This window comes from Onychostruthus taczanowskii, unplaced genomic scaffold (genome assembly GCF_017590055.1).
Source record: "Onychostruthus taczanowskii isolate IOZ18803 unplaced genomic scaffold, ASM1759005v1 scaffold1, whole genome shotgun sequence".
In the NCBI taxonomy this organism is placed as follows: Eukaryota; Metazoa; Chordata; class Aves; order Passeriformes; family Passeridae; genus Onychostruthus; species Onychostruthus taczanowskii.
Genome location: NW_024496525.1, coordinates 8,545,460 through 9,122,175, shown reverse-complemented (window position 1 = coordinate 9,122,175; position 576,716 = coordinate 8,545,460). Strand labels below are relative to the sequence as shown.

General features: G+C 38.7%; 6 protein-coding genes across 9 annotated transcripts in view; 2 read left to right on the top strand and 4 right to left on the bottom strand.

The window, feature by feature from the left end:
- FSIP1 (fibrous sheath interacting protein 1) overlaps positions 1-38,715 on the bottom strand; it is a 65,173-nt gene extending 26,458 nt beyond the window's left edge. The window contains exons 1-11 of the mRNA XM_041401056.1: positions 38,683-38,715; positions 38,290-38,413; positions 37,764-37,950; positions 36,856-36,939; positions 35,237-35,409; positions 34,284-34,368; positions 32,731-32,829; positions 29,763-29,854; positions 28,961-29,068; positions 26,446-26,610; positions 22,329-22,463 (exon numbers count right to left, since the gene is read on the bottom strand). Of these exons, the coding sequence (XP_041256990.1) occupies positions 22,329-22,463; positions 26,446-26,610; positions 28,961-29,068; positions 29,763-29,854; positions 32,731-32,829; positions 34,284-34,368; positions 35,237-35,409; positions 36,856-36,939; positions 37,764-37,950; positions 38,290-38,382 (1,221 nt within the window). The 5' untranslated portion in view covers positions 38,383-38,413; positions 38,683-38,715. The remainder of the gene's footprint in view (positions 1-22,328; positions 22,464-26,445; positions 26,611-28,960; positions 29,069-29,762; positions 29,855-32,730; positions 32,830-34,283; positions 34,369-35,236; positions 35,410-36,855; positions 36,940-37,763; positions 37,951-38,289; positions 38,414-38,682) is intronic.
- A 5,907-nt stretch (positions 38,716-44,622) lies between these two features.
- Positions 44,623-74,653, bottom strand: GPR176 (G protein-coupled receptor 176). The gene is made up of 3 exons (XM_041399972.1): positions 74,425-74,653; positions 46,666-46,918; positions 44,623-45,730 (listed from the first exon to the last, which is right to left on the bottom strand). The coding sequence occupies exons 1-3, from the start codon at positions 74,651-74,653 to the stop codon at positions 44,623-44,625; spliced, it is 1,590 nt and encodes a 529-aa protein (XP_041255906.1).
- Positions 74,654-75,843: 1,190 nt separating this feature from the next.
- EIF2AK4 (eukaryotic translation initiation factor 2 alpha kinase 4) lies at positions 75,844-118,334 on the top strand. The gene is made up of 40 exons (XM_041401162.1): positions 75,844-75,878; positions 79,466-79,844; positions 81,243-81,358; positions 82,729-82,831; positions 85,390-85,563; positions 86,415-86,495; positions 86,932-87,080; positions 87,404-87,519; positions 88,179-88,336; positions 88,774-89,309; positions 89,683-89,792; positions 90,302-90,459; positions 90,802-91,214; positions 91,950-92,019; positions 93,127-93,210; positions 94,423-94,545; positions 94,999-95,103; positions 95,348-95,405; positions 96,099-96,178; positions 97,933-98,034; positions 98,613-98,663; positions 99,672-99,908; positions 100,508-100,583; positions 102,189-102,310; positions 102,716-102,765; positions 102,857-103,025; positions 103,517-103,633; positions 104,055-104,120; positions 104,636-104,806; positions 105,396-105,530; positions 105,631-105,738; positions 106,489-106,617; positions 107,949-108,035; positions 109,333-109,445; positions 110,923-110,981; positions 112,050-112,147; positions 114,153-114,221; positions 114,837-114,881; positions 115,939-116,063; positions 117,269-118,334. The coding sequence occupies exons 1-40, from the start codon at positions 75,844-75,846 to the stop codon at positions 117,321-117,323; spliced, it is 5,232 nt and encodes a 1,743-aa protein (XP_041257096.1). The 3' UTR covers positions 117,324-118,334.
- Positions 118,335-118,997: 663 nt separating this feature from the next.
- Positions 118,998-122,093, bottom strand: SRP14 (signal recognition particle 14). The gene is made up of 5 exons (XM_041408944.1): positions 122,023-122,093; positions 121,461-121,533; positions 120,702-120,814; positions 120,170-120,202; positions 118,998-119,836 (listed from the first exon to the last, which is right to left on the bottom strand). Exons 1-5 carry the CDS (start codon positions 122,044-122,046, stop codon positions 119,747-119,749), a joined length of 333 nt encoding a protein of 110 aa, XP_041264878.1. The 5' UTR covers positions 122,047-122,093; the 3' UTR covers positions 118,998-119,746.
- Positions 122,094-180,738: 58,645 nt separating this feature from the next.
- On the bottom strand, positions 180,739-200,016 carry BMF (Bcl2 modifying factor). 3 transcript variants are annotated; one of them, XM_041401519.1, is made up of 6 exons: positions 199,931-200,016; positions 198,431-198,595; positions 197,657-197,793; positions 197,173-197,493; positions 196,057-196,220; positions 180,739-182,660 (listed from the first exon to the last, which is right to left on the bottom strand). In XM_041401519.1, the coding sequence occupies exons 2-6, from the start codon at positions 198,436-198,438 to the stop codon at positions 182,559-182,561; spliced, it is 732 nt and encodes a 243-aa protein (XP_041257453.1). In that variant the 5' UTR covers positions 198,439-198,595; positions 199,931-200,016; the 3' UTR covers positions 180,739-182,558. The 3 variants fall into 3 exon arrangements, with proteins under 3 accessions (XP_041257453.1, XP_041257463.1, XP_041257474.1); XM_041401529.1 differs by lacking the exon at positions 197,657-197,793; XM_041401540.1 differs by lacking the exons at positions 197,657-197,793; positions 198,431-198,595 and having other exon boundaries at positions 199,931-200,014.
- An 81,873-nt stretch (positions 200,017-281,889) lies between these two features.
- On the top strand, positions 281,890-552,531 carry GPHN (gephyrin). 2 transcript variants are annotated; one of them, XM_041396784.1, is made up of 23 exons: positions 281,890-281,998; positions 366,958-367,036; positions 394,267-394,324; positions 424,642-424,734; positions 449,908-450,002; positions 452,120-452,186; positions 456,187-456,459; positions 457,724-457,831; positions 462,773-462,907; positions 503,562-503,604; positions 506,894-507,031; positions 512,356-512,448; positions 515,482-515,537; positions 520,433-520,552; positions 522,942-523,000; positions 523,206-523,359; positions 525,188-525,309; positions 542,345-542,432; positions 544,496-544,569; positions 547,236-547,300; positions 548,561-548,664; positions 549,850-549,946; positions 551,524-552,531. In XM_041396784.1, the coding sequence occupies exons 1-23, from the start codon at positions 281,935-281,937 to the stop codon at positions 551,655-551,657; spliced, it is 2,319 nt and encodes a 772-aa protein (XP_041252718.1). In that variant the 5' UTR covers positions 281,890-281,934; the 3' UTR covers positions 551,658-552,531. The 2 variants fall into 2 exon arrangements, with proteins under 2 accessions (XP_041252718.1, XP_041252728.1); XM_041396794.1 differs by lacking the exon at positions 457,724-457,831.
- Positions 552,532-576,716: the final 24,185 nt, after the last annotated feature.

Sequence of the window (576,716 nt, the reverse complement as noted above, 5' to 3'; positions counted from 1 at the left end):
CAAAACAGAAGGAACACACAGGGGTCAAAGAAGGAAGCTACACAAACTAAAGGAGAAAACACAAAGCATGAGACAGCACTAATGACAGAAAGATTTTGTAAGAAATGAAGGGATGAGCAGGTTGCAGTGATCATAATGGTTCGATAACAGCCCAAAAGGGGCCATCTCTATTATGGGGAAAGCAGAGAAAGAAAGGAAGAGAAAAGGACTACGATACCAGAAAAGGCAAACAAAAGTAGATGTGGGAAATACAACACAACCAAAATTTGAGAAACAAGAACCAAGGAAAAAAGACAATTTTCTGCTTCATCAAAACAGTTGATTTGCCTCAAAATTCTATCAACAGCAACAAATCAGCCACAGCTCCAAACATCATATCAACTGCCCTGCCACATTACCACCTGAAATCGCCTAGGGGAAAAAAGCACACAAACCACCTTGCACTAAAAAGGCAACTCATGCTAAAAACAACCAGCAAAACCGAAATTTTCAGAAAACAGTATGAATGCTGAATGTTCCCTTAACAGTTCATCTCCTCCAAATAAATGCTTTGAGTCTCTCGTTACTGGTGTGCTCTACATAGAAAATAAAAAATAATATGACAAGTGGATGGAGGTGTATTCGTATTCCCTTTCACTCTGGCTAGTATTACAATGCTTTTAACATGATAAAGTTATATTTTATAAACAGAGACAGTAGTATAACTATGTTATTTCTTCATTTATGGCACATTGTTTCTTGGATGACTTCCCATCACAACATCCTTATAGAGATTTCACATCTAGAATGACTTCTGAAATGTTCAGTAAGAGTGTGTCCTCAGCCACAGAGAACTTGCCAAAGGAAAATGTGGTGGACTGTTTGCAGTTTTTTCCTCCCCAGTATCACAGCATTCTCTCCAAAAGTCTTGTCCTTTATTTAAGGGAACCTGCAAAGTACTACTCTTTCTGGAATTAAAGCACATTAATTTTCTGAGCACAATTTATGAACATGGTAATATACTCATTGTTCAAAGGCAGAAATAAAAGAGTAAAATAAACTTACTTCCTTGAAACAGTCTGAAAAGCCAACCCCCAAAAGCTATGGAAGCAATCAAAATAGGACAAATCAAAATAGAAAAAGGAGGTAAACTGGTAAAAAGGCAGGCACCCATGTTCTGATCTGTATATAGGGGTCTAAATGGCTCCATCAGTCCCAACAGAATTATCACTATCTGTTGTGTCAATTACACAAAAAAACAGGTCAAGCAACTAAGTATTTTAACCCTATAAAATGAGATTTATAAAACCTAAATAGGAGACTGAATTTTAATTACTTCAGCATGAGTCCTGTGCTTTCATTACACCAAAAAATCTCCAGCCCCCGAAATCCTATTTCCCCCTTTGAAACAGTGCATACATCTCACTGCTACTTCTTCAGAGGCATGAAGTGTTTCACTTCAAACATACAACTGGCACAACTTAAATACTGTTCTCCCACACTTCTACTCTGGATGTTTGTAACAATTAGTCCTCCCAACATGAAAAAAAAAGGAGCTGTTCATTCTATTTCCTAGACATGTGGAATTTTTCCAATTACTAGATGTCCATACAGATTAGCACTGTGATTTCAATAACCAGAGGGTTGCAGAAAAAATGAGAGTGAAGATTTTTGTGCTTATCCAAATTCTAAGTTGCTTTTGACAGTTTCATTCTAAATTTTAAAAAACACTTTTACAAATTGTATATTTACACGGTGCACTTCTGAAGAGTAGTCAACAACACAACTTGCCAGTCTTTTTTTTTTTTTTTTTGCCTCTATTTGCCATAAACAAGCACTCAAAAGTCTTTATCTAGGACTTCAAATTTAAAATTGGATTTCTGTTAGCATAAAAATGATGTTCAATTAAATCTTTTTAAGATAGAAACTGGTGACATTTCTTCACCTGCTAACCCAAGTATTTTATTGAAGAAGAAAATTAAGAGTTAATTTATTATAAAAATAACAATGATTTGCTAAAATCTTCAAAGCTGAGGAATGTAGTCACATAGTTTGCATTATTCAAAATCCACACAAGTAAAGAAAGAGGGTAATTGCTATTTTATCCCCACATATCTTCTTCAAACTGAGTAATGGCTTGAGGTTCTTCATGTTTATTATTTCTAATGTCTTCATCTTATTACAATACTTTTCCTCAGAAAAAAAAAGGCTGATAAATAGAAAATAATTATAAAATGTTAGCAATGAAATAAATGTCAGGAACTTTTCTGGGTAAATGCAAATTATCATCTTCTTAAAATAATGATACATGTCCAGCCCATAAAAGAAGAATATACATGCACTGCTTATCTGTATTACAGTTATTGATGGAAGTGAAGCAACATTTTGGTTCATTGCTGTTGTCAGAAGTGGCTGATATTTAAGTCTTAAGAATAATGTATTTCAATTGCTTAATAATATATAAAGCTGTATCTTTCAAGTTTCTGAGCATCTGTTTCTGCTGTCATCAATGTAAGCAAAACACATTCAATGATGCATTGAATTTTAGTTGCTCTGTGTATTTAAACTTGGTAAAGTCATAGGAAGTACACATGCATGTAACAAATGCTTACAAACAGCAACAAATACATGTAAAAATATAAATAATATGAAATATTGAAACATTTAAATCTATTACTTTTATTTTTCCTTTAAGAAATATATTTCTCCAATAAAAGATTAAGATACATCCCTTGAAATTAATCCTGCAGCCAGATATACTCCTTATAGCTATGTAATTTAAGGAACAATATTAAATCTTAACTATAAATCACCTTCAATATTTTGCATGCCTTTGAGTATTGAATTTTACATCTGCAGCTAGGAAAAAAAGACAACCGTCTTGCTATTACTCAGCAGGATACAGATTCCTTTTTGTAAGTGGAATTCCAGACATTCCGTCTGTTTCCCATAAAAGCAGAAAATAGCTGGTCTTTAAGTAGATCAGTAATCATGCATTTAAAGAGTGTAGGTAGAAACCACATCCAGCCAAACCATACAACATAGCAAAAAAGTTCTATTACTTTATGCAAAATTCATGCATATGAACCATTGCTTAAGCAATGATATGATTTACATATTAGAAGATTAATATTTCCTGACCAGTAAAGAGACAAAACAAAGTTTTTAAAACCAATTCTACAAAATGATGAAATATAAGAGACAACTACCAAGAAGGAAAAAAGGAATATCTGTCCTTTTTTTCATTGGCTCTTTTCACAGCCAGCCATCTCAAGGCAAAATAGCTACCTTGCAATGTCTCATCTGGTCATGCAAAAAACTCTTTTCAAATGATTAGAGTTATGCATCTAATTTATTATGTGCACACAATGGGCACTTTGCTATTGTGAAAGCAAATCTCCACGTTACTATGGTAAAAGCAGCAGCTAGATATGCAAGGAATAATTTGCATGAGAAAATGACTCTGCACACAGCCTATGTGCACTATGCAGAGTTTACTGATGCCACAGTGTTTTGAAAATTTAGCCCTGGTTTCTGTGGCCTGACTTGGCAACACAGCACCTAAGCAAGCATACACAACTGAATACCCATGTACAAACCTCACCTAGCAATAATTTAAAAATCACATAGAAGTCAAACTTCACAGATAGGACTATCATAATATTTCTGCCCACCTTTTAGTGTAGCAGGAGGAAGTTCGTAGTTGTTATTGCCATAAAGAAAATGCAAAAAAGCATTCCACCATCTCATAGGCATAGGCCAGAATAATGAGTTATGTTACTTTTCTGCCACTTCCATAATTTCCAGTAATGCAAATTACAGGCCTCATCCTAAATAAACTCAAAAAAAACCCTATAAAAACCTAAAAAAAAATTATAGATAGTTCTTTTAATTCACAATACAAGCATGGATTTGCAGGATCAGACATTTACAATATGAATTTAAGTAGTGAAGACAGAGTGAAAAGATCATAAAATATTAAATAAGCAGACTCTTCTTTTCATACTTCAACACCCTTAAGCATGTACACATAATTATGACAAAGCCATTGAATTTACCCCTTGACAGTAAATGCAGTAAAATTATATAATTAAAACATCTATGAAACTTCACCACTAAATACACCATTTCTGTATTTAGAAGCATCTAAATACACAAATACTGACTTCATCTTTTAAACAGAACTATTGTGTTGGTTCTGGAGAGGGAAAACAATTGAAACCAAAAGTGAGGAGATGGTTATGTCTAGCAATATTATGTCTTTCATGTATGATATGGAAGAGAACTCAATAGCATGTCTCAAGTAAGACACTTTGAAATCCAATATGAATTCTTGACACTTAATCACCTTTACTGTTTAGTCTACTTGTCACATAACAAAACCTTACTTATAGCAAGGTTTCCCATTTTATTAAAGATAGTTGTGCAGGTATATGCCAATAAAGCATAATCATTATTAAAGGATGCCAAAAGTTAGAGATAAGCTACTGACATTTTGGACACCCTAAGCCAAACTATCACACTGCTATTATAAACTATAATGTAAGAGTAACACATTTGTTATATGTATACATTCCGCTTTCACAGAAAATAAGCCTAAGACATTTCCTACTATTTCATTTTTTATATGAACAGTCCTGATAAATCTGTGAGAATGGAAAAATAAAAACGGTAACTCAAGATGAAAATTATTTCTAGCATTGTCTATATAGTAATAGTTTTAACAGTTCTTTGACCAATATTAACTTTTTCCAATAAACCCAGCAATCTAAGTTTTAATTCTGAAAAAATGAAAATATACAAAACAGATACTGTACTGAGCTAAAGATATCATTCATTATGTTCTCTCTCTCAGCCTAAGTACTATATTTTGAATAGCTAGTTCCTTTTTCTTACTGCTTTGCACAACTTATGCATTACTAATGTTCAAACACTAAATACACTTTTGACTTACCACCGTATTTAATTTTATTGATAACTTTACTAGTTAATAAAATTCAGAATCAAAGAAGAACAATGAAGGGGGAGAAGGATCTGGAGCACAAGTCCTGCTGGAGCTGCTGGGGGAGCTGTGCTCGTTTAGCCTGAAGAAGAGAAGGCTGGGGGGTACTTCTTTGCTCCCAACAACTGCCCACAAGAAGATTGCAGGCACATGGGCATTCTGCCACTTAACAAGTGACAGGACAGAGGACATGGCCACAAGCTGCACTACAAGAGGATTAGATTGGATATTTCTTCACTAAAAGGGTGGTCAGGCATTGGAGCAGGCTGCCCAGGGAAGTGGTTGAGTCATCACCCCTGGAGGCATTTAAATGATGTGTAGGTGTGGCACTTCAGGGACATAGCTTAGAGGTGGACTTGGCAGTGCTGGATTGGACTCAATGACATTAAAGATCTTTTTTAAACTAAATGATTCTATGTAAACCTTCTTAGTCAAAACCATACTATATGTGGCAGAAAAACAAATTTTAAAAAATTTATTTCAGAACTATGTTCAGAACTATGCCTCTAGGTTAAGTGAAAATATTTGTGATATTTAAATAAATGTTTTGAACAACTTGTACACTATCAGTTCACTGCAGAAGTCCAAGACCACTGTTTCTATTATCACCAGTTTCCTATTCCAGAATTCTTTGTTAAGGCTACTGTGCTAAGACACAAATATCTACAAAGAGGAAGAAGAGTAATGTGTTAAAGAAAATTAATTCCCTTTCAAATATTCTTCTTTAAATAGGTATTCTGCTCCTTCTCTGTCACATTACAAAAACATAACAAAGAATACGGCTCATGACCATTTGTGATAAACTCTATTCCAAAAGCCATAAAAGTTATGGCTCATTAAACAATTGCCTGGTTTACCTGTAAAGACTATCATGCATGTATATTCATACATAAATAAAATGTTCGAAAAAAGCAATAATTCTGAATAACTAATTTACAGAGTTGCACAAAAGCCTAAGAAGCAGCACAGTATCAGGCTATTCTTCCTCCTTGCAAAGAGACAGTCAAGATGATACTATTTGAAAATCTATGCCACAGGTAATATATTCCATTTGATTCATTCAAGATTTAGGACAGGAAATAAATGCTGAAAGAAATTACCACATAAATGACATTCCTTGAAACTAGATGGGCCTGAGAATGAAAGACTTCTTATTTTATCCAAGCTATAATACTCATCCTGTACTCAAAATACAGAATAACAGTATTCTGCTCAAAATGAAAGGACATCTGTCTACTTTCTAGTTTTTTAGAAGGTAAACTAGTAAAAACCAGTCTAACAGACTTTTCAATTTTGCTAATGGCAATCATGAGCATAGATTATGACTAGCTTTACCTTAGAACCTTAAACTGACTTAAGCCTTCAGCAGACTCCTTAAACATTTCAAGTACAATCTAAGAAACTGCATGAGGGGCTTTTTTAAATATGTTTGAAGCAAACTGACACCCAAGTACAAACAGCATTCACAGACAGCACTTGAATGCACATGCAGGACTAAGTGGATTTCATTTAGTTGAATGCAGCCTTTCTTGCAGTGTACACTTGTTTATATAATATCAAGAGTTTCTAAAGTGACTGGTCATGCAAAGATTTAAGTTCTTACATGTATCTTTTCTGACAGAGTTGAACATGAATTAGCAGATTATTCTGGGGAAAAAAATCTTAGTTACCTAAAGAAAAAAAATTAATATTTGACTTATAAATTAACTTATACAAGTAATCTCCCTCTCTGAATTTACCTGACACCCACCTTACTGCATCTACAGTTACAACCTTGCACACAGGCAATCTGTGAAGAATCTGGCAGCACACAGAATTTTGGGCAGCGTTCCCCTTTCTTAACAAAAAGAAACTCAAAAGGCTGAAAGCTTCCACCAGCTTCCAAAATTATGATGTTATAACTAACAGAAACAGAGCATTTTTTAAATTATTGTTTAATTATTTGAAGACTGCATTTTTTGGGGCCAAAGTAATACTTAATAGTCCATGAAGCTGAAATACACATTAACTGTCTTCAGGCATTTTGAACTAGGCAGCTATGCAAGAATGATTCAGAATACATTCATACAATTTCACTCCAAATCTAGTGTACCTTTATTTTTTTTTCCTTGTATTTTCTTGCAATAACAAGTATCCAAAAATTGAATACTTTTCTTCAGAGCAGAAAGCATGTGCAATTTTCAGCTGTGACTGAAACTGGCTGCTATGCAGATAGAGCAAACTCATTGCAGGGGGCATTCATTTCACTAAACTGTATTAATGATTAATTAGACTGTACTTTAAATGTTCTCCTACAGAGAATACTTAGCTAGTTCAAGCCAGACAGATTGTTAAAATCACTAAATTCAAAATTTAGCTTGCTATACCATAAATCCCTCAAATACAGGATTTTCAGTCTTGCACATTATATTGTTCTTATAGTATTTCATTAGCTTTTACATCCTTCTAAAACTTCTATTAAGGACATTAGCAGTTCTATTGTATCAAAGAGCTGAAAGGCATTCCCAGCTTCACCCTTGTGAAGTTTAGTTTGTTTCCTTTTTCTACATCACATTTGGACACCTTTAGAAGAAAAGTGTAGGCTTTTTCAGGCAGCAATTTTTCCCTTTTAGTGAAAAAACCCAACCTAGTAAGGCTTAATGATAAATGGAGATTAATTAAGACAATTTGACTCTTTATCTTTCGCCAGAACATAAATAATATTTCTGCATGAGATTCTGGTATCCTGTACCAAAACTACACACCAACACTACTTAATTTAACCTTACCTAAACTTTATATTTATTTACAGTTAGCAAATCTGCACATCACCTGGCAGTTTATAGTTTCAAATACATAATTGTGAGGTAAACCACAGAAATTGTTTCAAATTGAGAAGATTAAGAACAAATTGAATTAGAAAGCATTTGCTGCATGCTGTGTTCCAAAACCAAAATGACAGAAAATTATAAATCGGAATTAAAATTGCACATTAAAATATCTTGTTCTCACAGTGCATTTTGTTTTCTGTTATCTGCCTGCTCAATGGAATTTATAAAAGTAAACTCCGCATTCAAAACTAGCTAAACATAAGAGGAACAGCTGTGATCTACATTGCCCTGCTTAACATGGTTAGTCCATGAAACTCAAAGAAAAACACTACAAATAATAGCAAACAGAATACAAACAGGAAACCTGAGAGACAGTAAAGAAGGAAAAGCTAGAGAGTCAAGAGCTCCATCCAAATACATAATGCAGTATGTGGAGTTCCTGTAACAGGTTCTACTAATGTCTTAGATACCTGCATAAAAGAAGGATTTCACTTTTATTTGAAACTATTTTTTGCAATGGAATAGGTAAAGTTGTGAATGAATGAGAGCAACAGATGGAAGTGGAATTAAATTTTTCAAGAAGCAATATGAAGTTGGACAACACTTAAGCACATTTTCCCCAACAAGATATTACTTCCCGTGGCTTTTAGTTGAGTTTTGGGTTTGTTTTTTTTGGGTTTTTTTCCTCCTCTGTGGGATTACTGGGAGGTCAACTGTGAAAGTACAAGTAAGATTTGGCCTAATCATTTTCTACCTGGCAAAAATCCAGATAAGAAGTCATGTAGTATAATATAATTAGTAGCTTGGAATTGTTTTGTTGTATGTATTTGCTTATGAAGCAAGTTCAACAGTTTATCAAACTTTAACTGTAACAAATCTCTACTGATTAACCAAGCTCTTTCCTTCCCATATTCTCAGCACCAGTTACTGTTTTTATCCACTATTACCTGCGTTCTCAGATCATATCTGTCAGGCACAGAAAATACTCCCATGAAGGTCTTACCAAACAAAGCATTTACTGAAAGATCTGAATATCAAAACTTCAGCATTCAATATTAAAATTATTCTGCCCAACCAGATCTCTACAGCAGTCATACAGTAGTATGACTGTGACTTCTCAAAAGTTTGTGAGATTACGGCAGGTCTTAATTGATGTAACCTTTTAAGAAAATGCAAACAGAAGAGCCCTAATGAAGGTAATTATATAGCAAGAATTAATAACAATGCACAGAGTAGATACACACACAGAAAATGTGGGGTTTATTTAAATGGTTTACCTAATACTATCTTCAGAAAAGGTTTACTAAATTGAGAAAGAAATAGGATTCTTCAAAAGAGAAAAATTCATTAAAAGTCGTGTACCATCCACCTGGTAGAGTGGAGATGCCTCTTCTTTAACCACATCAAAATGCATTCAATATGCTTATAGAACGATTACCCCAGTATTTAACAGTATGAGTCCTTAGTAACTCAAAATCAAGCCATTCAAATAAGAGCTTATTTTTGTGTACCACCGTTGTTTCTAAAGGTCACTGAAGTGCTGCATGAAAGTATCTAAATCGTCAGTTAGAAAAAAAAGCCAATCAGCTGTTGAAAAAAGCTTACTGAAGGACAAGGGAAAGGAGGAAAAGGATCCCAACCAAACAACAAACCAGAGCAGAAAAAAGAATTACCTTACACCAAAGAGGAGTTGAAGTAGTCAGAAAATTAGCTGAACTGAAATTGGTTCTGACACTAGTGTTTGTTTTTACAATAGTTAAATACAATTCTGATATTTAAAGATTAAAATTCCTATTATTTCAGTTTTGTCTCACTGTTTACACTGCTGGTTTCATGTCAAGAATGCAAAAGGAAATCCATCTGCTCTACTTGAAGAAAATCAACACAACAGGGAAAACAGTTTTTATTCCAAAAGTTCTCATAAACTGAGAAGACAGGAATTTCAGTATCTTTTGAATGCAAAGATACTTCTTATAAATTTAATAACTTAAATATCTTCCACATTATCCCTCAGAGGTGGAAAGCAAGCAATTTTTCTTTCCATCCTATTAAAAGATCAGAGGTTATCTCTAGTGCAGCAGTTTTGTGGATTCATATTTTAATGTAGAAAAAATAGTCCAGTAAAGCAAGACAATTAACTGTAGCCAAACACTGATGGCACAAGTTTCTGCTCTTGTTCTTTCCATTACACTGAATTTAAAAGAAAAATTTAAATTAAAAGATTGCAGTTACATCATTAGCTTTGTCACTTGCCCACTGAAACCCTGGCCATGTTTTTCTGTGTCCTTTACACCATTCATAACATATCCAGTTCTCTGAAATGCTTTGACTTCTGTAATGCAACACCAGAAAAAAAAAATTACGTAATAGACTATTTTTCTTTTGAGGCTTTTATTTTCCAACACAACTTTTCTGATTTTAAAAAGCATCAGTTGCCCACATCGTCTTTATTTTTTTTACTCATTCTTGATACATATGACTACTTATCACATGGAGAAAAATACCTGGTTTACCACTATGATCTGAGAAATTTGCATTTGGACTCAATTGATTTAACAATTTCCAAAGCTTCCCAAATGGGGGGGGGGGGGGGGGGTGCGGGGAGAAGCACAAAACAAAATAAAACAAAACCTCTAATTTCAGCTTACTTTCCAAGATTTTCCATAGTAGCTTAATCCCATAAAATCCAAAGTAAAGCCTGTTAGATATAAAAGAAAAGTGCAAAGCTCCCCATTTAAGGACTAGTTACAACTCATTAAAGTAGGGACACATATAATTTGAAGCATTAGAATGCGTGCTGAAATATAATTAGTGGCTATGAATCAAACCAGGATGGATTGAACTAATTCCTGGAATGCTATTATGGAGAGTACCTTGTGGAGAAAGAATGATCCCTCTGTTTGCACAGCAACTAAACAGCTTCAATTTACTTTTAAAATTGACTCGAACTGGGATAAAGGTCCAGGATTTCAAAACGCGGCCTTCTAAATATAATCAGCCTGAATTATGCCTGTTTCACACTGTGATACTTGCAACCTGGTTACAGGCAGCAGGGATAAGGCTGCACTCAGCTTATTTCACTGCTTAATTTATATGGTAATTACCACACCACAGCCAGAATGGAGAGCATCTGCCAAATCTGAAGGCCCCAGAATAATAAAACTGACATGTGCTGTGATATTGTTGAAGTGCTGACTAAGAAACTTCTTTTATCTCCTCTTGAAGCTATAAAATGGTATTCGTGTTATTACTAGCAGGGAATTTTAACAGCCTTGCACTGACAGCAATTATGTAACACATGCACAAAACAATAGAGTTTCACATCACTTAATAAATCCTTGAGCTCTCTTAGCTCCAGATCTCTCGCTGGCTGGATTTTATGGTCTGGTAGTTCTATCCGACCTTCAGAACACTGAAGTATACAAACCACAAAAGCACTAGAAAATTATTAGAAACAACTGGCTTTTCTCCCTGTTACATCTATTTAATGGAGAGGGCATGATGCACCACGACGGAGGTTAATTAAAAGATTTGTCCACTCACTTCACTCTGTAGCTAAATGCTGTTATGAACCCCTGGTATAAAAACAAGCAAGATACAGATATTACTTCTCCTACTATGATCATCCTCTTATTAAGCAACACTTGCATTTAGGGGAAAAAAAGGCAATTTCTTTAGCATGCAACAATAAAACAGATTTAATCTAATTTGTCTTTATTCATTTTAATGAAAATAAAAACACGTCATTAACATAAGAAATCTAAAAATAAAACATAAGAAATCTAAATTTGCAGCTGATTTTCCTGCTTACATACCAATTCTGTTTCCAATAATATGCTTTAGTTTTTTAGCTTACATATATTGCACCTGAAACACCTAGTGACAGTACAAAAATTTCATAAAATAACTAAAATTATTACACTATAAACATTTAAAAAGCAAACTGTCAGATAAGGAAATACAGATAACTGAAAATAAAGATTACAAAGACAAAAGGTCATTTCTGTACTGGAACTTGTATTACAGTTTAGTGTTCACTCTTCTCCAATCAAAATGTGTTTGACAGGTAGATTGACTAAAAAGGGAGAAACACACCTTGAGAAAACTACAAAGTAACTGGAAGTCACTAGGTAATGAGACAGAGACTGAAAAACTAATCAAAATTACTCATACAGTAATTTCAAACACTGATAATTCCATTTTTGTATCATTCAGGTGGAAAGGCATTTGTTTGCATAATGACTGTTTGCATGAATTCACTAGACACCCTGAATTTATCTCCATACTTCACACCTATAATATTTACAGGTTACAGTCTAAGTGACTCAAAGAGTCTGAATAATGTATGCATGATGACTATTTCTAATCTTTCTCCACAAGTAAGTGCATACTGCCTACATTCTATAGAGTTACTAATTCTGTCATTCCTTGAATTAACATAATTCAAGTTCATTATTATTTTTATATAAGTTCACAGACATGCCTTTCTGAAAAGGACCACCATCACACTATACTTGAAATTTCTCTCACAAATATAGGCTACAATGCCTTCTTTTGCATACAATACGAAAAAGATCACCATTCTTTTGCTCCTTTACTAAATTAAAAATTCTTAGCTGGTTATTGCTATCACTTTGAAGTCACCTCACTACTGCTTTCTAGCTTTGCCTCTAAGAATACTAGCAAGTGTAACAACAAAACACTTGTTAGCTCTTACAATTGGATTTTATTTCCTCAATCAATTATCCTAAACAAAAAATAAGTACAAGATATTATATATGAGTGAAATTCTAACCATAAACAACTCTAATCTTTCTCAATTACATACATATACCTGTTAAATAAATAATAAATCAAAAAACTGTAGCATTGTGTTATATTTATATGCAATTACACTGACAAAGTAATATACATGGCTTCAACACAAAAAGGCTCTGTAGACTGCTTGTCACAAACCAGAAACTTCCAGCACACTCTTAATAGGCTCTTATTACATTTAAGCCAATAGCAGAGGACAGGCACAAAATGTTTGTTTCCTGCAGAATGAAGACTCCCTGCTGAGAGACACCACTCTTCCTTGATATTTCTTTGAAGGAAGGCTTTGATTTACAGAAAGAAAAGCAGCTAGGAAGAAAAAAAGAACTGCTACAACCACATGCCCATGTTTGTAGAAGCAGTTATTCAGTTTTAATCTTCTTTTCCACGAACATCTCAAAAAGTGAAAGCATTCAGAACATTTGAATACTCTTCTTAGCAACAAATATTGTTTAGTGTTCAAAAGATATACATAATTACATTTTGTATTGAGGCACTAGGGAAGATAAATGCAATCAAAAGAAAAATATATAGTTTTAAAAAAAAGAACATCAATAGTCCAGGCAGAAAAGACTATATGATATGAATAATGACTGGATCCCACCAGAATGGAACAGGGAGTTCTCTGCATATTAGAAAATTAAGTCAACCACATAAGGAATAGGGAATTGTTCTAAAAAAAAGGGCAGTGACAGAGCACATACAAAGGGAAATGATTATTAGTATGGAGGTGTGTTTAATTTTGACTGGATTTTGCATTTGGGAAATATAACTAACTACACAAATGAAGAGGCAGGGGAAAACAGCCTATGAAGATATACTCTTGAAAGAATACTCTTGAAAGGATTACTCTTGAAATACTCTTGAAGGAATAATTTAGAAATGTGAAACCTCTTCTACAGAAGGAATTCAAATACACCTATTCACCAAAACATAACTGACAGAATAGGAAAATAAAAATGGGTCATATGAAGAAGCATTTCTTACAAAGTCCAGTCAGTATCTTCTGTCTTCCAATGTCAACTTATTACAATGGGTTTCTTTTTTCGGTACTACCTGAATAGTTGAAAGTAAAGGTAACACCCTATGTAGAAAGCATTTCTCCATAAATAAGTAGTACAGAACATGTAAAAAGTGGTCATTATCATGCAGTATTATGTACCAACGTACACTTCTCAGAATCTCTAAGCAGAGCAGTGCCAAAATGAAGAAATAAGGAGGCAAATCACACAGAATATTCTGAGTCAGAAGGGACCCACAAGGATGACCAAGTCCAATCTGAAGTGAATGGCTTGTATCTGCAAGCTTGGTGCTACTAGCACCCTGCTCTGAGGGGAAATCAAAACCAAAACCAATCCAGATAACAGAAAAATTAGTCAAGGAGATGATCCTACAACCCTGCTTCTTTAAGAACTGAAGGACTGTGTTAAATGTTAGGATTTATCACAAAATATGTGGCCATGCTTCTTTCAGGGACATAATCAATCTGTGTGATGACAATTACACTTGCCCTGCATAGTTACAGAAGTACATGCCCAGAAAGCCATTTCTAAGTCTCAGCCTAATGTTCCTTTTTATGAGGAGAGACTTCAATGGCTAGGACATAAGCAAGTCTCAAAAATTTTCATCACAGCCCTGAAACAAAGCACTAGGACTGAAAAAAAAACCCAAAAAAAAAAAAGTCATGGTGTTAGAAAACCATTAATCTAGATCAATGGTGAGACTGTCATCAGAAAAAGGAAGTTCCTTGTCCAACAATCTCTTCATGAATTTTGCATGACAGATACCACCAATGCTCAATATTCCACCCATCACCAGGCCAGAGAAATATGGTCCTTCTAATTTATGCTGGTTTTCGCCTGAATACATTGTTCCTTGATGAATATCGTAATAGCACCATGGGAAAGATGATGACCTTCCTCCTCTAAATCTTAGAAAAAGATTTCTATGTAGAGTTAGGTCACTCTCTTGCCTGAAGCAAAATAGAGATAAAGCTACTGGATGAAATTGTTTAGGTTGAATAGAGTGGGGGTGTACTCTAAACCAGGTTATATTTCTGAAAGAAAAAGCAAAATTTTGATCATACATGCTGATAACACTCTTTGTACCTATGGCTGCTTGGCTGTATTGGCATGCTCTGAGCATGTGTACCAAACCAGGCCATAGACAAAGGAATGCTCAGTCCAGCATCAAAAAACTGACTTAAGCATGAGACAAGCCACGAGGTGCCCAACCCTGCCAAACTGGCAACCAGTACAAATACTCAGTAACAGAATGTTGGGCATTTACCTATTTTTTCCATCAAAGGTTTATATGCCCTTAGCTCTAATGAGAGGGAATATTTTAAGTGCAGATTTTCTGGAAAGAGGACATCCCAGACTCCTAAGTATTTTTTGATACTGACCTGTGCTGTGCAGCACAACTAAAAAATATTATGTATAATTAGACTATTTAGATATATGAGAAAAAACTTCCAAATCTTTACTCTAACCAACTGTTTGACTCTGTAAACAGGATTACTTTGTTTCTGAAAATAAAATTACTACATTCATGCTAGAAATACTGCTGTTGTCATCACAGGAAACTTTTTCTAGAAGCCAAAATTCTGTTGGAAATACTTCAAGCTTTCAACTAAGCTTTGTTATAAAACTGTGATTATCAGATTTATCACAGTATGCTATCAGTTTGTTTGAAAACATTCATTGCAGTATCCCTCTTATCTATAAATTCAATGGGATTTTTTTATATTCTTAGGAATCATACTGAAAATAACATTTTGTTTACCACTACTGCCTTTCATAGGTGAAAATACATAAAATATTGTATAGCTTAAACTGAAATAAACAACATGCCAACAACTATATTAAAAATATTTATAGACGTCACATATAGCTAGGACATTTAAGAAGGTTTTGGCCCAGGAATCCCATGTGGCTGTCAAATAGTTTGATGTAGTTTACAGGAGTATCTCCAACCTGTGCATCTGCTATGTGCTTTATATCTTTCACTCTTAGAGATGCTGTATGACTACACTTCCATCCTGTCCTAGTAAGCTAAAGTGTCTCAAGAATAAAACCAAAGCCCTACTACAGAGTTTGTACATGCAGACATACAGACACACACAGGTATAAGATAAATTTCCAAAATTTCCTATGTTGACATTTATCACAGACTCAAAAATCACACAGCCACCGACTATAAGATGGAGAGATGCATTCATATACTTTTCAAAAGATTAAGATGCTCACCCGCAAAGGATAAGTTACACCTAAGTACACATTGCAGAACGTTTCCTCCACAGCAGCCCTGTTGTTTTTAATTTCTAATTTGAATGGGACATCCTAGGGAAAAGCAGAAACAGCCTTCCCCAGCCAAACTTGCAGAGTAACAAGGGCTTTTTCCTGACTATTTCACTTAGAGTACAGAGTGCAAGCAGGCCAATAAAAATAATTCCTCTTTCCTACAGAGATTAAAGAACAGTGCTAACTTGCAGCAAGGAATGAGGAATTCCTGCATTTGCCAGTAGAGACATGTGACAACAGGTCTTCTCCCTGCCTCAGAGGGACATGCACACTTCAATCATGAAAATTTTACACAGTCGACACCTACTAACCAGAGAATTTTTAAGCATTACTTCAATATTACCACAGCTAGAAACCACAGTTACTGCATCGAAATGTGATGCTACATGTTGTACAAACAGGGAAGAGGTAGGAGAAATGAAAAGCCCAAATCAGCTTGTGAAGTATATCCATACAAAAGGTACATGTACACAGTCAAGTACCTGGAAAACACCAAAAATCCAGTGCTTAATATGCTTGAGTGCCTTTAACCAGAAGGCTTCAGCCATGAGCACGGCAATGAGCAATTGTTTACAAATACAACCACTGGATGAAGGGCACCATCCTGCTCTGAAGGCATCTATTTATATCAACCATGAACTAAGGATAACAGGTTGAAAGGGGAGTTTAGAAGGAAGGAAAAAGAGCATTTCGAGTAGATATGTGGAACACAGGTTGGAGATGATGACAGGTCAGGAGACAGAAAAATTGATGACATACTGAAAAAAAGTAATAGGCAAATACAACAACGCTGTTGAGGTCAGAGAGGACAGCAGTGTGACAGATACACTGAATAAATAACACAGAAGCACAGAAGCAAGTCAGTTTTGATGGACTCTTTCACTGTCTAAGAAAAAGCACATTTCCAATAATAATCTGTTTGATGGCGCTAAATAAACAAAATTAAGAAAGCAGTGCAGTTACATATAAGCTATGTTACAGACACAAAATGGGAGGAGATCAAACAATGACTATAAGTAGCACTATATGAATTTAGAGATGGGTGAGTAGTCAGAGATACTTTGTTATTTTATGATTGCAAACACCACAATATAGCAGAGTTGTAAGCCAGCAGAGTTGTTGTCTTAATTGGAAATTACATTTTGGGAGAAGGAGGATCAGTACATTGAACGGACAGAAAATTTGATCATTGTTACCTAGAAATCCATTACATTTAAAACGGGCCCCATTACAGGTACCAAATTCCAGCAATGATTTCTCATATACAGTATCAACACATAACTAATACTTATGATGCAACTGGCAATACCACTTAGGACCACCATATGGATGCAGTTCAATTTACCAGGCATTTACATAAATAAACTAGAAGCATCATTAAGGGTTTAACTTATCAATATTTTAATATAATTTCGTTTTTAAAATTCCACATATGTACAAAAATTACTTCGTTTTATTAAATCTTAATGTAACATGTAGTTTTAAAATATTTTTTACAAATCCTTTAGGCAGCCACTTCATTCTTATCCACAGTACAGTGGAAAACAATCAATACACAATAAATTTATTAAATCACGAGTGAAATGTTTACATTTTGTCAATCTACCATTAATCTTATTGCTCTCTTCTCATATGTAGTAGCTGTTAAATGAAGAAAATAAGACTTTCACACTGATATTTTCCCAGGTAGAAATGCCACCACATTTCACTCTGAAACAACCCTGTACAATTGCACAATTAGAATGAAGTCTTGTAAAACCTGAATAAACAAGATTTGTTTGAAGATCGACAATAGCTTGACAAGCGACTTTAGCACCTGGTAGATGCTTTTTGAAGAAATAACATAGAGAGTGACATATCTCAACTTTATTTAGATAGGCTGTCTTTTTCCCTTTACTTGGTACAATGTTTTATGAAAATGTTTCATGAAACAATTTCTACTTTTATGGACAAAAACATGCTTATTTAGAAGCCAGACACCACATGATACCATATGAACTAAAATAAAGATGTTTGCTATTTATCTGCTGTAGTCTACAATGACTACCAATGGACAGAATAGTTAAAAACATGGCCATGTTTCTGTGTTTTACAGTATTAGTTGTTAATTTCTGGAAAGACTGTCATACAACATCTTACAGTATTCTCTGGTTGACAGATTACTTTCCAGATATGTGGTAGGGCTATATGTTACTCTCTTCTTCCCTTTGGAAGGAAAGAAAGGAACTATGGCAGAGGTCGGTAAGAAATTATTATTCTTTTCTGAAAGCTGCCTAATACAGACTCAGGATCAGGCACACTGAATTCAATCAGTACTGGGCTAAAATTGCAACAAGACTACGTGTAAAAACAAACCCCATCATCACCCTGATGCACAGTAAATGATGTAAGTGATGTAAGACCTTCTCCAGGACCAAACAATAATTAATTTTACCCTGAGATTTCCCCACAGATACACTTTATTTTGCATCAAAAAGAAAAGAATTATACTTTTTGGAGTAAGCTGCTACAGGTAATCAAAGCTCCTGACAGCATTGTCACATTTATTATTTTTGTTGTTTATCATCCTCCCCAGTTGCACACCTTTCTGCAAATTTTAGCTACTCTAATAACCAAATGTATATTTTCCTAACACTACTTTGCATTTAAAAAAAAACCAAAAAACAAAACCTTAATAATTAACAATCACACTATGCATTTGGCCATGAGACTGCATGAACTTGGAAAAAAATAATTCCTAGAGGTGTATAGACATCTGATAAATTTAAATTTAAGACTAGGGTAACTATATCTAGCTTCTGTTTTAAAAGCACTTACTAGAAGTAAGAGGACACCTTTTTTTCAAGAAAGTATCAGTATTTTGGTTGTGCCAAGAGGTAACTGGTATTTATATGTGTGCATATACACTATTACTTGCATATATATTCCACATGCATTTGAAGAGTTTATGATTTTATATATTTAACCAAAATCCAAAAAGAGATGTGTAGGTAGACTTTTGGCAGGAATTAATCAGCTTCCGGTGTAAGACATTAAAAATCAACACAAATATAGGCAGCAAATGTAAAGCTATAATAATAACTTGCTTTGATGTGCATTTAAATCTACTGTCTGCCATGAAGAAATTCAACACATCATCAAACGTGCCACTGGATTATCACAAACGGCCAAGGAGACAAAGCCACAATTGAAAAATAACTACATTTATTATTCTTTCTATATAAAATTCTTTTCATTAATGCTCAGCAACACACATTTGGCAGCTGAACTGGGTATTTTTTTGAAGCAGCAGTTAACAATGCAATCCACAAAACAAAGATAAGCTCAGTGGTTTCCAGGAAACAGAAAGATGAAAGAATGCGGAGAGAGTCAGACATGGTTTCAAATGAAGAACAAGTGAACTAAGGTCAAACTGAAACCTAAAAGAAATTCAGCAAGGGCCCAGATACCACGGTACAGATACATTTCAGTTGGATTGAAATTTCACTATGCATTTCAACAATGCATACAATACGTTCTTTGGTATATGAATTCACTAGGGACAATTTTTTTCAAAGTAAAGGAGGAACTCAGATTCCAAAGCCCTTAGTTTCACTAATTCAAATGTAATATTTTGCAGATTCTATGTGTTTATATCAAATGTAAATTAGATTGAAGTTTTATCTTCTGTCTTTGTTTTGTGAGTTTACTCCCAGATTTAGCTGACACCATGAAGTCTTACATGATATATTGGGTTAATTGTAGTGGAGGAATCCATAAATGTTATCATTTCAGAAGCCAGCACCTACTAAATAGCCTTCTCCAGAAATACGATTAATGTATTCATTCCCCTTGAAGAGAAGGTCATTACCATGATACAAATAAATTTAAATAATTTTACAGTAGTGGGGAAAATACAGCATTCTACCATATACACCAAAAAAAGCCAATAGAGCTACCTTTACACCTACTGCAAGTAACGTCCTAAAACACAGAGCTAAATTCTGTTTAGATAAACTATTCATAATTTCCACCTAGGAAGCGAAAACCAAAAATATATTGTCCAAGGGACTTTTCAAAATACATTTTAACATAAGTTCTCTCAGATACTATGTTTGTAAAATACTGTGTTTTACAATTATCAAGTATAACCATGCATTCAGAAATAACACTCCTAACTGCTGGGAAATCACCTCCCCTACTCAGAGCAGAGAATTTGTTTATAATTTTACATAGCAAATTGCAGTGGTTTAGGAAAGAGTAAAGGACAACTTGAAATGCAACGTGAATTTTAAAAACACGGATTTTAAATACACAATTTTAAAAAAAAGTAGAAAAATAACAATGCTAAAAGCTGCACACATGGACTCTTGCCATAAGTGAGAGGTAAATCTCTCACAACCCGCATTTTATAAAGCAGAAATGACAACTTTATTACCAGTCAAAATATCCCCTAGAACCATGCCTAGGCATTCCTCTTCTGACATACAGTGAAGAGTGCCACCTATTGAATAAAAACCAGCATTTCCAGAAATTATTAAATTATTCTGGAAACATGCAATCTATGTACTCCCTCCCTCAACCCAAGTTTTCAGTTTAGTTTTTCATCATGCAGTGTCTTGGCAGAGACCAGATTTGCCAAAATATTACTTTGGTATAGAAACAAGGTCAAAACAAAACTGCATATAAATTATCTGATTTAAGAAAAAAAAAAAATATACAATTATGTGTGTTTCATTAAAAAGAAAAAAAAATTCTTTTTTTAAGGCTGTTATTTTTTCACTCAAGAAAATGTATCTTTTCTATAAATTTAACTTTACTGTTAGAAGGAGAAACCTAGTTGCATTCAGACCTGAACACTTTACCTTCACTGACATCTGAAGTATCTCACAGAGGACCTACTACTCACATATTTGACATCCACATGCCATGATCTCAGTCATGCTCCAGAGCAGCAATGATCAGAAGACAGTGTGTCCCCCTAAAGAAGCCCTGCCAGGTGCTGCAATGCAGGCAGCAATGCTACACATTGGTGCAGGTGACATTCTGTATTTATAAACAGTGTAAATTGGCATTACAGTCTATCAATTTAGAGTTTTAAATACACACAATCTAGTCAAGGAAGAATGGGTGGTATATTGCAAGAGTCTGCATGTAATGTGATACCAAACAAAACTGCTATAACCCAACCAAGTTTTGGAACTGACCCATTTATAAACAAAATATTTGAATGAGTCAGCAGCCCACTGCATTTCCCAGGCCTGCTGTACACTATCATACAATCCCCAGACACACTTCCTCAGATTGTGCTTGCCTCATGAGCAAGGTCAGTAGCAACAAAAAGTGATATAAAGGTCAATGAGTAGAAAAATATTACAATATGCAGACTTACTTCTATCTGATTACCCATTAACCTACTCAATATACTAAAGCTCACAGATTTCCTCTATTTATTTGTCTCCCTATTTTAACTGTTTAATACAACATAATAGTGTATTAAAATAATGTTCTACGATTGTTTTGGTACAGTGAATAAATAAGAAGTAAATATGCTTCCTTATTGTAGTCACACACCCCCAAGTGAACAGCTTCTAAAACAACCACTGTTTCCTTGTCTGAAGTCTTTATTCTCATACTTCATGCATACTCCAGCACTGCCAGAATAAACCTTGCTTATGTTGAGGGGCTGGAGCTGTTGCAACTACAGCAACGGTGTTATAAGTAATTGAGATTATATCACTGTGGCTATGCTGCCACCTGAATCACAAAGCTCTTGTCTGCACTAGAGATTCCTTTTTGAGGGTGATAAAATATAACAGGAACAATACATTTCCTGACTCTGGTTCTTGTGGAGAGTAAGCCTACTGCTAAATAAAGACCTCCAAGACAAAAAGGTAGGCTACACAGATCTTTGGTCAGTCACAACAAACTTAGATATTTATGTTTTTCTTACTAAGTGAAAAACTCTAAAATCAGCTATACACAAGAAACAAATTTCTACAATGCACAGACATAAAAATGCTATTTTTCTTTCAATTTAGTGAAAATAAAGAAAGATTACCACAATAACTTAGTGTATACAATACTCTCATCAGACCTGGTCCTTCAAAGAACACTGAAGTACATGAGCCATTAAAAAATCCTTTTTAGGATGCATATAAATATTATTGTTTATGCTATGCACCTCTGAGGAAGAAGAGATTAGAATAATGTCTTTGACTCTGAAAGATCCTATATTAAAGGTAAGTATGCATTACAACTGAAGAAAAAAGGTTTCCCAGACTAATTATTTGAGGCTTTTGACTGCATATTTCTTTGGGGATTCCTTCAGAAATTTACATAAGGTTAAAGAATTTGATTTTATTTAAAGACACAAGGGATGATAAATTCTAACATTCCCAGACCAAAGGAAGAAAAATATGACAAAAGTAGGAAACTTACAAGACTTCTCTCTAGGGATTCCAGCTGATAATCTATTTCTTTCAGACGATTCTGTTGATCACGTTTTTCCTTATTGTCCCGCAGAACTTTTTCACCTGGAATTGTTTCTAGGTTTCTGCTTGCATAAACCAGAGGCTCCGGAGAAAATAATTGATAGAAGTTAACCACATAACTTTATATTGCTTCACAGACAGATGAGGGTTCTTCTGATTTCTACTACAAAAATAGTGAATTGCTTAGAATAATACATCAATGTTAAATTCTGCAAATGCAGTTTTCATTATGTATATTCTCAAATACAATAGCTAAATATCAGGCAAAACATATTTCAATAATAGGATTCTTACTCTTTGCATTTTAAGAGGAATTTCTTAGTCTCCAGATCTAACACCTGGATGCTTAATTTCTACTATATCAATAAAAGTCCTCTGACAATAGGGGTGACTGAATGACTGGTTCAAAGTTTGCTCCTCTTAACCATTCTGAGATCAGAATTAAGCCAGAAGGAAAAGGAAAAAACTGAGCCAAAATTACAACAGGTTTTGTTTACTTGGTATCATGGCAAACGAGGAAAAACCCTCTATCTGTAAGTTGGAGTTAATTGCCCAGCCTTTATTAAAGATTTGGGTTGCACATTCTCACATGATTCAATATGTTTGAACTAGATTCTGAAGTTTGTATCAGTCCCAAATACAGTCAGGTTTCAGTATTACATGTAATTCAGTTCATTGAGAATGACAAGTATTGGCAAAACTACAAAGTTATGTTGTAATCAGAAAAAACTCCAGAGCTTTCTCTTGCAAACCATAGATTCTATAGAAAAATCCAATAGTGGCAAATGTAAAAAGCCAAAGCATTCCCCTTTCTTGATAATCAATTCAACACAAAGGGACATGAGCAGCCATAGAATAAAAAAATACTCTATTCATTCTTACTTTCAGAAGCAGCTCAAGAAATTTTAATAGACACACATGGAAAATATTTCCAAGTAGCATGACTAATTGGAAAGAAAAACAACCTTCACAATTCAACATTCAACAGTAAATTCCTCAGCTACAATATATGAAAAACTGTATCTGTAAACAACTTTTTCTGAACATCAAGCACATCTATGAGTTCTGACATTTAAATCAAAATATTAGTTGCTTGAAAATAAACTTAATACAGTAAAATTTTTTGAATATTTATTTACAATAAGTAATAGTTGGCAGTACCACAATGACAGTAAACTTTCCTGTAACAAACATATTTTCTGCTTCATTCTGTGTTGCTTTCATAATTACTCATAACAATCTATTTGATATTTGACCACTCTGGAGCATTAAGCTGCTGCTTTCTCATAAGTAGTTCTTACAGCCTCACTTCTCTCATCCCTGAATAGTAACTGATATAAACTCACACAATATGAGTAAAGTCAAGGTTTTTCCCCACTTACTAATTTTTCAACATTTTTCTCAAAATATTATTAAATTGTATAAAGTATTATATCAAGGAAAACAGTTTATTGTCAATGTTTTGCACACTTCAGAATATGTTTTGTTTCAATTATATAGCACATGTACATAGTAGAGAAGTCCATTTAAGATTACTTTGTCTTTCATATTTTTAGATTTAGAAAATAAAACTGTTAAACATTTTACATAAGGGAAAATACAAATATTAAGCAAGAGCCAAAGCTGAAACAAACATAACGCTAAAGAGAAATACGCAGTATTTGAAGTACCTACAATTATTTGTTGCGCTTCCTCTCCTCTGAATTTTATACAAAAATAGTAACAAAATCCCACATAATGAAGCATATTAGGGTCATACAATCATCTTGAGGCATAAAACTGGCTGATCAGTTTATTAACCTGCTTCTAACCATGCTCTGAAACAGATCACCATCATCTGTGAAATTCATCTGTTTTGGCAAAGCACAGGCATAGACTATAAGCTATCAAGGACTTCATTAATTGAAAAATTAGTGTATCTTCTTAAATTTTGAGTATTTATTTAATCTTAAACTGCTAACTGTAGACCACTGCTATAATAAAAAAGGGAATATTTTCTTGATTAAAAAAACCCCAATCAGTTATGAAAGAACTCCTCATGGTAATACACATTAATTATCTTTCAAGACAACCAAGCCTACAGATATTATTGTTTCTTTAAATACCATCTTCATTTGCTTTAGTTTTCAGATAGTTTTTCAATTTTTCAAGCTGGTAACTGTACTCATCACATACAATCTTATACTTCATATTCTTCAGCCTATCATTTTCCTGTTTCTTTTGGGATTAAATTCAACTTAATTTGTTCTTCCCCAAAAATATTAAGTAAGACAGAAACATTTTTAAATATTTAGTTGATTTGGCACCAGAGCAAAGAAACATTTCTGAGAGAAATGCAATTCTGATGAGAAACATTTCCATGTAAAAGAGAACATTAGTCATGGAAAAGCATTCTTAATCCCGCTGGACTTCTTGCACAAAAAGATGAACATGTCTGCTCCTCTGTTACAGCTCAGCTATGGTATTGCAGGATAATTGAAGCCCATTATTAAAGATTTCAGAGTGAGAGAATAGTTCCTGTATCCTGGCAAAGGATCCATCAGTGACAAAAAGGACATCTCCCACAGAGGCAACAGTGATTAATTGTTTTGTATTTTGGAAGCTATATCTAACATAATTCTTGGAAGAATGTGCAGCTTCATCACATGCAACTCTAAGCTAATTCTAAATTAAAATCATAGAACTACAATGTCTGAAAGCTTTTTACATGCTGCCAAACAAAACCGAAGGGAACTGCTTTTCACTAATGAAAGGTAACAAGAAATTAGCTACCTGCTTTTGGTTGTTAGGTTTAATATTACTCAAAAAAGATAACACATTACTCTTTCATTAGCATACACCTCAATGCAAGTTTCTATTCAACTATTTCTGGGCTATTACCTGAAAAGAAACAACAACAATAACTTGGACAAACATTTCCAAATAGAGCACTCATTATCCCAGGCAAGTCACATTAACTTCAAACTGATGCCTTGCAACACTGAACACAAGGTCAGGCAATCACTGGCAAGCTCAGGGTAACAACTGCATTTGTTACGTGATTACCAACAAGAGGGAGGTGCTTTTTCACACATTAGATCCCAGCTGGTAAATGATCAACATCAAAATGTAACTCCTCTGGAACTAAGCTACAGAAAATACTGCTAGAGGTAAAATAAAACCTCACACTCAGAAAGAAGCCCATAAAAAAATGACATTAAAGTGCCCTTACAAAAGGAGAAAAAAAACCAAGCCTACAGGTATTTTAGTCTTTCAAAGAGCTATTTCTCATACACTGGTAACTGAAAACAGTTTTCTGAATGAATATTTTTACAGATATTCTCTGATACTTCAGTTCTGGCCATAAAACGAAAATATTACAGAAGTATGTAAGCTTTGTGCAAATAAATGAAAAATAAGAATTAGGGTTTTTTGTTTTAAACCCCATTATAGTAGAGACAACAGTATCAGGGCATGGGATAAGTTGGAGTCTTCTAAGTACAAAATTCAAACAATCATTTCTCAAGGCTGAGACCTTGATTCTTAATCTTCAAATCTCAATATTGCTGGCAAGGCAAAAAGACAAAGGCCATTAAAAACAAGGGACACACAATTTCAATCTATCTTCTACAGTCTTTAACATTGCTTATCAGTCACTGCCTTATCCTTCAGATCATAAGTGAACAGGCACTTTTGGTATTCTGACATAAGAAGGAACCTAATTCTAACTCCCAAAGGTAAACTATAATGCATAATTTGTTTCTATGCTGAAAAAACCACCCTCATGCAGATAAAAATGTACGAGTTACCCATTTCTGAACATGTATCTTGGAAGTGTGGAATCAACAACTCTTAAAAACAAGTCAGTTCTCGAATCACATATGACTCAAAATAGCAACAAATTATTTTTCCATTGTTTTCTACAGCTAAAATTTCTCACTTCACTCCTTAATCCATAGACTTTATGAATAAATAGAGGATCCTAAAGAAAAATGCAAAAGATACAAATACAGCCATATGCGGTATTGATCTCAGCACACACGTCATATAAAATATCTGCAGAGGAGCTCTGATCTGTAACCTACCTGATGTATCTGGCTTGGACATTTTGAGCTACAGCTGGAAAGAGCAGGAAGCTCCCCATCAGATAGTAGCAGCTGAAGCTTATTGTCAATCTCATTCAGGAGATGAAATTCCACCAGTTCAGGTGTGTACCCTTCTCCTGGTGCCTGCCAGACAGGTACATTCTCCTGCTGGATGTACAGAAAATACTTATGCTTCATTCACAAAGGAAACAGACTTTTAAGGGCAGTAGCATATCAAGTGTATTTATTTTTCAGCTAAACCATACTTAATAATAAAATGTACATTTTCATCCACCTCAGTATACAGCTGAAATCTCCCAAGTATTCATGTCCCTAGCACACTCAAGAGCAACTATGGACAGAACAAGTAGAGACATTCATACATTTATCACTTTTAAATATAACCAAGGAGCAACTTAAATGGACAGCCACTTTCCATCTGAGAAAGGAGTCAAAAAGTGAGAAAGCCTGACCAAAACTTGGTTTGGATTGAAACTGCAGAGGTTGATACTGTAGCAGAAACCACCTGGAGCCAAATCTCAAACAGAGGGTATGAGACCTAATGTGACACTTGCAAGGTACCACCCAAGAATAAAAAAGGCATTCATAGGAAATAGGAGTACATTAAGATGTAACTGGACTCGTGAGCTACAGCTCAGTCTCTGTATCCCATACTCCAAACATCCAAATTACCCCAGCAGTCATTTTACTCCAGGATGAAATGGACTCACACATCCTCTTTTGTATTTTCAAGATAGCTTTGCTTGGAAAATAAGCTTCTGTCCTGTCAATGTTTCCTGTGTGTTAACTCAGAACAATACTTTCATAACAGCACAGTCAGTACTTTCTGTGGAACATCTGAAACAATTATACCTCTCTAGCTTCAGCTTTGACAATTAAATTAGCATGAATATGTGTACTTCTAAAATACCTTAAACATTCAAAAAAACATTCTTTCAAAAAGTGAGAAGTGCTGTTTGGATATTTGGCATATATAGAAGTACAAGTCAAATAAAGTTATCTAATCCACATTACACCATACAGATGAATAACCAGATCTGCCTTGATTGGCAGTCTCCAAAACATTTCTCCATCCAATGTGATTGCACCAGCTTTTTAAAAGTCAGAATAAAATAAGATGAAAGAGGCCACTAGCTGGGTAGTTACCTGGGCCAGCTTGAAGTTGTCTAGATTACTCATTGGCTGATAATTTCCTCATGAATTTTGTTATGAAGTAGCCACAGAAATGCCTCACCCATAAAAAAATTCAGTGTGGGAGAGGAAGAATCCATCACTAGACTAGACAGACCTAAGTAACTATTATCCTTTCTTTCACTGTACTTTGATAGGAGAGTTAAGAGCTTTGTTCTCTAAAGAAATTATCCAGTACAGACTAGAGTAACCCACAAACTACCATTCTTGTCCATGGTATCAAGAACATACAGCAACACACGTGTCCTGTGAGATGATCTACTTCATATCGAATATTAACAGTGAAATCTCTATAGATAAACAACAACATGATAGTGACATGTGCCAAATACAAAATGTCGACAAATGTTATACTTTTCCATTGCCTTGATGCCTTGAGAATTGAAGCCAAAAAAAAGTACATACTGTTAGGTGGAATTTGCATTAGCTACTCTGCATAAATGCCTCTAAATTCCATGACAGACACTAGCTTAAATATAAAGAAAACCTAGTAACTACATGTTTTGAGACAACATTTTTGTAATCAGTAAAATAAATTATTTTTTACAAGCCACTATTCCCGAGGTCAGAAAGCTATATTTACTAACAGAAGGTTAAAACATCTTCAGATCTTTAAATTATGACATTTATCTAAGACCATCTCCTAGAAACAGTGATTGATGGGACAAACAAATGTTACTCTCCATGAGGATAATTTTTACTCACTTCAGCACCTGCTATTCACTGAAGTATGCAGACTGTGCACTGTTTAACAATATTATGTTAAAGCACAGATGTCTAATGCTTAAGCAAACTTTATGTACTTTTAAGACAGACTGAGTTGGAAGCCACAGAAAGATGTTGGAAGCCACAAAAAGATTGTGGTTAAATGGACACAGAAGCTTCATAAATGTGTATTTCCCTAATTACTGCATTTTGAAGTCCATTTACCAGTCATCAAAAAACTGTTGTTGCTAGGTTTTTGCAAGTAGTTGCTGGCCTTCCTGCCTGAGACTACAGCACTAACCACTCAGACTGATACTGCACAACTACACGTTTTATGCAAAAAAAAAGGTAATTTTCTCCAAGTGTTGTTCTAAGGTTTCCTCCTCCTGTGTCCAACTTTTCTTTTAAGTTCAGCCATTAATAAAATTAACAAAGAAACCAATGAGAATTCATTTTTGGAGACAAATTCAATATGGATCTATCCATATTTTCTCTCATATCTCAGTAGGGTATTTCATGGTAGAATTAAGATCAAATTTAGATTTACTGTAAAAATAAGTGAAATACAACAGAACAGTACAGTGTAAATTTGTCATACCTCAAGATCTTGCAATTCAGTTCCATCTTCTATATCTTTCAATAGTTCAGTTAGCCTTTTCCTTTCTCCCTCAAGCATAACAAATTGGTTTCCTGAATCCCTTGCTAGCTGAAATATTTGCAAGAAAAAACCCATGCTTAAGAATTCCACTAACTCAAACACCTCAAAAAATAAAGCTTTTAACTCTGTTTATTTCAATAATACAAATTATCACTCTAACAGAAAAAATATAGCAGCCTACATATAATAAATTTATAATCTTATCTTAGTCTTTAATATAGTGGGGAGGTAAATATTTTTCATTAGATGAAAAATCATGATACCTACTAGGTCCTCACAGGAAAAAAAAAAAAAAAAGCAGAAAATCAAGGCATGTCTTTTCTGACAAAATGTGCTCCCATCCATGCTACACATGAACAACGTGTATATCTATCCCTTATTTATGCATCAGGTTAACAGTAAATAAAGTTAACTTTATTTAACAGTAAATAAATTTTTAAAAAGTTTTAGGATATTGCCCTTAAAAAAAACTATGCCCAGGCACAAGCACAATTCAGTATCCAGTGCTATTTATCAAATGCATAGAAGCTGTATTATTCTAACCAATATGAACATCCAAGTTGAGAACTGCCTAATACAGTACTCTGACATAAACAGCAGTTTTAACAGAAAGGTCTTCATTTATGCCTAATTAACTTCTGAAGTTCCTGATTTTAAAAGAAAACTGTCTTCAAAAGTACTTATTGCCTAATATCTAGCTAACATTTTAAAAATGTTACTGGTTTTATACTTCAGTGCTTACCTCAATGTTCTTTTTAATGAAATGCTGGCTGGTTTTATTTTTGCTATGCATTTTTTCTGCTGTTTCTTCTGTTTCTAATTCACTTGGATGATCTGATGTTTGAGGAAGAAAAGTTGCTACATTAAAATCATTCCTATTTTGATTCTACAAGAACTGTAATAACATCAATCCCATTCAAACCTTTAGCAAATATACAGAGTCAATAGACAAACTTTTTGTATGATGTTTTCATTATTTATGTAAATAATAGCATTTAAAACATACTATTGCCAAAATCTAATTTCATTTTCAACTTTTTATTATATGAAATCACTCAATGTTACAAAGGCTGAAATACTTCTGGATTTCTGACCTCAAAAATGTTAAACATGGTGGCCTTAAAAGCCACAGCATTCCTTTAAACCCTATCATCATTGCAGTTTTCTCATCATTACAAAACCAGACAATAATTTTTTTGAAAACCACAGAACTATCTGGAGACATATCAAGTACATTTTTCTAAATAAAACAGCTGAAAAACAGATGATATAGTTGATATTATTATAACAGCTTATAAAGCAAACATTGTTAAAAAATAAAACTCATCATAGAGCTGTAAATCTATTAAACACACACATGATATTCTAATAACAATAGGTTTCTATCCATGACCAAAAAAAAGGCATGATTCTGTTTTTCAGAGACTTTTACCATGCTTAAAATAACAATTCCTTTACAAACAGCAAATATTTGTCACATTAAATAACAAGTCTAAGCAAATATAATCAACTTCTAAATCTCAAGAACTACTTCAAAAGCAGCCAAAAGTACTTTTTGCTTTTCTGGAAGCAGAAATTTGAAAAATGGGTGGGTTATTTCCCTACAAAAAATGAATTTGACATGTTAGAAAATAGAAGACAGGCTATATGGAAATAATTCTTTTTCAGAGGGAAGAGAATGAAAGCAAGCTCCCAAAGATAAGAAATAAATTCCATGCATCCTTTACACACAAGTCTTAAAGGCTTGAGGTGCTGGATCTGACCAAGAAACCTCCCTCACAGTTCAAATGCATAACTGTTTTCTCAAAGCATCCTAAGCTTTCTTTACCATTACCAGGCAACACCATGGTGTCAAGGAAATGGATCATATAGGAATGTAAGCATCAATATAAAGATGACAAGTTGCATCCTGAAGTGAGCAGAACATACCAAACACCAACATAACATGCAAGATACACCTTACTTTTAAGCTATATCTTTCACTTGACTGTAGAATAGCATTTTTTAGAGGGAGCTATCATACAGAACATCCCAGAACATTGAAGAAAGAAGGGACAGACAGACATGGATCACTGAGACAAAGAAGACACTGAAGACTGCCAAGGGTAATTAAAAGAGAGATTGCAGCTAAACAAATTTTGCATATGCATTTTGGTAGATTTGGCACATATTTCAAAGATTTGGTATAAATCTTGATGAGACTGATGAAGTAACAGCATAAAACTAGTGCATACATTCTTCTTCACAAGCTCCTAATTGTTCTTGGTCTGCCTTTATGACAGCTGTGACACAGAAATCCAAGAGCAACCAAAACAGTAATTCTTAGCTATTCAGACACCACATGAAAAGCCTCCAGCAGAAATAGTAAAAGTCATTTAAAGCAATATATATTGCTCACAAGCTGTAAGTGATCTCTACTTCATGCATTCCCAAAGTAGGAATGTGCAGAACATCTCAAAATAGTGCAAGTGATAGCAACTCCCAACCATGCTTGTACTGGAAGCTCCAGAAGTCAGTGCTGTACTGAATACTGGTAATGAAACCTGCCATTGTTATTCAAGGGCACTCCAGCACAACTCAGAAATTTTGGAGCAAGAAGCTGAGGGTCAAGCTTTATTTTAAGAGAGGAATGAAAATGCATGATAGAAAGAGAAATTAAAAGCTCTAGCCCACAAAGAGAAGGTCACATACTGGGGAACTTGTCTTACAAGTGCTAAAATGATAAAGGAGCTTAGTTCCATGTTTAAAAATTAAAACGTGCAGTCACATTCTACAAACTGCAGAGATATTGCTGCCATCAATGCTTCAGCCTTAAGGAATGCACTTATATTACATCTTTGTCATCTCAGTCACCAGGAAGATCGATTCCTTCCGTTTACATAGAAGGGTGGTTGACAAAGAAATAAACAACTGCAGCTGATAGCAATGGCAGTTGAAGCTATTGTTCTTATATCACAACACATGTGAAAAGTTACTAACCACACAAATTTGAATTTCAAATAGGAAAAGAATAGAGGCATACAAGCACAATTCCATTTATTTTGACATGATGGACACACTACACCACTAACAGCATTTGAAATGTCTGTACAATGCATGATATCACATGGTCCCTAAAAGAATCAGCAAGTGTTTGAGTTTTGTCAGAAAGTACTTATTTCATAAAAGCAATGCAGACTTTACAATAATCAGGATAGCAAAATATAAAATAAGTTGTCTGAAGATTTATGTTTGACACAAATCTGTACAATTTCTGCTGAAAACCAAAAAAATAGAGAACAGTTGCAGTCAGATTCAGCACCACCTGTCATTTTTAGATGGTTTCTGGAATATAAGCCTATTAATAAAAGCTACAATACCTTAGAGTAACAGCAAAGATAAGTTTTTAAGGAACTGCCATGAAGAATCAATGATACTTTTATAATATATCAGTTACACACCTCTTCCTTTTGAAATTATAGAAAAATGGCTTTATAAACCCAGCAGTAAAAAATTTCTTAGCATGTTGAGTAAAATGTCTTAGATAAGTCACACCGCTGTTCTCTTCTTCCATTTGCAATAAAGGTAAGAACTGTGACTATTCCAGAAAGTAATCTTGCTTTTTCCCATTTCACCGGCCTTGCCAAAAGGCTGAGTCTTCACTACCCACCCATTGTACTTGTTGTTTTGACATTTCTAACAATACAAACTCTACCATTAATAAAGCTTACCCTGGTTTTCTTGGGCTTTATGGCAATCATAATCTTCAGGATTCATGTGTGTGTGAAATACTGAAGTACATATTTCATCTTCTTTAGCAGGGGAGAGATCTGTAAGTAATTTTTTTCCAGTGAAATTTAATTGAAATATATTTAAAGAAGATCTAATATCATGTGTATCATACACTCAGAAAGCAAAGAAATTCACTTTGATAAATGACATAAGCAGTGTATTTCTCAAGAAATAAAGAAGGGGGAAAGTGTAAAGTGTGAGTCATATTTATGCAGTTTCTTATGGCTGTGTTCATGTTTTTAACAACTACTGCCCTTGGAAGACAATTCATCACATTCTCAAAGACATAACCTAAGGCACTAAAGTTCAAATGCCTCTGCAGACACCATGTGGCAAATCATCTAAAACTTTGAATGAGAGTAAGGCATCCAGGTTTTCACAGCTGGTGTCTGCCTGTGCATGAATTATTAGACATCCAAGCAGCTTAGGTCAAGGGCATAGTCTAGAAAAACAGTGTTCAAGCATCCTACTTGTTTCAGTTACTCAAAGAAAAAAATAAATCAGTTGAAGGATTCATATGTGCCAACTGGAAATACAAGTTAGAGCAGTAAGACACAGTCTATACACTTAGCACTTACAGAAAATGACTCATATTGCAAAGAACCAAACTAATTGTATGTGATTTTCACAATTAAAAAAACATACAATAACCACTAATAATTAAGCGTAATGGATTCAAGTGAACAAATTATTTTCTTAAAGCATGAGGTAAGAAATTTAGGGCTGTTTAATTAACCCCTGATTTAGATTTCTGCTGTGAGTATGTCAGAAGGTTTTGTTGTGCCTGAAAGGCTTGGAACACTTAAGTTATTAATGATTTTGTACCGAAACTTGTGCTTGATTTCATAGCTACATTAAAAACTATAATAGCTCTCATATATCATTTACTTAATAAAGCTCTATCAAATTCAAGTTCTGAAAAGCAAAATATATTAAATGTATTCCATTTCAGTATCAACCAGGGCAGCCATCAAGATATTTGTTTAATTAAATAAATACCAAAATAAATAAGACCTGAAAAGTAAGGCACTAGCATGATACAGAAAATATAAAGATCAAGTTGGAGGAAAGCTATAAATCTAAACTATGCACTTTTGTCAGTGCAGTACACCAGAAACCACATGATGCACATGGTCTCTACAGGAGTTACTTTTGAGATAAAGGTGTTAGCAGTTATATAGTCTTGTTTGTCTAGTGTTATTTTATTATATCCTGACATCTACTGGAGACTGTCTAAATATCACCCATATCAAATTGTTTCCTTCCCTTAGTAACCCAAACTTTAGCATAGAAATAAAAGCAGGTTACATTGTAAATAGTTAAGTTTTGTTTAAATATTTTAACTGCACACTGCTACCATTATTATATATGTACTTCCAACATTCAAGCTGAGATTTTTGCTCAGCAATAACCATTCAGTCCTCAAATCCTTATTCTCTTCCCAAAAAGAAAAAAGATAGGATGTATCACAATTCTGTTTCTCTTTCCTTACCAGCTGTATTATGCCACGATGAGAACACAGCTAAAAACTGGTTTGTGTTTTCCACCTCCTCATTGCTTCCTGTCGTTCTGATACACTAGTCAAAAGAAATAAACTGCATATGTAGAGATACATGCATGTATTTAAAGTAAATTCTTTAAAGGGAAATACATTGTCTGCTTATCAGATCTAATGAACTTCAGACCTTATTAAAAATTACTCTTCTCCATTTATTTTCATCTTGAAGCTATCTTAATTATCTCCTGAAGTTATGACAAAAGTATGGTGAAACTTTAAAGCCTCTGTTACATATTGCCTTTTATGTGAAGACCTACTTCACCAGACAAAGAAGTTCTGTAACATCTATGCGGCTCCAAATCCAAATCCAATGAAATTATGAAATTAAGTCAAACCAATCATGTTTTTTAGCAACTCACATTTCTATTCACGTAAAACAGAGGAAATACTAACTTGTTTCAAGGCATTTAACTGCTAGAGGTCAGGACAGGTAAAGGAATTTGTGTTGTAGCATTCTTATGCCTTCTTCAGGCAGCATCTTTATTTTCTTCAACAACAGACAGCACTGAAACAGCTGGGCCTAAGAAGGATCCCTCGTGAGCAGAATAAATGTTTTCAGCCTGCGTTCGCTGATGTTACCTCCTGACACACCTTACCCTCCCTGCAAGCAGAGAACTCAAGCATAATACTATGCTAATAAACCACCCCCAGACAGCTGCGTATTTGGCAATTTGTCTTATCAATTTTTAAGGACCATCTCCCTCTTTTAAAGCCTGCCTAGCCAAAATGTATTAAAAACTATCTAATCTTACTTTTTAAGATCCATTTCTTAATTTTAGTTAGCCAAGTGTGAGTTATTTAATAATAAGGTTTATCTGAAATACGACAATTCTGTAAGATGGTACTGTAAGATATATCAGTCACAAAATAAGCAGAGCACTTCTAACCTGAAGTTCTTCCCAGAGCATTGCCCTCATTTCTCTGCCTCGCTTTTTAACTGCTTTTTCCTTAAAACACTGTTTTTCAAGTATTGCATCAAGTTTATTCATTTTCTTTATAGCTGCTTGAATCCGAGCATTTATGTCCATGTCTTCAGAACATTCCAAGTCAGAAGAGTCTGCTGGAGAATATATTTAAAATTAATGTCAGCTGTAAACAAGTCAAAAAACCAAACAAACATTAAAAAGCAGTTCAAGTAATTTGGCAACACCCATTGACGAGAGTACAACATTCTCAAACACATGTTAATTTCTAAACCTGTTTGTAGCAGGGAAAAATACAGAAGTCTTTGCAACAGAGTGCTGAATCAAACTCTGAGCTGCAGCAGTTGGATATGGAGGTGTGGGAGAGGAAAAGTCACCTATTTTGAGCAAGTGATTTGATTCAAATTCAAAGTGATTTATAATGGCAGATATCTGCACAGTATCAGCAAAAAATCACTGACTTTAAAAATATAAGATAATTTTTTCAGCCTGACTTGTAGAAAACATTTTGAAATTAGTAATTCAAAAGAGAGACTTTTGAGGGGGTTAAGAGAGACTGTAATATCTCTGCCTTTAAATACTAGAGAAGTTTCAGTCTTATGACTTAGCAAAACCAGATTCCAATGCTGGTTCTAGAAAAATATTGCTATAAAAAATGAAAAACTGTGAAACATGATGGAAACTACCATTACTTAATTAAAGTAAATTTCTACATTTTCTCCTTTTTTCCTAAATATGCAGATTATAATTATAACTTTTACCTTTTCCCCTTCCTATAGCATCCTCATGCTCTGTCCTCTTCTATGGCTTCCACATTAAGAATAGAGGAAACACTTGTAGCACTGTCCCTGATCCCACAGACTTACAAATTTTGGAACCCTTCAGCACTCTATTTAATTTTCTAATCTTTTGAGGTCAAATGCTTTACATAGCCATTGATCCAAGCATTGACTGTGATGCACTGGTCTACTTTATGCCATAAAAATATCATGGATACAACAAGGGGAGAGCTATAAAAATCTAAGTGAGCTACTGAGGACAGAAGGAACAAAGGACAGATGGTAAAAAAAAAGAGCACTTATTTCAACTGGCCTGAACTCAGCAGACTGATATAAACCTTAAACTACTGAGTGAAGCTTTAGGTTGAGTTCTATCGAATTTCTGTTCTGTAGATATTAATATCATGTTTGGTGACCAACAATGCTACACTGGGTATGATAACCACTGAATTCTGCCTTATTAGACTGATTGAATCTATGGAAAACTCAAATTCTATTATAGTGCTAAAGAAAAGTAATAGCCATTAATAAAGCAATTATCTAAATAAAGAATTCATCCAATACCACTTGAAAAGCACAATTCATATACATATTCAATTTGCAGTATTCTTTTATAACTATAGAATATACACACAAATACACAACCACTACAAACTCTCTTAGAAGCATTAATAAGAAAAGATTTTATTGCACTGCTAATTTTATACACCTGAAAAGTACTATCTGATTTTGCATTACCTGGTTTTCCTGGGGAAGGTTCACAAAATTTCAAAGTTTGTGGAGTATTATCTGACTTTGCATTACTTGGCTGTCCTGGGGAAGGTTCACAGAATTTCAACATCTGTGCTTCAGTGCTTTCATCTCGAGAATCTGAAGTAGAGCTACATCCTGAAAAACACAGGGAAAAGCCTTTCACAATAAACCAGATACATTTTTGTCAGTTAGGGATCACCACAGAGCCCTTGCAATGAATTAATTTTTAAAATAGCATATACTAGTACACCAGAACTCATGTTAAAACAGGAGCAGGAATCAAGGGATTTCTTTTGACCCCAATTCTGTCATGAATTCTTAATTAAATTTCAAGACAGTATCCAAATATCTGCTTCACTCACTGGCCTTTGCATGTCTATTGGTAAACAGTTGGACACCCCAGAACATTAATCCATTACCATTTACAGAATGACAGAAGAATGCCATGAAACACTTCTGCAAGTGCTTCAATTAAAGTTATACACTGCATACTTATATTTAAAGTATTTTATTAGTATTAACATTCTTCATTTGTTAAATACTGTAATTTATAACCATAAATTCCAGGTTTTTGGACAGGTGGACCATTATTAGGATACAATGCTTCTAACAAATGATCGTGATTACTCTGAAAAGTTTGATAAAAACATCTGAATGAAAACACTTTCTAGCATGATTCCATGGAGCACACACAGATGGGTTTTAATGATCTTTTAAGCCAGATCACAGATTATGATGCCACAAGACATTTACTGTACTGTACTGACAGTAATAACACATTTCTTTCAAAGGTGATTTCAAACACTGAAGAGAAATGAAGGTATGGATTTTGACATCTTCTTTTCCAGAATTTTGCCTATTTGCAACCTCTATTCTCTCAATCAGCAGAATTTCACCTGAACTGTAAAAACTTGATATTTGGTCTAGACAGAACACAAGAAAGTTTTAGTCATTCCCACCTGGCAACTCGTCGGGATTCCATAGACACTTGTGAAGAGAGATGGTCATGCTCTCCACTGTTTGCTGATCAGTTCTTACATCCTGGACATCAGATCTATCTCTGTCATCACCTTTGTCTTCTGCTGGACAGCCATCTTCCAGACTGCCTCTCTGATAACCATCAGCCAAACTGACAGGTGAATCAACCTAAGAAATGCAAATTATTGCCACCCTGAAAACAGGGATGTTTTGGGTGAAGAAGATAACCACAACACTCAAGCGCTATCACAAAGGACAACAACAATTCTGTACTACACTGCAGAGTACTTCTTAAATAAAAGAACCATTTTTAGGTCTGACACTGATACTAGGAAAGAGCTCTTTTTCTTAGATTTCACATCGATTCTCCAGCTCATCATTCCCCAGAATGTCAGATTTGGGCTTGTCAGGCTAGGATACTAAAAGAGCAGAATACTACTTCTTTAGCATTCTACTATGAAGAATTAGGCATGGAGGTTTTAACCTGCAGAAGGAGAGAAAAATTACCTCTTGCAAACATGGTTCTGGTGTCGTTAACTCCATAGATGTATTTAAAAATCTACAATTAGGTTGGGCTAGATGCAGGCCTTGAAATTTCATCCAAGCTCCTACTTGTAATATCCACTGTTACCTAAAATTGGGGAAAAGAACAACAAAAACATTTTAAATTAACAGTTCCAAAATAAAGCACTACAAGCCCTGCAATATTTCAGATATAAATCATGTAAGTTTCAAATGCTTTCTAGCAACTCCATGTTGCAAGGCTTTTCCAGTTCAGACTGGCTTGACACTCAAGTATGTGCTTTTCTTTTTAATATACATAAAAATATATATTTATATCATCAAGCCAACCAAAGCATTCAAACGTGCTTATTATCAAAGACACTTCGAATAGCATACATCTTACAAATAATCTCACAACTGAGGAGTTATCACGGCTGTAGTTTAAACTACAGACACATACGTTTCTCTGAAAAAGAAAACAACAACAAAACTGTGTGAATTCACAGGAATTCGACATCTCAGCGCATTGTGACACGTGCAGGAAATTCTCAGAGGGCTCAAATGAATACAAGTCTTTATTTCAGTATAAGGGAGGCAGGGAGGAAAGCAGGCAGGAAAGCAGGCAGGAAAGCAAGCAGGAAAGCAGGCAGGGAGGGAGGGAGGAAAGCAGGCAGAGAGAGAGGGAGGGAGGGAGGAAAGCAGGCAGGGAGGGAGGAAAGTAAGAAAGCAGAGAGGAAGGCAGGGATGGAGAGAGGGAGGGAGGGAGGCAGGAAGGCAGGAAAGCAGAGAGGCAGGCAGGGAGGTGGAGCAGGAGCCCCGTCCTCACCGCCGGAGGGCAGCAGCGCGGGCGCCGCCGCCGCCGTTGCCGTGACGACCGGGCCGGCGAAGTCTCGCGATAGCTGCGGCTGTGGCGGCGCGGGCCCGGTTGCGCTGCCCTGCGGCTCCGCTCCCGCTCCGGTGCCGCTCGGTGCGCAGCGATCCGGACGGACCGAGCTCCGCCCGTGCCCCGCTGGAGCTCTGCCCTGCCCGTCCTGGTGGAGAGGAGCGCTGCCTGCAGGGCGGCTCCTTCTCCGAGCCCCCCGTTCCGCAGCCGTGTGAGCGACAGGCAGTGCCTGTCCTGTGGGTTACGGGTGTTCTCTGCCCGGCCTTGGCCTCGGCGCTGATTGTGTCATGCTCGCACACAAGGGTGGTTGAATCGATTTTCAATAAACCCGTCAAAACATAAAATTGTTACTGTCGTCACTGCTTTCACGTGAACACTCACTGCTAATAAGGAATTAATTATTAATAAGGGAAGCACGATTGCCTTCCTAATCCCGTATCTTTTTATCTTTCCTGCATTTTAGCGAAATGTGAGGATTAATTCCAATGGTTCGATTAACTTTAAAAAAAACCGGCAGAGACAATTCCGGCCTCTTACTGCTTCCTTTGATACCCATGTGTGTTAAAATCAGGTTTTCATTGGCAGTAAAAATTCACAAGAAACAGTTTCCTCTAAAGAAACAAAGTGCATCTCGTTCAAATTAAGGTGTTGATTGACAAATTTTTGTGCCAAAATAAATATACTTAGCTAGTGGTGTTATGTATTGAGGTCTGCAGTAGAGCTTTTGTTGATGCTTAGCGTATATTGCATTTTACCGTCACATGTGCCACTCAGAGAACCATTTTTCCTGGTATTTAGTGTAGTCACGATGCAGTGTGGCTCCCGGTTAAGAACTGCAGACAAACAGAAAATGCTCTAGGGAACCCTGTGTGGTTTTGCCTCCTCCCTAAGTGTGCTGAGCTCTGCTACGTTAAAATTTTACCATCTTCTGATTGCTAAAGCAATACCATAGTGGTGTGTGGAACCTGTGGTGCTTTCCAGATGGTGCAGATGATGATTTGAAGAAAAGGAAAAAAAAGAAATAAAAAAAAGAAAGAAAAAAAATAAAAGAATGCATGTTTATATGTGCAAGTTGAATATCTAAGGCCGGTGATGACACCGAGAAAGCAGTGGAATGGACAGTATATTCCAAACTGGCTAAATCAGAATATGAGGGTATTAGGAATTACATTAGCTATGCATAATGAGGTATGGCAAGAAGCTGGGTGTAACTGCCCAAATATTTTTTTTCCTACAGTACAATGCATATGCTGAACAGCTGACAGAGTTTGTCTTGTTATCAACTTTCCTATTACGGACTGCCTACAACCTCACAAGAGTCTTTGAAAGGAGACCATCCAGCTCTGGATCTGCTTACAAATGGACATAAAACTCCTTTGAAATTGGTGCAGGAATAGGCTTCTTGCTGTTGTTTGTCCACATAAAACCAGTGAAGGTTTCCAATGAGGCTGTCACACCTGAGGTTGAGTAATAATGGCTGAGCAGGGATATCTCAAACCACAGTTGACCTTATCATCTGCTATGTGTCCTGGAAGACCCAGAGATGAAGAGGTTCATAGAGTTCATCTCAAATCCTGTAAATCAGTTCATAAGAGTCTTCCTCTCCAATAAAGACTGAACTTTATTAATAATATTAAATATTACATAATCTCGAATATTGTTATAGGTGGCAGGTGTACTTAAGCTTGAACTAGAACTTGTACTGAAGCTTGAACTAGAAAAGCAGAATGAAGGATGAGCTTTCTTTTTTTGCCTTTCCAGGAACAGGCCATTTTGTTCCAAGATAAACTAGATAGTTCTTTGAAGTATAACAATTTTTCTATTTAAAAAAAAAGGTTGGAATGGAAAAAACTCTTTGTGTCTAGAAAGTGAACAGGAAGAAAAACACTCTAAGATGTACTTTTCATCCTAAAAATAGGTTATACCATGATGAAATCACATTTAGACAAGCTGTCTTGATACTCAGAACACAGTTGTCATAGTAACAGAATTTATTTATCCTTTTCTTCCTGATCCAATCAAAAAGAAATACAAACAACGGGGACATACAGGGAACTTGTTCCCAATTGCTATTGCTTACCTTCATACTCCTCTTCTGAAAAGCCTTTTAATATACAGGTAGGTAGCCAAAACACTTTTATGTCATTGTCTCATACATGGAGAAAAAAAAATTAATGCTCATTAGTTATTTGCCTTAGATTATTTTTCATATATTTCTGTGTACTCACCTGAAGTGCCTTTTATTTACCATAGGCAATATTTTTAAGGCAGCCTGCAACAGTTCCAGTACTCAGGTTAGGAGAAGCACAGCTGATATTCACTATATTAATTCCTATAAATGTTAGGGCAATAAACAGACTCCTATCTTGCAAAGGAAAAAGTGATTATGTAAAAAAGACCAGATAAATCCCCGTAACTCACTTCTGTGTAACTTTAATGTGATGTTATAACAAGACTTGTTTATTGGAGTTTTTTTCAGGTTGGACACTGGAAAACATTTTGCCCAAGTGAACAATTTGAGCAACAATCCAAGCAACAGCAGTAATGACTCAAAGGTACTACAGTCTTAAATGGAGTTAAAAATGAAACAAGTCAAATATTCCATCTTGCATAAAGAATTTCCTGAATTACTGTTTTCTGATGGCAATTCTACCATAGAGGCTAGTTTGTGAAATTTACACAGATTAAACAGGTTGGTTTTTACACAGGTTGGGGTTTTTTTCTATAAAAAGATGTGCTTTGTGAATTTTTTCCATATGGATGAATTGCTAAAAGATGAACTAAAAACATTCTCAAGTAATTCCTGAGGTATGAAAAATCACTGTAGTTAATTTCTTGGTGAAGGATTTCAGTGTCTTTGGATATAATCTGATTTAAAAAGTACAATCAAGTGTTGACATATATTTTTTTGAAAGAAAGAAATATTTTTGTCTCAGCAGTAAAAACCCATCACAAACCCTTTGCTTTCCAGATATAACATGAAATTATATACAATTTAACTCTTTAAATTTAACTTTGGTGTTTCATTCAACAGGACAGTTGAAAAGGACAAAAGTTGGTTTGCTTTCTTCAAAGGAGTTCAGATCTGAGTAAACATTTATCCACGTTCAGAAATCACAGAGATTTTGAGCAGTACCTATATGTAAGCAAGATGTGAATGTTAAACTTAGCCAAAATTCATAAGGAAACTACAACTCCTACTTTGATTTTTAGGTTTTCAAGATTTTCTCAATGGCATCTGTTCTTTCACTAATTTTGGAAAAACAAACACTCCGTTAAATTACTTTTATTGGCACTTTTAAAAAATGCATGCTGTAGTACTTTTCTACCTCTGCCACAGAAGGACCAATTTTTTCTGGAATCTTTCTTCTGTCTGATTTCAGGCAAGCTGTGTCTGTCTTTTCATCTCTGTATCTAAGAAGGGCACCTCAGGCTTCCACCACCCATCTGGACCCCTTGAAGACTGTTCCTCACTCCCAAACTGAGAAGCTCTTGAACTAGCAAGAAATGAAATGTACTGAAACCAAAGAGGAATTGGAGAAAAACATATTTTACACAGTAATTTATACACTTTAAATACATTTTTATTAAAACATTTGCTTTTAATGACTTGTAGAAATCCACAATCTTGGAGCCATCAGAAGCTGGTGACTTCCTTCAATAATGTTGAAGGAAGAAAAGGTACATTCTGCTTTAGCAGAATTTCTTCTTACTTTTAAGATTAACTAGTTGGATTTAGTAAGTTTCTTTGAACTTGTCAAGATTCACCTTGTCCCTTTTAAAGTATGCTTTAAAGAAAACTACTTTCACAAACAGACAGTAATCACAGATAAAGGTTCAGCATGCAGCAAAGGGCTGAAGTACAGGAAAACCACAAGGAACAAACAGGTGTTACAAAGATTGTGCTTTTAAGAAACTACCCACAGAGACAACAGTGACTGCAGATGAAAGACTGCTTAAAACTGAACAAGAGCTAAAATGTCAGGGTTGCAATAGTTTTAGGTCACCTAACAGACAGCTAGAGTTTAAAGTTCACATTCAGTATAAATGAGACAATATGCCTGTGATTATGCAGAGAGGCAAGCTGCAGCACAATGCCTGAACTCTCAGAGAAAGGCTGCTGAGCTGATACCAGGGTTGGCATGACTGACTCACTCAGGAATTAGGCACCAGATTTGAAAGTCTTGTGTTCATACACTGGATGGTCTGCTCTGCAAGATGAGTGGAGCAGGAGGGTTGGTATCTGTGTCTGTGAAGATGGAAAACTTCTCTACCTCTGGCAATATTGAGCAACAGCACCAATAAACCTTTGCCTTTTAGGTCTGTTGCAAGCTTCTTCACCCAACAGTTCTGCTGTCACTGAAACACTCAGAATCCCTCTCTGTGAGTCTCTCTCTCTCTGTGTGAGAGTGAGACAGACTCAGAAACCGAGACTGTCACACTCAGAGAAAGGCCACTAGCATTTCACACCCATTTATTTCATTTGCTTGCTTTTCCATAAGAAAACAGCAGAGTGCACCAGCAGCTAAGTTTATATCAAGGCTTACCCCTTAGTTACCTAACACATACATTACACTTTAAGGACATTTGTACATGCCCTTTTTCACAGGATTCTTAGCACATACATATTTGTTATATGCTTTTATCACAGGATTCTTAGCACATACATATTTGTTTATTGGAATCAGAATTTGTCCTGTATGGTCTCCATTTTTTTACTTAAATCTACAAGAATATATGTGGGATCTTTAAAAAAGAGGTTTTTCTTGGGTTTAACACAAATTATGATTTGGGTATTCTTGGCTTTGTGGATGTTTTAAGCCAAAAACCAGAGGATTAGGTTTCAAAATATTTTAGATGTTTGGCAGATGCTTGGTAACTAATTTGTGCAAAAAAATCCAGCAAGTTTTAACACTGATCAAATAAATGCGCATAACAGAAAACAAATGCACTTAATAGTCCATCCTACTTCATAAATGAAATGTGCAGAATCTTGCTGTGTCTATTTGTGGAAGAGTAGGACTTACCATGTTGCACATCTTCTGCTCTCTACAGCCATTCCTGTTAAGTTACTTTAATGCCCAATACGTAATTCCCAACATATAATACAACGTAACATTTCCCAGAAAACCAACTACTGTATTTCCATTATTCAGCTGTAAAAATAGTTCCCAAATTCATATGTACTTTTGAAAGTTAATAACAAGGTATCATTGTAGGGATTTCAGAGATCAAGCTACAAATTTCCATATATATTTGATATATTATTTTCATTAAGTATTTCATATTAATAAGGAACACTTGTATATATGTTTTTCTTTTGTTTGTTCGTTTAACTTACATTTGGCAAAAAAAATCAGGTTGTAACAAATTTCAACATAATAAAGATCCATGGGATCAAAAATGTAATAGAAAGTGACCTTCCTCTGTCACTTAAAGCTCCTGCTCTCTTACTAAGAATCCACCTTGGGAAAGATACTGACTTTATTGTTTCTGCTGACTTTTTTTTCTGCTTTACACTTAGGCTGTTTTGTCTGGATTAGCTCCTCAGGGGTATTCCCCAAAGGAGGCAAGAGTCGCTTCTTATTGTTTCGGTTTTCTGAGAGCCACTGTGGAGGCAGCTCAAAGGGTCCAAAACCACACTGCATGGAATACTTATCATTTACTGTATCAGCTTCTGTGGGCACAGCTGGGGCCACCTGAGCTGCAGAGTCTGCAATTGTCTGTGGTATAAACCTGTGAACTGAAGTCAGTCCTAGCTCTAAACTGGTGCTAGGAATTTCTTTCTGTTGAAAGTCACCAGAGCCAATGGATTTGATCTCATTCTCCTCTTCTTCCATCGGCTTGAAGATTTGTTGTTGCCCAATATGAAACATCTCCAGAAGTTGGCTTCCTGAATGGACACTGGGCTCCAGATTATCATCTGCAATACCACCCGAGCTGACAATGTTTCTCCTGCTGAACCTTCGGTGCAGCTGCACTATTGTCCCCACTAAGCACTTCCGTACCGATTTGTTAACAGTTAAAAATAACAAAGGGTTGGCCAGCAAAGAGACCTTGGGCAACCAAATAGCAGTGAGGAGCAAGAAGACTGAAATATCTGAAATATTGAGAATGGTGCGGTAAATCACCAGAGTCACGTAGGGGACACTGCAGAAGATAAATACCATAACCATAGAAAGCAGCATGACGTGGAGCTCAGCTTCCCGCTGGGAGGCATAAGGGATAGAAACTGTATTCTGAGGGGTCCTTAGTGCAGCTATGATGACTTTTTTCTTCTGGCTGGCACTCAGTGCTCTGCGAATAAGAATCATAAAGAGAAATACCACAGCCACCGGTACAATCACAGTGGTGATATTGTAGATGATGACATATATCAAGGGGCCAAGGGAGTAACTCCAAGATTCAGAGCAAGTGGACATGGCATAAATATCAGACACATTGGTCACAGCAAATACTGGAATGCTGGCCACTATTGCATGGGCCCAGATATAGATAACCAAGTCTCGGGATTTTGCATCAGATATTTTTCTTTCCAGAGGATATAAAACAGAGTAGTATCTGTCAAAAAAAAAAAAAAATTAATTATTTTCATGGCCATACTGCTTATGAGAAAGAAACCTCTCAGGAGCCATCTGAGCATAACGCTCCAAATTCCTAACTGGGTTGCCAACTGACCACCTGTTTATGAAAGGGAAAAGAAAAGAAAAAAAAAAAGAATCCAAATAATCCAAACAAAACAAAACAAAAAAACAAAAACCCCAAAGCTCTGCCTTTTTAGGTCTTTCTGTAGAAAAAACCTGACTATTTAAATGTCAAGATCACATTTTTTGTGGTAAAAATTTCTTTCGATACATCACTTTGGCCGATGCATATGAATATTATTTTGAAGATTTCGCCATTAACCCACTTGTAAACTAGACAGTACATTGCAGACACTCAAAATTTCAAAAGGCATTATGGAGGCATGTGTCACATTCAATAGCCAGACTCATAGTTTTAGAAGTTGCTTTATAACAACTTTTATAACAAAATCCAGATTTTTTTCTGGATATTTGGAAAAAGCTGTTGGTCACAAATTACATGTTATTACATTACAACTATTGGAAGTACAATGATGTTTTGTTTTGCACAAGCTGTGGTTGGCAAGCCCTGAGCAAAAGCATTGCTGAACACTGAACATTCTGTGTGCATTTTATAAAAAAGTGCATCTCTGACATGCACTTCAAATTTCAGACGTTGATTGTTTGCTTACTACTGGAGTACTCCTGTGGACTTTTAAGCTCACACAGTTTTCATGACACCTAACTTTTCACACTTATCAATATAAGCAGTAGAAATTTGTAGTTTTTGTGAAGCAGATCACAAGTTTTCAACTGATATGCTGTTTCATTTCCAATATTCGTGTGCATTACAGATAGTGATACCACATTTACCAAGACAAGGGGAGAAAGAAAAAAGAAAAATCCAGGCTCATGGCAAATTTTCCCCATTACCTGTCAAGAGCAATGGCTGGAAAACTAAGGATGGTCACTGAGCAGAAGACTTTGTGCAGAAACTTGGCAATTCTGCAGAAGAGCATCGTATAGATCCACCAGCAGCAGTGTGGACTGGCACTAAGAGCAATGTCAAAAGGCACACAGACTAGGCTGGCACAGATCCCCGAGCAGGCCAAATTCTTAATGAACCGGTTTGTTACCGATTTGAGTAGCGATGTTCTGCAAGTTGACCACAGCACCATGATGTTACCTGTGAGTAGAGACAGGAAGCATAAAAAAAGGAAAACGGGCAAACAAACAACTAACCCCAGGCCCCAATAACAATAATCTTAACAGATTTGAATGTTTCCTAGTACTGCAAATGAAAATAATTGTTTGGAGTTTGCCAGGTATCACTGATTTGGATCATGATGCTGCTCAAATTAGGAAGTAAGTAAGGGCTAGTGGCTTCATGAATCAGAAGGCTGAAAACATATTACACCCCAGGTATCCCCTCCCAGCTTCTGGTAATAAATGAATTAGGGGATTTCAGAAGCAAATGCCTAAGAAAACTATCTAAGCCATATTTTTAGATACTTATGTTGATTCCTGTATTAAATGGTCTATCCCAAGTATTCAAATACAGAAACTGGCTAAAGTGTTCGTATTTTAATAAATAGTACAGAATTATTTTTTAAATATAAAAATTTACATTATTACAGATTTACACTATGTAAATAGTAAATTTACACTACGTAAATACAGATACAATTAAAATGTAAATATAAGTATGTAGTTTTAATCTGTTTGTAAGTGGATTACAGCAGCTTGCTTTTCTTTTCATTAACCACTTCAATGGCACAGACAGGCCTGTGTAAAGTCACATCCAGAAGAAATCTGCCTTCCCCCCCTCGCCCAAGACATTCTCTATGTACATAATAACAAAACAAATAGGACAAGCAGAACAGAAAAAAAAAGGACTTGCTGCACATAACTTCACAGAAGTACACACAGAATGCAACCTGCTGATTCAGATGTTCAAGCTCTACACATTTGTTTCAAATAGTGTGGGTGGATAGCAGTGAAGCAGAAGTACAGAAAAAAACAGGATTAGCTACGACAGTATTTTTCCCTTATCATTGCATTCCATCCAAATCTCAGAAAGAAATATCGTATGACAGACACAAGTTCTCCATCATAAATTTCCCTATGATTCTACCTTACACAGCAACAGCACAAGAGTAAATTAAGTGATCTGTTCTTACCCCTTCTAATGCATATCAAGATACCATAAAATTCACAGGATTTTCTCTCTCCTTTAAAAATCTATCTTTAGAAAGATCACAGAATCATAGAATAGTTCGGATTGAAAGGGACTTGAAAGATCATCTCGTTCCAACCCCTCTGCCATGGGCAGGAACAACTTCCACTAGACCAGGTTGCTCAAAGTCCTATTCAACCTGGCCTTGAACACATCCAAGGATGAAGCATCCACAATGTCTGTGGGCAACCTGTTCCAGTGCCTCACCACCCTCACAGTAAAGAATTTCTTACTAATATCTAATCTAAACCTGCCCTCTTTCAGCTTAAAGCCATTTCCCCATGTCCTATCACTACATGCCCTTGTAAAAAATCCCTTTCCAGCCAGCTCTCTTTTAGCCCCCTTGAAGTACTGAAAGGCTGCAATGATGTCTCCCTGGAGCCTCTTCTTCTCCAGGCTTAACAACCCACCTACTTTAGGCTGTCTAGATCAAGTGTTTCAGGTTTCTGATCTATGGAGGCAAGGATCTCTGCTAGCCCAGCTGAGTAGGGCACACTCATGTAACATCACGCAACAGCATCATGTAACAGCATCAGGTAACCTGGTCCCAGCTTTCCAGCCCTGACCTCACAGACATTCTTCTTCTCCTTTATTTTATTTCTCCCAAAGCTGTACTGTGCAGTACCACTAGATCAGTCAAAGCATAGCTACCAGCATACAAATACTGCTCGACAAGACGACTCCATTTATTCTCTGCAGCTGGACAGTGTTCAAAGTGGAGTTTAGCTTCCCACCTCCAAGCAAAGTTAAACTGTTCTTACTGCAGACCATATCAACAGCCACATTGTGGATACTCTGTATTGTTGACACTTACCAGAAGTTCTTTTGAGTTGAAGTATAATTGATTTATGTGGCAGATTTGTTAGCGTTTTTGTAGGTTACCTACAAATAGACATAATGAGAGAAAACAGCATCTTAAGCTGCTGATTGAGATATGAAAAAGCAGCTGCAGTCCCCCAACACTTCCCTCTGCTGACTTTATCATTCTTTGCCTTGATTTCTCCTCCAATGAATAAAAACCCCCAGAGCTTTTACGTGCCAAGTAGAGTATTCCAATGGCTGTCCATGTAAAATACCAGCAAGACCGTATTCTTGTTCACATGGCCAATGTGTATACCAAGTGGCAAGTACCAAGAACTGGCAAAAAGTCTACTTCTGCTTCTTGATAAAACAGCACTGTTTCAACTGAAGCATGCAATATCAACTTTAAAATCAATCTCACACACCTCCTATTTCAGTCTGCAGTACCTGAATGTCATTTGGGATTCAATTTTCTATATATTGTGTCATGTGTCTTATGCAAATTCCTTTTGATACTGACAAAATATTGAGTTACATCTCTAATACCTAATGTATTTTGAAGAAAGGAATAATCATCTGGTTTTGGCAGGTGCTTTGGGCCCAACAGTGTATTCCTCAGGCAGTATTCAATCAGTTGTATTTAAAGGCTTCTAAGTTGCTAAGAGATACTCAGTCAATCAAACCACTTGCTTTCAAAAATATCTCCAACTCTCCAGCTATTAGAAAGTACTTCTAACAGTAATAATATATTGTTACAATGCCCTGGAGAGGGGAGAAAACCGGCTTTGTTGTGTGTCTTTGTTTGTTTGTTTAAAATTAACTTAGCTCTTTCATCTAGTTTCAATTGCATTGATAAAATTAATTCCCAAGCAAGTTTCACCTTCGTTAGAATTAATATAAATGAAGAATGGAAAACTAAAAGAAATCAGAAGTGTTTTCATTAATACTTCAGAAGCCTCTAGAGAACTACTAAGCTTCCCTTCAGGGTCCTGCAGAGGAGCTTCACAGAAGACTCCGTATTATCAGCTGTTGAATTACTTCTGCAAATTATGTCAAATTGGCATTTATACATCAGAGAGTCACAAGGAAATGAAATTAGCTCTGTTCTGACTGATCCTAAATGGGAAGAATGAAGTATAAAAAAGTACTGGTTCAAAGACAAGGAGGAACTCTTTAAGCAGATAAAATAAAATCAGAGCCTGAAAGGCAAAAAAGGATAAGCAGACAGAAGTGTCCACTTGGGACACTGGAAAATTATGGAATAATGGAATATCCCTCAGGGAAACATTATTTTTTCATTTTCAACTATGATTTATCTATTAATAAACTGCTCTAATGAACCAGATCAGCTTTACTATAGACTGGTAGATCTTTGTGCTGATGCCTTCAAATCAAGTCTTTCCCTTCATACATCCCAAAGCAGAGGTAAAATTATCCCAGAAATTTCGCATGGCATTAAATATAAGAAGCTTTGGAACAAAACTACAAACACTTCCCATTTCATTGTTCCTCAGTTTTCCCCAGCAACTTCTTTCCATGGAGGAGGATAATGCTGCTCCAGGCAACAAGGCAATTCAATAAACAATTGTGCTCTGAATACCAATTGTGCTCTGAATCTTTTCACAAAGTCTAGAGGCTCTTTTCCACTCTCCATGTATTAGTCATTCACTGATGAACCTGGGAAAAATTTATTCTCCTTAGGTTATGAGTGTCCTGGACCACTGCACATCCTTACAGTGGGCAAAGCTGTCATTTTCTACCATAGATTAGTTTCAGAAGAGTTTCTGCTGGATAACTGGTCTAGAGCAACATAACCTTGGACCCAAACTTCCCACAGGATTTGTACTGGTTAGCTGAGAGGCATCCAAGAAAAACAGGAATGAACAAACAGCTGGAAAATGCAGCATCTTGCAATTTTCTATACATCAATACTGTCAGGAACATGAGATAAACAATCACATGTCACAAAGCACATCCCATATTGCCAAGTTCCACCACTAATGCAGAAAGATTAAGTGTTTTTAGTTTAAAAAGGAAAAGCATGTCTTTGGTCTTCTCAGAGAGTGAGCCGTGTCTACATAAAACCCTTACAACACCTGACATTATTGGACAACCTTCTCAGTACACAGACTGACTGAGCTGGACAGAAAAATCATGCTTAGAATAGAATAGCTGAAGTTGGAAGGGGCCCGGTGAGGTTCATTGACTCCCTCAAGACTACCCACAACTAAACCCTATAGCTAAGAGCATCATGCAGAAACTCGCTGAACCCTGTCGGGGTTGGTGCTGCAACCACATCTCTGGGGACCTGTTCCAGTGACCAATCACCCTCTCAGTGAAGAACTTCTTCCTAATGCCTCATCTGAACTTCCCCTGATAGATTTCAGCTTGATTCCATTTCCTTGTGTCCCATTTCTGGTCACCAGAGAGAGGAGATCACCACCTCCCATTCTGCTGCCCCCCTTGAGGAAGGCGCAGACTGAAATGGGGTCACCCTCTGCCTTCTCTCCTCCAAGCTGACCAAGTGTCCTCAGCTGCTCCCTGTAAGTAGCTTGTCTGTGCCTTTGACCAATTATCCAAGTAAAAAAGAAATGTGACATATGAAAGGTAACCCCCTGCCAAGTCAGACTTAATTTTATCTTGTTATTAGTTATCATAACTATCAACATTCAATAAATCTCCATGTACTATATACCAACTCTATCGTATGAGATTGAAAAGATGATTGTTTCCAGTCATTCCCTGCTGTTTTTTAATGGAGAAACATCACAAATAAGCAGCTACATCATACATTAAGTTGCACAGAAGTACACTGAGAAAGTAAATACAGTGGTTCACCATAACATGCTGCCCCAAAGTCCTTCTAGCCTTTATTGTGGTTCAAGTTCACTGAATCTGCAAACAGTAACATCTTCTGACCACGAAATGTTATCAGAGTACATTAGTCTGATTCAGAGCAGCAAAAATTACTTTTGCTCCTGTTCCAATTTGTACTCCTTGAATTTCACTGCCAAATGCAGGCATCAACAGCTGAGATAGTCCTGAAGTACTAGCTTTTAGCACTACTTCAAATAATGTGAAAGAGTCATAAAAATACCTTTAACAAGCAGAAGTAGGATTGCCATGGAAACCAGAGACAGTTATCTGAAGAAATGCATTTGCCATGCAGTCAAAAAAAAAAAAAATACTGCTCTTTGTCAACTAATTCATGGAACTCAATCCATTAGCTGGGTATGACATCCATCTTACATTTTTGTTAACTTTAATCAGCACACAACTGAATCAAAACAAAGTCCGCACTCCAGCAAAATCCTCCTCCTCACAACCTAATGTCCTCTGCTTGCTCACTTCCCTCCAGAGCAGGGTTCCAGGAATCCAGCCATCCTTCCTAGAAGAGAGCCTCTGTGTACCCCACCCACACTCCCTGCATTGTCACAGGGAAGGAGCTGGCAGCCTTCTTTATGGAAAAACAAATCAGGAAGCCACAAACAAGGTTAGAAACTAGGCTTTAGCCATTAAAATCGTTCATTAAAAACTAACTGGAAAAGTCACAGTTTCTGTGAACATGATGAATGGGAAAAATTCTCATGTTGAAACCCCAGAATGACTAAATTCCCAACTCTCCAATCCTAATCATTATTGTTTTTCAAAGTATTTTAAAGAAGGTGTTTTTCAAAGACCTTACTCTGACAAACCACACTCCAAAAAAGTGGTTAATTGGAAACATTTTTGGCACCCATGATAGGTAGCTATCAAATCCTCTTCTTATTAATATGTATATTTACCTATTCATTTCCAGAAAGAATATGGATATATCAGGATACATTTTGGCTTACAGAGCTTGAAGAAATGTGTAAACTTATCACAGAATCACAGAATGGTTGAGGCTGGAAGGGACCTCTGAAGATCATGTTGGCCAAACCCTGCTCAAGCATGGATCAATTCTTGCAATTCTTTATAAGTCTTTATAATTCTTTTTATATTAGTTTGAAGAAGTGTAGCCATGAGACTGATGGAATAACCTTTATAGATGAAAGAAGACCATAAAACTAAACCAAAAAGTAAACTTCCTGAAACCAAATCCAACCTTTTCTAATATTTTTGCTACAAACTTCAAAATTTGGTGATAAAATAACAATTGCAGTCTAGTTAAAAACAGTGGGAAAGTATTTAATTTGTCATTTTAGTATATTTCTTTCAATTTCAGTTAGTGCATATGTGCAACCAAATGTTTTATATCCAAAATGAAGTGTCTGCTGCAAATGAACTGCCTTGAAACAAGGTTTGCTATATGCCAAACCTTCTTTTCCCTTCATAAAACAGATGAACTCCCTAATTTTAAGATGTTTCTTATTCCTATTCTTAGAATTCTCATTCACACATTCCTACTTTCATCCTAATTATTGATTCAGAAGTATAATTATGTAAGAGATTTATCAGGTGAAGTGAACTACACAAAGCAGAAATTTGCCCAGCACAGGGTAGTTCCCTGCAGAGTGTTTCAGCATTGATTTAATATATATATTGGAAGCCCTTTCATTTAAAGTGTGATACATAGCAGCTTAGTCTCAGAAAGTGAACGAAGATTTCCTTGCAGGAACAAGTATGTCACTGGCTTTTGTTGCAGCACCACTTAGAATTAGTCCAAGGCCACAACCTGCCTACATAATCCACAGGCAGCTGCTACTCTGACTTGCTCTGAAGGTAGAGCAAAAGTAGAAAACATATATGAGGAAATTTAAATTATACTTACAGCTAGCATATCTTATGTAATATGATGGTATTTTTAATGTCAAAATCACAATGTAAAATTACCATTAATGTATTTCCATTGTGACCTTTTTTTTTATTTTTAACTGTTGTCTTTAGTATTTGATATGTTTATTGTCTGTAGGGAGATTCTAAAGTAACTGCATCCTGCTAATGGTCTTGTATTCCCACTTGCAGTTCTTTCAGATAGGCTTATTTGAAAGAAGGTAAAAAAGCATTGCACTGGAAATCTTCCAGTTCTTCATACCCCCTGCCACTTTTTCCTGCCTCACCTTTTGTATTTGCTATCCCACTAAATGGAAAGAATTTCTAGACAGGAACTCCTTTTTTTATTTTCTCCCTTGTGATAAACTACGGTCCTTCAACAGCCATTTCAGCCCATCAAGAAAACAACCAAACCTACAAACCTACTTATTTTGCTAAACTACACTTGACTTGCCTGAATTCCTGGCCTCTATTTTAAAACCAATCTCCTCAAAGAATCTGCAACTCTTCAAGATCCTTGGAAGGAAAAAAGTTTAGAGAATATTGCATCTGCAACTTCAGAACCATGGACTGTTCCCATGTCAGGAAAATATAGCAGCGAAGTGTAGCATTACCTTTCAAACCTAAGCTATGAAATTGAAAAACTGAAAAAAGAGTGTCCAGATATACTGTTCTAACAATAACAGAATAGAAAGTCTTTTCAAAGTTAGTAACTTTTTAAATCACAGTGCCTAAGGGACCAGCCTCAGTACAAAAATGTTGCCAAATTTTTTTAAACCAAGGATTTTACATGTTCCCCACAGGAGTTCCCCATGACACAGGAACCAATGTTTTGACCATTCTACAGAGAAATAAAATACAAGGAACAGATCTAGAAGAGGTAAAAACATTGGATGATCACATTATCAACATATGTGAAATCATTAGCAGAAGTCTGGGATCCTGAATCTCCTTTTCCAACAAAGGATCATATCTAGTGAAACCCCTGGCCACCTTACACAAGGCTTCACGCCTCAGAGAGCAAATCTGATGTTGCCAGTGAAACACCACAAGGCCTGGAATGCAAGTGAAGCCAGTAATCTTCCTGAATGGACAATATGTCTGTTCTTCAGCATCCTTGGCACAAGAGGAATAGCCATTGTCCCCTTGTTTTATAAGGCAATCAAAACAGGGCTGTTTTGAACCTGTATTGTCATGAGAGGACTGTGTCAAGCAGCAGGGTGATTTACTTGAGCAACCCTGAACACTGTGCTGAATCTAATTGGAAATAGCAGTCTTAACACAGGAACAAGCAAGTTTAAGGACTTGTTTTTAAATAACACTGCTATCACCCTCTTTGTACCTCTGTTTGCAGAGAGCCTGCAGTCCCTTTTGTTGGCAACCTCCTTATGTAAGCACAGACATGGCTCTTCAAATGCACCATTTTTTGTCTGGCTTCCCACAAGCACCTGCAATTCATAGGCAGGTATGTTGGTGCCATTAAGGACGTAAGGTCACAGAGATGTGACTTCTCACATCACGAATGTTTCATTTAGAAACCAGCCCTAGTCCCTAACAAGGTTCTTTTAGGAGGAACCTGCAGGACCCCTGGCATCTCTGCGTGACATGCCAAGGGCAGATCCAGGAGGAGACTGACAGCTTTGCACTTGTGAGGCTGCAAAAAATATTGTGGTTTAGAGCAACTCCAGCATTTGGCCTGGGCTGTGTAAGCTGCTTCACCATCAACAGCTGACAGGAGCAACTTCCCACCTTCCACACTCAACATGATGACCTCCTGTGCTGTTCAGAACCTTATTCTCTCCTGCCTTCCCCCTTATATCCACTTCTACACAAAATGCTACCAGACCACAATGCAATGCAGATACAGTCCAATAATATCATGCTTATGCAAAATTATTTCTCCTGCATCCAGTCCTTTTTTAGGTGTTCATTCAAGATTTTCAGACAAGACTTATAGAAGAAATTAGTTGCTGTGCTATATTGCAGTATAGCAGATATGTGAGATCTATGCAGCCTATACAACCAACTAGACAATTTTAATTTTACTAAATTACTGGGTAGCTGGTTTTCCCTGGCTTGCTTGTTAAGGAAAAAATGAGACATATATGCAATTTAAAATCAATGACACTTAACAGAGAGCAAAATTTTAAAAGCCTGTGGTAATTACTAGTAGCTGGAAGACAGACTTTATATTTTTTTTTAGAAATTGAGGCTATCTTGCACTCTTGATTAAAAGCAATTCCTACCCATTAGCACCAATTTTCATCCCCCATTACAGCTGAAATTAGGGAGTTTGTAGCTGAAAGATATCACACCAACAGCTATTTCATATTGCAGAAATTATTTCTGGACCTACCTACATTCCTGTGACTTTTTTTTGCTCTATACAACCAAGAAAGATCTGACATCATTCCTGCATTCATTTGCCAGTTCTTCCCTTTCTCCAAGTGCCAGTTTACTAGAAACAAAATTTTATTTTTTATATAGTTTTGCCATGCAACCATTCACCAGATCACCAGCTGGGCATATTTGCTCTTAATTTTTCAAACACAGATGTCTTCAAACAGGAATTACATATGCCTAATACATCCTGTGCAGTGGGATTAATTTACATTATATTTAGAAACAAGCTTTTTTCCTTCCCTGCCAGCTGACTGTAATGAATGGTTCTCTAAACTTCTCTCTGCTCTGTAAATGTACTGAAGTAATACTCACTAGGAATAAGAAAGTAGATCTGGGGACTCTGACAGACATCTGAGAAACCAGGAGTTATAAAAAAAAATCAGTATGACCCAAAAATATATATGACCCCGGAAAAATATTCTGTTTAGTTACCAAAATGTGGCATTTCTCTGAAGAAATATTAATTGATGGAACCAAATAAGATTTATCCCATATGTCAAAGAGAAATGTTCCCATGGGATACTCTGGGCAGGCAAGATGCTTCACTGAAAGAAGTGGGGTTTGGTTTGATTTGGTTTGTTTTTTTCTTAAAATATATGGAGTCCTGAAGCATAATTTTAGATTTTTTTGATCAAGTATTTCACTTACAGAATCAATTGTTGACAGAGACTCTCTCCAGATTTCTTCTCCCTTATTTTTTTACAGTCTCCCACAGAACTCAACTACTGGACTTCTGTATTGTCCACTCCCAATCTGCTTGCTTTTACTCTTTTTATAACTGAGTTCCCTTTTCTTAGCTCAAAATCCTCCCAGTAAGACACAGTTCACAGGTCCATTCTCTGTAAGACAGCACTGTTAAACCCAGAATAACACTGGGCTTAGTGAAATGGGCCTCAACTTTTCAGTCTTCAAATGCCTTCACAGGAAGCACTGAAAAAAAAATAGTATTAGTACTTAACACTTCCATTCAATTAAAAAAAGCCAGGAATACAGATCATTAGGACTGATGGCATAGAATCCAGAGCAACATGCAAGTGCCCAGGATTGAATGTAGTAAATGGAACCAGATTAAGATTAAAAAACTGGAGAAATATTGAAATTTTTCTTTACCTTAAGAATATGATTTTTTTTAAAAAATTCTAGGTCTGGACACTGTGTAGCAGCAAAATAGTTCTGACAGCAAGATAAGCTGTAAAACTGCCTAACAGCCACCCCAAATACACCCCTGATGTGTAGAAAGAGTTTTTAACTTGTCTTTAACCTTCCAATAATCCAGATGACTGACATACTGGCAAAGGAAGAGAGCATGGTCATTTTTGCTTTAAATCTCCTTTTCCTCCCTAGTGTTAGAAACACAAGTAGACATCCATATTTGAACTTCATAAATTGCTGGACACAGCAGCAGATAATGTACCCTGAAACCTGCCATAACATTGCCAGTACTATGCTGTGTCTTACGTTGCACTAGTGCAGCAGTGCAGGACTTATCATGTACTGATGACACCAACTCCCTCATCAATCATCTGCATGCAGTATATAATTTTAAACTTGTGTTTTGCTGATAGATGCAGCTGAACAGAATCTCTTTGCTGGCAAAAGGAAATTTTGGGCCTCTTAGCATATTAAAATCAAGCTGATTTCAATATGAAAAAATTATAAAAAGCTGGAATGATATAAACTTAGTTTCTAGCTTTATTTGCTGAAACTAAAAAAATATTTCATTGTATTCCTATATATATATATATATGTGTGTGTATATATATATGTATGACCTGATAAGTAAATCATATATTAATTAGCTATATGCATGTAGAAATGAAATGAACCTCAGACACATGCAGCACACAGCTAACCCTGTAAAGGACAGCAGCCTCCAGCAGAAATGAGAGGGAGGCTCCATATATGCATGTCCTGCCTCTTCCACCAAAGAGGATACACAGCACACAGGCAGTGACTTGGGGCAAATCAGCAAGTGGGTGCATCAAATCACTTACAGCTTGCTGTGTTTTCCAACACACATATACAAATACATGCTCGTTAGCAAAGCTTTCCACAGTTCTTGCATCTGTTCTCTGCAGCCATCTCTGAAACAACATCTCTTGTTGTGACACAGGCAGTAAATCCACAAATACCCAAGATATTAGTTGCTGTATGACTGACCTCTGCTTATTAAACATTCAACCCATTTACTGATACAAACCAAGGCATGTATTACTTATATTTCATACTTTGTATTTTTACATTTCTCACACACTTTCCCCCTTTTGCTTTCCTGCAAAAACCACCATGTCACACTGGTTGGGAATGTTTGGATGACACATTTATGTAATTGCTCCTCTTTTGCACAGTCACCCACTGTCAGTAGGTGAAAATGTTTAGTATCCCTCTATGCCACGTGGAAAACAGAAAGTAAAAACAATCCAGCAATTTTTCTTGACTTCAGCAGACAAAGTATAAACAAAAACATATTCCAAATATCTATAGTGATTTCAGCTCTTCCATTAAGGGACTAAAATGTGTCATTAACACATGAAAACCCTTCAAGTTGTACTGCCATTGCCTGGATGCATATTTTCAGTAATAACTATATAATTAGTCTTGTTACCTTAAAAACAAACATGGACACACTTTGTACCTTCAGGGTATGCAATATGAAGAGCAAGATAAGGATCCCATATTTTAACAGTCCCTCAAAAATCACTATGACAAATCCAAAAGGTCTTCCAAGATAGCAGAGACAAAGAAAAAACTCTTGTTTATTTAACTACAGGGGGTTTGGCATACTTCAACTTGTGACCTTAATACATGAAAGAGTAGTGGATCCTTTCCTGAGCCATTTAGGGATTTTTCTGTGGAGACCTGCAACAGAAATACCAAGATCAGTCTGAATGAAATGCAAACAGAAGCAAATAAGTGCAAAAGCATCAGCAGAAACAATAAAGCAAGAATGCTTTATTAAAAGAATGTTAAAAGAATGTCATGTATGGATAAAACAAGGACACTACTGACAGTAATTCTTAGATCACAGTAACAATATTACATCAGATAGAGGCAGTACAAACCAGTTCTGCTTTTTTTCTTGGTCTTGGTCAATTTAATCTGTTGCACATGAATGACTAATTTTTTCCTTATCAGAGTGGTTTTGATAATTTTCAGATGAAGTCTTTCAGAAGCAATCAAAGATTTAGTTTTTCTTAACTACACATTATTTTTGATATGCACAACATTTCAGTTGTTTCACAGAGTGGTTGGAGTTGGAAGAGACCTCTGGAGATCATCCAGTCCAACCCCCTGGTAAGGCAGGTTCACCCAGAGCAGGTTGCAGAGGATCACATCCAGACAGGTTTTGAATATCTCCAGAGGAGGAGACTCCACATTCTCTCATGGCGGAATGTTCCAGTGTTCTGTCATCCTCGAAGTAAAGGAGTTTTGCCATATATTCAGATGGAATTTCCTGTGTTTCAAGTTGTGCCCCTTCTCCTTTCACAGAGTACCACTAAAAGGAGTCTGGCCCCATCCTCTTGACATCTGCTCTTAAGGTATTTATATGTATTGATAAAACATATTTTTCTAAACATACCTTCTTGTTCATTTGTGAGGAAGATATCTTGAATCTTTAGATCGCTTTTATTTTATCATTATACTCATTTGTATCAACAATGACCACAAAAACAACTTAATAAATGCATTCACAAATACAAATGTAAAATCACTTCATAATAAAACAACACAGTTGTATTATTTGAATTTGGAATGTGTTTGGGTTGTTTTATTAGAATAAGTTACTAGACATAAAACTAGCACTCGAAATGAGCAAATCTCATCAAAAACATATGATAAATGAATTGAAAAAGAAAGAAGTGGAATAGTTTTTAAAAACCCAACAAACAGTAGTGTATATGGTGAACAATGTTATATAACTAAGTTACTCTCAGGTTTGTTATCACTGAAGTTCCAAAATCAAACCATCACCATGCTTACACTAAGAAAATACTGTGAATGAATCTTAAATACAAACAAATGAATATGACTTGTTTTTCTCATTTAAATTCAATCTAGGACATTTTATTCAAAAAACTTATCAAGAAAAAGGCATTCCAGAAATTCTCTTTACCTAAGAGACATTGTAATAAACCATTCAGTTATTGAAGTGCCAGTACAAGCATCGGTAATGCTTAATGAGGAGACACTCAAAGAACAGCACAATCCACTGTCAGAGGTTACCTCAACTCTTTCTGATTTGCCAGTGGGACACAACCCATTGTCAGTAACTGCTCAAAACAATTTGCTTCTAGATGTGTACTGGGAAAAACCACATGAGAATCACTATGTAAACTTCAAGGGTAAGTTTAATACAAGCAAACAGAAGGCTTCACTGTGATAGGAATTTTAGATTGCATAATTGTAATAATCTGTCATATTTTGAAAATTATATAAATAAAGCAGGAAAAATAGCTGCTTCTATATGAAAAGAGAATAATAGTATCTTATAAGATGCTTTCATTTTAGCAAACTAGCATATGGATTTCTTTTAGATTCTGTTTGTTTGGGGTTTTTTTTAAAGAAAAGTATTTATTACCATCAGATTGCAACACTCCAGTACCTTCCTAGAAAAATATTCTGCACAGGAAACCACATGACAACCCTTTGCCCTGCCCTGACAACCCACCCCTGTGTACACAGAAACCTGTGAGTGCTCCATATCCATGATTCACTTGGATCTTTGTGCTAATACTGTAAGAGTGACATAAACTGTAGAGCTGCTTTAAAAGCTTTAATTTATGAGAAGTTCATTCAGAAGCAACCTCTTTTCTAAGACCACAGTACAGGAAGCCTTCAGCAGTCAAGTACCAAACATGTAATTTAAATAGTATGTGATCTAGACTGAAAATAAAGAAAGAAAAAACAAGGGGCCCACAGGGTCCTACAGTTGTCTCCAGAGACTACTCAATGAAAAATTAACTTCAGAAATTAGCACTATAAAGCTGCAAAAAAAACTCACTGCATCAGAACTCAAAGGCATTGTTAAACCCTGACTTGTTCAACCATCGCTTGTCTGAGCTGCCCAACAGAGCACAGTGGGACCTGCACCCTGAGGAGAGCAAGGCATCCCAACCTGCATCCTCAAGCAGGATTTACACGACTTCCCTGATTTCTCTAAAATTGTTTTTAGTGGAGATTATTAATTTCCTTGTTCATGCCTCACTGTTCCAACAGCAATCAATCAAAAACTGATGGTATTTTAAGGACAGAAAAGTTAATTTACTGTTTCAAGCTTTATTGGCAAAATATGCTAATAGGGATGGAACTGACAACTGCAATGGCTATATAAATTTTTCAGAAAGCATCTAGTGTATGCATCAATCAAAAAAAAGTATTGAACTATCAATGTTTCAGTTGTATATACATTACTGGTTTTAAATTCCTGATTAATAGCTAACTTATAATAGTCTTAATCTGACAGTACAGAGTGGTTAGACTGAACAATGCATCCATTATTTCACATCTAATTCACAACATGTCTGAGGGTTTAGATTTTTTGTTTGTGGCTTTTGGTTTGTTTATTTTGGTTTGTTTTAAGAAAAGTAGCTCTTCCAGATCAAACCCGTGGCTAGTGATTTCTACTACAGGGGCCATTACAATATGATGGCAGTCATTTAGCATTATTTTTTACAATGTTTTGAAACACACAGACCACAGATGTACCTGCCTGGTTACAGAAAGCTCCCTTATAGGTGTCAGTAGAAGCAACTACTCTCTCAATGCTGCATGTTTTTAATGTGACTTGGTATTCTGCAAAGAAAATGGAAATGAAAAGTAAATTTTATATTGCCATACACTAAGAGAATTGGGGAATGAACCAATGGACTATTTTCATTTATTGGAAATGAGGAGATTTAATTGGGAAGCATTCTTATATATCCTCTTTTTGCTATCCCACTGATCCCAGGCTGCCTAATGTATGAAGTAGTTGTAAAATATTTCATAACTAGCTTTCCTTTGCTGAGATGATAGTGTCTCTGTAGGAAATGCAAGAAGATTTACAGTATAAATTTACACTTATCTTAGAAAAGATACAACCATCACAAAATGCAAAACTGAGACCTGAAGTCACTTTTGATCCTTGAAGCAAGCACTGTCAATGAATTTGGCTGTCCCGATACATACTTAGAGGAACGTGGTCATAAAGCTGCACCTTACTACCCCCTCAAACATGCTAAGCCTGTGACACAAGTCCTGACAGGAGAGCAGGACTTGCAGGTCATCTCTGGTTCTCCCTGCTATGGACAACAGAATGAAGAGAAGATGGGCAGTTTTCCTCTACCATCAGGTTAATAAATCGAAGTAATGCAACCCATAGAAGAAGGAGGCAGGTGTTTTTCTTTGGAATACAAAAGTGGGGGGAAAGGGAGAGAGGAATGCATCTCACACATGACAAGTCCAAGCTCTGCTGGGAATATTAAGAGAGTGTTAGCCTGCCAGAGACACAAAGTCAGAGACTGCTCTGTATTATTCTGATCACCATTTTTAATTCTCTCTGCAACAAAGGACCTAAACCAAGCTGCCAGCGGATGCTTCTTGTGTCAAGGACTCACTCCTTACATTACCTAACGTGCCCCCAGTGTGATCAGCACTGACAGACCCCAGTGTTCCTCTCCACCAGAGAGCCTACCAGAGGAATCAGAAGGCATTGTCTGCTTAAATTTCATTTCTTTCAAGCATCACATTTAGATGAATGATGTACATTGATAGTACAATTACCAGATTTTCATTGCTCTGAAAAAATATAAAAACTGTCATTCAATGCAACTGGCACTGAAATTATTTCCTTACTCTATTCTAACTTACGTTAACTGATTTTTTTACCAATTCTACATTACTGAGAAACAGGACAATTGTTGAAAAAGAAATGTGCAGCTCTGCCTCTTTGTCCACATATATAGGGTAATTTTAGGGTATTTTTTTTTTTTATTTCTAAGCATTCTTTATGACATTTAAAAACATGAAGATTCTCAAAGACTATTTTCATGCTGTATTTGTTGGCTACTAAAGATATTAGTGGTAATTTTTTTCTCTAAATCCACTTTCTTTCAAGTGCTTTAAAGCACTTGAGCATATTTCCACTCTACCTCTAGTCTACGCAGATGGGACAGAGCAGTTCTGGAGCAGTCACTGCTCCAGACATGGCACTGAGCTTCCTGACACCTACTCCTTTGTGCAAGGAAAACCAAAGCATACTCTCCCATAACTACCTAACATACTACTGAGACTCCAGTTACATGCTGCTGTCACAGCAGTTACAATGCCAAAAACCACAAATCTAAAAGAAAAAAAAAATCTCTGATTGCACTCAGTAGGTTTAGGACAAAAACAGTAAAAAGGCTACAGGAAAAAGGAGATGTAAGAAAGCTCTTTGGTCTGTGTGCTGTCTTTTCCATAGACCAAGGTAATTTTGTGCAACTCACCTTCATATCTAGTCAGATTTCAGTCTCTATTCCAGTTCTTTACAGGCTTTGCAACAGAGTTTAAAAAAGCACAGATTTTTTTTTTTTTGTTGCATGCTCCTGTGATGATCTCAGTTTATAATCAGTCTTAGGGAACCCCTAAGCAGTAGCAAATTGTTTAAAAGACTTTCCATATCATGGCAGAATTATTCCACACAGTGGTAGTGTCTGATTAATCAGAATAACTAAAAGCACTCAACAACCAGCAGGGATTTTCTAATTAAGACTCTTCCAGTGTAGTGAATAATTTTCCAAATAAAAATTTATTATAAAAATAAGTTGACTGAAACATGATAGAATTGTGTAGGAGGGATGTGGGTGTGGGGAGGGGGGGTGTTTCTAAAATCAAAAGTACATGAATATTTTTTTTTTCTAGAGCTTCCAAAGGTACAATCTGGCCATAGTCCACAATGAGAGACCACAAATAGGAGGAGTATTGAGATAAGATCAGAGTATTCCCTAAGAAGCCATGTTACCTTTGGAAGTCACTTGTGGCCCAATTTTGCAAAAGCAGAGGATGATGCTTTAGGTGACATCCCAAGCCTGATATTCAGCAGATGGTGACCATCCATCTGCATGGCTTCTCAGGACAGACCGCCAAAACTCACCCATAATTCTGTACAGTTTCAGCTGTATGAATCTCTATGCACATCACAACCATTGCTCCTTCTGCTGCCTTCACATACTCTGGCTTCTTTCACACTTTCCTTTGCTCTCTGGACTTAGCATCTCTTTTCTTACACTGACTATGTTTTAAAAAAAATTTTAAAAAAAGGTTGTCTTTGCTGTCCTATTACAAAGGCTTGTTACAGTCAGAAAAAATTTAGTGTGGTGGCAATTTATTCTTTTTTTCAAATTAAAGTGCAGACATAGAATATTGAATACTTAATAGAATACTTAACCAAATCTCACATGAACACTAGAGAACTGCAGTGGATGAAAATAAGGATAACAGATAACAATTTTTATAAGTGAAGTAAAAGAACATTCTGTAATAGACTATTGAGTTCTGCAGCTTTTTCTGTAAGTATAATAATAATTCTGCTGACCTGTACATGATGTTCCTTTCAATGTCCTCATTTTCTATTAATGCATCAATGTTTGTGTGGACTGGACAAAATAAGCCTCGATCTTTTAAAATATGTGCTCAAAAAAAGCCATGGACATGTCAGAGAACAGTATGTTGTACGTGGCAACACCCCCCTATCATTCCCTGATGATTAGCAGTCATATACACAGTGTTACTGTACACATGCAGGTCATTTCCCAGGCTGAACTTAGGCAAGATGGAGACACAACGTGTCAATAATAAAAAAAGGATGGATGCTGTGTCCAGCCATCACAGGGTATCTGTGCATGCCAAAGAAAATAGGATGAATGCTTATCTCTCTGTGCTGGGGGTACATGCAGCACACAAAGGGCAATCACACAGGGCAGGTGGCACAGCTGTTTTGCCCAAGACAGCTAAGCACCTTACAAAGGCACCATCCTACAGTCCAGCAGGGGGACAGCAACCTTACTCACTGAAGCAAAAGACAAGCTAAACTAATAAAACTTTTTAAAACTAACATGTTAAGCTCAATGTGCCAGCCAAATTCCAGAAAGAAACAATGCTACTGGCCAGAGCACAATAAATGTGATTACCTGCTCAGGGGCAGAGAAGTCCCTAATTCAGACTGACACAATCCAAAGGGCTTGTAGCTAATGCTCCTCTGAAAAGGAAATGGGAAATAAACAGCCTGATACCACAAATGGAAAAGGCAAACCAGACAACTCTTTTTGTTCCAGATACTCCTCAAAATTACAGATATTAAACTGAAACAAAAAAACCCCACACCCTACCTCAGTGTTTTCCACTTGTTCCAATTAATTCAGGCAATAGCAGAAGAAAATGTATTTTAGCCCCTTTTATGACTGACTTTTTTGTTTGTTCTATGGCTTTAAAGAAATTATCTAGTTGTGCCACACAAAATACAGGTACAACAAAAGTAAGGCCTGCTGGGGTCTAGAAACATGCCAAGTGACACAAGGTTTGCGGACAAAGATACAAGAGGTTACACAAGAAGCAAGACCACTTCGTATTTTATCAGTCTTCTGGAAGAAATTCATGAGTCTTTGTATGGAATTGCTTTGACAGACAAGAAAATAAGTCAAAGGTGGTAGAAAAAGGCAGACTAAAAACAGTCTCTGTCTCCCAAACAACTAGAGGCTTTTTCCCCCCTCCCAAGAGAACTGGCAGAACAGAAGGAAGGACTGTGTTTCTCAGGATGCCAAACTATTTGAGATGGAATGTCAATTTTATCATAGAATATCATAACTAATAAACCATTTCAAAAGGCTGCAGTCCACAGCAATCTCCCAGCAACTGCCAATGACAGCAAGACCATGAGCAGTGAATAAGACAATCAGAGCTCTCCCTGCCATCACCATTTCAGCTTCACTACAGCTTTCCTTACTACCATAATTGCCATTTGCATTGTCACTCATGCCTTACCATGAGAGGTTACACAATTTCTTATCCAGCCAGCCTTCCAGTCCAGGATATTTTCCTTATTGCAATGTTTCCGTGGAAGCTGGCTGACTACAAGGCACCAGTTCTTCTCCCTGCTTCCAGCAGCTAAATCTAATTTAAAGATGCTAAAAATAAAAAAGGCTTACATGTAACAGTACTGTTCAGAAAACAAGAGGCTGTATTTCCTGCAGGGAGAGCATTTAATCAGCAGTGAGATGAACAAAGGTACAATACAATAATTGTTTCACTAGTATTTCTGCCATTTGCAAACTTTCTAGCAGTACCTACTCCACTATCAAAACATTTTGACAACTCTCTCCTTGCTGGATATTGAGACAGCAAGTATAGGAAACATAACATGGAGAAATCCCAAGTCTTTGGGCAACCAATTTAGCTATTGCCGCAGTGACCTCTCATACTGGACACCCAAGACTATTTAGAGTAATTCAAATTCTGTGATAGGATCAAAAACAAGTACAACAAGAAAACAAAACATTACCTTGGAAATATGGAAATTTTTCCTTGAATATATACAGGATGTATATAAAATCCTTTTTTTTTCTCTGCAAAGCACTTCACATTGATATTCCCACTAATATACATCTCCTATATGATCTCAGAATCTCATCTTAACCAAATATCAAAAAGAACTGTCTTGTAGCCTCTATTAGGAAACATTCACCTCCATGAAGGAGCAGGGTGACAGCAAATATGGGAACTTCAAAATCCTACTCAGAGAAAGGAGCCCCTGCCCCAAACCCTCCCCAGAAAATGAGACTATATGCCAAAGCTGATAATACGGATTTTATTTAACAATGAATGTGAGGCAGAAAGAAATAGAAAAGGCAGGGAGAGCAGTGGAGAAATCAAGTAGAAAACAGCTACCACCTTTGGATCCAGTGATATTCTGTTGGTCCTTCTTCACCCTGGGCTTCTCAGTGGGGGGGGGGGGGCGGGTCCCAAGGTCATTCAAAACTTTTTGCTATTTATTCATCCTAACAAACAAAGGAATTAATGCTCATTGACTACAGTTCTCTTATTCTGTTGGCTAAATTATCCCTCACCTCTAAGGCTAATAAGTCCACGTGCTTATTCTTTCTCTTCTTTTGAGGCGGTGGGCTGTGAGTCGGTGGTTGCAATGTGCCCCTGCCAGAATTACCCTTTAGGGAATCCAAGCTGATTTCAGCACAGTTGCTGAGTTGGCTTTCCTTGTGGCTTATAAATCCAGCATTATTTGTGTCCATTACCAGTGACAGATTCTTCTCCCCAAGCTTTCCTAACATGCCTCTAGGTCTGAGATAACACCGGGACAACAGTATCCCCTTTATCTTATCTCAAGTTCCCACTGTGGTGGCTCATCTTACAGTCCAAGCTCCAGGTATCCAGGAGCTTGGGTAGGAAAAAGTGCGAGACCAGAGGGGAAATGAGATTAAAGGCATCTATAAATTGGCATTTGGTTCATACACTGCTCTGGCCACACCCTGCACCTGATCAGTACAGTCTGTCCCACCTTCTCATTAAACCCCATTGCCAACTCTTCTCATGGATGAGGGGCTCTCTCCTCTGTGGACACGTGAGCAAGCAGAAATGCAAGTGCAGTAACTTGGGAAAGACCATGGGACATCAGGGCTGATGCATCAGGATGGCAATGCCTGGAGAGACAGGCAGTGAACATTTGTGTGGGTGTGTGTCAGTGTGTGATCACAACTGAACATCAAGCCAGACCAGCCAGGAATAAGGAGATGCTCAGGAGGCCAGTGTTGGTGTGGCCATAGGTGTGATCCAGGTGACCACGGGGGACAAGAGGGCTCTGAAAGTTGGCCAGCAGAGGACGAGGAGCTCCAAACCAGCCACTGGAGAGTGCCATCTACATCTGTGTGTCTGTGTGTGAGGCAACCGGGAGACAAGAGGATCCCTGGCCAGCTAATGGGCAGAGTGGGAGTCTTAGACCAGCTGCTACAGAGTGATCCATATTGACTTATATTGACAGATATATAAGTATTACTATAAAAATGTATGAAATCTCATTAGATTATACTAATGAGATTTCGTCCTGGGCAGCCAGAGAGGGGGAAGAGGATGAGGCCATTGATACTCCTTGTGTCTGCCTGAATGCTGCATTTGCTTTCTGTGTCAGTCTGTGTGGCTGCTCATGGGTAAGAGGTATAGATGTATTGTGTGCCTGTGTGCCTCTTGGGAATGCATGCTCAGCCTTGCTACTGCTCATTCTGGACATGGAGCTGCAGCAGGAACACCTTACTGGCCCACAGGATTCTGCAGCACAGCCAGCACCTTTTGTGGAGATGTATACAATTTCTTAGATCTTGAAAAACGTTCCTCAGTGGCAAATGTACTTTTGCCAGCATTCACATAAATAAGAAATTAAAGATGAATAGAGAAAACCCTCACTTAAGAGCTCATGATGCCTGCCTAATAGCAAGCCACTAAATGAAATCTGTAACAGAACTAACACTATTTAAAATTCTTGCTAAGTGCGTGGGTTCATTCATGCCTGAAATACTAACTTACTGCCCATGGCATCAATACAAAATCTTGTATCTAGATTTTCAAAACAATCAAGTGATACACACCAGCAGGTGTTTCAGCAACTGTAACTCACAACAAAAAGCAAAACATGACATCCAGTCACTTAGTTGAAGAGCTGTGGTTCATAGCTCTCATTAAAGTGTTCACAGGGGAGTACAGACAGTAAAATGACTGGTATGAATCAGTTTGTCCCTAAATAGTAGCAGTCTGCAACTTCCTCATGAGGGGAGGCAGAGGGGCAGGCACTGATCTCTTCCCTGTGACCACCAGAGACCGGATCTGAGAGCCTGAAGCTGTCAGGGAAGGTGTAGACTGGATATCAGGAAAAGGGCTCTTCATCCAGAGGGTGCCTGGGTACTGGAACAGGCTCCCCAGGGAAGTGGACACAGCAGCAGAGCTCAAGAAGCATTTGGACAATACTCTCAGGCACACGGTGTGATTCTTGGGGCTGTTATGTGTAGGACCTGAAGTCAGACTTGATGATCCTTGTGGTCCCTTCCAACTCAGGATATTCTGTGATTCTAGGATAAATGGGGTCGGTTTAACATCCTTGACACACATGATCTTTAGAGACATTGGTTACCCCCCCCAACACATCTGAGGAACTCTTCATCACACAGTATCCCCACAGTATCAGGCATAAATCATTGCATCTCACACTTCCAGGCCAGGTAAAGAGCTGCTTTCCCAGAGCCTCTCTTTTACAAGGCAGCGGCAGTGCTACCTGAAGGGTCCCTCAGCCAAAGCCAGACAAGGCGCCTCTGCTGAAGCTCGGGGAGACGAGAGGTCTCCTTGGCAACAGGGGCCCCAGCACTCTCACAACCCCTCTTCTTCATCCTTTCCTCCAACTCAATTTTTCTTCCAAAGCAAATTGCTTAGTAGTTCAACTGAACACGCATAAAAAACAAAAGCATAACATCTATTCCAGGCAGACTTTTCCAAGGTACATCCTGAACTGAGCTTAACTGCTGCACAGTCCATGATTCCTGAGGCTTAGAACCACCCATACAAAACCGCAGGGGAAAATTATTACTACAGTGTTATGGTACTGCAGGATGGTATTACTGTGCAGTTAGTATTACATGCAACCATCATATCATCAATTTGCCTGATGCTTCTTTTTAGACTTGATTTTCTGTCACTTTTTGCTTTGCCAAACTTTATTTCAGCTAATCAGCAAGTAAATTAATCTATGCAAAGTGCCTGGTTTAGGAGATTTCATCTAAGGCACTTCTTAGCAGTGTGATACAAGGGAAACAAAACATCATAATTCCCATCCCCAAACCTTTTCGTTTCTTACCCTCAGGTAGCACTACCTTTTTGTGGGCACAGCTATACATTTTGGCTGGAGCTCTTGCAGACATGACCCTCAGTCTTTAAAAATTCTCCCAGTCTAGCCTTGAGTCATATATCTGCAGTATTTTTTACTTCAAGATTCCCTTTTCCATTCTTTACAGAAGATGCCTATGGCAATCTTTACTGGTAGCTATTCAAAACTGATATTTTATTCCTTACGTTAACATACATTTGCCTTTACAAACATTAGGTAAATGTTTGTGACCTAGGCTGTCTTACTTCAGGTTTGTATCCCATAAGAGACCTATCCCTTTAAAAATTAGTTGCTGCAATACTGTTTTACATGTCTCTGCACAGATACCAAGACAAGGAGAAGAAGATCAGTTTCAGGGACAGAGAGAGACTGGGAAATCCTCATGAAAAGGGGCAAGTCTGTCCTACAGGACACTGGGAAGGCAGCAGAGGTTTACTTTGCACTGTGGTATTGATACCTCTTTCAAAGCACATCATTTTCCTTCAAAGCATGGCTAGAAACCAGGCTAGAAACCCAGGGCTTTCCAAAAAGTGCTATAACCACTGAAAGAGAGTTGAAACTTTAGCAGAGCATCCTCAGCCTTTCCAGTTAAATTTCCTTCTGTACAGGACAGATTTAGGAAGCCAAAAGAGCAAGTAACATAGAGCCTAATTCCCCAAACCTCAAATAAGGCACTGATCTAAAAGGTCTGGAACAATTTCCTGGATTTGGGATTATGTGGGATACAGCTAGTAAAAAATGCATAGAGAGTAAGATGCATATTCAGTCTGGGGAATAGACATTAGCACTGAGGACATCTCTTTCTCATTGTAAATTGCATCAATTTTGTGTGTGTGGATCTTTTTTCCTAAACAACTGATAATAATTATTTTTTAAAGAAGAAATTCAGTTTTATATAACATGAAAATTGTGAACATACTCAAAGAGCCTCACAAACAAATATTGATTCTCAAACCTTGGAAATATGAAAAGAAGAGAAACCCCAAACCAGTAAAGGGGAAATTTCAGTTAGATATATGGAAGAATAAACTGTGAGGGTGGTGAGGCACTGGAACAGATTGCCCCAGGAAGTTGTGGATGTCCCATTCCTGGAAGTGTTCAAGGCTAGGCTGGATGGGGCATTGAGCAGCCTGCTCTAAAGGTGACACACAAAAGGTGTCCCTGCCCATGGCAGGGGTGCTGGAACGAGATGATCTTTAAGGTCCCTTCCAACCCAAGCACTTTTGCTATCTATTCTACAATTCTACAATGGGATATAATCTCACCTAAACCTGACCGGACATGAGCATTCAGTTACACCTGTCAGTAAAAGCACAACTCAAAAGCTCTTCCAGTTATCTGCTGTGACTTTTTATGTGAGTAAGTAAACTGTGGGAAAGCCCATGTTCAGAGAGAGAGCCCACATCCTCATCTGCCTCAAAACTGTTGTTTCTGGTCTTCCTTTCCCTTTTCCTGAGAAGGTGCTATTGTCCACTGCATTTCACCCATCATTTCTATCTCCCTTTCAAACTAAGCTCACTGTGCACACTGGCTCCCAGAGCTCTTTGGAGACCCTCTTCATTTCCCAGATCTCACCCTACTGCTCGCACTCAACTGAAAGAGGCTGCAGCCACCTCCAGTGACCTCTCCCCACCGAAACTCAAAAGTGATACACTCTCTTTCTTCCTTCAAAACGGAAGTAATAGTCTCTGCATACTGATTCCTTCTAATGGCAAGAGGGAAATACACCTTGCAGATCAGTATTGATGTACTCCTATATTCACCGCAAAACTGATCTCAAGAGTCTTCTTTGCTAGAAAGAAAGCTATTAAAAATTTAGTCACTTGGAAAGGGAGCCCTATGTCATTCCAAGCTTAAAATAAAGAAAAAGAAAAACAAGTTTGACTCTTCCTCGCCTTCAGCAGTATAATGAAACACTCAAAACAGCACTGTTCTGTCATATCACAGTGAGAACTAACACAAGAATTTATCCTAGTGTCCCAGTCTTCCCACAGGACTCAAACAGAGGTCTTAAATGGGAGAAAAGAAAACCACAACATGCATCTCTCTCACAGCTGACAACATTCTTCTGTGCAGCAGGGACCTAAATTACATTCACAACACCGACTGTGATTCTTCCCTCTTGCAGGACGTGGACCTCTCCATGCTGTAGACTCCTGCTAATGTCAGACCCCTGTAATCATTATCAAGACTGAGTCATGTAGGTTTGTTCCATTTCAAGCTGAAACTAATTTCTTCCTTTAAAAGGGAAATTAATGCTATTTTATCAACAGCAAAGTGCCTTGGGCACGCACTGATGATGTGAAATGCACAAGCTGCACATCGACCCAATCCAGAAAGGATTCAAACCCACACATCCTACCCCTGAGGGGTGTGATTCCCCTTCTCAGGCTTTAGGGAGAAGAATAGTCTTATCCACCTACTGAAGGGCTGCCCCTCTGCAAAGAGGAACCTGGGACTCACTAGAACAAGGAACTGCTATTCTGCAGCTTAACTGGGGGTCTCACCTGATGGATGCCACTCATGCTCTAAGGACCAGGACAGAGGATAAACGATAACTTCATTAACAGCGTTTCTGTGAGCATTAAGTGTGAGGGAAATACCCAGCTGTTATCCCTTGCTGATGCAGAGATACTGTTCAGCATGTGAACATACAAAACTTCTGGCACATATGAGAGATGTGGCTTTCTTTCCAGCAAAGAAGAAATAGTAGTACATTCATTGGGTTGATATGGGAAGACACTTTTAAAGACTCCAAAGTTTTCAGCTGTTATGATAGTGCGTATCATCAGTGTTTCAAATTAGCACTTCAGGGACACAGGGAGACTAGCAGCAAAGGCTACTAGTTTCAAAAAAATAGTTTAAATTGGTTTCCATCCCTGTAAATGCATGAGGCCCCCTGCTAACATTTGTCATTGCAGTAGTGCATTTTCATAATTAAAAAAGTATATTATTTCCTCCCCTGTTTAGCTCTTTGATAGGCCTGGAAAAGTTATTGATCTGGAAATTTCATCAGCCTTCCAGCCATCCAGTCGGCAAATAAACCTCTTGTGACATGTTGAAATGTTTAAATGTTTTCTCAGTCTGCCTCCTGAAAAGAAATTGCAGGAGGGCCAAACCATAACTTACATTAATCTTGCAAAATTTGTACCTATGGTATTTTTTGGTTGGTTGGTTTTTAAAAACTCCTAGCTGCTGAAGAAATGATTACGTGATAATGTCTGTTTTTTTCTTTAAATAATTTTGCAGGATCCATGCTCATGAAACTAAATCTGGACATACGACTCAAATTTATTCTCTCGAAGGTTCAAAACCCAAAAAAGAAAGAATTAAACTTCTGACTTTCCTCATCTAGTCTTGTTATTTTAGGACACTCTTTGCTGGCTATTGCTTTGTGCCAGGTACTATCCAACATACAGAACAACACAGAGCACCTATGATATTAAAAGTATCCTTTCCCCACACTATATGCGAAGAAGAAAAAAAGCAAGAACCGTGAGGATTATCTTCACTGTACAGAGGAATAATGGATGCCAAAAGACTCAGTGACTTACAGTAACAGCCATTAAGTGCATTGTTGACTGGGACTCAACACTGTTCCATGCCTAAGCTTACCATCTTGTTAGAAATTTAAGTGATATTACATATTACCAAAATGAGATAGATATTAGAATTTATTACCATGGCCACAAAAATGGACTTTAGCATTACTCAAGATCAGGAAAATCCAAAAAATCCCAAACAAATCCTTGATAATATGACCATCATATTCCTGATGAACTCCCTTAAGAAAGCTGGGTGTTTTCTCATTCAAGCCCTGTGTGTAAAGTCTTGAATGATTGAGATAGTAGTGACATTTTTCCTGAAATCCAGCTTACTTATCTCCCAAACAGTGCTAACTTGACTCACCATAAGGCTTATTTTGCCTTGTTTTTTTTGTTTTGGTTTATTTTTTGCTAAGAAATGTGCACATATTCCTAAGAAAATTTGGTATAAGCATCAAGAAAGCAAATGTACACACATTCGTAACATTATATAGCAATACCTTACTATCACATATCTAATCTATGATTCCTACTGTAAGGCAAGATTGTACATAGTTATACATATTTACATATAAAGTACTTCTAAACGATTTATTTAAAAGGATTTATTTTAAGGATTTATTTAAAATTTATTTAAAATCTGCGGGACACAAATACCAAATTACTGTAGAGTGAAACAGAAATTCAGCAAAACTTGCTCAAAACACTCCACACCCTTGTTTATGTTAAAGAGAACAGATCCCATGGCAGCTGAAAATAAGCATGTCATCAACCCATCTAATTCTTGCCCGTTTAAATTCTGGTAGAAGAGGTTACTAAGAAATACATACACCTAATATACAAGTTTTTCTCCGTGACGAACACATTTTATAGCAACAGCTTTTACACATCAAAACCTACAAGGAACTTGAAATCATACACCTGAGGACCAGAAATGCAGTAAGAAGAGTCACGAAGGCAACCAGTGATGCCACCAGCTACCTTTTGGTCTGCAGTCCCTGACCGCAAGGATTTAAAAAAAAAAAAATCAACAAAGAACTCCAGCAACCCTCACTCACCCAGCAGAGAGCCCACAAAGATGACAACCTGCACGGTGGTGGTGAAGTGCCGGTAGCTCTGCTCCTCGCCGTGCTCCTCGCCCTCCACGGCGCCCGCCTCGCTGACATTCCCGCCCTGCCACACCATCCGCCCGGCCGAGGCGTTCCCCGTCTCCAGAGCTCCGGTGACAGCCTGGGACGGGGCATGGTTGCTTTCATTCACCAACACCCAGCTTCTGTCGTACCCCATGGCGAAGTTCGCCTTCCTTGCTGCCACCTAATAATACAGGTTGTGCAGCCCTTGTCTTTAGTGAATGAATGGAGCCCGCAGGCAAAAGGATGCTTCTGAGGATAAAGCCCGGTCTCTGCCTCTCGGAGGCATCTTCACCACATGCCTGTGTCCCGAGAAACAGGGCTGGCTGTTCGCGTTTTCGCCTTGTAAACAAAAACAACAGCCAGTAAACAAAAGCAGAAAACAAGCCAGGCTTCTCCTTCCGATCAGCTGTGCCATAGTTTTTGCTTCACACCGCCACAGGTCTCCTCAGCATGTTTTACCGCAATATGCGAGAGAGAAGGAATCACGGTCCCCAGAATCACACCCCGCACCGCGGCTCATCCTCCCTGCGTGCCGAGGGTCGCGGCGCGGCCGCCGCGCACACGCTCGCAGGGCCACGGGCTCGCTGCACAGCAAAGCCGGCCTGCAGAACTGGGGGGCCACCAACTCTGTCCCCTCACTGCACTCTCAGCGTTGGCTCTGGCTTTGCTCACAGCCCTGAGAGAGGAAGAGCATGGCTTTCCCCGTGGCACATCTGCTCCCGCTCTCTCCTCTGCTCCTGCCCGCTCCGCCCGTGGCGAGACACGGCTCCCTCCCCTCTCTCTGCGGGCTCTGCGCGGCGGTGGACGCCGCGAAAACCCTTGCACACAGCGCCCAGAGAGGCCAGTGACTGCTCAGTGGCTGCCCCGGCGCTCCGCTGTTTCTCGGGGGAAATGAGCTGGGGTTTGAATCGCAGGGCGGGGGCGCTTGAGCGTCCAGCGAACCGAGGCGGCTGCGTGCGATCGCTGCGCGCCCCGCACCGAGCGCGGCTGGCAGCGACACCCCTGCTCCTTCGTGCTCCCACATCCCGGCGCGGGCGCCGAGCCGCTGCGGGCCCGCGCTGCCAAACCCTGCGGCCATCCCGAGCCGGGCCGAAGCAGGAGCCGCTCCCGAGGCGGGGGCGCCGCCATCACACAGCCGCGGCCGCGGCGCTCGGCGGCGCCGCCATTTCGCTCGGGGGCTGTGGGAGCGGGCGGGCGCGTTTCAAACCGGGTTTTGAAACAGGTCCCTAATTCTGGTTATAGACTTTCAAAAAACGGTGCTGGGTTCTAGATACGTATGTTACTTGTTAAAATATATATTTTACTAAATGTGTAATTTTCCAGAAAAGCAATTCGGTGGATGTAATGAGTTCGGGCATTGGTACTACAGATCCCATACAGTGAGTATGTTCTACAGTATCCATACAGTGGGTACACGTTTGCCTTTAATTTGGAGACGTTGGCGGGGGGGGGGGGGGGGGTTGGGGCTAGGTAAAAATTAAGCCAAAAAGTTTTTTTCAACCACTGTCTGCCCGTCTGGAAGTGCGCCGGGAAGAGGAGATATCCATGTGCTGAGCCCCTGCACAGCAAGGCTTCCTCAGGGACCCCAGGCCCATGAGATGTGTTCCAGTGACATTCCCCCAGTCTCCTGCGGTGTGAACTTTGGTGATCCAGGACAGAGCTAGGTGCTGTCCCGTGGGTTCAAAGGCATTTGCTGACCACAGGAACAGGGGACTGCCATTGTCCCATCCCACCACAGATCCTGGAGGCTGTACAACCCTCTGCTTGTATCTCCATGTGTTTGGGCCCAGCCATTTGCAGCCTCCTCTCATTCCTCTGGCAGTTCATTGCTCCAGCCACTTTTCTAGTAGTTCACGTCTCTGACTCACTCTGGTTGTGGCCTCAGACTCACTCGCCCTCCTACCTTTTCCTCTCACCCATAACTCATTCACTTTGTCCACGCAGTCCCATTTTTCCCCACTTTCCAGGCAATAATCAGCAGCATTCTCCATGTTTCCCCCTTACCTTTCCTTTCCTGAACAGGCTTCTTCCTCCTGGCCTCCAGCATTCTTGTGGCCAGTGTCTGTAACCAAAGTCTGACCTCAGTCCCTTCACCTCCCAGTCACCTACAAGGTGCTTTTCCTCACACAGCCGTCCCTTTCTTCATTTCCTCCATCCGTATGGAATGATGACCAAGGAGCCAGGCAAGAGTTCATGCTTACTATCTACAGCCTACACCACTTACTATCTACAGCCTACACCGTGTACCCTCTGCATTGTCTTTGCACAGATCTGCATAGTCAAGAAAGATTGAGTTGGCTAAAGAAAGAGGTTCTGTGTGCATAGGATGGTCCAGGTTTGATTTAGGAATGGAACTGAACAGAAGTTAAGTTGTGTGACTGGAGCTTTGAAGGACAACGTGGCCAAAAAAAGAAATATTTGCCTGATTAAAAGTAATTTAAATAGTAAAATACTCACATCTGCATATGCTAATAAGCTTAAGGAAGTACATGCTACTACATAAATGACTGTATTACTCAACTTAACTCAGTGCTCTGCTTAGACCATGCTATAGATAACATAGAAGGAGGGGGATCAGACTGTGCTGTATGTAAGGAGGGCAGGTCTGTTAGGAGAAACACCCTTAAAGACCTCAGAGACAGCTCTCAGACTACTCTCCTTTAGCTCCATCCAAGTGGAAATGCTGTCTTGGTAAGCGTGTACCTGCTATTATTATTATTATTATTATTACCCAAGTTAACACCATGTTATCATTAGAGCTCTATCATAGCTTGTGCATTTATTCAGACTTTGTATTTCTGTTGCTTCAATAAATCACATTATTTGTGAATCTGTGCTCATGGAAGTTTCCATTGAACATGACCAGACATGTGATGCCAATTTGGTTATAATCAGAATAAGCCCAGCTGCACACAGCCCCTCTGATCTCTGGAGACCAGCTGGAATGCAAGAGGTTTTATTTTTTGCCAAATTTCTTACTCTTAACACTCAGAACCTTTTCCCTCCCTCTTGCACTTCATAGGAAGACTGACTTCCCCCTCACCATGCACATGGGGAAGTGAAAGCACATTCTCACAAATCGTTTAAATTTTATTTGCTAGAATTAAATTTTAATGTTGTGGGAGAGAGTTTTAAATTTTGCCTTAAAATCTTGGAAGGGAAGCTTTTGTCCACATGCAGTCTGGCACATGTCTGAGGCAGGTGGATGTTCATTGTATTCCAGTAAATCTGTGCTGAGCATGTGAAGACTCCCTGCAGTAATGTAATTTGGTTTAGTTCATGCAGGTTTTCAGAAGGTTAGCTAGCAAAGCCACAGCACTGAAAAAAGGTTGTCTCTTCCTCATCAAATTTTCACACTCCTGCTGGAGTACAAGACTTTTAAAAACAAATTCTTAGAATGTTTTTATGATTATGTTATTTTACTCTGGCTTTCTTCTTAGAAACAATTAATCATTATAGAAGTAATTAAGGGGAAAAAATAGCTTGAGGTAGACATCTGGTCTAGACTACTTCATCTTAACTGGTTAAAATTTTGCCAAGTCACAAAGTAGGGGAAAGTAGGGCAGCTTTAAAAGGCATACTGTTATCTGGCGCACCCACTGCTATACAGTGTAACAGGGGAGAAATTTCCCATGTGGTGGGCTGTGTGTCCCACACCACATGCTTGGGAAGTACAAACCCATAATTGCTGGTAAAGGAAATTTTGCTGACATTTCTTAATTACTGCATCACCGAGACATTCTTGCTGTGTATTTGTGTGGGAGAGAAGATTAAACTGTGGCCTAGACACTTTATTTCCAGTCTTTAACACAGGGAAAATTTTTATTTATTATATACAAATTGATAATGAGCATACCCAACTGTACCAGAGGAAACTCCAGGGATCAGTTAGTGCCCCAGGTCACAGATGATTGAGCAAAAGGATGTCTCTGTTGTTGCTAGATAAATACTAAACAGCTTTGGTCTGTTTCCAGACCATTTCCCACCAAAAAGCAGATGAGATAGAAATACCCTGCCACTAAAGACACATTCTAGGAATGGTGAGGAACAAAGACCAGCGTCACAACAGTGATACAATTTAACACTGGGTTTTAGTTTGATACTAACGACCTTATTTAAGTGGAACTGAAAGATAAAGTATGCGTGGAACAAGCTTTCAATTTCAGAAGTACAAATTGAGGGCCATAGAAACCGATCATTCGTGTAAATGACTGGTCTCTTTATAACAAAAAGTCTGTACTCAGAGGTCAGGGAGTAAAGTCAAAGTCACCAAAACTCCCTTCCTATATCTGGGTCGGTAGCAAGCTGCCGACTACTGTAACATTTTCTTTGCCTGCGGATTACTCACCGTTAGATAAGCTTGTATGTATGAATTTGCTTGGGGTTTCTTTATGAAGATCCCCAAACTTTAAAGGCTCCCTCTTGTGGCAGTCCTTTTCAGTAGTTACCGCGTGAAGTGACCGAAGGAAAGCTCATTTTCTTCTCTGTTGTCACTGCTCCCCTGACAACCCCCGGCTGCCTCTCTCTGGCAGGTCCCACCAAGGACACCCAGCCTCAAACAAACTTTTCTGTTTTCAGTCCAACCAAGGACTGTTCGCCCTCCCCCTGCTATTACTCACTACAGCAATGGTCAGTGGGAACCTTTCTACAGTTTTCACAGGGACTGTATCCTGCCCCAGCTCTACGTGAAATCTGTACTGAAACTCGTGGTTATTTTTTTCCTTTTGTGACTCTTTCTCAAGGTCAGTTAAAAAAAAAAGATCTACACAGTATCCAACTGTCTGCTGTGTACCTCTGTAGTGCAGATATACGTGGAGGCATGTCTTGAGGGACTTCAGACTGGACGTTAGAAAAGGCTCTTCACCCAGAGCGTGGTTGGTCGCAGGAACAGGTTCCCAGGGAAGTGGCCATGGCACCAAGTGTCCCAGAGTTTGGACAGTGCTCTTAGTCACACTGTTTAGTTTAGGGAGTCCCGTGAGGAGCAGGGCGTTGCACTCGGCGACACTTATGGGTCCATTCCAACTCGACAAGCTCCTGCGGACAAACCACCGGGCCCCACACGTCCCCGGCCCCCGGCTCCTCCTCCTGCCGCCGCGGCGGAGGCGGTGCCGGGCGCGCTCCGGCTCCAGTCCCGGGCGGCAGCGCGGGGCCCGCCATGGCCGCTGCGCGCCGCCGCCGGCGCCGCTGACAGCGCGGCTGGCGCTGCCGGCGGGGCCGCTCCTGGTCTTCCTTGCCTGACGTGTCGCGGCTCTCGCTGCGTGCCCGTGCTCCTTCCCTCAGCCCTGCGACCAGCCACCTTTGAGATTGATTCTCGAGATAGAAGCGCTCGCTCTATGATCAGTGCTGTGCTCATATATTGCATTCTAAATAATTGTCAGGCGTCTTTAAAATTGCCTCTTAATTCTTTCCTTAACCTACTAATTACATACTTGCTCATCTAATTCATCTCGTCGGTATACGTGATGATATTTACACAGTTATTATGTGTTGTGGTTTTGTCACAGTGCACCTATTTCCATGATAATAGTTTTGCTTTCATTTTTGTAGCTGTGGGGTTTTTTTAATTACAGCTAGTTGATGCTCAGGCTTGGTACTCATGACTCTCTTCCATTTGTCTTTCGTGTCCCCATCAAATTGATATTTTCTTTCCAGTGTGTCCATGATACTGTTTTCCTATATCTGGAGATGATGGTCACTGTTCTGTTCCACAGGTTCACTTCTACTGTTGTTTCTTTTTGCATTCTTTCGTCTTGAATGTCTACTATATATCCTCTGCTGTCTTTTGTGCCAGAGACTTGAACTTAAATTTTTTGCCGCAACTTAAGACTTTTTTTCTCTTTGTATAAAGTTTAGTAAGAAGACTCTTAGTAATTTGTTGGGTTTCCAGAAGTGTTCCCTCTGTATTGAAGGTCATATCTGATATCCTCCTCACTTGATATGTTCTCCGTGCTAGAAAAGCAAAGGGGATAGTTACCATCTGTTTCAGTGTTTGTTATTCCATATGGTCTTACTTCCCTCCCTGTTTTTCATGTTACTGAGGGCTGGGTTGTTTTCTTGGTTTTTGTTGTTTGTTTTTAAACCTAATTGAAAAGAAAAAGTTGGGAATGCTTATGTGGCATATTTTACTTTATTCTGATTTTGAGTAGGTGATTTGAACGGGGTGGGGACTGGGAAGGCAATGCTTTCTAAAATTCTGGTTTATAGCAAAACACGAAATGCAACTACAGAAAAAAAATACTGTCCATTGGTTTGGCCGTGTAAGGTGTATATCAGTGTGACATTATGGTCTGTTGCCATGTTGGAAAATAAAATAATGCCTGGGTTAGTAATCTAAACACTAAAGAAAAATGCTGTCCTTATAATGAATGCTTTATCTTGTGATATATATAACCTGTGTTAAGTTTTAGTTTTTTTCTACTGTTGTCTTACAGTAAGCAGAATACAAAAGTTTAATTACAGAATCTCATTCTTGCTCAGTCTGAATCATCTTTCTAATGACTGTAACTACACTTATCTGAAGAAGTTGTAAAAGTATACTGGATAAACCATGATAGTCAGTGGACTAGTTCACTCCTACTGAGTAATGTCAACACATTAATGTATTTTTTTCATGGTTTGGATGGTCTGAGCTGTATTCTAGTATAATATCGCTTGAGAGCTATATTAGAAAACACTAGAATGTGTTTTCATTAAAGCAAAACCAAGCAACCCTTTTCAATCAGAAGTTTTGGTTTGTGTTTCAGGTACGACAGCCTCCTGAAATTAATTTAGTTCTGCGTCCTCAGGGATTGACTGGTGCTAATGAAGTGTATGCCAAAGTTGACCTGTGGGTGAAGTGTCCACATACTTACCCTGATACGTAAGTGAACATTAACTTATAACCTTTTTTCTCTGCTTTCTGTAGCAAAGTGTAAGTTGAAAAGACATGTAGTTTTATTCATCACTCTTAGTCTTGCTTTCTGCATGTCAGTATTTATTTAGCCTGGGGTATTTTATAATATGCAACTCCAAACTTTGGCATCTGAATTGGATTTAGTCTTTTGTGCAATGGAGAATAATGGGGATGAGTTTGTCAGTGCAGAACTGCAGCCCCAGTTTGTGGCTTGGAGATGCATAACCAGAGGTGTACCTGCCACCAGCGGGCGGCAGCTGCCGGCGGAGCTCGCTGCGGAGCCGCCGGAGAGCTACCAGCTGCGGCAGGAGAACGAGCTCCAGGTGCTGGAGTCCATTTACGGGCAGGACTTCCAGGACCTGCGGCAGAGCCAGGCCTGGAAGGTAGCGAGAGGGGTCCGCGCGGGGCGGGGGCGCAGCGGGCCGGGCCGGGTGCCGTTGGAGATGCATAACCAGAGGTGTACCTGCCACCATCTTGGTGCCCTTGTTAAACTTCTTGAACTCCTGACTCTTTCACCTGAGACAGACTGAATCTCCTTTCTATTTAAAGCCATCTGTTGTTCTGTTTTCTGCTGGATTAGCTTTTGGAAGAGTTCTCCATAGAGCGTGTAGAAGGAGTTGCAGGTGACCAGCCTAGTCCAGCATTTTGTGTTGGCAAGTGGTTCCTGGGTTACATGTTGCTCTGTGTCCTGTTTTGTTCAGTCCGTATGCCACTGATAGTCCAAAACATAACTCCCTTCAGTCCATCCATTTCTGCTGTGGCATGAGTGCTGTAGGAGGGAAATGCTATTCCTTACGAAGTGATAGCTCAGTTATACCCTATAACAAGGATGTAACAGCTACTCTCTTTGGTTTTTTTTAGTTTAAAATATCACACCTACAGATATATTTTGCTTGTTTACTTTAAATATTTTTAAAATATAGCTGATATTTATTTATTACATTTGTTTCTTAGGGTTTTTGTTACCTGTATAGTGGTGATAAATAAATTTTAAACATTTAAATGTTATGTTAGTAATGTTTTAAATGGCTTGTTCAGTAAGTTAGTGGTTAAGAACTGAATTATTAGAGTCTGCGGGGTTTCTTTGGTAGTTCTGCTGTTAAGTGTTACCGAGAAGTAATCTGCAACCGGAAAATTTGATGATAGGGAATATAATACAGTATTTCTGACTTTATCTTGTATGTGTAACATTTATCTGCTTATTTGAGCATTGACTAATTGCCAAGTGACTATGAACTCCATTGCTCTTCCCTCACACAGTTTTTATCAACAATCTGTTGCTTTTACACTCAGTTTTACTAATGAGGACTTTTTTATGTTTTGTTGCTGTCCCACAGAGTTCCTGAAATACAACTGAAAAATTCAAAAGGTTTGTCAAATGAGAAAATAAATGAACTAAAATCCAGACTAGCTGAATTAGCAAAACAGCGCTGCGGCGAGGTAAGAGCTTTTCACTTCCTTGAGAAATATACCCTGGGCCTAAATAGTTCTAAAGGTGTATGGTGTAATATAGTGGAGTACATCCACATTGGAAGGGTAAGTTGCTTTGCTTTTAAGGAAGGAGGGACTGTCTTTCTTAGGAATGTTTCTAATTAATGAAAGTTCAGATTACGGATGCTCTGAAAATCCATGTATAAATACTGCAAGCTTTATTCCTGCTTAAAGGTTCACATTATTAGGTTTAAAGGTTCTGAGTTATTTGCCAGTATGAAAAGCAATGTTGACTGTAAAACTGAGAGCTTTCTGCACAATTCAGATTAATTTGAATATCATAAGAGGCCCTGTCTGTTCAAGCAAACAGTGGTTAGCTGGGGAGTTTTTCCATGTGATGTTGTTCACCTAATGCTGACCTAGAGGGCAAGAGGCCTTTGTTCCAACACCAACTCAACTCTTTGTAATACAGTCATTCACTCCATGCCACTGTGCCCTTTTTTTTCTGTGTTTAGGAGTAGTGATACTTGAGTTTCCCTGGAACTGGGTAAAAAAGGAAAGATGGAGCACCATGGGAAGCTTAGACCTTTTATCTATTTTAAAGAATTTTATACATCCTTGGCTGTGTTTAGTATTAATAATACCTTTCTGTTGTTGAGGACTAAAGTGATTCAAAGAATTGCAAGCAAACAAAGATTTCTTGGTGAAAGCAGGGGTTTGGTATGATTCTTACCGCTATTTGGAAATTTTTCAAGTGAACACATGGGAATAGCTCCATTTGTCTTTTTAAAAGTTAATATTACACAGCTGTGGACATTATAATAGGCTGAAGTGGGGTAATATTTTGCTTTCAGTTTCCCAAGCCTGTTAACTTTATAGATTTAGCAAGTGCTATCTGTCATTCACTTCTGCCACATCAAGCCTTTTTTCCATTTGAATACCATACTTGTGCTTTGAGTGCCATTTTTTCTGCAGATACTTTTAAAATAATTGTTTTAGCTAGATACGTTCTGTTCAGTAACCAAAAATTTCCTCAAATTTTTCAGTATCTTTGGAAATTAGCAGTTTAATAAAGTATTCTGGAATTTAGGGGGTTGTTTGTTGTTTGTTTTTTCCTAATGACAGTGCAATGGACAATTCATAGGAAGTACAAGGGTTAAATTCTCTTAAGTACCCACAAAACCATGCAGTATATACTTCGTCTGCTCACAAGTGACCACAAGGATTGTTAGCCTGTAGGGCTTCCAAGTCCCAGTTTGACTTCTGCTCTCATTGAAAGGACCTAAATATATGTCATACATGTTCCTAATGTTGATTTTCCAAAGAGAGAGTCATGCTTGCTCCAGCAATATGTAGATGTGATTGTGAGTTACATGTATGGTACACATTTTGTATGACTGGCATATGCAGTGCTATCCTGAATTACTTTATCTGCAGCAAAAAGGGAGATAGCTTTTCTCTCTACCTTGATAAGTATTCCATATTAAGTTGTATTCTGTGATACAGAAAGTTTAACAATATGTCAACCACCTATTGAAACTGAACAGCAAACTTTCAGTGTTTTTTTAATTAATGAGTTTTCTCTGGTTTTTGATGTTTTTAAATACATGTGTACATACAATGATTGCCTTGCCTTCTGAATAGTAACTTGGGAAAGATATTCTAGTTGCACGTGTCAGAATTATGCATATTGTGCTGTTCTTTCTATTTTCCTCCTGGCTTCATTCTTACTTTCAAGCAGAGGATTCAGTGTTTGAGAATCTTCTAAATGTCACCCCATTATAGGCAGGTGGTACAATTTAATTTGGCTGATCTCCCACCTGTACATGCAAATCCTGCTCAGTGGTGCTGCTGACTGCACGTTTGTCCTGTACTATTCTTTAATTTTAGAGCTGAAATGGTCTCTTAGCACTGTGGAGTGCTTGAATTAATAAGCGGATGGTACTAGACTGCTGAAAGCTTAAGCCCTGGCAGGTCAATACTTTATCAATACATACACAGTGCAAATAAACAGTAACTGAAAATTGACTCCAACCTGGCAAGCCATGTAGCAGAGTCTTCAGTGCAGTTCTTATTTTAGTAGTTGTGGCTATATGAGTATGGAGCACTTTATGTGAATTTACAGTTCTAACAGGGAGACTACTAGAGGAAGGGTTGGATTTGTGGTTAGCAGTGAAATAATAACTATTTCTTAGCAGTAGGTACAGTAACAGATAAATGCAAAGGATCTGTTCTTTTGTAGCTCATATGTCATAAACCCATATGTGTGGGAGTAGAAAGATAATGCCTAAAAGAAGATGAGAAAATTATTTTTAGATTTCACTTTTCTGTTAGAAAAATAAGATGGCTTAGGCTGTCTCTCTTTCAGTAATTTTTTGCCATCTTTGCTACTGTGGTCAGGGATTTTTCCTGTTACAATTTATTAATAAATAGTTCTGACAAAAAAATAGTGAAATATAGTAAATTCTCCCTAATAAATAACAAAATTGACAGTCATGCTTCTGCTGTGTTAGTTTTTGGTGTGGCTGTCATTTGACTGCATGTCTTTCATACTTATTTTCTTTCAGGTGATGATATTTGAACTTGCTGACCATGTACAGTCATTTCTCAGTGAGTATAATGAACCACCTTCCAAGTCTTTTCATGAAGAAATGCTAAAAAATCATCAGAAAGAACAGGAAAGATTGGCTCAGGAGGAATTGCGTAAGGCACAAGAAGTTAAGAGAAGAGAGGAGCAGGAGGTAAGAGAAACCAAAGTGTGAATAACCATATATTCTTAAAATTACATAATCAAGATTTTAAAATCACTCTGCATAATGGTGAGTTTTAGTGAATTATTAACTTGTCAGACCTGCCAGTATGAGCTGATCAAAGTGTATTATATGAGCTGTCTGCTGCTGTAATTGTAATATTTTAATGATGCAGTTTTAACCCAGGGAAATATTTATGCCTGAAACAAACCTAAATGTTGATTCCCGTTCCTAAAAAAAATCCCCTATCAAGAGGACCTTATCCAAAAGTGAAATCAGTTGTACATATTAAGTGCATTCCATCATAAACTAGGAAGTGTTAGCCATGCAGACAGGTAATCATACCTTCTTTCACTCTTAGGATGACTGGAATATTCACTGTGACCGGTATCTCTAGAAAGAAAGAAATTTAATCTAAAGAGATGTCAGACCACCAATATCCTTCAGTAGAAATTAGGGGATTCATCCAGGTCTCACAGGGGCTAGTAGTATAAAGTCTCCACTCTGGGGAATATGGATAGAATAGCTCTGAGTTTCAAAAGATCATTCGGATTTATCTCCGTGTCTTTTTTTTTTTTGTGCGTGCATGAAACTTTATTGTTGGGTCTGGCAGTAGAAGTAATTTACAGTTCCATTCTCCTGTATCATACAATTGATGCTATTAACTTCCTCAGGAGAGCTAATTTGACTTACATTTTTTTATTCTTGTGACATCATCTGAGTCCTCCTTCAACACTTCCAAAAAATCAGCATTATGACTTCTTTACTTTTAAATCAGAGTAAAATTTTAGCAGTTGCATTGAGTGTACTGTTGCATCTCTAACAACTGAAATTTGTTTCAGCAACGTGAAATCCTTAATGAGATTCAGAGAAGGGAGGAAGAGAAAAGGGAAGAAAGAAAAAAGAAAGAGATTGCCAAACAGGTATTCTTTCTAAGCAGGCATGCAAACAAACTTAGCAGTAAGTTCTTCCCAGTATTGTAACAGTGCTTGTAAAAATTTGAAATTGTCTTGGACATCTTTGCTTATTCAGGGCTTCTAGTAATCTAAATTAAAATGGGCTCTTGATTATTTCTGGAATATACTAGCATCTTGAGTGTACCGAGATGGATGTTTTCAAACAGACATAGAAAAAAGCTGGTATTTAATGTTTCCAGTTTCTTTACATCCTTGCCATGGACAGTGCCGAAATGTACTTTCTGAAATCTCAGCACTTTTCCTTTGGCCTTATGCATACATTTATTATGAAAACAAATTTCTTCTGTGTCTGCATGACTTCATAGAATAATAACTGAGTACTTGCATATTTTGATGATAGGAGTGGCTTTTGCACTTATTTGGTGGTTTTCCTGATTTATAGGAACGTTTGGAAATAGCTGCTCTGACAAATCAAGAGGATTCTCACAGGAGAGATACTGCAGGACATAGAGTTGCTTCACGCTTAAATGGGAGCTCTTTGGAACATGGGGTGAACAATAAACACCGACCAAATTCAGCTGGGCGTTCGAAGTATGTCAGTTTGCAAGTGGTTTTTTTAGATTTATTTACTTATTTGTTTATTTGGTTGGTTTTTTGTGGGTTTTTTTGTTGTTGCAAACATTAGATTACAAAGTGAAATTTGAAGGCAAGAGAATAGTGTGCCATGTTGTTGACCTATTCATTTTGGTCTCTTCCCTGCCACCTTCCCCCTTACCTTCATTTGTCATGGTTTAATTAAGCTATGTTCTGTGGATAACTTGGGAACTTTCCAATTTTTAAGGCTTGTATTCAACTCCTGACTTTAAATATACTGTCTTTCTGAGTTGGAGGAAAATGTTCTCTTCACATTGCAGACGAGAACGCCAGCTTTCTGTTAGTAATAACGAAGAGTCCCCTGGAAATCACGAGGTTCTGAACTTCAGCACAAGTGGTGCTGGACAACTTACTGTCCATAAAGGAAAATGTCTAGGTAAGCAAAATTACAATTGCAACTTGAAATGCTGAGGTTTGGGATGCTTTCAGTAACACATGAAACCACTGATAAGCACAGGGCTGGAAATGGATACTTACCCCTTCCATTGCTGCTGATAGCAATGGTGTAAAACCAGCAGGTTTAGCAGAAACGTTAATACAGGACATGACAGGAAACTCTGAGTTGGAAGACCTCATGGAACGCCCACATGGACAGACCATCAAATGTTTTCATAGTTTGTTTTTAACATAGCACTTCCTCAGTGGATGGATGAACAGCCTGAAAGTCTCTTGAGAATGGAAAATTTTATTATTTTGCAGTTTGAGGATGAACAATTGTGTTACTATGTGTAGAACATTTGCTAAGCAGGAAAGTTGTTCCTTTATTAAAAATTGAAATTCTTGAAAATGTGCAGCAGTTTTTTGTCAACATGTAATTGCTTTCATTTGGGTACTGTTACATAGCATTCAGTCTCATCAAGCCTGATATTTTCCATACTTACTAGATAGATACATGTCTTGTCTAGTTGTAAGTAGGTTTATGTTTCTGACTTTAGAAAACAGGCTTACTGGTATTTATTTAGCATTTGCAGGAGCTTTTGTCAAATCCTTAGAAACAAAAGAAGCCATGCTCCTCTTCTCTCCCTTTGTGTATAGGCAAAGATGAACAGCTTGGTAAATCTGTCTACAATGCCTTGGAAATTCACAGTGGAGACTTTGTTCTAATATATGAGTGGGTTCTGCACTGGCAAAAAAAGATGGGAAAGTTTCTTACAACTCATGAAATAGAAAAGATTGAGAAGTCTAAGAAACAGGTAATGCCGGTATTTTGCATTTGGCTTAATAAACACTAGGTGAGGTTCAGTGCTTTTCTTTAGGCTGCTAGTTGATATTAAGCTGAGAGGGTAGTAATGCACTTGAAAATGCTAATCTTTTAGAGTATCTAAGCATGAAAGAAGCATGAATGAAGATGAGTGTATTGGGGTATTCAGGAGTTCCTTTACAATAATACAAATGCAAAAAAGCATGTTTGCAAGTATGCATAAATAAAATATTGAAATTCTGAAGAAAGAACGAATCAAGCTTACCTGTTAAAATCAAAGCTGTACTTTCTCCAGTGCACAGTACTACCTTTTTAGAAAAGTATGAGGCTGTCAAATATTTTGTAAGTATTTTGTTTGTGTTACATATTTTATTAGCGGTGTGTCCCAAGATACGACAAAATCCATGCTGTGTTGTGTTTCTCTACCAGCTTCAGGGAGCAGAAACAGAGTTCAACTCACTGGTGAAGCTAAGTCACCCAAACATAGTACATTACAAATGTATGAACCTCCAAGAACGGGACAACTCAATTGTGGTGGATATTTTAGTGGAGCACATAAGTGGTTGCAGCCTTTCTACATACTTAGACAAAGAGACTCCAGTTCCAGTTGAGCAGTTGCGCCATTATGTGATCCAGATCTTGTCAGCTCTCGACTACTTGCACAGTAATTCAGTAGTGCACAAGGTCCTTTGTGCTTCCAGTGTCCTGGTAGATGCTGAAGGAAACATCAAGGTCACAGACTACAGCATTTCCAAGCGCTTAGCTGACATCTGCAAAGCTGATGTTTTTGAGCAAACCAAGGTTCGTTTTAGTGAGGATGGTCTTCCCAACAAATCTGGAAAAAAAGGAGACGTGTGGCGTCTGGGCTTGCTTCTGCTTTCGCTCAGCCAGGGCCAAGTAACCAAGGAATTCCCAGTTGCTGTGCCTACCAATTTACCTGCTGACTTTCAAGACTTTCTAGAAAAGTATGTTTTTCACATTCCTGTATATTTTTGTCTGATTTTCCTCTTTTTTTTTTTTAATATTTTAACAGTTTTTTAAAGAATAGATAGGTCTTCCTGTATTGCTATGCAGTTCCTGTGTTGGTAGTTATAGTTTTTATAGAAGAGGTTGATTTTATGTTTCATGCTGGTAATCTGGGATCTGGGAGAGCAGGTTTGGTGCTGTCTTTTTCTGTGCTCTGCCACCAGCTGTATATTACTGTGATAAGCCATTTAGTCTGCCTTTGCCTCTGATTCCCATCTAAATGATGGAGGTAATAATTTCTTAAATATAATAAGAACTCTTCTAACATTTTATGTCAGACATGAAATAATTCTCTCTGTGGTTTGTTAACAGGTGTGTTTGCTTGGAAGATAAAGAAAGATGGAGTCCTCAGCAGCTGCTACAACATAGTTTTATAAATATTCCACGAATAAAAATACCTGTAGCTGAAGAAAATCTAGATGGTAAGGAACTTGGTTCTTCCTGTATTCTGTTAAGTAAGTGGACTACATGCCTGCAGTGAGAAAAATTGAGCTGTGCTACAGCTTCACAAGACTGCACAAGTATGTTACATTAACTGACTTAAAAGTTAGTGTGATCTTTAACTTCTCTGTACAAGATTGGCTGGGGTGGACTGACTGCTGTTTTTTCTTCTGTAGAAGCAGCTCATGCTTTAAAGAAACCTGTAAACTCATCCCTCCTGTATGGTGTAAATACAGATTTAACTTTGTCCTTGGAAGGTGGTGTTCCAATGAGACTTTGCCTTCTTACTTTCTTGTTAAAATCATTCCTTTGTCCAGCATAATTAATGTTAGTAATTAAAAACAGTATTAAGATTTATGCTTGTATTAGAACTTTACACAGCAGAGCACTTGAAGTTATTTAGGTTTTGTCTCCTCCTTGCTCCTTATTTGACAGTCCCTAGTGCCTTACCCCCATATTGCCAGTGATGGTAACTTTGTCTTCATTGCAGATTCAGCAGGTATAGATTGCATGGAGACAGTTGTACCCAGCAGTCAGATATCCAGTGCTTCGTTCTTCACAGAAACACAGAGACAATTTTCACGATACTACAATGAGTTTGAAGAGCTAAAATTACTTGGTAAAGGGGCTTTTGGAGCAGTCATCAAGGTATGGTATAAAAATTGTTTCCTCTGTGGAAACATTTTTAAGGATATGTTGGTTTTCTCTGAAGCAGAAAAATATATTCAGTGTTTGCATGGTTTTATTTACTGTCTGCTAGTGCTGTGCCTGTGCTGAGGTTTTTATCTGGAATTGAATAGTCTGAAAAGTTTCTTGTGAGAAGTTGCTGGGAGACTGGGGAGAAGCCTGTCGATATTGGGAACCTTGCATTTGAATTGTAGTCATTTTCCAGGTGAAGGGAAGACTTCCTGTTTCATGAAATTATTTTTCTGGCTCTGCTTGGTAAGGCATTTGTAAACATTTGACTTTAGATTAATTTGAATTTTGCAGGTGAGGAATAAGCTTGATGGTTGCTATTATGCTGTGAAACGTATTCGCATAAACCCCACCAGCAAGCAGTTTCGGAGGATTAAGGGGGAAGTGACGTTACTTTCCCGCTTGAACCATGAGAACATTGTGAGGTATTACAATGCTTGGATAGAAAAACATGAAAGTCCTGTTCCCACTGTGTCAACATCTGAAACGACCGACGAGAGAAGAATGCCCCCCAAAGCTGGTCTCTTCATCCTTTCCACTGAGGAGACAAGTGATGTGGAAACTAATGCTCCTCCTCCATGTTTGACAAGTTCAGTTGAGTGGAGTACTTCATGTGAAAGATCCTCCAGCAACAAATTCAGTGGAGCTGATCAGGAGTCCAGTGATGACGATGATGACGGTGATGGCGTGTTCTCACATTCAATTTTGTAAGTAGGCTTCTGTATTGGCACTGTAGGGAGCGTGAGCAGAGTTAGTTCTTCCAAGTTTGTGTCTTGCCATTCTTGTTTCTTTTGTCAGAAGTAGTTCACTGCATTTTTATTCTGTCCCCTTGTTGAAAACCAGTGTATTTCCCAGCAGTCAGCCAGGAAGAGGAAATTTTCTAGCTAAGGGTTGTCAATCTGTGTGGAAAATTTTTTGGTGTAGGCTTCTTGAAGCTGCTTATTTGTGCCAGAATGCATGACTGCTTACCTTATGTTTGACTGTCTTTTCCAGCCTTGAGAATAAAGTTTTTTAATAAAGAATAACAGAAATATTACAAATCTTGAAAAATATCAAACTTCCTCTTTTTTGTTTTGGTTTTTATTAGTGTATTCCATACCTTCCTCTGTGTATGGTTTAGTTCTCTCACTCAGTGGCTTTTTTGTATAAGCAAGTAAGTAAATTTATCTCAGTTTTGCTTACTGGATATAGAAATTAAATTTTACTGATGGCAAATATATACTTTCCCTTTTAGAATTGGACTGTCGAAGGAAGTGTTTCTTTGCAAGCAGGATGTTTTTCTGGGTATTGTTTTGTTTTGCTTTTTTGTTCAAAGTGTATAGAAAGTCTTCAGCAGAGGCTTAGATTTTTTTTTCCCCCAAAACAATTTCTAAATTCTTTAGTAAATATTTCTTGGTATGCAGAACTTGTGAGAGTTTTTTTCTTTCTGTGTTTTTAAACAGGCCGACCACAGATTCTGAAAGCGAAATAATTTTTGAAAACGAAGATGAAAATAGTAAAGGTCATTCTATAGTAAGTGTAAAGATAAAGTGAGTGAAAATGAAAATATAATAAAATAGTCTTTGACAAGTAAACAGGTCAGTTGAGAAGTTTTATTTCACTTCTGCTGGTATAACAGAAACGTCACCTTACCTGTCTGTTAGAGTAAGTGTTGTGCCATTGTGAGCTGCATGCCATAGAAATCAGTCTGATGCAGCTAATCTGGATTCTGTTTCCTAAAGTGTTTATTGAGCTAAATATGAGGGTTTTCTTAGTCATGACCCAGGTTACTGCAAGTTTAACACTTCAGTGTGTTTATGATTTAACAGCCATATGGATTACATGGTCTTACACCTGTCAAAGTTGAAATTCTGTTCTGCCTTTAGATGATTTTAACCACTATATGTGTTCAGATGCCACTTTTTAAAACAGATGAGATACATACTGCTAGCAGTCTGAAAGAGGGGAAAATCAGTATAATGACTAAGGTTTTAGTTGATTTTAAGCTTGTATCACAGCGTTTGCTGTGAACAGTCGGTCCTGCATCACTGTATCACTAGAAAGCTAATGCACACTCTTCTGCAGCACCTACAGTATGTCATTGCCAACCCTGATGATCTGTAACATGCTTTTATTTAAAGCTGCATCTCCTTCCTCTTTCTGTTGTAATGTACATTGGCAAAAAAAGTCTTCAGTATGTAATTTAATAATATGGCAGTGCATTCTTTTCTCATTATATATATGTATTTGTCTACACACCACACCAGAATTGTTGGTTGAGGGTGGGGGTTGCATTGTTTATCAAGCAAGCTTTCTATCTGCTAGTTTCAAATCTTCTGTCTCTTTTTTTTTTAATATGACACAGCTTGAGATTTAGGATTCATCTAGTTCTTCCAGAATTCTTTTCCTTCAGTGTCTAATGATGGCAAAATGCTATTTATTTTCAACTTTTTTTGTAGTTTATTTAGATGCAGTGGTATTACAAAATGTCATTGTATTATTTTGCTCTTTTTCAAACTATCTGTAGAAGCTGAGTTCTCATCAATGTATTCCAGCCATCAAAAAATAGTAGTATGTGTAATAAAAAAGTCTGCACATCTTCCTTTAGCTAACTGTTCTGTTACTTTCATTGTGATGAAGAATGAAGAAGGCAATGAAAAGAATGGCCATGGAGGAGAGGACAGGACACCAGTCATTCAGACAGTGCATTATCTGTACATTCAGGTACAAATGTGCTCCTGTGTTCACATGAAAGGATACAGTTTATTTCAACCTGCAGAGACTAGTTGCTGGTTTTCTTGAGAAAAGTAATGACCTTTTAAAATGCAAACAAGTTCAGTGCTGTTTTTGCATTAGACTGGTTTTCTGAGGGCTTGGCTGGTGGCAGGCACTGTGCAGTGCATGTGGTTTGTTGTGCCTTCCAAGGCTCTATATTTGTGCTCAAAGAGAGCAAAGTTTTGTAGTGCCATAGTGCATAATGGGATAACTGGTGTTGCTCATGTACAAGTAAAAGTTGGAAATTCCTGATCTAACCACAGAACAACCCAACCAGCCAACCTCTGAGTCCGTGGCTTTCAAAGCATTCTTTTGCCTTGTGCTTTTTTGTTGAGAATATCTGTCCCAATCCCCAACACTGTAGCTGGTGTTCCTCAGCTTGATTGTTAATTGGTGTTAATTCCCAATGTGGAGTTGAAGTCTGCCATGCTAAATTGTAGAGGGGAAGTTGTCTTTCACAGATGTGAAACTTCCTCATTCTCTTCAAAAGCACAGTATTGTGTATGCACTTTATTGTAATAGAAATCAGTAATCTGTAAAGCCATTGTATGACTCTAACAATAGACACACAATTCAACTCCTGCAGGGTTGCAACTTCAGGCTATTCTGCTGACACCTCCTTTGTGTTAGGAGTTAGTCAACTTCTCCCAGAAACTGTTTATAGCTGTATATCATAGCTACTTATTCTGTGGTGATGTGCAGTTTTTTATAATGTGCTTAATGCTAGACCTTGTCTGGAAGGAAGTTACAAGTAGATGGAATTAGATTTTAATAAGCTTGTTTGTGTGTGTGGTGTATATTCATAATAAAAGCAGTTAAGACACCAAGTGCAATAAAGCCAGAGATTCTTTGTGGTTTGGCTTTATCACATATTATGGCTTGGCTGGTGTCACTTTGTTGTTAATGTTTATGTTAGAGAATATGCTACTCTGCAGGCTCATACCATTGTCCCAGAAAACGAGATAGGACCCAGAAGTGAATGCATGTTTGCAGCTAAAAGACAGCTCTCAGGAGAATTCCAAATAGCTGATTTTTTTTGGTGATACTATTTCCTTCTGAGCCCAGGCAGTAATATGTGTACAGATACAAGTTTCTGATAGTGTCTTTTCTTAACAAAACTGTTCTTTCTTCCCTCTGTCCCCTGTGTATGCACAACTGAAGATGGAATATTGTGAAAAGAGCACATTAAGGGATACTATTGACCAAGGGTTATATGAAGATACCAGTCGGCTTTGGAGGCTTTTCCGAGAAATTTTGGATGGGTTAGCTTACATCCATGAAAAGGTTAGTAAATAGGATAGTTATGACCTGTAGATAATATATGTGTTATGCCTCTTTCTCTGTGGGTTCTTCATATTCATTTTGGGGCATGCATTAGCAAGTTTCCTCTCTTTGCCCTTTCCGTTATTAGTATGTTCCTGGGGTTTATTATATTTTATCCTGAACATGAAGTTTATAATAAAACACTTAAGATTTTACCCATTAGTCATAAAAATTTGACCATCTTTTAAAAACGTTCTGGTAGGTGTCTGGTAGCACTGAAAATCGTTTCTAGATTCTGGGCTACAAATGATAGTCTGTCTTCAAGACTGATCTTCAGTAACTTAATGCAGTAGGTCTCCTGCTGTATTAAAAGTATGTAATACGATTTTCCAGTCCATTATAAGGACTTCTGTTTTGAATAATGTTTATTGTTTAATATTCTGTGGGTCTTTTTTTATTCTCTTCCTGTAACAGGGAATGATCCACAGAGACTTGAAACCTGTGAACATTTTTTTAGATTCAGATGATCATGTGAAAATTGGTGATTTTGGTTTAGCTACAGATTACCCAGCAAATGCAGTAAGTACAGCTTAAAGTGAATGAAAAAACTCTTGAATTTCATGATGTAATTACTTGGAAAAGACCCAAAAAACCAAACCCATAAGTTAAATGACCACAATGATTATATATTGAGAATGCTATAAACTTCTTTTAAATTTCTAATGTTCTGCAATTAAACCATGCACTACCAACCCAATTAAAAGAACAGCCAACAGAAGTATTTCACGTGTCATTTACAATACGACTGTTTTGCTGGTTTCAGGTGGTCTCTAAACAAGAGGAGAATCTCTCAGATGGTTCTGCTGTGTCTGACCCATCAGGTTAGTTTACATTGCAACTTGTTATAAATTATTTTAAGCAAGCATTTATATTCTGTGGTCTTGTATAGGCTCGTAAAATTTCCATTTGTTCTTTGAAAGTAAAATTTCTCTTTATTAAAGCCAGGGGTGGGACCCCTTGCAGCCACCAAGTTGGGTAGCTATATTATGATCTGGCAGGTTTGCCTCTTATTTAATAATTAATTAGCTTCCTCTGCTAGTCTTCTGCCTTAGATCAATGCTTTCCTCATGGTGAGATATGTAGAGAGCCTGTATATTTGTTCCATCTGCACTTGTGTTCTCTTGCTATAGGACAATTTCAAGACTTCAGCGTCCTTGGTTGATTGGTTTGATTTTTGCTAGAGTCTGAATATGGTGTTTTGAGGGAACTTTAGTATGTGGTATGTTTAAAGGCAAATGTAATGATAGTGAAATTTAGTTGTAACATTTGTGTGCTGACCTTACTACAAATCTGTAAAGCAATAGATAGGTTTAGTTACTACAGATAGACACGGATACTTGACCTGTGAGGGGAAGAACTGTCTGTTTGTCAAAGTACTCTCAGCTGGGTTTCTCTCAGTAAGGACTGCACTTCCACCTAGGAGAAAGAGAACATGAACAAGTTTTTTCTTGACATGGATGCTGCATTTCTCTCTGGCTTTTTTGAAACCGGTGCTCTCGTCTTTTTCCACATAGGTAACTTGACAGGGATGGTTGGCACCGCTCTGTACGTCAGCCCAGAGGTCCAAGGAAGCACTAAATCTACATACAATCAGGTATGATTGGAGTAGACTTCATGAAAAGGTAGCATGGAGTCTTAGATGTAGCAGGTATGATTTGGATTGTTCCTCCTTGACAAGATGAATTCGGTGTGGAGCAGCATGTCGGTGACTCCTGTGCTAATCAGGGGAATTTAACATTCCTTCTGGAGGAAACCAAGGATAGAACCATGTGGGCAAGTCAATTTTTCTGCCTGTGCTTGGTCATGACTAGATGCAAGCAACTTCAAGCTGAAAGCATGAAATCATAGAGGACCTTTGTAATGGAATAGGAGAGAAATCTTACCTTTTATACAGCATAAACTATATTACCTTTAGTTAAGGTAATATAGTGTAAACTGCTGTTCTGGATTTCTAGACTGTGACTGTGGGAGGTGAGGGTGTATTTTTTCTAACAAAGAGAACCCTGTTTATATGCAGAGACAAACTGTATTTCAAAGCAAGGAAATGTTTTCAAAGTGGGAGTCACAGAATTATAGAATGGTTTAGGTTGAAAGGGACCCTAAAACTTATCCGGTTCCAACCCCTTGCCATGGGCAGGGACACCTTCCACTAGACCAGGCTGCTTCAAGTCCCATCCAACCTGGCCTTGACCACTTCCAGAAATGGGGCATCCACAACTTCTCTGGGCAACTTGTTCCACCTTCACAATAAAGAGTTTTTTCCTAATATTCAGTCTAAACCTACCCTCTTTCATTTTAAAGCTATTATCCCTTGGCCTGTCACTCAGTGGCCTTGTAAAAAGTCGCTCTCTGGCATTCTTGTAGTCCCCTTGAGGTACTGAAAGGCTGATCTGAGGTCTCCATGGAGCCTTCTTTCTGGGCTAAACAATTCCAATTCTCTCAGCCTTTCCTCATGCGAGGGGTGCTCCATTCCTTTAATCGTCTTTGTGGCCCTCCACTGGACTTGCTCCATGTACTCGCTCTTGGAGATCTATGTTCTCCTTATGTTGGGGGCTCCAGAGCTGGATGCAGCACTCCAGGTGGGACAGCATGAGAGTGGAGTAGATTGGGAGAATCACCTCCTTAAACTTGTTGATCATGCTGCTTTTGATGCAGCACAGGATGTTTGGCTTTCTGGGCTGTGAGTGCACTGACAGATCGTATTGAGAGTCTTGTCAGCCAACATCCTCACGTTCTTCTCAGGGCTGCTCTCAATCCATTCTCTGCCCAGCCTGCATTTGTGCTTGGAATTGCCCCAAGCCATGTGCAGGACCTTGCACCTGGCCTTGTTGAACTTCATGAGGTTCACACAGACCCCCCTCTCCAGCCTGTCAAGATCCCTTTTGAGAGCATCTCTTCCCTCCAGCGTGTCAGCTGCACCACACAGCTCAGTGTCACCAGCAAACATGCTGAGGCTGCTCTCAGTCCCACTATCCATGTCATCAACAAAGATGTTAAACAGAGCCAGTCCCAGTGCTGACCCTGAGGAACATCAGCTCCTCACTTTGGTGTTAAGCTGCTGACCACAACTCGAGTGCAACCATCATTTATGTCATAGCAGTGCTGTGATGATAGAAGGCTTTAAAGTCTACCAAATCTTAATGGATTGTGTCTTCTAACAAAAAAAGCTTTAAAAACAAATATTAAAAACACACAAAAAGACACAGAAAAAAAACAGCCTTCTCTCCAGCTTTAATATACTGTTGCATTTAACTTAAACGTTTGTTAGGGTTTTTTTTCTTCTGTTAATTTTGTCTTCAGAGAATTGATAGGTACTACACACAAGTTTTCATTTTTTTTCTTTTTTAGAAAGTGGACCTGTTCAGCCTAGGTATAATATTCTTTGAAATGTGTTACCATCCTATGAATACTGCATCAGAAAGGATCTTTGTTCTTGGTCAGCTAAGGCTGGTAAGTACACAGATATGAAACATACCAATTCTATGCATCAAATAGTTTGTTAAGAGAAGCAAAAGGATGCAAAATACAGCAAAAAATGTTGCCATAGGGGGTGCTCAGAAACAAGGTTTGTAAAACATATAATGAAAAGTGAAGAATACAATTGGAGCTGGTGCCCTGGCATTCCACTAAGGCACTGTGGATTCTAATGGTATTGCCATCAGTCTGTGTTTTGTCTGTGAAATTAATTATTACATGTCAGATAAAGGAATCATCTCTTTAATATACTTAGGCCCACCTGGCCTAAACCTTTCTCAGGAATCAGTTGGTATTTGTAGTTGGTAAATGCTTGTGATTATGGGTTGTACTTTCGTTGTACAAAACAATATCAAAGCATTCATCTTCCTTTTAGCTCCTCAAATAAATTTAATTTGCCATGTGGGGGTTGGTTGGTTTGTTTGTTTTTTTCATGGGCAATGGAAATGCTTTGTTTCTCTGTTTAATATGTAGAACTTAAAAGTAAGACTAATCTGGGCAATCTGGACTGCTTGTTAAAATTCAAATGTGGATTTTGGTTTTTGTTTTGTTAGCCTGCGATTGTATTTCCTAAGGACTTTGATGAAGTCAAGCATGCAAAGCAGGTAATTTTGAAGATATTTTAAGTATTAGGTATTCCTTCTCAGAAAACACTGATTATAATTTTTGCCCCTTAATTTTCCACTTAATTCCCCATCTAATATTCTCTGCCAAGTTCTTATTACATGATATTAGAACAAAGTAAGGAAATAAAACCTCAAAAGAATACTCTAAGTTGACATAGAAATATATTTACCCACAAAATTCTCTGAGCACAGTCATGAACAAATTTAGAGTTCACTGGCACATCTTCAGAGCTCTGAGGGACAATTCTAATTTTTCATGCTCAGAGAAATGGCAGCTCAGTTGTTTAACTTTTTACTTAAACTTTTTGAAAGAAATGCGTGCCACACAATAGAGATGTACAAAATCTCAGTTAGCTGCTCAGAGCTTGACAGAGCTGCCAAGAGCTGTTCTGGAGGCCTCCATGGCAGCGTGATGAAGTGATAAGGATCAGCATAATCTTTTCTGGGCCATCTAGGTGTCTTTGTGCTAGTCAACTCTTTTGTTGACCATTAGTATTAACTTTTAGTGTGTTATGCTTGTAAAAGAGCAATCTGCATGTTACTAGTACCGTAAAACATTTCCATTTTGTACATTTCACTGAACTACGCCAGGAAGATTCCCCCTACTCCAACACTTGTGCCTCTCAAATCTGCTTTCATGCACGCAATTCTGCTTTTTCTCTTAACTTTCTCTTAATTTTGTTGATAGAGAGATTCAAGAGCTAGCATATCATGGAACAACAAAGGAAAAGGATACTACATATTTTGTCATCTCAGGAGGCACATTTCTAATAATTTGTCTGGTTGAGTAAATTTTTTCAGATGATAAAAAAGACATTCATAATTTAGTAAGCAAATAATGTCCATCCCAAAGATTGAGATTCTGCTGGTTTTTCCCCTGTAGAGGCTCACAGTTTCTTACTGAATTGGTATGACTACCAAGTTTGTTGCAAATACTGTTAACTTACAAAATGTTTCTAATCTGTAAAATTTTGATTTAATTTGTAGAGATTGGTTATTACGTGGCTCCTGAACCACGATCCTGCGGCACGACCAACAGCTGTGGAGCTGTTAAAAAGTGAACATCTTCCACCACCACAAATGGAAGAGTCTGAACTCCACGAAGTCCTCCACCACACCTTAGCCAACGTGGATGGCAAGGCCTACCGGACGATGATGAGTCAGATATTTGCCCAGCGCATATCTCCAGCAATAGACTATACTTATGACAGTGATATGCTGAAGGTTTGTAGGTGTTCAGGGGAGGTGTGGCTTTGGCTTTTCCCTGTGTTGAATTTTTTAAAAACATGCTTATATGGGTAAACCTGTAGCATTTCTGAGTGAATTGCATTATCTCAAGATTCACCTCCACATTGGTTCCCACTTAAAACTGCAGTCTCTGCTGTGTGGGTTTCAATAGCCACTTCCCATTTGAGCCTTACATTCATTCTTCAGTGGAGAAACCAGCAGTGTTTGTAGCAGCTAAAGCTTTAAGCTTATGTCCAGATGATGACTTTCTTTACTCTGAATTCCTGTCAAATTAATGGTTGACTGGTTGTCAGCAGAAAGTGTTGCCCCTGGATTCTTTCTTCTCTTTCTAATTGATGTGATTTTTTGTAGTTTATCAGCTCTTGAATCTTTCTAAATCTAAAGAAATTCAAGGCAACACAGTACAATAATGCTTCATATAGCTGTAGTTATTTTTTATTATGTAAGCATTGCAGGTTTTTTTGTGGGATGAGATAGTAGAATGTTTATTGCCTGTATTACATGGAATGATTGCCTACATGGAGTGTTCATCACACATGAATTATATATGTACTTTTTATTTGTGATGGTTTCAGGGTAGTTTTTCTATTTGGGCAGCCAAGATACAGCAGCATGTATGTGACATTGTCAGCCGGATATTTAAAAGACACGGTGGGTGTGTTTACAAAAGTAATTAATTTCCTTTTTTGTGATTAAATGGATTTAAAAGAATGGAATGGATTTACTGCTATAAAGGAAATCAGAAAAGGTAGTTGATCATTTGAAGTTTTTATGATGTTTTATTCTGTTATTGTCATTCCAGTAATAGCTACTAACATCAAATCTGAATGATTTAAGTTTTCTACAGAAAGAAGAGTGAAAATCTTAATTATATTTTTGAATGTACATGGTTGTTCTCATAAATCCATATGAGGTTTTAGAGACACAGACTTACACAAAATCTGGATCTGAATACAAGGCTAGCTCTGTAGTGGGAGATCAGGCATCCATGGAGCACAGTAACCTCTCTTTGAACAGCCAGAATGGGAAGAGCATAAGGGAGAGCATGGAAACAAAGCAGGCATAAGTGGTACTTCCAGTGATGTATTCTTGGAAATGCTTTGCTGTTCAGGAACTTCCTGAGCCAAAGCTAATGTCATGATATTTAATAGTCTTTCATTTTCCTTTCCAGGAATCTATCCAGTCATTAATAACAGTATTTACTTGAAATTATTTTTTTGAGAAGGAAATTTATGCAGCCACTGTCACACTTGAAATGTTATAAATTGTGTTGTCTTACAGGCGTTCGTGATACTATTTTATATAAAAATACTGAATTTTGAAATAGAAACTTTGCGTTTTCCAAGTAAATCATAATCTAATTAATCATGATTAAAATTTGGCAATACAAAAGAGTGAGAAGCTGAGAAATACGAAGTCAGGGATGGGTTTACCTCTCCCGCCACTCCTTAAAGCTTGACAGACTTGGGAAATTTTAGAGACTGAAGTGTTTTCATGCTTGTGGAAAGAAAGTGGGGATTAGATTATTTTTTTTCCATTAGATTGTGTGTGACATCTGTAATGGCTAGAATCATTTCCTTCTAGCTGGGGCACTTCTTTTCTCATTTAAAAGTTAATGCTGAGTTAAAATCTAATTGAGTTAAGCTTAAATAAATTTTCTAGTGATTCTCAATCAAATATTAAAACAGGAAACTATTTTTCAGTAATAAGTAGTATTATTAATGTTAAGATTTCAATGAAGATTGGATTCATACAGATAAATGGTTGCAAAATGTAGCCAGGAAAAAAACGGTATTCATGAGGTTTTACAATGAAACACAAACACTTCTGGTATGTTTTTGAGACAGAGGATGCAACATGTCTAAACAAAATTTGTTCTATATGGAAATGTCTCTAGACCAAAGCAGTACTTACTATTGGTAACTGCAGAGCTTCTCATCTGTTTCATATGCCTGCTTTGTGAAAAGTGGTGTTTAAAGAGGGAGGGCAAGGTAAGGATTCTGCTGGGCTGTGGAATTGGCAGGTCTCTCTTCTGTGGCCTCCCTGCTAAGCCCAAGAAACTTGCAACATAGGCATAAAACAAACTTTGACATTCTTTCTTCAAATATGGAAGAGGAAGGTCTATTAAGGACATTTAATGTAATTTTTGAACTTATGTGTTGACATAATTATGCCCTGCAAGGGTGATCATGAACTTGTAAAAAGCAGGTGTTACTTCTGAAATGAGAGATAACAGTGTTTTCTGGTTTTGTGCAGGAGCCATCAAGCTGCATACACCACTGTTGATGCCCAAAAACAAAAAACTATATGAACATAATGAAGCTTCGTATTTCATGGATCACAGTGGGATGCTGGTAATGCTTCCTTACGACCTCAGAGTAAGTAGTGTTTTCTCTGCAGGCAAAGCTTCAGGGGGTTTGAAGGGTGCTGTGGTGGAATTTGGTTTAGGCTTGCACTTCTTTTGGCTGCTGAAGCAGTGTATCTTTCAGTGTCTGTTCATGCTCTCCTGAGTTCTGTACTCCTCCTCTTGACAGCTGGAGCCCTCACCAAGTATTAAAGAAATAGTGTTTGTTTGTTTTCATTTTACCATAGGTGAAAAGAATGTTTTTATTTAAAACTTGTGGCAGGGATGGTTAGATTAATATTACTTGGCTATGTCAGGTGTTTTAGGCATTATGTTACACTTGGGAGAGCACAAGTGTAACTACACAGGATAATTTATCTCTAGTTGCAGAGCTCAGTCAGACCAACTGTTTTGTTCCAACAATTATTCTGTTTTTCAGATTCCTTTTGCAAGATTTGTAGCTAGAAATAACATATCAAACTTGAAAAGGTAAGAGATGTAGAAGTGATACTTGGCACTGATACTGTGCTTTGACAGTGACTTGTGAAGAGGCTGATTCATTCTTCAATGTTTCCTTTAGATACTGTATAGAGCGAGTTTTCAGACCTCGGAAGTTAGACCGCTGTCATCCCAAAGAACTCCTAGAATGTGCATTTGACATCATTACATCTACTGGAAATAGCTTTTTGCCTATAGCAGAAACAATTTATGCAATTTCAGAAATCATTCAAGAGTTTTCAGTGCTGCAGGTAGATTCTCTAATCAGCCCCTTTCCTCTCTTTTCCACCCAAAATTTTAATTTAATTATTTAGTTTGATGTGTTGTAAAAGGATACTTCCTTTAACTTGAACCAGGACAGAACTATTTTCACATTTTATCTATAGTCACTTATAGACCACTGTCATAAAAAATGTGTTTCCTCGGTAAACTTAAAATGAGGCATACGTTTATGTGCAAAGGAAATAACTGAATTTTTTATAGTACCATTGAAATAATGTCTTTCTTCTGTCAGACAAGTGATTACTGTAGAATGAGACAAGACTTGCCATTCTTTAGTTAGAGATGAAAGGTAAGGTAGTGAAAGAAGAGGTTTGAAGTTAATTTTAAACTATTATTATTATTAAATGTTTCGGAAACCTCTTTGTTTTGTGGGGTTGGGTTTTTTTTAAGAAAACAATGCAAGTAAAACTTGGCTTTTTCATTCTTTCTTCCTTTTTTTTTTTAATTTATGCTTTGCTAGGAAAGAAATTACAGTATTTATCTGAACCACACTGCCTTACTGAAAGCTATACTTTTGCACTGTGGGATACCAGAGGACAAACTCAATCAAGTCTACATCATTCTCTATGATGCTGTGGTAAGGCTTTAGTTATTAACCTATCCTCTGTAATCATCTCTGCAGAATATTCTGTTTTGTGGAGCTGTCTCTAAAAATGAATGACAGCCCATTGCCAGCCTAACTAGGAGCATGCTCTCGATGCATAAAAAGGTTGGCTATCTTAGTAATTAATCTACATTTACTGTCCTTTCTTGTTACTTCTGGATTGGAATGGTTTAAGATAATTCTTGAATGTGTATTTATGAGAGAATTATTCACCTGTCTAATCAAGAACTGATGGGTTAATAAATAAAAACATTTTAAAAATTAAATTTAAAATGTATTTTAATACCAGGTCTTTTCTACTTTACAAGCATAGAATATAGCTGAAATTAATTTGAATAATTACAGTAATGCATTAAACACAATCAAATGCTGTTTTAATTTGTTTTTCTTGTAGACTGAAAAGCTAACTAAAAGAGAAGTAGAAGCCAAGTTCTGTAATCTTTCTCTCACATCAGCTAGTGTAAGTGATCTTAATTCAGTGCTAATTTCCCTGTCATTTGCCATAAGTCAGTAATATTTTATTTTCTTTGTAATTTAATCAGTCAGAGGGAGAAAAATAACCTACTACATGTGCTGCTCAGAATAGGTCAATCCCTTTGCAATGGTCTGACTTTCTCTGTTCTCTCTGGAAGTCAGTATTGCAGCTTGTTCTTTAAACGTGTGGAAACTAATAAAGGGTAAATGGAATACTGAGAAGTATTTAATAAAGAAAACTACCGAGAGAAAGTTCAAAACAAACTTCTCTGCAAATGTTGAATGTGCATAGAGTTAACTTTAACTTCTGACAGACTTGTCTGTCTATTCTTTTCCTCAACTCCACTAGGTAAAAGCAGCCTGCTAGCCACAAAAAAGGCAGATGTCTTACTCCCACAAATATAAAGTCAGATATTTACCTTATTTTTTTTAGATGGGACCTATGATGAATATTGTCTGTATTGTTGTGTGTGCTTAATAATTTAATTTTTTTGTTTTTAGCTTTCTCGACTCTATAAGTTCATTGAGCAGAAGGGAGAAGCAAGTAATGTATTTCCCTTTCTAAACACAATGATAAAACAAAAGCCAAGTGTCACTCAGCTGTTGAAGCACGGCATGAAGGATTTAGAGGAAATCATTGGTTTGTTAAAGCAACTGGGAATAAAACTTCAGGTTTGTAAAATGCTCTGCTAATAAATTAATGGAATTACAGGGCTGCTGTGCATTGTAATATGCCAGGAAATAAGGATATTTTACAATAAAAAAAGCACATGCAAGTGCTTTTTGATAGCAAATAATAGTACTGAATTGATACTTCTTCCTTTTTTTCCCTTTTTCTTTATTAAAGATGCATTTTAAAAATGAGACCTCTTCCAGTCAGAAGTCTCTGGCTTAACTTCTGTCTAGTGACACTCAGACTTTTTTCCTTTCTCTGCCCAAACTGAAGGCATTACTTAAGAGCATAAAAGAGAGGGTTTAATACATTTTGAAACAAACTGAAATATTTTAAAAATACAGAAATCTAATGACTACTAAAGGCCTCCACCTTCCTTGAAGCTTGCTGTTGGGTTTTGTGTTACAGGTTTCTTGAGATGCTGTAAGATTACAGCAGCTTTAATTTCCTTATTTTTCACTGTATATTAAATATTTGGAGATAAGGAGTGTTTCCATGTATCTTCCTTAGGTAAAAACAGTGTTTTAAATCCATGCTGCTAACAGGAAATTAATTATATATGTGCACATGTTCATTTTTATTTTACAGATCTCTATAAATCTGGGACTAGTTTACAAAATACAGCAGCACAATGGTATTATCTTTCAGTTTATAGCATACATCAAAAGAAGACAAAGAACTGTGCCTGAAATTCTTGCTGCAGGAGGCAGATATGATCATCTGGTATGTGCTTATCTCTTCTAGTAAATTCTGATTATTTATTCTAACCCATTTTGCCAAGATAACTAACTGGTCTTCCGTTCTGTTTTTTTCTTGTCTTGAGATTCCACAGTTTAGAGGGCCACAGACAGTAGGACCAGTTCCTTCAGCTGTTGGAGTCAGCATAGCTATAGATAAAATAACTGCTGCTGTTTCCAGTGTGGAGGATTCTGTAAGTCTGTTTTGGGAAGTGGGGAATTTGTTTACTTCTGACAGTTCAATCACCTAATTGTAGCTAGAGATGGACAAAAAATGAGATGTTCAGATGTGTTCCAAAATAATACCATACTGCAATAGAAGGCAGACATCAAGATGACCTGTTTCCTTTTGTGTTTCTCTGCATAGAACTATTTATTACATGAGAATTAAGGGAAGACTGGATCTTCAGGCTTACACCATTTTATTTTTAATTTAAATGGGATATTTTTTATCAGCCTGTATATTCTTTCAGATGGAAGAGTACAACTGTAGGTACTTAGTGTTATTTTTCTCCTACTACTTCTCCCTGTATTAAAGTATAGAAGACAGATGGAAAGAAACTTTAGGAATATTGACTACTTTGTACAGTGTCACACACCTTCACTTAGTTGTGAAATGTGTATGTTATTCTCTTTTCTTTATAAGAATAAATTAACATTGCCAAGGAGAGTGGGAAGGAAGGAACAGAGTAGGCAGGGATACTTGGCAAGCTGAGGCTGTGGAGGTGCTTTGCATTGACGATTGAGCTTGAGTGTCTTTCAGACAGACTTGGGTGGATTGTAGCTCTCAAAAGAGGTGGATCTGATCCCTTTCTTGTTTTTTAGCTTGATGCATTTTGACAAATGTTGGAATATTTGTCTATCTTTGTTACTTTAACTACCTTATGAAGGGGAAAGGTGGTCTTGTGACTAATATTGTCTCCTTGATTTTACTTTCCCTTCAGGTGTCTGTCAGCTCGTGTGACCTGCTGGTTGTAAGTGTTGGTCAGATGTCAATGGGCAGAGCCATCAACATTGTTCAGAAATTCTGGACTGCAGGAATTCCAGCTGAAATAATGTATGACTGGTCCCAGGTAGAATTTTTATCTCCATGTGTTAACTGTATTATTGTTTTCCAAGATTAGTGCAGACTGAAACCATACTTTTTTGGGGTATTTTTCTGTTTTTGTGGAGGTGGAGAGTCATAATACTGAGCATGTAGGGTGCTCTTCAGATAAAAAAATATTGAGAAAATCTAACTGGCTTTGCAGCATTCTTCCAGAGTATTTAAAAGTGTGAGGAAGGATCCCTCCTGTTAATAAATTTAATACTTAAGAGGGGGTACATCAAGAACAGAACAGTAGCATCAACTTTTAAATAGCCAGATGGCCAAAGACACCCAGGTGCAGAGGGAATGTTGACATTATTCTACTGTTAGAAAGACAGTTTAGCAAGCTGAGCTACTAGATGGGTCCCCATGTAGTCCTTGAAGAGATGTGTAGTAGGAGGGGAAGAGAGAGTGGCAAGCTGAGCTGTGCCTTTTTATGTCCAGCTGAAAGCAAACAGAGCTGTAGCCAGCACTACTTCACTGGAGTGTAGTGAGCTACATGACAACACCAAAGTCCCTTTTAGAGGTGGTGGCACTTAAGGATTATGAGTCTGCTTCACCTTCAAGTGTCCCAGTTTGTGACTAACAAAAGAGACTCTGCAGTTGCCCCTTGCACATCATGTGCTGCAGGGCAGGAGGTTTTGAGCTCATTCAGTTTATTGTCTGACTTTTTTGTAATTTTTTGACATAACATTTCCAACAGTTTCAATCCCTTGGGACTGAAAAAAACCCAATTATATACTTTTCCTATGATCACCTAGGCTGTAGATTCTTGATTTGGGGTTGTCTGTTTGTTTGTTTGTTTGATTCATAAGGAATGGATATTTGGGTAGTTCTTGCCTCTGTCTAATGCTGTCCTGCAAGCCAGTGCTGAGTAAGTGAGCATAGCCTTGGTTTTACAGGAAGCCAGCTGGAGTCAGCTTTAGTGGCAGACCTCCACCCATGCAGGACTAAAAGCTGCAGGCAGCAGGGTGGTGACTGAGCCTGATGTTGCTCTGCACATTTTTACAGTTACTTGGACTCTGCACTTCTAGGTATAGGTAGCCCTTCTGTGTGGGAACTTGGGCTGCAGGACCTAGGCATTCTCTCTCTAAGCACAGACTTTGAATTGAATTTTAGCAAGCCTTGGGTGGATAAAATATATGCATAATGACGTTTCATCTGCTCAAGTTGTTAATAAAGCTTTCCTCTCTCTGAAGCTGTGTGACTGTTGTATATCAAGTTAATTTAATAAAGACACAAGACTGATTACTTAATTGGTCATCTTATAAGCTGTCAAATTAATGTCTCATTCCCCTTCTTTTGTTCACACTTTAGTCGCAGGAAGAACTACAGGAATACTGCAGATGCTCTGGGATTACATATGTGGCTCTGGTGTCAGAGAAAGAAGGAAGTCATGTGAAGGTAAGCATGGGACCAGGGGATGCTTCATGGTGTTTCAGATTTGTACTCTGTTGTTCTACATTTTTTAAGGTCATTATTAATACAATATAAATTACACTTAAGTAAGTGGAGTTGAGGTAAATACGGTTTTGGTTGTTAAGTCGTAGAAATGTTATTCTGAACAATTTCAACATTTTAAACGTTTTTGATCCCTGCATAACACTGTTATTCACAGACCTCCTTCCCTCTAGGAAAGTCCAAAAACTAGTGCAAACATTGCTTGACAGTGCCATCGATGGTTTAGCATGGAAAAAGGTTTCTCTTGTCTCTGACTTCTTTAAATCTACAAAATGAATGAGTTGACTTAATGATCTTTGCAGTTGGCACCTTTTCATGTTACAAATAAGTACAATTAAAATGTAAATATAAAAAAATCAGTGTCATTCCAACAGACAATCAGAACCACACTCTTCACCTCTGTAAACTCAGATTAGGATGCAAAGGCTGGACTGTGCCACAGCATGAAAGTACTCTATACTTCTGTGCTCTTGCAGCCTGTGGTTCTGGTACCTTTGACTTTTTGAAGTTGAAAGTTTTAAATTATTCTGGATCATTGTAGAAAAGATCATTATTTTTTGAATAAAGATTCATTTTTGACTGAAAAAAATACTAACCATTTGACAGCATATGGCAAGGACAGCCAGTGTGCCTTACTAAAATATTTTTCACTTCTTATTCACTCTGTTACTGTAACAACAATAATTGCAACAATAAGTAAACCTTGATTATGACAATGTGATATTTCAAAGTCCTCTACAAGCCTACTGTAGAGTGTTCTTTTAAATATAGCTTTATTGAAGCAAAACCAATAAAGGAGATGTTAATGAGGTGAATGGTGTTGTTGCTGATTAACCTCTTGCCAATAAAGATGGTGCAGATTCCTAAGTTTTGAATGTTTGAGTTAATGCTTGAAAATTGAAAGGCAAGCCTTATTCTAATATAATTGCTTAAATAAGATATTAATAATATGATACTTAAAACTATAAACCATTCTGTTTAGAAATTAATTATCACATTAGATGCAGGGAGCAAAGCTTGCTTTGGGAATGCAAAATAAATTAGTAGTTGGCAGAAAAAAAATCTAATCAAAAAAAAAGATTTAATTGGCAGTGATTGATGGGTAATGATAATAGCTTCCTACCTTTGACTCTTTCACCTTTAATGGGTGAAACGGTTTGGTTTTGATTAAGTTTGATAAGTTTATTTGTATGCCATTTTAAGAATCAACAATCTTAAGACCCATTGAACTACATCATAGGTGAAATCCTTTGAGAAAGACAGGCAGACAGAGAAAAGGATTTTGGAATCTGACTTAGTAGATCATCTGATCCAGAAACTGAAAATTAAAATCGGTGATGAAAGATGTAGCAGGTAAGCAGTATAACGTGTCAATAATGTGAATAGTCAAAATCAGAAGTGAATGTAAGTTTGCATATGCTGAGTTGAACCTTAATTTTATTTGGTAAAGAAATTGCTGAATTTCTTTTGAGGAGAAAAGAAAGCAAAAGGCTTTGTTATAGAATTGTATTGAGATTAAGAAAGAAACTGATTTCCCTAGCTGCTGCTACATTCACACATCCATAGAGCTTCATAAATTACAAGGCCACACAGTTATCCCAAAGCTGCTGGAACAGCAGTAATGTTTGTCTGGCTGCGTGCAAGTTCCTGTTACTGAGCAGAAGTCCATTACATTTGTGTACTGTGTAATCAGAGAATTAAAGCAGCAAATCCCTTTCATTCTGAGGCAGTATTGGTATGGTGAAATGACGGTGGAACTCTTGCACTTGCGTATGCTGTGGTGGCACAAGTGAAGGTAACACCTGGCAAAGACTTGAGGTACACAGGAAAACCCCTTCACCCTGGCTTCACTGAAATTACTATTTACTGTCACCAGTGGAAGTTAGTACAGAAATGACAAGAGAGGCTATCATACCTGTGTGCTTAAGCAGTACAGCTGTTACTTACACACAGCCCCCTGTAAGTCTGTAATTATACATGCATCCAGATATATTTATATGTGTACATTGACAGCAGGAGTGGACATGCATTAGTCACACAAAGTAGAATTCAGAATGTTAACAGATTTGCCATCCATTTTTTCTGACTAGGCTTAACAATAAAGGAAATCATTAAGCTTGGAAATGCTGAAATCAAGCAGTAGTTTATACAAGCTGTTGATGTCTCCTGCTATTCACCTCTCATTCTCATTTTTCTGGCCACAGCCAGTCTTAGTGTTTAATTTTGCAACTAACCTCATCCTCAAATAGATCTACTAGAAGCTGTGAAAGAAAAATCATTCTTTCAAAAAGTTTCTAAATCCTGAAAACAGAATAGAAAAACCCTTGCATGGTGCCATTAAACAGAGAAATGCAGTAGGTGATTGTAATAGCCCTGGCAAATTTCTTTTAATTAATTACTGAATGTGGAAAATAAAGGTATCCAAACTAATTATTGATAACTTCTCTAAAGTATAAATACTACTTTTATACTTCAGTATTATGTCACAGAAACCTGTGAAAAGCAGATTAAATTAATAATTAGAGAGAATACTCTCACAATACATTTTTGTATTAGGATATAAATCACTCTTGTATGATAGGGAGGACATTTTTTGTATCCATAGGGAGCATTGCTTCTAGACCTCACTTTTAAATGTAATTTTGTATGGTTTCCTGTCAATTCCTGAGTAGAATTGATTCATTAATAATACATGTGTGCAGGAGAGTATCTGCAAACTTCTTTATCTGTTGGAACTAAGTTTAAGTATCTATGATAATCTGAAACTACTGTCTTATTACAGTATTTCTTTATAATTGTAAATTCCTTAACTGTCTTTGTTTATTTTTAGAGAAACCGCAGATAATCTTTCAATATCAAATCAAAAAGGATCATTTACTAATATTTCAGGTATTTAATATCTAGTTACAGAACATGCAAACTAACTGTTCCTCTTTCTGCTCAAAAACTGATTTGCAGGAGAATAGTACCAAAGGCAAAGTAAGAAAATGTTTTATAGCAGAGCTCTGATTAGAGGCACTGCCTCTTAATCTCAGATATTGTGATTTAAAACTGACTTTTTCTCCAAACTAAGTGCTCAGACCAATGGGCAGAATATTCTCCATACAAGCATTCATTGATGCAGTAATCCAAGAGGCTGGGAAAGCCAAAATTCACCAATTTTTCTTAGCTGAGGAGAAATTTAAATGTCATCTTGATGAAAAATAACTTCATCTGTGATTGTTAGAGTATTGAGACCAAATGAAAATACCTTTACATTTCTAGCTGTGGATTTGCATACCGTATTCTGATAATATAAGTTTGTATCTAAAGAATAATATTAAGTGCTTACTTTGTGGCTGAAGTTTGTCGTTGTTGATACTTGCTTTATTGAGCACTGATACGGTGTGTGGTGGTGGTGATTCTTCAAGAAACACTTCACACACACACTTTTGCATAATAGGGAGGGAGAGAGGCCATGTTTAACTTGGTGGGGGGGTGGGGTTGTGTTTGTGTGTGACTACAAGTGGAAATCTGGATTTTGAAATCAGCCATTTCAAATTTTAATTATTGTTATTTGGGGAAGCTGGGGTTTACTGTTTGTTTTGTCAGTGATTCTGCTATGGGACTGAGCATTAGTCACCTCATTCTTGTAATGGCTTTTCTTTTTTTGATATTAGGTGAATTGCATTCCTTTGTAAAATTATTCAAGTCATTTGGAACCTTTTCTTAGTTTCAGGGAACAGTGATGTAAAATACCAAATTTCTTAGTCTTAACAGCCAGTCCTTCAAAGTCATAAGTGAGTGTTTGAGAATTTATGTGCACGTCTCATTATCCTGTCAGATTTTGGAGGTTTTCATAGCCTTTTAATCGCTGTACTACACTGATTTTAGCATATTAATATTTGTGAATTTTGTTACTTGATACTTGTTGTATAAAGAAATACTATAAACTAAAATGATGTGTTTCCATTTTAGGTGTGTTTGAATCACATGGAACTCTTGTAGTGCCTAACGTTAGTGTTATAGCTCCTGAAAAATTATCTGCCAGTGCCAGGCGTCGTCAAGAAATTCAGGTACACACACATCAAATAAGTATTCAGAAGTGATCCTTAGAAGTTAAGGAATGGTAGAATTCATACTTGATTATCACCTAACTTAAACAAATTCATCCTGTTTGTTCTTTATTCATAAATTAGACTAGGAACAAGACAAATGGTTGAAGGCAAAGACCACCCTTTTTAACAGTTTGGATCTTAGGGATATCTGTGACTTGTGGCTCAGCTATCATTGTGCATGCGTGCTAGAAATCTGACTTTCCTAGGCACTGTTGATTCTGGAACTTCCCTTTCGTTTTTCTTCCTCCCTAAATGCTGAAGTGTGTTAAAGGTTGTTGTGGTTTAACCCCAGCCAGCAGCCAAGGCCCAGGCAGTCACTGGCTCATTCCCCTATTAGTGGGATCAGGGAGACAATCAGAAGGGTAAAAGCCAGAAAACCTCTGTATTGAGACAAAGACAGTTTAATAGGGAAAGCAAAAGCTGTGCACATCAGCAAAGCAAAACAAGGAGTGAATTCAGTGCTGCCTATGGGCAGGCAGGTGTTCAGCCATCCCCAGGAGACCAGGGCCCCATTACCTGTAATGGTGGATGGGAAGATGAACACCATCACTCCAAATGTACCCCCTTCTTCCTACTTCCCTCAACTTTATACACTGAGCATGATGTCCTGTGGTCTGGAATGTCCCTTTGGTCGGCTGGGATCACCTGCCCTGGCTGTGTCACCTTCCAGCCTCCCATGCAACCCCAGTTTCCCCACCAGCACGGCCATATGAAAAGCAGAAAAGGCCTTGGCTCTGTTAACAAACAAGTTACATGGTTTTAAAAGAAGCAGTGGGGGAAGATGTTGGAAAATGCCTTTAACTCTAGTACAATAGTGTTTGATCCCTACATCTGTGGCTAATAGTCTTGTACCATCTGTTGCTTCCTTACTTATCTTTATCAGTGATTAACTGCTCAGCAATAACAAAAACATCTGTTATCAGTCCTGTGTTCAGCAAAAATCCAAAACACAGCCCCATAACAGCCACTGTGATAAGGCTAACTCTACCCCAGATAAAACCAGCACAAACGTGCAAGTTCATCATACTTTTGATTTCTAGTATGTCTGTAAAAGGTACTTTATGTTTATTTCATTAAGTTGTCTCAAACTAAAGGCCTAAGAAAAAATTGTGGATTTAAAAAAACACACAAAAAACCCCAAACCAAAACAATAACCAAAAAAAAAAAAAAACCTACAACCTGCCTAAAGCATGATACTATAGTAATGTAGAAAACATTCAGTGAGGCTAGAAACAAATGTCAGAATTTTCTTGTTTAGCATTATTAGCCTCAAGATATTTAGAGTACATGGTAAAACAGAACTGTCATCATATCCCCTTTTCAGTCCAAACTTGGATGTGCAACAAAAAAATCTCCCCAACTAATAGTTCTCAGAACCCAAATAAAGAAATGAGCTAAACAGACTTACTGTTCTCACATTTTGAATATGTAAAAGCAACTTTTCCAATGTACAAAAGACAACATAATGCAAGCCTGCAACATTTGTAGAGTGCTACCTTTGCAGGACCTCTAGCTTGCTCTGAAAAAAAATGTTACAAGGCATGACCCATATTTTGGTTTGGCTTTCAAAAGCCATCCTCCTTCTTTATCTGGAGGTGATTCACTGCATCCAGTCACAGGTTCTCACGTTCCTTTGAAAGTTATCTAACACCCAGAAACAGAGGGCAGTTTTCACTAGTTATGCAAGCATCCATTTTGTTCTGTCTGCTTTAGAACCAGTATTGTCAAGTGTGTACCACTGAGTCAAGAGTGTCTCAGCTCCAGTCCCTTTCCTCTCTGCTCATCAAGGATTATTGTGAATTTTTTACTGAAAATTATATTAAACATTTGTTTAAATATGATGTAGTTTTCCATCTTCTTAGAAGCAGCCTCTTTTGTTCCCATCTATGCAATATGAAATCAGTGTTCCCAACCTGTGTCACATAAGCTGTGTCTTTTACTTTTGCCCATCTTTTGTTCCCAGGTACAAACAAGACTTCAGACATTCATTTCTAGCCTGCAACAGAAAACAAGTGACATTGAGATTTTAGCAGTAAGTATTTGGCAGAAGCCTGAACTAATTCTGAATTCTTAATTGCAGTGGATGATGCCCTTCCTATCTGGAACAAACAACTTTTAATTGCCTCACTTTAGTGATACCCAAATGAATCAAACTTGAGGTTAAGTAAGACTTCTGGTCTGTTCTCTGATACTTGAAAAGTATCTCATACTGTGTGTATGGGACAGCTGCATGGAATACAATTTAACAAGCATTTAGTTGTAAGCTCTTAAGCTGTAATTGCACCAACTATTGTGGTAGATGTAATTTCTTGTTCCTGCTAGATTTGTACTTCCATTTAAGTAAACATAGCTCTTGTCTGTATGTAGCTTTTAGACTTCACTGACTATGTCCAAAGGAGTTTAAAATGGTGGATGCTTTTCAGGAAACATAACTGCCTGTTTGCCTGCACCTATGTGCAACTTTCCATAATGGATCTGTCATGAATAATTTAAAATGTTTTAATCATTTTCAACTAAGTTCACAGTTTTAGCAGCATGAGTACTTCTCTGGAAATCAAAAAATCTGGCTCACTTCAGTATAGCTCATCTCTAGTTGGCAAACTGGTAACAGAGAGCGGTTAAGTATTGATTTATTGGTATTTTACAGGTTGATCTCCCAAAAGCAACTGTGATACACTTCTTATCATTAGAGGTAAGCAATTAAGTATTGTTGTTAAAACTCTAACTGAACACAATAGATGATAAATTCTGTTCCCAATGAAGTGTAAAATTGACCCGTTCTAGATTTCTCTTTCAAGTTGGAATTAGGTTTAAAACTTAAAAGTACAAGAAGCTTGACTGAGAAAAACTTCTTTGTCAAATGTCCAAGTTACACAAGACAACATTAGGAAGTCCTAATCCAAAGCTCTGAGGTTTTTTCCCCCAAGAATAGTTATCTAAAATCAAATCTTAACTGCTCTTTTTCAGAAACCAATAAGAATTAATAGCAGTTTCAACAAAGGTCTTCCTTGAAGCCCTTAATGAGGGAGAACCCAAAATACAGAGGCAATTGTTTCAAATACAGTAGCTGAAACATCCCTTAGTGAAGCCAAGATACAAAGGGGATGTTGATTATATCGACACCTTTAATAACTCAGGAGCTGGTCAATGGTGCATGAAAGATGACAATACCAAAGAAAGCTTTCTTCCTTTCTCCAGTGACAGCTCTAGCTTGAGAGAGGTGGATGCCTCTCTACCTCCTAAAAACCCAGACTCAAGAATGGCATCCTACTGGAAGTGCATGTAGTACTTTCATACCTTTTATCTGCTGCTCTGAAGCAGTGCTTGTCTGGTAACCAAAACCCAGTGAAACGTTTCAAAACATTTTCAAAATACTTAGTTCATCCAGTCTGTATAAATCATGGAGGTACTTTATCACCTTTTGCTTAAAAAAAAAAAATTAAATATGTATGCACATGATCAGCTTGCATCATTCACTTTTGATCACTGTTACTGTATTCTCTCTAGCACTGCCAAGCTGACATAGCCCTTTTCATTGCTTGTGCCTTTTTAGCACTGAAATGTGTTAAGAAACTGATCACTAAATTAAGTTGCATGTGCTGTTGACATTTATCATGTTTGAAAGCTGTTTAATTAAAGAGCATTGACATTACACAGTATTCAGAAGGCTCCATCCAACTGGGAGAAGTATTTCCTTCACAAAAGAATATGAGACTAGCATAGTTCCTTGTCAATTTTTTTTTCCTTAGCTTGATGGAGATAGACAAGCCTTTGATGCTACTGTGAGACAACTGATGTCACGATGGCCCAAGCAGAGATCTTCATATTTACAAGCAATTTGTGATGAAATTTACAGTCTCAAAATGGAAAAGAGGTAAACTAGATTATTTTTTTTCATTTTTTTCTGTATTCAAACTAGAAGATAAGCTGCTCCTAACTTGTCTTTCACTTTCCCCTCTCTCTGAGGAAAAATAAATACTCAGGAAATGTGTATAGTTCCTTCAAAACTATAGGACTGGTCATTAACCCTCACTTACTGATAGAAAAATGAAAAATTTACATTTTAAGTCTTTTCAAGAAGCTCTAGAATATATTGCCACTTCTATCTCACTTGCTGTATTAACAAAAATGAATAGCAGACAATTATATACAGTCAGGTATCCTGCTATACATAGTACATATACTTCTATATATGTAAGTATACATGTATGTATAATACATACATCTATAGTGCTACATAAAAGCCCTCTTTTCTGATGAGAGGGACTCAGCTTGTCTTTTAAAAACTCATGAGTACATTTAATTCTTGCTGCTTTGAAATACCGTGGCAGTCAGGCACAGGTGGGAGGGTGCCCAGTTCCATGCAAACATCGTGTATGCTCTCCCAGCAAGTACAGCAAAGCCCATTTCTGTTTTGTAAGCATAGAAACATTCATGTTCAACTCATAAGTCTGCCTGTTGGCTTCTGGCAAGGCTGATACGGATAGTCTGGACACATCCTGGATGTCCAGTTTTATACCTCAAATTGCTAAATGCTGCATGCTGGTCCACTTAAGACCTGGGTATTTATGCCTAATGGGTTTCATTTTGCTTTCATTTTCTTAAACCTTTGTTCCACTTGAAAGTACTACTTAACCTTTAAATAAGACTAAAACTTCGGTTCCCTTTTCTCAGAAGAACTGAAATTGCTCCAGGTTTGCTGTTTACTGAGACAGCTATATTAAGTGAAGCATTTTTTTCCTTCGTGGGGCTTGCAAGGCTGTGAGTAACAGAACCCAAATAATACTCCATGCAATGCTGGGTATGAATATAACACAGTCCCTCACTATCTTCCTATCCCCGCTGGGGCTTCGCACTACTTAGCCATAAGCCTTCAGATCACGGGAGTGAAAACTGAACAGGCAAGATGAATGGAAAGAGGATGAGTGGAACATTGCAGTCACAGCCAAACAAACTAAAACTTACTGATTTTCTGCTAAATCTTTGCTGTGATCTTATTGTGAGGATTTGTCACAGGAACTGCAGCATTCAAACCTGCACTTTCAAAATACTAAAATTCCTTTTTCCTTCTCTCTGCAGGGTTCCTGCACTTATCCTGTACAGTTACCGAGATGAATACAAGGTTTTGTTTTAGTACTTAAAGCATCTTTTATGGGATACTTCTACAAATGGACAACAGCGTTTTGTCAAAAGGAATTTCAAAAAGCTGTACTAGTGCAAGACAGGCAACTAGTGCCTTTGTCTGTGTCCAGATTGCATTTCATGTATAATATTGTCCTGGTTCTGGCCAAGACAAGGTTAATATCTGCTGTAGCTAGGAGGAGGCAGGGCCAGGACCCAGAGGTGGATCTCACACCACCTCACATCATTGCTGGGGGCCTCCCAGGTGGGCACAGCATGGCAGAGAGCAGTTGAGCAGTGTTGTTTCTGTGGACTTGTTCACCTTTCCTGTACTCTCTGCCACTGGGATTGTTTCTGTTACTGTTTCCAGTAAATTCTTACCTCAACTTGAGCTCTTTACCTTCTGTGCCTCCCAGTTCTCCTCTCCAGCCACTGGCAGGGGGAAGGGATAGTGGGTGGCACATGGAGTCAGCTGGAGCACTGAACTAGAGAATGACATTCCTAAACCACAACAACTACAAAACTAAATGCTTTCAAAATGTGGAAGTAGTTGTTTTATAGGCAATTAAGGAGCAAGTCTGACTAGAGCCACAGCTATGTATTACCATGTAGTTCTTGCCCCTTATGCTACACAAATCAGCTGTACAGATGTAAAACTACATTTTTATAAAAGTTTCAGAATGCCTTTGATGCAACAATAGTACTGCAACAAGTAATGTCAGTTCTAGAATTATGAAAGAATGAATTACCTTTAAAAAATTGTTTTAAACATTTTTGAGTTTTTATGTAATAAAAACTGCTGAGCCTTATTAAGATACTCATTACAAGCCTTTTGTGTGTTGTTCTTGGTTGTGTTTTTTAACCTATTTTAATTTATGTATAAAATATGGTCGATTTCAGGCTGAGTTGTTACAAGCCTGGCTGCCTGCGCTCGTCCTGTCTGTACTTCAGCATTTAAATCAAGCAGCAGCTTCTGCAAGATGAAGACCTGATAAAATAGAACACTTGTTCTAGACCTGCAGAACCTAAACCAAAGACTTAAAGACAAACATTAACCTGCATGTGCTTGAGGCACAACCAGAGTTTTGAACTAACTGTCTTAGTACCTGAGTTGTCAGATATTGTGCTTGAGGCACAACCAGAGTTTTGAACTAACTGTCTTTACCCGAGTTGTCAGATTAGGTTTGAAGATAAAGTCACAGTAATGATGGAAGTATTTTCATAATTAGTCTCTTGAAGCTAAACTGTAACACAACCTCATCAGGAAGAATGAAGCTGAGAAACTATGATTTACAGCAGTCACAGTTAACTATGTATTATATTTCACATCAAACAGGAGGAAAATGCAGAAATGTTAATGATTTCTGAAAGTACACTGGTGTTTACCCTCCCTCCCACTTGGTACTTTTTGTTTAAACAACTTACACCTCTTTCTCTAAAGCACATGATTGCCATTTGTAGGCTCATTATATTAATAAATACCTACTTATTTTTTCCACCCTTTCTTGTAGCAAAGAAGGTGACTAAGTTAAAACATGTAGAGGTAACTTGCAAGACAAACCACAAAACTGCTGAGAACTGTGAAGGTTCTAACAGCAATGTCCAAAGCAGCAGACAGCCCTGAAGACAGAGATAACTGTGCCATTCCTAGCAATTCACAAGAAGTCACATCAGCCATTACGCCCAATCCATTTCTCATTATGTTTAATAGGAGCAATTACATATTTACTTTTTACATCTGTTCATATGAAGGAAGGAAAATTCAGATCCCTGAATATACTGAAGGATGATGTTTTTTTAAAAAAAAATTTAGGTGACATGACCATTTTTAAGTTATGTCTGAAGGGAACATGATGCAGAGTCCTACCTCCCCCCACCCCATGCCCAGGTCAGAACAGCTGGATCTGCATGGAGTGAAAGCTCTGCAAGAACTTTGAGCACTGTGCTGGCTGCCTTGGGATATCTGCACTGCATCATGTAGACGTGGCCCTCAGATTCTAAGACAGAAACAGGAAAGCAGCTGTTCCTGATAATATGTTGGCACCTGCTTTCCCTAGAATTACTGAGGCTCATCTATAAAACTGGGCATCTGTCACTGAGGCACCTGCTCCAGTCTTGTTTTGCTTCTGGTACAGTGTATGTCTCTTCACCCTGTGCTACCCTCCAGCCAGGTTTTACACTGCAGAGAACACGGCAGCAGTGTAAGTACAAACCAGCTGAGTGTAAAGCTGTGTCAGTAGAATGCTGTACATACTCCTGCCATTCAGCAACCCAAAGAAAGCATCTCTGCTCTCAGTTTAAACAAAAGTACTGATCACATCCCCGTTTCCTGCTGGAAGGAAAGCCAAAGACAAGTAGTAACTCAAAAAGAAATGGACTTTGCTTTGAGCAAGGGTCAAGTCTATTATAGTGATGGTAGCATAGCACACTGTTCCATCACTGTGTTGCTTTACTCTTCTTGGCCTTGCTTTTCTTGTCTTTCTTCTTCAAGCCATCCATGTTAGCTCTTAGCAAATTTGAATATGCCTGAAAGAACAATTAGAACCATTTAAAAGAGCCCCAAATACTTAAATGACAATATGCAAGAGGTAACATTTTAAGTATTACACACAGCCAATTATCAGTCTTTTCCCAGAGAACCATGCTCTTACACCCTGCACCAGGAAAATACGGTTTCTAAACCAATGTACAAGGTTAGATAAAATAAACCAGGATTTTTTAAAACAGATAAATGGGTAGTCTTAGTTAGTTTCTGTGGCAGTTCAGGAAGAAATCAACCTGTTCTCAGCTGTCCAGTGCTTCCAATAGACCACTTCTACTACTTACAGAAAAAGAGGATAAAAAGCATACAAAACTTACCATCTGGAATTTATTTACTTCCTTTGAGCTCACCTACAAAAGTAATACTGGAGGTTAACCATGAAAACTCTGGCTTCTATTACAGACCAAGTATCAGTCAGTACATGTTTACCCACCAGTTAACATCTGGTCTTTTTAGCATCAGTTGGATCAACTTAAAACATTCAGTGGTCAATGTGCTGTCCTGATATGGCACAGGACTTCACTGATTTAGAAAACTGAAAATACTCCTCAATTACCAAAACCCTCTACAGGCCTAACTCACATGCTTTCATACTGGAAGAAAGTGTAAAAGCATTCAAAGAAAGCTTTGATTCAATAAAAATGCTGCAGCTCATGTACTCGGCTGTTTTTCTTAAGTAACATTTTTTCCTTGTGTCTTATCACAGAGCAGAGCTGAAGTCAGCTAAAGCCTTTCCCAATCCCCAATTCAAAGTAAACACACATCAGGTTTTCAACTACCAGTTAACGTTTCCTCAATTTTCACTTAAAATATGGAACATTAAATCAAAGCCACACAGTTGTCACTTACCACTGTGCTGATTTTCTTCTTTCCATCAGTTGCTCTCAGGAGACACTTATTGTCTGCTGGTTCGAAACTTTCTACATGGCCTTTGCGTGGAACTGGTTTTGTTCGGCCATCATCTGTATTGAAAAAGAATTTTTATTCTTATTTTATTAAGATCAACAGATGCTTTCTGATATGAGATGTCAAAAACTGTTTATGAGCCGATCTGTGGAACACCTTGGTATTTCAGGCCAGCTGAACTAATGCTGTTGCCAAATTGCTCTTACTCTGGAACCCCAGAAAGATCTGTTCTGTAAACTGTACCTGCCAGAAAAAATGAAGTAAATCCTCCCCTCAACGTGCTGTATGCCCCACCTGCTCGAGCAGCAGCATGCTTTAAATGCACACCACCCTGCTGCCTCCTGACTTGATACATGGCCTCTCCAGTGGTGCCAGCTAGCCAGGAACCAGAGGAACATGAACACACAAAAACACCATCAGAACTCTCCTTTTACAGAAAACAAACAGTTTTAACTTACTGTTTAACAATCAGAATGTTCTAGTTTGAAAGTCCTGCAGTTCGAAATACAGCCTGACTCAAAGGTTATTAGTATACTAATAGTAACAGTGGTACCATCAATGCTCCTGCTGACGGGTTTGTCCCTATGACTGCTCTTGTCTTCAGATACCCTGGATTACAGCTCTCATCACTTAAAATACCTGGTGACAACAGTCGGATTTATATGAATACCTCTTTAACCCAGTAACAGACTCAAAACTTACATTTCTTCAGCGTTATGAAAACGCTGCCGGAGGTCCTGCACTTTTGGAAGAGCCTGGTAAGCTCCGTCAGGAACTGCAAGAGAAAGAGACGCGCCCATGGCTGGGGGCCACCACACGAGCTCCGAGCTCCGCTCCCCGCGGGCGCCGCCCGGGCCCGGGCTCTCTCCACCCGCGGGAGCAGCACCGAGGAAAGGCCAACTCTCGCTTTCCCCACGCTGAAACTGCAGGACACAGTCCCAGCCGGGGGCGGCTCGGCCTGCGGTTCTGACTCCGAACACGAGCTCTGAGCCCCCCGGACCTCCCGCGGGCCCGGCGCTTCTGCCCCGCCGGCTCAGAGTGCCCGCTCCGCTCCGCTCCGCTCCCCTCCCCCGCAGTGGCTCCCACGCCGCCAGGGCCGGCGCGGGGCCGGCGCGGGGCCGGCATCTCCCCCCCACCCCCCCCCCCTCNNNNCCTCCCTCTCTCCCTCTCTCTCTCCCTCTCTCCCCCGCTCGCTCGCTCGCTCCCCCGCTCCACGGCGGCGCACGGGGCTCGCCCCCATTGCCGGCGGGCCGCGGCCCCGCACCTGCTCGCTCTCCAGCAGCACCATCCTGCTCCGCTCCGGAAGGGCCGCGTGCGCACGCGCAGCGCGGGGGCAGCGCCACGTCAGCGGCGCGGGGTGGGAGGGACCGGGGCGGTGCCGCCCGCTGCCCGGCCGCGCCCAGCGCCATTGCTGCGGCCCCGCCCGCTGCCGGGGCCCGGAGACCGCGATTGCTGCGGCCCCGCCCGCTGCCGGGGCCCGGAGACCGCGATTGCTGCGGCCCCGCCCGCTGCCGGGGCCCGGAGACCGCGATTGCTGCGGCCCCGCCCGCTGTCAGGGCCTGGAGCCCGCTTTGCCTAGCCCGCGTGGCGCGGTCCGAGACCCGGCCCCGGGAGTCGCTCGCAGGGTTCAACTGGGACCGGCCCGTCGCCCCAGTGAGACCGGACTGGTGCAAAGGGCTCTGCTGAGCGCGGCTGGCTGTGGAGGGCGGGATTTGAGACCAAACGAACCCCTGGATTTGTGCAAAAACAGCAGGGGGGAGACCTGCGCCTGGCAGGGCCGAGAGAGCACTTCACAGCCCTGACACTTGAAGCTCCTGAGGGCTGGATTCTGTAATGGGAGTTTTCTGTCCGGCCCGTGGCAGTCGGGGCAGGAGCACACAGAAGTGGCAGCACGGGATCTAGAGCCTTTCTGTGTTTATCGCTAGCAAAATAGATCGATTTTTCCTCCGTGGACCTAACAAAAGTGGAAGATAATGCCTTACAGAATAAAAGGAAAAACTGCTGTCAGGCTGATAGGTGCTTGAGTCGCTGGGGAACTCATACTGTTCATTTATGGGCTCTGGTCTGCGTTCTAGACAGATCTGAAACACCTTCCTGCGTTACTGTTTTCATGGTGGGGGTGTTGTTCGGTATATGAAACCACACGTGATAATGACAAAGCCTAGTCACTCCAAAAGTCCCTTCTAGAGTCCACGACTACTCGCGGTGCCTTGCAGGTTCAGCGGGAGGCAGTAGAGGGTGCTGTGATTGCACACACAGAAATGAAGCTGCCTAAAGGACACGGAAACAGATGCCCAACAAGCAGGTCATTACAACCCGGCCATAGTTTATGAAAATCTACCAAGTTATTAAGGTAACTCCACAAGGGAAGTGTAGAGATCCAGCACTACTTTTCCCACAACCATGGATGATACCATCCTCCTGATGCTTTTGCACTTGTATTATTTGCAGTTGACAAGGAAAGACTGCAGTATAATAAATTCCAGTGTTTCTCATGGCATTAAAAACATAATAAAAAAGAAGGAATATGTGTTATTGAAGCCTCCTGAAAACAGGCGTTCTAAGGGGACACCATCAGTGCTGTGGTTGGAAGTACTGAGAGGCCAAAGCCCTGCAGACGTGCAGTGATGGTCCCTGCCCCTACCAGCCTGCAGTCAGTGGTCACGACAAGCGAACATGGGTGCATGCACGGAGTCATTGCTGACACTTCTTCCTCTAACCCTGCCTGCCTGCTGGAGAAGTCATAACTACAAGAGGTTGTTTTGTCAGAAATCAGAGTAGGGTTGTGTTTTCAAGAGAGCCCAGAACATGGTCAGTGTAAGAGTGTTGCAGGTTTTTATAGGCAACTTGTGAAAGAAGAGCAGAAATGGAAAAACTAAAACAATTGCAACACACTCCCCCTTGGAAACTACCATGGTCACAGGCACTGGAAGGCAGAAGTACATTTCCACTCACGCTTGCCAAAAGAGAAGATGGGTGGTCTCGTGGCTGAAACACAGGGACTACCACTGTCACCTGAATTCTGACTGTTGACTTCACTAGAGAAATCTTGTGTTGCCATGAACTGCTCTCCTAACTCCTCCGTGCCACAGCTCTTCATTATAAAGGTGGAGAAACATTATATGTAGTTATTCTCTCAAACCTTTGACACAGCCAAAACCGTCAGTGCCTGTGGGAAGGACACCACCGAGGTTTTTCCCCTGAATCTCCCCCTCTGTAAGGCGCTGCCTCTGTTGCTGAGGTGAACCTTTGGGACGCTGTGGCCGTAGTGGTGCCCACTCGATGTAGCTGAGGTGGCAGCAGCAGTGCAGCTGCCACATCAGAGACTGTGCAAAGACACAGGGCATCCACCTCTCCAGGCTGATTCCTTGCAGGAATCTGTGACACTAAAGCTCTGGTTCTGCTGTATGCTGGAAGAAGGGACAAAGAGGAAACTGCTGTGAAGAACTCCAGAGAGTTGCATGAAGTCTATGTTTTCCAAATCTGTTGTTTTATCAGCAATTTTTTGGAAAATATATTTGTCTCACTGCTATTAAAAGAAGTGGCTCCACTGAACTGCTGAATTTCTTTCCACAAGAAAGAAGGAGGATTTTTTTTTTTTTTTTTTTTTATGTGTGCATGTGTGTTAGCTTATCTTCCCGATCTTGAAGCTGTTTTTCAAGCCAGAATGTCACAATTTAATTGGGGGAGAAGCCTTAATCACAACTTGCAAACAAGGTGAAAATGGAACATTTTTAACGATTGCTTTCCAAAAAGTAGATGGAACAGGGGAATGCTGACATTGCTTTACTTTTGCCAAAGGCTGCCAACACTCTGAGGGAATAAGCTATTCAGCTGGCGAAAAAGTGCTGAACAAACACTGAAGGAGCTAAAGGGATACTCCCAATCATGATATACTCGCTTTTCACTCTATCTCCTGCCCCAGTCTGATGTCTTTCCCCTCACCCCATGCCCTCACACCAAAAAAAAAAAAAAAAAAAAAAAAAAAAAAAAAAAAAAAAAAAAAAAAAAAAGGGGGAAAAAAAAAAAAAAAAAGGGCCCCCCCCCCCCCACCCCAAAAAAAAAAAAAAAAAAAAAAAAAAAAAAAAAAAAAAAAAAAAAAAAAGGGAAATAGAAAAAAAATAGGAAAAAAAAAGGAGAAAAAATAAGAAAAGGCAGGTTGGATTAAAACAGTAGCAAGAGGAATTGGTGGATCCTGAGAGTTGGCAGGGGTATTAGTATTTTGTAACCTGATCTGTCATGTGACCAGGGCCAGGCAATAAAAATAAGTCTCCTACCAGCCCTCCTGTTTGCTCAACTTTATTATATGGTGTCAGTGGAGAACTACTTTTTTTTCCTTATTTTTTTTTCTTTTGGCAAAAATTTAGCAAATGAAGCCACCTGAATCATTAAATCCTGAAGGAAATCTGGCAGAGAACTGGAGGCGGTTGTTGCTGCACTTCCAAGTTTTCCTGGAAGCAAGCATGTACTGAAGAGAAAAGGAGAAGGTGAAATCTCTCCTAAATGTGGTGGGAGGGGCAGGAAGCAGACAAACAAAACTATTAGAAGTAAATTAAATTCTTGATCAGCCTTAGTAGAGGTTGGCAAAGATCTATTCGAATTAGCCAGCAAGGATTACTACTAGTTATGGACTAGCACACACACATATTCAGCTGCTGTGCACCACAGTGAGCAGAAATGTAATAACATACTGTAAATTACAGTTTGCTCACCACAGTGCTCAAGATGAGTTAATAACAGATAATGGCCCACAATTCACAAGTGGATCATTCTGGTAATTCTCTTTGATCTGTAAGTTCAAGAATACCACGTCAAAGTATATGCAAAGGAAAAAGAGTCAGTGTTAGAGCAAGAGCCCAGTAACAGCCTCCCCCCCCCCTTTACAAGTCTATCATTAGCACTGTAAAAACAGAGATACACACCTCGCTGTCTTACTGGCCTCACCAGATCTGAGATTAATAGGCACAGGAAAAGAGCCAACATTTAACAGAGGCTGGTTGGGCAGAAAGACTATTAACCCTGGAAGAGCTACCATAGCATCTCTAAGCCCTGTGCCAGGGGAGTAGAGAAGAAAAATTTTAACAAGAGGAAGGAACACTTATTCTTTTTTTCTGATATTAGGTGGATTTCCAACAAAGCAATCAGTTGGTTACATTGGTACAGGTGAATGTCAGTCCTGAGATAGGGTCTTAACCTTCTTTATAAGTGGCCCTTGTGAAAAGAAATAAAGGACATGCAAGGGAACAATGACAGAGACCTCTTGATCAAGGTAGATACAGAGGTACAAAGCAGTGTTACTAGCCTCATCAGCTGGTAGAGAAAGAAAAAGATTCTGAATACCTTATAGATTCCATCAGAGTAGTAAACGAGGCATTTTAAAAGATCTTTCTGAGACCACATTATGCCACCAGAGAGCTCCTGAGTGAGAAGCTTCTCCTGGTGAGAAAGCCAACTTCCAAAGAGATGATCTCCTCAACAAACAGGTTCCTTATGAGTTAGGAGCTGATTCATATACCCTCAGCTCTTCCCTAAGCATTTCTGTTCATTTTAATGAATCCTTCCTATTCTATTTATTATCATGTCATATTAACACATAATGAGTTTCAAGATAGGTTAAGTGTAACCTTGAGTTCAACAGACACTGACTTTCATTGTGTAACAGCAATGTTAACAGTGATTTATATTTTGGGGAGACCAGGAAATAGATACGGATACATTTCTTAAAACTCTAACGCACCACATTACTATTGTAGTGCAAATCAAAACCTATCTGAGTGAGACACAAGAAGATCTTTTTGGAAGAGACCCACGTGGTTTTGAAGTACCATCCAGATTTTAGAAAGCTTCCCTGTCAAAGAAGATAAGGGATGTATATTTACCCTATTATTAAGTGTCTCACACATGCTTGAAGTGGTTTTGTGACAAGCCCCCATCTCACAAAAAATGGGGAGGAAAAAGCTGGAAGAAAAGCACAGATGCAGAGCTGTTCATCTGTACAAGTGATGGTGTCATCTGTGCTCTGTAAGACCCTGCAATGGCATGTATGTACTGAGTCCACAAATAATGCTGTAGTGCTCGACATACTTCTGGGAACAAGGAAATTAAAGAGCCAATTAATTTAACTACCAAAGTGTGAGGAAGGACCGAGGGACAAGAAGCCCATGTCAATCATATGTGTTTAGTTTGAAGGACAGAACTAGCAAAAGACAATCTCACATACCTCCAAATCCAATGCAAAACACTGAAGGAAAATGGTCAGATAAAAAAGGAGAGAAATGCAATTTGAACATCCAAAGTCCTGGTAACTTTCAGCTGTGAGTAGAGCAGAGCAGAGTGTAAGAACAGCCTGTTCTGAAGAAGAGCACCTGTGAGGTGACACAGCTGAGCTGTCCTCCCTGTCCCCTCCTCCTCTCGGGCCTCGGCCTGTGGCTGCTGCCAGCACTGCTCTGCACACACAGACATCAGCCAGAGACGGTGTGGCCATGAGTGTGGCACCATAGGTTTGTGACATAAGCACTCAGCATGGTTTCAGTGGGTCTGTGTGAGTCATCTGTGAACTCCAGAATGCAGGATCAAGCCTGTACCATATGATGCTCCTTCTGGGTGCTCTAGAAATGGTGTTTCAAACCTCAACCAAATCTCACATCTCCTCTCTCCAGTGGGAAGAGTATATCTAGTCATCACTTCATTTAGTGTGGCAGCTTTTTGAGTAGACACAAAATGGCTGGTTAAGAGCTGTGCAAAGCATCAGGGAGGTAATTAAGTTGGAGCTCAAGAGTAATGAGGTGACAGAAATTAGATTGAGCATCATTTCTTTCACATCAATGTGTCCTACTTTCAGAAAGACAGAAGTGCACTTGTGAAAAATTTCCACCAGACATTCCCAGTGAATTTACAGGAATTTTCTTAAACTATATAAGTTTTTAAAAGACCAAATGAAGAATATCACAACATAGAAAAAAACAAAACCAAAACTAAACCAAATCAATGGGAATTTTAGATCAGCAGAATGTCGCCAGGAAGGATAACATTGTTCTAGATATCAGAGATCACCTGGGGATGTGTAATTAGAAAGGGAGCCACAATGTCATTGCTATCCTCCATTTGCAGTCTCATCAGAAGGACAGAAACCCCAGCAGCATGTATTCTCTTGATACCATGGGGTGTTGCTGTCTCAGGAAGAAAAGGGTCACCTATCACCTCACCAGCACTATTTCCTGCCTCTGTTGAGGACGCCCAGCAAAGCAAGACCTGGCTGGACTTCTGAGGTTCAAGGATCACAACAAAAGCTGCAGTGCCTATAAAACAATAGTTTCTTCATAGCTCAAGTAATGATGTCTGATACAAGATCTGCACATCACAAAGAAAAGACAGTCAAGTTAGTTGCCAGATGAGTGAGGTGACAGAGCCTGGCTTGGATATCATTGCTCTCACTTCCATAAGCCCCAATTTTGGAAAAGCAGAGAGGGTTTTTTAACAGTTTTAACCAGATATTTCCAGTATGATTCCCTTCTTGTAAGAGTTGCCAAACATACCTACTTATTCAAGATTTAGTAGCACATTTTGCTCTTCCTTAAACACTCCTCCAAATGTCCCGACACTTTCTAGGAACAGGGTGGTGTGGGGAGGCCACTGCACAGCCAGCAGCTGCCCTGGGTTGGCTGGGTCAGCGGCTGGAGGAAGCAGTTTCCTGTTTTGCTGGTGCTCAATGCCACTTAACAATGGGGGGAAAGAAAAAAACTGCAGGATCTAGGCATTGCAAAGCTGTTTTCTACATGAGCTGTCCGCCTGCCTTGCCCCTGTGCTCCGGACGCCCCCACCTCACACACCCAACCCCCCGGTGGATGGCAGCGCAGGAGAGGAGGCAGAGACACTCGAGGCTGAGGTGACAAGGGCTTGAAGGTATCTCTGCCGTATAAACAGTCTGGACTCCATGTTAGTGAGTCTGAAACAGCAGGCTGGATATTACTAGTTTGTGTATTTTCTTCTGCCTCCTGTGAGAAAGAAAATCAGAATCATGTGCAGTGCTTCTGGAGCTTCAGTGTCAGCAAGCATCACTCGTGCCTTCTTACAACACCTAAAACATCTTGTCCATCACAGTAGATGGTTTTCAACGCCATCCTGAGATAACCATTTCCAGCAGTGGTCAGTTCATTAGGGCAGGAACAGCACTGGCCGTGATTTCTCATTCTGCCTTTCTGAAACATGTCCTTCTTCTCTAGTGATTTGCTCAGTGCCAAATCCTTAATCCACTCTTATCAGCTCATGGAGTGTTTTTACTCTCCTACTTGCCTCCTACTGCCTACACACTCAGGCAACATCCCTTGCTACCCTGACATAATTTGGTTCTGGTGATGTCTCTCCATATCCAAATCCGACCTTATTACTGGCTTTGTTTATCAAAAGCTCCTTCTGAGATGAAGGGTTGCAGGGGGTACCTCTGTAAAGCAGAAGAATCTAAGCACTGTAACTGTGAGTGGAGCCACTCAGAAACAGGAAGCGCAGGTGCCCAAACCGAAATCTGGGTTTGTTGCTCTCCCTGTCCCTTTATTTCTGCCCTCCCCTCTGTTTCTGAATACACGTTGTCTTCAAAGGCACACAGGGCAGCAGACAGGAGCCCCAGGCAGATTGGAAGTCACAGGCTCTTTGTTAGTGCTCAGGCTATAGAAATCCCAGGTGAGTCACCCCTGCTTGCAGGAGCGGGTAACCTAGACATTGCCAATCAAGCTCACAGAGCCTTAAATGCAATCCTGACAAGGAAATTATCAGAAGCAATGCAGATATTACAAACGCAGTTCCTTTGTTACTGCCTGTAGCCTTAAAAACTTCTGCGACAACTGACCCCTACAGCTTTCAAAGTTCAGGAGTGGCATTGCTTGAAGATACAGTGTTTAAGTATTGTGCTAAATTTACAGAATACTGTGCCAGAAACCTCCTTATCAAAGAATTTATTTTGTTGAAAGTTTTGTTTGTCTGTTTGTTTTTGCAGTGAAACCTCAACCCCACCTGTTGGTTTTGGTATGGGATTTTTCTTTCAGAGAAGTTATGATTGGGTTATAAAGCCAGTAAAAAAGCAGTAAAATCTCCAGGACTTAAACTGCCAAGCACAGAGAGAAGTTTTAGAGAACTCAGCCAGTGAGGCACAGTAAATGTAGGGCATCTATTATGCTTAAACCTTATAATGACCCAACTTTGTTTTATGATCATTTGAACACAGCAGGAGAGCTAAAACCCCACTGAACTCCATTGGAGGAAGAGTACTCTAGGTCTTTATGATGAACATTACAAAAGGGATATGTTCGACAAAAAAAAAAAAAAGCCCCCACAAATCCTAGGATGAATGTGACTTTGTTTATGCTAAAGGTTTACCTAACATTGTTTTGCAATCAAGGTATGGTGTTCTCTCACCCTGGTCTTTCCTTTCGTTGTTTTCCCAGACAAGACTGAAGAGTATCATTAACGCAATTTCTCAGAAGGCATCTGTCATCTGTCACATGTGTTTATATATCCATGCCTACTGTGTGCAGTCTGGGAAAATCCCCTAGTGTTCTTGAGGGACAATAAAGACCACAGGGATGAGCAGTGGCATGACACCAGCTACCCATGGAGCAGCAGTGTCTTCAGTGTTGTGTTGCACTCAGTACTCTTAGGACAAGTTAATTATCAGGTTAGAGGAAGATAATTAACATAGGAAACAACATCATTATTCAGCAAGACATCAAATGCTATCTCCGGTGCCTGTTACTCTTGCTCGACCAGTTCAGCTCTTAACAGTGTATTAGTCATCTGACCACACGAACATCAATCTTTCACTCCTCATTACACACTCAAATGCAAGCTACAGTATAGACTTGCTCCATCCTGTAATTACAATATATAGCCGTGCTAGAAAATCTATTATGTCTAGAGGTTAGACTCAGAAACAAATTAATTAATTGCACTTTCTCCACTTCTAGGCTAAGATAAGATTTTGTTGCTTCTTTTCAGTAAAAGACCGCTTTTTCTGTAATTAATGTGGTTTGCTGTAATAAACAGCATGTCAGCAAGAAACTCCTCATACAGGGGCAAGCAACAGGCATTTAATCATCACAGGGCACCTGATTATCAGTATTATAAAGTTATCTTTTGGCAGAGAAGTCTTGGCAGCAAATAGCCTCTTCAGTGTGAGATTAGCAGTTCTGCACCAGGCCAGAGGCCAAGTGACAGCTCAGTCTCTGGGTGCGTGCAGTGGCAGTGCTGCATGGGGGATGCACCCCTCTGCACAAGTCGAGTGCTGCTCCATTCCACTCGGTGACAAGGGAATGCTTCATGCCTTTCGGAGGCGTACAAATTGAAATGCTGGATTTAAATCGGATTACATGACGTGTCGGATGGCAAATGTCAGGGTGGCCTTTGGGCTGTTTGAACACAAGAGTCTGGAGAAAGCTAATATTTGGGGGGCTATGTAAATAAGGTTTTCCTTGGTTTTTTGCTCTGTGGAGGACAGGACTCCAAACTGATTCCCCAAATTCTACTGCTTGTGGATCAGTAGTGTGATCCTCCTAGGGACTAGGACTGCAGTGTGGCAGGAGAATGCACTCATGGGTGCTGTGGTTAGTGTGGGTTCAGAGAGGCACCAGAGAGACAGCCCCGTCCTGGCTGAGGAAGACATTCAATCTCCCAAGGATGATGTTACCTTTTCTTTTCCTCCTTTTGCACAAAATTTTTTTGGGAGATTGTTTCAGTTCCTTTTTTCCTTCCTTCAGTTTTCCCCTCTTGTTTCTCTTTGTCTCAGCTTTTTCCTCCCTATCAGTCACTTCTCTGTCACCACTCTTCACCATTCTCTGTGTTGCCATTCTTCTCTACCACAGTCATGTATCTGGCTGTCACCCAGGATGGCTTTCACTAAGCAGGGCAGTGACCTCACTAATGTCTTCCCTGCCCCTGCCTCTGGTGCAAGCTGAGGCACCAATGTCAGAGCTGGAGTAGCCATGGTGCAGTCGAGCTTGGAAGGTGAATCTTTTTGCTATTCAAGACAGAGCAGTTCTGACATCCCAGCACAGCCATGTCCAAAGGGAGAGTGTTGTGCTGCTTGTGGTGTGGTGTTCTGGTGCAGCAGTTCAGGCAGCTGTAGGACCTAGGCACATCTGAATAAAACAATGGTTCCCTACCCAATGCACCCATAGCTTAAGTGACTTTCATAAGCTTAGCATGCTCAGAATCTCTATTGAAAGCTGCAGTGCATTTGGAGAGCAAGTTGGGAAAGTCCTGCTTTCTGCAGAATGAAAGTCTCTGGATGAGGAATAAGACAGGTATCATTTTCTCTCCCTCTCTCCACTGTTTTGCTCCTGGTCCTAAGCTACAAAACAAACCCAGGATTTCAGGGAACATTCAATCTGCAGCTTGTTCTCAGCTGATCCTGTTGCAGGGAGCAAGTTCCTGGCTGATTCACGAGCAGTAAAAATAAACAGTCTGGGGAAGGCAGGGAGGAGGGAGAGAGACTGGTGGTTACAGAGGAAAAAGTAGGAGCTACAGCAGCTGGTGTTTTCTTTGCTGGTTCTTTTCAGAGGATTTAGGCAGGTTGGAGATGTAAGTGATTAATGGAGAATGATAACACCTCACCCCCCTCCTCCTTCTCCTGGAAGGAACATGAGTCTTTATGCATATCACTGGTCTCTCAGCTTTAACCTTTCCAAGATTTACACACTCCATCCACTCCAGTGCAGTGCTGTGGAGCTGACAGCACATCTGGGTGTATTAACTGTACACTCTGCGGTTTTTGCAGATGCTTTGGGTTTGTTCTCAGTGTTTGGAAATGCTGCACTCAAAACCCTGAGACTTCTCCCATGGAACTGACCAGACTGAAGACGAGCTGCCACACAAACTCGAGAGAGACTGTTTTTGTTTTTTTCTAGCCTCTTCTGTGCATGGAGTAAAGGCCACAACTGTGTATTGCAGAGCACCAGTAAAATGTGCCTTCTTGGTGGCTCCCAAAGCATATTTGGGAATACTGTACAAGTAGCAGAAATCCTATTCTGTCCCACTCCATTGGTATGTCAACTTCTTTGCCAAGTACATCTAGGGATCCCACCCTCAGCACTGCTCAGGGCTGATCCTATCACAGCACACTTCTGTTCTGTTCTGCACGGCGAAGAGTCTGCTTTCCTCCTGCCTTTCTTGCACTGGAGAAAAGCAGAAATAGATGGGCAAAGGCGCACGGACAACTTATGCTATTGATGAAAAGGTGCTGCAACAGAGGTTTTGTGTTACAGATTTTAGGATGAGATTCCCACCAGGAACAGCATAAGACAAAAGCTAAGGAGATGTTATTTATTACTTGTCTTAAGCAAGGCTGATGGAGGCACAAAATTAATAATAATAGGGTGCTACTGAAATTTACTGAAGGTGAGATGGCACATCAACAGAGAAGATGAGTAGAATACCAGGAAAAAATGTGATGACTTCTGAAATTCACAGCATAGAAGGTCATGCACCTAGGCAGCAGGAGCTCCTGCTGCAAAGGCACAGTATTTGTAACAGTAGTGAACAGAGACCAAAGCTTATTCATGCACTGGACACAGGATAACTGAGCCACCGGTGGGACACAGCCATGGATATATTAGACAAGATACTTCAGTTGATTAGTAAACCATTTACCATCATTGGGTAAGGCAGTATCAAAACTGCATCCAGAACAATGCACACAGCCCTTGTCACCCATATTTACCAAAAAAACAGATATAACCCCTGATGATCAGGAAAATGAAAACTGTCCTAGAAGACTGTAAAAGAAACTGAATTGAAAGCAACAAAACAAGAATGGAGAGCAGGGACAGGAGTATTTAAATATGTCAGAAAACAATGGGGAGAGAGAATTAGTAATTTAAACTAAATCATGATCTTAACACAAGAACAAGATGGTATATGAAATAATGACCAGAGGAACGAGCTTATATGAAAAATTTCCATTAAATTTAACAAGGAAGAAATAGAGAGAGCAAGCTTAGGATGGAGCTTCACAAATTCTTAACATATTATGATGGTCCCACCAGACCTTTTCCATCCCAAGTCCTGGCACGGACTACAGATGCGTATGCATTAAGAACAGCATGCGTGTTTACTCACAGGGTGATTTAATCTTTAATGATCATGACAGGACACTGTGAGGTACTAATGAGAATGGGAAGCTGTCATATCTTGGTTCCTGGTTGAAATTCAGACCAAACTGAGTCTTGCTGAAGGAGAAACACCCAACTGTTGTTGGTAGCATCTTTGGAAAATGAGCTGCTTTGCAGCTCCAAATGGGCACTTTTCTATGTCATGAAATCACCACTGCCAAAAGTGGGGATGGTGGTAAGATTTGCAGGCAATCTTTCTAGCAATACCAAAGATTGCCTGGACAGGGAGAACAAAGAACCAGTATCTGTGTGCAGTGTAGTGGAGGGTGCTGGGTGGAAATCACACAGCCATCAGCTGATGTTACCTGCCCTGAGCCCAGAGAAATCTCTTGCATCCTTGCATCTCCCAAGAGTGCACTCACCACCTCATACTCTGCTTGTGACAAGAGGCCTGGTAAAGGCTGAGCTAGTCACAAACACACTGGAACTTTCTTCAGTTTTAAGACCCAAGACTGGCTTTTGCCAAGACAAGTTGGCACATCCCGCAATAAAAGGCAGGGGGAGTGCAAGGGCGTGAGGGAGCGGGGTGGAGAGGGAGACCAAGAGAGACAACTGGTTATCTTTTTTTCTACCATGCTGTCCTGTAAGATGGGGGAAATTTATAATGCACGTACATACTCCAGGTTTTTCAAGGGCTGTCTCTAGCTGTATATCATATTTCCAGGGGTCAAATGTTTATACATTTTGTCTACAAGAGTAAAAATGTGTATTTTTATTGGGGAGTGAGTGATCACAGGAGTGAGCCAGAGTGCAATACATTAAAGAAAAGGCAAGTTGCTTCACTTCTGTGTGAGGTTAGCTAAGTGGTGTAGACTGTGCGCCCCATCTTGACCAGAATTGGTTTATCAGTCAGACCACAACACCTTGACTGCATTGCATCCTTCCTTCTGAACAAAACCAAACCATCCTGAACAACACCTGAGGACACTTGTTTATTAAGCTTATACCAGTTTTGAGAATTCTGACATCTTTTGATATGTAGATGCTTTCCTGGAATCAGTCTGCCCACATAACTTGTTTAACCTACAAGACAGAGTAGTTGCAAGCAGCACATCACATACAGTTTAATGTAAATGATGCTGCAGCCATATTGATGAACTTCGTCCAGATGGGCACTCTGTAGATCTTGAACACAACCAAATTGACTGGCTATCTATAAAAAGCAATATTGCTTTTCTAAATAAGTTTTCTAATTAAGTTCAACAAAGACAGGTGCCAGATTCTGTACCTGGGACAGGACAAAACTAGGTGTACATACAGAGGGAGTAACGAGACACTTGAGAGCAATGCTGTGGAAAGGGACCTGGGGTCCTGGTTGATGGCAAGTTGAACATGAGTCAGCAGTGTCCTGGCAGCACCTGTGTCCTGGGGGGCATCAGGCACAGCATCACAGCTGGGCAAGGGAAGGCATTGTCCCCTTTGCTCTGCTCTGGGGCAGCCTCACCTCCAGTGTTGTTTTGGGTGCCACAGTATAACAAAGATATAAAGTGTTAGAGAGCATCCAAAGGACAGCAACAAAGATGGCTAAGAGTCTAGAGGGGAAACCAGAAAAATAGTGAATGGGATCACTTGGTCTGCCTCCAGGAGGAGACTGAGGGAAGACCTCATAGCTGTCTGCAGCTTCCTCATCAGGAGAATTGGAGGGGCAGGCACTGATATCTTCTCTCTGCTGACCAATGACACAACCTGAGGGAATGGCCTGAGGATATTAGGAAAAGGTTCTTCACCCAGAGGGTGTTCAGGCACTGGAACAGGGTCCCCAGGGAAGTGGTCACAGCACCAGCCAGACAAACTTCTAGAGGCATATGGACAGTGCCCTCAGGCATATGGTGTGATTCTTGGGGTGTTGTGCACAGGACCAGGAGTTGAACTTGGATGATTCTAGTGGGTCCCTTTCAACTCAGCATATTCTATGAGTCTAGGTTTATGAGGAGGAATGTAGTCAGATCTTTAATGTTGAGAGAAAGAGGGGAAATTAGAAGATTACTGCAAAGAGAAGTCTTTGCTTAATTTTAGAAAATGGTAAATCCAAGTACCATTTGGATGCACACCACTATGAGTCTGTCACTATAGGCCACTGAACACTCTTTGGTATTACCCAGAGAGGTTTTTATCCAGTTCCTTCTCAGAAATCATGCCACCATTCCTTCATAAAGGAAAGATTGCTGCTTTGAAAAACAGATATTGCTTATAACTCACCTTTACTGAGGAAGCTTTAGGGAACAAGGTAGGATTTCTAAGGCCTTGAGCAACCTGGTCTAGTGGGAGGTGTCCCTACCCATGGAAGGCAGGGGTTGGGGATTAGGTGATCTTCAAGGTCACTTCCAACCCTTAACATTCTATGATACTTCTGCCAAAGCCAGAAGTCCTATGAACAGCCTACAGGCAAAACAAATACACATTTCTCACAGGGTAAACTAACTGCTTCTCACTGGTCCTACTTGGTTGCTGCCTCCAAAGGCAGTTTTGTTGTTGTGTTTCAACAGATTGCCTCAGAGTTGATGGAGAGATACTTCCCATGGGATGACAAGGCCTGCAGCCCTTTAGTCATCCTGCATGCATCAAGCATGCAGCACTCCCAAGAGGTGTAGTGCTGCCCATGCCAGATCAGCTCTGCCTTCTCTGACCCCTGAGTTGCCTAGTGCTAGGTGCTTGTTTGCCATACTGAGCCAATTCAAGCTCTTCCCACTCAGAACTGCAGTACTTGGGGTCTTCTTGTAGGGTCTTCTCCTTAAAATAGGAGGTGTGTCCCACTTGGCCTCAAGTATCTTTCTGGGTACCCCACTGCATAGTACACAAACACAGGCACTCTCTGAGTTTCCAGTTCAGCCAGGAGCAGGCAGAGGTGTGGGCTCTGAGACATGGAGGGCCTGCAACAACTGGCAACATGTTTGGCACAGCACAAGGCATTAAAGAAGACAAAGCTCAACCTCAGGGGGAAGCCATACCTGACTTCCATGTGTGTTTGTGTAAGGCAGGCAGCTCTTGAGGACAGTGTCATGTTTTTATGTGTGTTTAAACAGAGCCTAGCACAACAAAGTCCTTAATCCAAACCAGAGCTCTTAAGTATCACGGTAATTGAAATTAAATAACACTTACAATGCACTTTCCCTCTCTACTCACCAGGTCAGGCACGAGGGAAGGCCCCTTGTTGTCATTGCTGGGAAGGAGCTGGGCTTCACATGGAGCTGGGACTCATCTTCAGGCTAAGCTCAGATAGTTACTGCCCATTAGCCAGGCTGCCCTGCTGGACCTGCAATCAGGCTTCCTCCTGAGAGGAGAAGTATGTTTAGTCTATACCCAAGAGAAGTGTTAATGTCATTTATCCTGTGTTTGCCCCAGCTAAAAGCACACGTTTGTACAATTACCAGGGTTCAGCTAACACTAGTATTTTTGCATGCCACAGCAATTTGGCTGTGTCAGAGTCTATAGGACCTCTTTTAGAAAACAGATAAAATGGAGTTGGTAGAGAAAAGTTCTCAGCAGATATTTGCTGAATGTGTACTTTTTAAAATAGTCCATGCCAGTTGCTGTCACTAAATTTAATGAAAGTTGTAAGACTTTAGCAAAATATTTCTGATTGCAAAAGAAAATACATTTCAGTCAATTCCATCTATTCTGTAATCCAGCATTACTAGTTGGCCCATTTCCCACAAGCAGAGTGCTGTACAGCAGGTAATCCTACAGACACAAAGCTTGTCACAGTTCATCTCCTTCCATAAAGCTGCATTATAGTGAATGATAACTGAGGATCTGCTTCTGAAGGAGCATATCACCTCTTCTAGTTACAGGAGGCAGGGAAACACTATTAAAATAACTAAACATACACATATACATCTACATACACAATCAGTAACAAAATTTTGCTAAAAAAATTGCAAACAGTGTTTGACCACTCACTGAACTTGGCTGACAATAGAAAACCACCTTCACAAATAATATCCTTGTAAAAAAAAAAATTAGACCCATTATTTCCAAGTAATATAGAAGATAACACATATAGAACAAACATGCAGCATTCAAATTACATTCAACAGATGTGTTCAATTAGCTGCTCTATACAGGCAAGATCATTTGAGAAGAAGAGGTTCCAGACACAAGATCAGCATTGTGCCTTTAGCACAGCAAAGTTTTGAAGAGGTTTAAAGAGGGGAGCAAGATTGTAAGTTTGCTTATCAGTAACAGCTTTTTTGGAAGGCAAATGTTGAGAAAGATGGACAATATTATGATAAGATTAAAAGTATGTCTTTTGGTAGGGCACTGGATGAGTTCTGTAGGTAAATGCACTGGGTTAATGGTCTCTTTCATATTGAAACAGTATCCTCAGCGGGATTTGCTTCCTCGGCTGCTCTCAGTCCCCTCCCCCAGCTCTGTGACATGAGAAATGCAGTGTTCTTAATGACTGGAGCAGGAGAGATCTTGTTATTGTGGCTGCATCACCCCTCCAGGACACAGTTCAGTAGAAGTTTGTCATGTGGCTGAGCAGAAACGATGAATGCAGGTTTTATGAAGTTCATTCCCCAAATACAAAGGAACAGGGGAAAAAAAGCCACCACATTCATGGCTACAGGCTGCGAGAGTACACAGTTCACGGGCGGAGCTCTCCATTGATCACTGTCAAGCTGCTAGCCTGCGATGCACCTGCGAGCTCTCCCCCACTCCCCGAGCAGCAAGCCTTTACCTGCACTCCCACCTGCATTCGCAGCATCTTCCCCCCCACACACACACCTCCTTCTTTCCCACTCCTCTGCTTTCCTAGCTGAGGGCATTCTGGTCTTTAGTGTCCCTCTGCTATAGAGGTTGGGTCTAGGGAGAGCCAAATCACCCCTCTGCTTAGAGGCATGTGGATATTCACCAGTTAATACCCCCACAGGCTTGTTTCTCTGCTGCCCTTGCCTGCCTTACCTTGGTATTGCTTAATTTCCTGTTTGCTCCTAGCAGCCACCTCCTTTGCTTTAACTCTGGGTTATTATGCAGGCTAATATCAAACAGGTGGAAGGGGTAAACATTTATAAAAAACCTCCTCTGAACAACCCAACGTGTCCTTCCTCTCCTCAATGATATTGTCAGGAAATGGGTAATAGCTGCAGGTGCTAGAAAAGGAACTACATGTATAAGAATGCCTGGAGTTTGAGTGTCAAAAATATAGAGATAAATAAATAACTTTTACTGTGAATAGGTTGTTCTAAATAGGTAAGCACTAATGCAAGGTCTCTTTGACAAAGCACCCATGCACGCTTCTGCTGTAACAGCAGTTGTCTTGTTCTGAGTCCCCCAAAATCATAGGATGGTTTGGGTTGGAAGGGGCCTTAAAGATCATCTCGTCCCAACCCTCTGCCATGGGCAGGGACACCTTCCACTAGACCAGGTTGCTCCGAGTCCCATTTAACCTGGTCTTGATCACTTCCAGGGATGGGACATCCACAGTTTCTCTGGGCAACCTGTTCCAGTGTCTCAACACCCTCATAGTAAAGAGTTTCTTCTTTCCTGGACTGGGAACTGCCACTCTCTCACCTCACTTTATTCTGATGTCTCCTCAGTGTGTTTCCCTCTGCAGGATGTGGGGCCTTGGTTGTGGGAAGCAGGTGACAGTACCAAGAAAAAGCAAATGCCCTCCTGCTGTAGTATGTCCTTAGGCAAGTCTGAGCATACCTATGTGTGCACACGCTGGTCTGATCTGATCATTGGAGGTTCATGAATGGATCAGATGCTGGGCTTCATAGGTTAGGCACTTGGAAATTAAACTCAGAAAATTAACAGTTTTCTGACATATGATGGATCATTTAGTTTGTTGGCATCTGTGTTACAATAACTTAAGGTGCTCTTTTCCCCAAGAGAAAGGCAAACAAGGCATAACAATATCAAAAATTGCTCCTTTGGCTTTACTTGTCAACTCAGGTCTGGGAAAATATATCCCTGAGCCCATTTCACCAGCTTTACTTTGGAAATCAGTATAATTGTTAGCTGTCAATAACTCACTCCATTTACTGCTCTCAGCTGCTCAGGAGGACATGGCAGACTCTGAGCCGGGTAAGGTTACTGCATGATAACAGCAATTCTTAAGTCAAATAGGATAATGGGGCTCTCCCTAGATGGTGAGAAGCTTTGGATTTCCCATAGAAATGTGTGCCTGTGTCTTTGCCTGCTGTGAAGACTCTCCCCCTCTTCTCCTTCGCAGGTCTGGTTCCCCAGCCCCAGCCCCAGCAGTGGTGGAGCTGAGTGGCTGTGGGCACTTGATGCTGATTAAATTCTGCTGACTGAGGAAGATGTCAAATTCTACCCAAAGCAGAGAGCCGCCAAGGAAAAGCTGCTTTTCTTTGCTTTTGACAGCTGGAGCCATGAATTTAAGCAGAGGTCTCACCTTCAGGCAAGTCAACAGCTGGGCAGGGAGCAGTCTCTCTTAAAGAGAGAGTACTTTGCTGGAGTTCAGTGTTGCCAGGAGGTGAACGAGTTGAAGTGCAAGAGAACATTTTTGTAAAACCCCAGGTGCAGCTGCGTTTTTTGTTGTCGAGTTGCTTTTGGTTGTTTTTTTTTTCTTTTACTAGAGAAAGACCAAGTAACAAACAAGAAAGAGGAAATGAAAACAGTCTTAATTCCCACCCTTGGTGTTTCTCGTCTTTCATTTCCCCTGCCATATGAACAAGGAGAAGATGCAGCATGTATCTGTACAGGAAGTTCCCGAACCCAAAGTCCTTTTGCTAAGAAGTCCATGCTCTGTGTCACACCTTTTTTTTTTTTTACTTTCTTTTTTACTTTTTTTTTTTACTATCTTTTTTTTTTTTTTTATATATATATATGTATGCCATGCTATACCTGAGTAAACAGTGGCTCTGTTGATCAGTAATGGGGTCCATAAGACTCTTCCCAGTTTCTAAATCTATCTGTGCACAATAGCATCCAAAGCTCTTTCAGCTGAGGAGCTGTTTCTTGCCTTTGCAGTGCCAGTGGAAGGGAGTTCCCATAACATGTGTGCTCAGTTTAGGGGCCAGTGGATGGGAGTTCCCACAACAAAATATCTCTGTCCTAACTAAATCACTGCAAATATTACTGGCAGTATCACCTAAAAGACTGAGGGCTGAATGGCACTAAAATATAGTTAGGCTTCACTCACATGCTATACTTTCTGAGTCCAAAAGAGAAATGTTGTCACTGCAGGTTAAGGCTGTGTGATACCTAATTTTTCAGTCCCATTGAGCAGAAGCAGGACCCAGAGGAGGTTCAGATCTTCTAGGAGGCAGGGACAGACACAACCTGGATCTAAGTGCAGCAGGAAATATGTAGCACACAGTCAGTCACACGGCCACTGTCACATCATGTAATTCATGTCTGTGATACCTCACCAGGTGGAACTGGACAGAGGTGTGAAATGCAGTGAAGCCTTGCTTATTGCCCTTTCCTACCCTGCATATAAAGCCACAGCTGCTTACAGTACTCTGGCCACCAGACAAGACATCTGGGAGTAAATGCAGTGAAGCCTTGCTTATTGCCCTTTCCTACCCTGCATATAAAGCCACAGCTGCTTGTCTTGTCTTGCAGACAAGACATCTGGGAGCATTCCTAAACTCTCTTGTGAGAAAGCCAGCTTTAGGAAAGGATTAGATAATAGCTGGACCAAAAAGAAAGTGTATAGCTGTCTAGTTTGTAGTCAGATGGTAAGGGAAATACATAAGCAATCCTGAGCAGGGCAAGGAAGCCACGGTTCTGGCTAGTGTGTGTCCTAGCCAGTAGGCATCATAACCATAACTCTCTCTGACATATCCAATTTTCTTTCCCTTCCCAGCTGAAGACCTCCAAGAGAAGGAATGTCCCACCCCAGTCTCTCCCCTGATCACTGTCACACTTTCTAGGGAGGTGGGAAATGTGAATTTTAAACTCTTTTTTAAGGGAATTATGTCCATCTCCACAGTACCTTAAAATTATAAAATGAGATCTCTCTCCTTGGTTAGATGGAAAAAGTCCTAATGGACTCAACCATGTTTAAGACTGTCTCTTACTTTGTGGCATCTATTGTATATTCTGGGATGACATACAACTGCCAAGCTCTGCTGTGAAAACACAGGTTCATCATCATCATCACCATCATCAGTGTTGTTCTGGGGGGGGGAAAAAAAATCCCCAACAAAAACCAGCAAGCATCATCATCCAGCCCAACAGGGAAAAGGAAGGAATGGCAGAGAGAATAAATATTTTGTGTCTGGATCTCCACTACTGTTGATATGGAGTAGAAGTCACAGTTCTCTGGCTTGCAAACACAGAAGTGCTAGTAATCACTGTAAGACTGCTCAAATAGGTTTTTTCTGTGGATGTTAAGAGTTGAAACACCTGTTGAAAGCAGGTATTTGCAGAGTTAAGCATAAGTAAGGTTATCAATATTAAAATTTATGATATGGAAACCAAAACTCCATCCAGATCCCAACCTTAATACAGGCAGGCCCTCTTTGGATTTTGCCTGATCCATTTCAGCATTTTTTTTCCTAAAATCTTTCATCTTTAGCTCCATCAGTGGTAAAATGTTGAAGGTGGTTGCGAAAAAATGTGTTGTCTTATTTATCAGACAAGGAGGCAAACAAAAAAAAAGTTTTCTTAACTATTTTGTTATGATGGCATAGATGAAAGATAAAATCCCATTTCTGCATCATAGCAATAACTGCCACCCTAAATCCTTTTCTGAAATTCATGCCAAATCTCAGCTTTCAAACATTTTTAAGTGCAAAGGCATTTGGAACACCTGAAGAAGTTATATTTCAAGTAGAATTGAAAGAGAGAGACCACTTCTTGCTTGAAAGCAAGACAGCATGGAAATCTGGTGCCAGACTTCTTTCTTGCTAGCTTTTCTGCCTCATTTTACAGCCTCCTACTGTTCAGGTGGGGCTCTGTAAGAGCAGAAACTTGGATGGTTAAGTATTTTTCTGAATCCCATTTTTAAATGCTCTGAGGCATCAACAAGAAAGATCGTGGGTACATTTGAAACCAGCAAGACATGAAGTGAAAAGGGACAGTTTGTTGTGAGCATTGCAGCTAGGACTGCCAGCTTTGTGATTTTAGAAGCGAAAGTTTACCATCAGCATAATGTGACATTTTTGGTGTGATGCATGATGATGTGTGTGTGGATTGCAATGCCACATGTTGTTATTTCAATGTATTGTCACCATCAGGGTTCACTGAAGCATTGCCGTGTTTCAAGAGAACCTCATTATCTCCTCTAGCAGCTTCAGCTCAGCGAATCCTAATAGGTTCACAGATATTTAGTGTATAAAAAAAAATCTACTTTGCCTAGATTTGCATCTTAATATTCTAGAAAACCAGATAACTGGAAGCAATTGCATAGAAAATTATTTTTAAATGTAGCTGAATACATTCATAGTGGAGGCCTCATCCTCACTTCAGTCTTTTCAGAGAAGGGAAACTTGCCTAGTTACTTTTGCAAATAAGCATGCAGTTTCCATTTCATATAATAATTACAATTAAAGAACATATTAGAAGAATATAATTAAACAATTTTCTCCTAAAGACATAAAACTATTCTTAAAAAGCATCAATTATAAATTTTTCTTCTAGTTCCCATGTACCTAGTGGAAACACAGAATGATCCTGCTTCAACTTTTTGTCAAGGAGAGATGCAAATAATATGATTAGCCTGCTACACAAAATGGATCTGATCTTGAAATACTAGGGTAAATATCAACTATGCCTTCTAAAAATTAAGCTTGAAACTAACACTAATGGAAGCCATAGGATGAAAGCTTTCCCTGCCACATTGAGGATACAAGGCACAATGCACAAACCTAGACAAATTTGAAAGAGAATCCAGAATAGAGTGTGCAGTCAAGAAGCCAGGATCTGTTAAGCACAGTTGTGCATTCATTTGGATAGCAGCTTCCCACACGGGCCATGTCCTGGAACTGTGCTGAGATTATCTGAGCCGTGTGAAGGATCTCTGTGTCCCTATTACCAGGAAATAGTTAATATTCTTCCCCACTGGGGCCCACATGCACCTGCACAAGTGTGGTGTGTGGTTTCTTCTTGCAGCTGCATCTGTGACTGCTGCTGCCTGCACAGAGGTTTTAAAGTGTAAGTGGAGAGCTGGTAAGGCTGCCCTTCAGTGGCACTGCAGCCTCAAGGGCTGCTGCAGAAGCACTGAAACCACTCTCTGAGGAAAGAAATGGCTTCAGCAAAGTGTGTTTCTCAGCTGTTAATATAATATCTCTGGAAAATTCAACACTTCTTATAAATATGCCAATTAATGGTGAATCCTCATAGTGCCATTCTGGAGCTGCTGTCTATTGTTATCTTGATTTTTCCAGAGGAAGAAGATGAGGCTGTGAGACCAAATAATTTGCCTAAGGTCACTGAGAGCAAACCTGTGACAGATCCAGATACATGATGAAGATTTTTCTCAGCCCTGTAGTGTGGCTATTTAGCCTCTTGGCTTCTCCCTTAGTTTGCTGATATCTGAATTCCTTGAGCAAAAGGAGGACTATTTTTGTCCCAATTGCTAAAACCCATCATTCACAATATCTGCTCCCTCTCAGGAATGAGATGATTATGGGGGTCAGTAGTCAGAAGAGAGAGTTATCAGCTAGCCCTGGGCTCCAGGAGCAGTGATTAGGATCATCTGTTATTAACCACAGACGCATGCTTTGGAGCAGAAGTGCTCAGTTCTCCTCTGCATTCGAGATCTGTCTGGTGTGAGGGTGATATATGGGAGGGAAGAGATTGTGTTCACTGATTCCACAAGGTGATGTGATTTAGAGGAGCTAGATGGTTGTTTTGCTCTATTCCCATCATGTGATCCCCTCAAGGCTCGTATACCACTGAAGGATCGCCAGAGTTGAAGGACTGCTTGCCCTTCACACTCCTTTTCTGCACCATTCCTTCCCCCAGCATGCTCCCCATGGTGTGGTGGGAGAGTGACAATTGGCACATGAGCCAAATCTGCTGCTTTTGGACTGATGGAGACTTTTTTCCCCCAGGCAACATTTTTAAGCCAAGGATTTCAATGTCAACCTTGCTTTTAAGAGAGTGTGTGCTGTTATCTTTAGGTTTACAACTTTCTGAAAAGAAAAGGAGATTTATGGAAGAAATATGATAGTGCATATGTGCACCTTATCATGCAAGACAGGCAGACAAACGTGGCTACATGAAGAATTACTGCATGTGGTTGTTGGTGCATGGTTGCACAGGGAGTTTTACTTATGTTGAAGCACAAAGCTACTCATTTCAAGCAAAAAACTACCAGGGTGAGAGATCATGTAAGTGGAAGAGATGCTGTCTTTGTTTTTTGTGTGTACCTTTTGGTGTAAAAATTCTCCCTGTCTGCTTTAACAGTAGCTGTATTTAGGTTAAAAACACAAAATGTCTCAGCATAAATCACTGAAGTTTTTCCTTCTTTTGGAGACTTGGTTTCCTCCCTTCCCCCCTGCTTCTTGGCTTTGCTTTATTTAATCTAAAATAAAAGCCTCCCGAATTTTTTTTTGTGAGTAGGAAAAGCAAGTTGCACAGCAAGTGACCCCCACTTTACCTGGTTTAGAAGAACAAAAGTTATAGGAAAGATTCCTGGGAAATGTCTTATTACTGCTATAGCCCTAAGCTTTGATAAGAACTCCATCAAGCTGATACACCCTCACATACAAATGTAACAGGTGTTCACTGGTCCCAAACAACCTGCTACCAAAAGACAGTGAGGCATTTTCTCACAATATTTAGATTCCATAAGTATTTTGAAACTCCTTCTCTGTCTTCATGCATGCTGTCAAACCCCTGCCTGAAAGGCCAGGCCACATTGCAGCAAGTTTGACTTGGAGGAGAGAAAACTGGGGCAACAGGACTTCATTGTCACAAGCCCTTTTTCACTTCCAAGCATTAGAATTTTCCTTAAAGAATTGAAGGATCCACCTCTGAATTTCTCTTCTGGTGTTCAGCAGCTCTAAGGAGAGCAGCTTTGTCATTAGGCTCCAGCTGGGCAAGTCATTCACCTGTAAGCTTCCAAGCTTCTCCACTTGATATAACTCATGCATAGGAAATTTTTCTCCCATTCATTCCATATCTGGCCCATTTTAGGCAAAGGCAAGAGCTTCAGCAGGAAAGCAAATACTAGTGAATCTTTTGTGTCAACTCTGGAGCACCTGGATCCAACATCTGCTGCTAGCCAGGCCAAATAGGAAGTAACAACAGGAGAAAGATGGCACTACTAATGACCCAAATCATGGTGGGAGGCTCCCAGGGGGCACAGCTAGTCCAGGACAGCCTCACAAGTGTGAGCAGTAAGGGAAAAGCAAGCCCTTCATCCGCTCTGCAGCTAAGGCACTTCAATACTTCTGTGACCCTTGAGGCTAAGAGTTGCTTGTTGGCTGGCTTGGCAGCTCCTCAGCCCTTTGCTGGACTCGGAGGTTGCTCCTCTCCAGCAGCTCTCCATTGCCTGGTAGAGAAAGCTCAATGCCTGGAGGTTTTGTCTCAGCCAGGGCCTCCACTGAGCTCTGCCTGGAGTCAGGTGCTGCAGCAAAGCCACCTTCACCTCTTGCATCTGCAGGGCAGAGAGCTCAGGCTCGGTCCCCAGCACCTCAGCAGGTGCCACTTTTTATCAGTGCCCCACGCATTTCAAAACTGGTACTAAATGCAGTGAAGCCATCTGCCTCTGGCCATACCAAAGAAATTCTTGTTATTACCAGTAACACCAAATAAGGCAATAAAAGACATTGCTTAGTTTGCACAACCTTTTATTTTCTTTCCTAGAACTATTTTTAGTTAAACAATTTTCTGCCAAAAAAGCTCTGTCTGTGTCCAGAACTGCCCTGGTCATCGGCACTGTTACCAGGGACTCGAGCTTTATGGCCCTCATAACTCTGGAGGGCGAAAGGTCGAGCTGTGGAGCCTTTGTGTCAGCTCCACATTTCTCTTTAAACACATGTGAGAGACAAAGCTCCCCTGAGACCCCCATGGAAACTGCCTCCGGGGGAGGGGAGAGGGTGAGAGAGCACTGGCCTGGCAGATAAAAGCAACATCAAAAGGAGCAGGGAGCAGCTGTCCATCTGGAGAAGCAAGCTTTTTTTTTTTCCTTCTTCTTCTTTTAGGAGAAAGAGATTGTCTCAAAGGATAGTCTCAAAAAATTTTGCATGCAAGAAGAAAAAAAAAAAAACCAAAAAACAACAACCAACCCACCAGCAAGGGGGAGGGCAGAAAAGCCCCCGCAGCAAACAGAAGGAGGTGCTGCTTGGCAAAAGTCCCAGGCTGGATCATTTAAATCACTTTTAGTGCCTCCAAATGCCCGTTGCTGCCTCTGTTTATAGAGTCACAGCGAGAGGCCTGAAGAGAATATATTTCCCAAAGCAACATCTGAGCTTGGGAATGAATCAAAACTCACTTCATACACAGCAAACCCTCTTCCCTCTGACCAAGCTTTTGTTCTGTTGCTGGGTTTGGTGTCAGCCTCCAACCCAACAAGAAAAACCCCACAGCTTGATGACCAGATAGCTGAGTGTGTTTATGACAGGGAGGGTTTCACTACACAGGCTTTCCAGGATGTGTAATTGCCAATAATAAACAATAAACAGTCTGCATACAGGTATTTGTAGATATCAGCACAGCAGTGTAGGTGTAATTCTTCAGTGTTTCAAGCTGACAAATTGCCCATCTATACCATTAATTTACAGACACAGAAAGCTCTTATCCTAGGCTGTAACTATTAATATTGTTACTCAAACTATATTAATGAGTTTAATATATTTCCTGCCCAAAATGGCAGGAAAACTGCAGTCAAACTCAACAAATTAAGCAAATCAGGTCAACATCATAAATGGAACTGACAGAACTAACTCCCACTGCTGCCCTTGTTCAAGGGCTTTCAGTCATGTTTACTTGCACCTGAAGACGCTTAAGAAGATACTGACAATATATTTCACATTTCAATATTGGTTGAAAATATATTTTAAAAATCAGACAGTGATATAAAATCAAGAGAGTCTAACTCATTTTTTGCCAATCCAGCTCTCTCAGTATTGTGAAGCTGAGGGTTTGAAACTGAGGACCCAAGAGGATGCCAGGCTGCAGCTGTTGGAGGCTCTCAAACTCTAAAGAGTTTATGGCCTGCTAAAGTTATGCACTGCTAAAGTGAAGATGTTGCAAATGGCAATTTGCACGTTTATATATCCTGTGCTATTCCTCACCTGGAAATACCTGAGATTCCCACATGTCCAGCAATGTACCTCATACCAAAGGGAGAGGGGATGAAGGATAGAAGCAATAGCCCTGTTCCCTCACAAGGTGGACAGCACCCTGGGGTGCTCCCTGCCTGCAAACTCCAACACAGCATCACTGCCCTGATGCAGGAACCAGATCTTCCTTCCTCTTGGCAGTGTGGGTACAAGCCACAGCCAGGGGCAGGTACCCAGCCAGCTGCACCAGACAAGTGGTCAGCCCTGCCCTGATGATCCCTGACACCCTGTGTGGTGCTTCACAAGCGAGCCTCAAAACAACTGGGCTCATGTAATACTGTCCATGCATGGCTTCTGCATCTGCAGAGCAGCGAGGGGGAGCATGACCCCATTCACAACTCACCCAGGGACACTGATGGTCTCTCTTCATGTCTGCACAGCCTCCCGCAGTGGCAGCCTGGGGTACTCCCAAACACCTGTGGTGGCATCCAGAGGGCAGGCAAATGCCTGAGTGTGTCCAGCACACTGCATGCAGCATGTTGCAGGCAGTGCTGTAGATCTTGCCAGCCTGGGAGGCGAGGGCAGGAGCTGTGGGGTGATGTCCTGAGAACAAAGCTGAGGTGTCATGGATTATTTTAGCCAACTCACAACAGGCACCTGTGCACACTGGAGTACCTTAAGAAGACAGACACCTCCATCCGCAGTGCTACCCATGGCTCCTGCGGCACCCTCCTGTCCCCAGTTCAGGCATCCCCTGTGCCAAGGGCAGAGCCAATCCCTGCCTTCCTCACAGATCCAACTCCCACCTTCTCACTGCTGGGATAATAAATACCTCACGCCTGAGCACAGCGTGGGGCCAGGCTGCTCTCAGCTCCCCGACAGCACGTCCAGGGGCGGCAGATTGGCAGGTTGCTGGAGGAGGAGAGCCTCATGGGCTGGCGGGCAGCCAGGACGCCGTGGCCTCCTGCCACAGACCCTGCATCTCACAGGGCCAGCCTGCCAGACACGTCCCCTCGTCGCGTGACAGGCCACTGGGTTGTTTCACAGGCTAGAAAAGATTTGAGAAGGTCTGCTTCATCACTAAGAGGCCCATGCAGGGTCCCCTTCACTGTCCTCACTCAGCCTGGGGTTTGGAGGGGTTGGTGGGTGAGCCTTCTCCTGGTTCGGGTTAAGAATTGTGCCCAGGGTGCTGCAGATGATTTTCATCTCCCCACGTTTCTGATAGGGATACTCTGCATTTACTCTTGTTTCTGTTTTGCAATCCACTGCCAACACACCAGGGTGTAGACCTTCCCTTTTCCATCAGTGCAAAAAGGCAGCCAGCCCAGGAGAGCCCAGGACCCACACTGACCCACCCATTGGGACAGGGGTGCAGGTGAACTCTTGTCAAATCTGGATGCAGATAGCCAGTGGCTCTTTATGCCTCAGCTGTGCCTGTAGTCACTGGTGATCTATTACCCGAGAGCTGGGTTCTGTGAGTCCCCACACATCAAACTGCTCCTTCCAGCCTCACTGTCCTGGCATGGCTCTAGTCCCGGCTTCCACAGTGGGAATAAGCAGAGAGCCTCTCCTTCCAAGCAGCTCTGGTGCCCAGTCCCACTTGCAGCCCCACAAACCCAAAAGCGGGCTCTCATGGCGTTGGTAAAGAAGAGAGTGCTGGTTTTCCCTCAAGAATGGGCTATCTGCCATGAACCACAGATTTAAATTATGGTGAAGACTAGGGGTGCCCATACATACACATTTTCAGATGTGTCCTCTTTTTCTATGTATCAATATCTCCAGTTGAATATTTTTGTATATTTTTCTTTTCTTTAAACGTTACAGATTTCTCATGGTTTTCTGAATATTTGGTTGGCCCAGGAGATCAAAGCCCCTTGCTTTGCTGCAGCACATCTCAGAGTCTCAGACAGGTGTCGAGGAGTCACCCCAATAAGTCCAATGCACAGATCTAATGCGTGTGTACTGCCCCAAACTTGTAAATATCAGTCTAAAATGCAAAGAATAACAGGACACACACATGCTGTGCATCTGTCTGCAAAATCTTAAAAAGAAATATGGGAGCCCTAGAGCAGAATTTGTTGCAAATGCCTTACTCAAGCCTACTTGGTCTATTCTTAGTGTCTTCCCCTCCACAGTAATGGGTCGTGTTAACAGACTGGTAATTGCGTGATCTCTTTGATTCCTCATTATTATCTCCCAACTGTGTCTGAAGCAGAAGTTTCTGACATTGCTCACTGCTGTGGTGGCCACTTCTTGTTCCTGTGGTGCACACCGTAGCAAGGCTACTCATCTAATTTCCCCATGACCTCATGGCACAGGATTTGCACCCCACAGCTCCAATGGCTTAGATGGAATTGTTCCAGACATAGCTGAATATAATTTCTATCAGAATCTGGACTGTATTTTAACCACATTTAGCCCCTGACTATGTTTCAATTATGTTTCACCTTCCACAGACATTTAAAATGCCCTTGCACTTGCACACTGCTGCAGTGAGTGCAGCCCAGGAGCTGCTCTGATCAGCAGGGCAGAACGTGTCGGTGCAGAACCGGGTGTTTCTGATGGCTGGACCGAGGCTGAGACCTGTGCGTCTGCTGGACAGCCATCTGAGCCTGAGTCTTGCCCTTTTTAGCATGCTTCGTTTGAGCATGTAAAAAATTGCTTGCAAAAACAACATCTGAAAAAAAATCCTTCCAGTTTTAAGGGTAAATGTCCAGAATGTTAATTTATTAAAGCAAGTCCCACCAGACCATGCACAGGCTCTGAAGAAATGGCCCAGAGGCGCATAGTGGACTGAGAGCAAATGCTGAGAGCTTGTCAGAGTAAACTCTCGTACAAGTTGCTTTCTTGTTGTTTCCACACCGTACACCCCTTGTGCTCCAAAGGATTTGAAAGACCCTGAGGAAGATTGCACAATGAAAGTGCTCCTGTTAATGCAGCACCCCTGTCAAGCACGTGAAACTTTCCCCAGGGCCCCAAGAAGCCCTGTTCCCGACTCTTTGTTTTGCTTCACCAGAGCTCTGCCTGTAGTGAAGGGGTTACTGTCTCGTACAATATAACAGTGGGGCTGACTTGGCTGGAACAGACATTAACTTCCACAGTAAATCTGGCAGGAGCTGGTAATTACAGAAAAAGCAGCCAGGGGTCATGGCCAGCCAATGCTCTGGAGTAACAGAGCAGAAAATCAAAACAGAGGGGGAAGGGAAATCATATTCATCATAGTCTTAGGGCTGAGGTCGGTCTTCTCCGAACTATCAGGAGCCTGTCGTCAATTGTTATGTTTAGAAGGAGCCTCTGGAAGATGAGGTAATAATAATGTTAAACATTAACTTGTTAGTGCTCCCGCTGCACTGCAAATTCACCTCCACCCCAGCACAGCTGGGAAGGGGGAATGAACGCTCCCTGGAAACAGCCAGGAATACGGGTCACTAATTGCACTCCTGCATTTGTCCCATTTCTGGCAGGTTTCTAGTGCTAACACGCGACCCAAATGTTCCTGCTTCACAAGTCCTATGCTCTCCCTCCAATCCTGCATTGTTTCCAATACTCCAGCACACCGTTCTCCCCTCGCCCCCCCTCCAGAGAGCGGGTGGCAGGGCAGGGAGGTCTGCCTGCCCGCAGCGCTGCCTCCGAGCTGGCAGGGACAGCGCCCATGTGACTCCTGCACAGGGTGGCAAAGCCTCCCTCATGAAGCAGGAGCAAGCATTGAGCGCCTTCCTGGTATCCTGATAAACCCTGGGAGAAAAGAAGACAGATGTTGTTCCTGCTGTCCTACAACTCCCCACAGCTCTGCACTCCAACAGCTCTCCTTCCAGCCTGAGCTGAAATAGTGGCTGCCCTATAGCTGTGCCTGTAAGCAGGCTAGCACTTCCTGAGAGTCCGTCCATGAAGTTGTGAGGTCACACAGGATGTGAAGGGTTGTAAAATACAAGGCAACTAACAGGTAAAATAGTTATTTTGACACTGGAAAAGCCAAAAGCACTTCAGGTTTGGACTTTGGCTTGGGCTCTCACATGCAGATAAACCAGCCCACCATCCTGATGAGAAACCCCATCCTTTGACAGAGTAGCCTAGATTAAACAGACAACATCCCATTTCAGAAACAGAGGAAAATGGGGCTTTATCCCTGGCCATGGTGCAGTTTGGCACGTACCCTCTGACTGCTGCCTGGCCTCGCCCAGCCCTTCTGTAAATGGAGGGTATTAAACCTGCCTTAAAGATGTGCTGAGGCTTAAATAATCCACAGTTACAGAGTACTGCTGACATCTACAGAAGATGAGAGCCATTAAAATGGAGAATTCAATTATCAGTGGGAATATAAAAGAACATAAGATCTAATGCACAGAAAACATGGATTAACTGATGCATATTGAGCTGGCCTCTGGAAGAAGTCACTGGCACGGGTGGTCCCGTGTGCTGTGAACAGTGGGCTGGCTTGTGTGGCAGCCCTGCTCCACTTCGCGGGAGAAGCCCCTCGTCACCTGCTGCAGAGGGGGCCAGAAAAAGAGACCCTTTTCTGCCAGGCTGGCTTTCTGGCTTAGGCTGAATGATCCTGGAGAAATGGTTTGTTTACTCATTAAATGACTGACGAGGTGGCCCCTGTCTGGCTCTCTGCGCGCCCGGCCGGTGCTCAGTGGAGCGGAGGTGGCGGCCGCTGGTAGAGGCGGTGGGCGACCAGCTGGCTCAGAGGAGAGAGGGCAGGAGCCCTGCATGCCAGCCCCAGGCCACGGGCCCCACCCCACTGGCTGTATCTCATCAGAGTTTACTCTCAAAGCAGTGCCGGTGTTGCAGTAACCCTATAGAAAATGCACAGGGTGGTAAAACAGACACCTGTAAGTATATGGAACACAGGAACGTGTGAATTATGGCTTTAAAAAAAAAAACTGAAAAGAAAATTTAAAATTATTCTAATCACTCCCCTGAATCTCCTCCTTGCATTCATAAAAACCTATTAAAAATGGGAAAAGAAAGGTTATGGGGTCAGACTGGCTGTTAGCTGCTGGTCGCCACTCACTGCAGTACGGCAGGCAGCACACACAACACGGCAGCCTGTCCCAGCATTCACATCCACTGCAGGATGTGTCGTGACCGCAGTGGAGGGAGCCTTGGAGCTGTGTGCCACTGGAGGATGGGCAAGCAGCTCACAGCAGCACGTCTGCTCACTGGCTGTCATGCAGCCAGTGGAACACAGCTAATGGAGAGGCCCTGCCACTTATAGGCCAATAACCAAGCCATGGCATCACACTGTGATGTATTTTCAGGCTGCTTGATGGGCTGGAGTGCATGCTTGGGGCTGGGGCTCTGGCTCCTTTTCCCTGTGTTTCTGTTCCAATAAAACCCAAGAACTATGATAATCTTTTTCTTCAGGAGAATTGTAGCCCAATCTTTGCAGGCCAAAGGTGTTAACGTAAGCATCAGGTGTGCACACAAACTCTGGAGCACTTCTCTGAATTGCAGGCTGCCTTTGTTCAGGTGCCACACCATTCACAGAAACAGAAGCCTACACAGCTGCCCCCAGGACCCACCTGGGTGGTGCTGTGCCACCCAGGAAGGCTTCCAGGAAGGCTGAAGGAAGTCAGTACTGTCACTGGGCATGCAGCTCTCCTGCTGATACACAGGCACAGTTTCTCCCACGTAGCACTGGAGAGGCATCATTTGCTAGAATTAAATATCTCCACCAGGGTAAAAAGTTCAGGTTTGGACCTCTCTGAGGGGGGTCAAGCCGAGTGCCACTTGAACTTTTTTGAACCATAAAATGTAAGGACACACAAAAATAATAGTCCAGGAATCTTCAGAAGATGTGGGAACAATTCTTACTTTAAATACAAGTGCAATTTTCTCTAACCTCAGTGTCATGATTCAGCATTTCTAAAGTAAATAATTTACAATAACAAAGGCAAGAAACGAAGACGTTTGTGTGGGATCAAGGTAAAAATGAATTTTGCAACATGAGAGAGATGAAAGGTAGATTATCATGGAAACAGAACATCTTGATCCTACCACTAAGGAAAAGCTGAATCCTCCACCACAAAACCTAGTCTGAGTCATTGTATAATGAACCAAGCATTGCACACAAAAACTCAGCTCTGAGCTCTTTTTTTCAGATAATAAAAACAGTGCTGATATTTTTATATTGAGTTAATGGTCTTGAAGAAGAGCCACAAAACTGTACTTTGCTGTACAAACCCCTACTGAAGAGAAGTAAATCTGGAGGGTAACAGATTCTGGATGCACTGTTTACTTATCATGACATGACACACACACCCCCCCAACCCCACCACCATCCCCCTCGACCTCTTTCCTCCCACACCAGCACCTAAACCCGTTTGTGTGCTTGTTGAGGATTACAAGGTCTGTTCTCAGGGCTGTGGAGATTTACAGTACGATTCAAGGAAAAGTAGAAACCCTCCTGCTCTCTCCTTGTGTTTGCCAGTTCTACTAACACTGAAGAGGAGAATGCCAACATAGCTTAAATCTCAGCAGACCTTTACAGAGCTCGCTCAGTGTTTCTATCCACATTTTACAGCTGGAGAAACACGTTCAAAGGCAGGACCTTGACACTACCAGTGTGCTTTTACAGAATGGATTCAGCTGCCTCAGAATTAGCAAGATGAGCCCTGGCATAGGCAGGTCTGCTTTCCTGGCAGCTGAGTCCCAAAGGCAGCTGAAAGCCCTGTTTAAAACTATCTCCCCGCAGTGCTAATGCTTCTGCTCTGGAACTAGCAAGAAGGGATTTCTATAGACATTTTGCCGGGGTGGGGTAAGGATTAAATGGTTTGCCCCGGACCAGTGTGCAGGTTAGTGTCAGAACCAGGAAAGGTAGCTAAATCTCTGGCTCATGCAGTTAAGGATGTGTGCAGACAATTGGGCTGGGAGCTTGTCATCACCTCTTATGAGGAAAGTGAAAGGGGGAGGCCTCTTGGAGAGCATTAATGCTTTTATTGCAGAGAGATATTACAAAAGATTGCACAGTGGAACATGTTCCAGAATCAGGAGGGAACTCAACCCTAAATCTTTTGATTCCTTTTGCAGCTGGAAACATGTCACAGCAGGATCCACTGCAGGTCCTAGTGCTGGAAAACAATGGAGATAAATGGTACAAGAAGGCTTTTCTCATATAAAAAACACACTTTTCCTTTTTTTTTTTTTTTTTTTCCTAACATGAAATTGTTTTCACACAGGCCTCTCCCTAACACCAGAAGGACTGTGACAGGCTGAGGAATGAGTAGATGGTGGCACGTGACACTAAGGTGCCGATGGAAGAGATGTTGATCTAAATTATACTTCACTTTAAGGCTGTATGACCCCTTTTCTTACCCTTTGACTGGACTTTCTGAATGCTTCCGACACAGATTTCCATACTTGAACCGCAATATTTCAGACACTGCAACTGTAAAACTCAGTGAGGAGCAGCCTGAGAGCTTGACTCCCTCACCTTGAACCTCCTTGGATGTGGTCAGGGCGTAGCCAAGCCACTGATGTGTGAAAGCCAGCATTTGCTTGCTCACTCATTTGCTTTCAACCTCCACCCCCCATAGCCATTGAAATGTTGCTTTTGGCAAGAACTGGGGCACAGGGGAGGGACAATTACCACGAGCACTCATTGTTTGCAGAATGTTTTTCTTAATGCCTTAGAAAAAAAGAGAAAAGGGTCAGGTTGAAAGGTCAGCCGACCTTTTTGTTTTCTTTGGAATGAGAGATTCAAACTCTTCAGAAAATATTTTATTAGCTCTTCTGAATTTCACTTTCCGCAGAGGTTTTCTCTCCAGGCGATGTTTAGAGGCACCAGCAAGGAGTGCCCACGCTCATCAAGCTGAAGGTGATTTAAGGAGAAGGACAAGATCTGCACTTTAGGTAATGGAAAGCAATTCTTCGCTTCAAGTTTTGTTACGAAAGAAAAAACCCGCTTGCTTGCTGAGGAAGGAGGAGCTTGGAGAGTGAGCAAAGGGCTGTGGAGTCGGTTTTACATTAGCCCTGGTCCACATTTAGTGTAAACTCGTGCGTTTGATTCAAGCACCAGCTAGTCAGGGGCATTCGCAGCCTCCCGCAAGACAGCGAATGTCTGTGCCCGCGCAAGGGGCATTTCAGCATTTCAGCATTTCAGCATTTCAGCCTCCGGAGCAGGGTGGCAGCCGAGGGCACGGTCGTGTCCTGGGAAGGAGGCACAGCAGCGGGCTGGCATTGAGTGCAGCGGGGCTCCGGCTCTGCCTGCGTGACCCCTTTTCTCCCTGTGGAAATACACAGAAAATGAGATTCCTCTCCTTTGTGAAAGGCTTTCAAACCTGATGACAAAAGGCAGTATTCAGAGCTGGGAACTATTATTGTTCTTCTCTGGGGGCATTCAGTCCAGGACAGGTTGGAGATTCAGCAGTAAATGAGGATAAGAAAATGCCATTTACCATAGCATATATGTGAAATAAAAGACTTAATTATCTTAATTTTGGTAACTTTTCTTACCACCTTATATTTGGCGAAGTGTATTTCTGAGGTAATCCAGGTAGTTCTATTCATGCTAATGGCTCTCAGAAAGGCTGATTTCTAGTTTTTCATTTTCAGAGCTGCAGTCATTGAGATGTAAAAGACATGGGCACCAAAAAGAGATGTTCCTGAAATTAGGGTCATCGTGTGTGGGGCCCTCAGGGATGGAGTTCAGACCACCATCTTCTCACCATGGATATATGAATGAGAGTGGTTTAGCATACAGCCTCTCTTGATCAGCAGACACTGACAAAGTTTGAGTTTTGCATTCATACTTCTCAAAAAGCTTCACAGCAGGAGCAGGCATCACTTCCCCCTCCACCTATACTGCAGCACACAAGTGCCAAGCCTACCTGATAGATTGCTAACAGGTTTACAGCTGATTCTGGGGATGTGAGTTGCAAACACAGGCATGTCTGTGCATGGCAATGAGCAGCCCCATGTTAGAGATCCAAGAAGCAGGTCTAAATAAACCAGGGTAACACTGGGTGCAGAAAGTAGCTCAGCTCTTGGAAGCAGAAGAGCTGTGTCAGCAGGGCATCCATGCTGGAGGTAGCCCAGATGATAAACCTGCTACCTGAGGTTGCTGCAGTGCTCATCCTATGTGGCTGCCACGCTTCCAAGCTCCAAGGCAATGGTTCTTTGGTTTGGTAGAGAGTTCAGGGGCTGCAACACCACAGTTCATGAAGCAACACAGACACCTTTTCTTTGGAGGTGGGAACAGAGGGAATAGGTCCCCTCCTATTTACACCTCCTTCATCAGTGTGTCTGGGTGAAAATTTTGTCTAGCTCAGGAAGAGCAGTGGCTCCCCATGGGTTTCAGCCAACCCCCAGAGCAAGCCATCAGGAGGACCTTACATCCTCAGCAGACCTCCTGCCTCTGGAGTCAACCCCCAGCTCAAAAGACAAGCCCAGATACGGCTTCTCTCCACAGAAGCAATTCTTGCTTCCTCACCCAGAACAGCACTGCCCTGCTGTGTTGCCTGTGCAGTGCCACCAAGCCCTGTTTCCCCACGGGTACCAGACTCTCTGGGCGCTGCACAGGACAGGGATGGTGCAGGCTCATCCTCTGTAGTTTCACCAGACAGGCATTTTGGTCAGCTGCCAGGGTCTGGGATGGCAGTTTGATCCTGCAGAATAAAGCCATGGATTACAGACTGGAGCAGCGTGAGTTTCAGAGATAGGCACCCTAGATGAATGTGAGCTACAAAAACAGAGCCCTGACCCTCTCCTCAGGCAGGGTAACCAACGCCCTGGCAGCTCTGCGAGCGGGCGGGCTCTGTTACCTAATCTCCAGCTGTGGGCTCCGCGCCGTGCCAAGTCTCCTTTGGCTCTGTCTAGTAATAATAGTTTCTGGAGTCCCGCCAGGGCCTCCTGCCAGTTCCAGTCACACTCTACTAATGCGAGAGGCAGAGTTTATTAATTCATCGCCAAGGCCCATTGTCTGGGACACTGCCTGGCTGTTTATTTACTCCAATATGGTCTGTATTTACTCAGACAGAGCAAGCGAGGGGACTTTGTTTAACTTTGCAAGACCTTCTGCTGGAGGAGACATGTGACCTTATGCAGAACTTCAGATAAATGTGCAGAGCTCGGGAAGGACCTTTTATTTTTTTTCCAAGTGTGGCCTCAAATAACACCGGTAGCCAGTATTGACAAACTGTAGCAAAGTGTAATAAAGGAAAGGAAAACATAATAGAGTTCTCATTTGAAATACATTTGTGAGTGTTTTGAAGATAAAAGCAGAAAAACAAGCGTGTACCTTAGGACTGAGGCCACGAGATAGGGATTTGCAGCAAAGGGAAAGGGCTTTGCCTACAGAAAGGGACAAGTCAAGACATGTTAACCTGAGGCCACCCTCCCCTTTCCACTGCCCTCCAGCAGTGTGAGGCTGCAACTGGAGGTGAGAAGAGCCTCCTGCTGAGGACATGTAGTGGCACCCCATGGCAGCGTGCTGGCTGTCATACCGGGGGGCACGCAAGAGGACCAATTGTAAAGCCCATTAAAGCTTTGTCAGTCAGGAGAGTATTTTTTCCAGGTAATCCTCCTGTACTGGCATAACCCTTGGTGTGAATTTCTCTTGGAATAAACGTGTCTTCTGATAATGCGGTTGAAACTGATGATTAAACATGATGTTTTCTTCAGCAATAAAACCTGTTTAAGGAACTCTTGTATTGTTCTTGCTCTCACCTTCACACTGTTCTCAGTTGCACGTTCATTTGTTGTGAAATTTTGCTGTGAACTGAATCTTTGCAAGAATCTCTATTTGGGAATGAAAAAAAAAAAAAAAGCAAAACAAGCTTTCTCCCCATAATATACTATATTCGCAGTCTTGGCTGAAACACCTTCATGTACTCACACACTGGGCCAACTCAGTCCAGGAAAAGGCTACTGTATTCCTTTAATTCCCTGGTTTATTCAATGTGGTAGGAATTGTGCATGCATGTATGTGTATATACAAACATACAACTACTTACATGCATGCGTGTATTTATAGAGACAATCCCCCTGGGAGTGGGGGTAGGGAAAAATACGGCCATCTGAACAGTGCATGCTCTAGTCTGGCTTGTTTTAAGTCAGATCCTCAATGCTATTGTAACATGGTTTTGTATTTAATTTCCTGTGTTTGTAACTCAAGCCAACTTCCAGTGTTGCTTGTGTGAGTGTTTGTTTGGGTTTCTCTGAGGGCCTTTCTTTTGTTGGAAAGTGTGAGGATTTTAACATAGCTGTTAACACCGCACTAAAAAGCCCGATCTTGTTTTCATTGGGGCAACAGCTAAATCACCCTTGTGCTGCAGCGGGAGCGGTGCTGGTTTCGTGTCCAGCATCAGCATCTCCACACACCGGCCCTGCTCTGTCAGGGCACACGGTACAGCCATCCCCGGGGAAGGCTCCGCTCCTTCTGCATCACTGTGAAAGATCTGTGTGTCTTAAGCAGCAGCCCAGGCTGTGACAGACACAGCAGGTGGATTTAGCTCCTGCATCTCCAGTTTTCTTGTCTTGGGTGGACATGCCCCACCTCTGCAGGGGGATGAGCAGGACACACTGTGCTGGCTACCCCATGCTACTGCTTCATACCTTTGTGCAAACCAACTGAATGTGCCCAGTTGTCAAGCCAGCATGGGAAAGCCCAAAGTGCTTCTTCCTCTGGCCTTGCCAGCGAGGCCTCTCTGGGCATGAACAAGGGCACTGCTTCCTCCCTGCTGCCTCAGGCCGCCCCTCAGCGCGCTGCACTCCTAATGCAGGGACAAGGGACCTCAGAGCACTGATGGCACCACCCGTGCGAAACCATGTTCGCTGGGGGGTGATGGTGTTTATGTGGCCAGCTGAGCACGGCACCGCTTCCCTTCGGCAGTGCGATGCCTGGAGCCCTCTCCCTGCCGCGCCGCTCGCGGCCCAGCCCGGCTGCGGCATGGCCGCCCCTTCTGCCTGCTGCCGGGGGACCGCTTGCACCGCTCCTTTGCCCTGCCAGCCAGGGCTGCCTCTCAAATGCACGCAGTGGCTGACACCCTTTGTTTACTGGAGAAGTTTTGCAATGGAGTGTGAAGAGCGGGACACAACCTCAGGGTACCACAGCTGGGGTGGTGCCACAGCAGGGTGGGTGGGCTCTGTTTCTGTGCAGAACAACACCCATTGCCTTTCCTGGGTTTTCCTTTCCACTGGGAATCGGCAGCATCCATGGTGGAAGGAGCAAAGTGCACTAGAAGTTCAGGATGCTCTGGTCTTCTTATATCTATTGTGAGCGCCATGTTATTCTTCTGGGAACTGCATTCTCCCAAAATGCCTAGAAGTGAGAGGATCAGCTCTTGGGAAGTGGGTACCTGGGCTGGGCAGAGCCCAGCATTTCTCTGCCATAGCACACCATCACTGTCAGTCCTCCCAGGGGCTCATACTAACACACCTGCTGGTTCAAATGTAAGAAGAGTGGCCTGGTGTTTTCCCTGAGGGGTTTCCCTATATATGTTCTATACCAGCCCACTTCAGTCCAGATTAGTGAATTTTCCATGCTTTTGGGGGCTGGTATTCCCCGGTGGTTTATTTGGAGTAGCATGTGAATCCTAGAGGATGTGTAATCTTATGTTGACCATTGGGCCTCATTTGTGTATTTTTTTAGTTAATTTTTAAACACTGACCTAGAGCTCTGTATCCATTTTTAAATAATCCAAATTATAAATAAACAGACTGCCTAGCATGGGCTTGGAATAATAAATCAGGAGAAAAACAATTAAACACAACAGAAAAAAAATTGGTCTTGAGAGAAAACAGACATTGAAAGAAGAAAAGGCACACCAATATATATTCTAGAGGGAGAAGCAGAAGTAATACAAGACTGAAAGAAAAAAAACGTAAAGAAATTTCATGTGCTTAAAAACTTTTAAAAAAAGAAGGATTGAATTCAGGCAATTAATAATGCAGCATTAGCACAAACATCTCTGTTAGGCTTAATTACAACAGATTCATCTTAATGAAAAGTCAATCCTCTAAGCAGCTCTTAATATTCACCTTCACTGCTGGTACCTGCTAACTGAGCCTGTAGCTGTATCACATCAAGGATTACACACAGCTGAGCTTCCCCCTCCCCAGGGGGCTGTGCAGGCAGCCTGGCCATGGGGGCAGAAGGCAACCTGGGGGCAAGGGGACCCCAGCAGCCGTGATGAGGAACAGGGGGCCTGTTGCCCTCCTGTGAAAGTAGCCCAGGCTGTTGCTGCAGATAGGGGAAGGAAAAAGCCAGAATGGCTTTTCACTTGGCCAGTTGATCTTTATTATCTCTGAGTTTGGTGACACGGGCAATGGTATTTGGTTCTCACTTGAGGAAGCATGTTTGGCAGTGCAGCGGGTGGGAGCCATTCGCTGGCACTGTGGCCCATTCACTCATGGGCCTGAACTGCCATACCTGTTCACAGTCTGTTTATTCTGTATCATCTCTCTGGCAGCAGCCAACATTTCCTTTTCCAGAAGATGCAAGAAATCTTCTATAGTGATCTGTCCTGGAGAAAACTGCTTCTCTGTTAACAATAGCAGGAGTTTGATTTATGTTTTTCATATCACATCTCTAATTTAATGTTGCAAGTCAATGTTCTTGCACAGGACCATCTAGCTTCATTTACTTACTCTTGGACACAGTTATGTGGCAGTAAGTCTGCTGATTAATTTCATACTGTATCTGAAAAATGAAGGCAGTGCACACCACTGGACCAGCAGTGGAGTGGTGAAAATGGACTGCCACCACATCACTAAAGGGAGTGAAGTCACCTCCATCCCTCCTGAGGCACAGACACTCACCGCAGATGCACAGACACAATGCCAAACTCTGGGCATTTTGCCAGACCAGTAGGGTCAGAAAGCACAGGGCATCCCTCGTGTGCCCACCAGGACTGGCATTCCCAAAGCATAGCCATCCAGCTCCATAGAAAAGAGCACAGGGGACTCACTTCTCTTGAGCAAGGCATGCTTGGTGTGCACTGCTGCTGCAGTAAGACCAGAAGGGGGCCTGGTGGCTGTATTGGTCTGTAATCCATTCATCTAAGAATCCTGTGATTTAAATGGCCACAGCACTGTTTCTGCCTTCACTTTTCTATCTCTTCCCCTCTTCCAGGCAAAAAGTCTGGTACCTTCAGCTGCCCTAAGCCTCAAGGACCAGTCCAACTCTCGAGAGACCATGGTATCTCCAGCATACCCTGCCCCAAACCTCCAGGCTTGTGTCACAGGATAGTTTAAATGTTCATAGAACACACGCTGAATACAGCACACAGTGTGTAGACCTTCCCCAGCACCTTAAAACAAGTGACAGCACAATATGTAGACCTTAGTGACAGTAGTGAATGTCACCATCATTTCCCCACCTTGGCTCCACTACGCTGCAGAAGAAGCTCTGAGCTGGGCTCAGGCAGAAGGAGGAGGTCCAGAACCTGTTTCCAAAAGTTTGTAGTTTGTCCTGTGAATCACAGAGCCTTTCTGTACTCTGTTGCCACAGCTTACATGAGCATGTTCCTCACTTCCTGACTCATTTTTCTAACCTTCCTGCATGGGCCAGCGGGTTTACCTGACCCAGGGCTCATCTCCGTAGCTTCCACTGGCAGCACCTCTGACCCTTCCCTCTGCAGTCAGAGGTTTCCCTGTCTTTCTGTGAAAGAGCAACTTGCTCTCCCAGCTGTGGCTAAGCAAGCCAACATCCCCGGGAATTTCCAGCTGTAAGAACTGCCAGGAATATACACTGTTTCAAGGAATATACACTATTGTGTCCTAGGTCACACCTGATAGGGATGTGAAGCATAAAGGCCAGAGGGGTTTGCCCATACCCTGAGTATTCCATGAGACACCAATTCCCTCCTTCACCCACGCTGCTGCAAGCAAGGGAATTCCCAGTGGGATGAAGATGGGTGCCTCCTGGTCCTCATCCTCTTCATGCACGATGTAGGTGGTGTTTTGGGCTGGGTTTTCAGCACCCCATCAGTGGGTTATAAATTGCTAGGACCTAGAAGGCTTCTCTGGATGATAGAAACTAAGCCAAAGTGACAAAGCTTCAGCTTAAGTATTCCAGACAAAACCCTTACATTAGAGGGGATGAACCATGAGTTAAACACCATTTGTAAAACACTTTGGGATCCTTCCTGCATTTCAGTGACCTGAACACTGTAGCCACCTTTCCCAAATATTTAACCAACAGGCCTGACAGGAGCAAATATCCAAAGATTTGCTCATGTGATGCCTGCAGTTGTGAGGCTACCAAAGCACTTGGCAGCCTGAAGGGCAAACAAAAGGGACAAATGGCGACTGCAGTGCATTTGTGGTTGCTTCCTTCTGGAAAGCAGTGACCTGCCTGTCACAGTGCAGCGTCTTGGAGCATAATATCACAAAGCATGAATGGCAGTGATTTGCATCAAGGGTTTCCACCACGATATCCACAGGGATATTTATGTTTGACTAAATAAACACCACCATACATTTGGTGCATTTAGCACTAAGTAATTCCAAAGGGAGGCTGGAAGCAAAAATTCTCAGGCACCTGAGAGGATGCCAACACTGCAACATAAAGGCATGGCCAGAGAATTTGTAGCTCTGCAAGAGCTAGCTTTAATTACCTATCTCAGGTACTGATAATGCAGAACAGATTAGCTGCTCAAATATTTAGTTTTCTTGGGCCAGTTTTCCATCCAAGGCTGAGTCTCACATCACTATGGGTAGACTGCAAGTTCTGACAGACCCTGCCTAAACAAACTCCACCACTGTCCTGGAACAGAAGGGCTGTTCAGTCTTTCACTTCTCAATCAATGATTGGAAGCTGGTATGTGAACAAGTACAAAGCAATCCAAAATTCCCACCACGCCACCAAGCTCTTCTCCTTTATTCTTGAGTACGCTCCACAGGAACTTTTGGTGAAGTTTCATGAAAAGCAACCACAGGCAGGCTGCCCTTTCCATCCTTGGCCTTGTGGAACATTTGATGTCCACACCTCTGGCATGATGTACGTGATGCCTTCCATGGATACTCCTGTCTGGCCAGCATGTTGTTTGCAGATGGATGTGCAGGCTGTCGGCTGCGGAGCCAGGACCAGCTGGCTCAATGGATTGCTGAAGCTATTCTTGCACAAGGACCAGGGGGTTTTGGGCGGCAAAGGCAGAGGGTGAAGCCCTGCAGTGGGCCAGCTGGGGCAGAAAAAACTGTGGTTTCAGCAATCACAGACCAAACCAGAGTAATAAATAACTACTATAAAGGGTTGAACTGGGGACTCCACGTACCTGTAACGTGGTAATGTTTTGAAATGAATGGCCTCTGGAAGCACTGAGTAAACAGGTCAGAAGGTTTGGTGACTTCACATATTGGAGAGATAAAAACTACACATTGCAGAATGAAGAGGAGCCAAATTCCATTCTTTGCTGACATCCAACCAGGCAAACATGGCAGCACGAGCTCCATGCTCACAGGGATTCAAAACAAGGTCTTTCACCACAGCTTCCAAGCACCTGCTATCTCTTTGTTATCTTCTTAGAGGAAAGGATGAGGGCTTATTTTTCTGTATTTCCAGCTACCTTTGCTAGGGATCCAACTGACTTAGTTTTCTAGCACAGACAGCAAGAAGCAGTTATTTGCTGGGTCAGCTTTAGATCCCTGGCTTCTCTATGAATCTCTCACTGGGCTACTTCTATTCTCAAAGAGCCTTCTAAATAACATATACAGTTTCAAGCCAAAAGGGAATTATGCTGTCCAGGCAGCTGTGGTTTATTTGTGTCAAGGTGGGGGCACTAATGTGTATTTGGCCATTCAGAATCACAATTCTTTCAACGTCTTCTAAATCTCAGCTTCATCATTCCTACAGAAACAGTGTCTGGTAACTATTCCAACAGCTTAACTATTAAGTTGCTGGAATTACTTTCTTCTTTCCCTGCCTTTCTGTATGCACTTTTTTCTCTCAGCAGGTTAAAAAAACATACACTCATAATTTCCTGTCCAAGCATCAATATGATAAAACTTACCATATGCATGTTAAATGATGTTAAAAAGTTGGGTGGAAAATGATATCTTTCAAAAGGTGATGTTTTTATGCTGCTATCATTTCTCCCACTAATATTTCCTTCTGTTCTCTAAATGTTCTTTCCTTAAAGCTTTCATTTTGTGGCCCTGCCAAACTGTCTATATTTTCTTAAATTCTCATTTCCTCTGGCACACATTTCTTGCTTATAGTTACAGTAACTAAAAAAAAAAAAAAAAAAGACAGAAAAAAGATTTTGCACAGAGCCCAATTTCCAGTATGTAATCTTCTTTCTCAATATTGCTTCACCACCCTTTTTATTCTCAGGTTTCTGATTGCTGCAAACTTACCTTTTAGGTTTGGAAACTATTAATTCACTTCATTTTCAGAGCTGTTTGAAAAGAACTAAGCAAGAAGCATCCTGGTCTGATGCCTTTTAGAAATTTCTGCTTGCTGTGCAAAGGCTGAATTTGTCCTTTGTTCTTGCTGGTTACTTGGGTGCTGCATGGTGCTGCATCTCTTTCCTCTTACACCTCACTCCATTTTTCACAGCACCAGGGGTTTTCTGTTACTCGGTCTCCCCCTTCCTTCCCCGCTCCCCACTATGAAGTGGGGAGTAGCTGTGTGTCTTAACAACATCTAAGGCTAATTCCTGCAGTGGAAACTCAGCTTTCTGGGATTCAGGGAACTAGGATAGATAGAAAGATGTTTTGTAATGCAGGATTGCTTTGGGCTGTATGAGCATTCCCTGCATACACAGGAAGTGGCAGTAAAACAGTATTAGGAAAAAAGCAGTGAAAGTACTACTCCTTTCCTATGGAGCATTAGCACCATGAATGAGGTGAATGACCAAATATTTAATTTACAATATTACTAGGAGCAGCAATTTCCTCCAAGATGCTTTCTAGAGTATTCTGATTTGTCACAATACTATGGAGAAATAAGTATTTTTCAGTCATTCTTTACAGAGATAAAGTGAGTCATCAAGATGTTGTTGCCCAGACTTTCAAAACAAGTTCATATTTTGTGTGTTGAGTTCTCTGTTTACCATAATTGCAGACTTAATCACAGTAGGGATACCCCCGTGTACAGGGGTAGCATAGTCAGGGACACTCCTTTTCCCTGAAAACACTGCATCACTGCTGGTGGTGAAGTGAGGAAGAACCTCAGCATCCAGCTCCCTCAGGCTTCACAGAAGACTTAGTGGCTTTCACTAATCTATGGCCAGGATTTGCTGAAGACTTTGCTTGTATCAGCCTCTTTCAACATGCAGGAAAAAATAGTGATGAGTTGATGTTATTTTCCTAGGAAGAGTAAGAGGAGGAACATAACAAAAGCAGCTGCAGCAAACCAAGACTACCTGTGACAAAGCAGAGAGCAGAGGACAGCCTCTAAGGGGAGCAGGGAGATGAGCAATAGGAGAAACAGGAGATCATAATTTTTCACTTCATCGAAAATTTTAAGTCTCCCCCTCCTTTAAAACATCAGGAAGTCTGGCATCCACTACACACTTCTTTCAGCCAAGGCAGCTTTCCCTCCCTGATGCTGTTTTGCGAGGTAAAAGAGCAGGTGGCAAGAGGCTGTTGCATGCCTTAGTCAAATGAGACCTTGCTGCCCCTTGGAAACCAAAGTGTGCAAGGGCAATCCTTAGCTCCTGGTATCTTTTAGACACACACACCACGGCTTTTTGTAACAACCAAAGCATCAGAGCTGCTGGCTTTGAGCTGGTGTGTTTTCACTCCTGGTGGGAGGAGTGCTGTTCATGAAGCCCGCTCTGCGATTGTTTACGTTCTGTCAGAAAGCTGCTTCTGTCAGGAAAGTCTCTCCCCATCAGCCATCTCAAGTATTTTCAGTAAGCTTTTCTAATCAAGAACTATTAGGAAACAAGCCCAAAAGCCAGAGTTACATCACACTGCTCTACCTAAAAGCAAAGAATATCTGGTTTTGTCTCTATTTCAATACCTTTTGCCCTGGTGATGAAGGAGCTGATCCTGTTTTCAATTTTACACACCCTTATCTTGCTGACTTGAAGGGTTGCAGAGAGAAGGACATGCTAAGCTCTGAGCTGGGAATTATTTAACAATAGCGTCTCGTTTTGGAGACAGAGCAAGAAATCCCTTTAGGGTTGGGTTAGAAAAAGGTGGTAAAGCATAAAGAGAAAGCAAATACAGCCAGGAAAACCCCCCAAGGTGAATCTTCCTTGGCTGCAAGCCTGCAGCACAAAGTTGTGCTTTGATGAAATCTATTGCTTTATGAGCAGGGTACCTTTAAATGTTTTTGAGTCAAACATCCTTAAGCCATTTTCCTCTAACTTTGTGATATTTCTGTGTAGATTCAATACACTGCAAAGAAAGGCCATCATCCCAGGATGTGAGAGATTTGTGAGAGCACTTGCAAGCAGATATCAGGAGACACCACTGGGATCTGAGGATTGCTCTCCTGGGCAGAAGTGCTTTGGTGGCTCTTGCAGGATAAGGCACCTCATCCTGTAGTGGGTATTCAGAACTCTCCTTGAGAAGACCAGGCTTCTGGTGTATTCTTGATGGGGAGTGAAAGCTTTTGATAACTCTATAGGAACTTGGCGTCCGTGCATTTTTCTCCCTCTCTGGATAAAGTCTTGGCAGCCATTTGAAGTCTATTTTAAACAAAGCCAGTGATTTCTGGAGAGATGGAAAACACATGAAGGGCACAGTGAAAAACAAGCAGAAAATCTGACTGCAGGACAGTGGGAAACAAAAGTGATAAAGAACACTGCTTCCTCCTCCTCCTCCTCCTCCTCCCCCTCCTCCCCCTCCTCATCATTCTCCTCATCCTCCTCATCTTCCTCACCCTTCTCAGATCTCCCTCCCCCTCCTCCTCCTCCTCCTCCTCCTCCTCCTTGTCCTTTGGCAGGCCAAAGCACCTTGCACTACACACCAGCATACCCAGGCTTCTCACTACTCTGCCACCATGGGTCCTACTCAAAACTCAAGAGCTTTCTCTGCTGAGCTCCCCTCCCCTTGATGGTGACCCATGCTGCCCCACCTTGTGCCCAGCACCCCAGGTGGTGTTGGTGGCAGGAGGTGGCTGTCACAGCAGAAAATTGGGAGCATGGGACACAAACATGCAAGGACCTGATCCATTGCAAAAGCTCTGGTAACCAAAACAAAAATAAGTTATCTACAAAGAATGCAATTATGGTCAAAGCCATACCTCTGACCTAGGGCCAAAAAAGTGTTGTTTATAACTGTCAGTATGTAGAGAAATGAACCTGTAATTTATGTATGGTGAAACATTGTAATTTTTGATCTAGAAGCCTCCTTTCCTGTTGAAAAGCTTGGTAATTTAGTCTTGGTCACTTGGATCGCGTGGGATATCCGTGCAAACCCCTTTAAGCTCAGTTTAAAGCATTACACATGAGCACAGTGTGCCCAGTGGGACGTGTCTGGGTCCAATGACCTGCCTGGGCTGCGTCCCTCCTTCGCCTGGGAGGAAGAGATGCCCAGAGCTGTGCCCTGGGAGCTCCAGCAGGCCAATAGCACACACAGGCAACTAATATGACCTTACATCTATCTTTAAGTCCTGCCTACACAGTCCATATGATCAACTGCCTCCACTGCTTCCCGTATGCACACAAGGCTGCTGTTACATGCTGGGTAGTCTCTGTTTGCACGGTAACCTCTCTGGGACAGGGAGGCTATCTTTGCTTTGTTTTGGAAGGCACCCAACTTGCTCTCAAGCATTCAATAGGCAGTCAAGAAATGATTCAGATGGAGAAGCAGAAACACGACTTGCCTGGGCTTGACAACATTTCTTTATCAGTTCTCTGTTCAAATCACATTAGGCTGGCAAGGACCGAAAGAAGTGACTGTCTGGAGACTGTTTGGTAGCCCCCAAAACTGTTGCTGTTTTGTTATTTTGGTACAATACTTTCAGGAGATGTCCACAATAAAAAAAAAAAAAAATACTATCACATCTGCTACCAGTTGGTGTCCTTAGAAGCCATCCCAAAAGACAGATCAAGGACTGAATAAGCATGAAAACTTTGGAGAGAGGTTTAGATGAAGGATAAGATATATTAGGTTTGGCAACACTATAACCTACCACAAATTTAAAAATTGTGAGTCACTCAAAAAAAAAAAAAAATCAAAACAAAACCAAAACACTAAAAACAAGACTAGAGAATGTTTTAAAAAATACTATTTTGGTTTTGTTCTGTCTTTTCATTTCCAATTCAACCTGCCCATTCCTGGGTCCTTGTCTGTTTACCAACATTGCCAACACTCCAAAATGTCTTGCAAGGGAGACAGCTTTGTTGAAAATCGAACATCAGAAATCCTGCTGCTATTCTTGGCTCTGGGAGCAGATTGTGGTCTGGTGGTTACAAGCATCATGGCCAGCTGAAACACACCCATGTTTGGGTCATCTGTAAGACATGAACCATGGATGTCTGGTTGCAAGAGCATGAATTTCCAACTTAAGGGCGAATGAATCAGATGCTAACACAGAAGTAGGAACAAGGTCAAATTGCTTCATGAAGTTCTTTTGCAGAAGGGTGACAACACGAATTGTAGAAGGCCCTAATTTGGGATTTCCTTTCAAAAGGATATGTAGCAAGTAGCTGAGATGCAGTTCTGTGAAACAGAGAGCTGAGTCCCATTCCAAGCTTTGCTCAAAGAGTTCTCAAGTCTCTCTGTTAAGTGGACCATTAACCCTCCAAAGACTTACTGCAGGGCTGGAAATGCTGAAAGACACCAGGTGCAGGAACTGAAACTACAGCTGACAAGGCCCTGCCTAGGCCGATGTCTTTTAGCAACTTTTTCCCCCTGGACTGTCAGGAGGCAAAATTGTATAATCAGCATAGAAATTCCAGCAGCAAGGCACAAAACCACATTCTATGTGACAGCTGACAACACCAGCATAGCACAAAGAAGTCTGTGATTGGGCTGCCTGTACAGTGTTTGACTGAAGATAAACAGAAGTCTTGGAACTTCCCACTGACATTCCCACTCACCATGATTTTTTTTTTTAAATGGTATCAAAAAGGTAGGGTACCTTTGCTTATGTGCTTTAAGGGCACAGATTCTAAAATGAGCAAGTGATGACCCATTTTTGAATCCACTTAGGGCATGCTTTTACTCTAGATAGAGCACACATTCCTCTACCTCTGGTAAACGTACAGAAAAGTGTTGAACCTTTCAGTACAGCCAATTAATCACTAGTTGGCAAGATGAAGAAGTGCTCTGGACAAGTACCAACTCAAAAAAAGAAAAAAAAAAAAGAGACATTAGAGACCATATCTTATCTCAGACAAAGAAGTGCAATGCACAGAAGTAATGTCCCATTATAGAACTGTGTCTATTCTGAGATTAACAAAATGCACTACCCTGTTTTCCACCATAACGAGCACGGAGAAGCATAAAAGGCCGTTAGCATCTTAACTTTGAACTCTGCAGCACCAACTCTTAGTTGTCTCCATCAGCTCCACTGCCCTGAATCAGGTGCCTGAGCTGCCCATCAGGCAATGTAGGAAGCAGCAGATGTCTAAGAGCAGAGAACATCCACTGGTGCCCACAGCAAGGTGTCTACAGGGAGGGCCATTGAGGCATAGAGATCATGAGAAGACTGTCAATAAAACACTTCTCTCCAGATTTTGAATACCTCACAAGGTATTCAAAACCTTGGTATTCAGAACCTCTCTCAATCTGGTTCAAAGACTGAACCCTCAAATTCAACTGATTGTAAACAGAAACACAGATTTTACACTCACACCATGCTTTTGCTAGCCCTAAGATGGTTGCATTCACTCTCTTTTCCCGCTCTCTGGACTCCAAAATATCTGTGTTATAGACATGACAGAAGGAGCTTAGAGCTCATCCTTGCATGTGTAGGGCCCTTCTGGGAACAGAGAGCACCAGGCTCAGATCCTCTCTGGCATTAGACAGTGACTCTGGGTGAGAGTTCAAATGAGAGTTATTGGTTGACAGCAGAGGAAGGATCACCCTCCTCTGCATCTTTTGTGAACCTTGCTTTGGTGGCACTCTGAAACAGACTGCCCCAAAAGCTGTCTCAAATGAGAGAGCCAGAAAAGCACCAGCTTGGTAGATCACACAGGACAGTGGCATGAGATTGGTCCTGAGATGTTCAGTGCCTCCAGTGGAATTTTAGGATGGTGGGGAATGTGAAAACCCCTTCCAGGGTTAGGCAGCAGCTGGATGAGATTGTGGGGTTGGACTTTGGTTTCAAAAGGGATAGATAAGCACCAACGCACCTTGCTGGATCTGATTTTGTGCCTTATATTACAAGAGAACTTAACAGCCAGCAGCAATAATCCCTTTGCCCACCTTCCATCATTCTCTGTTGTATCTACTCTGATGAAGTGTCAAATTGGTTGACTCACTCCACACACCTTAAACTAAAGATCACAGCAGAGTGGGATGTTAGCAATTACAGGCCACATCTACCATGTTAAGGAGAGTTCAGCTGTAGGTGTGGTCTGTGGTAACCCCTTCTCCAGCAAGGGAAACTCCCCCTGGCCAACCTCACAGGCAGCTGGTACAAAGCTAGATATTCTGCTTTGGTTTTCCTTTTGCACAGGGCAAGCAAACTACTGCAGCAGGAGTGAGGAGGGGATTGGTTCTGTTTCTGTGGATGAGGAAGGAAACTTTACCTGAATGAAAAGTGCCTAGTTCAGATGGAGGCATAAAGACCACATAACGTGACATGAGCACATCAGCTCCAAATAACAGCTTACATCAACAAACATTTCTTTTTCTGATAAATCCCTGACTGATTAATTTTTCGTGTTTGGGCACAACTTGAAGCACCGTTTGGATTCCCATGTTATCAGCTCCCAAGAACCATGACTCACAATCATACAGGGAAGGAAGTGAAGGGGAAATGCTTTACTACATCCAACACTGCAGGAATGAATGTCATGTTGTTGTTACCAGTGTAACCCCAGGCAGGGCTATTGCCATGCAGGGACACAGCCAGGCTGCCAGACCAGCAGTACTTGGGTGGTGCAACCATGCTTCTGTTCCCAGGTAAGCTGCTCCCAAGATACACATACCAAACCATCCTACTGGAGCCTCAGCCCTGAATCCCACAGGCTGCCAGCCCCACTGCGGGGGCCAGTGCCAGCAAGCAGGGCAGTTATGCACCTCAGAAAACCTGAAGAATATCCTGGGTTATATGTCTTGTCCACTTTCCCACCGTCACTGAAGTCTTTGGTGGTCCCATGCAGAAAGACTGAGTGCAGCAGTGAAAGGGCTGGGTAGCAACACTAAATGAGCCTTGCTATGCCACACCATGCTGTCCCTAGGATAACAGGCTTGCACTGAGGAGAAACACAGAGCTTTGACCAAAAGCTGGCTGCAAGTACATTGAAGTCAGCAGGAGTTTTTGCCAAGGAATTCAGAGAGCTCTGTGTTAGTTATAGAAATGACTTTGGTAAGGTTTCCTTGCAAAGTGACACAAGGACATACAACTAGGGTATTGGAATATAATTAAGAGAGAAAGAAGTTAGGATGGATATTGGGAAAAAACCTTTTGTCAGTAAGATTTATTAGTAGGTACAGCAGTCTCTCAGGGGAAATAGTAGAGAGCCATTCACTTGGGATATTTAAAATTAGACTAATGAAAGTGCCAGCAAAGATTCCATGGGGAGCATGCTTGCACTGAAGCAAAATGAGCTCTGTGACCCTGTCCTGTCGAAGGAGGGCTTTGTGCAAATGCCTAAGAGACTGGACAAGCTGGTTGCCAGCTGCAGAGCCCTGAGCCTCCCTGTGTGAAGGGGTGTAGTGTGGAGAGCTCTGGGAAGCTGCTGCCCCAGTAGTAGCAATGTTGGGCAGGGTCACAGGGAAGACTCATTGGAAGACATTGAAATATGTTTTATATTGAGAGCATCTCAACACCTTCTTGCTAAATTATGACAGCAAGGTCACTGAGCACACAAAGCTGGGAGCAGTGGCCAATACCCCAGGGGGCTGTGCAGCCCTTCAGAAGGGCCTCAGCAGGCTGGAGAGATGGGCAGAGGAGAACTGCCTGGGATTCAACAAAGGCAAGTGCAGGGTCCTGCACCTGGGCAGGAGCAGCCCCACGGGCCAGCACAGGCTGAGGGCTGAGCTGCTGGGAAGCAGCTCTGTGGAGAAGGACTGGAGGTGCTGGTGGACACCAAACCGTCCCTGAGCCTGCAGTGTGTCCTGGTGGCCAAGAAGGACCATGGGATCCTGTGCTGCATTAGGAAGAGCATGGCCAGCAGGTCAAGGGAGGGGATACTCCACTGTGAGTTAGCAGTGCTCCTTACACTTTCCTTCATATTCTCAAGCTGGTCACTCATCACCGTGTTTACTAAGGTCTCCTTAGGAAGAGCCATCCTCCCAAACAGCTCCCTGTTCAGTCATCATGGCAGTAAGTCTGGTAGCAAAGGTGTCTGAAAATGGGAATTTCTCAGTGGTGTGGGTGACCCTGCTGTTCTACACTCACTGCTGGATTGCAGAGAGTCATGGTTCAGGCTGATCATCATAACCAGCCCTGAAATGTGAACATAAGTCTCATTCTCCTGCTTGTGCCCTCGGTGTTTCACATTGGGTTGCTGTGTTCCAATACCATAGTGGACTGCTACAACAAATCATATACGGTAATTTTAAAAGAGTGATGATGTAAAATGATTGAAACAACCAATTAATTTACATATTCCATTAATCTTTCCTAGCTATTTATTTCTGTTGAAATTTTTTCAAAAACTTGCAGTGTTGAAAGAAGTCAAGCCTCGTTGTCCTCTTACTAAGAGCTAACTGTCTCCATGAAAACAAAGTTTCATGACTGCTGCTGTCGTGATTTGAGCAGCAGACGTAAACAGGGTCATCTCCAGCCATAGTGGGTGGATGTTTAGTTTATAGCGCTGAGGTTAAGAGTGAAAGCGTGTGACTAAGAGCAGAAAACAGAGGAGTCTTTGTATACATCAAGAGCCCTGAGGCAAAACACAGAGAAGGAGAATGCTGACACAGACTTTAATGGAGAAAGAAAAGAGTCCATTATGAACGTTACAGAGAACATAATTCATTTAAGAGAAATCAAGATTTAAAGGACTTATAGAGGGCAATATGAATACTGATGTCAGTGTGTCACGCCTGGTGGTTTGTTGTCAGACGCTCTAGCTGTGTTAGGGCACCATGCATCATGTCAGGTGGAAGACAACCCACTATCAGAAATTATTGTCACCTCCTTTATAGATTCCTGTTGGAAACAGGTTTCTCTCAGTTCAAGCCTCTTGGCAGAAACCAGTAATATGAATAATGAAACAACTGTAGCTCTTGCATTTTAACACCAACCTCCCAAAGCTGTCAAAAGCTTTCAGGACGCTTTTTCCTCCCCAAACCCCATCTCTTCATAACCAGAAACAGGAGGCAGGGGGGTGCAAACAAAATAAGGAAATGGGGCTGTATCATATCTGAATTACTCAAGTATGAGAGCACAAGGAGAAAGCTGGTTAGTAGAACTGCTTCCAAGCTTGCATATACATTGCAGAGACTGAGGACAAGCACATTTACTGCACCATAAAACAATGTTATGAGTGCTTGAAAAATATTCCCCAATCAATAGACTATAGTGGCTTCTAAACTTCAGCAGCCAGAGTCATGAAAATAGAGTGCTTTGTGCAGTAGCTTGCGCAACCAAAGAACTTTCTTGTCCTCAGAGTGCTTTATTATTTTTAACGAGACAGGCTGAGTACTTCTTGATAAACATTTTTTCCTTGAAGCAGTAATCCTACTTAAACTTTTTACCTTGTCCCTACAGCATGCAGCTAGGAAGTTAATAACAGAACTCATTTTCCTTTAAAGTGCTAGTCATGTTAGTACAGAAAGTGAGGGACATGTGATTGTCATGAAAGGGGCCACGGCTGGAAATAAATTGAAAGTTGCCCTGTTCGTACACAGGCTTAGTACTTTAAGAAGTTTTCCAAAGCACATTTTCTAGGATATCAAATTTCTTTCAAAGTAACGATAAAATAAAAATAATTTAAGAAGTATTAATGTGCAATAGGAATGTTCCAGCTTGTACTATTTGGTCCTGATGCCTAAATGCTTGGTCCTGGTGCCTGAAAATGTTTCCATGCACCCTGAGTCTACTTTGTCACAGGCAAGTAACGGCCAGTAGGTCATGACAGAGCCAAACCAAAGAGTCAAGAGTAATTTAGCAGGTCTCAGAGGAAGGGAGGCTGATCATACATCCGCACGCTTGCCTTTGCTCTGAGCAAGGTGCAGTGCATGCTGCTGCTTTGGCAAATGCTTCTGGGGTAGCATTACAAACCATTCATTTTTAAAAGCCATTCTTCTCTTTGGTACAAGAATTATTAAAGCTTCTAAGAGTGAGAATTTAATTAACGGTGAGAATTTAACCACATGAAAATGAGGAAACTCTGAACAAACCCACCCCTCGAAGTCCATCTCACGTGTGTCCCCTCGTATCAGTGTGTTACAACAGGCTCTTTCACAGTCACATGAGGCTGACCAGGGGACACACTTCTCACTAGATCTAATACAATGAAAATAAAAACTGTCTTTTTCCCCCTGTGGTCTTAGATGCACATGTGGCTTTTCATACCACACACATCATGTGTTCTTGGAATGAAAGGCTCTTTTGTAACACGCAGACACCAGTCAAGGCAACTTAACATCGGGTAGGATTGTTAACTTGGTCCCTAAGCCTCCCATGCACGCTGCAGCAGCATTGCACTGGAGGAACAATGGGGTTGAAGGAATTTGACCAGCTATATTACAAATAATTCACAATACACATATCATTATTGCAGCTCTACCCAGGTTAGCTACCTTTACTTAGTGGAGGTAGTTTTTCCTAATAGGAACAGAGGAAAACTTGAAGACAGGCCTGATGACTGCTGTGCTTGGGATGGCCAAGACATTCACAAGTCTGTGTTTGAAGGAGTCATTAGCACCCTACAAGCACTCTCACCTTCCTCTGCTGCCTCAGAAGACCAGCGAGAACCATATTTCCTTAACAGGATTATCTAGCAATAAGTCTTTATTCTTAAGGCCTCTGTGCCTTTGAATGTACCTGTGTAGGCAGTAGGTAAGTGGTCATCAATCAAAGATTACGTTTTGCAAATTTGAAGGATGTACCTCATGTATTTTAACAAGATCTTCCGGATTTGAAGTGGGTTAACTGTGCAGTTCCAAGCAGCAGCAGTTCTCTGTCCAAGCACAGAAATACGTCTTCTTGAAAGATTATTTTATAAATCAAATTGTGCCCAAGGAAAGCAGTCCAATCTCAAAAGCAGATCTTGTCCTTGCCGCAGGGCCTAATATTAGGGTGCATATTAAATGACCTACCGGATATTTTCAAAGTTGAACAACCCAAATTGTATCACTGATTTAGGTAACTCCAGAATAGGTCAGCTGTGTAAATGCCCTTCATCCCTTAAAAAATAAATCAAGGAACACAGACAAATTTAACAATTTTATTAAAAATTGTACCAATTATTAGAAAAAAAAATCCAAGTATTAAAGTATTAAAAAGCACCAAAGAAGAAAGCACAAAGCAAATATACTGCACAGATACAAAAAAGGAGCTCTGCCCAGTCACCATTGGTACAGGCAGGAGTCCTGGAGGCACACAACCAGGATAAACAAAATGCTACATTCTCACTGGGTCTCAGTCCATGGCAAAGAAGGTGTGTGCACTTCAGGACTAATCCAGACAGAAATCTCACAGGAGAGCATCAGGTTTACTTCTGCAGCAGGACAGTATCATATTCTGGTGAAAATCAGAAGTCATGGGGAAACCCTCCACTGAGACGAAATTTATTAAGTACATTGCAAATTCTAGCTCATCTTGCCCTTTTTGTTTTCCAGATGAAGGACTCTGAACAACTTTGTTGTTGCTTGTTGTTGTTTTTTTTTTTTAATTTCCCACTGAAGAACAGTCATGCAGAAAGCAGGGGGGGAAGGAGGGGAAGAAAATGTGAATCCACATTTCACAGTATTCTTACCAGTGAATTTCACCTAGAAACATGGGAGACTGTACTACATACCAAGGAAGAGAACACAAGAGAGCCACGATTATTTTAACCAAAAAACCCCAACATTTACTTATCCAAACTCAAATTTAGTGGCAGGATTCAAATGCACCCAGTAGAAACAGACATACATATCCTGGATTGTTTTAAATTTTCCCTTTTACAAGCCTAACTTCTAACATGCATTTAAGGACATACTGACAATGTCATCCTTCCATCACACCAATCCCTCCTCCTTTTGTCACCAAATACTCCTTTCAGGAGCATAGACTATTTGAGTATAGATGGTCTCATCTAAAACTGAGTTGAGGAATCTGTGATGATGCTCTCCTGGAGCCATGTCCACAAATTGGGGAGACTCCTTTAGATTTAAGAATAACTTTATACATGCAAAATTTCCATAACAGATTTTAAAAACAGTTTAACAATCTACCCTTCCCATCCCTCTGTTCCCCAAAGGCAGCAAAAAGTCTGAAGACAGAACTGAAACATGGCTTTAAAAAACAGCCCACAGACATTAGGTTTCGCTTCCCAGAAACCAACTTCCAGCATGGGATTCGCAGGAAGAGACCCTCCTTTCTGTGGCTAAAGGGGGAAGGTGAGGCACATGGAAGAAAGAAGGGGTAGGGGGTGTCAGACTGCATTCAGTTCAAGAACACACACACACACACACACACACACACACACACACACACACACACACAGATTCACACACACACAATTACATTCCAGTGCATTTGATGTGTTTGGTCTTTTTTGCTTTTCCTGGTGGAGAAGAGCTGAGCTGTGTAACACCTGTGTGAACACATGCAAACCAAAGAAACAGAGACCACTGAAGTCTTTAGGAACTGTAAAAGATTGTCCTAGGATCTTTTATCAATTCCTTGAGGTATTTCTTCTTGCTAAAACAATCAAAGGCAACAGGCAGGCAAATGATCACAAATGCCAGTTTGAAAGACAAACTCTTTTGAAGGACATTATTAAAACCTTTGTTGTCAAATTATGCTAATACTCAACAGTGCTTGGTTCATGGGCAGACCTCCCATTAATATGAACCAGCATTCCATTATTCTTTTATTTATGATCCCACAGTAAATACTGCTGGTAAAACAAGGCAAGACCTCCACAAATCTGCATTCTTGTTTGATTCTAGCACATACACTGAGTGCTTTCCCTATTTTTCCCTTTAAAAATACCCTCAATATCACACCATTCAGCATGTCACAGTCTCACCATTCCCACAGCTTCAGCAGAGATATGGGTCAGGACCAGCAGTAGAAGGGTGGAATCCATTGAACAGTTGCAAGGGTCACATTGTAATAACTGCCTCAAGTAATTTTGCTTTTTCTTAAAAAAAAAAGAACAAAAAAAAAAAAACAAAAAAAAACCAACAACAAAAACAAAAAACCAGTCTTCCTAGTCTACTAATGGTCAGGATCTGCTGTTTCCCAGAAGAGTGCCAAGTGCCACACCGAATGAAGTTCCACCTTGGGTACAGCTCCGGTGACTGCTATGGAGCAACTCCAGGACTGTAGTAACTTCACATACACACATTGCCTATACCTTTACTCCAGGCTTGAGGAGACAAAATAAACAGCCAGTAGAAAGATGTCTTTGCAATCACACTTCCTACACCAAGGAAGACTGGGTTCCTCGCCTCTATTTCTTTGCAGACACACAGTTCCAAAACAAAGGCTGACAAGGAGTCAGCACTCCTCAAACAAGAGTTCAGCCAACAAATATTTAGTAACAACCTATTTAAACTGAAATATGTGATCAGTTATGCAGGAATTCGATGCTACCAGGGATCATCAGCACCTTGAGAGAAGGCTGCAGCCGTATACAGATCCAGCAGCAGCACGTTCCATGCAATTTCATCCTCTCCTGCATTTTTTGTATCCTATTTGCAGCAGTTTGCAGCTATCCCTGGGCAGTCACTTTGTGATTACTGGCTCAGCTTTCAAGAATTGCAGGAAACAAAAGTAAAGCTAACTATTCCCTACTAGCACCAGGCTTGCTGGATCCTAGGATGGGCAGGTTACAAGATAATCAAAAGAGTAGGAAGCTGGGAAGGGATAGGAAGAACTCCATCCCTCAAGTAAGGACAGTTGAGTTCTGAAGCCATTTTGGAGATCTGGGGAAGGCAAGTAAGATATTTAAAGGCTGCTGGCACTATCAGCAGCAGCTCAAGGTTTTCTTAAGAATTGCTCATTAAAAACAGGAATTTGTTTTAGGAGAAAGATCCAACTCTTCTTTCTGAATTGTTAGACTCTAGTTTAACAGCACAGAGAGAAAATGCCCCATTCTTTACACCAGAACAAACTCATGTCTAAAAACCTGAGCATAATCCTTCAGCACAGGATTTAAACCATGTTCTTTTAAACCATTTCTCAAAAAAATCTACAAATGTCCCTGGCAATGCTGCAGTAGCTGCTCTGTGGGCAAGATCTCCCCAGCAGGTGTTCAAGGGGCCTTACAAACACAGAATGGGTGACACATACATGAGTGCTGTGCATATGTTTGTTGATAAATACGTGAAACCTTCCCACTATTTCCCCAAGTAGGTGAGACTTTAAGTATGAAGTAGTTGCTTTTCCCTAAGCGAATAACCAGCCTGCCCCTCCAAATCTACGTGAAGCAAAGTAAGACTTTTGGGTTGACAGAGCATATTTCCTTTCTCTGAGATATGCAGATATGGAATATAATTAAAATATATTATCAGTGGTTGTAAATCTCTGGCACCAGTAACCAACACACATATTGCAGGAAGTCGGCCTTTGTCTAGCACTAGCTCTATGTCTCCAATGAAGTATTGTTGTTCAAGGAGGTTTTGAGACCCTGGCATGACCAATTTTGATAAGTCTGTTGTTGCAGTGGGAAATACAGACTGGCAAAGATGTGTCTTTCCCTGAGCCAAATGACTTTACTGAGGCCAGCAGCCTGACTGAGGAACCATTTCAGGTACTTGTTCTCCATGTTAAGAAGAGTCTCGTCCTAGACAAATTGGTCAGGTCTTAACGCTAGAAAGTGGCAGTACCAGACTTATCTTTCCAGCTTATGCATCCAGAGGACAGGTCTTACTGGCCTGTTTGGCCATCAAGTCAAGGCATTGGGAAAGGGGAAAGCTCACAATGATTTTTAAATGTCAGAAGCAGTTGCTGAATTTTTCGTAGTTTGCAGGGCTGTTATGATGTAGCATTGACTGTTCTTGATAAAAGGGTCCTGGCAAACAGAGGGAAATGCAAGCATCACATCCAAGGGCATGCCACATGGGGAGGCATCATTGCTGCCTTGCTTCCTGAGCCTCCACACTTCCACTTCTGCCTCTTAAAGAGCTTCTTATTTAAGAGTCTTCTCCTTAACATTTGGCTTCTCAGGAGTCCCCAACTCAATCTGTGCTTGCACTACACCTCAGGCTTTCCCCACCATTTAAGTCCTCTTTCTCCAATGACCAGCGTTTACATCAAGCAGACTGTGCAAAGCAAAGTATGGAAAGCCTTGTCTCTGGCAGCATGGGCAGAGAGCAGCTTCCATCCTGCTGCAGCATAGTCAGCTATCACTTAGATCACTCTGGGTAACTCTGTAGTGCACATGCTTAAAGGAACAACACAAAACCAAAAACAATTCCCCTTCCTAAAACAAACCTCCCACCCTCCCTCTCCATAAAACCCACCCCCAAAAATATTACTTGAGATTCATTTATATGAATTATTAACATCATGGACAAACATATTACTCTAGCTCTAGCTAGAAAAATAAAACAAAAGGAGAGAAAAAAAAAAGCTTTTCTCACATAAACTCTCTCCTTATGTTTAAAGAGAGTGACTGTGAATATATGAGGGTGAAAAAGGCTTGGGAACCTCTTCCAGGGAGCTAAAGTACATTTTGCCACAGTAGAGGCTGGATGAAAAAGAGAATGGGGCTGAGAGAAAGCAAGAAGGTCCAAATGTGACTCTGTTCAGCAAACTGTTACCAGACACTACAGTGCAATGATGAGATTACACAAATACCAGAGAAAGCAGGAATTAGAGACAAATATGCAAAGAGGGGTGGAGAAGGAAAGCATATGTGCAAGTAAACGACTCTTCCATACAGTAATGAATATTTTTCAGAGTGGATCAAGAGCAGAAGAATTTCTCAACACCTGCAGCTGGACATTTCTAACACAACTGAAGAGCAATTCTCTGGACAGCTCTTCCTCAAGCTGGTTTTATCATTTGGGACCTACAACAAGGTGCAGTGGCAATATGGAAATTTTCAGAAAAAATAATAAGGTCTGTATTGCTTCTCTGTTCATGTTTTACCCTAGCTGTCACTGGGTCTGTGAACTAAGTATATTTAAGGCTACAGAGAAGCAGCCATCAATATTTAAGGCTGCTTCCTTTTGGTAGGGCAGTTTCCCTGTGCTGGTCCAATAGTGTCAGCCATATGGACAAACTTCTGAGTGCATACAAACTGATAGAAGATCTCCCTTGAAATAACATTACTGCTGCTAGTCAGTATATGCTTACAGCAGCCTCCAAACACTACATGCTAGAGTAATGGACAGACTGCTTGTACAGTGTACATATCAGACTAGATGCTAATTAATTTCCCTGTCAAATCCTGAAGCAAAATTATCGGATGCCTGGGATCTAAGCCTTCTTGACCAACCACATTATGTAGTAAGAGAAGAGAAAACCAAAATAAAATAAACATCCATCATAAAACTACTAAAAACATATACATTAGCATTGTAGAAGGATGACACTTGTGCCATATTCCATGAATTTTGACTTCCTGCTGGCTCATGGGCACTGAGAACACTGAACTGAAGGCAGCCAGTGGCAGAAGCTAATAGCCACCAGCACCCCCAAGGAGGTTTCTTTTTCAGACCCTTCTACTGATTTCTTTTTTTTTTAATTGATGGCAATGACAAAGAACAACTTCTTGTGAGAGAGCTGCAAGTGGTGCCCAATGGAATGGCTGAAGAGGTCAGATTTCTTTGTGGTTTTCTCTCACATAGGGTGCAATGAAATGAACAGTAACCAGTGAATAAAACAAGTAACTTCATGGAACCAAGATACTTGAATGCTTTTTGTTGCTAACAATGTGGAGGAATTGAGCATCTCTGCTCTAAAAGATACCCCAAGTATGTTTAATCATCAATTCCAGGCATCACTTTTAACTAGCAGCCAAAATGACACTCCTGCACTCTACCATCCACTACTACCCAGGGCAGAGGAAGCCGTCAGTCTAATACCTGCCTCCCTTGCACAGAGGTCACCGGTGCGGGGAGCCAGCAGCAAGCTTTACCAAACACACCCACATTCTGGCTTTCCTTCAACAGTGTTGGACAAGAGCTCCCCGCCTCGCGAGGCAGGCAGCAGCAAAGAAGAGTCCGTAAAAACACCCAAACTTGAAGACGAGGATCAGAAAGTCAGAGTCCTCACATCCGGCCGGCGGTGTGCAATGTCTCGCCCCCGAACCAGTGTTTGTTCAGTGCTCCCTGCAGACTGGATGTGGCCTGAAACAGGCGGGCGAAGCTCACCTCTGCCCAGTGTGGTTCCTGTTCACCTCCGTGTTTAAGGCCAAGTTGTGTAGGAAGAGAAAAAGCTGCCACCACACTTGATTTCTGTTCTGCTGATGCTGTAGAGAAGAACAGTTAAAGCAAGGTTATTTATATTTCTAAAATTGCAACATACCACTTCTCTTTTCCAATAACAACTCAGTTACACTTTTCAAGAGCAGACACTTTAATCCCATCAGCATAACAAGGGGGTGCAGCAAGGGATGAGGGGAGAGAGGGAAATGATAAGTTCTCCAGAAATAATTGTAGCTCTAACATTACAAAAAGAAAAGAGCAGACCCTTTATGCATTGTGCACAAGAGGATTAAACTTTTTTTTTTGCTTGTAGGATTTCGCAGAGTTTAGCCAAGTGCTGTTTTTAATCAGATTGGCTTCTGAGCCTTTCAAAAGCCCCAGCTGCATGAACAAACAACCTTTTTTTTTTTTTTTTAAAAAAAAAAAGCCCCCCTTCACCCCGAAAGTAAAAAAAAGAAAAAAATATAACTGGTGATCCATCTGTAAGTGATTTGACACCGTGAAGGTCAAAGGGTTAATCTTCAATTTAAACCACACTGCTGAGACAGCAAAACTCTGATTTCATCTAGTACAAGAAAACACATTCGTGCACACACACACTCCCCCACCCTCCCCCCACCACATTTTCCTTCCCAGCATCTCCAAGATAATACTGCCCTTTTTATAGCCACTTTTGACAGTAAGCCATAAATAATCAGCCTTGGAGCCCTTTCCTACTGACTGGAGCCAATTAAACCTTAAGCAAGAACATACTTGAAAACACACAAAAAACCAAAACCAAGAGGTTATTTCAGGTCCCATTGTCAAGGAAGAAACATGGGAGTTGAGTTTCAGGGGGACACCAGACTACATAATGCAGCTTTGGGACAGGGACGCTGTTCCTCCTTTTGTTATATGTAATCACCCCTGCAAAAGTGGCTCCGATTATACCCCCACCTTCCTGCACTTTAATGGCATCTCATACAAACAGGTGGGTTTCTCCTTACATTGCCCAGTCTAGGATACTATTTCACCTCAATAACCAACTCTCTATTAGAAGTCAGTCTTCATTTTCTCATCCAGAATTCCATATTTGCTAAGCAGGCATGATCATTTCTGGAAAACAAAACAAACCAGCCCAAATCTCCGCCCCCTACCCCCCTCCCCAATCCCCAGCAGACGAGGAAACAGAAGATTGGCTTCCCACAACTTTGCTTCAGTACACAGGAGTTCATAAAAGAGCACTGAAGCACATTATATGAACAAGATGTTTCAACTCAGATTAGCCCAACAGGGCAGAACAACACAGTTGCAAGGCATTTTTTACATAATCACAAATAAGAGAGTTGCAACTGGAGTTGGTGCATTGGAGATGTGTCAATAGACAGCTCTTCAAAGTCCTTCCAGATAGCCATTAAATTATGTTTGTATTCCAGTGTGAGTAGATTTGTGCCATTTGAATCACAAGCACACACAAAACATGCTTCCAGAAAACCCGTGCTCATCTTGCATCTTAGCAATGGGTCATTTATTCCTGCCCTCAAGACTTAACAAGAAGAAATGGATTTGGAAAAGTTCACACAGATCCCATCACACATTTCAAGAACACTGTGTTTGTAGCATGACCTGTAAGCAGTGGCTCTAGAGCCTGCTATTATTTATTTAAAAGTAACTAGTCCTGGGTTCAGTCCTTACTGATTGCACAGGCATTGCTAGGTTTACAGGTGAAAACAATCTTTTATAAAGTGTCCTGTAGGACTGGGTTAAAAACCACTAATTTGGTCTCAAAAAGCAAAAGCAAAATTTTTGGTTTGTTACTCACATCTCAGTTTGATCAGGTTTGTCCTTCCTTATCAAACTCCAGAGATTCCTAGCATCCTTCTCCATACAGCCATACTCCTAAAAGTGCTCAAACTGCACAGCTAACCACAACGTCCCTGTGACATCTAGATACCATGTTTTTATCAAGCTATTACAGCTCAGGCAGATTCCTTAAACAGAGTTCTTTGGGTAAGACCTCAATGAAGTGGCATGCAAGAACAAAGTGGTCTTCTGTAGCTTCCACAAGCAAGGAACTATGCTAGGAGAGCATAGTGGACAAACACATTGCAGACTCTGAAGAAATCTGCTTTGTTAGATTATTTTATTCTATTGGCAGCCAAGAGGGTAAAAAATTGTCTTGTAGAGACTTAGTAAGGGAAAGGCAAAAGGATGTTTAAAACTTGGCACAGAAATCCTAAGCTTGAAATACATCTCAGCTTCATTGGTGGACCCTCTCTAATGGAAACTCTCATGGAATTTTTATAAAGTGGGTTAATTTGTGGGCACACAAGAGGAGTCCTGATTTGGCATGTACAGTTTTACTATTTCACACTGTTGGGAGCATAAACACATGTAAGAACGCCCATACTGGTGTCCTCCTTCATGCAGGAAGCTGCTTTGTGCATCTCATACAATAACAGATTTCTGGCTCCTCAAGTTTTATACCTCACATGGGTAGAAAAGGATTACCTACTCTTTCCAGTGATAGGTAAAGGAGGCCATGTTCTGAAAAAAACAGTGGAAGGACTGAGACTGAACTCATATGCCTTTTTTTTTTTTAAAGGGGGAACTTTTTGAGGATGGTATTAAGTTTAGGTTTTATCTGGTAAATAAGAGTTTTAGAACTGTACTTTATGATGGTTTACAGGCCTGCAAGAGAATCAGTGGGATGTGATTAGACAAATACTGAGAAAAACTAATATGTATTTACTTTATATTCTACTGTGTTTATTTCACTGCCTCTTGAAGTCACTTTTTGGTACAGCATTTTTGTCCTTTTCCAATTAAAATTGTTTCCTGTATTTGCCTAATACACTTAAGGAGATTTCCATGCAAGAGCAGAATAGGAAATATTTTACTCTTGGTTCTCCTTGCTTATAAGAAGCATAACATCTCACATAACTTTTTAAAGAATGTTGACACCATTTTGTTTTGAAGTAAAAAATAGAGCACTACGTTGAGGGCAGCTTTCCAGGTTTTATTCCTAGACCTAGGGCTTGCTTGTATTTCCCTAGGTCTGTATTCAGCCAGCATTTTCTTCCATGGTGGTGTGGTCCCACACACACCTTCACTGGCCCACGTATTGGAGCAGCTCACTCACTATGTCCTCTCTCCATAGCAGTGCTGGAAAGTGAACTAGAGCAGCACAATGATCAAGGCCAGAACTAATCTGATAAAGAAGTTGCCCTTAGTGTTTAACAAGCCATCCTAAACTATCTGATCGATGGCATCATGTACTCAGACTGATGCTTGTTCCAGGACAACAGAAAAATGATGACCTGTGAAGAGGAGCAAGCTGGGACTAAGTGCTTCAGCAGCAAGCTCAGCTTATGGGGTTTGGAGCTATAGCTTCACTTCTGGGCTGATCTGCTTTCTGTGGTACTAATTCAGCATGGGACAAGAGCCACAGAATGGAATGGCAGATATTATTTGCAGTAAACAATTTATGGAAATAACTAAAAAATGGCCTTTTCACAAGTTTCTCTTTTTCCCCAGATATGCTTTAGCCAAGACCAAAATTCTTAAATATTTCAAGACTGAGGAGTTTTTGGTGTGCTATAATTTAGCTTTCAGGATGGACAGAAAACCCAGAAGAGTGATTCCATGAAATTGGCATATATATATCTTTTTTAATGTGATATGTTTTGAGACATTTTTCTAAGATTCATAACTATTGTGACACTGATGTATCATTTCCCTAAGCTTCACAAGGCTGATTTGCCCTTAATCAAAATAACTCAATCCTCAGAGTCACTACTGCACAAAAATACCAGGGATGAACGCTTTGCCACCTCCATGTGGGAGCAACAAAACAACCCTTTTGAGGCTTCCTTCCCAAGAAGGAAAGAAACCCTTTTTGCCCTCTACACTAACTGTAATTAAAGAAGAGTAGACTTGTGAATACAGTAAGTCAACACAAAGTTGGAAACACATAAAACCATTTCCTATTGCAGCTGCTGCTTTTTAAAGGGGATATCCTTAAGAGACTGTCTGTCTGAAACGTAAGCATGAATGCTTCAATGAGTCACAAGAAAAGGCCATTTTACAGGAAAAGTGTTCTCTGCAGCAACAGTACATTAGTGATGCATCTTCCATGAACTGTGCTGAACCAAAAGCCAGACTACTTGTAAACAAACACAAAAAAAAAAAAAAACCATGCAAGACTTTTACTGGAAGCAAATGAAAGAGGAACATGACTGACCCGACACTTAGTCCTTCCCCATAATTAATTCCTAATACATGTTTCACACTGTAAGCATACAGATACATATCTGGCAAATAGCACCACAGACGTCAAAACCTTTTGTACTCCTACCAAGCCCTTGCACAGGGTGATCAAAGGGAAGATCAGGACAGGTGATGCACTTCAAAGAAAATGCTGTCTTTTTGACACAGCTCCTTGAATCCATGAGCATACATGTTTAACAGATTAATAAGATTCATTTTTACACTTGATATACACATGCCATTAACATCCCTGTTTAAAAAAGTAAATATGCTTGTCATATGCACATGTTGTATGTGTGTCTGTCTGGTACACTCCATCTACCCTCTTGATCTCACAGGCAGCTTCTGACTTTGCTTCATAGCTTCCAGACAATTAATTCTATCCCATTTTAACTAGAAGGATTAATATGGCTGTAAATGGTGCTGTGAGAACAAAAGAAGAATAATGGCATATGTGTACATAAAAACATTATTCTTCCTTTAATGACTAATACAAGTATTAGCAACAAGTTGTTGGGATTGTATTTATTCACTGAATACAAAAATACTTGCACACTGGGAGCAGTTGCTGACTCATCGCTGAAGGCTGTTTTGGCTGCCAGGTGGCTGGAGGCATATTGTGCTACCACAAAATATGCTTTAGCTTAGAAAGACTAGAAAGTCACAGTCCCCAAGGCAACAGAGGTTTCAGAAGGTGTCCCCTACTGGAGAGAGAAATGCAGACCATTGGAAGTCAAATACAAATCTTTCCAGCTGTGATTCCTAATGACCAAAGTATAATGCATGTGTAGAACCAGCAGAGAAAAAAAAGAGGCAGTAACAGAGGAAAAAAATGAAAGAGGAGCTCGGCCACATGGTTTCTCATGGTAACACAATAAAGAGGATGAGAGCTCTACCTTGGGAAGCTCCATCCTTCTGTCTTGCAATGACTTACATGGGACTCAACTTGTAGTAAAAGGAGGCATCATCTTAAGTATTGCTTCCTTTCTCATGAGCCTCCATCAGGCTTTGCAAGAAGACGAGCAACACGTGTGTTTACGGAGAGAAGATAGTACTGGGCAAAGCTGAAAGGGTGCAGGGTGCAGGGGACCCCCAAAACCCATGTATGGGCTGCCCGGCCCACGCACAGGACAGGACACGGACCGAGGCGCTGGTTCTGAGCAGCAAACAGCGACGGCTGCTGCCCCAAACCTGCTGCCGGCGCAGCTGCGCAGGTGAGCCCTTTCTCAGCTTGCTCGGCGCTTAAAAACAAACACGCCGCCACTCGCGCCTTCCTCTCCAGCGCGGGCAGGAAGGGGAAGCAGACAGCCGCCATGGCAACAGCCAGCTGACGGCAACCTGGGAAGGGCAACCACCGGCCACCGCGTTCCCAGGCCCTCGGCCTTCCCCTCCTTCCCCATCCCGAGGGGCACGCTGGCTTATTCTCCACAAACGTGGTAAATAAGGATCCCGCATTTCAACAGAACCGCGCCTGATACCACTCTGTACCAGCGGCCCGGGGTCCGGGACGGCTCACCCCTGTGCTCTGGGTGTGGGGCTGTGTGTGTGTGAGAGTGCTGGAAGAGATACCCGGGAGAGGACACCCCACACCGCCCAGCCACAGCCGGCAGCTGCAAGGGGTTTTGACTTTTTTAGGGGTTTATTGACTGAACCTGCGTATGATGGGGCAGGGCTGTTCCACAGCTCCCGGTGTTCATCGCCTGCCCTGCGCGGGCCGCGGGACCCGCTGACCTGCGTTTGGCATCCATTCCTTCGCCAGCAGAAGGGAGGTGCTCCCAAAACTGCTCACTGCTGCGGAGACCCCCCCTAGTGATTAAAGTCTGCCTCGGGGTTTGCTTAAAATAACACTTTAAAAGTTTTTACAGGAAAAATATCCTGGCGCGGAGGGGAAGGGGTGGGCGCGGGGCCGCCCGGCTGCGCGGGGAGGCGGCGGGAGGGCAGGTGCAGGGCTGGAGCCTGCGGGCAGCGCAAACTCTCGTCAGCAGCGCCGATGAGTCAGAGGCTAAATTTAGCCCGCGATATAAACACAGCCGCCGAGCGCAAACACGGCCCGGCCGGGCCCTCGCACGCACCGCCCGCCGCTCCTCGCCCGCCGGCCGGCTCCGCTGGCCCTTGGGGCTCCGGCCCCATTGCCAGCACGCCCTCGGGTCTGGCTCCCATCACGGAAAACCTAACTGGGGTTAACTGGAGTTGCCTCACTGCTTGTTTTTTGGATCGCTATTTTTTTCTGCCGTGGTCCGGTCCTCGGCAGGATTGCTTTTCAATTGGCGAGGCGGCTACTGAGGAGAAACAAACAAACAAACAAACAAAAAAACCCCAACATCCAAACGGCTGGCAGGACATTCCTCCTCAGTGGCTTGAAACAAAAGAGAACTCTGCATTTGGGCACTTGCTTTCCTGCCTTTCCACCATAAAATTTAATTGAGTAAAATACAAACATGTACTCTCCTCATCGTAAATAATCGGTCCAAACATCTCATCATCCCCCTCAGAGATGGCACTATCTTAACAAGATCACCCAACCTAGGTGGAGGACTGGAGGCACAACAGTTAGGTTCCTATCAGCAATCCTTGTATGATCTCAGTCAAGTTATAACCTGCATTTTCTACTCTCCCACAATAAAAAATAAGTGGGGCATTACCACAATTATTTCTTAATTGAAAAATAATTTCTCAGCTGTCACATTGCTACAAGCAGAAAGCATGTTGCGACTGTCACAGTGCTGCAAGAGCTGAGGAAATCCAGAAGAACCTGCAGAGACTGAAGGGGTTGTACGGGGGAAACAGCAGCACTGAACATTGACGTTAGAAATACTGCAGAATCATTCACCTGCACTGTCTCAAAGAACTGTTTTGTGCTGTTTATTCTGGGCAATCTTGGTCTTTTGAGGTTGTAGCCCCACTGCCTCTAGACAGTCCCGTGTCCAGCAGGATTCATGGCACACAGTTGAACAGAGCTTGCACGGCTCTCCTGCCACCCAGCTCCCTTTTCCTCTGCCCACTTTCTCTACCAGAGCTAGGCAAGAAGTTCTGCTTTTTAACATTATCCCCTATTTTAACATGTAATAACAGGAACATACATGTAATATATTTAAATCTTTTGTCAGCTGATAGCATAGAAGAGGTTAGATTAGGATGATTAGGAAGTTTTGTGGGTCTTATTAAACTGATATACAATGATTATATGTGACTTGCATCGAGTTTGTATAGCCCAGCTTCCAGCAGCAGTCTTACATGGCTGCCTGAGGAAAAGCTAAGGGCAAGTACATGCAATAGCTTCCACTAGTACTCTCTTTCAGCTAATCTAACTAGATTGAGCTTGGGATTTCCTGAGTCAGATCTGGTTTCTGTTTATTTAATGTCTGCTTCAATGGCCATAAACTTGTCTCAATTCCCCTTGAACCCAGATAAAGCACTGGGATGCACAATATGCCTTGACAAGGAGCTCCACTGCTTTCACCTGTTGCATGAAAAATGACCTCATTTACTTTGAGCTGGCTCCCACTAGTTTGACTTGATTTTGCCTAGTTCTTGCACTGGGAGAAATTAGTCTATTCATCTCCTTCATGTCACTTTTGATTTCTGTTTAATATTGCTTCCCTCTTGGTTTGTATCTTTTTTTAGGCCTAGCAGTCCTTAGCCCATTTTCTCATATGGAAGTTCTATCATCCATCTTGCCCTTCTCTGAACCTTTTCCAGTTCTGCTGCACCATTTTTTTGATGAAGAAAACCAGAACTTTATATAACTATATATTCAAGATATGGTAGAAACATGAATTAATACAGTGGCATAATCACGTTCTTGTTCTCAGTGTCTTGCTTAACATAACAAAGAATACCATTTCAGAGTAGATGTGAAATGGTCCAGCACATTTCTGTTAACCTACACGTCAAGTAATCAGCTCCATGAGCAGCAGGATGTCAAAACAGGTGCTAAGCAAGTGGCAGCAAGTTGTTGTGTCATTTGTGTGCATGGGGAAGGTACACTTCCAAGCCCACCTCTTCCTTCATTGTCATTTGTCAAAACAAAAAGGGGGAAAAAATAATCTAATAACATTAAGAAAAAAAACTGTCTCCACATACTTATATCAAATTTCTGACTCCACTGACCATAAGAATGGCCCCTTCCTTTCTTCAAGCCTAGAATTCCAGTTCCATAGCCCTGAAGGAACTTTGTTTTACATCTCAGGCTTCCCAAACTCACACCCACCCTACCTCCTGCCCTTTAAACTGGGCTCACTCACTTCAGGAGTTCTCTCTCTCACCATGTTTGTGCAAATCTCTCAGCTGGAGATTTGAATCCTGCATCAGTGGGCAACACACAGAAAGCAGAGCTGAAGAGGTGACCCACTGCTGTACACAGCAGCAGCAAGGACCAGCCAGCAGGGAAGATCCTGAAACGCACTGACCTACTCAAGAAACAAATGAACGAAAGCACGTACCCCAGGTATCAAAGAGACTGTAGGTACAAGTGAAGTATGGAGCTGCTGGTGCTACAGGCTTAGCTGCAGGACAGTCTGAATCTCTGCATTATTATTAGGAAGCTTTCCTGAACATTTTTCCTAAAATATAAGGTCATCATAAAGAACAGATTCCTGCAAACAATGCCAGTGTAAAAAAAGCAACTGCTAAAAGTGCCCCGAATGTCCTTAATAGTGAAAAAAGCCTGTTGGAGTTTGTGACAAATGATGCTCATGTAGTACCATGTACCCATTCTCTCACGCCAATAAGTTTCCGACAAGCGATGTAGGCTCCCTGTTGCATAAGTAGAAGTGTCTCGGAGGAGGCCTTGATAACTCTTATGAGAGACAGACAGGAAGAAGTATGCAAAACATAACACGTTTCACTTTCAAAGGAAAAGAACATTTCCTTCTGGACATTTTCAGTGTCATTAGCTTGAGGCAAACAGGTACATGCCTAGCTGTCTGCCCACAGCCAGTGTGGATGCAGGGATTTGTGTTCCATGGGCTGCTGAACGCTGTTGCAGTGATGGTAAGACTTACTTGCTGAACTAGCTGGGGAATTTAGAGAAACAAAGTTTTCTATAGCTAGATCCACTGAGAATTTTTGAGCATGGTCAGCATATCTAAATCAACTGCAGGATTCCTGATGTGTTGGAAAGGGACTTTGTTGTTGTTTGTAATGCACTTATTTACTCAAGAAAGCTCAGTTCTGATTCAGCATCTGGTTCTCATTGAGGCTCAGCTTTTTTTAAACTGAGCTTTCCAGATGGGTTGACTGAAGCACAAGGAGGTCAAGAGACTTGTCTGAGGTCATACAGCAAGTCAGTGGCTCTGCTTGGACCTGAGCCCAGAACTGTTCAAGGCTACCACTCCTTGGCTCTTAAAGAGACAATTTCATCCCCTGTGAAGTGATCTTATCTCCATGAAGAAGAAATACGATAAAAGCAGTCCCCTCAAAGCTGCAGCCTGCTTAAAAAGAGTAATTTTATTTGGAAAAAGCTATAGAGTTCCAGTGCCTCATTGGAGCCCGTCAAACTGAAGGGGTGTGATCCTGATACACAGTGTCATCCACCCCACCCCTGGATAACCCCCTGCTCCTCTGGGGTGGCTTTGCTGCCGCTGCCATTCCTGGTTGTGTACTCGCATCCCATCTAACAACCCCTCATGAAATACACTCTCCATTCTGCACAGGCATGGAAACCCAAGCGCACTCAGGACCTGAAGCAGAGCCCAAGCACTTGTTGCCACAGCCTGGACATGTGGAGTGTGGGAAGCACATCCCAGCCAATCAAGCCACAGGTCCCATAAGCTCAGCTCCGTTCTCCATAACCTCAGAGCACACTCTTGAAGTTCAGCCACAGGCTGAGCTACAGCAGCAGCTCACCAATTCCATAGCAAAGACACACTTACTTCAAACCAAGGAGGAGGTGGCAGGTACTGGCTTCTCTTGCAGAAAGCATGGTTTGCCTCTACCTTTGTTCTCCATGGGCAGGGTGAAAAAAAATAAAACAGGGAAGTTTGCTAGAAGCTACACAGCCTCATTCAAGTAAGAGACAGTAAAGAACTCAAGAAAACATAGATGGGTCTCAAATGTCATTCTGCAGAGCCCTTGCAATCTAGATCAACCTGTAGCAGGCTCTGCTATTTAGGAACACAGAGCGTTGCTTAAGTCTTCTTACAAGAAATTCAGCATCTTAAGGAGATGAAAGACATGGAGTTCTAGAGAATGTTGTGTTATTGCTCTAGCACTGTTCTAAGGATGAAATAGCCAGGTTTTAAATTACTGTTTTCTGTTTAACATATTAATAGGAAATGAAACTCTGAAAGTGATTTTCATGCCAAAAGCAAGCATAGGTGCGGCCAATTTTCTTATTCTTCCTAGATGCATACCCAAAAATCTTCTGTATAGCCAAGAACCACAGAATAAATACCATTTAGCTCCAGAAGCCTAGAGAAGAGATAACAGTGACTTTCCAGGGCTCCAAGTGTAGGATGGGGTTAGACCATGCATGCAGCGGAGTCCAATGACAACTCAGTGATGTCAGCCTCAGCAGCAATTGCTTGCTCAGTTTCTCTCTCAGCCAGGGATGTACATTAACCAGCAGCCTTTGTGTCAACACAGCCTTGCTGCTGCAGCAGCAGAATGAGGGCAATACCTGAACTGCTGGAGAGTCTCACAGAAGTCAAGAGCCATGAGAAGGCAGCTCTTGAACTAGCTGGATGCACCATTCCAGTGCTAAAAAGCCTTTCCTAACTTCCACTGAAAGGGCACACACATTTTCTTTTCACAGGTTCACAGATAAATGTTTTTTAGGTTCTGGAAACAGGCACAACTTGTTGAAAACCAAGCTTGCTCTCTCTCAGGACTTCACAAGACCACACTGGTGTGACTAACTTTGTGGTATTCTAAATCTGATTCAAGACACCACTCTGGAAAGTTGGTTTTGACCAAATGTTTGAGACAAGCTGAAATGGGGTTTTCAAATCAGGGGTTAGTTTCACAGCAAGATAAACGACAGCCCAGTTTTCCATGCCTCAGAGACTGTCCCTTCCAAACCACAGCACATTGTGAACTGCTCACGTGTCTCCAGGGCACACCGCCTGCTCCTTCAGCCACGGGCTGGGCAGTCTTTGCACAGAGGACAGAGGGGTGTCTCCACGGGGGATTCATGCCAAAAGCCAAAGGAAATCCTCCATGCAGGACTGGGAGGCAAGGGAGTGGGCATGACAACAAAACACTCCACGGGGATCAGTGCTTTGGACACCAATACTCAGTTTCCCTGACAAACAAGAAAGAATCCCTTAGCAGATCCAAATGCCAAGGCCTATCCCAGGGTCAGGCTGTGGATAACCACTGGCTGAACTACTCTGTCCTCGGTTTGAGTTTTCGAGTTGGTTTGGTTTTGGTATTTTTTTTCCCCGTTTTGTTTTCCAATTTAAATGGCTGAAGGCCCCCGCTCCCGTCCCCTTTACAACTTGTTGCTGTTCCAGTTCAAACAAAGAGCGCGGAGCCCCTCCTCTGGCGGGCCCCGGGGGCCGGGCCGGGCCGCGCCGCCCAGCACAGCCGGACGCCTTTGTTTACTACGGCTCCACACGCCGGGCTGGCCGCCGGCCGGGGCTGCGCGGCCGGGCCGGCACCGGGAGCCGCGGCCGGGCACCGGGAGCTCGACCCCGCCTGCCCTAGTGGGGCCGGGGCGGGCGGGCGCTCCCGGACGCGTTTCCAAGGCACGGGCATCAGATAGGGACACTCCCCCCTAATGAAAGGGGTCAAGTTACAACCAGTACCACCAGTTCAGTGCAAAACTCCTCTCTGCCAACTTGGTTAAACCTCCCCTTTCCTGTGAGACAGCCTGGCGAGAGAGCGGGGCCTGCAGCTAACTGCTGGCGAAAAGGCGCCACCGGGGAAAACCCCATTCAACCACAAACAACACGTTAAAAATCTCGTGGTAGCTCTTTATTCCTGCAGTTTGCTAAATGACATTCATAGCCCCATTTACATTTCTACAGGCTAATCTTCCTTTTCCTTCTTTAATCATCCACCTATTAGGAGATGCGGAGTCCCAGAATTTCCTCATCTCTCAGGTGACAGAGAGAGGACCAAGCCTTTGCCCAGCCACAAGCCACACTCTCTGACCCGGGCAGAGACCCTCACTTACCTTCGAGAAGGGCTGCAAACCATCCCACAGTTAACAGAGGACAAACTCACTTGGAGTAGGATAAACTTTCTGTCCCTTTCTGAAGTCAGCAAAATTTCTTCATGTACAAGCAGATGCACACCCTCCTTGTTGGGCTTGCATAGAAGTGGTAAACTGCTGCCTACTACCAAGCTTCTGCAACCTCTGACCATCTCTGTATGGGCTGAGATTTCCATTTTATCTCTACTTAAAAGGGGAAGGAGAGCAAGGAAGAAAGAATCAAGGGTTCTGGGGGTAATGGTTATTTTGTTTCTTTGAACAGCAGTGTTTGGGTTTTGGTTTGGGTTTTTTTTTCTTTTTTTTTCTTTTTTTTTTTTTTTTCCTTTTTGTTTTGGTTTGGTTTTTTGGTTTTTTTTTGTTTTTTTGTTTGTTTTTTTTTTTAAGAAACCAAGAATCTGGAGTGTGTTTTTGAGACCTGATAGCATCTTACAGGTGTATTTTGTGGTGAGGAAGTTAGTCACAAGTCTGAGACACTAGCTACGACTGTCTTACTAGTAGCTGCTAGCAAGTCTAGTATGATCTAAATATTCTTTACAACATTACATAGAACTACCGTTAGACAACAAGGAGTGTCAGAACAGACCCAGGCTTGTTATCTCCAAGACAAGGAGCTGACATAAGCTACTGATGGCTACATGTTCCAGAGAAGAGAAGGTGCTGGTGGTGAGGAGAATGGAGAAGAGTAAAAGCTGTAATAAAAACCAAGAGGAAGATCTCTGGGAAAAGCCTCAAATCCCACTGCTGATGAACAGGAAGAGCTGGAATAGCAGCAGCTAACACAGAAGAGCTCCCTTCCTGGGCAGTAAATGCTCATATTCATATTCCCTCATATTCTCTTCCCTCCACCTGCCAGTCTTTAGGAAGAGCAAGCAATCTAGCATCAGCAAAATCCATCAGGATACTCCTGCCATTTTATCACTTGGCAGTGTGTGCTGTCTTAAGCAACAGTTCACTTAGCTGATGGCTGGAGCCAGTCTTCATAATAGCACTCTTGGACAGGTAAACCCCCACTTTCCCCTCCAGAGACAGCCTACCCTCTGTATGTGGAGCCGGTGGAACTGGTCGGCGATGCACTGCAACTTCCGTGCAATCTGCACCTCAGCACGTGCTTCCCGCTGACCTTCCCGAGCTTCCTCCTGGAGGTGCGGATCCAACACAAAGCCAGCTGGAGGGACATGTAAACGGTAACCAGCACTCCCTACAAAACAGAGCAGAAGAGTCATTCTCCCAGTGCAAAGATTATCTTTTCTGCTCTGTACACTTCATGGAGGAAAGAGCTGTACATAGTCCTACATTTTTGACTTTTAAAGTCTAGTTCCTGAAGGCCAAACAATGACTATATACTGTAACACAGTGCAGTAAAAGATTTACCCAGCTTTCAAATAAACTTATGTTCATTAAACAGAGCATTGTGTTGATTCCCATAGTCAAATGAGTGGCAGGATCTTAAAATTGATTTCCTTTTGCTTGCTTACAGCTCAGCCAAATGCTGTGGCTTGGGATTTTTTTTTAAGGACAGTTTTGCAGTTTTACAGGATTTCTGCCTCAAGCTGTCTCTCCTCAAGGGTAGAAGTATCTTTTGTGTCAGTCTTTTCTTAGTTTTCTGTCATTTAGTGATTTTAGTGATTTGAATTAAAGCTGAATTGGATACACAAAGCTGAGTGGTGACCCATCAGTTACTAGTAAAATACTGGATGGACATGCTACTTATTCAGCAACTTTAACTCCAGTGAAGAGCCTAAAAGCTGTAACTTTTTTGCATCTTCTTCTCTCCACTGAAAACTTCTAGGAGTTTCCACTTCTTATGTGGATGAGACAGACCACTGGTAGTTAAAAATGTAGGCAAATTGTAGGATATGAAGTACAGTGAACGTTTAGACATCGCAGTAAGATCAAATGTGACAGAATACAGCCAAAGAGAGAGAGAGGGAATATCAAAGACAGCAGAAGCAATGAGCAAGTGTCTAGTTCCTGCAGTGGACAAGCAAGGGTAAGAAAATACAAGTTGTCTTTCTTGAGGGAGTAGGACTAAAGCACAATAATTTCAGTCCTTTAATAAAATGCCCTAATGAAAGAGACCTTGCTAACTGGGGAAGTGCTAAAGGGACAGTTTCTTTGCTGCAAAGCTAGTGACACTGGAGTGCTCTTACCATAGAAGAGTCTCCGTGGCTCTTCAGTGACTCCACAAGGCAACATAACATCCTGACTGGAAGAGGATGGGCTGAGTGTTTGAGTTGCCTTGTCCTGCTGCTCAGGATGCCTGATACCGGGACCACAGCAGTGTGTGAGGGGGAATAGTTGAAACCTCCCCAGAAGGCAGCTGTAGGACTGGTTCTGTGTGAAAAAGCCAGTTGCAGTCATCTCACCAGGCTGACCTGCAAGTCCAAAGTCATCAGAGTGAAACACGTCATCGTCCAGCCCATCCAGGCTAGAATAGTCCTCTTCCAGGTAGCTGGGGCGATCCATTGCTCCTGCAATAAAGGAACATTTGAGGAAACAGCTAAGACACAACAAGAATGTTGTCCAGGAGAGAATATTCTGCTCCAACAATAAAACACAACCGATTTTACCACGCCTTCCCTCTTCCCCACTTCCCAGTGCTGCCCATCTGCATGGACAGGAGAGGTGAGTGACCTGTGGTGAAGGTGAAGGCTTTGCAGAAAGTCCTCAGGTGCTGGGCCAGAGAGAGACAAAGTTCACACGTGTATAAGTCCACAGCTTCAATTCCACATTCTGCTTGTTGGCTCACAAGTAGAGAGCCAACCCCCAACCTCAGCACACAGAAACAGAAAAGACGTTTTAAAAAGCAACCCAAATTCTTCTAATAGGCCCATGGCCAGTCAGCTTCTTTGGGGTCTGCTTTGTTTTGGCCTGCCATACTTGAACTTTATGGTATATCCCATTAACTTTTTCCCACCTATTTCTTATTGATGAAGAAAAGCTCTTGTAATCATAAGGCTGCAAGGCCAGATTTTTAAGAAACCCCAGTGGTTGCAAAACTTAAGAGCTGTCAAAGCCACTTCAGTGAAGCTCTCCATTACTTCTCCCTATGAGGGCCAGCTTTCCTTTCAACTTCTCATTTCTCCCCTCAGCTCAACTTAAGACATGTCCCAAACTTGGCAATGTAGTCACTTCCTTATCCCTCTTACCCTCAAACCTACATGCGCTGTTAGTGCAGTGGTTCATCCTACCACTGAAGAAAAACATGGCTGGTGTCAGTGTTTAAAGCAGGATTTCTGTAGTTGCCACAGTAAACACTCCTGAGCACGGTCACAGCACAAAGCTGAATAAAGATGGTAGAGGGAAAAAACCCCCATGAACCCTAAATCACTATTTCAGAGCTCTTTGCAAATATAAAGCAATTAGAAGCAGTATTACCAGAAATGCCACAAGTCCCTTTACTGTTACCTGTGCATCTAACCCAATTGGAAGACAGACTCCTAAGAGATCCATCTCCAGGATTTCCACCCAGTTCCAAACAAGGCAGTGAAATTCAACTCTTCATGTCTCTTCCTTTGCTCTGGTTTGCGAAGCATTTAACAGAATGGAAGACTAGCAAGAGGAATTTCAGGCCTGAAGGAGACATTAATAATAATTTTATAAGGATGTGTTCAGCACTGCCCTTGGTGCTCCCATCTCCCCCCAGGTGGGCAGTACTCTGGACACCAGCACACTAGAGACAACAGGACCAAGCAGTGCAAGAACTGTTTCTGCAGGGCTCTGGCTTGGGGGCACTATGTCTATTTCAGTTGCTGCATCTCAGCAGTTCACTCAACTGAGTCACAACTCCCAAAGAAGCTTCTGCAGAGCAGAACAGGTACCAGCTCCACAGCTGGATGCAGCTCTGCTGGATGACAACAGTGGCAGAGCACTCACAACATTCTCATCCATGGCTTAAAGTAGCACACTGAAAGGAGTTATGAGCCCCAAGAGGCAGGCATGGATGATTTCCTTGCCAGCTCTTCTGCTGGATCAGTCACCTGACAGAGAGGCAGGTGGGAATGTATTATGTCTTTGCAGGAAAGTTTGCCAGATCTCATCTGTCAGCTTCACTGGGACACGGGCAGTCCTCAAGGAAAGTGCAGCAAAGGCATAGAGCAAACCCCAAACAAAAGAGAGTTTAAAGAGCAAGAAGTTTAAGTCGACCTCCTGCAATACGGTCCGACCCTTTTGCAGAGCTTTTCACAGAATGCCGAGGCAGCGCGAAGGGCAGTTCGTCCTACAACTCACTGGAAATCCTTCTACAACCTCCAAACGCAGCTCACGCTGGGAGCCACAGACACCGGACGGCTCGGGCGAAGGGTCTTTGCCCGGGCAGCCCCCGCGTCTCCGGTGCCGCGTCCTACCCACGGCACTTCCTTGCACAAGCCAGCGGCGACAGCGGCGGGCGGGGGCAGCCGCACGCCCGCGCTGACAGGCGGCGGGCCGGGAGCGGAGGGAGGGCTCAGCGCACACGTGCGTGCCAGCGTCCCAAAACAAAGCTGGCCGGCCTCGCTTCGCCACCGCTGGCCGCCTTTAACTCTTCCCCGCCCGGACTCTAGCCCCGCAGATGTGCCCCCGGCCAAGAGGTTTAACGCGACTTCTCCGGGCAGCGCCGTGGGACGAGACTCCCAAGCTCGGAGGGGCGCCCCGGGAGGGGCACGCTGGCTGTGGAATCAGCCATCGCCTACATCAGCGAATCACCTGCTTTCTCAGCGCCCACCGAGCTCATTCCTCGCCCGCACCCTCCCTCTTTCTTCCCGCTTCGCAGCAGGAGCGGGACTCCGGGCAGGACCGGCCGGGCCGGGGCTGCCCCGCGGCGAACCCCCTTCCCTGTCACGATCGCGCCCGGCCTCGGCACCGCCCTCAACAGCAACCTGGCACAGAGAGGCCGGCCCCCAGTGGCGAAGGCGCTTCCCGGGCACTCACCGAGAAGCGGGACGGGCGTCCCTCGGGGACGGGGCGTCCCGGGAGGAGCCGCCGCCGCAGCCGCTGCAGCCTCCGCACCGCCAAACTGCGGCCGGCGCCGGCGGGCGCGCCGAGAGGCGGGGGCGGGGCGGGCCCGCTCCGGGCCGGTCCAGGTGGGAGCAGCGAGGGCTCGGCGCCTTTCCGCCCTCAGCGGGACGCGCTGCTGGCACCGCGGCTGCGGCCGCGCTCGGAATGCTCCCGCCGCTCGGAGCTGAGCCGCAGCCGCGTGCGCTAGCTTTAAATCTGATGGGAGTGCGACTCCAGGTAGTTGATTTCCAACAAAACTTTGATTTTTCAGCTTTAAATTGCTTAGAAAGTTCTTCCTGACTTGTAAAGTCTGAATGCTGAGGTGTGAGGGTCCAGGAGTTCTTCGCAGTGTGTTGTGCTCTTTCCTGTAGATGAGTACAACTACAGGACTGCACAGGACAAAAGAATTAAACCAATAAGGATAATTTCTTTATATCGCTTTCTGTGAGGGCCCCTCGATGAGATTAGAATAAAACCCCCAAGCCTCATGCTGCAAACAACAGCTCGGTGCATTTGCCTTTACTGTGCCAATGATTTATCAGCTCCCCCTGTAATCAGTGGCAAAATCCCACCACGTTAAGAGAGGCAAGGCCCCGCTCCTTGGCCTTGGCGCACAGCAGCACCCTGTCAGGCTGTTTTTAAAACCTACGTAACAAGATCGCTTGGAAGGGAGGTTTTAAAACCCAGCTGGCAGCTGAGTAATGTTAATTGCTGTCAAGTCTGCCACACAGTTACTGAGGTTTGTAACTTAAACTCAGGGGAGGGGTTAGATTGCAAACCGATGGCTAGCAAGGTGAGGCGAATTACTACGTTTTCCTCGTATCACGTTGACCTGGGCAAGCTCACAGAGCCTCTCCAGTTAAATGTTTTGGAGTGGCTATGATTTGGAGTGAGGTATTTACAGTTGCCATTAATAGATTAACAGGCTAATAATGTTCATTGTCTCCAAAAACCCATTTCTTTGTGGTTCATGTCCAACTCTTTTATTTGCCAGAAGGCTTGTGTCTACTTATTTACAAGGTCAGATCAAGTTTGACTTGTACCTCACCATTAAGTAAAAAAGAAAAAATACTCTTTTCTTTCATTTCAGTAAGGGACAAGGTTCCTAAATTAATTAAGCCTCATTGTTCACTTTTTAATAGTCAAGGGAATTGTGAGTAGGAGAAGAGGAGATTGATATTAAAAAAAAAAAAAGGCAACAAAAGGCATTCTATATCTTTGAGATAGTCAAATTTTATCACACTGATGGTCAGGCCCTGGCAAAATGCCAGCTGCTGGAGGGCTACTTCTAATTTGAATGTGCATCACAATAAATAAAAAATGAATGTGCTGTGATTTCAACCACTTATGTCTTCCAGACTAAGTAATAACTGCCTGCTGGTTAGGCTCATTAACAGTAAGAACAGTACCTGATCGGCTTTGTTTTCATCTCATTGAGCTGCAGTTGGGGCCACACTTTATATCCCCAGAGGCTGCATTTTGGGAACTCCTGCTGTGTAGAAAATGTATGGAAACTGAAATCTATGTGTATAATCAGGCTGGATGGTAAGAGGGCTCAGGAAGGATATTTGTGCCTTTCAGTGATTAAAAAAAAAGATATGGCAGCATTTCTAAGAGAGGGGACTCAGAGGGATTCCTTGAGGAAATTAGACATTGTTAAGAAATGGCTCCGAGTAAATAGACCGAAACCAAGACAGAGACAGTGAGTCTGAAATGGAAAATTGTGAACCAGGGGCAAGTTATACCACCAACCTCAGTGCACTCAGCTGAGAGAGTTTCTACAATAGTATGGAGACAAGCTTCTTACCTGGGAACAGGAGCCCAAGGGACGGATTCTCTGCCAGAGAGTTTTTGCTCATTAGTGTACATGGTGACATTTTGATTCAAGAGATTAATCTTAAATCACGTGCAGCAGTGTCCCTGTGACATCTGTGGATGGAAATACTGTGCCATCCTATAACCATTCTGTCAGCCTGCGCTACTGCTCAAAAGTATAGTGAACAAAATTGCTTCTTTTATTTGGTCATCCCCCCCCTACATATTCCTCACATGTCTTCACAACTATTTCTTATTTTACTGACAAAATGCTATTGTCAGCATTGTGCTGTAATTGCAGAGTACATTGTGATCTTAGGCACGGGCCTTGCAAGCTGCTCTGCCTGGGTGGGCTCCAAAACCCACACAGGGCCAACTTGACTTTGGTGGGGGTAGTCTTGTCTAATGAGCTCAGTTTTCATTTCTATTTTTCTATTTTTGTAGCTCTCATGGTTGGAATAGGGAAATTAAGGGTAGTCTCATGGATCATAAAGCAAAGGATGAACAAGAAAAACATTCAGGGTTGATTCTATTTATTTTGTTATCTTAAAAACATTTGGTCAATGGGGTGATTTTTCAGGGGACTCAGTCTGAGTGCAGAGGAGTGGAAAACAGCGTCTTCTGCCCTGACACATATCAGTGGCTTTACTAAATGTGTTCTGCCACACTTTATTGTTGTGGGAGGCAGAAAAAAGTCTCAAATTTCATGTTTGACCATCCCTGTGTATTTCTCACATAAGCCAAACTCTGGGAGAAAGCTGGCCTGTGTCCTGATGGAAAGGCTCGCTGTGTTCAGCACCCAGTGCTGGTAGGAGAAAGTGCTGCATATTTCAATCAGTGTGTGTGAGAACAAGATCGCTTGCTGTCTATAAATAAAAGTGAGAGGCTATTGCTGTTGGGGTTTTCTTCTGAAGGGAGCAAATTTTAAGGCAGCCTGCTAAGGTTACTCCTTCTTGCTTTTCTGAAACCAAAACTGAGGCACACTTTTTCTCCCCAAATAATGTCATTGGATTGGGAAAATGCTTCACCCTCTCTTGGGGTGCTCTGCTTGACTCCTACTCAAACACTGAAGACAGGATTGCATTTTCCATATAGCCTTTCTACAGCCAGCCCTGCAAATTCAGCCATGCCTTAGAGACACTGGGCTGAGGGAAACACTGACAACAAGGCTTGAGGTGTCTGCGTTTCTGTGTGTTACTGGACATGCTCTTGTATGCTGGAGTCAGCCTGAATCTCTTTCTCTTTCTTTCTTTCTTTCTTTCTTTCTTTCTTTCTTTCTTTCTTTCTTTCTTTCTTTCTTTCTTTCTTTCTTTCTTTCTTTCTTTCTTTTCCTTCCTTCCTTCCTTCCTTCCTTCCTTCCTTCCTTCCTTCCTTCCTTCCTCTCAAAAACACTTGCTATACACTTGCATCTTCTCTAAGCAGTTTTACAATTCTACAGAGATTTTGCACAGAATAGAATTTCTTCTGCATGCTAATGATGTAGGGGGAAGTTCCCAAGAAGATTTCTCTTCCTTTTTTTTTTTTTTTAAAGAGACCAAACAACAGCATTTGCTCACATCTCTGGATTTCTTCTATTTATTGCCCATGTTTTTCCTCCTAATTCTGTACTCCTGTGCACTCTCTCCTGCTTTTTCCCATCTCATTCTTATGAATTCTCTTCATCATCTTCCTTTCTCGGATTCTGGACTGACTCCTGCAGCATAAACTTCCTCAGATGTCTGACTCCCCTATTGGGATTTAATGAGGGCTATATTAAAGGAAAATCTGTATCTGATCTTAACGGAGTTGCAGCCTCATTTTGTAAAGGCCTGATCCACTCCTTGCAAAGACAAGCTGACTTCAGAGGGGTACGATCAAGAACATTTTTTACTGATTGGTAATGAACACTGACTATACTCAGGACTCACCAGATACACTCAGGACAGGGCAGAATCAGGTCTTTATCTCACTGCATGAAAAGTTATGGTGCTGCTAAATGTCATAGCTGGGTAATGTGTAAGCTTGGGGTTTGACACCACACTTCACTGCCTGCAAGGGTTCCCTGCCAGGTTGAGACTATCTGATTTTGGAGCTCAGGTATCACAGAACTGCAAAAGTGCTGAAGTAGAAGGGGCCTCTGGAGATAATCTGGTCCAACCCCACTGCTCAGGCAAGGCCACCTACACCATGTCCAGATGCCTTTAGACTATTTCCAGGGATGGAGACTCCATTACCTCCCTTACCAACCTGTGCCAGTGCAAATCAGCTTGGGTGGAAAATTCTTTTGGAATCCCAAGTTCAAAATACCTAAAGAACACATTTTTATTACATTCTTTAAGAGCTCCCAAATCTATTTCTTTAATTTATTTTAAAACTAATGACAGTGATTCTTCCTATCTTGGGGCACATAACTGATTCCAGATTCTCAGCTTTTTCGTTATTTTCAGTGCTACTCACAGGTCATCAGAGAAGTCCTTGCAGTATCAGGTCCTAACAAAGTACATTGTGCACAATCCACATACAGATATTGTCATCCTCTAGATGCTGTTGAATTGTTGTATTGTTGTCATCATGCAGAAAAGGAACATGGCATTTACGTGTGTCGTGTTTTGGCACACAACTGCCAGACACTGTGTGTTGTGCTGTGTGGACCTTTGGCTGGAACCAGCAGAGAATTCATTTATTTTGGTAAATGCTCAGTGTCATTTCTTGAGGTTTGACCTCAAAATCATTCATATTTGGATAGAAAATGTTGGAAAATTAGCACTCAGCTATCCTGAATGTGATGGTAAAGCTGAGAAATTTGACCCCTAGTGCTGACTGTTTATGTTGCAATACAGGACCATTCAGTTCAGTTAATACTGGAGCATTAAGTCCTAGATGCAATAAAATTAAAACTGAAGCTAGAAAGTAAAAAGTGAATATAAAACCAGAATTGCCTAATTCTGTTGATAGTTCAAAAGGAAGATCTAGTGCAAGGAGCTGCTGGTACTTCACATTGTTACCTATTTAAATATATTAAAAGAAAGATAAACATTAAAAATATAGAATAGAAAAATATAATTTTTTTCTCCAATTGCAAGCTTTCCTGTCTTAAAGAGCTTACAGGACATTGAATATTCAGTCAGCTCAGAATATGTTTTAGAAGAGTCCATCTAGGGGCTTTGTTGTTTGCAAATTCAGACCCTCCATTTTCGTATGTAAATCTATGGTGTTCCCTGTTTCACCACCCAGAGAATATTCTTCAAGTAATTTTTGATCTTTATTGTCTTCAGTTAATGACATTAATATGTTCTCCTTGTGTTAGAAACTTTTTTTTAATAAAACACAAAAGTTTAAGTTTGCTATGTAGGCAAAAAAATCCTACTTTATGTAGAAAAATTTACTTTTGCTGCCTTGAGTTTTTGTTTTCACTGTATTAATTGTAAATGCAGTATATTTTCATGCATACTTATGAGGACTAACATAAAACTGAGAACCTTATTCTTCTTCCCGTGAATCCACTGGCAAATCATCTGCAAATGCCAATACAACTAGAATGGATAGACTTTACAGTTTGGGTGGGAAAAAAACAAACAAGTTCCTGACAAATCTCAAAGCCTGGAAAACAAGTCTGAAAATAATTTGGCAGAACAGGATGCTTTACAATTTTCCTGAAGGAATGTTTGCAACTAATGATTCACCAGTTCATCACAGTATCTCTAATGCTCATGAAAACCCATTTCCCACACCAGCCTGGGGAGTTGCATAAGGCACTTTTGGGAAGAGGGTTTTCTTTGGGTTTTAATTGTGCATGTGCAGCTCAGCACTCCAGGTGGGCAGCAATTCCAAAGAGGAAACACAGCATTTTCTGTGATATGTAAAAAGCAACACAGCTCACCTTTTCTCCTCTCTGCAGCCGAGTGCCACCGTCCCGATACCAAGATTACAGGAAAGCTTTATCTGGAAAAGGTCTCTCTGTTTGGCTCCTTTTTAACTCTCCCCCTTTTAAGGGCTGGTGTTTCCAAGAACAGAGTTGAAAGGCTGAGACAGATTTTCATTTTTAATAACTGAGCTTCAGGTTCCCTGGGAAAAAAATGTTCTCCACTGGAGACAAGAAGGTCCTGTGTCACCCAAATTCTTTACTTATTAAAGAGATAGATGAGATCCTCTTACAAAACTACAGTAAAGTATCTCCTTAAATCTGGAGAGGTGTTTGCTATTTCTTTTTTGCAATCTTTGTTTCATTTTTGTGGCTACCTCATCAAAGTCCAGCAAGTCCCTGCTGAGACAGACAGGGCAAGAAGAGCTGCAGAGGGCAGGGAAATGGTGAAGGAAATGGTGATGCCTGCATCCCAGCTCTGCAAAAGACACAATACTGCAGTGGGATCCACTCACATGCTTTGTGCTTCAGGTTCTACAGGTGTACAGTAGTAGATGGACAATTCTGTGGTGGAAAACATGCTGAGTTCCTTCAAAGGGTGCCAGCAGGTGGCAAGTAGTACTTTTGTCCTTTCTGTTAAAGGGAAGTTGTCTTCCTTCAAACTCCCATCCTCCCTCCCTGCCTGATAGTGCTGAGGGTTTGCAGAGGCAGAGCAGATTGACACATGTGGAAAACTCATAATAGAACATGAAACTCCCTGGACCAGTTTTCATTACTGCTTCCAATTATTTGAATGATCTATTTTTTTGAAGAGAAGAGAAGAAAAAAGGAAAGGAAAGGAAAGGAAAGGAAAGGAAAGGAAAGGAAAGGAAAGGAAAGGAAAGGAAAGGAAAGGAAAGGAAAGGAAAGGAAGAAGAGAAAAATGACATTTTGGGGGATGCTCAGTGAAAATGGAGAAGTCTGTAATGAACAACAACAAAAAAAAAAAAAAAAAAAAAAAAGCCAAAAAACAGTGAAGCACTAGAGTTGTCTGCTCTTTAAAGGGAGACTTAAACATAATGGCTTTAAAAAACTCCATGGAAAAAACAGTCTGCAACTGAACAAATAGCACAGTGATTCAAAGGACTGCTTTATTGAAAAATCCCAAATCCCAAATGGTTGGCTTTTCAAATGTCCATCTGTACTTGGGATACAGAAGTCCCACCTGATTATTGCATCATATTTTAAAATCTTGCCCAGAACTTCTGATTAGAAGCAAACTTAGGGGGAAAACAAGTGGGGAACAAAAGTGGGGAGGTTGAAAGTCGATCAGGCAACTGTGCAGAAGCTTGAGGGAATAGAAGCTCTCCTGAGCATTTCACACAGAGAGCAGGCTCACTGCTGGCTTCAGAGGAAGGGCAGGAGGAGAGGGTGAAGTGGGGAGAAGCCGGCGTGAGCCGAGGCAGGCAGTGGCCGAGACGTGGATCCCACCTTTCGGTGGCTGCAAGGCAGGGGGCAGGGGGGAGCTGTGAGCACATGGGCAGGCAGCGCCCTGCCTCTCTGTGCCTCAGGGCTGGTTTGTTCAGTCCCTGGGGAAGTGGGTTTGTTCACACCCTGCCCTCCCCTCTGGTACTGCACAGCCCCTCTTCCGACCGAAGTCATCACTCTCCTTCTAGGGGGACTAGCCAGAAGGGCTACTTCTGGTTAAATCGACTTTCATATTATTTCCCCCCTTTCTTTTGTTAAAGTTTTCTGCTACTTTTTCACCTCTCTGCTTATTTGCTGATGTTGCCTCTTTTGTTAAATTTTTCTGCTACTTTTTCACCTCCCTGCTTATTTGCTGATGTTGCCTCCCCTCTTGTACTTTCTTCCTCTCATCTGCTTTGCTGCTCTGGTGCTCTGCCAGTCTCTTTGCTTTCTACCACCACCTGGTCTCATTTTCCATTTGTCTTTCTCTTGCTCTCTCCTGCCCAGGAAGGGGACCAGCGACTGGCCCCCAGCACAGCCACAGAGTGTTACTAGCTGTAGTTTTTAGCTTTGGTGCTTTTTGTTGTCGAAGTGTGTTACAATAGTATTGTTATGGTAACTGAGAGGCTGGCAAGCCAGTGCCTGACCTACTTTATTGACAGTAAATCCGAGATAGCTGCCTCATCTGCCTGCCGTATGGTTTGTGGTATGGCTTTCCAAAATCACAGGGGCAGGTTTGACAATTGTGTGATTTCTCTGTGTGCTTTCCTTGAATGTTCTTACGGCATCTCCCAGGCTTATGTTCGTGGCCCCTGGCAGCTCAGCGCAGCACTGACAGGAGTCACCTTTACCCAAGGCCGATGGCAAAGTGAGGTCCAAAAGCAGGCAGCGCTGGAATCTTCCCTCCTTCCCTCACAAGCAGCAACACCTTTACAGAGCCGGCTTGATGGCCTGCAGGTCCGAACTGCTGAGTCACGCTATTGTGTTTTGGGCTTTTTGTAAAGCAGTGGACTGTTTTCGAGGGGAGATCACAATGGAGGGATATGGCAGCTCCCGCGCAGGGCCCCCCTGGGACCGCTGGGTCCCCGCAGAGCCGCGCTCGCCTTTGTGTGGCGCAGGGCCCGAGGAAGCCCACACGGCCCCGCGGCTGAAGAATGCGCAGCTTGCTCCAATATTTCCTTTCAATTCACTGCGGCCGCTTCGGGAAGGGGTGGGTTTCAATACAGGAGAAAGGTTACATCTCATGCCTTTTTGCCTATCGCTGTGCTGCGATAGCAACTTTGTACAGGCTTTCTGCTATAGCTGCGTGCTAGGTGATTCTCTCAGAGCTCCCTTTCCCCATCCCCAAACTTCTACTGAAATCAGCAGATTTCTGTATGCAAGCTTCAATCCTTAGTAATTTATTGTGGTTTACAGCAGATAGCGCTTTGGAAGTTTTTCTGAAGAGCTAACTACAAGTAAATTTGATTCATAAGTGAAAGCAAAATTAGATCTGGCATGAGCCGAAGGCAGAACAAAGCAATGAAAGATGGTTCAAAATGAATCTACAGGCAATCTTAGGCAAATCACCTTGCCTGGACTCAGGACTCACACTTTCTATTGCTAAAATAAAGAATCAGTTTTAAGCATTACCCTTATAGCTCTTCAAGAACTGAAGAGAAAGCATTTTAAAGATATGAAAATGGTTATTGTGTGTTATAGGAAAGGGAATTTTATTAATTTAAAGTCAAGTTCCAAATTATATCTGTGTTTATCACAATTTTATGCTCAAGTAACTCTACTAAATTTATGAAATCTAATATTAAGTTATGCTTACTGAAGAACAGAGGTAATAGGTTTAGATTTTATCAGAAAATCCCATGATCTTGGGATAATGTCTTTGGTGTCATTTTATCCATTTCCCAAAATACTGGCTCTGCTCAACCTGTAAAGTCTTAATACAACCAGAAGTGTTATCTAAATTCCAGCAGCATGTGAGTTTCTAAAGTTAAATAATCTAATGGCACCTTGTTGCATACCAGCTCTACAATCTAATTTTCTCTTCAAGTCTAGTGTTTCTGCTGGGTGTTCCACATTTAGGAGCATCCTGCAAATGTTTCTGCATATATTTAATATATTAAAATGCAAAACCAAAAAGGCATGATCCAGGCATTTTGATCCACTTTCATAGTGAATTTGTACTAGTATAAAAGCTTACTAGAGATAAATTTAAAGCCCTGTATTTGACTATTCATGAAAAGCACATAACTGGAAGTTAGATAACTACTAGATAAGACAGATAACTGTTCTTTTTCGAGCACTTACTGAAAAAGCCTAAGCGACTTACTAGAATTAAAATATTATTTTTGACATGTAGCACACCTACCTACACCTCAAACGGAATTCTCCTCAGCATGGAAAAGAGAGAATTTGAGCAAAAAAGATTCCACTGAAAAATTTTAACTAAAACTCACTTGCAACTATTGTCAGATGACACTGTATACAAAGGGCAAAGGCTAATTTTCTTTGCATCCATTTGTTAGGAACGTGTCTCTACTGTTTAGCTCTGAGAGGGTTGAGGGAAGGCTGTCACCAGCCAGCATGTCTGATGAGCAAGTGCCCTTTAGCACTGGAATCAGGGGGCTTGAATGGCCCCTGTGGGAAGCTAAAGAAGCAGGCACCCCAGTTTGTGGGTTGAAGGTGGATTGGCGTGTGCCTGGTAGAAGTCTCCTAACTATGAGGAAATGCTTACACGAAGGATAAACAAGATTTGTAAAAACAAACATAACTACAGGCAGTCACATTAAGCCAAATTCATTCCTCGTAAGCCTCGCCTGATTTACACTGCAGGGGTGAGTTTGGCTCAGTGTGTGACCTTATCTAAGGCTGGAGCCGTGACATCTAATATGTACAGATATTAACACTGTATGTACTTGGAGCCCTTCATTTCTAAATGGATTGACAGATAAATTCAGTCTGGCATAGAGGAGTCAGGGTACCCTGGATTTGTGCACGCGTGTACGTGCCGTGTGGCACAACCTATGCTCTCCGTGAGTGCCTAAATATAGAAAGCCAATCTATGCGGCGGGGCCGTGGGGGCAGGGGAGGCTTTGGCCCTGATCCATTACACCTGGCCTTTCTCGCACACCATGAAAATTTCATGTTGTTTTCCTCCAGTGTCTCCCGCGGTCTTTGTTCCTCTCAGGCCAGTGCTGACCAGCGTCCTCACAGCCGGGCAGGCGGTGAGCTCCGGCTGCTGCAGCCTCCCTTTTGTTGCTCTTGCAACTTCTAATGAGCCGTCAATCAACAACCTTGTTTCTTCGAAGCTTATCTCGTGACTGCTGAGAGGGGCCAGGACTAGGGATAATGTGCAAACTGGAAGAAAATACACCAAGAACATATTTAAAGTGCTTTTTTAGTTTTACAACCAAGATTTTTCTCACATTCAAGCTCTCGCTGTAAAAAAAGTCACTCGGGATTACAGCATATAAACAGCTTGGTACTTCAGGATGAAGGAAGAGCAGTAATCTCTATGCCTTATCGAAGTCATCAGATAAACAGGACAAATTACCTTGCGTCAGACTGGCTGGCAGGTCACCTGTTCTGGCAGAAAGAGAGGAGGCTCATTTCTAGAGATGAGTCAAAAGTGGAACCGTGTTGTTAACCCTCAAAAGTTTTGGAGGGTTGATTACAAAACGCGGTCCTTTAGGCCCATCTTTATTGTGTTTGTAGCTCAGCTCCTTTACAGACCCATGGGGAGAAGTGAAAGACGCTGATAGGAGGTAAGGCGAGCTCCGAGGCAGCCAGACCCGGAGTGGTGCTCTGGGGCACAGGGTGCCTGGCTGTGTTCACACAGGGCTACTTCCCGAGCTGGGGCTTGTGAGGCAGAGTCTCACTGCAGAGCCTGGCCTCTCCTTTCTGCCACGACACCAGACGACTGTTTGAAGGCATCACTAACACATCTCACCTCAATTAAGGCAGTGCTGCAGGCCTGTGGAGCTATTTCCCTTGAAGTGCAAAGACTGTAAGGGAAAGATAATGAAAAAGACAAGTGAGATTTTATAAGGTGTTTTAGCAGTATCAAGTTGTAGCCTTTTTTTTTTTTTTTTTTTTTTTTTTTGGGAGGCGGGGAGAGGGAGAAAGGGAAGTATTTTACTTAATATCTTTGTTTCCTGGAACAGTTTTAACATGATAAACAATTTCCATTTCTGAATGGAGGCTAACCAATACTTTGGAGGCTCTCTATTGCTTTGGCCCTGTAGAATAAATCTTAGTAACCCAACTGCCTCGTCATATCTCCCTTGAATCATGTGTCTCCACAGCACCTCTGTGCAGTGAGCAGATGTTCTATCTTTTACGATGATAAGGAACTGAAGGAAGCCATGTGACTTGCCCAAGGCCACACAGGAAGTCCATGGCAGGCAAGGGACCATGCAGGCAGCTGGCACCATTCATCCTTCACTGCACTTTCCACCTTTGCAAAGTCAGCTACCATTCCAGTCTGACAGCATTTTCTACCCACTTCAGATTTTTTCATGCAGTGGGTTCAAATGCCAGATAGTCTTATAAACAGCTGAACAACATTGTCAATTCAAACAATCCATTGTGAGCCTCTAGCTATCTAGTGGTTTCTGGCACACCCAGAGCATGGACCAAAATATTATTACTAACCATGGTGATGTAGGAGAAAACTTGGAAGGAAGTCTCAATACTGAAATGCAAGAAGCCAGGTAGCATGAATCCTACTATACAGTTATTACTTCTTATAAATGTAGTTTTAAAGCAAACTGTGTTTTTTTGTGGCTTGGTTCTTGGCTGCCAGGTATTTGGCATTGCTGGTACTGATAGTCCCTCACACAACCACAATGAAAACATACTGTTAGCAAAGCTGGTGCTGTGATTCAACTAGAGCAGCCAGAGATGGCCAGAGCGGAGGTGCAAGGAGGTTGTGTGGTTGTGTGGTCAGGCAGGTGTGCAGTACAAAGGGGTACAAAGAGTACAGAGTGTTACAAATGAGTCTGTGCTATTCATGTATAACCTAAACAAGACTGACTGTACACACAGACTTTGAAGAGATGGAAATTTAGGAAAAGTTGTTCCAAGAGTTTCATTTTTCTTATGTGTGCCTTCGTTCACAGTGTGACTGACTTACAGGTGTCCTGGAAGGGACATGAGTAAGGACTTCACACCGCCTATTAGGCATGATGGCTTTCACACACTCTGGGTCACTGCCAGGCTCATGCCACACCATGCTTAACATAACAGAATTTGCAGGAGCTGTGAAGATGAGCAGGACCAGGATTCAAGGATGCCTCTTTGTTTCTTGACATTTCCCGGTGTGGTAGCTATCCACCAGCAATGACACATGAGGCATGTGGCTCTCTCATCTTCCACCCTTGCTTTTGAATGAAAGTGGTTACAGCTGCTCTATCTTGTGCTTTGCTCTAATGATTAGGTTGGTTACAACAGTCAAGTACGTGCCTGATGAGCCAGTTACTCACGCCCAAAGGGATGACTACTCTTGGGAAATAAATACCCATTGTAAGCAGCAGGTACCCAACCTCAAGGCCACTCAAATGCTTAAGTTGTAGGGAACAATAAGACTCCATACTCACCCTAGCCTTCCTGTTTTCCTCTGGTATTCCCCTGCTCAGCACCCTGGCTGCTGTAAATCTCATTCCAGCTATCAGCTGCTCTGGGCGTTGGCCATCTAATTGGGGCTCAGGAACTCCAAAGCGAGTGCCTATAAAGCAGCTGTGAAGATGTTTGGCAAAACCAAGACTTAATGTGTCTGGGCTTGGTGTGTTAAAATGCACCTTTTTTCCCCAGCTTATGTTTAGTAGCTGCTCTTAGACAGTGCAAACAATCCCTTACTACACAGAAAAAAGCCAGCCAGTGCTATCAGCACTGATACAGCTGATGCCAGCCTGCCCTTCTCTCTCCTACAAAGCTCTGTAGGATTTGAACACAGTTAAAAGCTGTATGATCTACTGTCTTGCTGACCCTGTCTGACCCAGCAGCCTAGTGTAAAACAAACTGTGTGCTCCCCCACACATGCTAGCCATGGGTGGGACAATAGAGCCTTTCCAGGTGATCCTGGCTAAATCCCTCTTCAGCCCTCTCCCGACAACCTGTCTTGCTGGTCATGTGGTTACAAGAATGGCAGGCCCTGACTCTTAATAATTGATTATGTACAGGCACTGCAGGGGTCATTCAGCTGCTGGGCCATACGTGCAGTACTAGCAGATGTTCCCCATTTCCAGCAAAGCAAAGGAATTTTCTCTGGGCAAAGTGTGGCTCTTGAGCTGCCAGTCAGATCATCCCTTTTATAGGTGAAATCTGAGACTTTCTGGGATTACAATGGAAGATCCTTTCTAAATGTCATCTCTAATTAATCTATCACATAATTTTTAGTAGTCCAGGAAGACTTTATGTCTAACCATTTGGACATTTAATAACCCCAGCTGTGCTGCACAGAGCTGGCTGCTGCTCGCAGGGTTCCTGTGCAGCGATGCCAATCATTGATCTTCTCTGAGGTGTGTGAGCACAAGAGCAAAGTGCTTCTGACAGGTCACAAGGAACCAGCAGCACTCCTAAGAACAGACTTGGAACAGTTTGATTTGGATTCTCAGGATCAAGGACAGCAAATCCTTCAGCACAAAAAGCAGCTTTACAAGGACAGGGCTCTCATGTTCTTAAAACAGAAAACACTGTATAGGAAACATACAGAACATAAATGCCTCAAAGCTGAAGTGCAAGCCCCAAGGTCCCCAAAGTTTGAGGGACAGAGACCTCTAGATTTGCTCTTGTTTAATTGACAAATCAATTCAAATGGTGAAAGTCTTTCCTAGTGTGCTCCACTAAAGCTGTCTTTGGGGTTGCACCTGATAAAGGAGATTCCTTTTCAAAAGGGTAGGATCGAGAACCCCACCTAGAGTAAATACATGTCAGCTCCTGAGACCTTTCTCTGTGGTTAGAGGAGAACATGTCTTATTTAAAAGAAAAGTGAGAGAGGGAGGCTGTCTGAGTAGCAAGTAGCTCAGAGCAGTCCCGTGTGAATAATTGAAGTGGAATCTGGAATGCACACCACCACATCGGGAACTTCTGGAGACTGGGTCTCATCGGAAGAACTGACTCTTACTGTAGAGGTAATGGAGAAGTTTCTGGCCAAAACCTCTGTAGTCTCAGCCCAAGGTGGAACAGAGACTCCAGGGTTGAAAGGGACACCCCTCATAGCACAAAGTATATGGGATTTGAAAACCAGGCACTGGTCCAGGGCCTGGACACAAGTTCACAAAAGGATCATTCAGTGATACTAAACATAGCCAGAAGGTTCCTCCAGAGGAAAGGATTCTTGGATTTCTGAAGCTGTGATACTATAGGAGATGAGAGACTCTAGAAATGTCCTCTTGCTCAGTTCAGTATTGAGCATCCCTGAAGAGAGCTGAATGACAGCTCTTATTAGAAATATTTTAGAGATAAATTAGAGATATTTTTATTCTTTGGCACTGCAGCTCTGAATGGTGCAGACAGCAATACAGCCTCCAAAGTGTCACAGTCATACATCAGATTTAGACGTATGGCTACCCTGACTGGCAATTTCTTCAAATAACTAATGACATTGGTACTGCACTTGCTCGATCCAGGGGAATGTTTCTTTGCTCTGCTGCTGGCATGGCATCTATTGTATGCTAAACTGCAAATCAGAGAGACTTCAATCAAGATGGAACTCCAAGAGAAGTTTGTGGCACACAAGGTATCCTTCTTCAAGAAGGTAGCAAAAGCCTTTGTAATCAACAGCTTCTGCAAAGAGGGTCAACCAGCACACCCAGCTGCTTTTCTGCCAGGCAGCTTTCCAGGCTCTCTTCCCCCAGCCTAGCACTGCCTGGGGTTTTTGTGACCCAGTGCAGAACACGGCACTTGGCCTTGTTGAACACCGTACGACTGGTCTTGGCCCAGTGGTCCAGCCTGTCCAGATCCCTCTGCAGAGCCTTCCTACACTCCAGCAGATCACCACTCCTGCCCAGCTTGGTGTCATCAGCAAAATGACTGAGGAGACACTCAGTCTCCTCCTTCAGGTGGTTGATTAAAATATTAAACAGGATTGGTCCCAACACTGAGCCCTGGGTATCACCACTGTTTATCAGACACCAGCTGGATGCAGCACCATCAACCATCACTCTAGGCCTGGCCATCCAGCCAGTTCTTAACCCAACGAGCAGTTCACATCCCCAAGTCATGGGCTGCCAGTGTATCCAGGAGGATGCCATGGGAGATGGTGTCAAAGGTTTACTGCAGAACAAGGGGAATGTAAGGGGAAGAGAAAAGAGGAAGAGGATGACCTGGGAAGTCTCAGAATGAAATTGTTTGAAATTATTCTCTAATGTTTTGTATTCATGCAGGAAGACTAGATTCTCCATCTTTTCCTCATGTCTTTCCCAAAAATGCTTCCAAGCATTTCAGAAAAAAAGTAATTCTAGTGATAGCTTTTGTGAAGATTTTCCTGGAAGTAATGGTTTTCTAACCATTGATCAAAATTAGATGGCAAGTATTACTGCTGAGATAAAGATTTAAATCCCAATAGAGCAGTACTCTTCTGAACTTACTTATTGTTAACAGGCTACTGACAACTTGTGTTCTGTGGAATCAATTCATTTGAACAAAATATATATCCAAGCCTTTCCAAGGCCTAGGATTAGTTCACAAAACATTGTCAAGTTCAATCCATTAGCAGAAGTATACTTTGCAAATTTTCTACCTCTCCAATCAAATATCTTGGAACTTGAATAATCATACTTGCTAATTTTAAAAAAGGATAGCATTTTTGCTAGTGGATTTTCATAACTACAAATTTGCTTTTTTGCTACATACTTCTTTTAAATCCAGTTTTCCAACAGTCACTGCAAGAAGACAAAAAAGAGCCAGAAATGTTGTACTTACTGACTCAGACTGCTGCGTCTCAGGAATAGGGAAGAGTTGAATGGGATGGGGGACAGTGTCTGCATAGCTGCAGTTCTAGGAGGAGAAAATGGTTTATTTAGTTGATTCCCAGTGACATTTCCTTCTTAGGTGTTCCCAGGATGCCCATCATATTAGCTGCATCTCCACTGCCTGGAAGATAGTAACAGAAAACTGCTATTTGACCTCATTCCTTTATCTAATCTCATCTATCAAGAGTGCGTGCAGCAACTCAGTATCTGAGCACCTCAGAGAAATTACATGAAGCCAACAACCTTCTTCGGCATCTCCTTTTGTACTGGAAAAAAGCAGTGCTTATGAACAAGGAAAACCAGATCAGCTCTCAGTATTCAGCTACACATACCCACAGGGAAAGTGCAGAGGATGAATAGGGGGGGCAGAGTTGTGGATAAAAGAAGTTCCACTTTCTGTGGAAGTCTTCCAACAGCCACATCATTAATTATAACCCAGCTGATACAGAACCCAACCTGTTTGACATTCAGCACAATTATCTTAAGAAGTTTAACAGATGGTGAAGAGTGAACTACAGGTGAATTGTTGGTCCCAGACTACTCAAATAGCAGCAGAGCCAGAGCTGCACTCCTTGGGCCTGGATCCAGGACAACAAATTCTCTGCACTGGACTTGAGGTAGCCTGGCAAGGAAGGTTTTATGCCTCAGTGGACTCCCTCAACACATGGATCTACGATGGAGGACAACTGCTTGTCGCCTTTCCTCATCCAAGTATACATTAGTGAAACGTCTATTGACTCTGTTTTACACAGGTGTAGCATATCCTGCAATATCCCACTGTACACACTCCCTGCTCCCCTGCCAAAGATAGGGAAGGTGGATGAAGTGGGCCTGGAAACACCCAGTTTGACACTTGAGCAACCTTCGAAGCTGTCTCTAGGCAGAAAGGAAGCAAAGATCCCAGGGCTTCAGACAGCTGGAACCTGTTCTGACAAGGATGCCTTTTAGCAGCACTGCTGGCTCAAGTCACCCAAGACAAGCCCTCACACCCTCTCTCCTTCCACCATGTGCCACCCCCTCCTTCTTTTTCATTGTAGCTGTTTGTGGGGTTGGATGGTGACCCAGACTGACCAAGGCAGCTCAGGGATAAGAACCATTGGTTTGGGCTGTTTAAGCCAGCATTCCTACCAGAAGGAACATCTGTCATCATAGTTCAGTGCTTAAATATAAGCCCATGTACTGATGAGGCTGCTTGTCTCAGCTGCTGTTGCTGAATCTTCTGCTACATTGCCTGTTGACAATAAATAATTTGCCATGTAAATTCTCATCATTTCTATGCTTCAAAATAATTTTAAAGTCTGCTGTAATAAATGTTGGCCTCTTGAGGAATAACAGAACCCTTGATTTATGCTCTTACAATTACCTCTGTTAAGTAGTCACAGCACTTAAAAAAAAAGATCTTAGAGTGGCCAAAGGCTGTTTTGTGCACCTCCAGGTCCACAGTTCAAATGCCACATAGAGTTTAATTGCTTTCCTGATCTGGGCTGATCAGTCCTGCTCTCTGCAGCATGGTCCTTGCTGCCTTCCTTGCTTGCCGCCAGTGCCAGCTGAGAGGGGCTGGAGCCTGTGGCACTGCATCCACAGTCAGACTGAGCAAGTGGTGCCTGCAATTTATAAGGGATCATGTGCTCAACTTCCATAAATAAATGAAAGGGACAGAGTCATCCCTAGGAGCCTCGTCACCTTTTAGGCACTCATGCATACAGTAAGTGCACTGGGCCAGCACAACAGCTCAGGAACAAAATGAGCAATTAATTAAACAAATGTACAGTAACAGAGGTAATGGAGTAGCTATCTCACAGTGGGAAAGCTTCCCAGAGCCATCTCACCTGACCAAAGCCTGGATTAAGCCAGCAAGGTGGAAAGGAAGTGAGCAAAGAAGAGCTAAGCAAGTTTTAAAAAGATCAGAGGTTGTGACTGAAAACCAGGAAAACCTAGTCCTGTCCTCAGGGTACAGACATATTAAATCATCAAAGCTTGTGAAACTTCCAGTGTAGAGACATTCTCCTGCCCACAGCCAGCATGGAGTAACCTGAGACTGTTTGGTCCTGGGAGGAGGAGGAAAGGCAGCCACCTCATTTTTGTGTTGGGCTGTGCTGGGTGACTGTTGGATCTTGTTGCACCATGCACCCTTCTGTTCATAGCCCAGCAGTCTGTGCTGTAAATGGATGTGTCCCTATCCTCATTTACACCAGCAAGCTGGTGGGAATATTGGTACCGTTATACACAGCAGTTGTGGTTAGTTTTCTGCTGCAAGGGGGATATTTATGTTGATAAGTTTTATGGTTTTGTACCTCTGGTGCAGCATCTGCCATCAAACAAGGCCTACAGCAAACCATGGCTCTGAGCAAAGTTATGGTAGGTGATGGAAATGCCCTAGAGAAGTAGTAAGAGGTCCCACTGTATGTAAGAATTTCTTCTGTCTTCAAAGCAAACACATCCAGGTATCATTCGCTGAGATTCAGTGCTAGAAGTTTCAGGAAAGCACTGCATGTCTCAGAGCCCAAAATGAAGTGGCGGAAAACATCCCCCAAGTCTTTAAGTTTGAGATGAATATAACAGCATTGATTTGGGCAAAATTGTTCCAGTACCAGTATCAACAATGCCTAAGTCCCTCCAACACTCCAAATGTGGTGGAAGAGTAATCTTTGAAGCCATAGGTGATACAATTGACTAGTCCAGGACTGTTACATGTTCGTTGAATCTTATTGATAACTAGTACTTGAAACACTCTGAAAAATACTGATTTTAAGCAAATGTGTTACAAACAAGCACTGGCCAGCAGCTCTAGTGCAAGAGCGTTACCTGAAATACTAAAATCACCTGTGTGGATTTAATTTATCTCCAGAACAGATGTAAGCACAGGACATACACATCTTTTTGCACATATGTAACCATAACATAGATACAAAACTAAGGAAGTGTGGCATGGAATAAATAGTTCCTAAAAATATCTGGTGGGAAGCATTAAATTTTTGTTCAAATAGTCAGCTTTGCACTCTTCAGCTGGAGAGAGGTGGATTAATCCTCAGGGAATTGCTAATTACAGTAACTGGGAACAGATAAAACAGCCAGAATAAGACTAAGAGTTTTAGTTTGCACTCAGGTAAATGTAATGACACAGTGATGCTCTTGACTTTATTGGAATAGTTCATGGTTCTTTGTGTTGTGGCCTGGTGGACTGTCAGACCCTAGATGTGATATTAATTGAGGAGGTTTTCCTTTGATCCAGTAATAATGCCCATCTTTGTTCTAGAGCTGCAGAAACTGACTGGACTGTATCTCCCTTGGTGGGATGTCACCAGTGATGCAAGTGATATACAACTCCCTCTCCACTATGGGAGACAAACAGGTTAGAACATACACTCACACTACAATGGTGGCATTTCAAAATAAAAGTGTCATGTTTTCAGATTGACATTAGTATTACAGTTTACTTGGAAAAATATCTCAAAGTAATCCCCCTCTCCTATTTTTTTCATTAACAAACTAAACTCTGGTTTTGATTAGCTCTTTTTGTTGTGGGAGTAAGCAAGAATTGTAAAATATTTGTATGTTCTCCACACCTTCAGGCTAGTGCCTTCACTAGGTACAACTTGTTTGGTTGGCTGAGTATGGCATATCTAATTGTGCCAGCTTGTTGGAGGGCAATGGGCCCACTGCCTAGGAAGTCCAGGACATGGTGCACCACCCTCAGCTGCCTCTTACATTGATAGAAGAAACTGAGCTTGCCCCAACAAATAACATGCAAAACAGAGGAAGCATGCTGATTCTGTGGTCTTCTCCACAGTTAACAGCATTTTGCCTAATCCCAGTGAATTCACAGCAAACAATATTGCTGCTGTCCTTTATCTCGGGCTTATAAAGGGAACATGTGGCTCTGATTTACCTTTTCCTCACACAAATTACTGTGCAGGAGAGTAGCAAGGGAAATAGGAGGCTAGACATAAAAATTACCAAGCAGTCTTTGCTATGTCTAAAGAAGCCCTCTAAGGGAAAAATTATAAGAATGGCAGAAAAATTGAGGGAGAAGGGTTGCAATGGTATGTCAGGTACATGCAAAAGCATGAAAATGTTAGGGCAGGTCCTTGGCTGCTGTAAGCGGTTGTAACTTCAGTAAATAAATGGGACCAGGTTGATTTACACTATAGGGGATCTGTTATGGTGTTCAGTGCCATTATCATTTCTAATGAGCAGTTTTCACTGCTGTTAATTCATCTGGTATTAATAATTTAGCTTTTGGACTGGTCAAAATAAGCTATTTTAACCACCAAGAATAAGATTCCAAATTGCCATTTGAAGTTGTCTGTTGAGCCTCTGAAAGGTGCTTTTGAGGATTGCCCTGACAAAATGCCTGAAGGCAGATCTGCACGTCTGCTTGAAAGGCCTGTCTAGACTAGGAAAATGAGCAGCCCTTACAACGTGCTAATGGGAACATATCGGTTGGCACATTTTAAAGCACCTGAGAAAAGGAAGAAGATGTTCACTCAGGTTATAGTGTACACTCAGCTATATTCAGTATTGCCTCTGATGAGGAAAAACAATGCTTCATTTTCCCTTCATCTTCATTATCCTATTATCCTGTGCCCAAACAGCTGTGGTTTGTGCTTTAAAAATTGTACTCTCTGAACCCTTGCTATGCACCAATTCACTAAGCCAGCAGAAAATTGATCACAAAAAAAAGGAAATGGATATGTTTGTGATAGCTTAATGAGCGAGATCAGTAGATGAAAGGTGTGAAGAAGTGCCAGAGCCCAGTAAGTGTCCAGAAGGTGCAGCTCGGAGGGTAGGAAGGAACAGAAAATCTCCACCTTTCTTCAGCAGTTCAATTGGCTCGCTCTGCGCAGCAAAACTGCATTCTCTATCCCTGGTATGTGTGTTGAGCGTAGCAAGGAGGAACCTCAGTGGTTGTGTGGATAGATGACCACTTCTGTTTCACACCAGCCATGGAGCTGTTTTACAGATATCAGTTGGCTGCCTTAGGCTCTAAGTGGAGCTTTACTATCAGTTTTAATCTCCACTTTGACTGAGCACTTTTCTGATGTCTTGTTAAAAGACAGTCTTCAGCCTTAGTCTCTTCACAGTTGTGTTCAGTCATTCCACAATTTGTTAACCTCACTGTGTGTGGGGGGTGCGTTCACCTTTAGCCCCACTCAACCCTTGTCATCCCACTGCAGGTCACCTAATGCACCTCAGCCCACATCCAGATGCTTGAACCCCCCTCCCACCCCTCTCCCTTCCATACGGTCTGTTTCATTTCTTCCTTTTTTTTTCTTCCTTCACTAATTAAACTCAGTGTCTCCTGCTTTTGCACTCTGTGCGAGCTCAGTGTTTTTCTCCTCTGCCTCCTGGGTTCAAACCTCTCTCCCCGTGTCCAAATGTACTCTGTTTGGGCCTTATTCACCTATTTCAGATCCCTGTTCCCCTTCAGCAGCTCAGATTCACTCAGCCCCTGGCTCACAGGCTGTTGACACAGCTGTCCGTGCGAGTATCTTTCCTTCAGATGAATAAAAACTGATCAAGATTTGGCCCTTGGTGAATTTTTGTAAGGCATGCGGCCTATTTTTCATTATGGTAAGAGTGTTTGTTCTGCTCCTTCTGGGTACAACAGGAGCTTGCTTACTTGGACACACAGCGCTGCATATTAGGAGAGTGTCCCTGTTCCTTTTGGCCGCACTATCTGTATCCAGCCCTTCTCTGCAACAGGCAGAACAGGAGGGCTAAAACATCTAGCCTGGGGCATGAGCTGTTAGTTCAATATAAAGAGATTTAAGTAGGAGCAATGGGAGAAGGAAACAGGCTGAATATCAGGAAAAGCTCCTGCCAGTGAGACGTGTTTGGCTGTGAAATCTTCTCCCAGGGGAAAGAGGTCAAAGCCTCATTGTTTGGAAGTAGAGCTGGTCAAAACTGTTTTTGGAGCAGCAGCAGCAGCGGGAGTGGTGGAGGTGGGGAGAAGAGCAGCAGCTGTGCATGGCAGAGCGGCAGATCTGCGAGGGGAAGTGGCTGGATGCACGGCGAGAAGAAGCAGGAAGAGCGGAGGAGGCGGACGGAGCAGCGGTGCTCGCACCGACGGGAGGGACACAACAAAAGGATTAACAGAGGCGCAGTGGGGAGCAGCAGACAAAGGCAGGAGATAAAGCGGGGAAAGCAGAGGGGAAAAGTGGCAGGAGAAGCAGAGATGCAGGACGCGAAAGAATGGTGGGAAATGCCAAGAGAAGCACTGCAAGGAGCAATTGTGAGGCTGAATGACAATAGCAAGGTCTCGTTTTGTTTTGTGAACACAGTGGCCTTGGCTGAGCAAGGGTAGAAGATATTAAAGGACAGAAACAATGGCATCAGGTTTCGTGATGACATGATCTGAGCTAATCTCACAACCTGCAGTTTTGTCATTCTGCATCAGGTGAAATCAAGGTATTCCAATGCATTCTTGGCAAAGCCGGGGAGAGGCAGATTTGAGGAGCCACCAGCCCAATTGTTTTGGGAAAGTATCTTAGATCATGAAGGATGGGTACAGGCCACACCCTGACATTTCCCATCTCCATGATGATATTTGCTTGATTATATGAGCTGAAGGAAACAAAGTTAATATTGCACCATAGTGCATTGGTTGGTATTTTTTGTTTAGAAATCACACATGTTCAGTGACATTTCGTTCCTCCCACTGGAGTGAACTCCCCACCAAGCAGACCCTATTATGATATAAATTAGGTGGGGTTCTTCAGCCATCCCTATCACGACTCACCATTACATGGTGAAGCTCTGCACTACTGCAAAGAAGGAAAGTCCCAGTTCAATTTCTTTCGCCCTTATATTATTATTAATGCATCCTTCACTCTAAACTGGTCTGCTCATTTAGTTTTGCAGAGGTTTGCTGTGTTGTTTCTACACAGATCTGCAAAGCAGAAAGCAAAGTTTTGGCTGGTCTGCAAAAAACTTTGTGTGCTTAACTTTTCTCTAAGGGATCAGTAGAACAGTGAAAAGATACAGGATCTCCCCAGGACCAAGTGATATATTACATGGCTAGAGCTGCACTGAAGTCCTGATGGAATTTACCCAAGGTCACAATCCAAGACTATATTGCTGCTGCTTTGCTCTAAAGACTTACTTTTAATTCTTACAAGTCTTTTCAAATGCCAATCCACAATGAATATTGCACACTGAATACAAGACTTGCCAACTTAATTTGAAGAAATTGCTGATAATGACAACAGCAATTGCTTTCTCATTCTGCTCTTTGTCTTCATTGTTAATCCTTTCTCAGAAATGAAACCCTTCTTGGATTACTAATGACAGTCTCTTTATTCTCCTTATTTTTTTTGTTTTCCTTAATTGCCTTCAGAGAGCTATTTTAAAAGAATATTCATGTCAGAAGTACAAACTGGCAGAAATGCCATTAAATGGAAAAGCCTTCTGTAATCTTGTTTCTGGTGTAGTGACCAGGACCTTCACAGTCATGTAACTAAGCTGCCAGTTCCAAGGCTAAAACAGTTTTGTGGTAGTTCAGCACAAATGGAACTAATCTAATAAAAATCTGTTGAAGCTACTGGTGTTTTTCTCACTCTGCAATCACAGCAAGCAAGATCAGGATCTGATTCCTGAAGTTGTCTGCAGCATTCATGGAAGGTGTTTGAAATTATATGGATATTTTTATTCAAGGTTTGTTGTCTCTTTGAGAAATGAACGTGTGAGAGCCTGGAAATGAGATATTGCTACTTCTACCTTTACTCAGATCAGTTGACTCATATCGTGTACTCCCTGAATGCAAAATGACTTGGTCTCTGTAAGTCCCCGGTGGATAACTCTCGGAGGCAATTTCACAGCAGTTAGTGAGAAGTAATCTCAGCAAAAAGCCCAAGTACTAGGCTTTAATTTTCTAATTCTGACATATTCCTGGATACCAGGGCAGCGCAGTCTTGCTGGAGTAGGGCGTCTTGTTTGAGTGGCGCCAGGGCTGGGGACGGACGGAGATCCTTTACACTCCGAGCCGTCATCTCCAGGGCTGGTGCTTTAAGCAAAGGCAACAGTGCCCCTCGGTGATGTGATCGTGCTGTAGCACAGGGCTGACACCGCTCTCGGTTTCTGCTGTGCCACTGCTCCGGAGCGAGACCTCTACATCGGGCAACGAGAGCAGCCTATGCGTCAGGAATGTGTCCTGTAATTCATTTCTTACAGAAGGACCCAGACAGACAGGCCAGGCCACGGGTGACGAGAAAAGCTAGAAGGGGCTACCCAAGACCACTGAGGGCTTCTCTGGAGAAACAGATTCCACCCCATCTGTTCAGCATCACAGAGGGACAAACACTCCTGTTCCTTCTAGCTCCCAAATCTGGGATGCATCCTGCAAAGGTACTGAGCCCTTGCAGTAACCAAAACTAACTTGGGCTTTGAAAGTAGGGTGCATGCTCTAGAGCTCTAGAGCACCAAAGTTTGTGGAACTGATTTCTTATACTGGATATGAGATTAAACAGTTGCACTGAGAAATGTTGGGTTTTCCCTTCTTGGCACAGCTTCTTATCCAGAAGATCAGAATAAGACCATCTGACCTCCTAAGTGCTATCCAGAAAAGTGGAAAGTTTATTAACCAGGCAGAAAATGAGGATACTGTGAACACAAAAGATGCTATGAAGAGATACACAGAATTCTATATTGAAAGCAGAGCATGTATGGTTTATACAATAAATAATGCAGAATATATGTGCTGAAGTGAAGAAAAATAAACAACTAACATTTCAGGTGCACCAAATGTGCACATTCTTTAGAAAAAGTCTGATTATTAATCTAATGAGTGTCATCATGTGCACACGTATGGATCAAATCAGCCTACACAATTTGATTCTGGAAATTCCTGATTTTTTTTTCGATTTTTTTTTTTTAAGTTTTCCCCTGGTATTCTTCTAGTTTAAGGCCTTTTCTTTGTTTTGTTTTTAATGTAAAAAAGCCCACTCCTGCCTGGCGGCTGGGAGCATCCAGAGCTGTGGGGCTGTGCGAGCATCTAGTGGCCTGAGGGAAAACTTCACCTCCACGTCAATCTCAGCTGGGGTTTCCTTCGAAGAGAAAGTGAAGTTCCTAACTACAGAAGCAAACGAGCAAACTTAAGTCAGGCATTCACTCTGAGAATAAAGGAATTATTACTTTATAAGAATGACGACAATGAAATGTTAAAATCATATTGCATCTGTGCCTGTTTTCTGTCCCACCCCATACACCTTCCTGTGCACGTGCTGAAACTATCACTTTTGTTTTCTGCATTAGACAGAAAAGCTTAGAACTTACCAAGGGAATACTGCCTTATTGAAATGTTTCCCATATTTCACCTCTCACATGATAAAACTTCATTTTCCTCTTTTCTGAGTCATCCACTAGTGTTTTCTCAGAAGTTGCAGTGGCCAGTAGAAAACAGAAAGAACAGCTAGGCTGTGTTTTATCATACTGAGGCTATCAATATTTTCTTAATGGAGACTTATTTGTGACGAGGTATTAATTTAATTTACAAACTTCACTTCCAGTCCAGATTTGTGGGAACTTGGCAATGTAACTGGAGTTGCATTTTCAGAGAAGAGAATAATGCAGAAGCAGAGATACAGTATACATAGAAATAATTTCTCACTCTGAACAGTCACACTGTCAGTGGAATTTTCAGACATAGCACAACCTTCCCGTGTTTCCCTGAAAGTCACACTTCTCATTCAGATGAACAGAACCAACACTAACTGCCACTGGTAATATTAAAAATAATTTGATACTGTCTCTTGCCACAAAACCAGCTACTCCCTTCTCCTTATTTGCCTTACAAGGGCTGTGGGACTAAACAGGGAGTTTAGCCAATTCACCTAGACACGTGAAAAACATGAACATCAGCATATCAGGCTCAAAATTCAGTAGAGTGCTCCCATCAGTGCTCCCATCAGAAATGGCCTTAGTTCTGCACTTTACATATCAGCTGTCAGTGAGCTTTCTTTCTTTTTCACAAGTCACCCAGTCAGAGCATTCAGCAAGTTTTATTCGTCACCTTTGATGCATTAGTTCCTTCACCGTAACATCACTAACCTAAGCAAGTAGTGAGGTTGGTGAGGCAGCATCAAGGTGACAGGCAGCACATCTGTACAGGATGCCAGGAGCCCCTAAGCACAGGACATTTCTAACATCAGCTGATTCTGCCAGTGGTAGCCTCTCCCTATCCTTTGTTTTGTGTGCTCCTAAAATAAATATCAAATGGTATTTACCCTGTGATGAAAATAGACTGCAGCCATTTAAACCCTAATCCAAAGTATTTTTCCTACTTTTCTTATGTTGCCTAACCTTGAGATCCAGCAAATTCCATAAATTTCATAAGTAGGTATGTTAATTTATTTTCTTTTGAGAAAGCATTGAATTATTTATGTATTAGCTATCTGTGTCACTGCAACACGTGGTACAGCATGGCAATATCTTAGGCAGGGCCACTGTCCCCATTGAAGTTACACATGGACAACTTAGAAAAAGTTCAAATATTAATCTGTAGTAAGAGAATTTTAAAATCAAATCAAACAGATTTGATTTGATTTGATTTTACTATGATGTGAAACTAAATATAAATCTTAGTTATTTCTTTGTCATAGATGAACCTTGTCCCACAAATTTCACGTGGAATTTATAAGTATGATGATATTTTATTAAATATGTAATATATAACAATGTTTAAATTGCATTTGTGGGGAAGAAGTTTTAAAGCTTTAGTCATATTTTGTGTATCTTTCTGTTGCAAAATGCTTACATAATCTACTTCTGCCAAACTCAAGCTAACTTGATAAACATCCTCAGAAGATCCCATTAAATAACATCCTATAACTGGCAAAGCAGTAGAAGATGTCGTTGAACACACACCAGCTGTGTTTATATCAAGGCTCTGATCCACAAGTTGATAAAGAACCAAAATATTCATTAAATTCAATGAGCACTTCCCATCTTTAGAAGTGCATAATCAAAGATATATGAATTATGGCCCAGATTTTCTGGAACTGTTTTATGCACTTATCTTCCAGTCTTATTTTAAATCCATCTATTTAAATCTTTTTGGCTGATTTTTAAGTCTAAACTGTTTTACCCTATTGGAAAAAGTATACATAGTAATAAAACTATAGAAGGACATTTTTCTTTAGAAGTATTCAGTAATTGCAGTCATCCAGCCACTGATAGCAAGCTGCTTTACTGATATATTCATGAAAAATGGAAGTTTGGTTTAGTAGACAATTTGCATTATGATAATTTTTCTTGCTTCAGACTTAAGAAGTCAGGAAGTAAGAATACTTACTTGCTTCAGAACAAAGGAATTTTTGCTATCTAGTACTGCAAAGACATATCAATCTTCACAGATGCTAAAAATAGCCATAGGATTGCTTTGGGGGCATTTTCCAGAGGCACTGGCATAGAAAAAGAGATGCATTACACCCTTCGCTCCTGCCCTTGAGGCTGCTGGCAGGGAAGGCAATTGGGCAGCAGCAAACATAGACAGGACTCCCCAAGCTCCAGTGTCACCAGGCTGCTGTAGCACTGGTGTGCATATGGTGAGCATATGTACAGTGGTGAGGTGCACAGCACACCAGCCTGAAGAAAACACTTCCTAAAGAGAACAAAAAAGGCTGCGCTGACACTCTGACTCAAGGAGTTATCTACTCCACTGAGGCAGTGAGGTCATGATGTCCAGAAACAGTGGCTAGGAGGTCCCAGCCTGCAGTAATTCTGAATAATTTAATATACATTTATGTGGAGATGGTACGTGAGTTCATGTAATGACTGAGCTTAAACCCTGATGGAAAGAACACACTGGCTGGATGGCAGAATCAGACATCAGAGTCATTTAGAACATTGGAGATAAGCTCTGGGGAAAAAAAATGAGAGAAATCTGACAGAAAAATATCAGCTAAAAAACTCAAGCAAGAATAATAAATCATATAACAGGGGTAATAATAGGCAGAAAATGGCATTGTGCTGTTGTGGGTTTTACACTGGGTGGAAGTCTTCCTGCTATACTGCCCTAATACAAAGATGGAGAGTGCAATAGGGCTACTGTTCTTGTGCCCAGACTGGGACACTGTTTACAAGAAATATATGCCTCTCCTGGAAGAAATTCATACGGGATGGACAAAAATGAAGCTACAGAGTTTCTGACTTTGTGTTTTGTGAATATCAATGTATTTGTCATTTAATAACCTTTAGCACACTTTCTAGTGTAAAGGCCATTACGTTTCAACTGCTGCAACTCCCTTTATGTGACTGCAGTGGCCACAAAGGCCAAGTTCCTGAATAATGGGCACAAAAGGTGCTCTGTGAAATTATGTGCATACAGTGATCACTTCTGGAGATACTAAGCTGCAAATAAAACTGTCTTCTCTTGTGTGTGCACTATTGGTATGAGTAAGCACAGAGGATGAAAATGCTACTATGATATTTTTAGGGGATTAAAATACATTTTAATTAGTAGTGTAATAGCAGATGTCATGCTGCTTTCTGGATCATTCAGCACACTTGTAGCAAGAGCAACCAGGGACTACGATTCTAGCAGAAATTGCAATGACTGAGGGTTGTGATGCCTAGCTCAGACTAAATGGAGGTAGCTATTTCATCTTGTGTGGACAATTTTGGATTCAGTCTCTAAAATGAATGCACTATCTATTCAAATTAAAAGAGTAGCATAATTTCATATTCCTGATTAAATTAGAGTACCTTATCCTAGAAAACAAGAATACCTTGTTAATTTCAATCAGAATCAATTGTGGAACTAATCAACAATATTTACCTGCAGACGAAATTTGTATTTCTGATTTACATTTAACTGTAGATCAGAAATGACAGCTGATATTTGGAAAGAATTTAAATATTGCCATTACGTCTTAGGTCTTCCAAGTCTGCTTATTGTGCTTTAAGTTACATAACATTGGGCATCAAACAATCTGATAATGGTCTTTGTATTTCTCAGTAGGGAAAGCTGATCTGCATTTCCAGAATACTGCCATAAAAACTGTACTCCAAAACTGTGCAGACAGTTCAGCACGCAACTTCACTTTTTCCTAACTGTTTCTCTGCTTGTAGCATTGTTCTGTCCAACCAGTTCCCACTTGAGGGCACTGACATGTTTTAAAACCTGCCTTAGCAAACTAAAATGCTGAAGTACTAGCTGAACAGTAGCCTGCTCTTAGTTAAAACAAGGCATTGCTCTTGTAGCAGTATGACCACGAGAGGGCACGTCACCAGTTGTGATGATCATGTCTCACAAGTGCTGTACAGCTCCTTACAAGATTTTCTTTTTGTTTTCTCTGCCTTTCTCAGTCTTTTTCAATCACACGAGGAATTTAGTAACCTTATTTGTTAATTAAATTACATAAGTCTCCAGGCAGGTTCTTATTCATCCCATAAGTGCTATCTCAAAGCAGAAAAAATAAAAGCAGAGATGATCATCAAGCTAAGATGTAGTGCGTCTGTTTCCACTTAGAAAAGGAATCAGGGGAAGAAAGGCAGATAGATAATATTTGTGGAACAAATAAGATAGAAGGCTGGGGGAAAAAAGCAGGAAAAATGGTAAAATAAGTAAACACCAAATCTGAAGTATAAAGTGTGTTATCACAAAAGTCAAAATTTCTAAGGTTTTTAAAAGTATTGAAAAAAGCAGCCACAGTTTGAGAATGATAAATGAAAAAACTGAATTAATGCAATGTTGTTTTTTTTCTAGGTATCATGCATTATTTTCGTTTACCAGTGGCCACAACAATAGAGTAGAAGAGATGCATTCAGGTGTCAGCTGCATCTGACAGTTTTAAAACTTCTCCTCCCAGTTCCCTCAGAGCATAGGTTAGAAACTGTTTTCCATGTAGATGTACAGACCTGACTGATTAAATTGTGGAACATTTTACTTATCCCTGAAGTGTTTATTCCCTAGACTAATTAGTTTCCTATTGTTTTAAATATGATCATATATTACCCTGCAGAATTTTCTTGCAACAATGGTAGCAAAAAATGGTTTCTCTTGCTTTAGAAATAAACTAAATACTGCTACTGATTACATGAATTGGAGTTAAAATTTTGCAAGTGAGGAAAAGCACATAGTATCATACCCAGAAGTAAAATCAGGGTAGCTAGTCAGCATGTTTATGAGCTCGTTTAAAATGAGATTTATGCTTTGCCAAAGAATTCTTCTCTGTCTTCTTTCCCATGGAATATTAGGCCCTTATAATTCGTAGGATGTTACTGAAACTCATTAGAGGTACATAGTTAATTGCTTCTTGTTAGGGTTCTCTTCTGAATTTCTCTCTCTGAGGAAATATTTAAACCAAAGAGTAATGGTTGTTTTACCTGATATTAGTTAGGGATGATGCAATTTGCAGTAACAAATTGCTATGTTCTCCCACTGAGCTCAAAATCAAGGAGAAGCAAGATTAGACCTACTTTATCTACACTAGTATAATTTTTAAGCAGTATGACTACTTAAGCATGATGTTACTACGTGGAGGTAGACGGATATAGGTGCTATAATTCAATTATCTAAATAAGGGATAAGAGAGTCACAGTTTTCAGTCCCTATTTAATCTAATTTATAGCTTTAGGAAGGGAACTCTGTGCCACTTGGCAGTGAGTGTATATCTAAAAGATTATCTTTTCAGTAACTGAAAGGTTTCCTTTTAAAGGAAATTCTGAAAATGTTTGAGTACACAATATCCAGCCTATGAGACAATCAATCAGTTGACACCTTTAGTTCAGGCTGCTACCTCAAGGAGTACACCTGTCTGCAGGTCTAAAAGGAGAGTTTACTTCTCTTGACTGAGGTTTCTTTGAGCTACCACTATTAAAAAAGTAATAACAAACAGGAACTTACTGTATTTGCAAGCCTGTCCTACACCCTTCCTTGTATCTTACTTCTTTTTCTAGAAACAACATTACTGTGAATCCTGACTGGCCTACTAAATTGGCAGAAGAGCACTTTGGGATTCTGCCACCTGTATATAACTCCCGTTCAAAGCTGGAGACAAGAAGCTGCCGTGCTGGCTGACACTTTCTTTGCTGACACAAGGACAGTGCAGGTTTGCCAAACAGCACTATGAGAGGGCAATTAGCAACTGCCTTCACCTCCAAACCCAAGCCATCACCTGCTCAGATGAAGGGGAGCTGTCAAAAGCCAATTCACTTCTAGCAATCAACATCTAAAATCAGGTCAGTGGCTTTGCAGCACAAGATGTTTCTTGCTGTGCCCAAGAAACTAAAGTTTGCCTTGCTTGCCAGTCTCTTTTGACAGTCTTAATAAGACTTAGTCCGTGCAACCCAATTTCTTGCAATCTAGTTACCTTATTTGCAATCAAAGTCCTACAAAAGAGAGGTTCATATGTTCCTGTTTCCTCCAAAGATGGAGCCATAGCCATTTATACTCTTAAATTTCAAAAGGTTTATGATAGGCCAGAGATGATGTATCAGTCCTTACATTAAGCTTTCTGATATTCTTTATGATGTTTCATGACTGTCTCAAAGTTGTTTTGTAGTTAATATTGTGCTAGATTATTAGACAGAATGTCTTGCAAGCACAAGGTGGTTCAAATCTAGCTTGAATCATTCAGCTTGGTAAAATAAACAAGCCAGTAAGAGCACAAAATTTCGTATCAACCTTTACAAGACTTTCTAGATAGTTTTAAGAAGCCATTATGATTGCCACTGCCCAGCGTAGAACTGCCAGAGAAGAGCAATATGTCATTCCTCTTCAGAAACTTAGTAATATAGAGACTTTACCAGATTGAGTATAACTGAAGGGAATCAGCTGCTAGAATCTATAAAACCCACCAAACACCAGATCCCTGTCTTTCTTACTCAGCACACAGGTCTTATAAAAGGATGGTTTAGTAGATTGTCCAAATAACATGGAATGAGTTCCATAGTGTAAATTTTGTTTGGACAGGATAAAATGAGTAATTTCTAATTATTTTCCTAGGGACACACAAGATGATTTATACAGGTAAAAAGAGGTAGAAATTCTTGTATACAGGATATTTTCTGTAGGATACAGGATATTCTCACTGCAAGCTGCTAACAAATACCCTGAAGAAGATTCTGCATACAATTTTTGTACATACAGATCTATATATCTCTAGATTTAGAGATCTTTAGCTCTCTATCTAAACATAAAATAGACCTTGACAGAGATCCTCAGAATTATATCTGTACATTGTTATATAGAATACTGTTCTTGATCTATACAATTATTATCCATATATGTTATCAGAGATATATGAATAAGTATGCATTATACATGATCATATAGCTATTTGGTTTACCTCTATTTCAGTTTCATTTATCTATTATCTGTTATTGTTAGCATAATTATTGGTTTACAGTTTAGGGGCTGTCCCTTTTTGTTGCAGATATTATGTAATGCACTACAGCAAATTCTATGCAGCACTACTAACCAGCATCTGTCTCCAAGGCAGAAAATGAGGGTCAGCTCATCTTCTCAATGCTGTTCAAAGACGTGAGCAAAGAATAGCTTCAAGCTACAGCAAATTCCCTTGGGGTTGCTGAGGCAGATGGGCTGTGTTTCAAGTCAGCTTGTCAATGCAGCAGTATTTCAGCCCAGAAAAACACTCGCTCAATAAAGACTCAAGCAGAAAAGTCAACATAGTGCCTTACACAGAACTGTAACTCCTTTCCCAAGTTAAGGCTAAACTGATAAAACTGCTCATAGATAAATCTCTGATTTTTTTCAACCCACATCAAGCATTTTATCATAAAACAGTCATGCACTGGACACTGCACAGACATCAACACATGTTCCATAGAGCTGGAGGGCTTCTTAAAACTCTGGAGAATCTTATCCAGGCAGCTGGAAACTTGCCTTTGACATATCAGGGCCAGCTGCCTACCTATGGATGACTTTCTTCCCCCTGTGCTCAGTACTTTGTGAGTCTATGGCAGACTATAACCTTGACCAAGGAGACAGGTACATGAAAACCACAATCAGTAGAAGAAAAGTGATGTCTTAAGTATTTTCAGCTTTCAAATGTGGCATTAATTTGTTATTTTTCTTCACTTGTGAGGTTCAGCACACCAATAACCTCCAAAAGCATATCTATAAAGGAACACCTCAGAAATGGTTTTCTTATGTCTAAGTTGTCCTAAAGTGTAAACCTTAGTTAAACATGTTTAACTCCCTTCAGACCTAAATGGGATTTTTTCTTCCCACAGGAGGCGGAGAGGGCTGTGACTTGGACAGGGCCCTGGGCAGGTCAGCAGGCACTGATTAACCTGGTTAGCCTCACGTGAGTCCCCACCCATCCACCAGCCACCCTCTGGCCCTGGAGCTGCATTCAAACCTCAGGGGATGGGGGTTCAGACCTTGCTAGAGCAGGAGTGTCTGTGTGCTCTCCTGGGGTTTAAGTGACCCTGACACTGCTGGCCATGGGTACCCTGGCTTTTCTTGCTCAGATACAGCATGGCTGTACCCTTTTTGGGGGCTGGGGCAAGTGTTCATTACTGCCCTGTTGCCATCCCAGCCTGCTGCCCTTTCCTGACAAGGGATTTGAGTCCCCTATCAAAATAAACTTGGGCTGCTGCTATGGAAATGAAATACCAATTTTGTATTAAGTCCTTATATTAATCCCTTGCTGAAAAAGGGCCTGGTTTGTGCTAATTCCTGTGATAACTGGAAATGGAGAGAAACACTGGATGCAGAGTGAAAATGAGTAAGCCTAGATTGTAGGCCAGAGAAGGGAAGGAAGCTGCAGCTGGAGAGAACACAGTGACTCACTATTTACTACCTACTGGCTGCAAGTATAATCATAGGTAAAATCACTTTTTTTCTATGCGGGTGCTAAGAAAATGCAACATTAAAATTGCCTTGTGTACATTGCCTCAGTGGCCTGTACTAGGTACTAAACTGCAGTGAAGGCAGGTCTTGTCTTGTTTGTCTAATGTTGGGGAGTGTAAATGGTAGTTCAACGAATATACTTGCTTCTGTTTCAGAGACAAGTGCCTGGTTTATCTGATATGTGTACACCACATACAGCAACTCTCCAGGGCTGTGACATTTGGAGATATTCTGTGGCTCTGCAATTAACTCTTCACCCTGCCTTAAAAAACTTCAAAAAGTAAACCAAAACCCACCCACTGAAACTCTTTAGATGGAAGACTTGTGATAATATTGTCATACTTTATGTATAATAGTTTGATGATTCTTATTAAACAATTCTTCTGGATAGCCTACAACTTTTACCAGAACTTAGTATACCTTCCTCAAAGACCTTATCTTGATTTAGAGAATTCACATGGAGAGGAACCTGATGTGCTTGATCGAATTTTTGTTGCAGCTTTATCTGGCAGATTGAAGAGGCATCTTATTCTACTTTGTTAGTGCCTTACTATTTTTGTTTTCTTCTGCCTGTTTTGTGGTAGTAGCAAAATCATAGTTGTGTTGGGTGGTACATGGTTACTTTTGATCCCCTTTAGGTCATGCCATAGGATCCTGAGCTCATTCAGAGTCAGTCTTCCAAAATGGCTCTTCTCATTCTAGTAGTATGTCCTGCCAGTTTGGGTAGAAGACCTCTTCTCTTCCGTGTAACTCTATTGAATTCTGAGTACAAGGGAATGATATTTAGTGGGAGATCCAGAAAAATTGGACCATTTCCCTATAATATGCAATGTCACAGACCTGTCTTCTGTAACCTTTTATAACAGCAGTTTTATTTTGTCCTGTAAGCTTCATAGCTAAGTTACAAGTAATCTATCAATTGTAAAAATAAAGGTAGATATAATTTAATAATTGTATTAAGTCTTGCTCTTTCTCTGTGCAACACAGCTTAGACCTTGAACACTCACTCAGCAATTGTTTTTGTTTTTCTTGCTGTTTCAGCAGCTCTTCTTCTAAATAAGATATTAGGTCTTAGATAAACAAGTACTGTACTTCTATATCTATTTTTCCTTTCCTTACTTTCCTTTGGTATCTATCTGTAATACTGCTCCCTACCAGCTTCAGCCAGAATGACCTGGGCTGGCATAAATGTGTTTAACATTGGATCATCCCAGCTGGAGAAGGCTAGGAGGAAACCGTGTGGCTTCTCTTGCAACTCAGGAAGCAAAGCAGCAGGTGGTTAAAGGCAGGCAGAGGCAGCTCCAGCTGCAGACAGGGTGAGCTATGACTGCAGTCTTGGTTCACTGAAGATAACCCTCTCCAAATCATCATTCTGGCTTAGATTTGACTTATTCCAACCAGTATGTGCCAGATCAGGTTATACAGTGCTCTAAGAACATCAAAACCATCAAACAGTGTGGAGCTGGCACAAACATAGCTTGACCTATTTGCATAAAATTTATATTGCCAGATAGGGTCAGCAGTTGAGAACAGGCCAGGTATTAAAAGAAAACTCCAGGCTTTATAGTGCCACAGAAATATCATTTCCACCCTTCTGTAATTAAAGGGCAAAAGAGATGCCAAAACCCTTCATCACAGGGCACTTTAAACTTGAGCAACCTGGAGTCTACTTGCACTTCTATGTATTCTTTACCTGACTCTAGAAAAGCTCTCTGCAGAGCCATGGAAACTAAGCTTTACATGTCTAGGATAATTTTGTAGGATTCATCTGTATTACTTACTGGAGAATTTACAGCACACTGCAAAAGAGAAACACTCGAGATATATAGCATTTAATATCCTAATTGAGGAATATTGGGGTTTTTTGCTTGTACGTAGGGTCTACATTTATAAGTATGTATTCTGGGCTTGAATCTGCTTAAGCTGTGTTCAGAAATGTGAGAAGTTCAAAGAAAATTCTGTGTTTATTAGGAGGTCTTGTTCTGGAATTTGTTCAATATTTCTGAATAGTGAAAGATTCTAAAAATAACAGTGAAACTTGGGTTTCATCTGTAATTAAGTGTCTTACTTGGAGAAAACTGAATACTCCCTTGGGGAAAAAGGATTTTAAATCATCCTTGGCTTGGATAACACTCATAGTAAGAAAGCAAGCTGTAGGGTCACAACCTATGTCCAAATGCATGGTGATACTGTCCATCAGGGACTTGGATTTTTGAGGCCTCCAAACTGCCTCATGATCTTCAAAGTCCTTTGTTTCCTGCTTTCAGGTATAACCTTTCATCCCTTTCTTTCCTGTAGAAGTACACCTTTCTCTTTTGGCTCTGATTCTCTAACGTATGCTTCTTTATTGAAAACTCAACTGAAAGAAGGCGGCTTTGTAGTTTAATACTTTCAAACTCCACATCTTTAAAACAGTTTTGTTGCAATAAACCTTCAAAATTATATGTCCACAGCAGCATTCAGTATGGGAGCAGAGCAAGTGGTAGGGTAATCATTCAGGGAGAGCAGAACTGCAATTCAGTGCGAGGGTCAAAACAAAGTCTGGCATCAAAAGGCAGAGAGGGCTTAAGCTGTAGGGCAAGCTCCTCTGTTCATGGGGAAGATGGAGATTCTCAGTGCCTGTATTTCAAGAAAATAAATTCTGAAATGTCACATGGTGACATGAGTGACACTAGCTGCCACTGAGTGTTTGAGGGCCCCAGACAAATGACTACCCCTTGAATTTAGAGCTCTGGGAGATAGGAAGGCTCAGTGGTAGAACTTCAGGGACATTATTTTTTGCCTTCAGCTTAGTAGCCCTTCCCTGCTAAGGAGGCATCTGGACTTAGAGACATCAACCTAGAAAGGGGGGAAAGCGACAGGCTAGAAAAAGCCATTAAAGATGCAATTTACATCAGGTAAACATTGTTTTGACAATTTTTGTAGTTAAACTACACTTGGAAAATTATCCTTGCCCTTGGAATAAATAGCTGAGGTCACATAATTGAATCTAAGTAGTTGCTAATCTTTGCAAACATCACTGCCAAATAACAGTGTTTCTCTAAAAGTTCTACTGTAATTTCCTTTCATGGTTTTTCTTTAGCTGTGTCTAATAATATTTAATTTTTTCTTCAACTAGAATTTTCCATTGTTGCTAACAGCAGTTCACCTCAGAGAAGGGAGCTTTACTGTAAACAGTGCTCCAGACAGCAACTAACATTTAAAGCAGTCCAGCCTCAAAGCAAGGCTCTGTGACCTCCCCTATGAAACACCAGCAGCTGCCTGCACTGTGTTTACTCCAGCACACTCGCTGCTGCTTCTGGCTGAGCTACTGCTACAGTTCGTCTGCACTTAAAATAATCAGGACAGGCATTAGGGAATAACTGCTTTGGTATGAGCCTAGATTCATGCCAAGAGCCATTTCAGAATGTCCAAGTGTAGTAAATTTCCACTCATAGAAAAGCCCTTAGCATGGGAAAGAAACTTCAGCAAATGCTTCTTGATGTGGATGATCTCTGCAGCATTCTTGTTGCTGGGAGTCAACTTACTCAGAAAGAGTTTGAGGGGTGAACACTGACAACTTACCACTGAGGACAACAGAAGCTGAAATAGCTATGAGCTGCTAAATATTTATTGCTTGTGTACTCCTCTAACCTAACTGCAGTAAGATGCAGAGCTCAGACTAATTTGCAAGTAGGCAGGCCTTTAGAATATAGCTCAAATCTCAGAGGAATGAGTCAAGTAATAAAGGGATGAATCAATGGACTCAATCAGGATCTCAGATGGGTGGGACCCAGGAAGCTCTCATAAAAAATTACATACCCCAGAAACTGGTAATTAGAGGGAAGAAAGGTCTTAGCAGCACCAAAGTCCAGAGCCCTCTGCCTGGGGATAGGTGGTGAGGAATTGACTTTTATCAGCAGTTTCATGCCTATGTTAACATTTCCTGTTAAAACCTGTGAAGGGTAGTGCTCAAAGTAGAATACATATACAAGTCTATAGGACCTGATGAGATGCATCCCAGAGTCCTGAGGGAATAGAGTAATGTAGTTGCTAAACCACTGTCCATGGCATTAGAAAAGTCAGGGCAGTGAGGTGAAGTCCAAGGTCAGTGGAAGCAGGGAACATTGCATCCATCTTAGAAAGAGGGTAGAAAGGAGGAACTGGGAACTACTGACCTGTCAGCCTCAGCTCTGTGTCTGGGAAGATCACAGAACAGATCCTCCTGGGAACTCTGGTAAGGCAACTGAGCCATTCAGTAGTTTTAAAAAAAAAAAAAAAAAAAAAAAAAAAAAAAAAAAAAATAAAAGAAGTGTTTAGGTCTTTAAAATTCTGCCTTATTGAAAGCTTTCATTGACGGATTAAAATTATCCTAGGGAAGCTAATCCCTGATATGGGAAGAGAAACATGACAGGCATGTAAATAGGTGACCTGAGCTTCAAGAACATGCAAGCAAACTAAAAATATCAGTTCAAGGACTTGAATTTTTTTCTTTTAGGATTTACCATAGCATCAACTAGAGTGACTGTAACACTAAATTATCTGCTTCAAAATGCCAGCACTTCTTAGTACCAGAAGGAATATCTGTGCTTCCACAAAATCAAATTCCAAGTTCTGCTTTGTGTGAAAATCTTTACCTGAAGCTTCAGGACTAGTATGTCAGCTAAAATTGGCACTCATTATTCCCATCCCAATCCATAATCATCCCACAGAGAAAACTGCAATTAGCATCCTTGCCAGTCTCCAGACATGCTTGTATTAGACCTGCCCATCTTCCCTGCCTTCTTGTAGCTAACTAGTGGACAAGGGAGAAGGTCAGGAGGAAGTTTTCATCTCTGCTCCTCACTGAAGGTCTGGCTCAGCCTAAGACACTACACTCTGCTAAAGAGCACACTTTGAGACAAAAAACCCTCCCATGTTTCTAATCTCTTCCTAGGGCTCTGAAAAGAGTTTAGATAGAGCCTCACCTTATATTTAAAATCTGCAAGTTTTAAAGCAACTGTTAAAAACTTGCATAAAGGATGATATGCCATATTTTTTTCTCCTGCTTCCTATACTGTATACTTAAGTTGTCCAAACAAATGTGAGGCTCTACAAAAAGGCTCATCAAACTTTAAAAGATAGCAAACAAATAAACTGTTTATTCGTGTCTATTATACTTGCAGATTGCATCAGATTCTTCCATTAAAAGTTTCTGTGAAACATCACAGGGTGAGTCAGGGACCACATTTACAGGGGAAATTATGATGTTCTTTGCAATAAGAGTGATCAAATATTGTGCAGCTTCTTTGGCCATGTGGTCCAACCTCCCTTGCTAGAGATTAAGTTTTTGAGCTTATTGACCACAAATAGCCCTGCTTTGAGCAAGAGGTTAAATGTGGTGATGTCTGGAAATCCATTCGATCTGAAAATATTTTATACTGTATGGTTCTACTCCCAAAAAGTTCAGATCAATGGCTGGCAGGTAGACATAAGAGCAAGGAAAATGCAGTCAAGGGGAATCTCTAGACCAGTGATATGTCCCTTGCCATGTCTGGAGACTGGCAAGGATGCTAATTGCAGGTAAGGATATGGAAGACAAGGGTCTATTACAGGAGAAACTGGGAAAGGCAAAGAGCAGAAGGAGCCCACTGTGACAAATATTACTGCATCCCCCAAGGAGCCTTGGGACAGCAACATGCTGAGGCATTGCTGAGTGGCCATGAGCTGTGGGCAGCAGAGCCCCCAGGGGTCTTGGACTCCTATAGCTTCTGTCTTCTGTGCTGTCTGGCCAGAGCTTTTTCAGCTTTTTCACATTTTCCAGTGTTTTCTTCTCTCTGTGACTCTGTCCCCTGCTACATCATCGGTGGATCTCTAGCAGCACACTTGTGCCTGCACTGCACCAGGCTACCTTCTCAGTTTTTCCTATTTATTGTTGATTGTAAGACACAAAATTGCAGTATTTAAAATGCATTTGTATATCTTTGCATGAGTTTGATTATATGTTGTTCGAGGCAGAAGTGAATTTATCCCCTAGTTGTGTAGTAATCATTTCTCCTTGAGAAATCCCCATCAATTGCATATTTCTGTCAGAGATATTGCAGCCATGGCCATCACCAGATTTCTATTAAATAACTTCCAGACTAGTTAAACATTAGCTGTCACTTTGTCATGCTGAGTACTTTTATTCAGAAATAATTTCTGCTCAGTCACTCAAATTGTTTCCCAACCTGTTCACTCTTTCCTATGTGCCCTCATTGCTTCCTCTCCAGAAATCCTAGGAGTGCTGATGCAAGGAAAGTATGGAAAATATGATAACTTAGTAGTGGATGAACCTATCAATTTGACTATGTCTTTCAGCCACACCCTGCTGTTTCAGATTTGACAGATAACAACTTCAAAAGCACAAATTAGGTCTTCATCAGATTTCCAGCTTTGACCATTATCACATCTAGAAAACACATTGATTCAAATTTTAAGCTGTTCCCATTTCGATGAACACGTGTTCATTCTGCAGCCTTTAACCCATCAACTTTGAGAAAATTCAGATGGGACCAACAGTCCAGCAATGGGATTTTTAACTCTCTATTTGGTGGGAAGCCATTTGCCCCTTCAAAAGGTTTAACTGTCCCCCAGGTGCACAGTTTTCTGTAATAATGTTTACAATTCTTGTAGCATGCCAGATGGCCTGTATCAGTCTCATCTGTGTTTCTTGGCTTGGAAATGTACACTGTAAATAACTTCAGGGATTTTTCTTTCTTATTCCTGAAGCAGGTTTATCCTTTGGCTGTAAATTCAGTTCCTGGGCTAACTCAGCAGCCAGAATACAATTTTTGCAATTTTTGCACCTATTGCTCTGCACCAAGCAATATAAATTCTTAATAGTCATTTAAAAACAACCCCCAACCAGTCTACCAGTGTAGCAATTTCCCTTCCATCAACAGTTTTTAAAGTATCTGTGGCAAAACACAGTCATTCATACAGAGAGGCAACTCTAATTTGAGCATAATGAGGCACCTTTTAAAACTCTCATAAAATCAGTTAGAAAGTTATTCCCTTGAATAATAGCCCAGTTCTGCTTTATTTCTTTACTCTATCTGAGTGCAGTGCATTTTAGGGCTGCATCCAGATATCCTATGCTGAATAATATACATAAATAACTGTGAACAACCACATATATACCAGTCTGCAAAATCTGACTGCTCAGGTTTTTGGAAATCCTGTCTCAGATCTAGCTGTGTTTAATCATTCTTGCCCATACTGACAGGTGTTTTCACAGGAATATCTTCAGATATTTCAGTGCTGCTGGGCATAGTTGCCAGCTTTTTTCATTCGCTCAGAATTAAGCGAAACTCTTTGTTCAGAGGCAGTGGATGGTATTTTGGTTTCCTCTTATGGCTCTTTTTTGATGCATCTGGAATTTCTTATTACTCCTGATACCCAGTCTTCTCACTTTTCAATATAACTACTGCAGAATAACCATCCAATCTAAGTAAGCTCCCTGTCTGCCTTAGCCATTCTTGCTGGCTGAAAAGTGTTTTAATGGGACAACTTTTCATCTCAGGCAGCTGTTGTTAGACTTCTTTATCACAGCACATTTTTACTTTGTAGGAGGTCCTGGGTTTTGTGGCTGTGGAAAAATGGCTGGGGGTAAAATCAGAGAAAATCTAGAAGCTCTATTCATATCCTACCAGAAGTTATAGTGGTAAGGAAATTATAGGATAAAATGCAGTTGATGTATGGAATGTGGTTGGCATTCTCAAAACCTATTCCTATTCCTCAAAATTATTCCAATATGCAATATTCCATAGTGATTCCCCATACACACAATCTGCAACCATAGCACAGGCTAAGGGGAGTGGAACGAGGGTGGAGCAGAGTGCAGACACTGAGGTCAGGCTCTACAGAAAGCCTTGCAGGGAGGGAAATGGATGGTGCTTTTTAGCTCATGGACTGTGTAGCACCTGTCAGCCAGGGGAGAGAGGACAAGATGTCTTGCTGCTGAGCCAACAGCTGTGAAGAAATTGCTCTCCTCAGAGGAACTTGGTTCATTAGAACCAAATTGTGACATTAACACGCACCTCCATCCCAAAGTTACTCACCCCTCACCGAGCATGTGCTCATTCTTTTATGGACTCTTTAGCAACTAAGAAACAGAATTTTACACCAAGCAGTAACAAATGCATATATGACTAGAGTCATTCAAGCTCCATCTAAACATAAAGAAATAGTATAATACTAAGTTGAGAATGGGAAAAATTCAGTGAATACTCCATTGTAACTGCTGGGATTTGCAGACAGACTGAACCTGTCTTCTCACCCATAGGGGTGCCCATTGGATAAGAACCATGATCTATGTGTGCTGAATACTTTTAGTGGGGATCAGAGCTTGTCTGCATTGCTATAAATATGTTTTTGCACTGACTATCCTCAAATCTTTACCTGTCAAAATTTTCTGTTAGTAAAGAGAGTTACTCCTTAAAATTTTAGTGTGAGTCCTTCACCGGTGCTGGCAGTTGGATCACCCTACACCAGCCCTGAATGTCTGCAAGGAGTACCATCATTACTTTTGGCTGTAATACTATTTTTGCTGTGCATAGTTGTATGGAAACGTAAATTTTGAGGATAACAAATCAATAGATTTGATTTATTATATTATTTTATTTATAATATGACAATGCACTTCCTCTTGGCTCATAATCAAGGTACAGAATGGCCATGGTCCCCAAGCAGATGTAAAATATACAGCAAGAGTGGGGATTCCACACAAAAGTAAGGCCAACCTGAACCTTGTTGTGGTTGTACATGAAGATTAATTATATCTCACAAGTGAGTAGGATGGAAAAGGAACCCATGACAACCATGATATTTCTGAAATACTTCAAACAATGCCTGGGGAAGAAATAAAAATAGGGTGCAGAGCAATCAATGGGTCTACTCATGAAAAACCCACTGAAATTAAAATGTACCACAGTGATTTTACTAGACCAAGTAACAATAAGAAATTCTGTTACAAATTTACTTTTACAGAGCATGTGCTTGCATTTTTTTATGTGACAAACAGGGTGTAGAACTGTCACTTGATTTCCTAATTGCAGAACACAAACTGTGAAATTTATGTACAATGGGGTAGCCATGGATATAAGAATATGTGCTTGTAGACATATCTATGCCTGGCCTAATTTATTTGCAATGGCACTGCATTATAACATCCTCTTTTATAAGCTAGAGTGGATAATCACAAATAAGAGTGAAAATCAACACATGCCATCTCTAAAGGGAGTGAAAGGTGACATCACCTCGATAGGATGCCTAATTCAAAGTAATGCTAAATGCCTGACAACAGCTGTTGTCACATTGTTGTGTTGTAAACTAAGATAAAGGGAAAAACAACAAACATACCTGCTCTTTTAAGCATGAGTGCTGGTATACCTTGAAAATATCCCATCCAATGCTTGTGATGTGTGTCTTTAGACAGACCACAACTCTTGATTGAACTTGGGCCTTCAATTTGAAGTCCTTGCTGAAGAGCCATATTTAATAACTCAGCCTCCTATTGAACTGTCTCCTCGCATCTACAACATTTTCCCTACTTAATCAAAAATACAGGTCAACAGCAGCAGCTATTCAACCCAACATGGTTCCTCAAGTAAGTTGAGCTGTTAATGCAGAATAATGTTTCCACAGTCCAACCAGCTTGCTCCTGAAAATCTCCTATGCAGGATGCACAGCACGGTTGCATGAAAAAGCCCTCCCTTCTTCCTAGCAAACCAGAAGGGATGTGACTGGCATTCGGGGAATAGGATTGAGAGCTCTAAATGACACAGACTCTGAGGTATTAATGAGCAAACTTGTCACAGTAATTAGTGACCTAAATAAACTGAAACACCCTCTACAATCTTTCCTTTTGGTTTGGGGAGCTAATCAATGGTTTCTAAGGGACATATTAACTCAGTGGGAGGGAATTAATGAAAAAGATCCTCCGTTTATCACAGATGCACTTAGCACAGTTTGAACCAATGTTTCTTTAGCTCTTAGTTTTATCCAAGCTCAGCTGTGGATGCAATCAATGACAGCTCCAGACACAAGGGAAGGTGAAGAAGGTACTTTACCTGTTGAAATTCAAAAGGTAAATTGGGATAACATTATTCAATTTGAAAATAAACCCCAGTCCTGGTGGTATCCAGACAATTCTACCTATGATCCCATCTGTAGCACAGCCACAGTTTTTATTTCACCAATCCACAATACTTCAATATATGAAATATACTCAGTCATTGCATTAGGATTAAATCACAATGGAACTGTACTCTATCCTCTGGAGCATGGAGTATGGGCCCAAAAAGATGAAAGTAAGTGGCAAACTATTGATGTCAGTGCTTGCATTGTATGAGAGCAAAAAGGATTCCTTTGTGAAAGTAGCACCATCAAAGCTCAAGACATTTGTCTTGATACAGAACAAAATGGTTTTTATTTTTAGATTCATCCTAATAAAAACCTAGAAAAAAAACTTTCTGATTACTGTCCATCACAATATGAACGAAATACATTGTGTGATGGAGCAGGTGAAGAGAGATGGAGAACACCGATGGTGGGACACTCTTTTTGGATGGCCACCAACAGCTACTGGAATTCTCAGTCTAGTGCTTCATCCTGTTGCCATTTTGTTGATATTAATACTTTTGCTTTTTGTTCTAAAAATTGTAATGTATGTTAAAGTTTAGATGATTATGAAACAATTAGCCTATCAGCTACCCCCACTAATACTAGACTATCCAAGTGTCCATGTGTAGTAAGTTTCCACTCATCAACAAAACCAGTGGTTCATCTGCTTCCATACTTGCAGACTGGCTAGCATGGACAGTACATAGGTTTGCCAGGAATCAGCTGTTGCAGATGTATGTTGGTGAGGTCTTCCATTGGGGTTGTACAAGTAATCCCAGGTAGATTTCCAATGTTATTGTTTCTTATTGACTTTGTTTATTTTATTTTTTTCCACCTGCATTTCCATCACTGTAGGTGGCTATGGTGCAGTTTTTGTTCTCTCTTACTGACTTCCAGAATGGAAATATTCTGTAAACAGAATCCAGTTCCCAGAACACCTAGGCACCTAAGTTTCAGTTTTCTTTACTAATATCCCCTTTGCTCAGTAGTTCAGCAGCAGAATGGTGCATTGGTTTTGACAGCTCCTCCCTTCCCCTTTGTCCTGTGGTTTACACAGTGGAATAAAGGAAAAAACCAAAAGTGACAATGTTAAAGGGAGTCTGAGCAACAAACCACCACCATGGGAGGGGAATAAGAGGGGTTTTGCTGCAGGGGAAACAGGCTTATGGCAGGAATGAGTCCATGTGCTTCAGTGATGATGGCTGGAGTTATTTTCAGCAGAGTTGTTTCTCACATTACTTCTCCTTTGCTATTTAGCCATCAGGGAGTAGCAGCCTGTCAGAGTCAGTGCTCTCCTGGGTTGTTATGAAAACAGCAAATGCCATCATTAGTTTTTCTCTTTGGGTGAAAGAAATATTCAGTAAATAGTGTCTCCACCAAAGGCAAATTTTATGTTATGTTGAAAGGTAACCATCACTCTCTTGTTCTCTTTCATCAATTCACAGTACACTAAACAGGAAAACCAGTAGCAACTCACATAGCACCTTTCACTTGATGAATGCCAAGGCTTTACAGGGATAGTTTCCCTTCCTATTGGAGCACAGTCTTACAAAGCACCCAGCAATCTTATAAATAGTATACTGCAGGAGATGGAACAAAAAAGTCCTGAGTCTAAACTAGGCTAGCAATTACTTGTTTATTGAACAGATCTTAGCAGTGGGCAGAATTTACAGCCTCAGTCACAAATCTTCTGAATAACCCAAGAAATCCAGCCCATCCAACTTTGAAATTATCCTTCAGAAATCCACACAACAATCTAAAGTTCAGACTTCACAGTCTATGTTTTACTTAAACTGCTACTAAATGATTTCATGTTTGTTGTGTTTGTGTTGCCTCTGATTTAAGCTGGGAAATGACATGAACTCTACTAATGATGTTGAAATAGACAGCTGTCCACTTAAGGATCAGCCACATCATCGTCCTTACTTGCAACGACTGTGCTTAAAATGAAAGGATGCTAGGTAACATAAAGCAATGCATTTGTGAAAACAGTAGCTCTTAGCAATGAGCTAGTGGTAGCAGAGGAAGATGAAAAACCAAAGCTTACAGCCAAAATCTTGAATAGATATAAAATAATAAATGTAATTAGCTCCTAATCCTTGCCTTAAAGTTAGAGGAACTCCTATGAAACAAATTGTAAGCTTGCCTGGATAGGTTTACTTGTATGATATTGATTGCTCATTGTATTTCTGGATTGTTTGTAGAATAAAAATTTAGTGTTGGGAACTGCAGAAAGGATGAAGAGGTAAATGTAGGAAATGAAAACTACAGATGAATTTTTATTCATCTCTAATGATGATGACATGTCTACTGTCATAATTACATAGAAATAATTTATTTTATTGAATTATTTCTAGTAAGATAGCAAAAAAGGAGAGACACATCAGAGGGAAGAAGAGCCCATGTAATCATAAAAGCTGAAGATGCCACCTTAGGTCAAAAGAGCTAGAAAAAGGAAGGGGAACTACTTCATATTCTAAATAAGTAGAGATATTTTGTCAGGAATGCAGAGTTGAAACCCTGATTTCTTCTGTTTTGTACTGCTCTGCAGGGCCTTCATTATCTGTAGCTGAATGAAAACTAATATTGTTGTAGTCCCTTCCAACTGAAACAGTCTTTTCTTCTCTAATAGCAACAGACAGCCATGAAAGCTGCCCATGGCAGTTTAGGAGGATGAAGTGGTTGTTGCCAAGATGTGCCTCACAGGCTGCTAGGACTTGGAAAGCTGGTGTATATGGATATCTACCAGTAACTTCAGCTCATTTGAACTGTTTTTCACATCATGTCTTATAGGTAATTCACACAGGAGTTCTTGGTTCTTCTCCAAAACCACTGCAGAAATTTGTGTTATTTTTGCTTGCTGGCATCTCTCAGTTTTATTGGCTGCAGGGTGGGCACAAGGACAAGGATGTTGGGTCTCTGCCTGACAGAATCATGTGGCTGAGACTATGCTGTCCAGGTGGAGTCTCCACAAGTCACTGGGAAGTAGGAATGTTGGGAGTTAAGACTTTTTCCCAGGCTTAAATATTAAGCAGAACTTTCAGGCTTAGATTGGGAAGCTGCAGGTGTGGAGCTGAACTTGTGTTATTTTATACAGGGCATTTGGGCAGCTGCTTGACAGAGTTGTAGGGAGAATACAGTTCTTCACTTGTCCTTTTTTCCAAACAACTCAACAGACACAAGAGCAGCTACCTGGTTTGGACCTTGATGAAAGGGTTGTCCCAGTATGTACTGCTGGTCTTCCCTTTGCTTGTGCTGGCTGCAGATATGGATATGGCTCTGCACAAATCTCTCACATTACTCAAACCCCAATTAAAATTGAATGATTCAACTGAAATTTTTTATGCTATTTTTTATTAACATTAGCAAAATTTTTATTGTAAATGTTTTAATGTTAACAATTAACCTTGGGGGGTGTGAGGTGAAGTTGTTTACATCTAAATTCAAACTCTTCAGAATCCATGCAGAGCACTGAAAGTTCCAGGTGGCTGAATCATAGTACTGCAAACATTTTTTGTATGCTGTGAATAAAGAGGTATCTTGGTCTGTTTGATCATTCTGCTTTATCCTGCAGTAGTTAGGGCTACCTATCTGCCACTGAAAGGATTTCTTTTAGCAGCATCTTGCTACAGCTGAATTGATTATTGAAGAATTGTTTTTTTTTACTGTGCTGCTCTCCTCCAAGCCAACAAAGTCAAATGCTGTTGCTAGCTTGAAGAATATAAATTGGTTTTAAAAAAACACCTGCAGTACTCGAGATAAAGCAGGGTAAGAGCTGATTATGCTTGGAACCAAGAGGGGTTCCACAAGGCTCAGGAACAGCTTTCTGCTACTTGGCAAATATTAAAATTTTCATCTTCCAACTGGAAAAATCGTCAGTAATCTGCTGATGAGTAGCAACACATCACTTTAGGAGCCTGACAGTCAACAGTACCTTCACTCTGGAAATCTGACTCAGCTTCTACCACATCCTGCGCTGTGGAACTGAAATTTGAAGTACTGCTGCCATCTGCAGGGGTAGGACTTGATGTTATGTCCGTGCTTTATTGCTGAGCTTGTCACAAACAGAATATTCTCCAGAAACTTGCCCATCAGACATGTCAGACTCCACAGTGATGGCTTTTTGCTGTGTACTGTCCTTTCGTAGCCTCCAAAGGCCAAACGCCTCCAAACCAAAGTTTCAAAATATATTTCAAAGGGATTCTTTCCATCTGTAGTCGTAATGAAATTGCCATGTGTTATTCTATTTCCCCCTTTATAAGGTGCATCTCCCCTGTAAAGTTATTTCTAGTACTACAAAACAGACCACTACCAGGTCATTATGAAACCTTGTAAATCTGATGAAACATCGAATTTATCCCACCTCCTTTTCCACAATGGAAGACGTGATTGAGTATTAACATGTAAATGTACTGCCCTGCAGCTAATTGCACATGCTCATGAAACTGTACCATGTATACATGTATTTTAAAGAAAGCATATTGCCTCATGAAGAAGAATATAGGTAAAAGGAGGGAGAAAAGTTGACTGGAGTAGACCCTGTAAGGCAGTATTTGTTAGATACTTTGATGGCTAGGTGAGCTAATCTAAGTCCAGCTTATTAGAAAGGTTGATACTGGTAGTGCATAAAGCAAGATGCAACTCATACTACCTATAACAAAAGCAATTGAAAACATTGGCATGAGAATTGCAGCTGTGATCATGTTGAGGCAGAGGAAACTTGATAATTGGAGGGAAAAAGGATGTATTGAGTATTTGATGTTGAAATTGCACAGAAATCAGTTATGGAGTTAGGTGTGAACCTGTAGGATACTAGAATGTTATGAACAACTGTGCATACTGAAAAGGCACAAAGATCACTGGGCCTGGGGCAGACTCAGCAGCGCAGTTCAGGACTATCAGATGTAGCAGAGAGTTAAAGATGCTAGGCATGAAGTCCTTCAAACCCTGGGATCACAGGACTTGGCAAAACTTCCTTGTCAGGGTTTTTTCTAGGCATTCATAAAAGAAATTAAAAGTTATGAGATCAAACACTTGGATGAGTATGGGTTGCAAATATGACCCCATTGTGTCTGAGTTGTGAAGATGTAATAAATGATGGAGAGGCCCCACTTGTGTGGCAATTAAGAACACTTCTAGCTTTGTGTCTGTTTTTATACTGTGGAAGTGATGGTTGAAGAGATCCCATTTTTCCTATCTTGAACAACAAGCACAGAAGACAAATGAACTACTGACTCCCTGTAGACTTCTTGGCATCTGACAGACTGTTTTGGTTTTTATTTGAGGAGTTCAGTTTCAGGTCATTTTGTGTCTCCTCCCAATATTTTCTGAAAGGATTCTCCATCTATTGCACATTCAGTATAAGCACACTTTCACATCAGAGATAATTGTTCAGGATAGAAAGAAAAAAATTTCTCTTTCCTTGAACGGAAGACAGAATTAGAAAGCAATTCTTACCCCCAAATTTTTCTTTCATAACTGTGTTTTTCTTCTTGAAATTGCTTTATTTAATATTTAGTTAAATTTATTTTTATAATTTTATAAACAACAGCAGCTTTTGACTGTGACAAACTTGAGCTATAAGAATATTTGAAATTAAAAAGGCTTTAGAAGCTCATGTTAAGGAGTAATTTCCCACTCTAAATCTGTGTGATGTAATCACTAGACACTGCAATCTTGTACTGCTGACCAAACTTCATAAAAAACCTCACAATCCTTCTCTGCTTACTGGAAATTGTTTAACTTACTAAATGATGACGTGGATGAAGGGGAGATCCCTCCTAAGCAAGGTGACTGAGCACACAAAGCTGGGAGCAGTGGCCAATACCCCAGGGGGCTGTGCAGCCCTTCAGAAGGGCCTCAGCAGGCTGGAGAGATGGGCAGAGGAGAACTGCCTGGGATTCAACAAAGGCAAGTGCAGGGTCTTGCACCTGGGCAGGAGCAGCCCCACGGGCCAGCACAGGCTGAGGGCTGAGCTGCTGGGAAGCAGCTCTGTGGAGAAGGACTGGAGGTGCTGGTGGACACCAAACTGTCCCTGAGCCAGCAGTGTGTCCTGGTGGCCAAGAAGGGATCCTGAGCTTGCATTAGGAAGAGCATGGCCAGCAGGTTGAGGGAGGGGATCCTGCCCCTCTGCTCAGCCCTGGTGAGCCTCACCTGGAGAGCTGTGTCCAGTTCTGGGCTCCTCAGGACAGGAGAGACAGGGAGCTCCTGGAGCAGGTCCAGTGAAGGGGCAGCAAGACAGCATCTCTTATGAGAAAAGGCTGAGGGAGCTGGGCCTGTTCAGCCTCAAGAAGAGATGACTGAGAGGGGACCTCATCAACACATTCAGTATCTGAAGGGAGGGTGTCAGAGGATGGAGTCAAGCTTTTCTTGGTGATGCCAAGCAAGAGGACAAGAGGCAATGAGCAAAAACGGATGGCAGGAAGTTCCACCTGAACATGAGGAAGAACATCTTTCACGTATGGGTGACTAAGCACTGAAGCAGATTGCCCAGAGAGGTTGTGGAGTCCCCCTCACTGGAGATACTTAAGAACCATCTGGATGCAATCATGTGCAATGTGCTTTAGGATGATCCTGCTTGAGCAGGGAGGCTGGGACAGATGAATCACTTTTGTCTCTTCCAACCTGACCGTACTGTGATTCTGTGAAATATTGTCAATAGAGTCCTGAAATGATTGAAATAAGCGCAGGAATGTTACTGAGCCTTCATCATAAAATGTTACCTGAGTCCAAAGCAAGGCCAGACCAGTTTGTCTCTAATAAAGGTAAGTAAAACATTATTGAAAAAAATTATGTGCTTGCCATTATGTGTGTTTAGATGCCTAGGTAGTGAATTTGCAACCGAAGATGGATGCGTTGCAATTGCACTCAGAAGTGTTTGAAAAGAGATTGGATGTACAGGGTATTTATCTTGATCCTGCAGTCATCTTGTGCCTTCACTGAAGTGCTGCATGAAGACAGATGGGGTTAATGCCTGAATAGGAATAAAAGCCACTACTGAAGTGCAGCTGAAATACAGCTTCAATTTGTCAGCTGGAGTGCTGTTGTAACTATACAAATTCAGTGCTAGCTTGGGACAAGTGACCATGAGCCATTCTCAGTCAAATGAAATTTATGACAAATGGAAAAACAAATCACAAACTGCCTTCTCTCTTATGTAAAATTAAAGGGAATTATTACTCTGGAAGCCATATTAGTTTTGCTTGTCACCCAGAAGATGATTTGTCTCCCATTTCCAGAAGAGTGCTCTCTAGACCAGCACTATACATTGACTTTTGTTATTATCTAAGAAGATAAATCATTCTTATCTGAGCAACCAAAACAATACTCTGGGATTTCTTTAAAACCGAAGTACTTATCTATGCTAATGCTGCTACAGAGGGAGAGAAAATTCTTTCTCGCTCTTAGAGGAAAAATGTGTTCTTTTTTCTTAGCTCTGTTTGATATATGCAGAAAAATCCAACTAAAGCTCAAGACATCTGTATCAACCAGCTGAGGAAACAAAACAAGGGCTTTAGAGACTTTAGAACAGAATGTTGTGGAAGTTGGAAACTACCTCTCCTTGCTTGTTCTCTAGCAACTACTTTAGCTTATACAATTCCATAACATCACTGGGCACATCTTTACATTAAGAATACAAGGCAAAGATGTAAGAAACAGGATAGAGAAGTTAGAGGAAAAATAGGTACCAGGAAGAAAAATGGAGTTTGTAGTTGTTCTACGTACATGCTGTTTCAAGTAGCTGCTTTCCCTCTCTAGGTGGTAGTATAATCTCCAAAGACCTTGTTACCCTTTTCTGAGCAACCATGCAATTTGGTTTTATTTTCCAGCCTACAATTCTTCACAAGATTTCATGCTCTAAGCTAAATTAATACCTTCTGCTGCACAAAGCAAGAACAAGGACTTTTTACACAATGTTGGGACTTTGGGACTGAACATTTGAAATTCCTAAAAATAACTGAGAGTACATAAAAACAGTAACTGGAGGAGAAGGCTTGGGATTTCTATGAATGCTGGAAAGTTATTAGAATTAGAGATGTTAATAGAGATTTATTAATTGAAGTGTTGCTCTTTGATGTAAGTAGTTGCATACCATTCATGGCCTTTCCAGGTTATTTCTCTGGAGCAGTACATCTCAATAAGAACACTAAAAAAGCTCCACTTTCCTGAGGCTAACTGTAAGAAACATCAGTAAGGCATATTTCTTATAAATTCAGAAAGGCTTTTCTGTGTAGTAGCAGCATAGTACTTCAGGGGGAATAAAAAATAAAAAACAACCAAAAGAACAACCACAAAAAGAAACCTCTTGCAAAATGTTTGTAATTGTGCTAAAGTCCATTTCACTCCTCTCAGTCTTCCTGGATGGGAGGTGATTACCAAGCCTGCAGGATCGTTAGAATGGCCTCCACAGACATCAGTATGCTTCTGCAAAGTCACACAGGCACAGAGGTAGTGAAGCCTGGAATTTCTGGGGTTCAGAGAGCTCAGGGAAGCCACTCAGAGGGCTGAAGATGTCCTGATGAGTCTGCTGGTGTCTTGAATGCCTTCCAACCCCCCCAGGTGGGAAATTCAGAGCTGCTTTTTGTTTCCATCAGGTCACAACAGTCATAGGAAGTCGTGAAGTGGAAGAGAACTGTTCCCTGTGTTCACTTCTGAGGCAGTGGCACAATAGCTCCTGTTCCTTTGTGCTTGCCACTGCAGGCACTGATTTATCAGTGCAAGAGACTTGTTTGAGCTAGATCCGCCTGGATGCTTACACACACATGAAAATGTGTGTAAAAGGTAATTGGTTTCTGTAGCACTCTTTCTGCTGGCAGGATTCACAAATTGGACCTACCATGAGCGTGGCTCAAGCATTCATATTCAAAGCAGGCACCGTTCCTGCCAATCTGCTGCTTAAATTGATGCTCTACTGTGGGCTGTCACTGGCTTCCCCCGGGCTTGGCAAGCACTGTCACTTGGAAAGCAGCAGGCAAATGTCACCACTATCTCATGACAGGATTCCTTTAATCTTTGGCATCCCCTCACACGGTTGCTTGCTACTTAATGAGTTGCTCCTAAGCACACAGTTAAATGGAGTTGTAAGAAACTGAAAGCTCTCATTGCTTCAGCTGTTGCTTTGGCAGGATTTTTTCAGCAGTTTGCTACCTTTGACAGTATCTGGAACACATGCTTTTCTCCAGATATGACTGAGGCCAGCCTGAAACTGCAAACTCGTAAATGCAGATCCTGAATGCATGATTCAGCCAGTCACTTCATCTTTTTCCAAGAGCTGGGCCACAGGCACTTGCATTAAGTCCCTTATAAAGTTCACTTCTATACATATCTATACATAAAACTTGCAAACATGCATCTACAAAATAAATGGCATAAAATTAATTTATGCCTAGTTTTTCCTCCACAGGCACTTTTGCTCTGTATATAGCAGAGTAAGCACTGTCTGGGGGACAGCGTGGCTGCCTTGTTAGAGAAGAAAGTAAAGTGCAATGGAAATAAGGTGAAGAAATAAGAGCCCCATGGTTACATATTGTGCAGGAGAAATGGATTTAATCTGTGCCATACAGTCACTAAGTGATACTCATCAAACACAGAGCATGGGCCACAGCTGGGCTGTGCTTCTGTGGTGCTGGTGGGAGCTAACCCACCCTGGGGACCTGGGCCAGCCCTGCTTGCAAACAGCTGTGGCACCTCTGAATCTCCAGTTTAAACAGCAGTTCAGGTAGACTGTCCACAGACAGCCGACAGCCAGACTGCTAGTCCAAGGATAATGAACAGTTTGGGTATCTACTGTCAGTATTCCCATACCTGTGTCCTTTATCTCAGACCTCTCCTACCTCACAATCTCAGCTGCAATCCCCTGCCACTTTTAACTGCGCTTATCTACTTCCTCATGCAAAATAATTTAAGAGCTGTTTGTTCAACTGTCATCCACTTCCCACACCTTTTGCAAGCTCAGGCTTAGGTGTCTCTTAGTTGCTCTGCAGAATTTGTACAAGGCTTTTGTTGTGTTCTTTAAATTCTCAAAGCCAAATAAAACATCATTCCTTTTACAAGTGAGCAAGCAGAAAAACTCAAAATCTTAAGACTTTTGTTTAAATAATAATAATGCTATTAAAGCATTTACCAGAATTAAGAAAAATTACATCATTCAGGTCAGAGAATTCAAATACTTGGAGATCTCCATTCTATTTTTTCAAACCTGTACCTGTTTAGTAATAATTTTCTTCCAAAAATAAAGAAGTAATTTTTTGCCATCTATGTTGTTAGTAGCAGCTGTTCAAGAGAAAATAAATCTCTTTCCAATCTTCAGAGCTTTGAAAGATAATCTATTTCAGACACAAATGGTTTGCTGCTTCATGTTGGGCAGGCTTCCCAAATCTTCAGTTAAAATAATATCACACATTTGCTGGTAAAGAACATTGGAAGAGTGTTATTTACAACGTTGTTTTTGAATGCAAATGACACTGTCTGCAGCTGAAAGGTAGTTTCAGCTTTGAATTAATTTACCACTTTGCAGCCAACTAAAGCTCTTGTGCCTTCAGTAAACCCAAATGTTTATGCAAGTCCTAGGTTTAGTTTAATGAGGATGAGAAGGTTCTCAGTACATGGCTGCTAACACTCAAATACTTGCTAATGACATGACTCATAAGCAAGACAATTCCATTTTTCTGCAACCACTGCCACAGAAAGAGCAAAATTATTAGCTTTCTGTTAACCTCTGTTGACTATTTATCCAGGAGCATCCAGGGTCATGGACCTTATGCATACTGGGCCCCTCTACCATGTGCCTGAGCTTGCCACGTGGGGACTGTGTCCACTGCTTTTGGTACATGTGCCCATTACTGTGTATGTCCTCAACAAATCTGCCCTGCCCAGACCAAGGAAAAGAGGTGTGAGAGGAGGTTTTGTGAATCTCTGTCCTTTGTGGGCAATTACTTGCCACTTTCTAATCTAGGAGGCAGAGGACAAGCTGTGCCCATGTACTACTCTGCTCATGCACAGTGAGTCCAATGTGCTGGGTAAAGCAGCTGGGCACCCTGGCAAAATAACAGCTGAGAACAGGTGGCCACTGCCAGCCACCATTGCCTGCTCTCTAGCTGCTTTCCCAGGAACAGCAAAGAGGAAAAAGGGATCAAGAGCCAGGGGAATCACTCTGCTGATTACAGCCATGGGATCTAGACTGGCTGCCAGGAGAACTGTTGTAGTCAAACATTTAAGTAGAAGAGCACAGCTCTTTTTTTTTAAATTATTTTTGTGGATCACCATGAAAATGAATTATTTGATTTTTTTTATTTCTGAGTTCCTGTTAGAATCAAAGCTGTTTTTTTTAAATTATTTTTGTGGATCACCATGAAAATGAATTATTAGATTTTTTTATGTCTGAGTTCCTGTTAGAATCAAAGCTATGAGGACAAAATAGATGAGAGGTCTGCTAGGGCAGCAGATGTTTGCAGAAGGAATGGCTCTGCTTTTATGGTCATATGTTTGCCTCAGGATGAATGTCAGTTACCAGTATCACTTCCACCTCTCAGCAGCTGAGGTAGTGTAAGCTGGGAAATTATTTCAATATTGCTAAATCAAAGAGAACAAAGGTCCTAAGCCATATTGCAAAGGAGTTGCCTACATACCATCAAATCAGAAGACCAAACAAGCACAGTTAAGATGCATAGTTCTCTTCTGATTTTTCTTGGGTATGTTTTTATTCCATGCAGAGATGTGTATGGGATACTCCAGGAAGATATGTGCATGAGAGAGAGTGAAACAATGTTTCCTACTCTCACAGACATATTTAAGAGCCCACTCATTCACATCAGTGTTTCTTTACCAGTTATGGCCATAATCCTTTTTCAGATCTGTAGGCTTGCTTGCTTGCCCTTGCCCTGGCTCCAGGAAGCTGTGCTCCCCAGTGAGATGCACATCCTGGCTGCAGAAGCTGCCATGTCCCACACACCCGTCCTTGCTTCCTCTTTACCTTGCATGTGTCAAGGCAAGCTCCTCCACTGCTGCCCCTGCCAAACCCAGGCACAACTACATGGTGAACCCCACTGGCCTTGCACCATGACCAGCAGACCATAAAGAAAAACCAGCATCATGGCCATCTGCCTTGGGAAAAAGTGCTGCTTTCCCAAAACCAACTTTCTCATCTAAATCTGTTCTTAGCTGTCAGTTTCTTTCATCTGCCCTGGATGTAGATACTTCCAGAACACTTTAGTCAATCCTTCTATCTCTCTGACAACAGTTTCCAAATTTCAAAAGCCAAACACATCTAACCTTACATGTCTGGCACTATTCAAATGTCTTCAGGCATTCCTAATAGCTCTGCAACATTTCTCAGCCATTTGTTTCTCCTCATGTTTTTGAAGAACTTGCCAGGTTAAATGTGAAATCACTCTGTGAAACAGCAGACTGTGCACATTTCTTCACTTTCTGCGACCCAAAAGGCACAACAAAAAGCTATTACTTAGGAAACCCAGTTAGCATCCCTTTTTCTGTGCCTGCTGTTCTCCTGGCAAAGGCTTTGCTGACTCACCAGCTGATTCACACAGGCAGCAGCAGCTTTATTTGGTTTGTGAGGAGCACCGCTGTGCCGGTGTGTGGTCCCCTGCAGCCTCAGGCCACACCTATATATAGCTGCTGTCTCTATCCCCAGTGTGGTCTGCTGGGCACAGCCTCCAGAGGCTCAAGAGTGCATCTTTTTCACTAACAACCTCAGAAGGATTCCTTGCTCCTGTTTTGTTGCCAATAGCTGCCTACTGGTCGTCTCTCCCCTTTGGTGAACATGCACAGAGTGCAAGAAACCAGATCAGGCCAAGCATCAGTAACTGTACAGGCTCTTATGTAAATAAAATCACTGGCCATAAAATATTCTAAAATCATTTAAACATATTCTGGTAAAAGAAACAATAGTTGGAGCTATGGGGGTACACACTGTCCTAGTTCAAATTTGTAAAATATTGATGTTGGCTTAAAATTTTTTTCATACTACAGCAGCCACAAAAAGAGAAGATACACCTCTCTGCCAGATGGACTGCAATTCTTCAAACAAAAATAAAGGAATAAGGGAAAGCTATTCAGTATAAAAGTAGAAAATGAGTGGTATGTGTGTCGTTTCCATTTTATTATCTTTTTAGTTTTTCTCTTCTGCTTTTCCCAGTTTGTAATGTTTCCACTGCTTGTAGCTTTTAAACTGTTTAAATCTTCACCTCAATTATTTTTCTTAGCTTAATAAACAACACAGCTGTTCAATTAATGGAAACATTGAAAAGCAGTGCTTCGTCCAAAATAGACTGAGCTAAAATTAAGGAATAGTAGGTTTAGGAAGTTAAGTGTGCCCCTTACTTTTTACCTATTTTGTTTTAATAGATTTAGTTTACCAAGGGGCTTCTATTTCTGTGCACAAGTTGGCACCGATAGGCTCTCACAGGGTAACTTGACGAGACACACTAACTTGGCTGCCAGCTTTCTTCCTTCTTATCTGAGCTTGTCTCTCACACGGAGGCTGATGGGAATGTCTCATGTCTCCTCATCCACTCAAGAAATGTAAGGGTGGTCCTCTCAAATTACAACTCCAAACTGCCCAGCAATATCAAATGCTTGGATGAAATTGCCCCAGGACAAAATGTTCTAGGAGTCTGCTGCAGCTCTTCTGAGTTTCTGTATGTGGAGAAACAAACAAGCTGGGGAAAACTAGTATTTGCAATCAGGGAATTAAACTGCATGGATAAAAACAAAATGGAAACAGAGGTGTGTTTAAGAAAAAGTTGTCAAACGCTGACACATCTTTGCATTTGTTCTCAAAGGCAGTATGTTGTCTGGGACTGGCAACCAAAACTTAATTTGGGGCAGCACTGGAAGCGGTGGTGGTGTGGAAGTGATATTGCATAAAGTATCCATAATAAGGGGTATACAAATGCTGTATAAGTGAGATGTAGATGTATTGAACACTGTGTATTAATGTTTAATAACTGGATAGTCAACTTCTGGATGTCAGTTCCTTGTGAGGATGTCCTATGAAAATCCCTCAACATTGGACACATTGAGTCTCAAGGGCATGAAGAAATATCTGGGAAGAATCTAAGTGTAAAAGACTGCAGGGTCACAGAAAGACTCCCAGTGAAAATCTTAATATGCAAAAACCTCAGTAAAAATTTCCACCATATTGTTCTCTGTCTACTAAATAACATGAGTCACCTGAATAGCTTCTAAAAGGGCCATGGATGTCCTCACACAGAAAAAAAATCTACCAAGAGAACATAAGTTGCTCTGGTATCTTCTTCAGTCCCTCTTCAAACTCTTAAAGACTATTAAAGCAAAGCAGCAGCAATATCCATGAGAACACCCAATGGTTATAGATAAAGAGTAAGTCAGAGGGAAAAATTGCTGCTGCAGCTGTTTAATAAATAGTAAAACAACCAAAGGGAGTGAAATCACATGTTTGTGTGTGTCAGATGCATCTCAGCAAGATGCTCTGATGTCCTGCAGATGGATGAGATGCAGGTTGATTCATAATTGGCATAATCTTCCTATATGACAGTAAAAGGCAGTGAATATATCAACTGAGAACATCAGAAGAGACTTCATTCATAAATACAAAATTCTTAGGGACTTTACAAGAGCACTGATATATTTATTCTCTGACGCTTTTGCTGACAAAATTTCAGATGTGAAGTAATCAATAGCTCCACATTTCATTTTGCATGCAGAAAATTTGTTCTCAGGGTGCCTGAGCACCCTTCAGTATCCTGAGATACTTCAGACTTCAAAAGCAAAGATGGCTTTGTCTCTCTCATTTAATATTTTCTGGAAGGCTTCCATTGAAAATGCAAGCACCAGAGTCTTCTCCTTCAGTACTCTGCTCCCTCCCCTTTGTTGTCAATTTCCTTACTCTGCCCTCCCTATTGGTTCCTCCTACATCTAGAAAGCAACTCCAAGGCATTGCTAATTTCACATTCCTGTCCCAAGAGAAAGGTTTCTTAACTGCACAGAGATAAACCAGCCGTGCTGGCTGGCAGTAATGACTTTGGCCACCTTGGATACGAGGAAGATCATCACTACAGAGTCTGTTGTACCATATCTTCACAGCTATCTGGATACCACCACTGGATATCCCGTCTACAGTCCCTAAATGCAAATCTTTTTTCAGATGCTAACAATTAAATAAGTCAAAGTAGATGTAATTAAAGTTTATTCACTATATTGTCCATGAAAAATTATTATTATAGTATAGTGTCTGTCCATGACCAATATTTAGAGAAACCATATTAAAATGCCTTGCACTCCTGCAATTCTCTTTCATTTGATTATCTCAAAGTATTTTCTAAACAATTACATAACCCTCACAACACCTTGTAATGATAGAATTGTGGTGTTTACAGTTAAGACAACACAGAAGCACTGACAAGATAGAGCCAAAATTATCAAACATGAACTATTAAATATAACAATTTGAAGCCCTATTTATTTGAGTAAGTGTTAAATATATGTCTGTCACTGACTTTACGGAAACCAGAAGGTGACACAAAGATAGACAAATAAAGCTATTCTCTTTAACTGTATAAATCCATCTGGAAATGTCTGATTTGAAGTAATACCTTCTTAGCTTAATAGTGCTTGACTGTATTCTTTAGTTACAAAGCCTGTGAAAGAAACCTTACATCTCAGGGCCCTAGATGGAAGGATCCCAAAGGATTTAATAAATGTGTTTTGTGCAGTGAAGCCGTTTCTGGAGTGGACTGTGACAACTTCTTCACAGCCCATAGGGACATTGCACAGCAGTGTAAAAGACCACGTGAAGAAGGTTGTACTGACCTGAGTCTGCAGGGAGAATCTGGGTCAGGAAATTGCAATTACTTAAGTTGCCTGAGCAATAAGAAAAGTGCCTCTGATGTTTACCTGAGCTCTGAAATAATCAAGGTTTACTTTCATTTGCCATTTGAGAGTAGGAGAAAGAAAAGGATATGGTGACTGATTTATCTATTTGAAATGCCTTTTTATGTTGTGATCCAATTCTTGCAGAAAATGTCATGGGATTAAGTACAAAAACCAGCATATCATGTAACTGAAACGTTAGGTGGTCTAAAATCCATTATACAAGATAAGCTTTTTTTAGCTGACTAGCTAAAATTAATACCCAAGCTTGCTAATATCCTAAATACTATTCTAGTGAGAAAAGGGCTGTATAGCCAGTGAGGAAGAGACTGTTTCCTTCTGTTCTGAAAAGAGCTTAATCACTATTGTTACAGCTGAAATAGCATTCACCAAATATCTGGAACAAAATCCTTTCCTTGGTGAAATCTAAGAGCTGGCCAGTCTAAAAGACACGGGTAGCAAGCAAGCCAGGCACAGACTTCACACATAAGCAAACTACAGAAGACTTTTGTAAAGTGACTTATTTGGTCTACCATATATTCAGAGCATAAAATAGAAGAGTGTGGAGTGTCACTCTTGTGCCCAGAATGACACAGGAACAGGCAGGAGGCAATACTGTAGAAAGAGCAAAGAAGGCTTTATTCCAGAGAACCATGTGGTTTTTATAGAGTGATAAGATAGATTCCATTTGATTGGCTAACTAATAAAAACCATCTTCCTCACACACTGTCCTTGACAAAAACAGAAAGATGAAGCAGAAAAACACCACCTGCAGATTGTTTATACTTAAAAAGTTATCACATCTTTACAACTCCCTAAAAATTCTCACAAGCCGCTGTGAGAAACGCTTGCTGTTCCTCTCTCTCTGTCCCACGGCATCCACAGTGGAGCAGTAGTGGTCAGTTTAAACAAACTCTATTACTCCACATCGTGTATAACACACATTACAAATACATCCACAACAAAAAAATAGAGTGATACATTTCCCAAGGATGATTAGAGTCTCTTTTATTCACAGAAAACTGATAGCAACAAACATGAGAAAATAATGTTATAAGTAGTTGTCCATCAGCTGATATCTATAAATTTCTTGGGGTGAAAAACCTTATCCAGGTTTGTGATAAAAATTATTTTAAAAATAATAATAAAAAACCTTTTCCATATGTTTTCATCTGGAATGACACCAAGGAGAAGCCTACATGGTATTATTTCATATGTAGTTAATGTCACATCTGTCAAAATATCTTGCATCTTGGTTTTTTGTTAAAACAGGGACATTTAACAACTACTTATTTTGTTTTTAAAATAAGAACTATGGATGATTTTTCTGTCTGTGGATACTGGAGCAGATGTAAACTATGTATGAAGTATTCCCTCTGTAAGAGAAAGGAGCAGCTCTAGCACTCTAACAGACAGCTATTGTAGTTCAGAGCATATTGCACAGTTCTGTCATAGGCCTTTGACCAAACTTTCCAAACACGGACAGTGAAAGCTAAAGTTAGGTTTTCTATTTCTATTTTTAGGTAGCTTTATTAAAAAAAAAGAAATTAAAAAAAAAAAGTAGGATCATGCAAGTTTCTGTATTCCATTGTTACTACTAGACAAAGAGCAGCAACAATGAGTTTAGCAATTTTAAGACTGAAATCACCTCCTCTTCCATCACAAAGAATGGATTCAATATCTTAAATTTGAAACTTTAAATGTAAGCTATAGCAGCTGGTACTTCTCACTTGCAGGTGTTACAAAAGTGTACTTTCTAATAATGCATCTTAAACAAATTCACAGCAACCTCTGGTCTTCTGGTCAGGGGTCCAGAGGCTCTTCCTCTACCTCCATCTGCTGCAGTGCTTCAGTTCTCATCTGTTGCCTCCTGCTTATCAGGTTCTGGAATCTCCAGGCTTCCTTACCAATGCTCTTCAGTTTCATCTGTCCTTACTCCCTGTGGCACAGCTACTCCAGTCATAGCCCAATTCTCATATTAAACTTCAATCCTAACTTGGAGTATTCGCTATTATCTAAAACTTGGCATTTTATAAAGCTTTGGCTGCTATTTTAAGCTGTCCCTCACCTTTTTCAGCTGTTATGTATTTGCAATCCTGAACCTGTGCTCAAAACAGTACTGAATTTGGCTTTCTACAAGTGAAGTCCAACAGGTGCACCCAACATAATGATTTTACTTTGTGAGCCTTTATCTCTTTTTCCCTTGAGCAGTAATTTGCAACTGAATCTATGAAGGCATTTAGGTAGTAACACTCATACATTTTAGAGCTGGCTCTAAAAACAGTGTAGAATTTATACAGGCCAATGGAGAACCAATTTTGTGAAATTAAGAAGTTGAGGTTGACCAGACAAATCTTCAAATATTTTGGCATCATCTCCTACTCTAGAAAATTATTTCTGACTTTCCATAGAAATATTTTAATGCATCTTCCTAAAATGTGTAACATTTAAAAGGCCTTTTGGCTATACCCAGTGAATAAGTTTCTTCAGCGCTGCTGTATACAAAAAACAACAGTTAAGTAGATTGCAAATGAAGGCTTCAAAGTCAACAGAAAAATCAACATGAGATGCCCTGTGTACATCTCTGTCATGGATTCCAATTAAAATAAATTATGCACAAGACAATATGATTCCATGAACTCATTAAAGCCCCTTAATCCAGCAGTATAATATTCAAGTTGCAATGGAATGCAGGTCATTTGGAATGGTTATACATTAAAGATAGCAGAAGAGGCTAAGCTGTAGAAGACAGCTATGTAATAGAAGTAGACAAGCTACATGCAAAAGAACATGAAGATAGGGACTAGAAAGAAAATAAAAGCTTTTGCCATCAACTACCTCTACTCAGGAGGGTAAAAAGAAATACGGCTGATAGGAGTTAACATGAGAAGAAGGCAGTAACAGCATGGCAGCAGATTCCCCATCAGCAGCAGGAGCACAAATGGGAGATTGACTTGAAAATCACCTAAAGGAGTGACCCAAAGAACCCAGCACTTTCTGGAAGGGCACGAAAAGACAGACTGACAGCCCAGCTTACATGAAGTGTGCAGTGCAACATATAGGTGGCAATAAGAAGAGCTTTGCAATAGGGGTCATGAAGTCAGGTGCACTTTCATCATCCTTGCAAATAATTGTTAGCATTAAGAACCCATTTGGCTTTACGACAAGTGAATTTTGCAGGAGTGCAGCACCTGAGATACTCTGCCTCTCTAGGCTCACTCGGGTTTCAGCAAAGTCTGAAGGTGCAAGCTGTTATACTTAAGCCTTCCACGAGTAAAAAAAAAAGAACCTATTAATGTCTTTTCAATACTGGAATATACCTGCCAGTAAGCTGCAAAAATTTTTAAGAGACATTGTAGATATGATATTTTATTAAAAATCCTTTCCTAGGATTTTTCCCCTCCTGAGGAGCTGGGAGCTTCGGGAAAGAAATGTAAACAATAACTGTCTGCTGCTGTGGAATGCAACAGGTGCATCTGTGATTGGTCCATGTGGATTGTTTTCCATTGATGACCAATCACAGCCACCTGTGCCAAGGCTGTGAGCAGTCACAGGATTTTTGTTATGCATTCTATTCTATTCTTGTTCTTTGTAGCCTTCTGATCTTTCTCTTATCTCTGTTCTTTTAGTATAGTCTTAATGTAGTATTTTAGTATAATATAGAACATAATAAATTAGCCTTCTGAAATGGAGTCAAGCCTTGTGTCTCCACACACAGAGAGTTCATCACAACAAGACATCTTTCTAGTTAATTACTACAAAACTGTACAACAATTGCAGTGTAACATTTTTCTCTTTCCTGTCAGGCACTTCTACATTTGTTAGCACTCAGATACCAATTTCTGTGTACCTAAGACTGTGTAGATTGATAATTCAGTATAGGAAAAATGCTGGATATTTAAGAGCACAAGCTGACTTTGTAGCTTGGAGGTCTTCTAGTTCTATTTTGTTTCAGAAAATTAATTGGTGAGCCTGTGCCTTGCCACATATAGAAATAAAATATAATGGGGAAAGGGAAGGGAAAATGCTACACACTTGATCAGTAGACATCTCTGCTTCTATACAGAAGGCAAATTACCTGCCAGGTTCCTCACATCCACTTATATTACACATGCATGCAGTACATTTGTTGAACAAGGCATTTCAAAACTGTTTCACAGTTTTAATTCCAGAAAAAACTTCATGCCAGTGTATGTTTTGGTATGATCTTTTTTTTCCACCAGGTTTCCTTGATGCATGGTCTAAAAGACAAAATTGAGACTTCTCTCCAAAACAGGAGTAGACCACATGGCATGCTATTATTCAAAAAATGCCAATCTAAGAGCCTTCATCCAGTAAAGGAATGTCATGCAGAAAACATGTAAAATGATGGTAGAATGTTGTTGTTATATTGGCACATTAGAAACTATGCAGCTTTTCATCATGAAATGACAAGAAGAAAACTACAAAAAATAGCACACAAAAATATTTCTGTTTCAAGGTATGCATAAGCAGTGCATGATTCCATGCTAAAAAATAAGCTGAATTATTGGAAGGAAATACCCCTCCTCTATGTCCCAAAAATGTCATGCAGAAGAATTGTGGTTTTAGCTACACATATTACACATTTACTCATATTTTTATTTAATAGATATTAATTAAATAGGCATTTCTGATTTTCAGCAGCACTGTAAATTTAATCTAAAGAATTCTCTTCAACTAACTTTGTAAATCTACTAAAAGGCAAAAGCAGAAGTACAATGGAGTTTTTCTTTTGATGTACCTGGCAGAAGAGGCACAAGCTTACCTGCAAAAAAAAAAAAAAAAAAAAAAAAAAAAAAAAAAAAAAAAAAACCATAAACAAAAAAAAAGAATTAATTTAAAAAAAAAAAAAAAAAAAAAAAAAAAAAAAAAAAAATGCAAGCCTCATTCGAAAGTGTCAGCTATATGTAAATATTTTCCAAATATCTAAGCGGATTCAGGGATTCTTTCTGTGCTGAAAGAGTCAGATTTGAGGTTTTTTTTCAAACTGCCCTGTGCCTATCAAGTTCAGCTTGTCCTATCTTCTTATTAAATCCTTTTCTAACCCTTTCCTGTGTGAGGGATTCTATTCTGTATGCGTATGTGAGCTAGACAGCCTGTGCAGTCTTCAGTAAAGGTTTCTATTCAAACTTTAGTAAAATATAAAGGGAAACCTTTCAGCTCTTGTCCAATTTTTGGAAAATCAAGAAATATAACCCAGATGATCTCTCTGTGTTCTTATTCAGTGCACATTCCTTCCTCCCTCCCTGCTCAAGAGTCACTGGCATTTCAGCTATCCACATGCTGCAGCATTTAATCAATGATTCAGAACACAGCCCATGAGATATGCCACAACACTTCAACAAGCAACTTGTATCTGTCCATGGGGACAGAGGATCTGAGTTTGTGTCAGTCTGTTCTTGTCAGTTATAATTAACCATACACCTATTTACATACATAAATATTTATACACAGTGAGAAAACTTTCTAGTGCTTTATCAGATCTCACTTTATCACAGTGGATCCTGATGGCACCAAAACACAATTTAGTTTTGTTAAAAACTCAGAGAATTTGAATCTCATAAATATAGAAATCATGGCCCAGATTTTGAGATGTTAAGTACCTGAGGTTTCTGGGGACACCTGGAACTTGTAGATGTATGCTATCCTTTCAATTTTAAACATCTGCCCACAGACTTCAATGGAGACACAGGAAAATGAGTAACATTGTACGGAACTTTTTTGAGACTTCCAAGTTTTTCTCAAGCCTTAAAAAACACCCAAGATGGATGAGCCTGTCAGGGAATGAGAGTGGCAAGAAAGAAAACGTAAAAGAGATCTTCAGAACAGCCCAGAGTTATTGCTTGCATTGTACTGGTGTGGGACCAGCTCAGGACAAACCACCTAAACAGTGTACATTTCATAATTCACTGGCTAAGCCGGGTGACACACACTGTGCAAAGAATTCAAACGTTAGAACAACCTTTTGTTAAGCACTAGCTGGTGTATGAACTTGGAAAAAAGAAGTGCAGAATACTGTGCTTTGTTTAGTTGAGGGAAAGAATTTTTTAAGAAAGTAACAAAATAACTTCTACCTGGTAAGTTTCAAAGTCTCAGTGACTTGTTATTATCTGGCTAGATATGGGAAAATAGTGACAATGTAAAACAAGAACAAAATAATACCAAAATTATAGCATTTATGGTCTACTTTTTGATATCAAAGTAATAGCATTTATGATCACCGCAACATTATAACTAAAAAAAACTTCCTTTTTTTTTTTTTTTAAATTTTGTTTTGTTTTGTTTTGCTGTCCAAAATCCATGTCTGATGACAAGTTAAGATTGCCCATCTCACCTTGTGTCCCTCATGGTAGTGAATCCCTGGGAAGTGCTGTGCACAGGGACCTTTGAGAGTCACATCCCCCCACGCTCCAGGGCATGTTCTTAGAGGTGACACAACAGGTGCCTCAGGTAATAAAACATTTACTGTAAGGGAGAATGGAGTAAAGGAGTCCCTTTTCCTGACAGTAGCTGGGGAGAGAGCAGTCAAGCAAAGCATCTTGTAACAATTAGGTCATCTATGTTGCCGATGCTTGATGTGGGATCTTTGCTGGAGATCATTTATTTAGCAGAATATATGTTTAAAATGTCTCATATGATACTAAGCACTCAGAAGTAGATCCCTAAGAAGGGATTAAATACATAAATTACAGAAACACCCCGACAAAGGATAATTTAAAAAATAGAAGGGAAAGGAAATGTAATCACCCTTAAGGTCACAGCTAATGGCAAAATAAGATCTGTCTGTCCCTGCTGTGTCCACAATAGACAGCCACCAGATGCCAGGGAGATGACAGGAGTTTGATTGGGAGTAGAAAAAAATATTTGATTGGAGGAGAATTACAAGGAGGCACACAAGCAATAACCCGAGGAAGGGAAAGAATATAATAACATTGATTCAGTTTGAAATGTAAAATATTTCTGGCAGTTCAAGGGTATCAGTACTTTCTGTAATACCTCTTCCATACAAGTTTTTGTCCATAGAAAATATATTACCAGAACTTAAACAAAGGAAATGGTTTTCTGAGCACTCTCTTGGCTTTTCTGCAGACCACTGTGTCATACCACCAATTCTGGGCCTCTTTTAGGACTGCAGGTGCTATGGAAAGGGAAGGTATTGATACTGGCACTAGCAGAGAGCAGTCTTCAAAAGGCTGAATGGGGTGGGAACCAAGAGCTACTACTAGGCACTTTTATCACCTTTCAGAAGATATTTTCATTTACCACCCTGTTCTTTTATGGTCCAGAAACAACTAGGAGGGCAGATTTATTCATCTGCTTATAAAAGTTCTCCATCTCCACTTACACAAGTGATGCCAGCATGGGAAGTGAGAGACAGGAGCTTACTCTGGGCATATATTTTTGCTTTCCTAAAAATCCAAATTCATATTCACTGCTTGCATGCAGCTCCCCAGTCCAGCTGCTGCAGCTTTGGCCTTTCCTCTACTTTCTGTACAGGAGATTGAGATATCTGCATCTGACTTGCAATTCCCCAGTTATGGCACCATAGAAACACAACTTCTGACTTCCAGCCACTCATTACTATTCAGATCTGGTTTTAGCTAGGATAGCTCCCCTTTTTAAGCACATAAGCACCTTTAAAGACCACGTCAGTCAAATCAGTTGACAAAAACATTGTTCTTTTGACAGTATTCCTGAATTCTTTGTAAATCAACACACCAACTGATTCAATTTCTATGGCAAAAAATTGTTACTCTTTAACTTCTTTCATGTCACCGAACTTTTTTTAAAAGCTGCAGCAGGCAGTGCCTGAGTGCACAATTGCTGCACTAGAGGGAGTAGGAAGCTCATCTCTGCAGTGATGCGAGCTGCCCGGGCAATGGATGTGCTGTTTAGGGGCCCTCGGAGTGAGCAGGTTCCTGGCTACTGAACACAGAGCTGTGAGTCAGGCACATCTTTAACCACCAAAGCTCATGCTCTGTGTGGGAGCAAGGCTCTTCTGAAAATCTCCACTTTGAACACGGCTAGTTGTTTCAGGATATTCCTTTCATGGAAAATCATTTGCGTTTTATAATGGCTTGTTTCGGATCCAGGATCTAGGTTTTAATTTTATGTCTTAGAACAAAATTAGTTTGCAATGTCAAACACCCTCTGACTTTGCTTCTTTGTATAGCAAACAGTCTTCCATACCGGAGACTCGTTGCGACAAAATTAGTTTGCAATGTCAAACACCCTCTGACTTTGCTTCTTTGTATAGCAGTCTTCCATACCGGAGACTCGTTGCAGTTTTCTCTTCTAAAGATGAAAAAAGCACTAAATGGGTAGTATAATCTGTTTCTGTCTTCAAATTACAGGCAAAATGACCCGTGCTACACCAGTTAAAAAAAGCTTTTTATAGCTGACAGGCATAGTTTAATCACTACTAAAAAACATCCATACACTTCTATCTAAAATGCTCTAACAAGGGTTTTTCTTAAGAAAGAAAAATCCACCAAAATTCTTGAAGGAATCAGTGAGAGATAAATCCTCATGTATGTCTTTTTTCCTTTACTGTGTCAAAGGGATGCCTGCATCTGGAAAATTGTAAATGTGAAAAAGCAGTAGAGCATAACAAAGAAAAGGGATAACTTAAAAAACTGCTTCTCATATATTGCTGCAGTAACTGTAGAAGCAGATCCTCTATGCCATCAATAAGAAGTAATGTACTTCCACTCAGAGAAGCTATATATTATTTACAACTGGCACAGCCAAAGTCAAAATTACTGCTATGGTAAGATTCCCCTGTCTTCAACCACTGTAGCCTCTTCTGCAGTTTCAGACATTTTCCAGATGCTAGCCATTATCTTTTGTCTGCTTACCTTTCACATTGCTTTCTGGCCAGAAGGCAACAGCAGAATTCTCCACTTCCACTGCTTTCCCATCCACTCACCCCTCCCTCCATGCCTGTGTTCAGTCATGATTTTTTTTCTCTTGCTCAGTCTTTTGACTTTTTGACTGTAACATCTCCATACTGTCCTCATGACTTTGTTCTCTCTCATTCTCAGTCCTGTACTCCTCTCCTGGTTCTTCCCTTTCTACCTTCAAGCAGATCACAGGCTCCATTATCCCAGAGCAATTGTATCCTAAGTCCCTTTCCACAGTTTCCTAACTCCTCCTTTGGGATATGCAAATCATTTAGCCTGTTTCCTCACTTCTAGTTCTCCATAATCCTTAGCCTTCTAGAAACAAATGAAAAATGCCATTAGTCTAACTAGTTTGGGGTTTCAAAACTTTGAAATGTTAACTAGTGGGCATAATTTTCCAGGAAAATTTGAAAGGGAATTAGTCTGGTGAAGAAGAACTAGAATACCTAAAAACCCAAACCTCTTATAAAAATATTGAAGTGCTTGGAACTAGCTTTGCTTTCTTTTATAGTGCTATGTGAATGGATGAAGAAATTATACTGACATTCTACCATTTGCCTCTGCTCTAAAGATGAGCAAAAATAGTCAGAAACAACTAATCTGTGTTGTAACATTAGAGGGAAAGGATACTCTACATCTTTGTGGACATATAATCAATACCTTGATTTGCCTGTATTACCCAAATCCATTCAATTCAAGCTCTGATTTGGGAAGCCTCTTCTTCTCTTAAGACTGTACTGCATATTTAAAACCCCTTTTTCTTTAATAACTATGGAATAGTTCTATTATCTGTAAAAACTGGAAAGAAAATGGAACAGAAGAGTTTTGCACTTATTCAGCCACTTCCAAAGTTATTTGTCTCTATGACATTGGATAAGTCCCTTGAACGTTCCCTTCCCAGTTTCCTCCACTGTAAAATGAAATTTATACAACTTGCCCGTTTTTGAGATGGAGGACATGTACATTCCAAAACTTCTATGAAAAATTCTGCCTCATTTTCCTAAAGTTGTTTTACCACCTGTACCTACCACTGAAAGGTAGATGAAACCTCTGTAAGTAAAGTTCACACAACTCCTTGAGACCTTGCATTAAAAAGTAAGAATGAATTGCTGATGTAGAATTTCTTTTACCCATCTGAAAGAAGCAAGATAGATTTAGTTCTCAGTTGGCCCACACTAGGTCCTTTGTTTAGATCCATCAGAACTGTGACTCTTGAGTTTCATAGCTGAAAAAACCTGCCATGCACTATCGTGTACAGACATGCAATGCAAAAGAAGGAAGAAAATGTAAGAATAAAAGATCTGCCAACAATCTTGTGAAAATGATAAATGCACATTTAAGAAATAATGAGTTTCTTTTGCTTTTAGCCTTAAATTATACTAGCAACCTCCTTTGAGCACTAGTCTTAGATTTCCCTTCCTCAGAGCTGCAATCATAATCTTGACCATTAGTGTACACCAAGCTTGAAATCAGTTACTCTGCCAGTCAGTATAGTGGGAGAATTCCCCTCAAACAACTCTGTGATCCCCAGCGAGTCCCTATCTCTGAAAATGTTGTGCCAATGCCTAACACAAAGGACACTCTATATCACACAGCACAACAGTTAGAGCACTCCTGTAGTGCTGCTCAGGACCAGACAATCTGGCCACAGAGGGCTGCTGCACATGGTCCCACAGAACTGGCCACAGGTTACCCTTCCATCTGAGTCCAGTAGTACCTGTCTGAACATTTCAAAACTAAGAAATCAAAATATGAGAGTTTGGTTTAGGCACCTTGAAGGAAAAATTGAGCTATTTTTTCCTTTTGATTGTATTTTCGAAATGTCATGTCAATTTCTCAATTTTTTTTCCAGCCAAGAATGCTGGAAGTCAAACTGAGATTCAGTTTCCAGTAGCAGGGAATCTAATAAAATATCACACAATTTGTGATTAAATAACCATGGCTGCCATCTCTGCTACTGTACTGTCTTCTCTAAAACAGAACAGCATTCATTTATATGAATTGCTGTGTTGGGATCTGTTGGATTATTCATGAAAATGTTCCTGATCCTATACAGTATATACATATCAGACATGCTTCCCCTTTGAAACCAAGCATATTTATATCTATTTGCCACCTAAAGAAATACAAAGTGCTATTGAATACTTTATTAGGCAGAAACACTCTTGCCTAAAAAGCCTCTAGAACTTATGTATAATATATCCCTGAATACATTTAGAGAATAATTTTTGTCAGAAATGGCTACATTCTGAGGCACAGAACAGCTAACTGCTGCTGCCAGCCTGCTTTTCTTACTTGTGAGTATTTACAGAAGTATGTTTGCCTCCAGAGTATCATCATCATGCTCGTAACTCTATTTCAATGACCCAAAGAACAAGAAGAAAAAGACTCTTAATTGTTAAGTAATTTTCCTCATCTTTTAATTACAGATTTGCATGAAGCCTTCAGCTAACTGCAGGTACCAGGAGAGGGTGGGAGCTGAGGGGCTGGAAAGCAGCTTGGCAGAAAAACACCTGGGAGAGCTGAGGCACAACTAGATGAACTTAACAATACACCCTTGCAGCAAAGAAAGGCAGCAGCATCCTGGGCTGCACAGGGCAGAGCATTGCCAGCAGGCTGAGGGAGGTGATCCTTTCCCTCTGCTTAGCATTGGTGAGACACACCTGGAGTGCTGTGTCCACTTCCAGGCTCCCCTCTACAAGACAGACATGGACATGCTGGAAAGAGTCCAGCACAGTGCCATGAAGATCATTAAGGGGCTGGAACATCTCTCATATGGAAGAAGATGGAGCCAGACTCTTCTCAGTGGTACCCAGTGAAAGGACAAGTACACAAATTGAAGTACAGAATGATTAAACATATGAAAAAGATGTTTTATTGTGAGGCTGACTGAGCACATGGAAGAGGCTGCCCAGGGAGATTGTGGAGTCTCCATCCTTAGAGATGTGTGAAATCTGACTGGATACATCCCCGAGCGACCTCCCCTAGCTGATCTTGTTTTGAGCAGGAAAAATGGGACCAGATGATGTCCAGAGATGCCTTTGAACATTCTATAGTTCCAAGAGTTGTAAGAGTGGAGTACAGATTTCTAGTTCACTGAAGTGAGCCTTACTGATTTAGGAAGGCAGATGGTGACTGTTCTGTTCAAAGGTGTAAAGAATCTCATTTTAGAATTTGAATTAAGGGAGAGTAAAGAGGCCAAGCACTTGCAAAAATCCTCCATTTATAGGGTCTGTGGAGTGAAAAGGGAGTTACAGCTTGCAAGTCATGCTAGAAGTAAACTAGAACTCCCACAACAAAAGTGGACAATTAGAAGAGAAAGAGATTAAACCAAGAAGGGTCATAGGAGCTCTGTGTTAGAGAGGACAGAGTGCAGTCCTCTCTAAGTCACATTACAGGAATAATTCTCTCACAGCTCTTCATTTAAAAATAACACCACTGTCATAAGGTTTCTTATAGGTAAAGTTTCACATTATGTTGCCAATGAAGGGGACAAGCCTGTTCTTCCCCTCCAACACCTTTCCCTTCTTTCTATTCTTTTCTAATTACTGCCATCATTAGTTAAAACAACTCGTTGATACAACAGAATATTGAACTATCAAAAAAAAAAAAAAAAAAAAAAAGATTACTCCATTGGTGCAATTTGGCAAAAAAAAAAAAAAAAAAAAAAAAAAAAAAAAAAAAAAAGAAGATTACTCCATTGGTGCAATTTGGTGACTTATGCTCCCTGTGTACATGTAGTTGCTAAAGCCAGTGCAAAAGAGAGGACGAGGAAACACAGCTATGAGAGGTAAAAGCAGCAATAACATGCAATTTAACTCCATGCTCACTTGGATACCAGTGAAATTTGTCAGACATTAAAAAGAAAATGTTATTTTACATAGTCTAGACTACACGTGAGTTATTGCTGTTATCAGGCAGCCTGGCTGCAGTATCACCTCACACCCTAAGGCAGTCTGTTCCACCCTGCACTGTGCAACAGGGTCACTGACAAGATCTATCAAGACTTAGAGAATCTCTAGAAGACCTAGGCAATGAAGGGCACAAAAGTACTTTCAAACTGTTTCAAATTTCAATCTTCATTACAAAACCCATTCCACAGTCAAGAACAGTTTTGTATGAATGTAACACCAATTGATGAATTGATGTGAATGGATGTGAATTGATGGCAAAAACCTATCCGCAATTCCAAAACTTACTGATATCCAAAACTCAATGATATCCAGAACTCAGGACTACATATAGTATTTGCCCTTACCAGAACCTGTAGTGTCAGATAACACAATAGCTTATACAACTGTACTTGAATTCTAACATTAATTACACTTTGTATCAATATACAGAGCATATTTTAGAAGATCTCTTATATGGGCATCTGTAAAGGCATCTCATTTGTATAACTGATGATACAGTGAGGAAATACCAGGATTTTTTTCTACTTGAAAGGCTAGCTCCCTTATTCCTAGCAATGTAACAGTAAAAGCAAAAAAAAAAAAAAAAATCCAATTTGTTTCTACAAAATAAAGATGAAAATCCTTCAGAGGTCTCACCTACTAAACAGATATTTTTCTATACTTATCAGTTTTTTTCAGTTATACTGCAGTCTGCTCACTGAAGACAGAAGAAGAGTTACAGAGATATGAAGATATTCTCCTGAAATACTCAGCTGGTATTTAAAAATTAACGGTAACAATCTCTTCCAAAATTAAGTTCAAGAAAGAATTGCACTCAAGTACCGTTAAGAAAAGCATATTTTCAAATAGCGAGGTGGGATCCTAAATAAAATAAATAGGAACTACTTGGCTATATTTAAATACTGAATTTGAAGTTCTAGGTCAACTGGCTTTACTTTACTGGTGGAAAGAGCAGGTGGAAAGGATAAAATTCCACTGTATCAGCAGAAAGTTTTCCTGTTGGTTTCCCAAAAAAACAATACTCAAATAATCTCCAAAGCGAAGTTAGTACATCTCATATAAAGAACTGGAAAATTCTGTACTAAATGTAGCTTGGGAATATCATGTTCAATAAAATGGACAGTACTGTGTAAATGGCTGAAACAAATTCTTGCTCTAGGAGACTAATCTGCTGGATTGATGGGTGTTGGGATGCTAATTATTTTATCAGAGAGGAAGGTACCTGGCAGAAATGAGCTATACTGCTACAGAGTGAGCATTTGGAAACTGCAGGACCAACATTGAAAGACAGGCTGAGCTTTTTGCTGTTGAGAACCAAAAAAAAAAAGCATTATTTTGTCAGTATGTAAGAATAAAAATAAATTATTTTTAGCTAAAATAGAAATGGACAATTTAATTGTAGTTTCTTTGATTTTAGAGAGACAATTTAGTAAAATATTGTCCTGGTTTCAGCTGGAGATAATAATTTTAAAAAACAACAACAAAAAAAGATAATGTTCATTTCCTTCTTAGTAGCTGGTACAGTGACATATTTTGGATTTAATATGAGACTATGACAAACATTCAGAAAGGTCCTCCTAGTACCAATGTATTGCCTTCTCTAAGGGGTTTTAAGAGCCAGCTTGCCTAAACAGCTACTGAATTGGGATGGAAGATTTCTGGACACATGTAATTTTGACTAAGTTTCTTAATCTTTTAAAGACAGATTCTAAATCTCAGTAATTTCCAAACATTTCAAAACATAAAAGCAAAAATTGGCACATCAAAATTATACCATAAAGGTAAATATGCACGTCATTAACTTCTTGAAATTCCTGTTTATAGATTAATAAGTTACGTATTTTAAAATATAATTTCAAATGATTCCTCTGTTTCAAATCTGATAAGCAGCTACAGCCACAGAAAAATAGAAAAAAGTTTTAAATATAGAAAAAAGTTTTAAGTATATAAATATTTAAATGAAATATGAGACAAGTTTAGTAAGAAGTGGTAAAATACCAATGTTTCTAATAAAACTGGCTAAAAGGAATAAGAGTTTGACCATGCAAACTTTGAGTGTAGTCAGAAATAGCACCTTTTTCCCATAACTGGTCTGTTTCAGGATGTTATTCCCTGAAGTGTTGCAAACCAATAAAAGAAACCAAAGAGGAAGATAGTTTCCCCTTTCCAAGTTTCATTGGTCCCTTTCTCCCATTCACACTGATTGCTGTGCTATCTCTGGCACTCCTCAGACCCATCTGTGAGTGAGTTTTCTGCCAGACCATATTAAATCCTGCACAGATTTTTGCCATAGGAGTGAAATGCCTTGGCTGATAGAGCAGTCTGATGCGTGCAGTGCCAGAGAGGAGTGAGAATCAGGTGTGGAGAGAGGGTGTGGGGGGCAAGAAGAGTGGAGTAGGATGAAGCAGCAATGCATCCCATCTCTTAGATACAGCAACACTAGAACCTGAGAGGCTAACATTTTCAAAAAATATTTTCAAAAGGAACAAGAAGAATTTCAGTTAACTGGGGGAGAGAGAAAAAATTTGTTTAGTTCATTAACATGGTTCTTTTAGAAGCAAGGATCTTAAAACAGAAACACTTTACTTCTAGTCTCTGTTCCAGTTTTACATTAAATGTTGACTAAAATTGTGATTAGAACCCTGGTCTCTCTTTTCCCAGGTGAATTCCTTAATATCCTGAATAGTCAGTCAGCTTGGGTATTCACCTTCTGGCTTAAGAATAATTATTTACTTACTCAAAGTACAAACTCTGTAAACAAGAAGGACCTGGAGGCCTTGCACATCCAGAGCAGCTGACAGCTTGCTCCTTGGCACACTTGGAGCTGTAGATTTAAATCCAGATTTCAGCCACCCTTTGACTGGAGAGCTGAAACACTTTTGAACTTTCAGGTCCCAGCTGAATGGCTTGTCTTTCTACTGATATGAAACCCAAGTATGTGTCCATATGTTGCTTCAGCAGGAGCCAAGGAGACTGTGACAGATCCTTAATCAGGAAACCATAATACCACAGCATCCATCAGCTGGTTGTGATGCAGCCAGCAGCTCTGTTGCCCTCCTCTCTGTAAAACCAGACTAATAGTGGCTAATCAGGATAAATGCACTGATGGTGATATACCTGGATACTCAAGCAATGGCTATTACACCAGCAATTCAAACAAGCTGTGCAGAAGGACAGATGGAAGATATGTACATACAGGACTAAAGACTGTCATGGAAATGCAAAGACAAAAAAGAAAGGTTTTTTTACCAGAAAGCTTATTTTCTCTCTGTGTTTTTCTGCTTAAACTTTGATTAGCTGTGGAGGAAGTAGTCTACTGATACCAACAGTCTGACTACATCGGAAGTTTAAGAAGCATCTGAGATGAAGCTGAGGTAAGAAAGAGTTCTAGAGCAAGACTAAGTGATCTACTACAAAGTGTATCCAACTATTTTTAGCCCGGTCTAAACCAAAAATATATAAAACCCTAATAATACACAGAGGATGCATATTAAAATCTTTTTGCATTTAATATGACTACATGAAATGGCTTGCAAATGTACTGTGTCATTTGTATCACTTGGTAATTTTGTAGTCACACAGATGGCAACTTAAACATATCAACAGTACTTTGGTACAGGCTTCAAAGAAGGTAAAGGCTTGAGCCACAGCTGGGCCAAGAACTTTTCTGAAAAACAAACCCACAAAGGTGCAGAGTGACCTAGTGAGAATGATGCACACCAATCATGGGGTTAACACATGAAAAATGGGTGTTCTTTCCAAGACTCATTTATCAAAGAACAAAGGCAGTTGTGGGTACAAGGAGTCTCATGTATCCCATTGTATAAAATTTGACTGCAAGCCAACCACTTTATACCATAAATATGACATAAATGACCTAAAACAGGATTTACAAGACTGGAGAGGGCATGGCCACTTGCTTTTTGTCTGAATTTTATTTGTTGATATAGTTGCATATGTCTGCAGGTGGACAGACCCTCTGAAAGCCACTGTCACATTGCTCCGAGCTGAAACCCAATATCAAAAATGCACGTTGGTGAATTTGCCTTCAGCCAAGCTGGCAGGAGGCTGCAGCTGCGCTTTGCCATACAGAATCCTTTTCTTCCTTAGAGGATCTATTCTAGTAGTTTTAATGCTTCTACTAAGTCAAAGCAAACTACACAACAAGGTTTCTGCAGAAGCAAGTGTCATTTTTTCAATTTTGGCCATAACATGTGATGATCATTTGTGATTAGTTCATTCCAAAATATTATAATTTAATTTGGGTTTAAAATACCTTCTCTTTCCTCTTTCTCCCTTATTTCATAGACTTTGGAGTCATCTTGTTCATTAATCAAGATTGAGATACCTTAAGGTTTTATGTAATCTCTTACAAAGAACCAAGGAGAAATACAGATAAAGGAAAATAATGTATGGAAAGAACTGATTCAGCTCGTCAGAATTCTGAATTTAGTTTACATGAGATCCAAAAGCATTTTCCTGCTTTTCATATCCAAGTCCTTAATGAGGCAGTTTTGTCAAAGTGAAATCTCAAAAATAGAATGTTCCAGTAAGATGTCTTTTAAATCTGTCTACTCTTTGTGTATGCTAAACTCATCAAATGCTTTTCTAAAATAGCTACTGTTTTGCAGCAAATGAAGCACAGACAATTGAATGTGTCAACACCACTCATGGAGTCACGCTAAGATTCATTTATTTTTGTCAGGCACCCATACTAGTAGTGAATCAACTGCACTGCATTTGTAGTCAGATGTCACACATATTGCAAACATATCCCAAAGGCTTTTGTTCTGCTCTCAGATGGGTTGTACACTGCAGTAAGGGCTGCAGTGACCCAGGAGAATTGGCACCTGGGAGCATCAAGATTGCCTTTGGCTGGCCCAATTCTGAAAGAAAGGAAACCCCCTTTTTAGTGTAGTGCTATTCAAGAAAAGCCTGCTTTGTCAGAGTAGAGTAACTACAGCAAAATATTTGGTGCATCATTTTCAAGGTGGGACCAAGATAGTAGGACCAGCTCAATGGATGGTGGACAAAAAGATGAAGATGATGGATCAAAAGATAATCCTTATAACAGGATCTGCAGGACCTCCACTTCTCCTTAGAGAAGGATTCAAAGCTTGTTCCCATGCTGAGGACATACTTCAATCTGGAACTTCCCTGCCTAGGAATTCAGTGTGGGAAAGTCTGGACAAAAATTTGTGTGTCTGCATAGTGCAAAGAACCACAGTGGTCCTGGATAAAGATGTACAGAACATTCTTTTCCAAAGACTCGTGGAAACAGAAACATTTATTCAACTGAGCAGCAAAACAGTAACATCTGGGAAAAAAAGGACATCACATAAAGAAAAGACAAGCTGGATAGACCTACTTTGTGCATTAAATAATGAGAATACAGGGTTTTGCTATAACCTTTATCTTGGCAAGGATGATTGGAGAAGAAGAGCTTTTTTGGTCTGACCAGGTATGAGAGTAAGAGAAAAAAGTCTGCAATGGGTTTGAATTGGAGGCAGCTCAAAAGGCTGTCACTAGCACAGCCATCAAAGTCATACCATATAAGCTCAGTAAATATCACTCTTCCAGATGTTGCTGTTTCTAAGAATATATGTGAGGTTGTGTCCCAGAGCATATGGTGCCATTTCAAAAGTTGCACCACAGTAGGCAGCTGAGTGGGAGGAAGCAGGAAGGGAGAGAGTATGCATGGATGTCTCTCAAGGCCACTTTTCCTTTGGAGTTTTCCACATGCCTGTCACTGCTGCAAACGCCCATATTGCAAACAAGAGTCAGCTACACTGTGATGTAGTTTGTTACCAGGTGGGAGAGTTAACAGTTTCTCTTATCTTGTAATCTCACAGACATAGGTTATTTGCTTAATAGACAAATTTGACCTTGCAAATATTGGCGCAATACAAGGAGTAATTAAGTTTTACTGCAAGCAAAACACATTTTCCTTCCCACTAATAGTTAGAGCAATCACTGAAATTGGGTTCCTACTCATGACTGGAAGTGTAAGCCCAGAAAGGACTCTCAGGAGGCCTCTGGCGATGTTCAGGTGGCAAGGATGGACTATGGTATAGCCATTAAGACATTTGGATGGCTTTCTAACCCTGCATAGCTAAAATATGGGGCATGTTCTGTATTTCCCCTAGATGCTTGCCTGAGGAAATGGATTGTTTGGAGAAATCACCTCTTGTATCTTCTTTTAGAGTATGAATATTGTGCTATATCAGTGGCTACACAAAAAATGTTTATACTCTTCTTTTTCAAAATTTATAGATCAACACAGAGTATTTAAACAAATCATAAAGTAATAACCTGTAATAGACTGACTTTAAAACAACGGCTGAATTGGAAAATCTTTTTATTTTAAGGTCTCAGCCTTAGTTTCCTGACTCTTTACAGACTCACATGAATAAGCTGGAGGTACAACTTTGTTTTCTATCACTTAACCATTGAGCCAGCTAGTCTCTTGACCTTACTTGGATTTGCACCAGTGTCACAAATTATAATGTTTTAAATTTGATTAATGATTTATTAAACCAGCTATTTAATGTCTTCAGCAGGATCTGCAGCAATGTCATACAGTTGAAGATCCATGTCCCACTGCTGATCCAAACATCCAGCCAGTTCTAAACAAAACAGAATAAAGAAATTATAGTTAAGGAGTCACTGAAAAAAGAATCAGACCTACATGATAACAAAACTATAGAAATTATACTGAATACTTATTCTAAACGTGAAGTGTCTGATCACTTTCAATGAGAGTTTAAACCATCCTTTCCCACACTGTAATGAAGAGAACAAACTGTTATCTTCTTGTAATCATACTGAAGGCTCCTTTTTTTTTTAAAAATTAAGATTTCTACAGGTTACTGCAGAAGTTAGTACAGGAGCTTCCTGTCTGCTCAAACTGTTTCCCCAAATGAGTAAAAGATGTAATTCAGTGGTGCTCATGATAAACTGAGAAAGCCACTCTGTTTCCCAGCAGACCACATGGAACAAGCATGGCTGGCAGAGCCAGCTTGGTGAAAAGGCAGTGCTTCAGTCAAAGGAGAGACACTGGTAATTACCAGCTGGCAGACCAAATAATGTAAAAAATTTGCTTAGAGGTTACTGAATTGTGTTATACTTCACCTCTGCCATGACCAGGGCAGCTTTATGTTGGTTTTGATGAGGAAAACTTGTTTTTCTCTGGATAGTCAACGTGAACTCCAGTGTGGATTGCTAGCACATTACCTGGAATATGTCCTTGAAGTAAAAGGCTTCTGCATCACACACACTTGTTTTCTTACTGTGTCACAAATTTGCCTGCAGGACATCCTCCCATTCTCAACCATCTCTTGGATTGTCATGGAACAACCACCTAGTTTACAAGGCTTTTCACATCATAGTAACAAACCCCCTGTTATCAATTTCAGCTTCTCCTTTACTCAGTCTTTTAAAAATTTGTAAACTTATTTTATTGCTTTAATACAATCATCTACTACATTTTTATACAAAAATATTCTCATACAAATCCCTCTAGTAGGCACTTATAAGTCCAGAAATAACAAACCTAATGCTGCCAGTGAAATCTGAATTTTGCTCCTCCTTCTCACCATCCACAAGAGCAACAAATCAACAGGCTACACAGGGAGACTGAGATGCTCTGAATAAACAATACTGTTTTTAGGGTGTGAGAATCCTCTGCAGGAACTACAAAATGTCAAGCTATTTGCTTGCACTTTAGATAATTTCAGATAAAAAAAAAAAAAAAAAAAGTCTTTTTGCCTTGTCTACAGCAGAACATTCAACAAATAGTGTCTGAACCCGTGAGGGAACGGCAGTATGAGCACCAGCGATGCAGTATATCTTCAGTAACCATGCTGTTTTGGGTTCAGGCTTACACCCACCCACATATGTTGTATTATACCATTGCATAACCAGAGATCCCTGGAGCCTGCATTCTCAGTCTCTATGGCTGCACACACTGCAACTGCTGTGCCAATACAGAAATACTGATAGCGTGTGCTGGTGCACCACCCCACCAAAGTGCTACTAGTGCCACTTTCCCATAGACAGCAGAGGATATTTCTTCAGCCCTTTCTTTCTTTCTTTCTTTTTTTTTTTTTTTTTTTGGTGCTAGTCGTTGATCTAAGAAGGTGATATGCTAAGGAGAAAACTGAAGTGGTTCATTTATGTACATGCAAATTACAAATGCTTTCAATAATTGCTTGTTAGTAGGTAGTCAAAAGGAGACTAATACAGAGTCTGCTATTAGTAAGACACATTGAAAATGCAAGAGGAAAACCCAAAAATATAAAGATGTGTTGAAACTGGGGGACTTGAATTTTGACAATCGGTTATCATTTGTGATTGATGACGGTGCTAATAAATGTGGAAGACGTTTGCCTATGTATTCATTCAAAATGAGTTTAAATATTTGCTTCCTGAGAGTATCCCATGTAATGTAAGTAAGACAAAAAAAGATGACAGTAAGTTGCTTTGTCAAAACAACTGTTGCTTTGTCTGTGCAACAACAGCTTTAGTCTCAGTAAAGCGCTCACAGGTGAGAGAAGAGGCCCGGAGAGGTAGAAAAAACACCCTGCTGAGCCCTGCTGAGGAAATTGGTGGGAAAAAAAATTGTATGTCTGTGTTTGTAGCCTGGAGAACAGGAGGCTCAGGGGGGACCTCCTCACTCTCCACCTGAAAGGAGGCGGCAGCCAGGTGCGGGCCGGCCTCTTCTCCCGGGACAGGACAAGAGGACACAGCTGCACCAGGGGAGGCTCAGGCTGGATGTCAGGAGGAGATTATTCACAGAAACAGATTATTGGACATGGCAAGGGGCCGCGCAGGGAGTGTGCAGCCACCGTCCCCGGAGGTGTTTGAGGGAACACTGCATGTGGCATCAGTGCCACGCTGCACTCGACAAGGCTGCTCACGGCTGACGATCACTGACGTCTTTTCCAACCTAATTCAATCTGTGGTTTCGTGCCAACCAAGAGCAGGGATCATTACCATCCTTGCTTTCTGTCTTTTCCCCTTTCCGAAGTTTCAGGAATTAAACTGCCAGCCCCCTGGAATCAGGGATCCCGCGGCTCGGGCTGCCTTCTCGGCGCTGGATTGCTGCTGCCTGCGCCGCGCGCACCGCGCTAGTCTCGCGCCCCCCCGCCCTGTGCCGTCGTAGCCTTGGCCCCGCCCCGGCCCCGCCCCGGCCCCCCGGCAGTGCGGTGCTGCGCCGCGAACATGGCGTCGGAGGGGATGATCCTGACGAACCACGACCACCAGATCCGCGTCGGCGTCCTCACAGGTACCGGGCCGCGCCGGGCACTGCGCTGGGGACGCGCGGGGGGCGGCCGCGGGTCGGTACGCGCCTCAGGCCGCCCCGCGGGGTGCCCCGCCGGCCGTCTGTCTCTCCCGTGGCGGCGGCGCCGCCGCTGCGCAGGGAGCGCCCCTCCGCCGTGCGTGCGGTACCCGAAGCCCGGAGCCGGGTCGGGGCGTGGGGGCGGCGCTCCGGCCGCCGGCGGACAGCGTGAGCGGAGCCGACCGGCGCTGGGCAGCGCTGCCGCAGGCGGGCGGGCGCCGCAGCCACGGGGACTGACCCGGGGATAACCCGCGCGAAGGGGACGGAGTGCGCGGGTGGGCGAGTGCCGGAGGGGATCGGGGGCCGGAACGCGGCCCGGCTTCCTCCGGGCGCGGCGGAGCCGCCAGTGCGAAGGCGCTGGGGAAGGGAGGGAGCCCGCGGCCGGCGCAGGCTGCGGGCCGGCAGGTGCCGGGCCTGCCTTCCCCGGGCGGGAGGCGGCCTCAGCTCCCGGCCGCGGGAATGCCCGAGCTCGGCACGCTCCGCACGGCAGCTCCTTTGGGATGGCTCCTTCCCTTCCCCCTCCCTGGCCTTTACTTTGGGGATTGGGAGGGGGTGGGTGGGGATGCTTGTGCCTATGTGCTCTCTGTTGGGAGGGGGAGGAGGGCATTTATGCTGCTGCTGCTCACAGCGCACGGATGATCCTTTAATAAACCCGTGGCACATGACCTGCGGTGGTTGCACAGAAGGGCTCCCGGAGCCGCTGCGGGTGTGACGGGCTGGGGGCTCCTTTGCCGGTGTATTGCGGGTATCCCGGTGCCCCGCGCAGGGGGACGCGCCCAGGAACCGAGCCCCGAGGGGTTCCGGTGTACACGGGCGTCAGCGCCGCTTCTGTGCGGGGAAGGGGCCGGAGATACCGGCGAAATTTTTAGGCGTCAAGCTCAGTGGGTTTCACCGGGAGCCTGGGAAGACACGGTTGTTCGTGGAAAGCAGCGTTGTGAGCTCGCTTAGGAGTAGGAGGATGCTTGGAGTGAAAGAGGGGACATTGATGGGAGAGGAGGCCTGGAGTTAACCCTGGAGTTATTTATTACCGCTAGCGGTGTTTAACCCGAGCGGCGTTCCGAGCCCGCGGGAGCCCCCGGCGCTGTTCCTCTGCCGAGTGCTGATCCCGCTGCCGGGAGCAAGGGATGTCGCGAAGGCTGGAGCCCTTCCCCTCCTTCCCTTCCTGGGAAGCGCCTGGCCGCAAGGTGATTGTGACAATATATCGCTAGAAAAGCACGGTAGATACAAGTGGAAATCCTTAGCGTGCTTGTAAATTCCAGTCAGTCAGATCCTTGATATGAGTAGATCGTGTTGGACCAGATGCAAAAGTCACATGGGGGGTTTGTTCCCTTTGTTCCTGAAGGATAGGACATGTGTGCCACTACCTATTACTGTAAAAGTTAAAGTGGAAAGGGAGTGCCAACAGAATGCATATTTTTCTTTGCATATTTTGTACAACTTCATGGTGTGCAAGTTGGGTTATTATTTTCTTTTGATCAGAGAGTTGTAATAATTTTCACATGTAAGTGTTCCCAGAATGCAGTACCAGGCACATATGGTGTTATAATTTAAATAACGATTTAGTCTCTCAATAGGTTCAGATAGTCTTTCAGAATACACTTATTTTGTACTGTAAATCCTGTTTGATCATTGTTAAACTCTTTTAACTTTGTATCTATCATAATTTGTAATTTCATTGAGAATAGCTTCTGGCCTAATTTTAGTAGTTTGTTTTTTTTTTAGAGGAAAGCCAAGAGGCATAACCAAACCGAACAGTTTTAGGGTTTTTTCACCGAAATGTAATTGTTTTGAATTCCAGGCTAACAATTTTTGCAAATAATTATTTTCCCATTTTGAAAGGGGACACCTTGATTTCTCACAATTTTCCTAGCCCCCTTTTTATGTGTGTTTGTAAACCAGAAATGAAATGTTATTTTCTCCTTCAGCATCTCCTTTAACCTGGAAACAGAATATTTGTACTTTGGGGATTTGGACCCCCTAGCTGTTTCTGCTGTTTCAGCTATGAAAAGACAGCAAATTAAAAAATGTACTCTTCTTAATAATTGCTGCTGTATGGAGGAATAAGTGTAGGGATGAAAAGGTTAGGTATGTGAACTATTTTTTTTTTAACATTTAGAATAGCTCAGTGATCAGAAATTAGATCATTAACGTAACATGACTCCTTTAGCTTTTCTAATTAAGATCATAGGCATATGTTTGTTTTCTTGTATATACTTGTAGTCTTATCAGCACAGGCATACAGATTTATGCTCCTGTTAAACTTGGTATACTCAGTTTAGAAAATAATCAGTACTGCACCTTATGGTTATACTCAGACAGAATTTAAATTTACTTAGGAAGGAGTAATTCTGTTGAATTAATTTGGAGTAAAGTTGTGTGTTTATTTTTATATGAGGACATATAAAAATTATTTGGGCACATTGTTATTCTTATCTGTTGTAGAGACTGAGACACATGGCTCCAGAGAATATTGAGAGTGAGTAATGTTTGTCATGAAGCTTAGTTTCATTACATTGTTTTGTTTTGAGTAAGTTATTGTATTTAGGTTTGCTTGGTAGACCTCTGTGTTTGTGTATGTATTGCTAGTTTCCATCTAGAAACAAACGTGTATTTTTTCTCTTGTGGCAAATTTGGACAGGTACAGTGGATTAGAGAAGTAGAAATCTTGGTTATTGTTTATTTAATAATAAGTAACTTAACTGTGTTCAAATGCACATTTATGCAGAATGTAGCACCTTGGGCTTTTCTTACAAAAATTATTTGTTAACTTTTCTTATTCCCAAACTGTCAAGGTCTTTTAGTTAAGAGTCAATGATAAGAACAAAGTCCATAATTAGGACATTTTCTCAGCATGAAAGAACTGTCTTCCTGAAATCAGGAAAAATACTTTTGTGTATACAGCATCTATGGACTTGAAGATGACACTCATGCTTATTTTTGAGTCTCTGTATGGAAAGTTGTAGAGTTATGCTTCTTTACTGAAACAGGAGGAAATATACAACGGACTGATTACAAAACTGTGAAACTTGCGAACTACAGGGTTATGTCTTATGCACATAGGAAGCCTCACTGGTTTGTGGATAGAAACATGAATTCTAATCTTTGTGTGTTATCATTTCAATAAGTTTTCTAATTTGTGAAGAGTGAAAATGTCATATTCAGCACCAGGGTTTAATGAAGTGTTCAGATTCAAGATACTGCTTGCTTAGGTTCCAAACCTAGGTTTTCTCTCTGCTACCTTTGATATGTAGTGCAAGCATATGAGCTACTAACAGAGCTTCAGTATTATGTTGTCATGAGGTTACTTTTATGGTAAAATGCATTTTAAAAGGGCTTTGATGCTAACTGTCAGATTGGGAGATTTTTGTGATGGAATAACAGAGTTGGACTAGCAATGTCCAAAGCTTAGTCATTTAAGTGTTCTGGATATCTCCTTTTAAAAAGGAAACAGTCATAGAGAAAGAAGAAATGTGGGGTAGATAAATGAAAAAGAGGAGAGATCTCCACATTTACAGTAAAGACTGGATTCTGTGCATGCTCTGTATGTACTGTTTTGCATCAGTGCTTCCTTAGTAAAGTACAGGTTCAGAATTCCTCTGGTTGCCCCTTGCAAGCCTTTCATGTTTGGGATATCTCTAACAGAACAGTTGTTAATCAGTTACCAGTGGTGTCAGGTTGCTGGACCTGGTGTACCAAGTACAGAATTTTGTAATGTCGAAGTTGGCTAGAAAAGAGGAGAAATTGTGTGCTCTGGCCAGAGTTGAATCAATATTAGGTCATCCTTCACTGGTGGTGGCATTGGTAACAGTTATATAATCTGTGACCTTTCTTGTTTTGTCAGTGACTAAAGCAGACCCTTGACTGGAACCGTCCAGAGAGTTCTGAATGATGTTGCCTTCTCCACTAGCCCAATGGAGAAAAACATTCTCTGGTTTTCTCTGGTTGCTCCTGTTCTGTGATTTTTTCCTCTCCATCCCCATTATCTTCTTATTTGTTTCTCTTCTTGTTTTTTCTCCAGTAAGCATTTAATGTAGCTGGCCAAAACTCGAGGTTTTGTTACACGTTTGTTTTTTTCAGAATATTAGTGATAAAAATTTATCAGATTTTGGGTTGGCTTATAACTCTTCATTTAGTTTGTCTGCTTTTGAGGCAGGTCTGTCAGAAAGTCCTCACCAGATATGAACACCATTTTCCATCTTTGCTTCTCATTTTGTATTGTTTCTTCCTTGTTTAGGAAAAGACTTTCAGACTAACTTTCTTTCAGGACAGTTTTACTGTGTTCAGTATTGCTCTCAACGTGGTACAGACTTTCCCTTTCATAAAGGGAGTAAGAGGTTTAGGCAAATTTTTCTTCAGATGCATTGTTCTTCCTTTCTTCCTCTTTCTTCTTTCAATCAAAAGATTGAAACATTTTCAATGATAGCTGTTGCCATAACCTGCACAATAAAGCAGACAAATGTTTCTGAATGTGTTACTCAGACCTTGATGTCCAGGTAACCCTGCAGTGTGGAAGATGACAGCCCTGTCTTTGTGTCTGACTCCCTCCTTGGTTGAAATGACTCTGAGCATGGACATTGTGTCTGAATGTATCGCTTTGAAGCAAGCTTTCTTCTGAGATGGTTAGGCCCTTATCTACATGAGAACTGCAACCAAAGCAGTTGCCTGGGCAGATCTGAAGTTCAGTGATATGAATGTTTTGTAAAAATTATCTTTGAGAAATGTGGCAAACAAAACACTTAGGCTGTCACTATATGTTGATCAGACTGTTTTAGAAATGTATTGGCTGTCTGTTTCCCAACTAAAAAGTCATATGCCTCTTTCCTATTTGATGAGGTACCGTCTCATGACTTTCCTCTAGCTGTTCATTAATAACATGCAAGTTGCAAGATCTCTTAGCCATGGTGGTTCTGTTCATACTTTGGAATTAGTGGGAAGCTTTCTAATAGAGGTGTTTGTGGGAGGGGGAGGACTGACACTATGTTTCCTAGGAGTTCTTGTCATATTGCCCTAATTGTCTAAATTTTAGTTGCTTAGTTTTTTGTTTGTGATCTGACTTCTGTCCAGAATTACACCTTATTGGGCACTTTTCTTCGAAACATAGATTAAAGGCAGTAGCTTCTCCTGGGAGTCTTGGTTAGAGAAATGCTGTCAGCTTCCATTAAAACGTTCTGGATTCAGAGTAAAATTGATTTTCACCTTTCTCAACTGTAAGACTGTCATAATGTTGAGTTTATCCATAGAAACTAGGAGATCTCTCTGTTTGCCATTTGTAGCAGTACATTTTTCTTTTTGACTTTTTATGTGGCTAGGATGATGAGCTGAATCTTGTGAACGTGGTCAGTAAAATTGCCTCATTTCCTCTTTGTAGTCTAACTGTGCTTTACCTTTTAAACTTAGAGGAAGAAAGTCCTTGCTTCCCCCCCCCCCCCATTATTTAGTGTACAGTATGGAACAAAAATAGGTGGCTGAAATGTCTCTGATACAGCAGACTCTTGTACTTAAAGTTTAACTTGCTTGCTATAGTACTGTTTCTTTTGAATGGGAAGAAGTAGAAACGCAAACTGAAAGCATCTAAAGAAAGAGATTGTCATACATGTATACCTGGGAAATAATAACTACTTGCATAAGAAATGACCATTAATTTGGAGATTTATGTGGTTTTTTAGATCAGGGGTAAGAAGTCTTGTGTACTCAGTGTTTCTTGATTTGGAGTTTACTTATCCAAATACAGTTGAAAGACTTCCATCTTCACCCACGCTCCATGTCTGTGGTTCATATTTAGCAGCACAGAGCATACCCATTACAGCATGTTTTCATTTGCTTTTCTACGTTTATATTTGTCTCCTTTTCCAGTATTGCAGGAAAAATTTCCATGTTATTTACCTTAAAAATTAGTGATTTGAATTTCATGAGGACCATCTTACTTCTGGGATAACCTTTAGTTGGTCTGCTGGCTTTGTTAATTGGACAGTAACACAATGTGTGATCATCAGGCCATGTTTTGGAGAGCCTAGCGTACAAAATTCTGATATACAGACACAGAATTCCACCTTTAATGTTGATTTAGCCATAGCTGTCTGGATTTTTTTGTAGGTAAGCAAGTATAGATTCTGTTGTCTGCGATTTGTGAGATTGTTATGCAACAAGAGGACATGATAACTAAAAATAAGAACAAATTTTAGTTCTTGTTAGATATTTATAATGTCTTGAAGTGTGGATTATAGAAAAGAAATAATTTACATTCTGTTCATATATGTGGATGCACTATGCAACTCTCCACTTCTTACACAGAAATGGTCTTATATTTGTAGTGTTGTGTATGGCAGGATTCTTCTTGAAAGTTTAACAGAATGCCTGAAAAAGGTGTCCTTGGAGAACAGAAGGATAATAACCATAGGGGAAAAGAGCAGGTAGCAGCCTTTTTCCTGTGGGATGTTTTTAATTAATAAAGAGGATAGACTTTTGGCTGTATTATTTTATTTTATCACAAAACTATTGAAAAAATATGTTAAATTTTAAAAAGAACAGTAATTGCATTAGAAATGCTTGGGAAAAATAGACTTAATTAGGCAGTTATCTTAGAAAATTTCATTTTGCAAGTAAGAGACTTGTATGTGATGTTTTGTTACTTGTTTTGTTTTCAAACTAATTTACTGAGGCTTATTTTATGCCTAACTTGTCAAGTGGAAAAAAATTAGCATAAACCCTTAAGAATAATCTTCTGTGTACATTTTGCAAAATCCTGCAAAACAGGGCTCTATCCTGCTGTTACAGTGTGGGTGAATGATGTAAGGAATAAAATGCATTGTCTTTTCCTTATACTATGAGATGAGCAACAAGACTTCCACTGTCTGACTTCAATGGTTAGGGAATAGCTTAGTATAACAAAACCTATTTTTAAGCAGTAAAATGTTTTTGATATATACCATGACCTTCAAGAACTGACTCAACATTAATTTAGCTTTATATATGTTACGTAGAACAGTAATTTTAATAATTACGGACGTATTATGACATTTCATTATGCATTCAGCATACAGATTGTATAAGCAGACCTATAAAATAAATGTATTAAGAATTGCTTATGTACTTACAATCACAACTATAGAAATACATATTTTTACTTTTTCCTTTTCTAATTCAATTATATCACTTTCTGTGTAGTAAAGTGAAGAACGTGAAGAAGAGAATACACTTGGGCTTTGAACTATAACATTTTTGTGTGCTTTTAGTACTTACTATGTGGTCATGAAATTGACAGTTTTCTTCATTGTCCTGTATATTGTAGGGAATTTATGTGGAGTATTTTTCCCTTTAAAAAAATCTTTAATGCATGAATTTTGTTGGTTTTTCTGGCTATTGTATGTGACTTTTGACATCTAAAATGGAAATTAAAGTATATGTTAAATTAAGTCCTTGCTTTTTGTTTGGGTTTCTGTTTTTTGGGGGTTTTTTTTGGTTTGTTTTTTTTTTTTTTCCTCCAGGTGTTATAGCTCAGATTTTTTGGGAGATGGGATTATTGGTGCTTTTCTTTTTTTGTTTAGATGTATGGTGGAGGGGATTTAAATGCGTACTGAAATCTAGGAAGTAAGTTGTTTATTCAGCATAATTTTGTGGGAAGTTGTATGGATGAAAAATAATACACATTTTTTGGGAATTGAAATTAATTGCATTAAAGTGTCTTGCAGATCTGACTCAGAATGAAAAGGCTTCTAGAACCTCTACAAATGATGCTTGTCCTTAAAAAAAAAAAAAAAAAAAAAGTAAATTCCCTTTATTCTTATCAAGCTGCTTTTGGTGCTGTGAGATGGGCCGCTTAGGAAGGAATTGATAACAGGACCTGAGGTGAAGTCTGTAAAGTCTTAATCCAGTAATTCTTGAAGAAACATTGAAGATGGTACTAGTTAGGAATTCTGAAAACCAACACACTTCTACACTGCTATTTTTTACCCCTTAAAACAATTCTCATGGGTTCAGGAAGACAAATCAGACTGCCAAAGAGATGTTGTTTGGCAGGTCTGTATCCTTCTACTAGGTAATTGCAAATCCTGTCCTGGGGAAGTATGAGTGGCAGTAAGTTTGTGGAAGAAGATTTCCAGGTATTCAAAGAGATATGGCATAGCTTCCTACTGACATGACTCTCATATGATGTAGAGTAGTGGCAGAGCAGTGTAGATGGTGAGAAACCAAAAGCTTGCTATGGATTCCCTGTCAGAAACTTCACTTCAGAAAAAATTGGGAGAAAGCAGCAAGATGCCTAAAGTAAGTACATAACTGGTGAGAAAAATGCTAGTTTTTTTAGTCTAATTTCTCATGTTAGTTGTGTGAATACTCAAGGCGAGACATTAAATAAGCCTACAGCAAATCAAGCCTCCTTAAAATCAACTGCCTGCAAGAAATAAGCTGTAAATTAAGCATAGTGAGGAAAAAACTTGTGGAACACCTTTAAAAGAGAGGGCAGGGACACAGTGTTTCTGTGGATAATACACACAAATCTCCAGGGATGCTGAGATAAAGTTGCAACAGGTGTTCCTATGTGAGTAACTCCTGCTGATTAAAACTTCACCATTGCTGGTACACTGATTTAATACTTTAAAAAAAAAAAAAAAAAAAAAAAAAGAGTAGTATCATATTCGTAAAACTAATTGTATGTAAAACGGGGTGTTGGGAGAATGTTTTTATCTTCAGGTTTTTCTCCTGTTTTTGTGATGTCCTGAAAGAATTCCTTCTTAGATGGTTGCTCTAATGGTGTTCCTTTCCCTTGATAGATGTTGTAAATCAGTGTAAATCCATAGCTACTAGAATTTAGCTGAATCTAAATCTAAGTACTTCTAGTTTTTGTACAACGTACTTGATGGTGGGCTTTTTTAATGAGTGCTGTAATCAAGCAGACTGAAAAATCTGCAGGGGGAATTTCTTTCCCTCCTAGCCTTCTATTGCAAGAGATTCCAAACCCTTCTGGTCATGTGGACATATATCATGGCATTAAGTTAACAAAATAAAGAAAAGAAGAAACCAGTAAAAGATATGTAGAATAAACCAGGAGACTGAGGATGGTTTTGAGAGAAATGAGAGAAATCTCTTCACTTTTTCAAGTAAATATGACTACAGCATAGTGCTGTATGACATAACTATTTGGAAAGAAGGCCAGGCACAGTGCTTTAAAAATTTGGGAATGGTGATCTTAGTAAGATGTATGTGGTTCAAGTTGGGTATATTTGTTCCAGAATCTGATGTTTCAGAACCTAGTGTTATTCTGATATCTATCTTTTAGGAATGTGCTGTTCCACAGTAGGAAGGTAAGCTGTCAAGCCTTAAGGTCTGATCTTGCAGTTAAATTCCGGCGTGGTAAGAATTAAAGCTGTTACCAATGTGTCCAGTGTGCAGGACCTTCTCATCTGAGTGAGACTCAGGCTTTTTTCCTAGCATCAAAAACCAGAATGGAAACGCTAAAGTTCACGTTAAAAGCAACTGATGAAAAAAGCAACTGAAGAATTTCCTGTGATTGTTAAGCTTCAAGGAAGCTCACCTGCCTGTTCCTATTTCTTTATTCCAAAGGGTATAGCTCTAGTTTATGCACAATGGTTTCAGTACATGACTTTTCTCTTTGGCTTGGCAGTTGATCAAAGAGAATTAGAGAAAATACTAGTTGTCATTTCACCATTGTTATGTCAGAAAGGGGTTCAAGTAGACTTTCTGTGAGTGCTTTGATGAACAGAACATCTTTCTGGAAAAGCCATCTGAGGCAAATTTCTGTATAGCATTAAACTGGGACATCATGGATTATCTTTAATATTAGAAAAATCTTTTAATTTCTTGATAGCATGTCTTGTATTCCATTATTGTTATGTGTAAGTTGCTGTGAGGACTCATCAAATCATAAGGGAGATTTTAGATGTGAAATAGTAATAACTTTCAGTATTTCTTACCAGAATAGTAGCAGCTTTTGTATACCCCAGAATAATTTTAGTACGTCTTCACATTCAGATTAGTCCTAGGAACCTTTTTCTGTACCGAACAAACACCTGCTAAAAATGTTCTACCTTTGCTTCAGCCTCCAGAAAATAAATTCAGCTGTGCATATGAAAAGTATGCTGAGGAAAACTACTTTAAAATGAATGGTTGAGATCTTATTAGCATCTAGAAAGCAGCTAATGATTAGGGCACATTCAGGAGCTTTTCAGTGTTTTATATGTTGGGAAAACATCAGCCTGGAGCCATTTGAGGTGATAGTAAAATACATATTCTAATTCCTTCTAAGTATAAATTTAAACCCCCTAGATACTGACATTCCAACTAGCAGCCATTGCAGAAAAAAACCCTTCAGATGTAGAAATTCCCTATATTTGGATAATTAGGTACTCTCTCAATTCTTCAATGATAAGTACACAATTAAAAAAAAATATTTTGTGCTGTACCTATGTAAGCTTTTGACTGTAATTCAGTAGGTTAATTTACCTTTTGTGATTTCATTCAATGTAAGTAAAGTCTTTGATATCAAGTGCTGCAGCTTTAGAGAAGCAGATCTTAGTACTGGGGGCTTCACCGCAGACTGTTGGGTGTGTTTTGCCTCACACTAGCTCAAAACCCATGGAGTGACCTCAGTAATTGTTGGAGTGCAATAGGTGCACTTGTGGAGTGCATCTCTTTTGGTTTTGTCCAAAGTGAATTCCACATTCATATTTTGAGTCTTCTCTGCAGTGTGAACCAATGTGTGGTGACTGGGGACTCCTGGGAGGCAGGTTAAAAGCCACATTTTTGGACCAAGCACAAAAAAACTCATACAGACACACTGTTATTTTTTACCTCCACAGGGTTGTGTGTGTGTGCCTCTTAAAATTCTTGTGCATGCCAGAGGGGTCTTCCAGTGGGTAGCAATACAGAGACCTTCCTAGAAATGGAGGATGACCAGGAAGATACTGGCTCTTGAACTGCTCTTGTGCATTTTGTGAAGGTGATGTGGTTGAGGGCATAACCTTTGAATATTTGGATGCTCTAGAGAAAGTGAGATGTCTTTTGTTAACTAGCCTTGAAATGACTCTTAACTTAAAATAGCTCAAAGTAAATTTCAGTAGTATGTAGAAGTATTTCAAATGTCCAAAACTAGCCATAGAATTACAAATTTTTGTAAAAGCTATAGCTGAGGAAATGACAGAAAAAGCATGTTTAAATTAATCCTTAATTTGAACAGGCCCTCCTTGTACCTTGTATCTGACTTGTCTGTTAGGAAAATACATGGAGCACCTTTTCAGGGATTTTATCTTCCTGCATTCACTACATCTCAAGGTGAGTTACTGAGAGAATTTTCTTCTGGTGCACCATGCAGTCTGCTATAAGCAGCCACTGCTTTAGAACCCAACAGGACTCTGTCCAGGTTTAATCTTGGGTATGATTCTATCATCACTCCTCTTGTTGACTGCCATGCCATGCTGTGCTGGCATAACCTGTTGTGTGGCTGTGCAGACGGGGAACTGAAACAGCTGAAAATTACCGTGCCAAAAAAGAAAAGGATCCTCTTGAGCTGAATCAGTTGTGTGATCTGGTTCAACACTGAGCTCTGCAGACTTTTGCTCCTGTAGGTGAATGGTGAACAAGGCTGGCAATTTTTTACCTATGTTGTAATTTTTTTCAGTTCTGTTCTGTCTTACTTCTATCCTGCCATTTCTTTGCTCTGTGCAAAACAAACTTAACTGACTGACCTAGTGGAAAAACTGCTCTGCTTTTGAGGAATTAGTTTTCTGCTGCCACAACAAACTGAATCAACTCGGCAAGGGACCTCAGGAGTGGCAGTTTGAGGGAGGAGCTGGATTATACAGGTAGGATAGGAAAAAGTGGGAGATAGGACTTCTGTTTTCTCAGCACAGCTCAAACAGATGTAATCATGTGCTAATTTTGTGTAGCTCACTTGCATAAATTGTGAAGGTGGTCTTGACACTCGTTTATTTGGCTGTGTTGCCTCCTTGCATGCAACTATTCCTTTGTCAGGCCAGGTGTCCTCTTGATGGTATTTACCAGCTTGTGCTCATGGACAAGCAAAGATACTGCCTCTGCTCAATAATAAGCAGTGAAAAAAACATAGTGCAGGAAGGGAAGGATTTGCCTATTACAGGGAATTTTTTTGAGGAGAGGGTAAGTCAAGATATATTTTTCCATTTTGTATGTAAAGATATTTGATTCATGTAGTAGTAGGTGAATATGAAGGCTGTGCTAGGCATTTATGCTTAGCAAAGAGCTGAACATCTGAGAACTTGCATGGTAGGTAACTAGAAAAGCTGAACATTAGATTTCTGCAGTGTTACATTTGGCAAAAGGTGAACACTATGTTACACATTTTCAGGCACAGAAGGTCACTTTATGAATGTATTAATTTTTAATAGTCAAAATGTCTAACATTAGTTTTTCTAACTTACTATCTTGACTATAGTATGCCTGACACAACTAATTTGAAGACTATATACATATAATTAATATACATACCCACATAAACATTTATTATAGTGTATATGATTCATTTTTTAAAAAATAAAAGTGACACACTGTTGTATTGATTTTGTAAGACTTTGTTAAGCTTCCTGATGTTTATATTCTTTCAACAAACTTTCTCACACACAGTTCTGTAAATAACTTATGTTTTGCATTCTTTCATGGAGGTGGAGAGAGTTGATGGACCCTTGGTCTGTCCAGTGGCATTGGAGAGGTGGCACTGTCACCCTCCAATCCACTGTCACCTTTGGAAAACTATAAATGTTGGAGTCAGAAAATAAAAGTTCTTTCTTTTTTGTTCCCCTCGAGAGCACCAGTATCTGTGTCATCATTTCGTACCTTATCACAACAACACACTTTTGCCAGTTCTGATTTTTCCCTTTTACTTGAGGAATTTCTTTGGCACCATTCAATCTGTCATCTTACTTGCACTCAGTATAGTTTTTCTAAGCCTATCTCTAGCTCAGTCTTGCTATTATGCTAACTTTGAGGCTTCTGGCCTGACATGTACTAAATGGCAGAGGATGTGCTACTGACTTGCTTTTCTTCTGTTGTTCATCTGTCTGTATACCAACTACTTAAAACATCTGCATGCAAAATCATTGTGTGATTTCGTTTCTGCCCTGCATACCTTCTTGCTGATGTGAACAGAGTCATTACCTTTTTCTTGAGTGGGCTGTTATCTGTGTGATTGATGGAGGTAACTGGAACAGCCAGTCAAAGGCATCAGCTATTTGGGTAAGTCAGGCTTTGAGATTCTTGATATTTCTTTAAAATGGGGGTGAAGATGACGATAGATAATTTAGTTGTATAATTGTGGTCAGTGGACCATGTGCACTTATTTAAGTCCCTAACTGCAACTCAGAAGCCTGCTGGTCCATGCATTTTGTCTAATATTGTGTGTTTTCATGGCCTCCATGGCTACTAATTATGTACAGACCATGGTTTTGGTATCAAACACTGTGGTTTGATAAAGGTAGATGAGTTTTGTAAATTGCAAATGTAAGGAATGTCTTGAGTATTAAGGCACATCTGTAGTGGAAGTGTGATTTTCAAAATAGCAGAAAATACTGAAATGCTGTAGTCACTGTAAAAGCAATCACAACATAAAAGTACAGTCTGGCTAGGAAAAAAAGTTAAGGATTAATAATAAAAATCAAATTTTACAGGAAGTGTGAGAAAAAGAAACTATAGAAGGAATTGATAGCCACATTTTGTAAAGTCAAAACAGTATTATAAAGGACAGCTTCTAGCAAATAATATAGAAACCAGGGTTATACAAATGAGATGTGAAGGCTGTTAATGGACAGCAGACAAGCTCAAAAGGGAGAAGATTTGTGTGCTTAAGGATTATGCATCTGTAGGTATGTGCAAGCATCCTGTTCACTAGAAAACCTTAACAAGAGCAAAATTAGCAAATTGGTTTTATGAAACGAATAGAATAATAAACTAAATATACTAGATGTTCATAATCCCAATAGCCTTTCCTTAAAAATCCCTCACTGAGCCTTATTCAAAGCTGAAAAGTATTGCATCTTTTAGCAATTCTTTATTAATTAGTTTTTTACTCCATTGTATTAATAGTGAAATTAATCCCACCTAGAGCTCTTGTCTGTTCCTGAGCTCTCATTTATCCCAGCAAAATTATTCCTATGTATGGTGAACAAAATGTGAACTGATCCAGATGATAGTATTTTGCCAAGCCAGCTTTCAGTGAATTTCTTTCAGTTTACTATGAGTAAATGCTTGTGCCCACACAGTAGAGAAGGGAACAACTTGCTGCCAGTGTAAAGAAAGTGGAAATTTTTTTCTTTTGCTAATAATGCATGAAAAAAACCTGATCTTTTGCCAAGACATTAGTGGCCTGTATTTGGGGAGTATACTGTTGCCAGGCCTTCAAAACTTGCATTTTTACTGTAGTGCACTTTTATCAAAATCAGAAGTTACATTCTTTGAAAAGATTGCATGGATACGATTACACTTTGTAGCCTTGTGCATCACCCATTGAGTGCTGATTTCAGTTTCAGAGTCAGTGGCATGAGGCTACATATAGTGCTCCAAAAGTCAATTACTAGTCATTCACTTAATCATGCTCATGGAAGCATATTCCGTTTGTGTGTCTGTTGGATATTTCTCTTTTTTTGGATACGAAATTATCAGCTTCCTTCAGGAGACCATGTGATTTTGTTTCTTTTAATTACTTTTCTTTATTAACCTCTGTAGAATTACTGGATATTTGTTGAGGTTTCAGAATTTAGTTATAGCTCCTATTACAACTGATACCAAAAAAAAAAGTGAAAAAAGGTGAGGAGTGGGAAAGTATGCCCAAGAGTTTCAGCCATTCCTATTCCCCTGCAATCTCCTCACCATGGAGCAAGATGCTACTACTTTCTTAATGACTGCAAGAAAATAAAGCATTGAAAACCTTAGCTGTTCTTTAAAAACAATGGAAGAGAAGGATGTGAGGCCAACAAACTCCTTTGCTGTCATTTTCTTCCATGTCTGACTTTTCATCTTCGTATTTGGTGTAGATTGTGCTCGCTAAATACTGGAAATGGCTTTTTAGTGTTTTTCTGCTATTTTTTTGCATTGAAAAGACTTTTATTTCTGTTCTTATGCAAGTTTTATTCGTTTGTGAATTGACAAAAGCATACTTCCTTTGGGACTGACTGTACAATCATGCCCGTAACATGACAAGTTATACTGAAATCTTTCTCAGCAGTTTTGTTTTCTTGTTTATTTTTTCTTCTTTGGATGTATGTGTCTTGATAGAGAGTTTGTTGATCAAATACATCATGTATCTCATTCAGGTTATTTTTGGTGTTAGATGAAATAGTCAACCTCTTGAAGGCAGCTAGATTGAGGGTTTTCTTACAGAATTTCTACTAAATGTGAAGTGCTTCTTTTCTTTGAACTTTTTTATTTTTACCTGCTTTGAATTGACATCTCCCGGAATCTCAGCATTTCATTATCAGGGTTGCAGTTGTAATTACCTTTGTTTCCTCATTTCTTTCTTTTTTTTTTTTCCTTAAATCTGACAGATGACAAGGCATTTCTTCCACTTTGCCTCACATTCCATAGGCAACTCCATGAAAGGCTTTTCCCATGGTCCATCTTTCCTGTATTAGAATAGCTATGAGAAGAACGTGTTTTCTGTCTATAATTCCTTGTAAATATTACCACTTTTGACCATGGTTGTTTCTTTCAAGGCTTTTTTTCTCTGTTTCTTTCATCTTGCAGCCAGTGATCTTTCTAATAGTCTGTTGTCCAAGAGGATATATCTGAAGAATGTACGGCATTAGTGCAGTACAAAGGAAGTAACTGAAAGAAATCACTAAAGGATATTGTGGTGGGTTGATCCTGTGCAGCAGCTGGGCCCCCACCCAGAGGCTTACTCACTGACCCCAGGCAGGAGAAGGGACGGAAGTAGAAAAGCAAAGGTGTGGAAACTTATCAGTTGAGATAAAGGCAGTTTCATACCTGAGGAAAAGGTGTGTACCTTACTGAGATCAAGCCAGACAATATCCACTGCTCTCCATTTACCAAGCCAGTCATGTCCTGGTAGAAAGTTTGTGTTAGGCTTGTCTCTGTGTTCTGCTGCATTTTTTTTTTCCTACCTGTTAGCAACGTAGGTAGAAAAGCAAAGGTGTGGAAACTTATCAGTTGAGATAAAGGCAGTTTCATACCTGAGGAAAAGGTGTGTACCTTACTGAGATCAAGCCAGACAATATCCACTGCTCTCCATTTACCAAGCCAGTAAAACTTTCCTGGTAGAAAGTTTGTGTTAGGCTGGTCTCTGTGTTCTGCTGCATTTTTTTTTTCCTACCTGTTAGCCACGTAGGTAGAAAAGTCGATAATTTTCCTTTGTATGTGGCTGTGGGGGGATAGAATGTAAGAAAGTAAATATAGTGCAGAAGTTGAGGAGTGCAGAGTCCCTGAGGAGTTGCAGCTGTACTGACTACCCAAGATTAGGAACAGCTGCCCTTAACAGGCCACAGCTGTGACCAGTGAGAAGAAGAGTGCTAGAGGAGAGTGGGTTTGCTGCTGGAGAAGGAAGCTGGAGTTTGTTGGCTGTGTTGTGAAGAAGAAGGAGTCAGTGGTGTGAGGAGCTGCCCATGAGAAATCACCAAGAAGGTACAGAACTTCTGCAAATAAGGAGACAACAACTGAACTTTTGCAAATAAGATGACAATATGTGGTCTTCCACCAGACAAAAAGCACCAGTAAGAAATTTTATAGCTTGTTCTGCAAATCTATCTGCCCCCTTTGTTCAGGAAAACAGGCAATTTATAGATCTGTGCAAGGAAGTAATGCCCCACTCTATGGCTTTGCCATCTAGTACACATCCTGTAGGATGAAGAAAGACTTTTATGAACTTTTTTTGTCTGTTCACATTGTTGGCTAATGGCTTTTCTGCAATTGGCGAGTAGCATTTTTACTTCTCTCATGTGTTAGCTTTTTGTAGTTGCTGAAAAAGCTCGGGTGATTCATCTCCTTTTCTTGTCCCTTCAATGGATTCAGAAATGGAACTTCAGCTTCCATACTTTCAAGGAGTTTCCTTCATAAGGAAAAAAAAAGTATACATTCTAACTAAGTGCCATTTAAATCAATATAATATGTTTACAATGGACTGTTACACAACTATCTAATGTCAATTACTGTGCACTGATGATCCATCTTAAGATACAAACTGTTTTAAAAAAAATATTTGAATGTAATTGAAGAAAATTCTTTTACTGGGTGCCCAAATGAGAATATTTGAGTAAGAATGTGATTTAAAGATATTTAAAGCTCACAGTACTTCACAGCTTGATACAGTTCTGTGATTTATTCTATATTAGATGTAATTTCAGATACTAGGTTGTGACTGATAACATTATTCACTGTGCATGAAGTTCTTTCTGCCAAAATACATTACTTGTTATTTATACATTATACAGATTTATTTTATTTACGTAAGTACTTTGCAAATGCTCAGGTAAAGAGGTAATCTTGAAATTGATATGCTACATGCTAAAAAAAGTTTCTATGTCTCTGAGCACAAGAGCCAGCGCTCAACTGATGTGCAAAGTCCTAAAATACACTTGGATTTTGTATTAGCTTGGACTCACTCATAATTAACTTTGGCTACTCTAGCCTGACTTCTAAAATATATTGTACAAGGTAAAAAGAATTTCAGGAGAGCTGGTATAATGCAATATAAGAGTTAAGACATTCCTAGAGGAGACAGTCAATCTGAGTATTAAATGAGATGTCATTTATTAAGTACGTATATAACAGCCTCTGTATTAAGAGCCTACATATAATTTATAAAAACAAAATTTAGCGGTTGAGAGATGCTCTTAGAGCACACATTATACTTATACTTCAGTTTCTTTTTAATTTGAGAGTGGTTTTTAGGATTTTTCTGTGCTTGAATATTGTTTCTTACTAAGCCTTTTCACATCAGGTAACCAGGATCAGATGTGTTGAAAGCATTACATGGACAGAGCTTTGTTCTTGGACTTATTCTTTTTAGTTCCTTATTTTTTTAACCAAATATTTTTGTGTAGCATTTGTTAGCTGAATAGCTAAAATCCTGCTTGGTTTGTCTACTCTGTTTTAAATGAATGCCCATATGAGCTCACTAGTCTGTTCAAATTAGCTAATTCAGAGAAGTATAATCTGTACATTAGAATTACATAATGTATATTTTCACTGTATACTTTGCTCTGAGAGAGTCAATAGTCTTTGGATTTTCTCTCACTGTCTGTCATATTAATATTACCAAAGCATTACCTTTCTGGATGAGGCCTAAAGTGCAGTCATTAAACTAAAGGGAAGACATGGTATTTAAAAAGAGTATTTTAAAAGTAATAATTATGTATTCCTTTGGTAATTAAGGTTTGCAAACCTCTTAATTTACTGAGGCACTACTAGTCTACTGGAAATTACATACATAGAATAATATATTTTGCCCTCCTCTCACATCTGAGTGTTTATTTCTGGCTGCATCCGTTCTTGCTCCATGGATAAGAATTTGAGATGGGAAGTTGAAGAAGCTCCAGTAGTTTTAACTTAATGTGGTACTTGAAAGTACGTAACAGTTTCTTAAGAAATGAATAAACATTTCACAATTCATTTTATCATATTGATCAACCTTATGTGAGCATTGCCTTTTCTTGGGTGTCTTAAGGGTGGGCTGAAGATTTCTGAATGAAGACAAACAAAAAAATAGTACGTGATCCAAAAGATGCAAGTTGCAAAAAAAAAAAAAAAAAAGGAAGAAAAGCTGCAGCTGACACAAGAAGGTGGTTAGCGTTAACATATAGTGTGATAATGGATGTCAGGGGCAGAGGAGGGTGTTAAGTCATTGTTTTAGACTTGTGAGGTGGATTTACTAGAGTTTGTGTGTTCTCTAAGCAGAGAATATTGTGTTGATCCAGTAATTTGGGGATATTTTGGTTGCTTCAGGCAATGCAGTATTAAAAGTAGAAGCAGCTTTAAATATTCTGTAAAATGGAATGCGTTGCCTTTATTCTCTCTGTGGAGCAGTGCTATTAGGAGCTATATCCCTAGTTACACACTTGTGAAATTAAAAAAAGCTTCATTGCTGGAAGGATTCCCAAATTCTATGAAATCTTGTATTTCTGAAAAGAGAGATAAATAGTCAATCAAAACCAGGTATCTGTAACACTGTCTAGGCTGGATCCAAAGAGAGACACCGATGTGGTGATGCTTCAGTATCTGAAACTTTAGTAGTTTGGACCATGCAGTGGGAGGGAAGAGAACAAGGTTCAGATATTTGCATTTTGAACTATCATAGAGTTTTCTTCTCCTGTTAAAGGGCAAGAAACAAAACAGAAATAGTCCATGGTGCATGGACTAGAATCTAGGTCTTCTCTCCCGGTTGAGCACCCTGGTTATTAGGCTACATTGTGATCCTTGCTAATTGTCAAGATGCCATAGCATTTTAATTCTTAGCTGGGTAGCTACCTAGCTTTAGCAGACAGGAAGCTTGTTACTATCCAGCCTTTTAGTTTCCTAATTAAAGTGCTCTTCTGGGAAATAAATGCATGGGTTTGAATGCCCATATGCTGACAGGGAATTAAAGCCAAGTTCGTTGCCTCAGTGGTAGTAGTCTCTGTAATCTGGAATGTACCTACAGTACCTTGCGGTGCTGTTACAGAGCCCTTTAACCACGGGCCTTTCCCGGGGAGGTGTTTGCTGCCTCAGGTGTCACCTCTGTGTTACCTTGCACATGAGCCTCCTAGCGCGTCTTGGTGCCGCTTCAGCCTTCTATTAAAGTCTCCACCAAAAAAATTAACTGCATTTATCATCTCTATTTCTAGAGGTGTGGTCTTTATTGGATTACTTTGTATAGGCCTGAATTTTGCTTATATGTAAAAATACTTTTATTACAGGCTTCCAAGTGTTCAGACAGTGAGATGATGAGAACATCATGCTTATCAAGTATTTGAATATGGTAATAGCAGGAACACTGGTTTTTGTTGCCATTTAAGTAAAAATATCTTAACAATTAGAAAGTTCTGGGGTCACCCAGCCTAGATGCTTTATTAATACACCTGAAGGAGTTAAGCTGCTGGACAACCAGATTTCCTGTTAGTTGTTTAAGTTAAATAACAATAAATATATTTTTTTAGAAAATCAAAATAACTAACTGCCTCCTTTACTTAAGAAGGTTTTTCTTTCATGACTTCTTTGATGCTGTCTTCGTCAGTGTCTTCTCATAACAAAAATTATTTGGGTATACTTTAAGATTGTAGCAAGCAGGAAAAAAAAATGTTGGGTTGCTCTCCCCACTGGTCTTCTCCACAACCTTGTTGACATGCCATAGGATTAAAAAAAAAGAAGAAAGAATAAAACATTTGAGATCAGTTCTTCTCCCCTTAGTTTGTTGCCTTCCTAGATAAATAATTCCTTTGTAGTTCACTGCATTTTAGAACTACGTACACTTAGTATTTTTCACAATTATAATTTTCCATCCTAATTTTTTTGATAGCAGTGCTTCTGTGCAAAATCAAAATTGAAGTTACTTCAAGTGGTCGGTATTAAGTTTCTTGGTTTTGTGTTTTAGTGGAGTTGTTTTTGTTTTTTTTTTGTTTGTTTGGCTGTTTTGTTGGGGTTTTTTGTTGTTGGTTTTATGTTTGTTTGTTTCTTCTTGAAAAAAACGTTCTGTTTTTGCTTCTTCTGGACTTCTTTTAATCTGATAAGAAAAATAGTCCTGAAAATATCAAAAGTGCTGATGTGACCTTGTCCATATCTTAGCTAGTGGGTGCCTTTAGAATAAGATGGTACTGCATCATAATTTCCTGATGAGTTACAGCATCATGATGGCATGTGCTCCCACTCAGAATCTATTTTAAGAAAGGACAGAAGCACTTTCTTATAAGTAATCTTGTACTCAAAAATACTGGATTGGAGTGAAGAAAGAACATCATTACTTTGTAGACTTTCTGGAGAGCAAAAGAGAACTAATGGAAAAGTAATTATTTAATCTGTGTAGTTAAAAAAAAAAACAAAACAAAAAACAACTTGGCAGAAAAGAGCTTCAGCAGCGTAATCTCTCCTTTCAGTATTAGTCTATACATCTCTCCCTAGAACAGATTCACACAGCAGAAGAAATACTAAAGACTTCCTCAAGGAAACTCATGTCCCACTTAATTAGGCAGAACTTTCAGACACTGTTTAACGTCTAACACTGTAGTGGCTGTTAGAAATTGCAGCATGCGTTTTGGACTTTTTAAATCAAATTTTCTGTGTAACACAGCATCTCATTTCTTTGCTAAATGTGCCTGTTTTGACACAGGTTTCAGTTTGTCAAGAAAATGCAGTTCATTTGAGCGCAATGACTGTAAGGGGCAAGTCTGAAGAGGAAAATTCTTCCATATTCTGTAAATACTGACCTAGTCTTGGACAACTCTGTATTTTCCCAGATTGTAAGGGTCCTGAAAGTGTTTGAGGATATTCTGTACAATTAACGTTTGTTGAATTGACCTTAATAAGGTGAGCACAAGTTTTTATAAACCTGTTAGTTCACATTAGCTGTATTTTAACCCAAGATGTCTATCACTCAGCTACATTCACTGTAAACTGAACCTAGAAAACCTTTTGTTATAGCCTTATATTGCATTTAGGAAACAGGGCAGCTGAGTACTACCATTATATAGATTTGTACTAATACAGGGAGAAAACTAGTAGAAACCTAAATATTTCATGTAATGAGCCATAATGCTTTCTGGTGGACTAGAGTATTTTTATCTTCTTTCTCTGCTGTTTTCCTATGAGCTTCCCATTATCTGCATATAACTAATTCAAGTGTGCTATTAACACATCACTGTTTCTTGAATGGTATGTGGGAATAATCAAAATTTGGAAATTGGAGCACAGAGGGGACTGACTTCACCTAGCTTGCTTATTTTTACATTAACAAAATGTAGGTAAGAAATCTTTAGGTCTCTGCAGTCTTCACTTACAAAATTAGGACTCTGTATTTAATGAATGAGTGCAGTGAATATGTGTGTAGCAAGAATTGCATTACTAAAAACAAAGAAACTTCCTAAAAAAACTTGACCTATAAAGCAGCATTAAGTTTTTAAGGTTTAATTAGTGGGGATCTGCTGAGAGTAAAAAAGGATTCTTTATTTGGAAATAGATATACCAGTGTTGCAAATCATTCTTTTCTATACATATAATAAAATCATCTCTCTGCAAGTATCGTAATTCTACATAATTATAGGGAATAAATATTTTTGTGGCAAGCTCCTTCCTAGCAGCAGGCTTGATATGTTAAGAGTAATTCTGGTGGAGGTAGTGTGCTGATTCAAATCCAATCAAGAAATTGAAAATTACTCAGAGGATGCAGTTTCTCCCAGGTCTCCAAACAGTATGGTGTTTTGGTCATGCTTATTTTTGTGAGGAGGTAGCCTGTAGGCTAATTGTTGTGTTTCTGTTTAAAGGTGAATTATAGACAGAATACTCACTTCATAGCTTCAAAGGGAAAAAAACTCCAAATAAACAAACCCCCAAAACTGCACCAAAACTATGAAGAGCAACATTTCCTTCATGACTGACAGAGCATTCATGTGAGCAGAACACAAATGAAAGCATATCGGAGATAAGATTATTGAAACACTGTAACACTGTAAGTGCAATAACTTGCTTTATTTAAAAAATAAATTGGACTTCCAGGAGCCAGGGAATTCTGGTGAGGTCAGCTTGTTAACCTGTGCCTCTTGAATTGCCTGAATGTGAGTTAACAGTAATGTTTGTCTGATTCCTTTGTATCTCAGTCAAGCTGTCAATAAGAGTTCTTGTGTGCACAGTTTTTTAATGTGAAAGAGTATTGCCTTCTGAGAAGTCTCCCTCTTCATCTGAAAAAATCTGAGCATGCATATTGACTTGTTATTTCAGTTTCCACTAATAGGATAAATTTCTGTTTTTCAGCCTGCCATTTTTAAATTGAGTCATATAAGTAACCCCTCATTGGATGGTTCTGTCGTAGTTTAATGTACATGTGACACACTTTCTGTTTCTCTGTTTAGACTAGAAAAATAAAACTAATATCTAGGGGCAGAGAACACTTATTTTTTCTTTTCTTGGTGTCCAGTAGGAAAATCTAATTACAGTACTGTCTCAGACTAGAATCAATATTGTATACTACTACCATGTTGTAATAGGCAATAGGGTTAGTTAGCATTTTTACTTTTCCTTTTCTTATGTCTCAGTTTAACCTCTTATTAAAACACAAATAAGACATATATTTTCAGGATTTTTTTAGTCAATAGTTTTTAGATGACGTATTTATAGTTCTATAATTGTAACACTTTTGTAGCCATAATTTAATTTAATAGTGTATCAAAGGTAATGTTTTGATCAATAAGAAAGCCTCAGATGTATATATTTATCCATGTATTTGTAAAAATCTTGCTATTTGTCTACTTAGCAGCATGTCTTTCTTTATTCCAGCTTGTGTTTCCTATGGAAGTGGCTTTTGCAAGTAGGAGCTGTTACTTTGTTTTTGAGATCTTTGGTTATTTTCAATCAAATTTGATAGAGGAATAGCAGTATTGAAAATTGTATCCAGCAAGGAAAGGTAGAAGGGATATCTAAGAAGGAAAGGACTTGTGTGCAAGTTCATCCCTTCTCAGACAAATGGCATTCATTTATTCCATCACCCATGGAAATTCAGTTTACTGAATGAACTGTATTGAATTTAGAAACACAGAGGATTCATATATGCATTTGCTTTCTTTTTGTTGGGACATCATTTAAGCCATATAAATATCTTTCACAATTTACTAGTGGACAGTGACTAGTACAAAATGTTGCAAGCTTACTGCCAGTTCACATCCAGAAAAAAAAATATTCTTCTGAAGTGCAATAAATTGGTGGAGGATGTAAGTGTGTGCATTCAATATGTTATATAGTTTTTTGCTCTGGTTTTTCATAGTAATGGCTTGCCTATTTCAGTCCTGCTGAGCTCTTGATTTCTGTGACACATTCTGTTAATCATTATTTTAGAATAGGATGTTGGGTTGCAGGACTATGCTGTCAAAAGATATGTGACCAAAACTGAATGCATTTCATCAGCTTGCAGTGTAAAATGAGAAAAAACAACGGGTTGCAAATGAGAAGACATTGCATCACGAAGGAAGAGGCAAGGAGGTCTCTGCACAAGTGATGAAAATTAAATTTAAAAATGAAAGGTTCCTATTAAAAATTGCATTGGGTACTCCAGCACACGACAGCTGAAAGTAAGCAGCTGAACTTTTTTTTCCTCTAAAACCAAATGTTGGGTTTGATCTATGATTGGGCAGTAAAGGATTATAAACCATGCTGTAGGATTGGATACTCTTTTTGTTTTTATTATTTTACAGAAACTTAATGAGCAAATCCAGGCCTATACTCCCTGTGTTCTAGCTCTTTTTTCTCCTTGCACAATTCGTTATGCGTGTTTTTCTTGAACTTGCCAAAATACAAAACTGCTGATGCTTTTTTGCTCCCAAGATGTTGCAATTTAAAACTTTAAATAATGACTCAAGATTTGTATGAATTTCTTAATATACTGTTCTTGTTTCTATTAAAAACTTGGTGTTTTTTCCCCCATGGAAAACAGTTTATTTTAATAAATGACACTCAGCTGTTATTTTCCATGCAATGTCCACAGTTAAAGGTAAAGATGGAGTGGCAGCTGGCAGATGTCAACGAGCTGCTTAATGTGCTATTCATAATGTCATATATTCTCTGTAGAAGATATTCTAAAAAAACCTTCTGAGTTCTAAAAAGTGTTGTAGAAGTTCATAACATTAAGTAAGTGATGATGTTTTCTACTTTATTCAAGTTATACCAGCATCAGCCTAAATGATAATGTCCCATTTTACTCACACCCACTAGAATTACTCTTGGGGGAAACATGCAGAGAAAGTAGTTGTAAAAAGAAATGGGGTGGTTCCCGTGCAGTCTGAGTTAAGATTGCATTGGTGCAGAATGCAAAGACCAAAATTCTAGATGCTTAAGTGAGTGCTTTTAGGAAGAAGCGGTTTGATGGACTGTAGGAGGAGAAATAACATTTTACTTAGGGTCTGCTAATTACAGAAGGTGTACTTTGTAATTTTTAGTCAAGTTCAGCTTGCATAAGAGGGGAAAAAATCAAAAAGTCAGACTGAGCATATATAAATTGAAGCAGCTAGCTAAAGGGAAGTCAGAGCAGCTGAATGGTTTGTGATGCTGTGCAGTCTGTTTAAAGGCATTGTGTTAGACTCAGAACTGGAATGTGGGCTGCAAAAGAAAAGGCTTCAATTGGCTGACCTCTAGCTTCTTCAAATGGTGCAATGCATTAGTCTCAGTTTTATCTGGATCAGAAGGCTATTAGTGTGCCTTGCATCTCCCCTGTAGCCTGTGTACCTGCATTTCTGTTCTGTGGAAGCCAAGCTGTGAAGGTGTGCAGCGCTCCTGCGTCCCCCAGAATGGAACTGGCAAGTGGCCATGGTGAGCGCTACTCTGCAAGGACTGCAGAGTACTCCTCTGTTTGCCCGGGCTTTGATACAATATCAGCAGACCAAAAATTAAAGGTGACACGTTGAAACTTCAAGAGAAAGAAAGTTATTCATAATAAAAGGATGTAATGCACAGGGGGGAAATAGATCAGAGAGGCTGTTGAGTTCAGTGCAAAAGTAGGAAGGCAAGCCCAAAAAAGACTGTTGAGAATCAACTTGCTAAAGGCAGAACAACTAATAATAACTAATGTTAGTGGTATCAGGGAGCTGAAAGTTTATCAGTGTTGGGGTCAGTAGCTGATCAAGACATAAATGAACAGTTGAAAACATGATATTATTTCACCTTGAAGGTTTTTAGTAAGAGTTACTAATAGTGAAGTAACAGAACTCTGAAAAGGAAGTGTTTGGTTGCTTTTTTAAGGGAATATTTCTCATAATAATAGCAACTTTAGGCCAGGAAGTCTGGATTCTGCATTGATCACACTTGAGAAGCTATAGAAGAAACTAGTATGTTTTTAGCATATATGCTGGTTTGTTGGGGAAGGGTTGATACTTTTCCTGAGGTTAATTCGCTCAGTCTGCTGGAGGGTTTTTTAAATATCTCATGATACCTTCAATATGAGGCATATGATATAAATTTGCATTTTCAGAATGCTTCAAATGGCTCTTAAAGAAATTATAGTGTCCTGCAAAAAGAAGCAAAGTCTTTCTACTTAATAGTCAGTTTGTAATTTGAAAAGTTTAGGAATAAATTGTCAGACTTCTCAGTAGAGTCATTTACAAACAGAATCCTGTAGGAATCAGCTCTGCAGGCTGTGATGGTTAACATAAGATAATACAAACCAGCTTCTGTACTATTTATTGCTTCTCATATGTCAAGTTGCAGGAGGCATAAATGAAATTATGGGTTAGTTGTTTTAATTACACATATCATTGCAATGTCTTCAAAGTTAACCTATACTTGGAGAAAATTTGTACTTCTAGTCTTTATAGTTATAGTATGTAATAGTGATCAATTAATTTTTTACAGTAGCTGTAAGAAGATTTGCTTGCCGTTTTTAGAATCAAGGTAGCATATGCCATTTTATTTTTACATAATTTTATTGAAATTAACACATAGATTTGACCAAGTATGAAAAAAATAATTTGGCAATTTACAAATACTTAAGGATTCTGCTGGTTTCTTTGAGATTTTGAAAACACTTTCTTACCCTGTAAAATACATTTCATATTGATTGCCACTAAAACTGAGATTTTCCCATTGGTCTTAATGATATGAAGAGCTATGTGGCCTTGTTAGTAATCTTAGTTTTAAGATCAGGGTTATTAATTTGGGGTTAGGGAAGAATTGTCTAACAGCTTAGGTTGAAAAGAGTTGTAGGTCTTTAGTTGTGAATGAGGTTTACTTTCCTAGGATTGTCTGAATCACTAGATGTATTTCCCTGTAAGAATAGGCTGGATACTTGGTGCCAAAGACAGAAATAGAATGCAAGGAATTGGGAGGAATTGAATGGTGAATGTTAATGTTACTTTCTAAGCTCCTTACAGAAGTATCTTCTAATTAGCACCAACTGCCACATAGAAATTAATAGGAATGCAAAACGTTGCACTCTTTATTCAGTCTTTATGTAATACACCCCTCTTTGCTTAATTGCCTTTCTTGTCTGTTTTTCAGACTAAAAATCCTAATCTTACTTGGGACCACCAACTACTGTTGCAATGCGAGGCATATTTAGAATTATTAGGAAGCACTCTCAATGTCTAATTTGTTTTACAGATGCTTAAATACTGTTGTAAGTATATTTACACTAGAAAAAATGCTGCTTAAATGTTCTAAGTTTAGGGGTGGAAGAGCTTTGTGAAGACTTGGTGCTTACACATATTTAGCATTTTGTTGTGAATTTTCCCATTAACTTCAATTAAACATGTTGGTGTTCTCAGTGGAAATGAATATGTAAGTCTTCACAGGATTGTGCTTTAAGTGGTGAGGGAACAAGTGAATACAGCTGGCAGAGTGGAAGGCAGCAGCACATGTTTGCCTGTGTAATTATCTGTGGTCAGAGCATGCAAGTGATCTGCATTGCAGACTACAGAACAAACAGACAGCATATTTTGCACCCTAAATGGTAAATAAAGTTCAGTTTCAGATTATCACAGACATACATCTTCTGAATTCAGTGCAAATAGCAAAGGTGTAATATTAGCTGCAAATGACTTACACTAGGATTTCATTGATGTTTTAAAAGCTACTGAGAATTAGATAAAAGTCTGAAAATACTTCAGTAGCTATTTGTAAACTCTTTTGTCTTGTTTACTTTTAGTACCCTGATTTCTCATACAGTGTTACTCTGCCATCAAGCTGTGCTACTTACTTATGATTGGTATTAATAGCATTTACATTCATTAATATTTATGAGTTAAAAGAATACATGAGTTTTTAGAAACAGTGTCATGTATCAGGGTCAAAAATCAAGGGTAAAAAACAGAAAGTATTCCGGGCTGCAGAACAGCTAGAGAAATTGAACCTGGGGACTGCGTTTCCCAAACAAAAGATTTGATTTGAATTCTTTTCAATCAAAGTGGAGAAAAAGGTGCAGGCAGTGTGAGAATGTAGTGTGACAGTGAAGGATGCCAGAAGTATCACCTGCATGTTCCATGCATTCTTTTGCCATTAGAGATGAGGGCAGAATCTGTGCCATAACTCTCCAAGGTGTGAAGTGCTGATGAGGCATTTGACCCGGCTGGATCTGGCAGAAAGGCCTGTGATGTTGGCTGGTGCGTGCATGCTGTGTCTTCAGCAATGCCAGCCCCTTACAGGTTATGTCATCTGAAATACCTGTCATTAAAGAATAACCTGAACTACTATATTTGTTTTAGCTCTGCATTTCAGAACTCTAGGGTAGACCTTGGCTTATTTAGTCCATCTCTAGCATCACTCTTATGGTAGGGTTCTGCAGGAAAATGCAGATCTCAACCAGAACAGGATTGCCCAGCACATTGGCCATCTGTAAATACTGGCTTCTTGCCTTCTGCTGTAGACTTAGCCCTAATTTTGGCAAGGAGTTCAGCTTTGTTTTCATCAAGTAGTTGAAATTCTTGCCAGTTTAGTATTAGATGGATTGGCAGTATTCTTGATACCCATTCCCCTGCTTCCAATCTTGGCCTTGAGGTTTTGGCAATATAAGCTTCCTATGCTGTGTATAGCCATCATTCTACTACAGTTTTGATCTCTAGGCATGGGAAGGAAAAAATTATAGTAGACAGCAGTTATTCAATGGGCATGAGTTTTAAGTATTTTCAAAACAAACATTTTATAAAAAGAAATTCCAGCATTTTTTACTTGAACATTGCTCTCAAGAATCTCATTAATTCATCCTGTTGTCAAGGTATGCTTTCCCCATCATTAATAATAAAGTTGGTCTGGTTCTTACTTTGTAAGAAATTTTGCCATCCTAAATTTGGCAGGTTGTAGGTAGTTGTGTGAAATGGGGCTGGTGCTTTTCAAGAAGAATTGCAGATTGCATTCTATGCAAGTGACTGGCTGAACAAGTAAAGTTCATTTTGCTTTATAGTCTGTTTTAAAGGTTTGGGTTTATTTTTCTGGGTTATTTTTTACCATTGTGGGGTAGTGGTACCCTGGAAAACGTGAATGCATGGAACAGGTCTAGAGTGTGCAGTCAGATGAAGGGCTTGGTTTAAAAAAACACAGACTGTTGTTCTGCTCAGAATTTTGGAGTTCTACATTGAATTATGAAAGACGAATTATTGGAGTTCTACACTGAATTATGAGATATGATATTAAGAGTTTTGAGAGATGTGCATGTGTTAAAAATAAAAATTTTCTTATAATGCCTTTTGCATGTTTTAGATTTTTGAAGTAGTAATTTTTTGAATAAAAACTGTAAAGGCATATATGAAAATGGTTTAAAGATGGTAAGAGGTAATGATATAATACTGTCCATAAAAAAAAACAGATGGCAATTGTACATTTTTGTTACTTTATTCCTTCAGCTTTGTTAGAGTTCTGAAGACAGAACTGCATACTGTTTTCAGTAGCTTTTCGGGGTAAAGGGGACGTGTCTTGTTGCTTCATCAATGCAGTAATGCTTGCCTTTTGTTCAAACTCTTGACTGTTGTCCCTCTGACCAGTTGACACAATACTCACCAATGATTTGAGTCTAAGCAAATTCTTCTAAAAGACAGCAGTTGTTTCCTCTAAATTCTGGAAAAGCCCACCTAAATGTGCTGAGTAAGTTCTCTGTTGTTAATGAAGTTGTATTTTTCTGCTGCAATGTGTTTTGCATGTTTTTAAAGTGATTTTTAAGGTCAATGATTATGAAAAGGTCTCAGTGGAATTTGGTCATGCTGTTGCAGAGTGTATTAATGCTTCTTGCAGATTTCAAGTTTGTCTGTCTAGTGAAGTACCTTAGTGTTTAAACCAAATCAGCAACAAAGTAGCCATGCAGCTGCTCTTTTGCTTTCCCCTCCTTTCTCTCTGCTGGGTGGACCAGAATCTAAAAAAAACCCCAAACAACCTCATGGATTGAGGTAAGAACAGGTTAATAATTGAAACAAAATGAAATAATATTAATTATAACAATGATAATAATGGGGAGGGGAGTAAAGGCAGGGGAATATAGAGAGAACTGTTAATCCCCTGAACTCTCAGGAAAGGGTTCTGCTGCTAAAGAGACAAGAATTAACAAAATGCACCAATATCCCACCCCAAACCCCCATAAGATACAAATCAACAACCACCTGACCCTGCAGCAGAGGCCATCACCAAACCCATTACCCCATAATAAGGTTAAGGATTGGATCCTACTGCCAGTCCTCCCAAAACAAAACACAAAGACAAGAAAAGCACAATCTGTGCCATAATAGTTCCTGCTTGGCTTCTTTCCAAGGCCTACCCTACTAGACTATTGTTGTTAAATCTTAAATGCAGGAACCCCCCCATAAACCATTAACCCTCCTATATTATTTGTCCCAATAGGAATAAAGTCCTGTTTATTCCAAGTGGAATAAAACTGAAGAGAAGGAAGTGTTGCACAATACAATGGTACACTGATGCCCAGCCTGTCCCACATGATTCCCCTAATTCATATACTGGGCATGAGCTTCAATGAGATGGTATTTGTTTAGCCGGTTTGCATCAGCTGTCCTGGCTATGCTCCCTCTCAGCTTTTGTGCATCTCCTCACTGGCAGAACACAGGAAACTGAAAAATCCTTGATGTAGAGTAGCACTACTTAGCAACAACTAAAACATCAATGAGTTATCGACATTATAGTTTTGTTCTAAATCAAAAGCACAGCACTGTAGCAGCTACTAAGAAGAAAATTAACTCTATCCCAGGTGAAACCAGGACACATATAAGGACTCTTAACAAGTAACAAATGTGCTTCTTCGCTTTTAAAAAAATCTCTTTGTAGTCTCCTGAGCTCAAGTGTTGTTAAAATGTTTACTTAGGATTACTGAGTTCTTTAATAATGGGAGGGTTTTTAAAGTAACTTAACCCAAGTTTACATTTGTAGAAATGAAAATTTTGCCTGTCAAAAAATGAGTCATTGTTGTCTCTAGAATTTGTAGAACAACTAGTTGTCACATGGAATCGTAGAAATTATTTGGATAGAACCTCTGGAGGTCTTGCGCTCAATCTCAATAGCCAAGCCACATTTTTATTGCTGTTGCAATAATTTGGAATTACACTTTGGGTAGTTTTGAGTTGCTACTAGGTAGCATTTTAGCCTGGTCTTTGCCAGGTTGACTAAGTTTAACTCCCACAATCTGTCTTTGTGCATTTGCTCTTGGCCTCTGACCATCTTGGTGGTCTCTGCTAGACCCTTTCTAATTTTTCAAAATTACTCTTCAGCTAGAGATCCAAAACTGAGCATACTGTTCCAGATGCAGAGTAGGAAGGAACAGTAACTGGGCATCCTTCTTATTTTGCTTAGTCCTCAGGTTCTTGGGTTCTCTGGCTTGAAGCTCTGACATTGATCAGGATAAGTACTCTACTCTGCAATGCTCTCTACAAATTTCTCATTGTGTAGGCTGTCTCATCATTCCGGGTGCTGATTTAAGGAAAAAAAAAACCAAATTAAAAAAACCACAACACGATTTAAAATCAACCATTTGGGCCCCAGTATTAACCTCTTTGGTATTCAGGTCTTTACAAGCTGCTAAGTGAATATTGACTCACTTATTGTTGCCTTTTAATCTAGGCAGAATGCCTCATTTTTAACCTAACAATTTACTCTTCCACTCTGTGCTTCTCAGCTTCCAGACGATGCTGTATGAGATGGTACCAAAAAATCTCAATGAGATTTGGTTCCATGAAATCCGTAGTTTTTTCCTCAGCTCCCTAAGTAGTCATATCATTAAAGTAGTCAGGTTGATAATCTGACCTTGGTAAAACAACTTTGTTTCTGGTTACTTTATTGTCCGCCTTGTGTTTGAAAATTGACTCTGGGAGGGCATGCTCCATGTGGGCTTCTTTGGTACTTTGTAGTTCAGGTTGCCTGGCCTGTTCTGTGGATCTCTAAACATTTTTTAGGGATTAGCCTTTTTTGAAGCCTTAGGACCCCTCAAACACCTCAACTGTTAAAATTTTTAGCTGTTAGCAATCTCATAATCACATTGGCCAACCTTTTCAGCTACCTTAGATGAATGCCTGCTAGACCCAAGGGTCTGAATACAACTATGCTAAGTATTCCAAAACTGTTGGTCCCATAGTCTTAGTTCTGCTGCCCTTTCCCAAACCTTGTCAGTACCTGCAGTTATTTGGGAGCAAACTTTGTCTGTATGGAACAGGGAAAAATGAGACATTTCAGTCTTTTCTTCATCACTGTCACTGGGTTGTTTTCACTCATCCACCAGAAGAATCTTGCTTTCCTGAACTTCCTGTCTCACTAACAATATCCATAGGATATTTTCTTGTTGTCATTTATGTTCAGCAAAACAAGTCTCCCTGAGTCTTGTCAGTGAGTGATGCTTTTATCTCCTCCTTTGTTGCCTGTTTCTTTTTGTATGTTCTACTCTTGTCATCTTCTTGTAGAAAGAGAGCACCCTATCCCTAACTGTGTGGATAAGCACGTTTCCAATTACTGTGAAGAGCAGAGGGGAGAATGTTTTTCGGATTTGCTTTGTTAATGGAACTCTATATGGTTTAGTGTTTTTATATGCCTTGTCTATAATTAAACAAATTGTGATAAAGGGATTCGAAAAAATATCCACAATAAACCTTCCACTCCTATCAATGTGAAGGGCTTGGAAAGGATGTTTTAAGCAGCTTCTTACACTTCTTGTATTTCTAGTCAGTCGTGAACATCATTTTACCTCTGTAGTCTAGAAGTCTGAACTTACTGTTTGAGCTGAGTATACCAATTATCATTAGACTTGAAAACATAGTAGTTGAGAAAAATGCATTATGGAGGAGGTTTCAGCTTTAAATGGCAATGTATTAATGCCCCTTAATAAAATCTAAATATTCTTTCTTCAACTATTGAATTCTCTTTCAGGATCAATGGCTTCCATACTTTCTGCAGATAGAAATGTGTTGTCTTAAAATCCAATGTCCTCCCCTTACACATGACTGTTATTTATCCTTTAAAAGAAGTGGAATACTTACTGTTGATTTGTCTTTGTAGAACATTACAGTAAGCAACTAGAACTTCGTTTCCCAAAGTGGATTTTGTTTCCTGTTCTGACTGTTGCTTACTCCCTGTCCATGTCTGAAGCACCCATAGAACAAGCATACTTTGGATGTGAGAGCCCTAGAGACTTTCATTAGACTGAACTGAAGCTCTTATATTTGTTTGGTCCTGTCTGCCAGTAATGGACGGGGAAGTGTTGGATCAATTGATATTTTCTAGATAGACAAAAAGATCTGCTCAGCCAGAAACTGAACTGTGCTCCTAGAAGCCATGATATTTACATGGCCAGAAAACATGTTATGTGGAAGCAAATTAAGAATGCTGAAAGTGTGCTGTCTTTCAGAAATGACTCTAACAACACAACTCCTTTGATTTTTTTTGAGTAATTATTTTTTTTCTTAACATAGAATTTTTGTTGAATTTTGCCTTCCTCAGTATCCTCTACTACTTAAATTGCACTGGTGATACCTGTATACATTTTCAGTGAGGAAAAAGAAGATCTACTTGTTGAGTTGAAAATTTCTTTCATGCAGTATGAAAGATGGTCATATATCATCCCTCAAAGGACGCGCTGAGAGAGCGTTCTAGTTGCAATTTCGCTAAGTGAAAGAAAAAGTTATTTTTAGGGAGATAGTTTGCTGTAATGAAGTTCTTAAATCCCCTGTAAATTGAGTTTGTTATGCTGAACAGCTATTTATTGATGCTTGTGGTCAGGCAACTAAATTTTCTTCTGATAAAAGTCTTATTTTAGTAGTATGTCATTGGATGATTTTCAGTAACATATGCATTTGCCTTTGTGATAAGAATAATTCTGAATAAGGACCTCCCCCCACCCCCATCAAATAACTCAATTTTATCTTTGACATGCTTCTACCATCTCTATTGTTGCTATGCTTTGCTGTGTCTTGTACTGTTCTTGGTATGCTTAAAACATTGCAATTCCCAGACTTGCCTTCTGCAGCAGACAGACTCCCTTAGGTCAATTTCTCAATTTCTAATGTTAAAAAAACCACGTAACAAGTCCAGATATTTTGCTTTTTCATTCACTGATATTGCTGGCAGGGACAGAAAAGGACTTCTGATTTGTGGAACATTACCTTGGCAGGAGCAGAGACAGGAGTGGCTGTGGATGTTAGACTTTCCAGGGAGCTGTGAAGAGTCCAGAGCAGCCTTGCTATGTTCTCTGACTTGTTTAGATTGACTTGTTTAGATTGACTTTTTTTCTGAAATAATTAGTTATTTCAGATGCTGTTTTCTTTTATGTAATATTCTAAGTGTATTGTTTTATTTCAGAGATCTTCACAAGTAAAGCTTCCTATTCCAGGATTGTTTTCGTGTGCCTGGTGTTACATCTTGGTAACATGGGCAAAGCTCTAATTGCAGATAGTAAATTAGTCTTCGCAACCTGCAAAGTGTTCCAGAGGCATGACTAATTTTTTAATGGCAATGCTTCTAGAAACTGTACAACAGGGATATGAACCAGGCAGAGTTAATGTTGGTATAGAGATTAGTATTTCTGCTCTGAATTGCCAAGCATACATATGACATATCTTATACAGAATATCCCCTGGGTCACTGAGTCATATTTTAATATCACACCCTGCTTCTTATATCCTGGAGTGGGTAAAGTCAGCTGTATAACTCAATTTTTTTTTCTAATTACAAGAATTATGGACTATTGTCTATATCCTGTATTACTTATTATATTAAAATGTATTCATTCTTGCTTGAAATTTTATAAGAAGTTGTCTCAAAGATAAAGCAGCATTGAAATCAGTAAGATGGAACAGGAATGTGGGATGCAATTGTTGTTCTCCCTGTTCTTTACTGGGTGTTTGTATACCAAGTCCAGCTCCCTGTTTGTGCCAGCACAGCAGTTTGTGGAACTGCAATGTAAGTTAGATTAGTGTATCCTTCATGATTTTTTGGATGGTTTCATGATTGTATTTGACTTATCCGTTGTTTATAAATTGCTGCAGAAATTGTTCTGTTGGTACAGCAAAAGGGGCAGTCAAGGTGGAGAGCAAGAGACAAGAATTTGACACTCTAAGCTGACATTTCTGCTAAAGGTAGGTTGCAAAGTGTACTCATGACTTTATTCCTTGGCTTTGAAAGCCATTTCTTCAAATTAACTGTACTGGTTTGAAAGCAAACCAGTGGGAGATCCTAAGTCAGAGCTACAATTTTAATAGGAAAATGAAAATAAAATGCAGTAGTACAAAAACACTGATAGAGTCAGAATACAGCCTGACACCCTGTCAGTCAGGGTGTTGGTAGCAGTCCAAATAAATGGTGGCTGCGGTCCTCCTGGAGTGACAGATGTGGTTCTGTTGAAGCAGTAATTCTACAGAAGGGTGTAATTTCCTTCTGAAGGCCCAGAGGTGCATAGAAGGTTCTGGTCTTCCTCTGGGAATCCAGTGGAAAAAGGCTGCCTGTGGTGTTCCAAATCTCAGATTATATCCAGGTAGGAATGCTTGGCTCTTCCCCCTGGGTGGAGCATCTCATAATAGGATGATGTAATTTTATCAGTCATGCAGTGAGACCCCATGGCCCATTAACAAAAGATATCTCTTGAAAGGAGGATGGGTTGTGGAAGAGATAAAGAACACTGCCCATCTGGTTTTAACAGCTGCTAATAGAATACATACTTTTGGTTACATCTTGCATTGCAACCTAAGACACTAACAGACAAAAAAACTTGTTGTAGAAACCCTTAAGCTCCAAATTACTTCCTTTATCTGATCAAGTTTTAAAAGACCTATATTTCTACACATATCCTGAGAGAAAATGATTAAGCTCTGTGGTACAGAAATTTCACATCAATCTGGCATGTGCCTTACCATCCTGAATGCCTTTATCAGTGAGTGGAATCTTCTTTGGTAATGTAGGCATGAAAAGCATGTCAAGAAGGATGCCTATGTATTTGGAATGCCAGTGTCTGTTCCACTCTGCCAGATGAATACCTTGGCAAAGGTGTTAGAATCTGTGTTATCTGTCAGGAAGAGAATCTCCTTGAAGGGAATTCTGTCCTCTAGGGTCTTTTGTTTCCTGCTTACCTCTCTATGTATTTGAGGAATATTTCTGGGATGATTGTGACCTAGCAATACTTAGCTGCTCTAAATGACCCTGAAAATACACTGGAAGTTCCAAGATGCATCAAAATTACTTTTGGAATTGTTCTAAGAATTGATGCTTCATTATGTGATTTGGTACATGGTCTGTAGTGGCTGTTGCCTGTCTTGGTATATAATGGATGTCTTTTCCCCACTGATCTCTTCCCTTTTAGTGGAACAGGTACAGTCAGGACACCTCTAGGCTTTTTTTCAGTTAATCAGGACTGCTTGCACCAGATTGAAGTTAAATAGTGAAAATACGTTTAAAACACACTGCTTATTCAGAACCTAAAATAGTTCTTGAAGGCTGCTGGTTTTCCCTTTGGGGAAACACTAGTTTTGAAAAAATAGTAAATAAAAGTAAATAGAAAAGTCAGTAGAAAATTATATGGCTACATGATTAGCAGTAGATCAATAGTACCAAACTTGGAAGTTGGACTGAGATTATTAAAAGCACTCAATTACCATTAAGGAGTTTATTTTAAAAGTGTATCTTGTAAAACCTAGTCTAAATATATGGTGCTTTGTCTCCCTCTCAGATCTGAAATACAGACAAGTCAAGTGTCTCTTGAGATAATTCTTTTAATTTGAAAACCTCTACTGTGGAATAATGCCCGCTCATTCATTAGTGATGGTGAATCCTAGGAACATGTCTGGTATCTAAGAATCTCAGAAAGTGTGACAAACTTTTTGTCTTTATGAAAGGCACATTGGCTGCCCACCAAAGGTAAATCATCTTTGAGCTGTAAATGGGAAAAGTATGTTTATAAGCTGTTCCATTGGACAAAAGTGTAAACAGTTGCTGAACATGCTTGTGTGTAAGCTCTGGGTACTTGGTGATTCTTTCAAGGATGTGTGTTCCACATAAATAAGCATGCTGGATCAGAGAGCTTTTTATTAGAAATGAGATTTTGAAGCAGAATAGAAGCTATAATAAAAAATTGCAAATGAATCGAGTTTTGCCTCATGATTGGTGCCAGAAATTTGTCTTCCACAGGTTTTTCACAAAACACTAAATACTTCATCTTGATGTTTGAGAACATCTGCCAAAGAAAAAGACAGCAGCCCACGTGTGTTTCTCTCTGCATCCCATGGAAACTTTTTGATGTTAAGAAATTTCCTTTCTAGTCTTCCAAATTCACTTTTGAGATACGCCTTTTTAGTCTGATATTCTAGAAATTGTTCTAGCTGTTTGTTCAGCTAGTCATGCCTGTCCCCTTCTCTTTCCACTCATGATATGGCCTAATGTTACAAGTAGAAACATGTATTCTTCATTACTTCTCTGATCCAGGGTTTTTTTTCCATCTGTTGCCTTATTCAAAGAGTCCTTTGAGGAAAAAGTATTTCATTATATTATTTTGCTTCCTTCCAGCATGTGTCTAGTTTTCATCAGTGCTTTGTTTCCTTGAATCTCTGATTCCTAGAACTGAAAGGTGCTTTCAGTTTAGTAGTACCTGTTCTATAAGAATTAATTAAATGAAAAATTTGCTCCTGAGTACTACCTAAAACACCCATTTGGCTACCATTTTCTCTCCATTCCTTGCCCATGATAAGGGCTCATTGAATGAGAAGTTTTTTGGGGTGGATGGTCTCAAGAGGACGTTGATATGATTTCTTCCCCATTAAACCAGTTCAGAAGCAGGATTGAGGTATATGACAGGTCAGTTTTATTTCCTGTGTAGTTTATTTACTGTCATAATTTTTTATTTCCTTGCTAAGATTCTTAATTATTAATCTCTACTTCCCTGTAATCTGTAAAACGTTTTTGAGCAAACAATGCATATGTTGGCATCAGCTAAAATATGCATTTCTACTTCTTTGAGGTATTTGGTATGGTATGTGTTCTCCTCACTGAGATACATAGCACAGAACAGGTTTTGGATGAGGAGGATGTAAAATAATGTTTTGTTTCAAGCAGTTTTGAAAGAGGTTAATAGGCCACAACCTACAAGACTACCACAAAATTTTGGATGTGGTTTTGGGGTTTTTTTAATGCCTTTGCATCATCTTACCAAAGTGTGACAACAGATACAAAACAAACTCACTTTCATACTACATAAGCATAGTATCTTTAGGTCCCCAGTTAATGCAATACAAGAATTTGCAAGGTAGATGTGATTTGCTATATTTCTGCAGAAGCTTAATGGTTGCTGCTGTCAGGATGTTACTTGACTGATAATAGGAAGTCTTCTTTGCTGGCAACTTATCAATTGAGTCATTCATGATTATTAAAACAGAGGCTGCAACAAATATAAATACAGCTTCCTATATGGATTAATTGTGAAGGGTGAACATACCTATTTTTATGTCTGTGTTTCTCCATGATTTTGAGAAGTGAGGGAAAAAGCTTTAGTTGCAGTTTGAAATAACCAAAATCCTTTATTTGATTGTGGATCATTAAACTTGTCCCAGATTCTCTCTTGTAAGGTATTATTGTTATGGTTCTGTGTCTATGTATATGTTTGTGTATACGCATGTATTTTTATTTAGGTTTTACTTGTTTGTTTTAAGTAAGTTGTAGTTATGTCAGATGTCAGAATTTTGGCACGGAGAGAATTCTTGAAAATTGGTGCTGGCGCTAACTTGCGTACTGTAAAATTTGAGATACCACTTAATAATGAGAATGTCTTTATCTCATAATGCATGTAGGCTTTGTGTATGAGGAAAACACTGTTCAAGAAATCATGATGGTTTTTGTAGCTCTTAGGGATCAAGAAAGATACAGCACAAAACTCCCTTTTTGCTTGTGCGAAATGAAGCAATAAAGGCAGATGCTGACCTGAAGGTTTTACATGATTTCTATAAACAATAAGATGAAAATATTGTTATGTTTTGTGGCTGTTTGGCATTGCACTGGCCTACTGCAGTTGCTGGTTTCTTAGGGAATACTTGTATGGGCAAACTGCACTAGATTTTCAAGATGAAAGAAGGAAACAATTTACTAGCTAGCTTCATTTCTCTTCCTTGAGAATCACTGCTTTGTGTTATAAATTAACTTCATGAGTTTGGGGTTATAGTAGGATATCTCAAACTTCTGGATATGCAGGAAATATTTTTTTTTAAATCTATTCCGATCCGTTTAACTAGAATTTGCCACTTTTCTTCCTTAAATTTCTGATTTTCAATCTGTTGATTTATGCAAGTGTTTACCAAAAATGGAACTCCCTGCAAATACTGCTGAACAGCTAAAAATGTTACAAGTGCAACTGTTGGTGAGACTCATTTTTAGAGATACAGTGGTGCATTATTACGTTGTGTTGTGCATGGCTTCTATTAATGTCGGTTTGATGGATTTTTTTAGTATTAGCATTTCAGTTATTTTTAAAAAATGGGATTTTTTTTCCCAAGGAGAATTTCTTATAAAAATGCTTAAGGTATGTGGAAAATCTAATATTAGGGTTGTAAAGAAGAGGATCTTTAATTTTTATGTGATTCATACTTCCTTCAAGCAAAAGGTCTCTTTAAAGTATTTTCTTAGAAATATGATGCATTTGCATAAGCATCCAAAATAGTTGACTTCTGGGAGGATAGCAAAGTCATAAACAGCTTTCTGCATACTACTTTTCATTAGTTGGGGATTGGTTTCTTTATTATTTTTTATTGTTTGTTTGTTTTCTTTTGTGCTCATATTTCACTGTGAAATGAATATTCTTTAAGAACGTCATGTTTAACAGTACAGGCTAACTCTTTTGAGCCACACATTCATGTTAAATTGTAGTACATAGTGAATATGCACAGTACCTTATGTTGGAAAAGTCAGAAACTACAGAAATGAGAAATAAATGAACTAATTTTGCAGCTAGTACAAAACTACTGTTGATCATAATTTGATATTAAACGAGAACATAAAATCTTCATATTTCATCAAATCTTACATCTTTCTACTTTACTTGTCCCAGTCCTGATAGTGACTGGAGGAAGTCACTTAAGCACAATGACGAGTGCTTAAAAAGACAGCAGAAGTGTCCTGAAGTTGAAAGGTTCTTTACTTCTTCACGTACTTGATGTTTTTGTAGGACATTAGCATATAGGCCTCATATCAAGCCAAAATGACATGTGTTAGTTTTGAGACTGTTACAAGGAAAAACAAACTACTTTTGGATTGGTTGTCTTTTTGGTTAGTGGTTCCTGGCTGTGAGAGCTTGCCCATTTATATCATACTGCATTCCCACATATTTCCTTTGTGTGCTTATGAATTTTCTGTCTTCCTGAATGCCTTGTTTTGCATTGAATGGGAAGCACTGAAGATGCCAGTTATTCTGTTGTCTTTTTGTTCAAATACAGTTTGATAAATTTTCTTTTCAATAACTCTATCTTCCTAGTAATTTGACACATTTTTGCTTAGATAACCTATGCTTAGTTTTTAAGAAGCTTCTGAATAGGACTTGTTTATGCTGGTGTTGCAACAAAATAGTTGCACTTGTCATTGGTAATTGCTTTGAATTTTTTTTCAGTTACGAAATCAGCTATTTCAGTTTGCATAGCTGTATGTTTGTTGCACTATTTGTAGAGTGCATTTGCTAGCTGATAAAAAGAGCCATTTAAATTAATGGAATTTAAAATTTTGTGTAAAGAAGACAGTAAGTCATGAAGAAAAGGTTTAAATCCCTTCTGACATGGTAGCAGGAAAAATAATCTTTCAGTAGTCTTTTCTTCTGGTTGTCAAATTTGAAGCACATGTATTACTTGAACAACTTGCTTCCATTTACACAAAATTTGTATCATATAACTGTAGATATGAAAATTTAGTGTCTTGCGTCAGACTAATATATCAGATTCCAAATACTATAATTTTTTTTATAATCACTGTATTCTGTAATATCTTTATTCATATGAAGCACAAATGTGGTTTTTTGATAGCATATAATTTAAATTGGAGGTGTCTTTAAGAAATAGGCTGTTGAATGCATTAATCTAAAATGCCTGGTTTTCTTAGGATGTGTTTAAAAATGTCTATAGGTGTGTAAGGACATGTTTAGGTTGTACAATGAAATGTGGTGCAGAAAGTGGCAGATGAGGTGAGTCCAAGATAGCAAAGGATATGGGATCAGTACATTGCATTAGGCTGGGTCTGTGCCTGAGGTAAGGAGCCTTTTCCAGAAGAGATGGTGGCTTGTGTTTGAAGAGGTGTTGTCAAAATCCTACTGCATTTAAGAAATAGGCTGCATTAATTAGGAAATAGACTGCATTAATTAGAGGTTCTTTGTGTAAGGAACCTTCCCTCTCTCCTAACTTTATGTATTTCCTTTTGGACCTTGAAATGTCTTGTAACTTTGATGTTATTTTTAATTTAAGTAACGATACTTTTTTCCTTGCTCTACATTAATGCTTATATTCATTAAAGAAAAAAACCCACCAAATCTATATTTTATATTGTTTTTAAATTTAATCTTAATTTATATGAAAACACAAATATTGACTGAATGCTTATGAAGCTGTTTGGGAATTGGTTGTCAGCTTGAAATTGTGGAATATCTTTCATCCCTAAGTAAACCCTTAATATGTTGAGTGACTACTTAAACTGAAAAAGAGATAATGTCATAGGAGATTTCCATAGTGATTTTTTTAAAATTTAGTTCATTCTCTTTCATATTTAGCAATTTTATGAATCTATATGAATCCCACAGGAATTGGTAAGTAAATGAGTTAAAGAACAGTGAGGTAACTGAGAAAATATCCAAGAGAAAAACTAGGATGTTTGTATGGGTGGCACTTCTTGGCAGCTTTCTCTGGTAATCACACCCAGGGCCTGTTTCCTGTTTATGAGTTTGTTTCTACAGTATATTTGCAATTTTTATTAGTAATAAATATCATGGGATTTCTTAAAGAATTTGAAAAAATGTAGGAGACTCGTATGTGGAAGGTTTGTGTTGTACATTGTGTGAATAGTTTTGTACAAATTTGTAGTGGTTAAATGGTCTAAACTGCCATCTGCCATTTAAAAATATTATATATACAGACATTATATATCAGCAAGAGATTTTGAACTGTTATGTTTAAGAAGGTTTTTGATAGGGGTACTGTGTACTCTAATCCTGTGCATCTGTCCATGACACTGTCCTACTAGTTTTAATAAAATTCTGCCTGTAAGACCGTTTTGAAAATATTTTCTTAGTATTCTGGGTTTGCAGGCTGTATGTATATTTAGAAAGAGTTGTCTTTAATTAGTCTTGTCTGATTCACTTGGTGATACAATATACCAGTGAGTTTTTCCCATCACAACTGTTTCCATGGAGATGAGTAGTGACAATACTCAGCGAATGAAATGTGAAATTCATGGGGAGTTTAAAGGGAGAGCACTCACTTTTACATCTTGTTGATTGGCATGATTAATGGGAAACTGAAATAATGAATCTTAATGTCACTGTATTAAAACATTTGAATGACTGGTAGAGAGCTCCCATTCTTTCCTGACATTTGCCTGTTTTCATTCCTGCTGGTGTGACTGAAACCTGACCCACAGTATTCTGTGTAAGTTTGTTGGCCCAGCAAGTGACTGGGTTATTGCACATGAAGCTTGTATTGGTAATTGTCACTGAAGGACAGGGAGAGGACCTGGAGAGCTAGGGAGCAAAACTAAGAGGGGAAATTTTTTGATGTTTAGTAGAAGATATAATCACCCTAGTTTTAATACTTGTAGGAAACAGGAGCAACCAGCCTCTTTTCTTCATGTTTATTCCAGCTGACCAGACTATGCACAGTTTTCAGGCCCTAGCTGTATGTCTAGCAGTTTCTAAATGTCTAAATTAGCAGTTTCTAAAACCTGAAGTTAGTCCATGTTACTCAGAATACTAGAATTGGTTTCTAAATATCATGCTTCTATTTTCATCTACTAGTCAAGATCCTTCACACCATATCAGAAGTTATTTTTGCAAGCTGGACTGTACAGCTGGGCCATTTCACCAATCTGTAGATAAATGTTCATAACTATTTTTAGGAGGAATATTTTTTTAAAGGGTATATTTATATCCATTTTTCTGTGGAGGAAGAGTATAGCAGAGGTGGAATGCAAAACAGATAAGGAGGATTTGTATTTCCAGCACTACGGGGCTGGTGTTCCCAGGAGAACAGTTGTCAGTTTCCACAGATGATCGTCACAGCATATACATGGAATCCGGTACACGTTTCTTACTTAGACTTGGCATTTGTACAGATTTGAAGGACAAAGTATTGTTTCAGTCTGTCTGCTGTGTGGATAGTGCATTGCATTCATCAGCACTCGTGCTGGTTTCACCTTGCTTGCTTAGAGGTTTAGGATCCTCTTGCAGATCTTGTGGTTCAGTTCCTGATATTTTTTGCCACAGGATGTTACATCTGCTACCTTGAGACATCATGAGACAAATGCATGGAGGAAAAATCCCTCAGTGCAGTTAATACACAGGTGTCACTTCTTGTTCAGGATGTCCTTAAAGCAGAAGATTGGGAAACTGGGAATGTGGTCTTGGAAGCATTAGGATGTAGTGGGTGGACAGGCTGCGGTATGGCATGATGACACAGCAGTGTCAAGATGCTTGATCCACCCTGCCAAACAGGGAAAACTCCTGTTCCCTCCTTCCTGCCTGCAGAAGCAGGTTTCACAAGATGTGGACAATGGTTTAGTTTGTCAGATTGAGGCTGTGGCAGAGCGATCCAGCATATATTCCCAGACAGCAGTGATCATGTAGTTTACATGCCTTGATACAGGTTTTACAGTTTTCTGACCCTCTGTTCCAGGTCTTTTATAGTAACTTTTACACCTGTCTTTCTCTAACCCAGGCTTCTTCCAAGACAACAATTCACCCCTAATTACTTTCTCCTTGGTTGCTTAATTACACGGGTGCCCAAATGGATATTTCTGATTATGTTGCCATATTTGTATGGGAAGTGCACATTTCTATGGTACTACTTTAAGGTAGTGACAGTTTCTTGTGTCCGGCTCATTTATGTTAAGCCTGGACCTGGTTGGCAGCAGGGCCATTTTCTTGCAGCCCTGACAGGAGGTACGGGAATATCCTTTGAAAGGTCTGAGTGGTTTTGGTGGTCACACGTTCCTAGGTGTTTGTTACTGGTGAGGGTCTGAGGAGCCATATAATCACACTGAATCACAGACAAGCCTTTGCTCTGCCCACTTCAGCTATTCTTAGTAAAGAAATCATGCTGTGATGGAGGCTGGAGGCTATGGTAGCATGAGCACTTTAATTCACTGTGCTTCTGGGCCATTCCTCAACAGCCTTTTCTTGCAAGTCTTCCAGTCTGTGTACCTGCTGCAGACACCCAGCCCAGCTCCCCACAGGCATGTACACTCTCCCCTTAGCTGCCTTCGAGCTCTCCTTCCCTGCTTAGAAGGTCCTGCAGAGCTTACCAGGCCCAGTTCCTTTTGGGGAGGCTGGAATTGAGCCAAAGTCAGCCATCAAGACACAGTAAGAACAGACCTTTCTTGTTTGTGCAGTATTTTAAATAAAATACACAATGTAGAGAGCTGGAGTAAGCAATGACCAAAGAATAACTTAAAGAATATGTGTAATTGCAAGAGTTAAGGACTGGATGGTAATAGAACTGTTTCCACTGTAACCCATAATTCAGTGTTTTATTCACAACACCAGGCTGTCAGTGAATGTGCCTTCCAGGTGTGCTCTCTCCTTGTTTTTATATTCTTCATAAGGAAAAATGCAGGAAGGCAGACTTCTCAATCGTATACAGCAACAGTAAGGTAAAAGAGAAGAGGATTCCAGTAAAAATAATGATAATTCAGATAATAAGTATCACTTGTAAATGGCATTTCATCGTTTTATCTTCAGGAATGCATGGTGTTAGTTCCTTTATTTCAGCAAGACAGGTGAGTAAGGCTGTTCAGATATTTGGTGGGGGGTGTGATGATAGCTGAAATATGAACTGACTTTTAGTCCTAGTGCAAGCTGATTTTTAAAGAAGAAAAATAATCTATCTTTCCTTTGGCTGTATCATTTGCCTCCATGCCTAGGCTCACAAATGGTATGTGAATTCCAAAAATTAAAAGTTCTTTCAGGATTTAGAAAGTAAGCCTATTGGTTTGCAGACTTGTTCAATTTAGTAGGTATGCTTTTGTGCTTGAAATGCAAATTGCCCATCATAGAGTGTTCCTTTGTGAAATACAGCTGTTTTGATCCTGTCCAAAGTGCATTGGATTTTAGGCACAACTTTTCTTTTTGGGGGATTTTTCAGCAAAACTGTTGGTCGGTGGAGCCAGCAGATTTTTTTTTCCTATCACAAGGAGCTGGTAGCAAAAATAAGACTTTTCAAAAAATTCAGTCTTAACTAGTGATTCTCTTATTGGGGACAATTCAGTATACTGTCTTACAACAAACAACACCGTGTTTCTATATTTTATTGTTTTGGTTTTGTTAATTACTGAGGTTTGGTAAAATATAATTCCCATTAAGAGAGAAAGAAATTGCTTGTGTTCTTTTCTCTTTTTCCCCTAGTCAAAATTTACGTTTGGAAATCAGTTCAATGTTTCATTGAGAATTGTAACAGTTCTAGTATCTGTTAACTGCAGCACTGTTTTATGGTGACATTTGGTTGACTCCAACAGCAGTGGAGATCAAAGGGATTTCTTGTTTATTTATTTTGAATCTTATCAGCAACTCTAGAAAGCTTTTTGTTGTATTTGAGTACTGCTAATAAATTGGTTTTGTAGTGGAGAGAACAATAGATACTTTAGTGCTGTGAACTGAATTCAGAGTAAGAAGTTTACAGGCACCAGTGTTAAGTTACCAACATCTCATGAAAAGAATAATGATGGAGTAAATATTGCTGTTCTGCATATTATGTGAACAGTGTTTATGCCTCATTAAAGTTTATGATCTCTGTTGTAATGCATTATTCCATTAATAGTAGCTTACAAAAGTTAAGGAATAATTACATTCTCATTTGTTTTGACTCCCCATGTCTAGACAGAATTTGCTGACAGTGGGGAGATGCTGTGTGTGTATGTTTTTATTCATTACGAAAATAGTTTGTTTTTAAGTCCTTAAGTGCCCCATCTGGATAGTCGTGGAATTGAAGTGGGTCTTGCTGTGCTAGATTGAAATGAAAAGATAACCTCATAAATGTGCAGCTCAGAATCCAGCAATGTGTGGGATGCTTGCATACTTGCTTGCTGCAGGAGATCTGAGAATGCTGACAGCAATTTGTTTATTGCAGTGAACAGTTGCACACTAATGAGTAAGCTGTGTGACTCAGAAAAATTCCTCAAATCTTTGCTTGGCTGCTAAGATAGATTTCCAGAACATCTCAAAGAACTGCACAATGCTTGTTTCAGTCCAGAAAGTGGATGGCAGTTGCCAAACTGAGAGGAAATCTGAAAGGGAGATCCCATCCCATCCCCTCAAAGGCACAGGCTATGAGTTTGTTTTCAAGTCCTTTGCTTTTAATATGTTTTATCCAGCAGATCTGAGTTTCATTATTTCAAAGCTTCCTTGCTATAGTTCTATTTCCTTCAAAAAAGAAAGCTGTAGAGATGCAGACTTCTTGCTATGGTTTTGTTAATCTCATTTCAAGGAGAAAATTCTCAAAGTTATATCTTGAAGTATTGACTGGCTTGTGGTCCTGCCATCCCAGTTCAGAGGGTTTTTTATCAGATTCTTTAGAGTAGCAAATGTGGAAAGCCACAAATTGTGTATTCCTGTGTATTTTTAAAGTGGATTTAATCTCAGTTTAATTCCAAGTCTAGTCACTGTCCAAGTTTTTGACGTGTTTTCAGTGAGCATTGTGTGTCTCCTCCTCGTGTGTCTTAGCTGCAGCTCATTGCCTTGCTTTGGTGTTGTGATAGCTGTCATGTTGAACAGCTGCCTCTCTCATACCATGTTCTGTTCAGGGCCTGGAACTAAACTCCAGTATGCATTTGTTGTGTAACTTACTTGCTAAAAATCACAGCAGAGAAGATTCATCTTGCATTTGCTAAACAGATTTTTGGTTGAGTTTTGGTTTTGTGAGGGGTTTTTTGGGGGGTTTTTGCACACTCTTGGGAGTAAAGTGTTAACCATTGTAAGAGCATAAACATTTTCTGTTTAGCATTTGTACTGAGAAGTTTCCTAATTAGTCATCTTGCTGGTTTTGGAGAAGAAATCTTTAACATTTCACTGCAGGGAAAGGAACCTCTGTTGTAGCAGCAGATGCTCTATCTGCCTTGTTAGTAAAGGCAGGAGTCTTTCATATGTATTTAGTAGCTCTTGATGGTAAAAGCAGTCTTTGTAAAACACTTAAACCAGAAAAAAATATTCCCAAATGTACTGTTCCAGTTCTTTAAGTGAAAGAGGAATCTACTTAATTCATTTAGCTTTTTAACTAATCGAAAATCAGTCCTGAAAAATTTCACAAACAGTTGCTTAGGTATTGCAAATTCTGAAAGCAATTCTGCAAACAATTACCTTGAAAATGCTGTCCTTGATTCTGTGAAATTTTCACCCCATTCTTGTCCATGAGCTTCTCTGTATCTTGTGATAATTTTCTCCTTTGTGAACTGTTGTCTTTCATTTGCATTTTTAACTCTTCTCCTTAAAATTCTTGGGTGATTTGTTGTTATCTTTTACTTCTTGTATTTTTCATTTAAGTTTTTTTTTTTTTTTTCTTCATTATTTTAAACTAAAGCCAGTGTCTGGAATATCTTTGTGGCTGTCTTATCATTTTAAACACATGCTTAAGGTCTTGACAGGTGAGAGGCTAGATAATTTTAATTGATATGTTACTGTTGCTAGGCCTGACTGATGGCCAGTTTCAATAAAATTTTTACAACAAGTTGTAAGTTACTTAATCAGAAATCAAAATCAAAGCAGACTATTTCTAAATAATTATTATACTTTTCTTAATATCTAGACAAAAAAAGATAATTGGACTTTCAAAAGTGTTATGTTTAGGAAAACAAACATTTCTGCAACATATCACTGTATAAGCAAAATCATCTCTTGTAATTATTTTTCATAGTAAATTTGGGGTTCACAACTCTTCCATTGTAATTTATTCTGATACTTCTCTGACACTGCTTTGATGTTGTTTGTGCCACCTTACTGTTTTTTTTCTACTCAACTGTCACATTCTTTCTCACACACTTGTAATACATTTTATCTCTGAGAAGTTATGCATGGAAAGGAAATCTAGTCACTGCATTGGCTTTTTAAAATTACTCCTCAAAATTTGCTTAAAAATATCTGAATCTCAGAATACTGCTTTGGTTTAAGTGAAAACTTCTGATTTTGTTGGGTGATTGTCAAATACCTCCTCTAGTTTTCTTCCTGACTTTACAATTCAAACAGGATATTTTTGAATTTATTTTCCCTGTCTCTGTAAGCTAGCATTTCTTACTGGATGGAGATGACTATTGGAAGGACTGAGAAAAATGTTAATGCCTTTGAATTATTGTATGGAATGGACTGGTTTCCTTCTGGGGACTGAAGAGGCTTTGTGTGATGTGTTTGCTTCATATGTTTCATTTAGCTTTGCTGCTTGGAAGTGATGTGGTGAAGTTGATTACAAAATGTGTAACCTTGTGTCAGGGTTTATTCACCCAGTGGTTTCTCACCTGCAGTTCTTTGCTTAATAATGCTGTTAGCAAGAGTAAATTCATAGTGTAGATAACTCAAAGGAGAAAACATTTTAAGACATGCTGCTTCATCTGTGATGCATGTTGCTTTGCCTTGAAATTCTCAGTAGGAACGCTAACCATGGTGCCTAGCCCCCTACATATCTGGAGTCTCATATAGTTTCTGCTTTGTCTATGATGGGATGATATGATGGGTTTCAAGGATTAATTACAATCCAGTTTTCCCAGAAAACGGTCTTCCTCCTAATGCATTTGGTCTCTATATTTGTATAATTTGTAACACATGTTTGGGACTCCTAGGTGAGAATTTCCTCTCTTACATCAAAAAGATACAAGTTTTATTTTTAATAAATCAATAAAAGGAATTTTAATTTCTAATGTTTAAATAATTATTCTTTTAGCTCAGCATTAAAAATCATGCATACTAATTATGCTCTCCTGGCTCCCTTGGACTATAATCATTTTGTTACAGACTGCCAATTTGCTATACTGTTTCCTGATGATTTTTCAGTGATGCGGGAAAGTGATCTTGCTGCTACTTCTAGTGTTGGAGCCCCGGCTTTGAGAATGGGTTCTGCAATCCCTTCTGCAAGTTATATGATTGTTCATAGAGCATTCAAATAAATTTTGAAAACCCTCTACTCAAGAACATTAGTCAGTACTAGCTCAATAGTTGTTGGGTTTTTTGGTTTTTTTTGCAGTCCAGTGTTTTTCATAATTGCCTATGAAAGGGTTCCTTGCATCAGCATCATGGAAAGCATGTGCCAGTGAAGACACTCCTGCCATGGCCATGCTGAAGGCCAGCTGGGTGAGGTACAGATCACTGGATTGTACTTGATCCTATGTGTTCTGCTCTAACCTGGGTGTTATGGGACTGTGCCCTGGCTTGGTAAGGTCATTGCTCTGCCTGACTTTTACTGCTAGAAGTAGGGGCCATCAAATAAAAGGAGAATTTAGCATAGTCATACTCAAACAAATGGGGATGGTTCTTGGCATACGACACAGAATGTAGCTTCTTGTGGTATGGTCTTCTGGTTACTAAGTGTTTTGTGTTTAAGAACTTGATGAAAGAAACATTCACTGGAGAAGATAAGGATAAATACTTCTTCAGGTCTTTGGGTGCTCTGAAAAATTTGATCCTGACATAGTGTTCCTTAGCAATATCACTGCATGCTGGGTTTAATATTACTGAGATGTCTACTGTTTGCCACTATAAGAGAGCCTGAGCTCCATAAACATTTGTCTAGCACAGCACAATCATTCTTTTGTTTTTAATGTAAGGTTACTTAAATACATGAGGAACAGTAGTGGCATTCATTTTATGGAATGCTCTTGATCTAATGTTAAAGAAGAAAAAAGTTACTGCTCTCATTATTCTAGTGTGCTTAGTACAGTTCATTTAGCAGCTGCAGTTGGTTTTGGTTTCCCCCTGTGCATCTTGTCGGTAATGCACCTTCATTCTGTTCAGTTACAACACTGTGAGAGCAGACCAAGAGATCACATGCAGAATTAGCTAGGGAGCCACTTCACATTCTTCCTGATCACTTAAGGGGATTTTTTTGGTCAATGCTTTTTCCACGAGGTTTTTTATGCATGCAGTGTTAAAAATACAACATTTTAAAATTTAGGAGTAAACCATTACTGTTTTGTATCTGGAATAACAAGGTACAAGACAAGGCACAAACAAGCACTTGTTTGAAGATAGCTGGTGTCCATCAGAAGTAAATAATTTGTATGCTTTTGCTGTGCTCCCATAAATAATGTCTGGTTTGCAATGGCCAAACATTTGAAAAGCAAGACCAAGCTGTAATAAAAAAGGATGAATGTGAAAAGGGAAGGTTTTCAGCCAACTTGCTGGTGAAGATACAGTTCCATTTGAAGTGAAACTTGAATCTTCTTGAAATATGCTCCCAACAATGCAGTTTTTCATTTGAAATCCACTTTCACTTTTTCTGCTTTGTCCTTTAATGCTTGACCTACCCAGGAGAAACAGTTGCGTGTTGTTGACGTGCTATTTTTGTGAACTTAAACTTGGAAAGAAATTTGCTATCTAACTCTGCTTGGGTGATTCAAGAGTGGGATCACACCCTAAATCTAGTAGTTTAAGGTAGCTAAAACTAAATTTGACTTAAAGCTATAGTTAGATCAGCGGAAAGCTCATTATAATCATACAGATTTAGTAAAAAGCATGTCCAATTTGTAAAACCCCAATAAAGTAGTTAATAGTTAGTTACTGGCAAGACAGTATTTTCCTTTTGTTTTAAAAATAATTTGTCAACCTGTAAAGTCAATATCTCTTTGCATCCACATACTTCTTTCCAATTTTCACAAATTAAAGGTGGGAGAGGGACAGATACTACTTTTTCATAAAGTCCTGCATTCTTCCGTCTAGAAGGCTTTACGTGTTGTTCATTATGATCTACCTGTCTGATAGCAGTAGGCTATTTTGAGGAATGAAGTAAATTTTGTTTCCTTACATATTGTTTTGCCATTCCTGAAGCAAATGTCAGCTACTTTATCAAAACTCACATCATCTTTTTTTTCCCCTGTTTCTTAAATTGACTGAATTGGCTGAGTTTTACATTGGTTTAATTAATTATTTGCCTTTATGATGTGCTCTAGAAGAGCATGATAATTTTTGAGTCTGTGTGGTTTTTATATTTGGGGGTTTTTTGTATCCCACTTCCCACCATTCAGTAAATTACAAAAATATAATATTATCATTCAGCTTCAGTAAGGACTTCTTAATGATCTTAGTGATTGTTCTGTAATCATGGTAAGTTTTTTAACAATGAAATTTTGCTAGGGGTCTCATTGTTGGTTTTGTCTTTCATATTGAAAAGACTGGAAGCTAGGAGGGTGTGATGGTGTTGGTGAAGCAGAGCCTTTGTGCTAGAACAGATAGGAAAGTATCTTGTATTGAAGAACTGTTCAAGGAAGAATAAAATACTATTTTGGGAAGTTAATTTTATTGTAGACTCTTTCTTCCACCCCCCCCCCCCCCCCCCCCCCCCCCCAAGATAAATAAACAAACAAACAAATAAAACTGTCAATGTAGCTGAACCCTTTGCAGACAGGTCTTACTTCCATGATTCTGAAGTACTCTTATTGTATAAGAAACATGGAAAGGCAATGGCCTTCTGTTTCTTCTAGTCAGCAAACACAGGGGTACACACAGCGTGGCTGCCTCCACTCCCATCCTTGCTCAGTGTAAAAAGTATTGATGAGGAGGTGGCTGGTGGAGTCATCCACTATTTTTTTAACCTGACAATCTGCAGAGATAATTCAGTATGATCTTGCCATTTCCTTACCTCTGTTACATATTTGAAACTATTGGGGTGATATTTTTTTTTCCTGAGTGTTCACAGCACTTTTTTTTTTATATGATTTTAAAGAAAATTTGTCCAAGTTACCAAATGGGTTCATGTCTGTTTGAGCTACCCCATAACTAGAAAGCTCTATTTCTTTCATCATGCTGAGTGACATTCTCATATCTGAAATGATACTTGATTCAGAGCTCCCCTTGGTGTAAATTAAACTAGGGTATAAGTATACAGGAGGTAAGAAACTCAGTATTTTCTCCCAACTAATGGTTTTCACTTAACAGGATGTGGTAATTTGTTTCTGTTTCACAGACTGAGTGGAACAGTGTTACACATGTGCAGTGTATAGGATGTGCAATACTGTGCAGTAAGGATTTGCTTATGAGGCCATTGCTCCATGGAAGCAAACCTAGGCAAGGAAAATGGAAACAGCATCTTGTTATTCAGGCATATTTACTTCTGGTAGGGCTGTTGCTTTTTCATACCTCTTTTAGCTGGAGAAACTTTGCAAAGCTTTTGGGGAGGTGAATGACTTTGTGGTAGTGTTCCCTTAGAGGAAGTTATTGCCTATTTATACTTCTTCCTCTCTAAAGACTTTCCATTCTTAGCCATCTCCTTCAGAGAATTCTGATGTTGCCAAGAACTGTTTTTGTAGTAGCATGTGTGATGTTTTGAAACTGACACCTTGCTTTTACTAATGACTTTATTAATTTTCCAAAAAAACCTCCTTTTGAAGTGACCAGGATTTTTAAAACTGCAAGATTTTGTAGGTACTGTTACAGGCTTCTTACATGGTTGAAAAAAATCTTTTTACCATCTCAAGGTGTCAGTTTTTGAATACCCATTGTGTTTTGGAATAACGGTTTGCAGGTGGGAATTGTTTTGAAATAATAATGTAATAATTATGTTATTTTGAATGGTAGAGATTGATATTTGGGTTCTTCCATAATAATACCAAAATACTTAATAAAATGATGCTTTCTTAGCATTTTCTTAGTGCGGAACACGTATTCTACATTAGAAGAATGTTTACCTTTTACCCAATGGAGATGTCTAAGCTGGCTGAGATAATCTCTTGCATTTTTGAAGACTCAGTAACTGGTCATAGCAAGTTTTATATCTGAGACTGTTCAGAACTGCTGAATAAAATTTTAAAGTTCTCTGTGAGTGTGCTTTTATGTGGACCTTTGATGTATTTATTTACTTTTAGTAAAGCATTTTGAAAACATGCAAGCAGTTGAAAGACATTTTGAGCATTTTCTCCTTCTTTCAAAGGTAGATATTAATGTGTGTTGCGTCATCTCAGGCCTATTTCTGCTTTATCAGTCAAAAGTTATGGGCTATCCTGGTAATTGGCCCATATTAAATTCCAGTGATAACTGCATATATTAATCCCACTTGTAGGTTGTATAAAGCAGGTCTCAATTTATGTGATAGGCAAGATTTTATATGAAATATAAACATACAATTCCTAAAATTTTATATATTTCATCATGCAAATACTTTGCACCGAGTTTTGAATGTTGCTCATGTTTTCTTTCAATGCAAAGCCACTGTTCGCTTACAGTTTCATCTAGCTGGATGTCAAGATATTTCTTAAAAGGTTCTGGTAGCTGTCATGACAGAAGGCAATTGCACCTAGGCTTCCAAATGGTAATTATTCTTTCCAGAATGACAGAGTCACTAAGTAATCCAGGAGAAGTGTTTTGAAACTGCTTTCTAAAAAAGCTGGTGGTCAGTAATCTTGTGGGGAAATAAAATAAAGACAAACTGACATGTGTTTATCACAATCTGTCAAACCCTCAGCTGACATATGGGTGCAAGTCTTGCATAGGAAAGACTCACTAGCTCCATGCACGGGAGACTGCTCAACATCTGACTCATTGTGCAAAGGAGATTTGCTTTAAGACTAGGAACAATTTTAAATCTTACCTTAGCAGAGATGTGAGCATCTTTCTAAAATTTCTGTTAATCATTCTTTGGAACCCATGGGATTGGGGATGCTTTTATTTAGAATCTTGCAAGTAAGTGTTTTACTTTGATTTGTATTTAGGCTGTTGTCAGACAGGACAATATGTTTGTTGGTGGGAAATCCTCCTGCAATCCCTAACACAAAACTGCTGCACTGTTCTTGCGGTGTTTGCCTTTGCAGTCCTGATCTGCAGGGATGTATGCATGAGATGAAAGTAGAGATGCACTAAGTTGCTAGTAACAGTGATGGAGCTGATAAGGAGACTTCTCTGTGGACAAACAATCCTCGTGGATTTCTTAGGAAAATAGGGGAGCTGTTAGGGATTTAGGCAGATAATAAGGAATAAGTTTTTGCCTGTTTGTAAGAATAGTTTTAAATTATTTTCTTTTAATATGAACATTTATTTCAAGACATGGAAAGGTATTTAGAAAATTTTTGCTCCAGGGGATGGATATTTCCAATAATCGTTCTAAGAGGACATATGGGGAAAATAATAGTATGGTGATAGATAACAGGTGTTTAGCAACTGCTTTTACTTTAGTATTTTGTTTTCCATTTTCCTATTCATTCAGCTGTCTACTGTAAATTGCAAACAGGTATTTTTGAACTAAGGCTACCCAGTCTTATTCTGATACCTCTCCAAAAGTCATGGTAATTGATTTATAAACAGCATACAGTTCTAACGTATGTGTAATTGAATATTAAATTAAAATTTTCATTAGGGCAAAATGAATATGATTTTTGCCATAGAAGATCTTAAAAGGAGTATCAATAAAAGTAAAATTATGGTCAATGCCAGAAATATATTTACCTAGAAGAATGTTAGTCAAAACCAGCAAGGCTTCTTTGGATTTCTTTGTGTTTATAATCTCAGAAGATAATGCAACGTATATCTTCTTAATTAGAGAAAAAACCAAAATTATGCTATAAAACTTATTGTGTGTGCACTCCTGTCGTGTATTACTGAATCTAGGAACCTTATTCAGCCTTTAATTATGCATTTAAAAGCTATGTTAAATGTTGTAGTTCTAAACCTCATCACATGAAATTCAATGAGTCTGTATTTAAAATGCATTTCTCCTTAAGGTTGAATATCACGTTAGTCTGTAATTGTGATTTTTTTTTTGCCTTCCTGGTGAACTTCATCAATGCTGTAAATGAGTACCTATGCATTTCTTTATGACATGATCATTTTTTGTGAGCAATGAGCCTTCATCATTCACAGACTATGTTGTTAAAAAGAAACAAGTTTTGCTGGCAGGTTTTCTGTAATTTTTCATCTCAGCATATCAGTTTGTCTGAAAGTGGAATTTATTTGTCATCTCTGATATAGGGAAGTATTACTCCTTTTCACAAATGGCAGACACAGAAATGGAGATTTAAAGTTTGTGTGGTCAAAAACATCATATTATTTTGTTTGCTTAGAGAATGCCTAATTTTCTAAATTCTTCATATTAGTAATATATTTCATTTCTTCAGTGATTTCTTCTGGATGACTGTAGCTGCTGAAAGGGCATGGCCATTTAGGAGTGGTTTACAGGGGGAGGCCCGTGTCAGACACCACATGTGAAAGGACTTTGCCCAGCGATTCGAAACAAGTTGGTGGCTAGGATAGAAATAAATGCTCCAAGGAAGCAAATTCTTCTCTCATCCAGGAAAGCTCTTCTGCACTATTTAAGTGATGTTGATTCACATTTAGAAACTTACTGTTTTAGACAAAAATAAGATGGAAGACACACTTAAGATCCAAATGATTGCAGTCTGCAGCATAAGCATGTAAATTTTATCTCAGGAGTTTCTTTTGAAGTCAAGTAGAGAGACTCATTTTATTCATTCAGTCTTGTAGGTAAGTAGTGGGGATTTTTAATAAGCTGGGCACATAGCCATATAACTACAAAATAATAATTTTTTATGCATGTCTTTAGCTAGGGGTGGAATTACCATGCATTTTAGTTTAACTTAAGGACAGTAATATTGAAATATTAATGAAAGAATATTTCAAAATAGGGAGGCAAACAAAAAGTAGCATGAAATTCAGCATTGACAACTAGATTTCACTAAGGGTAAGTTTTCTTTTGTTAAGTCAACTGGATTTTCTTTTTCCTGCAAAGTAAAATCAAGATTTAATGTGCCTGATCTTCAGTCAAACAAGTACTGATGGTAGTACATGGGAACTTAGTTACATTTGTCAGGTGTAATCCTGACAAATGTCAGGATCCTTATCCTGCAGCATCCTTGGTTACAGTGTCTTTATATTGGTTAAGAACAAAACTTAAAGTTTGTGTGATTGTGTTTACATGTTTATCTTTTTATGGAAAACAGAAATAGAAGAGGTTGGAACATTGGGAGATCTTCATAATAATGGTATTGTCATTGGGACAAAAATAGCCAGAAAACACCATTGATATAGAGCAAAATGATGTGTAGAAGAGCATGGTCTTCCTGGACTGACATAAAAGGTTAAGGTGTTGCAATGCACAATGCAGGTTAATATACCTGATGTCTAGAAAAATGTTGCAATAAATTTCTTCTATCAACTGAAAATGGCAGAGAAGAGTGTGTTTGAAAAGTGAGTAAGTGTTGGTTGTGACATAATTGTAGATTGTCAGTGTGATGTGACTGATGTGACTAAGAAAAAATAAACTTAAAAAATTAGGCTGTGGTAAGCCTTTTTTTAAAGCATTGAGAAATAGTCTGCTTCAGGTCAACACTATTTATTTTGTCTCAGAATCTTGGACGGAAAAGAGCCCAACTCCAAACCTAAAATCAGACACTTGGCAATTACACTGAGCATGGTAATCGGGTCCTCCTGGATCAGTATTTCCAGATTCCTTTCCAGGATTTCTTTAGAAGATATTCACTGTGGGTCAGGAGTCTACATAAGCAAATGCCGGATAAATCTGTTTCAGGAATGAAATACAGAAGACTTAGGGTAATTGGCCATTGAAATAACTTATCTCGGGACTCTGGGTAGGTATCTCCACTGAAACCCTTTTTTCTTCAGCAGCTATAAGACCCAGACTGAGGATGCAGGAGAAAATTTAAAATTTGTTTGGTCTACATTTATCACTGCTTAAGCAACTGTTCCCTGTCTATTCTGGGGAGAAAGCTGTGGATTAGATTCTTCAGAATAGTCACTGCATCCCTGTTGACAGATGAATTGAATTATGGGGCCAAATGGTTCAGATTGTATCAAAAAATTGTCAACAAGATGATAAAAATTGATATAAGACCAGAAATGACATCTACTTCAACTCGTCCTGTGGAGAATAATTTACGTTGGAAGCAGGAAAGATCATAGAATTACAGAATGGTTTGGGTTGGACAGGTCCTTAAAGGTCGTCTCATTTTAGCCTTCCTGCCTTGGCCAAGGACACCTTCCATCAGACCAGGTTCTCAAAGCCCCCATCCAGCCTGGCCTTCAACACCCTCAGGGATGGGGCACCACAGCTTCTCTGGGCAACCTGTCCCAGTGCCTCACCATCCTCACAGTAAAGAATTTCTTCCTGATATCTAATCTAGACATACCCTTGCAGTTTGAAGCCATTTCACCTTGTTCTGTCACTACATGCTCTTGTAAAAAGTCACTCTCTGTGTCTCTTGGAGCTCCCTTTAAGTACTGGAAGGTGCAGTAAGATCTCCAGAGCCTACTGCTCTCCAGAGTGAACAACCCCAACTCTCTCAGCCTGTCTTCATAGGAAAGGTGCTCCATCCTTCTAATCTTCATGGCCCACCTCTGGAGTCACTCCAGCAGCTCCATGTCCTTCCTGTGCTGGCACCCCAGAGCTGATGCAGCCCTGCAGGTGGGCTCTCAGCAGAGCAGAGCAGAGGGGCAGAATCCCCTCCCTCCCCTGCTGCCCACGCTGCTCTGGATGCAGCCCAGGACACGTGTGGCTCTCTGGGCTGGGAGTGCCCATGGCTGGGTCATGTCCAGCCTCTCAGCCAGCAGCACCCCCAAGGCCTTCTGGGCAGGGCTGCTCTCAATCCATTCTGCACCCAGCCTATATTTCTGATCATGTCTCAGCTAGCACCTGAACTCAAAGCTGTATGGTTTTCCAACCTCCCCTTTGTTGTAGGGAGACTGGCAGGGGGGTTGACATGATTGTGTGCTGTGCATTTTTTCACTGGGATGTAAGCAGTTTCAAAGCATAATCCGCTATTGTTTTCCCTTTCCTTACAGAATGATTTTGAGTGTCTTGGTAGCAGCAGTGAAAAGTTTAAGCCCTCCCCAAAAAAAAAAAAAAAAGTTAATTTAGTCCATGATGTTACAAGGGAATTAGGAGTACTCTCATCCACATTAAAGTTCTCTAACTGTTTCATCCTGAACCTCCAGGGGATTAATAAAAATTTGACAATAAAAAGAATTTAACACTGGTGACTGTGCTAGAGTATGAGAGACCTTTTCTGTACACTGCTTATATACATACTGTCAGATAACTACTTAAAACATTCGAAATATATGTGATTTTTAAGGCAACAGCTCTTATAGTTAGTGGTGGTGTTGTGTTTGTTATTCTAAAAAGAGGTGATAATGTTACTCAGTACATAGACTATCATATTTACATACCTGCTAGTTTAGTGTTGTAGCATTTCTGTCAAATTGTATCAATTTCTTGGACAGACCATTCTGGTACTGGCAACCCATTCTCCATTTATTAGATTTTTAAACTTGCTAACAACCAGATAGACTTGATACAGCCTGAGGGAATGCAAATAGAAGAATTCTTCATCCTGGGCCTCCTTGTCCTGCGAGCTGTGATCAGCTAGTACTGCTGGTAAATGTTGTGTTAAGGAAGAGTTAGATCACCAGGGTTTCTCAGAGATTGGAGTTCCAAAGGAAAGGTCCTGGCTGATGACCAGGCTGCCAGTGTTTTACCTTAACTAGCAATATTCAATTTATGTTACTTTATGCTCAGCTGGAAATTTCACTTATGAGAGTGAGCTTTTTAAATATTTCTGGCCATTATACACTTAGCTTAGAGGGAGAGCACAATGGCAGACAGATTGATCTATGCTTGATTTTCATGTGTTGCTTTTGAATGCCAGATCAGTGAATAAAGTTTGTAGTCCAAGAAAAACAGAAGATCAGTCCCCAGGCTGGAAACTGCTAATTTTCTGTTGCAGCATGGCAAAAGGATGACAGTACTAAGAGTTCTCATATAGTGTCCTAAGGTCAGTTTTGTCACATACAGTGTAAGTCCCAAATAATTTTATGGGACAGTTTATGCTGTAATTATTTATTGTCTGTGTTGCAGCAGCACCTAGTGGTTCAAGTTAAGATCAGAAACGAACTTTCATGGCACATGATCTCTGCTGGGAAAGCTTTAATTGAAAGTAGATAGAATGGGAATAGCAGGATATGGGAAGCCATGGCAGAGAAGAGGGAGAAGTCTTTTAAACCGCTGCAGGAGAGCTGAAGTACAGCCAGCAAGAGACCGAAGTTTCCATAAAGGGTCTAATTTCTCTTTTATGTGGAGACATGTTTTTTCCTAGCATCAGCTCTTGTTAAGTCATTGTCTTTGAAAAATGGATTTTTTGGATTTGGACATACCTGCTTGCTTCCAATCTTGATTAGAAGTCTATAATTGTAACACTGGTCAGATTTGAACAAATACTGCAGCCCAATTACTTGTGAAATATCATCCTTTGAAATTCGGAGCATGGCATTAGGGTTGCTCACTGCATCCCAATGCATGATGCTTCTCTCACGTGGTTGCTCTATAGGCTTCACAACTATCTAGTGTACATTAATGTTCCAACTGGAGTGACCTTCTGAAAGGGAGTCTGTAAAGAGAGTTTATTTGAAATTGCCAGGCATATGAAGGATAAGAGTGTCATAAGGAGAAGTCAGCATGGATTCACCAAGGGGAAGTAATGCTTGACCGGTGATAAACTTCTGTGGTTTAATGACTGGGTTGAAAACTGGTGGAACAGCCAGTTATTAATGGCACAAAGTCTAGTTGAAGACCAGTGTGTCCCAGGAGTCCAGTCCTGTTTAATGTCTTCATTAAGGACCTGGAGAAGGGAGCATAGTGTATCCTCAGCAGGTTTGCGGTAGACACAAAACTGGGAGGAGTGGCTGGTATGCCAGAGGGTTGTACTGCACACAGTGGGGCACAAAAGAATGTCGTGAAATTCAACATGGGGAAGTGCAAAATCCTGCAGCCAGGGAGGAACAGCCATAGGCAACTGGAAAGCAGCTTTGCAGAAAGGACATGAAGGTCTTGGTAGACACCAAGGTGAAATAAGCCAGCAGTGCACCCCTGTGACAAAGAAGATGAGTGGTATCTGGGCTGTACTGGGCAAAGTATTGCCAGCAGGTTGAGGGAGATCGTCCAGCCCTTCTACTCGGCACTGGGGAGGCCACACTTGAGGTGCAGTTTCCACTTCTGGGCTCCCCAGTAGAAGAGAGGTGTGGGGAGCCTGGAGTGGGTGCAGTGGAGAGAGCCCAACAAAGGGTCACAATGATGGTTACAGATGTTGAGCATCTCTTTAGTGAGGAAAGGCTGAGAGCTGGGACTTGATAGCCTGGAGAAGAGATGGCTCAATTTTTATAAATATCTGAAGGAACTGTGCAAAGAAGTCCAAGCCTGGATTCTTGCACTGCTGCATAGTGATGGGACCAGAGGCAATTGGCACAAACTGTAACAGAGGAGTTTCCCTCTGAACATCAGGAAACACTTTTTTACTGTAAGGGACACTGACCACCAGCACAAGTTGCCCATGGAGGTTTTGGCCTTTCCATCCTTGGAGAGAATCAAAAGGGGTGTGGACATGGTCCTGGGTTGTAGGTGGTACAGCTTGAGGCAAGGGGGATGGGACAGGTGATGTCCAGAGGCCCCTTCTTGCCCCAGACATTCTGTGATTCTATCATATAATATCTGTAATTCATTCAGATTAAAAAAGAAAGTTGATATGACAACATTTTTAATACTATGGAAATCTGAACAGCTTTTAGAGATTTTTGGATCAGAGCATTGATCTTACTCCTAAATATTTATTTAAAAAAATCTTACAAAAAAAAAGAAGTGTTAGAAGACTTCAGTCATGATTCATTGTCAATTAAGGGGGAAAAATTAAGGATAGAAACAGGGAGTCTACTTGTGGCACAAAACATGGTATTCATGCAGCTCCCTGCTGCTAGTTTTCTGAAGGTCTTGGAGCATTGTTTTGCCTTGTGAAAACCCAATATATTGGATCATTCACTATGTAGAATTATGTAACGATGTTTGTACAAAACTCAACCTATTAAATTTGAAAAAAGTAGTTCAGAAAAATAAGATACAAATTTAATTTGGGTTTCCAGTCTCACAACAAGGACTGCATTTTAAGTCCAGCACATTCTCTGATGGATATCCTCAATGAAGGAAACAGAATGGCCTTTCTGTCGAAAAAAACATTTTTGTGTGGTTGGGGTATAAGGAACTACTGTTTCAAGAATGTTGACAGAACCCAAATGATTTAGATTTAATTTTGCTACTAGGGCTTTGTTAAAGGAATTACTTAGAAGCTAAGAAATGACAAAAGGTAAACTAGAACATGAAAGACAGTATATAACTATCACTTTCTGCTTATGCTTCTCTTGTCAAGCTTCCTACTTGCTTGTTTGTCAGCTTTTTTCAGACTCAGTTTTGCTTCCTGCTCTATAGCATCAGTGCATGGCACAATCTAGAAGAATTCCTCTGCTGGTTTTTCCCTTCCAGACATGACCCTTTCAGCTTGTCACCTTCACAGCTCACAGGTTAATTTTGTTGTGATACCAGTAGCAAATGTAGATGTTTAGCTTGACTTGTTAATTTTGTTTTTCCTGACTTCTGTCTATTTGCCTGCCTGTCTTCAGGGTCTAAGCTCCCTGGGGCATGGGCCATCCCTTCTTGAATGCCTGGAAAATGCTAGCACATTGTGGCTACTACCATGTACACCCAAAAAAAAAAAAAAAAAAAATCTGTGGCAACCAAAGCTTAAGAGGATGAATGAGATGAGTGAGTAACTGGAACATGTGAACTTCATGAATTCTGTTAAAGTGTAGGAGCATTTTGTATTTTTAAGATCAGCAAGAAGCTCTCATTTTTAGTTTCCTAATGTAGCTCTCATAACTGTATTCTGTCTTTTGGGATGACTTCTAGTGTGTAATACGTATCTGAAATAATTTTCCCTTCCTGTTATTTCTTGGAAAATCACTGCCATGTATAATGAAGTAGTTTTTGTGTAAGAGAGACAGAGATGTATGCAGTAATACATTTATATGTCTTGCTTTTGCAGAAGTCTTTTTCAAAACACTGTAAAGGCTCCTTATGTTTTTCAAGTTAGTTCTTTAGCGTAAACCAAAAAGATAAATTATGTAAAAGATTGCAAAACTTGTGTTAATTTAATAACAATCAAGTTTGTTTATTGCACTGTTTCACTGAGCACTCCGAAAAATGGATTGCTGGAATTCACAGTGATGTATATGAGCTTGCGAGCAAAGGACTTGCAGTGACAATTGTTTACTTCTACCATTGCAACAAAAAAAAAAATGTTTAGAATGTCTGTTGCTCTTGGATTTTCTTTCTCCTTAATGCATATTTATGCTCCTTAATGCTCAAAGTTTAGGATGTACCCGTGGTTGTGCAGTTATGGAGTATCCTACAACAGGAATTGAAAAAGCTGTTTGTTGGAGGAGGGTTGTTTGGACTGGTGTTTTTTGTGATGTATTTCTGCACTGAACTTTCATTCTTATATGATCTTTGTCTACCTGTTAAAAATTTTAAGAGTCTTGTATGAAAGTGTAATTTTTAAATGATTATTTATTTTCTTTAAATCTGAGTTTTAATTTAAATTTTAAATCATCAGATACATCATTATGGACAAGGCTATGAGAAGCAGTCATGATTTTTAAAACCACTAAACACTGCACATAAAGTTGGCACATAAGATTGCTGTGATTGGAGATAAATCCTGTCTCCATCTCATATATTAATTCTGTAAATTGAACACTGCTTCTTGCTTTTTCTCTCATTTCTACAGAGAATTTGTGCCAGTCCTTACAAACACTCTGCTAGGAACAGCATCCATTTTTAATAATAAAGATATATTGCAAATACTGAAATTGGAAACAAATTTTTATTGCAAGCAGTGTTTCAAATTGGTGTATTAGAAACATGTGCTTCCTAAACTATATTTACAATAGATCTGGAATTCATTTTCTTTGAGCAGTAAGCATGTTTTTCTTAGTTTGATTTGTAGACTGCTTGTTTTTGACCTTTACTGTCTGTTAACTTTAATAACTGTTACTCTTAAAAGCTTACCTCTTAATTGCTTATCTACTGGTCTTATTTTTTAGGACATGAGTATCTCTTAGACAAAAGATTGTAGTGAATTGAATCTTACTGTTCTCTTTTCAAAGACAAAATTGAGGTAGACTTTGCTATTAGCATATGAATATAAAGACTGAAGGCTATAAAGGAAACATTTTTATTATGAAATGCTGAAAACTACAGTGCAGCTAAAACAATTGCATGTGTACTTTCTTTGCATTCTACGTGTTGCAGAGACACTGATTTAATTGGGTTTTGGACATGATGCAATGTGGGCCAATATTTGGGTCTGATAAATTGTTTTCCTGATTGATTAGTTGTTGAGGCTTATATGGAAAGTTTAAAAACAGTAAGACAGATACTGTATCATTTTAAGTTAAATTAGCATAATAAGTTTATTAAGTATTGGATTAATTTAGGGTGGGTCTGATAAATTGTTTTCCTGATTGATTAGTTGTTGAGGCTTATATGGAAAGTTTAAAAACAGTAAGACAGATACTGTATCATTTTAAGTTAAATTAGCATAATAAGTATTGGATTAATTTAGGGGTTTTTTTTTCTGGCTGTGTTACTATCCCAAATGCTGGTCTTATACTCAGTGCAATAAACTGTTGAAATACTGGAATGTTCTTCTCTAACTACCTAAGTCTGGAATTGTTTACAGGGGGATCTATAAAGTTGGAATATTTCTGGTCAGTATTATGAAGAAAAAGATGAACTTGTAAAGCCCAAAGGGCTCAAACTCTAAGAAGATGTGTTTGTAATTATCAAACAAACCGAGGAGGATGAGGAGCGGCGGGTGTGAATAATTAAGTGCTATGGGGCTGTATCACAGCCCTGGAGTGTGGCAGGATGCCTGCTGGGCTGTAGCTAACGCAAGGCAGCCTGTCTCACCTGGGGACACGAGCTGTGGCCTGGCAGGCACGCTGCAGCAGGCAGCTTTACTGGCACAGGCAGGGTTTCCACTGGTTATTTAGGGAGGAGGCCCAAATGTATTCATTTCTTTGCCCTCTTTATGGTCTCTCTTAGGCAAGAAAGTACCAGAAGGAGAAGCAATTGACAGTAGGTAGGTGGGGGACAAGGAAGGAATGGAATACCTGAAAGAGGTTTTTTTTCTTCTCTTTCAAAACAAACAGGAAGGATTGACTTTACCTGCAGTATTTATTGTAGTTTTTGGCTAGCATCACTGCATACCAATAACTTACTTTCTGCTACATTCAAGCTTCACCAGATGACTATCAATGCAGTCAGAATTCATTTTTCCTTATGATTTATCTATTATTCTGTTTTACATTTACAATTCACCTTAAATCAAGTTAACTTTTGCTTCTTAACCAATCATGTGTTACTTTAGTCATGCTGGAAAAAAAATAGCGTGTTACTATTATTTCAGGCTCTGCCTGAATGCTCTGAAGTTGTTCTGTCATTCAGGATTTTTAGTTGAGGACAATACCTGCTGCATGGGTGGGAGCAGGTCATGCAGTGGTATGACTGTGATGTGTCCATTGATTGGAACCAAATGAGAGACTGGAAACATCTACCCCTTTTTTTCTTGCCGAGTTCTAGGAAATAAAGACTGTAAAATTAGAAGAGAAATATACTACAGAGGTGCAGTATGGTAATTTCTAGAGCACAGTGAATGTGTGCTTGTGTGAATGCTTTGTCCCTTTCTGAGTAATCATAAATATAACATATAATACCAGATTTTGTGAGTCTTCTTACAGAGAGAAGAGAGCAGTTACCATTGGCTTTGGTAAGATAATTCATGTAAATGAAGAGTATAAATGTTGTCATTCATACGCGAGTGAGAAAGCCAGCTCTGCTGCTATTTTAAGATGAGGAGCTTTAGAAGCGAGAGTTTTCTCTGCAAAAACAGCCTCTGGTGTTTGATTTACCCACTTTGTACTACTTTTTCCTGCCTCTCCTCTATCTTCCTCTCTTCTTATTGGTGGATTTTTTTAAGAAACTAGCTTGCTCCCATCTTTTTACTTTTTTACCCCTTTGCCAGTTTATAAGATATGTAATTTTTCGTTATTGTACTGGAAATTGTGTTTCAGTGTTTTTCATGGCACAGGTTGTAATCATAGTTATGGTTGCAGATATCACTTCTGTCAGGTTTGAATTCACAGTGTTGGCATTAGCAGCTTAATTTTTGAAGAGCCTGTGTCCTGAAACCTATCTTAATCTGTGTCCTTTACTTTTACAATTGTTTTTCTTCTGAAATTTATTTGTCTTTTGTGGTGTGTTCCACTTTTTTTGGTAATAATTAAGCAGTGGTTCTAATGTCTCCCTTCTGTGACTATTTTAGATTTTTTGCTGTAGTGGTAGGTGTTCTGGATCTTCTGATGAGCATTATTAAGAAAATTAAAATTGCTTGTAGGCCAGTTGTCTACAATTAGTTGCACATGATTAAGTAAACACTCTGATTTCAGGGTTTAACATATTTTTCAGATAACTCTCAAAATTTTGTTTGCATTTGATATTGAAAGTAATTGTTTGCAACATGTGACTTTACAAGAAGAGTACAGAGTCTGTTGGAATTTTGGCTGAAGTCTTACAGTACTATCTTGGATTTACCTTTTCATTGTTCATAGTCTAGATGTCTTGGCAGAATGTATACTTTTAAAATTACTGGGTGATGACTTTGGACTTAGATTTAATCAGCAGTTGTGTATCATTGTAAGCCTATCTTTTAGCAAAACATAATCTATTGTATTTTTAATGGTTTTAAAGATCATATAATTCAGTACCCTATTATTATAGAGTGATAATACTAAGTGCTATTTCCAACTTCATTATATTTACTGTTAGAATTGCAATTTTTTTCCATAATAACAGGAGGATCCAGACAATGATGTATTGTATATACACTGTATATACATATATTAAACTGTATAGCTTATATAAAGATCGTATTTATGCAGCATATCTAAAGTTGCATTCATAGCTGTCTATAAATTTGATAGCCCAAAAATTGTAAAGTGAATGCAGAGTGGGAAACAAAGGTAATGAAAATGAAACAGATTACAGGGGGGCCGTATAGCTCAGCTGTTTTTCTTTTTGTTCACTTTTTATATGAATTCTGCACTATGGGAGGGAGATGTTGTAGAATTCTATTTGGATCTCACTAAGACTGGCCAATGAACAGCATGATACAGTAGCTTCATTAATAGGGAAGAATAAAAAGAGAAACACAGCAATTAAATCTTGTGTCCCTTCAGATATTTGGAACCTCTTGATCACGCAGCCTCAGATGGAGCCCAGGTGGGTTTTCCCACAGCATGCTGTGCAGATGCTATGTGTGCATAGATCCTCTTCCCTATACAGTGCCTGTTATTTTGTAACAAGCAGTCATTTTTCCTAAGAAGCTGGCATGGCATCTCTGTCATATCATCCACCAGTGCCACCTGGGGCATGCCAGCAGGGTCCCTGCAGCGCTGCTCGTGCCAGCGTATGGGCTCCTCAGTACAAGGCCCAACAGAGTGTGCACTGCCAGCTCAGGATCCCAAAATCCTCAAGCACAGTGTCTTCCAGGGAGCTCCCAAAACACTGCTTCCCTTGACATGGGCAGGAGGATGATCTCTTCTGAGGGGAAGTAAGTGCAGAAAAAAGGCCTGGTGATAGCTTTCCGAGTGAAAATCTTGGTGCTGCTAGCCAATTCTAATGCAGTTTGAGATTTTAATTTTGCTGTGGATTAGACATTTGTTGGTAAGAGGATGAAAAAGCCTCTGTTGGCCCTTCAGTGGCAGCTTTCCCTTGGTGCTACTCAGATACAGCTGTAAACAGATGCAAAAGGCTTCGAGCATTTCTGCCAGGTATATGCATTATTTCTATCATTATACAGATTTAAACAAAACTCCACAACTTTGGCAGCTCAGTCCAAAACAAAGAGTACCAGGTCACTGACTTTGTGATGTGGCTCACTCAATTTATTTTATGGTGGTGTCTGATCCTTAGATAAGATCCTGTCTGTAAACATGTAGCTTAAGGAGGGTTGTGCTACTTTCATTACAAGTATGTTGATTCACACAAGCAGTAACTGTATCCCATCTTGTATTTTCTAAGCTGTTTTTGAGAATTTGTACTTCTGAGAGCTCTGGTGAGTTTAAAGTCCTACTGTGACTACTACTGCTCTTCAAACAGTACAGAAGCAATATTTCAATCCCTGCAAAATCATTTATTAAAGGCATTTCTGAAGCACAACTATCAAACCCAAAGCACTATTCTGGCATTTTATTTTCTGTTATGCAACAATTGTGGTCCTGTGGCAATTTCAGTGTTTCCAGTTTTTTTTTCCTCTTCCTTTACCTCACATTTTTAGAAAACAGCTAATTCATTGTGGTAGAGAACAGATTAGAGAAAACCAGCAGCAGGCTAAAACAGTGGATAAAAGATGGTGATATAAAAACTGTCAGCAGCAAAAGCTTTTGGGAGCCTGCATCTGGAAGTGCTATTGGTTGAATTCTACATGCAGAGCTCATCAAGCATTCAAGGTTGGGAGTATTTAAATTTGTATTTGTGATTTCTATTTTTTTATCTCATGTTAGTGTTGCTTATCTCAGCACACTGGTAGGCAAACTGCTGAATCATGGCAACCAGTGTGCGTTTTGTGGAATTCATTGCCTTTTAGCTAAATAATAATATTGCATTAATAATGTCTGGAAAAGTTAGACATAAGCCCTTAAGAAAGTTTGCTGTAAAGCATTTTAATAATGCAGTGAAGGCTGTGAGGGTCAGTCATTCTTTTCAGTCTATTCTCTGTACAAGTCTTCAAAAAAAAAAGGCTCTTTAACAACTTGAACATGCAGACAGAATGAGCTCAGCATACCTAGCTTCTCACCTGAAGTTTAGAGATGATGTTGATGACTGTTCCTTTGCCACAGTGGAGTGTGTACAGCAAGGATAAAATGTATTTTATCACACACAGGCTTTTCTCAGGTGCTTATCCATGGCTATGAAGCAGAATCTCAGATGAGAGCTGCAGATATGAACATCTGCATTCTCTGTTTTGGTTGTTGGTGTTTTTTTTTTTGTTTTTTTTTTTTTTTTTTTTTTGTTTTTTTTTTTTTGTTTTTTTTGTTTTTTTTTTTTTGTAATGTAGGGTTAATACAAGAAACAAAGTAATCTTAAGAAATCCTTAAAACTACCTCATGTCTGGGGCAAAAAAGAAAATACGGATTAAAATGGAAAGAATCTAAAGCATGTTACTGAATTGACTTTGGGAAAGTGACTAGGTGTTACAGTAATCAAGATGTTATAAAAAGAGGGGTTTTTTCACCTTAGAATTTGTACTCACTCATCTTTTCTCCTTCTGTCTAAACGAGTGTTTTAATGATTTCATGCTTCCCAGGGTGTCTCGCTTCACAGCATGCTGCAATCACCTTGCCTTTGGCCCTAGAGGCCGAGGAGCCCTCCAAAAATAAATGGGAAAAGCCAGAAGCTGTCTCCTCGACTTAGCATTTTCTTTTAGCTCCGCTTAATGGCAGGATTTTGTTGGGTTTGCTCTCAGAATGGTGTCTCTCCAGCGAGAGCTTCCTCTGGCAGCCGCTGCCTGCTGCTTCGGGGCATCAGCTGGGAGGCTGTGCACAGCTGTCTGCCGCAGAAACGCCTGCCCATGCCTGCTGTAAGAGCTTTTAGCTGCTTGTCCTCTACAGGGCTGGCTTTTCAGCTCCCCAGGAGCATCAAGAACTGTCAAGACCGTGGAAATTTTGAATCTCTGCTGAGGAAGTAAATCTGTTGGGTTTTTTCTTTACAGTTGTGAACTTAAAGAAAACTGGTAGATGTGAAAACTTTAAACTTCTGAAAACGCATAGGATAATAATTAGAGGTGGTTCTTTCCGAGCATGGATGAGCCACTGAAATCACAAGGCTGAGATAAACATGCTGTTTATTTCTGCAACACAAAGAGAAGTGCCTTGTTGCATAAGAAAATAGCTGGATGGGAAAAATATAGCGCTCAGTTACTTTAGATCTACGAAACAGGTATCTGATTAGTGTCATTCTAATACTGAATATTTGTGTTGGATATATTTAGATTTTTATTTGTAGACGCACCTGAGTTGCTTTGCCCATCCTTCAGCCTAGGTAGCTGATGTCAGTGTTAACGTGGTAGTTTAGTTTTAGAACTGACCTTGGCAGACCTGTCAGTTCAGCTCAGGCTTAGCACCTGTCAGTGGTCTGGCTGGCTTTTGGAGCAGGTCTTGCTTTGTCCATCCAGTTCAAACTATGACTAAAGTACGTTTGTATAGGTGGTCATATAAAGTCATTAATCTTTTTTATTTGATTTTCAATTATCAGCAGAGAGCTAGTTTAACCCTTTTTGCACTGCTTTAGTGGCATTACATGTGATTTTTAAAATAATTTGACTTTAGAATCATAAGGGAAAACCTTTCTTCCCAATGGGTATGTAACACTGTAGATGGTCAACGATTTAATCTTTCAGAAAGTTAAGTAGGCTTCACAACCACATTCTGTGCCACACAGAGCTGGGTTTTTTTGTTTGTTTTTGTTTTTTGGTTTTTTTGGGGTTTTTTTTGTTTCATTTTTTTGGTTTTTTGGGGTTTTTTTCAGATTTCGGGTTAGTTTTATTATATGCTGATCATGGATTAGGATTAGTGATTTTAGACTTGTGTTTCAGAAGCAGTTTTCCATTTAGTCACCTAGGGAACATTAGTTTGAACAAATTTCTTATGTTTCTTTTGGCAACAGCCATTTTGTCTTGCTTGTTTCTTTAAAAAAATAAAAATTAAGAACTTTTAGAAGATATGTGAAGATTTGTGTAATCCTCAGCCAAAGCTGAAATGGAAACACAGACAGTATTGTCCTTATTGTGTGGAACTTCCTGGCTGAATGGCTGGGTGCAGGGAGTAGTGATTGGTGGCCAAAGTCCAGCTGGAGGCTGGTGACCCAGCAATGTACCCCAGGGGTCAGTACTAGCTCCAGTGCTGTTCAACATCTTCACTGATAATCTGGATGTTGGCAGCAGGTTTGCAGATGACACAAAGCTGGGATGCATGGTTGATATATTAGAGAGTAATCCTTCTATCCTGAAGGACTGTAAAAGGCTGGAGAAATAAGCCAGGCAACTTGTCTCTGAAGCCAAGACCAAGGTTTTGGTAAGAATTTTCATCATTCTAATTAAAATACTTCATGCTTGCATTTGACAAATATGAAGAAATAAGTTATTCTTAAGGTTACACTAATAACTAACACAAAATAACAGCAACAATCGTAGCCTTTCCTCGGGAAAAGTAAATTTTAATTACTGGGGTTTTAAATTAAATCCATTGAGAGATCCTGTACTCTAAGGCATGGATGTATCTTGTGTTTTGGAAGAAGAGAAAGTGCTGGCTTTTTCTCTGGAAATGTAAAGTGAGATTATTGACATACAGGGGGTTTTGCACATTTAATTGATATTCATATCTTTTACAAATTTTAGAAGACGATAACTACAGATTTGACAGTGGGGTAAAAATTCAGTATTGTAGGTTGTATGCACTGTTTTGGCTTTAGCAAATTCTTTAGGAGTTTGTAATACATATATTTGTATAGAAATGTTTTAAAGCAAATAAGCCACACTTTGGACCCAGTTTTTGGTTTTCCTGGTATTTCTGACACCATAGAAAAAGTCTGTGAAGTTTTGCAAAGTAATGAGATTTTTTTTACATGGTTGCATAAGAATGTTTGTATGGATAGAGAAGAGGAACAAAATAGCCAACACTGCTCTTCAAGTCTTTAAAATACCCAAAAAAGTAACTCATGTCTTCTCTGTTGTAGATTTGTCAAAAAGTGTGCAATAAAATAAGAAAGGCAAGTTCTCCAGTTATACCTCGTTCCAGCCCCCCTGCTCTGACTCCATACATTGTTCTTGATTTTAGGTCTGCTCTTCTGTGGCCATCTGTTCACTTCCTAAAATAGCCCTGCTTGTGTCTCAATTTAGAACTTTTCTCATTATCCATAATACATTTTAACTTCCCTTTGAATGGTACTCATTTTGATACTGAGTTTTTTAATGCATTGCTGAATATGTATATATTAAGTAGTTGAACAGCAACTTTATGTTCATAATTGAACCAACATGTTTTGGGTTGTCAAACATCAGAAATAATTCCTGATTTTCAGTGTTTTCTGGTTTTGTAATTGTTCTGAGTATTACTTAATTTGGAATTAGTCAAATGCTAAATTATCAATACACTAGCAAGCTGAAAATGGTAGCACAAAGTCACACAGTAACTCCAGACTGATGCTATGTTTGCAGTGATTCAGATCGATGTGCGTGTTGCATGATTGTCTGCTGCTGGACTTGTGAATGACTGGAACAGATAAGAGCCTTGTCTTGGTTTCCCTGATATTTCTGACATAATAGACAAAGTATATGAAGTTTTGCAAAGTAATGAGATTTTTTTAAATGGCTGCGTATGAATATTTGTATGTACAGAGAGGAGGAACAAACTAGCCATTTTGCCTTTCCTGTCTCCCACCATTGATTTCCCATGCTTTCTATCATACCGTCTTTCATGTCTCTGATTTTCTGTAATGATTTACAAGCTTTGACAGCTCTAATTTTGTAAAATTCACTTGAAGTTGGTCATCAAGTTGGAAAAACTGTGTTAGGAAGGAAACATGAGAAGGGGAAAGGGAAATTTGGCAGAGAAATGGATGGACAGCATTTAAGTAATTTTTATAGGCAAAACCAGGCATTATTACTGAAGAATTTTAAGAAATATTTAGTGTATATGTTTGGCTGTCAGATTTTTTCTGTCATAGAAATGCTGAAAGCCTTATTCAGTGTTGAAAATTATAAATGTTGACACTTTAAAAAGTCTAGTTGCTTACCTGCTCCATATTGAGGGAACAGTTCTTTGGAGGAGTAAAATGGCCTTTCTTAATGAACTGGTGAAGTTGCAAATGTGGGCTTTGGTTATTTAATAGTGATTTTGTTGATAGTTTTCATTAAGACATTTAGATTTTTTTTCAGGTGCTTAGCAACATTTTCAATATCTGTTACAATTTCTTGTTATACTTGTGCAAATACACAGAAGTCGTTCATGGAATTCATGAAAACTGCATGGCAAACATGGATATCATGCATACCTATAAATTTTAAGACCTTTTTAATTTTTTTTAGTGACTACTGATTTTTAAGAAGAATTGCAGAATAAATGAAGGAATGGTACAATCCACTGGGTCTCCCATACACTCAACAGCCCATTTAAGGGGGAATTTAATAATTCCCCCTTAAATAATTGCAGGTCTGAGAATATACTCAAAAAAAAGAAAAAATTTGGTAGAAAAGTGTTTTCTTCTTTCCCAGTTAAGTTACCCTGATGTCCATTTCTATTTTTGTAATCTTCAAATGGCTGGTTTAAAGCATAACAGCTCAAAGGTTTCAGTAAGGACAAAAGTAATTATATAATGATAGAAAATGACAGCAAACTTTTCAATGGCATGTACCATTTGTATCTGTTTTTGTTGGCCATTTGTGACTAAGCCATGAGGTTTACTGATGGTGCAGTAAAAAATAATGTTAATCCTATCATTCTAGTCATTCTTCCCCTCATTGTTGTTCAAGCAAGAAGAACTCGGAGCAAATAAGGAAAACCATTATACGTTTATAAGCTGGACTTTCAGAACACCCACAAGAACATTATTCTTGATAGGGCTGTAGCAGTGGCAAGAAATGAGCCCAGACAATGGATCATAACCTGTTTAGCCTTCCTAACTGAGCCAGGCACACATACCCAGCCTGAGACTGTGCTGCCAAGTGCTGCAGTGTGCCAGCAGGCAGAGGCACCAAAGGCAGGGCGTCAGGCAGGAGGGCTCTGCCGTTGCCTGGGAGTACTGCCTGGGAATGCTGTTCCTGTGGGCTCTGCCGCCAGGAACCTCTCAGGATTGCTCTGCTGCTCTCCTTTGCAGGGCTGCTGCCTTGGCTGGGTGTAGGTAGGGCAGAAACCAGAGAGGGAGAACCCTTGGCAGGGTGCTCCACGTTGCCATGCTACGAATGTGGCAACTGCTGGCTTTTTTTGAGCTGCAAGAAATGTACATGGAGTGTTCATATGGGGTGTCATTCTCCTAGAAATGCCAGCATGGCTTGGTATGGTCCTGACAGCTGATTGATTGATTTGATTCATTGCCCAGATAAGCAAACATATGAGACATGACAGGCTGTATAGGCTTTAAAGACTTCTCCCATTTTGTTGCTTGCTGTAGGCTTTGAGTTAAATATAGTTAAAAATTTGGAATCAGCAAAGAGAGGGAACTAAAATTTAAGGAGTCAAATATCAGTGTGACAAGATTATTTCCAGAATATATAAATTTTTCCCTGTTCAGGAGAAGTAAAAGATGACATATTTATTCACATCTAACAAACACAGACAGCAATAAAATGACAACATTGTGTGTTGCAAAGGTGTTTAGGAATAGAAGAGCTTGTGAGTCCCTGACAAAGTAAAGTAAATGGGCAGCAAGATAATGTCAAAAGTTATGTTTAGGTAGCAAAGACAAATAGGAGGAATAATGTAGGCTACCTAATGCATCAGTACTTCTAATTTCCTTGTTACTAATAAGGAATGAAATCTTGAGCATGGCTAAAATAGAATGGGTCAAAAAAGAGTCTACTACAAACAAAATGATAGGAGCAAACATGGTTAAATATTTGGAGGGCCATTCACAGGAGGAAAAGCTGGGCTACAGTTCTCTGGGCTCGTGTCATGTGAGGGTTGCATAGGGCTGAAAAGCACTTCTATTACTGCCTTAAACCTGCTATTAAAGTAAGCAAATTTTAAACTAAAAAAGTATTTTATATGTGATCCATTATTTGCCACATAGAATTGTTGTTTAAAATATCTGATTGTAAAAGTATAGCAAAATTCTAGAAAGAGAATGAACAGCTAACTTCACCCTGTAATGAGGACCTGCAATTGAGACTTGGTTGTTGCAACTCTGTAAGTGAGCATCAACAAAGGTACACAAATGTAAAGCTTACTCCTGGTATAATTTCTTAGCTTATTTTTAGTCTCCCTAGTTATATTTTCTGTATTTCAGGTTTGGTGGAGCATATGTTTCAAGTGGTATATGAAGCATGACTTGTAGTACTCTGGAATAATTTGAGATTGTAATTTTAATAATTAGTTGAATGAGTGAGTGATGAAAACACTTAGCATTTAAACTGATTTCCAGGTTTTTCACAGCTCACTGAGATAATTGGCTCAGTTCCAACTATTTGCAGTTTTTTCAGGATGCTCCCAGCTTGAAGGAATGACAAGAAGCTTTGGTTCCTATTTTCAAAGTTTATTCATAAGCATTAGGAACAGACATGTGGAAACAAATGAACCCTGAGATGAAGGATTGATGATGTAATTTCTTTGAGCCACTTGCATGAAAAGTGGTCAGATCCAGATCTGTTAAAGTAGGTAGTTTATAAGCATAATGCTAAAATAAACAAAACATTGGAAAGAAGTTTAACTCAAAGAAAAGGAAAGATTTTAGAGGTTGGGTGTAAGGGATAAATCTCTGTTTTAGAGTTGTTTCATGAACTACAGACTTTCTGGTGAGATATCCTCTCCTCCCAGGACACCTGAGAGGAACTTGTCCCACTGAGATCTTCACCACTGCTACTGCTAGAGACAGTAGTGAACGAAACGTAAACAATATTGAAAATCCTGGTTTTTAGAAACTGCACTTTCCTGTGTAGGAAATCATCACTTTTTTTGTGGATGCCAGCTCAATGTTCTAGAAAGACCTATGGTATGTTTCCAGATCATTTTGTAGAAACAATTTCCAACTGCTTGTGATAATTGCAGAGCGCTGGGAAGCCAGCAAAAATCTGAAACAGCGTGACTGGTTCAGCTTTGTGTGAATGTGATTGTTTCTTCCAGGAGCTTGAAGGTTCTTTAGATGCCTTTACGCCACTTCAGTCTGAGCTAATAAACCCTGTCATGGCTGAGGTGGCCCCGTGTGAGGTTAGCTTGGGTGTATGTCATGGCATTTCCTGACCTGAGCTTGCACAGTGCATTGGAGTGCACAGGGTCAGTGAGTGCTGATCAGGCTTTCATCTGTGTGCAGCAGTGTATCCAAGCTGGTGCTGGTGCTGCTAACTTGGTGTCTCTGCCTTATGGTCTAGATTTAGCCAGGCTCTTCAATTCAAACAGAGCTCTTTTGCCAATCAAATGCTGCATCTGGGCAAGTAAGACCTACCAGAAACAGTGCTGGGTTGAACCCAGGGAAGAGCGCAGCCTCTCTTGGTTGTGATATTGTGCATGCTCAGTAATAACTGTCTCATGGCTGTTTCCCTCCACTACCTGAGGTATTATTTGACTCCTGATAATGGAAAGTAATTGTAAAAAGAAAACAATATGGAGGTAGATGCTTTTTAAACAAGCAGTAGGATTTATTGTAATGCCCTTGGTTTTTCTTGACCACTTCTGCTATTGGGTGTTTGTTGCTTTTTCTTGCTAGGTAGAGTTGAAAATCGCTCCTTAAAGTTAGAAGCTCTCTGTTTTGTACTGCCACTAGTTTTGAGGAGGCTTAAGAGTACTAGTACAGAAAAGATATCTTAAGAAGTACTTATGTTTTGGACAAAGAGGAACGGTCCTATTTTTAAGGATTATTGCAATCACTTTTTATAATACTGGTTTTGTTTTCACTTTCATAAAGAATTTTCCCATAAACTATCAAGAGTTCACTATATGTGAATTGAAAGTGCTAAACATATGGATATAACTTACTTCATAATGAAATTTAGGGAAAAATAGTTAGAGTAAAGCAATTACATTGTAATCTAAACAATATTTAATTATATGAAGTATATTACTAGTTTTATAAAATTAGTTTTTACTCATATTCTCATGTTACATTATTAAATTATACTGATTTGCTTAAATATTTAATCTTCTTGTGAAAGCTAATAATTTAAAGATCCCTTTGCATGAATGGACATCCTTATATCCAATAAGTAAATACCTACAACTGAATTTTAATGTCAACATCTTTTCATCATCTCTCCTAACAGTACAAAATTATGCCTTTTATACATCAGTATGATGTTTGTAGGGCCTCAGTTCAGAGCTTTGCATATAGAGTTGTGCTAAATAAATGGTTATTTTGTAATTGCTTAAAGGAGGCACTTCTGTCCCAGGTGATTCCTTCAGCAAGCAAACTGAAGGGGACAGACACACCAGACTAGACCCAGGTGCTAATTTTGTCTAAAAATACAAGAGATAATGTCTTTTTTCTTCAAGTCCTTGCCTGTAGTGGAGTTGTTTGTCTATAATACATGTTCTGGTTTATGTACTAACTAGCATTATTTTGCTATGATTACACCTTCAGGCTTTGAAGTTTTATAGCTGTAGATGATTTAACACCATTCAGTTTGGAGTTGCAATTGATTGTCACTGGGATTTGTGCAGTTTTATTTGCTCACTAGTACATTTCTCATTCTGTTTTCTCCGAATTTCTGTGGCTCTTGGCTTGCATCACTCCCCTGATCCTGAGCTGTTAATGACCTTTACATGCTTTTACTTGAACTCAGAAGATGAACCCAAAATCCTCAGTAAGACAGCTGGCTTTGTGATCTGATCCTGGATCTCCTCCAGCTCCATACCTTGTCTGTGTGTTTCCTATGTGCCTTCCTGTAACCTTCCTTGGAAATCCTCTAGTGCATAGTTGTGCATCTGGATTCGGGGAAAGCATCTGCTCAAGCCATAGATACAATATCTAGGGGAAGCATGGAATCACAGAGTGGTTTGGTTTAGAAGGGGCCTTAAAGATCATCTCATCCCAACCTCCCTGCCATGGATGCCTTCCACCAGATTGGGCTGCTCAGAGCCGCATCCAACCTGGCCTTGAACGCTTCCAGGAATGGAGCATCTACAACTTCCCTGGGCAACTTGTTCCAATGTCTCACCGCTCTCACAGTAAAGAATGTCTTTCTATTATCCAATCTAAAACCTACTCTCAGTTTAAAGCCATCACTCCTTGGCCTATCACTAAATGCCCTCACAAAAATTCCCTCTCCCGCTCTCTTGTAGCCCTCTTTAGGTACTAGAAGGTGCTATAAGGTTTCCCTCTCAGAACCTTCTGTTGCTCAGGCTGAGCACCCCAGCTGTCTTAGCCTGTCTTCACAGGTGCTCCAGCCCCTCTAATCAACTTGGTGGTCTTCCCCTGGACTCATTCCAACAGGCTGATGTCCTTCCTGTGCTGCGGACCCCAGAGCTGGATGCAGCACTCAGGTGCAGCAGCATTCCACCCAGAGTGGAGCAGAGGGGCAAATTCCCCTCCCTTGTCCTGCTGGCCACATTTCCTTGGATGCAGCCCAGGATACAATTGGCTTCCTGGGCTGGGAGTGCCCACTGCCAGCTGTGGTGTGACGTGGACATCACACAATAGGTGTCTTAAGAAGCACAAAGTGACTTGTATTTCTTCCTAAAATGAGATACTACTCTTCAAAGGTACTTAGCTTTTAGTTGTTGGTTTAACTCTTCTCTTCCCCTTTCTTGGATGTGCTTGCCTTCTATACTTTTCCTTCCCATCCTGGAATTTTTTATGGCTTTATAGTAACTTCTTCTGCAAATTTCTTATTGGAGATACATGTTGGGGAAAAAAAAATCCACACGAAACAAACTTAATTTATCTCCAATAACAAGGGCCCAAAGAAAAGAATTCATCAAGTGCTTATTATTCATAGCTTCAAGAAACCTAATCTTTTATTGGGTGCAAACAATTAGAAATGTTACTAATGCTGCATCTCCCAAGAATTGAATGTCTTCAATGGTTTGATGTTTTTCTTCTGAAGTTTACCTGATCACTGCAGTGATCACACTGACAGTGGGATGGAGTTGAAACTCAAGCTTGTTAAATATTAGATTAAAACCCAGTGCAGAGTTTGTAGCCTAAGGCTGCACAAATATTGTAAAATTTAAATGATAAATCATTTGAGAGAGGCATAACCCACTAGACTAATGGATACACAGAAAAAAATGCCTCATTTAATTGCTGTTAGAAAATGGGAGAAACCCTGGGGAGGTTTAGAAGTTCACAGCCTTCAGAGAAACTCTAACATAGATTTCACAACATTAGCTACTGTGGTGCAGAATACTTCAGGTTTTCAAGAACAATTTCTATGTCATTTAGTCTATCATTAATTTGTTGAGAACAAGTCTGTGTGCTTTCCTTGCCCTCACTGTTATTACACGATTATTTGTGAGGGTTCACCTCTCTAACTCTGAAAATTTATGCTCTGTTTCTTATGATTTCCTCACAGTTAAATTTCTTCTGCAGTTCTATTCTTGTCTCCCTCTGGTATTTGTTTTGCTGTTGTACTTACATAAGCACACCAGCAGCTACCATCTGATGAGTTTTTTTGCTAAGCTAATCAACAAAGTTCTTTTTACTTCTCTTGCTATCTTTTCTTTATCATTACAACAGCCCTCCTTTACATCTTGTTTACAAATTACATTAGTGCTTCTCTGTTTTCTAGAAAAAGAAACATCAGAGGTTTACATGTTGAACTTGTATTTCTGGTCTATGATCATCCTGTTCTTCAGTTGGTCACCTGAACCTTTCCCTTCTGTTGTTCCAGTACCTTAGCTCCTTTTTTATAGTAGTACTTCTTTGTCAATCTGCGAGGATACCATTCTGGATTTATATGGTGATGGCAAATGGCATTTAGATCACAAGTTCTTAGGAAATCAGCCTGCCTTATTTCTTCTACTCACAGACAACGTATTTCCTTGGCATTTATAAGTGTTTGCAGTTTGCATGGAGGCTCGTAGTTCTTTTTATTCTGCAAATACGTCAGAGATTTGTGTGCAGATATGCAAATGGTATAAGTGCTGCTCTTAAAATTAATTTGCTGTCTTCTTTGATAGATCTGGAGAAGGTGCTACAAAATTTCTGTGTTGTGCCATCTGTTTTATGTATGTTTTCTGGTTGACATTCACTCACTTGAAAAATGTGACAGTAGCAGAGAAAAAAGGCAGCATTATTTATCTCTGGTGTTACTGTCCATGGGATCCATAAAATACGTTAAAATCATTTTAATATTAAGAGAATCAATATTCTGGTGCTTCCTCCTTCCTTTGCCTTCCATAAAGTATGCCTTATAGGTCATACTTTATACATGTATAGGACAGGAATTCTGTGCTTGCAGGAGAACAGGCTTTTAAGGAGAGATGTTTTGAGGTCTGAGAAAAAAGTTCTGTTACCTTCCTACAGCCTAAACCCTAAGACCCTAAGCTTCCCTAGCAGAGTTTGTCAACAATATGTATGACAGATAAAGAAGGTGCTTGCTGCCTTGTGTATAAGGTTGGGCCCATAAAAGCAAAATACTTGAATCCTGAACTGTTTGCATACAGTACATGGAACAGAACCATCTGAATCTGGAATGAGACTGCTGATAGTGCTTGTTGCAAGCAAAACCAGACTGGAGTACAGCACTGTGCTAGACCTGTACTTTTCAAAACATCCCAAGTGTACTAAATATATTTTTATATGTATTAACTGCTGAATGAATCGGTTATAAAACCTAAATACATAAATGAGCCTGTAAAAAGAGGGGTAAGGTAAAGTCTTGTCAAAAATACTACTGGTAGATGAAGAGGTCCTAAGAAAAAGAATTGAATTAGGAGATATCGTTAAAAGAAAAAAATGTAAGAAATCTGATATCTTATATTTCAGTGCATACTGTTTGTTGTTGTAGTAATCCTTGTATTTTCAAACTAATAGTGCATTGGCGACTGTCTTCATGACAGTCAAGATTTTTTTGTCAAGTTGATTTTTATTTACTGACAATCACAACTGATCTATAAGTAGCTCTGAATTCTGGGAACCTAGAGGAAAATCTGGCAGGTAATAGTAGTTTTCTGGAATCACATATTTAGATATGGGGGAGGCTGTGGGAGCAGCTCTCTGGCCACAGAGCATTGTCCTGGGGAAGGCTGTGAGAAGATAGAGAAAAGAATGGTAAACAATTCTTATTTTCACTTGCTGCACCTGTTGGTGTGAACATGTGGAATGTGTATGGAGATTTGTTTACCAAAGGGTGGTTTCTTAATTGGCCATTGGTGGTGGTGTTGAGATTCAAGGACCAGTTGGGTCCACCTGTATCGTGCCTGTCTGTAAGGGCGATGGGTTTCTTAATAAGTACAGGATAACAACGTGGTTGATCAGCCTTCTGAGAAGCATGGAGTCAATGCTATTACCTGGCTAGGGGCCTGCAATGACAGGAGGTAAATTTAATTGTTACTTTACCAAACTATCGATACTAATTTTTTGAGAGTGGTTATTGCATTTTTTTCTAAATCAAATTAATATGAAAATCACTGTTATTCAGCTGTAGTTTTGGAAGTGATTTGATCTAAAGAGGGGTCTTCTTTACTGGGAGTTCTTTCTGTGGGGTAGGAGATTAAATTACATTTTTTGAAGAGCTACATTGTTTTTAAATTGTAGGACATTGAAAAAATAAAATTAAAACCAGGATACATTTTACAACAGATTATGACCTGCCACTATTTGAAGAAAATACTAGTTTGCCTTCAGAGTTACAGAACTTCTCATTTTGGAAATCTATAGGCTAACAATCTATTTCTCTTCAGTATGGTCTCATTTAAAACCCTGCTAAAGAAAGCAAAGGAAAAAAAATCACATGGACAAATTTAGAAGTTCACAAATGCCAAGTGGGAAGGCTTCACAACTGTTGTAAATTGGATGTTTGCACATTAGAGTGTGAATGCTGATTTTAACCTTTCAGTCGGGAATTTTGTATGCTGTGTAATTGACAGGTGAGAGCTATATTCCCTTATTAGCTTCCCACCTCTGTTACTTCCTAGGCACAAGACTAGACAGGGGTGAGAAACAGAACATCAGTAATAGAAACCAGGAGCTGGAAGTAGGATGAATGTTGGTGAAAATTGGAGCTATTGCTAAATCCTGTTTGCTTTGATACATGTAACAGCTCACTTGGAAGTCAAACTGTTCCATGCATGTTTAGGGATTTTGCCTCGCTGTGATGCTTTTGAGTCTATGTGTTTTGTTCAGTTGATGCCTGTGATATTTGTGCCAATATTTGGTGCATTAATACATTTCTGGCACCTTACAGATTGTCATTGTATGTGCAATACTCCATGGAGCAAATGTGCTTTAGGTTGCTATTATCATGTCGTTTGCCCTGTCTCTAAGGAAGTACCTGTGGGGGGTGTACTGCAGACCAGAGGCTCAGCCACTTGATGTGTATGTAGAGAGGATCAGCTAACAGTTCTGTATCTCTCAGAAACCATCCACTCAACAATGCTTAAAATACTAGTTTTTATAAATTTTCAGAGGGTTAAAAAATAAAAATTTAATTTTGGAGCAAGAGAATAAAGCCCTGTATGTTTATATAAATGTCCTATGCAAAAGTATCCCTTGGTTGTGCTTCAAAGGGATGTGTCTGTAGTACAATTGGTGGCTGTGATGAAAAGCTTTTGTCTACGTTTTCTTCCCTTAAAGCACCATTGATCACTGATATTTCTGCCATACCAATACAATTTCACTCTCCTGTTTAAAATAAATAGCTTGCATTTCAATTAGGATATATGTTATTTTTTAAATATGTGCAGTATTGATTTCAAGTTTTCTAAGCTGTGAGAAATAGACTACCTGCTCTGCTTGATTGCTTCCACCTTGCATTTATTGCTGAACATTTTTTTATTTATGGTAAGAGTTTGCAACTATGTGAAGGAGCAAGGCTGTGCTTGTATGCAGTGCTTATTCTGGCCTATTCCAATGAATTATTTCCACTCACTGGAAACTCTCCTGTTGCTTTCCATGCTACTAATTTTATTGACAGTTATAGTCAAATATGAGTATTAAGTATTGGAATTCTTGATAGTTAAAACCAGGTTTGGAATTTTTTACATTTATCTGTAGCATCTATGTTTTCTAAATCCAGCTAGAACAGTCCCCTAAGAAGAGACTTGCTTACCAGTTTGCAGCTACACATTGCTCTTTCCTACAATCAAAGAAGAAAACAAGGGAGACGAGGTTTATACATTTTTCAAAGTCTGTAGATTTTTGGTGTTGAGTTAGCTGTTTTAGCAAATGGATTTATTGCTGAGGTCTGCTAAGTAAAGGGGAGGTTTGCAATTTTAAAATTCATTAATAAAAAGAGTGTTATAATATTGGATTTGTGTTGAGACAAATAAAACAAAGGCTGTCTCTGACAAATCTAGGCATTCATTTTAAACATTTATTTGAAACACATTTTGTGTTTTAAACATCATGAGTTACAGATAAATAATGGCCAGTTTTACTGAAAAGATAATTTTATGTTGTTATTTTTCATTTCCCCTTTAAAAAACTTTTGAGATAAAGACACTAGTTTTCTCAATTATCACTGTGGTTGCTTTCCATGAGGAGGTTGGAGGAGATATTAGAGAAATATGCAGCATGTTTAGATTAAATATTTAATGCTTTAAAAATGTTTGATTTTGATTTGTCAGTAGTGAAAAAACAGTGTTGAGCATAATTTTTATTCATTATGTATTATGTTAGTATAGGAGATGTGTTGATACATTGGTAGTGTAGGATTTATGACAAGACTGTAGGTAAAATGTTCTGTTTGCTGTTTTGTTGCCAAACTTGACAAGAAGCAAATATAAACTATCAAATATCAATATAGGTGGGAATTTTTTCTCCCATAAAATCCAACATGTAGTTGTTGGTGGATCTGCTGATCTTGGAATTACTGCCTTAGCTGAAGAGTTAAGAGATCCACTCAAGGGTCTTGGGTTCAGTGTAATAGGGGGGGATGGAAATGAAAAATTCCCAAAGGCTCAAGCTGCTCACTCAGAGCTTCCCTGGCAATGGGGGAAGTGCTTGTCAGCTCAGTACAGGTAACTTTCAGTTTGATGTACAGGCAATGATGAAGTTGTCACGGGAAGAACAAGGTGAGAGTCTGGGCTTAGTTAGCACAGGTAGCTGTTGTTTCAAATGAAGCTCTGAGACAAGTGCCTCAAGTCTCCTTGTGAAGGACTGAGAGCTTTCAGGAGTTGTGTGCAGCAGGCAATTGTTAGGTGCTGTTTGCAGAGACGCTGGGGGAGAGAAGCTCAGGATTGCCTTTGGTTATTACCCTATTGAGATGAGTGTCTTCACCACATGACAAATACCTGTCTCACAGTCATAAACTGTCAGGCTTTGTCTGAGGGCCAGGACTACTACCTGTTTCATCAGCTACACCAGCCTCTTCTTTCTTCCAATACTTGTCCTTCCCAGCAGACTTACCAGGTTTCACACTTGTGAGATGCTTTGCCAATGAGAGGTACTAGTAGAAACATTTTGAATTTTTGTAGTATGTTAGGTAGGTCTGTCACTGTATGTGTTGTAATCTGTGAAAACAATGTATTTTGGGAATGATTTGCATTTTCTTGATGCTGGTGAATGCACATGAATACTTAGATGTAAATTAAAGAGAGCAATTTGCATTTAGAGGGAAAAATGTAGGAACACTTGCTTCTGCAGTGTTTTGCAGTGATTTAAACGCATCCTGGTTCACCAAATGTGAGGTTGTATTCTGTGTTGAAAGATGTGCGATAATGCATTGCTTCATAAACTGTCTCACAGATTACTTTAACCATTAGGAGAAATTGATCCTTACACTGATTTTTCCATATCACAACCTTTGTGTTCTTCATAAAGTTTGCTGTAGTCAGAAATATCTAATTCCTTTAAACTGATACTGTGTTGTTCTAAAAGTATTTGAGCCACTACTCTTTTCCCACCTCTCAAACTGACTGTGGTGTTACTTAAGAGAAATGAAATGGCTTTTAGGATTGGAGTACATGTGCTGAGAGACTTAGCCAAGAGAACAAATTTGGAGTTTGAGGTTTAGGTCTCTTCAGGTTTTTTTTTCTTCTTTTAATTAGTGAAGAAAATGAAAGCATACTCTTTAAAACTTCTGTGACATTTACTGTAATTTCAGTTATTACAGTAACTAGCTGCTTTACATGCACTTAATAAATTATTTATAAGTTGCTTGAATAAATTTTTGCTCTTAATTACTTGTTTTGGTTATTGCTCATGTTAAACATTTTTGCTAACCCGTGAGTAACTATGAACTTAAATACATAGCAGCTCTCACTGTTTCTGATTAAGTATGTTGATCAGTGCATGATTAATGACACTCCTGTTAAATGTATGGGTAGATGTGTACCTGTGCATCCACATGTTTGAGATTTCCTGTGCCTTCAGGTGGACAAGTAGTGAGTAGTGACATCACCTGAAATTTGTGCAGCTTATTTCTGCATAAGCTGTGATACAGTGTTTTTCACTTTCCATTGAGTTGACTTATCTTAGAATTAGGTGGAACCTCGGTGAAAATCAGACCTTATATATGAATGTTCAAATTCCACCCAACGCCAAAAAGCATTTTTAGTTAATGAAAAGTGCTCTGTTCTTAAATTTCCACCTCTTTGTTTCCTATTTTATTTTGTTTGTTTTATTTTGTTTTGTTTTAATTTTATTTCTATTTTTTTTTAGTGAGTGACAGTTGCTTCAGGAACCTTGCCGAGGATCGTAGTGGGATAAACCTTAAAGATCTGGTCCAAGACCCTTCTTTGTGAGTATCTGGCTCTTATTGCTAAGCAAAGAAAAGCTTCTTCCTGAAGAAGCTCACCCTTGTGAGTAGTTTTGTAATTATATAAAGAAGTAGTATGATGAAGTACACATAAAGCTTTAGTGGTTTATGTTTGCAAATTGTTTAATACAAGCAAGAATTATTAAAACCACCTTGCTTCTAATATAATTCTGAAGTAACATCCAGAGAGCACATACAGTAAAGGGTATAAGAGTCATCAGAGGTAACAGATTGTGCATGCTGGTATTTCTACAGGGGACTTGTATGTGCATTGTTGCCCCTGTTTTTTTTAAAGAGGAATTGCATATAAATTAGAATATTACTGGATAATTATGTTATTGTCAATTACCTTAACATCTAGAATCTGTTTTCTTTGTATCAGATTTCATACAGCTGATGTGTTTCTTTCTCTACTACCTGTTTCAATTTAAGTATATGTGCCCATGGTCTAAATTTTGCTTCACCACAAGACTGCTGGTCTTTATCTCAGTATTGTATCTTTCTCTAAAATAAAATATAATCTCATGAGCTCTGAGCCAGACTCAAAATTGTATCAGACCTTCTTTGTACTTCAGTTTTTTGTTTGTGTTTTTTGGGTTTGTGGGGTTTTTTTCTCATCCATTAACTTTAGTACTAGCTGAAAATATTCTTGCTAGTGTGTGAATGTACCACTTGTTATGAGGGAAGGGTAAAAGAGAAAAAAAAAAATCACATCTTTTTAACATAAATGACAGTGATTCCACGTGGAGCTCTAATGTGATGGTCCTTGATGCTGAAAGAGCAGATTTTTCCATATTGATTGAGAAGTAGTGAAAAATAAGGTGTATTTGGCATCTTATTTCAGTTACAGGGGTTTATAGTAATTAGGTAGATGCAGAATTTGACATGTTCCTACAGGTAAATGACATATATGTACATGCATTCTTGAGCAATTCTGACATAGTGTGTGTAACTGATGATTTATGCTTCTAAAATGATAGAGGTACAAGGGGCAAGTGTAGTTGTTGCTTGATATGTACAGAGTGAATGCAATGGATAAGTTTTTAATAGTTATTGTTTAATTTAGTTATTGTTTATTTATAAGTGTTAAAGTCAGGGCTATTTTAAAGGTCTTAATTTGCAAAATTTTTCTGTTGAGTGGTATTTTTTTGTATTTTTGATTGGTTGGTTTGCTTTGTTGATTCTTTTTTGTTTGTTTGCTTTAGAATTGTATGTGGGTTTTGGAGCTGCAGGTAGGCTTACATGCTACAGATAGTTTTGGGCTTGCACCTCTTGAGTTTATTCTCAGAAGGTTGAATTGCCTTTGTTGTAGAGCGATTATTTTCTGTATTTTTTACCAGAAGTTATATAATCTTTTCATTTTCTTCCTTGACTGTAACTCACATGAAGAATATTGTAATAAAGTATTGTAATGTTCAAAAGAAATTAAATGGCTTTCTGTTTCTTATAGCATAAGAAGCACAAGTGACTGCAACATAGCCATTTTTGTCACTTTGAAAGACTGAATGAACTCTCAATACATGTTAGGTTTCAAGGGCTGCTTATGATACTTAGCTATATGACAGATTACAGTGCAAGAAAAATTTCCTCTTCCTGACAAATGATAGGAATGTATAGACTTGGGTTTGTCTTTCCAAATTGATATTTTTGCTGTTTTATCACTGAGCACCTATGAAGAGTTCTTGCAAAATGTGTAATAGTGGGAGTGAATCTCCAAAATGAAGAAATCATCTAAAGCAGTATTGCTCAACCTAGCCTTCTGTAGGTGACTCTTAAGGTCCCATGGGATCTGAATTCTTTGTTATGCAAAGGACAGCATTGGGATGAAGCATGGGAGTGCCAAGCAAAGATTAAATCTTTGTTTTAGTCTTTTTTTTGAAATAAAGAATAAAGTTTAAAATCTTATGCCTATTTGGCTATGATTGATGCCTGTAATAATACCTGCAATCGTAAAATAGCATTTGATTAATCCTCTTACCCATTTAATATTTACACTTTAGGACTACTTCAGTGCTCATTTGTGCTAATTGTACATGCACTGCTTCCTTTTCTTTGTAACCTCAGATGCAAGCATTAGACTTATATAAAAAATTCTCATGCTTTCTCTGCAAATGGCTCTGTCCCTCTTAGTTTGCCACTCTGGCTCTGCAACAGACAACTTATCTTTTGTTACTGCAGAAGGCCTTCTTTTTTAGACAGCTGAAAGTGTGTCTTTACATTGAAATGAAACTCTATAAAATAGACAGCATTGTTGGTTTTTTCCATTAATGTTTGATTTATATGAAGTATGCCTAATTGTCAGAGTAGCCTTTTTCCCCAAGTGATTTCCCAGCTGGAGAAGGACTGTAAACTTAATCTGCTTTCAATTCTCTCAGCAATGCTAATAAAAGCTCTGCTGCTCAAATCAGTAGTTTGATCACCCATACTTGTATGTGATTAACTCACAATTTACTGTGTATCAATAAAACTGAAAATTCTGCTAAAGGAAAAAGAACCCGAAACACCAAGCACATCAAATAAACCTGAAGTGAGGAGTTAAAGGTTGTGGGAAAGGGAAGCAGGCAACAACTTTAAAATTAAATTTCATTTAGTGGTTAATTAGAGAAAATTTAATTTCTGCAAAAAGTTGATCATTGTTCAGCTGTAAAGGTGGTTTGAGAGTTAAGTAAGTAAGTGCTGTTTTTTATTCATTGCAGATGATCACAGAATAATGTGGGTTGGAAGGGTCCTTCAAAGGTCACCTCCTACAGTGAGCAGGGATGTCTTCAACTTAGATTGGGTTCCCTGGAGCTCAGGGATATGTCTGCTATATACAGTGTTCTGTTTTGGACACCAAACTCAGAGATCCAGAGGTGTGTAAAAGAAAAGAAAGAGGAGAAGACAGAAAATGCAATTGTATGGCAGGTTATTTAATTGAGGAAACAGTGTCAAGAGAGGAAGTATGAGTTCTACAGTATATAAAAGATCATTGAAGGGTTTGTTCTGTTTGCCTGGCAAGAAAGAATAGTTCAGTTTATAGTAGACAACATGGATTGGATATTTGAAAAAAATTCTAAATGTCAGTTGGTGAAGAACCTGGACTCTATAGCTAAGGATGTCAAGGAGAGTTCTGCAGATTATAGTGTACATATTTCATCCAGTGTAAGTGTAGAGAGCTGGAAGGGCAAACCTTTTTTTTTTTTTTATTTCCTTCATTTTTTCTTTTTCCTTTTCTTTTATGAAAATGTATGCATTTTGGTTTGTCTTCTGTGTAATTAATATGACCAAAAACCAGATGAAACTTAATTTAGTTCCTGTAAAGGTAACTTACTGTGGCTATGAATATTCAAATCCCATGATTTGGTTTAGATGATGCCCTACCTACCATTCCAGTTAATCACAAAATATAAAGTGTTTGATCCTACAGAGGAGGTTATTCTCCATGAGAAGACTAGAGGTGTTTTTCCTTTCATTGTCCTAAACAGCAGACCTGCAGAGAGCAGGTGCAATTGGAGGAACTAGGCTGCCGGTTCTTACATGATGGTTCAGACTTTATTCAGCTGAAGTAAAATGCAGTGAAACAACTTAAGACGCTAGCAAAGTCCTGCTTTTGTGGGGAGATGTTTGAGGCTCTCTAGCAAGGCAAAAGGCTGGTGATCAAGGAACGTTAAAGATACTGATGAGTTCATTTGACCCCTTGCTCATGAGCAGACTGAGTGGTGTGCACTCCTCTGTCTTCTTTTCCACCCTCAATAGCTAATCTGTGCTCAGGAGAGAAATGGGGTAGATACAATGCAATTTGTCTCTCACCTGAAACTTCTCCTGAGATTTTTACTACTGCTTTTCTTTTCGCACTAGAAGTTACTTAAATACATCTCAAGAGTGAACCATCAGATCATTAGAATGTTAGGTATATAGGTCCACCTACTTCAAGCAGAAGTTCTATGTGTAGAGATTCTGAAGTTTTAGTTCTTAGCATCACTTGATAAGATGTTCCTTTTGGCTCTAGCCTGTATCTATATACATATATACATCTATATCTATACACAAAGTTCATAAAATACTTGTCTAAACAGAAAAGAGGATGCTTTTAATCTTTCTGTGCAATTCAGTAGCTGCAGCTGCAGATAATCACTGATGCATTTGTTTTGGAAACATCTTCAGAGCTTCTTTGAGATGGACAATATCCAAGAGATTCTTAATCACTTCTTTCTAGGCAAAATCACATCACATCTAACTGTGTTGCATGTCTCCTTCAGACTGATTATGAGAGCAGATAAATATAAAACGTAAGAACAGGTAACTTTTGATAGGAAATTAGAACTTGTTTTAATGAGTGTGTACTACAGAGAAGAAAACATTGTGAGAAGAAAATGTTATTTACCCTCAATGTAATTGCATTAGAAAGACAAGCAAAATGGTAATAGACCTATTAGTAAGAAACTTGTGGATTATTTCTGAGTTCCATTTTTCCGTAACAGGAGATAGAAATCTCACAGAAGTCATCTTTATCCCTTATTGTATTTTACAGCCTTAGAAGGAGGAGCTAGGTAAATCTTCTGGGAAGAAGTTGTGAGATCCTTAGAATTTGTCACTTAAGGACTGAAGATGATAAAGGAATTCTTGAGGAGCTCTATTTTTTTTTTTTTTTAATCTTACTGAGCAGGATGAAGCAAATACCTGGAGGGAACAGCAGTGGATATTGTCTGCTTTGGGTTCAGCAAGGCTTTTGGCACTGTCTCTTACACCATCCTCATAGGCAAAGTCAGGAAATGTGGGCTGGATAAGTGGACACTGAGATGAATTGGGAACTAGCTGAACAGCAGATCGCAGAGGGTTGTAATCAGTGGCACAGGGACTAGGTGAAGGCTATCACTGGTGGTGTCTTTTAAGGGTCAGTGCTGGGCCCATAATTCTTTACCTTAATTCATTGATTTATTGGATGAAGGGGAGATCCCTCCTCAGCAAGTCCACTGAGCACACAAAGCCTTACCGATTCTGTGATTGAAGACTTGATAAATACACTGTTAAATCTGTGGATGTAAAACTTCAGTTTCCATCTTCACATGGAGGAACATCTAGCAATTTTTGAGGAAAGTATTGTAGCTTATACTTTCTGTGGTTTGCTTATCATTTGAAAACCAGTGTCATATTCTGTCTTTCTGAAGGTTACAAATTCAGTGTTGTGAGGATACCAGTTCACACTCTCTCCCCTTTGTGCAGCCTTTCTAGTTTTTCAATGCCTGTTACAATATATGAATGTCATGCCTGTATCTTTTATATAACTGCTGGTCTCAGTAATGCTGTATAGAGAGGAAACATTTATTTGGTAATTCTATCCACAGTTATCTTATTGTGCAGCAACCTTGTAGTGGGAGTTCATGCTCAGTTGTTTGCCCATTATTTGACTGTATTAGCATGTTTTCCCTAATAGGCTTACAAAAATACTCCTCTGCTTCTCTTGCCTCCTGAGCTCATCTATAAGCATCGGGTGATTTTATCAGGTTATCTTTATTAGGATGGCTGGAGAGCTGTCTGTGGTAGCCCAGACTCTTATGCAGAGAAGCAATGCTGAGCATTACAGAAGTGCTGCCTATTTTAAGCATTGAATCTAGTGAAAAAAGTTATACTTGAAAAACATCCAAAGATCTGAGACCTGCATAAAGGAATTCATGAGGATGACTCTAATCTAATAAGCACTTGTTAAAAATTGATATACATAAAATTGGCTTCATGCTAATCCTTATGGTTTCTCATTGATCTAGGAGATTGAGACAAACCTTTATCTGCTTCAACTGCAAGCAGAGTTTTTGTGTGCCTTAAAAAATTGTATCTGCCCTTCCATCAAGATAATTAAAACATGCTTAAGACCTTAAGTGGCCAGGGTTTCTTCTCCAGCCAGTTTCCCCGGTTGGCTTTTCCGTAGTCCAACCAGCCCCCATCAAATGTATCACAGAGGATGTTCTTGTTGTTCATTTGCCAAACTTTTTTACCTCCAGTCATATGAACAAGTCCCTGAATGTTTTCTCTGTTTCTTGCACCTCAAGAAGAAGGATTCTCAACCTACAAGATTCCTTGGCAGTTTCTAGCAAAAATGGCTAATGTTGCATGTGTCCTTTGGCTGTTTAAGCTTAATGACTCATAAACCTATAGGAACAACTTCATCTGTCTGAAGCAAACCCATAGCAGCAGATTGTGCAAAGCAGAACACAAGAAAATGTCTTGTGCAAAGCAGAACACAAGAAAATGTCTTGTTTAAGCACTTAGTAAATTTCAACTCCAATGAATTTTACATCTTGGCCCAAAGCAGTCTCCTGTAACCTCTCTAAAGCTCCGTGTCAGCTTTATCTACCAACAGTAGTTACATTTACAGCAAACATATCTTCTCTTATCACACAGTTACCAAATTCTTAGAAGCAAATTTCTTCTTTTTACTCTTGGTACACCCTGTGGTAGCCTGCAATTAGGAAGTTTATGAGCTAATCAAGTAGCTGCATAAGTTGTTCTAGAACTAGAGGCTGTGCAGCCCCAGAGCTGTGTCTGGGCTGATAAGTATTGTTATGGGGAGAGGGTTGGTTGTTTGTATGGCAGCTGCACCTTGGGTGTTTCATCTCTTTTCAGTTCTTTTACTAGTTTCAGAATTAAGTACTGTACTTCTCTGTGTTGCAGGGATGCACTGCTCCAAGCTTGTTAGCCAGGAACCTCTATCTAAACAAGTTTAGGGATTTTCTCTGCTTATAGGATGTGAAAGGATATATCATGTTTGTTGGAATAAGAGATTTCATCGTTGGTTATGGAGATTTACTAGATCCTTCATTTTCAGATTTAAGGTTTGTTGTTGTTATTATTAAATGTACTTAAACTTTCATTTAGGAAAATAACTGAAAATGTTACAAAAAATTTTAAGGGTTCAAAAGAAAAGCTGTGCCCTTCCTGCTCTGTTTCATTATGTTTGCTCTCTGATGTCTGAAAAGAAATACTTAGGACACAGGTTCAGAAATCTTGATCAAGTTTCAGTCTAGCCAGTATCACAGCTGATTAAAAGTTATTTGTTTGTTTTAAACCTTCATTTTAAAATTGCCCACTCTGCTTCTAACTTCAAATTCATGCCAATTTTTTTTTCCAAATGCAATTTTTAAATCCCGTTGTCTTAATAATTTCTATTCTCCAGCAGTACAAGAAAGAGCCTTAATACTTCCTGTCAGCAGTCAGATGCTTTGCCAATTTCTGGGAAGCCAGGCCTCAGCATGCACAAGAATTGCCTGGGAAGACAAATATTGCAATGTCTAATGTTACTCCTCTTCCTCCTCCTTTCCTTGAGCATTTATTGCTGAGCACAATGTTATGGTATGGAGTATCCCTTTGGTCAGCAGTGCTGGCTGTGCTCCCTCCCAGCTCTTTCCTTTCCCTAGCCTTACTTGCTGGGATGGCAGAGCAGGGAAAGAAAAGGTCTTGATGTTTTACAAGCACTGTTCAACCACAGTGAAAACACTGGTGTGTTATCAGCACTGTTCAGGCACAAATCCAGAACACAGCAATTCTGGTGCAGCCACCTGCTGTGCAGAAAGACAACTCCATCCCAATCAAATTTAGGTCACATATGAGTAATACTATAATTGTAATACTTTTTGTAATTAAAAAAATTGTAAATAATTTTTGTAATTACTTTTTTTCTTTTGCATTTGGAAGGAATATAGACAAGCTTCCTGTGTGTTTGGGTATATTCAGGACCGGACCAGAATGACTTTTACAAAAGAAGTAGGAAAATTGAGTATGTACCAAGTAGTGTTACAGTCTCAGAATTAAGTACCAGAAGACTTCTTTCTGTAATCATTTACACTAATAATTAATAAGAGTAAATGGCAGTAGAATGTAAAATGTATTCATTTGATTGAATATAATTTTACAGCCCATCAGTTGCTTTGGAATATAATGGCATAGCAGCTCAGCTTCCTGGTCAGTATTCCATTTTTTAAAACCACAGTCCAAATTATTTAAAAAATCTTAATGTGTAATGATAGGGATTTCCTTGAGGGATTCTGCTGTACACCTCTCTGGTTTTGCATTTTGTCTTCTTGTCCAACCCAAATCCACCACAGTCTTCTCTTGGTGACCTAATCTTGCCTTACTTAATCTTTTAACTTCAGGCTTCTTTTGGAAGGGTCTTTTCATTGCATTTGCTATTTTCGTCAGCTTTCCTCTCTCTGAGGATCTATGACTTTCAAAACTCAAACAGCTTCTTCTAGCCTATTTGCCACCTCCAGACTTCATCCAAATCACAGCTAGCTTGACTCTTCGACCTGACTCCATTCTTTCAAATTTTAGTTGTTTTTATTTATATTCTGTTCTTTTCTGGGTATTTAAAGGGGGTTGTGTTCTCATAGTGTCTACAGCATGATTTTTTTTGGTGTGTGTGTATCTACAAGTAAGAAATGGTCCAGTGGTGCTCTTAGCTTAAACTGCATTTCTTAAGATAATGCTCTGCAAGGATTCTCTTATTACTTTGTAGTGCATTAAGTGTGTTTCTGTATACTCAGAAGAGAACATTTAAAATAAAAGTACTTACTAAAAAAATCAAGTACCAAACAGAAGACCCATTTATATGACTATAAACCTCAGCTTAAATCTTGACTACTTTATTAACTTCTAGTGGGGGTATGGTATGGATGATAAGATTAAGCAGAGATTTGGAACAGCTTCCACACAAAGAAATTAAATAGACTAGAATTTTTCACTTTAACGAAGAAACAGCATATGGTGGAGGTATACAGAATGAATAGCATTAAAAAAAAGTCAGAGGCAATTATTCACTGTTTTTCACAGATCACAAATTGTGACAGGAAAAAAATCGAGCAGCAGGTTTAAAATTAATAAAAGTACATACTTGTACAAGTGTAGCAGAACTGGATGTTTCATAATTGATGTAACATCATGTGGAAACCTGGAGTATAAATTATAGATACAAATAAAGGAATTAGGCTGATAGACCTACTGTGGCTGTTAAAGCCAATTAATTGCATGCAGCATCTAGGTCAGGAAAGCTCCTGAACTGAAGGCAGCAAGAGGTGATAAGTGTGTACCAGGAAACAAATCATGTTGTGTGTCATGTGTTTATTTTCTAAGCATTTGTTTCTTAGCACCAGAAACATCATACTGACTTGTGTGCACATTTAGACTGAGCTGTTATGGCAATTTTAATACACTTCTTTTAGGAGTAGTACTTTTGTAAAGATTGGAGCACCCACAAACTTGAACAATTTTTCCATTGCGTGAGCAAACACTTGTTCTTCAAAGTAGAGCGGGCTTCTCTGACATGGCTAAACTCAAATTTGGAACTCCCAGAAATGGAGGAACAGAACCATCTCAACATGGCTTTTGGTAATTTACTACATGATAGAAAATTGCTTTCTTTCTAATCTCACTAGTAAAAATTACTAAATGATCTTCTGAACTGCTCTGAAAAGCAATTGTGAGCTGACCCCTGGCCTCTCTTTGTACGAGAGGCTACTTTTTGTCTAAGCTATAACTACTTGAAGGAATGCCTTATTTAGAGAAGGTCTCTGAAATGTGTGTGCCTATTTGCAGTATAGATTGGGTTAGCAGGGGGATTGCATCACCTGCTACTGAAATATTGTATTAGAACAGAGATGTAAAGGAAGCCATTGCTGCACATCTTAGGAATGGTTCTGACACTGATATACAGAAAATTGCTATGCACAGATCTGTTCATGTTTTTATGCAGTATTATTCACTGCATTTCAATTTCAAGACTTCTTTCTTAATTAGAATTGTCCCACCATAACTTTTGTTATGGAACTCCTATAAAATCACTTTTTAGCTGTGTACAACAGAAATCTCTACAGATAGTGGCTTAAGAAAGAAAAGTATAGCTATCCTACAGTAAGTCTTGTGGGTTTTTAATGTATGCTTTTCTCACTTTCTTTCACTACAGCTTGAATTTTGCCATGGATTCTTCACTTACTCTTTTTCCTTTTAACCATGCTACTATATAAACATCAGAAGAGTATAACCAGGACTTAAGTATTTTTTTATGGATGAAGATAGCATTGAGCTCAAAACTGACATATTAAGGGTTGAAAAATTACCTCAAATGATTTTCCACAGACTATGTCAAAGAAACACAGTTATACTACAGCAGTAAATGCTTCCCTTTATACCCCTACTAATTCTGTTCTAAGGCTTTTGGTCTTTCTTTGACTATAGTATAGTATCTCACTTCTTACCTCCATTTTCATTCCCTTTCTTATAGTTTAATAAGGAGAAATTCTTACTCTATTAATATTCTACTTTTTATTCGTTATTTGGTTTCAGATACAAGAATGTATCTGTCTATATTTGTGGTTAGAAATCCAGTGCATCGTTCTGAAATTTGTTATTGGTGTCATTTTCAAGTACATGATTGATTTAGAAAATACAGGTTGCTCTGGAGTGAGTGTCATTTGACTGACATGATTGTAAGACCTATTTTAAAAATGCACATTCAGTTTCTTTTTTTTCCTCAACTCCTCTTCATTCAGTATTTTTCTCATTGTCACAAGCATTCTACACAGTTAATGTGGTCTATAGCTGAGTATAGTGTGTGGAAATGTTCAGTGGCAATTGTTCAAACCCAGAATAGGTCATGGAGGAAGTATTAAATGTGGGAATGCATGATTGGAACCTCTTCTCCATTTTAAAAAAAGATGTAATTATTACTTACAAGGTGGTGATTTTTAGTCTACTGTGTTCCATTTTTCCAAAAGGTGCACATAAGGATCTCTTTAATATATTTCCCTTTTTTGCTAACCTAAAAAACCACTGTTCTTACAGAGCCAGGAAAGCTATTCACTATACAGATTGCAAATAATCCAGTAAATACATTAATATGTAATTTTGTTTTGGTTTTCATATCTAGAGAAAGAGAATAAGGGACAATGTGGCTGAGAGATTTTTACCACTGTGGTTCTGGGATGGCTGCAGGATTCAGGACTGAGAAGCAGCGTGTGGTACCATGAGCAGCTGTTGTGTCCATGTTGTGCCTGGAGCTCGAGCTGTACCCGCACCGCTGCCATTTTGTTCAGGAAACTCTCTAATTGTGCCTACTCTACTGCATTTGCAGTGCTGTGAAAATTAGTGAACAAGATCTGAAAGAGTTTTAATTCAACCTGTCTTAACAGTTTCATACAGTTTAGAGCTGCGTCTTCATCTAAACATGCATGAATTTCAGGGGAAGATCAGAGGCTTCAGGAGTATTATCCTACAGTATTTCAGGTTTCTTTTGCAAAGTGCAAAACATAAAGAAAAATTCCAGAAGGTACTTGAGTTTTGAATAATCTTGAAAGATTAAAACTCCTAAGATCAGTTTTCATAGAATAAGAGACAAAACCCAGAAAATGCCATCCCAAGTGGGGTGATGCTTATCTAGTCTTCCCTATACACAGGTGGATCTTTTTGGTTTTGTGTAAGTGCAAAATTTGTTTTCCACTGAGTTACCATAAATACCCTTACCCAAAATTTATCTAAAATGGGTCTCAGAATCTTTACTTTCAAAAGTGACATAAGTACAATAAAGTTACAATAAAGTATTTTAAGTTTATAAGAATGTTACTGTATTCAGACTGTATTCTTTTAGTACAGTTTACTTTAAAATGCACTTTTTCAGAATCTTTCAGCATTGACTCCCTTCTAAAAACAGAAATTTGCCAGAGAAATGCAAAGAAATACCATTATTTTAGGTTTTTTGCTACTTCTCCCTGGCTTAAGAAGGAATGCTGCCTGCCATGAGCCTTAGGCAAAAAGCTTTTCAAGAGCAATTCTGCCTATGAGGGGATGGAGCAACACACTTCCGACTGATCCATATTTTTAACAGTATGCTCTGTATTGTTTTTTTAAAAGCTAGCAACCTTAAAAATACGTCCTCAAGGAATGAATTCGTGACCAAAAGCTGAGTAAGATTTAAAGATAATGTTTGTGTTCAAATAGGTGGAGTGTTTCTGTGTACTTCATTATTTGCTAATGATTATACAGGCATTAGTAATAGATGAGCTTGTAAAAAGTTGGAGATTTCAGAATAATGTTTTATTTTTAATTGTAATATTTTACATTTATGCAAGAAAATCAGTTTTATATTGTTAAAGTATTTTGGGAAATGTGTTTTTAAGAAGTCAAAATTGAGAAAAGATCTTCCCTTTTTGCTAGTGTCTCAAATACCTTTAAGTGTGTCTGCTTCAGCCTGCATGGTTGAGCAGAATATTTTGAAGATATATATGTGAAACAAAAATGCCCCCAAGTTTTTCTAGAAAAACATTATCAGCCCAAGGTTTTATTCAGAAATCCCAGTGATAGCAGCGAGTTCTACATTTAGGAAGGTGGTTTTTTCTTTCTTCCTTCAGGAGTTTCTCTTGTCCTGCCATCTGCACTCTTAAGCCTTTTAATCTCTTTAGCTAATTTATTGTATATGCTAAACTAAAGGGTTGTTTTTTTTGTTTGTTTGTTTGTTTTTTACAGTTTATGCATGTTTAAGATGCTCAAGACCTCTGATATAAAATTTTCATTGGATTGAAACTTTTTTCCTCAGTCATTGGTTTTATCATCTTTGATTTGCAACTATTATTTTCATTGTGTACATGAGGAAATAAACATTATGAGCAGTGTGATCACTGCAGCATGTATATACACAAGCTATTTTTAACAGTCAGCTAGTATTCTCATATTACTAACAATAACCTTTCCAGGAAGGTTTTGTCATAACTTTGATTTCAGTCACACACTGTTACCAATATCCAAGCTTTTCATTAGTATGCCTTCTTGGCTATTTCTGCATAGCTTAATACACTGACTTATTGTGAAGGGATAGCAATAATCTGTGCAAAGTTAGCAGTGCTTAAAAATTCTTTTCTCTTCTTATTTCTCTTATGCAGCAATAACTTAAAATTTGTTTCAGTGTCATCTTTGCAATCACTTTCATTCCCCAACAAAGAACTGATTTAAGCCTCCATTTTTAACAAGGTCTTGATACCCTTTAACTTCAGACTAATTAGAACTGTTCCTGTCCAAAACCTTATGTTATGTGGAGAAACAGCTCTCAAATGAGAGCTTATTAATGAAGAGTTCCTTTATTTATCAGATGGATCTTCATTCTCACATCTTTTCCAAAAGGAAGAAAGATCCGTCTCTCCCACAGTTTTCCTCTTCATTTAAGGCAGTGGTCTATATATACAGAGCCTTCTCAAGACCATGAATTTTTGGTCCTACTTTGGCATGTGAAATGATGGTTTCTTTGTACTGTTTCTGTTCTTCTGCACAGGACGCTAGCTGAATATTTTTGTCAGAAATTAGATTCTCGCATTATTAGCTACCCTAATAACAAGCTTTTGTGTTGCCCTGTCCTCTTTAATTCTATTCAGTTTACAGAAGGATTATGTTGGAATCATCACTGGAGAAGAAAGAAGAGATAAATGAAACATCAGTAATCATTAATAAGAAATTATGCAGGCTCATTAGAGCAAGTTTTGAAACTTAATGTATTTGGACAAGAACTGTGGCTGCACATATATGCACAAAGAGGTAGGCATCTGTAGTTTCTACAATTTCAGTGGCACAAAGCAATGTGTATTTCTTAAGACACAGGAATACTGAGTAATGCAAAGGGTCAGACCACTGACAGCCTTATGAAAAGGAGGTTTGTACATATTTGACTGCTTACAGAAATTATGTCCCTTCCTTCAGAAAAGCTGGACTCCATGCTGGTTTATGTCCTTTCTATCTCAGCAGAAGCTACTCTTGAGGAGAGACTTTATCAGAAAATGTTTTGACATTCTATTATTCTGGAACAGGAGTGAATGATTAAATAAAACATTCAAATACATCTGCACTGTTCAGATTTTACAGCTGTTTCTGTTGCTGCTTCATTTAAAAACCCATGGAAGAAAATGCTAACTGAAGTTATTAATCATTAGCTTGTGTTGAAGCTGTGTTCAGTTCAGCAGCAGGTCAGCCTCTTTTCCTTCTTCTGAGGGTGCTCTTGTAACAATCTTACAGGATAAAATAAGCCATCTTCTGCAGTAGCTAGTTACAGGAAGAAAATTTTAAAATACTGCAGGAGAGTGATGTACTGTATGTTACTCAGCCTTGAGAAAAGGAAAATTAAGATTTGAAGGATTTTGTGCTGAGCAGAGGCAAGAGACTGGTCTTGGTAAAATTGCTAAAAATGAGTTATTCTCACCAGAATCTAATATTCAAGACCATTTCTAAATAGTCTGTTTCACAGTTCATGTTTTCAGGCAGTAGAAAATAAAACTTTTTCTGATGGAACTGCTGCTTAATTTGTAAAAGGAAAGCTATGTCATGAAATAAGACAAGTGTTTGTTTACAACTGTGATTAATAAAAAGTCTAATAGTGGGTTGGGGGGGTGTGGGTATGAATTAAGGGAGAATTGCTGAATAACTTAAGTTTAATTTGATATGCCCTGTGATCAAGTGGAGCTGAAAATACTGAGAAAACACAAGCAAGTCCATGAGGAAGAGGAAAGCAGATGAACTAAGCAATAAATATTTTGTTCTTGGCCAGTAAAAACGAGTGAAAGGTTGAACATGAAATGAAACTGGCAAAACAAAAAATTGAATATTTGATTTAATGTCAAAGTGTTTATAAAACCTTGCACTGAGGAACTTTAATAAGATTCTGTGATGCACAACTGTTTTAGTTTTAATTGCATTACATATTTAAGTGAAAAAGTCACTGAAAATTTGTCAAGTAGCTCTTTCCCGATTTTAATTTGAAAGATCTCAAATGGGTATTAATGAGTTATATTTGCTACTAAGAACTATTCTTTTGCATCACTCTCATGGAATAACACACTGTTTCTAATTGCACTGTTATAACATGCAACATATTTTATACGTTTTATATTTAAATTATGTAATTAATGTAATTTACCTACTCCCGTGTTAGTAGCTTTTGTCAAATAGGGACAAATGAGTACTCTGAGCTGGCTGTTTGTAAGAGAGATGTCTGTAGCACAGTGCTGAGTACAAGCCAACATGCTCTTCCTCTCAGCATGGTTTATTAGCTGTGGCTCAGTGCCACTCTCAGTGTGGTACAGTGTTGGCTGTGATCTCATGTGGGATGCTGGTATAGCTCCCTGAAAATAACAAATAGATCCAAGGTTTTGGTTGTTTTGTTTTTTTTTTCCTTCCTTCATCTCCTACGTTTAATAGTTCAGTTGTTAATAAAAGCTCTGAGAATTCTGCCAGAAGAGGTAGTAAACATTTTAAAAAAACAAGTAGCAAGCTTGCATTATGATGCATCATTCAAATATCTCTCACTAACAATTGTTCAGAGTTAGGGTTATTATTATAATTTATTGTAAAATCAGAAGACTTCTAGTGCCTTATACTTTCTTTACTGCAATTTAATGCAAAACTGTGTCATGGATTGAATTGCTCTGTGAAAGAGAATTCTCCAATAATATGAAAGCTCTGCCTGAAGTATTTCTGTATTATAGCTACTTACTCAGCTAATCTTAGAAGGTGGAAAGACTGGGGGGAAGGAAATGCTGAGAAGACTTTTGTTCTGTGTTTTGCTCCTGTGTGGATCACTGAAGTTCTGAGAACGAAACTGAGCTGGGGCAAGAGTAGAAATGCTAATAATGCTACAATACTGTATGAATTTATCAATGCAAACTCAAAGAGAAATTTTTAAATCTACCTGTGGAGTTTTTTGTTGTAATGGCATATGCGGCACAAGTGGAGTCACTGTGCTTCACTGTAAAGGTCTGGCCAATGTGGAGTAAAGATCAGCTGAACTGTAAGCTAATCAATGGATGGGACAGAAAGGTTACCTTGGAATGGACATGTTTAGATATTAGGTACTCAACTTTGACTTTCTTTGATTTGTAAAAGGCTTCTCCCACGTTGTATTTATTAATTGAAAATGGTTTTGAATTCGGTGCGAGTGGATTTTGGACAAATTATTATACAAGACTTGCAAAGGTGAATCAGAGAGGGAATGCTTATACTGTGTATTTACTTTTCCTTAAGTAAGATGAAAGAGGATATTCTGGTTTTCATACTAAAACATCCTCAGCATGAAAAGTCTATTTTTTTTAAAGCCATTTATTACAATTACTGTCTGATTTATGAAGCCAGCTAAATGTGCACTGGGTAATGATGTTTCTCAGCTTTGAAGAACACTGCTGAATTTCGAGAAGCATGCCTTCTTAGCAGCTTAAGGTATAGAGGCACTGCAGCAATGAAATGTATCTTGACACTTATCTAGGGTAACATTATGCATCAGTGAGCATTTAAAGTCAGGTGATGTGGCTGGAGGAAATAGGAACTAAAGTGTTGACTGCTGTTGTGGAGGGATAGCATCACTATTTGTCCTGACATGTTTTGGATGAAAATATAGCTGACAATATAGTTTATGTTAAAATAACCTAGTAAAATCTACTCATGATATTCTGCTGGAGGGAGGGGAGGGCGAATGTTTATGAGATACAAAATTTGGAGTTTTCTTTTAATTTGTAAATGGTCTTTGTTCCACCAGATTTCTAAATCTACCTTTTATGTTTTAAATGAAAGAGATTTTTTTCATTGCTTGACCTGATGGCACCACCCACCTACCTCTAAGCTCTTTGATCACAAAGGCAATTCCAAAATAGAATAAAACTTTGTAAAGCAATTATGTGGCATTGCCAGCATAATATGATCTTGCAGTTTAACCAGAGGTTAAGGTCCTAAAATATATTGTACTGGCATTATCTGTAATGTTTTTTCTATCAGTTCTTTAACTGTTCTTTCTTAATGCAATGGTGCAGTTTAGCTTGGTTCCTAAATTTGAGTATCACTTAAACTCATTTCAGTATAGACTGTGATTGTTTCTGGGCTTTTCTAACTAGCTTTTTTGGTTATTACTGTTACTGTCTAAAGAGTGAGGGTGTTTTTTGCTAGTTCTGGAAGGAAAAGGCAGGTTTCATAATAATTTCTTGTTTGGAGTAAAATAGTAAATTGTGCTTGGGCAAGAAACATTGCAGTTTCTTACACTGGTTTATTCATAAAGCCCAGCTATCTCTCTACAAACTTCATGTATTTGTTTTTTATATCATTATCCATGAGAGTCATGCATGCACTGTTGCTGTCCTCATTCCCAGTCTGCAGGTAGACTTGCCCTAACCATCTTTGATTTCCTCTCTGCACCAGGGCTCAGTAGGTACTGTGGGGACTATTAGCAATGTTAGTATTGATCACCTTAGTCATTTGCTCATTGCAAGTCAGGAATTCAGCCTTTCAATTAAAATAATGTGTGTATAGTCTAAGCAAAATCCTTGGTGCTTCATCTTTTCCAATGTGTTTCTATGATCACATTTTACATAGTGTCTCTTTCAGATGCCCGGGAACGCATCTATTGCTGTGTGTTGTACTTTCTGGTAGAATTGCAGTCAAGCATTTTTCAAGACTATTCTACAGATACATGAAATTGCTTGTGAGAAAAGGGAGACCAACACAGATAATCTGGCAAATGAAAGAACCCTACTGCTTTAGTTTTTTGTTTTTAAACTTCTGTGGAGTTAAATACATTGATAAGTGGCAAAGACTTGTAGAATAAATCTCTGCTTTGGATAAGATACCCACCACCTGTCACTTCTACTGTATTTATCTAGACAAATTTACCAGGCCTCCCTGACATGGAATAAACACACCAGTGCTCACGGAAGTTACTTATTTTACAGAAATGTAAGCTCCAGGATTCACCTTATCTGTTTTCACTCCTGTGTTGGGGCAGAAACTGAGGAAGAGAGAAATCTTTGCCTTATCCATGTTCTTCAGCTCGGGAATAGCTGGAGGCGTGTTGAAGTTATGGGGCTTGTTATGGTCACTGTCACCCACAGGAATGTGATAGTAAGTGCTGTGGTGTAGTCAGTAACCTTGCAGCCTCCTCTTAAAGTTATATTTATATGGGGAGCAATAAAAAGAGAGAAGGGCTTCGGAAGATGGAACCAGAGGGGATTGTTCTATCTATTATTTTTGCTTTTAAGAGAACATCGTATAGAATAGATGGAAGGAGAATATAGCTGTTAGGAACTTACAAGGTAAATTAAAGCTGCAAGTAAGGAGGAGTAAATAGTTACATTTTGCCAGTGGATTATGTTTGTGCAAGCTACTTAAAAGTAGAAATTATTTTTGGGACCTGAATGGAACAGAATGCATGAATGCATTTAATCAAAGCCTCCCTAAGTTGTCCAAGATCCACATGTCCCCAGCCTCCCATGTTTCTGAATAATTAAAGAGTCAGGTTGTAATGTGTTGTGACATGAATAACAGAGACAATACATCAAGTGGTTTTTAAATTTATCTGGAAACTTTTTGTTGATATTTAAATGATCAGATGCAGAGAAAAAGGGAGTGACAACTACAGAAAACAAAAATTAGTTCTAAAAACCCACAGCCAATAATATATGAATAACAAAGAAGTGCTTTTCGGTATCTTGAGTTTGAACCATACCGATATTTTATAAGTAACTGTAAAATATGGATGATGATGATGATGATGTCAAAAGTAACTGTAAGTTATGTGGAATGGAGATAACTATGTGAGACATGCAATAAAATCTCACTTGCAACATTATCAGTAATACTATTTGTCTATAGAAAGTTCCTTCTAGGTATGTAGACAGATCAAATGTGGTGTTGTTTTATTCCTGTGACTCCATTCTGTGGCTGAACAGATTTTTCTTTTTCCCTTTCACATTCCCAGCACAGAGCATACACTAAGAAAACTCTCCTCAGATTACTATTTTGAACATTACTATTTTGAACAATCACTCATTTAGGCCACACAGGGCAATATATGTATATGTATGTGAACACACTAATCTATGAAGAAAAAAGAAAACCAGCAAATTCTACTTTTGAATTTAACTGTGTGGAGAAATATAAATATAACAAGACTGACACTAGTTGTATGCTGGATCACACTCATACTTAACATCTCTGAAATGTGATGGAGCAAAGTAAGGTGTTAGAGCTTCCAGAAGGGGAGGTATTGTGTGTACAAGTTTATTAGCCTTGTGTATGCTGCTTGTCTCTGAGACTCCTCTCTCATTCTTGTAATTTCAGTATTGTAGGATTAAGTTGGTTTTTTTAAAGCAAGCTATTTAAAAGTTCTGGTGGTTGTCCATATGCCCTGTGATTTAAATTGTAAAGACAAAATTCAGTCTAGACTCTGGAAAGATCTGACCATTCCGACATATTCTCCATATTTTATTATTTCCAAGTTTGAATCGTCCTGCTCTCCTCTTCAATTCTTACTGATTTTTTTGGAATGAAGGTATTTTCTGGATGTCTTTTTGCCTAATCATAGAAAGTACTGTGACTGCACTTTTCAGCCTGTGGTCTGCAATTCCAGCCTGTTCTCCAACATCAAGTGTTCCTCTGTTGCTGGTCCCATTTCCTGGTTTTACCTATTTCAAACTTCTTCTCTTTAAAATAAATACTTAATTTTTTTAACCTTGACATAAACTGGCACATGGACTTTGTGTGCCTAACCGTGCTTCACAAGCATGTTCACATGCTCAAGTGTCTAAAAATAGAAGAGACAAAATGCACTAAAGTTACTGGAAAGAAAATTATAGTATTGTAGTGGAATGTGAGCAGCGTATAAATGGAAAAAGCCTGAGGGGTTCATGGGGAAATGCCATATTTTTAAAATTAATTTCTTGTTGGATAAATTCGTAGGGGAGGTAGACAATGTTAATTTCTACAAAAATTAACTTTATGGTTTCTACTAGTTGTGGGCCAACTTATTCTCGTAGGAAGAATATTCTTAATGTTTGATTCAGATGGTCTCTTTTACATTTGGGTAGGAGCAAACAGAGCTCAACTGCAATGATAGGAGTGTCAGCAAAAATAGCTTTATCTTCCTGCATAGGTTTCTACAAGCTGCTATGGTAATTTACCAGTGAAATCTTTCATTTCCAGGCGGATCACTGCAATCCTTATCATATCTTCTAAATCCTTTAATTTGCAGTGCCTTCCAAGGTAGGCAAAAGGTCACTCTCCAGCACTCCTCTCACTTGATGTAGGTGAGGATTTTCTGACAGGCAGTTGCCAGCAATATATGTGCAAATTCTCTGTATCTCTTAGGTATCTACTTGCTGGAAAAAAATGCAAATACATATTTTGCCCTACAATGGTATTTCCTACAGGACAAAGTAAGATCAACATATATTATTGTCTTGGCATTTACTATAAATATCTCTTTTTATACAGTGTTTAGAGTCCTCAGTCTACTGACTAAATCCCAGCATGGATATTAAATATATATTTCTTTGTATAATGGTGAGAATTTTACTGGTTTTGTGATAATGATTTTTGTCTGCTTCTGCATATTTTTTCTCTCAGGATATTTCAAATCTTGCTCATGTTGTTTAATGAGCTGGCTGGTCAAGCATCTGATGCCCCGGTGGGAACTTTCAATGTCACTGAACACATTTTTGCTTAAATCTAGCTGACATTTCTGTCTGTTTGATTTAATGTATGATTTCCATATTTAGATTACCAATCAGATGGAGCATAGTACAATCATTCCTTTGTACTATAAACACACATGCCTTCTGCATGGAAGTGGGCTCTTTTGCTGTTGTCCACATGGAAAGAGTGGTTTTAGATTCTGCTGGCATTTGGGAAGACTTTATAAGTCAATTTTAATTATAAATAAAATTTTGAATCTCTAATGAAAATCCTAAGTGCAGAATTAGTCTTCAGTACATTATTCTCAGACCATTTCAGTTGCTATAATCTGGTGGAACTAGCCTATTACAAATGATGAACTATTTATTTACTCATTAAATACTAAAATCCTCTAAAAAAACCCTGATGTTATAAACATCCATATTGTTTATACTTAGTTTCATTTTATTCAAAGGTATTAAAATATTTCCTATTTGCATGCTTCAAATTCTTGCCATGGAGCATGTAAGTATTGATGATAGGACTTTTGTTTTGAGTGATAGTGCTGCAAGCCTAAAACTTCTTGGTGACAGTGCCTTCCCTCTGCCCTGGTGTGTCTTCATTGGGCAGTAAGCAAACTAATAAACATTTTCAACCGGAGGCAGTCCATCTATAGATGTGTCTCAGGCTGCCAGCAGCGTTACCCCAAGCTGTCATACAGGGCTGTGCCCCATGTGCTGAGGTAGAGCAAAGTTACCCCCTAGAAAACTGCACTAAGCTCTGAACTCAAGTGGGCCTGGATAGCTACACACAGGTGTGTATTTTAGATTCATATACTTTATAACAGTTCCAACTTTCCTCCCCTAAATTAAATCAAGTCAGATTAATTCTGCTGGAAGGGAAGAGAATGGCTCCTGGTCCTGTGATTGCCAAATGACCTACATATGACCTTATCCCTAGTTTCTGACATATGTTTAGGGCAAAGATTCTTATTCTGTTCTTTTCCAATATTAGATTGTTGAGGTGATAATATTTTCCTGCTGAAAGTGTCTGAAAAATTACCCTCTTCTGACTTAGTTTTGCTTTTCCTATAGTAAAATTTAAAAAAAAGAAAAAACAAAGCAACAAACCGACTTGGAAGGGTGGAAGAGAAAAATAATATAGCTTTCCTCCCTAAAAATAGTATTTTCATGTGGTTTGTTGCTTTTCTTGGGGGGAAAAAAAAAGCCTGAAAGCAGAAGAAAATGTGGGATATTTGTTACCCTTAAAACAGTGATATGGTGGGGAATAAAAACTTTTGGGTTAAGATCTTCCCCCTTCTTTTTTTTTTTTTGTTTTGTTTTGTTTTGTTGGGTTTTTTTTGTTGTTTTTGTGAGCAAGGAATCTTTGGGACATGGTGAGGTAGAGGGAGAATCCTGTAACCTGATGTCTTAACCTCAGAGCTGTTGTTCATGAGAGACATGAACTGACAGAGGGCATATCTGCAATAATTTGATTTTTCCATACAACATGTTGAAGTTAGCCTAAGACCATGGGAGGAGGAAAGTAAGTTTTCAATGATTTAATAATTTGATCTATTAAAATAGTAATAGTAATAATAATAATACCCCAAAAAGAAATAATAAATCTGGGGTGGATCTTTGTTGCATGATTGAATACCTTTGAGTAAGTAAAGCTGTCACCAGGATGCTCTTTGGAAGCTGTTTTGCACGGTTCGTAGCTGGCGCGCAGCCAGCGACAGGAGCTGCAGCCCAGCTTGCTGTAGCTGCCAGTGTTCTGTTGTGTAGGAAGGGAGCCCAGAATAGCAGCCTTCTTACTACCTCCCTCAGGGTGCTTTAACAATTTCTCAAAGGTCAGTAGAAACTAGTTATCAATTAAAGGAGCTCTCTCCCTGTTTTTAATGTATCTTGGAGGTAGTGGAGAAAAAAATCTTTCAAATGCTTTCAAATCCTGCTTCTTCTGTTCTTGGAATACTTTGTGAGGATGTGAGGATCCAAGGCCAGATGATTTGTTGATCTCATGGGGGTCAACGTCAAGGTAGTCCAGACAAGTAGGCTAAGAATGCTGACTTGGTCAGTTTGCTCTGGCAGGAGAAGTATTATAGCATGTATTCGTCCAGTAGCCTGGGAAAAAATGAGCATGCTCGTAGAATTAGAAATAGCCAGTCTGGCTCTCAAGCATTTGATCTGCTCCCAAGAACAGTCTCTCCTGTATAATCTGCTTAGTTTATAAATCAGTCAGAAGACAGAATATCCTGATGGCAGGTAACAAATATATTTGTGATATGGATCTGGAAAAAAAAGTCAAGTGGAGGATTTTGAGTTTTGTTTTCATTAAAAGATGAAGGAGAGTTTCAAGGCTTAGTGACAACTTGATATTGTTTAGACAGTGATGTATCTGAAGAAAGATTAATGTTAATTAAAGTGGTGTTGGAGAAATTCAGCGGATGACAGCAGCCAAGCTGGCTACAAGCTATTTTTAGAAAATTTACTTCAATGCATTCGGTATGACTCATTTATTAAGTTAACAGATGAATCAATAGCTCAGCTTCTTTTGGCAGTCCCTTAACATGGAGCTGTATATAAAGATTGTGTTCATGTCTTTGGTCAGAATTCAAATTCTAAAAGCTGACCCCTATGGATTCAGTCCAAGTGAACAAGTGTCTTGCACAAAATGGAATAATACTCCCGTATTACTCTGCAGTAATACTCCAGTGAGACTGTCCCAGCATGGACATATAGAGGGGCACAGGGGAAAATCAGCCAGAAGTCCAACTTGCGCTATTTGCAAAGTTACACAAATAGCAAACAGGTCAGCTTGTTAAAATAATGTAACAGAGTAAATTTATTAATGTAACAATGTAAATTTATTTCTCTTTTAGTTTTGTCATGAATTTACTTTTTGTTTGAGTGGTTTGGGGTTTCTTGCCTCCATTTGAGCACAGTTCTTCTTGGTTTTCAACTTTCCTTTACTTGGATATAGTTTTCTCTCTTCTCTGATGCTCAGCTTTAATTTGTGAAATAGTAAAGCATCCATCTGTTGCAATACAACTGTGTTGGCCTTAGTTCAGTTTATTTCCTGTATTTTGCTAATTTCTTCGGTTGCTATAGAAACCTTGTTGTTCTCCCGAATCCTTTTTGTGAACTTTCACAAGCCCAGTCTGAAAAGATAAAAAAGACACTACATTTCTATTAGTTTTTAAATCTTCACTAAAATAATTATATTTATTATTTCCTCCTTATTTTTATGGAATTCCTATCTTATCTTTTCTGATCCTTGCCTCAAACACCTTCACCAGTTTAGCCCAGTGTAAGATATGGTTTTTCATTATTATTGTGTCAGCTCTAATTTCTACATCTAGGAATAATTTAATTTCTCTTTTGCAAAGAGATTAGAGAATTGGGCTGTCTGTATTACATTCAAGGTATGATACAGAGCTGATAAGATTACTGTCCATCAGAATTTGAATATAAATTCTGGTGTGTTTGAGATTATCTCTCGCAAATACAAGTGAGACATTAAAGGTAACTAGTATCTAAAATATTTTCACTGTTAAATAGTGTGCCTTGCTATAGTGTGAAAATTCTGCTGTTTGGGAGAGAAAGGCTTTGCACATCAGGTGAAGTTTAGGGCCATCTTTTCTGTTTACTGGAAGTAGCTGGCTGTGTATTTAGCTTTGCTCTTGGTTGGGTGAGTATTATCAGAGAGAAAATGCCATTTCTGTTGGAGGATGCTGGATGTTAGTTGTTCAAATGGAGAGCAGTGTAATAAAATCTGTTAAAAAAGTAAAATATGTGAAAGGTGAAGAGTGACTCCGCACAAAATTTGCATCCCTAGTGATCTGAATTCTGGCCATTTTAATGTGTTCTTTGCTGCATTATATTTTAACATTCAAAGCCCATTGTAGTTAAGGTATACTTACTCAGGCTAGCTGCTCCTTTGCTCTTCTGATCACAGTTACTTCTTGAAACTGTGTGACTAAGAATTAATTCTTAATTGTGATTAAGAATGGTGCTATAGAATATTCTTAAAAGAAAAACCAAAAAAAAACCAACTTGCAGCAAGAGGTTTTTCACAACAAAGTGAAAAAATATGCCACCTGCAAGCCCTCTATCATGGTCTCTGTATCATGCTATAGGTGAAATCTCCTGTTTATCATTGTCTGCTCTCCTTTCAGATGTCAGTAATTAAATCAAGGAATTGCACAATGACTAAAAAGCTTCCAGACAGGACACAATTGATGGTTACACTTAAATGCAGTTCAGAGAAACACTTGAAATGGAAAGTTTTCCCCAAGCTGGACATATCCATTATTGCATTGATTTTCTATTTACCTTGATTTTTCTGGTTTTTCTTAGCGATCAGCATAATGTTTTTGTTTTTTCCTGTGTGTGCCATGTTGTCCAGTTGCTTACGCTTCAGACTTAACTGGCTGTTGGAGATTTGTAAGAGTGGTGTGGTTGTGTTAGCTGCATCCTCCTAGTGTGTGTGATGCCTTTAAACTTCTGTGAAACTCATGGACAAACTTTATGTACAAAGGGAAATGTCTTTTTTAGGTCTTTTGCCAGTTAAATCTGGTACTATAATCTGCTGTGGTGAATCTCTTTCAGAAGTTATAAGACTGACTGAAATCTAATGTTCTGAAATGAAGAAACTATAGACTTCCTTAAAAACTTCATTTCAAATCTGAGACATTGATAAAATTGTACATTAATGTTCTCTGATTCTCTTTCAGCTTCAAATTTGTTATTGTTTATGTTTGTAGACTGGATTTTTAAGATAAAGATGTCAGTGTAGGACTGTAATTGGACTAAGATATATAAGCTGAAGCTATCAGTGAGATATTGTTTATTTAAACAGTAACATAATTTTTAATATGTCTTTCTCTTTCAAAAAAGTGGAATTGTGGTAGCTGGCATTTTACTTTTTAAAAGTGGTACCATTTGAGCTGCAACTTGGCAGATTCAGAGTTTCTTAAATTCTTAACACAAAACTTTGCAGAACTATTTGTGTGATGATGCTAATTAATGGTGTGAGTCAGATAAGTTTACTGAGTCAATTATTTTGATTTTTTTTCTGATATTCCAAGAAAGTTCTAAGTAATTGTGCCAAGGGTAGCCAATAAAGTAATGTGCCAGATGGAATTTCATGTTGCTGGAGTGCTGGCACTAGAGGTTCTGTATTCTCCTTCTGCTAGAAGGTAGAAAGTCAGTGATTTTTGGGGTACTCCAAAGTGCAGTCAGGAATGGGTCTCAAGCACATAAAAGTTTCTTTCTTATGGATCTCATTCCAGTAGCCCTGGGACTGGTCAGGTGCAATGTCAATGCGCCACCTGAGGCACTGCTCGTCATGGTTTGATGAAGCAATCCTTTGTTGTGATGCTAAAGCCAATTTCTTGTAGCTATCTCTAGAAACACCACTTGAACAAAAGTAATAAAAAATAAAAGTTCACGTTTGTACTTGCACTGGCAAAAAAAGTTTCAGTTCTCTCCAACTTTAAGCTCACTTGATGAATGGCAGCAATGGAATTTGCAGAGGAAATGGGAGAGAGCACTTGCTTCACTCTTTGGCCATGATGAATTTGGATGTAGCCCTGTCTCTACCTTGGAAATGACAGCTGATGTTACCTGGAGCAGCGATGGACTTCAGACTTTTCCTATGCACACTTCATCCTCTGTGTAAAACCTTCAAACAGTTCATTTGCAAGAGAAGTATGGAAAGGCAGGACTTACATGGACAATCTTAATGTATTTTCTGTGTTATTCTCCTCTTCTTTTTTTCACTTGACTAAATAATATTTATAATAATTCCAAGATATAAGAAAATACATCTGTGTAGAAATGCTGAGAATTAGAAACAAAAAAATCCAATAATAGGGAGATAATTCAAATGCACATCTAATAGGTGTTTACTGGTTTACAAAAAATAGTTTCTTACGTAACTTCCATTTTTGTAGGATCCAGAAAATGGATAGTATTGCTGTGTAGAGCCAGCAGGAGGTCATTAGTGTACTTATATTTTTAGGTCTGAATTGTCACCATTGATGAGACTGCTTCATGAAATAAAAGAAACCATGTCTGCAGGTCTCTGGGCAAAATGTAATATTAACCACCATTTATAGTACATGCTATTCATACATCTTCAGTATGTGAACTGTTCTTTACCAGGATTTTTGTAGGATTTCAAAAAGTAATTTCAGTGAGTTTCATGTAGGACAAAACCCTCTATTTTTTCTGTGTCAATGCCAGCTATTACTCATCAACCACTTTTTACTACCAATCATTAACTGCAGAAATTTTTCAAATGTGGAGGCTATAGAGACTGTGTGATTTGTCATGTCTGTACATGCACATTTAATTTAAAAAATTCAATTTCTGGAATTGTATTTGGATGCATTTCAGACTGTGTAGCAGCATAGTGAAATAGCATCAGTCTTCAAACACTTAAACTCATCCATGTGCCTTAGACAATCAACAAGAAATCATAGAATATGATGATTGCCATTAATATAAAAAATACCATCCAGATGATGGTAATTTTGCTTGGCTGACTTAATTGTTAAGGTGATGGACACCTTGTTTCTAATATTTATGTTAATCACATACGGATTTTTTGTTGGCTAAAGAAAGGGGTTTTTTTGCTTTTGATTTGGGACTTGCTGGGTTTTACCTCTAAACTCGTAGAAGGAATATTGTGTTTTGGAACAAGTCATAAGACTATAAGACTAACATACTGTATTTTCTGTTACTGATTTTGAGAACCTTTTTTTCTTCTGATTTCAGGTTGGGTGGGACTATATCTGCATACAAGATAGTGCCAGACGAAATAGAAGAAATCAAGGTACAGTATTACTGTTTTTCAACACTGAATTTCTTTCTTTGGAAAATTACAGAAATGTTACATTAAAAAGCTACGTTATTCCTTGCTTTGAAGTGTATCATAGGGGAGAGAGGAAAGTGTCTTAAGTAAAATTATTAGATCCATATTTATGCATCTAGAATAGAATTTTAATTATTTTTACAAATACAGTTTACGTTCAGCTTAAGCTGACTTCAGCAGGATTTGTTCGATGCCAGAAACCTGTGTAATTCAACCTATTTCTGCTTTGCTACCTGAAGACAGATGGAGGACTATGATGAACACTGAGTTATAGTTTCATAACAAAATATATATAGCGTCCTGCTTTGTGCTTTGAGATCTAAAGCACACCCATGTTCTTCAATATTGTCTGTCTTAAGAAGGGGATAGCATGAAGTAAAAAAATTGTTACAAGCTCAAAAAATTGTTATAAACTCTGTTTTTGAGTAGTGATAGCAATAAATACTGAAGTTTGCTTTCAAAGTAATGTGCATTGTAACAAAACTCACTTTAGCCAAGTCCACTCCTGAAACGTGCTTCAGCAATTTGTGTCGGTTTTGTTTTTCAGTGGAATGAAAGATGGGTACTGGGGGGGGATTTTGGCCTGCATCTGATAGAACAGTTTGTGTAGCTGATTCCTCACTTGGTTGTTAGTAAGTCAGTCTGACATATTGCTTGCTCATTGTGACTGCTTAACCCGCTGTACTCTTTCACATATTCTTTTTCAGCTGTGCAAAGAGAATTAAGAATAGTTGTAAAATCTTGTGAAGGGAAGTGACTGTATAATGTCTGATGTAGATATGACTTCACAGTTTGCAAATGGTGAGAATTTATTCTCTTCAATTAGTATCAAACCCACTGCAAGCAACTCACTGCACAGTGACTGCCTGTGTCTGCATCAAAGTTATCACACCATTATGATCAAAATTTATTTTTGTCATCTAAGATTCATGGACTCCTCTATCCTGAATTTTATCAAGGAGAACATGATTTATTACTGGATAGATCCACTATTAAGATTTTTCTCTTAGCATAAAAGAAAGAAAGAAGGCTTTCAAAATTAAATAGTGGTATTTTCATGATGCTCAGAGAACTGCTCCGAAACTATTTGAAAAATTACAAAAACCCTAAACCACAATCTTTTTACTTTAATACAAGAAAAACATTACCACAGATATTTTGTTAATGTTGAAGATGAAGAAAGCTGATATTTCTGGCTTCATTGTACTAAACTGAGTTCAGTGAACAAAGAAAAATTGTATGTTTGGAGATGAGAAATCATTTTACTTTTAGGAACTTACTGCAAGATTAGTGGTCACAGGAATCTTCACCTGCTTAGGAGAACTGGTCTGAATTTTCAGTTTTTTCTTATTTAGCTGGTGTTTAAGTGCTTGGGATCCTAGGAAGCATAAAAGGATGGGTTTCTCATTAGTCTCAGTTGTGCCAGGATGTAAGTGTGGAAAAGGATTTAATTGTTCAAAGTCAGAGCTATTTAAAGTGTTGGGGAAGAATCCTTCCCTTTACTTGTTTCTAGTACCTGTCCTGTCTTGTTCAGATAGTGGGGTTTTGGAGGTTGTATCAGAAGTCAGGCCACTTCTCACACCTTAAATGGTTGAATTTCTCAAGCTGCAATATATGTCATTTATATTAAACAAGGCATTACTGGAAGATGCCAAGACATACAAATATATATTGGATATCAAAAAATATTATTTCATCCATATGTATTCTGCATAGCAGCTGGTAAACGGTGAGACAGAGCATCCTTGCAGTAAATGTAGGGGGTAGTTTTAACATCTGAAAAGCTCTCCTAGCTGATTTGAGTAGAAAAAGGAGAGAGAAGAAAATAGAAGGCAAATCACCTTACTGGAATTTTGCTTCTGGAGAGAAAAGAATCTTCTTCCATGCACTTTTGCCTCACAACTATCTCTCCCCTATTTAAACATGAAATATTGAGGAAGTTAATTTGATGAAATATGCAAAAATAACAGCTTCACTTTTAAAATCTGATTTAACTTGATGGATTGTTGAATTATATTTATGCAAGTTGTATTTTTATGTTTTCTGATAATCCTTAAAAAGTAAACTGCTTTCTTAAATGAGAAAGGAGAAACTTCATCAGACAGATAGCAGTAGTTATTTTGACAGATAAACAAGTCTTTTAGCATTTGCATGTGTTCTAGGAAAGGTGGCAGGTTAACCTCTTTTGCAGATCAAAATAATTTATGAGGAAAACCAGTGTATTGATTTTGTTCATTCATGCAATTACATCTTAGGTAGAACACTGTTGCGGGCATATGAATGAGGAGTACTTATGGCAGAAGTGGTAATATGTACCCTAACTAGTCTCATGCACCATACCCAGGTTAGGAAGGATTGTGTGGAACCAATCACCACTGCAGTTCCACAGCATCTGTATCAGTCTGAAACAAAGTGTCTTGAAACCTACCTTCCCTAGATTTTTGTCACAGCTACTTAGGTTCCCAAAGTGAGAACACTCAACAGGTAGCCTTACCTAGATACCATCTCAGGTTTCCCCCCCTGAAAACTCTTCTAGAAGGTAGGTATGTCCTCTACCACGTGATCTTCCACTTCAATAAAAGAAGTTTTCAGAGAATGCATAAATGGATATACTACCATCTGCATTCCTGTCATTTTTCCACACCAGTTAAAGCAATGTCACTTCATTTTCAGTACCTGCTGGTTTTAAAATACTTCCAGAACTGAGGAAGACAGTAAATATAGAAACTGCAGCACATTCCTGAGAAGTGTCATTGTTTCAACTTCCTCTAGACTTCTATTCTCATCAGAATATTCATCCTGTAAGCAAGAAGCTTTTCAAACTATCAAAAAAGCATTGTCAGATTTCAGCTTTGTTCCTCACCCACTGTAATAGTATGTGCCTAAAGGAGAGGTCTTCCAAATCTAATGATTTTGTGTACATGGGGCCTGGCAAGCCTATCAGGCACCACCAGTTTTGATGAGCAACGTAAAGACTGTCTCAAGAGTAAAGAGCAATTTATTTATGGCTATTACAGATTAGGGAAAGTTTACATGACGTGCCTATAGATTCATGTCAACATAATTACAGATTAAGTATCATCTTATGATCTATAGTACCATGAGACATGGGCTTTTTAATTTCCGCATTGTGCCATTACAAAGGAATATATGATGTGGTGAAGGGTGATTATAGAAGAAGACTCAGTGAATTAAAAAAACCACTCCTTAACAGATTCCTAATAAAAAAATACTTAGTTTGCTAGGATTTGCAAGTCAAGAGCAGAAAGGAATTTAATTGTTTTGTGTTGAGTTTTTTATATGCTTTCGTATATGTTTTTCATGCAGACATATGCATGCATCTCATCTCAAGACCAGAAATGGATTTTGTAGCAGGTCCTTAATTTATGAAAGTAATATGCACAAGAAAGATATTGCCAGAACATTTCATTCCTATAATATTTGTGGCATGAGACAGATAATCCAATGTAGAGAATAAAGTTTTAAGTGGTTGCCTCCTGTGGTAGTTAGTTTTAAGAGATCTTGTTAGAAATATTTTGTTAGTGCTGGTTATAAATTGTAAATTTAGATGTAAAGCAGTTCTGGAGCAAGATGGGAGAGGGTTTTTAATTCCATTAATTACCCTTTCACACAGAGACGCACTTTATGCTCCTCAAGGAACGCTCATAATTCTTCTGTAGATACTATTTTAATGAGAACATATATGCATAAAGTATTAAATGTTGCATTGAGGACTACAGACATTTTTTCCATGAATAATGGTAGGATAGCTCTCTTTTTTTCTTTAGGAGTATGTGTTAACTTAATAGTTTAATAATGAAAATTTTTATGCACAGCTGAAACACATTCTTCTCAGATTGTCTTCAGTCTTTGAGAACATAGATTCCAGTGATAATAATCCAAGAGTAAAAAAAGATAAAAGCCATGAGAGAGATTGAAGTAGCCAGAAAGGATATGGTGAGTGCTGTGTCTTATTGAGAGGTCAGTTGCCCTATATGACTTAGGAATTCAAAAGATTTAACTTTTCCACACAGTCAGTCATTTTTAGGAACATCTTAGAAACAAAGGAAGTTGATTTCAGTGTCAGTGAGATGTTTTGCAGAACAAAGCTGTACTCCCTGCTATCAAAAATAGGCAGCTTTGATATGGTTGCAATTAAAATCAGTCTATTCCAAGACTTTCTCAGAAATCATTTCATTTGCCAGCTTTGTGGTGTCATATACCTACATCATGCTGTATCCCAGAATCTGGTTTTTTTTGCTGATAAGAGTAGCTGATGAAACTCATGCAAACTTTGTGTGCAGCCAAGAAATGCTGGCCTTGATCATTATCAAAGCATTTTCATAATTATTGACATGTGGCAAAAATAAGTAGCAATTTGTCAGCAACTGCCAGTTTGTAGTCCCATTTAAAAAAAAAGCACAAGAGAAAGGTAGTTGTAACTACTGTGGTGGACAGTCCACAAGAACAGGGTTATGCCTGAAAATATTTAGATGTCACAAAAGTGGTTTTGTGTCTGCTTACTGGAGAGTGGGGCAGTATTTAAATATCTTTTGCATCTTCTGCAGAATTATCCTTGCTTTACATGAGTAAGGAGGTGTGCTGTTATCTCAGTTTTGCATAGGAGGTTAAGTCCTGGATCTGGTTTACTTCATCACTGTGCCAAGTGTGTCAGCACTGGCCAAGTGTTTCACAAAAAGTTTCCCCAGAGTTTATGATGGGAGGCATCAAAATTTGATGATAATACTGAGATTATTGCTCTTTTATCTGTTTGGATCCAGCACAAAGCAAAAGGTTTGCCCACTCAGAATAAGTTTTTTGAACAGGCTCAAGCTGTTTGAAGTGTGTACTCCCACTAATCCTAAAGCACAAGAAAATTTGCTATTTACCTTGCAGGAATGACAATTCTGGTTCTCAGTTTTTCTGCCCATGTTTTCCTTCTTCTGCATCTCAAATTATAATTACTAACTCACAGCACAAGAGCTCTTATTAAGCATGACATAAAAGGGTATTATCCATTGAATGTCTAGTGAGTATTAGCAAGTAGCATCTCCATAGACTCTAAAGCTTACAGATACAAGTTTAAAAAGATTTAAAGGGTATATGTGATGGTCATGTCACATGTCATTCCATTAGATTGCTAGTTATGTGTGTTGATTTAGTCAACACTCTGAGGGCTTGTCTTTTACCTCTCTTAACGTGCACTCAGAGTCTGACCATCCAGTAGACAGTCTAATTATACTCCTGCCTCCAGGTAAAGAAAGTTTCTAAAACCTTTTGCAAATGTCCTAAGCAGTAACAAAAAAATGACAGAGATGTCAACTTAATGTATAAAATTCCCGATAAACTTGCAGATTTGGTTTTGCTACTTGCTTCGCGGATTTTCATGAAGGAGACTTTCTTATGGACATGAATCCAACTAGGACAATTGAGAAGTGGGATGTGTTAAGCTAAAACAACTTTATGTCCCATCATATTTCCCTGTAATCAAAGTCCACCTGATGTACACACAAATTTCTTCCTGAGTTAATTTCCAAATCCTGAATTAGCAGAGTACATCACTGACTAGTGTTCTTTTTCAAGCTACGTGTGTCATTGTTTAGATGACAAAAAACTGAGTTCTTACTTGCTGTATTAATCCTTAATAATTAATCTGTTGTTACAGATGTTGTTGCTAGAGAGAGCTAAAGTTTTGTGTGTGGGATTATGTGACAAAATTGTCCAAAACTTTATATTAAAAAAAAAAAAAACTTACTTTCCTTTAATTTTTTGTCCACATGTACGCATTTGTGCTACAAGTTAAAGATTTGTAACCCCTGCAGTATTAATAGTGGCCATGCATTTGTGCTTCACTCTTGTAGTTCTAGTCCACAGTTCATTATTTATATTGTATTGAATTATGTTATATTGCTCCTAGACTGTGATTTCCTTATCTGTTGTATTATGTCATTTTTTCTTCTCACGAGTCCTTTGTTGCTCTATGTTTTATTTCTTCTAAAACTGATTTTTCCCCTTTTTCTGGAAAGTGCAGTGTGTATTACATTGGGTTCTCCTCTAGGCTTTTGGTGCCAAGCATGGCTGTGCAAGTCCAGGCAGTCTCACACTAGTGAAATATGAGTGTTTCATAAGAATGCCTTTTCTGTTGTGGGATTTTTTTTCCCCACCTATGAAGCCATTAGTAGTTGTGAATATCAGTTTTGACTTTTGGATTGTTTCTGCTCTGATAGCTTTGAGACTGCTTTTGCTTGGAGGACGTGACTGTTCTCCATGCTATAACTGTTGCTATCTCAAGTTTCTGTATAGAAACTCCTTAGGGAGTACTCACTGAAGGGGCTTTTCATCTGTTTCTCTCATCTTCCATGGGTAATGGATACTCACTGCAATCACAGACGCTCAGTCAAAAAAAACTACCTTTTACAAAAAGAATGTAAAATGAGAGGTGGCTGAAGTGTCTATCAAACTCTGATCTAGGACTGCTGAATGTGTCAAAAACATTCCTCTGCTTTCCTGGCAAGGGCATCAAATGCCCAGACACTCTGGATGAAAGAGTATACTCACTTAACTTTCCACATGAAAATAGAAATTGTCACTTTTTGTTTTCCTGCTGTCTTCCATCTTATGTTGCATAGGCTTGGTGGCTTCAGAGACTTCATGTCTCTAGAAATGACAGATGAGATCACGTCACCAAGTTACCTTGCTCTTCCAGGCTGTCTTGAATATAGAAAATGCTGAAGCATTGTTATAAATTCCTGTCCCCTAATGTGAGTAGAATTTCAGTGAATGCATTTTGTATTGCATTCTGTGATTTAGTCTTATGAACATAGAAAAGTTTAGCCTGTGATTTGCAGATCATGGAATATTGCCACATGGGGAAGAGAAGGGCAGGAAGACCATGCATCCACTGAAGTTCAAATGCAATGCTAACAAGACAAAATAATTTTAGAAATACTATTTACTTTCTAAAGTGAACAAAATAGTTCTGTAGTTCTCCTGCAAAGAGAGAACAAAAATAGCTGAAAGTTAATTTACAAGACAAACCTATTGTTCATCCTTCAAGCATTTCTGGTTGCCCAACATTTAAGCTGTTGTCCTTAAGAGGGGACATTAATGTGTATCAGATTTTTCATTACCACAGACCTGTTTGTCTATTCAGTCTTTGTTTATTAATTATGTTAGAAACAGGATTTGAAATCTCTTGTTTTCCAGCATAAAAAAGATCTCTGCCTCTCTCTGTAGCTGTAGTAACCAATTTTGTCTAAATTCCTCGTGGCTTTCTTTCATTTTCCATTTTTGCTAAATGCATATCTTTGTACCAGCCATAACCTGAAACCTAGTTGGTTCCTAGGGCATCTTCTGACCAGTTCTAACACAGTCTCTTGTTCTTTTCATCTGACTCCTTATACTGGGCAATGTTTTCAGTGCCTTCTGTTCTCACTGGAAAAGTAATTTCTTAAATGGGATGTCACTTAACATGAATGAGAGGAGAAAACATGCTCAGCTTCATTAAGCAGCAAATAGCTTTTGGCAAATGTTTAAGTAAATCAAGTTTATATAAAAGCCCTAATAATTTTCCACGTGACCTGTTACATTAAGTTTTGGTTGGTTTTATTTACTCTGTAAGAATGCATTCTGATGATTCTTGTTTGAGGTCTGTGAAGGAAATTTAATGTTATCCTATCAAATAATGTCATAAGTAATTAAGGGCTTGACTGAGTTTGAGGGAGATCAATATTATGTTCATTTCTTGTGGTAAATTTATTTCTCAAATATATTCTTTTTATGATTGTCACAAGAGATGAATGCTGGACCTGTATATATAAGAGAAAAGGCTATCAGGATTGTTTTGGTTTGTCTTTTTTTTAAAAACAACCCCAAACCTTCAGGTTCTATATGCTGGGTCTTTGTATATAGGGAAAAAGAGATCAGGACTGTTTACAGTTTTTTAGTTTGGTGTTTGTGTTATTTTTAGAGAACTCTCAGTTGTACAGCTATTTACATGCTATATCTTGGTCAATTATGAAAATTATTATTTGAAGAGAAAAGAAATAATACTGCAAATAAGGACATTAAAATACCGAGTAGTTGTGTGACAAACCATCTGATAAAATTCAGCGGAGATTAATGTTAAATGGTGCGTATAGGAGATGTGAAAAAATCCCCAATTCCAATTTGCATATAAAATAGAAGTCTCTAATTAGACTACTATGATCCAAGAATGGGGGCTGAGCAGTGTGCTGAGGTGGTTACTGTTAGCACAGTGTTCAAGAGCAACTGAAGGGGGAGAGGCATGGGAACCATGGGCGGGGACCGAGGAGAAGGGAACCAAGACCAGAACACTGAATTTTTTTCTCATGGTGCCACACCATGTACAATGGCATGTGAAGGGCTATTCCCTTAATCACAAAAATGGCGCACTAGCTCTGAGAAATATTTAGAGTCAGATTATAAAAATAATCAAATTTATAGAAGCACTTTCATGTGAGGAACAGGTAAAGAGACTGGGACAGAAATGTTCATAAGTGGCACATTTGGTTGCATTTCAGCAACATTCTTCCTTATTTATACTGCACTTTTAAAATTAGCTCTCATTCTTAATTTATGTAAATTTTAAGACTGCCTGAAAGCAGGTGCCAAAGTTTTGATTGTTTTCTCTATTGCTTGATAATGCACTGATTGTATGGAAAAAAAAGAAAGAACACACACAGCAGAAACCAGTTTAATACACCATGTTTTCCTGAAAAAGATTTGCAACTGCTAGACTGAAAATAATTCTGCTAGAATAGTGTAGTTTATTTTGCTTTCATTGTATGTTTTCAGATGATTGTTAAGGTTGTTTTAAGACGTGATTGGAAACCACAATAGGAAAATGGCAAAAACTACCAAGCCTCCCTGTGACATGCAAGTTTATGAACTGTATTAATAGAGTGATGCATAGTACTTCACTGTGTGATTGCACCTCATTCAACTTCTCTGATAATTAATTGGGTTTTTTTGTGATGTCCTATTCCTATTAGTGACCCTGTCATAGCTAAGGTCTGCTGTCTAAAACAGAATATGAAACATGAAATGTTTTTAACAGAAAACCAAACAAAAACTTCTTTCAAGGAGATATCATAAGGGAATGGTATAAAAGTATTGACATGTTGAACTGTGGCTAGAGGCATTTTATTTGCCCAAATACTTTCTTTTATCAGTTGCACAAGATTGGTCTAGATGAGATTTTGTGCTGGTGAGCTGTGTCTGAGCACCCATGTAAAATGAAAAATGAGACGTGGATTCTGTTTTATTGAGTATGTTGGGTAAGTGGCTCTTCTCATCTCCGATAGTGCACAGAGCTGGAATGTTAGCTTAACTGATGTCCTAAAGGCTTCAAGAAATGGATGTCTTCCAGCAAAATAAAATCATAGCCAAGTGTGTAGAGACAAATTTTAAAATGCCTGCCATAGCCCTAGCCACCCTGTCATTGGTGCCAAGAGCTGAACATCTATCTTGAGTCATGTCTGTGTCACCAAGTCACGCAAACCAATAAAATGCATCTATCTGTAAAGTAAAGCATGTGGTGCTGGAGATCCAGCATACGTCATATGTTCTTTGATATGTTTTATTTCAAACTACTTCTAGTATTATTTTGTGTGCCTGTTAACAGCTGGAGTGGATTACACATGCTGCTGAAGTCCATCTTCCAAATAAGTTTTATCTGAAAAGATTCCAGTTCATATGATCAAAGGCTACTCTGCAATCTGAGCCAAAGTCTGTTAAGCAGAGAGGTATTAAAAGTGCTGTTTTGTACTAACAGGCTGTGGTAGATGTGTCCCAAGCTTTCAGCCAACACATGTATTCCCATAACACAGCATATCAGGTTGCAAATGTGAAATTCATAATACAGGACCCTTGTTACTAGTGAAACTCTATTGTCTGAGCTAAGTACTCAGAGAGTGCCCAGCCCTTCTGGCAGACTATTCAAAGAAAAAACCAAACTATTTTCTAGACCAGTAGTCTCCAAATGGTTTGATCATCTACCTCATCAGTAAAGAATTTTTGAATATTTAATCTCCAATAATGTATATTCTAATATTTTTCTCCATGCACTACAGTGGATCATGGAACTATTTGTTTGGAAGAGACCTCAAAGATCATCCAGTTCAAATATCAACCCCAGCACTGCCAAGTCCTCTGCTAAACCATGTCCCCAGGTGCCCCATGTATATGTCTTTTAAATACCTCCAGAGAGTGATTCCACTGCTTCTCTGGGCAGTCTGCTCCAATGCTTTATAACCAATCTAAACCTTCCCTGGTACAACCTGATGCCTTTTTCTCTTGTCCTGTCACTTGTTACCTGAGAGAAGAGACTTGTCCCCAGCTTGCTACAATCCCCTTTCAGGCAGCTGTATAGACCAGTAAGATTCCACCTGAGACTCCTCTTGTCCAGGCTAAAAAACCCCAGCTCCCTCAGACAGTGGTCTATTCCATATTAAAAACATTGTATTGCAGCAGTTTTAAGGAAGGAAGTCCAGCAGATATGTTATCAGGCTGAAAGAAATTCTTCCCCTGAAGTTTGCTTCTGTATCATGATAATAAAGCTTTCCCAAGAACTTCCTCTGGTTTTTGTTGGGCTTTTTTTCCAAGATAAAAATCCTTATTGTGTCCATTAATATTCATAACCACTACAGTTTATCTGCTGTTTAGTTTTTATGGACAATAGTTTGTGGAACTATTTATTTTCATGGTTTTTACCTAGGGGAACTAATAAGCAAGAATAGGACAGACACAAAAGCAGGGTGCATCTTGGATGGAGGCATCAGATCCTTAAGGAAGTGGGATTGACATGGACAAATTATCTCAGAGAGCTGTGGTTTAGCCAATTAGTTTTGCCATGGTGTGTGTAGAAGTAACTGAGTAAGTATTTGACTGGACAACGGTAGTATTATATATTTGGGAGCAAGATTATGTGCTTTACCAAACAAAATGTTTTGATGTGGCAAGATAAATGATGTAATTTGTTGTGTCTGAAGTCACAATATTTGGTCTTCTGGATTATCTTTGAGCACACTACTGAAGTGTGTCTTAGCATGCACCTATTTAGGCAAAGAAAACAATTCTTTTCAAATTAAGGACTCATGTAAGATTAAAGCTTGATGTTTTCCTTTTCATTTCCCCTATGCTTTTGATATGCTAATTTTCTGGATTCCTCCATGATAAAATAGGAAGCATTTTGTTATTATTTACTGTAATACTGATTCTGTACTTTTCAATCATAGTAGGATTTTGGAAGTTCTGTGACTGACAGTTTTCCTAAAGAAAAGGTATAAGGGAGGGAATGCCATTGAATCCTTGAATCCTCGAAGTTCAGTTAAAGGTGGAGTGGTTGAAGAGTTTCACTTTTTAAAATGCGTTCTTATTTAAAAGACACAAAAATTTCTAGAATTGTTCTGGCAGAAATTATTGCATTCAATTTCAGCTGCCTCATCATTATGACAAGATTAGGTGGGATCCTAAGACTGCAAAGGTAACACATATACTTCTTTCATCATTTCTGCATAGAATGTCATTTCTATTTTCTCTAATTATTTATCACCTGCTTTGTTACTGTTATGCTCTATCAAAATACCCTTGATTTTAAAATACAAATATGGTAACATTTTCTCTGGGTAGCTTCAGTAGCATGATGACATAACCCAATCTTTTAACAAATAGTCTGATCCCCTATGAAAATTTGTACTGCTCAGTTCTGTCATTTTAAAGGGTTCTTCTGTGCTCTTGGTAGTTGAATGTAATTTAACATGAGTGATCATTACCCAAGATGTATCATTCTGGAAAATGAATGGAAAATGAAGGATACCTTAGGAAGATAAGAGCTTAACATCAAGATGTTTTAAAATTCTTCTCCTTGTTTAACAGAGGAAAATAGCCCTTCTTTATTTATTTGGAGTGTCTTCTGTATTTTAATAAGTATTTCTAAGGAATGATGCTTCATAAAACAGGCAATGTGTAAAAATAAAGCTGGCTGTCATTTGGGACACTGGAGCTAACACTTGAGTTTTACAGAGTGTCTTGAGGCTCTAAATGACAGCACATAATTATGGTCAGGCTGTTTTGAAGGAAAGATGACCAAGTTTAAAATCAGAGAGCTATAAAGAACTGCTTTACATACAAAAGCTCCAAATGCCTCTAAAAGTAGTGTTACAAACTGTGAATGCATATGTTGGTGAGAAATCTAAAGGGATTGTTATGTTTTGAAAATGAAAGAAAAGAATATTTGTGAAGCAGTATGCTCTCAGTGTAATTAAAGCTTTTGAAACATTACACCCACTGCAGAGTTGACTTCTGAGACACCCAGCAAAAGAACTAAGAAATCAAATCTCATAGATAATGAAAAATTCTGAGTTTTCTGGGGATTAAATATTTTCTGCAGACCTGATTATTAAAAGTGCTTAGTACAAACATTTTGACCATTTAGCCAATAGCTGATATACAGGCATGAAGCTTTCTTCATAATGACACAGTTCCCTACGTTTGCCATTTTGCTTTAATTAAAACAACTGAGTTACACTTCATGTATTTGGACACCCAGACATTTTTCAATGTGTTATTATATTTAAATGTTTTATATGGAACATATAAAATTTTATATAGATTTTAATGTGTGTGCATGTTCAGAATATTTTGAATGTTAGTGTTTTGTTGCACAATTTCAGTATCTTAAACTCTTTAAAAATCAATCCTATATTTGGAGAAACAGTATTTTAACAGAGCCCTAGTTTTGCAATGGGAAAAACAGCTGATGATGTTGCAGTTCATCTAACACCATGGCAATTTCATAAAGTACAAATTGAAAAAAAAAAAAGGCTTTTCCTCACTGGTAGAATAAATAGCTAATTTCAGAGTAGCTTTTTGTTGAAAAGCTTTTTTAATTCACTCTGCTGGATCTCTACCAATGAAAAGATTATTGGATATGTTTGAGCAATTATATGGCCTTCTGAGAATGGCTAAATAGTAGGGAAAGAAAACCAATGGCAATATTCTTACTGTCCTTATCATTATGTATTTTGAATATGTATGAAACATGGAATTAACATATGATCAGCTATTTTAAAATTTTATCCTTTCTTGTGGTTTTAATTAAGAATTTGTTCTGTCATAGAATCATTTAGGCTGTGAAAGACCTTTAAGATCATCAAGTCCAACTGTAAAACTTAACACTGCCAAGTTCACCTTCAAGTCGCATTCCCAAGTGCCCCATCTGCATATCTTTTAAATACCTCCAGAGAGAGTAACTCCACCACTTCCATGAACAGCCTGTTCCAATGCTTGCTAACCCTTTTGTTGAAGACATTTTTTCATAAGATGCAATCTAACCCCCTGGCACAATTTCAAATGGGCTGCCATTCTTCTTATGTAATATTTTTTATATTATATGACATAAATATGTAATTTATTTATTATTTATTCCTTGTTACTTGTGAAAAGAGACCAAACCCCACCTCTCTACAGCCTCCTTTCAGGTGGTTGTAGAGAATGGTAAGGTCTCCCTGAGCCTCCTTTTCTCCAGGCCAAGTGCCTCCAGCTTCCTCAGCAGCTCCTCATCAAAAACTTGTGCTCCAGATCCTTCACGAGCTTCACTGCCTGTCTTTGGATACATCATCAGTAGTCACAACACAGTTCTTCAAATTAATACATGGGGCACAAGTTTTTCTCTGACTGCATATTTAATGTCCTACTTAAATCACTTTAACATGTAGGTTTCAAGATCAGGCATAAGATGCAATGCATCAAGCCCACTGACAAATAACAAGTTTCTTTTACGCATAGGGTGGATAATAGCTTAGTAATGCAAATAAAAATCCAAAATAAATTTAAAATTGAAACTTTTAACTGAACTTGAAACAGTTAATTTTAAGTGGTTTTCTAGATCACTGGTATTTGTCTCATGCAAAATTCTCCATAGAAGCCTGATTTTTTTGCTCTTTGCCATTGTAGATTATCGGCAGGGAACTGAAGGAAACATTCAAAGTACAGAGTTTGCAAAAGAATTAAACATTTTCTTATCAGACCTCAGTCAGACACTGAAATCTGTCCAAAGAACATAGATTACTAATGAAATTTTTTGTACAAGTAGGTCAGTAATAAATTTAATATCTCCCTACAAAAACATCATTATAATAAAAGGAGCCTAAAGGTGTGAAGTCTGTTTATTCTTTTAGCCTGAATTATTTCCTGAGCAAAATAATATTCTCTTGTTAGTACTGTAAATTAGGATGGCCAGATGTTAACTTGCTAGTTACGACCTTCAACTGAGTATATTTAATTGAAGTGATAGTGTATTTTCCTATGCCTCAGTTTTGTCATCGGTTTTATTAGGTTGTTGTTTTTTGGGTTTTTTTCTAAGGGTCAAAAAATACAGGAAATGCAAATTTCCCAAACTCAAAAAAATTGGTAGATAAGTTTCTGTCTGAAAAAAAGAGAAGTCTTATCACTGTTCATTTTTGGTGTAGAAAGCTGTATGCTGTTCATTCAAATAAAATATATTTAGTAGTCTTACTTATCTTGCTGATATTTTGAAATTTGGGTGACAGATAAAAATTGGTTGGAGTTTCCTGCTAAATATACCTGCTTTTGGAATTAGACAAGTGAAAGCTGAAACAGGAGCTAAAGACTTAAGGGACTATTAAATGATCTGTAACATTCATGAAGCAATGGCTATGGTAGCTTGAAAATTGGCTAATTTTTTTCGAGTTGGTCAGTATGGATGGTTACAGCTGCAAAACCAACATACTGTGCTTCGATTCATTGGTACAAATGTAAAGGCTCTTGGAAGATTGCTGCTATAGAATTATTGGATTCCTGACAGATGTGATATTTAACCACAGATGTATAAGTCTTAGCAGAAGAAAAATAAAAATCTTTGAAAACATGAAAAAGAAATCAAATGTCATAGTATTAGTGGGCCTGGAGAGAGAACTCTTACAGGACAGAAAAAACTTGAATGATAATTGGAAGAAAAAAGGCAAAGGCCTCTCCTCCTGTAGTTGGAAGTGATGGGTCTTGCAATGAAAACTGAGTTGTGTGTGTGTGTTTTCTGTACTGGGGCAGAAAGCAAAAAAGAGAGAAGTGCCAGGTTCTTTCTGTATCTCAGTAAGAAAGGCCTGACAACAAATAGCTGAATGAAATATGTGCTTTCATAAAGCAAAGGAACAGGAGGAATATATGTAGCAAATAAATCTTTCTCCCTTCAGATGCTGGGAACTGTATGTTCATGCAGCATCAGGTGTGGATGGATTTCTCCACTTGTGAAAAATTTCTGCTACTCTTTAGATAAAGGAAAGCCGTGCTGGTGGTGTAATCACCAGAACTGAGTTGGAGCTGCCTACAGGCTCCTCCATTACAATGAGAGGGATGAGTCTGTCCTTTGGCCAAAGAGATTTGTGCAGCATGACACATTCCTGAAAACCGTGCTGAGCTCAGGGCCCCCTTCTGTAGGAATTCAAGGGAGCTGTTATGTGGATTGCTGATTCCTTGATGTATGATGGCCTCCTGGTCAGGAGCATTGCAATATAAGAAATGTTATAAACAGAACAGTGTGGGGTCCTTGATTTCCAGGGGGTGTTGCCCAGTTGTTGCTCACAGATGAAATTTATTGCCTGTCTCCCTCATCCACTAATGCCACCTACTCTCTCTTACTGAAAATACTATCTGTATGACTGTGCTGCCTGTGTAGGCTCTTCATCACTCTCTAGCACTAAAGTGGCAATTGTCTCTACAAGGGAAAGCAGTAGTCCAGAGATAACATATACTGCATGCATCATAATCCCCAAAGTAGGATGTGTGGGAGATGATACAACTCTTTGAAAGGGGCAATATGCTATTTTTAGTTATTGCAATGAAGCCTTTATTCTAAGTTGCAGTTAGCAGTTGTCTGTAATGTGATTTGACCTTGTCCAGAAAGGTAAGTTTTCCAATTAATTCCAGAAATCACTTATATAAACATTTTCATGTAATGGACCATATGTTAGAATTATGGTATATAAAGCAGGTGATACACAGTTGAAAATACTCATTATTTCTTATGCAACTCTTCTTTGAACTATATAAATAACTCTGGATTCTGGTAAAGGTTACTGTGTATGTCTTCTTAAATCTTTAAAATAACAAACAAGTACTTCTAGTCCAGTGGGCTTTCCATGAGTTCTGGAAGTTACTTCTAGAAACTATTCATACTTTAGCAAGGAGGGCTCTGATCAGTGGTACAGGATCTGGTTGGAGTCCTGTCACTAGTGAAGTCTTCTGAGGTTTGATATTGAGCTCAGTGGTCAATAACTTACTCATGAATTGCTTGGATGAAGGGGACATCCCTCCTCACAGGAGAGATAGGGAGCTACTGGAGCAGGTCCAGTGAAGGACTGAAGGTGGTGAGGGGACTGGAACATCCTTCTTATAAGAAAAGGCTGAGGGAGCTGGGCGTGTTCAGCCTCCAGAAGAGACGACTGAGAGGGGACCTCATCAATGTCTGTGAACATCTGAAGGGAAGGTGTTAGAGGATGGAGCCTTGTATGGGAATGGTGCCAAACACCTGGCACACTTACCAAGATTAGACTAAGAGAATGTTAGCCCTAAAGACCCAGGTAATTTGTGGGTTTGCTAAGGATACTGTGAAGCTGGGTGGAAAACCACTGTTTCAGTATGTCACTTACTGTCATTGAAAACAATCACATGCATGGAATGCTTGAGACATGTTTTGTTTGTTGCAAAATTAGCAAGAGGCCCTAAGGATCAATTAGAAGGCAGTGGTTTATCTGTAAGGAAATCAAATAAAAGGGAGCTCATATGGGAGAGAGAATAGGAAGAGACAAAAACCACCTGTGGAACTAAAAACTACTGCACTGCACCAGTGTGTTTTTTCTTTGCCATCTTTTTGAGAACATTTTGCTATTTTATATTTAGATTTTTTTTTAATATTTAGATTATTTAGTACATTTAGATTTTTTTTTTTGTATTTCATCCTATAACCAACAGCCAGGCTCTTCTTGGTGGTGCCAAAGAGTAGGACACGAGGCAATGGGCAGAAACTGATGCACAGGAAGTTCCACCTGAAGATGAAGAAGAATTTCTTTACTGTGCAGGTGATGGAGCGCTGGAAGGGATTGTCCAAAGGGGTGTTAGAAACCCCCTCCTTTGCACAAGATTCTTTCTAGGTGATTCTTGAATACCTCTGCAGCAGTCAAGAGACTCGATATGGTCGCTGTAAGCATTTGTAAGGAGAAAGTATTTTATGCTTCTCTCATTCTGTAACTAGTGATTAGTATTTCTTTTATGATATAATTAGTAAAGTTTGGCATATGTCTTTAGAAAAACAAGTGTGATGACAAGTAATTCTGCTTACAATTGTCCTTTCTAACTCTTTTAATGTATTTCTTTGAGCTTCATATCTTAGTCAACCTTTGGGGCTTGGCTAACATTATGAGACCAGGTTGAGCTAGATCTGTTCTGTGAAGCGTTTGCTTTATTAAGCTTCTGTTTGCTCCAGATGCAGCAACTTATCAAATTAGGTATACTTCTTGCAAACTTGTCTCCAGTTTAGTTGGCTGAGAAAAATATACATGTTTTATTTTTATATACTTATAGTCTTTAATATATAACAATGACAACATATCTTTCTTTAGAGCGTAAATCAATTTCCAAGAATTTAGGACCTTAGAAACAATGAGGATTAGAATACAGAGAATTTTTTCTCAAGTGATGCAAGTTGTTTGAAGTTCTGTATATTATTTTGCCTGAGAGTTTTCCAACCCCATAAAGGCATGGTTGAACAGCCTTAGTACCCTAGCAGAGTTTAGTTTCATTTATATCAGCTGCAGAAACAGTTCAAAGGTGATTTTGAAATCTCTTTAGTATTATGGATGTTTTTATTGTCTCCTGATTCCAAGCAATTTTGTTGTTAGGATGTATCAAGAAAAAAAATGAGCATTTTAAAAAAATGTTCCAAAAGAGGAATGACCCAAAAGTTTCAGCTTTTAGGGAAAGAAGTCTTTCTGATATTAATTGTTCTGCATTAGTTTTCTCCTGAGTATAAAAGTTGAAATCTTTGATTGCAGCGGGATTGGCTGATGCTAAGACACCTCTGCAAGCTGAAATGGAAGCAGATGATGGCTCATCAAATTCTATGGTAACAGCTTTCACCCAGTATTATGTAATAGCTATAATCCTTTGGGCCTATAAGAGAGATTCTGCATGGACTCAATTCTGAAAATGTCTTTCCTTTGAAGAGAATGGCCTTTCCAGTTCAGTAATTCAGTCACTCTTGTAAGTTTGGTTCAGTCTTATAAGTGCAAAAAAGGTTCTTTCTCTACATTTTATTCTTTGGATGCTTACACTCACTCAGGAATAAGCAATAACCTAATCAGCAAGACAGCCTATTACTAGTTCATTCTATTATTCTTTTATGGTGCTCTATCTTTATAGAAAAAAACAAGCAGGGCACATAGGGAAAAACCTTTTTTTTTCTGTAATGATCATAGTTACTCATTTTTCATTGCCTTCAACAGCTGTTAACATGTTTTTTGCATTAATAGCTGTCAATGAATTTCAATTGATTTTTATACTTTCAGTATAGCTTTGGAGAATAATTTTCAGCGTTTTCAGGATTACCCCTACTCAACAGAAAATGGAGAAATGCACATGATCTAATCAGATCCAGAATACTCCAGTCTTGTTTCTTTTTTTGTGTATACCTTTCTCTTTCTTGTTTGTGTATCCCTATCACAAGAATATATCAGAGCAGGATGTCCATATCTTCCTTATATTTAGAGAACTAAAGGGCATTACTTTGTTTTGAATGAGGGGGCTTATTTGCTGATGCTTTATTATTTTCTGGAAGCTAAAACTAGCATTGATTATTTGATGTTACAAAATTAGTGTAGGTGATATATAGTAATCTTTAAATCTCTCAGCTGGTATCAGCATCCACTACAAATATGTAGATATGCCAGCTAGGCTGGCTTCTTTATTGCACAAGAGAAGCATCTTTAGGATATTCTATGATTCTAATAAAAGTTACCAGGCAATATCAGAATGCTGTTCTGGATCCATACACTGATGCTCAGAACAATGATTTTTTTTAGTGAATGGCACCCTCATAGTGCACTGTAGGAGCAAGCATGGAGGTGCTGAATACTTGCATTATGTAATTACTCCATCTATGCAACTGTTGTGCTTGGCATAAAATAATTGTTACAGATTTTCAGGATCTTCAAAATATGCTGGCACATCTTAGCAGCAATTTCTCTGCATATTTAAATAGGCAATTGTATTGACAATGTTATTCACCAAGGACTAATTAATCTATCATAGCAACCAGAAATTAAAATGTCTTCTCTAGAGGGCAAGAGCATCTGAGTTGGTAGGAAGATATCTTTTGATTTCCATGCATTTCAGATTGGTGCTTATCTACTTATACCCTTAATTCTGTTGTGGTTAGGAAAAAGCAGTGTCTGTGTCACCACAGTCACTCCATTCTGGCTTGAACAGTATGAGTACTTGGAATTCAGGAGCTTGTAACTATCTATTATAGTCATACTGCCTTTTTTCCCCCACACCGATCATTTGGACTAATAGACTCAGACATTATTGAAGCCTCATTTTTCATACAGTGAAGCATAACACTGTATTTGATTATTTAAACATACAGAACATTTTGGATAGGAAGGAGAGCATAACGTTTACATGTGCTGCAAAACAGCAATAGTTTGACCTCAGGAGGAACCTATTATCTGTTAGGGCCTTGTTTCTCAGTACTCGAGAAAGTTACAGTTGTTGCAGTGCTGCCTGTGGTTGTGCTAAAATATACCTACTACTTTGGCATGTCATGCAGATGCCTGGTTTAATAGAGCCATACAGCAATTTTATTTGGATTAGGCTTGTAAAATGATTCTCCTTTTATGGTGCATTGTTTGTAAGTTACCACAATTGGCAAACATAAAGAGAAATACTCAATAAAGACAAAACTGGGGTTTTTGTTTTGTGATTTCACCATGGTATAGTGTATGGTATGGACAGTGAGTATAGCTGTGTGAGAAACTTCTCTCGTAGTCTTCATAGACATCGTATTTTAGCTCTTCCCTTGCTCTTCAGTCTGTGGCAATCTTGGGACTCCCAAGCCAAAACATTAATCAATCTCAAGGGCAGACAGTTTTTGCTTCTCTTCAGAGTAATGATAGCTAGGAGCATGAAAGTATAATCTAGGCATGCATACTCTGTGAGAAAATGATATTGTCTGTATGGCATGTTTGTTGCTGCTTTGATCTCAGTTCTCAGAATATTTGTGATGTGTAATTCCTTTGATTTCTCTCTGCATTTTGGTGAGGGTACTGGGTTGCTCTCTCTGATTGAGTACACTGATGTTCACACATTTCACAATTCTCATCTTCCTAACAGATGATCAGGATGTATTGAATTGTTCATGACTGATGACAGTTTCCCACTGTTCATGCAGTGGAAAACCACTGTATTACAGCGTTACTTCTTCCCTTTTGAGCTCTTTAATACTTACTTCTGCTTACTCCTTCTGCTTGTGTATAGGGTAGTGGTACATTTGAGAGTTTTCTCAGCCAGCTAGAGAAGTATATTGGTCTTTACAGCTGCTATTTTACAAACTGCCTATATATGGGCAGAGTATCTGCTCTTCAGTCATCCAGGAGTCCTTCTTGAAGTGGTGCTGAAGATCCAGAGTAGCAAGAAAATTAGTCCTCAATACTTATTTCCAGATCCTGTAGTTCTTTGATTTAATTTTATCCTTTATATTTTTGATTCGTAAGGCCTTTATAATTTCTCTTCAAAGACCAAAGTTTTCTAGTTTGTTTCTTTTCTTGTTGCACCATGAGAATATCAACAGTGATTATTCTGGTGGCTTTCTGTCTCTGAGTGGACTCAAGAAACTTCATATGGCCAAACCAAATTCTGTTAGATCTCTGGACAAACTTACATTGTATGATATTTAGACGTGTGCTGTAAGGTCACCTGGAGTTCTCTCTTTGCTTTCACCCAGCATTGTCGTAGTCTCATAGGATCCAGGGCTGTTTCAGCCTTCAGTGGAGTGATGCAGTTGTTTGTGGGAGTCCTCAGGCCTTCTCCTGGATGGGAAAAGGCAAAGGTAACTGATCAGAGCGAGTCATTGTGGGAATGTACATGCAGACTCAAAGAAGAAAGGTTACTCATCAGTAACTGGTGTTCTTTGAGAGGTATAGTCTGCATGTACATTAGTCTCCTACCTGCTTTTCCCCTCTTTCTGAATCTCTTTCAGGTTTGATTGTGCATTTAAGAGGAACTGCAGTGGTGGCGGATGCACTCTGCCCTGTGTGTCAATGACTCAAGCAGGACGAGGGGAGGAGTGGGAGTGCCCCTCCCGGGACACTCCAGGGCAGGCCACAAGCACACCCACTCTTAGAGTATATGTATGGACTAAGTGTCTCAAAGTACTGCAACTGTTCATTGGTAGGTAAATTTTCTTTACTGTATTCTCACAGGTAAAGCAGTAGATTTTATTTTTTAAACCAATTTAATTCATTGACTCCATGGATGATATGCATGAACAATGCACGGGGGGGAAATTTATACTGCAAACTGCATTACATTGAGTAGCTCCCTGTCTCTCTGATGGTTTCATCTCTTGTCTTTCCCCCCATCTTATTTACATATTTAAATATCTTTATTCTCTTCAATTTGTCATTTCCATTCAGAGCTACATGAAAACTTGAGATCATGTAAGTTGTGAAATAATTTTAAAAATAAAACAAAATAATGTTCACAATTGTAGCTGTGTGTGAACATGTAAGATTGTATTTGCTATTAGAAAATGAGGCTAGAAATGGAACTGGATTCTATGAGAATCAGTTACATTTATACTAGTATATTGATCACTAAGACTTAGTTGCAGGAAAACCAACATTTGAGTTTAAACATTTTTTCCACAGCTGACCTCATGTGTTTTTTTCTTTTTAATCATAGAAGACTTGTAGTAATTTTCTAATTCACTACACTTCCTGCCAATTAAACAAGTGGACGTGCGGTATAACTCAGCTTAAACTGGAGATGTACTTGTCCCTGCATGCAAATATGCACGTGCAAAATTCTGCAAATGGTTATTTTCAATTGTGTTGAAGGCTATTACAGAAATATGATTCTGAGATGTTTGTACTGGGAGTTCTCCGAGTCCTGCCACCTTTCCAAATATGGTGGACATGCTTTTACCAGTTCCTTAAGGTTGTAGCAATTAATGTTGCCTTGGCAGCTCAGAGAAATTTACGGTTGGTTTTCTGTCACTTTGCCTTTTCGGTAAGATTAAGGTGTAGTTTATCTGGGCTTAGTTACAGCCTGCAAACTTTGCTGAACCTTCTAATCTGTGGTACATGAGATACATGTGCTGTAGATATTGGTACACATACATAAAATATTATGAAGAGCTCTAGTTTTAGAAAGTTACTGACTTGTGTGTAATATCAAGCTGCCTTTGCAAATTCTGAGAAGAAAATGCAGAGCATACAGTTTTCTAAACAATCTTAGATAAACTCTATATGTGTGCAAAGGGGAAGAAAATGTGGTAAAAGCCATCTTTTTGTGCCAAATAATCTGAAGCTTATGGCTCCAAAACCAAGCATATATTCTTGTGATAACAGGTCTTTGAAGTGCTGTTTTAATTGAAGAAAATTTAAAAAACAAAAAGAGAAAGTTTCTATCTGTTGTTAGTAAATAGTATTGGATTAATTGACTTGATTTTATGCTTTCTTTTTCCCTTTCATTCCAGTGGCTACTTGGCTTTTATTGTTGTTATCTTGTATAATCAAAAAAAACGTAATTAAATCTCAAGATTCTCACAAGAAAAAGTGATACTGGCAAGGAGGCATTATGTCTTTCTTAAATTTTTTATTGTTTTAAATTCTTAAGAAACCCAGAATTTTATAACTCTGTAATATTTATTTTAGTGAGTAAATATTATATTTTAGAGAGATGTCTTTTATGCATGACAGAAATGAGACATGTTGAATTTTGGTGCTTTTGCTAATACATTTTTATTAGATAAAAATGAGCATATGCACACATAGGCCCACACTTACGTATTTATCTGCCAAATGCAGAGTCAACAGTAAAGGTCTTTGTAGACACAGACACATTTGGAAAGTATCTAATTCTAAGTTCCACTCTTCCTCCAAGCATCTGAAGAAAGCTGTTATGCTAAGTGCCCAATCCTTTCCTGTGAATAGCTGTGAGTAACCTTAGCCTGACTCTAGGAGGATACCAGTGGCACCAACATGAGATGGGAGCAGATTTTTGTACAGGAGGAAAAAGGTCTTTGTGCCTTTGTGTGCATGTAGGTGCATGGTTTGTTCTGACCTAAATCTACTTGTAGTTTTTAATGCAATTGAAATCATACAATAAATTCACTATTTTTCTTGATTATACTATAGCCATTCTTAGTGTAGACATACTAAGACTACTAAGGCAAGGTAGGTAGCTTGAAATAAGAATCTTTCCTTTGTTTTTCTGAGAGGAAATCAGCCTTGTACATGGTCTCGACTGTCTTAACCTCTCTCCATCAAAATAATTAGAAATTATTTTGCCAGTCTCAGCCCTTAAAAGTGTTGGCAATTCCAGTCATGATGGTTTGACCAAACACTTCAGTGTTTGCACATCTCTCTGCTAGACTTCCCTTACTTGTTTGCATAGATGAACTCTGTTGATGACTGCACTTCAGTGCCTACTTTTTTTCCCCTCTGTTTTAGGGCTAATTACCTTGAATAGTAGGCTTTAGAAGACATGAAGTACTTTTTTAACAAGTCTGTGTTACAGACTGCATTGGTATGTTGAACCTTGAAATACTTGATAGCTGCAATTTGCTTTAAATGGAAAATGCCTGTAATTAAATTTCCATTTAAAAAGTAAGCCATTTATAGACTACATTTTATTCCATTCCTCCTTTAGTTTTGCATTTCAATAAAATAGTTACATTTTTATGACGTCTTTTAATACATTAGCTTAGTATTTAAAAAAACAACTGCAACATGACTGTGATGCTGAAAACTGGAAATTTACCTGTAGAATCTTTGAAAGATGACTTGTTGTGTTCTGTAAAATCTCAAAATTTGAAAAGCTGTATTTAGACACAGTGAGATACATAACTGCATTTCATCCAAGTCTCTTGACTACAGTGATTACACTGAATATATTCCTAACATTCTGCCTCTAACTTTCTGCCTTCTACTGGTAGGGAAAGGATAAAAGGAATGGAGGTAATAGAAAACAACATGCATGTTTTCATATTGCTTTAATATTTAATTTTATGAAATTCTTAAAGCATTTTAAAATTGATTTCTTGGAAAGTTGTTACTCCACACGAGTGTCTTCAGGCCTCCACATTTCATGGAAGCTTTTGAACAATACGTAAAGGATTGTTGCATAAGAAATAAAACCTTCACAAGAAGTAAGGCAAAAATATATTAAATGAATTCCAATACAGTAACATTTCTAAGACCTCCCCTTGTTTTCAAACTTAATGTTGTACTCTACTCTTTACTTCATTGCCTTTCTTTATGGGTATTCGTGTTCTTGCATGGTCCCCAGTACGATTTTCCTTTTAAAATAATGTACAAACCATGATGCACAGAATAGAGAAGATTCAACCTCCTGAATAATACAATGAGGAACAAATGGGTTACTTTTACCTTTCATTCTTCTTTTCTCCTGCTTTGCGTGCTGTGACATGAATTTGTGATTCATGTATGCTCTCTCCTGTCATAGAATCAGGCTTAACTTGAGTGAGCTGTCCTCTGGAGTAGTCCAAGCTACATAACTAAGTAAAGGTTGTAATGATATCTTAATGAACTAATTCCTATATTCCTGGAACTCAGTGCTTGAAGCCACATCCAGTTTTCTTAGTAAATCTGCACCTATGCAGAATTTTGCTTCTTTGCTCTGTCTTGCCATATTGTCATTCATTGCATTCTTCATTGTGATGATGTTAAATCATCGTACATGAAATTTATCTTGTACACTCTTCAAGCTTGAGCACAAAAAGTGTGAAAGAAAGATAGATTTATATTTATTATGGCTTTTTATATATTAATTTTTTTTAATTTAACTTGTTTTGCTAAGGAAGGTTTTCATTATGCATTTAAAAATATATGTTTCTCCTTGCATTTAAAAATGTATTTTCCTAAAGTAAACAGGATTTGCTTGCAAAATACAGAATTTACATAATTTTACAAAGCTTGTAGTTTTGAGATCTGGAGAACACAGACTTCTGCATCTCTGAACACTATCAGTAGTTTGTCCTGGGAGCCCCAGTGATCTTTTAAGTCACATGAAGTTGTTTTGAGAATACTTCTGGATAGTATGCATCTCAGCTTATACTGACTTACCTATGTTTCAAAGTCCAATGTAAATGAATGTATATTTTTTCATAGTTAAGTTTCATATTTAGCCCTTATATTTGATCAGCACTTCAAATTTTGGCATATTTTACTTACTGTGTGATTAGTGATGCATATAAGGTGAAATAACTTCATGATGACACTGTGCTGGAAAAATCTAGCATGGGCTAAAATGCCAAACATCTTTGTTAACTATAGAATTAAGAATTTTTAAACAGTTTCAATACTGAATACAGAATGAAGGAATTCTGTATGGATTCATTGGATACATTATGAAATCCTGCCCTGTTTATACTGTTTTTAGCATTTCCCTGTTCTTTCTGGATGTTTGAAATTATAACAGTGTACATTTTGTGTTCTAGTGGCTATGGTATATGAAAATATGTATGTGTATTGAGAATTATTTTTACTAAACTTGTATTGTGAAGTAAGTTATGTATTGATCAGAAAAATGTATACATGTTTATCTAAATGGTAAGCACCAGAATATTGACTTGAAGGAGGATATTCTAGTAATTTTGGAAGCTAAACATGTGGGAGTGTTATCACACTCTCATAGCAGTAATGGCAAAAACAGGACAACAAAAAAAAGAGAAGACATGCCATAGACTGTAGCATCATAGAAAAGGAAAAGTCATTCAGCTAATCTGATGCACAATGACCATTTTCGTGTGCTTTGTGGTCCTTCTGCTCCAGTTAAGGCTCATAGTCTCAATGTCTGTGTGGCAAATCACCAGACAGTAGTGCTAGGAGGACTGGAGGAGATTTGCAGCCTGTGTCAAGTCTAAATTTATGGCCAAGATAAGTAATCCACAAACCGTAGTTATCTTTAAAGATCAGGGCATTGTTCCTCTCGTTCCAGAAAGGAATCCCTATTTGTTTTTCCAGTTCAGTTACACAGAGATAAAAGGATGGTATGTTAATGGAGGTATGAAATAGCCCACTTTCCTATCCATTGTAATTGTATATCCTGTGATCAGGTTTCTTATATATCATGGTGGGGCATTATCCCACAGAAATTACTAGTGAAGAAGAGTTACTAGAAATACACCTAATGATAATCATGAAGAGTTGCTGGACAACCCTACCAAATTAGAGCATGATGTATTTTCTCTGTCTTGAACCCTGTAGATCAAGGCAGGGTGGTGTAGGGAAGAGCCTGAGCTCTGGAACTAGTTTTAAATACAAAAGGAAATTACCAAAATTTTGTGGCTTGCTCATTGCAACTTAGACTAGTGGCAGGTTTGCATCCTGGACATGGAGATGCTTAAGTTACCTTCACAGAAGGAAATGTGTCTGTGAGTGTTCAAGCTGTTCCCTGACTGAAATGTCACATAACACTAGCTTAGGTGTGGTACTGCTAAAATGCATCTGTACAGCTTTTGGACTTAGTGTAATGGGATGGTGCCTTTATGAATTTGCAAGCATGTACCTGCCAGATACACAGGGTCTCTGCACTGAGCCACAACTGTGGGCATTCTTCCATGAGGTAATGATCTTTATTGGTCTTTACATCAATAAATTGACCTGTGAAAGACTAAGAACTCAGAGAAAAAATGAGGCAGTATTTTTCTGCGCTGGTAAAATTAACACTGGTCATGAGAAAATTCAAGCATCATAAACAAAGTTTTTGTTGAATAGTGTTATAATTGAAGTAATTTCAATATTGAGCAGTGCATAGGTAGTCGAATGAGTAGTTCCAGGTTGTGGGAGAGAGGGAGCTGACAGAAGCAAGAGCTCTTTGGAGCAAGAGATGGAAGGAGGTGGTTTGTTATACCTAAGGATTTCTTACTCATTTGAATAAGGGAAATTTAAATGTATTTTAGTGAGAAAATATGAGAAATTAGATAAAGAGAACCGAAAACTAGATCTAATCTAAAGCTTAAGGAGACAACTGGCCTGACATTTTACTTCTGTGCATCAGAAAGACATAATTAATATAATTATTTTAGGACTTCAGTGAAATCTGAAATGGTTGCATCCTTTTGAAATAAAATTATTTGTGGAGGAATTGTCTGTAATGACTTCATTTCTGTTACACCTTGACCCTGGAAAATAACTGATAAAGCCTAATTTAGGATACTAATTGTTAAAAATATTAAGCTATTTATTGGTTGGTTTTTTTTTTTCCCCTGGAGTTCTGTAACTTTGTTCTGGCTTTTTAAAAATTGGTGGTAATTTTACTGGACTGTTTTCAGAGACAGCTACTGTATTTTGTATCCATCAGCATCATTCCATTGGCTTGAATGAAATAATAGTGCTTTACATAATCTGTTGACCTAGCTATTTTCTCTTGAAAGCTTATTATCAGTGAAACAATAGAAGAAATATGCATAAAAAATACTAAATGAAATTGTCTTTGGTTGAAATGTTATGTAATAATTTTGCTTGTATAGTGTCAGTAAATCCAAATATCAGGTCACTTGCCTAGAGAAATCTTCATTTGAAGACAGAGAAAATTCAGTTCCCTGCAAAGCCAGTACAGTATCTACCTGTTCTGAGTCCACAATTTGTTCATAATTGGTGAGTGTAGGGCTTCCTTTTTTGGATACTTTTACAGCAATGAGAATATTTCATGGGAAACAGTTTTTTGGGTTAGAGAGAAAATAAATCAGCTGAATATAAGCCTTGGGTATTTTTCCATGGTTTTAAAATATCTAAGTGATAAATTTGCACTTCTGAAGTTCAGTGAAACCCAAACTCACTGCCTCATAGTTAAAAGTCTTCTACTTGAAAGCTTGAAAGTTTCTTTAGTATAACTAGAACTTGATGGAGAATTCTGTCTAGGAGTCTGCCTAGGTACACTGATGCAGTAGCAGAATAGGCACTTAATTATTGCTCAGTTTAATTGAAGAGTTAGGATATTGATTTCTTTAGTTTTTTGTAGGATATCACATGACTTTTTCTCCCCTCATTAATGGAAGTATTACTGGACTGTAGCAAAATGAGAACAGAGGAAGGATCTATTTTCTTGTTAAAAGGAGTTTGGCAGGTTTTATTTTCTCTGAAGATAAATTCTGCTTTAAAAAAAAATAAAAACAAACAAAAAAAACCAACAACAAAACAAAAAAAAAATCTATCCATCCTGTTTTATATAGGAAGTTTTTTCCCTGACTATATTAATTTTTAAAATTAATGCAATATTAAGGTCTAACTTTGTCAAACACTGAGCTTCTCCAAAGTCTTCTCTGACATTTGTACCTGTTTAAGTCAAGACAAATATGTTTCTAGATTATAGAGATGCCACCTATTTGAAAGAAATTTCCTAATGCATAACTATGTTATTGAGGCAAAGAATTTTAAGACCTGAAATCCTTTTACTACCATAATTCACTTTTTTTTTCCAAAATGTAACACAAGAGCTATAGTTTCTAGTTTATTTATTTGTGTACAAGTTGGAGGCATTATCCTTGTTCCATTCCCAAGCTTATTTGAAATGTTCATATAACAAACTTCTGGTATGTTCACTTACAACCTAGTGAATCTGGAGAGTTGTTCTCCAAAGGGGTAGAGTAAAAAGATGAATATGATTTTAATAAAGACAAGAGAGAATACAAAAGAGAAAGTGGAAGTAAAGAATAAAGAAAGGAGGAATAAAGACAGAACCTTTTTGGTCTTGTCACTTCTTGAAGTAATCCTTGGATGTGTTGGTGTGGTGGGGCTTGCAGCCTGACAAAGGTTTATTCTAGTTGCAATTTTTAGGTGTCTGTGTATGATCTTTCTGTTAAATGGGAGTTGCATTGCAGTACTAGGCCTGCAAAAATACAGCTGAGGATTACCTGAATTGATTGGGTTTTTTTCAAATGTAACAGACATTTTATTTTAAGCTTTTTAAAACAGTATATTTCTCAGAGCTAATTTTGTGATAAATAATAAGCTTGAAGCCAACAATCTCCAAAACTATTCCTTCCTTCTCCATATAATACTCCCAAAACTTAAATTTGCCCTAAACATTTTCAAATAATGTTGTTTCTTTGCTAGAATATGGATAGCTGTCTCAATAATTGATATGATCTGTGGAGGTGAATACTTTACTATGTATCAAGTGTACTTAAGGTAACACAGTGCATTTTGCACTCCAAGCAGACATGCTCCTGCTGTGCTGGCCCACAGTCGAGTATGAAGGATAAGTGAGATAATCACATTGAGATTATTTAACTCTTCTGCTTCTGTCACTTTTTTTTCATAGCTTGAAAACTAGCTTAAAAAGTCACTTTAAAAATGAATATATCAAATCAAACACTTCTCTAGTATCATGAGTTATCCAGAATTGTAAGTCATTGAATTTACATGACCAATTTCTTAGTCCAACTTTGGAATAGGTATACACACTGCTGTTGGGATATTAGGGGAATGTAGGAAAGATGATTATAGACCATCACCAGCTGCATCAAGTGCATTATTGCATCTTTTGGTAGTTAAGCTTACAGATACGTGGTTCTTGCTTTTTTCAGGCTATGAAAAAGTGCAGCGTGGAAACCAAAGTTACTGTAACATAAATCAAAGATGTAATCCAAATTAAATTTACGTACTTATTAAACTGTATCAAAGAATATTATATTTATATATCAAAATAAACAGTGGTAGAAATTAATAACTGTGAGTTCCTGTTTTCCAATTCAGGTCAAGAGATGGAGAACTGAATTTCAGTTTCCATATGAAAAATAATATTATATGGATACTTGCATTATTCTGTCTTACCTTGGTTATAAATAGCGGTTTAAAATCTTTGTATAAAAAGCCATGGGTGGTTTATGATTCCCCATATTGTATGTCTCTGTTTTTAAGACATTTCAAGTCTTCAGGTATTATCTGATATAACCATTTCTTGCTAGCTCTGACAGGATTTGTGTTCTCTTTCAGGAGACGCTGATAGATTGGTGTGATGAAAAGGAACTTAATTTGATTTTAACAACTGGAGGAACAGGGTTTGCACCGCGAGATGTCACTCCAGAGGTGAGATAGTCCTGAAATAGAAAAATCTGCCCTTTGGTGTAAAAATGCATGAGTTTGGAGGGGGGGTGGTGATTTTTTTTTAAAATTTCATCTGTAACTTTACTTTGCAGTATCTGTGGATGGGTCAAGTGCTAGACGACTTGGAATCAGAAAACAGTAATAGAAAGTATAGCACAAGAGAATTACTCTGACCTTGGGTTCTGACCCAAAACGATTTTCAAACTAAAATCTGGTATAGTGTAATGGTTTTCTAATCCTCTCACAAAACAAAATTCTAACGGCTTTGTGGCATAATATTCCTTAGCACTGCAGTACAACACTGCTAAGCAAAATCTTGTGTGGCTTTTGTTGTGTCTTGTGCAAGGAAGAGTGGGATAAGAGAGATGGATCTGCTTGTCAGAAAAATCTAAACAGGCACAGAGGTGGAGGTAATCTCCACCAGTAAATGTTGCTTAGGAAATTTGCTTACATTACACTTATATGAAGCTAAAGTAAGGGGGGAAAAATGAGAAGCTTAACCTAATGACCTCATGGCCATGAGATGTCATGTGAAATGACTGTGTGATTGTTCCTGAAGTATTTTGTTATTTATGGTTCCAAATTAGATTAACATGAACCTTTAAAATTACATTTTTCATTTGGTGTGATTATGTTCTCTAAAGGGCAGAATTAAGATTGAGTGAGTTGTGTATATTTGCATAATTAAACATACCTAGATTTGTTAAGTACTCATGTATGTTTCCAATTTCTTCAACTCTCAAGTTGATTTGAATTCTTTATAGCATATCTACAATGCTTTTTACTTACAAATGTGTTTTGTCACATGCCTAAAGTTCAATTTTTTTTCCATTAGAAATTTAAAAGCATTTTTAAATTTATTGTATAACATTTGTGTAACTAGAGAAACGTGTAAACAAAATGCTCCTGTTCATTACTTCTGATGGAACTAAAAACCTTGAGTAACTAAAACTTGGCGAGGCAGTCTGTGTATCAGGAAATGGGAACAATGTTAAGATGAACACAGTGTGGTACCTAGTGAAACTGAGTTTGCAGATTATTCCCTTTGCTAAAGCCACCACAAGTGAAAAGTGAGTTGGTCAAATTAGTCTCTTGCTTGCAAACCAACATAATGCTTTTGAAGGTTGTGTAACCAGGACTGTGTAGAAGGAGGGATGAATTTCTGCTTCAGTTTTCCTTTGTGAAGGGTCAAGCCTAGGTAGCAGTGCCAGATGAAGCATTGTAGCCAGTGCAAACAATTAGTTACAAATTCTCAAGCAGCATTTGGGACAAAAAATAAACAAATGAGAACTCTGCACACAAACACATAGTATTTTCTTTACACTGCATTGCTGTTACTCTAACTAATTAACACAGGTAGGAATGATTCTTTTCATCAGTTTTGTTGAGTAAGCCATTCTGAAAGTTATCTGAGTTGTTTCTGTCTCTGTAGAATAAAAACGCATTGATACAAAAATCATTAATAACTTGTACTGAAGAAAAACTGCATTGTTTTTCACTTAATTCAGTTGGATTAACTTTAATCATAGTGGAGATATAGAATCCAGGTTTATTACAAAGTGGTGATGACAAGCATTGTTCCTATGATAGGATTTATTACATCATTCAATCAAACAAATGATTTTAAGGGAAGAAAATCAGTTTGCCAGCATGTGTCATACCAAAAACATACTAAGAAGCCTAAGTTTTGTCCCCATATTTTATGTCTTTTGGGTCAATAAGAAAACCCAGAATGGAAAATTCATTATGTCAACATGCAATGTGCAATAACAAGCCTTTGGGAAGACTTGCATCGATGTAGAGAATGATGTTTTCACCCCTTGTGTGTATGGTGTTGGCTCAGCACATTCTCATCACTGAGCTGACAATGAAAGGATGTGATCATGGTACTGTGCTATGGAGATGTCATCTTTAAGATGTTAATTTAAAACTTTCAAGAATTGAATTTGATAATGGAAAATGTTTTAGTGTTTTTCTTTAGAATAGAGTCTGTTGAATCATACTTCCGCTGGTATGTTTCAGTCCTGCTTCTCCTTAATTCCCCTGTACTTTGGATTAGAAAGCAGGTTTTTCTGTTTCTTTCTATAGATATATAATTGTACATACCCAATAAAAGTAGTTCCCAAGAATAATTGCAACCCAAAGACTTAATGTTAATTGAATTTTGTAATTATTGATAAAATTGAAATTAAGTGCCTAGCATAATGTAACTAAAAATGGCTTCTTGATACCTCAGAAATATGTAATTAAGCATCTCAAAAACTTAGTAGTTTCCCCACTCACTTTGCCTTTTGAACACTATGTCAGAACCATTCCAGATTACTACAGTTGTTTCAGTGATGTGTAGAAACATTTTTTCTTGTAATGGAATAGAAGAAATATTTTAGGAATATTCAAAATGTCTGATTTTCCTTGCCTGTCTCTGATCCCTAAATTTATAGCCTCAGTCTAGTCAGTGTGGGGAGAGGAGCTTTTGAATTAGTTCCTACGATTCACATTTTGAGGGGCAAAGGCTAGTTTGCTTAAGCAGTGTGAATATCCTTCCCTTTCTTGACTGCACAAGTAGAAGTGATGAAATGCATATGGATATTTAAAAAACCAAATTCACTCAATGAGTGGCTGAATTTGAAAGTGTGTGTTACAGGAGTTACTAGAGAATGCTGGAATTCTTAATTGTTCTGGCAGTTGGTGGTAGTTTGCATTTGTACTAAAGCTGAAGTGTAAGCCTAATTTTGTAGATACAACCCCCTTTTTTTTTTTTACAAGGTAATTTCACATATAATTTATGGAATATTTTTTAAATCTCTGCTGGAGTTTGCTCATACAGTCTGCTTGTTGATTTAAAAAGTGTTTGTACTGGACAGAGGTCCAAGTGTGGCCCAAGTTTATTCAGGGAACTTTTGTTTTGTATTTCCAGATGTAAACATTTATTTCTTGGAACTACAATACTTCAGTGGTAGTTGTTACAGAATGGTGATAACAATATACATTAACTTTTGTGAAAAAAATTAAATCATGTTGCAGCATTTTCATCAATCACTAGGAATCCTTCTGTGATATTAATGTATTTTCTCTGTTGCTGTTGCTCAGTACAAAGGGAAGGAAAAAATCTCATGTACATGGGTTCTCTGCTCAGTTTTCTGTCTTCTGTATTTTTACTTTGTTCTTTTGCAAAATTGTACATTCAAAAAATTCACTTGTCTGTCTCCTAACAGTCTTCTAGATGTTTCCTTATCCATTGTCTCTAGTATGATTCTGTGCAAGTCTTGTTTGCCCATCTCTGAGACTAATTTTATGTACTTAGATAATAGCAGTGGAAATCAAGGTATTGTCCTCAGCTGATGATAGATATTCTTGAACTGTCACAATGTGTATTCACAAGTATTTCATCCACACTGCAGGTAATTTTGAGCCCTAAGATTTTAAGATAATACTTTATAAAAAACAGAGAAGAGCTGTTTTCCAGCATGTAACACCAGACAGATGTTTCCTTACAGTCATTTCGAGTGTTCTGGAAAATTTGTGAATCTTCTTTCAGTTCTTGCTGTTTATATTCTTCAATATTTATGGACTGGTTTAAAATGTATTTAGACACATACTTGTTTTAATTTAGTCTGAAAATATATGCATACTTATTTATTCTTTCATCAGTGTTCTGTAAGAACTCATGAAAAGAAATCATTGTTGACTGGAACTCCCTTCTATTTGTCAATGCTTCTGAAAAATCATGCTCAGGATGAGCAAAATACTCCAAACATACCACACAGAAGCCATGTTTGTATAGAAGAAAGTCTTGATTCTTCTGTAGTATGTCTTTTTATATTCAGTTCAAAATTGCACCAGTATTTTTATAATTATTGCCAAATGCAAATTTTCTATCATTTGGCTCTTCCCCATTCTCTAAGATATCTCTCAGTGATTTTTGGTTCAAATTACATTTCACTTCTGCAGACTATTTTAATATCTATATTCTTCCATTTCTCTGTCTCAAGATCTCTATTGTTTTCAGTTTTTATGTGTTTTTTTTTTTTCCTGTTTGTTTGCTTCCAATTTAACTTTGTTAATGAAATTAGATGCTTATGACACAATGGGGATAGTCATGTTGTAGCCATACTCTCGCAGCAACACATTCCATCAAAGTAACCCAAATCCACTGAGACTTAAATTTTTCAAATAACAATTTCCATTTAATAGGCAGCAACTTAAACTAGAAATAATATATAGGAGGTTTTTGTCCTCCCTGGTTCAAATACTGCCTTTCCAGAGCAGCAGGATTTCTACTATTGTTTGTTGTGGATATAGGACTACTTCTGTTCTTCCTCAGCAATATTTTATTACTGGCACTGGACCAAAAGAAAATAATTTCCATTTTACAAACTGTCGCTTCAGCATCGCTCCATAGTGTGGAGGAATGAAGCCTTCATCTCACGTGGGACATAAGTAATTTTGTGGTAGGAATAATATGAAATTGTACAATCTCTAATAACCCAGGCTAATGTTTCTGTCTTTCACCGTTCAATATTCGAGGTACTCTCCAATTTAATAGCTATTTTAAGAAATTATTTCTGTAGTCTCTTTTGAAACTGTAGCTTTTCATATCTCTTAATGGAGGTCTTGCTCTGAGTTAAGTTTGACTTCTGCGGTGAGCTACTGTATAACAATATGTGCTGTGTATGGATGACATCTGACCCTGTAACTTGCCATCAGACCTTTTGAGGCCTTCATTGTTCTTAGAAAATTGTTTTCAACCCACCTTGCTCCTGAAGGGTTGGCATTGGAAAACCTTGCTACATGCATCTGATCAACAAAGGTGCTTACATGGAGCAGATTGCTCTGTGACAGACTCCTTCCAAATTCTCTGCTGCTCTTTTAGAAGTTTATCAGCAACTCTGTAAAGTACCATTCCCTTTTTCTCAGTCCTCCAGGCAGTTCCTAGCTTATATGATCAGGTCTTTATCTAGTCTGCTTTTATTTTTCAATAAAATTTGTTATTTGATATGCTGCATTTGGTGTTATAAAATTCAATATATTTATGTGCCATAATACTTCAATTTAAAATAAAATGTTTAGATTTTTAATCTTTCTTGGGAAGTCATGTTACTATAGCAGAATTTATATGTTTAGTTGCAGAACACTTTTCACTAAACATCTATGACCAGTTTCTTTGAGAAGCAGCAGTATTCTAATTATATGCACCACACAGCACACTGTCAGTTTACAGAAGTACCTGTGTCTTGAGAAATTCCACTCTGATTTAGCTGACTTACAAAGGGCTGAAGAGTGCCTTTCTCTTCTCTTGTTGGAGTTTCTCAGGGAAACTTGGTAGCACAGTCTCATCACTGAAGGGCTTGGTTGTGCTGTCATCAGCTGCAGTCGCTGTGTGGAAACACCTGCGAGCTGCTCAGACTCTTTCGTGAGAAATGTGAGGGGCAAGAAAGGCAGATCCCATTTCAGCTCCATTTACTCAACTATCAGAGGTTACTCAAAAAAATAAGGCCATGAAAAAATACAGATAATACTTGTCTGTATATGGGATTGATGTGTGTAAAGCTGCATATTTTTATTGACATTCCTTTAAAAAAGTTTTAACTGTCACAGTGGATATAGAAAAAGGTAAAAAAAAAATATGATGGTAAAAATATGAAGGTAAAAAAAGAGATGCTTTCTGTGGGAGTTACACAACGCAGTCTGTTTAGTTTATCATGAAGAGCACTGATAAATAACTTTGGTTTTGTCTTTACTTTCTTTGGGAAAGTGTACAATACTGAAGGCTTTGTAAGGTACCAAAGGCTTTTTTTACCTACTAAAGGGAATATTAAAAATAGCTGATAATAGAAAGCTTGAGCCAGAAAAATCTAATAAAATCATCATAATGAAAGGCTTTATATGTTTGGGTTAGGGTTTGTTGGTTTAAGAGATTAATCACAAGCAAATTCCCTTAAGAGCTGTATTCTTCATTTTAATTCTGTCAAATCAAGAGTTGGCTAGTGGGAGAAATGTCTTATAAAACTCAAGTTATCTTGTACTTCTTGCAGAAATCATGGATGATGTTAAATTAATCATCCTGCACTTACAGCCTAATCTTCTGTATGTGTTAGATGAGAAGATAGTTTGAATCAAATGAATCCTGAAATTAATAATGAAACAATTTTATTTCCTGAATTCAAAAGGAATAGATGAATTGCTTTTGTCTCTTTTTTGAAAATGCGAAACCCTTTCAATATTGGCTGAGAATGCTGGGGCAAATACATTTTTAATTACTTAACTAATGTATTAACCTTCTGTGTAAAGTTGTCTGTCTGTCTTATCATAAAGGTAATGCTAACAGAATTCCATTAAGCCTTTGGTTATTTTTGCTCATTTGAGGATGAGCTTTTATTTGCTTTTTTTAAGGTGTCCTTAATACTCATGAATAGCAAATAGAGGCTGTCTTTTTTGACTTTCAAATATGTAGGAAACATTTGCAAGCTCTGCTGAAAAGAACAGTAAAACATTAGTAAGGAATTTGAATGTTTCATAAAATGAGAAACAAAACCACAGTAATGAGCCAGGAAATCTCACCTTTTTATTAAATTTTGAAATGAAAGGGTTTTTCCAAGGCAATTTAGGAATGGCAGTTGGAAGAACGCTGGCATGTCCTGAGAGTGGACAAATGGTTCCAGTGAACCCAGTACATCCAAAAGTACACCCAGATAAACAATCTGGTGTGCTTTTTAATGGGGTAAAGAGAAGGGTTTTCCTCCTCTTGGTTTTACTGATGCCTTTTAGCTGTGTTTCCACTGTAGAGCCCACAGCTTATGTGGACATTTCTATATTAGTTTAAATAAAATGACTTGTCTCCTATTAGCAATGTAGCCACAACAGTGAATATATCTTGCAGTCCTTTCTGTAACTGGGGAAGAAAAATAGGCTGCCATAGGACTTCTGCATGATGAAATTTTCAATTTGGAACTTTTGGAATTTTTTTTCCTCTTAGGCATTTTTAAAAATAATTTCCATTAAAGCATGACTTTGGAGAAGAGAATAGGAAAACTGAACAAAATTAAACATCAAGTTCAAGCAAAATAATCCTGAAAATAGTGTCAGGCCTGAAATTTTTTTCCTTAATGTGTGATTTTTTTTCTGGTCATGGTCTATTACAAAGAGTTTAGTTAAAGCAAAATACAAGGAAAATTAACCAAAAAATAATGTGGACATGTTAGGAAGACTTCCCTGTGAAGGCAGCTGAAAGGCATAATAACTAGATGGCAAATACTAGTTTGGATTTAAGAGGTATGAAAAATTGAGTGAGTTAGTCCTTTTGACATTAGCACACCAGAATAGCAAAATGACTCATTATTAAAATAGTTGATCATTAAAACTAATACTTATTAAAGAATAGAGAATTTCTCATTTACTTCTTCCCTGCTGTGTAGGAGCTTTTCCAGCCACTAAGTGGAAAGAAACTAGAAGAGTCTTGGAAAGCAGCTGCCTTCGGGAGTTATTCTTAGGATTATAACTAGTTCTTCTCCTGCTTTTGCTAATTGCTACCACATGGAGCAGTGAAGCTTTAGCAAAATGTTGACTCAGTACAAGTACCAAAATAGAAAACCAAAATGACTATTGTCACGCTTAGGCATGAAAGTCTTATCAGTTATGGACAAGAAAATAATTACTTTTTAACCTTTATTTAGACTATATTTTAGTTTCTTGTCCCTTCATGCATACATTCCTTTCCTAGTTACTCTTTCATCAGAATACCTAAATAGTGAGGTGCATAACCTACTGTTATTTATTGTTGACATTTAAACTGTCACTGGATTTTTAAAGTCCATATTTTCCTCCACAAACAAGCGTTTTCTTATGGTACACTGAGATCAGTTTGTCATAGTTCATTTTCATTAAGCTTGAAAGATCTCCCTTGAGAGAGAAGATGATAACAATTTTGTTCTTGATGTGGTGCAGCTAATTGTAGTTCCTGCTGACCACAAAATCACAGGATTTTATAAAACTGCCAATGTGTGCCCTTAACTTGTACTCTGATATCTCTGGTTCAGCCAGGATTTGCAGTTCCTGGCTGGTTTATGCCTTTGCTAATCATGTGATGGAAGTCTCTTGGTCTTCTCTGCCTATTTGCCATTTTGTTCTAAGTCCAAATAGTAGTGTTCAATATGGGAAAGATTGGGTATGGAAAAAATTCTTATTCTATGACCCAAATTTCTAAATTTGAAGTTCTATTAACCTCTGTTATTCTTGTGCCTTGCTCTGCTAGGAGAAGGATGTGTGGTTGATGCCCAGAGATCAGTATAAGTTCCATCAGCTTAGCCTATCACTACTGTATTCTTCAAAAACTTTGTTGCATATGAGTGCATGGCAAGTTCGTACAGATTGTCTCTGCAACCTTTCCAAATCCTAATTCAGCAAGGGCGTAGCAAAGCTCATGATTCCTTTATATTATCTAAGGTCCTCTACATTTGAAGAGGGAAGAGTTAGCTTCTTGTTTCATATTACTGCCTTATCAAAGTAAAGTGCAGATTTTTGGTGCTGGCTATAAAAAGTTAATGTGCAGGTAGATAAATGCACACACAATGTGGACTTCTAAGTAGACAGAAATAGTGAAGTTTGATTCTTGGTTGATTCTTTTAGTTTCTAGGTAGAATACTGAATGAAAAGTCTCATGATTTAAATGACAGGTGAGTTAAATTACTGAACTTTATTAGTGCTGGGATTTTCTCAATTCTTACATTTCAGAGTTCATTGCATGTATCTGAAATAAAGCAGCAGCTAAGATTTCTGAAACAGTTTAATTTGTTTAAAAAGCCAACCATGTTAAACAGCAAAATGCTGAAGTTGAAGACAAGATAAGGTAACAAATAGGTGCTGATAAATTTGATACTTAGAAGAGGGTTACCCCAGAAGATTCATAAGACTAATTCTTTTAATTAGAGTGTGGGTGTATCCAAGCCAAATTCAAGCACCAACCTGCACTAATAACGAGTAACAGTTAATGATGACTTCCGTTTATCTCTCAAATGGCCGGCAGTGGCTAATGGGTACTCCTGTGCAACTTCACAAGCCATTTTGCAGTGGATATGGGAATGAGCTCACAAGACCAACCCCTTTCCCCTCTTATATTAGAGGTGCTAGAGGTAAGTGTGGTTTTGGGGAACAAGGGTGGGAGGTCATGAGATGAAAGTGATGTGGGCTTCTGAAATTTTTCACAAACCTCCATAAAGGCATGTATCTGGGGATGGGCAAAGATTCAGATGAATTCTTATTTTTTGCCCAAAGAGATTACCCAGTCCTAAACTGACATGCTTTCCTTGAACTGGGAGTCAGAAATCCCTTTTCTCTTCTGTTTTTCTGCTGCAGAAATTCCCAACATTCCCATTATGTGGGCTCCAGAGAGGGGTAAGCAACATCTTCAATCCCACCCAATCATTTCCAAACTAATTCTTTGCTAGTATTTTTTTGCTTTTTAAATCATCATCAGAAACAGTTTTTAGACACATTTTTCCCATTTGTTTGATTTTCTTGTGGATTCTCATATTTTTGTTTTATAGGAAGGTCCCATGGCCTCCCCAAGTGCTAGGGTCAGACTCATTTGCTGTTTCCATTTGTGTGCTATTCTCCTGTGGATTTTCATGGTTCACTCTGATCAAATGGTATTACCAAAGGGTGAGCATCTAGACTCTTGAGATTGTTTCACTCATGGTATCCTGAGTTGTTGAAAAAGCACTGCCACCCTACTGCCCTGTCAGTCGTTTGGCAGGCTTATGTTTTGCTCTTGCCAACAGTTGCATCTGATTGTTGGTGGGCTTTGGTCTTTTTCTGCCTTGTCTGGGGACTGCCTGGCATTCACTGCTGTCTTGTATTCTCTCCACCTGCTGGCTGTGTGGCATTGTCCTCCTGAAATCTTGGCCCTTTGCCTGACTGTCTGGCACTGCCTCTTGACCAGCTAATTGCTTGACAGTGACTGCCTACTGCCCTGTCCATCTGTTGACTGGCATGTGTCGCCTCCTTATTGTCCTTTCAATCTGATTGTACACGGGCATTGGCCTTCTGCTGCCCTGTCTCCTGCTCCACGTGCCTGGCATTGCCTTCCTGCTAAGTGCATCTGCTGAATTTGTGGAATTGCTCTTCTGCTGCTTGGCACACCTGCTGAATGTTTGGTACTGCTTTAGCAACTTGCTGAATGTTTGGCATTCTCCTCATGCCTTTTCACCTGATCCTTGAATACAGTGTCCCCTTGCTGCTCTCTGAGTCTCCTTACTCACTGATACTTGCTCTTTTGCCGTCCTGTCCACTTGCTTTTATGCCTGGCATTTCTATCATATTGCCCTACCCATCTGCCTAGATTTTATTTCTAAATATGCACCAGTCTGAAAAGGTTAAGAAGAATTATAAGGAATGGGGAAAAACTATTGTCTGGCTCCTTCATGGTCTGATTCAGTTTAACACACCAGGCAAAAACTGATCTCAGTACCAGCATTCAGCTTTTTCCTAGAACTACTCAAAAACCCTTTCCCATCTTATGAAAAACAAAACCAAACTCAAGCCAAACGGAATTGTATTTAGCCTTTGCTTCCATCACTTTATTTGATAGATGTATGACTAAGTTGTATTGTATTAAGTATTAAATTCAATAGTAATTAAGTACTATAACCCTAATATTACCTGAGGTATCTCATAATCCTTGGAAGGTAGGTAATAACAGGAGGGGAAAAAAAATCTGTTGCTCAGGCTCAGAAATATTAAGGTTTGAATGTAGAGCTGTGTTCATTAAACACAGTGGATCAAAGAAGCTAAATAAATTTTACAGGTCTCTTTATTTAAAACAGAGGGCTGCAGCTAATCTAAATAAACTGTACTGGATCAGCGCAGTATTACCAAACCGATAGGTGTCCTAATTGCTGCTTCCTACTCTTTCTGTACTGGGAGAATGGTCAATTGCTAGTTTACAGAAACCTTTTGTCACTCTTTCACAGATTAAGAGCAAGGACTTGACTACATCTGTACAGTCTATAGTAAGGGAATAAATCATTGTCACATCTTAGAATAAGAAGCAGGATTTCCTACTCTTCTTTTAATTCAGCTCATTTGACCTCTTTGCCTAGCTCTGCCACAGTTTTTAGCTTATTACAAGTGTTGTTGGGTTTGTGGTTTTGAAACGAGTAGCAACTAGGACCTGGAAAAAATAGTCTGTCATAATGAATCCTGACATAATTTCATAGTAAATTCTTACTGTGTTTAAATAAAGTGTATGTAATGTTCTTTTAACCTTAGCTTTTAATCTCTTCAGATATATTATTACTGCTTTTGCTATCTTCAAAGGTACCTTAAATATGTGAAATGATGTCTAAGTGATGCCTTTTGAAGGCTGACCTAGAACAGAGGCTAACCTAGACAGAGTTAAAGAATAAAGTAGGTATTTATTAAAAGGCCTCAATGGATACACCTTGGGCGACACAAGAGGCTACACCCAAGATGGACAACCAGGCTACACCCAAGATGAACCAAAATGGTCACAGAATGGAAATCCGGTCACGAGGTCTCTCACTTTCGTGAATTCTGGTCAATTAGCATATTGGAGTTAATTGTCAGCTTTAAGTTACGAAGTCCCATCCTTCTTGTTTTTCTCTCTTCAGTCCACCTTTGCTTATGTTCTTGGGCCTGAGATTTGGATCATGTGTCCTTGGTCCCCAGATAGAGAAGGAATAGTTTTGTCTACCTATTCTGAGAAGAGAGCTTACTATTCCTTAATGTGAAGCTCAGAACTAAACACTAAAGCAGCTCAGAATACAAAAAATATAAAAGCTAAAACCTGAGGCATCATAAGCACAGAGGCAGGGCAGCATCCCTTGAGTTAGTAGCAGCTTTCACCAGTGTGGGACCAGCTGTGGAATCAGAGAAAGACACTGTGAGAGAGCACCTTGTTCCCATGGCCACAACACCAGCTTGCTGCTGTGGAGGATGGCTCCCAGGACAGTTGGCAATGTTCAGAGGAAGAGCTAGTAGGACCCTTCTCCCAGTTTTCACATTAATGCCTAGAAACCAGTTAACATGTGTTCTGCTCCAAGGAGCTGGAGGATGTGAATGTCCACCTATATTTTAGTCCTTTACTGTCTGCTAGGCTCTCCTGTCTTCTCTCGTCTCAGCCTTTCCAAGCTTTTTTTCCTCCTTTGCTTTTCCAAGCGTATTTTTTTCACAACTTCATAAACTCTTAAAGATGTTGTAAGGCTGTCAGTCTCTCACTTCCCACCAGCTTCATGTTGTTGAAGGTTGTGGTGACAAGAGCAGGTCTCAATGGCAAATCTCTTTCTCCTAGCTTTAACTCCCAGTATTACTTTAATGCTTCCCTAGGCTGTTGTTTGAGAAGCATAGCAGGGGCTGGAAGGGAGGAGAAATATTCAATCCAGACCTGTGGGGCTGCAGGATACTGCTAGAATTCACTTCTTATCTCAAGAAACATAAGTAATTTGTTAGTGTATCATTTCCTTTGTTTTTAATATAGGGTTTTTAAAATCAATATTACCTCAAATATGCAGGGTTTTTTTCAAATAATATTCGAGTTACGTGAATTTTAAATGCAGAAAAGCAGCAGAAGCTGGAGGAAAATAAACACTAAGTTTCTTCTTGAATGTATGGAATTTGCTTCACTGAAAATTGTACTACCACAGAACTGATCAGTGCTGTCTTAGGCAGCTTCACTGTAACATATCAAGTTACATCAGTTTTCTGCCTGGTACAAATATTCAAATTAATTCTGAAAGAATCTGTGGTAAGTTGAAAGAAAAAAAATTAGGTTCTGTCTTATAAATGAGTCAACATTTGGTTAAAGAAAAGTTTCTACCCAAAGCCCTGGGAGTAACATTTTCGCTGTTAAATCCCTGTAATAGTGATATGCAACATTATTTTACCTTCTTTTTTTATTATTTTTTTAATAGGCATTTTGGGGAGGTTTTTTTAGTCTTTTGTCCTTCTTATTTTCAGGGAGGTGGGAGGGCTGAAGGTATTCTTTAGCCTATCCTGTGCTGATTTTCTACCAAAAATCAGCTTCTAAAACAGTCATGAGCAGTACAAGTCTTTCCAACTCACAGAGTTTCCCTTTCCAGAATAACTAAATTTCCTGTTATCAGCCCAATTTTGTCTCTGTTTTATTCCATTTTGTCAGACGCTTTTCCCTCCTTATTATCTCTGATAAAAAAACCTGTTACAGTTCTCATAGTCATTTCCTGAGCTAAAATATCTAAATCTTGCAAATTTTCTATCAGGAGAGAGTGTTTGTTGTATATTCTCTTTATTTCGATGCACTTTTTAATTTCCATTTGTTTTTTTACTTTTCACTTTCTTTATTCTTCTCTATTTTCTAAAGGTATCTTTTCTGATGATAGCAACATTGCAGTCTCTAAGCAACTAATTTCTTCACTTGTTTCTGAGAAGAAAATAAATTCCTAACTAACACAGGTCTTTTGCACTCAAAAAGAAAGAGAGATATATGATTATTTTTCTACCTTGGGATTTCCTCAAGGTGTTTCACTCCCTTGATCCATTTAATCACTGCCTTCACTTTCAGTTGATGCTTTCCACTCTTGAAAATAATGTGTCTGACAGTGACTCGTATCAACTTGGAATTCAGATTTTTTTATGGGTGTATGTTGCTTCTGGATTCAGATGGAAAAATTTATTTGGTTAATTTTAGACAAGAATGTTTGAATGCTACATGTTGTGCTGAAGAACATACATGCCTTTTCCTTCATGCTTGTCATCACTGTAAAGGCTTTTGCTGTTACAATTAATTGATACAGACCAAGTTCCAGTGTCTCTCTGCTGTTACCTCTTAACTTAGTTGGCCAGTAGCTTTTGTTGGGAAAATGAGGAGAAGATGTTGCATTTAGAGTATAAAAATTTGACAGCAGATCAATCCCTTGCTTCCCAGCTGTTCACTAGGGGTCAAGAGGGTGTAGGTGCAGTCAGCTTACTCTCTGACTACAACCAGTTTGGCACTTTAAGTCTGGTCACATTCAGTAAGAGCTTTCATGAGTACAGGTTCACAGACAGTGTAGTTGATGAAAGCAGCATGTCATGCATTCTTGTTAGATTGACTGTAGTAAATGCACTAGATCTACAAAATGTAAGCATACAGTGCTATGTACAACTCTTCACACGTAATATCCAAGGCAGGCAGAGGCACAGATCTTACAGAGGCATCCCAGCTCTGGCGAGGAAGAGAGGAGCAAGCCTGTTCACTTGTCTGCAGAATGGGATCATGTTCTCATCCTTTGCCTCTGAAGGAGGATTTCAAATACAAAATTGATACTTTGGGGAGAAGTGGAGGTGATGTTGTAGTCAAATATCCTGTTGCTGCTTTCATAAATGGTATGGGGCAGCTGTTTGTTTATAAAGGCAGGGTTTTGACCCCTAGCAGCAGGCCATCATGCCCGCATTAATCCCTTCACCACACATCTCACAGCATCTCTCCTGGCTTTAGGCCTTATTCCTACAGATGCAGAGTAATGAATCAGTGCCTGTTGCAGAATTGTTCCCCCCATACATTTTGCTGTTGCTCTGCCCAGACAGATTTTAGATTCAGCCTGGAGAAGAGAAGGCTCCAGGGGGGCCCTATTGCATTCTTTCAGGACTTAAAGGGAAACTATAAAAAAGATGGGACCAAACTTTTTAGTAGGGCCTGATGTGATAGGACAAGGAGCAATGATTTTAAACTGAGGAAGGGTAGATTTAGATATTAGGAAGAAATTCCTTACTGTGGGGGTGGTGAGGCACTAGCACAGCTTGCACAGAGGAACTATGGATGTCCCATCTCTGGAAATGTTCAAGGTCAGGTTCAATGAGGCTGTGAACAGCTTGATCTAGTTGAAGATATCCTTGCTTAATGCATGGGAGATTGGACTTAAATGGCCTTTAAAAGATCCCTCCCAACTCAGACTATTCTGTGACTTGCTGGAGCTTCTTTCACTTCATTTGGGAGTTTAATGAAGTCAGAATTGTGTAATTGTTTGGAAATTTTATCTGAGGCTGCACCTAAGCTTTTGATTGATTCAACCCTTACTGCTCTCATGGAATGTCATAGCAACAGTAATCAATCTTTTTCACCTTCATTGGTTGCTTTCAATAAATATTTGTACACCTTTATTAGGCTTCCTTCTTGCAACCTTTCTGCAGATAGACTGAGTAGTAAACAAGCTTTGTTTTGTGTAGTGTTGTAATCACATACATGACTCATTCCAGTGAACTAATCATCGTCACATTCAAAATTTTGCAGATTCCAAAGCTGAATGGAATCTATACATTTTGCCTTTAATTTTGGCTGAATTTTTGGCCTGCAGCTCTCTTTTTAAGAGTGAAAAATTGTTGGGTTATTGTCACTTCCTACTATAAGCTGACCAGTTCTTCCTTTGAGAAAATAACACTTAGGTATCCAGTGGTATACAGAATTAATCCATGCACAGCAAAGCTTAACACTATGGTGTCTTTCAAACTCTTTTACAATTCATCCATGTTTTACTGATTTCTGCTTGTCATCATTGGGCATTCCTGGAAAAAGAACAGGGAAGGGCACAGAATTCTTTTAGATGTGTTTGTCTCCTAGGGATCTTATTTCCTGCAGAATCTTAATGAGAAGCTGCTGTTAAATCATCATCATTCTTTGCAGGAAAGAGAGAGTAGAATTTTATCCTGACTTTAAGTTAACAAAGATGGATTTTTCCAGTCTAGCTAGAATGGTGGGATTTTCTCAATAGCTTTTACACTGTTTAGACAGTCTAATATTTTCCCTGGAAATATTTTGTGTCTTTGTTTATTTTCATTTTTATATTTTCTTTTTGAAAATATGATTATTTAAGGTGTAATTTGTTTCATCAGATAGTTGGGCAGCTAACCTTGGGTGCATTTGATTTCTGTGTTGTTCCGAATTATGATCTTGCATCACCCATATGATTTATACAGAAATACTGTCTGATTTTTCACTTGAGTTAGTGTGCCTAGAGGTGTGATGTTTGTAGTTGCTGTGCACTTAGTGTGATCACATTTGCTGTGGTAGTAAGATGCTTAACATTCATTGCAGGAGTCCTGGGTATATTTTGAGTACAAAGAGCAAGAACTAACTTGTTCACTGTGCCTATCCAAGAATCTCTTTTGCCTTGTTGTTTCTTAAAAGCTACTGCCTTTTCTCAGTGGTCCACTCACATACTGCTAGCATAAAAATCAATGTGCTGAAAAAGTTTGGACACAGGGAATTTTATTAAAAAGCAACAAGATTTTTTTGCACAACATGGTCCGCTGGTTCAAGCACAGCAGAGAAGTATCTGAGGGGAGGTGCTTATATACCTGTGTTGCTATATCTATATTAATGAAAAAGTGTGTATGGTATAGGAACCCTGAGGGTTTCAAAACTGAGTTCTGCAGCTGGGAAGTCAACTGGCAGACTGTCTATACAGTGCAAAGTTGTAATAATGTAAGAGCATTTCTCAGTCACAGCTGAGTAGTGTCAGTAAATGATTCAACTGGTTTTACCTACTGCATGGAAGATGTTTTAACATCTAAAAATGAAAAAAAAAAAGGTGTTTTGGAGATGTGCATAGTAAATATCTTAGGAACAGTGTAATATAATATATTCTACACTGGGCTTTTGTGTGTATATATATATATTGTTAACTATTACTATAAACTACTGTAAGCCATTAATTAAATAATAAAATTCCAGAGGAAAAGGTAAACTTGATACATGTAATATTCCTCGCTCAGTATAGATTAGGAATTCTATTGTCTTCCACTTTAGTGCTCTGTGCTACAGCAGTCTCAACAAAACAATTTTCATCTTCTGTTTGAGAAACCAGAATTGCTTCAATTGTTTACATGAGACTCTTGGGGGTAAAAATGTGATTTGTGCCAGAAGTTTAAATAGTCCTATATAGGAAATAATTTGACAGAATAAACAGTAGGTTACTTTGGCTTTCAAAATCTGTTTGCTTGTTCAGTTCTAATGAAAGTGTCATTTGCATGTGCCAAAACTGATGACTGTTCAGACTCTGAACACATGAATTGTGTCACTGGATGTCACAAAAGAATAATTTCTATGAATTTCTAGGTTATGGAAAAAGTTCTTTAAAGTTGCTGCTATTAGAGATGCTTTATCATTTACTTGGGGAGTAAAGATACTGTGTAAGAGAATCTTAAGAGAAAGTATTCTTTTGTAGTTCTTCTGTTGCTATGGTGTATAACTGAAAAAAATATCACTCATTAGTCTACCCTTTGTAGTACAGAAGGTGTATTTTGGGAAGGGTTGTTTTTATTAAGTCTTCAACACTGAAGATTTGAGATCTGAAAGTGTTTGGAGGAGCTACTTAACTGTGGAAGAATTTGACTGAAGTTTCAGAAGTGCAAGTGTTTTGTATGTCATATTTGTTCTTGGCAAAAGGTAGCAAATGTTAGGAAACATCAGATGAGATCCTCAAAAAAGAGTTTCACATTTCCATTTCAGTAACCAGTGTGCTAGAGCTAAAACATTGCAAAGTTATTTATTTATAGAAGTGAAATTGCAAGTTAAAACTTCTGGTTCTTACTTCTCTTCTGGTTAATTGCTGAGTATACTTCCCCAAACCACAATTACACCCACTCTTCCCATATAGAAGAATCTAAGTTTGGCATGAGTTTTGAAAGCTGACTGTAGCCTGACTCCACTTCGGTATAGATATATAGTCTAGAAGATAGTACACATAACCAGAAACACTGTCTAGGGTATATTTTTATGAGACAGTGCTCCCTAGCTGTTATTCTGTTAGTTAAAGCTCATTATTGTTGTCACTTCAGTCATGTAGGATTCTTATTGGCATAGTGTAGATACCCATGCTTATTTCTCTCATTTGTGCTGCATGAGTTTGTTTTTCAGAGAACAAAATTTTTGACGTCTCATGTTTTGTTCCTTTTCTTCAAATTTTAGAGGATTATTTAAAGGTTGGGCTGGATTTCCTATTTTATATTAATACAAAGCAGTTTGAAATAACTGAGGGAAAAATTAAAATAATAGTAATTATTAACAGATAACTATTTAAGAGTGTTTTTGTAATAGCAGAATGGTTTTATTGTCTTTACCAGGACATCTTCAGCTATACTACTTTTGCTGGACAGAAAGGGGTTTGTTCTTGCACAAAGTGGAGTTGCAGCGGGAAGCACAGCAGAAAGAGGGCTGAAAGAGGAAGCAGACACCTGGCCCTTCTTTGTACAAAGCACAGGGTTTTTTCCATCTGTTGTTTTACCAAGCTCCTCCTGACCTCCCCAACATTGCAAATACTCTGCCTTTTGACACTGGCCTAACACACCCCTTTGGACAGCTGTAATGTACTGCATCTGGTGGGCTGTGTCCAACTCTGCACAGCCTAAATGCATTCCTTACAGTGCAGAAAAGCATTTAGTGTCTTGTTTGTTTAGCAGCTACTAAAAATGATTGTTCCAGTGGGTTTATGACAATGTATAGGGATAGGCAGAATCATAAAATTAAGATCACTTTTTATGGTGTAAATATTTTATACACATTTAAGATCTGAAAACTTTGTTTAGTGATCAGGAATAAAAAAGTATTATTGCCACAATATATATCAGAAGAGCTATTTAGAAAATGTGCGTGGTTGGATGCCCAGATACATCAATTTCATTAACACTTCAATTACACAAATGAGCAAGCAAATCACCGATTTATGAAGTTTATATAAATCATATGCAATCAGGTTTAGCTAAAAATTTAGATCTAGATCTGCAGAAATGGAAGAATAATTTACAAATTCCACAAGGTTGTTTTTTCTAGTATATTAATTTAAGTTTTCATCTTCTCTGTAGTGTATAAAATGTGAAGCATCTTCCCCCAAATGTTTTGCAAGCTATAAGTAAAAAAAGAAACTGAGTGCTATTAAGTAAATATTTTAATGAGTTTGATTTCAGTTGAAGAAAACAAGGACTTTTAAGGAAAGCTGCAATGAACACTAAGATTTTTATTAACTAATATACAGTTTATTTGGTGATGATGATAATAACAATAATTTGTTTGCAAAAGTAATTATCTTGGGGTCTAGCTATTGGAAATTAAATATATTCATAGCTTGGTCATGCATAAGTCATTGGGTGTTGTCAGAGGTACCTCTGTTAGGTACTTGCTTTTTGTGGCTATCTGCACAGTGGAAGTGTTCTGATAGACTCGTTTGCTGTCTCGGTTTATAAAGAAGGCAGGCACTGAATTAGCTTCTGGCACTTGGGTCTCCTGCCACAGGCATTAGGCTGCAATAAATGGTATGGTGGATCCCGCTGGAAGGAGGGAGAGAATTCAGAGGAGGCAATTTGCAGGCAGAAGGAATCATGGATACGGGCAGAAATAGAGAAAACAGAGTCTCTATTTAATCTAACAGTAGTTACTGCTGTGACATTTTTGTTCCTTGCGCTGATAAATTTTGTAGGGTCATTCTGTGATGTTTAGGTTCTAGGTGGCAGCAGAATCACTGCAGATGTGTTGAGAGGGCAAGCAACATTCTTGTGCTGCAGAATTATTGTCAGTGTAAATGTGTTATTAGTGTGTGCAGATACAGTAGTTTGTAGAGTTCAGTTTTAGCTGGCTGCATTAATCAGGGATCCATTCAACTGGCTGTTTGTAGATTTGAGTTGGGAGAAAAAAAGGTAAAAGAAAATGGAATCAGATCAGTTAGCAGAGAAGTATGTATCAAGCTTACCACTGGTAAGAGGGAAAGGCACTAGGTTAAGCCATTCTAATAGGATTAGACGTGTTTTGTTTTCTTTTATGTAAAAAAACCTCTACAATATCTGTGAGTGCTCTTAGTATCTGTCTGTGTGTAGACATAGCTGCATTTAACATCAAAAATTCCCAGCGAGGACTCACCAGTCTCAGTATGAGTTTCTTAAGCTCGTAGTAAAGTAAAATTGGCAAAGCTGGATGGTCACTGCATGAGAAAGAGCAAACACGTGCATCGGGGTCAGCACTGACCCCAAGTCTGCCTAGTTACCACCAGTCATCCTGTGAGCCCAAACACAGGAACCCCTTTAGCCTTACTTTAGCACTATATTTTTATAAACCTACTTGATTTTGGTTGTTTTGCAGCACTAGCATGTGTGATCAGTTTCATCCATTTGTTAAGATAACTGAGTAATTAGCCAAAGAAATTTGATTTTGGAAAACATCAAAGACTGCAAATCCTGTCATGCCTTATCCATTAAAAAAAAAAAAAAAAAAAAAAAAGAGACAATATCACCGTACAGGTTATTGGTGGTAAAGAACAGGAAGAATTCAAGGAAAGACATCACATAATGATGAAACTGAGATAAGTTAAAATCCTTATCGAAAAAACTTTCCAATATATTGAAAGAAACCAGCTGCTGAAAACCTGTATTTCTTATTGTTCATGTAGAAAAAATAGATTAGTGGTTTTTTTGATGAGAAGCTCTGATCACTCTAGCTCCATGTAAGCTCTATTTTCTCCCTGCAAAACAAGAGTAGGGAAGTAGACAATTACCTGAAATAGCTGATTTGTGAATAAAAATTACTGGCACTCTCCAGCAGAGGAATTCTGAATAACTTTGAAGAAGGCATCTCATCTTCAGGCTGATATGCAATTTTTATTCCTGAAGTGCACGCTTCTTACACAACTGGTTGACAGACATTGTTGCATATTTGACTGATCTATTCTCTAGTTTTTCTTTCCTCTTGTGTGGTCTGTGAGCTCTGTTGCAGAGGTTATATAGGTATTTCTTTGGTAAAGCCCTTCCAAGATTTCAGCTTGCAGTGGAAAGCTCAAATAGGTAATTAAATCTTATTGATGCTAATGCTGTAATCTGTTAAACATAAATTATCTGCAAATTTGTCCATTAATTTGCATTTATAGCTCTATTATATACTATGCAGAGTCATAGATTTTAACTTGTTCAACAGAAATAATATTTTCCACAGAGGCTCTGTCATCTTAATTTAATTGAATTTATTATGATTTCTGAGTCTCATATTTGCATTTTAGTTGAAGAAGTAAAACGATATTACAGCCTAAAACCAGCTGCAGTGTATATGAAAGGTCTCAGATCATTGCTTACTATTGAGGTCAACCTTTGCTATGCTTAATACCTGAAAGACAAAGATAAGGAGTTTCTGAACGTTTCCAGAAGAGTAGTCCTAGGTCTTTTAATTAAATCAGTCTGCATTAGGTATATCCTCCAATAACTGCATGGGAGGTTTCCACAGGTTAGAAGCTGAACTAACAATTTATGTGGAGGCAAAGAAAGGCAGTGAAGCAGCAGAGAACTCTGTGAAACCAATTGGCAGTGAGCCATCTGTTAAGCAACCGCAACTACGTCAAAGATATCTAAAAATATACCAGTTGGTTTGGGAGCATAATGCCCTAACTCCAATAAAAAGGCACTTTGTAAACAATCAAAAATGTGCTTTAAAATCAATTGCATTTATTCATATAGCAATGAAATATAAGAGATACTGCTCTCATAGATGTTCTTAGTAAATCCTAAATAATGAAATTGTCTGTCTCTACTCCTTTTTGGAGTAGAAACCAGCATTTTATTTCAATCCCATTGTTTCTCTCCATGGGTCCCCCACATCCTGACACTTCTGTCATCTCTTGTCTTCCCATTTTGCTTCTCCTGAGTTTCTCCCTTATCTACTTTCTGTCAAGGCTGCCTTGGGCAGTCTTTCTTTGCAGAACCATTGAATGGTTTGGGTTTAAAGGGAACTTAAAATTCCTTAGGTTCCAACCTCCTTGCTGTTTTCCATCCCATCACTTCATTCACTTGCCCTCACGCTATTCTCATTTCTCCCCTTGTGAGAATCCTACTGCTTGGATTTCCTGCAATTGTGCCTTTGCACTTTAGATTCTTCTTCCCACATTCCCTTGTCCTATCTAAACTACAAACCTTGCCTTTCTTTGCAACCTTCAAGCTGGACTTCCCACATTTGTCTTTCTCCTGTACTCTGGCTTTTACTTCCAAGAACTTGTGTTTCTGTGGAACCCCTCTCTTCCAACTCACTCCTATATGGACCTGTTTTCTTTGCACTACCAGCTTATCCATCAGAAATGCTTTCTGGTATCATTGTAGTGTTTTATGCAGTTCTGCTCCAGTATTTTCCACCTACTTGAGTCATCAGCCTCAGGTTCAGGAATCAATGTAAAGCTTCAGTCCTGATTAAGGCATCAGTGTGACAGCTCTGAACGAAACATCATCATTTTTTCCTGCATCTGCCCAACAGTGTCATCACTGCTGTTGTAAGAGAGCCGAGGGCAACAGCCTTGATTTGTGATTCATCCTGTGCCAACACTATGGCCCCCTGCAGCGTGCAACAGCTGGCTGATGGTGAGACTACCAACAAAAAAATTGCCCATGAAACAAGGTTGAACAGTCTTAATTCAGCCTTGCTAGAGTACTGGTAAAATGTGAAGGTGCTGAGTTACAAATTCCTTAATAGTTTCCATGGAGGCAAGTGTTGGTACCCAACTGTTAACTCCTGATCTGGACACATATGAAAATCTAGATTTGATGTGCCTCTTCCACCCTTCCTTCAAACAAAAAATATTGAAAGAAGTATGAGAAAACCTGGCCACCTGCACTTTGGTACCTTGTTAAGTGAAAAAAAGAGTTGTTACAGATTGCAGCATTGCTGATTTCGTTCATATATGTATAGCAAATTTAGAGTGTGCTTCCCAATGTGTTGGTGATTTCAGTTCCTGTTCAGGACACATGTTAAGTCATGTTATTTGAGGACATCCCAGAAGTGGACTATACAGTTGCTAATTTCAAGAGCAGATGTCACTGTAACAGTGGTTTACTTAGCAGCAGCTTTTTCTGGTTACATTCATCCAGTCCAGTCAGCCTGCAAACATGAAAACATGAAAACATTTCCTTGTTTGTAGAGGTCCATCTGCAGTAATAAATATAAACATATATATTTTGAAACAACTATTTTTAGCAACTTGTGTTGAGAATTGCACTGCTGCTTGGACTTCATGCCCTTTCAGATTTTGTTGCTTAGTCTATACATTTTTAATAATCACATTGCCTGCCAGCAGTGACATTTTGTGAAGGTCATTTTTCTTGTGAAGTTGGAGAATGGACTGGAATTTCATTGAAGGACTCCCTGAGCTGCAGAATTGTTGTTCATGGACTGTCTTGCGTCTTGTACTAACTTTGAAGCCTGCTTAGAATTTTAACTAATGATATCTTCAAAGTGTCACTGTGCTCAAGGGCAGAAAATAAATCTCAAAATGCACTTTATATTTAAAAACAGTTTTGAATAGCTTTGAAGCATGGTATTAACTGAAATGAAAAGGCATAGATACAGACTTGCTGTGTATGCACATACAGAGAATTCCATGTTTCACTAACCTTTTCATGGTCAGCAAAGTGTCTCTTCACCATTACAATGCCTTTATCTTCTATATTATAAAAATCATCAGGTCTCTGGGTGTCTTAAGAATTTTTAATGTGATTGATGGTTTCATACCTCAGCAGGTATCTTAAGGTAATCTCTCTCCATGGTGGAGTTTTATTTTTGTCTACATCATTCCAAGCTCATTTCTTATTTTCCCTGTGTGAAACACAGTCACTGGGTTGTATTCATATAACTTTTCTGTTTCTGTATAGAGGATGGCAGATCCAAAAACCAACATGCTATGGTTGAAATCCAGGAGACTGTGGTGTCAGCTACTGAATTAAAGTTGCTTGGATTTTATAAACCAAAGTTCCAGCTTCCCCTAACTGAGCACATTATAAGTTTGCTTATTAACAAAGTACTCTGAGATTTACCTGGTAGCACTGTCTGATGTCTTCTAATACTGATATTAATTTCTAATTAATTAATATTCTGATATTCCTTTAAAAATATCAAAAGCATGTCTGAGAATATGGCCATTTGAATATCTGTGCTCTTGATGGATATATTTTTTTCTGTTTTATTTATTGCTCCATGTAAGCGTCCTTCTGTAAGGGAGGCTGTTGGGATAATTCTATCATTTTCCTTCTCTAGTACTTTAGTTTTCTATTGGTAAACTAAGAGCTTACAAAAGTACAAGTATGTGATTTATAATTGAATCTTTCCCAAAAAATAATTTGCCTGGTTTTTTTCTATATCAAACTGTGAAGAAAATTCAGCTTATTCAGGGTGTCCTTAAATTTAAGATGTTCTTTTCTATTTCTGTTTTGATAGTTGTACCATCAAAGCATTGTAGTTTGGCTGTATGTTATGCCATGGAATTCACAGTTTTATGAGCATTGCTACCGATTTAGTTGTGCTGAATAAGTTAGAATCTTGTTTCAGAGCATGAAGCAATGTGATCCACTGAACAGCAGCTAGTGTGGGGGAAATGAAGGGAGGATAGGGCTGTAACCTGTCTTTAAGATGTTGTGTCCTAAGTAAATTTAGATGTTGGAAGACTGGACAGATTGTGCTTTTGAGAAAATTTGTGTTAAGAAATAAGGACAGAAGGTTGTGCATGATTTTTCATCTGATTCCCTGTTTGGGAAAAGGATAAAAACCCAAGAATTTTTAGACTTCTCAGTGCCCACTGTGTATGGACTGCTTTTGAAAAAAAACCACCAGCCTGTTTGGAATTGCTGTTTTGCTGACATGATCAAAAGGGAAGGCCTCAGCCTCTGGCCATTATCATTACCATTTTAATATTTTCCTGCCTGCCTGCTACATGGGCTTCCCTTTGCAAATTTTTTTTTTCTATCTTCTGCACAGACTGATTCATCCTCATGTCTGGGAAAATCTCAACAGGAAAATGCACAAGATTGATGAGGAAGAGAAGGCAGTTACATTCTTTGCTTATTCTCAAGCCGTTTTTCCTTTCTGTTCGCAGCAGTTGTTATTTCTGTGGTGTTGGTTAACACTTTTTATATTTATAGGGTCCTGACTTTTCATAACTTTCTATAGGAATCTTCACAGTGCTGCTAACAGTCTTTCATCCCAACTCCTTGTCTTTCCCTATTTTACACAACCAAAAGAAAACTCTATAGCATGTTTCAGTTGAGAATTTAGCAGCAACTTTTCTTGGCAGAAAAAAGAATGAGGAAATATTCCTACTTAATTTTTAGCTGGTTTCATTTTTGTCTTGTCCTTCCACTTGTTCACTCAGTTTGCTATTTAATCTTTGATTGCAGGCCACTAAAGAAGTAATAGAGCGAGAAGCCCCGGGGATGGCCCTGGCAATGCTGATGGGATCACTTAATGTTACACCTCTGGGCATGCTCTCTAGGTAAGACTACTGCCTTCAAAATATAGGGTGAACTCTTTCCCTAGAATTACTTATTGTTATCCAATGGCTGTGCCCAAATCATTGAAGACTGCCATTGTTATCAAGACTAGAAGTCTTAACTTCAGTGAATGGGCCAAATTCATATCATGGTAATTGCATTGTCTCATTAAATTCCCTATGTTGTTCCTATTAGAGGCTGTATCCTCCTGTATTTTCTGTGCCAGGTTATTTGTAATGTTGATGCACATTCTTAAATAGCCGTCTTTTCATTCTAGAACTGTAGTATTTTGGTGGTGAGTGAAGAATTTTTCTGTATGTTGTTCATCAAGTATTAAAATGCTTTGCTTGGCAAAAAAATCCCTTTGTTAAAGACAAATGTTTTTTGTACTACCCTAGATCTGGAGGAATACTGTTGATTTTTCTCTAAAAGTCTCTGGAACGCATGCGCAGTCTGTGTGGTTTTCTTGAAAGTGCACACAATACTTTTGTCAGCCATGCAGTTCTTAAGCACTTTTACTTACTTTTGCATGATCTCTTGAGAATTTTTGGCAGCTCCATTTCTCTCTTGAGCCACTAAGTCTGATTATTGGCAGCTGAAATTTGAGTTTCGTGCAGTTGGTTTAGTCCTTTTTTGATTATTGGTTCGTTGTACCGGACATTTAGCTTATAATGCTCAAAAAATATTTTAAGCAGAGTAGAAGAGCCAAGAAGATGACTACTAAATGAGCTGTCTGCCAAACACAATTCCACTATTCCATTTTTATCGCTCTGTGGACAGTTCTTGTTTCCTTTGTTTTAAGTCTGCCATAAACGGTAACCCACATATGGGATTTGCTGGATTGAGTTTGTGCTCTGTAAGCTTGACTACTGCAACAGGAGTAAATTAACACATTTCTTTAATTCAGGCTCATCTCTGCTGCAGTGGAGATTCCTCAGCTGGAATTCTTTCTAAACTGGGGGTACATAGTGTGAAAGAAGGCAATATGAGAAAAGAGAGGCTAGGAGTCATGCAATGCTCAAAGTGCCATTTGAAAACAACACTTCAGGCTGGCTTGAGTGTGGTATCAAAAGTTCATTTAGTGGCACAAAGGTGTGCCTCTTCTCTGTGCTATTTACTTGTGAACATTGTGCCAGCTGTCATGGAAATACTTCTTACCCTGTTAAAAAATGCCATGCGACCATGGCATAACTGGAAATTATTTTATTTTCTGTTCTATCTTGACTTATAGCTCAGGTTTTAATTCAATAAAGAGAATGTCATACAGTTTCTCTGAACTGTAACCTCCATATTTTCATGGCTTAGTTTTGTCCTTTTACATTTTTCTTATCCTTATATCCCTGCCCTTGGTATTTCACCTTGGCTTTTGTAAACAGTGGAAGCACTCTTTTCAACCTGAAGACAATATTCTGTAATTTAGTTTCCTTTTTTTTTAATGTTTAGCTAAAATGTTGAATAGCCAACTCTAGCCAATAGAAAACTTAGAGCTCTTGAGTGTTCAGCCTTACATCAACACCAAAGAAATTTCTAAAAGACAAAAAAATAAAAGCTCCATCTTTGACAGCTGTTCTTGCCTTTTCTTGAGGAAGAGGGGAAAACTATTAGGAAGAATTATATATGAATTGCATAAATACAATTTTCACCTGAGAGTAACTTCCTTCTCTGCTTTTCTTATGTTTAATCTTTAAATAGAAAGGACCTATTTGAATTAATGTAACAGGCACTACTTAGTATTTTTACCTGGCCAGGGACATAATGTTTGACACGGTCAATTACACTGCAAAGGAACCATGTGTATGACCAAATGGGGACTATATCAAATAATGTATTGGACACAAGTCAACAGTAGATTTAAGGGAGATACACAGGTCTCAATAAAGATGGAAATCTAGCCAGTGTTTATACTATAAATTGATGTTAGACCCTATCAACCTTGTTTTATGCTTTTTCACCTCAGCTTCTCCCAGTTTCTTTCTTGAGAACATAATCAGCAAATATATTGGAAATTAAGTTTACAAAATCGGATAAATCATAGAGTTTATCTTAAATGCTTTCCTTTTGTTTTGATAGTGGAGATAGTTGCATGCAAGAATTTCAGTCTGTGTTTCTTTCATTTCAGGCCTGTGTGTGGAATCAGAGGGAAAACTCTCATTATTAATCTTCCAGGTAGCAAGAAAGGGTCACAGGTAAGAAATGTTCTTACTGATCTGCTAGGAAGGAACTATGATGAGCACTTCTCCTTGTTTGGAATGGTAGAATGTGCCCACTATAACAAATTTTACAAAAAGTGAATTGAAATGCGTGTTCATGTAAAGTTACCACACCATCACTCTTAGCCCAGGACCATACAGCTCCAATCTCATTGAAGGCGCTGTGTGACCAGAACAGCATTACATGTAGTGCAAGAGAGCACTCACTTGAGCAGGCAGTGAAGAGTCTAAGGATCTCTTACACTTTCCCTTTCTTCTCTAATTAGCTGTACCTTATCTCAGGGTTGCCTCCAGCTTCCAAGAAATCATTCTCTTTTATACAGAAATAAGATGAATAGATAGTATATGGTAGATCTTGCTGGAGCTTTTGCAGTTTTGATCAGCAAGAGGAAAGAAAGATAAATAATTTTTTTAAGAGTTTGAGAATGTTTTTTAATCTTCTCTATATGTGTATATCAGACTTTTCACCCTTTATAAATTTTGTTTTCTTCCTGCATTTTGCTCTTTTTGGATGGGGAATTTAGAATTTTTGTCTTTATTCATGCTGTCTGTCTGACTTTATAGCTGAGAGGAAGAGAATTAAACTCCAGCAGGTATTTGTGTGTGTGTGAGTGTGTTCGTAAGACTAGATCTTTCACTAATTTCTTCATAGTTGGCTGCTAGAAAAACAATCTTCTCTGCAGAAATACTGCTAAGCTGAAAAGTGATCTGTACAACCTGATACAAGACTGCTGAGGAAGGTCCCCCATCAGTCACAGGAATCTATTTCTTCCAGGCTCAGACTATGTCTGGCCTTGTTAATAAATGTCTTTACCTCTGGCCTCTCAGAGCTGGTTCGTGGTGCACATCTGATGAACCTGGAGTGCCCAGGCACGGAGCAGACAGTACTGATGGGTGCAGCAGCACAGCCCTGAAGTCACTGTTTCTTAGGCTTCTGTCTGGAGGTACAAAACCACATTTATATGGGCTGTCACCTGAAAGTTGAAGAGGAGATGTTTTGAATACTATGGTCTTAAGCAGGCACCGTAGGTTTTCAGATACACTGTCGATGTGTTTCTGTTCAAGGAATCAGTGTGAGCCCACTTCTGTGATTCTACAATTCCTTACAGCGTTTCTGGAAATCTAGTGAGACCGTAATTTAAAGGACATTTAAAAGCCTTCAAAACACACAAGAGGCATTGGAGGATGATGAGGTGGGAGTATACCTTCCTGAAAGTCTTCCAGTTATACATGGGAAATCACATGTATGTACATGTATTTAACATAGCAATGGCTGCCCATTTTAAAGAAATGATGCACCAGTAAGAATGTTTTTTCACAAGTTAATACTTCTTTTGCTGAATTAGGAGAGAGATGAAATAGCTTGCAATCTAATAGTTTTTATTGTGTTCAGGAGCACTCCTAACCCACAGAAGCAATTGTCATTTTCAGTCCCGAGGCAATCAGATTTTAGAGATAGGTAAATTGCAGAAAGTGAATGAGGAAAAGAAATGAAAAAGCATTAATAAGTATTTTACCAGTAGTTTGATATAGGGTAAGTCCTGAAGAAGGTAATTCTGCTAGAAAAGAAAAAAGTCGTATGATTGCATCATACAAGCAAGCTTCTAATAAACTGATTTTTATTTGTGCCTGTCATGATGATACTCTGTCCTGTCATGATCTCTTTTAGTATGAGACATCTGTAAAGTCTCAGATTCTAGCAAAGACTTTTAAGATGAAGAGTGGAGAAAATTGGCCCATAAAAGGCTGAATCTCAAGAACCAAAAAGGACAGATTGTCACCAAGAATTTAATTTTTCTCTTTTACCACTTTCTGATTTCCTTTCCATTGTATAAATATGGTCATATGAGAAGCTTATATAAAGCTATGAAATTGCAGCAGTATACCTATTTCTTTAACAAAATATTAATGGAAAATGGCAGCAGTGTAAATGCTTCACCTCAAAAATGGACTGCATGCCAAACATGTTTTCACCAGAGAACATCTGGGTGGCATGTGCCATTGAATCCACATCTGCAGAAATCTTCCATTTTTGTGAGGTTTTTTTTTTATTAGTCTAGCAAAAGACAGTAAATATTATGGAAGTGGGCAAAGTGTGAAATGACCAGATGTTTATTAAGTCTTTGACATTTTATAATTGTAGTAACAATTTCCTAAAACAATGAGTTTCATATGTAACATGAGATTTTGGAGGGCTAACTGGGAGTCTGGGCAGTAACACTCAAGCCAGCAAGGCTTTATGTGTAGTGGGTAACATGCTTCTCTGATTAGTCAATTATTACAGTTATAGGTCAGTTCAGAGATTGTTCTCTTTTCTCACTTACTTGAGATCTGCTTCTTTGCTAAAGTAATGATAGTTGTATGCTTCATTATTTTAAACTATTTAAAATGTAATACTGTGAAGGCACAATAACTTTCCTGTTTCCAGTTACATTATAAGTCATAATCTTTATTATCTTTACAAATATGTTTTAATATACATTAATTATATAAAGTATTTGCACTCGTCTGGTTTACCGCAGCTGTTTGCACTGTCAACTTGAATGTTTAAAGAATTTAGATATCTATGAGGTAGTCTGACTTATCATTCATTAGTCTTAAAGAAGCAGCTGAAAGATGTGCTCTTATTTAGAAGCTTTGAAGAAATACAATGCTTTTGTGAGTCATGTTTTACTAACAAAGTGAGATATATAAACTCCAGTAATTTCTGATGGATTCTTTGCTTATTATTTTGCTTACGTAGTTATGTTTGTTTATTGTAATTATCTATTTATGAACTTATTATTAATTTTCTGATTAATCTGAAATATCAGAATACATTTTTAAAAATCTTCCTATGCTTCAAACAAACTGAAGGGCTGGAGTACTGCCAGCTTTCTCTGTCAACCTGTGTGTTCCTGACTGCATTGCCATGGCAATTATTTCTTGTGACCCTGCCATCATTTTCCAATATTTAAATGTTTATATGCAGTATCCTCAGGCAGAAGAATGAGAGACAACAGTCACAAATTGAATGAGGTAGCTTCTAGACGAAAAAGAAAAGACGTGGAAAACCAAAACAACACTGAAAAAAGCCCCAAACACTTTGAGGGTAATTAAGCATTAAAGCATGTTGTCAGCAAGGGTTGTGGAGTCTCTGTAGTTGGATTGTTTTTCAAGACTTTACTGAATAAGCCTTAAGAAGCCTGAGTTTCATACAGACCCTGGTCAGAGCAGGCAGCTGCAGCACATTACGTCCTGAGCTTCTGCTTTCATTTGATGAAGCACCAGCGTATTTTAGCAGCACAGGTAGCTGTACATGGTAGTTATATGGGTGCCCATTATGGAGCAAGAGCAATTGCACAGCATCTGCAGTTTTGCTTTCTCCAGCCATATTAAATAAGCTTTCTAATTGTTTGTAAGATTATAGAACAAGAAGAGGTTTGAAAATTAGCTTGTTTCTGGATTTATTTTTTTAGTTACATGGCATTACAATGAAATCAGTGTAGTTTGTAATTCTTCCAGTATGTAGAATAAGTCCATGAATAAAAAGTATATAATTATATAAAAGTATAATTATGAAAACCCTTATGAATTGTTCTCTAATTGTGAGAGAGCATAATAGGAAGGATTTGAAGCTAATATCCCTGCAGGGATATAGTTAATATTTTTCTTCTGCATTTTTGTAGCATTCTGCCAGTTGTTGTGAACTGTTTTCTGTATTATGTATTCACAGAAATGTACCTCTTGTTTTCAGCTCATTGCAATTGTTGTGCAATTTACTGTATTTGCATGAAAAAAGGCAAAAATTTATAGAATGGTCACAAGATCTGTTTCCGAGTTCGTTTGCCTTTTAAGAGCAGTTGCATAGGACATGGTAGGTTTTATTTATGGTCAGGTGAAAAGATGGATTTAAATCCCAAATATATTGAAAGAGTGAACTCATTTGCAAGTGCAGGTAACTTTTCATAGTGGTTTCTCTTCTTGCTCTGCATAGGAATGCTTTCAGTTTATACTGCCAGCCCTACCTCACGCCATTGATCTCTTGCGGGATGCCATTGTAAAAGTAAAGGAGGTACACGATGAGCTCGAAGATCTACCTTCACCACCACCTCCTCTTTCTCCTCCTCCAACAACCAGCCCTCACAAACAGACAGAAGACAAAGGAGTGCAGTGTGAGGAAGAGGAGGAAGAGAAGAAGGACAGCGGAGTTGCCTCAACAGAGGACAGTTCTTCTTCACATATAACAGCAGCAGCCATTGCAGCTAAGGTGAGTCTGGCTTCTATCCTTAAGAGACCCTTCAGTTTCTGTCTCAGGCACTTTCCACCAATGTTCATTTGCATGTTATGACTCTACATTGATGTCTTCGTGTCAGATTTATTTCAGGTACATTTTGTAGAAGTAGAGCTTCCTAAAAATATATGAATTCTCTTTTGGTAGGTGATTTCAAATTCCAGTGGGAGAAATATCATTTATTATCTTGGTGTTAACATATGTTTTATGATACCATTCTGATGTGACAGACTGGTTTTAGTGGCTTTTTATAATTCAAAGTATTCACACGCCTGAACATGCAAAGTCCAGTAGGCGGCATGTTAAGGAATCACAACAAAACTTTGCAAGCTGTAATATCTGATTTGAAATTAAAATTTTAGTTTCTGAAAACTGGTAAAAGTATGACAGACAGGTAACAATTTAAGAAGTAAACTATCCTGATTACTGTATTTCAATGTGCATGTCTGCATAAAAGATGTGAAATTCTGTCAACAAACTAAATACCATAAAGTCTTTATAGCCTTGCTTTAACCAGTAATCATAGATCAGCACTACTCAAACTAAAATAATAAATTGGAGATTGCAAATGAAGAAAAAGAGGTAACACTTGTAAATAATTTGAATTCAACTTTTAAATATCTTCCCAAGAATTTTTGTACTATTTGAAAAGATGTATAAATATTTACCTCATTTTTATGTGTTTAGTTTTTGAATGGAAAGATAATGTATCCCCGTGTGTTTGGAAACAGTTTTTTCCAGACTTCTTTATTCTATATCTAGTCCACAAGTTGTGCTTTTAATTCCTATTATGAGAATTGAAAGTCTAAGTAATTCAAAATTATATTAAACAATTGCTAAACCAAAGCAGCAACATTCTAACTCCAGAAATGTGAATTCAGGTCTGAGACATCTTGACATTTCTAAGACAGCTGCAGCTGGAGATCATCTCCCAATATACAGAAAATCCTGATTACATATGTCTTTACAGGGATGAATTAAGGTAATTATCATTTGCAAGTATCAGTCTTTATTAATGCAAATATTAAATTGTTTAATTTCTTTTGGTGCAGGCAAAGATAAATAATATGTGCCATTTTTAAAGGCAGGAAATAACCTGAGTTTTCAACTGGCTGTGTTCATATGAGCTTGGCATTTCGGTGTCATAGTTGTTTTCACCTCATTCATTTTTGGTCATTTGCTTGTACAGTTTCATGTTTTTCTGTCACTGTATTCATGGCTGTTATGTGTTGTGCATTAGAAGCATCCATCCTATACCAGTCCAGCTGTTATCATGGCTAAAGGTCAACAGCCCATCCTTGGTCTCATCAGTTATTGCCATCACACAGCAGGCAGTGCAGGAGAACTGGTAAGAGACACTTCCAAGAGGCTTTTGCACTAACACTAACTAAAAATGCTCTGCCTGCCTCCTAGTCTGTGTGTGCACAGACAGTGTTACTTATTTCTTCTAACAAAGACACATCGGTGCTATCTTTGAGAGCCCATGTTACAGAAAATATCTGTTTAAGATAAAGGGCTAAACAAGGTAAAGGTTATGTGTGTTGTCACTTTGAATCATTTATCTGCTGAGATGTAATAATTGCTGTAAAGCCTATGTTTTTCATTAGTCACTGGTTTTATCATCTAATGTACTCAATAATTGAATATAATTAAAATAATCTCCTAAAATTACTGCTTTAGAGCTATGAAATCATAACTTTTTCCTCTTTGTCTTGTTTTGCTGCTTTTCGCTGGTTTTTTGTCAACATAATACAGCATTTGTACTGGGTGTTCACAGTTTGCTTTCATCACTTGCAGTTTCTGCCTCATTTTTGTTTCCTGTGTAGAAGTAGAATTTCCCAAAAACAGAAGACTTCAGGAGTCCAGGAAGCAGTGGACTTATTTTAAATTACTGGGTTTTGGTGAATAGTAAAAAACTATTTCAATGAGTGGTAAAAAATGACCTGTTCCCTTAGGCAAATAGTAATTTAAACCATCAATCAAACAGCCTAACACCTCTGTATTTAAAACATGATTCTGTGTCTCTTGAAAAGTCACTTAGGACATGTGAAGACTTTAAAATTCACACACCTGATGATAAAGCTGTATAGTATATATACATACTTACACACATTTATTGCAGTGGGTTTTTTTGGTGTTTTTTTTTTTTGAGTTGAGTCACTAAACTAGAATTTTCAAGATATTCTTCAGTATCAGTAGAACACTTAATTTAGCCTCTATGAAGAACACTGTTAAACTGTCATATATGTTTCTGTGTTCTTTTGCAGATTACTCTTGAGCTATTGTTTTATGTGTTCTATAATCCAAATCAGATCTTCAGACTCAGAGCAGAAAGTGGTTAGTTTTTTGGCAGGTTATTGGGTTTTTTAAGCTGTCCTTTCTGTATGTTTTTAAGACATTTTTTTTCTCTTGTATAACAGTCATAGTAATTGCCATTTACAGAGTGTTTTCTTACCTCACCATCATTGTCAATCTTTGTTTCAGTTCTGAGCAAAAGAGAATAAAGAACTCATATCTTTTCCTTTTTCTTATCAATGATCTTGTCAAAGTTCTCTAATGTGAAAACACAAATATTTAAACCAAAATAAAAGTACGCCAGAGAAAGGCCAGGTCAGATAAAAATTGTAGAATCCATGACTGATGGATGTGGTGAATATCTTTCTCTGTCACTTCATCCATTACTTTCTTTGTCAGTATGTTGCAACAGGTTTTCCACTCCAGCTAGTGCAAACAGAAACTATTTTCGCTAAGAAATAAGAATTTCATTGTACCCCATTTAAAGTTTTGAGATCTCTGCTCTGTATTCAATTAGTTTGAAATTGAAAACTTAATTAAAATATTAGGGAGACAGATCATAAATGCTCAGTGTGACTTACTGAAAGTTAAAAGAACAAGCTATCCAAAATGCAGTAGCATTCCTGCCCTTCTTTATTGCAGGTTCCTGTGCACCAGGACACACAGAAATTTCTTATGGATTTATTAAACTCTTTAACAGAGTTAACAAGAAGTTGACTTGATTAGAGGCTTATATTGCCTAAATTTAGTTTTTTAATATTACAATTCAAAACACTCTAAATATAGGTGAGAAAAATGAGAACTTCCCTATGTCACGTTATATTTTTATGTGTTTTTGTTAATGGAATAGACATACTAGTAGATTCACAAAATTCAGCAGGTTGTAGTCGTTCAAAGAGAATAATAAGAGTGCTTATTTACTTAGCACATTCCAATTTCATTTTAGAAAAAGAGCAAAATTTGGAACTGTGACCTAACTATATTCTCTCAGTGAGAAATTTTCCTCTACAATCTAGATAGGTTTATATATTAATTATTTTCTGGTAATTACATTTTATGTAGTGCTTTGGAAATAATTCTTATTGAAATTAAGTGCCTGTGACCATCTTTTCCCTTTATGTTCAGCTTCCTTTTCTGATTAATATCATGGCTGAAATTTTACTTAAATTTTAATTTTCTCACAGGCAAAAATTAGTACTACACATACAATTCAGGGGAAACTGGAATTTTCTCCTTGACTTTATTGCAGAGAGAGGTTTTTATTACAAAAAGGTGATATCAGATAAAATTGTAGAAGTAATGATTGATCAATATGGTGGGGAAATAAAAATGTTTCTTGCCTAAAGGGTATGAGGCAGTATGAAATATCTGGTACTCTAGAGTACCCAGAGTAAACCGCAGGAGAACTGAATCATGGTGTCATTTCCAAAAGCAATATTGTTATACATATTGTGGGGTCTAGGAGTACATAAAAGGGGTAATGGACCCGTGCACAATCATATCAAGATGCATGCAGCTTTTTATCACAGGAGAGTAGACAAAAGGTATCTTATTTGAAACCTTAAAACTGTTCTTTCTTTGACTTTGTCTTCTTTTATTTTATGCCCTTCTGAAAGTGTACTTTTTGCTGTATTTTCTTTAGGCAGGGACATTAAAAAGAAGCATTGAAACATGTAGGGAGTATCTATGCCAATATAAATCTTGGGGATTGTCAGCCGGTTTTGGGCTTTGATGAATTTAAGATGGGATTTCAGGAGAAAAAGTGAACAGAAGGGAAATCATGCTTCTGACTACAAACCATTTGAGAATTTGGAATATCATTGATTCACTTTCCTCTAAGATACATCTCTGAAATGTGATTTGCAAATCAGAATACTCCATGTAGAGACTCGTTAGGCACTGTTTCTGAAGAGGAAGATATCCCCAGCGTAAGTGTCCATAGTGAAAAGAAACTCTGCTGACTTCAGAATTTACGTGGAAATTTTAGCATGAAGTGCTTAGCCTTGAAAGATCCTCTGAGGAGAGCAGACAGTAACTGTCTGGCAAAAAACAGTCTAGGAACACGGTAGAGCAGAAAGGAGGCAGTTGGTGGCACTCTGAGAAGAAAATCTGTTTTCACACAACTTAAAACAAGTTATAAACAAAAGAAACTCTTAACATGAGGAGGAGGCCCCTAGGTGTAACCCAGTATTTCTGAGTCAAGGTTGCTAAGTTAGACATAGTCATTATTTATAGAGGGGAACCAAGGAAGTAGGAAATGACATGTATTTCATGACACAAGTATTAGGATTGGTCACTTTAACTTCACTAAGACAAGCAACAAAGCTCTCTTAATGTTCTTAATAATGTAACAGCTATGTTACATGGAGATGTAACCTATCTAAAAGCTAGGATTCAAGCTTGTTCCTGGAAGCCATACTTCCCAGTGGCTTCTATCTGCCCTGAAGCCTTAATAGGCAAGAATGCTCAAAATGCCTAGATACAGATTGGGTAACAGCATCTCCATTTATTAAAAAAATCCTGTCTGGAAATTCCCAACATTCATGATTTGGCTTGTCACTGGATCTTCCTTTCTTGCTTCCTTTTATTGTCTGCTACTGCCACTTTCCCCAGACTTGGGGGTTTTTCTGATCCTTCTCTTAGAACTTCAATATCAGGCTGAATGAAGAAATTCTTAATGAGGAGAAAGATCTTAAAATATGTATGTGTATGTATATGCCTTCAAAGATCTGAATGTCTGTATTTTCTGGTTAGCTGTGGTAGAATTTTCCCTGGATTTTCCCTCAGTGAAGCCATGCTAGCTGCTTCAAATCACCTCCCTGTCCTCCATGTGCCTTAACAGGGCTTGTAGGAGGATCTGTTCTGTGATCTTCCCAGGCACAGAGCTGAGGCTGACAGGTCAGTAGTTCCCAGTTCCTCCTTTCTACCCTCTTCTAAGATGGATGCAATGTTCCCTGCTTCCACTGACCTGGGACTTCATCTCACTGACATGATTTTTCTAATGCCATGGACAGTGGTTTAGCAACTACATTAATCTATTCCCTCAGGACTCTGGGATGCATCTCATCAGGTCCCAGTGACTTATGTATGTTCAGGTTCCTCAGGTGGTCATGAACCTGATCATCCTTAGAGTGGGGCTTAATCGTCCCTCTGGCTCAAGGTCCATCCATTCAAGAAGTATGGCAGGAGGGGCTGCCAGTGAAGACTGAGGCAAAAAGTTGTTGATTTCCCCAGCCTTTTCCTCATCCATTGTTACCAGTTTGCCAGTTGTTTGTCAGGAGGGATATGCTTCCCTAACTGGTACTCTGATATATTATGTGGGAAATAAAAAAAGACTGAAATTTTATTTTCCCCCTCAGAATGTATTTTAAACCAAGTGTTGGCTTTGGATGGTGGTTTCTAATGCTTTTGCCTTCACTCGCTCCAGAGAGGCCTGTAGCTTTTGCAGCACAAGCCTTACATTGAGAATTTTTGTAGCTGAAATAAAGTCTTCATGGAATAAAGAGTATTTACTCACTGCATGACATTTCTTGTGAGAAGTTTTCTCATTGCATGACATTTCTTTAGAGGGATTCAGTAAATTTCTAGCAAATGGTTTTCCTTTTAGAATATTGCCCCCTAGTTAGTGAATGCAAAATCTGCCTCCCTTAGTGCCATGGTAGAAATCACTTGGTCGTTGTTGAGTTTGAAACAAAGGTTTAAGAGGAAACCATTATTTTCTTATTCTTTCCTGTTATGGTATGTTTGATTCATAGTTTTTTCAGAACAACTAGTGTGTTCTATGCTACTTCAGTTAGAATGTGACCTTATATATTTGTTAGGCATTTGTTACTGAAATTAGGAGAGTATGCCATTAACCACTGCCAAGCACTGGAGTATAAGGAGGTGTGCAAAGTGAGGAGTGGGGTATTCCTGCGTTTTTGAGGTAAGGTTTTGAGTAAGTTTCACATACAGTATATTTTTTGCTATTAATTCCATCTGTCTTCTCTTTAAGATTCCAGATTCCATCATCTCTCGTGGTGTTCAGGTCCTCCCACGTGATACAGCCTCCCTCAGTACTACTCCTTCAGAATCTCCTCGTGCCCAAGCCACCTCTCGCCTCTCCACTGCATCCTGCCCAACACCAAAAGTAAGTACATTCATGCCTTGCAAGCTCCATGCTCAGCCCTGTAATCTATCAGATTAATGTCTTGCCTCTGCTGAACAAGGTTGGTTCGCATGCAAGGGTTGTGTCATTCTACATACTAGATAAATGCAGGGCAGTGTAGCTCGTTCCACGTGTACTGGTGCACAGTTTAACCTGTGGGGCCACCAACACCTTATGGTTACTGAAGTTTCATGTTATCTCTTGCAATACCCATCATGAATATGAAATGTTAGTACCACAAATGTATTTAGTGTCCTTCAGTATCCCCAGGAACATAGATAATCCTGCCACTGAGTAACAACATTAAGCAAACAGTATTTTGTCAAAAAAATATATGTGCAAATTTCTAGCCTGGGCTGGGGCAGATCTGTGCCCCACTTTATTATTGTTTAGTTTAAGACTTTCAAACCAACTGGCTTTGCTCAAACTTAGATATTTGCTGCCTGACATTTGGAAAAAAAACAGCCAAAATTTAATAGAAAGAAAGTTTTAATGCCAACCTTGTGGGATTATTATTCACTTCTTAGTGATTAGACTATACTATTTAATCATTGAGGTGAACTCTATATGTTTACTTTTTATCAGGCTTTAAGTAGCATACGTCAAAAACTAAGCAAATTGACCAGTGGCAAGGCCTGTAATGTTTACCTTCAGCAGAATTCCGTTCAGCAGAAGAAAACTGTCTAAATTTGCTTTGTGCGTTCACATCACAGAGATCTTTCTGTGGCACCAGATGCTGACATAATAATAAACCAGTAGCAGATGGCAAATAATAACATTCTTCCTTATCTAACTCATGATCCTTGAAGATTATTCTGCTTGCTGAAATGATTGCCAGCATCTGCTAGTTCTTCTCTCCTACTGTCTCATTCTTTTCTGTCAGCAAACAAGATTTATGGGCAACCTTCCGCAGAAATATTTTGGTTTAACCTATGGGATTGTTTTATGCAGTACTTACCTTCCCTGTAATAGCATCAAAATTATTCTGATGGACAGCAAACTTGAGCTTCATTGCATAGTCTACTTTTCTTGAGATTGTTCAGCGAATTCTGTCTGTAAGCATCTCCTTCACTTTTTTCCTAAAAAATTGTCTCTTGTCTGATGGCTTAAAGATAAAAATGAGGAGCTTTTTACATTACAGTGCTCAGAGCAGAAGAGCAAGACAAAACAGAGAAACTGCACTGAGCCTTATGCCTGATGATAAAACTGTCCAAAGAAAACCAAAGGTGACTAGTAACAGGCATAAGTCAGAGACAGCTCTGCTGAAAATAGCTCTAGATGATACCTGTATGTTTTCAGGAAGTTGGTCACAATGGGAAGGAGTAAAGCCTGTCTGTCACGAAGCAGAATGCAGTCTTCTAGACTGTCTTGAGAGATTCGGAGATTATAGAAGGAATGTACTGGAAGTTTGAAACAGATTGAAAATCTGAAACTGTGTTTGGGCAATTAGTGGAGTCAAGCTCATTTCATAATTAGATCATGCTTTGGTATTTCATGTTGAGATTTGCTTTTCATGTATGACTGCAGAATCAGGTTTTGTTCAAAATGAGTGAGACCACACCACTTTATAACAGGAATTGCCATGCAACAGCTAGCTAGGTTAGATTTTCTGTCGTGTATTTGATGGTAGTTTGTTACAAGCTGATATAGATAAAATAAAACAAAAAAACCATACTGGAAAATAAACTTGACAGGTGATGGCATCTGTTCCTATTTCTTAGAGGTTGAATTTTGTACATAAGCTTCTTTACCACTTAGACCCTTCTTGGTTCATTTTATGTATTACTTTCAAAAAACCAAAGAAATTACCCATTATATTTTTGTTCAATCATTTACGGTATCCTCAAGTTTTCAGACATCATCTGAATTTATCAAGAAATGTGGTTTGTTCAAATTCTTCAAGATTATCAGTGTGTGCAAATGTCTTCAGTTGTTCAGTTTTTCCTTCTGGATCCTGGCTTTCTAATAATGCAGTATGAATTAAATTTATACTGGCCTCTTCCCCACACAGTAATGAGAATAAAAGTAAATAGAATTCAGCATCCAGGGGATGTTCCAAGGTTGTTTATTTTGCTTCTTTAATCTGCAAGTGTGTATCTTTTCAATATGCTCATTTGCTGGTTTAGGAACTCTTTTCAGGGCTCGAAAACATGCATATATGGCATGAAACAAAGAGGAAGTGTCAGAGGAAAAAAATTGTTTATTTGATTATGCTTATTTTTGGAGTGGTGGTCTAGCCACAGAGCAAGTGGCACTATATTTCTTTGTCAACTGAATATTCCAGTTTATTTTGTTGTACCGTTTTCTTGTTGCATTTTTTTTTGTCCTAAGTGTACATGAACCCTTGCATCTCTCTTACTGAATTTGCTGAATAACACAAAGCTCTGCGTGTCTCAGGGGAAAAAAAAAAAAATCAAGCTTCTGCAATGACGGGAGCACCTCTGTTAAATGAATGTAAGTAGCAGGTTACTAATGCATGAGGATATTGGAGAAAAGGTATGGGAGAACACATTACTAATGCTCCTGATTGATCTGTTAGAAGATTTTACCTTTTCATAATCATATTTTGGAAGACATAATGTTGTTTATGTACACAACCAGATCACGTAGACAAAATACAACATTTAATTGCAAATTTGCTTTGCTGTTTACAACTTGCCATCCACATTTTCTGAAAATATCTGTTTTTAACAAAGTACTAAATGATAAATATTGAGTTGGAACCTGGATATTTCAATCAGTTTTCATAAATGTAATTTCCTGTAAAAAAAGTAATTCTATTTCTTGGTAGGTTGGAACTTTTTAAGACAAATTGCTATTGGGATTACTCTATGTCAGTGATTAGGTACATACCCAAGATGAAGCAAACCAGCTTTTGTCAGCTTTTAATGAATCTCTGTAGAACACCTTTCTTGTTCTCTATAATTGTATTTGAGTGTCAAACAAAATCGACCACTGCACAAAGAGCATTTAAACCATATTTGTAGTAGATGGATTCGCATATAGAGGCAATCAAGTTTTACTCAGAGGAAAACTGCACTAACAGTCCTCGCTTTTCAGTCACTCAGCTGTACAGTTTATAGTGGTTGTGACATATTTTTATCTTGTTCAATATAGTTTTGATTGTTTAAAAGTTTCATGGCTTTCTTAACATGATTAGATGAATTTGCTGAATACTCACAGAAGCTTAGGATGACACAGTGTGGCTTACAAGTTTTTCTTGTCATTCCATTGCTGAGATTCTAAGATCTCACTATGATTTTGTCTGTGTTTGTGGTTGGCATCTTCATGAAGTAAAATGCAATGTTCTTTTCAGACACAAAAGCAGTAGGGCTACCTAGGGTAAAATACTTTTACAAATATTGAGAATTTTTTATATTTGCATTAATGTTGATTCTTGATGGTTTTTTAAGCTAACAGTGTAAAATTTCTGATCTAAAGCTTCAGATAACTTAATAGAATATATCCAGAGCAAATGACTGAGGCATTGTTTCAAACTTTGAATTTTGTTCTACTCTTAGGGGGTTCATATGAATAAAAAAGAAAATTGCAGTTTTCAAGTTGAAGTCTTCACTTCTCCATACATAAATGATGTAATCAGTACTTAATTTTTGGGAATGTTGTGTGTCAAAGTCAAAGGAGGCAGATTTAGAAGACCAAGAACAGGTTTTTAATTATTGCCAGGAGTTCATTTCAGTGACAAGAGATGTTCAGAGTATTTCACTTTGCAAGATCATCAGTTCAGTTCTTTCATTTCTATGTGCAAAGTTTCTTCCAGTGTTATCTTTGATCATAAAGGATCCTAAAGAACTTGTTATAGTACTTTTAAGATGAGAGTGTGGGGTTTTTTCCATCTTCCTGCTTCATTCCTTTCACTCCTTAGATTTTGCTTCAACACTCTACTTTACTTCCTTGTTTTCTGTCCCTTCCCTGCTATTCATTGTTTAGTTACTGAACCAGACAAAACCCTCAGTAGTAAGTTAGATCCTTACCTATTTGTAGTGCAATAGATAACTTTTGATTCCTGTGTAATAAAAGTCTCTAGGCTCTATCTTACAGCCAAAATGAGCAAGCAAGGCTACTTTTCAGAATTTTTTCAAGTCTAGCAAAACAGTCATCTCACCTATCCACTGCTCCATCCATTAACACCTTCTTTGTAATATTACATTCAATTCTGCTAGTTGGTCACTTTGTTACTTCCTGTCTCCTATGAAGAACTATTGTCTTTATCATTCACAAGTAGATATTCACAAAAAGACCTAATACTCCCAATGTAGAAAGAACGACTCATGTAGTTTATGTAAATGTTCCAGGTGCAGAGAATTTCTGAAATGAAATAGCCTAGAAAAATACTTTAAACTTTTTTTGAAAAAAAAAAAAAAAGCTGATGAAAGTTGTTTCTGTGACAAAAAAAAAAAAAACCTGATTATTTCAGTTTCTCATTCTTACTGCTAACAAAAAATGATCTGTCATGATCCACCACTTTAATGTGAAATGTGTACATTGACATCCATGCAATCAAATGAGTTACAAATTAATACTAAATCTAATCAATATTTATGTTTTCAGTCTAGTACTTTTTCAATATAGAATTGCTATGTTAGCAGATGGGAGCAGGTGGAGGTGGAAAGATGTTTTTGTCAAATTTTGTTGTTACAAACTTTTTAGTAGATATATTCAATATTTATCAGCAAAAGAAAAATCAGGTTCCTTACCAGAAATTCTTCACTAATAAGATGATCTTGAAGGTGTGTTTTAGTAAGCTAGTATTTGTATCCACAAATTTAGTATTTGTATCCACAGTGTAGATATTTTGTGTTCATTTGAGTGCATAATATTTTTTTCTTTGTCAATCTTACTGTTTCGTCTTAAGGTGGTCACTAAAGTGAAATATGGCAAGTATGTGAATGTATTTTGAAGTTTGAATGCATACACTAAATTTTCAGGTTAATTTTGTTTCATTTTTATTTATGAAGTTTGCATAGCTGAAGTTTATTCTGCCTAGAAATTTGCTTGAGTAGGTAGCAAGTGCTTGGGCATGGCTGTTTAGCTTTGATTAGATTGAAGAGCATGGAAATGTGCAAAGAATGTTTAAAATTGTTAGGATGATCTACATAGGTGAGATCATACTCCAAGCACTGTAAGGGTTTCTTGCTTTTTCTTTCAAAAATACACACAGATGTAGATAGATACTTGTTCCTCCTAAAACTTCCAATGTCTTCATGATTATTTCTCAGTTTAACTTCCTCTTACTTTTTTTTTCAATGTACATTTCAGGATTGCATACAAATATGTTTTGTAAAAAGAGGTGCTACTAGAATGTGTGTTTGAGTAGAAAGTGGCCATAGTTGCCTTAAGATGAATCCTGGTTCCCAATGCACATCAGTCTACTGTGTCCTCCTGGTTCTTCTCAATACAATGCAGCAGTGGTTTTCAGACCAATTACTTACTAAGATACCAGAATATTTTCATATATTCATTACCTTTTTCCCTCATTGTTTAAAATGTATTGTCTTGACAAAACATGTGGATAATGCAGCCCTAGCAAGTCTTATTTTTAGTTTATGTTTTGGTTACAAACCCTGGTAGTTAACAACATGCTGCAGCTTCAAGAGTGAGACATTTTAACTGAGGAAGAAGCAGCTTGGTGGCTTGGGATATTAAAAATCCCTCAAATACATCATAGTTACTAAAATCCTTTTAAAAATGGAAGATACACTTTGTAGGAAGGTCAGAAACTTCAGGGATAGTCTTTTGGGTATTTTTTTGTTAGTACCAAAATAGACCCATCAACAAGTTAACTCTGGAGAGGACGGACTCAGGTAAATGTAAGTGCAGGCTGAACACTGAATTTCAGTAGAACTACTTATTTATCTTAGCTTTCTTTATTGAATATGTGTGCTTCAAGTAGTGCTTGATTTATTCATACCTGAAGATGGTATTAAATAGTATAGCAGCACCGAAATATAGTTCTCTTCCGTTAGTCATGCTGAAGAACTGTTTATTTTAGAGTAATTGGGAATTAGCTTCAGATGCAGAATATCCAGAACAATACTTGCAGTCACAGATCAGCTACTTTCCAGACCTGTTATAGATTGAATCATACAAAGAAGCTCTAATGTGCAAAATTTCTCTACATTTGTATTAATTACTTAGTTGATATTTATTAAGCTACAGAACTTCATTCTTTTCCTGAGTCCAGTGACAAATTTCAAACAGGTCAGAAAAGGTTATTCAGTAACATTTTCTAGAAATAACTTTTCTTTTCAAGTTGTAGCTATTCTGTATGTGTATTCCTTCAGAAGAGAACAATCTTTCAGTACATACATCCTGGCTCACACATGCATTGCATAAGTTCTAGTCGCTGTATGCTAACACTGCATCAGATTGTCAGTTCCTCCTTGAAATGTTTTTTTTTTTTTCAATTAACTTTGGGAGCAAGAGTTTTCATTTCTTACTATGCTTTCTTCCAAGGCCAAGTGTTATTTTCAAGTCCTGGTAACTTCAATTTGTCATTTCTTTAAGACAGGGAGAAGATGTGCATCCTTCTCACATTAGAAGCCTTACTGACATTTTTTCAGTTCCTGTCCAAAATCTCTGGTTTGAATTCTGATGTAGCACAAGATGAGGATTTTAGGGTTTGTTTGATGCTTTGGGTTTCTTTCACCAACAGCTATGTAGTTACATCTGACTTTCATCCAGTGTCTTCAGTTATAAATTACTGTGAATGCACCTCTACAGAATTGTTTGCAGGCTACATTTTCAATATATCTAGTTCTGCTTTTGTCACTGATGCTTGTTGAGTTTGTTGGCACCTGATGATCATTTTTATGTCTTGCTGAAGATGGCGTCAGAAAAATATTGGCAGTCTTTTTCCATTCCATCTCTTTTCTTTGGGATTGTTAATTCCTATTACATGTTTCAATTGACTAAATCTTGTTTCTTCATGAAAAGTGGTTTCATGAGTAAAACTGTGCATCCTATAGGCTGAATTTTCATATAGTCTTATGGGCGTAAGGATTCGGTTTTCTTTTGTTCCTCTTCTTTAGTGTCTTAGTCCATTCATACATTAACCTGATTTAATCAACAGCTCAGCTATGGGCTTCTGTTTCTTCACTGACTCTTGATGTAATAAATAATCCACATCATTTATTGCTGTGTTCTTTTCTGATGAAATAATCAGCAGTTTTAAAAATGCAGGGATAAAGCAATCTTCTTGTTGGTTTTTTCTTATTAGACTAAACAATTTAATGATGGTGTAGCAAAGTTTTGTGCCAGATGTTATAGGAGAGATAGCTGATGCTATTTTAGAACAAAAAGGGTTTAATTCACCCTTTCATATCCATGTATTCAAAGGCACAAAGATACATGCATCAGTAGTCTGTCCAGAATCCGTATGTGTGTACCCAGGTGGTCTGGTCAGGATAGCTTGAAATGATGGAGAGGATGATGGAGCACCAGCTATGACCTTCTCCATAACTTCTCTAGCATCCTTCTTATTCCAGTATCTTTAGGTCAATGTTGGATGCATCTTTTATACTCTTTAGAACCTGACAGTAAAGGGAATATTTGTCTCTCCATCTGGTTTCACCTCTTGAATATGTTAGATTTTCTTGCTGTACTGTGTTCTCCTTATGTAAATGTGCTCTTTATCATTCTGATTTCATCTCAACAGCTCAACTCTGTTTTGGTCTGTAAATCATTTTAGGTTGTCTGATTTTACTGCTTGGGTATCCCCAAAAGCTGCATCAAGTGCTGTGAACTAAATGAACTACCAATCTGCATGCCATCAACATTTTTATGTTCCCTCTGCTATGCTTTCTGGTGCTTCCCCATCCATACATGTCCTTCCTTTTCTCTGCCACCCTTAATATGTCTGTTAGACATTCAAGCAAGATTCTTATGCTGATCTGTATTGCCTTGCTATTGAAGTAAGCATGTCACAGTTTGATATTGTATCATTCTTCTGCAGTTTTGCAGCATCGTCATCATTATCTGCATTTCATGCACATGTGTGCTGGTTTTGGCTGGTTTGAGCTGGTTTTAGGCTACACAGCACTACAGTAAGCAGCAAAAGCAAAAATCAGCCACTAAGGAGCACTAAACATACACAGGCAAGTGAGCCCCATGACAGTCACAGGAGCCTGCTGATTATTAGTTGATCAGAAATAACAGCCATAAATTCAATCTTGCACATTTCAATCAAATCTGTCATTATCTCAAACGCTTTCAGCCCCATGTATGGTGCCAAAAGACTCTTGCAGTTTAACCCCAACTGGCAACCAAGCCCCCTGCAGCTGTTCATTCTCTCCCCAGCCAGTGGGATGGGGAGAGAATCAGAAGAGTAAATGCAAGAAAACTTGTGGGTTGAGATAAAGACAGTTTAACAAGAGAAGCGAAAGCACGCATGAGCAAAGCAACACAAGGAATTACTTCACTGCTGGCCGTGGCAGGCATGAGATCATCAGCCATCTCCAGGAGAACAAGAGCCATCACTTGTAACAGTTGTTTGGGAAGACAAACACCATCATTCCAAATGTCTCCACCTTCCTTCTTTCCTCAGCCTTACATGCTGAGCATGACCCTTGGGTGGGGGGGGGGGGGGGGGAATATCCCTCTGGTTGGGATCAGCTGTGTCCCACCCCCAGTTTTGGTGCACCCCTAGCCCATTTGCTGGTGGGTGAGGAACAGAAAAGCCTTTGATGATGTTGCCAGAACTGCATAGCAGTAGAAAAACCATCTCTGTATTGTTGACAATGTTTTCAGCACAAATCCAAAGCATAGACCTGTGCCAGCTATTGTGAAGAAAATTGTCTGTACCCCAGCCAAAGCCAGCACAACAGACAACTGGAGGTAGTCTAGCAGCAGGCAGTTATGTGTTCCCAGGAGCCAAAATTGATATTTAGGCTAATAAAGCTCTTCCAAGGCATGCATGTTTCAATGATTTATGTATCATCTGCAGTAAAAGTTTGCTGGTTTCATCGCAGAAGTAACATCTATCTGATGCAAGATGTGAGAGAGAAGCAAGAATCTGAAGCACAGATACTGCTTTTCTTGTGTTGTAAATATGCAATTCACTTCAAGTGGTAGGCTCTTTAGCAAGTGTACTAATAATTTCTGAAGTCCATTTTCACCTTTGGAAAGGGTTTTAGGAAATAGAGGAGTTGAAAGTAAACGGCACCTACTGGTTCTATGATCTTAACTCCTATTTTGAGCAATATATAATATTATTTAACATTATAATATTAGATTATAGTATGTGATACCATCAAAGATCAGCAAACTAAGTTTTTCCCTTCTGCACAGCTGTCTCAAGCCTTGTTTTATAATCTCACTATCTCATTGGTCAGTCTGCACTCAGTTGTCTTTTTGCCTTTTAACTTAAATAGGCCAATCCTTTCTTGTATTCTTTCCTCAGCTAGACAAAAGGGATGCATAAAAATTTCCAGATTTTATTTTCATTAATTAACTAAATCAAGCTCCCTCATTTTTCTCCTTTAAAACAAACTCATTCCAAAGTCTTCCATGCTGAAATTAATTGCCCCTAATTTGCTCACCAATTTAGTTCCATTTTAAAATGTATATTATTTCTTTATAAGGGGCATTTATGAATAGGGTAGAATTTGATTTCTTGAATTAGTTTTCAACAGTATGTTTGCTTCTTTGAAAGGAGAGGAAGTATTTTTTTCTATTTCTGATTGAATCCACACCATCATTGCATGTTATTGGATATGAATTTCTGTAGGCTTTTATTGATATTTACATTTACTGAAATCTACATACATTTCAGTATATTCCTTTTTATTTAAACTAGCAATAGTGGAGAAAGTCTCTATAGAAAAAGTCTATGAAAAAACAGGTATCCTTAGATATTTCTCTGCAAGGCCAGTGTTGGAAACAGGGCCTCCCACTTGATTACCTTACAGTTGATTTGTGGAAATAGTTCTGGAGGAAACAGTGTTAGGCTTAGCAGGATTTCAAACCAGCTGCTGGCTTTTTTTCAAATTTGCACCATCTCCCATCGCAGTTTATTTCTTAAGACTGCTTTTTTTCTTTTATATGTGGTTTTAAAAAATGCGAGGAGCACTTTCTAGTGAGGAGTTCTTACGTGTTTGCATGGCAGTCCTTTGCAACACGGTGTTTGCTTTGTGAAGTTTGCAGACAGCCTCATTGGACAATGGTTTCACTCAACAGCACTGTTAGTGTGGACAAAGATTGACCTTGGCCATTTACCAGGTTATTGTTAGTACTTGGCCACTTAAAGGTCGTCTTGTTTGAAGCTTCTGCAAAGTGAATTGCGCACCAGATCTTTCCACTTTAACTTAATCTTCTGATGTTGGCATCTCACTGCTTTAATTGTTTCCTGTGGCTTTAGTAGATACACCCTTTTCCAAAATCCTTACCAACCCTTCCGCTTCTCTTTGATTATTGAACTCCTCAGGATGTATAAATGTGAGGAAACACGTGACAAGATGTGTTTACACAGATTTTCCAAACACAGCCCTGTCTAGTCAAAAGGATAAAATACAGGCTGTTACAGATATTTGAAAAGTAAACCTTAAAGGTCCTTGTCCTCTTCCCTTTGAAGTGCCACTGCCCCATCTGTTTTCAGAAAGGTGGCGTCTTCCTTGTTGCACTGAGCCCCAGGGCAAACATCTCTCCCTTAATTTTGGTGCTAGAAGTGGTCAAAGAGAGCAGATTTTGCTTTATAACCCTGAAGAGAGCTGCTTTATCACCTACCTGTCCCATCATCAGGTCACTTCTAAGTGACTTAGCGGTGCAACAGTTTTCTCCATGACCATGAGAGTATCTTTGATAGGAGCTGGCTTAGTGTCTAAAAGTGTTTAAAGGGCAGTGTCCACCACTGTATGTGCTATAACCCTGTATCTGCTGCAGCTTTTAAAACTTAAGTTCAGCTCAGGACAGCAAGGCAAAATAGCACATTCAGAAGTGAATTGTCAGTTTGGAAAAGATATATAAAAAGAATACAGAACTTCACCACCCAGGACCAGAATGTTTGTTTTGTTTTTTTTTTCTTAAATATGACCTTTCCTGCTTTCCAAGATAGATTTCTGATATAAGGAATAGGTGTTTGGGTTTTGAAAAACTCTACCAGGAGCACGAGGTGTGCATTCTGCTTTCTTTTGTAGGGAAGCTAGAGAATCACTGAGGCTGCAGGCGTAGGTGAGGAACAAAATGTGCCAGCAGACAGTGAAAAAATGATCAAATGAGCCTGAAATGAGAGGATTGAAAGTACTGAATTTTCGAGGAGAAATTGGGTGTAAAGGTTGAATGGTAAAGGTCTGACACAGACTAGAGCAGTGTTTGTGGCCCTTGAGTGATGAGACTGCAGGACTGGGAGTGTTTGAAGAATAGTAGGAAGTAGCTTGGATGCAGGAGGTGGCAATAGCATTATGAGAAAAGGAAGGGCTATGGTAGGAAGAAGTGTCTGAAAGGCAGCCTTGAGCAGATAGAAGAATTTGCAAAACTTAGCTGTGTGACAGGAGGGTTGTCCAATTGTTCACTTTATAGTGACAGTAAGGACCAAGCTCTCATATGCCCAGATCTCCAGTTTGAATGAGATTTAGGACATTCGGTTGCTACAAATAGAGGCACACTATGTGATGTTTGTATTTATTGCAGTCTGTCTTTCCCTGGCTGTGCATTTACCTATCGACTTTTAGATTTTATTTCTGAACATTAAATTTCACTGACGTCAATGGATATTTTTAAAGAACTGACAAATATTGGTGTAAAATTAACAGTGTACAAAGTCTCTTGTGTAAGGACATGGTTACATCATCTTTGCCATTATGTGTGTTAACAGAGCATTGGATCTAGTGGTGATATGGGTTTGAAAACAGTAAGAAAATTACCATACTTTTTACCATGGCTTGTTCCACCTGCACTGTGTTTATTCCTGCATCTGCACACAGAACAGTGGGAATAGTAGTGCCCATTTGGAAAAAAATAAATGGTGGGTAGTGTGAACAAAATTTGAGGTGGTATGATCAATGGTGTTTTATTGGCATCTGTTAGCATTCACATACATTATGCTTTTTTTTAACATTTTCAAGAAGTGCAGCAACCTTAATAAAACTTCTATGCCAAACTGTGGTATAATGAACAGACATGAATATGTTTATTGGTTGAGAATGTATGTTATTGTTATAGGAGCCTGTATTCTCTTTGTTTGAAATATTCCCCATTTATTTAAGAAGCCCCCTCTAATTGGTGATTGCCTGCTGTAAAACCGCAGAAGTAAAAATACTTTCAAGTGCAGATCTATTTTTTATGCATGGATGTAAAAGTTATACATAATGCATTTTTTAACTTAAATTGATTTGCTGCTATATTAAAAATGTATTAAGCTCTTTGTTAGCAGTAGAAGCTGCTGACTTGATGTAGAACATCGTTCTTATCAGTGAAGAGAATTCAAGTTGAAGTTTGGATTTGTGTTGGAATTTTCCACTCTTGATGAGGCAAGTGAGGGTTGTAAATCATGCCACCTAGACCAGTATTGTATTAGATAATATTTGGAAGTTGACAGTCACTGTTCCCACCAACAAAGTTGTTCAGAAGTAGTATGTAATTGCTTCACTAATTAAAATTACTTCTTGCTAGACATGGAATATTTACAGGTTTTCTTCTTTTTCTTACTTGGATGTCACTACTCTTCACTTCTTTTCAGTTTGTTGCATACCTTGAACTCGATTAGTGTTCTTTAGGGTCAGAAAATGCATTTTCCGACTTCATAAGTCCGACTTCATAAGTCCTTTGGATTCAGCTCCCTTATGTGACCTGGCCAATACATAAGATTTTTTTGTTCCTGGCCAACTGATGTGAAATCATTGCCGGTTGAGTTACTTTTGAGATACTTTTCTCTGTTAATATGAACTCTGTGAGAACTTGTGTGAGAGATTTCAAGAACATTTATTTGGAACATAATGGCATAATAATATGCGTAGTGTAGCTTTTGTAGTTTCTCTTCATCAACTGGACCCCTTCTCTTGTTGAATGCACTTTATCTGCTGGAGAAATCTCCAAGCTTTAGGTAACAAATTCCTGATGGCCTCTAAATATCCCTGTTCATTATATGTTGTATTCTTTCAGAGCCCCTTCATGTGGGGGCTGTTTGCATATATGCTGACTCATATTTAATTTCTCTTCTGGTATGGTTTAATGTTTTTATCTTCTTAATGCATTTATCTTTAGGATCATTTTCATATTTTTTTTATACACCCACCTACCTTTTCACTGAATCACAAAGCACCTCTTCGAGCTTGACTGGAGCTTATCCTATTGTTTTTCTTCTATATTTTTCCTTGATTAGTTGAATGGCCCTTGGGAGGAAAAAAATAAAAACAATTTCAGGGTACATTGTGGAATTCTGCTGAAGGAAGTGAGCCAAAGTAGGAGCATCACATGTGCAGTTTTGTTCTAGGTTTCCAAAACTGATCATCCTTTTCTCAGCATGATGCCCTGCACTTTGAGCTAAAACAGTAACAGGAAGGAAATAATGGCAGGTAAAACAGAAAAAACAAGGGAGGTGTTATTTTCTCATGGAATGTACAACTTCATAAATATTTCGTAACAGCATATGGACATTCACAAATATGATGCAAGTAAGTTTCATGATCTGGTATTCAGTAGAGGATATTCTCTCCACTGCACTGCACATTCCCTAAGGCAGCTAGGGAACAAGGGAACTTCCAGCTAAATGCAATGGGAGACAATGGCTAGAGACTGACAGGGACTATGTTTGTGGAAGGAAACAGAAAATGCTTGTCATCACAAGCTGTCAGGGATATGTGGTATAACATACCTGCCAAAACATCTCTTTGCGGACTCCATGATGCTCCAAAAGTAATAATAATGGTTTTCTTTATTCACCATTGATTTTTAATCTATGCAGCAGTAATCAAGTGGGAGAACAGTTATGTTTTTCTTATGTGTACAGCAAATAATCTGAACATGATTTGGATGCTGTGTAGTATAATCTCTTACTTTTCGTTATCATAATTTCACCATTGCGTGCCTAGATCATCGAATAAGGTATCTGACACCTTTTTAAACTACTGCTGTAAAAAATTTCTATCGTGAGTTTTGCATTTATTCCATTTCAGAATTAAGTAATTTAATCATATCAAAAAGATGTTGTCATTATGAACCATTCATATGTTGCCCAGGATTTTGGAAAAAAGTCTGACAGAGGTTTGGCTTTTTGGTGAATGTGGGTGGGAAAACACTTTTCTGAAAGACTTTGGTCCTGCAAAATTCCAGTTTCTTTGTCAGAATGTAAGCAGGGAAATTTTAGGGCAGCACAAATAGAATATATTATCAGAAGGGAGAAGGAGTCTAAGATGGATAGTGTTAAATGTTTGAGGCTATTCCTCCTGTTGTGGAACTCTTCATTTCAATAAATCCAACAAAGACAAGGTCTCAGATTAGGTAATTGTTCAGAGCTGTTCTTCCTTTATGACAAGTATAAGTGATAGATTAGATCCATTAGATATGTATTTAAGGTTAGGTCTTCTAAATTCTGTTTTCTGAAGTAAATCAAGGGGATGAAGATAACAGGTTCATTTCTCATGTGCTCTATTAAGTAGAAGGTAGTGGAATAACACTGAAACTATATGTGAAACATCTGCTTAGAAAACATTTTCTGTTCTCTCATCTTCTAACAAATCCATTAACCATATTTGAGCATTACTCTTTGCTCACTCTTTGATTCTGGTTTCCTTGCTTCCTAAGTTTTCTTCGACTGGCTTCCTATCTCATTCTACTACAACTGTAACTCCACTTTGTTCTTCAGATAGAAAGATAAGGATAGCTGTAGCTAATTTTTAGCTATTAACTCCTACTGTTATTCCATTGTGAATAGAAAAGGGATGTAAATAAAATGCATTTATGAACTGTCAGTGCATTATACTCTCCTAGTTTCCTAGAATGTTCCCTACACAGCACCCTTCTTCCTTCTTTACATGAAGTATCTTCATTTATCACCTTCAGACCCTTCAAAACCTTTGTCACCTTCAAACCCTTAGGATTTTCAGATAACATTTTTCCCATGATGACTTAGTGTTGCTCCTGCCTCATCTTTTAAAACACTTACTTAGCTTGTGTTGTGGCGTAGATACTTTTGATTTAAATCACTTACACACATTGTTCATCATAATCTTTCTGTTTACCAGTGTTCATCTGTCATGGGGTTCTTGTGTTAGCTGAGTTTCTGGAAAACAAGGGATGTATAATCCATGCCATTTTCTGAATTACAACTTCTAGATCTTCCTACAGTTGACCAGAGAAAGATAAGGATACACCTGAATTCCTTTCTGTGGTATTTGCCATGAAAAAGATATAGGTTTTTATTCTTTCTGTCCCCTGCCTTCTTGGTAATACCCCATTTAATTCCCAGAATAGATGTAGTATAATTTGTACAATACTCATGTAATTCTGATTCATCCCTTGAGTAGCATTTGAGTTGCTCTCTGCAATGTTCCTGTAGAAAACGTGCTGTCATGTATATTAACTGTGCCGTGGATGTAAAGCAAGACTTAAACTTTGACAATCTCCTTGTAATTTTTATATGCAAGCATTTAGAACTTCATTGCTCACAGTGTACACATCGTGTATGTATTTCTATGTATATTTTGAAGAAAGACAGACTAAATAATATTAGATATATGCAATATCTGTACTATCTCTAGTCTCATTACATATATGCAATATATGTAATATCTCTAGTCTCATTTCTAACTGAATTCTAAACCTTCAGAAAACTTGAGCAGCCACAATTGGTGAGTAATGCAAGAAAAACTTTTTCCCTTAAGGGCAGTTCATATTGCTATCACAACTTTTCCTCAAGTTTCTGTGTTGTGTAGCACTTTTCTTAATGCCCTAGTTCCATGTCATTATGTGAGATTATAAGCATTTATTTTTTCCTATTTCTCATTTTTCAAACAAACCTAAATTTATTACTCATTTGAAAGTTTCAAATTGATAAAATTAATTGCATGGTCTTATTATTGGAATGGTAGTACCTAACCAGGATGTTGGGGAAAGCATCTTTGCTCTAACTCACAATGTTTTTTGTTCAGATAAGGACCTTTTTCCAAATTGAGGTGCTCTTTTTTTCTCAATTAGAAAATACAAAGCTAATATGTAGTAACTCAGAACTGCATGTATTTTAGTTGAATTTTAGTCTTCTAAAGGAGACACAGTTTGTCTAAGGAAGGCTGTTTCTTCTTGGTCTGTATACTAGTATTGATTGATTTTCTTGGTGTCCCATGACAGCAGTAGTGACAGTGTTTCACCTGAGAGTTCAGACTGGATGGTATTTTAATGCTGTAAGACCAGGGATGGAAAGCAAAAATTAACATGGATGTTTCCAGTGTATTTTGCTAATGGACATGCTATCAGAATTAAATACTTAAATTGTTAAGATATTGTTTAGTTGAATTGTTTTCTTGAGAATCAAATACAAGTAAAAAACCAAAACACTCAGTTGACTGTTTTTTGTAGAGGAATTTCTCTGTTTTGCATGGGTCAGGCAAAACCAAACGGGACAATTTAACTTGTGCCTTGCTAGTGTGCTCCAGAGAGCATAAAGCATAGTTGAATTTCCATGGTTTGTTCAATCTTTGGCTTCCTTGCTGAGATTTCTTAAAGACAGTTACTGTGATTTGAAAAGGTTCACCTCAGTTGTGTGGGATTTTGTTTTAGTTAAGATAATAAGAACTTTCAGTTCAGTCTTGGCTCAGACTAGTAGGTTGTCACTTAAAGTAATTTTTATTGTCTACTTCCTCTCTGCTTCAAATGACACATGTTCACTTTACTGGCAAAAGAGGTATATTTACCAGATTAAGAAATTCTGAAAATAACTTTTGCTGTAAATGAATGTTTTATTTTGCATGCTTCTAAAAATATGAAGCCTTTTGAGCAGCTACCTCATTTGTTTCGTCCATCCTCTGCATCATCTAAGAAAAACCATATATAATAAAGGAAAAGTAATCAGATAGGAGATATTGGGGGTCATATACACAGATATTTAAATATTTTAAATAAAAATCTAATATTGGTCTGGCATTAAAATTTTCTGGTTGGGCAGCATAATTTTTAACTGGGAATCTTGATAGCAGTGGCTAAAATCTCTAGGCCTGGGTCAATAGGAATCTGTATTGCATTCTGTCAGGTATCAGTCATGATACTTGCAGGCTCCCAGTTACAGCATACTCTGCTCTTATGAATTATAGAAGGTATAGGGGTTTTTTTCTTCAGTTAGAGTTTTAGAATTTCATTATTCATAATATCTAAATCAGATAAGTAACATGTATTCTTTCAAAAATGTTAGTGAATTCAGCATGTAACATATGTGCCAGATTGGTAATATACTGAGAAAGAAGTGATCAACAAAGCAAGTTTAAAATGCCATGATATAGCGTCATTTATTCCAGAAATTAGAGTCTGTGTCTTTGTCCTCTAGAGGTGTCTCAGAGAGTCAAATTGATGTCTTGCATGTACTGCTAACTGATTGTGTGGAAATTTTTTTAAGTTCACTTTTTCTTTATTCTTCTGTCTTTTTTACCCATCTTCCCCCATTGTAGCAAATTAGACGGCCGGATGAAAGCAAAGGAGTTGCTAGTAGAGTTGGATCCCTCAAAGTAAATATGTTTCTAACGTTTATTTTGCAAGTTTTCTTCTATAGCCTACACTTTTCCTTTTGAAGGGGGAGGTGTGGGGAGGGTGGGAAGGGGCTTTTCCATTTCTCACCATCACATCATTTTTATTTCAGTATTCTTATTGCTGTTGGGTCACATTTTGTTTGTTTCTGTGCTACACATAGAACAACCTATTGAAGGCAGGCTGCCAGTTAGGTAGCTTTGGGCGTCTCTAGAAATGAGAAATAGTAACAACCTTTTTAAAGTGCCTATAATTTGGTGATCATGATTAAACCACTTCTCTGATGCGCCTGTTACATAGAGAAGTGATTTACTCATCTTCAAACTACTGCTTCCCATCTTGAAACATAATTAAACTTTTACAGTCTTCACACTTTTTGCATTTAATTCTGCAAAAGACCATTTCAAGAGAATTGAATATTTAAAATACATATGTATATAGCCTTTATATTAGGGAAATCAAAGTAGATAAAGATCAAATGAAAGATACTCACAGGAGATTAATAAGAATGGAGCCACTGTTTTGCTGATAGTATCTTCTGCCTTTTAATGTTTGTATAAACATACACAAATATTTAGATTGCTTAACAGAACAGGCAGATATCTAAACCAGTACCCACCATACACAGTGTTACACCCTGATAAATGGTTTTGAGCCAAGATGCTGATCATATGCAGTCCAAGCCATTTTGATCTCAAGAGTTGCCTCTATTTCAGCTACCCAGTTTTTCACTTTTTTCCAACTTTATTTCCTTTTAGCACTTTCTCAGCCACTAATTATTTTTTCTTCTGTATTCTCCTTGCCTTTCCTGTCTTCTTGGTTTATGATCTTTTGTTTTGGTTTTGTATGTAAGTGTATTACATTTGTTCCAGGACAAGCCATCCTCTCTGTTCTCCAACACTGTTCTACAGCTGCTCTTTGTGAAAATGTTGTTTCACTGAGCACAAAGAAGGGGAGGGAAAGGATTAATTATGCACCTCTTTCCAGTAATGCCTCCATTTAAATTGATCTTAGCATAGAAAAAGAAGCCAGTTGCTACTTGTTTATACAAGTTCTAGCTAGAGGCATCCGTAGCATTCCTCACTGTCTGTGAGGCTTTATCTTTTCATCTTGTGTTTTGGAAAGATGTTTTAATTACAGTGTAGATGAGAAGAGCAGTGTACATGAATGAGACTCTGTTTCAGGGGAGACATTCAGGACCACTGAATTCACATGGATAAAAATACAAGACAGGCACAGCTTCTGTGCTGTTTTTGAAAATTCTGTTCGTGACTGCAGTGGCCGTGCATTTTTGAGGCATCATCATCTGTAAGTCATCACATACAGATGCATGCACATATGCAGAAGATGTAGCTTGTTTAGATGGTGGGTTTCACCTGTTATTATGAAGACCCATTGATAGCTCATTTCAAATTAATATTTCATTATCTGATTTAATGCCAAGACCTAAAATATATGTAGACAGAAAATATTCCTTATAGAAAATGGTAAATCCTAATTGAGGATCCCAGACATATTCATTTTATGGAAATAAAAATAAAAATAATATTTTAAAATATTGTATTTTAATAAAATAAAATGTGTTTTATTAAATAAAATATTTTTCCATAAAATTATTTTAGGGAAAAAATAAATTCTAGAACACAGCCTTACTAATAAATAAGCAAAAAAAAAAAACCAAAAACAAAAACAAAAAAAAACAACCAACAATGTAGCAGAAATTCAGTAACTTTATAGTTCCTTGATTTTTTTTTTTTTTGCCTGTAGTAAAAAAGAGCCATGTTAAGCAAAGATGTCTTGCTTCCAGATTCCAAGTTGACTGAGCCTTGTATGTCTGTGTTGTTCAAAGCACTTTGTCTTGAAATGTTTTCACAAAGGCAGTGAGAAATGCATTATGCTATGGTTTATTAAAATTACAAAAAAAAAAACCCACAAAAACAAAGAGCAAAAGAAAAATTAAGGAAAAAAAAACTTGACAAGAGAACAGGTTGCTTTTTCAGTTCATTTTCTGATGTTTACATGTAGCTCCACTGAAAGCTGGAGGAGCTCAGAGATCACCCAGAAGGAAATGTCACAGGATGCTCTCTCCAAGTAAAAGTACAATTTCACTCAGTGATCTGATTTTTTAAAAAAACTTCTGCTGCCTGGTAACACCAAATCTGGTTGGTTTGTCCTCTCATCCCCATCTTTTTCCTTTCTCTCTCTATTTCTTCCTTTGTGTTTTCTTTCTTTTCTAGCTGAGGTTTCATTTTAATGTATGCGAGAAACCTGACCTGATTGACAGAGTTTCTTGTAAAGAATATCCTACTGCATTTTAATGAGTGCTAATCAAACTGCTTGACTTTAAAGAAACTAAAAAATAATTCCTTTCCAAAATCGAAGTTGCATATCTAAAAGTTTCCTGAATATTAAACTTAGCAATGAATAAAAGAGATAGCCTTAATTTAAAGAATAAAAATACCTTCTGCCAGTGATAGTCTTACCTGAACCAAAAACTGTGGCTGATATAAGGTAACCCAAAAGCATATAGGTTCACATGTACCTCTGTCTTTGCCATTAATCTTTTCGGGTCCCTGTTTTATCTCACAAAATAGGTCAATATTTGGTTGAATGACAGCTATGCAAATTTTGTTGCTTTTTTTTTTTAGCAGACTAATGCAAAAAATATGGCAGCCTGTTTCTTCTGTGTCACATTTGTTCTTTAATAAAAAAAAAGTTGTGAAAAAAGAATTAGGATCTAGTATATCAGTCATGACACCCTGTAAAAGCCACCCAATTTTCACAGAAATATTTAATAAAGCAAGTCAAATCCAATATAACAACACAGACAGCAGTATCTCTTGTTTAGTAGTTCACCTCATAAATTAAGAATAGCTTTTTAGCAATTCTATGTAGAAGTGTCTTTAAGCCACGTATTTTCCATAAAACGAAAATTAGGAAAAAGTTTGTAGCAGAGTAAATGTGAAAGTTAATAACACTTTATCCCTTTGCACATCTGTTCACTGAAGGGTCTCTCAGTAATTTCTTTAGATTCATGTCCTCTGTGTCTTCCATACACTATGATTGTTGCCATCCTCAGAACTATCATTCTAATGCATAATCCACTAAGGTCATACGGTGCAAGATAATTTTTCTTATGAAAATGATTTGATAATTTTTGCCCCTTTTGGGTGCTTTTGCATATACAGCTTTGTATCTGACATACAGTTGATTACTGCTTATTGTCAAGTAGAAATTCTTGAGTTTATAATATTTTGCAGGTCAAATACAAGGAAATTGAGCTGCTAACATTTTGCAGTTTCCTGTAAGACAAATTTGATTAAAGGACAGTATCTTTATCTTGGCAAATCTTTTAGTAATAAAGTTTTGGGGGAAACTGTGTCATATTTTAGACTTGGTGATAACTCGCAATCAAGACAAAGCAAGTTACTTTGCACTACTTTTTGTTAAATTCCTGATTTAGTACTTAAAAATAAATGTAAGGCCAGAAAAAAAAATGCCATGAAACATGATACTACAAAAAAAGATGCTCTAATCATACATTATTTCACAGAGTGTCACATGGGGAAAGATTTCAAACTAGAAGCTGTGACTACATTAGCCGTGGCAGCATGACAACATGAGTTGTCATGAAATTGTCCTGTTTCTCTGTGCCACTTTATTTGTTATTTCATGACCATATCCTCCATGATGGAAGTCAGTCAGTTAGTATGGAATGTAAGTAAGTAAATAAAGAAATACTCCATATATTCTGCATGTGCCTCTAATTTTCCTAAAACAAGCAGAACACATTGCTAAAATTTGCTGCTTTGTCACTGCTCCTCTGATTCATGCAGGAATAATGGATGTTCTAGATAAGAGCATTTTAAAAGACAATATACAATTGGCTGATCAAAGAGAAGAAATAGTGAACAATTGGAGAAAAAAAAAAGATGCATCTGTTAATAGTTAATTTTAAAAATAATTTTCATTTTTTCCATACTGCTTTTGGAAAGGGTTTTAGATGTAGGTTTTTGATACTTCTACAATGTGGCAAAAGTATTGAATGGTTTGGGAGGGGGAACATGTAGTATCTGATGACCAGCCCAGAAGTGAAAACAAAATGCTATTGCACAATACCATTAAGGTGGAACCTTTATTCCAGAATGAATTGCAAAGACTTTCTTTCCAGATTGAGTTTAAAGGCCATTGAAAATTTGTGGAGTATAGTTCCAAAGCTTCTGACCATTGCTGTTTCTACGTATCTGGCTGCTGATATGTAAAAAAAAACATGCTGTGATGATTCTTGCTGATCATGAATTCTTTGGATCCTCACCTGCAAAACTGAGGCCAGTGGTTTTTTCCATGCTGCTGAAAGACAAAGCATGGGAACAATGGCTGACATTATTTATGAAAATCTTGATTGGAACCTCATCCAAAAGTCTTAGGTGAATAGCTGCACTCCTGTTCTGAACAAAAGCACACCTTACCTTTCTTAGAAAGATTTTAAAGCTGTATTTCTAGAAACATTTTTTGCTTTGTCAGAAGAGGATCTTTTTTTTTTTCTCTAATTATGAAACACTGTTTAAGAATAATAGTTGATTTCTTAAAACTGCATTTTTCAGTCTTGCTGTTTGTCTGAAGGAATTTTCTATTTTTGTCTTAATCCTTCTGCAACTCATCTCAGTTTAAGAAAACATTTAATCAGTTGAAGAAGATTCTGAGTGTTTGAATATTTAAGATGATGTGAACTGATTCAAATTTCCTTAGCAATGTTATCGAGAAGAGCAAATTAAATACAGAATGCCAAAAAAAAAAAAAAGTTGTCTATTTAATGGAGAAATAAATTAGCACAGACCAATGTGACTGTACAAATTTCCTGGAAAGGATATTTTCTATTTCAATGAAAAAATATGAAATACACATTTGAAACGGAAAAATATTCTTGAGAAACTTCTTATGAATACTATGTCCTCTGCTCAGTCCATCACATACCTAAGTCAGCAAGTGGCCACTAATAACCTGTGTGGAAATCATTGCTGGATTCATCTTTACCACAAATGTATCCAAACTGCTGTACAGTTTGCTAAGTCTAAGAAAGTTTTGCTAAAACTTCTGATAATTCATTTTTCCTCCCCTAGAAAAAAATGAAGACATGATTTTTAGTACATTTATAGGAACCATTTTTTTGACATTTTGTTTATTAGCCTGCTTTTACTCCTACTTCAGAGTGAAACATGAAATATTTTCAGCTAAAGAAAGGATTTTTCTATAAATTACTGGCACGTTTTTTTTTTAATACTCAAGTTATGTCTGAGTGATTAATAGTTTGGTATAATGGCTATCATGGATAGCCATTATTATTATTTTTCATGGATATAGCCATTATTATTTTTATCATGGATGAGCAAAATGTGTCTTAAGCCATCAGTAAAACTGTAGGTTACTAATTAACTTGTGTTAACTTGCACTGAAAGCTCTTGACAGTGGTCAGAGTCCCTCAAGGATCACACACATGACATTGCTTGGGGGCATAATCTGCAGATTTCTACTGGCCTATATCTGGCCATTAGTCATTGAACTTTGCAAGTTATTCTGGTTTATGGGGCAGTGAGATTGAAGAAAAATCTCCTTGTCACAATGCTGGTTCTGAATATGTCAACACATAAAGATATTCACAGCATCTTATGGGTTTTCACCCATAAGATTGTGTCCTTTGTAGAGTTCTAACTCTTAAGACTAATACTTTTAAATGAAACAGATCAGTAAAGTTCTGTCCTAGAATACCTTATTGTCCTAAAGATAGTGTTGCCAGTTATCTAGAGGACCAAGAATTTATATTTGTCTTCAGATTCATCATTAGTTTTAATTATTTTCAAATAGAGTACTTCCCTCCCCCTTTTTAAGAAGCTTCCACCTTAAAAGTCATAAATTTGAAGTTTCTGAAATAGCTGGTCATGGAAACTTTATGAACTCCCTGCCACTACCTCAGTACTGGAACCACCTATACAGAAAACCTTCTGAGACCCTTACTGTGCCACCATTTCTTTTTTAACAATGTTTTCTTTTCCCCACTGCACAACCAGGCTCGACTCCCTTCGTGCTCATCCACCTATAGTGTTTCTGAGGTATACTTTGCACGTGTTCTCTCACACAGTCGACCTGCTCACTCATCACACTTTTTTTGATTTTATTTACTTTTTTCTTTTTTTTTTTTTTTTTTTTTGCATTGCTCTGTGCACAAGTGGGGAAAAATCAGCTGGGGGGGCAGATTTTGCATGTTCAATCTGCAACCATGTTCAGCGTGGTTTTAAAATCACTGTACCAGTCTGAGACCACCATGATGTATAGTCCAGAGCTAGGCAACTACTACATAGCATATGAGCATAAATTATATAATGAAAACGTCCTTAGTTATCTCTTACATTAAGTAAAAACAAGTTTACAGATGTCAAGGCTCCATAATGTTTTACTTGTTAGACTGACCCATTTTTGGACAGTGAAACTGGAAGGACTCTGTAAAGATGGCCATCAGATTATGATTGCTAATTACCTGTCTAGATGTACGTGGCTTTATGATACCAGAAATTCATTATTAATTTCCAGTGCTCTGGCTTGAGTCGCTACCTGCCAAAATGCATGTACCATTTTAAATACTTTTGTATCAGCTTCGTGATGGTCTTCTATATATTGTAACAAGAATTGAAAATGAAAACGCTTTCAGTTGTAATTAGAATGGGAAAGAAAGAAGAAATACCTTAAGATGAACTAGAATTCACAACATCATGGGATAAAACAAAGTTTATAAAATACTGTAAAATTAATTCCATGGCCTGCTGTGTAAAGATTAGGTTTCAGCATATTATTATAATTGATAAATGTATAAGTATCAAAAAGATGGACTTAAGGTTTCCTGCTATACTGAATCAGTCTTGAGCACATAAAGTTACTTTTTCTGTATTTTAAAAGAATCCCTTAAAGGTGACAAGATCCCATAAGAAGTTAAGATTTTGCTTTACCTCACACTGTGGGCCAAATTCTAGACCTGATCTGAATGTTCCATTCATGAGCAATATAAAAAGTGCAAACATAAAGAGCTCACCTACTCAATCACTTTGTCCCTAAGCAGAAAGACCTGTACCTTGCTGATTGTGTGTGTAATTTTTTCTCAAAAGTTTCAGCTTCTCAAGCAGTCATTCCTAGCATTTCCTAATCCTTAATAATAAAAAGTTTTCATAGTTTCAGTGTATGAATAGGTAAAAGATGTAATAGAACAGTTTTTAATAAGAAAGATGCTTACCAGTTTTTCTGTCAGATATGTCTGGCTCTACTGGGAGTTTTAAAAATAATCAAGCACATGTTCTTAAAAGCACCTGATATGTATTCTGCAGTTCCTTGTGCCACATCACTGTATTATATGAAAGTCTTACTGTTTTTATCATGATTATCATCAAAACACCAATATGGAATATTAGACTCATGTGCATACAAAGCCACTTTTTCTAAGCTAACACCAGAACAAGCAATTAAGTTTAGTGCCTATGGGTGCAAGACAGAAGCCATCCTCACTCTGTTCTTCTGAATATCTATACAAAATTAGGAAAAAGGACTGGATCAACAGGCATTTCATAGTTCATATCAGCAAAAATTATGAACATGCTCTTGCAGATGATAAAGTCAGTAAGTCACTTTGTCCAGTGTTGACTTTGTGATGCTGAATTGTATCCCCATTCATCTGTTTAGCCCAGAAATAAGTGTTGCACCTTTAAGGCTGGTTCCTAGAGTGAAGTGGGGGGAGAAGAAGGGCACAGTTTTTTCTCCCAAACAGATAGGGGGTAGGGCCACTGAATTTTGCCCTTTAGGAGACATCCCTTTTGAAAGTCCCTTTCCAAATTTGTCCCAAACCAGGACACACTTTCAGGAAAATTAGTCTTCTTGCTTCGCCTGCAACAAGCCATTGTCCTTCACTTTATGAAGGGATCACTGTCTTCAGGAGAAATGCAAACCAACATATTGCAGCTAGTGACTAGTTAGTATATGGGTCTCCTGCTTGATCAGATTCCAAAAGCTTTTTTGCTTTCTCCAAAACTATCACTGCTTTACAGTTTGTGCTCAAGAGTCTGCTATCTGAAGTATCAAAGTGGCACTGCAAGACTATGCAAGCAATTAATCCTTTATACTCTGTCCAAAGGCAAGATCTTCATATCTGAACTACAAATAGCCTGGCTGTCTGCTGAACCAGATCTTGTGATGCAGTGGCTGATCAGAATTTCATGCTCACAAAACACACAGTACAAGATATAAAAAGCACAAGGTATAAAAAATATGGATACTTGATTCTCTCGTGGCAGACTACCACCCTGTGTGTTTTTCAGCAGAACATTCAAGCCAATGACAGATCCAAAGCTATAAACCAATTGAAACTGAAGACATCTGTGGCAGTTGTAACTATTTGAAGAGGCAGGAAGGGATTGGAGGTTCTCTGAGATCCATAAAGGATTTGTAGTCTAGTTTCTATCTTTAAGAGGCTCTTCATTCAAAAATACAGCTTAATGTCAGGATGCATATCAAACAATGATCCACATCATCCTCTATTATTTTGGAAAATGGGAAAGGCTGCTATGAGTAAACAACATCTTGACTTCTAAATTATAAGATAGAAAATCTCCCAAACTGAAGTATTGTTAAATCAACTCCAGAAGCCTGTCAGTAATTTTGATCATGGAAAGAAAATTAGTAATGGTGTCTCATAACCAGGGAGAAAAAAGACTCACACTTCTGATAGGATCTCAAGGAGGTTTTTTTGTGTCCACACATATTTCTGTGATTCTTAGTCCAAAAAAAAAATTTTTCTTAATGTAATTCTTAAAGCATTAAGTTTAGAGCTTCTTAATTTTCTGCATCTGAGTCATCATCAGATAGCTTTGGACCTTCAGAGGATATCTGGAACAAAATGGCAAGAGAAATGGAATCAGTGCTGACATTTCAGCTGAACCTGCCTTCTGACAAAGGTACAATGAAAGATGAAAGAGATAACCTCATATAAATGATTTCTGAAATATCATTTTACAAAATAGATGTGTTAGATTAATTGTAAAATTTTGTCACTATTTTAATTGTTGAGAAAAAGGTCTGGAATTGGATTAACTGGGACTTGTAGCACTCAAATTGTAAAAAAGAAAAATCAGTTTACTATCAAGGATTTCCTGTCACATAGGTCTTTGATTGAAGAAGTAAAAGATCTTCCAGCAGAAGACAAACAGGACCTGTGTATTTTGCATTGTGAAGTATTTGAGGTAGAATTTGCTGCCTGTTTTGTTCATAGAAAACATCCTTGTAGAGGTGATTTTGCAACTCCAATAATTAGAAAAAGCTTCTTTTCATCTGTTCCTTTTTATTGTCACCAGTAGCATGAGTCGAACTCCAAATGTGGTCAGCTGATGCCTATTTGAGAGTAATGGGCAGAAAGATTTTAGAAACTTCTACTTACTTTTATGTACAGAGAGGTTTGTTAAGTTGCAGGCAAAATGGTATAGGAGTATTATAAATGCTCTTAGCCCCAGTCAGTCCCTTTACAATTGCACTTGTCTGTAATGAGGTCTTGGTTTTGGTACAATTCGGTGAAATTAAAGTGAGTTTCTTTACAAAGAGATTTCCTTCTCTCAAGAGAAATAAAGCTTTAATTCTCTAAAATGGTATGATGATAAAATATAAGTTTATATTCTCTTTAAATTTCACAGCAATGAAATTTTTCACCCTTGATGAAAACCAATTAGCTTCATGCCTGTAATTTCTGTGGATGTTAGCAGGACTACTGAAATGGTTTGCCTAAGAGTTAAATTAATAATTAGGACTTATAATGACTTAACAGGTGTGCAGTATAATATGTGTAGAATAGGTACGTAATTTACTTATTATTCATTTGTCACAAAACATAGTTTATTTTTAAATAGTAGTAGTTCACATAAGATATTTAATCAAATCAGCTTCACTTAAATTTTTAGACATCAGCTTGTATCTCAAAAATATAATTCACAATGTAAATTGAACAGATTATTCAATGAAGGCCCACAGTCTCCTAATTTATAAAATTATATTTAGGTAGTGTTATGCAGTGGCACCATTTTCTATTCTCATTTGTATCTCAAACTTTCTATTAGTAGCATCAGTTTCTCGCTCTCTCTCTCTCCCTGTCCTCTGGCTTTTGCATGCGCTTTGTGTTTGGCTGAAAGCGTAATGAAGGAAACCTATTGATCTGCTTGTTGGAAGGATAGTGACACCAAAATGTTTATTGCAGTGCTACTCCCTGCTATCCAAAAAATAAAGTTTTTCAAAGAGGAAGACACTCAGGGCCATAGCTTGTCATGTGTTTTATTAAACCTCATTGAGTGGTTAGAACGTGATGTCTTTAGTTGTGAAGGATCTGCAAAATACTGTGTTAATTCTCTCTATCACAAAGAATATTATTTCTGTAAACATAGGTTTGGAAAATGTATTGGCTGCATACTGATTGCTGGTATTTAATTGTATTATTGTTAATAACACAGCAGAGACCTATATTGTCTTATTGAGAGTCACCAGTACAAGGAATTAAGGAGCAGTATTCAGAGAACAAGAGGAAATGCTATTTCCTGCAATAGGTAGTTGACTTTAGAAGACCATTCAGAGACTGCATGAATATTTTTAAGTGCTGTAAATTAAAGTATTTTATATACTGTACATTACAAAATGTTGTAAATAACTGAATCTTGTTCTTCGGAGTTAAAACCAGGTAAGAGACTGGTTCTCCTTCTGCTTAGACTAGTTTGACTAGAAGGCAGTGCTGCATGACCAGGAGATCATTCAGGAGGAGATGTTTACCACCAGCATAGAACCTGAATTCAGTTTGAGGTACAGGATGCTAAGTTCCCTGTTGATATCTGTTGTAAATCTGCTCTACGTAGCCCAAACAAAGTAAATGTAAGCAGGTGCCCTGTTCTTTTCTCTGATTTCTTGTAGAAGTCCAACAGATAGAGTACTTGGTTCATTACATCTGACATACAAAAACATACTGAGCCATCGAACAGAAATTTCTGCATTAAATTCAGAATCCCTATCTTGTTGCCTTATGAATGCCATATACTTTGTAGGGATGCTCTTTCAAATTTCAAATAATGTTTTTCCAATAAATAAATGAACACAACAGAGCCAACAACAATCCAATAATCATTTTGGGGTTGTCCAAATATGTTGGCACAATCTCCTCCTGGTTTTCTGTGGGTTTGATTTTTTTTGCAGTCGCAAACAGAACAATGAGTTTTTAAGTAAAATTGAAATTTATAGGTATTTCCCTTTCAAACATGAGCAAGAACTCAGAGCTATTTGGCAATTGCCATTTAAAGGATTGCATTTTGGTTTGTTAGTAGTACCACCTTATTCTATGCTTAAGAAAAATTAAGATTCTTACTTTTAGAGAAACACGGTTTCCTTAGTGCATGTTAAAATGCAAAAATTTATGAAAAAACAGTGTTCTTCTTTATTCATAGAAAATAGTTTTGCTAGTGCTATCTTTGTTCATGATATTAGGATTAGTTTAGGATTAAGATTATGAGCATCTTCTCTAGCATTGTCTTTGTGATATAAGATTAGAGTATGGCAAAATTTCGAAGTTGCATCAGGAAGGACAGTGTGTTATTGCAATAATCTGATCAAAGTATACATTAGTAACTTTGATTAATGACATAATATAATTTTTTTAATTGTTTAACCAATATTGCTGTATTTGTACTTTAAATACTGTTTATCTTTATTCAACCATTGCTGAATCTCAAATTAGATCCATTATTAGTTAATACATTCAAAATAGAAGCAAAATGTTATTTAAGCCTACACCTTCTCTGTGCATGGTACTTAGCTTTTGACTTCTGCCAAATAGTTATCCCATCATATTAACATTTTGCACTTTCATTCGGTACTAATAAGTTCAGTTCAAGCACTCTAAGTTAATTTACAATAAAAACTATTTAACATTTGGGAGTGTGGTAAAAGATGGGGTTCTGAACAGCATCTCATTTAATGTTACAGATTTTGACTTAAACCTTAGCTATTCAACCTAACAAAATTGTAATACTTTTTGTTGATTTTTGTAATGGTGAAATGCTTTCCAGATCTGCATTTATCAGAAAAAGGGTAAATAAATTATTTCTATCCTTCCCCATGTGAAATTTAAAATTCCCTACTTTTTGTTTCAAGACAAATCTTCGTTTCAATTTTAAATTATTATTCCCTCTTGCTTCTTGTACCACAAAATGGGAAGACATTTCACCTTGCCTTATGGTAGAGATGTGCAATCCTTTATGAAACAAATTAGATCGAGCCAAAGAGCTATCACTGTCATTCTCATTTTGTTTGATTATAGCATAGGCTCCTTTGCATTTTCTGAAGGTAGTCTTGCCATTATTTCACTGTAAACACATCCATCTAAGCAAAGTGATTTTTTTTCCTTTTTTTTGTGCTGTACCATACCTTTGACTGTATGGCAATAAAATTGGCTTGATTAGATACAACTGTGAGGGTTTTTTTCTAGAAAACCACTGTTTTCTTTTTATTGTGCTGCTCACCAGCATACAGTGTTTAGAATTTATTTGCTTACTACTTAAATCAACTTGTTTGAGAAGCCAGACATTATTTAGCATTGTGTTACACTGGTAATAACCCTTAGTGCAACTGTTCTCTAGCTCCAGCTCCCAAAGCAATCTAACTCTGAAGAGTCAGCTTTAGTAATAGAATCTATTAAAAAATTAGTCTAAAGTCTGAAATAGCAATGAATTAAGTAGAGGAAAACTTCTACTGCTGTTAAAACTTTTGGAGGAACCACTGATGTAAAATGCCATGCATGTGTTTTAATTTACATGTATCTCTAGTGGGCATGGAAATCAAGTTAGATATTCACAGCAGTGTCAGCATCAGTAATGCACAGCTCAAATGTCAGTGGGTCCTATGAGTGCTCCCTAAGTTTTCTTCCTATTTTTCCCATTTTCGAAATGCTGGTTTTAACATGGAAACAACTTTTTTGCTAAGCATTCTTGCCATAAAGTGGTTGGGTTTTTTTAAGAACTGGAGGGCAGAATGAATGTCCTTAATCACAGTATTTTCTGTTTCCCTTTCTCATCTTTGAGTTTCCGAAATTCAGTGCTGCTACAAGCCCAGCCCAATTGGTATTGTATTCTCAGGTGCATATCTGCTGTGGAGAGCCTGGTGATTGCTGTTATGCTGGACCTTGCAATCCAGACTGCCAAATTCAAGACAACACTAAAGGAATCTTATCCTGTTGAGCCTTTGAGCTCAAAGCAAAATCCCCTTTCTTCATTTTTATTTCTGGTTACTTTCAAAAATAATTTCTGACTTGGGTTTAACAGCAGGTTTTAGTGCAACATTTCTTCAGTTCCAGCCTCTCCTTTCTGCACCTTTTGAACACTCTGAAATCTTCATGTTATTCATCCATGACCATTCTGATTTCACTTTAAGGATTCTCCTCAGAGGAATGTGGTCTGTGTTTCTGTCTCAGCTCAGAGGCAGAAATCTAGCTCTTCATACAGTAAGTTCCCTGTCAGATATTTACTATTCAGACGGATTAATGAAATGAAGATTTATTTTTCTTAGAGTTGTTGCTCCCTAGTTTGAAGCTTAAACTTTAAAGAGCTTTATTTATTTTTATACTTTAAAATGTACACGTCTGAGTACTTGGCTGAATATTGTATACATGAGAGACTGTAATGTATACCAGATATAAGATTATTGTTACCCTGTGTTTACTAGTTTTGGCTCTGCTACTTGAAGGCCTTCAAATTTAATCTTCCAAGCTCCAATAAAAATGTTAAGATTAACTAAAATCAACTTCTTTGAAGTTATGCTAGTACAGAAGTAATGATCATACTACCTGGGGAAACATGTTTTATTCCTGCTCCTATAGTTAAAAAAGTAGTCCAACCATTCAGTTTAGAATGATAATAACTATAAAAATGTCCAACCAAAATTTCTGGAAAATACCAACAAGAAAATGGTGAAGATTAAAGATGCTTTTAAAAATCTAAGAAATTGGGTGGTGGCTTTTTCTGACTCTTTGGGCACTGCTCATTGGATTGATGGCTCTTGAAGCCACAAAGTCACAGAACTGTTTCTAAGTTTTGATTGCTTTGTTCCTGTTTACATGTGATCATGTTCCTTTAACATAGAAATACAAGGAACGTTACCTGTGTGGTCAGCTTCCAGGAAGATCAGATTGTAAGCATGAAATTGATATTGTAAGCTTTGTTAGCCTAGAAGTTTGAGTCAGACTTATACAAACTTAGTGGAGAGATGCTTTTTCGCTCCACAGACCTTGGATCAAAGGGATGGAGACCGTAGCCTAGAAGCAGATAGGAGCAGAAGCAGTAATGCTAAAAATTCCAAACATGCTTCTGCCAATTCCTCACCAGCATTCATTCAGATATTGACAATAACTAGATATTAAGAAAACTGAGTTGTGTTTCCCAGCAGTAGCAGGTGTGGTGAATGGTGACTCCATCGCTGTTCTTTCTGGAGCAGAAAGTGCAGTTCTGTAGCAGGAAAGGTGAATGGGTGCCAAGGAAGCCTCTGTCACACTTTCTGTCTCCACATTAGTGCTGACTTAATTTTTCTTGCTGAAAAAACTTCTTGCACCGCTTTCAGGAGTACTCATTTTCTGTGTGTCCTTCCTGAGACACATATTGTGTGATTTTTGTCATGCCACACTGGCAGTGTGCACTCCCAGCGCAGAAAGCCAATTGTATCCTGAGCTGCATCCAAGGAAGTGTGGGCAGCAGGGTGAGGAAGGGGATTCTGCACCTCTGCCCTGCTCTGGTGAGATCCCATGTGCTCTGGGATCCCAGCACAGGAAGGACATGGGCCTGTTGGAGTGAGTCCAGAGGCCAGAGGAGGGCCATGAGATGATTGCATGGCTGGAGCATCTGTCCTGTGAAGACAGGCTCAAAGAGTTGGGGCTGTTCAGCCTGAGAGCAGAAGGCTCCAGAAAGACCTTGTAGCTTTCCAGTACCTGAAGGATACCACAAGAGAGCTGAAAAGAGATTTTTTTACAATGGCATGTAGTGGTATGATGAGGGAAAATGGCTTTAAGCTGGAAGAGGGCAGGTTCAAGTGAGATGCTAAGGGTGGTGAGGCACTGGAACAGGTTGTCCAGAGAAGTTATGGTTGCCCCTTCCTTGGAAGTGTGCAAAGTAGGACGGGGCTCTGGGCAACCTGGTCTACTGGAAAGTGTCCCTGCCCACGGCAGGGGGTTGGAACTGGATTACCTTTGCGGTCCTTCCCAATGCAAATCATTCTGTGATTCTATACTGGGCATTCCAAATGCAGTTGAAATAAATGGCAACTGAGGATCTAATCTCTGCAATTTGACTGGAGGCATGTTAGGTTAAATTTACTCTAGATGTCTCTGGGTCTCAGTTTCCCATTTCTAAAATCAACTCAGCCCTCTGCTTCACAAAGGTTTTGCAAAAATAAATTCCTTTGTGTGTATTACAAGGTTGTGTTTAGTAGAACTGAGACAGAGAAATCTATAAAGGATCAAATAAATACGCATTTAGCAGACAGTTTGAATAACGTTTAGTAAGTAAAACATGAAACTAATCTTTGAACAGGGAGATTAAAATGAAGTAGCCTTGTCTTCTACAGAAACCCTGCTGAAAATAATTAGGATGAAATTACGATGCCTTCATGTCAAAGGAAAAATGAGTTGCCACATAACATTAATCTGTCCTAAATGTTGTTTCACTTAAACTTGCCAACTTTACTTGACTACATTTGAATAAATTTTAAAATTTTATTTTGAGGTTCATACAATTCAATAAAAGTTTAAGCAAACTTTCCATTTTTTTGCAGTAATATTGATATTTCACTGTTTAATGCTGCATTGAAATTGGCTGTTGCTGGGTAAAGAAATAAAAAGATGAAAATAATTAAAATTTCATTAAAAAACAAAATACTTGTAATAGAAATGAAGCTTTTTTAAATGTCAACCATACTAGTCAAGGGTGAGAGAGTAATTTATGATGTGCTTGAAGACAAGAATTTCTATACATTACTCATGTATCTGAAAACAACTTTAAAAGTTGGTTAATCTGGGACAAGGAGTTCAAGCTGGTCAGACAGGATATAACTCAGATATCTAATGCATACTCGTAAGGCTAAGTGGTTTGTCAGTCATATTGGCAGGGTGTGAAATTCTATGAAAATAGGCAAGTAAATACCATTTCTGTGGCAAACAGCAAGGATAACAGGAATTTTTTTGCCCTTGTACCCCTTAGGGAATACATCTTATTACCTCTACCTTTGTTTACACTGTCTACTTCTCAAACTGGACACTATTTCCAGGGCATTTGAAGAATATTCAAGATTTTCATTCAAACAAATAAAAGATTTTGTTCACAGTTAGTAACACAAGTAGTAGAACATTTCATTTTTTCAAGTGCAGGTTTTCTAGAGATTATTTTGTGTCTTATCCCACCTGAATTTTGATAGCACAGGTTAGAAATACCTGGTGGAGTTTATGAACAAATTTGGCAATAATGTTTATGTCCTGAATTAATGTAAGCTTTAGCTTATACAAGATACCTGATCTCTTCGTATTTGGGTATTATGATTAATGCAGCTTCTCTGAACAAAAAGTGGTACGATCTTGAATAAACTCTGAACCACCCCTAAAATACCACTGAAATGTGCCATCATTCCAGTGTTATTCATATAGCATTATCTGTATGCTGTCCCCCCTCCTAAGAACACAAAATGCAGTTCTTTTTTAAGAGCTAAGGTAAACATTTCATTAAAACTACTCTGAAGAGAAGAAATCCCACTTTGCCTCTTAATTCTCAACTATGAAGCCTATACTGCCAGTTTGTAGTAGCCAGTTGGCTTTCCTGTAAGCTTACTGTGGTTTGCTATTTTGTCTCCTTTTTATACTGTATATATCACAGTTCTTCCTGTCTTCTCATTGTGAGCTGTTCAGCTTGCAATTTTAGTTGGCGTGTGAGATTCCTTTGAATCCTCTTCTAGGATAAATAAATGTGTTGGTTTTACCTCTCCAGCACAATGGTAATTCCTGTTGAGAGGTGACTAATCTAAGAAAACTGCTCTTTGCCTTTTCATTCCGTGTTGTTTGAAATATTGGATAATACCTTTTTTTTTAATACTGCTGCTGTAAAAGGAACCACTTCAGCCCTTATATTTCTATGGTGTATTCATCAATCCCCTTCCACTGTCCTGTTTGAATAGTAGTAAGGATAAGCCCTAATCTGACCATAGAATCCCATATGTGTGTGCAGAGTCCACTGGGAAACAATTATCAAAATTCAGTAAATCTGTATGTAAAATGTAGGTGATTAGAAAAAAACTCAGAAAAGAGAGCTCAGTAATGTATGGATAAAGACAGTGACATATTCAAGATTTAAAATTGACTTTTGTCAGTGTCCAGTCTACCAAGCACAACACTTAGTAAGTTGTAAAAATCTGCTCCCAAAATTATTCTGGCTTCAAATAACTATCTGTTTATTTCTTCACACTGACTCCAAATGAGTGATTTCTTGTGTGGAATACCACATTATTTAATGTTCATATTCAAATTTTGGTGAGCTAAATCCCACCATCAGGCGTGCTTGTTTTAAAAATTGTGTTAATGAGTAATGTGTGCTGCTGTCAAATTCCTTGTGTTCACTTTTATTTCCATTTCAGAAGTGATCTCAGTATAATAGGAAAAAATTATTCTGTTTTTTTGAACTGACTTTAGTCCTAATTCAGATGGCCATAAAGCATTCTCTTAAGACCTTGTAAGTTCAGTTCAGTGCAAAAGTGTTGTTTGAATAAGAATTGATTCCTGAAATTGGAAGATTGCATATTGTAATAGGATTTTTTAATCCCATCATACTTTATTGAAAGTTTTTGAAGTACACAATTCCAGATGCACTTTTTTTTTGGAACTAGATGATCTTTAAGGTCCCTTCCAACCAAGCCATTCTTGTGAATGTTTTTAACAACTTCATTTTTATATTCCCTATTAATTCAATCAAAGCTATTCTCTCTATTCTTCAGAGAACAGAGACATAGTAATTAATAATAATAATTAATAGATTAATCCTGTTAAATCAGGATAGATTTAAGACACTAAAAGTGACATAAACAATCTATTTTATTGCATTTTTTATTTGCTCCTAGTTTAACCTTATGGATATTGCTTAGAATAACATGCCAAAATCAGTTTTTATAGATAAGTATTATCAGATTAGCTTCAGACATTGTTATTCATGGTTTAGTTTTCTCTTATCTGTTTATTTAGAGACAGTGAATAATGTATGTTGCCCTCTTAGAGGATAGAAGGTATTTTAGGCAGAAGACACTGCAAACCCCTACAGTTATAAATTAGATCACATGTGATTTGAAATCTGTTTAAAGCAGACAAATATTTCAGAGACCATTCAAATGGCACGTGCACAGTGTATATTGTACAGAACTTGGGTCACGAAGTTACTAATAAATCACATGCAGAACAAAAGTAGCAGCAGCGTATTTTCCCACATCATAGCAGACACGTTGTCTTCATAAAGCTGCTGAAGTTTTAAGGAAGCTGCATGAGTTATGCACTTTCTCACCAGCAGAAAGTGCAGTAGGTGCAATACCTCATGAACAGTCCTGCCTGGTGTTTGGGAGAGTGGGAATGCAGTTCTGAAATTGTAAACAGCTGCTGTGCTTTGCTTACCCTGCTTCCTTCATTACAGCTTGGCGAACTCATTCCCGCTGCTGTACCTTAGTCCTCTGCCTATGTTTGGGTTTCTGCTGGTGGTTCCACATTCTGCATGCTTTCCTCAGAGTGGAGCGATGTGCTTCCCCATAAGTGCTAAAGATTATGGGTCAGCCTCCTGCAGGCTCTGTGTTCCTGAGAAATGGGCTCTTTCTGTTGGTGGTAACTCATGCTTTGATGTCATTGTTCTGAATTGTTCTTCATGTTGTAGTATTGAGTTAAAATGTACTCCCATAAGAGTTAGCTTTTCATATTGGGCTGGAAACTCTTCACCTTTGTCTAGCAATTTGTTTTATTATAACCAATGGCTTCTAATTGTACCTCCCATAATGAAGAGCTGACTTAATACTCTGTGCTAATCTTGTTATGACTTTAAAAAGGTAAGTAATTTCTCTAACAATTCCTAACAGTCATGGTAGAGTGTTAAAGGGTTTCTCAGTTTCTTTTTCCATTATTTTTCACATGAATTTTTCACTCGTAGCATGAACTTTTCTTTGTGTCTTTTTCTATTTTTGAAAAAAAATTCAGACTGATTTTTATTTGCAGCAAAACATATTATGTAAATTTAAATGAATCCAATTTAGTACAGCCACTGTTTGGTTTTTTTTCTCAGACCAATCATGACCAATAGATAGAACTTGTCAGCAGGACTCTTTACTTTTACCATTCTGTTTATTTATTTTTGAGTACTGTGTTTCACGTTCTATTTACTACTTCAGCTTATGGGAGAAAGCTTACTCTGCATTCCAGCATGATGAAATTACATTTTCAAGAACATAAAATCCAATTTGTTTAAAATACAGAGTAATGTGAACTGAATGCTTTGGGTTTGATTACATTCTGTCTGAACTATGCAGGGGAATGGTACTGACTGGTAGCCCAATGTATCTTCTGCCAAGTTAGAGTGTGAGCCAAGAGGCTGTAGAATAGACAAACAATAAGTCTATACTTTCCCTGTGAAAGAAAAGACAGCCATAGGTTGCTCTATCTGTAACTACCTGTGAATGAGAAGAATTACAGTAAATTCTCCTAATAATAATTCTCCCTGGTTAGTCATGGAATTATATGCAATATAGCATGGATTCCTCAGTTAACAATAGCTGTGAAAAGAATACAGATTTTTTGTAAATGTCACAAATAACGAAGTAGTAAAACATACAAATAATGAATATTTTAAAAGGCGCTTAAAGCACATGACCCCGTTTATAAAAGCTCCATTGCTGCCAAAACTGTATGTGTTAGGGAACTGGTGGGTTTTATTAAAAAACATTTTACTGGAGTTTTGATTTAAAATAACATTTAGGATAAGAATGTGCAATTCATATTAAACAGAAGTATTATGTAATAACTAATTTTGATGTCAGTTATGTTAAAACATGGTTTGTATTCTGCAGCTGTGAGCATAGGTTGGGAAATGATCAAGTCTAGCTGATCAAGCCTTTTATTTTATTATCATGGATTCCTCTTCCACAGCTGCTTTTAAAATTTGTGGGAAGCAAATTATTTCTCATACTGCATATGTTGCCCATCAGGTGAGTGATAACATGGAAACTTTAGGCTGGGTGTAAGAAATCAAAAAGTAAATATGAAGTCCTCTGTGTGCACAGAATTTAAAAAATGACCTGTGAGAGGCTGTGTGTGAAGCCAGCTGTCTTTTGTTACCATTGTCATTTGGACATTTTAAGAGCAAAACTTTGTCAGCACGTTTTTTATATTAGAAGATTTGATCTGCAAATCTCAGCTGCTCTGTTCATTATAAATCTCTTGTTTTTGTCCATACACTAGCTCCACTATAGGTTGGAAGGGCTTAAAGATGAACTGAGGAGGAATAGAGGCTACAACTCGAGAGTAACTATTACTGCTCAAAGGAGCTGTTTTCCATTCGCAAACATTGCTTTGCGCTATGGGTTTGGGCTCCTTCTGTTCCTCCACTTTGTTGAAAGACTCTCTCTTGACTTCCATTTTACTTCTTTAGCACTGTCTTTGTCTGCTAACATTTTTCCTCCTTCTCTAGTAGCTTTTATCTGTGTCCTTTGGATCACATATTTTACTTAGTTTGTTTTAGTAGATTGTTTCAAATGTTTGTGTTTTGTATTTTTGGTTTTTTGCCTTTTTCTTTAGGACTGTGTTATCTCACTGAATTTCATTCCACAGTTGCTGAATTGCTTGATTATTTTGCAGCAGGTCCATTCCTCATTTTCTCTTTTCATGTTTTTCAGTGAGAAATAAGAGAGCCTCTTCCATTTTAAACAGTATTCTTACACACATAGGCCCATGTCTCCTTTTGCATACACCATCTTCTGCCTTGCCACATCCATCCTGCTTCTCTCTCCCTCCCTCTCAAACTGTGCTTCTCTTTCTTTTGTGTTTTCTTTCCTGCCATTATACCACCTTTTTGGTCCAGAATTGTCCTTTGGTAAATTATAGGTAAATAATTACTTCTTCCAAAGAGAGTTCATTTTATGCCTTTGAAATCTGGTAAAACAACTCTGGGCCAAATTTGGGCATCATTAATCTTTTGTTTGCAGTTTTCTTGTACAGTATTTTTGGTGGGAAGTGGGGAGGGTGTGGGGCTTTTCTGTTTGTTTTTGTTAAACAATAGTTTTTTTCAGGGAAGGACTCCATAACCCACTCTAAGTTGCAACATTACTTTCCATAAGTTATTCCATTACAATAAGTAGATTGTGTTGCACTGTAGAATCCAATTTTTTATGTGGCTATCTATCTGGGGCAAGCTGCTGTGGAACAGAAGAAAGAGGTTTAGAAGCTGGGGCACCATTTGTTTCAGCCTTAAATGGTTGTTCCTTTCTGAAGACAGCTTTTGAGGGGTTGGGGGTTTATCATTCTTCATCAATTGTTAGATAATACATATTCACTTTCTAGGCAATTTTTCTGTAACTGCAAGTCCAGAGTGAGGTCTGAAAGATAATCTGGATTCACTCCTTTGCTTTTGCGGCAGAGACAGATGTTCTGCTGGGAAATTAAACCCTCAGCATCACCTGTGCTATTCCACTTCTTTCACTACATGTACACACTTTTACTTTATTAGTATTCTCATTGAAATTTAAAAGACCTTTGTCAATAAAGTAAAAAAGAGAAGGATTCAGTTCTTACTATCTTAGAGGTTTGTCTTCCTGTGAAGTTTACTTTAGCTGGGGTTTTGTCCGCACAAAATGCTTTCTGTTCAAGTGCTGCCAGGTCAGTCATCTGGCCTGACAGTAGTCCATCTGAAAACTTGCAACTTCAGGGTTATTATACATGATGCTATCTTTCAAACTTGAGAAGAATTAAAAATTTAATCTGTGTTGTGTTTACAGGGCTGATACTCTTAAAAAAAAAAAACAAACAAACAAACAAAAAAACCCGACATTTTTTAAATCTCCATAGTAAACAGAACTGTAAATATCCAGTGTTACTAGAATATTAGACCAATATGAATTGCCCAATTTCCCTGCAGTGAGACTAATTTATTTGGAATAGCACAGTGTCCTAAGCATCAAAGAAGAGGGGTTGTTGAGAAACCATGTCATTCTCACACAGTTACTTTTTAAAGTAGAATTCCACTACAAAATTCTTAGTGAACATCTTTTAACCAAAGAGGAACAGCGGAGTAAATTTATCAGCTCCATCCAGGAGCCATTTAGACAGCCATTGTGTGTTGCTTATACAATTGTGAAGATTTCTTATTAAACATTTGCAGGATCAACATAATTGAAACTAAATATTTTAAACTCTCAATACCTGAAAATATCAGCAATAGAATTTTAAATCAGGTCATATACTTTTGTTAGTATTCTGTCTAATAATCAAAGAGGACCTTGATTCAGTGCTAGTGTAATTACAGCTGTATAAGAAAATGTGTATTTTCTGTTGAAAACTGATGCTTAACACGTAATTTTAAGCACCGTTCTTTGATTTTTCTCACTTACTGTCCTTAGGCCATCTTGTTTCTTATGGAAGGGGTGTGGAATCAAATTGCTTGTATCAGATTCTGACCATCAGCTTAAATATACCCTTCTGCTTAAACACATTTATCTCATGCAAAATATGTAAGAATGTTGCTGAAAATATGTATAGCCTCTGTCTTAGATCCCAGGAGCTTGCCCATTTTATCTCTGTATTTTGCATTCTTGTTAACTTCTGTAGCTCATAGACTCTGTGCTCTCTCTGCAGGTCCAATCTAGGTGCAGCAGCAAGGAGAACATCCTCAGAGCAAGTAAGTGCAGAAACTTCTTAGCTCTGTTGAGAGAAACTAGAACTGCTCAGAAGACAGCAAATGATAGTCAGATCAGAGGTGGGACTAAGTGGGTTTGCAGCAGAAATTTAGTAACTTAAGACAGTGAAATCCAGTCCAAAGGTAAAACTGTAAATAGATCATAGTGTTCATGTATTAATGGAGAGTCACCTTTTAATTTATTCTTCCAAGTTGTATTTCTAATGACATGGAAGTCTGTGTTGTTTGTAATGTTTTGTTGTAAATGATCATGTGTGTGCAGGTTTTATGGGCAAGAATTATCACTCAAAGACAATGAAAATGGAGGTTCTCCGCTTGAATAGATATTGGTTTTACTTTCATACTTGAACATGAATTTGAATGTTGTATTGCATAGAACCAAACCAGAAAATGCAAAGGTTAAGAGTTCACATTGGATCCAAATGCTGTCTAGTTTAATTTGCAGAATTATTTTTCTTTGTGTTGTGGGAATCTTTTCTAGTCTAAAATTTGATCCACCATATGTGTGTGTATATGTATAATGACAGGACTAGGAAGATGTTTTGGTGGTAAAAGAGCAGGCTGTCAAGAATTTTCTACCTTATGCAACCAATTGAATTAGCTGCTTCAAAGCTAGAGGATTAGTCTGTCATACAAAATGCAGCTTAATGTAAGTAGTTATTTTTGGAGCTATCTGACATTTCACATTAGTGAAAGATAACTTGGTGAAGTCTGAGCAGTTGTTTAATGTCATTTGCTTATAATTAAAGTACCATTCAGTAGTTTTACAATTTAAAAAAAAAATTTGTTTGTCTCTGGGTCTATTTAAATCTGTGATACCTCTAACAGAAGTGTTAGCATTTGTTTGTAGGAAGAAATGGAAGAGAGAAAGGTTAGTAGTTACACCAACATCCTTCTTCCTTTCTTCATAAAGGCTATTCATGCTTTAGGTTTAACACCTAAAGGGGCTCTATTTTCTTGACTTTTCTTGCAGAAATAATGGGTGTTACTTTTGGTGTTGGAAAAAAGATGTCAGAGGTTAGGGAATTTTATATATTTCCAAAACGTCTATGTTGGAGAATGCATTTCTCAGAAGATTTGACAGAACCTTTGACTTAAGCAAATGACATGCATTAGGGACAGACTTGCAAATCTGAAGGTTGTTCTCTGGGGACCAGTCAAAGTATTCAAAACCTGTGAATTCTATCACTTTTTAAGGTTTAAAGAGGTGAAATGTGAGTTCCTGAAGTAGCTAACAGTGAGTTTTAAGTAGCAGTGAAATTACTGCTAGAAACAGTAAAAGCATGTAGTGGCAATAGCATAAAGGTTGTTCACTGCCACACAATTCCCTCAGCTTTCATTGCTGTGACATGTTTTTTCTTAGCATTTTCCTTAATATTTTCCAACTTAAAACATCAGGAAAATGTTACAAACATTTTGTATTGTGTGGAATCTGCTGGACCTTCAGAAATTACAGTGCTGCTAAAGCAGGGTTTCTTTCTCTATGCAGAGGCGGATGTGGGAAGTTTGACTGTATTTCACAAATGCTTCCCTTTTCCTCTTTAATGGTGTTGTCAAAAAAAAAAAAAAAAGGCATGATAACTGGAAATGTAAGCTTGCTAGGGAGATCCCCGTTGTTAAAACCAGGAATGCAGTTTTTCCATGCTACACTTTTATCTTACAATAGTTTATTTTGGATCATTTGTCCCTAGTTTTCTTATGAGAAAGTTAGGTTTAAGAGTTTGCAAAGTCTTAATATAGTTAGAAAGTGTCTCATCAGGTGTTTCTCTCTTCCTCAGAATGCCAACTGCTATCTTAAGGAAAAGAATTAAGTCAATTAAAAATTATCTCTGCTTGACAAATTCACAGTGCCTGCTTTTTTCTTCATGCCATCTTCTAAATTTGTACAAAGAGATTGTTCAAGTAATTTCTTCCAGAATCATTCCTGGAAGAATTAGGTGGGCAGTTTTACTTGTCTCTACTTCTTCCTCTGAAAGGTAGTTACTGTGTTAATAGCAAAAAATAATTAGTGAACAATGTCTCACATGAAAAGGTAAGCATGTGTTAGTGCTGAAGAAGTATTGTACATATAGATTAATTAAGAAACCTCCTCTTCTGAAGGAAGACTTCAGAATTAGACTGCGTGACTGTTGTGCTATTTTTTACTTGCTTTTTATTAGAAGACTACACTTGAAGCAGTAATCTGGTTTTTTTTTCAGAATCTGAAGGCATGTGCAGCAACAAATGAGATATTTATGTAGTGACTGCAAAGCCAAATCATGTCATTGAAAATTAGTTTCTATTATTTAATGCTTTCTGTACTGTAATTTATGTTACTCAGGGATATCATTACATATCACACATAGAACATCATCCACTTTGGCTTTCATAAATACCTTCTTGTTCTAGGTAAATCCTTTCAAGGTACTCTGCAATTGTAATTGTGTGAATCCTTCAGTTTATATCTGTTGCTCTTGTTTATGTATTCCTGCAATAGTTCTCTCTTGAGTTGCTTATCTTCACTTGCAAAATCCTTCAAAGCTTGTTGTCCCCTTGTTTAATCTCTCAGTAAGTATCATGAAATTAAACACACTGTTGGTTTCATTTTCAAACAACTTCTGTCATATTTTCTCCCTACCTGTCCCTCACACTTGGGAAAAGCAAGCCTTCTGAGGCTGTCCTGCTGCCTTCACTCCAATCATATATGTAAACAACACTTTGCTATGATGACGACAAAATCTTGACAACGGGTAGGATGCCCACTAGCTGGAGATGCTGTCTGCTGCCTTGACTGGCCAGTGATTTCATTGTGCTCTCTCTACCTTCCTTTCAAACCTTTGGACTCCCATCTCTCTCTTGGACTGTAGACTCACTGGCACAGTGTCCACTGTTGTGCTTTATCTGTGCATGGCACAGAGCGTGTTGAGATGTGTTTGTGCAGAACAGAATGGAGTGAATTGTCCTGAGTTGACAGAACTGAATTAGTCTCAGATTATCATCCTCGGAGTAAAATGCTGCATCATCTGGAAGGGCTTCTGTTGTACATTAACCAGTCTTTTCATGCTCATCAAGACTTCTGGTATGTTCTTCACTACAGATAAGGATATACACTCTCTTGATTCTAGCTGAATACAGTGTCTTCCCAGGGCCAGACATGAAAGCTCAATAGTGATAACTGACTAATTTAATTTGCTCCAAAGTGCTGATTAGTTTCAGTAAAATGGTTTAAATGAACATCACTACATGAATCTGCTCACTGTAGCCCACATGAAGTTGTTCTTTCTCATTGCAGGTCACAGTGCCGTTGACATTACCAAGGTAGCAAGAAGACATCGCATGTCTCCATTCCCATTGACATCCATGGACAAGGCCTTCATCACAGTTCTGGAGATGACCCCAGTGCTTGGAACAGAAATCATCAATTACAGAGGTATATTAAATTGGATTCTTTGTGAGCATGAGGGTGATTACTTCCCTATTTGGCAACCTTTCTGCTCTTTTGTTAATGTGAGGTGTCTGAAACAGTGCTTTCTCCAGGAGAAACTGCTTTAGGAAATACCTGTAATAGAGGAAACCTTTCAAAGTTAGGAGAATGTCAGTTAAATTCAGTGGTGCTCCGTGAAGGAGTCTGTAACGGAACACTAATAAAATACATGAATCAATTTTCTTCCTGTTTGTATTATATGCAGCAAACATATTATCCTCAACCTGAATGTACCTCAGTGGACTTTTGTAGATGCCAAGTAGCTGAAAGCTTTACTGTGATTGGTTCCCTCTGTTGTCTCACTGTGGAAGATTCTCACTAAGCCCCTTTCCTATCCGAGATTAATGATCAAAGCAAAGTGATTATTGATTCCAGATCACTTTTTTCCATGTCTATATCTTTAACAGTTCATCTCAGTCTCTTTTTACAGGTTCTAGTTAGCCTGCTAGTCATTCCAGAATTTTCCTCTTCTTCTCATAAATGCAATTCCTTTTCTATTCTAACACTACATGATCATCTTCTGAAATTACTTCATTTTAATGTGTGATCTATCCAAACTTTGTAATTAAAGAGTAACTGGTTTTGATTTATACAGTGAGGTTGTCTTCAAAAGCACCAAACAGCAAGCAAAGTATCAGACTTTGTTACTGTATCTATACTCATGAATAAGTAGGGATAGATGAAGTGATTTTCTGGCCCTAAGAGGAATTAGCAAGGCATCTCTCATGTTTATTCAGGTAAACTGTCCTCCTTCCTGAAATACTGTATTCATATTGTCTATGAGGTGCCTCCCTAAGCTTCTGCTATTCCTTACATCAAGCCTGGGAGAATGTGCTTGGCACATAACAAAACCATGACAGGAAATATGCTGACAAGTAAACCTAAACTAGGAAGGGAGGCAGAAGCCTCTTCCAGGGATTCTTCCAAATTGTCCAAAAGTAATGTGGTGAGTGAAGAGATTGTGGAACTATAAACCTCAAAAGCCAAAAACATTTAGGGCTGGTGTGCTACAGACAGTAGAGAGACACAAATAATTTCTGAATCTTCTGTCTCCTGGCTTGGAAGTTCAAAGTTTTCATGCTCTTTGCCAAATCTTTGTGCTACCAGAAGCCTTCAAGATGTCTTCATATTGACATACTGATTTAGCAGACTGTAGGTAATATCACACCTGTGCATTTAGTGACTCCAAGCAGAGTTCAGTGTTCCTCTATGCCTTGGCAGCAGGATTTCTGAGAAAATGCTCCATGTCCTGCATTCAGAACAGCACCAACACTGGATCAACAAGGAATATGCATAATACACCCTGCACTTTCATAATGGTGTGCAGATTAGAAGACACTAAGGCATAAATGCCAGGGCATAACTACTGGGCTTTTTGGGTAGCTGTCAGTTAAATGTCTTTTCTAAGACAGCCCTTTGTGAACAATATGATGAGCTGCAACGTTGGGTACATTTAGTCCAAATCAATGCTACATATGCAACCCTGAACTCCTGAAATAGAGGATGAAATACTGGCATCTGTCTCCCTGATAAGCACATCATATATTTATTTTGGTATGTCAGATACAGTTAAGGTACTGTCAGATTATTATTCTTCTTTGAATAAAAGAAGTTTTGATTGAAGTACAGAACGTACCTATTGTTATTTCTGGCACTGTTATTCTGTCAAAAATAATGAACTGAGTCTGCTGAGTCACTTTAGTTTTGACCCTCTTCCCTCTCACCCAAAACACAAGCATTGGATTGATGGTAACATTAGCAGGTTCAGAGACAGATACTTGATTTAATGTTCACATAATTATACCAACAATTCCTTCATATTTTTGCACTGTAGTGCAAATTGCAAAAATTGCAAAATTTTATCTTGCAATTTATTTTTCAAGTAGTGTACATGTAATTTAGCATGGTACGTTTTCCAAGTATATAGTATGAAATTTCAGGATTGAGCCTATAGGAGACAGCCTAAAGGACATGTCTGTGTCTGTGATACTGCAAATTCAATTCTCTTAATCTACAGATACAAATCCCAAGATGGAAATGCATTTTCAGAAGTTCTTAAAGGATCACCATAATGTTATACAGACAAATACATAGAATTGTTTGTATAGGCATGTGTGTATGCACACACTTATGTGTTGGATAAAAAACAATTTAATTTTGAAGAACGCAATTAATTAAGAGCCAGTTTTTCAATTAGTTACGGTTTCATTTTTTTTTGTTAATATATATCAAATCTCAGAAAATTGTAAAAATTTAGTTCTGGAGGTCTGAAACTGTATTTAGAAAAGCCCTATTGCACTGTGTTTGTTTTCTTCGTGATTTTGTGAATTTGAGTTACAACTGAGCTTCTGAAAACTATCTTTCAGGAGCACAGTTTCTCTCCAAGGAAAGTGAAATCTGCAAAATTCTAGGAGTGGTAATTGCCTAATTAATTTAGCCTGATTTAGTTAAAATAAACATGTTTTATAGCATTCATCCTCACAAATAAAGCTGCTGAATGTTATTCTGTACAAATACCCAGTACAATCTCGATTTTATTCTTGATTAGGCAAGGCGGGCTGTAGTCTCACAGATCTATCTATTCTCTCCTAACATAAGGGAGAGGATTGTTAAAGTTATCTTTTGAAACATGACTTTCATGCTGGTGTGTTGCTCAGTGACCATATAGATAATTTAACCTCTTTCATATTTTAAAAAAATGGACTGTCCTAAAGCATTTTATGGAAGTGTCATAAACCCAAGGCATCTGAAGCATATTTTTCACCTGCCGTCATCGATATCTGGTGTGAAGCTACCAGTTAGGCTTTTATTCCAAATAAATGCAGTTACCTGAGTATAGCTCTGTGGACACATAAGGTTAAGTTTTTAGACAACATGATTATGATTATTCTTCTGGAACTAAGAAGATGCAGAAGTTTAACTAATAATAAAATTATAATGCAGAAGCAATCTACATTTTATGAGCTTAAGCCAGAGAACAGCACATTTATTCTTGTCTAATCCAAGAGCCTAACTGATTGGTTTGGTAGCATTGACTTTTCATATCACGCTGAAGTGCTACCAGGGCAGTATTTACAAAATCCATCACTTCCTAGTACAAGATGTCTTATTGCTGTGCCCCAGAGAAATCAAAGCTCTTCACGGAACTGTTCCAGGTTCAACACCGAAGCTTAGCAAATACCCACGTTTGAAAAGTGAGTTTAATGTAATTCTCCATTTTGTTTCAGAAAGCTATGAGCATCACAAGGGGCAGTTGGATGAATTCAAATAATTCAGAACATCTTTCTGAATTACAATTAATCAAAATAGGGTCAAACTGTATTTTTAGAATATTTTCTTAAAAGAGAGTGCAGAGGTACTCAAGATTGTCCTCTAGTTGCTGACTTGCTTCATTTTAAATGCCTAAGGCTGCTTCAGCAAATAAATCTTACATTTTTCTTCTTGTAATGAAACTCATTCCCATTACTGGCTAGCCATTTATTCCTTTCAAATATTGCATGGCAATATGCCAAGAACATACTGTTCAACTTTGCCCTAATTGGTGCAATTTTGCATGCAGACAAGAAGCAAAATGAAGGCACAACATGCCTGCTAAAATTGGAATTATCACTTTTGCATGAGATTTTGTGCATCTATGAACAAAGGGTATTTTTACTAGACCTTTGATAGCTGCCTTTTCTGTGCTACAATTTAAATGTCTGTGTCTGCATTTTTTTACTAAATATAAGTATACAAGCTTCTCTGAGCTTTCTAATAACTTCTATATTGTGTATCACAGGCACTGATATGCAGGTTTGCACAGGTAAATTAATTGCCATTACAAAAGTGCTTTTCTAGATGCTTTAGCAGGTTTCAGGAGCATTTTCATGGCAATATTTATTTTAGCAACACAGCATGAACAGTGACTTCAGGATGAAAGTTGATACATACGGATGTGAGCAGAATGTTGTTATAGTTACAATAATTAATTGCTAACTAAGTCACATTGTGTTAATAAGTAAAATACAGTCTTCATTATAATACCACTTCACTGGAGCTGAACATTTCCAAATTGAGTGGGTGAACTTTTTTAACAAAATCTGCCCATTTAGTGTGCAGCTCTAGCTCTTCTGCCTTCCCAGTCGATCCGGACCACGCAGATTTCCCTGTCTGTAAAATAAGAAACACACTTTGTGCACTTCTCTTTTTTGGCATGTCTCAAAGATCATAATCTCTAAAGCACATATCCATGGAAATTCTCCTGGCAGAAATAATCATGCAACCTCTCACTCCATCACACTTTCAGCTGGATATTGCCTTCAAGTGCCACAATGCACCCTAGGAGCAGGCCTCTATTATGAGCAGGGCTTCCCTTCTTTTACTTAGACATACTGGAATCAAGCCTGTCTCAGTAGTTCTGACCCATGTGTCCCTTCCCAGTACATCTAATCACACATGTAATAAATCTGCTTTCTCTCTCACACTATATCAAGGGCCAAGTTACATATTTTCCCACTCTGTTCCGTGTCATACTAAAAAATAAAGCTCTTGCTGGTGCCATAAAAGTACCAGCCACTTGACTGAGGGTGAAATAATTCATATCAGTCTCTACAGGGAGGCTGAGCCAAATTACAGTTCATCAGCCATAGTTGCTAAGTGAAGAGAGTGTGTTTGAAACAGCTATTAAAATATTTAGAACTGTAACACTGTAAATTTATATAAATAATTCTGACACTTATGTGGACTCACTCTCCATTAAGTAGAAATGCTCTCAGCAATTAGATGAAGCTAATCTATTGCCAAACTTCTTTGCCAATTTATGAAAACAGGTCCATTGTTAATGTTCTCAATTCATCACCTCTCACTTTCTGTGCACAGGATTTACTTTTGAAATGTCATTTTACAAGTTTTTAAAGAAGAAATTTAATAAAAATTCAAATAAAGGAAAATAAAGAAAATGCCTATATTCAAGAAATCTTAGGGGAAAAACTTGTCCTGATGAAACAAATACTTGTTTTTCTGTCTGGTCCTTAATCAGAGCTATCACCTCTGGGTTTGGATACTTGACATTCAAATCTACTGTAAGCAATTTCACCATAACCAGGAGCACAGACTTAAACAAATCCTTTATCATTACGTTCAGACTCCAGTCTTTTTTCCTGCATGTAGGGTCAAAAATCTAAAGCCTGAGAGATCTATATGTCCCATACACATACATTTCACCTATAGGAGGACACAACTGTTTAATTCGCTGTAATGACACAGAGCATGGTCTTTTCTCTTTTTTCTAGATGGAATGGGGCGAGTCCTTGCTCAAGATGTATATGCAAAAGACAATCTGCCACCATTTCCAGCATCAGTAAAAGATGGTTACGCTGTCAGAGGTAAACACTCACTTTGTGGACATGTAGTATAGCGTCTGCTACTTTATAACATGTTAATTCACCTGTTTTGGATCCAGCGGGGGTTGTTTTGGTTTAGATTTGATACAGATCATTGCTGGGGTCACAGTTGCACTGTCTTGAAGGAAGGCTGCAAAGCCAAGCTCAGATCTTTTTAAGTGGATACTGGTGTACACAGGCAAATTTACACCCATGTGTGCTCCTAGATGTGCACCTCTGTTGCTCGTGCATTTCTTGGAAACATTTAAAATTCAGGACAATAACAGAACATCTGTTTCTGAATTACGGATTCATCTTCTATTTCTCTGTTGTAGATTTAATGAGGATTGTTTATATATATTTTACTTTGTTGAACCATTACAGATATTGATTACATCAGAGAATTTTTGAAAAACTTACCATCATGTTCTCTTATGGAGACACCTCAAAAGAAGAGGTTCTTATTTCAAAAATACTGCAGCTGCCATACATAAATAAAAATAGTTGTATGACTGTATTAATTTCAAGCAGCAAATAATTTAATTAATTTCAAGCAGACCTGAATTCACACTCTGCTTTGCTGCTAGGTGCCACATCACTTTGAGCCAGTTGCTTCACTGTGCATCAGTTTTTCCCTTCGTAAAGCAAGAATAATGATGCTTGCCTCATATGTCTATGAAGGAAATTTAAAATATCCAGAGTCAAACATTATACTGGTAGTGATTTAATTGTGGTAGCCATTGAATTGGAATAACACCGTGTTGAAATTTGTTCACAATAGCCAACTTTCTTCTAGGGGCATTAAAATATCTTTTTTGTTACTGGCAGTTGGAACCGTGGAAAGTAGCTACCCATGAAATAGACTGCCTGCAGACCCATGCAATGGATGTAATCCAGTAGCTTCCCCATACATTCAATATAAAAATAAAATTTCAGGTCCACAAGATGAGAGTGCGTGAGAGACAGGCAGACCAAAATGACTAGTAATTTGGTCTAGGGAGTGCATATGTAGCCAGAGAAATACAGGTAAAGTAGCACTCCAAAAAGCTAAGAGAGTGAGCTCTTGAGTAGAATGCTGAGTGACAAGGGCCTTGGGATCAAGCCAATGCTCTCTTGCAATCTGATTGCTGCAGGGTAAGGCAAAGAACAAATACAATCTCAGTAAACATGCAGAATGAGCAGAGTGATCGTGAACGTCATTTTCAGCAACTTCTGACCGAACCAACACACAAAACCTAATTTTGGTGGTAAATTCAAGTAGAGCAACACTGAGATATTTGAATACATCCAGAGAACAGCACTAAACCTGGTGAAAGGGCTGGAAGGAATGTCCTAGGAGGAGCAGCTGAGGACTTTAGGTTTGTCTTGTTTGAGGAAAAGTATGTTGAGAGGTGACCTCATGACCCCCTACAGCTCCCTGTGGAGGGGAAGGGCACAGGGTGCCCAGTGACATTTTCTGTGGGAATGGCTGAAAGCTGTGCCAGGGAAAGTTTAACTTTGACATCAGGAAATAGTGCTTTACCAAGAGAGTGGGCAGACACTGGAACAGACTGGAACAGAACCCACTAGAGAGTGGGTTGATGCCCCAGGCCTTTCTCTGTGTCAAAGGCAATTGGACAATGCTTTTAATAATTTGCTTTACATTTTGGTTAGCCCTGAATTGATCAGGCAGTTCTATTCTCTGCTATACTGTTTTGTTCTGTTCTTATTATTCTTGTGAACCTGTTATCTTCAGATATGGAAGGAAAAAAAAAAAAAAGCTTTTCAGCAGAGTTAATATTGACATATTGACTACATTAATGGATAGTTCTTACAAAAATATCAGGATTAGCTTTCAGTGGCATAACATGTCTGCCCAAACCCCTATCCTTTCCTCATTTTATATCAGTTGTGTATCATCTATAAACTTTGTCTCTGTATTATTATTAGTGGGGGAATAAAATCTAAGTAGCATTTTATCAGGTTTAAAATAATGTAGCTATTAGGGATTTCTTTCTCTTCTTTTGCTGGATCATGCAAGCACTTTTTTTTCAGTGCAGGCCTAACAACTGTTTTCAGTAGCATTATATGCATTATTCAAGGATATCTAGTTGAAGAATCCTTTTCTACTTTTTTGAGTTCACTCTAAAGCTCATAGATTAGTCTGTTTGATAGGCTTTTAAAGCTAAGTTAATTATTAGTCTTCAAACATTACTAAGTACCATAGATAATGATCTGCAAAGCTGCAGCCAATGCATGAGTACAAAGTGATAAATCATAGACTGAATGGACATCCTTCCTGAAAGTAGTTCTTCTCCATACAAGGTTACCTAGGTGTATATTCAGGGCTCCTGAAATAAAACCCAAGTTATTAAGATAAACGTTGTCACTGATTAGACTTCATCTCTAGGATATCAAGTTTTGACAGCTACAGATTTAAAATCAATAATAATGCAGATTTAAATGTGATCTTTCTTCAGTTTGTTTGAGCACTCTTGGCAACAGGATTGCTGTGCTTGGAAAGGCAGAGCTGCTTGTGCTTCACACAGGTTTACACATGGTAAAGCCTATAATGCCACTAATGCAACTTGCTGAAAGACCTTTGATGCAGACAGGAGTTTAAATGTCATTAGTAATTGTGCCTTCATTGTCCCTGTAAAAATGCAGATTTGCTAAATTGGAAGTCCTGAAGACTTGTTAGATCAGTGATCTCGGACTCCTAATTTTCAGTATTGAAATACTGTCATGAACACCCTTAAATCTTTGTTATTAATGTAATTCCTACTAGTCTTCATTTACAAGACCTCATACTGCCCAGAAATTTTCAGTTAAAAATACTATTTCTTATAGAACCTGTGTTTTTCAAAATAATAAACACACCTCAAATGCACCTAAAAGGTAAAATGTTTGCAGAACTTCTGTAACCTTAGTCATGAAGAACTCAAGTCACTGAAGAACTGAACATTATATCATCTTTGCTCTTCACCTGTTCTTTATTTATAATGCCATTATTTGTTTTGGTTCAGTGTTTACCATTTATGTTGTCCCTCTCAACAGCTGCTGATGGCCCAGGAGATCGATTCATCATAGGGGAATCCCAGGCTGGTGAGCAGGTGAGCACAATTTCTTTTCTCTTTTTTTAATGTATTTTTATTCTGTAAGATTTTTGCTTTGTATTTTTACAAGCCTTGCTAGTGCTCCAAAATGCAGTAGTCTTGGATGTGGTGTGAAGTAGGACACAGCTGTAGTGACCCTCCCACTATGTGCCTTGGGACATGATTTCAGAAAGTGAGGTAGTACAGTTACATAAGGAGCTAACAAGGATATCCCAAAATACTTCAGAGCATTGTGCTGACATGTCTGATAGGAGTGCATACAGTAACATTCTGCCCTGGTCCAGTGTTTGAGGACATGAGATTTCTAGTGGCACAATTCATAAGCAGAGAAAATAGTGATTTAACCCCCTCTTGCTGACAGATTTTTTAAGGATGTCAGCCCAAAAACTGTTTTCATAAGATGCTTCTATTTTTCACATGGATAGCTGCAAAATGAAGTGTATAAATTTTTTATTAAGCTTTTATAGATAGGTAGCCATCAGAACAGTCTTGAGGAAGTCTGGCAGCAGCCTGGTTTGAGGCTGGTTTGTGAGAAGAATGTTTGTGCACCTTAGCTGATACATGGATTGATTTAAAAGCAAGTTGAGGTGTGACCTGTTTGTGACCTGCTGTGCTCTGTAAATATTCATTAATAAATGTATTTCATGATTTGTTCTCAAATTCAAGAGCATATTTCATTACATTTCTGTACTCATTCTGGTAATGGGAAAAAAAATCAGTTATGTTCAACTACTGTTATTCTGTCCATTTAATCATACCTGCCAGCTGTGTTCAGGAAAATGTGAGTTAGTCCAAAATGTTTTTCCAGCTATTTCAAGTCCTGATTTATAATTCTGTGTATTGTATGTGAAATGATGGAGAAGAGGATAAGTAACAGGAATACAAGAAATTGATCAGTTTTAATGAGGATTTTATACTGTGTGCATTTTGACTACTAAACAATAAAGTCTAAGTAAAACCGACATATTTCAATAGCTCTGTCAGATTTTAGAAGTATTACCAGTTGCAGGATTATTTGGTTTTTTTTAAATGGACTTGAACTGTGACTAAATGTGTAATAGACATTTCATTTGGCTAATCATGATAAGAAGAACTGTAAAAATTATTTTTGCTTTCAGTCCCATCCATCATCATGAATTATACTTTGGTATAATAGACATTTTCTCAGTACTGATATTCATGTGAACTTAGATTAATGGATCAGTTGCACAAAATATGCAAAATTACTTTAAATTCTAAAAAAACCAAAAGCAAATGAATTCAGCAGTTTTTTAGCCTGCCTTATATTTTTAGCCCTCCTGACTGCATTTTCAAGCATTGGTCCAGAATCCAAAAGATTCAAAGACAACTATTTTTACAGCTCTTTTTATGATCACTATAAAATAGCAAGAACCAGCAGAGCAACCTGCTGAATTTTCACTCCTATCACTATTCCCCTGTCATCAATATTATCATTTTGCCAGTTAAATATCCCAGCACACTGTTGCTTTAAAGCAGTACTGTTGAAGTTGTCTCTAATGGGGACTACTTCCCATTAGAGTTCTGAAGTGTTTCAGTGTCCTAATCAGTTCAGCAGGTTTGTACAAAAGATAAAAGGGCAAATGGAAGCTGCTTCCCTCCTACAAAGTTCAAGAGCTCACAAATGTCTCTCAGGGACAGTCTGTCCTCCCAGATTACGGGGAATAGGAAGGCTCTCTGGCAAGGAGCAAAAATTGGGTGGGAAGCAAGCATGCAGAGAGAGACTATTTCTGAAAATACCAGTGGCAAGTTAGAAAAACAAGGCTGTTGACCTCAGAATAATTGGTCAAAGTTTTTTTCTGGGGCAAACACATCTTCAGGTTCATCTCCTTCCCAAGAAATTATTTATAGCCTTGGAAGGCTCCTCAGTCTCATTTCACCCTTCAGTCACTCTCAGCAGCAACATTCTGCTTTTCATGTTACAGACCAATTAACAGAATGATTCACAGCAGGGAGTTCAAAATAGATTTAGATTTGGCTCCTCCTGTAGGGAAAAAGGTTACATAAATGCTAGTAGCAAGGAAGAAGATGGGACTAGAATTTCAGGGAGGCCATATAGCCAAGTTGGACATTTCTGTATCAATTTTTAATTTGTGTGTTTTCTTATTTCCATCTCCAGATGGTCATGTTTGTGTTAACCCTTTTTCTGTATATCAGGGAAAGCTTTCAGCATTACCTTGCTTTGGGAAGGTTAGGGCACACTTGAGATTACTGGTCATGAGCCATCCACGATGGCCTGTGTGTAACACACACAGCCATAGGAAAAATGGTTTTCCTTCTGTAGACTTACATAGACCATAGCCTTTCCTACAATGCTTTCTAAAGGTCTTTGTAAGAGGCACTACAACTAACCAGCTACAATGTTAGAATGAAAAGCAGGCATTTTCCACTATTCCATTAACTCGTGCCTTTTTACAGAAAGGAGCGTGGATCATTCTAAATGACACAGGAGAGGTGTAATCATGTGCAGGAGAAAATGCCTGAGACAGGGGTTGTGCTTAGTAAATTATTTCTGGGTTTTATTCAGTGACTAAAATTGAGTAGATTATCAGTAATGAATGCAAAGGACAGAAACCAGTATTGCCTCATTGCAGGTAGAAGTGAGATCTCAAAGGCCCTTTGCAAGAGCTTCTGTGAAATTTTTGCACATTAATATGTTTTCTGAGAAGCAGTCATTTCTTTATCTCCAAAAAATCTATCATAGAGGAACACAGCCCTGGAGATTCACAAATAAATCTGGTGGTTGACTTTTGTTCATAAAGTTAATCTGATCAAATTCTCAGCAGACAAAAATGAAATTAAATCTGTGAGCAACATAACCAGTTCTAAAAGCAATTGTATCATGAATTTGTTTAAATGTATCACATCATTACATCTCAAAAAATTAACTCATCTAACAATAAACTCCAAAAACATGATTAGTTACAGCACATTTTATCACCGTAGGCTCTGGTTTGTGACAGTAGTAGACATTTTGTATTCTTTATGATGCAGTTTAATAGGCAGAATTTTTTTATGCAATACATTTTTCCTCTGAAGTTTGTTGTTTAAGCCAGCAATACTTAGTAAGTTCAAGATAATATTACCTATTTGTAATGTACCTTTAGATTATATCTACAATGGCATGCAAAATTCATTATCCAAGGTGTAAGCTTTGCCTTTTGTAACATTTCTTTTCATAAAAATCAAAATTACACACTCGATAGCATTATTTTCCCTTTTAAGCAGCTTTAGTATAAATGGCAGTGTTTCTGCTATCCATCCACAACTCCTTGAATAGTCTGGGGTGAGGAATAAAATGCCATTTTCTTAAAAGTGTTTTTTTTAATGTCATCTTGTTTAGATACCTACATTATGATAGCATGAATCTTGCCCTAAAAATATACTAACTGTGACATATGGCAAGTGTGGGTTTTATTTATGTTCTTCTCCCAGGATATTAGATTTCCATTACCTGTAGGAAAGGGTTAAGATTCAGTTGTAGGCTCAGTTGTTTCTTGGAATACAAAGGTTGCTGTGATGCTGTGGTAAGCCAGATAAACACCATCCCAGCCTTTTCCTATGGCTTCTGTCCCAAATGTGTGAAATACACACATTTCAAAGTAACACTCACCTTTCAGTGGTTATGACAGGGCTGAAGGAGTAGAAGAATGGGCAAGGCAAACAGCTTTATGCAGCTGAAGTGCTGACCACTGGTCTAGAGTTTGGTCGTGCCTGTCAGCCCCTGACAAAAGTCATGGAGTAAATTCCTGCTGGGCAGGAGCAGGTAACAGTCCTGGGAGGAACTGCCTGCAGCCTGTGGGTTGCTGCCAAATGTCTGCTAATTATAGTTTGAGAAGTCCTGGATGTATTCCAGCGCTGCATATGGAGTTTGGAGTCAGTGTGCACATGAGCTGTACGTGTGACACGTACAGAATGTGTTACTCTGACCACAGCTGCATAGATCTCTGTGTAGCACATGTTCACTTACAACGCTGAAACCTAGATAAGCCAAGCTTACTGCAGTGCTGGGAGGAGCCAGCAATGAAATCTCAGTCATCATATCGGCTTCTTTTAGTTTCATTTTTGGGATTTTTTTTTTTAGTTATTTCTTCTTAAATAGTTATGGTCAAATTACAGTTTTACCCTGGATTTTGATAAATGTTTATTAAAATAGTCTGCCTGGGGAGAAGTGTTATTAAAACTGTATCATTTGGTTTATCATGTTGTTCTGATATTTTTCTGTTCTTTGTACTGCTTCTGCTGAAACTTTTTAATGTCCTGTGACTTTATAGAGTTGTAGAATATTATCTATTTTAGGCTATTCTAAATTGACCTTCACAAAGATAGATATTCTCTGTGAACTGGTATTGAGCTGTCTTAGGAAATCTGCCTAAAAATTAAGCAGTTGGTTACATTACTATTATATGTTGGTTTTTCATAAATAGTGTGCTGATAAAACAAAACAGAACAAAAATCCAACCAAAGCAATTTCAGCCCTGGGAGCTAGAGTGCTCTGCAAAAATATTTATGTGTTGAGAACTGCTAGATTTTTGTTCGTGAAAGTTTCCATCTAACAGTTAAAATTTTAAGCCAGTTATTTTTCTTTGCCAAATATTTTTCTAAGTATTAGTATATTCCTTCTTCTGAAAGTTGTTCATGTGATAGAAATATAAGGAGAAAAAACTGAAGCCACCTAATGGGTGGCCATATAAATAAAGCCAGGTGTGAATTGGAGTTTTTTGTACCTGTTGATATCACTTTCAGTATATCAAGTGTCATGCTGCAAATAAGAATTCTGGTCTTTCAGATAGATTACTTACATCAAGTTCCAGTGGCTTGAAATTTTATTATTTTTCCAAAAAGAGATGAACTTCTTGTTTTTTATTTTTCAGCCAACTCAGACTGTGATGCCTGGTCAGGTAATGCGAGTTACAACTGGTGCTCCAATTCCATGTGGTGCTGATGCAGTGGTGCAGGTGGAAGATACAGAGCTCATCAGGGAATCAGATGATGTGAGTCACAAGTTAAAAAACTCATTTTTCTTTTCTGTGCAGCAGTAAATGGCACATGATCCAATCCTGTAAATATGAAAGACAATCATACAGAAAAGCTCTTCAGTAATCTCAGAAGTTTGAGGATTTTTGCATCAGTTCCTAGTGGCAATTCTCACTTTTTCAGGCTGTGGGAACAGTACCACAGACTTTCCTGTTCTGACTGATTTTTCATCAAAATTGTTGAATGCTGACTCTAAAATTCTTGGGAGCATGATTTGAGTGAAAGGCAAGTGTCTCTTAGAAACCCATGCCTACAATCCAATTCGAATGCCTACTGTATTGACATTTTAAAACACAGGCTAGTGGAAATCTCACCAGATAAGAAGGGGAAAAGTTTTTTTTATTACATATTGATCTCAGAATAATACAGTGAATGGCTGCTGATGTAATTAAAGCCGAATATGATTTTCTATGGGAAAGTGAACTGTTTTAAGTGCCACAAAATCCGTGGGATGACTTGGGTTCCTTTAAACTGTGCTATGAAGGCAGTTCTGAATTATCAGTGTTGGTCTTGTTTCAGCCAAGGTGGATTTTGGAGAATATTTCTTATACAAATACCTTCCAATGAGTCTGTTTAGAAAAAGAGGTTTTGTTATGAAACAAGGGAAGTGAATATTTTTTTAAACTACAACTAAGGTTTTTAAAAGACATTTGTGCTCCTTTAAAATGCGAACATTACTGACTTTAAGACCTCTGAAAACCAAGAAATGGACAAGGTGCATATTCCTCCAGAATGTAGACATAAATTTGTTTTTGAACAGATTTTCCAGCCTAACTTGAAAACATACTAGCGGACTACCTTACAGATGCTGCAAATACGAACACAGAAAAAAAAAACACCACAGAAAAAATATGAATACTGTAGTACTAATTCTGTATGCACTGTTGTCTCAACATAGTGAAATGTTCTTTTTATGAAGCAAAGGAGCACTCTGTAGACAACTTTATTCCAAAGGGTCCATCTTAGACTTCCTTTGTGTTGCTGTGTTTGCTCCTGAATCCCAGCTGTGATTTCAAGGCACTATCATCATGTTTGCTGTCATCTGAGAGAATTCAAGGCAAGAAGATGTGTCTCTTATTGACACAACTTCCCAGTTCAGCTTTGGAATGAACTATGTGTATAGTTCTGTGCTCAGATCAGCCTTTGCTCTGCTGCTGCTGTTCTGACAAGCTGTTCCACTTCACCACAGCTCAGTGTCAGCATTGTGATTGCAGCTGGGGTGTAAGCAGATGAATTCTAGTGTTCAAAACTGATAAAGACTGCAAAAACTGAAACTCACTCTCAGGATCCTTTCTCATGCCTTATTAATCTTACTAAATGCATAGATTTTTACAACTAATGAGCTCAGCAAGCTGTCTAGGCTGTCCTTCTTCCTAGCAGGGAAATTATTGAAATTATCAATCCTGCTTTTAGATTACAGATGTATATGTATAGATTATATCTTCCTGCAAATTACACCATTGCCTTCACTGCTTTTTAATCATTCCATTAGCCTTACTGAGCAAGTTTTTTGTGGCCACCTCATCTTGAGAGGACTACCACATTACAAATATAAGCACTACATCATAATGTAAAACCAGAATTTTTTCCAGTCTAAGTTTAGATTTAGTGCTACTGACAGGCTGGCACTATCTCAAAACTGAGTGTATATACCATCAATCCATTTGCAGGGCTTAAATATTAATTATAGAGGTCGTGTGCCATTTATTGGCATTGAATGAATCACCAAACTATTGACATTCTGAACAAGGAAATGCATCAGACCCTTCAGGCCACTGCCTCTTGTTCACAGTAAATAAACAAGATGAATGAGCCCCTTTCTGATTCATACAAGGCTCTCAAGTAGGAGTATCCACTACAGGAATCTACATGAGAATCCTGAAACAGCTGTGGCACATAGTTTCTTTCCACCTTTCTGCTAATGTAATGGCCTACTGTCTGCCAGACTAATGGTCTGTTAGAAGTGTCATCTCTGAAATGGATTGACCAGATCAAGTTGGCTGAGAAGAAGTAGAAAGAATCCACTCAGTATACCAGATCAACGATGTAACACAGGAAAGCTATATAAACACAGGTATCGTTAAAAAAAATAGGAAGCTAAAGCTACGTATTCAGTGCTGGTCCTCCCCTAGTGAGCTCATCATAAAGAGCATTTCTTAAAATGCTGTTCAGTTGTAGCACACATTGTGTTACAAACGTGACGAAATAATCAGGAGAACAATATGATGCTTAAGCCGTAATGTCTCAGTGTAATGTCTCAATGTCTGAGTGCTGTGTAGACTTCTGAGAAATGAATTAATCTTTGACTAGTTCAGCTGACCATACGTGATGTCCTTGTGTTTGTAGGGCACTGAAGAACTAGAAGTTCGAATCCTGGTGCAGGCTCGACCAGGCCAAGATATCAGGTGTGTATTTATTAAAATATCTCTGTTAGGAATAGAAGGGCTGATGAATTTCAAATTTTTTAATCATGAATGGTACTGACATTTTGACAGTCAGACTAAGGAGCGTCCGTGGACACTCCAGACCTGGAACAGGACCAATGAAGGAAAGGTACTTTGAATCTCATCCTCTTTTTCTTTCATGTGATTTTTCTGTCCTTATTTTCAGACCCATAGGACATGACATTAAAAGAGGTGAATGTGTGCTGGCTAAAGGAACCCACATGGGTCCATCTGAGATTGGTCTCTTAGCAACTGTTGGAGTAACTGAAGTAGAAGTTAACAAGTTTCCAGTGGTTGCAGTAATGTCAACAGGGAATGAGGTAAGAAAAGTTTGTTTAGAATTATAGTCTGAAATACTGTATCTTTTTTGAGGCAATGTTTTGGATAGTGACTTCCACCCTACTCCCAAGCAGACTCACTTTTGATGGCAACTCATGCTGACATGAGCTATTTTTGTGAGGCATCAACCCATAATAATCTGCTTGTGTTTTCTCCCTTAGGGGCTTTCTCACAGGTCTCACACTCTCTTTGCCAAAATTTTGGTAATGTATCCAACCATGTGCTGGCTGTTTTCCTCCTGCCAGCAAGGGAGAACCTACCACCAGCCTGTGGGGTAGTTGGGGTTGTAATTCATGTTGCCAGTCACGGCTGAATTTCTTTTAAGCAACACCCTCTATGTCTATAATACAAATAGCAGACAAGCTGTCTTGGAAAACTGAATAGTTCTACCAAATGCCTTATTGCAGTATTGTGCCTCAATATTCTTTCTTATAGTAGCCTGTGTTGAAATCCAGACACTCTCCTGTTGGTAGAACAGCAGATCAGCTTTATAATTGCTTTAACTACATTGGAAAAATCAGGTTTAAGATTAACTTAATTTACTAACTTTACATATGTTGTGTGTTGACCCAGACCAGCAACTCTGCCCTCTCACTTTTTCCAGCAGCAGGACAGAGAAAGAATAGGAAGAGCAAAACCTAAAGAACATGTGGGTTGAGATATGTGGGTTAAGACAGCATGAATTTTTGACTGTCCTTTAAGACAAACTTTTTGAAATCCAGCCACAAATATTAACTCGGTAGCAGTATTCTCATACAGCTTGAATATGTTCAACTTTGAAAAATTTTCATAGGTTGAATTTTGTCATCTGGGGTACAGATTGCTGCCAGATTTCACAACATAAACAGAGTGTGGCATGCAGGAACCAAACCACTAACTGAGGAATAAATCCATAGAGCTACAAGGATTACAGGTGGTGATTTTCTGATTAGTAACTTCCATAAGAAGATTCTTGCACATCATTAATGGGTCCTTTACTGGTGTAAACATTCTCTTTTGTGAAATGTTAAAACATTCTTTAACATCCTGTGACAATCTTCACAGAAACAGAGCTGCAAGCCAAAGCATAAAATTTACCCATGCTCCACTTTTCATTATTCTTACCTTACTACCTAATGCTGTGATTTTGACAGATACATTCTTATTAGTACTATTATTATTTACCTCCAGTCAATATTTTATTGTACTTTTGTGTCCTGCATTAGAATTTCTAATATATATAAAACATACATTTATATATGTATATATATGAATTTAGCTTCCAAAATACATAACACATGTGAGGTAATTGCCACGATATACTATCTTAAGAGAAAGTTTTTAATCCAACACAGTAATTGATGTAAGAACTAAGCATAAGGCTACTGTCCATTAATCTAATACAGACTGTTGTATTTAAAAGACATCTTTCGTGGTGAGCAGACAATTAACTTCAAAATGTTAATGAATGTCTTTAAATCTGGTTAACAACATCAATGAGGTTCCCTTAAAACCATTTAAAGAGGAACAAGAACATGAATACTTAAAAGTTTTTGGTTTGATTCCTGATGTCTGAGATTAGAAGCCATGTACTCAGGGAGTAAGAATGTTTTGCAGACATGAACCAGTAGAAACAACCAAAACAACATGGTGGATTGGACTAAACAAGCACATTACATATTTTATTAACTTAAATTCACTAAATCACTTTATGCATATGTTTCATGATATGTGTCTGGAAACTTCCTCTCCAACCTGAAGAAAAAATTCTCACTTGTGTAAAGCACTGTGTTGCAAGGAGACTGACTGAGAGTGTTTCTGGTTTTACAGCTGCTGAATCCTGAGGATGACCTCTTGCCAGGCAAGATTCGGGACAGTAACCGTTCAACTCTCCTAGCTACAATCCAAGAACACGGCTATCCAACAATCAACTTGGGAATTGTGGGGGATAAGTAAGTACCACATGTTAGTAAAGATGTCACTTCATATTCATGTGATGCACTTTATGGCATCCATGGGAAAAAGAAATACCAGAGAAAATGTCACTCATTACAAATGTCACAGTATTGTGACAAGGCACATCTTGGAGAAAGTATTTCACCCTTTTCATTATAGCAAGAAATAAGTATTCTAATATTAGGACAAGTCTTTTGAAAAAATATTATTTAATGGTGTTCAATTTGTTTTGCGTTCTGTTTGTTGAAACAGATAATCTGTTTCCTGTTGCAAATTGAATTTATTGCTGCAATATCCTTCCAAGCACTATACTTAAAACACATAAGGGGAGACAGTTCTACAGCAGCTGCACTTTCTTCTGGTCAAATAAAGGGAGAAGGAAAGTTTCTCTCAGAGTTTATTTTCCATGCCAAAATTGATTTAGAGTATAAAATTTTGTCATTCTGAGTAACTGTCTTTTGAGGAAGGCCCCCCCTGCTGCATATTGCTCATAATTTCCAGAAATATGTGGAAGAATTTTTTTTTTTTTTTACTTTATTGGTCTTTACTTTGATTGCCACAGAGTAGCACCCTACAGATCAGCCTTTCTGTTCATCTGACAGTGATTGCTCCTTGTTTCCCAGTGGTAGTGAAGTGACATCTCTTGAGAGCTCTGGGATAAATGATTGAAGTGTTCAGCTCTCTGTCCTTCCCAAGACTGGGCAGTGACTGCTATCCATGGCTTGAGTTTCTCAGCATAATGTATTTCCTCAGTGTATTGAGACCTAGAGGCTTTGAATAGTCTTTCTTGCTTTTCAGTTGGGGTATCAAACCAACTGACAGACTTGGTTTGACAGGGGGTTATTCAGGTCATCCCAGTGGGTAATTAAAACCATGTCCCCAGGTGCCACACCTACAGGTCTTTTAAATACCTGCAGGGATGGAAACTGCATCGCTTCCCTGGACAGCCTGTTCCAATGCTTGATGGCCCTTTCAGAGAAGAATTTTTTCATGATATCCAATCTAAATCTCCCATGTTACGACTTCAGGCCATTTCCTCTCATCCTATCATAAGTTATGTGAGAGAAGAGACCGATCCCCACCTGGCTATTCCCTCCTTTCAGGTGGTTGTGGAGAGTGATAAGGTCTCCCCTGCACCTCTTTTTCTCCAGGCTGAGCAATTCGAGCTCCCTCAGATATTCCTCATCAGACCTGTTCCTCAGATCCTTCAACAGCTTCATTGCTCTTCTTTGGAATGTCTTTCTTGTAGTGAGTGAGATTTAAGGCCCAAGAGAACTTTTTGCTTTTCTGTATTTTTTACAAATGTATTTTATGACCTTTTTTTACTTGTCAGATGCTAGCTGAACACCAGGCAGCAAACAAATGTATCAGTCTAAGGAAGTGCCTGCAGCTTTGCTTTCAGTTATGTGAGAGGTGGATTCTTTTGAATCTTAGCTATTAAAATGATCTCTGAGTCTTGAGATAGCATTACCTTGGCAAAGGTAGTAACAGTTCTTTTTAAATGTTTGGTTTTCTGCTTTTTTCTGTTTCATGCTAACAAAGCAGCTTCTGCAGAGGTAGTTACTTTAGCTCATAGAATAGAAATAATGAGCCTCCAATCACAGAATGTACTTTGCAGTAAGTTTTGAAAGAATAATTCAGTACTGTCGACTTAGCTAAGAATCTTCTGCACTAGATATCAGTATTTAGTCTTAGCAAGTCTTCTGCTATTCTTCCACACTCACATGCCCAATCCATATCTTTACAGCAAAATGCCCAGCAGTTCTGTTTCACTCAGAAGGAAAATCTGATTGTGTAAATCAGTTTGATAAGAAGCATGGTGTTATTTCATTACGTAATAAAGTTAACAGAGTGTTGCCCATACAAATATTTCAGTACATATTTTTGGACTAACATGACTGATTTGATGGAGTATGTGGCACTTGAACAAATGCAGGAGACTTACCAGAAAGATGTTTCAAAGGGTACAATTTTGACACTTTAATGTTTGTAGAATAGAGAAACAAACCTTCAGTGTCTGTTTTATGGTTTACTGAGGTTAAACCATAGATTATGTGTGTTTGTGTGTTCTCATATATATGTGTATTTTATGTGTATAATATGTATCCAGACATTGAAAAACAGGAAGATTTTATATGCCTGCAATATCTACTGGTGTAGTAAAAATACTAAAAAAAATAGTGGCAAACATATTTTTCAGAAGGAAAAATTTAAAACATGTACTTTTTTTTTTTTTAATTGATATATCATGGTATATATTTCTTCCTTCCCATTCTTTAGATTTCGGTGGTTGTTTTCATATTTCCTTTTTCTACTACAATTTTCGTGGGGTAAATTTTGCTTCATTTTACTGGGAGTGTCACTTCCTGTGCATCATAAGCTCTAATGGAGTGTGAGACAACAGCTAACAGGGAGCACAGTTGAGTATTACAATTGCTGTAATGGGTCACAGTTTCTAACCATGAAAATCCTCTTCAATTATATTTGCAGATCTAATATTCAAGCATAAAATTTTTTTTAGAGTAGTATGTGCAAAAACAAACTTAGAGGTTATTCCCATACATAATTTCAGCATACAAATCACTCAGAGGTGTTTAGGTAAAAAAATAGCTTGTCCAGCTGCTTTAAAGCCCAGGATTGTGATACATGTAAACACAGAGAATGTGAAAAGATGAGGAAGCACACTGAATGTTTGGGTTTCTGAAGAGTAGTTAGAAGCATTTTTAAAATGCCTTGGCATATTAATCATACATGAAGTTACATTTTGAACTGACCACTCACGTCTGACTTAGCCTAAAGCTGTACTTTCATTTGAAATCAATATTCTATTTCTTTTGGGAGCATTTTAATGATTTCTGAGATTGTCACTGTCATTTCTGTTCTCATAAATTGTATATATCACTCAATATTCAAAATAAAAAACAGCCATTCCAAAACCCATGGATAAAGTTTACAGTTGAAATCCTAGAAGAAAGCAATAGGAGAAAGGAACAGACCTGGGAATGTGATACAGCTGAAGTTAGGTCTGGCCAGAAGCCAAAATTTTCTCAATTTGTGTTCTTAGCACGTAAAAGCCAAGCTGTTTGAAAAGCACACATCTCTGAGTAGAAATGGAAGATAAATCCATTTCCAGAGCCACTGCAAACACAAGAAACAAGTGCAAAAATAAGGAAAGGAAGAATCCTTCTGATATTGTTGTTACCGTTTTGTTGTACATTTCTTGTCTGAATCTCAGACACGCTTGCTAAAAAATTAAAAAAACAACTGGCCCATTAAAGTTGGTATTCCAATGTACTTTTCAATGTTGTCTCCTAATAACTAGACCAAGCTAAAAGAGCTTTAATTTGTTTTGCTTATAGTTTATGAATTTATTTGTTTTTTTGGAAACCAATGATAAAAATAAGTTGCATTTCTGATCTGATCTGTAGAAGACTAATTGTCAGGATATTTTTGTGTCTGATTATTTCATTTGTGTTGTTCTTTGTATCCCATTGTTTAAAGTGTAAAGTTTAGCCCTAGCAAAATCTGCTGCAGCATAGGCCTCTGTTTTACAAAGTTGTCTTCCATTTTGACAGCTTTTCTTCTATGAAACACTTTCTTATTAAGCTTGCTAAGGAATTTTGATCATGTATGTAATGAATTCAATCTCCTCTGCTTTTACCTTTGTTTACATGAGGGCATTTTCCCCTTCTCCGCATTCTTTTCCCTATTTTCTAATTCTCTTATCATTTTTCTCAGAGGCATGTGTAATATTTAGTTGCTTCCAACAGCATTTTCATTTATGAGTCTGTCATTTCACAGTGGAGAGAGAAAGAATCTCTCTCTTTAGGAGAAAAATTCAGGAAATTCATATTATTTCGTCACTTGCTTGAAAGATTGATCTGAATAGTTATTAAATCAGCAGTTTATGAGAGCTTCTCTACATGGGAAGCGTTTAGTCTCTTATTTGTTTACCTCTCCTTTTTGACATATGGTTGGACATAGAGCTTCTAAATGACAGATAAACCTATTAAAAATCACCCTTGCTGTTGTACCAGCGTTACTCTGTAATATCCCTAAAACAAAAGCTTTGATAGAGTCTCTTCATATTTAGAATGATGCTGAAATCTTACTGAAGGATTTAGTCAGCTTCAGTTTTAAGTTTGTCGTCCCAAAAAAGGATTTAAACCTTTTGTATTTGTGAGGCTTGCATGTAATTACTACTGTTATAATATAGGTGGAACATCTGGAGTGGAGGGAGGAGAGTGGAGAAACTGCTCCAACTCCAAAATTTCTCTTTCAATACCAGCCTGATATATATCATTATATGAGTTAGGGTATGAGTTATGGGCAGAATCCAGGCACAGAATCCTAGCCTCTCCCTGCTCCAGCTTAATGCCAGCTTGGGTAAAAGCAAATATACTGTGGACAAAATTAGTAGTACCATTTAACAAATGACTGCAAGAAAATGCTTGTTAGAGAAAAGACTGTACATTAAATGTCACATTATTAGGTTTTGCTAAAGTGGCTTCACTTCCAGTACTACTCAAAAAACGATTGTGTTATAAATTTTGATCATAGCCTAATGAGTGCAGGGACACAGAGTAATGGTTTGAAGGTGATTCAGATGTGGATGTCCTCTCCTTCCTTGTGCCTTGTCAAGAATATTCTCCTTTTCAAGCAGAAATGTTTAATATCTGTCACAACAACTCTTGATAATCATTAGGGAAATCTTCAAATAAGTTGTCATATTGACAAGTCATCTCATCTAATGCACATCTTCCAAAAACACAAAGGAATGTCTGAGCCAAAACAGAGGTGAAAAAAGAACTTGTGAAATGGGACAGTGCGAGTCCCAGGGTGTCTTCTGTACAAGTAGGAAACTACATAGAGTGACAGGTAATAAAATTTCATGCTGTAGAGGTGACAGGCGCAAAGCTAATGCAGAGCAGTGTGTCATTTTCCTAACTGTGTTCAACACAAGCATGGGCTCCTTCCTGGATTAGCATGTTTAGAATCACAGCCCAGTAGTAGCACGTGACAGTAAAGAGCAGATAATAAAAAGGACAGAATACTTTGAAAATCATGTCTTTGAAAAAAGAGGGGATCTATTTGTTGGAGGAAAATAAAAATTACTATTTTTATGGTCAATTTTGGGGCTTAAGTTAACAATTTTGAAAGTCCTTGGAGAGATAAGTTCTGCTTTCAAGAGAACTTCAGCTTCTAGAGGCCAAAGTATCCTTCACTTAAATGACTTTCAACCTTCTTAATGCCCAGAGCATATATAAGAATCTGAGTTCCAAAGTCACTGAGAAATTTTTGAGGCTTGAAATTTTACTAATATCCTAGAAGAAAGTAATGAAAACTAATAAAGCCAGTAGATAGAGAGCAATCGAAGTGGTGAACACTGAAGATGGGTCACTGTGTCAGTGACAGGAATCACTTACAAAACTGGGTTAAGTATATTGTTGATACAGCCAAATATGAATTGATATATAGAGCATTAAAGAATATAAGTAAAATTTACAGGCTGGAGGTTTATATCCTAAGAAGTAAAGATTTAAGAAAATAGTTGAAAATCCTCTAAATACAAGCTCTAGCACATATATATATAAAGAGCTAATCCCCTCTAGAATTAGAAGGTTAATTTTGTCCTCACCTTTGTATTCCCAGGACAAGAACCATTAAATTTCTGAAGTGGTTGAAAGATGGACCGTGTACTAAAGTAATACCAGAACTCAGGCTGTTTAGTTCAACAGATGTTCTTACAAGATCACTTGATTATCTTTCAGTAATACTGAGCCACATGGACAACAAACTGAATAAGGTTTTTATTTCAGCAGCAATGCCTATGTATTCAAGTTAGACTGATTCAGAGTGTAAGTAAAGCATAATTTTAACAGTGATAGTAATTAGTTATTAGGAAACTAAATCAAATGCTTTGATATTCATTTGAAAATGAGATTGGATATTTATTTACAATTCAAACAGAAGCAAGTTCAGGGAGGTTCTCACACTATTTTAAATACCGAATCATAAAAAAGAGTTATTTCTCCTGGTTGCAAATAATCTCTTAAGTATTATTTCAGAGAATTAAATTAATTTTTATGTTATTCTAATGGACAATACATAGTAGAAGCATAAAATCAGAAGACTAGTACCAGCAGAAATTACACAACAGAGCTTAGCATCATGCTGAAAAATATTTTGGATTTTTGAGACTGCTGTCCATAACATTGGTGGTTAAACCAGAATCTGGGATCATTCATGAAATCCAAAAGTCTTTTGTGTGTCACTTCATAACACAGGGACCCTGTTTTGAGAAATATACTTTGACTTCATTACTCTGGCAATGAATAGAAGAGAAAATGAGAGACTGAAGGCATTTTAGGAAATGGCTTTCTTGGGAAGACTGTCAGAAAGAAACAGACATCTAAACTTTTAACCTGAATAATTTTAATATTTTTCCATCACTTCCTGTCAACATTAGAATGCATTCAATCTGACAGACCCTCTTTATGAACTATGAGGAGAAACATGGCGTGGATTTACAAGGTGATAAAAGAGGATTTTAGATTTCGTGTTGGCAGTGACTTTGGGCATGTGTAACAGTAGTGTAGGGACATTGGCCCAGTCTTCTCACATTCCCCAGTCAGACAGGACAGCAGTGTGCACAGAAGTGATCTTTGAAATGCCAGACTGAAGCTGCCTTGTGCAGGATCAGCTGGCCGTGGACTGCGGAGGGAGGTTGGCTTTGTTGTTGTTAACTGTCCAGCCAGCTGATATGAAGAAATGGCTCAAGAGTCACAGTGATGACTGATGTCATGGTCCATTTCAGTAATGAATATCTGATTTCAGGGGTTTTGTAAAGGTGTATTTACAAATCTTCATGTTTAATAAAGATTTTTTAGCATTTAATTACCCTACATTTAAGGGTATAAAAGCATAACTTATATTCATTTCATATTTCTGTTACAAACGACACTATCTAAAAATAGTTTTTTCACAGAAAAACTGACTTGGAAGAAGTATATGTAAAAGGTAATGCTGCTTTCATAATTGGAAATTCATAACAAATCATTAATTGTTTTAAATAAGGTCCTGACAGGAGTAACTTTCTCAGTTTTGGACATTTTTTCTAATCCTGCCTCTTGCAGCAGGGTATGAAGCTTCTCATGAATGAAGTGGCATCTTTATTGACTATGGAGTTATAAAATTAGGATAATTACAGCTCTTTCCCCCTTGAAGTTAAGAAGGTGACAGTTATTATGCCTTGAGACCTATTTCCTGAATAAGAAGCTAAAAGTGTGAGTAAAAATGTTTCAATGGGGTCCATTTCCAAATATTTTCCCTTCCTCCTTCCAAAACGTCAAGTTGTTTAACACTTCGTTTTGCTTTGTTTTGAAGTCAAGAGTAAAGAAGTTTCTCCATAGACACTGCAAGGAAAGATGAACTATGCTTTGTTGGCATGCCCAGTTGAGCCTAAATCCTTCCATAACTTTACTCTTCATTCCTTGGGAGAAGCCCATCCAAACTGTAAGAGAAAGATGTTCCCGTGCTCTCCCTTTCTCTCCCATTGTCTGGCCTTGCAAAAAGGAAGCATTTCCCCTGGTGATTTTGAATATCTAGAGCCACCAAGGGGGACACAGCTGGGCACAGAGCTTCCCTTTGACCCCAGGAGACTCTCTCCTTCCCTGGCTCTTTATTATACCCCTTCTGCTTCCTTTACCCTCAGGAAGCCAGATGTTTTTAAAGAAGAAGGGACACAGAGCTTCCAGAACACTGCGGAGACAGGCCTACCAGATTGGTGAGCACTGTTTTTAAACCACTTGGGACCTTGAGGCACGTGCATGCTCACAGGCAGGCTCGGCCAGGTGTCTGTCAGGGCAGAGCTCAGAGCACACATCCAACCAACATTGCCGTACAGGAGCAGATGGTGTTTTATTCTGTCCATTAAGTAGCACTGCCTTTTCAGTTCGGTTCTTATGCACCAGTGCACTGTAGACTTAATTACATGGCTCCACAACATTGACAAAATGAAAATGTTTACATTGCTCATCAGTAGCAACAAACATCTTTATCCATCAAGGCTTTTCCCTTTTGAAAACTGAGCAAATTAGGAAAAATCTTGCTTGAAGGTAGTAGTGGAGTCCAGGGAAGTCCAGGAAGCTGTGATTATTCAGTCGTAACAGGAGTTGGACTTCAGTGATCCTCGTGGGTCCCTTGCAACTCAGGATGTTCTGTGAGCCTGCGATACTGCGTACTTGGTTTTCCACCACTGTGCTGATCATCTCTAAAGTAGACTAACTGAATCATTCAGGGAATCTCTAAACTATGCACTATGCATTTTTTCCAAAATACATATGCAATGATATACTACATCTTACTTAGGGAGATGTTATAATAATATAGATTAATTCTCAGAACTTGCCCTCTAACACAGACAGGCCCAAGGAGCAGAAGTGATGACAGAGGGAGAATAAACTATCTGTCATTTTCTCCATTAACAAACAGAAACAATGAGTTTCTGTAGGTTCATTCATATAGGAAATAAAAACAGGTAGAAAATGAATGAAAATCCTATTGAAGATTAATACGTGGAAACTTCACATGTGAGGATCCTCACTGGGGTAAATAGGCCCATTTTTGTAAGAAAAAGTTGGAGGATTGGGTTTTAGCTTAATGTTTGCTTTGCATACTGGAAAACAAATTGCTGTTCTCATGACTGAGTCAATCTGCCATATCCTTAGCTTTCAAAAAACCCGTTCTTATTTAGCAATTAGTTATTCATGCTGAAGCCAGGTTGTTATAAATCTAAGTTTTTCTCATGTAATGGACTAAACCTTCTGCTATACTACACATCTAAAAAAAAAACTAATTTATGAGAATCTGCAGTATTTAAAACATTTTAAATTAAAGTGAAGACTGTGATACAGACTATCTGCTTTATCTGAAATTGCTTAAAAGATTAAATCTACCAGCAGGTGATGGACTTGGAATTCCTCATACAAGTCAGGTCACACCTCATTGCTACTGCATAAAACATTAAATGAGCCTTTAGTCTCTTCTAAGCAGTGTGAGGGAAAGCACCAACAAAAAACAGCCTCTAGAATAAGTCTTCCTACGCAAAGCATGAGCAATAAAAAATTCTTCTGCTTCCAGAGCAGGAGAAAAGGCAATGGGCATTTTGTTCTGTTAATAACATCTTTGTGCTTAAAGGAATATGGTCCGGTATTGTAAGACAAATGAAGTTATTTCTAACACTGTAGCTTACTCTTCATGGGGAATTTGTATTTTTTTTTAGTAAACAAAATTCGATGCCATATTTCATTTGATATTTTCTAAAAAATAACTGTTTGTTTTAGGACACAGCTGATGACAGAGAATTTTTAAAGGTCTTTTTATATTGTCTCTAACCTGTGGCTTCCAAATCATTTGTGTTCTGGAGACATTTTCCCAAGTGATTAAGTTATGATTCTATAAAGGGTGGTGCTTCCTAGAGAAAGCCTTCATTTTGAGGCATTGCTTTTGGGGACTGCATTTCTACCTGTCCTAGAGACATCCATACTGTAGATAAATAGCAATTACACCAGTTACAGGGGGAATGAAATCACTTTAAATTCCCTTTAAATGTATTTAAAATTGACTCTTACAGTTGAAGCTAAAGTAAAATGAAAAGGTAAGAAATTCTGTGATTACAATGCCATTTCACTGTGTTAGATTTGGTGATATTATTTGATATATGTAAACAACTGGCACTAATTACATCCATCATATATTTTACTTTCAGTTGTGTCAGTATAAGCCAATTCTCATTTCATGAGTGCTCTCATTGAAATAATTGCAGATCCACAGTTGCCCTTCAGACTCACCAATGCACTGACATCTTTACCAATGCAATGCACTGATTATTATATTGTGTAATGTAATCTTAAGTCACTATTATTTCAACCCAGCTACAACTGTTGAATATTTTCTGCTCCAAAAGTGAAAACTTTTCAGTGAATCCATATTGACTCACTTCCTTTGTAAGAAGGAAGATAAAATAAAAATCTTTACCTGTGTAATCCCATCCACTTTCTTAGAAAAACTAATGGATTTCTGGTAAGTGTAGTGATAAGGTTCATTATCTTCAGCCAGCAAAAATAGCCAGGGATAGTTTTTTAATTAGTGGAAACCAGCAGTTCTCAGGCTGCTTCTGACTCAGAGGACACACACTGTACTAGATTTAGACTGAATTAAGTGCTCACGAGTCAGTACAATGGCACAGCACCTGAAGACAGCTGTTATCAAAGCTTTGGTCCTGTTCTTTTAGCATTTATGGAAAAAATCACAATTCACTCTGAAATGCTTGCAGCTGAATGTACACAAGCAGCAGACAAGGATGTGATGGAGGACTCTTCATGCAGGAATGGGCCTGTAGTACATGAGCACCTGGCTTCTATGCATGAGACTTGTTCCTGTAGCACTCCCTTAGTTATCTGTTTTTCTGACCTGTCTGATCTTTTGTCATTCTGGCATATATATGAGTGGGAGTCTTCTGAAGCAGGTCAAGGAAATAGTGGAGGAAAATCTGTTAGCATCCTGATATAGAAAAAAACACTGAAGGCATTAGACAGCTCTCATAGTTACCTCAGCAAAAAAGTTGAAGTCCTCTAATTTAAGGCTTCTAATCAAAATCCCTACAAGTTCATAAATGTAACATGAAAAAGAATACTCTGCAAAATAACATTTATATTTGCAGCAGCAATTAAAGGAACAGCAAAAATTACCAAAGACATATTCTTTAATATTGCTGTCAAATAGACAAAACTTATATAGTTATGTTGAACAAGCCAAAAGCTGCTGTAATTATTCCAGCTCTCCTCACAAGCTGGCCTATTTTCCTAGGGAAAACATATTGCATCTGTTCAGAGTGATCCAGGGAAATACCACAGAAGGTAAAAGGAAGATACATTATGAGAACATGATGAAATACACTTGAGAATTTTGAAACAAATACAGTTTCAGAAGTATGTCCATATGTTACTACATACACCATCAAAATCAGATTTGCTTCTGTTTTCAAAAACCATACTAGTCAAAACACAGAATTCCTATTACCATCAAATATTCGTTCACTGAATTGCATTCAGTGAAATGTATTCATTGATTTGCATTCAATATTATATTCTACAGAAGGTGGATTTTAGTTGGCTAAAAATAATGGCATCTATGCACCATTCTGCATCCTGCAAATTACTGATATGCAAAATACTCCTCTTGGTCATGAGGTGAGAAGTGGGTGACAGACTCTGTCCTTATGCCTCACTGCAGTCATCTATTCATTTTGAAATCTGTCACCTCAGCTGAATGAGCAGTTAAAGAATGAAAGTTAATCTTAAAGGATCAAATCCATAGCCCATCTTTCCTCAAGAAAAAATGTCATTGAGCTTGATAAGATCTGTGAGTACAACAAGTAGTCTGTTGGTTATTTGATGAAAATCTTAATTTGGCAAATTCTTTACTATTTTGGAGGCAGAACTAGAAGTTTGACTGGGATCTTTGCATGCAAGGGGAATTTCTAGCAGGTCTTTGTACCTCAGTTAAACATGTTCTTCTGGAACATCTCTTCAGCAGGTAAGAGACTTCCTGAGATGCAAAAGTAGTACAAACCACTGTTGCCAGTTTGTGGGAACATATCCAGAATGTGCTAAGCTCAGGGCACCTCCAGTTGAAGTTTACAGTCAACTACTGTAGTTTAGAGAGCAGCTGGACTACTTTGGTCTCTAGTGTGATTGTGTAGGATCACTGCTTAGCACTTCTGTTTTCACTGTGTGTCCAGGAATCTGTAGCTCCTCAGAATTTTTGAAGAAACATGTCTTTCAGCATATAACTGAAATACTTGAGATACTTTCAAATAAAGTAAAACAGTAGGCAAGAAAGGTTGGCCAGCTCTGCTTTTGAACTCACAATAGACACTTGTGCATGCATCTGGTGCATCATGGTGCATGTATCTTTCTGTATCTGTGTCCAGTATCTCTGTAAAGCACACACGTTCAAGGTGCTGACTGTGATGGTGCATGCACATTTTGCAAGTACAGGTTACCAGAAGACCTGGGTTTATAAAAACCCAGGCTGCTGCATAGAGGAATACAAGAGCCACGAGTGTTTCTGTTAGTCACCCAATAGTAGCAGCTGGATTTGGCAATGGGCAGCGAGGACTGGAAGTGACTGTCAGGTAATGAGGTTACATTGGATGAGCGACACTCCTGTGGCAAAGAACTCCTGTGGTGGAAGTGATCCTGGAAATCAGCAATGAACTATGGGTTTTGTACTGTGACAATGGCTTGATAAGTCAGTCCTAACTAAAGGTTCTAGCCCCATTTTAACCGGGATCTTAGTTTTGCTGCAGAGTGGTAGGTGATTTTTGGAACATTTGCTGTTATTTGTTTTCTATATCAAATTATAAAACTGAGCAGTTTAATTGCATGTATCAAACTGCTGCTGTTGGGGTTGTATCACAGAAAAAGCAGACAGATTGATAATTAATGACAGTGAAGCACAACAATAGGATCAACAAAAGTGAATTAACATGTGTTGATTTCTATGTGAAAGAGAAAATTACACTGTAATTTAGGGTACTTCAAACTGGCACTTAAAACACAGAGAATTCTTTGGTCTTGACTATAATGTTGCTGTTTCTTTTGAGAGTGGAAAGGAGAAAATTTACATGCCTGATGTCTATTTTAATGAGGCTTGCATCATTTTCTTGTTCAAGCTCTTAAGCTTTCTTGTATATCTTTTCCGTTCAAAGACAGCTCACTTGACAGCTCAAGTGTTGAATAAGTTTTCCACAAACTAACTTTGATAACCAGAATTTTTCATGAATCCAGAAGGTGTTCCTGCTGTACTGCCATCCTGCAAGTCCTCTCTTCAAATCAATGAAAGCAAGTGTCAGCTGCAATGTCACACATCTGCTTACTGGATGCTTGCTGCTGCCATTGTACAATGGTTACCCTCCAACCAATTTCCAGATTGTACTGCTCCTTCTGTTCCACAAAACTGAACAAGAAGGATCAGGAAACTGGGATACTACAGTAGATACTCTGTTTATCAGACTGACAAAATTAGCAGAGAATATAAAGATATAGTTAAAAATACATGCACTCTTTATGCAAATTACTATGCAGCTTCAAAAATGTATGTACAATACACATAATATTTATGCAGACACAATCTGCTCCAGGTGTTGAGAGAAAGTTTGGATTTGTTCCTTATTTATGTATGTGAATAATTTCATAAACTGTATGCAGTCCTTAAATAACAAATTTTCTTCAAGGTATTAACAAAAGATGATCAGATGTGATCTGAAACACATCTGAGTATAACTTTTTTAATAAGTTCCAGCATGTTAGAAAAGCACATTCACTTTTTGTGCACAATGTCACTCTGACTTTGACTTTGAAAATCACCAAATGAAACAGAGTAATTTTGCCATCTGGAAATTAGACTTTCCATCAAAATCTACTTTACATTGATTAAGGTATTCACCATTATATTTGAGCACCTGTTACAGTTCTGTCTTTGAAGGGGAAAAAAAATCCAAGAATAGCACTTTGACAAGATATTTTAAAGGATTTATTGTGGTAAATTAGACCATTAATCTAGCTAATCCAGTATCCTGCCCTGCTTCAGAATATAGCTTCTGATTTGTACCTGCTCAGACAGTGAGTGTTACTTCTCAGCTTCATGGCGATTTGTCACCTGCCTTTTAAAACAATCTTGTCGTGCTATGCTCAGATGCCAAAGTCATCTTGTCTATTCTTTCAGAACCTAATAGTTTTCATTATTTATTCCCTTTCCTTTTATTTCCTTTTTCAATCTAAAGGACCAGCTGCTCACTGTTACACAACAAATGAAACAAGAAGTAGTATCTTGTTACCTGATTATATCAACTCAGTGTTAATATGCAATTTGAGTAATAACTCTCCGCATTAAATCCACTAAAGGCGAGGGAAATGTTCACAGTGTTGATTGAAGACTGCCACAGGGGACTCCTGTAAGGAGTGTTTGGTGCTAATTGCAGAGTCATGGAACTACTAGCCTTAAGTACAACAAAAAGTTAAACAGACCTGAGTGACAAAAAGAAGTCTGCCAAAAATGTCCAAAAAGAGACATTTTCTGCAACAGCAAGGGAGGAAATTCCTTCACCTTTTTTCAAAATGAAAACCAAACTAACATAATTAGTAAGTTTATTGCAACAAAATTTCTGTCACCTCTTTCCTTTAGAAATAATTAAATTCATTCTGTAACTATGTTGAAGACGACATGCAGTGCTATTGCCTGGATAAGTCTTAGTGGTAGAATTTTTTAATGCCTTGCACTATTCAGATGGTAAAGAAAAGAATTTTAAAATAGTGAAGACCTGAATGATTAACTAGTCCAGTGGTATGCTGTCCTCATAAGAAAAGACGTGAATTGAGTCCTCACCGGGTTTGAGTTTAGGCTTATTTGGAGGGGGAAGGGGGTTTATTGATTTTTTCCTTTGTTAAGTGATTTAATAGATATACAAATACATATTTTTTCATATGTAAGTAGCTGCATTTCCATTCTATTTAACTTTAATGACAATTAAATATATACTTGTTTGCTTTTTACTGTTCTTTCCATTATTCTCAAACCACAACTGAAAGCAAGCCCACTTCATTTTCCAGAATTAGCATGCCCCCAGACAGGTAGACTTGCTACCTATGAATAACTTTTAAATAATTAAACAAGATAAAATGAAACAGCCTGGAGCAAGTTCAAGATAAGGTCCTCAGCTCCATCACAACCTAATGAGAAAAAAGTACTGAAAGCAGTCTTGGGCTGCTGATAGTGGCATATGTCTGACTGCTGAGCCTCAGGAATGCCAATATCGACCTATGTAATGAATATGTATTCCTTGCTGCATTCCAAGCAGCCTCACTGGCAAGGATTAAGGGATACTTAGATCTTGAGACAGTTTTCCTATTACAAACTCTATCATAATCTTAAATAATATCTTGTTACATACAGATACTACTTAGAGGCTCAGTATGAGACAATTGGTTTTGAAGAAGTAGCCAACAGCAGAATTGCTTCTTTCTACTTCCTTCAGTGACTAGTGAAGACTTGTGCTGGGTTTTGGAGAAAATGATCCTGAGATTTCAGAAGGGGGAGCTGATAAAATGTCTCAGTTTCCTAAAGAACAAAGGAGATGGTTTTGCTTGAGCCCATTTATTTTCCCCCAAAGAAAACAGTTTAGGTGTTCTTTGTAGGCCATTAAGAATATCCAAGGTACCCAGTACCCTAAACCATAGTCATGATGGCATGCCACAACACTGCAGCCACTGTTTCCTTTAAAAAAGGAGTAGTGTATAATTCTGTCCTATTGACTGCAGTCTACAGCAATCTGCCCTTCTTTCTGCTGTATCTTGTTGCCTGCCTCTTGAAAAGCAATCTGACCCTAGAGAGGGGTGTAACCCAACATAGGTAATAAAGTTGTGCAGGATGACTGCCCTGTGATGCCTGAGAACATGGTGCTTCAGTCACTGGACATTGTGGAGAAAGAGTCATGAGCCTTTCTGCCTGTGAGGCATAACCAGGGTAGAGGACACCGGAGGGCTTTCTGGTGAGATGAGGCATGTGCAAGGTTGCACTGAGCTATTTACTCAGTGAGGGAGCGCGCTCATTCTTGCACCACATAAATTGTAGTGCACACTGCAGCACGTCATGCTAACTGCTGCTTATATTTCACTGAACCATGGGCAAAGAAAGGATGCTCAGAGGAAAGGATTTTTCTTTCTGAGACATTTGGAAACACAGAGTTTCTGCTAGTCTCTGAAAGGTCAACTAGAACTTGCATAATATACCTAATTTTTGTGTTTTCAGCTCAAACGCCAAAATCACTGCTGTAGTTCTACTTTTGGATGAAATACAGCCCAAGCTCTCAAAGGATAGCCCTCATGCCATTTTCAGCCTGCATTCACCACCCACAATGGCATTTTGTAGCATGGTATTTACCTGAGGTGCTATATTCCAGGTGAAGGCCTTCATACAGTCACTAGTATAATCGCCCATTCTTTCGATGGCATTGTAAGTAGGACCAGCCATGAAAAGCTTTCAGGATCACTGAACTGAAAACATACTGTTGAAGAAGCAATACATACAGTCATAGCAAGCGGTCAGCTTCTGGTCAGTTCACAAATGTTAAATGCAAAGCATGAATTTAATATATTGGAAATTGGTTTTGATTCCTTTGGACCTGTGTGAGTTGTATTACTGAGTTTCTCCACTGCATGCCTTGAAGCTCTGTATTAGCATCAGTACTGCTCTTAAATATCTAATTCTCATATCAAAGTTTCCAGTTTAGATCTAAAATGGAAAGAAAAGAAGACACCAATTTCCTTCACAGTTATACTCTGTACAGAAGAATATCATAGCCCCCATTACACTGTTTCTCATGAAGGTGAATAGACCTTTTAACAGCATGGATTGTGTTTTTGCAAGCTGAAATGGATATTTACAGGTGGCTTTGCTGCAGAGCCCCCTAACAGAGAAGAGAAACAAAGGATTTACTTCCTCTCTTCACTGATCAAAGTTTGAAGTGGAGCCTCATCCCCATTTTTGCACACACCAGATAAGGTAGACAGGTAGTACTGCAGCCTGCTTGGTGGTCAGTAATGTTCATGTGTCAGGTGCCTTTATATATCCCTGTCCGTTCATCTAAGTCACAATTTGTATTACTACCTATTGTTCCAATTGCATACTCTTAGACACTTGTAATAGCATTCTTCAGTCCCAGTCTAAAGTATCCCACTGATTCTGTTGCAAACTTTAGACAGAAAGGTGCCAAACAGTGTGGTGTTCCCTTAATGAGATTGCAGTTCTTGACTAGAATTGAACAGTGTGGAATCTTAAGAAGGAAAAGAGCTTTTATTATTCTCTTAAAACAAGTGTGTTTATGCACCTGTATGTGTGCACACAGACTTATATTACAAGTCATGATAATTCCATGCCACTAATCTGCTTCCCTGTTTTTTCCTGTAGCCCAGATGATTTACTGAATGCACTGAATGAGGGTATCAGCCGTGCTGATGTGATCATTACATCAGGAGGTGTATCTATGGGGGAAAAGGTATGCAAAATTTAAGTTTGGCTTCCTACAATATACGTAAGAATTTCAAACCAGAGTCTGCCATTCAAGCTACTTCCTTTGTATTAATGTTTATTGAAAATGAACCTTACTTTTATTGGAACACTTACAAGTAAATCACTGAAGAAAATAGTCTTCAAAGCTCATTCCATTTGCTCTTGTTTCTGTACTGTAGTTGACATAGTACAACAGAGAAGCTTTTAATTCTTGATGTGAGGGATTTACAAATGTGTTTTTATTTAAGGAATGATTTATGTAGATGAGGAAGGTGCTGGGTTAATAGCACATGAAGACAGTAGAGTTTATTTTTAGAGCAGGTAAAATGTAGATAGCATTGAGGTACTTTGAAAGTACTTTGAAAAGCAACCTAAGTATATAAATAGCATTTTTTTACTCGGCACATCTGTTTCCTGAATGTGCCAAAGCTCTATCTGTTACAAAAATAGTTTTATCACATCTTGCACCTACATTTGATAGTCCTACAGACAGTACTTATGAGACCCAGTGAGCTGATATATTTGCCTTTTGAATCATTAACAGAATTGTTGATTGAGTTCCTGTTGATTATCCCTGTGCCAAAATCATCAAAGAAAATAGGGATACACAGATGCTGGTGGGGCATAGATGAACCTGCAGGACATTTATTAATCATGACTTATGCGAAGGAAAACTCAAATTACTTTTTGATCCCAGGCTGAATCTGTGAGTTTGGCAGGTAAAATAAACATCTTTTATAACTAACAGATACTAAAGACTGTCATTAGGAGGTGGGAAACATGAGTGCTGGTTCTGTTTACTTTTCTGAGTAGAAATCATATCACTGGATACATCATGAAAATGGATAATTAATTAAACCAGTGCAAATAACTTTCAGTTATTCCCATTGTCTCCAGTATGCCTAGAAAAATAATCAAGGACAAGTACTGGTCTTTAAATTGGGAATGTGGCAACATAGTGCAGACACAGTAACACTAAGAATTGGCTGAGCTGCTGAGTGGTTTTACAGACATTCAGATTTTGGCTCATTTCTCCCCAGTGTGAACTTGGGACAACAGCCTAAAGTCAGTAGGCTCTACATTCCACTGATGGTCTGCCCTCTGATACTGAGCTTTCTACAGTTTTAATGAAATAGCTGTGAACATCCAAATAGTAAATAGAAAGTAAAAGCAGGGTTAATGCAATTAATAATTGTGAGTTAACACCTGGCTGAAATGAGTTGCTGCTTTCCAAGTACTTGAACATACACATGCACAAAAAAAGGGCTCACTGCCAGGGATTTTCTGATTTACTTGTGATTTACTAGTTTCTGATTGCTGATTGCTAGTGAAACCCATCTGTCTTCACAAATGACTGCTATGGCCTGCCTCTTTAGCGTCACTAAACACAACAGATAGGGTACTACATCTTTAGGCACAACAATTATCAATAAAGATTAAACCAGTAATTCCATTTGTTTTAATAACTGGATCAGTCATGTTTATGCAAAATCTTTTAGCTTGAACTCATTCACAAGCCACCCAGTTTTTTTTTCTAAGGAATGTTAAACCCAAGCACTGTGAATTAGACCATTAGACCCAAGAAATTACAATAATTACAGTATCCTGGAAAACTATGATTTCTACAGTATTGATTTCAAAAGTAGTAGGCGATCTCTAAATCTACAACTGATAGCTTCTATGGCAAAATTTAAATAACTGGATAATTTAAAGTCTTAGCTTTGAATCGTGAAGGGTTTTTTCCATCTTTGTCATAGAGAATGTTTTAGTAGTAGGTATTTGTGGAGTGCTCTAAGATTCTGATGCTGCAGATGAATTTTAAGGAAATATATGTCCTCATGGAGTCAGGTTTGGCACCTAAATGAGTCTGTTCTTTACTTTTTCTTTTTCAAAACACTTTCAAATGATGAAAATTCCCTACTGGGCTGTAGCACTTTCAGGATATGCAAATTTTCATCTTCACTTGATATTAATTAATTGCTTTGAATGCTTAGATGATGTAAAGCCACTTTGATGTTACTTAATTTTATTCTTTTTTTAATTAAACAGGACTATCTTAAACAGGTGCTGGATATTGATCTTCATGCACAGATTCACTTTGGCAGAGTTTTTATGAAACCTGGGTAAGAAATCTTTCTGCTTAGGCAGCCTAGATGGAGGCTAAATTGGCATTGGGCCAAATATCCTAGTGAAGTGCTTCAGTAGATTTCACTTTTCCAAATATACTGTAAACCACAGGACAGATATATGTGGGAAAAGCAGCAAAATCAGTGCTCTTCAGATTAGTCATCATCTTTATGGGTGAAATTAACTGGAACAGGGAGATTATTTTTTATCAGTAAGAGATATTTCTCTGATAACTGTTGCAAATCAGGTTTGGGGACTGGTGGGAAACCAGCATGATATAAACATTGCCACAGCCTTCAGTGCAATCACAGAGCTCACACTGACATTACCATGAAATAACCAGGAAATATAAGGACATTAAATGGACAGTTTGCTTAAAGAGTATCTCATTTCACTTCAAAATTTGCATTAATTATATTCCTACAAGCAGTTCCTTGAGAGGTGGAATGATAGCTAATTTACAAAGCTTTGTCTAATTGGCATATTGAGCATAGTAATTTTTAAGTTAGCTGAGTCCTTTATATGTTTAGTTTGCCTCACAAAACTGTTTCAGCGTTGCTTTTCTATGCTGTAGCACTGCTCATCAGTGAGTCTGAAAGTGCTCTGCAGAGAGAATGAAAATCACACATATTGAAAACAGAGAGTTCCCTTTTCTCCACAGTGCAAGAGCAGAAAGATGTCTGCACCTCTGCCTCACTCCCTAGGGAAGGCAGTTTGTTTGCAAGCTGGGTTGGAATGGTCCAGCTGCACAGGATCGAGCACAGCTTTGCAGAATGATTCCCTCTAGCCCAGAACTGTTGTCACGGAGCAGAGCTGCAAGTGGGTGTTTGCTGTGAAAACAGACAAATACTTTCACTGTCTCTGCATACAGTCTGATAAAGATCTGCGTGTGGGCTTGGTGCTTGTGCTGCTCCTACCACCACCTCCTTTCCACATAAGGAATGAGTGAGGCTAAAATCTTGTTTCTTCCCATGGTGGATGTAGCCCAGGCATGGAAACTGCTCACTGCTTCTGTCATACTGCTACAACTGATGTAGGGAAGTCCCAGAAGCAGAATCTGCACTCTATCTCTGCTGCTGACTAAAATGGACAAACTTGATTTACAGAATTCAGAGTATTAAATTCTGGTTCTGGCTTACTTGTAAGCAAACATAATTTTTTTCTCCTGGTGAGTCCTCTGTAGACCTGCAGCAAGGAACTTTTAATAACTAGCTGGGAAAATGGTTTTTTTCCCTTAAATGTCCCTTTTCAATTTATGTCACAAGAAAAGTATTTCTTATTGCTACCAAAACATTTGCTCATCAGTTGTTACTGAGAATGTAAGCACTCTCTTTTTCATTAGCTGTAGTGCAATAGAAAATATTGTATCTTGGGTTTTATTAACTGCATCTTAACAGATTGTAGGTTGTGGTTACTGTATTGGGAAAAAAATCCCTTGAGTAAATTCAAAGAGAGTGAAGAATAAAAAGAGTGAAGTCAGAATTTGTTGTATGCCTGTATTTGAGGTGCTTCATGAGTGCAGGGTGGTCCTTGGGATTTACCGTCGCACCACTTGGTCTGAAAGTTGCTGAGCTCCTGTAAGGTTATCTTGTCTAGCTGCAGTGACAGAAGGAAGTACTGGAAGATTCTACCAATGATGGTGCTGAAGTGTCATACAAGAATTCAGAGTTTCCAGTAAATATGAATTAGCAATTCAATTTTTTGTCCATTGGTTTGTGCACTGGTTATAACAGTTGGAGGTCTGGCACGTAGTTTCCCATCATGTTAGAGGCATTTTAAAGCAGGAATGTCAGACACTAACTTGCCCTGGTAAACTAGAATATTGATGGCTCTTAACAGATACAAAAGTAGGTGATAATGATCAAAGTGCAGCAAAACTTCAAAGTTGTAAACTGTCACCTGCTGACCAGGTGGTAGTGGTCAGCTCAAGATAAAGCCAAGGAAACCAGCCTAATTACTGCTCCTATGGTATAATTGCTAATGTTTGAAAGGATTATACTAACATAAAATTCTTTTTTCATGGATAAGTCCCTTGTCTTTGCCAGCCGCATTATTCTTGAGCTGTCACATTACTGTCCTGTTTTTGTAAAGGTAATAGCCCTCACAGCAAGTCACCAAAATCACTGAGCAGCTCTGTAAGGCAGAGAGAGCTCTTCATTGATAGACCTGGGTGTCACCTGGCTGCAGCTCTGCCTGTGGTATCTGAATTTGTTCATCTGACTAGCTGCTCAGAAATATTGCTTCCTTGTAGTACTGTTGTAGAGACCTGGAGTAAGAGAATTAGAGTCACCAGTGTTATAAAAAATTAGAAACCCTTATATGAAAAACAAACACAGCTCTGTAATTGCATAATTCCAGTATTACTTCATTGTTAATTGGCTTCTAGCATGAAGACAAGATTTTGATTTTTGATTACTAGTTCATTTCCTTTTAGATATTTCCTCTCCAAATTAAAGCTTCAGAGTTGAATATCAAGAAAAATTATTCTGCCACCATAAAGAGAGGATTATACCTCCAGTATGGAATAACCAGCAGGCTCTGATGAACTGCTGAGAGAGAGATGTCCTGTTCTGTTTCATTTTCTTTTGCAAATGTTTTAAATAATACAATAATGTTCAGACAAATTCTAATGCAGATATTAAATAACTTTATTTTTCCATAGCCTGCCAACAACTTTTGCAACTCTGGATATTGACGGTGTAAGAAAAATAATCTTTGCGCTTCCAGGTAAGATTTGTGGATTACTTTTGTTGCTGTGCATAGATGACAGACATGAAACAGAATAGACACTTCACAGCACCTGTGCCTGGTGTTTGCCCCTAAGGAAGGTACCTGTAAGATTTTCTCAGAAATTTCCAGAAGATATGGACTTACAGGATGTGCTAAGGAGTTCTTTTTTGTCCTTGTCCTCAGAATTTTCTGGTACAGGTCTTAGGATTTTTTCCATCCAACAATTTCCTTACATTTTTCACAAGGGTGTTTTTTCCTACAGCTCCCTGCACCTTCACCATAAATATCCTGTGGGTGTAAGTCAATGCATCCACTCTGACATACTGAAAATGGAGACAAAAATGAGGGAATGCCAAGGAACATGTCACGGAATATTTTTGTTTATCATGCTCATGCTGTAGAACCAAAAGAGGGCAGCATGGCTGCACTGCTGCTGGCTGTGTGCCCTGGGAAAGCACTTGTTTAGAATAAAGATTTCCTTATGGATTTCTGTCCTTCTGAATGAGGAGGAATTTATTTTATTCTTATTGCTCTGGCTTTCCATGAATTTTGACTACACAAGCCATCCTTGATTGCTTGATAAGCTGGTGGTTTTCAGATGTATCTCTAGTGCTTCTACCCCTCTTGCTCTAGTTGCTGCAGTACATTTTCTTACAGGGGAGAGATCAGTGGAGCATCCATCTAATCACAGTATTTATTTTTCATTTGTTGTCTAGAGAAGTCCAGATATGTAAGACAGTGATTTTGACAGGTGGTCATACACCTCTTTTGTGACTCAACAGAAAACATATAAATCAGTAGAATTCTCCTTAGAATTTGTCCTAAAGCATTTTGCTACTCTGTTAGGGAATTGAAAGTTATTCTTCCCTTGGTGTCTGGGAACCATTAGTCATGAATAAAGAGCCCTGTGAGGGTAGAGCCAACAACTATGCACAATTAACTCTGCTCCAGCCCCAGACAAATGTAGGTATAGGACAAAGGTAGCAGAAGAACAGAGGCAGATGGTGGGGCCTGAGGAACATGGGGCAGTTCTGGTCGGAGCAGGACTTCAGCACACATCATCCCGAGTGTAGCTTGACAGGTGGACTGGAACATGCCCCTTGCCACACACCTCTGCAGTCTGTACTGTATGCAGTACATAGCATGGAAAGCTCTGTAGAGTCCTTTAAAATAGAATTGCTATGAAACATAAGTTCACTTTCAGCATTTCAGAGTAAACCAAGAGAGCATCACCACCGACTGTTCTTTGTCCTACAGGCAATCCTGTGTCAGCTGTTGTCACCTGCAATCTCTTTGTTGTTCCTGCACTGAGGAAAATGCAGGGTATCCTGGATCCTCGGCCCACCATCATCAAAGCCAGGGTAAGAAGCTTATCCTCTAGTTAAAAATTCTCTCAAAATGTTGAAGCACATGTCTCTGGGCTCTGAAAGGCTGTTGTGTTTGTGGAGTCTGAGCCCTAGACTAGTTCTGGCAGTGGAAGGATGTTCACACAAATAGAGGCACATTCTCAGTCTCTGTTAATGGTAATATTCAGTCCTGTAATTTTTTAGAGTAAGATTGCCATCTAATGGAGCAAGACATATAGATGCAGAGGCAGCCATTTGCCAATCAGATAGGAAGGACAATCTCCTGTTCAAAAAATACATTTGTTTTAGCCCATGGTAAAAAATGCAGAGTAATCTGCAAATATCTAGAGCTGGATAGTTCTGTATTAGCAATAGAAAAGACAAACTTTAAAGGCTTCTTTTTCAGTTATTTATAAAAGAAACCCACATGATCCCCATCCTAAACAATATAAATTCCTTAAACTCTTCTCACTTTTCTAATAAATCATGGATAATGTAACTCTATTTAACATAGATTTAAGGCATGTCATTATAATGTCTTCTTCTTCTGTTTTTGATCCAAATAAAGTACCAAGGCATACATCAACTTATGTAGTTTTCTTAGTGTTCTTGGCTATGCTCTTGTCTTACAGCTTATTCCATGTCTCTCTTTTGCCCTTCCTCAAGCATCCAGATTTTATCTTACAGCTAAAATATTCTAAAAGAGAGAGCAATTTGCAGTGACCTTCACTTTTGCATGTATTTTCCATTATGAGCCATCGCCTGTATGTCTTTTCATTTCAAAGATTGGCCATTTTCCTTTTGTCAGAGCTAGCAGGATTTTGAATGCAAATACCATTTTTATCTTTATACAATGTAATCCAAAAAGACCAGGCTTTTTTTTTTTTTTTCTAGAGAAGTACTATCTGTAAACTCTCAGTAAAGGAACAGTTTTGGAATATTCCACTTAATGCACGTAGACTCCTTCAGACACTTTGATATTGTAATTTCACAGTTGTATTTCCTTAAATACTGCAGTCTCTGAAATACTGCAGTCTCTGCATTCTACAGCTTTTAATCTTGCACTAGACACCATCTGACCTCAAAATGTGAGTTTTTGAAAAGACTGTTTTTAACGAAAAACAACTGAGCATATTATTCCATTGTCTTAGTGCAATGTGAAAGCATGACATGTTCATCCTTTCTTTTTTAATCCTACAGTTATCATGTGATGTAAAATTGGACCCCCGCCCAGAATATCATCGGTGCATTCTGACTTGGCATCACCAAGAACCACTACCTTGGGCACAGAGTACAGGTCAGTGCCAGTCACAGAGACTGACACAGCCTTGCCTTCCTAAAGATGTGTCTGTGAACAACCAAGAGTGTGCACGTTTTTCTCACAGAACCTACTTTATGCAGACTGATTTGCTCACACATTTGTGCACATGCATACACATACATTAGTACAAAATGCAGTGCTGATATGGCTTGTCAATTTAACCATTAAAACATCCTTTATTTGAATAGCCTGCCTTATACACACACACTACATGTGTATGCTTGCATATGTGCATACATTCCTTTTTTAAAATATCCATTAAGCTTACTTGCAGTCAGGCACATTTGCTTCCTTCTGCTGTTGTGCATGTACTAAACAAACACAAGTTGGGGCAGAGGTAGGAGCAATACAAATAAAAGAAGTGTGATTTTAGCTGAACTGGAAAAGTAGGAAAGATAGCAGAGGCTCTAGATGTTCTCTTAAAGCAGACTAAAGACTTCTTAGTCATGTTTGCCACCTAGGAATACTTCTGAATACTCAGCTGCAGTTGCGGTAGATACTGTACTGTGAATACTGGTTCAGCTATGTACTGCTAGAACGCTGACTGTGACACTTTTACAAGAGATTTAGGTCCTTAAACAACTGTCTTTTTGCTACTTTATTTTGAAATTGTTCAACAAAAAGCACTATATATGAGTCTCCACAGGGAAATATTAGTTCAGTTCTGGGCCCCTCATTACAAGAAAGTCATTGAGGTGCTGGAGAATTTCCAGAGAGGGGCAGTGAACTGGTGAAGGGTTTGGAGAGCAAGTTCTATGAGGAGTGGCTGAGGGGGCTGGGGGTGTTTAGCCTGGAGAAAGGAGAATCACGGGAGATCTCACCACCCTCTACAACCGCCTGAAAGGAAGTTGTAGCCAAGTGGGGGTGGCAACAAGTGACAGGACAAGAGGAAATGCTCTCAAGCTGCACTAGTGGAGGCTGAGGTTGGACATCTGGAAGAATTTCCTCTTGAAAGGGCTGTTGGACATTGGAAGAGGCTGCCAAGGGAAGTGGTGGAGTCACCATCCCTGGAAAAGTTCAAGAAACAACTGGACATGGCACTTAGTGCTGTGGTTTAGTTGAAATGGTGCTGTTCTGTCAGAGATGGGACTTAATGATCATGGAGGTTTTTTCCAACCTAAATTATTCTATTCAGAGAGAATAGAGTTAATCAAACTTATTCTAGAAGAGGATATTAAAGACATTCTAGACTGTGCTGGGTTTAGTGTTTGTATAACTGGAATAGGTGTACAAATTGAAAAATAAAGTAATTTTGATAGGATTACCAATTTTCTAGGACAAGATACATGGTACAGATAATGTGGAAGGCTGGATAGGAAAGCAATCAGCAACGAGACTGATGGTTTTGAGAACCAGTGCAGTGAGAGGCTGACTAAATCTCCACAGAGTTCTTTCTCTGTTTCCATCCACCTTGTAACAGCAAGATCCCAGCTCCATGAATAAGTTAGCCACATAAACATTTTCATCATAACAGCTTTTGTTTGTTGCACCATGTTGCAGCATTTGGAACTAACTGAAGACTCCACTGAAATTGTTCTGCCTCTCTCCTGTAGGGAATCAGATGAGCAGTCGTCTGATGAGTATGCGCAGTGCCAATGGACTGTTGATGCTACCTCCAAAGACAGAGCAGTATGTGGAGCTTCACAAGGGGGAGGTGGTGGATGTCATGGTCATTGGAAGGCTATGATGTCACCAGCAAGAGCGAAGCTTTGATGCATGTCCACATATCATTGACTGTATCCTGTAATATGCAACGGCACAGCTAGTTTTTCCGATTTGGATAAAAGTTGATCAGTATAGTCAACATCTTGAAATATATTTCAAATGGAATTTAAATAAATACCTTTTAAAAAAAAAACTTTGAAACAAATCTTAACAAAGAAATTTATTCTGATTATATCAAAGCAACTTTTTCCTTTTCTTGCAATTGCTTTGTGTGTTCAATGCTAGTTCTAATAGCGGTAGCTTTTAGTAGACAGCAGTAGGTGCCTGCAGAACTTGTGTTTTTTCTCATCTTTAAGATACAACTACTTACGCTCTTAAAACAAGGCTGTCTGCTTATTTATACTAGCGTAGACAACACTTGGATTTCCCTTATTAGTATGCTTCATAACCGCTTCACAGAGAGCTTCTGCTTGTTCTTTATCTTGTATCTCGTGTTGATGTGCACAGTGCCAAAAGCAGAGTGGCTGCACTGGGAACCCAATGAAGCCCCGAGGTTTCCTCACCTCGCCGCGCATTCAGGGATGTCTCTTGTCCCGGCAGCCACCCAGCTCAGTACTCTTGGGCAGTAACTGGATACCTTTTATTTCAACAAACAAAAAAATTGCTTCCTTAAGTGCTGACAGCCTTTTTAACCAATACATTTAAAAATGTACAGAACTAAAAACTAAAAAAAATCAAAGACTGATCTTGTACAGATATTAGTGTTACCAGCATTCGTGTGGAAATTAAATGAGCAAAGAAATAAAACTAATGTTAAACAACTCTGTACCATAACATTTTCTGTAATGATATTGAAACTTAAATGAATAAAAAAAATCCTCAATCATTATTTAAAATTTCACCTGTTCAGCCTTGTTGTTTGAAACAATAAAGCAGTGATTTAAGAGGGTATTTGGGGTGGGGGAAGAGTGTAGGGAGGAAGATAAATTGTATGTCCAGTCTAGGGCCTTCCCTCATACACAGTGTCATGAATGAACTGAAACTACAGAGTGAGCTCTCTCACACCTCCCATGGGACAAAACAGAAGCAGCACTTGGAGGTGGGGTGTGGTTACAATCAGACTAATCAAAGCTGGAGAATACTTCTTTTCCCCATATAAACTGCACAGCATTTGCAAACAGCTCTTGTGCTGCGCTGTCTGGAATTTGATAAAGTGCTCTTTTTAATTTTTTTCCCCATGAGATAAGGACTTTTCAGCTCTCACCAGATTGTGTATTTTGGCAGCTTCACATTTCATCTGGGCTTAAGACCATAGCACTGCCCTACAACACCTTGTTTCTTGGACTTCATGGGTAAAATGCTATCCCACCAACTCCATTTGTGAAGCCAGAGCATTTATCTATAGTATTTTTTGAAGACTTAGTCAGGGAGAACACAGAAAATTTAAATCCTGACTGCCACAGTGGACCAGAGCTGTAGTTCTATGATAACTGCAGAGGGCATCCCTCTAGGCTGATTTTAAAACCAAACTGATTGCTGTGAAACTCCCTGTGTGTGGGCCACTGCAAAGTTTGAAGGCAGGTAGGCATACACTGTGTTTGGAGGCAATCCAGGGATTGATTGTTAAGAGAAACAGTAACAGAACTTGCTGATCATAGGGTTTTTTTGTTCTGGACTACGTGTCCACATTTGTGCTCTCTCTGTGTAGCAGCAGGGTGGTACCAAATTAAATTAATGGATGCCTGTTTTTACTGTACTAATATTTTAAACCACAGAAGGAAGAGAGAGGCAGGTTAACTCATCTCTGAGAAAGAATGCGGAACATTGTGTGTTATAAGCCACAGGATTATTATAATGTATAAGGGTCATTATAGGCAGCATGTGTAATGAAAATCAGTAGTTTATAAGGGACACCAATTACATAAAGACTCACTAGCAATCAAGTTCAATAGTTGTTTTAAAGGCAGAGTCTACTCCTTGAGTACATGCATTAGATACATTTGGATAAAGAACTTTGACATTTTCACACTCTCCCAACTCTATTTCCTCAGAGGAAATACAAAAGAGGAGTCAGAGTCCAAATCAGGCTACATTATCAAGCAAAAGTTGTGGCTGACAATTAATGATTCTTATACTCTTACCTGGCAGGAAACTAAGAATAACAAGAGAGTAGATGTTGAAATGCTCAAGCACAAAATTTGCCAAAACCTTTATTTTGCCTTAGCTGGCAAATTGAAGTTAGTTTTTAAGTATCGGGGGAAAAAAATAATGAAAATTGTCTGTCATTTTTGCTGGCATTTTCCAAACGTTTCTGGTAGACTTTTATCCCAAATAAATTCAGGAATATGTTCCCAACCTAATAATTCCTTTGTGTATTTTAAACATTTCCCAAAATTCCAGGTAAAAAACTCTTTGCCTGAATACTTTATAGCATCCTTTTTGATTCTAAAGCCAGCTGATGTTACTCCCATGTAAAAGGTGAAACCTAAGGACTACAGGTTAGACGTGGAAGAGCATTTCTGCATGTACTAAAAAAAAGCAGAGACTCTTCTAGGAGAGAAGGACAATCAAACTCACAACTCTTGATGACAAAGGGTTTGCATGGGCAGAACAGCTATAGCAGCTAGTGGTCATTAAAGTAGCAATCTGTAGAACAAGGTATAGCTTCCCATACCTGTATTTGGTCCATAAGTTGCAATTAAGTGCCTTATCCTCATGACAAAGAACATGATCTCTAGCAACTATAACCCTTCTCCTTCCTAGTGCCAGCTGGTCTCAAGAGACGAAGCAGAGCAGTTTCAGCATGATACTATCAGCAGCTGGATTTCCATATTTACTCCAAGTGAAAAAAGCCACACTGGTGTTTCTTCGGTGTTTTCTTATCGGGTTTTTTTGTTTGGTTGTTTGTTTTCTTTCAGACTTGACTGTTGTTTCTAGTAAATCTATCCTAGCCTCCACTCAGAGAGATGAGTTGTCATGCTGGATTTAAAGTCAGCATTGAAATGCAGGCAATCTTGGGTAATTTGTGGGGAGGAAAAGCCTGCACATTTTGCAAATGTTACAACCTCATGAGCTGCTGCTAGCTGCATGTTTTCTGGAAGGGCTCAGTGACTCATATTCAGCATTCAATTAAGACTTGCTCTTTGCAGTTATGCAACATCGCACACAAGCTGATAAAGTTCTTGGAATATAAAGCCTTCAAAAGGTGATGCACAGAGGCTCAGTAGCTTTCTGGTTTTAGACTGATCTGGCTCAGAAGACTTGCTCTAGTCCAGCACCATGCAGCAATACCAAGCATGCTCTGTCCCCATGCAAGGACTTCTGCATTTCCATGGACCCAATTTGTGTCTAAAAATGCAAGCAACCAAGTAATTTTTGCAGAGTTAATTCACAAGCAAAACCAAAACCTTATTGTACTCTACTAACTCTGCAGATTATCTGAGCATACGACAGAAGACAAAGGTATTACCCTGACCTTGATAACCAGGGACTGAAAAATAGAGTTACTGCAAGAAAAGTGTAAGATAAAATCAAAGGAAAGTGTATATATAAATATATATATATATGCACATATATATTAGCACACAAAAAACTGCCCCACTGGACTGACAAGGAAGAATGCAAAGTGGCTTTTGTCAGTACCTGGCACATCAGTACCTATCATGCAGATATTACTGTGGCCCAAGACAATATAACACATCAATGTGTCTGACAAGAGCCTTTCCTATTTAGGTCTGTCATAGCAAAGTAACCAATAACTTAGTCATTTTGAAATGTGCTGACTGGACCACTAAGGGGGACCCAATTTTGTGACCATGTACAGACCAGACCTTGAGCCAAGAAGCCAACATGGACATTTTCAAACACACCTCCCTACGCTGGCAATGACTGATACTAGCAGGAGAAGCTTCTGTGGGACTACTTAGGAAACTGCTGAGAAAGAAACAACATAACACTAGAATCATCCTTGCATGGTGTGGCCTGTGCACTTCTAGATTTATTTTTTTTTCCAAATTGGCCTTCTGCAAAACGCTGGCCAATAGTTCACCCCTCCGGAGAAGTGTAAATGCATGGCAAGGAGATAATTATCCAGCTTCCAAATACTACCCCCACCCAATGTTTGTGGCAAAAACTCCCCCATTTTCACAGTGTAAAGCAGCATCTCCTCTGTTTCATTCTGAATCTGCCATCTCCTACTTCTGTTTGATGCCTCTTAGTTTTTTTGTTGGAGCAGACAAAGAGAAGTCACCCTCACTTTGCCACCCATAATTTTATGGATGGCTATCTTCTAAATTGAATGTCCTAATCTATGTAGTCTGCCCTTTGTGGTCACAGACCATATGCAAGTGTCTGTAAATTGGATGATCTCTATCACAGATTCATGGAACCATCAAGGTTGGAGTGGACCTTCAAAATCATCAAGTCCAACCACCAACCACTGTCATCCCAAAACCACATCACCCATCCCTGTTGCTTCTCTTTCACCCTCTTCAGGTCTGTCAGAAACAAGGAGATCAGAACTGCATTCATATTAAAAGACACCACTATCTCATACTAATCACATCATGATGACTTCTGTTTGTTATCTATTTCCTAATATTTTTTGTTCTTCAGTACTTCTGACTGATATGTTTTTATGGATCTTAAAAATCTTTATTGGTAATATTCTTATTTTCTTAAAAGAGATGACCTTAAATTCTCATGCTTTATTGGTAGTATCCAACCTGGGAACAGTAATTATAATTCCAGTTTAAGAAAATAATTTCCTCATATGAGTAACTTCACTTTTATATGTGTTAAATTTCCTTAGCTGTTTCAACTCACTTCCACTCAATTTTGAGCATTCCGTGTGCAGTTCTTGCTCCTGGTAAGTGGGCATCTTCCTGGAATTTAGCTGGCTTCAGTTCATCTGATAATGGGAGACTGCAGTGATCCTACCTCCACTGAGGATCTGTTCTATGTTTTGTGGAAAGACCTGCTTTGACAACTATGCTGTAATATTGATACTTTACCTTATTATGCCTGATCTTTTCTAGTGGTTTCTTGCCAGCTAGATTTCTTGCTGTTGCTGAGCCTCTTCAGCTATGCTCATTTCAGGATGCTGTTGCACTGCTTTGGAGAACTGCCAGAAGACCAAGACCATCCTCATGTATTCATGGAGATAGTGCAGAGAAAAAAAAGAATTTGGCTCAATATTTTCCTATAGCTTTCTTGTATTTGGATGAAGCTGCTGGAACAGGCTTGTTCATGGTCAAGCCTGGTGATCAGTCTCCAGTCTGCAGAGCTTTGTGGCTCGGGACATGGGCTGCACTCAGGAGAATGAGCTCGGGCAATTGTGTAGGCGAGTGAACTGGAGCCAGTGCTGATGACAGCAGGTTGGTTGTGGTGTACTGTGCTGCCTGCCAGGACTTTTGTGTCAGAGCTAGGTAGCTATTCATCACTAAAGATATTGAATCATGAAAGTAAAAATGGCCTGAGAGCTATTTACCTGCCAGTCTTAGGAGGGGAGAGGCACACATGCAGATGCAATGGTATTTGAGCCCATCTAACTAAAAGATAGCTGACACTGTACATCCATGACTGACTTTCTGTAATTTACTCCCTAATGGCCGAATCAAATCAATTTGCCCAATGTGCTATGAAAAGCCAGAGAACAGAGCAGAAGATAGGATTTAATGTGCTCTTGGCAGTCTGCATTACAAAGGAGAAATGCTGCAGCTTTCTCCATTAACTGGATTTTTTCTAAGAGGTGATAGCTAGGGTTAGATTAAAACAAAAACTAAAAACCAAAACAAAACAAAAACAGACCATGCACAAAAGCAAACAAAGAAAAGCTAAAATGAAAAACAAACAAACAAAAACCCCCAACCAAAACAACAACAAAAAAAAGCCAAGTTAACAGTCCTTTGTTAAGGACTGGGATAAAAAGCAGACACACTACTGATCACAAAGGGGATGGTGGGTGGCCAAACCCAAATAACACCTGGGCCAAACTTCTCCCAGGCCCATCACTAGCAGACACAGCGGAGGACACAGGTAGGGGGCAGTCAGATGCCCATTATGTATGACATTCAGAGACTTCTTAGCAAAGGAGAGTATGTTCTTTTTATTTCTACTTCCATATTCAAGAGCAAGTTTGTCCAGGTAAAAAGTCCTTGAGATTAAAGCATTTAGCATGCTAAAGAAAAAATTACTTGCAATTATTACAATTTTTCTTTTTCTCTGTCAGCTCAACAGGTACTCCTCATTCAGTTATTCTCACTATTGCTTTTCTGTATTTACTACACATATATGGATATATTTCCCTTCTCCTATAGACTCACTCTTTAAAGGCACACATTTTAAAAGCAATAGTTCAGAAACCCAGCAACAGCAATGCTGCACATTAGAGAAGGACATAGATTTATGTTTTCATTTTCCTTTGTGAGGCCCTACTCCTTCCTGTAGCAGCAGCTAGAACTGTTGCAGATGAAAAAAAATACGGTTCTGTGCTGCCTCATTAAGGTTGTTAGCCACCAATGGCAGTTCAACCTAGTCAAAATCAAAGCCAGCCCTTCCTGGGCAATCTCCCACCACTTGCAGATTCTCCTACCCTTGCAGGATAACTATCCTCCCTGCCTGTCATCCAGCACTGGCCAAAGCCCTGCAGGACTCTGGCAACAGCCTACACTCCTACAATTCTGCATTCACAGTGTGTCTAAAATATGTGTATTCTATTTATGTGCTGTACCTTAGCAGTGTTTTTCACAGGATTTCACTCCCTGCCTTTGTGATAATTATGACATCCTTTGGTCTTACCTTGATTAATTAAATCTTGCATTGTTGATACACCTGAAGAATGTTAATGAGCTATGAGTCTCCTTTTTCAGGATACTTTATGATTTATTCCTGCTTTATTTATCAGACCTCATTTACTACAAAGAAGGCAGCTGCCCTAATCAATCAACCCAAGAAAATAGCTCCATTACTTATTCATTTACACTAAAATAAAATTTAAAAGTAGCCTTTGATCTTTTTTACATACTGTGTCTCACATTTGGGAGGAGATTCTGCTAGACATACAGAAATTTAATGCACTCCCCCAAATTCCTTCTTAGGACACTTTATGTCTGATGCCTGTCAAAACCAAGCTCTGACAATGGTACATAACATGTGGTTTCATTATCAACTTAATAATATGGTTATACTTATCAACTTATTCTTCTTGTATTTTCTCATTTTTTTCTAATTTTGTGTCTCACACCTAAATTACCTGGGATATTTTTCCAGTCTGTTTTAGTACAGCACTTAGCAGGATCCTGGTTCAAAACCATTAACATCACAGTAATTCTAGAAAGACAGTGAATCATCATAACAGTGTCTCTTCCATCATGTTTATACTAGGAGAAATTATGTATAATAGTACACAAGAGGTTTCTGACCACAGCAATCAGATATACAATGTTTTGAATTACACATGAAGGGTGATTTGCAATCATCCTTTATCCTTATTCAGCTTCTTTCCCTTATTTTCATTTATGCATACTCCTGTTTCATTATTCCACATTCTCCTCTCTCCTCACCAAGCCAGCAGATAAGCTCTAGGGTCACCAAGCCAAACCACTATGAAATCTATTGGTAGTGTAGTCTCTGATAGCAAAATGTCAGCACTGATGGAGCTTTTATTTTTTTGTTCAGGTTAATCAAAAACAGAACCCATTTGTCCACAACTGACCCAACTGTGTGATCACTGATCCCTGTGCTGTCAATCCCTGTTCACCAATGCCTAATGTGATGCTGACAGCACACCCATGTTCCCAGAGGTAAATATGAAAAACTACTGGAAACTCTCACAGTGGCCATCCCACATGAAATATGTGGAACTTCCCAGGTGAGTTAGCACCAAGAAGCGTTAAATATTTCTTTGAAGATTAAATAAGAAATATTAATCTATTTTCCATTTCCATACACTGTTTTTCTTCTTTTAAGGGTGACTTTGTTAACAGACCTGGTGACCCTGAGACAAAAGCCAGCTCCTCTGAGCCTCTACAGAGCTCACATTTACACTGGCTCTTTGTCTCAGCACTAACACTATAAAGTTAGGATAAACAAATTTAAAACACACCTTTTGGCCCCACTCCAGTAATCATTTCAGGCCAATGCTACCCACATTCATATAGATAGAAAATTACTACTAATACTTAATAAACCTTTCTCTAAATATATCAGAAGCTGAAAGCTGGTACCAAGATTGGGATATAGGACTCTCAGGAAATAAGACAGTAGAATAAAGGCATTGTAGAGACAAGAATGCAAAGAATGTGAGAAAATAAGTAAGGGGGTTATAGAATTTCTTAGCTGATATCTTCCTGCTTCAACAATACCTACAGAGCCACCATTCTTCTGTTGTCAAAGACTAGATCCTTTACCAACTTCTGGACATAAGCTGACCTGACATGAATGTCAGCTCCTGTGTGTACAGCCTTTGTCACCAGTGATTCAATATAATAAAGTCAAGATCCAGAACTAGAATCTCCATTTTTCTTTACAGAATAAATGTCTTATTTTTTCCAGTCATACTTCCAGTAGATCTTCAATAGCTTGAAGTGTTGGCTGTTGCTCACTATTGACTTCTCTGCTTCAGTGATCTTCCTTCACACACCTCTCCATTTTGCTAAGTCATGAAAGTATGCATGAGGTCTTGTTCAATCAACCCCCTTTTTTGTCCACATGCTGTTACTGTGTGGTCTTCTTTATTGCTGGGGTTTAAGTTTGGATTTTCTTTTGTATTATTACATCCTCCCTGTTCTCTTCCTGTTTAGACATGTAGAAATCTTTCTGCACATGGGAGACTTACAGGTATCCCTACCTCAGCTACTTGAAAGAAGACAGAAAGATTTTATTAGGGACCAGTGTCAAAATCTGGTTGGTGGAGAGCAAAGACCTTATCTCAGTTTCCAAATAGGAGCAAAAACAGAAGAGCAAAAGCACAGAAAACATAAAAACTAGGTATATATGTCTGGAAAATGAATCTAATATATTTAGTTTCTGCTGCTGACTTTGAAAAGTAACTTGTGGCATATTTTTGTCTTCAGAAAATATGCTATTGCAAAACATTTACAGGTTCACTGTAGAATACAAGTTGTAGTTTCCAGACTCTGGTTTCTCAGATAGATGTTCAGGGATTTTGAAAGGCCATTTCAGCAATAACCCTTTGTGTTCACAAAAATGGGCAATCAAGCAAAAGTACATGAATATTCGGTGACTGAAGTGCCAGGGGTCTCCTTGAATGCTGAAGGTTCTGCATACAGATAGCTTCAATTTAGACTCCCAGAATGTGAAGGAATCATATAGTGTGAGGCTCACTCAATGTTTCCTTTCTGCCCAAAATCAGCAGTATGTCCTGGCACCAGAAATCTGTCTTTTCTGTATCTCCTGCTCTGCCATATGCACCCTGGCTTGCGCAGAAAAGGAGCAGATTTTTTGTCGGCGGTGTTGCACAAACCAGGCAAGCAAAAGTTAGATGGCAGAAGGAAATGAAAGCTGTCTCTTATACAAGCATCTGCACCACAGCAAAGAACAAGGCTTCACCACAATCACTTCTCAATCAGGTGATGTGCTCAGATGTGTGCTATGTTCAGATGTGTCATATATAAGTGCAGTCCATAACATTCAAATATCTCAAGTGTGCCTGCACCTGAAAACAAGGCTTACTACATAATTTACCAATACATGTTTCTACTGCAGACAGAAAAGAGATTAAAATAGCACCTATTTCATAGTGATCCTGGTAGATAATGACATTACCAGGGTAAGGCCTATTCCTGAGTTTGTTAGCAACGGCATAATCCTTTTTCCTGCTTTTATGAGGTCAAATACAATGAAGCAAAAAGTGGAGAAAATATTAGACTTCAGGTATGACCGTTTTTCTGATATTTATTCACTTCCCTATTGCTATTCCTAATTTAATAATAGATAAGAGAAGCTGAAACTTCATGGGTTGCGAGTTCTTTAGAAGAAATTTTCCTGTGTACTACTTGCCAATAAATCAGCATTTGTTTGGCCATATTATTAGAAGATACCCTGTGCTCATTCCCTGCTGTGATTACATCTCACCTTCCAGGGTTCAGTGGCAGGTTTGTTCTAGAAAGGCCTTGCTGTTTGACTTGTTTGGTGGATGGCAGCCATTGCAAGTCCACTGCAAAACAGATAAAACACAGGATGGTGGAAAGGTTGAGGAAGCTGCAGACCTACACCAGTTCAAAGAGATAATGTTGGTCCACACCTCCTCTTCCAGTGTGATGTAAGGCTTTCCAAAACCCCTTGTCTGAGCTTGAATTTATCTCCAGGTAGCATGCCTGCAGTGTCCTCAAGCATGAGGTCTGCCACGCTGATGTTTCAAGCAGAATGTGGACCTGTTTTGAAGCACTCTCCAGAAGTTCTGCTAGGATTAGCATTAGCACCCTTCTGATATCCTGCATTTCTGCACAAATCTCTACAGACTATCCATCTGGAACAAGCAGGTACCTAAAGAAAGCTTTCATTAATGTCCACAGTTTCCTTCGTTTATCTTTCTCCATTTCTTGTTAGTGATAAAACACTGTTATCTGTGCCTGCCAATGACAGAAACAGAAGCCACTCAACTTATTGATACCCCTTAATTTACATCTAACCTCATCATCATTTGCATGTGACTGAATCAATCTCTTGAACAAAAGCTTTAATGATCCTCCTTCACACATTTCTCCATTTTGCTAAGTCATGAAAGTTTGAATGAGCTCTTGTTCAATCAACCTCCTTTTTTGTGCACATTGTATTACTGTGTGGTCTTCATTATAGCTGGACAGTGGCCTTCGTGCAGCTCATTGTCCTAATTGCCAGCTGATGATCCTAAAGTGATCGGCATGACCTGGAGAAAAAGTACTTCAGTTTATGATGTTCTCATTTAACTTTTTTTTTTTAATTATTTGTGTGCTCACATCTTTTTATCCACACATCTATCTGTCTCAAGATCTTGTTGCTTCTCTCTCTACACACACTTTGGTACATGAATAGTTTTAATTTTCGATTGTTATGTTCTTTTGCACTCACCTCCTCTCTTAGCAGCCATTCATTTAGAAATGGGGGTGATGCAGAGAGCATTGGGCTATGAGGAGATATCACAGTACATGCTCAAGAACTTATTTCACCATTCCACGTGAAATGGAGACAATGATGTATTATTTAATCAACAATAACATATTTGTGCACTAGATTAATTATACTCTCATTTCACATTCATTTCTTGCATTTTAAAATAATCTGTGACACACATATAGGAACAAACACCTAAATTATATTTTACTAGTACTTAGTGCTATAATACTGTATTTCTTGTGATTTTATTATAAACTCTGCATTATGAGAAGTAATAAAGCAAAGAGAATAGAAGTGCTTAATATATTTTTCTGCTACACACATACCACCACAGTATCATTCAGACAAAAAAAGCCTCTCTTGACAAATCCAGCATTTGGATTTGCTGCATTGAGGGAACGGGACCTGCTTATTTATCTCAATCACTTCTCCTTGAGAGTTTTGTCCCCATTTTCTGTCCTGTATAAACAATGTTAGACACGAATTTTGCAGTAATATTTTTCACTACATTTTCTATAGGAAAGGAAAAATAGCTGATGTATTGTATTCCAATTATTATCTGCTACCATCTTTGTTTCCTTCTGTCTAACTGATCCTTCTCCACAGATGCTCACAGTTTTTCAGCTTTTCTTCTGATCAAATTTCCTGCTCATTTTCTCTAGCTCTAGATTGTTATTTTTCTCACTTCTCACAATCCTTGAACTCTCCTCTGTACCTCTTTCTCTTTATAAATAGTATCTTCCTCCCAAGATATATTTCTCCTCCTGTGCAATTGTGTCCCTTCTTTTCCTTAAATTTCTTACCATGGTATCTGCAAGTCTGCATTCCACTATCAATTCCCAAATTTGCCATATAGAGGTAAAGGCAGGGTGTGTTCTTCCTGAGTTTCTTAGAGCTGCAGACTCTGTTGTCTTCTCAACCTGCTGATCAGCTTTCAGTAAAGAATAAATAATGATCTTCACATACCCCCAGGCAGCTGAGAAGTATGACAATGTCAGGACAACTCATACCGGTCATGAAGAGGCTTTTCACACCTCTCAGGTGTTCTGCAAAGACTAACAATGATTTCTACTGTGAGCTGAGTAGATGAGATAGCTTGCAGGAGTGACTGAAGGAGAATAGCAGGGCAGAGACTAGGGAAAAGGCCAGAGTTTGGAATACAGCGCACAAATTCTAGTAAACTTCCCCAAAAAGGGAGCTCAATTCCTGCTGGTCAATCTCTATTCCTTTGTGATTCTTGATATATGTTCATCTTATCTGTTCTATTATCTCTTTTGGGTTTTTTTGATCTTTCATTTCCTACTTAACTGTGCTGTTTTCTGATGCTTACTGTGGTTTTTTCAGGAAATCAAAAGAGTGGCAGTAAGTCAAGCAGACTGTTTTAAGTAACATCCCAGATTAAAGTTTCTAGTAAGAAAATAAAAGAGTAAGCAAAGCATCCTGGATATCAGATGCAGTTGGAACAAAGGAAAAAATGTACACATGGAAAAAAAAATCCACTGCAGACTTCAATTCCATTCATAACCTCTTACTATAGTAGAATTAAGTATTCCTGAAATACAAACTGTGTATTCCTCTGTACTAGTTCACAACTAGCACAAGTACCAATAAATTTGGTTCTTTTGCAGTGGAATCTACATTTGTTTAATGACTGAAACCAATATTTAGGGAGAGGACTCGTAGATTGCAGCAGAAGGCAAAGAAACAGACACCTGAATTAACCTGGCTGTGGCTTACACTTTTATGCTTCTGATTCAACCAACTTTCAGAACAGTGCAGGGAGACAAGTGATAAGGAGAAATATCATATAGTGGTCACAAAATCCTAGTAACACACGTTCTATTTCTGCCACTGAACTTCTATAAATGTGGGCAAATCACTCTTCTTCCTCAGCTTCTTCGTTTTGTAGACTGACGAGAGACAGATGTCTCTTGAAAATCCAACATACTAAGGAGAACCATTACATCTGGACCTGGTAATGTTGTTACTCTTATTATTATCTAGATGCTACAAACATTGCTCTCCTACTGGAATACCATGAAGGATTTTTGACAGAATACACTTGCTGCATTATGGATCATTTAGCATCTGAGCACGCTAAATTGCTGCTACCCTTGCTACCTGTCACTGGCACATCTCTGTGTAGTCCACAGCAGGTGCAGTACTGTACTGGAGTTTTGAAGCATAAGTTCTGCAGAAGCAGAGCAAAGCATAGGAGATGGGAGGCTCACTATGCTTTCCTCCAAATGAGCACAGAGGACTCACATAATTCACAATATCTGAAGGGACAAATGGCAATCTAAAGTTCCTTGAGAATATAAATTAACTTAATACTCTTTGAGGGCAGCTCATGTGTAATCAGATTCCAGTCCAGAACACTGTAAGGAGCTAGTGGCAAATTCAAATTCTTGATATCACTCATACTGTGAAGAAGAGTGAAACAGCATTCAATATAACTGGAAATTCCAACATTATTTTCCATGGGGGAAAAAAATTATTCTAGACTCTGTTTATCAACAGAACAAAGTAGTATTTACTGACAAGGTGGTCTCAAAGAAAATGGTTGTAATAGCATATTTTCTGTTCAAGGTACTTCTGCTCAAGTAAGTACTTGGACAACACAAAATATATGAAATGCTGCTGTATGCTACAAGAACAAATTTAAAATGCTGCAAAAATACAGATCAGTAACATATTTTCATACCCATCAATGCACCGACTGGGTGCAGATGCTTACCATCAGCCTTCACATGAACTTACACATTAGAAGTGAAGAAGATGAAAATTGTACAATGTTGGTAAATTCATTACACGGATTTTGAATACTCCTATATAGGGCAAAGCTGTTTATAATAATCAGCAATGCTCATTTTGCTAACACAGAGGTAATAGGTATGAATGATTTAATGCCAAGATATGCTGCATACAGTAACTAATAGAATGCAATAAATTTAAGATTTAATTAAGAATACCTCCCTCATAAGCTAAATACCATGTCTGGAGAAGCATTGCATAGTGCCTATAATAAAACATTTATTTGCATTCAAACAACCTGTCTGGATACAAATAACAAGGCCATCAGAAATAACCTTATCCTAAGGAAAAATGTTAAATCCATCAAAATATAGGGACCAGACGCCAAGCAAGGAGTGATTGTTCTCCAGAGAAATGACATTAATGAGATATACTCTTTCAAATTCTGAGAGCTGAATTGTTGTTAAGTAAATGTATTTGCCCCAATTACAAGTATGTCATAACCCAAGATAAGCTGACAAGACAGGACTGAAGAATTAACTAAATACTGCCACAAAGACTTACTTTCTGCAGTGGTAAATGTGACAAAGGTGACTATAAAGCTGATGACATTTGTTCTGAAGTCATTAATTTGGCAAAGCAAAACCAGAATAACTACTATTGAGCATTGCTTTTCTCCTGACTGACTGAACAGGTAGATATGGTCCTTTAACTGCAGAAATCAGGATGGCTGAGAATATCCTGTGCTGACTAAAACTGTCACTCTGACAGACCTTGAAGAGGCAAGGTGTGGCAAAGGACTGCTGCCCCATGCAAATGGAGCTGCTATTCAGCCTCAGCTTACTCGAATCCCATCTAAAATGCTCTCAGGCAATGCTGCAAAGCATAAACAACGTCAGAGTATTGTGTTTCCCGGACTACAACAGTGGGAAGAAGGACGAATTACCTGCATTGCAAATGTAGTAAAAAATACCTCTTAATTGCTGTGCCTGGAGCAAAGAAAAATAACTCAGCACGGAGGCTTGCTGGGTTACATACCAAAACTGTCCTATACTGAGCTGATTCAGTAGACTGGTATGCAGTGCTGGCTCACCGGGCCAATGCAGTCTATCAGCTCCCGTGAAAGAAAAATTACTGCTGGGAGAATGACAGTCATTGAAGATCCTGCAAGCAGTAGAGCTACCAAGCATAATGGTTTTGACAATGCTTTTTAGGAAATATTGCAAAATTGAACAGTATTCATGCAGTATATTCCAAATCAATTTTTGCAACTTTCTGGCAAGATGCAGATTCATGAGAACAGTATGGAATCAGCACTGCAGTTAATAGATTATCCAAGGGTAATGAACACCATCCATATAGTTCCACACAGCTATGTGGAAAGGATTATATTCTCTTAGTATCAAAACAACTTTTTCCTTCCTTAAAGACAATTGTGTAGCTGCTACTGCCTTCTTAAAGGTATCAGACCAGCTTTGCTTATGGCATATGACACATATGCTGAAAACATGACAAGCAATCCTCCATAATTCACTATTACAAATCAAGCAGCTATGCCTCCATTGCTTGATGGGTAAAGGAAATCTACTGGCATTTTATAAGGAAGACATTATATTGGGATCAGCGTGGACATCTACAAAGGGACTGGATGCCATACCTGAATACTCTGTGCCAATGCTCCAGCTTTATAGCATGTGATGAAATGACATAAGAAGGACTTTTCTGAGCATGGTTCTCAAAGGAAAAAAAAAAAAAAAGGTTGATCTCAGTTTCAGAATATTTGCAATAAAACTTACAGAATTAGGGATCCAAATAAAGGAGATTTTGAGCAACAATTTTAATGCTGGGGAACAACAAACATGCCGGTTGGCAGTTAATTGCCCCAGATGGTGTTTATAATCTGCTGAAAGAAAGCTGAAAAAACAGGAATATTCAATCAAAGGTTTTAAAAAGAACAATTTTGAAAGTGATTCTGCCTGATGCTGTATTCAGACATCCATGTTTTTAAAGGTACAGCACAGATTAGCCACAAATCTTCTTGTGTCGGTAATTAAGGGAGAGGAGAGTTATCATACTGGGGTGCAGTATCATACAGACAAACTGAAAGTCTATACCAAAAAACTCATAAGGCATAGCATGCAAGATTATTTCAGTGAAAACTCAGAAAAAGGGAACAAGGAGAATTATGACTTCGTGTGTTTTACAGTATCTTACAGCTGTCTTACTGTACATCTAGTTTGCATTCAAGAGAAAAATTTATTGCATTTCAGGTTTATAAAATATGTGAACTGTAGTGTCACACTTTTGGGTGACAAATACGTAAATCTCAAGCTTTACACTGCAGCATGATCAGAGACAAAGGTCTTATCTTTAACATAATTATCACTACTATGCTGGCTTTCAGGAAAGATGATTCTACCTGGAAAGAATCTAAAAACCACAAATGTCTTATTTCAGCAGGATTTAACATCTATTTTCCTTAGGCAGTATCAACTGCTGAAACTTTTGTTGGTTCTTTTTGTTGGTTCTTTACCTATTTTCTCACAGATCCCTGAGCTACCTCATAGGTTGTAATTTCTTCACAAACAGAGGAAAAACAAGAATCAGCAAACAGATACAAAGAGATAAGATAATCACTAATTTGAGTACAACTTAGTAGGGAAAACAGTGGAAGAAGGCTAATTTTTATTGCCTGTTCTTTCTTTTCTGGATTAAAAATAGTGCCCCAAAGGGTTACACTAACAACCTCACTTTCAGTTTTTATTTGGGGCACCAGTCCTCTGGGAACCATTCCTATTTCTGAGCTTAAAACCCCACGCTGAGGGATGAGTAGTACTCCCAGATTTAAGACACCTCTTCTGGAGATTAACCTTTTTCCACAGCTGAACTGCTGCTGGGTTTATGACCCTACTCATAAATATTATGACCTTACTTGGAGTTGTACAATTTTTTTATCTGAAGGATTATAAGGAGTGGCAGAGGACACCAGAAACCAGAGAGGAAGATGTTCTGGCCCCCCAGAAGAACGTGAATGCAGAATTAGGTTATTGAATATGAAATAAGCAAAAATTCTAGATGCTATCAAGGAGAAAAACATAACTGCATTTGAATCCTTGGTATTTGTTGTCCTGAACAATGAAAAATGTTGAAATGAAATTGGATTCCTGTATTGATCTCAAAATTTAGGGTTTCTGTTGCTGGGTTATAGAGACCAAGAATTCTATTTTTTTTTTTTTTTCTTGCTTAATGCAGAATTTAGTTTATGGACTTTGGTGTTTTGCACTCTTCATCAAAACATTAGATACTGAATGCAACCAGCCCTACATGTGGACTAGTGCTGTTACATTCTTTCAGATGGCTGGGGCATGTGTCTACTTAAGAGTTAAAACAATCATCAAATTTGTAGTCAGGAAATGTCAGATTGCTGTAAATCAGACTGGAAAGTTCACTGAGAGATGCTGTCATTTCCCCAGCAACACAGGGAGAAATATAGACAAAGTCTGAGCAGGTAGGAGCTCACTTTCATTCATATTCAATTACAGGTGGCATTTAAATGTGATTATCCAAGATATAAGCTATCAATATCTGAAGGCCAAGGGAAAAATCCCTGTGAAGTTCTCAGAGACAGGATGAAAAAATCTATTTCAATAGATGTCAGACATGAAAGTGGAGAGATAAAAAGAAGAGTACACAATTTCTCAAAGCAGTGCAAGAATTAAAGATCAAGAAGAAAAGGGTAATCAAGATTTATTCTATTATCATAAAAGAACTAACCAAACAAACAGCAGAAAGGTCAAGAAAGAGAATGGAATACAGAGTCTGGCATCAGGCAGACAAGGATGCCTTAGGGATTGCATTAAAAAGTATTTTGGCAAATAAAAAGGGATGACACCAGCCTGGAAGGGATCCAAGGTGCAGTTAGAAGAGAAAGTACATCTGCCGTAGAATTGATGCTCTGTGAGTTTAGAGATAAAGAGTTTAGAGATAAAGGGGAGGAGAGTTATGGGGCAGACAGATGGGGATTACTTCTCCAACCCACTGACATAAGCACTGTGGCCAGTGAGGCTCTTCTGACAGCACTGCTTTTTTGCAACTGTCTGTAGAACCATTCATAGACTGCAAAGCATAAATATAGTTAAACGGTGACATAAAAAGGAATTTTTACCTAATCCTTTGGTGATTTTTCATTTCCCCTCCAGAGGGCAATGGTTTCAAAGAAAACATTTTGTTCTATGATAGGCTGATTCCTCAGCTTGAGTCTGAATTTATTTTTTCTCTTTTCTATTGATTGCAATCAGCCAGATTTAGATTGATCACAATTATATCTGCATGCTGATGGCAAACAGTGACACCAATTCATGACAAATTCAGTTCATCAAAAATGAACATTCTCTTTGTTAAAAAATATTTGTCTGTGGAATGAATGCACCAATCTTAAAAAGATAGTTCTATAATAAATAAAGTTGCCTAAATACACTGGTTCTGCAGCTGCAAGCAGGCTTTAATGTTTCCATAATCCCACATAGTAAAAATATAGAAAAAATGTCGTCTAAAATGAAAATGTTCAAAGATCCAAGCTGACAAAAGGTATCACTTGGGTATTTCTTTTCAGTTCCTTTCTACTTAAAGATAATAACTGAACACTTTCAACAAGCGATGGAACAGAAAGCTTTATACTACTTTGGTAAGTAGTTTTCTCATTTCCTTTAAAAGCTGTCTTTGTAGATCCTCAATGAAAGATTAATCACCTAAGACAAAACAAAGGAAGATTAAAAGCTTTGATCTTCCCAATCATCATTCCATTGTCGTTCCTCATCCTCCCATTCACCTTCTTTCTCTGTATATTTTCTTTTTAATTTGACAATTTTGTCAAATTCAAGCTAAAATGTTCATTTTCTCAGAGTGATTTTTGTGTGCTCAGCATACCACCAAACAGCACCCACAAGGCAAAATGAACCATAAGAGCTGTCTACTGAAGTGATTCAAAACAAAGGTTATCTGGGTCTTCACAAATAATGCTGCTGATCCTGTGCTCTATTGTGGATCGTTTTCAGGTATGACAACTTCTTGGCCTGACAGAGTATTTTAATCTGTTGGATAGAATTAGCCAAGCACATCTCATTCAAGTACCATTTGAATGGATTTGCCAGCTGGGTGCGGGCTAATATTAGGGTTTCTGTGATGCCTTGTGAAAGCCAGAGGGAGGAGATTGGTTACCAAAGAAACAAACAGATCTTTAAGCAGATAGATCCAAGAGATATCCCAAGCTCAGTCTTAACCTGGTCTAGTAACCCCTTCTGGCAAAAAAAAATTAGACTTCAGCTACAGGTACAAGGCAGTAAAGGAGGGAAATGAAAATTCTAGAACTGATGAGAATCCTCCTTTATTTTATGACAAATTTCACACCATATTGAATAAAATTCCCTTATCCTGGTTTAAAAAATGGCTGCTGGACAACATGCAAATTGGAGACAATGAGATTTTCTGTGGAAAGGAATGTACAAATGCTATCAGATGAAGGAAATTGTAAGCAGAATTTGTGGCTTTTTTTTTTTTTTTTTGACCATCCCAACCTTGGATGTAGAAAAGAGAGTTCAACAATGAACAGATAACTGATGAACCTACCTACTTTTTGCAGTGATATCTTCTAGGCAAATATCACATTTTGAAAACATTATTTGGTTCTAAGGTCCTTTGTCAAAGTGCTTTCTAAAAATGGGTCCATGTGAACTTTCATGAACCATGTTCATATGAAGGTGAGAAGAACCACGCTTGGTGCTGCTCAGCCACAAATTACCAGTGTCATAGTTTCCCTCTCTTTTTTATTTCCCAAGTAAGTAATTCTGCAGTCGACTAACATCTGTATCTCCTGTAGTGCTCCAGTTGTGTTCACTTGATGCAAAGCCCCTCATTATTGGTCAGAACAGAAATAGATGTTAATATGTTAATAGATGTTAATAGATGTTAAATGCACTTACAAGGCATTACTGCCCTGGGGAGTATGAGCCACAATGTGAAAAGGTAAAAAAGGCTTTCAGACTTTCCTCTGCAGGTAACTGGGCAGGACATACCTTAGTGTCTTAAGCCTTTTCACACAGTAAGAAAAACCATAAGAACGTTATTTTGGGACTTCTAAAATTAAATTAAAATTAAAAAATCTTTGTATCTCAGTGTTTAGAACAGATCCAAAAGAAAACATGATCTATAGGGTACCATTACAGAAAGTGTGGATTTCACTGTGAAGAATTATGGAGTTAAATGGCTCAGATTTTTATATGGTTAAACCGAAGGAAGGAGAGATGGACTAAAGCAGGTATCTCTTCGGACTTCTTAGTTATCTAAGAAAGCCTTTTTTTTACTAGTCTGGTTACACCGAACATTTCTTCTAATGCCTTGAGCAATGATCTAGGCAGGCTAGCCTGAAAAACCAGGGGAGTGCAGCTCCCCTTTGACTTTGCATCTCAAAGACAAAATTAACTGTTGCACGCTGAAAAGACGTTTCCCTGTTCCTGAAAAACACAGCCAAGAATACAAACAACCCGGTAAAACTACTTGCAACCTCCTGTTTTCTTCATTCTTCCAGACAGTGTGTTATGGGTGCCTCCAGTGCCTCAGCCTCCCAGAGGCAGAGTGGACTGTCGATGAGATTAAATGCTTTTTTCCCCACACAGGCTCCAGCCTGGCTGGGGTATTCAAGCTTGGGCTGAGGATGCAGCAGCAGCAGGCGAGCGGGGAGACGCCAGGGAGGGCGGAGGACAAAGGGCTGGCAGTGGCCTGGTGCGCCCAGGGCCCCGCAGAGCCGCAGCGGGCGGGGGGCGAGGTGGGCGAGCCGGGTCCGCCCGGACACAGGCTGCCGTGGGGGTCCCGCTCGGGGGCGCAGAGAAAGCCGTGGAAGACAGATGGCAGATGACGGCGGGAATGGACTGGACTGAAACGGGCTGCCCAGGGAGGCGGTGCAGTCACCGTCCCTGGAAGTGTTTAAGGAAAGACTGGCCGTGGCACGCAGTGCAAGGGTCCAGTTGACAAGGTGGTGTTCGGTCACAGGTCAGACTCGACGATCTCAGAGGTCTTTTCCAACCTCCTCGATTCCGTGATTCTGCGAGGAAGGAGACACAGGAGCAGTGCCACGTCTCACGTGCCCACTCCACCTGACGACAGCCCCGACCCCGCAGCCCCGACCGCCCTGCGGCCTGCGGGGGCAGCGCCGCGCTCCCGGCCGGGCCGAGGCCGGGCGGGACGGCGGAGCTCGGCGGCTCTCGGGGTTCGGCCCCGGTCCCCGCACCCCGCTGGCGGTGGCCCGGGCTGTACCCTGTCCGCGGGTCCCGGCCGGGCGGGGCGGCCCCGGCCGCGGCGGCTACAGGTGCCGGGAGCGCGGGGGCCTCCCGAGAGCGGCTCCTGCGGCTTCCCTGCCGCCCTTTCGGGGGGTGCTTCCCGGGAGCTTAGGCCCAGGAGTTGTAAGAAAACCTCCCGCACCTGGCCGAGTGTTCTCTCTGCGGACTTGTAGTCGGTTGTGTACGTGTTTAAACAAGGGAGGGGAGGGAAACTTTAGGCCCCCCTCCCGTGCACTTCTGATGCTCTGGCAGCTCTGTGTTTGGAAATGATTCCTCTGTGAAGTTTTTGCTTCGTATTGGTTTAAGAAGCTTTGCGCGGGGTTAAGTTAAAGCAGGTTGAACGTGAGCGACTTCCAGTGTATTTTGCAGTCAGCAGTAGTTAGCGCACATCCCGGTCGGAGCGGCTCCGTGTTCCGAAAGCTGTAGTGGTGATGCTCTTGCGGTGCTGCCGCTTTCCTAGCGGAGACATCGAGCCTGTGTGGTGGGAGAGAGAGACACCAGAGCCAGGCAACAAAGAACGCGGTGACTGTGAGCTTGGTGAGACAGACCGCGTGAGAAAATTAAATTAACTTATACTTGACCTTACTGAGGAATATTTATATGCAAACAAAGGCTGTCCAAAATAATTATATTGTAGATGTCTCACATGGGACAGATCCACGAAAATAACTTCACGAGGAATATTAAAGGGGTAAATAAGTGCTATGAGAGTATTTTCTTTTTAAAATGAAGCGTCTGTTGGAATTATTTAGGCATAGACTATATTCATAGCTCACTTAATAGAGCAAAATACTTTCATTCCAGATACATGATGATATATAGCTGACTGCATTCAGACTTCTGACATGTGACTGATGGTGATCTTCTGTGTGCTTGCTGCTTCTTTTGCCTATGCCTTAGAGGGATCTTTCTGTCCTTTTTGAAGATTGAGGTGTTTTTCATGAATTTGTAAAAAAATAAGGTATCTTTTTGTCTTTAGTCATCTGAGTCTGCAAGCTTTAAGTTTTGACCAGTTGTCCAAATTTTCACAGTACATTATTTTTTCTTATGATCATATTAGAACTGTTACTACACATCTGAATGCCAAACACTTTAGAGTCTGGATGGATGATACACATGTAAACTCTTTTCCAACGTGCTGTGCTTAAAAAAAAAAAAATCCAGTATTGTACACATTAAAAACTTAAGTAATGGTTAGCATTGTAGACACTTTCAACAAGGCGTCAAAAATATTTCAGCATTTTGAAGCAGTATTGTAGGATGTTACATTTAATTATCATTATTATTAGTAAAGTAATAGAAATTTAAATGTTAGTCCATGGTCACAGAACATCTTTTTTAAGTGTTTTTTTACATTTTTCCAGTGTGTGTCATATTACCTTGCAATTGTGGAATAACAGTGGAGGGTGGTGTTTTTCTGTATAGAGTTAAGTGTTGGTAAAGACTGTAATTTTACTTAGTTTTTATTGACTTTCATCTCAAAAGTTCTGAACTTAGAAGTGCGCATCAAAATATTTATCAGTAGACTGATTTATCTGGCTTAGGAATCTGCAGGAGTTACTTATGACCTTTGAGGGGTGACAGGCATCTTTCAGTACCACAGCAGAACATGTTCAAGAACCATAGAAAATGCAATGCAGAGGTTGGGATTCATACCAAGAGTTATGGATATAGAAAACTTAATGTAGTCTGAAGTTTATGTGCATCCATATATTGACCCTTGTTTATCATAAAATAATTACATTTGTTGTAATAAAAAGATTAAATTTTCCTAATACTTCATTTGCTGCTTTAGTTAGACTCTCCTGCTATACTTAAAAGTTGCAGACTTTTAAAAAACCTACAGCATTTTTAGATGCAAATTCTATTATGTCTCTTCAAAGACTGGATCTTAACATCAGAAGGAAACTGTTTTAACTGTTTCAGCTACTGTTTTTTTCCCTGTTTGTACTTTGAAATGCATTCCTTTTACAGTGTTAGGCTTTTAGAATGCTGAAGGCTAAAATTTCAAAGTGTGCTACTTGCTAGATAGCAGGATTTGTATTTGTATTCATGTACCATATTTAAAATTTTTAAATGTTTAGCAACTGACATTTTAAAAGTATTTTCTCAGTCACTGTTGCAGAAATGCTCAACATTACGGTATTTGGAAGACTAATTACTGCCTTGATCATGCATTTGAAAACCTCAAGACTTTTTGTAAATATTAATTAAATACTGCTCTATTGTTTTCCTTTTATTAATGGGCAGAGAGAGTATTGTGTATTTGAAAAGGTTTGCAAAATGTCGGTGACAGAAAACTCAGTGGAAACAATTTAAGTGGTGGTTTAAAATCAGGTCTGCTGGCAGAATTGCTTTTCTGGTGTAGTTCTCTACCTTGGAGCTTTCTTCAGTACGGCGTTTCTGACAACAGGGTCATTTTGTGTACTCATCCTCTTCCCTTCACTCCCATACACCTAGACAAGCTAGACAAAATGTCTTAGTGTAGTTCAAGCTGAAGTATGAAGCAGAAGAAAGAGGAAATTATAACTAATCTATAAACTAATTTATATCTCAGGCTATTTTAAAGGAGGCTTTGGGGGTTTGTTCATTGTTTTTAACAGGAGGTGATCAGCTGTGTATGTCTCTTGGTAAAGACTTGTTTTATAATGCTAGGTGTCTAATTGCACACTAACACATAGCTGTGTGGGAAGAAAAAATGCTGTAACTCTCAAAGGTTGCAGAAGTTAAATTAGAAAGCAAATACAGATGCCATCAGTAATGCACACTTCTAAAAGGAATGCCCCAATTCTGTGAAGACCTAATCTTGCACAGTTCTTTTTTGGTAGAAAAAGGATGTAACGTTGCATTTCTTTAAAGATGTGGAAATTATTTTGAGTACCTACTCAGCATATTAAGATTTGGATTCAAATCCTTCTACTCTTTAGGGGAGCTGCCAATTCCCAAAAGGAATGCCTTAACTGCCAGACCAGTGGGGGTTTTGGTTTGATTCTTGAGGAGTAGTACTCACTTAGGAAGGGAGTGAATATGTAGCCCAGGGACTGGCTTGATCAAGTGCAAAGTAGTGATATGGATTCAGGTCTCTTTTCCTTCTTACAAAGTGTTGAAAGAGTAAAGGAAAGGGATTTTTCTTGGGGGTGTTTTTTTTTTTTTCTTTTCCGTAGCATGGCATGAAATTTTGAAAACTTAAATCTCTGATCTTTATGTTTATTCTTATCTGACTTGGCCAGTTCCTACTCAGGTTGAATGTTAGATATCTGAACAATATCTGTAACATGTCCTTTTCATTTTAGAGCAGGTCTTGATTGTTTATTTGTGGGTTGTGGAGTCTAGTAGGTGGCATGGCATTTAGGTTCCCTTGTGGATCTAGTTCTGCTTTGTTCTAAGACGCCAAATAATTAGATATAGAAATGTAATTGTTTCAACGTACCTGTGATTATTATCTGTTGTAATAGGGCTGGTCAGTGCCTTGTGTTTCTTAAATGATTTGCCTGTTGCATCATGTGTCTGTTCTGGTTGGCCATAATTGTTTTCTAAAGAAAAAACAATGAATAAGAAATAGCTAATGGGTTTTGTTTGAAATTTTTAATACTTGATTTTTGCTTCTAGTGTTGTATTTTTAAAATTTCAATTCTATGGTTGGAGAAGAGGCTTGACTATTGATTCATGTGGCAATTCAGCTCATGGTCTTTAATGTCTGAATTTGCTATAATTTATCAGCATAGACAGTAAACTCCTCATGTTCTGCAGAGGTCTAACAAAAGAATATATGTTAAACAGAAAATCTGGGAAAATACAGCTTTTCTTAAGAAATAGAAGATAGAAACCAGACCATAATTTTCATTCTTGTACCAAGACTCATCTCCTGGGGAAGCTATTTT

Excerpts from the sequence above, each read along its gene's own strand:
- BMF (XM_041401519.1), bottom strand. Across the intron at positions 197,494-197,656 it reads AGCCTTCACCTTCACCACAG|GAGCAATGGATCGCCCCAGC; the intron begins GTCACTCACCTC and ends CCTTTATTGCAG. Across the intron at positions 182,661-196,056 it reads ACCGGCTCCACATACAGAGG|CATCAGCAGAACAGAAATCA; the intron begins GTAGGCTGTCTC and ends TCTTCTCTACAG.
- SRP14 (XM_041408944.1), bottom strand. The coding sequence starts at position 122,046 with ATGGTGCTGCTGGAGAGCGAGCAG. Across the intron at positions 120,815-121,460 it reads TTTCATAACGCTGAAGAAAT|ATGATGGCCGAACAAAACCA; the intron begins GTAAGTTTTGAG and ends TTTTCAATACAG. Across the intron at positions 120,203-120,701 it reads AGAAGAAAATCAGCACAGTG|GTGAGCTCAAAGGAAGTAAA; the intron begins GTAAGTGACAAC and ends TTACTTTTGTAG.
- GPHN (XM_041396784.1), top strand. The coding sequence starts at position 281,935 with ATGGCGTCGGAGGGGATGATCCTGACGAACCACGACCACCAGATCCGC. Across the intron at positions 547,301-548,560 it reads AATAATCTTTGCGCTTCCAG|GCAATCCTGTGTCAGCTGTT; the intron begins GTAAGATTTGTG and ends TTTGTCCTACAG. Across the intron at positions 549,947-551,523 it reads ACCTTGGGCACAGAGTACAG|GGAATCAGATGAGCAGTCGT; the intron begins GTCAGTGCCAGT and ends TCTCTCCTGTAG.
- GPR176 (XM_041399972.1), bottom strand. The coding sequence starts at position 74,653 with ATGGGGTACGACAGAAGCTGGGTGTTGGTGAATGAAAGCAACCATGCC. Across the intron at positions 46,919-74,424 it reads CTTTGTGGGCTCTCTGCTGG|GTAACATCATGGTGCTGTGG; the intron begins GTGAGTGAGGGT and ends CTCTACTCACAG. Across the intron at positions 45,731-46,665 it reads CCAGCCATTGCTCTTGACAG|ATACTACTCTGTTTTATATC; the intron begins GTAATGGGGAAA and ends TTTTTTTGACAG.
- EIF2AK4 (XM_041401162.1), top strand. The coding sequence starts at position 75,844 with ATGAGTTCGGGCATTGGTACTACAGATCCCATACA. Across the intron at positions 92,020-93,126 it reads ATAGTAAAGGTCATTCTATA|AATGAAGAAGGCAATGAAAA; the intron begins GTAAGTGTAAAG and ends ATTGTGATGAAG. Across the intron at positions 105,531-105,630 it reads GAGGCAGATATGATCATCTG|ATTCCACAGTTTAGAGGGCC; the intron begins GTATGTGCTTAT and ends TCTTGTCTTGAG.